Below are 576,716 nucleotides of genomic sequence, written 5' to 3'. Positions count from 1 at the left end.
ATGAATACACTAAGCAGATTCAGAAGGATGTAGGTTGCAGTAGGTACTGGGAGATGAAGAAGCTTGCACAGGATAGAGTAGCATGGAGAGCTGCATCAAACCAGTCTCAGGACTGAAGACCACAACAACAACAAATGAATGAAATCATTCGAACGACAAATGACTCTGTCGTTCTGGGTTCGCCCGTCCATGCTATTCTTCTCGTATCCCATTCTGTGCAGGAATTTCAGTAAGTAACTGTCAGTATGTAGACAAACCAGTCAAACTAGAGAAGACTCGAGGTATCTCCTGAAGGACGATTTATATGTCAGTAAATAACCGCTCTTTTTTTTTAAGTGTTTGGGAAAGACCAGGGCATCAGAAGAAGAAACCATTTACAAGAGAGTAAAAGGTTCAACAGAAATACAACACATTATTCCACATTGAATAGGCTGAATAGGACCTAGTTACTTTCTCTGGTTTCGTTCTTGTCTAATTGCCCTTAAATTCTCATCTTTCTCCTTATACTGGTGATGCTCTTGAACAAAACTGGGAAATCCCCCAAAATATGTTTCACTCCCTGTTAATCCTCATTCTGCCTACTCATCTCATTTCCTTTAGAATCCAATAGAAATATGCGATTGAATCTGTCTGCAGTAACATTTTCAGTCCCCAGTAAGTGCCTGACCTCAAACTAAAAACAACATATTGCCATAGCTCATCTAACGATCCAGCCCTTGCACTTCAACCATGCCAACAAACATCTAAGAGCCTGATTGCCTATACAGAACCTGAATTTCTGGAGGTGCCTCAAGTTCGTAAGAAGAGTAATTATTCTCCAACGTTGTTAGTCCTCTAGAGGAAGTACTGTGGAAGCAACACTGTCACTACGTTCGCCATCGGGGCATCGGTTTTCAGGAGGAGCTATTTATCAGTCTGGTACTGCCAAAAGAGGGACGTTTGCGAAGTACTCCCTTCACCTCTCGACTGCTCGTTGGAACTCGCCCTACTCGAAGTTGCAACGTTTTTCCAGGAAGTCATTTAGAGGCGCAGCCAGCGTTGTCGAAAATCAAGACAGATTTTGATAAAAAGTTAACGATTTCCATAAACCTCACTATTCCTTTGTCATTTTTCGCTGGGGTAAATTCCCTAAAAGGCTTAGTTCATTATAGATCAATTTCAATATCCCAGTGAAACCATACTCCCAGTAAACGACTTGTCAGGCACCTCAGCCCTTACCTTTTCAGTTTTGGCCATCAATCTCGAGTTCCTAAGGCAAGAGAACACTGCCTTCAATTGTTCCATATGTTCCACGCAAACAGGAACTTGAAATCCGAAACGAACACATCCAAGAGGCAAGATAATTCCACTGCACCAGTGCTGAGTCAAAACGGGTCTCTATTAAACCCAAACAAATCCCAATCGGTGGCACTCTCTGTGACGTGCTTTGATTTCCCATCCAACTGAATTTAATTGAGATGAATATCAGCAAAGCACAGGCCTCAACAAATCAGGCGAAACGTATATGTTAGTCTCGTAGCGGTATGGAATGGAATGCCACCTTCTCATTACTTTCTCTGTAACTTACTAATGACCTTATCTTTCAGATAGCTTTGGCACAAGAAATATGGGAGCAGAATATTGGGAACGCAAAAAGACGAATAAATTCCTTGCTACAAGATCTCCTTCATTAAAAGTTCTTATTCTTTCATGCATAGAGTGCTAACTTCACCACTATAGTATTCTTTAATTTACTATATATTTAACTAAATTTGTAAGCTCTAATACGTCAGCTAGCACCTCATCAAATTCACTGCTCAATATCCCTCTGAATCGACAGTCGATTATCCAACTCCACTAATCGTTATCCCATTCCCGCTGTGTACAACCGATACTGGTGACTCAGCTTGAAGGCAAAATGAGTAAGTCCTGTTTCTACATAACCTTAGGGTGAAAAGATCTTTTCTCAAATTCTGAATCAGTCCTGGTCCCCTAATTAAACAGGTCCCAAAATCAGTTCTGTGGATCGCCCTTGCTACTCTTGCTTAATTTTGCATGGAAACTTCCGCATTCTCATTTTAGCAGAAACTCACCCTAACATCCGCATTTTACTCGAATAGGGTGTCACGTGTGGAGTGTCATAATTATTCGTCTTCGACCATCCACACACTTCTTGTTGGGTGCGATACCATTGTCACTCACGACTACCATTGGTTTACAAGTGTGAAGCAGGCCTCATATTGGTTCATTATTGATTTCACAGCAAATAAATGTCGTCTTATGTCACTGATGACCGAAAATGTTCCACTTACCAAAGGAAAAGCAACAGTTAAGTTTTGAATTTCCGTCCCACTGCATGGCGATTTTATCCTTCATAGTCGCTTGCCGTTTGGGATCCTCGCCTTGGTCCACATACCTACACCTTTCGATCTGATATTCTAGTTCTAAGTCGTCAAAGGGGGCAGAGCGAACTGAACCTGCGGACAATCAGATGATTTAATGCCTTCTACCATGTTAACCACAAACTGGTCTTCAATAGCTAAATCACAAGTAGAAATGGTTCAAATGGCTCTGAGCACTATGGGACTTAACATCTTTGGTCATCAGTCCCCTAGAACTTAGAACTACTTAAACCTAACTAACCTAAGGACATCACACACATCCATGCCCGAGGCAGGATTCGAACCTGCGACCGTAGCAGTCCCGCGGTTCCGGACCGAGCGCCTGAACCGCTAGACCACCGCGGCCGGCTCACAAGTAGAGCGCGTGGTTGGTGTACCCAGCCAATATATTCTACATGGAGCTCATTTATTCCCTATTTGCGTCCGCAATGTCAGTCAATCAATTTCTGCATTACCCTGTCACATAAAAAAAGTGGAAAAATGATATTATGTCACCTTCACCAAAGACACTCGCTAATTTTCTTGCAGGGCTACTTCGAGCTTGAATATACATCATGTGCAGGGTTTTCAGACCTCTAAATGCCAAAATCTGTTCCCATTTATCAGTAATACAATATTATGCAAAAATTTCACCCTATCAGATATTGAATCGACATAAATTTCCTCGTTGTCCAGGATTTTTTTAACGGTGGTTGTATGATGGTAAATTGGGTCTCCACATTCAAACACGTTCTCTCATAGTTTTATACTATGTGTTGGTTTCACAGTACCTTTCGATGCAACTTTCCGGTCCAGCATACTGCCCAACAATGGTACCGACACCGACCGATCATTAATTAAGGAGCTTATCCCTGCTGATCTCCTCTGCAGTTCATACCTATGTCCCGCATCTTCTAACCAACAACGAAAACCATTAATTCCTGACACATAATGAGAGGCCTTTGTCTCAAAAGTACGCACCGCTTTCGCTTTCTAAGAAGATCATTCGGCTTCAGAAAATTGTAACGCTAACTCAAACACATTCATGTGTTTAATTCCCTACCCATGCACATCTGCTCTCCCGCTGTCAACTATACTCGCTCGCTATGAACTGTCGCAGCTACTGGGATAGTTCTGCCACTGTGCCTGGTGTATCTGCAGCAGTCATACCTGCAACGGCGTGAGGCAAAGCAAGGGACCGTCTGTTGTTTGCAGTGTAACACTGCGGGCTCATGAGCACCATACTGCCACAACCCACACCATACCCTGCTACCCACTATAGTGTAGGGTTTGGGTGGAGCAGGATTCCGTAAGAGAGTTGTTTAAATATGGGGTTACTCCGGAAAACAGCTTTTATTAAACCAAAAAGACCTTTCACGACAATTACCAAGGCAGTAATTTTCCCATCAGGATCTGAAGTTGTGGTTGCGGAAGAATGGGCATTAGGACAAAAACGTAGATGAATTATAATTTCTTTACAGCGGTCATATGTAAAAAGTGTAATATCAACAGCAGCTGAAATTGTTATAGTGTTAGTAGGATTCATTAAATTGAAAAGAGAGATTTACTGTGAACAGCTCAGAGATTCGCTTCAGAATTGACAGCAAATCGACTGCGATAAAGTTATTCAATAAGAACAATACCAAACGCCGTTGTATAGGTTTATTTCTAGGCAACCAGTTTCAACGTTACACTACGTCATTTTCGTGTTACAAATGTAGCAGTGCCCTTAATTGGTCTCGTAATAGCAATACGTGCTCGTTGGACAACAGTCAGCCACTGTCACTGGAGAAAGGGTTACTGGACAATATGGCTTGGTACTAGCAATAAGAGAGGAGAAACACTGAGTTCCACAGTAAATCTCACGTAGTAAGAGAAAATACTCTATTCAAGAACCACAAGAGGAAGAGGTATGCTTAGAAAAAGCTGGGAGATACAAGGAGATGCCAGTTAATTACATCATGATCAAACAAAGATTGCGGTAGCAAATACTGGTTTGTAAGGCTTACTCGGAGCAGATATCGTCTCAGATCTGAATTTAGTAGGCATGATGTTTAAGAGACTAGTTAGGAAGAATCAATGCGCAAAGAAGTTGGATACAAAATTACTAAGGAATGAAGACATTGGCTTGAGGTTCTCTACGGTAAAGTCATAAGTAAGAGCGCAGTAGGTAATGCAGTTGATGAGGCATGGACATCTCTAAAATGGACAATAGCATAAGGTGGGGAGAAAAACATAGGTTCAAAGAAGATAACTGCAAAGAAGCCTCGGATAACAGATGAAATACTTCAGTTTATCGATGATGGAATAAAGCATAAAAATGTTCAGAGATATTCAAGAATACAGAGATACAAGTCAGTTGGCAATGAAATCAATACGAATATCAGGAAAGCTAAGGCGAAATGGCTGCATGAAAAATGTGGGGAAATCTAAAGAGAAACGATTGCCGGAAGGACTGACTCAGCATACAGAAATGTCATAACAAACATAGACGAAATGAAATACAACTGTGGTGACATTTAACACTCCGTTGCTCGCGCGGATGACAATCGTCATCCACATGACTTTCGCGCTCAATTTTGCCTGACAGGGCAGGACTGAGTTCGCGCCATTTTAAGTACCTTTCTGTTAAATCTCCGGCTGTTAGCTACAATCATTGTTGCTTTTCAGTTACGAAAGATACATTGTTTATGAAACATTATAATAGTCTGGAGGACACTTGTCATCCGCGCGAGCTCTGCTGCCACAATCTGAAACTAAGTAAGTCTCTATTACTTTATTGCTTTCCTAGATTCAATCGATCCTTCATGTGCGTAAATTTAGAGGTACTGAAACTGATTGCAGTTTCCATCGGTGTTACCTAGTATTGTTTTTATTTTTAAATTGTGGAAGAAATGTCAAAGGCAATAAACCTCGGACAGTTTAGTGGATATCCTAATGTATGGCTAGAATGGTTCAATGAGTTGAGTGATGAAATGCTCACAGTGGCAGCACTGATATGGAGACTGAGGATTCTGTTCATGGAAGCGCTCATGACTCATAAACAGAACAAGAAGAGTCAGAAAATGATGAATATGAATCACAGGAAGGAGTAACTAAAGAGGATGCATTTTTTAGGGAAAGGTGGAATAACTAAAAAGAGGAAAAATAAATATCCTACCAGTGTTAGAGGGAGGTCTTGTAATACTAATACGCATACAAGCTGGTATAAAAAAGAGAGAAACAGAAATTCTGATGTGATAGGGATCAGAGCTTTCATTGCTTTGTTATAAATGGCTCTGAGCACTATGGGACTTAACATCTTTGGTCATCAGTCCCCTAGAACTTAGAACTACTTAAACCTAACTAACCTAAGGACATCACACACATCCATGCCCGAGGCAGGAATCGAACCTGCGACCGTAGCGGTCGCGCGGTTCCGGACTGAGGGTTTGTTATATCTATGTGGATCTTTGAGATGTTCTAGGAAGAGTATATCGAAATTGTGGGATAACTCAAAGGGAAACGGACTTTAATCATGTTATTTATGCATAAGTGAAAACCAGTTCAGGTTTCTGTTGAGATATCCGTGATAGAGGTGTTCGAAGAGAGACTGACAAGTTGGCTGCTACCATTGCTATCAGAGAGGTACTTGAAGTATTCACGAACAATTGCCAAAAATATTTTCCACTTAGTGAATATCTTACTGTTGGCAAACTGCTTTTGGCATTTAGAGCAAATTGCCCGTTCAGGCAATATATTCCTATCAAACCAGCAAGGTATGCCTTAAAAGTGTTTCCTTTGATTAATATAAAAACAGCTTACGCTTTGAATTTAGAACCGTACGTCGGTAAGCAACGAGAGGGACCATGTAACGTCAGTAACTCAGCTGAAGATATTATTCTTCGAATGGTCAGACTGTTTCAAACGTTAGAATATATTATACTGCGTACATATATTAAATGTATTGTATTTAGATTTAATAAAAAGTCATAAAGCAGTCCTTAACACCGTTCAAAGTGTAGAAATAGACCGCTTGCTTTGTGGATGACACCAGTCGTCCGCGCGAGTGACGATGTCACGAATTTTCGATGAGGGACGGAGAGTTAAGAATGCAATGGGAATTCCACGGTTAAATGCAAAGGACGTAGGTTATACTGCGAAAGAATGCACTGGAGGTCCCTATGGGGGAAATAGTCGTCTGATGACGTGACAGTTGAGGAGAGAAGCCGATACAGAAGAGATAGGGGATCCAGTACTATAATGAGAATTTAAAAGGGCTGTGGAAGACGTTAAATAAGGTAGAATAAATAGATAGCAATCCATCACAAATTCTAAAATCATCAGAGTAAGTGGGGGAAAAAGGACTATTCACGCTGGTGTATAGAATGTATGTCTCTGTCAATGTACCATCTGATTCTCTGGGAAAACATCATGCACGTAATTCCGAAGATTACGAGAGCCGACAAATGAGAGAATTATCGAACAGTCAGGTGAACAGCTCTTGTATCCAAATGTGTCTCAGGAATAATGCACAAGAGAATGAGAAAGGAAGTTTAGGATGTGCTAGATGACGATGAGTTTGGTTTCAAGAAAGGTAAAGTCACCACAGAGATTGTTCTGATAATGGAAGCAAGATTCAAGAAAAATCAACAAACTTCATAATCTTTGTCGGCCTGGGAAAAGCATTCGACGATGTCAGATGGTGGAAGACGTTCGAATATCTGAGAAAAACATGGGCAGCTGTAGGGAAGGACGGGTAATACACGATATGTGCAAGGGCGAAGAGAAAACGACCAGAGTAAAAGACCAAGCACTAAGTGCTCGGATGAATATGTTTAAGACCGGTATGTAATCTTTGGCCGCTTCTCTTCAATCTGTACATCGAAGAAGCAATGATGAAAATAAAATAAAAGTTCTAGAGTGGAAGTGAAATAAGTGGTAAAACAATATCAATGATAGGTTTCGCTGATGACACTGCCAACCTCAATGAAAGTGGAGAAGAAATACAGGGTCCGCTGAATGAAATGAAGTCTAATGAGCACTGAATAGGGACTGAGAGTAACTCGAAGAAAGACGAAGGTAATGAGAAGTAGCAGATATTAGAACAGCTACTAAACTTAACATCAGGGTTAGTATTCACGATGCAGATGAAGGAATCTTGCTAAAGAGGCAGAGCAATAACCCATGTCGGATGAAGGAAGGAGGACATGAAAAACACTCTAGCGTAGGCAAAAAGGCCATTCCTGTCCAGCACAAGTCTACTGGTATCAAACATAAGGCTTAATTTGAAGAAGAAATTTCTGAGAACGTACGTTTCAACACAGAATGGTGTGGTAGTGAATCATGGACTGTGCAAAAACTGGAGCAGAAGAAGCTTGAAGCACTTGAGATGTGGTGCTACAGAAAAAAGTTGAAAATTAGGTGCACTGAAAACGTAACAAATCAGGATGTTTTCCGCAGACTCGTCGAGGAAGAGGATAAATGATACACACTGCCAAGAAGAAAGAACAACCATGTTATAAGACCTGCAAACACGCAAGGGAATAACCTCGATGGTACTAGAGGGAGCTGTGGAGGGTATACACTGTAGGAGAAGACTGAGGATGGAAAACGTCTAGCATATAACTGAGGACGTAGGCTGCAAGTGCTACTCGGAGATGGAAAATTGTGACAAGAGAAGGATTATTGGGGGCCGCATCAAACAGTAGGAAGACTGAAGACTCAGGGAGAAAAATGGAAGACAAATAAAAATAAAATTTACATTAACAAATTTGTGCACAACGGCATGTCTTATGTACGACCAGAGTTCATGGAATCACAGCACACGGTAATGTGCACACAGTCGTTCCACGTCAGATTTGACTGACAAATTGTTACAGTCAGTGCTAATGGCTTGTGTCCTTCACTGTACTTGCAGTTTTAAACAACTCAGCCGACCAGTGTTTCACGCCGGCCATTAAATCACAGAATTAGTTCATCTCTTGTAACACAGAAGCCTCTTGCTGTGCTCCTCTGGTATCGCCGTCCAGCAACCAATGAGATACGCCACCACCCTGCTGGACTGTTGTGTCCACAGTCTGCGGCCACGCCCCGCACCGTTACTAGTGGAGTCCCAGCTCCTACTCTTCGGCGTAACTCAGCTGAATAGTCCTTCAATTCGTTGTCTGTCCACCGACTGAATACTAATCTCGTGCTGGCTACGTGTGTCAGCCCCAGTGGCGCTTGCGACTTTATCCCCTTGTAACCACCCCCTCCCTTATCGACCTTAATGACAGTGAAAAATGAAACCGCCTGCACCTAATGGAAATTTGGAAAAAGCAATCGTCACCGAAGTTAATTTGCCGGTAAAGAGGGAGGAAAGGGTTACATCTAAATGAAAGGAAAAATGCAAATGAAGTTGGTGAAAATTAATTTTGAGAAAAGGGTTAAATTAATAAAGGAAGTAAATGTGCGGTCGTTACGTTAACAATTACTTGGTGCTAATTAGATATTTGAGATTTGGGGAAAATTACGGTCGCCAGTCCTATAGACAACTAATATAATAACTGAAAATGAAAGATTAAAAAACATATAATCAACACTAAAAGCGTGGCAACTGAAGATTGACACGTGCTGTGAGAAAACTGAATGTTTGTCAGAAGTAATAAATTTCGTTACACTCTGACTTAATTTAGCAAAAGAATTAATAAAACCGGAAAACTGTAAGTTAATTTAGAGACTGCAGTTAATAGTGAACTTTGTTTCTGAAGCACTACGAAATTCAATAAAATTACGTTAGTCTTGGGCTACCTCAACAATCATTTCAAAAGCTTCTTGAATCTACGCAATTTAGAAATAATAGATTTAACTTTGAACTTGAATTAAATGATTCTGAACAATTAACAATAGTAAAATTTAGTACGTACCAAGCTGAGCTGCAGCCACAGGTAAGCTAAACTATGGTAACAAAACTCGCACTCTTACTTTCTACTTGCGTAATCTAAATATTGTAGCCAGCTTTAACTTTAACTGAACTTTGAAATTAAGACCGTGAAATGGAATGATATTACTTTAATGATGGCGTATGAATTGCAACGACACTCGAGTTCATTCCAGAAAAGGAAGGGATCCTGCTTGGTAACGCAATTGGGACAATGAGCAACAAAGGTTCATGCTAAGTTGCTGTATTTTGTGGTGCAACAGTTTGAAAAGCTGAGGTCTGCCATACAGTTCTTAAACTTTACGTGCTTTTAGTCTTCCTTGTTGGTTGATTGAAGGTTTGCAGTCGTCGATCGGGGAGGTGGCGACAGTCACTCATTGTCGGCCGTCGCTGTTGCAAAAGCTGCATGTTGGCGCGTCTTCTTCTCGACACGGTCACAAGGCCAAACGGGCTCTTGATGTGCGCCAGCTAAAGCTTCCCGTCCGCAAGACCGTGTCAGAAACTATCATAGCAAGTCGAGCGCAATTACATGCTGCCAATTCCTGAAAGCGCGGCAACTCACGGGAGCGTCACACAACACACCTGCTCCACCGCCCTCCTCCAGCCAGACTCTCTCTGCCCGCGCTCCACGCGGCAGAGTTCACACTACCAAAGATCCTAAACACTTTGGTTATCCACACGACCTATCGATGTAATCATTCGATAGCATAGTTTTCCCTTGGCAAGACCCAGCATAAAAATACAAATAATATTTACAAAACAAACCAATTATACATCGACATAAATGCATATATACAGGGTGTCCCAGCTATCTTGCCCACCCCAAATATCTCTGGAACAATAACAGCTATTGGAAAACGACTTTCACCGGTATCAATGTAGGGCTGGGGCCCATGAATGTACATATTTGGAAACATTCTGAAAGAAAGCATATGTGTTTTTTAACACAAACTTATGTTTTTTTTTTAAATGGACCTCCTAAATTTTTTTCTTCAGAAATCCATAGCATGACAAAGCACATACAGAATGGCGTTGATTGCATCGCCATATTCCCATTACATCCCGAGATATTAAGACGCGAAGCTGACGCTTGAAACGCCCGACATGCGTTGCTAGCGCGCGTCCTGAGGCTCAGGCGTGAACCCCATACCCGCTGGAATGTACGACGTTAATGCAGGATGGCAGCAGACCGTATTATTCGTTTCGGACCTCTTGATGAGTATGGAAGTGCGATTACGCACGTCAATCACATCGCGATTACGGGCAGCATGGGGTTCACGCCTGAGCCTCAGGACGCGCACTAGCAGCGCATGTCGGGTGTTTCAAGCGTCAACTTCGCGTCTTAATATCTCGAATATCTCGGGATGTAATGGGAATATTGCGATGCAATCAACGCCATTCTGTATGTGCTTTGTCATGCTATGGATTGCTGAAGAAAAAATACAGGAGGTACGTTTAAAAAAAACATAAGTTTGTGTTAAAAAACACATATGCTTTCTTTTAGAATGTTTCCAAATATGTACATTCATGGGCCCCAGCCCTACATTGATACCAGTGAAAGTCGTTTTCCAATAGCTGTTATTGTTCCAGAGATATTTTGGGTGGACAAGATAGCTGGGACACCCTATATATATATATATATATATATATATATATATATATATATATATATATATATATAGTAGAATAATTACAATATATAGTAGAATAGATGGAATTACGAGGATATGCATTTCCGGCGTTGCACCCTCTCGCTGGTAGCGCGCATTTTGCCAAGTTGTCACCTCTCGTTATCCGCTGGTGATACAAATAAGAAAGACACTTGACACGGCAGACAGCACTATTAAACAGTCATCAGTGTAGCTGCAGCATCACTGTCTGACTTCATACGTCACGAGGTAGGAGACATCTGCTTCCAAGTATCTCTGGACCCTGAAAAGTGTTGACAAGGTATCTGAACGGACCATTATCCACATGTCTATACCAAGAACGAACAAAATGTTTTAAGGACTTACCTCCCACATTTAAATAAACGAATCACTTTAGAAGCTTTTTGGCTGGCGAATTACTTTAACTGTTGTCATACGAGTATATACCTCGTTTCTCACTACAAGTATACTCAATACACTGAAGAACCAAAGAAACTGGTACACCTGCCTAATATCGTGTAGGGCCCCCGCGAGCACGCAGAGGTGCCGGAACACGACGTGGCATGGACCTGACTAATGTCTGAAGTAGTGCTAGAGGGAATTGACAACTTGCAGGGCTCTCCATAAATCCGTAAGTGTACGAGGGGCGTGGATGTCTCTTCTGAATAATACGTTGCAAGGCATCCCAGTGATCAGACAAAATGCTTATGTACCTGTCACCATCAGATTAAGATCTAGGCATATCATGAGTCCCATATCACTGCAACTGCAAAGGCCCCACACCATTACAGAGCCGACACCAGCATCAACAGTTCCCTGCTGATACGTAGGGTCCATGGATTCATGAGATTGTCTCCATACCCGTACTCGACACAATTTGAAACGAGACTCGACGTACCAGACAACATATTTCCAGTCATTAACAGTCCATCGTCGGCACTGAACGGCCCAGACAAGGCGTAAAGTTTTGTGTTGTGCAATCATCAAGGTTACACGAGTGAACCTTCGCCTCCGAAAGCCCATATCGATGATATTTCGTTGAATGGTTCGCAAGCTGACACTTGATGAGGGCCCAGCATTGAGATCTGTAGCAATTTGCGGAAGGGTTGCACTTTTGTCACGTTGAACGATTCTCTTCGGTCGACGTTGGTCCCATTCTTGCAGGATCTTTCTCCGGCATCAGCGATGTCGGAGGTTTGATGTTTTACCGGATTCCTGATACTCAAGGCACACTCGTGAAATGATCGTACGGGAAAATCCCCACTTCCTCGCTGCCTCGGAGATGATGTGTCCCATCGCTCGTGAGCCGACTATAACAGCACGTTCAAACTCACTCAAATCTAGATAACCTGCTATTGTAGTAGCAGGAGCCGATCTAACAACTGCAGCAGATACTGGTGTTATATAGGTGTGCCGACCACAGCGTCGTCTTCTGTCTCTTTACATATCTCTGTATTTGAATTCTCAAGCCTCTGGCGGTTCAGTGTATATCTAGCCATTCATAAACTTGACTCTGTGTTTACTTCAGGAAAACATTTATACATACAGTGGCATTCTCATTTAAAAAGACAATTAATCATCAGTGGCTCATTGCTCGAACAGCCCGCTGTAACTACAGGGTTCGAGATGAAAAGTATTACAAGAATAGTACACGTCTCTTCCAGTGTGGCTGTATACAATCGCAATGTTCAAAAACTGTGTGTGAAATCTTATGGGACTTAACTGCTAACGTCATCAGTCCCTACGCTTACACACAACTTAACCTAAATTATCCTTAGGACAAACACACACACCCATGCCCGAGGGAGGACTCGAACCTCCGCCGGGACCAGCCGCACAGTCCATGACAGCAGCGCCTTAGAACGCCCGGTTAATCCCGCGTGGCAATCGCAAAGTGCCTGTATTCTTAATGCTGCTTTAAATTAATCATAATACACTCCTGGAAATTGAAATAAGAACACCGTGAATTCATTGTCCCAGGAAGGGGAAACTTTATTGACACATTCCTGGGGTCAGATACATCACATGATCACACTGACAGAACCACAGGCACATAGACACAGGTAACAGAGCATGCACAATGTCGGCACTAGTACAGTGTATATCCACCTTTCGCAGCAATGCAGGCTGCTATTCTCCCATGGAGACGATCGTAGAGATGCTGGATGTAGTCCTGTGGAACGGCTTGCCATGCCATTTCCACCTGGCGCCTCAGTTGGACCAGCGTTCGTGCTGGACGTGCAGACCGCGTGAGACGACGCTTCATCCAGTCCCAAACATGCTCAATGGGGGACAGATCCGGAGATCTTGCTGGACAGGGTAGTTGACTTACACCTTCTAGAGCACGTTGGGTGGCACGGGATACATGCGGACGTTCATTGTCCTGTTGGAACAGCAAGTTCCCTTGTCGGTCTAGGAATGGTAGAACGATGGGTTCGATGACTGTTTCGATGTACCGTGCACTATTCAGTGTCCCCTCGACGATCACCAGTGGTGTACGGCCAGTGTAGGAGATCGCTCCCCACACCATGATGCCGGGTGTTGGCCCTGTGTGCCTCGGTCGTATGCAGTCCTGATTGTGGCGCTCACCTGCACGGTGCCAAACACGCATACGACCATCATTGGCACCAAAGCAGAAGCGACTCTCATCGCTGAAGACGACACGTCTCCATTCGTCCCTCCATTCACGCCTGTCGCGACACCACTGGAGGCGGGCTGCACGATGTTAGGGCGTGAGCGGAAGACGGCCAAACGGTGTGCGGGACCGTAGCCCAGCTTCATGGAGACGGTTGCGAATGGTCCCCGCCGATACCCCAGGAGCAACAGTGTCCTTAATTTTCTGGGAAGTGGCGGTGCGGTCCCCTACGGCACTGCGTATGGTCCTACGGTCTTGGCGCGCATCCGTGCGTCGCTGCGGTCCGGTCCCAGGTCGACGGGCACGTGCACCTTCCGCCGACCACTGGCGACAACATCGATGTACTGTGGAGACCTCACGCCCCACGTGTTGAGCAATTCGGCGGTACGTCCACCCGGCCTCCTGCATGCCCACTATACGCCCTCGCTCAAAGTCCGTCAACTGCACATACGGTTCACGTCCACGCTGTCGCGGCATGCTACCAGTGTTAAAGACTGCGATGGAGCTCCGTATGCCACGGCAAACTGGCTGACACTGACGGCGGAGGTGCACAAATGCTGCGCAGCTAGCGCCATTAGACGGCCAACAGCGCGGTTCCTGGTGTGTCCGCTGTGCCGTGCGTGTGATCATTGCTTGTACAGCCCTCTCGCAGTGTCCGGAGCAAGTATGGTGGGTCTGACACACCGGTGTCAATGTGTTCTTTTTTCCATTTCCAGGAGTGTATTTTGGTACGCAGCGTTGATGTAGTGATGTGTTTCACAGCTCACGTTAACAATACGTTCACCATACAAGGAGCGTTGGAATACAAGCAACTCATTTGCCTTGTATACTCTGAAAAATGGCATATAAATGGTGCCTGAAATAAGAGGGACCTCAGAAATTCTAGAAGTATATACTACACGATGTAAATAACTTACTTACTTGCAGCATATCAATAGTGCGACCAGAACTCATTAGGTCACTCATATAACAGACACTATTTATATGCCCTTTTTCACAGTTTACTTAAATGTTGCATGTATGCCGAATCTGTCGTTATCGTGAGGCCTGATACGAATCTCTACATCGGCGCATAGGCGGGCGACTCCTACGGTTGGCAAGCGGGCAGCGACGGTGTTGACACTATTATTGTCTCGCGCAGATACGCTGGTTGGAACGGAAAGAGGCGTGAGAGAGTGTTTACCATAAAAGTCGTTTAAGCCCGTGACTACTCGACGTTTAGGTGAGAAACAGTACTTCCTCTGTATCAAAATAATTATTAGAATACAATTTTAACACAATAAATGGCTCTGAGCACTATGCGACTTAACTTCTGAGGTCATCAGTCGCCTAGAACTTAGAACTAATTAAACCTAACTAACCTAAGGACATCACACACATCCATGCCCGAGGCAGGATTCGAACCTGCGACCGTAGCGGTCTTGCGGTTCCAGACTGCAGCGCCTTTAACCGCACGGCCACTTCGGCCGGCCACAATAAATGCTAGGGACGTCTATGAATCATTAGGACTCCTTTACAGTTATTACACTATTCAGTAAAGTAATAAGACCAAAGGAAGGTGCAAACACTACCAGCAAAGTACGAATCTTTCCAATGTTGTAGAAAGTTTGCAGATAATTCTTCCTTGGCGCCAAGTAAGTCAGTCGGCGTTATGATACACTCCCGGTTGGGAACTCCATGATTGTTATGCTCTCGGTTTTCATTATTCTACGAAAGTAAGTGGATAAAAGTCAGTAACTGTTAGTTAGTTTACCGTGTTTAACAACCAGGATACCATATCGGCATCTCGGTTATTATTTGGCGTAGATTTCATGGGCGCACATCCAATCATAGCCACATAATCAGGTTCTTGTTGCTCCGAAAGATTCTATTGTGCTACAAGAAATGACATCAGCATGAGTAATGCACAGAACAGGCAGGAGAAGGTCGTTCGTGCTGATTCAGATAAGTGATTTAAGGTAGGTTTATCTTTTCACTTGCAATCTTAGTAGAAAAAGTATGTTAAGTTTTCTTGACCATCTCCTATGTGACCTTCTACAGACTTGTGGATAATCTAAGAATGATATACTCGTATAAGGTTTAGTGCACTAGGGGATCTTGCAGACTGTACTAAATTATGAAGGTAATACAAGTGCTCTTATTTTGTATTTCATTGTTTATAAGTGTGTCCTTAGTGCAGGCTTACCACAGAAGTAAAGTTATCTAATGGGAGAAAATTACTAAGGAAGTAAAAATAACGAAAAGAGTAAAGAATAACGAAGGCAGAAGATCTGGTCCGGCCATTATATAGTCAGCAATCTATATGTTAAATGTGTCACCAGTAGTGTCGTTGCTGTTTATCAGAACTTTCTTTCTGTCTTTGTCATACTCTCAACCTATAGTTTGTGCTCACAACGTTTTTCTCTCCATTAAATACGTCCGATTATGGTTCCTTTCTTTGAATACAGGATTTGCATCAGAAATCGTATCATCAATAGCTTTTGCCCTTAGTTTTCAACCCGCTTTGGAAACTACCTTTTACTTCCTTCATTGAGTCTTCGATAGGCTAATAGAAGAATAATGATTTTACTTCCATCACTAATTCTTCGATGGACTGGTAGAACAATAGAGGATAATCACTGCATCTCTGCCTAGTTGCCCAGGATATGTTGCAATCACTTGTTACTCCGTTGATGTTCCACTTCTTCAAATCTCATTATTTCCTCTTAGTTCCTCTACATATCGGTTACTACAACGTATAAATATTTTCTGACGATTTAAACTGCCTCTCACCCATTTATACCACTGAAATCTTCTTTTACTTCAAAGGACCATACGAATGTGTCTTGGTCTTTCAAAGTTGTTCCCATTATAAGAGTAAATTCAGACTAGTCTCTCTAGTTCCTTCACCATTTTCCATATTTGTACTAACTAATTCCCAGAATTAGACTATAAACCATTAAAGCACAGTTCTTTGGGTAGAATGGTCGGCCTGTGTGTTTAATATAAGACAATGAAAAGTACTAGTATACAGCAATTATTGTAGTGATGCGTAGTGAATTAATTCAGGTCATATCTCACTATACAGGGTAATTTGATTTGCCTGTCCTGTTAGAATTCAGTCTCCGACAATCCAGCCACTGGCCGATGGCACTAAATTGTAGTACTGTGACGCTCATTATCTTTTGTGTGCAAACAAAACTCTTTCATGATACAATGGATAACATCTCGAGAATCACCAGATATGCGAGGCAAGGGCTTCTTAGTCTCGCTCAACAATTCCAATCTTCAGTGTGAATCTGCTGAACCTTAACGTGGCCACAGCGTACCTACAAAAATTTTCTCCTCCTCGGAACACTATTCCATTGATCACTGACTATGAACAGCCTTTCACGTGATGATGAAACACTCAAAGTTTAACTGTATTCACTGAAGACCTGATTGAAGGATCGCTGAGTCTTACGTTATAGGCAGAAATGAGAAATTTTCAAACATATTGTTCGTCTGCTGTTCATGATAGAATACTTCGTGATAGAATACCAAGTAGATGTATTTTTGTTATTTATATGATGAACTCAAGGTGCTACTCAGTAGAGTTGTTAAAAGTCCAATCCCTCATCCTTTGCGCAGGTATGACATCGCCACCAGACGTTCTGATGTAACCGTTCGATAAGTGTCACAGCCAGCGTGAATTCTCGGTCTCAACAGAAGTTGGACAAAGTTATCTTTCGACTGGTTCTCACAAAAGGAGAAACGAAATTGAGAGGGTTTGCCGACCAAGCGAAGGGGCTGGTTATGGAAGAGGACCTCCTCTTCCTGTCCATATCTTAGTGTAAGTCTTGCGGAACTGTTCACAAACAATATAGGCAAAGTGCTTTGAAACCCCACCACGTTGAAGCCACGTACGTACCCGAAGATCAAGGACCAGTGATAGTTTTGTATAGAGAAATGGATCTGTGAGGGTACAGCTGAGTTTTCTACATCTCCTATGGATATCAGAATGCTCTGCATTGGTCGAATCGCCCACCAGGAGCTAGTATGATTTTTAACGGAATCGTTGTAATAAAACGGATAAGTATGAAGAGAGGGACGGCCCTGCCGGCCGCGGTGGTCTCGCGGTTCTAGGCACGCAGTGCGGAACCGCGCGACTGCTACGGTCGCAGGTTCGAATCCTGCCTCGGGCATGGATATGTGTGATGTCCTTAGGTTAGTTAGGTTTAAGTAGTTCTAAGTTCTAGGGGACTGATGACCACAGATGTTAAGTCCCATAGTGCTCAGAGCCATTTGAACCATTTTGACGGCCCTGGTAAACATGACACGCGGTTCTTGAACCTCAAAATACATAGCAGTATGATCACCAAATTATGAAACGAAACAATGGTCCACCTTACACACTGTTTATTACAAGATTCCCCTCTAATACAAATGAATAAATATTATTACAGGGTTTGCTCGATTACAGGAAATGAAGAGAATAAGATAATTAGCAATTGTCGGCATGGAACAGTGGTACCTAACACTTGAATATCCGAGCAAAAACTGGATAGTTTAGATGAGTGGAACAACACCGTAACCCCACGTGTGAATTATGGGAAGATGATTCTACAGTGGTGACACAGTGCTAGGCCGAATTCGCCACAAGGTTGACAAACTGCATTGCTTAATGAGCCATCGTGTCCCAAACTTGAGTGCCTTTTCCTCTGAGACACGGGCCAATCTCCTTTCTACAAATCGATGCAATTACGTCCAACAATGAAAAGGATTTGCCACATTCTGGTCAATGATATCTCTCTTGCAAAGCCAAATATCTTCCTTCCCAGAAAAAGTTTTACAACTTTAATCAATCATTACAGAGTCATGCATGCAGTTCTTAAACAATTCTGAGCTACTCACCGACTCCTGAGATCAGTTTGCTGCTTCAGCCAATACATTCCCCTTGACATCTAAATTTCTAAGAAATTAGCTTCCTGTCTAGTCCTACTTTGTTACTATTTTCATACTACCGGTGAGGAGTCTTCCAAGAACGTTTTTGACCAATGATTATTCCTTCCGCGAAAAACTGCGCCAAGATGTTGCAGCATCAAATTAGAATTGGAAATGAGTCCCAGACCACAGCGCAGGTGATTTGTTTCTCGTGGAATGCCGAGTTCCCCATCGTTAAAAAATGACTCTGAGCACTATGTGGCTTAACATCTGAGGTTATCAGTCCCCTAGAACTTTAGAACTACTTAAACCTAACTAACCTGACGACATCACACACATCCATGCCCGAGGCAGGATTCGAACCTGCGCCCGTAGCGGTCGCGCGGTTCCAGACCTAAGCTCCTTGAACCACTCGGATATTCCGGCCGGCTACCCATCGTTCTCGGAAGGCAACCCAAAACATGATTTGTTTTAAGTGCTCTCCATCGTTCTCAGAAGGAAATTTATTTTTCGTCTGTTTTGGCCAGATATCACTGTTTGTAAAAACTGAGAACCTCTGCTAGTGCAGGTGTTCGTTAGGCTACATTATACGGTTTTGTGAATATATACATATAAACACCATATTGTGGAGGGATGAATTATGCGAAAAGCTACCTCCACTGAGTGGTCAACTCGTCTCATCCCTTAGTGGATGTGCGCCGCAACTCGCCGGTAGCTCGTTCCAAACACCACGTCATTAGCGTGGGGCAATAAACCCAGGCTGGCTCATCATTTACCCAACTACATTACACAGAAAATCACATGCAAATAAGCCACCAGTAAAGAGGAGAGATTAATATAAAAGTAGATGGCCCACGCCTGGCAAACACTGATGATCGTAACAACAAAGATTAATTATTTCATTAACGGTTACACTGGAGTTTATATAATAATAATTTGCAATCAGTTATGAATAAGACATGAGACGTTCCAGTCTAGCCATGGACTGAAATGTACATTATGTGATCAAAAGTGTCCGTAAACCTGGGTGAAAATGATTTACAAGTTCGTGTCGCCCTCCATCGGTAATGCTGAAATTCAATATGTTGTTGATCCACCATTAGCCTTGATGAAAGCTTCCACTCTCGGCGACATACGTTCTATCAGGTGCTGGAAGGTATCTTGGGGAATGGCAGCCCATTCTTCACGGAATGCTGCACTGAGGAGAGGTACCGATGTAGGTCTGTGAGGCCTGGCACAAAGTCGGCGTTCCAAAACTTCCCACAGTGTTCTATAGGATTCCGGTCAGGACTCTGTGCAGGCACGTCCATTACAGGGATGTTATTGTCGTGTAACCACTCCGCCACGGGCCGTGCATTATGAACAGATGCTTCACCGTATTGAAAAATGCAATCGCGATCCCCGAATGGCTCTTCTACAGTGGGAAGGAAGAAGGTGCTTAAAACATCAATGTAGGCCTGTTCTGCGATATTGCCACGCAAACCAACCAGGAGTGCTAGCCCCCTCCATGAAAAACACGACCACACCATAACACCGCCGCCTCCGAATTTTGCAGTTGGCACTACATACGCCGGCAGATGACGTTCACCGGGCATTCGCGATACCCACACCCTGTCATCGGGTCGCCACATTGTGTACCGTGATACGTCAGCCTATACAATGTTTTTACTGTTCATTCGTCCTATGTTTACACTCCTTACACCAAGCGAGGCGTCGTTTGGCATTTACCGATTGATGTGTGGCTTATGAGCATCTGCTCGACCATGATATCCAAGTTTTCTCACATCCCGCCTGCCATAGTACTTGACATAGATCCTGATGTAGTTAGAACTTCCTTTGTGACGGTCTGGATAGATGTCTACCTATTACACATTACGACCCTCTTCAACTGTCGGGGGTCTCTGTCAATCAACAGACGAGGTTGGCCTATACGGTTTTGTGCTGTACGTGTCCCTTCACGTTTCCACTTCACTATCACACCGGAAACAGTGGACCTAGGGATTTTCAGGAGTGTGGAAATCTCGCTTACAGACGTATGACACAAGTAACACCCAATCACCTGACCACTTTCGAAGTCCTTGAGTTCTGCGGAGCACCCGATTCTGCTCTCTCACGATGTCTAATGCCTACTCATACGGAGTACCTGGCAGTAGGTGACAGCACAATGCACCTAATATGAAAAACGTACGTTTTTGGGCCTGTTCAGATGCTTTTGATCAGATAGTGTATCATAAACTCAACGTTTTCGCTCGCCACACAAGTTGTGACATTATGGCTATATGAAGGGGCTGACTGCCGCAAGGCATTGTACACATAAAAGCCGACCCGATACTGATTTGACCCTTCATCAGTATTTTACCCTCGTCATACTCATCAAAATGTCACATCATTTTAACGAATTTGCCTCAGAACCCTATATCAACTACCCGAGAAGTCAACCAAGTAAAATATTTCCAGATGGTCTAGGTCCATTAGCACTGTTATCCCACAACGCATTTACCTTGGTGACTATCCACACAGTCAGTTCAAAACTGGTTTCCCGTATCTCAAAAACATGCAGAACATATTCGTTCTCCGTAACCGCCGAAGGTATACCTAACTAACATGGAGATCCGAGCATAATTTATAAAGTTTGGGGTTGGAGAGTGTCTGAGGCTTCATACTGGATGCTCGTGATGAATGTGTGATTGAGGCCACTGTTGTGTGTTTGTCAACTGGGAGAGATACATTGTAGTAATATTTTCATACATTCAATGACGACGGAAATGAAATAACATTGTGTTTAATATCTCCATCAACAATAATGAAGTACATCGCTCAATAAACATCTGCTTGCATTAGCTGCTGGTAATGTGCGGTTGTATGCGATGGTTTGTTAGTGTGTGTCCCCTCTGTACGCAGTTGGGATAAACAGGTCGTGGAAGTATTATTAACGACTGCCGTAAACCGCTAATAGCCGTGTTACGAGTGCAAGTACCGTTGCACCCAAAATACATTCACTTTTATATTATAACGACCAAACTGAGGTAAATCATTGCTAATGCAAAAAACTACGTGTATCAATTTTTATTTCGTAGCGAAGCGCAGTGCAAAGGATTCTGACAACTGCTATTACCCGTATAGCTCGGTCCTCAGTAACTGCTAACTTTCTGAAACAGTCATCAGAATTCGAGTTTAAATACGATAAAGCAACCAGTATTGAGCGTGTTCAATGTGAAGGCTGGGATTCTTTCTTGCTGCAGAATGCTGATAGTATCCAAGCCATAATATTTAATAGTGGGAAAAATGCGTGGAAGATATCATGGTGCGGCACGTGTCAAGGATGCACATATGAATTTTCGGAATTTATCGATAAGTGAATGTTATTTTTGAGGCTCCAATTTGACAAACAGTCACCATAAGACAACGTAACTGTTCTAGTCAAATGTATCCGCATTTGATTACTCAGGAACATCTTCTGAGTGTAAGTATACATGTATATACAAAGGTAATAAGTCACGGGATAGAGATATTTGGATGTACAGATGGCAATATTATTCCGTACATAAGACATAAAAGGGCAGTGGATTGGCAGAACTGTCATTTGTACTCGGGTGATTCATGTGAAATGGTTTCCGACGTGATTATGGCCGCATGGCGGTAAATAACAGACTCTGAACGGAATGGCAGTTGGATATAGACGCATCGGACATTAAATTTCGGAAATCGTTAGGCAGTTCAATATTCCGAGATACACAGTGTCATGAGCGTGCCGAGAACACCAGATTTTAGACATTACCTCCCACAGCGGACAGTACAATGTCAGATGGCTTTCACTTAACGCAGCGGCGTTTGCGTAAATTGTCAGTACTAACAATCAAGCAACACTGCGAGAAATAACAGCAAAAATCGATGTGGGACGTACGAAACACGTATGTGTTCGAACAGTGCAGTGAAATCTGACGTTAATGGGCAGTGGCAGCAGACGACCAACGCGAGTCCCTTTTGCTATTTGCACGACATCGTTTGAAGCGCCTCTCCTGTCCACCTGACCATATCGATTGGACCCTAGACGACTGGGAAACCGTTGTCTGGTCGAATGAGTTCAGATGTAGGTTGAAAATAGTTTTTGGTAGGGTTTGAGTGCGCCATACACCACAAGAAGCCACTGACATAAGTTGTCAAAAAGGCACTGTGTCAGCTAAGCTGGTGGTGGTTCTGTAATGGGGTAGGTTGTGTTTATGTGGAATGTACTGGGTCCTTTGGTCCAGCTGAATCCGTTCCTGTATTATGGAAGGCTGAAAAACCGTACACAACACTCCACAGATACATCAGTACATCCAAGATTCACTCTGATGGTGTATCAGTGTATATATCAGTGCCTAAGGTGGGCATATTGAACATCTCCTGTGAGAAAGGGTTGCATGTGGTAAGCTTATGCGGTCTACTGATTAATGACTTGGAGAAAATGAGTTGTAGTATGGGAGCAAAACGTTTCGAGACCCATGTTCATACAACACAATTTCTTCGTCTACATGTAAGGAACGTATCTTGCAATTTATGCTGGACACACAAACTCATGCCAACACATACAGACACACACACACAAACAAACACACACACACACACACACACACACACACACACACACACACACACACACACACACACACACGTTAGTCAACGTCTTTTTTACTGAGGTTCCCTTCTGATGGTGCTGAGTCAGATTAAGCGTCTCTCTGTAGCTGAAATTAGCACTAAGTAGCAAGGAATATGAAAATTTACGATTCCATAAAGTATGGACAGCCATGTGGCAGGACAGCCATCATAATGAATAGATAAGGCACACAGGCTAGAACAGAACAATCTTAGTAACAATAGAAATTGATATCTGTCACAGAAACTAGTAGGAAGAAAGAATTTCAATAAGACATACAATTTGTCTTCAGGTACTACTAGTAACATTAACTCCTGCTCTATAGCACTCTTTCATTCTATTAATAACGAAACGTAACTATGAATCCAAGTGCTGCATACATTCTCTATTGTATCCGATTTAAAATCTATTAATGTAAACCGTGTTCTGTTTATGTCGATATTCTTTGTGATACAAATATACACAGTTTCTAACGCAATGGTTTTATTAATTGTGTTAAGTGGCAATTTAGCAGCAGGAAATCAGTTATGTCTTCCACCAAACTCTTAGCCTCATGGTCTAATAGGATTTCCTCCGGAATGGATCCTGTAGATTCTTGCGCCAGAGCATTCATAATCTTTCCAAAGTCGTTTATATATTTGCCCCATTCCTGTGATTGTGTTGATAATACGTTCGATATAGTCGCCCGAGCTCACGCATGTATCGTCCCGCTGAATTTCCTGCCGGGCCATAGGGCGAGATGTGTATCATTTCAACCCAGTTGCTATCCATACTTTCATTCCATAATTTGGAAGTAAACTATGCCCCACAAAAGAACAAAATTGCTTTCGGTTAGCCGACACACACAAGGATTCCGCCTGCTGTAGTATTCCATATAGCTGCCTAAATCTATCGCATCTGGTCAAGTAACAGTGTGAATAGGCGGGTATTGACTGTTCATATCATCACCTGTTTCATTAAATGTCACACTGATTTCTGTATTATCTTTTGAAATGCACATCACTGGTATATTTTTTCAGTCAATTACTACCTAGTATTTAGTAAACAAATCTAAGCCAGTTGTTATCTCTGTGCTCAATTCTGGCACAACGATAAATTCATGATAAATTTGTTTCCCTTGAATTTCGAAACAGACAAAATACTCTATGAGTTATATGTTTGCTACTCTTCCCGGTAGCACACATTATTTTAATTCCCACTACGGGCATTACTACTGCTCCTGGTCTTTTGGTATAAATTAAAACGTGCATTTGTAGGCCATGCATGACGATGGGCACTATTATTTGCCTACACTAATCTGTGTCTAGTTCTTTCTTTTCCCTTTCCTTATCCACATCAGGATCACTTCAGAAAAATCTGCCCGGCTCTCATTCCAATAGCAATTTATATGGCTTTTTTATGTGCCTCGACATTATCAATTTCTATCTCCTTGTTCCGCGTTGTCGTTGAAACCATTTTGACTCCAACACCGTAACCTTTTCATCAATTTCCTGGATTAACTAACCTTGTATTACCAACAATTCGCTTACTGTCAAGTCAGGTAAATTTTCGTCGGAAACATGGCCATCCTTAAATTGCTTGGAGAAATGTGCTCTGTTTCTCCTTCTAATTCTTCGCCCGAGCTCACGCAACCCACACCATTCCCGTCTGACTGTATGGCGTCAGGTAGGTGTAATCTACGGGACTTTCAGTTGGTCGTACCCATTCACCGTCGACACACTCGTCTTGCCTTCTTCAGAAATTTCGCCTTGGTTTTCTTCAGCACCTATGAAGTTGTGGTTGGCTACTTCAATTACTACAACATTAGGACAAATCCGCCGCTTCGGTACATAGCTTTCTGTTTCTTCTTAAAAGCTAATGTCATGTGTGTTGAGAAGCATCAAATATTGTCCACTCTCCCCAGTAGTCTAACTCCATACAATTCTTCAGTTCGTCGTATATCCGACCGAACTGTCGTAGCCGCACCTCTTCCCGTTCCCCGTTACACCGCACAATAACGGAGGTTTTATCCGATATCGGCTTCTTTAATTCCGCAGGCGAATCACATTATGTTAGGACCTGTGGTTCCACTGTTGCCTTAACAGCGGCCGCCTCTTCCTAAATGATTGGTACTATATTTTCATCGTTTTTACGAAAGTGATCGCTTTGTCGAATGCCGTTTCAAATTCATTTATTGTTATCGCGGGTGCGTTAATCGCTCTGTCTTCTTGCACATTCTCCCATCGCCTAATTATCCATTCTGATGTGTCTATCATAGCTACATTGCCTGGATTTTCTTCTGGGTCAAGGTCTTTCCGCGCCCAGTGGGCCCCAAACCAGCGGTTAATAGTTTCCCTGATTAAGCACTATTGACCAATTTCTGTCATGCTGTGCAACTGCTGATATTGCTCCTGGCTACTATCATTCAGCTGAGAACAACGTGACATCTTCACTTGATACTGCCCTCTATCTTTCCTGTTAATATTGTTCCCACTATGACTGCTATTGTTATAGTAGTGTGAGTCGTTATAACTATGGTATATGTTACCATTATTTCCATGGTTACTGTTATTATGGATGTTGCAGTTGTGTTATTATTGCCATTACCGCGGCTTTTAAATCTTATGCTGTTATTCCACCAGATATCTTCAACTTCGACCTTTTTAACAATGCAGTAATTGTTCTTTAACTGTTGCTTATGTACCTCCTGGAATCATCTGAAAGCTGCTTCCAACTCCCAGACAATCTCCAGTCGAGTCCGTTGAATTTGCGGATCACATTTTTACCAAATTCTGTCATTAAACAGCGCGAGTTTGCGTCGCAGGATTCTGACGCTACAAAACCTCGCCATACAGTCTCCTCCTTCTGCTGTGACCAACATTCTTTCAAGAAGGCATTCTGAAATTTTCGAAATCTGAAGTTCACAACATCGATATTTAAGCCCCATTGCTTAGCGTCGCCACCATGCAAGTCGATTACAGCGTCAATTTTTCTCTTATCCGTCCACAATTAGGCACTACCCTTGCTGAGTTTTTAGTGGAGTCGGTAGCACGCAATCCTCTCTGATTTGTGAGGGGATCTAACTGCTTCAGTATTATGTACGTGGCATGACACATAATGCAGCATTTACCCAAATCTATTTTCTAGTTTGGTTACTCATGACATTACTTACCACGCGGTCGTCGCTAACGTTCCCACTTTCTGTTTTCTCATCACACGTAGTTTGCTGTTTGTTCACTCTAGTATCTACCTCTGATACCAACGCTTGCCACTTCGTAAGCTTTTGCCTGTAGTCTTTTGCGCTACTTTCACCTTCTTAATTACATTATTTTTAATAATAGCCCCGTGTGGTAGCCCCGTGTTCCGAGGCGTCCTGTCACGGTTCGCGCGGCTTCCCCCGTCGGAGGTTCGACTCCTCTCTCGGACATGTGTGTGTGTGTTGTCTTTAGCGTAAGTTAGTTTAAGTTGGATTAAGTAGTGTGTAAGATTAGGGACCGATGACCTCAGCAGTTTTGTCCCGTAAGACCTTACCACAGATTTCCAAAAATTTAATAATGGGTTCAACACTCTGTTCCAGTTTCTGTTCGATTCTCTCTACTTCCGTCTCAGAACGGCTATAAATGGTTCCTGTTTTTGACTGTACCTCTGTCATGGCCTGTTAATGATTACCGATTTCGCTATTCATTACAGTTATTTCTTTCTGGATTTTATCTACTTCCTTGTTTACAATTCGAATATTACTAAACATTAATTTTAGCATTATTTGATTCGGTTTGAGCTTTTATTGATTTGGACAGCGCATTCATTTTAGTTATCAACGTGCTGATCAAATCGTCTATATTTCCAGATGTTGCTGGTCTTGATTATAGCCCTGCTTGTTCTTGAAGGTTTCCTCGTATCCATCGTCAATGCATTTGGTTTTCGTATTTTTATTTCGGATTCTGTGGTATATACAAATACCAAGAATTCCGTCTTTCCTCAGTCCCTACGTTACAATGGTTGCGTCTGTGATGCATTCCCCTTTGTTGTAGCGATTGTTGCCCATTACGTACAATCGAATTATCAGTTTCATTTTTGTCCATCCTGTTGCCTGTTTAATTGATTAATGCAAATTTAGCATTTTTGTGGCTTATTTGTAGCATTTCTACTGCCATGTGTGAGCAAAGGTATTCATAGCGAAAGGGGTTAATTCGCTACTAACCTTCACAGTGAAAAATTCTTGCCAAGAACAAAACCTAATTGATACTATCCTGCCACTGGCGTCACCAAGTGTAGCCTTCCACTTCCTAATCGGCCTATCACACTGTGATATATATTACTGTGATCGCGTATCCCTATTGAAATTTTACAATGAATAAGGCTATCGTCAGCGAAGAAAAATAATACCGTTTAGAAAGAGGAAAGTATACAACAGACGCTTCCGAAGGACGAATCTACTCTAAACCTAATCCAAAAACGGGTAATTTTGAAATGGGTGGAATATAGGGTAATCGCTCACAAACCAGGGGGGAAAAGTGTACCACGTAATATTTAACAGAAAAAATTACTGGTTAGCAAGGATAGGATAATTAAACAGTCTTCGGCCCACTATGGCAATAATTATCGAAAATCCTAAGGAAGGTAATGGCAAAGAAACTTAAGCAAATAATCACTGACGTGTCAACAGAAGGTTGTAGCACTTTTCCACAACATAAAAGTTCACAAGAAAATAAATGATTCAGAAAGCATTGAGTTTGCAGTTACTTTACGTGAAATACTAACTTTTGAAAACAAATTTAAATGAAGCAGCTGGTTTAATAAATGAATGACTGTAACTGAAACTTTTTTTTGTAAAAAAATGATTTTCAGTAAGCTGGGCGTAGCTTAAAACAAAATTTGGAACACAGCAAACACTTTTCTCACAATTATTGAAAAATTCAACTGAATTTACTTTAAGCAAGTGAGCAACTGATTTACTTTTAGCATAAGAACAATGAAGCACATACCTATCCAGGAGAGGTCACTCGCTAAGCTAAAAACAGAATAAATAATTCGTGTTTGTAACGTCTAGAGAAACAAAAACAATATATTATGTAGTAATTAGAGAATTAGATGTATCATATTGTGTCATTGTATAAAATTATGTATTTTTTTTTATTATTTATTTCTGAAAACGTCTGCGTCGGCGAGTAATAAAACCGACACAGAAGATAAATGTTAAACAGAGATGAAAATAAGTAATTAGTATATAATACGTGACGAATAGCAATTTCTTTGCCTTCTTCATCTGGGAGTCGAACGAGTAAGATATCCTGTGTCGTAGTAGCGAACGCTAGTGTAGCATTCTTTTGTCGAGACTAAGCAATATACGCCATTACGTGTGAATTCACAAAGGTCTGTAGTCACTGAGATATTTAAAGGTTTTAATAGAGTTGTTTAAATGAAAACTTGTATTATTTATTGTTAAGCTTGCTTGCATATTATCCCATCTTGTTGAGACATTTTTCAGTTATATAAATATTATCTGTGGTGCTGAGCTGCCTGGAGAACGAAGAGCCGCTGCCGCGGCGTATTTAAACGACTTACAATATAGTCGAGCATACCGCAAGGAAGCGGTAAAATAATAGTAAAATAATATTATTTCTTTTAGCTCCCAGACTGGCAGTGAAGATCAGCAGATTTTATGATGTGTTGCAGATTGACGCGGGCTGCTGATAGGATATAATTTACAGTGCAAATAATTTAATGTACCTTCAGAATCTGATAGGAATCTTGCTGTGCTCCGTTCTGATCTGGCAAACTTTATAGTGACAACGTATTTTTTAATGAGAGTCTCATGTTCTTGGGCTAGTCGTGGTATGAAATAGCATTTTAACGAGAAATAAAATCCACTGCGAACTTGTGTTTTTGAACGATTACATGGACTGTAACATCAATGCTCGTAACAAAGTAATTTCAACTTTTAATCACTATGAAGAAGGGAAGATATATTGATTCTTAGCATGAGTTGCAGTTACGAAAAATCGTTCCTTAAATTGTAGGCCAGATACAGAACAATAAGACTTCCATATATACATTTTATTCCGCTAAAAGGTAATGATGATAAAGAAAAGCAAAGCACAGCATTATTAACAGATATTTCACGTAACTCTTTTCGTATATATATATATGCGATAAATAAACAAAAACGTGAAACTGTCGCCCAAAAACGCGGGGCCCGAATTTGCAGTGGCCACAAATATAAAATTTTATGTATTTTTCTTTCAGTGTTGATTGTTATGTATGTGTAGATATATATGTATTTAGTGATAAATGTATGTATGGATATCATGATCAATGCTATGTATTAATGAATGTGTAAACACTCTTTCATGACAAAACGTACTACTGCAAACGAGTCTAAGAAGACGATCCTGATAGTACTGAGAAGCTGTAACGACTACGTGATCCGGGGGCAGCCAAACTCCGAGATAAGATAAACTAAAGGTAAGACTACAGTGTAGTTGTCCTGTTTGTAGAAGTCGAGCTCCAGTGATGTGATCTCATTTCGCTAGTGGTGTGCATATTGTGCGTAGTTTGATGTTAGTGTTTGTGACAGGACAAAGTTGATGGTAGATAGTAATTTTTAGTGTGCAGTTAGTGTAGATAAATTAACGTATTTTGTGTGCAAGGGGCAAAACTGTCAGACTTTGTGGTTTAGTAAGCAATTTATGAATATGGTTAAGTTGCGTAGTCAACGTCCGAGCAATATGGATACTGAGGAACAACAATTAGTTAGTGCAGGAAATGTGGAACCGGGTACCTCAAATAGTACTAGTACTCTCTTTGAGGATATAACATGTGAGAATGTGGGGGCAGGGGCACAGGAAGTGGTGCCACCGCCCATTAGTCCTCAAGGGGATGTAGAGAAAGAAGTTGTACCACCACCAGAAAAGCAGGAACCAGAGAGTGGTAATCTGCCTGGTGGGTATTCGCTTCAGGCTATATTAGAGCGCGTGCTGAATTACCAGGCAGAATTTGCGCAACAGCAAGTCGAGCGAGACCGCCAGCAAGCTGAGCGAGATCGTAGGCTAGCAGAAAATTTACTTGCCCAGCAAGCTGAGCGAGATCGCCGGCAAGCTGAGCGGGACCAGCAACTTGTGCAATCGTTAGAGAACATGAAAAAAGAGATTGCAGATATGAAACAGAATTATGAGTCGATACCTAAGGCCGTGCAGGAGCTGACTGAACAGGTCAACAACCTGCAAGTAGCAAACACTAACAGGGTAGACGAAATAGGTGTATTAGCCAATCGAGTAGAAAAGCTAGAAACAGATTCCACGCAGCTTGTAGAGCAGAAGTGGAACGAACAAGCAACTAAAATTGAAACAGAATTCAACTCATGGCTAGAAGTGAAGGAGTGTGAGATTGACAAGAACATTAATTCCAAAGTACAAGCAGCCATAGCAAATAGAGGATCCGAATCGTTCAGTACCGCAGTGAATAGTCAGGTACAGAACGACGTGCAAACCATCAAACAAATATTCAGTGAGGATATTCCGCAGTGGCAAGTGAATATGAACAAACGGATATCCGACCTGGAGAAGGGTTTAGCACAAATCAGAAAACATTTGGAACAGGAACCTCTGTCGCCAACAGCCCATGGTTTTGGCAACGCACAAACTTATACGCGATACAACAATGGGGAATCTGTAGTCGATAATGCGAAGAGCTGTAGCTTCGGTTCGGAGCACACAGCATATGTCCAAGGAGCAAAACCATGTAGTTCAAAAATATTAGTGGAAGAAAGTTTAATCAAAAATAGACAATTTCAAACGTTTACTACTGAACGGAAATCAGTACACCCAGTAGTATTCATAAAAAGCTTTAAAAATATCTTGCCCAGTGTGTGGAACGAAACACAGAAAATTCAATACGTAATGTCGTACATTCAAGGTGACGCAGCGTTGTGGGCTACAGAAGTAGCAGACAGCTGCATGACATATGAACAGTTTGAAAGGGCATTTCTATCGAAATATTGGTCGCCTTGTATACAAGAGCGGCTAAGAAAAGAAGTATATAATCCCGAACCGTACTCACCCCGTCTGGGGAATTTGAGACGGTATTTTGAGAAATATATAAACAAAACACGCTACTGGGACGAGCCTATATCACCAAGAGACATAATAAGACTACTAAAATCACATTTACCCATTCGTATCAAAGAGAAATTAATACACGTACCAGAAAGCGATATGGAAAACTTCCTGTCTGTTCTAGATTCTATAGACTTGATACAGGAAGACGCAAAATCAGCGTGTGATCACTCGCGGAATAATGGGTCAGGATGTAAACATGACAGAAATAGTAGTGCACAAAACCACAACCATGGAAATGGTGGGGGTGGTAACAAGCGGCAAGAACATTCGCAAAATGGTAGTAATGGTAGAGGCCAGAACGGGTATGGACAAACAACCTATAACAAAAGACGTCGATTTGACGACCGGTACGAATCTGGAATGTCAGGGACCAACCGCGGGAAAAATGCGCGAGGTCAGTGGCAGAGCAATTATAGTGATAGTAATCGAAATTGGCAGCAAAATCAGCGAAGAAGCCCAGAGCGACAGGGTAATGACCGGTATGACAACAATAGACCACCGCCGCAAAACGCGTCTATTGCGCAGCCGTGGCGGCCGGCAAATCAGAGTGTACATATAGTGGAGGTCGCGGACAATAGCCGTACAAGTACTTCACAAGTAACTAATTCAACAAACTAGAATCGGCCTCGATATGCTCTCCATCGATGGCCGAGGGATGGAGAGAGAGCAACACGAGTGATAATAATATACCTGGGATACGTATGCTGCGATACAACGATGGTGTCAGTATGGATAAAGATCTACTGAACGAACCACACGAATGTAAGAAAGATAATAACGAAAACGTGCAAGCTATTATCGAAGCGAAAATCAATGATGTTGCAGTGAATATAATCATCGACACAGGTGCCTCAGTAAGTGTAATGAGTATGGAGTTATTTAAGGCACTGGGAAAAGGACATAGCATTCCGACTTTCCCGGTTAATAATTGTAAGGTGTCTGGAGCCATTGGTGCACAGAGCCAATCAGTTAAGTACCAGGTGCAGGTGGAGATTTGTAAGGAGGGCGAAGCCATAGTGAGCTCGTTCCTCGTTGTTAAAGGATTGAAGGTGGCCTGCATTCTGGGAGTAGATTTTCTCCGTGAGAGGGACGCATTGATCGACCTCTCCTTGGGGAAACTAAGCATAGTTAATAAAGGTAGGAGGATTGAGTTATCTATGATGAAATCGAAGGAGGTACTTGTGCCGTGTTGTAATCGAATCAATATCAAGGGTAGGAACCCTTGGGTACTACACCTTGATGATTTGTCACATGCAGCAGACCTCTATTACCCGAATTTAGAGGATCGAAATTTTGAAACAAATATTGAGGCATTTCAAACCAAAGTGCAGGAATCTGAAGGTTTAAGCGATAAACAAAAGCAACAGTTGACGCAGCTGCTATCGGAATACACTATGGTATTTACCGACCGGCCAGGAATAGTCAAAGGGTACCACTATCACATAGAGGTGATGCCCCACAAAACATACTGTCGCGCGACTTACTCCATCCCTTGGTCGAGGAGGGAATTAGTAGCTAAAGAGATTCGGAAGATGTTAAATTGGGATATCATTGAGCCCTCCTTCTCTCCATACAGTAGTCCTCTTGTAGCAGTGGCGAAAGCCAATGGAAAAATCAGGCTAGTGTTAGATGCGAGGGACATTAACAAAATTATCATACCTGTCCGGACTCGCCCTGAAAATTTAGATGAGCAGATACAAAAATTTTATGGAGTACGAATGTAGCTATTTGTTAGCACATCCCCATACGGGGAAGATCAAAGGATTGTATCCACGTAAAGATGTGAAGTTATTTATTCAGTGACATATCACATATAAAGAGTAATAGTTGTAAGAAGATTTTAATTGTGTTTTAGAATATAAGTATGTTAGTATTAAGAAAGAAATTTGTGTGTAATGAAACTTGGAGGAAGTGGATTCAGAAAGCAGGCAATAGCTTACACGGGAAAGATTTTGTTTATAGACAATTAGAGCCATTTAAAAATTATAGGCTCATTAAGCGACGAACAATCTTCTTGTTGATAAAGTGAGGATTAATTTCTCGAATCATTATACAAAGGATTAATTTCTTGAACCATTTTCTATGTGTAGTATGTAAGTGCAATTAATGATCCAATCTAATATAGTAAGGTAACTGTTGCAATTGTATTAGGATAAGGAACCCTGAGAGAGAGAGAGTCTTGACTAGCCAAACATGGACTCTGTAATATGCAACAATTATGTGATGTTTGCTGCCAGTAGTGATATGAGAACGACACTGGAGCATAAACTAATCAAAAAACAAGCCCGTTCCGTGGAAAATCCGCTTTGTATATAACAATGCTTCAATTGAAGCCTGTGTACTTGGTACACGCCCTTGAATATTCATTACGCGATACGCGAATTAAGTCAACCAATGTGGAACCTACACTGTGGTCATATAGGAAAAATTATTAAAAATAATGCTAGTGCCAAATGAAGTATTTATTGATCAATATGCCCAAGTCAAGCTGTCATGCACATGGTAAAATCTGTTTGATAGATGGGTGATAACCAGGCAAGCTACACTGATAAGAAAATAAAAAAATTTTACAAGAGGGCTGTATACGCCTAGTAACAATATGAAAAGTGTGTTGTGATAAGGTAAAAACAAATAGACGCCATGTAGATGAGAGTGAGTATGCGAAGAACAGTTAAAAGGTATTAAAAAATAAACTGTGTGCATAAACAATGGAGGAAAGGACGGAATATTGTGTGTAGCAGGGACAGAAAATGACTGTTGTATCTGCACCAATATATACGACGATAAGTCTAGTGTTGAGTGACAGACTGACCTAGTGCAGTGCTCAACGAACAATAGACAGTGTATAAAAACAGTAGTTATTGATCCGTTCGGAGTCGAGTTAAACGAACCTAGCTCGACGGGGACATGTAGTATGTGTGTTACGAAACATTTTCACGTGTTGAAAGACGCTCTGGCAGTGTACCAACCGTGGAGTGAGTGAAAATGTGTAGTACAATGAGCGTGTGACGAACCTTGAATACCAGTGTCACAATGCCACAAGAAACCTGTTATCACGCCAAACCATCCTGTGCATACCAGTGAAGCGACGGCTTACTGAACAATAAACGCTTTTAACAAGTTGCATCTTCTTCCACAGCTAGTAATCTGTGTCCTTAAAGACAGTACACCGTTGTGGAATGTTTGTTTCATGCGCTACAACGGGGAGCCATGCGGAGAAGCCGAGACGAGTGCCGTGCCGCCAGCCAGCCGGTCGCGGTAAACCACTGCCACTCGCCGACATCGGCGAATGGTTCGCCGCGGTGCGCGACTGCTTGGGCGCCACGTCAGCACGACGTCGCTGTTACTGAGAGCAGGTCGTCGAACCCAGCGGCCGTCGGCACGCGGCGTTCCAGACGACGCTACTCAACAACTGCTTCGCGTCGCCAGCTCCGTACAACATTGTTGTCATTCAAATGAACTATCAAATAGGTGTTTAATACACTAACATGAATAGGGTTTAGTGGACACGAAATGACGTGACAAACATTTGTTTTTTTTTCTTGAGTTATTCAATACGGACTCAAAGTATTCATTGGTTCAGTGATATATAGATATAATATGTTTTCGTCATGTTAATGGAGTATACTCGCATGAATGCTGGACATTTTAAACCAATTGTCGCGAGTAAATGCAAGGACGATTCATGATACTACTGTAAAAATGTGTAGCAAGTGACTTTCATTACAATCCAAAACACAAATATTATATGGGTAACAAAGAGACTAAAGGTTTAACATGCTCTCACAAATAGCCTTTGTTATATGTGAACATTGGATAGAATCTGAACTTTTTGTGATCAAACTGGGTATTAAAACAAACCAGACGAGATGACCATGGCTCCGGCGCAGTTTTCCCAGGTTTTCTGATCCCACGTAGCCCGAATGGGGGAGCCAAATAAATGTAATGACCCTGGGACTAGGTTGACGGTCACCTCGCAAAGTGAAAGAACTAAAAAGTGTAAAGTGAATGATCCAACCAAGGTAACAGACAATAACCAAACAGACGTTAGTGGCAGCATATTGCCGAACATTTCCAACGTTAGTCAATTGCTGCCAGGGGGCATTGTAACGTCTAGAGAAACAAAAACAATATATTATGTAGTAATTAGAGAATTAGATGTATCATATTGTGTCATTGTATAAAATTATGTATTTTTTTTATTATTTGTTTCTGAAAACGTCTGCGTCGGCGAGTAATAAAACCGACACAGAAGATAAATGTTAAACAGAGATGAAAATAAGTAATTAGTATATAATACGTGACGAATAGCAATTTCTTTGCCTTCTTCATCTGGGAGTCGAACGAGTAAGATATCCTGTGTCGTAGTAGCGAACGCTAGTGTAGCATTCTTTTGTCGAGACTAAGCAATATACGCCATTACGTGTGAATTCACAAAGGTCTGTAATCACTGAGATATTTAAAGGTTTTAATAGAGTTGTTTAAATGAAAACTTGTATTATTTATTGTTAAGCTTGCTTGCATATTATCCCATCTTGTTGAGACATTTTTCAGTTATATAAATATTATCTGTGGTGCTGAGCTGCCTGGAGAACGAAGAGCCGCTGCCGCGGCGTATTTAAACGACTTACAATATAGTCGAGCATACCGCAAGGAAGCGGTAAAATAATAGTAAAATAATATTATTTCTTTTAGCTCCCAGACTGGCAGTGAAGATCAGCAGATTTTATGATGTGTTGCAGATTGACGCGGGCTGCTGATAGGATATAATTTACAGTGCAAATAATTTAATGTACCTTCAGAATCTGATAGGAATCTTGCTGTGCTCCGTTCTGATCTGGCAAACTTTATAGTGACAACGTATTTTTTAATGAGAGTCTCATGTTCTTGGGCTAGTCGTGGTATGAAATAGCATTTTAACGAGAAATAAAATCCACTGCGAACTTGTGTTTTTGAACGATCACATGGACTGTAACATCAATGCTCATAACAAAGTAATTTCAACTTTTAATCACTATGAAGAAGGGAAGATATATTGATTCTTAGCATGAGTTGCAGTTACGAAAAATCGTTCCTTAAATTGTAGGCCAGATACAGAACAATAAGACTTCCATATATACATTTTATTCCGCTAAAAGGTAATGATGATAAAGAAAAGCAAAGCACAGCATTATTAACAGATATTTCACGTAACTCTTTTCGTATATATATATGCGATAATAAAACAAAAAACGTGAAATGTTGTATCTTTAGTTATTAGTTTTGTCACTGAAATTTTACGCTAATTTAAGTGACTGAAGTTAATACTCAAAACTGCAAATTACTTAAGACTCTGTATTGCAATACAAGAATGAACAGTTACCAAGGCAACAAATTTTAGTCGGAAACTGGTCGTCAGTAAAGAAACAAAACTGGGAGTAAATAGTTGATTAATTTTCATATTTTTACGACACTCGATGACTGCTCGGAATGGAAAGTGACCTTGCTTGTTAATAATGCCATAGAAGATTGGCTGCACAGTTTTCTGACAAGTTTTAACTATTGCACGTAATTATTCAAGAAAGTTAGTCATTAATGTTTGTTAAAGAAATGCCACTGGCGTAATTTCCGTATCATATTAATTATACTTCGTCAGTTAAAAGTCTTACGATGTTGTATCTGTGGAGGCGACAAAGAGTGTGGATCGTGACAATGCTCAGCTGCTGCTGTTTCTGCAGGTTCTGAACCATGAGTCGTTTAGAGAGCCACGGATAGTTATGAGACAGGCAATAGACAGAATTACCGCTTCCTTTGCCCGTCCACTCCTACTGCGCTCTCAATACTCGCTGATTATTTAAGCAGGTGCGCCTTTTTTCATTGGCGCGACCGTAACTGCACACTGCATCTGCACTCTTTAAAGACTCAAGCTGCTCTGTCTCCTTTCTGCTCGTTGGGCAAAGATGAACAAATGCACAGGTTATGGTATTTCATTGTTGCTACCGAAACAGTTAAAGACAGTTCCTATAGTGTTACATCCATTACATGTACATACAGTTCCTCTAATAAAGCTTACAGTTTCGGAAATAGCAGTATATTCAATTTATCATCACATGTTAAACGGCGAAATATTTTACATGGTGGAGAAGATATTTTATCTGCGTATTTGGTTTTACATGTGGCCCCCATTTTATAAATTTTTCCTGAAGTAAGACAGAATAAGTGTGTGTCCGAAGAAACGCAGTTGCATAGATGCATTCAGTTTTGTATACATAAATTTTATTAATCATTTATTATGTTTCTCATTAGTTATCATAATTATGTGTGACCGAGCGAAGTGGGGCAGTCGTTAGACACTGGACTCGCATTCGGGAGGACGACGATTCAATCCCGCGTCCTGTCATCCTGATTTAGGTTTTCCGTGATTTCCCTAAATAACTCTAGGCAAATGCCGGGATGGTTCCTCTGAAAGGGCACGGCCGACTTCCTTCCCCATTCTTCCCTAATCCGATGAGACCTATGACCTCGCTGTCTGGTCTCCTTCCCCCAAAACAACAACAACCACGTAATTATGTGTAAGCACATAATTAGCATGACAACACTATATCATTATAACTCAAAACATCATATTTACATTATATTTACAATCAATTGTATGCATTCAAAAATAAATACGCTGTTACATCCATTACATATCAAATATAGTTTCTGTAATAAAGCCTTCAGACTAAGATCTAGCAGTGTATTGCAATTCAACACCAGATATTACATTGTTAAAATTTTTGGATGATGAAGAAGGTATTTTATTCGCATTTTTGGTGTTACAATTGCTGTATACATATCCATCTTACATGTTGTGGTGATCCACTTAACGATTTCAGATACTGATTTGTTTTAATATTCAGTTAAGTACGTAACGTGGCTGTGACCTGTTAAAATTTGGAGTAGTAACACTGGCCCAGAAAATATTTCATGTATCTTAAGACAGGCAACTTAACGTCCGTCTTTTCCAGCTGTGGTGGACGCTGAATGCTTCTTCGCCTGCCTTGATGTGCATGAAACATATTACATTTTACAAAACCTGTTTACTGACATGAGCGACGAGGAACTGAGAGGTTCGTTTACTGCAGTGGAAAGGAAAAGAAAATTTGTGCTCTCGTCGTATTTTAGTGACTGTCATGGTTCACATCAACCCATATAATTACTTTCAATGGTAATATATTACTCCTCTGAAGCACTTAAAGACATAACAACGACGTTGGTTATTAAATTCACGTAGTACTGTTTCGTCACTTGTTTCTATGAGTTAAAACAATTTGTATGTGTCGTACATGCGGCAACGTAGCTCACTGTAGGACAAATTGGTTACTGAGATATTTATTAATTAAATGTAATGCACAGGTCAGTCGTAGTAAAATGTATGTTGTATTGAGTATGTATTGTAAAGGCGTCCCGTTGGGGTCAATGGGAAGATGTATAAAATGAGAAGACTGAAATTGAATGCGTGAAGCATTAGTTGTGTGCTTTCTCAAGTTATGCAAAAATTTAAAACACATGAGAATATAGTATGCAATTTATTTTGTTCCCACTGAAAATATAATGTGTCTTTAACGTCCACATTGCAATGCCTTGTTCCTCCTTACCGTTACAGCTGAGGAATCCTCAGTCTTGTTTAGCGTTCATCGATGTAATGATCTACCATAGAAGACGTTGTACTTATATTACTGGTCATGGCTCATGTATAACAATAGGAGAGTTTAAATTTATCGGTAACCTTCGCCTACATAATGTGTTTTTAAATGACAATAGTGGGGAACTATTCCTGAACGTTTCGTCTAGTATTTCTAATAGATCTTACACAGAGAATTCCCGAAGTCTGAATAAGGGCATGTAAATTAGACCCCTAGTGTTGCAACATAGCACAACGAAACAATAGAAAGCTCTGTGAATAGAATTCGAAAATGTAATAGTAACACTTACGAATTGTCAGACAGTCATGAAGCCAATAAGTACACTCTACAAGAAGCAAAGAATAGGGCCTTAGGTAATTTTTTGTGAGGATTGCCACCTGAAAGATCGCTCCATGTTTGGGCAAAATTTCTGAATAATTTAACTGCTGCATTCAACATTGCTGCAACATAAGAGGAAATAGACGCAGCAACGAGGTACAAGGAAAGAAATAAAGTATCTTCCACAGATGCGACTGGCAGGGGTACATCGCAGAAAGCTGTCGCCCACCAGAATGTAGAAAATGTCAAAGGGTGGGCCATACAAATCGTAAGTGCAGCAGTACAGGGAAATTTCCAAACAGGGCTCCGTTAAACAGGAACGGGAACCCGGAATCGCCACCAGGCGTTCCCATTAACATTTTACCCTATTAGAGTGCACGCAAAAGCGTAGTTCTGGTTACCAGGCGCTATTAAGGGTAAAACATGTAGACTATTAGTCAACAGTGGGGCTCACGTGTCAGTCACAAGTAAACAGTGCACTGAGATCAGGAGATATGACCCATCAAGATATATGTTAAGTGGTATAGGCAGAGGTGACGTATGTTCAACTGGCTTTACGTCACTGACCTCTCACATTGTGGGCATTACATTCCAGGAAGTTGTGGAAATCGTATCAAGGGAATCGACGAAAATGATGTTGTTCTAGGGTTAGATTTCCTGAATAAATATCACGCCATAATCAGCCTTGCGCAGCAAACAGTGGAGCCTAGCGGGACATTGTTTTCATTACGTGACACAGCTGCCAAGGATGCTCTGCAGCAACATCCATCTACCCAGAAAGAGGAAACAACTAAACTGCGAGCAGTATCCTTGAAGGTAGATTGGCGGGATAAAATACCATTCGGTACGTTAAAGCTACTTTGGGTGGACATCAATAATGCTTTACTGGCAAACACACAAAGCATGATGGAACCGTTAGAGGCGCTAGACACAGCACATTGTTTTGTGCGCAGGAGTATAGTTCGTGCCGTGACTAGTGATGGAGTACGGAAGCTACTGTGGCTTACAGAAACTTTTGGGACAGTTGGCAAGATGTTACGAAAGGGTGCCTTACAGGAAGATGATTTTGATTGGTCAGACATAGACAATAGAGACAACTCGGCTGCCTGTAATACTGATTGCGCCAGGAGATATCACACTTAAACGGAAACGAACGGGATGTGGTAGAAGCAGTGTTGGACGAGTTTCAGGACCTGTTTGGTTCACTGGGACCACTACAAGCAATAAACATCATACAACACAAGATTCCAGCAAGAGATAACATCCGAATTTATAAGAGACCATACCGAGTTTGTAACTACGCAGGTATACAATGTATAGGTATTATTCCATTTCATTTCATAGAAGTTATTTCTTTATTCCTGTAATAAGTTAAAAAAATACCATCAGTACCAGGCCAGTTGTGAAAACTTAAACAAAGCAAGTAGTGAGATTACAGACCTCTCAGGTTGCATAAGCCATCTAATGGCAGCAGGTTAAAGTGAAGCTGCTCGTTGCTGTAAGGTGCTCCCACAATCCTGCGAAGTATGCAGCCAATGATCTGTAACTGTGTTTTAAATGTATAGCTGCAAATAACGTAAGTTTTTGTATTAATCTCTATATATTGTTAAGCAGATCTTAGTTTTAAAAGTATTACGAACCTATGTAATTAAAGCTGTAACGAATCATGGCTTTAAGTTTAAGTTAATATCTAAAGGGACTTCCTCGCAGATGGATAAGAAGGGAGAAACGTTGCGACACAAAGTTCCAAAACAGTTCTCTTTGTGAGCTGGAAGAGTTGTGAAGTAGCGTGTGGTGTGCTGCCCATATACTGCAATTGTGTGGTGATTAAATTGATCACAATCATTGTTAAACGGCCTTGGATGGATGGGAAATTACGGCTACACACAATAATACTGCAGTATAAAGCAGCTATTTGTCAACCAAGCAGAAGTGGCAACGTTATTACAAGAGCAAATGGGAAGTCGTTGTTTGCCGTGAAGGAGAGAGACATTGCGTCGCAGCATTACCAATTGTACTGGTCAAACATCATGATGTGAATTACAACTTGGAAGCCACTGTGTAAGAGCTGCCAAACCATTAATCAGTAGCAAGATCTCGTCAGAGGCAGCAATACGTTGCTCAACACCACAAAAGGACTAAAGTTCAGTATATTCTATAATGACACATACTGTAAAAGTGATTATTCGTCATCCTCTTGTACAAGTTAAGAAATACAAGTTAAGTGTTTAAAAGCAACAAGCTTTATCACAGTGTTGTTATTTCAGTAGGTATTTAGTGTGTCCTTTTTATATACAGTGATATTTAATCAGCATCATTTCCTTTCTAAGAGCTGGTTATACGTAATTGTGAATCCCAACTATTATTGAACTAATCAAGACCTGAAACTACACGCGCAAGATACTAGATGTTACACCATATATTTTCGAGAAAGGTGGAGGACACTGGCCTTACGCAGTTAAGCAACCGACCAATATCTTTGCACACTCACATGTATATCTTCGATCATGGTGCCATTACTACAATCGAACATGTTGAGCTTTTCGTGGTAGTGAACTGATTGTTAATGGCACATTAAGCTCCCTCTTAGGCGTGAAATTTCACTTACGCCCAGTAGCTCGGTGCAGGCTTTTGTTGAAGTCTCGATAACATACCTTCACCGAGGAGACAAGCAGTATATTGCTCCCTCCTACATATATCTCGCGAAGAGACCATGAGGATAAAATCAGAGAGATTAGAGCCCAAACAGAAGCATACCGACAATCCTTCTTTCCACAAACAATACGAGACTGGAATAGAAGGGAGAACCGATAGAGGTACTCAAGGCACCCTCCGCCACACACCGTCAGGTGACTTGCGGGATATGGATATAGATGTAGATGTAGATGTAGATACCCGCAACCATAACCGGTTCGACCATTGTCACCTCATTGTACCCACTAATTTACTGGCCGCCAATACCTATGCAACTACCGGCTCCTCAAAATTTGTCTTACCTAATAACTCCCTTGATTTTTCAATCATGCAGTAATTAGATGTTCTTATCATTGAACAACAAATCAACGTTGATTCAACGCTATGATGCAGCATTGGTATAGTTGAAAGAGGAACATGAAAGGCGAATTGTGAGACTGGACACAGGTATTTCTGGATTCTTCCTGTTCATAACTATACTTTGTACTGCTTTCCTGTGTATCAGACGAATACCCAAGAGAAACGATAGCTTATCACTACATCAAATTCCAGTTGAATTACTACAAAAATCCTGAGCATTCTCGTGTACTGATAAAATGTATGTTGCTTGCTGTTTCACTTTATTGTTACTGATCGTCGTTCTACCATAGTTATAAGGTTATTTTCAGAAATTTTCTTAATGATGATGTATTTCAAGCTGTTACAGAACGAATGTATTACATAATTTTCCTGTCAGACTAAGGTTACCACTTTGTTTTTGTTTCTTGTTTGTTAGTCATATGCGCATAGACATAGGCGAAAATCCGGGGACGAATTTTTATGGACGGGGGAAGAATGAAGTGTGTGTTATTATTATTACTATTGTGTACAATAATTAGGTGTTATTTAGGGTTTTGTGTAATAATTATGTGTTATTTGTGGTTGTTCAAAGCAGAGATCAGTCAAAAAATATGTAAAGTCTTGTTATAGGCTAAGCGTACATTCCCCGTGTCTTCAGATGTGGTAGATGTGGAACAAGTAGGCCGATGACCAGCAGAGTTTGTGCAACAGTAGTCACCAATTTGACAGATGATGACCGAGCAGACGTGCAATGCTTCCAAGGAAAACAACGATCAGCGCAGTTCGCATGTCAGGGGTCAATGCTCCAGGAACTGTCAGCATACTGAACTCATGTGCATTGTGGATGTGGCGATGCGGAAGAGGACAACAGGGCAGGGCCAATCGCGCCAGCATAGACGTAAAACAAAGAAAGCTGGCACGTGTGTCGAGATTGATTTCAGCCCAGTCCCGAAGAGTCGGTCGCCACCCTAGAAATTTCGCGACATTGGCGAATGCACCGAAAAAATACGTCTGACAAACTGGCATGAGGAGGACCTTTGAGGGGAGAAAGAAGAGATGTAGAAACGTCTCTTGGACGGGCGGACCGATGGTTAGTCGGTGGACGTCATACTTCGCTGCAACGACTTAGCCGCTACGCCGCTCAACAGAAGATGTCGGTACCGGGCCAATAGACCAACGCAGAAGATGTCATCTCAGATGTTACCAGAAGGATGTTCGTGTGGTATTTACCTAGTGGCTGATGAATACGAAGGGATTGCAGTCTCACCAAATAGGTCACCTGTGAACCTAGTGGTTCAGAGGACGCCAAGACTGAGGGGCGCCGGTTCAGTTGCGGGACATCTACATCTACAGCTACATCCATATCCGCAAGCCACCAGACGGTGTGTGGCGGAGGGTACCTTGAGTATCTCTATTAGTTCTCCCTTCTATTCCAGTCTCGTATTGTTCGTGGAAAGAAGGATTGTCGGTATGCCTCTGTGTGGGCTCTAATCTCTCTGATTTTATCCTCATGGTCTCTTCGCGAGATATACGTACGAGGGAGCAATTTACTGGTTGACTGCTCGGTGAAGGTATGTTCTCGAAACTTCAACAAAAGCCCGTACCGAGCAACTGTGCGTCTCTCCTGCAGAGCCTTCCACTGGAATTTTTGTCACCTCCGTAACGCTTTCGCGATTATTAAATGATCCTGTAACGAAGCGCGCAGCTCTTCGTTGGATCTTCTCTATCTCTTCTATCAATCCTATCTGGTACGGATCCCACACTGCTGAGCAGTAATCAAGCAGTGTGCGAACAAGTGTACTGTAACCTACTTCCTTTGTTTTCGGATTGCATTTCCTTAGGATTCTTCCAATGAATCTCAGTCTGGCATCTGCTTTACCGACGATCAACTTTATATGATCATTCCATTTTAAAACACTCCTAATGCGTACTCCCAGATAATTTATGGAATTAACTGATTCCAGTGGCTGACCTGCTATATAGTAGCTAAATGATAAGGGATCTTTCTTTCTATGTATTCGCAGCGCATTACACTTGTCTACATTGAGATTCAATTGCCATTCCCTGCACCATGCGTCAATTCGCTGCAGATCCTCCTGCATTTCAGTACAATTTTCCATTGTTTCAACCTCTCGATATACCACAGCATCATCCGCAAAAAGTCTCAGTGAACTTCCGATGTCATCCACAAGGTCATTTATGTATATTGTGAAAAGCAACGGTCCTACGACACTCCCCTATGGCACACCTGAAATCACTCTTAGTTCGGAAGACTTCTCTCCATTAAGAATGACATACTGCGTCCTGTTATCTAGGAACTCTTCAATACAATCACACAATTGGTCTGATAGTCCACATGCTTTTTCTTTGTTCATTAAACGACTGTGGGGAACTGTATCGAACGCCTTGCGGAAGTCAAGAAACACGACATCTACCTAGGAACCAGTGTCTATGACCCTCTGAATCTCGTGGACTAATAGCGAGAGCTTGGTTTCACACAATCGTCTTTTTCGAAACCCATGCTGATTCCTACAGAGTAGATTTCTAGTCTCCAGAAAAGTCATTATACTCGAACATAATACGTGTTCCAAAATTCTACAACTGATAGACGTTAGAGGTATGGGTCTATAGTTCTGCACATCTGTTCGACGTCCCTTCTTGAAAACGGGGATGACCTGTGCCCTTTTCCAATCCTTTGGAACGCTATGCTCTTCTAGAGACCTACGGTACACCGCTGCAAGAAGGAGGGCAAGTTCCTTCGCGTGCACAGAGCATTCCGCGCCACACCATGGCCGCTTGTTAATAATGTTCAAATGTTCAAAGGTGTGTAAATCTTATGGTACTTAACTGCTATGGTCATCAGTCCCTAAGCTTACACACTACTTAACCTAAATCATCCTACGGGCAAACACGCACACACAAGCCCGAGGTAGGACGAGAACCTCCGCCGGGACCAGCCGCATAGTCTATGTCTGCAGCGCCTTAGACCGCTCGGCTAATCCCGCACGGTTGTTAATAATGCAACGAGCGAATTCAGAAGGAGAAGACCGCGCCGCCGCCGCCGCAGTGGGTCACGGGTGCGGTACTGAATGGAAGGATACACCGCCCGGCGCTCCGCTGCAACACGAGCAGTCGCTGCATCTGCGGTCACTGGAATCTGCAAGCTACGCCCCAGCGCCACATCCCTGCAGCGAGGAATTGAGCCAGTTAAAACACGCTGTGTTTCTCTGTTTGTTTAATTGGTTTTATGTGTCAACGAATGACTGATAGTGGAACCACCAATGTTTGACACACACCTCACCCAGTGAGCGCATTCCTCCGCCCACAAAGTGTCGCTTTCCTTCCCGTCATCAATGACAAAACAATGGCCTTTGCTCCTTATCTCGCTGACGCTCAGTAGCTAGTGTCACAAAAACTTGACCTGCTACACATGATACTGCATTTCTACACACTGTTTACTATGGCAATGAAATAACAAGAGATATCCTGTTCACCACTACGTATGTTTTTATGTTGTACCTGCCGTTGTCGAGGGCGAAATCGTCTGGGTGCACATTGACCCTACAATCTGGCAAAAGAATGCTAACAGCTCGTGATCTCTGATTTCCCAGAATATGTTCATTCCCTTTCCCTACATTACTTCTTGGACTTGAAAGTGACGTATTGCTGTTTTTGTATACTGGTTGTTTATTAAGGCGCTACTTTGTTCCATATCTTCTTATTACAAGGAACGATGCTCGTCGTACTACTCCCCTCAAATATAAATTTTCAAGCTTTTTTTATTCCAAGAAGTTAGCATTTCAATATTACTATTGAATTTATAACGATTAAAACAATTTATTGTCTTGAACAAATTATTAATTCCTGCATACTTTCTATTATACCAGTATACGACTCCACACCAAAGGGTGGAATACATTAACTACTAAAGAAATTTAAAAAATTTTATTAAATTACATACGTACTTATCTGACTGACTTTAAGGCACTGAATTTTCCCCCAGTAGTTGGTTCTGCTTTGTGTGCTGATTACATTTGTAAGTGTTGTAATTCTTCGGATAAGCTCTCATAGTCTCAAACCACTGCTGCTCTAAGGGCCAGTGTTACCAGTAAGTCGTTTGTCTGAGAGAGAGTATGACGAATAAATGCGAGGGGCAATAATACAATTTCTGTGTGCACCGTATTGCAGAGATCCGTCCGGCCTTCACAGCAGCCGGTTATGAGCAAATTTTTACTACGTGACGCACTAAGTAATTTCTTAGTGTTCAATGTTCCAGTCTTCTGTTCCGGCAAAGAAGTGATCAGTTCTACTGTGTGATAATAAGTTCCTTCTAAACAATTCAGCTCCTTTCCAAAAACTTCCAGCACCAAAAATCTTTTACGTTATCGTCGTTAGCATATAGCGTAACTATACCAAAATTAATCGACTCGACAATAAATATCGATGGTTTTGAATTATGTTAACATCGCAACCACCAAGCATAATAGATAGCAAACAAAGTCAGTACCTACTCAGATTGCCACTACTAAACAGGAATGTTATGAAAGATTTGGCCAGTAGAGGTATGTTTGTGATTCACTATTCGAAAAAAAGAAATACTGCGGTAATAAGACACTCTGAGGGATAGAAATCGGAAAATTTTGAACTTTGGGAGCGACTCCAGGCAAACATAACACACGTATTGTTTACCATGCACCCGTGCAGTTATGTAGTTAGTTTTATTTTCAATGGATAATTTGCACGATTAATCTTAATGGTGCGGAACGGGTCATTTTGTATTCATGTTACACATAAGTATGTTCACATCGCTACGTGTTGACCACTTCCAGGCAGCACTTTTTTTTTCCTTTTTTAATGCAGACGTCAATTAGTAACGTGTACCCACCACCTTCTCTGTGACAAATGAAAATTCATCAACAGATTAGAAGAGTTCTCAAGGTGAAACTTTAACATCATGCTGTCAGATTTCTCTATGCTGTGTGTCTGACATACTGTGTGGATGGGAAGGCCGTCGGTGAAGCTAGAAAAGTCGTGAGAAGTTAACATAATCGAAAACGATTAATGTTACTGTCGCATCTGTAGCTGCTGATCTAGTTATGTTATTTGGTGACTTCTGATGAATTCCTCTTATTTGGTTACGAAACTTGATGTTTTGAGAAGCAGAACGAAAGGGACTCTCAGGGTCGTTGATTTAGAACCACATTCCATGTTCGAAATATATACGCGTACTCTGACGCCTTTACAATAGAAATTCATTTAATTATATAGTTTATTAATTAATCACGTAATTCAACAAGGAAGGTATTCTTTTCGTAGGTCAGAAAAAATGTAACATCCATCCATGTTGACAGTTCATATGAACTCTCGTAATTCCATTCCGTCGTCGTTGCTTAACCACCATTTAACACGCCCATGAATGAAGGTAACTCAATTTCTCTGTCATGAAATCTGCACAAGGTTACGTAGAGCACAGGCAGACAGACCATATATTTTACCACCGAGTATTAAAACCCTACATCTGGTTACCTCACGGAAGTTGTCCCACTGTCAGTTAAAGCAAAATTCCTGTATTGTTTATTAGTTGTGGCAGGGGAAGGGGGGGGGGGGAATTTATCGTCATTTCTGGTAATGTTTGAACATATTCAGTTAATAAGAGAATGAAATATGGGCTGCATTGTCTACAGCTGTTATTATTATGTGACTGATGTAATCATTTATTCGCACTCAGCCACTTGGTCTGCTGGAAGTATATTGAAGCCTATCATCGACGTGTTTGTGTTCACTTTAGTTACTTGGAGCTCAAGCAAGTAGAATTTGATGTCCAAATAGACTGTTATAAGTCTGGACGGGTGGCAGTGCTTTTGAAGTGACATTAATCCCTTCATTCTCTCACAAGTGTGTGCGCGACCCTTCGTGAGGTTGTTGTGTGAAGACTTCGCGGTACGATATCCGAATGAAGATTACGCTCGTGAGATTTAGTCAGACTGACCGTGCGTCTTCCTTCCGCTTAAATGTTTCTGTTTTCAAATTATTCTGTTAGATTTTTTTATTTAACGCAAAGGTGATTTAATAAAAGCAACAAAACCAATAACAATCTTGCGCCACGCGATGCCGATTTTCTCTTAGGTGTACCGTTAGCTCCTGAATACCACTTTCTTGATGGTCATATCGCCTGCTGCATACGGATATGTGGTGCAAGGAAAGGGCAGGTTTTTACAGACCAGGTGATATTGTCGGTGCTGTATACCACCACATTCACAGGACTCATCTTCAGTCATGAATCCCTACTTCCTGATATTCGCCCTGTATCGTGAAGCTCCTGTCCTCAATCGGTTTAGTGCCTTCCACGTAGAAAACGGCAGATGAAAGCACGGAGAAGGTTCCTTTTTGTTGTTCTCCCCAAACCTTCCGGTTAATGATTTGCGACATGGCCCTGTTTGGCGAGTAACAAGTGCTGGTGGAATTGCTGATACTGTGCACATGAATTTCCTCCTTGATCTCATCTTCCATATTTGTGCTTCATATTTAAACAGGAGGTACCTAGGATCGATTTTGTGCTTCATTTGCTCCCTTTCTGAGGCTGTCCTTATGCGAATGTCAGGAGCGCAATATCCAGAATTTGACGAATATTGGTGACAGGAGTTGTCCGTAGGTAGCCAGTCACAGAGTCTCCTGTCCAATTATATGCCGCATCTCCCAGTTTGGCAGTTCTCGAATTTCACAAACCTGGTAGTCTGTGTTCTGCTGCAGAGAAGAATAGTTCCAGGGCAGATGTATGGACAACTGTTGCCTGTGACTACAAGAAGGGATCGGTTGATAGGACCAATTCAGAGACATCAAGGTATCACCAATTTTGGACTGGAGGGAAGAGTGGGGGCGGAGGGGGGAGGGGTGAGGAAATGCGAGGAAGGGGAGGGGCTATAAACCAGACCAGAGATGAATTCAGTAAGTAGCTCCAGGACGATATAGATTGCCGAATTTATTCAGAAATAAAGTGACTTGCACAAGACAGAGTAGCAAGGAGAACTGCTCAAGACTCAAGACTCAAGACAGACATCAGACTGAAGACCACAAGAACAAAATTAATAATTTGGACGTCGATGAGGTGGCCGGTTTCCCTGTGCATTAATAGCTCCTAGTCTTCCTTTGAACCCATTACAAAAATGTTAATCTCCGCAGTTAGCTTCGTTTGTAAATGTAAGTGACCGTGTTAAGCAACGGGAATACAGCCCGTATGAATATTTCATCGTATTTATGTCCTGCTTCAAGGAAACCCAATTACTACCTCCTTCTATATACGGAAATGTTATCATTATCAGTGTTCTGCCTTGGGACAGGTCTTGACTTGTATCTCTCGTGCACTCCGTCATTTTCTTCCCCCTCCTTTTTCTGATAAATGTTTCCTATTCTTAAACTACACACTTTGTGATATATTATGTGTCTTCTTATTCTGTCCCCGCGCGGGGTAGCCACGCGGTCTAATGCGCCTTGTCACGGGCCATGCGGCTCTATCACGTCGGAGGTTCGAGTCCCCCCTCGGGCATGGGTGTGTGTGTGTGTGTTGTCCATAGTCTAAGTTAGTTTAAGTTAGATTAAGTAGTGTGTAGGCTTAGGGACCCATGACTTTGATCCCATAAGACCTTACCATAAATTTCCAACTTTCTTATTCTGTCATTCATCAATATACCAACTTTTCTGGATAACTGTCCAAGACAATCGTGTTTCCTCTCCCTGATTACCTTTAAGATTTCTCTCTTCCCCCATTCTTCTCATCACTTCTCTTTTCTTACTTTGTCTACTAATTTTATCGCTCCCGCCCTTTTCCAAATGCGAATCTGAAATGCATCGATTCTTCTTTCTTCCTCTTTCCCCAGTGTCCATGTCTCAATCCCGTATTATGCCACGTTCCAAATAAAGCACTTCGCCGGTTTCTTCCCCAGTTTCCTACCCACGGACCCACATAGAAGCTTTCTCTTCCTGCTAAATGCCTTCTTGGCCATACATGTTTTCGCCTCCTTATTCCATCTCATGTGTTCGTAATTATGCTTTCCAGAAATTTGAAAGCTTGAACTTGTTCTCTATCTCCTTTCCTAACTTCATAGTTTTTCTTGCTTTTATTGCACTTATCACAACACCATTTGTCTTTTTCCTATTAATTCTCATTCCAGATTCCTCACAAATCTTCTTTCATTCTTTTAACGTTAAAGTCATAGTTTTTTCGCTCTCGGCCAGTAGCACTGTACCTTCCGCAAACCGAATACATTATGTCCTCCAACCACCAAACCGCAGTCCTGTTTTTCGCTTCAGAAATGTTTGAAGCAAAAAAGAGGGCTGCGGCATTTCTGAATAATATACTCCAGATGTATGTTAAACAGTATTAGGGAGAGAGAACAGCCTGTCTCATTCCAATCTGCACTCGTATTTTCGGTTGTAGGTATAGGTTCACAATCAGCATTCTGTCGCTCTACTCGATATCAGTCATCATCTTTTGGGCATTAGTTCACACAGTGTCCCTCCATGCTTAATAAGTTCTGCATTTATTCCATATGAACCCCAATTACTGCAACTTCTCGGACTTTTCACAACGTGTTGCAGACGTTTCACAATAGCACATTTTTATAATGTGAAATCTGCTGTTCTTCAATAATTAATTTAATTCTATCATTATCTGATTTAACTTCGTTCACATTTTATTCGCAAACTTCAGTTTGCCATGCATATTTTGTTCGACATTTGTACTTAAATTGTCTGAAGATACTTGACGTGTTCTTTCTTATTATCTACTTAGAATACTTCCGCTTTTCCCTATTCTGGTGCTCTCTTCTTTTGTTTCATTTTTTACCAGTAGCTGATAAATCTTTCGATTTCCTTCACTGCGTCTTCAATTCCTGTGTTCCACATCTTTTACTGTTTTCTCATAAATTTTTCTTCTTACCAACTACCTCAAAAGCTGCTCTTTATGTACAGTCTTTTATATGGCCTCACAAATAATCTGTATTTGGAAGCTTTACTACGTATTTTTTTAATCCCTGTTGATGTATGTTTTTGTTAGTCCTTTCTAGCAATGTTTAATACCTGGAATGCTTCTTTGGAAGAAGCTGGTTTCCTTTTGACATTTTTCTCGGCTTAATTTTAAAGTTATAGCTCCATCTAGGAGCAAATGCGAAATAGCAGTGACTTAATTCTATAATAACTGCGATGCAGTGTTCCATCGAACGGTCCGGAGGAACACTGCATCGTAATCCTAAATAACACTGTGCTGCTATTTCGTATTTTTTTCACCAATACCAGGCCATCGACTCTATATACACGCCTGGAAATTGAAATAAGAACACCGTGAATTCATCGTCCCAGGAAGGGGAAACTTTATTGACACATTCCTGGGGTCAGATACATCACATGATCACACTGACAGAACCACAGGCACATAGACACAGGCAACAGAGCATGCACAATGTCGGCACTAGTACAGTGTATATCCACCTTTCGCAGCAATGCAGGCTGCTATTCTCCCATGGAGACGATCGTAGAGATGCTGGATGTAGTCCTGTGGAACGGCTTGCCATGCCATTTCCACCTGGCGCCTCAGTTGGACCAGCGTTCGTGCTGGACGTGCAGACCGTGTGAGACGACGCTTCATCCAGTCCCAAACATGCTCAATGGGGGACAGATCCGGAGATCTTGCTGGACAGGGTAGTTGACTTACACCTTCTAGAGCACGTTGGGTGGCACGGGTTACATGCGGACGTGCATTGTCCTGTTGGAACAGCAAGTTCCCTTGCCGGTCTAGGAATGGTAGAACGATGGGTTCGATGACGGTTTGGATGTACCGTGCACTATTCAGTGTCCCCTCGACGATCACCAGTGGTGTACGGCCAGTGTAGGAGATCGCTCCCCACACCATGATGCCGGGTGTTGGCCCTGTGTGCCTCGGTCGTATGCAGTCCTGATTGTGGCGCTCACCTGCACGGCGCCAAACACGCATACGACCATCATTGGCACCAAGGCAGAAGCGACTCTCATCGCTGAAGACGACACGTCTCCATTAGTCCCTCCATTCACGCCGGTCGCGACACCACTGGAGGCGGGCTGCACGATGTTGGGGCGTGAGCGGAAGACGGCCTAACGGTGTGCGGGACCGTAGCCCAGCTTCATGGAGACGGTTGCGAATGGTCCTCACCGATGCCCCAGGAGCAACAGTGTCCCTAATTTGCTGGGAAGTGGCGGTGCGGTCCCCTACGGCACTGCGTAGGATCCTACGGTCTTGGCGTGCATCCGTGCGTCGCTGCGGTCCGGTCCCAGGTCGACGGGCACGTGCACCTTCCGCCGACCACTGGCGACAACATCGATGTACTGTGGAGACCTCACGCCCCACGTGTTGAGCAATTCGGCGGTACGTCCACCCGGCCTCCCGCATGCCCACTATACGCCCTCGCTCAAAGTCCGTGAACTGCACATACGGTTCACGTCCACGCTGTCGCGGCATGCTACCAGTGTTAAACACTGCGATGGAGCTCCGTATGCCACGGCAAAGTGGCTGACACTGACGGCGGCGGTGCACAAATGCTGCGTAGCTAGCGCCATTCGACGGCCAACACCGCGGTTCCTGGTGTGTCCGCTGTGCCGTGCGTGTGATCATTGCTTGTACAGCCCTCTCGCAGTGTCCGGAGCAAGTATGGTGGGTCTGACACACCGGTGTCAATGTGTTCTTTATTCCATTTCCAGGAGTGTACATATGTTCTTCCAGGACCAGGCTACATCTAACATAAAAAGGCCGGTTGTGACGCATGTACGACGACGTATGGAAGTTTAGGTCTGGCCGCGATTAGTGCTCGGATGGCCGAAGCTGTTAAGCGGACGCTCACGTAAAGCACGAAATCTAGGTTCGAATCCTGGTCCGGCACAAATTTTCATTTTCTTCATTCCATTATACAGCCGAATGTGGATCATATTCGCAACCGCGAATACATTTCCTGTGTAAGAGAAATTGGTCTGAAAACATGTTTTCCTGTATACATTGTTATGTCCTAACTTGATTATTCACGTTTAATTTTAGATAAAATAATTTATCAGCGTTTTAAAACCTAGTGCATTCACTTATATTTACGGATGTATTTTAACATAAAAAAGGAATTACATATTTTCAGTTGACTGTATGTAACGAACAGTCTCAGCACCCGGCCGTTACCACAAGTACGGATGGGGACATGTGCAGTTATATGGGGTCCTAGCGTACTCTTATCATGGCCGTTGTCGTAGTTAAGTCACATTATGATTACGTTTAGTTTTCTGAATCTAATAGCTCTGCCTATAATTATACTGCGGCAGTTGCTATTCATATTAAACAAAAAAAAGAAAAAAAAACAGTATTACAGATCTTTGAGATTATAGTAATTATCAATTTTTTATAGTTTTTGTCGTTCGTTTGTTCTTCTTTAGGAATGGCTTGCCATTTTACTGTAATAGTTTTGTACCTAGTAACTGCGTGAAATGTGTAACTACTCTCAATATTTATGTATGGAATAGCATGACATATCATGTATTTCTGCTTCCAACAAAATAACGCTCGAAGAGATGTTGGCGCTGCTGTCCTAACATACCTCGATACAAAATGTGTTTCTACTTCCAACAAAATAACGCTCGGAGGGATGTTGGCACTGTTGTCCTGATATATCTCGATACAAAAGGTGTTCGTTTGTTGTTCTGGCAGCACGTTCTCCATATCTTCGAACCACTGAACGTATCTGGTCCAAGTTTGGCGAGACACAGGCGCGCCATCAACTGTCAGCCACAACAACTATCTGTAACGTAGAATTTATGCATCAGGGACTGCTGACATATCTGTCGATCTCTGTTCGAATCAGTGCCCCGCCAGGTGGGAGTCCTCTTTGCTGCCACAGGTGTACGAAATATTGCATCCTGCACACCATAGAATCACCAAGGGTTTTAAAGTACTTTCCTGTTACACTCTACACATGCTAAGTAACATTCCGTTGTATACTGTCATCTCTAGTGTTGCACCATTACTTGTCAGTAGCGTATGTAATCCTGTCACGTTGTAATGACACGTAAGTCCCAATACGAAAGCAGGGTCGTCTGTGAAATGCTACACTTAGTTCCGAAAGCAAGTTTATTACGAACACAAACGTGCAGCCAGAACAGAAATGAACTCCTGGTAAGAGGTTGCTGCTATTTGTACGAAAATCACATGCTCTAGAATATACAAGGATTGTAAACATAAGATATATAGAGGATCGCGCCTTATCACATTTTTGCCGTCACCACACTATCTCTCAAATGCCATATGAATAAAAAAATACAACAAAAGAAAGAACTGGGCTCTTTACAGCGATCCACAGGAAACATTGTCTCAGTGCTAACAAAATACATTTTTAACCGTATACAGCAGAATACAATCGGCGAAACAGACTCCCAAAGAAAGAAAGGAGAAATGATAAGTACAGGGTGATTCAAAAAGAATACCACAACTTTAAAAATGTGTATTTAACGAAAGAAACATAATATAACCTTGTGTTATACATCGTTACAAAGAGTATTTAAAAAGGTTTTTTTTTCCCTCAAAAACAAGTTCAGAGATGTTCAATGTGGCCCCCTCCAGACACACGAGCAATATCAACCCGATACTCCAACTCGTTCCACACTCTCTGTAGCATATCAGGCGTAACAGTTTGGATAGCTGCTGTTATTTCTCGTTTCAAATCATCAATGGTGGCTGGGAGAGGTGGCCGAAACACCATATCCTTAACATACACCCATAAGAAAAAATAGCAGGGGGTAAGATCAGGACTTCCTGGAGGCCAGTGATGAAGTGCTCTGTCACGGGCTGCCTGGCGGCCGATCCATCGCCTCGGGTAGTTGACGTTCAGGTACTTACGGACAGATAAGTGCCAATGTGGTGGCGCTCCATCCTGCTGAAATATGAATTGTTGTGCTTCTTGTTTGAGCTGAGGGAACAGCCAATTCTCTAACATCTCCAGATACTGTAGTCCAGTTACAGTAGCACCTTCGAAGAAAAAGGGACCAAAAACTTTATTGGCTGAAATGGCACAGAAAACGTTCACCTTAGGCGAGTCACGTTCATACTGAGTTGTTTCCCGTGGATTCTCAGTGCCCCATATACAGACATTGTGACGGTTGACTTTCCCGTTAGTGTGGAAAGTTGCTTCATCACTAAACACAATCTTTGAAACGAAAGATTCATCTGTTTCCATTTGAGCAAGGATAAAATCACAGAAATCGATTCTTTTAATCTTATCAGCTGCAGACAGTGCTTGAACCAATTTCAGACGCTAAGGTTTCATAACTAACCTTTTTCGTAGGACTCTCCATACAGTTGATTGTGGAATTTGCAGCTCTCTGCTAGCTCTGCGAGTCGATTTTCCTGGGCTGCGAACAAATGCTTGCTGGATGTGTGCTACATTTTCATCACTCGTTCTCGGCCGTCCAGAACTTTTCCCTTTGCACAAACACCCATTCACTTTAAATTGTTTATACCAATGTTTAATACACCACCTATCAGGAGGTTTAACACCATACTTCGTTCGAAATGCACGCTGAACAACTGTCGTCGATTCACTTCTGCCGTACTCAGTAACACAAAAAGCTTTCTGTTGAGCGGTCGCCATCTTAGCATCAACTGACGCTGACGCCTAGTCAACAGCGCCGCAAGCGAACAAATGTACAACTAAATGAAACTTAATAGCTCCCTTAATTCGCCGACAGATAGTGCTTAGCTCTGCCTTTTGTCGTTGCAGAGTTTTAAATTCCTAAAGTTGTGGTATTCTTTTTGAATCACCCTGTATTATATATTTGACAAGACAGCTCGACATCTCTGTCGGATAAGGGCCACACCCGCTGACCATCTTACCAACACTCTGTTTGACAAACGTTGTATTTAGCCTCTTGGCTAAACAGTATTCAGTAGGCATACTGCGTCTTGAGCTTCTAAAAGTCATCCTCGCCACACACACTAACAACAACAAAATGTACAAAAATCAAGTGACGAAATTAATCATCGACTCGGAGTGAAGAGAAACTCGATCGCAGGATAACTTTAGTGGTGTAAGCGGTGACAGAAGTCCTATTCAGGAAAGGAAGTTGATTCCGCACCTAGATCATTTCGCCGTGTGACCACTGTCGCTAAACCTGTGGGAAAGCGTCTCCAAGGAACCACACTGACAACATTAGGCCCTGTCACTAATTCTAGATCGCTGTTGACGTTCATTAGTAGGTAATAACGTATTAATGGCTCTATACCAAGGATAACCTACTTGCATCATGTGAATCGGGACACTGATTATGGTCCATACAAGCTTCCAACAAACACGCCGTGATAACAGCTCAACGGGTTTGGAGCAGACGCCCACGAACTTCGCGAGGAAGTAGGAATTGTATCACGACAACCTGCCACCTCGAGATACCCTCACCCACGTATCCCACAGCCGTATAAAATTCTCGAACGTGACACAGTCTGATATGATTGCGACCTATGTCAATTGACGAAGCATGACTCACTGGCTGTACGGGAAAGAAGAGTCCTGACGTGATCTTATGCTGTTCACGGATAACAATTATTATCATGGGATGGACATACAATGCTCCACTAGCCCACACTACATACACCAGCGTTCTCAGTATTCATCGTTGTAAAAGCCACTGGTTCCCAACCTGGGGGTAATTACCTCCAGAGGGGTAAATTAAAATCTTATAAGGGTTAAAAAGTAAACAATTTGATTCTGTTTCAGTCGAAAAACTAAACTATTTTCAAAGGAACATTACTGTTATCATAATTTTGGAAGGCTCTAATGTTGTTTATTTAAACTGCCAGTAATTACTTTTTGTGAGTTATTCTCATTAATCTGTTGGAGGTCACGGGTTTATCACATGGATCACCCACTAAACCCATATGTTGTGCTTTGTCCCGTTCATTGCTGATGATAAAAGTGAGACATATATGTAACAAATGCTAAATATCTCAGGAAAAGTCTTCTCTAAGTTGTAGATAGTAATTTCATTCTCAGAAATTGCCTCATTACTGGCTTCGAAAGATATTAACGAATTAATTCGCAGCACTACATAGAAGTAACTACTAAGGCTGTATGCATTATTATTATTATTAGACTGGTTGTGAGGCATGGCACCTTATATAGCTCCTAGAGCCTGTACATCGGGAGAATTACTCATGTGTGCACAGTGACAGATGGTCTGAATCGGGTTCAGTTGGTACATAGTTCTAATATTCATCCACCGGAGTACAGTAGCGGACAGAGACATTCAAGAGCAGATCAAGAGAATGATTTTGTGAATTGTTCTGTTTATTTCTTGGAGGCCTTCTTATTTACTTATGTTTGTACACTTTTGTATATGCTTTTAGTAGTGCGAATGATGCGTTAATGTGGTCTAAGGTAAATATATACGTCATTGTTCTACTATTGAACGCTGTAGTATGAGAAAGGTTTAAGACAGTGTGAATGCAGACGACGGGGAATTTTGTCTCATGATATATTAAGTAAGCTTATGTTGAAAGGAAAGCTAACTCGAGTACAAATGTAAATAATTAATAACGTAAAGCGTAAACAACATATCAGATTGTTAAATCTTTATTTCGGGAAAAAAATGTAGTTCGGGAGTATGTTTTCTGTTGATTGGTTATTCATGAAAGGCGCTGACTAACGCGGGAGAATTTTTTTCTATTGGCCTTAAAGAAAACTGACCAATCAGAACGGAGTATTCTTCCCCTTGGAGATGTATCTTCCCCTTGGAGATATAGAATGCTTACGGCAATCTGTGTCAGGGCCCAGCCTTTTAATGAATAGTACGGTCGTGTGTAGCATGAGCTCCGAAAGAAGTTATAGTTTACCGGTTTCAGTTGTGCTACATGCCTCAAAAGTGTTTTAAAGTGAAGGCATATTTATTCAGGTGTTTTCTTTTAGAAAGTACGGACTTTTTAAGTAATTTTGTGTATGAGAAAATACAGTAATTCCGTGTGGCATATTGAGCAAATCGGTGACAGAAAACTTGAGTGCATTAGAGACCGATAAACTTAATAGTGTAGCGAGCATTTTCATTTAAGAACAATCCATGCTTAGTAGGTGTACAGACTTCGGGAAATTCGTTACCATAAACTTACTACCGTGAATGAAAGGGCTTGTGCCTGACTGGGTTAAGATTAACACGGGCTTCGAAGTGAACGTGTATATTATCAAGGTACTGAAAATAACGAAGTCGGGCAGTTTTTCCACCTTTCATTCAAAATTAGGACCTTTTGCTGATTATTAGTATTGCTGATCATGGCATAGGGCGCGTGGTCTAGGGGGCCGGCACGGTAGCTCAGCGTGTTCGGTCAGAGGGTTACGGACCCTTTGTAATAAAAAAACTGAGTTAATCGATCATCAACGAACTTCATCGGAGGTCTTACGACGTCCGTCCCGAGCAGATACAACGAACAAAAGCGAATAAAATGAGATTAAAAACAAAAAGAGTGTTGCGCCTTTGAATCATAATCAAAACGTCTTCGGTCCTGGGTTCGATCCCCGCCGCTGCCTAAATTTTTATAAATAATCAGCATTGGCGGCCGAAGGCATCCGGCATAAGAAGTCAGCCTCATTCTGCCAACGGCCTTGTTAAAGAGGGCGGAGGAGCGGATAGAGGTTCAGGGCACTCTCTTGTCCTAGCGGTGGGAAATTGCCCCTGAAGGCGGAAGAATCAGCAATGATCAACGACATGAGGATGCAGAAGGCAATGGAAACCACTGCATTACATACACGTAACGTGTATCCACAGTACATGTGGCCTGTAATTGAAGAAGTGTCATGATGATCTCTCCATTGGCAAAAGATTCCGGAATAGTCCCCCATTCGGATTTCCGGGAGGGGACTGCCAAGGGGGAGGTTACCATGAGAAAAAGGTTGAATAATCAACGAAAGGATAACGTTCTACGAGTCGGGGCGTGGAATGTCAGAAGCTTGAACGTGATAGGGAAACTAGAAAATCTGAAAAGGGAAATGCAAAGGCTCAATCTAGATATACTAGGGGTCAGTGAAGTGAAGTGGAAGGAAGACAAGGGTTTCTGGTCAGATGAGTATCGGGTAATATCAACAGCAGCAGAAAATGGTATAACAGGTGTAGGATTCGTTATGAATAGGAAGGTAGGACAGAGGGTGTGTTACTGTGAACAGTTCAGTGACCGGGTTGTTCTAATCAGAATCGACAGCAGATCAACACCGACAACGATAGTTCAGGTATACATGCCGACGTCGCAAGCTGAAGATGAACACATAGAGAAAGTGTATGAGGATATTGAAAGGGTAATGCAGTATGTAAAGAGGGACGAAAATCTAATACTCATGGGCGACTGGAATGCAGTTGTAGGGGAAGGAGTAGAAGAAAAGGTTACAGGAAAATATGGGCTTGGGACAAGGAATGAAAGAGGAGACAGACTAATTGAGTTCTGAAACAAGTTTCAGCTAGTAATAGCGAATACCCTGTTCAAGAATCACAAGAGGATGAGGTATACTTGGAGAAGGCCGGGAGATACGGGAAGATTTCAATTAGATTACATAATGGTCAGACAGAGATTCCGAAATCAGATACTGGATTGCAAGGCGTACCCAGGAGCAGATATAGACTCAGATAACAATATAGTAGTGATGAAGAGTAGGCTGAAGTTCAAGACATTAGTCAGGAAGAATCAATACGCAAAGAAGTGGGATACGGAAGTACTAAGGAATGACGAGATACGTTTGAAGTTCTCTAACGCTATAGATACAGCAATAAGGAATAGCGCAGTAGGCAGTACGGTTGAAGAGGAATGGACATTTCTAAAAAGGGCAAACACAGTAGTTGGGAAAGAAAACATAGGTACAAAGAAGGTAGCTGCAAAGAAACCATGGGTAACAGAGGAAATACTTCAGTTGATTAATGAATGGAGGAAGTATAAACACGTTCCGGGAAAATCAAGAATACAGAAATACAAGTCGCTGAGGAATGAAATTAATAGGAAGTGCAGGGAAGCTAAGACGAAATGGCTGCAGGAAAAATGTGAAGACATCGAAAAAGATATGATTGTCGGAAGGACAGACTCAGCATACTGGAAAGTCAAAACAACCTTAGGTGACATTAAAAGCAACGGTGGTAACATTAAGAGTGCAACGGGAATTCCACTGTTAAATGCAGAGGAGTGAGCAGATAGGTGGGAAGAATACAATGAAAGCCTCTATGAGGGTGAAGATTTGTCTGATGTGATAGAAGAAGAAACAGGAGTCGATTTAGAACAGATAGGGGATCCAGTATTAGAATCGGAATTTAAAAGAGCTTTGGAGGATTAACCGTCAAATAAGGCAGAATGGATAGATAACATTCCATCAGAATTTCTAAAATCATTCACGTTGGTGTGTAGAATATATGAGTCTGGCGATATACCATCTGACTTTCGGAAAAGCATCATCCACACAATTCCGAAGACGGCAAGAGCTGACAAGTGCGAGAATTATCGCACAATCAGCTTAACAGCTCATGCATCGAAGCTGCTTACAAGAATAATATACAGAAGATTGGAAAAGAAGATTGAGAATGTGCTAGGTGACGATCAGTTTGGCTTTAGGAAAAGTAAAGGGACGAGAGGGGCAATTCTGACGTTACGGCTAATAATGGAAGCAAGGCTAAAGAAAAATCAAGACACTTTCATAGGATTTGTCGACCTGGAAAAAGCGTTCGAGAATATAAAATGGTGCAAGCTGTTCGAGATTCTGAAAAAAGTAGGGGTAAGCTATAGGGAGAGACGGGTCATATAGAATATGTGCAACAACCAGGAGGGAATAATAAGAGTGGACGATCATGAACGAAGTGCTCGTATTAAGAAGGGTGTAAGACAATTCTGCACCCTTTCGCCCCTACTCTTCAATCTGTACGTCGAGGAAGCAATGATGGAAATAAAAGAATGGTTCAGGAGTGGAATTAAAATACAAAGTGAAAGGATATCAATGATACGATTCGCTGATGACATTGCTATCCTGTGTGAAAGTGAAGAAGAATTAAATTATCTACTGAACGGAATGAACAGTCTAATGAGTACACAGTATGGTTTGAGAGTAAATCGGAGAAAGACGAAGGTAATGAGAAGTAGTAGAAATGAGAACAGCGAGAAACTTAACATCAGGATTGATGGTCACGAAGTCAATGAAGGCAAGGAATTCTGCTACCTAGGCAGTAAAATAACCAATGACGAACGGAGCAAGGAGGACATCAAAAGCAGACTCGCTATGGCAAAAAAGGCATTTCTGGCCAAGAGAAGTCTACTAATATCAAATACCGGCCTTAATTTGAGGAAGAAATTTCTGAGGATGTACGTCTGGAGTACAGCATTGTACGGTAGTGAAACATGGACTGTGGGAAAACCGGAACAGAAGAGAATCGAAGCATTTGAGATGTGGTGCTATAGACGAATGTTGAAAATTAGGTGGACTGATAAGGTAAGGAATGAGGAGGTTCTACGCAGAATCGGAGAGGAAAAGAATATGTGGATAACACTGATAAGGAGAAGGGACAGGATGATAGGACACCTGCTAAGACATGAGGGAATGACTTCCATGGTATTAGAGGGAGCTGTGGAGGGCAAAAACTGTAGAGGAAGACAGAGACTGGAATACGTCAAGGAAATAATTGAGGACGTAGGTGGCAAGTGCTACTCTGAGATGAAGAGATTAGCACAGGAAAGGAATTCGTGGCGGGCCGCATCATACCAGTCAGTAGACTGATGACCAAAAAAAAAAAAAAAAAAAAAGAACAGGAACGTTGTGTGCAGCCTGGTGCGAGTTGTAGTACGGTAGGTTTCTGCTCGGCTTTCCTATCGGCGATCTGCTGCAACCAGTTCACAGGTAGTTGCAGGATGAAAGGAACCGTGCCGCCGCAGTTGCCAACGAAGCATTAACATCTAGAACGCGTGCAATCTGTGCCAGGTCAGAGGTAAGCGCAATGGAGAGGAGTAATACAGGGGGAGTATGTTTTGTAACAATGTGACGGTGTACCCTCACTGTGGATAGTTAGCTTTCTTAATTGAATGGGAGTTGTGGGTAGCACTTCGATGACCTGAGAATTGGTTCATCATTTATTTTAACACACACTCACAAACACACTGAATGTCATTCATCTTACACATCTTTCATCGATTTAAAGATAAAAGTGTTCCAAGAAAACTATTTCGTTTAGTTTAGTGCTAAGGCTGGTAATAATGAGGGGGAGGGGGAGGCAACGTACGGGAGGGAGGGGGGAGGGGGGTGGTTGAGGATAGGAGTACTAGGTAGTGTCTGATTGCGCTAAGGGTAGTGGTCTAAGGAAGTTTGGGAACCAATGGTACAAGAAAAACGTAGGAGAAATCCTTCAGCGGATAGCACAGACGGACAGGTCCCCTGCTGCAAAGCGAAACTGTACCCAGCGAACATCCTGCCGGTTCGACAGGACCAGATTCTGTGGAAGGGACGCAGAAATGGTGAGACGCTGGCTGAACGATGGCGGCACAAATCAGATCGCCGTAATCAAAACGCGCGGCTGTGCGGCCCGACTTCATGTATAATGCAGGTGGCAGCAGTGGCTGCGTCCCTCGGTGATTGCCGCGTAACACGCTCCGTCGCCCATGGCGGGACATGGCATCGCCTCAAACGTAATTCCCACCCGGTGGCCTCACACTCAATGGGATGTCCGATCCACGCTGACGGCACCACAGCGGCGCAAGTGGTTATTGCGATGTTTTCATCTATCTTCCTGAGCTAGAAAACGTATGATGTGTCAGTCTACACCGACCGTTAGTGCTGAGACGTCATGTCATAAACAGAGGTAAATCGTTCATCAACGGGGCATAATCACAATGTCTTCCCGTACTTTCACGCTGGAAGGCTTCAACAACGTGGCTTCCGTCCTGGAGATGTCACTATAAAAATCTGCTAACCACCCAAACAGGTTAACCAAATCATAAGCAATTAGTAACGCCAGTGCCTAAATTCTCACGGTAGGCAACGAATAATTTTTTTCAAATAATATACCTTGTTATGAGTTGCCGCCTAAAGCCGCTGATAAAATTATTAAACAACCCATTTCGTTCAGTTTACCATCAACAGCCAGCCGGTGTGGCTGAGCGGTTGTAGGCGCTTGAGTCTGGAACCGCGCGGCCGCTACGGTCGCAGGTTCGAATCCTGCCTCCGGCATGGATGTGTGTGGTGTCCTAAGGTTAGTTAGGTTTAAGTAGTTCTAAGTTCTAGGGGACTGATGACCTCAGAAGTTAAGTCCCATAGTGCTCAGAGCCAATACCATCAACATGTTCTTAAAAGCATGTGCAATATCGTACTAGGTGACGTAAAAGAAGTGGCGTCAGATAATAAAATCCATGTAATCGTCACTTTTGTCACATAGTAATACAAGTTACGTCCTTTTTTGCTACATCGACAGTCAAGTTTAACGCAACGAACGGAGAAATTCTACATACAGCAGGCTGCAGAGGTGATCATTGACTAATCTCAAAGAAGCGCTCTACATGCTCAACTATTTGTGTGATATACTCCTAACTCTGTCTTTCTCTGGAGGTTTTTACCTTTTACGGCTCCCATTTGCGCAGCCGACGTTACACCCTGTTGTCTTAACACACGTCGTATTATCCTGTAACTTATTCTTGTCTGTCTTTGCTTCAGAGAAAATCCTCATTCCTCATGTCACCAGTCCACCTGATTTTCAGCATCCTTCCATAGCACAACGTCACATACGCTTTCCTTTTCCCACAGCCCATGATTCACTACAACGTTATGCTGTGTTAAAAACGCACGTTCTCTAATTTTTATCCTTAGATGGAGACGTATGTCCGATACAAGTAAACTTTAATTGAAATAATCAGCAACCAGTTACACAGAAGAGGTTTTATTTCTTTACTGGTTCTGGGCACGTACGGCCCTTCGTCAGAAAGTTTCAACTGTCGCATTTATTTGCGGGAGTACAAAGTAAGTTGTATCCGGCTTGTTGCTCAGGTCACCATTCACAGCCCCATGCCGCATGACGCGGCTCGAACCCCGTCACCGCCGTCAGACTCCCTGCTACCACGACATCGCAGTTGGCACTCCTTACAGTGGTTGAAATAGTGTCCAGCTGATTGTTCGGGACCTCGCCAGTGATATCTTCGTCTATCTACAATCCCAGGAAAAGTGGCCGTAAATGAGCTGGGATGACGAAGTGCCATTGGCGCACCACAGGGTGACCATTCATCTTATGCAATACTTCGCTGATCAGTTGAATTATCCTCTGCTCCGATGTCGCAGTACAGAAATACTATCCAATGTTCCTTCTTACATACATACATGCATGCATGTCCGAAGGAAAGGGCACTCCGGTGACTAAAACGACATGCATGCATACAAAAGAATGTTGCGTCTCACTTTTGAACAACACAGACACTGCATCATATTTATCCACCGAAACCGGGCAATAGATTTTCAGTTAAAATATCTTACATGTACAGGGAAATACATTATGAAAGTTGCAAACACATGGTTGACGACACGTGGAACTTAGAGTCTGCATAATGATAAGGTACCGCTTGTGATAAACGGGAAATACAGGTTAGTGTCTGTGTTCGGCACAAATTTTCACTGTCGTCGTTCCATTATACAGCTGATAGTTGTCCATATTCTCAACTGCGATTACAATTAATGTTTCCTTTTGTGAGTAGAATGGCGGCTCGTGACTATAAATTCTGAGTGTGAATAAATTTTTAGATTCAGGTTAATGTGGGTTTGTGAAATTAATAGCATCCGCTGAATAAGACCTACGCTTAACAATGTATTTGTACAGCTATAGCCTTAGCTTAAATAATAATACCAGCAGTAATAACAAAAAATAATAATAACATGCATAACTTGTCTGAAAAAGGAAGAATTTTTTTTAAATTTTGTTGATTATATACATAATTAAATACAGTTTAGGACAACAACGAAATAATGTTTAAGCTTTAGGTACTCTCCATTTCACATTTTTTTGTGACTGGCAGTTTCCTGAACACTATTAATAGTTAACGAATTACCTTCCGGGCTGAAAATCAAACACTCTTACGTTACACCCACACGACAACTTATGCTTATTATACACTGCTTTGTTAAATGTTCTCTTGTAGTCACACTTACTTGATTTCGTCACTCTGTCAGTCAATCGATCTGATGTGGGAGGCTCTAGTTCTTTTACAGCTAACTTTTCCTGGTAGTTTCCTTGCTGTTAGTACTTAACACATAATCAACAGAGTTCATGTTGACACTAGTACTGCAGTTCAAATTCCTGACAGCTAAACGTATTTTTTATTTGTTATCTTCGGCGCAGTCACTCTCATGTCACAGAAGATGGTCTTCTTTAGCCGGAGACAATAAGCATTCGACAGCACAGGAAAAGAAAGCCCTGATTCTAATAGTGTCCGTCAGTGATGACGATGAGTTTTCATGTCAGTTAGATAACAGTCGTCCATGGAAACTTCTTACCCCCACAGATGGCCGCCTCACTTAGTTTTGCTGGATTCGGCGGCTAGGCGAAGGGCAGAAAAATCTGCATGATGACGCATAATGACAGTAGTGGGCGTTGTTTTCATTGTGTAAACAAACTGTCCACTTGCCCTAGCCTCCTTGTGTAACCAAAACGTGTAATTCATGTTCCTAACACAAAAAAACCACTCACTAATGCTATTAGTAGTGTTTGTCTTGGATATATTTAATGGCCAAATTCTTTTAGCCTACCCAGCACAGCTGTCATTTTAACTGCCATATTTTATGACCCAAAATGGTCACTACTGCTCTCTGAGTAGTCGAAGTTATCTATGTATAAGTCTAATATTAATCACCATATTTTATGACTCAAAATCGCCCATACCACTCACTAGCCCCACTTATGTTAATGTAAGTGTATCCTTAATAACCACATTATGACCCTCTCTGCTGTAGTCGAATATTAGGGGTCAGAATTGGGTCTCACAGCCAACCCGTACACCACAAGCACTCTTCAGGAAGTAGTAGTCATGAGATGCACTTTGCGTTCGTTCATTTTACTTCGGTCAAACACAACGAAGTGTCTGTGGCAGAAGCAGCCAGTTCTGGAGAAATTTGCAAATTCATTTTCGTAGTCTGCAGCTGCGTGTTGTGCCCAATGGTATATCCGTCAGCATGACAACGTGAAACGCTATTTACAGTTATGGGGAATTCGTTACAGATTTGATCATGTGCATCCAGTATTCCATACATATTTTTCAAGAAATCACACATAAATATGGGGCTTTAGATGCTTAACAACTACCACCAGAGGACATTCCTTGAAGAAATACACCCTTATCCCAATATCTTAACGCCTAACAATTAGCAAAATGCAACAATTATGGTCTTCCTACATATCCATCTAGGTGTCAAGACTTTTCCCTGCATTATTAGGACATTAGAGTGTTAAAAGCAGTAACATCACTTTCATGTCGCCTAAGAGGAATCTGACAGTATAAGACTATATTGAATATTTGAAGAACAGTGGTAAATCCTAGCAGGAACGTTTCTGTGGGCATACACAGACAAAACGTCACCGAAATACACCACACTCGTTTTGCTACGACCTCTACTGTGACCCCAGTAAGAAAAACATGTGTTTTATTTAAATTTATCAAATAATTCAGGCGCTTTCTTCCGTGCCCCTCACAGTATATTTGTATTGTGCCACAACACACAGCACTGACTGTGTGCTGAGTTTCTTTTCGCCATGAAGTCATAAGTGCACAGATGTAGTGTTTTCTTGACCAGAGGCTGATATCTCAACCGCTCCACAACCCTAACCACAAAACGCTTAGGAGAAAAACATTATCCCACCTGCCAATCATCCAACCAAGCCTTTATGAGATATTCGATAGAAACTGGCATGATTAAATTTTATTTAACTTTTTAGTTGACGCTTTTCTTTCAATTTCTGTCTTCATTGTTTTCAAAAGAATTATATATGTATATATATATATATATATATATATATATATATATATATATATATATATATTAAAAATCACATCGGTTCCGAGAGTTCCGGAACCTATACAGAAAATTGGAATAGACATCAACATAAACATTATTTCCATCCATTTTATTGCTCGTGTAAACCATACTTTGCCTGTTGTGCGACCATACAGCGAGACCTTCAGAGCTGGTTGTCCAGACTGCTGTAAACACCGGTACCTCTAATACCCAGTAGCATGTCATCTTGCATTGATGCATGCCTGTATTGTCTTGGCATACTATTCACAAGTTCATAAAAGCACTGTTGGTCCAGATTGTCCCACTCCTAAATGGCGATTGGGCGTAAATCCCTCAGAGTGGTTGGTGGGTCACGTCGTCCATAAACAGCACTTTTCTGTCTATCCCAGGCATGTTTGACAGAGTTGACGTCTGGAGAACACGCTGGCCACTCTAGTCGAGTGATGTCGTTATCCTGAAAGAAGAAATTCACAAGATGTGCACAGTGGGGGGCACGAATTGTCGTCTATGAAGACGAATGCCTCGCCAATGTGCTGCTCATATGGTTGCACTATCGCTCGCAAGATGGCATTCAAGTATCGTACAGCCGTTACACGCCTTCCATGACCACCAGTGGCGTGCGTCGGACCCACGTAAAGCCACTTCAAAAGAGCAGGCAACCTCCACCTTGTAGCACTTTCTGGACAGTGTATCTAAGCCGTTCAGCCTGACCGGGTTGCGTCCAAACACGTCTTCTACGTTTGTTCGCATGAAGGCATATGCGACACTCATCGGTGGAGGGAACATGATGCCAATCCTGAGACGTCCATTCGGGATGTTGTTCGGTCCATCTGTATCGCGCAGCATGGTGTTGTGGTTGCAAATATGGACCTCGGCACGAACGTCGGGAGTGAAGTTGCGAATCAAGCAGTCTATTGCGCACAGTTTGAGTCGTAACACGACGTCCTGTGGCTGCACGAAAGGCATTATTGGACGTGGTGGCGTTGCTGTCAGGGTTTCTCTGAGCCATAACTCGTTCGTAGCGGTCATCCACTGCAGTAGTAGTCCTCGGGAGACCACAGCGAGGCAAGTCGTCGACAGTTCCTGTCTCCCTGTATCTCCTCCATGTCCGAACAACATCGCTTTGGTTTAATCCGTGCCGCCTGGACACTTCTCTTGTTGAGAGTCCTTCCTGGCACAAACTAGCAATGCTGACGCGATCGAACCACAGCACTGACTATCTAGGCACGGTTAAACTACAGACATCGCGAGCCGTGTACCTCCTTTCTGGTGGAATGACTGGAAATTATCGACTGTCTAATAGGCGCTGCTAATGTATGGTCATTTACATCTTTGGGGAGGGTTTAGATCTCTGAATAGTGAAAGGTACTGTGTATGTGATACAATACTCACAGTCAACAACGGCTATCCCTAAATGGGGGTGATGCAAACCTTTTTGATATATATATATATATGCCGACCCACTGATTGATAATACATCCCAGCTGCTGAAGAGCAAGTCCTTCATACACTCATGACATAAGAAGAGAACGATTCACCACAGAGGATTTATCTGATGGGATGGACATCGATAGATGTACATGCACAAGAAAACAAATAATAACAATTTCAGAAAACTTTGATGATTTCTTCAAGAGGAAGGGCTTCTCAAATTGAACAAGTCAAAAATGTGGTGGTCCACCTGTGGCCTTCATGCAAACATTTATTCGGTTTGATAGTGAAAGGACACCACAGTTCAGAGCTACAGGCTCTCAGATCATACAGTGGATGATGGTCACATTGCCGTCCCACCGCTATCTGTGGCTACTCTAGACACGTCTTTACTGGTCATCTGGGATCATGACGAAGGGGGACATATCACTGAGGCAATTCGACTCCAATCAGTGTGATCCAGGGTCCCATTACCGGCAAAGACGCGTCTGGAAATGCTCCGAACAATGCAGACTACCTGCCGTATGGCCTGCAACCAATAGTAGTTGTATAGATTGCGATCTCGTTTCATAACACGACGCCTTCCGTTAACAACTGCGCCACACTTGCAGCACAGCTATATGTCGACGATATTCTATGAACCGTTTTGTTGCTATTCCACACAAGTCGTTGTGGGATTACATTTCGGCAAGATAATTGACTTCCGCACACGACGAGAGTGTCCACTGGTTTTCTTCATGCATGTGTGGCCCTACCTTGTTCACCAAAGTCTCCAGATCTCCTCCCAACTGAGAACGATTGGAGCAGCACCCTGTAACCAGCTAGCTATTTTGACGGCCTAATGCGCCAGCTGGACAGAAATAAGCACCATATTCCTCAGGAGGACATCCAACAACTCTGTCAAGCAATGACAAGCCGAATAACTGACTGCACAAAGGCGAGAGGATGATCAATGCATTATTGACTTGCTCAGTTTGTGAAGGTCATTTTCTTTAGTAAATTAATTTTTCTAAAATTTGAAATGTTTGCCTGCACTTTTACGTCACATCTGCCGATTCCTATTCCAGTCGCATAATTTCTTCGTACCACTGATTCTGTCTTATTGCGTGGATTTTCAAATATATGTGACGATATTCTCGTCCAATTATGGTTTGAAGAACTGTGCTAGTCCTGCCCGACAGTACTTAACTTCGGTGGTGTAACTGGAACTGCTGTTTTTGCCGTGTACACTTCCGTCTACTACCATGAAAGTTAATCCCTCATATCTTAAAAAGTGTTCTATCATCCTCTCCTTGTCGGAGTTTCTCTTACAATTCTTTCCTGGCCGATTCTGCATGGTACTGCACTGTAGACTGGAACAGATGGCATTCTTTGACTCCACGAGCTGAGCGTACTAGTACGTATAAATCAACACAGACATGCTTTGATTACGGCGTAGTGCAGGCTTCACCATCTTGGTATTGCAGCAGGCGGCTGCTGGTTCTACCAGAAATGTGGGGCAGCAGAGTGACGACCAATGCCCAAGGATATGTAGGACTGCCCAGTGGGATTGTCCTATGTGTTGAACATGGACTCTGCAGGCTGGGGTACAGTGGCGCCGAATATACTTGTTCGCTGCGCATCTCAGACCATGTGGCGTCGACGAAATACTGGCCGCCAGGTGCCCAGTCAGTCAGAGGTCAGCGGTTCTTCAACCGGTCACGGTGGTCGTGGTTACGGAAACTGTATGACATCGACTAGCACGTAATGAGTAAAATGCACCTGGCTGGTCCTGGAGGATTTAAATGCTGCTTTACTGTGCTGACCAGTGTGGAAGGAGCCATGTTTCTGATTCGTGTCGAAACATCTCGAATGGGGCCAGTGATCTAAACGTGGGTGCCATCAGCAGGAAGGAGATCGTGAAAGTGGTCCCACTGCAAAGATTTGCTGAGTCGACATGTCTTAATCTATGTCTTATTTGATCTCTCTTCTTCCAAAGCTCCTTTAAAATCTTACTTTAATTCTGGATTCCCTATGTCTCTGCTACTGACTCCTTTCTCTTCTTCTATCATGTCACAGACGCCTTCAATGTACACTTTGCACTTACCCGCTCCCTCTTCTGCGTTCACCTACGGAATTCCCATTGCACTCTTTAATGTAGCTACCCTCGTCACCAAAAGTTACTTTGACTTTTCCGTATGGTAAGTCAGTCATCCGGCGATGGTTTGTGTTTAGATTTCTTCATGTTCGCAGTAACATAACTTCTTTGCATGGCCCTAATAATCTCCTAAACGTTAGAGAATGGATTTTTAATTATTTAAAAAATAAAATTTTTCAACACGTATTTCAATGTCAACCAAGAATTTCAGTTACAGTCTAATATCACCAAATTCTGCTAACTTTCCGGAATGTAACTATGTAAATGCCACATTACATCAATAAGGGAGAGCAAAGAAACTGAATTCTCTGTAAAAGTCAAGGAATCTGCCATCACTAAGCTTCACGTGTATAATGTAATGAGTTTTAAATAATGCACTCCTGAATGTGTCAAACATATTTGTAAGTGTAGCTACTGTAAATGAATGACAGAATTTGTAAAAGATAACCTGAAGTAAAAAGAAAGTGTAATTCTGCAGAGATAAGCAAAAGTTGTTACATGCAACCCAGATATGAACAGTGTGAAATGAAAGATTGTAGTAAAACTGCTTATCAGGAAATTCAAAAGAACGAAAAAATTCCTGGCATGTTCATGCAGTTTGAAACATGTATCTGTTTTTGAAGAAAGCTATAGAAGACACTCACAGCGAGCGATAAATAAGCCCCGAAACTTCGAACATATGAAGAATGAAATATCTATTGGTAAAGATAAAAAAGTTATCACTGCGATCTGACTTCAAAATGCTATATGAAAGCAGTGGCAGTCAGAGAAAGAATTCAAGTAGGTGTCAACTTTATGATATTTGGGCCAGTGTTGTTATGTTTATCCCTTTCTCAGTAGGAAGAAGCCATCTTGTTTGCTAAACCTGCATAAATTTTATTGACTGTGTAGTGTTTGACACTGTACTCGTCAAAGCCTGTGCTGTGAGAAAGGATTTTAGCATAGATATCGACCGCGTGTACCTGAATGGTGGCAAATTAGACTTACATCTACTCTGTAATAACAATGATCCGTCAAGTAAGTTCGAAATGCAATTACACATCAGGATGGATCAACAGCAAACCAGAAGACGCTACCAATTTGCTAATAATACGGTCGCCAGCCTAATTAGGCGTTAACTGAGTTCTTCCCTGTACAATTTGGCATATATTCATGCAAAACAACAAGTTGTAACATTGCATAATATAGTAGAATTTTAGAACCAGAAAATCTATTGAACTGATAATTTCACGTTCTGTACTGATATGGAAAATTATGAATACATAACACTGCATTATAATGTTTACTACAAAACTTTATACTGTTTAAAATCGAGCATGGGTTACCCTAGAAATTGTACTTTCATGCCACACAAAAGATGTCAACACCAGTGCCAAACTCCAACTATTACTGAGCCCGTTGTGCCGTGCAGTGTCCGCGCGCATTTTCCCGCGCTCGCTTGCCATCCGCCTTTTACCGCTTCCTGACACACAGGGTATTCACCCGCGGTTATGCATTCTACAAATCCTAACACATTGCCTACGTATGGACCAGACGCACAGTTACAATTTTAAACATCTTACAACAGTTTAAACATTTGTTACATTTCCATTCTATTGCAATATTACTTGACATTTTACATAAACATTAATATTCACACTGAAACTTATTTAGGGTTTTCTTAACATAATGGCATGAAACAAAAAGAAATGGAATGAGAACATCAATTACACAAGTTTATCGTAAAATCAGACGAAAAGAATTACTTATATCTACAATAGTATAGGGTCGTCGTTGTTACAATTACTTTCGCTTTTTTGAGGCATCTACAGAAATCCGACATTGGAAATATACGTAAAAGCAGAAAAGCAGTATGGTCCAATCTAAAATAAGAAAATGGTAAACCTTCTTTTAAAAACACTACAGAAACATCAGGCTGAATTTGACTTACGTATAGGAACTGCGGGTAAAGTATTAGTCATAAGCAGTGCCTCAAGAAGAAGCACATCCCATCTTTTGCCAAGATCACTGTGTAGCTTTTTTTTTATTTTTATTTTTTTTACATCAAGGGAGATAAGCAAATGACAGGTGCTTTATTTCAATTTCTGTAGTAAAATATTAGGTCACCAGTACATTTAATTTCAGCGCAATTTCCAAGCCCTTTAATCCGTACTGCGACGGACCCACTCCCATTTATGTTAGGATGAGTCCTGGTCCTCACTATGAACAGTGTATTAGACATGTAGTACGAAAGACCAATGTCTTGGTTGTACACCTCAGAGCTACTTGACATGTGGTATGAGCAGTAAGATCTCTGCTATTGAAAGCCCCCAATTCTGTAACACTGTTTGATCTTGTCAAAAGCCGAGAAGCGATTGCTCTTGGTGCTGTAGCTCTCAGGGGAGTCATCTCTGGCCATCTCTGTCAATGTTTCTGCAGCTGGGGACTTTGTCGCTGTGGTGCTGAGGCCGTGTCCTAGAATTACACGGCACGGCCGTCAGCGGACCGGAAGAGATAGCGTGCACTAAAATGAAAAAAAAAAAATTGTCCTCGACTAGCAACGAGGAGTCAAATTGCAGATTGGAAGTGCAGCTGTAAAGAGGCGCAGATACTTACCTTAGGCGAAGGCAAGCACTATGCTTAGATAGGGTCAGACTTCCAATCTTGACACAAGCACTGTTATACAAATTGCAGTGGCTGTGAACACGTGACAACATGTGTGAGTGTTACGTGGGACTGGCAGACAGCACACTGAAGACGGACGGAAGCTCAGCTATGTGAAGTATACATGTTTGAAAGTATAAAGTAAATAAGAATAAAGTAGAACATAAAGTGACAGTAAAATTACATGCAAATTAAAAATAGATCTAAAACAAGTGCTAACAGTAAAGTAGATATAACGACAATTAAAGAAGAGATAAAGTATCCGAAACATGGGCCATCTGTTGGCGTCAAACGTAAGGACTAGATGTCCGTAAGAATTATATCGACATAGTAGCTTGTTCACGAAACAGCCAAAATAGATACAAAGTTCCATAAGCCAAATGCAAAATAAAGAATATAGAAATAAGTTGACATCTTTATGAGGAGAATTATGACATTGCCTACTTACACTGTCACCATAAGCATAAAATGTCTAATTCTTGGGTATCATCTGGTAATTAAGACTTACTTCTTTAGATGAACGATGGTGTTTCATAGTTTCGAATTCCTTCATCAATGCCGATTTTTTGTTCTTGAGTGCACGATACAGAATTTGGAGCGATTGAAGTACAGATTTGGCATGTCCGCTAGCTTTTAAATGCTCAGCGAACGAAGAAGTATTTCTAATTTCACCTCCTTTAGTGAGGATATGCTCCTGAAATCTTGTTCTTCACATCCGGCCACTTTGTCCAATGTAAGACATAGGATACTGAGAGCATGATAACTTATAGACGCCGACATGAGAGAATTGTATTTGTATGGCTGCTCATTATGTATAATGTGATACTGGATTTAGTCATGTGAACTACTTTAGCATTATAGCTCCTCAGCCTAACGATCTGATAGTGAACGTAGAACAACAAACAATTATGTTGGAATTATGGAATTTGCACCTCATAAACTAATATTTGTTTCGTCAGCTTACCAACCATGTTCGGGTTAGATTCGTTATTGCTAGCAACGAACCGTTAACAGGTTAGTTCACGGTGCAGTAATGTAATTAAATTTGTCCCACGAGGTCACCATCTCTTCTAGAAACTTTATTCCAAAGAATTATTCACTAAAGAGTGAAGTAAAGCTGTATCTAGAGGTATATATTGATCAGCAGCCCTCCTCTCATCTTTCTTTACTATAAAAAACAGTTTATATTATCATGTGAATCAAGGAACCATGCTCTAAGCCGTGTTTTAAAAATGAGGTAGCTGCATATCTCCCCCTATTTCTGGCAGGGAGCCACTTGTCATCACTTTCCTACTTAAAACTATTACATATGACTGATTTACTTTGTACGTGGTACTGAATTCTTTGAACAAGTGTAAGCCTATCGCCTGGGGCTGTCTACTCAGCTCTGGTCACATAAATACGGAATGCATAAAACAGTTAACTAACAGAATGAACACCTAATAAATCCCTAACGTCCCATCGAACGTAGTATCTCAGTTCAGTGGAACAGTGGCACCACAAGACTCATACCAGCTTCCAGCAACACAGAATATGTAGCCTTAGCTTTCTCAGTTCCTATAACCTAACTTGCACTCGCCGAATTTCTGTTTGTTGTTACACTGCCTCAACTATTGCTCAGCTCAGCCCGGGTCTCTGAGAGTAAGTAAAGCAATTATTTGGGCAGCGCTCTACATCTTGCATACTCATCAGCCATTAACAATCATTTTGCAGTGCAGCAGTTTGTGGCGTGTCACATAGCATGTCCTGCCTAAATTGAATCATAGCCTGCCTAAAATTTTCGTATTGAAAAATTGCAGCCAGTACTGTACAGTGGCCACGTTTAATTGCTTGGACAGCATTTCATCGTCAGAACTGAATTGTGTGATCTTTGCAAATTCCTCAAAAACCTGCTAAGTGACCTGATTTCGACACCAATCTACCATGCATATTTTGTGACTAAGTCCATCTGCATTACCACGGTATTCTAAAGAATGATGCAAAAATCCAAAATAAAGTTCGTTTCTCTGCAAATCCCAATAGGTCAAATGAAACAGATAGGATCTCTTAATCCCACAAGCTATTTTCATGCTGTGTGATGCATTATGACAGATGAAACCAGAAATACTGTATTCCAAAGTTAACATTAACATTCTATCTGTCTACCTCTTGGCTCGTGACACAGTGTAGAGCATGGGTCTTGAGTCACGTGATAAAATATACTGCTTTTGGTACGCTGGGGAAGAGAAGTGGACCAGTGGTCAATAAATCTTCCGACCATTAAAAATACGATTTCCCAATCTCGAGTAGAAAGAAACTTTCCTCTCTTCTTTAACAAATGCTAATAGGTCTTGTCACAACCCCAAATTTTGGAATAAACTTCTAGTGATCCCAAAATATGGCCGTAATACCTTTATTGCAGTACAGGATGCGAAATCCCTCACAGTTTGTATAACTTGTAGGTTGATTTGTACACCGTCATGAACTATAATATGGTGTACATAGTGACCTCATGTAACACAAATTTACACTTTTCTGAAATAAGTGTCTGCAGGGCAGCTCGTAATCAATCAAAGATGTGGTCAGATAGACCGTGGACTGTTTTGCCTGAAGACACCTTATCACCTTGTCTAACAAGTGTTGAATAGCTTCTGGTTTACTATTCGACCCAGTAGCATCTAACAATACTGGAAATGGAACTGAATACGCCGTTTAAGGTCGATCCTCCAGTACTGCCTCTAATTGGTGTTACCTGTTTTATAAAGTCATGAGCATAAAGTAGTGGCATCGCCACAGACCGTGCGGGATTTGAGCATGCTACACTGAAAACTCTCTTCAACTCGTCGTCCTCTAACATTTGCAAGTTAGCTGTTAGTTCACCTCTCGGTAGCTTCACTTCTTCTGAACCGAAATCGTATACTCTGGCCCATGCCAGTCATTCTCCATCAATTTCCTGCACAAAGGATGTGTAAAATTTTGTACCTGATCCTGTTCCTCTTTTTCAGGCAAGGGCTCTACTACATCTAATGTATTAATCGGTATGAGCTCTTACGTTCAGCCAGAGCAGCCTATCTGTAAATTTCGGTATTACATCATATGAATCTAAGAGACGACATATGCAGATTGTGGGTTACCCAACGCCTTGCGGAGGTTCGGCTCTATCAGCAGGAAAACCGAGATGTAGCGATGTCCCACCCTGCTGCACTATGCACTGTTCCAGATCGATTTTGGAACGATGTTTAACGAAGATGGTTCAAATGGCTCTGAGCACTGTAGGACCTACCTGCTTTGGTCATCAGTCCCCTAGAACTTAGAACTACTTAAACCTAACTAACCTAAGGACATCACACACATCTATGCCCAAGGCAGGATTCGAACTTGTGACCGTAGCAGTCGCGCGGTTCCGGACTGAGCGCCTAGAACCGCTGGACCACCGTTTAACGAAGAAATCTGGCCCAAAAGTGCCCTCATAGATCATATCCAGATTACGGAGAAGTAAACACATCCGAAAATCTCTCCTCGCCGCCTGGCGATCTAGCAATGTTGAACTGATCTAGTGAGAACTGTTACCACTCAAACCACTTAGACTGCAACGCGGTATGTTCAGATTTATGGCACGAAATGTACTGTGGCTCGTCAGGGATACCTGTGATCTGAATTAAACAAAAGTGTTCACAGTCATCCTTCTACATAGCAAGTCAGACAAAGGTCTGCCACTGATTTCGCACAGGTGCCCCACGCTCGCACTTACGCAGTCCGCCTTTAGCCGCGGAGCAGCTCGGACTCATTTACGTGCCGGCTGCGAACGTTCGCGGAAGAAGCGGTGTTTACACTGTCGTCACGCGCGTATGTTACAGTTTGAAGCGAACGCAATGGCACACAATATCTGAAAAACCACGATACAGTTCACGTTCTGTAACGAGTATGCACGACCGAAGGCTTTCGAAATCGAACGTTTCTTGAGGGACGAAGTGCAGCTTAATTACACGGAGATTATTGGAATTCATTTATCAATCGTGAGTAGCAATATTTACGTAAAGATGATTGACGACGCAGCATGCGATCGGATCATTGAAGCTGTCAAACGAGGATTCCAGTTCCGACACTCCGATGGTCATATTGGCGAAGTATTAGTCGCTCATTCGGGCCTGGGCGTGCGTACGATTCGAGTCTTCGAGCTGCCTTTCGAGGCACCAGAATCATTGATCACTGAATCGCTCCAGCCATATGGCAGAGTTATCAGTCATACGGCCGAACGTTGGGAATGTTTTAGCACGTATCCAGTGCTCAATGGTGTCCGACAGGTGCGAATAGCCCTTACGAAACATGTGCCATCGTACATCAATATCGGCGGCTGTCGAGCTATTGTCATCTATGATGGACAGCCCCGGACATGCTCCGGGTGTGGTGGTGAAGGACATCTTCGATCTGCGTGTATGCAGAGGAGACTCATGCAACACACCAGCGGAGACCTCCAGCATCCGACTACACCAACGTCATTGCCGATTACTTACGTGGCGGCGCTTCGCGGGGAGGTGACGCCGAGGTCGGAGCGCACTATCGAACCGACGCCGCAGTTGATTGAGGCACCTTTGGACCCCACTGAAGAAGGAATGGCTCCGACCAACCTCCAATCCCAGACATTACAGGTGGTGCAGAAAGAGGATGACAGCATCACAACAGGCATGGAAGCTTAAGTGTAACGGCTCCATGGCGTTGTGGCGGCGGCGAGAACGCAGGTGATGCAAGATCTGCCAACACCAGAGGCCGAGGTTAGGGCCCACAAACAACGCTCGCCAAAGCGCCGCAAGAAGCGCCGACTAAACTCTGCGGAGACGCTCCCTTCTCTTCTTGGGAGCCCAGATGAGTCTAAGACTATGGACCTGTCTGACTTGGAACCACAAGCTACGGATGTCGCAGACCATATGAATTCGGACAGTGAAAAGATGTCATGTCGTTCAGACGACGCATCCGCTCAGGGGCCTGATACCCCTTCTGCGGTGGAGTCTAAAGCTGCGAAAGAACAACAGATGTCACACATCAATGCTGCACAGGAAAATTTGGAGCACCCCAATAATATCAGCTGGTATGAGCAGGACGACGAAATCACCGATGCGGACCATTCTACTGGTGGGGACTCGCATCCGTCCGCATCTCAAGAAACCTAATGCCGCAGGGACACGTCCGTCGGGCGACCCTCTGCGGATGTGCAAAGGGACTATCGATACGGTGAAACTTTGTCATTTTAACCTCATGTGGAGATGACAGCTACTCGACCCCAGGCATACAGAATAGGGACAGTGAACGTAAATCCCATTAGATCGCCCGTGAAACAGCAGTTGTTTAGGGACATGATATATGCGTTGGATGTGGATATACTGATGGTGCAGGAAATTTACATTCCTGAGTTCCAGGAAGTCCATGGATATATCTCCTACACCTCGCCGCACTCGAACAACGACAGTGGAACGGCGATATTGGTCCGGGACGGGATTCCGGTTCGCGACCTGGCTTATCTACCTTCGGCACGAGGACTGGCGATAACTGTTAATGGAATTCGTATTCTCAACGTTTATGCCCCTTCCGGCACAGACAACAGACGGGCGCGTGCGAGATATTATTCGGAAGAGATTGTGCCCTTATTTACCGGAAGATTCGATCATTTCATTATAGGTGGTGAATTCAATTGTGTTTTAGCCCAAAAAGGCCAGACTCCACATTACAACACCTGTCGTGAATTGCATGTGCTATGCCGGGATCTGGAGTTAAGCGACACCTGGGACATGATTCATAGGAACCGTGAGGGATATACTTTTTATACCAGTCACTCGGCGAGCAGACTCGATCGAATATATGTTTCGGTTGGTCTACAGGATAAGGTGGTCGACGCGGAACGATGGCCAGTGGCATTTACTGATCATCTGGCTTACATTTGTACCATATCACTCCCTAGGCAAAGTGTGTGGAGAAGCCGCGGGACATGGAAGCTCAATTCGTCACTTTTGGCCGACCCCGAAAGTCGTCAGAGAGTCGAGGAAGTATGGGCCACATGTCAACGCCGTCTACCAACATATACCTCCGTGCTTCTGTGGTGGCTCGAGGGTAACTAAGCTGGCAATAAGAAGAGCTGTCATACAGTATGGTCGGGATAAGACGAGATGGCAAAGAGACACTCTTGATTATTGTTACACCATGCTTCGTGAGCTGTCCTTCCAGGTGCCGTCTGCAGAACATCATGCGGAAGTTCATCGTGTCAAGGCACAAATCCTATCGATCACGCGACGACGACTGGGTGGCGTCCCAATACGGGCAAGATGTCTCGACACCATCACTGGGGAACGTACCTCGATGCACCATGTTTCGCGGGAACATAAACGTTACCGCCGGGCATTGGTAACAGTGCTCCACGGTTTAGATGGCCGTTAACTGACAACACAACAGGACATTGCAAATGAAGTTTTAGAGCATTTCCGCCACCTCTATGCTGGTACACCGACGGACCGTCTAGTGGGGGAAGAGATACTGCAACATCTGCAAACGACATTGACAGAGACGGATAAGGCAGCGCTTATGGAGCCACTCACAGAAGACGATATAAAGGTGGCACTCACAAAAGGAGCGGACCATAAATCACCAGGGCCAGATGGGATTACGCTAGAGTTTTATCGAGAATTCGTGGACATGATGATGCCACAGTTGGTGTCGATGTACAATGAGGCGATGCGTCCAGACATGCGCCTACCGTCGGATTTTGTGACGGGCTTTCTTCTTCCCATCCCGAAGATGGCGGGGAGTAGCAGTGTTCATCAATATCGGCCTTTCACTATGCTAAATACCAACTATAAAATCTTTGCGCGACTACTAGCGTCTCGTCTGAAGCTGGCGATATCCAGGACAATATCCCCTGATCAGGCTTGCCAAGGGGTGCGAAGCAACATCTCCTCGGCGTTAAGTGAATACCGTGACGTTATCGCCTTGCGGAAACGTGTAAAATGCGAGCAGCGATGATATCTGTGGACTTCGATCGTGCATTCGACAGGATAAACCATGACTTCTTGGCGTCAGTCATGAGCCGAATGGCGATTCCACCTGTTTTCATCTCCATCGTTATGAGGCTAATACGAGGGGCTACATCGAAGGTGATTGTAAACGGTCGGGAAGCGGGCTCGATTCCTATTAGCAGCTCAGTCCGACAAGGGTGCCCACTCTCCATGATGCTGTTTGCGATAGCGCTTGAGCCGCAGATGTGTGTTATGAGGCGCTCACTTACTGCGATAGCGCTTAATGAGAACTTTTTCGTTTGTCGCGCATATGCGGACGACCTGATCCTTCTTGTCAGATCAGGACATGAAGTGCGTCAGGCTATTGAACATCTAGACTCTTACGGGACGGCGGCAGGCAGTGTCGTTAACATGACGAAATCCAAAATTAAGCACATTGGACGGGGTCTGGAAGACGTACCGGGACCGTTTCAGACGGTGGAATCGCTGAGATGTCTGGGGATTACGTTTACCAGTTCACTACGGCGGTCAGCGGCGGCGAGTTCTCGGCGCCTTCTGCAGAATATTCGTCTGACGATACGCAACAACTCCCTGAGAGCCTTTGACATGATCCAACGTGTGGCATACACCAACGTTTACATAGCGTCACGACTGCCCCATTTAGCGTGGATCCTACCAATACCGAAGGGTATTGCAGACCGCCTCATGGCTGCCTTTGGTTACTATGTTAGTACTGGGATGTTATTTAAGATCAAATATGATACGTTAACGCTACAGTTCCGGAACGGTGGCCTCAACCTCACAAACGTGCGAAACAAAGCTCTGGCACTTTAAATGCGAACGATAATACGAAATTGGCAACAAAGAAAGCATACCATAACGTCAGATCTGATAGAAGTATCTGTTCCGCCTTCGTACGAACCCCCTATTGCGGTGGGCAATATTTCGCCTTCTCTTGCACACATTGCCTCATTTCTTGTTGATTACAGTTATGTTCGTCTGAAAGTACCTTCGACGAGAATACCCACGACTCGGAAGATCTATAGATGCTTGATGGATCACCATGGCCGCAACATAATGGAATTCAAATACCCGTCGAGAACGTGGAACCACATTTGGTGTGCAGTGCATACTCCATTACTGTCAACAGCAGTGAGATCGATGTGGTATATTCTTATAAACCGTAAACTTGTGAACAGGGGTCGATTACATACAATTCATATGGTCGATTCTCCTCTTAGCACAAACTGTGGACTGTTAGCAACGGAAGAACATGGTTTAGTGTTTGGCGCAGCGAGGGTCGTCTGGATGCTGACGCGTTGAATACTGGCCTTCCTTCGGCGCACTAACTACACAGAAATCACATTGGATGTACGTTTTCTACCGGACAAGACCTTTTTTCCCAAACAAAAGACGTATGCGGTCAATTGGATCGCTGGACATGCGACGAAATATTTGTATTCGAACGATGTTAAGTCCGTGATGGATTATTGGATGTTTTTACAAGAACAACACGAGCTCATACGGAGTCACACGAAATACAGGACTCACTTTTCCAATTTTTTAGGAAATGTTTTTCACAATCCGCCCGACAGCTGGGGTGTCCCAGAACTGAGAAGACTCCTGCAGCAGAACGACTAGAGACAGTACTGCGCGGTTCAATTATATTGGCATATAGCATACTGAGAAGAAAACTGGCCCCTACCTGTTGGCGCCAGTTATGACTGGATTATGTTTACGTGAAAAAAAAAACACAACGATGGTAAACACCGAAACCGCTTCAGATAATGGTCCTTCGAATGGTCGACGCAGGAGAAATACATACCGCCCACACTGGCAGAAATGGTCAAGATTATATGGCTTTCTGCCAGGTTTATGATGCGACACCGCGTGCTGCAGGGATTGTGATGCAGATGATAACTTCATTTTCACTCCCGCCCGTGACTAGGATAGTCATTTACTTTATTGCTGTTACAAAAAAAAAAAGAAAAAAAAAGAGGGCGGCCTTTGCGTTGATTTTATGGTTTCCAAATTGTTTTTGCTGTCTCGATACTTTTCATATCCCTAGGACAGCACAATTGTACGAATAAAGATTGTTTGTTTACCCTGCCTTCCTGTTCCCCTCCCCCCCCCCCCCCAAAAAAAAAAAAGAAATGGTCGCGTTGTTGGACCATAAAGCGGAGGAGCCGCGTTTTTATTTTTATTTTATTTATTTTTTCTTACAAAAAAAATAAAAAAATAAGAAATAAAAAAATAAAAAATGGTCAGCGTGACGGGTGGTCAATCCTCTGGGCTCGGGTTCGATTCCCGGCTGGGTCGGGAATTTTTTCGCCCAGGGAGTGCGGGTTGTGCTATCGTCATCCTATCGTACTCATCGACTGCAGGTCGCCAATGTGGCGTCAAATTGAAAGACCGGCACCCAGCGAACGGTCTGCCCGACGGGGGGTCCTAGCCTTACGATTAAATAAATAAATAAACCTAATATAAGCATCCTGTCATTTACTTCATGCCATGATGTATATCTGACTTTATTTTTAATTTTAATACCACCTGGACATTGTATGGCTTAAAAATGTTTGACAATTTCCCTAACTCATTTCCAAAATATGATACAATAACGATCATTTTATCTTTAGTGGTTTTCTTTCTCTGTTTCTTCTTACCTCTGTTGGTAAGACGTTTCACTATCCTTACGGTACATCTGTCGTCCATCGCTCTTCAAAAAAATGGTTCAAATGGCTCTGAGCACTATGCGACTTAACTTCTGAGGTCATCAGTCGCCTAGAACTTAGAACTAATTAAAGCTAACTAACCTAAGCACATCACACACAACCATGCCCGAGGCAGGATTCGAACCTGCGACCGTAGCGGTCTCTCGGTTCCACACTGCAGCGCCTAGAACCGCACGGCCACTACGCTCGGCAGTTTATCGCTCTCTGTTTAACAATGTTTAGTTAATTTTATCTGCTGTACATAATGGTACACTAATGGACCTGTTATTAACATACTAACAAGGGAACCTCCCCATCGCACGTCCTCAGATTTAGTTACAAATTGGCACAGTGGATAGGCCTAGAAAAACTGAACACAGATCAATGAGAAAATAAGCAAAATATACAAAGTGAGTAGTCCATGCGGAAGATAGGCAACATCAAGGACAGCGTGCCTCAGGAGCGATGTGGCCCCGTGGTTAGCGTGAGCAGCTGCGGAACGAGAGGTCCTTCGTTCAAGTCTTTTCTCGAGTAAAAAGTTAAATTTTTTATTTTCGGACAATTATCAAAGTTCTGGCACTCACACATAATCAACTTCGCTCTCCAAAATTCCAGAACATGTTCAGATTTGTTTCGACATATGCAGGATTTGACGGTCTACACACGGAAAAATTTGGAAACGTTAAAAACATATTATTTGACAGACCACAGGGAAAACTGTGCGACTGTGAAACTGTTGCATTCATTTGTTGCAGTTTATGTGACAAACTCTTATGTTTTCATCACTTTTTTGGGAGTGATTATCACATCCACAAGAAAACCTAAATCTATTTACCCAATCCCCAAGTGTACAAGCTAGGTGGGTCGACAACATATTCCTGTTGTGCGACGCACATGCCGTCACCAGCATCGTATAGAATATATCAGACGTGTTTTCCTGTGGAGGAATCGGTTGACCTATGACCTCGCGATCAAATGTTTTCCGTTCCCATTCGAGAGGCACGTCCTTTCGTCTTCTAATCGTACGGTTTTTCGGTGCGGTCGCAAAACACAGACACTAAACTTATTACTGGGAACAGAGACGTCAACGAACGAACGGACAGACCATAACTTTGCGAAAATAAAGAAAGTAAACTTCTCACTCAAACGAAGGACCTCTCATTCCGCAACTGCTCACGCTACCACGGGACTGCGGCGCTCCTGAGCTCACACTATCCTTAATGTTGCCTATCACGCAAATGGACTACTCAGTTTGTACATATTGCTTATATTTTTCATAGTTCCACACAACTTCTTCCTGTCTTCTCGATTGATCTGTTTTAAGTTTTTCAACGCTTATCCACTGTGCCAACTTATGTCTAAATCTGAGGGGTGCGGTGGGGTGGCTCCCTTGTAAGCACGCTTTCTTTATAAATTTGTGTGTGGCAAGAATGATTAGGAATCATAACATTTGTTGCTGTTAGATGTCTAAAGATCTTGAAAGCATGCGATTTTCCTTGTCTCACTGCTTCAGGGTCCAAAACCATTATTTTATTATTTCTTTCCATTTCGACAGTGAGGTCAGCGTTCTAGTGGATCCCATTAAATTTACCAAGAAATTTATGAATGTCATCCTCAGTACACTTGTGAATAGCTTTAAGACTGATAAATCGGTGCCTGCCAAACTTACACTACTGGCCATTAAAATTGCTACACCACTAACATAACGTGCTACAAAATGGTTCAAATGGCTCTGAGCACTATGGGACTTAACATCTGTGGTCATCAGTCCCCTAGAACTTAGAACTACTTAAACCTAACTAACCTAAAGACATCACACACATCCATGCCCGAGGCAGGATGGGAACCTGCGACCGTAGCAGTCTCGCTGTTCCGGACTGAGCGCCTAGAACCGCTAGACCTCCGCGGCCGGCAACGTGCTACAGATGGGAAGGAAGAAGATGCTGTGACATGCAAATGATTAGCTTTTCAGAGCACTCACACTACAACGTGCTGACATGAGGAAAGTTTCCAACCGATTTCTCAAACACAAACAGCAGTTGACCGGCGTTGCCTGGTGAAACGTTTTAGTGATGCCTCGTGTAAGGAGAAGAAATGCGTACCATAATGTTTCCGATATTGATAAAGGTCAGATTGCAGCCTATAGCGATTGCGGTTTGTCGTATCGCGACATTGCTGCTCGAGTTGGTCGAGATCCAGTGACTGTTAGCTGAATATGGAATCGGTGGGTTCAGGGGGGGGGGGGGGGTGATACGGAACGCCGTGGCGGATCCCAACGGTCTCGTATCACTGGCAGTCGAGATGACAGCCATCTTATCCGCATGGCTGTAACGGATAGTGCAGTCACGTCTCGATCCCTGAGTCAACAGATGGGGAGGTTTGCAAGCATGGTCTATCAGCTCGGAGACCTTGGCTGCGGTTACACTTGACCCTGCATCACAGACAAGATCGCCTGCGATGGTGTACCCAACGACGGATCTGGGTGCACGAATGGAAAAACCTCATTTTTTCGGATAAATCCAGGCTCTGTTTACAGCATCATGATGGTCGCATCCGTCTTTGGCGACATCGCGTTATGAAATGAAATGTCGTGTGACGAGGGCCTCCCGTCGGGTAGACCGCTCGCCTGGTGCAAGTCTTTCGATTTGACGCCACTTCGGCGACTTGCGCGTCGATGGGGATGAAATGATGATGATTAGGACAACACAACACCCAGTCCCTGAGCAGAGAAAATCTCCGCCCCAGCCGGGAATCGAACCCGGGCCCTTTGGATTGACAGTCTGTCGCGCTGACCACTCAGCTACCGGGGGCGGACCTAAGACATTGCGGTGAACGCACATTTGAAGCGTGTATTCGTCATTGCCGTACTGGCGTGTCACCCGGTGTGATGGTGTGGGGTGCCATTGGTTACACGTCTCGGCCACCTCTTGTTCGCATTGACGGCACTTTGAATAGTGGAAGTTACAATTCAGATGTGTTACGACCCGTGGCTCTATCCTTCATTCGATCCCTGCGAAACCCTACATTTCAGCAGGATAGTTGGTTGTTCTGGGTACTGATTTCTCACGATCTATGCACCCAAATTGCGTGAAAATGTAATCACATGTCAGTTCTAGTATAATATATTTGTCCAATGAATAACCGTTTATCATCTGCATTTCTCCTTGCTGTAGCAATTTTAATGGCCAGTAGTGCATATGTGAGACTGGTCACACGCTTAATGGTATAGAAGGGAATTGAGAGGTGATGGACGTAGAAAAGAAAGGAAGAAGGTTTGCCCTGCTGGAGGAACTCAGAACAGTGATTCACCTGGACAGCTACGATAAGGTACCTAATGCACAAACAGGCGATAGTGGGGAACGCATCCTTCAACAGATTTTGTTTTATCTTCTTTTAGGTTAACGTTTATACGGTATGAGTGAGCAGTTTACCCAGTTGGTATGTTGCTAATTCATATCAATTGCCATATCTCTGTAATAATATGGAACGGCTGATGGCTCAGGGTAGTTCTGTTGCAACCGTAAGCATGTTTACAGAACGAGCCACTACACTGGAATGTGACTGGTCGGTTCGAACCTGACTTGTTTGATGTAACCTCTACAGTAAAGGCACGCTTCTGGTAAACGGGCGATAATATCGATTAGTGGAGCACAGAGTCCGATGCTGATGGAGAACGTAATGTCCAAATAAAATCATCTGTATCTATTTTATAGCTGTTTGTGTTTTCTAACAGTATGTTCATTTACTCAGACAGGCAGATGTGGGAGCTTCACTCTCGACAGCAGTTGCTAAGGATCACATTCCCAACATTAAGGTTGTACTCTGAATTAATTAAAACGCTTATTTTTAAAGTTGATACCTCCAGTCCTTAATATGGATAAAACTGGAAGGTCACATGAGTTCGCAGATGTGACTTGATTCTCTGAAGGCATCTTTTTTTTTAAAGAGAAGTTAACTACGCAGTTTAATAGTATGCATGGGAAAATTTAGTTCACAGTAGAGGTAGAACTCGAAAATTCTCTCAGCTATCTCGAGCTACAAATTACTAAGAATAGGAATGGGTTGGAAATAGGCATATTTCTAAAGCCAACGACATCAGACGTAATACTTGCGGAGGATTCATGCCAACCCCGCCCCCCCACCCACCCACACACACACACACACACACACACATAAAAAGGCGTCCTTTTCGTTCATTTTTAACAGGTTATACAGATTTAATTTGAGCAAACAAGCCACTGGTAGGGAGATTGAAACGATTGTAAGGAGAGGACGGGCTAACGGGTACTAGAAAAAATTTATACGAGGGTTAGGAGCTAAAATTCCTGGCATGACGCGGCAGTCGGGCCGCCAAAAATTATATAGTAACTTTGTGTCAATGAAATATGTTAACCCTTTTTTTTTTTTTTTGTCATCAGTCTACTGACTGGTTTGATGCGGCCCGCCGCGAATTCCTTTCCTGTGCTAACCTCTTCATCTCAGAGTAGCACTTGCATCCAACGTCCTCAATTATTTGCTTCACGTATTCCAATCTCTGTCTTCTCTACAGTTTGTGACCTCTACAGCTCCCTCTAGTACCATGGAAGTCATTCCCTCATGTCTTAGCACATGTCCTATCATCCTGTCCCTTCTCTTTATCAGTGTTTTCCACACATTCCTTTCCTCTCCGATTCTGCGTAGAACCTCATCATTGCTTACCTTATCAGTCCACCTAATTTTCAACATTCGTCTATAGCACCACATCTCAAATGCTTCGATTCTCTTCTGTTCCGGTTTTCCCACAGTCCATGTTTCACTACCATACAATGCTGTACTCCAGACGTACATCCTCAGAAATTTCTTCCTCAAATTAAGGCCGGTATTAGATATTAGTAGACTTCTCTTGGCCAGAAATACCTTTTGTGCCATAGCGAGTCTGCTTTTGATGTCCTCTTTGCTCCGTCCGTCATTGGTTATTTTACTGCCTAGGTAGCAGAATTCCCTAACTTCATTGACTTCGTGACCATCGATCCTGATGTTAAGTTTCTCGCTGTTCTCATTTCTACTACTTCTCATTACCTTCGTCTTTCTCCGATTTACTCTCAAACCATACTGTGTACTCATTAGACTGTTCATTCTGTTCAGCAGATCATTTAATTCTTCTTCACTTTCACTCAGGATAACAATGTCATCAGCTAATCGTATCACTGATATCCTTTCACTTTGTATTTTATTTCCACTCCTGAACCTTTCTTTTATTTCCATCATTGCTTCCTCGATGTACAGACTGAAGAGTAGGGGCGAAAGGCCTTGTCTTACACCCTTTCCAATACGAGCACTTCGTTCTTGATCGTCCACTCTTATTATTCCCTCTTGGTTGTTGTACATATTGTATTTGACCCGTCTCTCCCTATAGCTTACCCCTACTTTTTTCAGAATCTCCAACAGCTTGCACCATTTTATATTGTCGAACGCTTTTTCCGGGTCGACAAATCCTATGAATGTGTCTTGTTTTTTCTTTAGCCTTGCTTCCATTATTAGCCGTAACGTCAGAATTGCCTCTCCCGTCCCTTTACTTTTCCTAAAGCCAAACTGATCGTCACCTAGCCCATTCTCAATTTTCTTTTCCATTCTTCTGTATATTATTCTTGTGAGCAGCTTCGATGCATGAGCTGTTAAGCTGATTGTGCGATAATTCTCGCACTTGTCAGCTCTTGCCGCCTTCGGAAATGTGTGGATGATCCTTTTCCGAAAGTCAGATTGTATATCACGAGTCTCATATATTCTACACATCAACGTGAATAGTCGTTTTGTTGCCACTTCCCCCAATGATTTTAGAAATTCTGATGGAATGTTATCCATCCCTTCTGCCTTATTTGACCGTAAGTCCTCCAAAGCTCTTTTAAATTCCGATTCTAATATTGGATCCCCTATCTCTTCTAAATCGACTCCTGTTTCTTCTTCTATCACATCAGATAAATCTTCACCCTCATAGAGGCTTTCAATGTATTCTTTCCACCTATCAGCTCTCTCCTCTGCATTTAACAGTGGAATTCCCATTGCACTCTTAATGTTACCACCGTTGCTTTTAATGTCACCAAAGGTTGTTTTGATTTTCCTGTATGCTGAGTCTGTCCTTCCGACAATCATATCTTTTTCGATGTCTTCACATTTTTCCTGCAGCCATTTCGTCTTAGCTTCCCTGCACCTGCTATTTATTTCATTCCTCAGCGACTTATATTTCTGTATTCCTGATTTTCCCGGAACATGTTTGTACTTCCTCCTTTCATCAATCAACTGAAGTATTTCTTCTATTACCCATGGTTTCTTCGCCGCTACTTTCTTTGTACCTATGTTTTCCTTCCCAACTTCTGTGATGGCCTCTTTAGAGATGTCCATTCCTCTTCAACTGTACTGCCTACTGCGCTATTCCTTATTGCTGTATCTATAGCGTTAGAGAACTTCAAACGTATCTCGTCATTCCTTAGTACTTCCGTATCCCACTTCTTTGCGTATTGCTTCTTCCTGATTAATGTCTTGAACTTCAGCCTACTCTTCATCACTACTATATTGTGACCTGAGTCTATATCTGCTCCTGGGTACGCCTTGCAATCCAGTATCTGATTTCGGAATCTCTGTCTGACCATGATGTAATCTAATTGAAATCTTCCCGTATCTCCCAGCCTTTTCCAAGTATACCTCCTCCTCTTGTGATTCTTGAACAGGGTATTCGCTATTACTAGCTGGAACTTGTTACAGAACTCAATTAGTCTTTCTCCTCTTTCATTCCTTGTCGCAAGCCCATATTCTCCTGTAACCTTTTCTTCTACTCCTTCCCCTACAACTGCATTCCAGTCGCCCATGACTATTAGATTTTCATCCCCCTTTTACATACTGCATTACCCTTTCAATATCCTCATACACTTTCTCTATGTGTTCATCTTCAGCTTGCGACGTCGGCATGTACACCTGAACTATCGTTGTCGGTGTTGGTCTGCTGTCGATTCTGATTAGAACAACCCGGTCACTGAAGTGTTCACAGTAACACACCCTCTGCCCTACCTTCCTATTCATAACGAATCCTACACCTGTTATACCATTTTATGCTGCTGTTGATATTACCCGATACTCATCTGACCAGAAATCCTTGTCTTCCTTCCACTTCACTTCACTGACCCCTACTATAACTAGATTGAGCCTTTGCATTTCCCTTTTCTGATTTTCTAGTTTCCCTACCACGTTCAAGGTTCTGACATTCCACGCCCCTACTCGTAGAACGTTATCCTTTCGTCGATTATTCAATCTTTTTCTCGTGGTCATGGTCATGGACCATGTTGTCAAAAAATAACTATAGCCTTCAGGAAGGAAGAAGGGAAAACAAATAAATTTAAGCAGTCCAGTGTATACGAAATTAAGTTTGGAGGATGTGCTGGGACATTGGCCAGACGGGTAGGGATTTTGCCACAAGGTTTAGAGAACGTAACTATGGTAATAATAGTAGGCTGGGGTGCCATATGAGAGAGACTGGCCATAAGCTGCCCCAATGGAAGATAGCCTAAGGATTCTGCATTTAGAACCAAAAGGGAAGATTTTAGATAACCTTTAAGATCTGGAGATCAACGCTCGTGTACAGCACGCTGCCCAACCAGTCTTTAACGAACAGGCTTCCGGTGGGAACAACTGGATTTTTGGCTTGTTTGAACGGATGCTATTTGGAACTTGGTATCTATTATCCCCTCATAAGAAGTATGATAGTGTATTTTATAGGAGCTGGTGGTGTTCTGTGCACGCACCGTTTGGGTGGTACTTGGTGACACAAATGCTTATTTTATTGATTTTAAACTTTAAAGTTTTAACACTTTTAACTAATTCGATAGGCGGGTGGCTGCCGCCGGTGGGGTTGCCGTTGGCTTTAACAGATAGCGCCTAAGACGTTTGTGTACGCGAGCTGATCACAGGGTTTTAGTTTATGACGGATAATGTTGGTTATATTTAATTTGGTTGTATTCTTTTAGAGATTTGAGACGTAGAAGGTTTAGTCATGAAGGAGCTCCCCCCCTATTATTTATTTTACATGGACGTATGGTTTGAGTCGTGCTTAGTGCCACTACTGGCTATAGCCATAGTTTGGCAATGAAAAAAAAATATTTGGAGTTTTTAAAAAAATTAAAAGAAAGTCTTTTAGTGTTAACGTGTAAGGAAGTACTATTTCGATTGCTAGTCGTAATTACACCCTGCTAGACGTTACATGCAGAGTATATTATTATTAAATTACACGTGAACGCATGGAGCACATGACAATGCAGCGCCCCCTACCGAGGGCGCTTCGCTGCTGGTTGACTTACTTAGCGTCAGTATACGCTTTGCCTGAAGACTGCTTGTGCCGCAGTCATATGTTATTAGACACTTTCTTTGAGTTGACAAGGCTGTACGCCTGGTTGGTTAGGAAGGAGTTGAAGTTTGTGGTATGTAATTCATATGACCAGAACTCTTTTTCTGTAACGTTGAGACGTGTTGAGTCTGCTGATCACTTACGTTTTGTACTTTTTTGTAGCAGATGTCTGAAGATGGGTGTAATCCCGAAACGCCTAACATGTTCTAATAAAAGAGTCAATTGAACATCTCATGACTTTATCGCGATTGTACGGCATTGGTTGTCAATTATTAACACAATAAATGATCGCAGGTCTCAGACGGGATTTTTACGTCCTTAATATCACGATAAAAATTCAGTTGATGTAAGGGCTCGTTACATCCTCTGAAATATTTCATGCATCAAACCACCGGTAGACAATAATATTGTTACCTGTTTATGGTTTGTAATAGCCCATCACATTCTAACTTTAATGTACTTACGCGTCTGACTGCGTGCTTGAAAGGATTGGCGAAAAGCAGAGTGCGAAAGGCAGGTAATATGAATGGATGTAGAGAGAAAGAAAGAGAGAGTGGGGGGGGGGGAGGTGGAGGGGCAGAGAAAGAGGGTAGAGGGGTAGAGAACGAAAGATAGGCTATAGGATAGCAGCGAATCAGAGACAGGGTAGATGCTGGAGGCAAAAAAGGGATCTGTTCACAGTGGCGGCGATTCGCGAGGACCAGGGAACGAGAGCGATCTGTGGGCGGACCAACGGCTGACAACGGCCGATCGACCATAACGTCAGCGGCTGGTGGCGCGGCAATTAGTTGAGCCACGGGCTGTGCCCGGCGGGGTGCTGCGGATACACTCTAGGACCGTGGGAGCGCCGACAATTGGGCGTGGGGGCGGGAAGCTAAAACTGGGTGGACGGCCGGTCACTACTGGGGCGGCAGCCGCTTAGCTCCGCCTGTGGTTGGCGGGGCGCGGCGCAACAAAACACTGTGCAGTCGGCCGCCGTGGCCACTTCTGGACCCTCCCAGTCTCGCTACAAAGCACAACTTATAGTGCACAGTGCCATACTGCACTGTACGAGCTGTTGTTTTTAAATGCAGTGCTCATTACTTTATACAGGGTGATTCAAAAAGAATACCACAACTTTAAAAATGTATATTTAATTAAAGAAACATAATATAACCTTCTGTTATACATCATTACAAAGAGTATTTTTTTTCACTCAAAAACAAGTCCAGAGATGTTCAATATAGCCCCCTCCAGACACTCGAGCAATATCAACCCGATACTCCAACTAGTTCCACACTCTCTGTAGCATATCAGGCGTAACAGTTTGGATAGCTGCTGTTATTTCTCGTTTCAAATCATCAATGGTGGCTGGGATTGTGGAATTTGCAGCTCTCCGCTAGCTCTGCGAGTCGATTTTCCTGGGCTGCGAACAAATGCTTGCTGGATGCGTGCTACATTTTCATCACTCGTTCTCGGCCGTCCAGAACTTTTCCCTTTGCACAAACACCCATCCTCTGTAAACTGTTTATACCAACGTTTAATACACCATCTATCAGGAGGTTTAACACCATACTTCGTTCGAAATGCACGCTGAACAACTGTCGTCGATTCACTTCTGCCGTACTCAATAACACAAAAAGCTTTCTGTTGAGCGGTCGCCATCTTAGCATCAACTGACGCTGACGCCTAGTCAACAGCGACTCAAGCGAACAAATGTACAACTAAATGAAACTTTATAGCTCCCTTAATTCGCCGACAGATAGTGCTTAGCTCTGCCTTTTGTCGTTGCAGAGTTTTAAATTCCTAAAGTTGTGGTATTCTTTTTGAATCACCCTGTAATACTGTTGTAACACGCCCGGGATTACGAATGGGTGGGTGGGGGGGTTCCTTATACTGACTTCTCGTTTCGTGACCGTGCGCCCTGTCCGCACCACGTACCAGGTAATCCGACGGCAGTCATATTGTTATGCTCCACAGATGACTGTTGGCTTGCCTGAAATTATCTATCGAAAAAGTGCAAGCGGTTTTAGGGGAGCCACTCCACGTTTAAACACGATACTGTCCTATGTCTTGTATGAACATCCATATTCTGAGACGATATGGAAACCACAGGTTGCACTGTCACACTGTATATCGTGTTTATCCCAATTAACAGTCTTGATGATTAACAGTCCAAAATATAATTCAGACGAACGTACGCGTAAACGACACGACGCGGGTGATTGTTGATGATGCGGAAGCCGAATGATCGAACGAAAGTTCTTACGCTCGTCACACATACAGATATCTGGTAATAGTCCTCCTTGTCACTAGTAATGATACAACACTGTTCGTAAAGCTAATTTTTCAGTTCTCACTTGCACGAGCGTTCGCGTAACCGTCGCAGCGCGGCTGAGTATTGATGATGCGGAACGCGATGATCGAATGCACGTTCCCACACTCGCTACAGATCACTGGCACTTGATTGCACACTTTTGTGGTAAATAGTATTACTGATTGACATTTGTTCATTCTTGGAGGCCGAACACGGCGCGGATGATCGATGCTATGCGACACGCAACGAGAGGATACATAAATACGTCATTAACGCCACTGGTCATTTTCAATTACTTCTTGACGCACTTTCCTCTGAACCATTTCCATATGTCATTACTTTACTTTAATAACACTTGTAGCAACACTTCAACCTGAATACTAACAATACTTCTAAATGCAGGGCTACACACTACACAACATAACAGTACCGCGTCCCGCGCTCGACTCACTACAGACGCGGCTGCCCGCAAAGATACTCCACAACTAAGCCAGCGATATGACAATACGCTTACACTCTGCCTTTCATTCATACTGCTTCATTCTCCTTTCCCCAACATACAGTTTACTGCATGTAAAAAAAAGGACAATTGTTAGACTCTGTCACCACTACAGGTCTCCTTGTTCGTATAACATCTACGAACCAACGAGGTTATTACCCCTTTCCGATGCCGTCGCAGCGAAAGAGAAACATGCTTCGTTTATTATATAACGTTGTCTGCTGCGTACATTAGTTGAATCGCTTATAGAACAATAAGGAAATCGGGTATACAGGAAAAAAAATCCCTCGGCCTCAGCTCCACTAGCAGCTTCATAATCGCGTACAGTTCAGATTAGTATTCTTTGACCTCATCTGGTAAACTGCTCTTGAACACACAATGATTCAGTTGTAGAACTGGATGGCCTGGCGTTAATGGACTTCAAGCTGCGGTATTTGATACCTACTGCACGTCTGTTTCACAACTACTGCGTCCCTACTTCTTATCACAGAGATCGAACGAATCTTACTAACTCGACTCCATGTATGATGACTCACTTACGGATTTTTACCTAGACGGTTTTTTTTTTTTCACGGATAGCCTTTTACTTAGACGAGAGGAACCTATTCGTCTATAATGCCAATGACGTGCACATTCCCGTTCAACGTATTTTTACGTATACGCGCTATATTCATGACGAGAGGGCAGCAAAAGTCAGGGACCTGCTCTCAGTTTCATCGTATAGGGAGATGCGTGTCACCTGCGTTTTAAAGTACTATTTATTGGCCGGATTCCAGCCGTAATCTTAGCTTGGAGGTTGTTGTGTGTAACTAGTGGCTGGCTAGGATTTTATTATCCCAGCGAATAACCAGAAAAGGTTTCACCTTCATTATTTTTAAGCTTGCGCCTTCACTCTCTTTATATTCTTAAAACTGCTGAATTGATTTCTAGTACGTGTTTATACGTTTGTCTGAGGCTGCAATCTAGATTTTTATCACACTGCTATGTTTTAATTGTCTGTGACACTTTGTGAATTCCTTGGAACGACATTCGTAATTTAAAGGTTCTCAAGAGGACACCAAAGACACAGATATTTTGCGACTAACAAAGTATATCGTCATCACAACCAATGACCGAGAAGTCTCACAGAGTGGTTAGAACGAAGGGCACACGGTCGGGAAGACGGCAGTTGAAACACACGTCCCTATATGGGTTTTGTTATTCCATGGTTTCCTTAAACAGCTTAACCCAAATGTCAGGATGATTCGTTTGAAAAAGATTCATTCTTATCCATTTCTGACACTGCTCTCCATGTCATTGTTGCAGAAAAGAGATAAAATACTACTTTTACGCAGAATACTTCAATTACACGACCCGAAAAATAGTACCTTTGATGCACAAGAACGGTAGAAATATGCTTTGGAACGAAGATATTGGTATACGAAATTTGTTTCAAATGAGTTATTTTCCGAAATTAAAGTTTATCTTTTGTTTGCACTAATTACTCATAAGATTTTTCGAATGAATTTATGTAGAGAGACCTTATCCAGCAATTAAATTTGTGTCTAGTATGAAACGTTCTCAGACTTCTTGCCGCGTCAGTTCAGGGTAAAACCTCAAACTTTCGACAATTATCTCCATCGTTTTCGTCAGGAGCAACTAACTGTCCAAAGATCTGCAGTGGTGACCCCATATAACCCAAACGCGGCTTCTGGTTAGTCTTCAGCTTCCTCATTCTCTCCCTGAAGGTATCAACGTTTGCGTTGGTGGCCCCACCGCTGCTGTCGTAGTGTAATCATTGCAAGGAATTTCTCTGGCTGTTCTCTGCATTGCCAGCTCGCTTCGATGCACCGCTACGATAATATCTACGCTCACGGTTGATGGTTTTTCTCATACATTCTTATTTCTATAGCCACTTTAATTACAGAATCAAGGCTGCAGAAGCCTAGTGTTTATGTTTGTATGTAAGGCGGTGCTCGGCAACCGCAGATTTCTTCACTTCTCGAATTTTAATATGTCGTTGGCGTTCTGCACAACGGTCGTAATAAGTGCGGATGGACCCACCGACGTAATTGCTATCGCTTTCACAAGTCATGTTGTAAATACCATTGGTCCAGAGACCCAGAGTTTCCTTTATCTTCTTATGAGGGGGTAAAACTAATCTGATGCTTTGTCTTTCCCGAACTCGTCTTATTTTGCTGGCTGTAGCGCCGCAGAAGTTAAGTAATGTAAACGATGGCACATCATGTGAATGTGTGTTTCCTTCTCATGGAGAACGCTGACTTCTTATCGCGTGACCCATAGCCTTCCTTTCGGAACACATACTACAGGCAATTAATTTAGGAATCCAAATGGCCCTCGCTTGGAAGTGGGATGTGCTTATCAGAGTATTTAAAGCTACTCTCTTATCGACTCATTGCTGAAACCTCTGAGCGTAAAGATATAAATCAGTCTGCGTCCTCTTGCAGAACAATGAGTGGCTGAGGCGTCCTTTAGACTTTTGATGTACCGAAAGTCGCCAACACGAACGAGAACTATTTACACAACAGTGCCGTCACGAAAGATACCATTCTCAAAATTTTTTTGTGTCATTCGACTTTCCCTCTCTCTCTCTCGACATTCACTCTTAGATTGTTTCAGTTTCTATTGCTTTAAAGTCGATAGCGTAATCGAAAAGTAACTCATCCCCTATTTACGCTGAATAGCCAAAGAAACAGGTAAACCTGCGTAATATTATCGTGCAGGGCCCCCACGAGCACTCAAAAGTGCCGCAAAACGACGTGGCATGGACTCGACTAATGTCTGAAGTAGTACTGGAGGGAACTGACATAAGGACTCCTGCAGGGCTGTCCATAAATCCGTAAGAGCACAACGGGTAGGAGATCTCTTCTGAACACTACTTTGCAATGCATCTCAGATATGCTCAACAATGTTCATGTCTGGGGAGACAGGTGGCCAACGGAAGTGTTTAAACTCAGAGCAGTGTCCCTGGTGCCACTCTGTAGCGATTCTGGAAGTGCAGGGTGTCGCATTGTCCTGGTGCAATTGCCCACATCCGTCTGAATGCACGATGGACAGGAATGGAAGCAGGTGAACAGACTGGATGCTTACGTAGGTGCCACCGTGAGAGTCTTATCTTGACGTATCATGAGTCCCGTATCACTCCAACTGCACAAGCCCTACACCATTACAGAGCCTCCACCAGCTTAAACAATCCCCTGCTAACAAGCAGGGTCCGTGGATTCATGACGTTATCTCTATAGCAGCACACGTCCATCCGCTCGATACAATTTGAGAGGAGAGTCGTTCGACCAGGCAACATGTTTCCAGTCGTCAACTATCCAATGTCGTTGTTGACGGGCTCAGGAGAGGAGTAATGCTATGTATCGGGCAGTCATCAACGATTCAAGAGTGGACCTTCGGCTCCGAAAGCCCTTATCGATGATGTTTCGTTGAATGGTTCTCACGCTGGCACTTGTTTATAACCGAACATTGAAACCTGCAGCTATTTTCAGAAGGGTTGCACTTCCGTCACGTTGAACGATTCTCTTCAGTCGTCGCTCGTCCTGTTCATGTAGGACCTTTTTGCGTTCGCGGCGATGTTGGAGATTTCACGTTTTACCGGATTCCTGATATTCACGATACACTAGAGAAATCGTCGTACCGCAAAATGCCCGCTTCATCGCTACCTCGGAGACGCTGTGTCCCATCGCTCATGCACCGACTATAACACCACGTTCAAAGTGACGTAAATCTTGAAAGCAATCGTTGTAGCGTCAGAAACCGTCTTTTAGTCTTACACAGGCGTTGCCGACCACTCCGCCTTATTCTGCCTGTTTACAATCTCCGTATTTTATTACGACTGTGTATACCAGCTTCTGTACAATCTTCCTGTATTGTTACCTTCGTACCGACACTGCATTTCTGCCATCAATAGACGAACCATCTCTAGATCTGCCTCATATACAATGATCAGGCAGAACATTACGACCACCTGACTATTAGCCCTTATGTCCGACTTTGGACGGGTAATATCGGCCACGCGTCGTGGCATGCGACCAATCAGCCTTTGGTAGGTTGCTGGAGGGAGATGGCACCGAATATCAATACACAAGTCACTGGTCACGCTGACAAAATTTTATGAATTTCCTTGTAAAAGTGTATACAGTGAAAATTAAAATGTCCTGTGGTGCCTTTCGTGCTCCAAGTCGGCCAATTTCACGTCCTACCCCCGTTAATTCTCGTAAATTCCGGGGAGAGTGGCGATGAGCTCTGACAGAACGTTAAATCACATCCCAGATCTGTTCGATCGTGTTCATATCTGGTGATTTGGTGCCCAGAACATTATCTGCAACTCGCCACTGTGTTCCTAAACCACTTCACCGAACCCCTGGCTTTGTGACATGCCGCAATATCATGTTAAAAATATCACTCCCGTCACGTAACGTGTTCGCCATGAAGGAGTTCATATCGTTCACAACCAGTGTACGATGTTCCCCTCATAGTTCCTCGCACCAGCTCCATTGGACCCATGGCTGCCCACGTGAATGTTCCCCAGAGCATAATGGAGCGGCGACAAGCTTGTCTCCCTCCTGCAGTACAGGTGCCAAGTGCTTTTACCCAGGAAGACGAGGGACTCATGCCCTGCCATCGACAAAATAAAGAACTTACCGGGTTTCATTACGCTATACAATGCTCTGTCACTACACCAACGTCCAGTGCTCATGGTCACGGGCCCATTTCGGCATTGATTGCCAATGTCGAGTTAATACAGGCATGTGCATGGGTCGTCGGCTACGGAGCCCACCGTTAGGAGTGTTTGCTGCTCTGTGTGTTCAGACACACTTGTGATCTTGCCAGCATTTAAGACTGATGCTAATTCCACCACAGTTCACCTCCTGTGCCGATTTAGCAGTCTGCACGACCTACGACGTCAGACATCTGCAATGACGCCTAGCCGCCCAACCCCACGGCATCTGGCCGTGCTTTCACTTTGGTTTCGTCACATCTTGAAGACACTCATCACAGCACTCCTTGGTGATTCAAAGCGTCGTGCAGCTTCCGAAATGCTCGTGCCGAGCCTCCGGGTCAACGCAATCTCCTCTTGCTCAAACTTTGATTGATCGCCGGCTTTCCCCATTCAAAACACGGACTGCACGCTCACTGATACGACATGCACCGTGCTTGTGTCTGACTAGCAGTCGCTCTTCGCCATGTGACGCTGCCATTGCTTGCACGGGTTTATATCAGTAGTAGTTCGGTGGCCATAATTTTATTGCTAATCAGTGTAATTTAGGAGAGCCACGGTATTCTTAATTTGTGGTGCCGGATAAGGATCTGATAGATTTCATCGCTCAGTGCCCCATCCCGTGTGATAAACGACCCGGTTGCTATCGTTATTATTTGCGTTAGTATTTCGATGAGCACAGGTAATCAGTCAAATCGGGACCACCGACATTTGTTGCATCAGGTGGTGGACCCATGTGGTGCCTATAATTTCACCGCATGTACGAGTGGAAACTATATGATGTTACCTCTCTCCTAAATATCAAATGACCTAAGCCCATGATTCCGCCTACATAGATTTCATTACAGCACTTCTCTCTCACACAGAAGGAATTTGTTTCAAGCTAAACAGAAAAGAGGGTCGTGTCAGTCAATAATGAAATTTATTACAAAGCAGGTTTGTAGACAATATCTCAGTTAATATAATCTTGGAAGTGAATGAATGGAGTGTTAATGAAGAGGAAGGGGAAGCTGCTGTGTTTGATGCCAACGCAGCTTCTGCCACTGCGCTTTATTAAGTGACTTACTGAAACAGAACGTTCACTTCTCTGTAACTTAATTTATTAGGGGTGAGAGGGTTATGGTATGGGAAATATGTTTAATTAAATCTTCTTGTGACGCATCAAACAGATATTTCCTTCTCTGTTTACAGACCCCAAATACGAACTCTAGCTGCGCTACAAAGTTTCGGTGGGCTCCGTATTCTCAATATAATACCTAGTGCGGTGTCTTTAAATAGATATCTAGGCGCTCTTTTTGTATTTGGCCTCATGATAGGGAGCTATATCCTGTTAAATAACATCTCTAAAGGCCACAAGTATTTTCATCGCGTGTCTGTACGAAAGTACGTTCAGTTAATAATAGTGACGTGGTAATTGTTTATTCCAGCAAGATGTTGCATAACCACATTGTTCCTTAAGGCAGCGGCATTATCTGGATGAAACGGTGGATTGGAAGAGATGGATATGTGGCTTGGCCACCACAGGCATCCAGTTTGACTCCATGTGATATCTGACTATGACGAGTGCTAAAGGAATATAGACCTCTGACATTAATTACATTAAGGAACGTCTAACATTTTGACTGTGTAAATAGTGTGTTTTACTATATTAAAGTAAATAAAATAAAATAACAATAAACGTTAAGAATAAGATAAAATGAAATGAAAAAAAAGTCAATCCCACATAAATGGTCCTTTGTTTAGATTAACACTCTCAGCCCTATTAGGAATTTGACACAACAACTGTATTAGCAAAACAAGGAAACCGTCACTGTAAATTGATAGTGTACCTCTATGTTTGTGTCTTGTGTGTTGTTCACAGCCTCACAACAGGCCACAGGAGTCCACCCACCCAACCGCCGCCCCACACGGATCACAGGGTTACTGCGCAGTTCAGCTCCCCCCCCCCCCCCCTCCCCTCCTTTCACCCAACCCGGGAATGACTCATACCAGACGAATGTAACCACAAATGTTTTCTTGGCAAAGTAATTGTGGTGCATGCGTCCGCGGAAACAGTGTTTGCGCAGCAATGTCCGACATAGTGTAACTGAGGCGGAATAAGGGGAACCAGCCCACATTCGCCAAGACAAACGGAAAACCACTTTAAAAACCATCCATTGGCTGGCTCCCAGACCGGATCTCGACACTAATCCACCGGGCGGCACGCCCTCCCTCTCGCGAAGCAGCGCGTTAGACCACGCGGCTAGCCGTGAGGACCTATCCCTACGAATGGCAGTCTGTATGATATATGACTGCTAATTCACGCTATAACTACGCAATAACGTCGAAAATCTATACTGTTTATCATTCTACATAATATCTAAGGCGAATATAATGATGGCAACTACGTATTCTTTAACAGCACACTGTCAGTACGATCGGCACATCCTACTACCTACTAGGTTATATGGTCCTGTGATACATATTATGCACACTAAAATCTCTGCTCCGTTGCTGAATGTTTTTGCACATCAAGCCTATCAATATGACCTAATAGGTGTAGTCAACAGCATGAGGATACAGAAGGCTATCGACACCACTGGATTAAAGATGCATAAGGTATATAAACAGGATTGTGGCTTGTATCTGAAAAAGTGCCATAATGGTCTCTCGATTGGCTAAAGATTCTGTAATAGTACCCCACTCAGGCCTCCGGAGGGAGGGGGCTGCCAAGAGCGGAGGCGAACAAGACAAAATCACTGAATAATCACCGAAAGCATAACGTTCAACCAGTCGGGGTGAGGAATGTCAGAAGTTTGAGCATCGTAGTAAGTTAGAAAACCTGGAGAGGGGAATTCAAAGACTCAGTACGGATACACTGGTGGACACTGAAGTGAAGCCAATAATTTCTGGTCTGATGATTTTAGGGTAATAGCAACATGGTATCATGGGAGTAGGATTTGATATAAATAGAAAGGTAGGGCTGAGAGTAAGTAACTGTGAACAATTAGGTGACAGGCTTATTCTGATTAGAATCGAATGGAAACCATCAGCGACGAAGATAGGTCAGTTACACATGCCGACGTCCCGAGGTGAAGATAGAGAGAGTAGATATAGGAGGATATCTAACAGGTAATTCAGCAAGTACATGGAGATGAAAACCTAATAGTCATGGAGGACTGCCATGTGGTTCTGAGGAAAAAATTAGAAGAAAGCGTTACCGGAAAACGTGGTCTTGGTACTAGGAATAATAGAGGAAAAAGACTGCGTCCTGCAATAAATTTCACCTCGTAATAGCGAATACATGCATGTTTGCTCATGGCGATATTCATCTGCCAAATAATTGTTAAAATCCATTATGAAACTTTCATCTGTCATTTATTTTGCACAATTTGTTACTGTTTACGGTCAGTGACCATTATCACACTTAGCTGGCATAAATAGTAAAAAATTTATACCATAATTTCATCAGGTAAGCTTGATAATAGTCATTGACCGAAACTAGTAGCAAACTGTGCAAAATAAATGACAGATGAAGGTTTAATCATGAATTTTAACAATAATAATGAATACCCTTTTCAAGAACCACAAGAGGCGGAGGTATACTTGGAAAAGGGTGGAAGATATGGGAAGTCTTCAGATGGACTAAATCATGGTCAGACATCAGATTGATTTCGAAACTAGATACTGGATTGTATAGCGTTCCCAGGAGCAGAAATAAATCATATCACAATTTAGTAGTAACGGAGAGTGAGGTTACTCAGGAAGAATCAGTACGCAAAAACGTGGGATACAGAGTACAAAGAAATGAAGACATAAGTTTGAAGTTCTCTAAGACTATAGATAACGCAATAAGGAACAGCTCAGTGGGCAGTACAGTTCGAGAGGGATGGAAACCTCTAAAAATGGCAATCAAAGAAGAAAGCAAAAAGTACGAAGGAAGAAGGCAACTGCGAAGAAACCATGGTAACAGATAAAGTGCATCAGTTGATTCATGAAAGATGGAGGTACAAAAATCTTCATGGAAATTCAGGAATACAGAATGAAGTAAACAGGAAGTGTAGAAAAGCCAAGACGAAATGAGTGCAGGAAAATTGTGAAGATATTTAAGAAGAAATGGTTATCTGAAGGCTACCACGGGAATTGTATTGTTAAATGTAGAGGACAGAGCGGATAGGTGGAAAGCGTACATTGAAGACCTCTATGTGGGGGAACATTTGTCTGACGTGATAGAAGAAGAAAAAGTAGTCTGTATAGAAAAGACGGGGATCCAGTATTAGAATAATAATTTAAAAAAGTTTTGGAAGACTTAAAATCGAATGAGACAGCATTCCATCAGCATTTATAAAATCATTCGGCGAAGTGGCGACAAAACGACTATTCACGTTAGTGTGTAGAATGTGTGAGGCCGGCGAAATACCATCTGATTTGCGGAAAAATATCATCTAGAAAATTCCGAACACTTTAAAAGCTGACATGTGCGAGAGTCATCGTGCAATCAGCTTAACGGCCAAGACATCCATGTTGCTGACACGAATAATATACAGAAGAATGGGAAACAAAATTGGGTTTTATTAGACGACGATCAGTTTGGCGTTAGGGAATGTAAAGTTACCAGAGAGGCAGTTCCAACGTTACGGTAATGGAAGCAAGACCAAAGAAAAATCAAAACACGTTCATAGTATTTCGTCCCGGAAAAAGCGTTCGGTAATGTAAAATGGTGCAGGATGTTCGTAATTCTGAGGAAAATAGGAGAAAGCTATAGGGATAGACGAGTTATATACAATATGAACAACAGCCATGCGGCAATAATAAGAGTGGAAGACGAAGAACGAAGTGATTTAATTGAAAAAGAGTGGGAGGGATGTAGTATTTCTTCGCTTGGGCTCAATTTGTAGATCGAAAAAGCAGTGACGGGAATAAAAGAAAGTGGAATGAAATTTCAAGGTGGAAAGATATCAGTGATATGGCCTGCTGATGACATTGCTATCGTCAGTGAAAGTGAAGCATAATTACAGGATCTGCTAAATGGAATACAGAGTCTAATGAGTACAGAATATAAATTGTGAGTAAATCGAAAAAACGCGAGAGTAAAGAGAAGTAGCAGAAATTAGAACAGCGAGAAACTTAACATCAGGATTGATGGTCAAGAAGTAGATGAAGTTAAGGACTTCTGATACCTAGGCAGCAAAGTTACCAATGACGGACGGAGCAAGGAGGATATCAAAAGCAAATTAGGCCTGGTGAAAAGGGTACTTCTGCCGAAGACAAGTTCTCCAGTATCAAAAATAAACCTTAACCCGAGGAAGAAATTTCTGAGAATGTACGTTTCGAACACAGCATTGTACGGTAGTGAAACATGGACTGTAGGAAAACCGGAAAAGAATAGAATGGAAGCTTTGAACTGTGGTGCTACAGAATAATGTCGCAAAATTAGGTGGACTGATAATGTAAGGAGTGACGAGATTCTCCGCATAATCATTGTGGAGAGGAGTATGTGGAAAACACTGACAAGAAGAAGTATTATGATGAAAGGACATATGTTAGGATATAGGGGAATAATTTCCACGGTACAAGAGGAAGCTTTAGAGGGTAGAAAGTGAAGAGGATAACAGAGATTTGAATACATTCAGCAACTAACTGAGGACGTCGTTTGCAAGTACTAACTGAGACGAAGTGTTCGGCACAGGAGAAGAATTCGTCGCGGACGGCATCAAGGAAGCCAGAAGACGGTTGACCGAAAAAAAGATTACATATGAACTTGTTTAATTAGGCACGAACACTCAATCAGCCTGCTATATCATACACACAGATCTTAGATGCACATCTGATTATGTAAACTGATCCCTTCTGTGGCAGCTAGTAAATATTTCAAGTAATTCAAATTTTTCACGAATGCTAAGTCCTTATTTTAGTTTCTGGACATTTACCTTTTAGGTATTCACTTATGCCCTGATCTACTTGTTTCTTATTACGTATCTGTGTCCACTTACATCCAGAAAATTAAATGATAAAAGAAAGCCCAATGGAAACACATGTCGTTTTCGTTTTATTGACGTTAGGTAATTGTCTAAGTCCTGCATAACGTTTCGCCTCCTAGTGCTGGAGACATTAATTGGAACCTATAAAGTGTCATATAGTTTTAGTATTTAAAAAGTGTAGTTAGTTGAACTCTTCCACGCAACGCCCAATTCTTGGTGTCTTCAGAGAGCTGCCTTCGATCTTCGACGAAGGCACAGACCGGCTGTCACGTGGTTAAATACTGTAGGTCGGTTTGCTGAGCTTATTTAACTTTCATATCGGACTCTTTACAGTCCCTGATAATGTCTCCAACTTTATGCGTGCGTGAGTCTAACATTTTGACACAGTCTGCTATCCTGTTGGAAGATGACATCGCCATTTTAGACGACCTCTAGTATGAATGGCTGCAGATGATCCGCAAAAATGTCTACGGTTGTCATACTGTCTCCAATTACTATCACAAGTATCCAGGGAACACCGGTGAACATCCTCTATAGGACAGTGTTGTCACGGTGGCTCGGTTCATTTTCCGAAGTACCACGCTGAAGGACAGCGTACCCGGACGCTACCGGCGACCTTGTGTAACAAGAAACCTGCAACATCCGACCAGAGGATACTTTCCACTGATCCATGGTCCAGACTCGATGATCCTGTGTTCACTACTGTAGTACCTCACGATGTCATTATGAAAACATAGGAACACGTACGGGTCGTGCACGCGAACAGAGCAATGACTCTGCCGTTTCCCAGATACTACTTCCCAAGAGCGATGAGGTACGAACTGTCATTTGCTAAATTCACTTATGTATCGGGATATACCCATCAGGGGACCGTGACGTCGCCAAAATGAGCAAACTATTCATCAGTACTTAGTTCACAATACTTTCCTTATCCCCGCTGCTTCCAACCACAATGTTGACAGTTGGATTGCCCCCTCTGTATATTTATTGTATAGCCACTGAATCGCTATTTATTTATTTAATGGGATAATAATAATTATAAAAAGGTTGCAATTTTATTTAAGCATTGATTTTACTCTTTCGCCGGCCGCGGTGGTCTCGCGGTTCTAGGCGCGCAGTCCGGAACCGTGCGACTGCTACGGTCGCAGGTTCGAATCCTGCCTCGGGCATGGATGTGTGTGATGTTCTTAGGTTAGTTAGGTTTAAGTAGTTCTAAGTTCTAGGGGACTGATGACCACAGCAGTTGAGTCCCACAGTGCTCAGAGCAATTTGAACCATTTTTTACTCTTTCGATTGTTGCGAGTCAGCAATAGTGCAATGCTGCTCGCTTTGGAAAATACATATTTTATAAGAATTATTTGGTCCAGGAAACACTTTTGCGATCACGGTTGCGGTTTAGACGGTATTCGCGTAATTGTACTGATTAAAAGTTATCGTTTCCGAAAGACGCACGTTCGATTAAAGCTGTGTGCACTTTTGCAAGTAAAATGAAAACACGTCGCGTAACAAAAAGAAACATGCGAATCATAACCGTGATCAAACGAAGAAAATATATGATAATATAAATGTTCTTCGCTGTTATTCAGGACAGGCTCAGATTAGACCTTGCAATTTTTAGTTATAGGAAGTCACAAAGCGTTACACCTTCGAGATATTTGTTTTGAATAAATTGAATTTACCTTCTCTCTCTCTCCTTTTCACAGCCTTTATACCTTCACATCGATTAAGGAACTTTTCCTTCTCTACCGACCAGTACGAGACCAAAATTCAGACCCCACAAAATTTCTTACATAGAATTATTACATACTTAACCCTTAACAATCATATATAGTTTCGTAGTACAAACAATGCTAATGTATTCCGTGCACTAGAAAGTCCTTGATGTACTGAGCACAAAAATGAAAATTATAAAATTATAATTACATTTTTAATATCATGAATACTTCTTTAAATCGTGGAAAGAAGGTTTGACATCGTCGTAATATTAATTTTCATTGTTGTAACACTACATTGCCCCCTTTGGATGTACAGTCACACTTGTTTGACTGGACATCCAAGCAGGCTTATTTTCCTTGTCTGTTCTGTTTAAAGTTCACTGTGTTCTTTCACTTGGAAGCATGTGCTTTGTTTAGTTTTAAGTCTCAGGGAATTTGAGTTACGCTCCCCCATTTGGGCAAAGGCCAATGGGAAAAACCACGAAAAAAACCACGGTGGAGCGAGCACATCTTCCACACCCTCTTTTTGTAAGTAGGCTGTTTATGTTTTCTTATTGGAAACGTTACGTAGCGCTCTGTAAGAAAATCACTGACTGTGCTGTGTGCATTCTGTGGCTAGTTTGCGTTGTTGTCTGCCATTGTAGTGTTGGGCAGCTCGATGTTAACAGCGCAGTTGAAGATGAGCCGCCAGCAGTGGTGGATGTGGGGAGAGAGATGGCGGAGTTTTGAAATTTGTAAGACTGGATGTCATGAACTGCTATGTATATTATGATTTTTCAACACTATTAAGGTAAATACATTGTTTGTTCTCTATTAAAATCTTTCATTTGCTAACTATGCCTATCAGTAGTTAGTGCCTTCCGTAGTTTGAATCTTTTATTTAGCTGGCAGCAGTGGCGCTCGATGTATTGCAGTAGTTCGAGTAACGAAGATTTTTGTGAGATAAGTGATTTGTGAAAGGTATAGGTTAATGTTAGTCAGGGCCATTCTTTTGTAGGGATTTTTGAAAGTCAGATTGCGCTGCGCAAAAAATTATTGTGTGTCAGTTTAAGCACAGTCATGTATAATTTTTCTAAGGGGACGTTTCATATGTCGACCCTTAGCCGAGGATACCTCACTAGAATCTTCTGATTTTTTCTTGTAGTTTGTGTAATTAGTGTAGCTACTGTTTATGGCTAGCGCGTAATTATAGAGAGAATTTCCTTTGTAGTTGCAGTCTTTCATTGTTGTACAGTAAAACAGGTGTGGCACGCATGTAGGTTTGCAACAAGTATTTCGCAGCTGCAATTAACTAGATATTATTTTCAGTGCTATGTTAATGTGTTCTCTTATTTTTGCTCTTCATATTGGGTTTTTCTGTGTTGTCGTGTGAAATATTGTGACAATAATGGCGTGTGAAAAACGTAATACTAGGCTCCAAAGTAAACTGAGAAATGACAGTGAAGACGAAAGCAGTGTGTTAGCGCCACCATGTAATGAATTAACTAATATTCATAATAGTAATTTGGTAACTGTTCATAGGGAAATGGAGCGGGCGTCAAATAATGGTGTAGACAGTGAAACAGGTAGTGAACAAGGAAGCATTATCAATCGATCCGTCGGCAACAGCTCGCCTCAGGAATCGGGAATGGCAGAACACCATATTGCAAATACTGTAGACTCAGGTTTTGGGTTCTCACCGTTTTCTCAAATGAGTCAAGACACATTTTCCGCTTGTCAAAATGTGAATGTTGCCGGTGCAAATTCACTGCCGAAAACGACTCAGGAACATGTTTCAGACACCAGTGCATTGTTATTACAATTAATGCAACAAATGTGACAAAAGCTTCAAAAGTTAGACACAATGGAACAACACCAGTGTCAAACACAGCAACAGTTAGACACAATTGAACAAAATCTTCAAAAGTTAGACACAATGGAACAAAATCAGAGACAAACACAGCAAAAGCTTCAAAAGTTAGACACAATGGCACAAAATTTTCGGAAGTTAGACACCACGCTTGAACAAACACGTGAAGATTTAACTACTGAGTTACATAACATTGAATCGAAATGTCAAAAAGTCTGTAATGACGTAAAAACACAAATTTGTGAGCATTTTCAACCTATTTTTTTGCGGCATGAAAATGCATTACAGAATCACGAAGCAGCCATAAAAGAACTGCAAACTATTGTTCATGAAGATCACGAGACCTTGCAAGCTAAAATTGACTCAGTTGCATCTACCGATTTGGTTATGCAACTTGCAAAAACTCATGAAAACTTAAAGGACACAGTAGATACTCTGAAAATTGGTTCAGAAAGACACATGGAGGAAATTAGTTCATTATCAGAGAAAGTAGTAGAACTTTCGGATCAGCTAAATAATTTATCTACGAAGGTAGATGATAATCTGAATGACACAAAACCGGTAGTCTTTAATGACACAGAAGACTGCGAACAAATTAGGAAATTCAAACAAAACCATAATCAAATTTATACGCAACACCAAAGAGAAATCCGGGAAGTACAAGATCAGCTGACACAGGTAACACAAGAATTACGTATTTCAGAGGACACTCACGCTCCAATACGGGAAGAGGGACATAGAAATACAGATCAGCCACAAAATCATAACACAGGGCACTTCGGAAATCATGAAAGAATTTGGCAAGGTACACCGAATTTTGAAAGGGAACCGCCGAAACGACGTAACAATGACCGACATGAGACTCGCCGACATGATGATTTTGACTATAAGCTGTTCATTACTACATGTAAATTCAAAATATTTAAGAATTCTGGCAACGACATTTATCCACAAGCGTGGCTTCATCAATTCTCTCATTGTTCTCCTACCAACTGGTCATTAGAACACAGATTAGAATTTATGTGTGGCTACTTAGAGAATGAACCAGCTGTAAGAATGCGATCGGTCATTCACGATTGCCACAGTGAAGGAGAATTTTACCATGCCTTCCTCTCAGCATATTGGTCTCCAGCCACACAAGACCGAGTAAAACATGGCATCATAATGATGAAACATTTCGAACCATCTGAATTTTCCAGTCTTGTGAAATATTTTGAAGACATGTTGCACATGAATCAGTACCTGTCAAACCCATACAGCCCCTCAGAACTCATCCGCATTTGCTTAATCAAATTGCCTGAACATTTACGACATATTATTTTGGCAGGACGTTGCAAAGGCGACATTGAAGCTTTTCAGGGACTCTTACAAGAATTAGAAATTGACACTGACAATCACGGAATGCGAAAACAGGAACACAACAATTACAGGTCACATCCGTCGCAATTCCGCGATGAAAGAAATAATAACTGGACACGACAAGGCTATTCTCACAACACAAATCGTGACCAAAACAGACACCATCCGTATGACAATCGTTGGCAGAGTAGTAATAATTGCAGGGAAAGATCACGTCTCCGCAGTAATGACTATCACAGAGACAATCAGAGAAACAGACAATATGGGAACCAAAATAAATATTATCAGGGGAGACAGAATAACTTTAGACGCAACGGTCCAGTGCACAGTTGCGATTCAGGGAGAAATTCTCCAACACGTGACCAACAAGAAAGAAACCATGCAATCTACTGACTAGACGACAGACGATGTGATCGTAACGACAGACGTGAATTGCATCAGAACTGGCGGGATTCAAACAGAGCAGGGCCCTCTCGACGAGGTGAATTTGTAGAAGTTAGGTCTTCAAATCCCAATAACGACGCGCGCCAACAAAGAAACAGACAATGACTCGCACCGCAGGCAGCCACCTGCGCCGGCTGGCTCAGGGAAAAATTACATAGACGCTAACCTTGAGAAAATTCCAGTATTCTTTACCGACGTATACCACATGATAATTGCATCGAAGTTGAAACGCTGCGTGCTAGGAAGAGTAAAGGTTTACATCACATTTCACATGTAAAAACATTTATTGAGAGATGATCTGCTTTTTAACTTAGTCTTTGCTATAAAATTTTTTCACTTCATGTTACTAGTACTCTTTGTCACACTTGGAAACTTCACATGCAACTATGTTTTAAAATTAACTATCCAGTCTAGAACCTAGGGAACATATTTAGACAATAATTACGAATGCATTGTTATAGTGAACAGACGACACAGTGTTATTGTGTGTGTACATTCTTGCTTGTTAGTTGCACAATTACGTAACGACTATAAGGCTTACATACTTAGAACACTTACCAGTACTGCTAATGAGATTTTAATGCAACGTTTCGGTTTACTTGAAAACAATTCTGGATTTAAAGTACTTTCTGTGAGATACCATGTGACACAGTGGTTAGTTTATGTGACAGTTACAAGATTTTATCACGACTCTACTAATGAGTGACAATTTACAATGATGCTTTTGCAGTGTTTCTGTTTTATATCTGCACAGTTCTTCTGAATTCTTCTGGAAGTAAAACATGTTTTAGTAGTAACTTTTGTGGTATAGCTACAATGAGACAGCCTTTTTCATAGCACAACAATAAGTTACATTATAGTACTTTCCTGATCATGGTAAGTTACGTAATAACTACGATATCTATACGCAAAGGATTTCACTTTCGTTTATGATGAGGTATGTACATTGACTTCAGCAGAACTTTGCTTACAGAGAACGATAACTACGACACTTCCACAGAATTATCTTACAGCAAGACGCACATTTAGCGCTACAGTACACGTATTTGAGTGATTAGTTTTGTACTTAAAACATTTATTTTTAATGATTTTTGAATTACAATGATACAAAGGTTTTCCCGGATACATTTCATTCCATTGCTGTAATCTGTAACACCTGAGGGTATAATTACATTAATCCTCAGGGGGGTACACGCTTACTTTGTGCATCATGTGTTTGGCAAGCACAAGGAGCCCTAGCTAATATGGTATTTGCTTCCACAACTTTACACATCTGTACCATATTTCTCCAACACGTAATTACACAGCTATCTGATCATTTAACTGAGAGAGACAAACTTTTTTACTACGGCAGTGACAGATGTTTATGTAATTACACCATTGGATAACTTCACACTTACGAAATTGTATTTTGTCTGTACTTTGAGAACTGTTCATATTTTTTTGGAACCATTGTGATACTATGAGAGCTTTGAATGATGTATTTGGTAAGGGAGCATGATTTTAAAGTACGATTGAGGTAGATGACACTATTGAAATGAGCAGAGAATTTTTTTTAGGTTTTGAAATTATTGGAGGAAGCTAAAACGATTTTGAGATTTGACTGAGGTGTTATGATCTTATTATTACGATGACGATGTGTATTATGCTGCTGAGGTATGTTTATGATCAATAAGCTGATGTTTATGAGGAATTTGATTATGCTACGTATTTATTAAGATGAAATATTGAAGAAGTGTCGACGAATATGTATATGTGTAATAAGGTAAGGAATAATGAGTAGTGGTTAGGGACTCTGACTTGTGAAAAAGGATGTTGGAAACCAAGAATTGTACTTTAAGAGTTATGAAATGTGTGTAAATGCATGCATGTACCACAATACCGAAGAAAATTTTTTGGACACTGTTATATTTACAGGATTTTGTTTCTACAGATTTGTAACGCAAATTCTAGACCAGCGAAATTTTTTATATGAGACTGTCACTGTAGTGCAAACTGGTGTCGTACATATTTCGGTAAGAAAGTTAAGTGACCACCTTCACGTAACGCGTCGTGAGCACCCAGCTGCACGACAGATGCCTGGAAAAAAGCCATTAGTGTGTGCCTTTCAGAGGCACAGGTGGAGAAAAACAAGAGGCCATTATCCTCGCTATTGACATTTCTTTGTAGAAAGCATCGCAAATACGACACGCCCAAACTTGAAAACAAACTATGGAGCTCTTAATTTATGATATTTCCTAAAATGGCTAATGTAACGATGAGAAACATTTCACGGCTATTGTCTTGCTAGTTGAGAGAAATGCCATATGGCTTGCTTTATGTATTTATTTACTCATTTTGTTTAATATCTAGTTTCTAGCTGCACTGCAACATTCGTTAAAATAAAATTTAATAGATGTACTAATATAGTTATTTTATGCCTACAGATCCTGTCAATTATACTTTTATGATCTACTTCCAAGAAAACGAGATTACATAAATAGACATTTCCCCTTACAGGAATTGCATAAATAATTTTTTTACGATTTTGTAACTTATCTGCTAGCATAAGTTTTTGTGATGCATCACTCTAGTATTAAGATGTGACATGGGTATTAGACATGGCCATCTTTAGTGTAATATTTTTTCTTATTGAGCTTTGTCACGTTTAGATATAAGTTATTGCATTTGCTGCTGCTGTTTGCCAGGCATAGTGTTACTGAATTTGACTTAGTATTACTCTGTTAAGCCAGTTTTACTACGAATTTATTTTTCTTGTTTGCTGCACATTGCCTTATATTAGTTGTAATATTGCATTTGCTTTGCTAATTAATGCTGCTTGCTTTGCCATTTGTATTTTTTATCATTGCTGTTTGTGTTATTTGTTTTGTGCTGCTGCATTGCCTCATCCCTTAGTTTAGCATCTGAGCTCGGTAGATTTAAGTTAGCTTAAGAGGGGGTTGACTATATAAGAAACAAACTATGATGAATAGGAAGAAATGCATTGAGAAGCTATAAGAAAATGGTTTGGCCAAAAAAAAAAGTAGTGTACAGTGGAGAAAAATAATTTTATAAAGAGGATGTGAACAGAATACAGAAAGCAGGCTTAGATAGGACTTTTGGGAAGAATGATGAATGAAGGGAGATCTCCATGCAAAATACTGCAGTAAAAAAAACCCTGCCCTTTCCTCTTGTGTCATCCCTCTATGTGTTTGTGTACCCTTGTGTATTTGTGTTTTTCCTGTCTTTATGTGTTTAGCTGATGAGAGCTATGTTGTAGAATATTTCTAATACTATGTTAATTACTTTATAAAGATGTTTAGACATTATTTATTCTGTTCTGTTTTAATGCTCATGTGCGAAGTTGATATTTCAAAAGTTATTCTGATATTTTATGTATTTACTTATGTCATAATTCCTGTAACACTGATGTATATGTTTATTTCTGTTCTTTTGTAAAGTCTGTGTTACTACAAACATTATCTGTATTGTTATGTTCTTTAATGATGTACTTTGTACCTTTGTTATTGTATTCTTATGTTATAAAATTGTAATTGATAACTGTTCATCAAATTAAGGCAGTTGTAAGTTACATTTCACTGCACACGTTTCTGTTGGTCATAGTATATGGACAATATGTGAGAAGTAGGGACTGTTAGTGTTTGCACGTGTGTTAATAATTCAGCAAGGGACTGGATAACAGCATTGCTGGTTCTAAGGACAATTTCAAAAACTTTGTGAGTGCACAAGTGGTGGTTTATGGACTTGCTATATTGTCTGCAAGACTCTTCGATGGTGTTCGCGCACCTGCACAGTTGCAACAGATGGCTGCTGGCCGTCTCTACAAGGACTACAGTGTGTCTGCATCTTTGATGGCCTACCAATACCATTATTTCTACAAGGACTGCAGTGGCTCTGCACCTCTGGTGGCCCACCAATACCGTAATATCTAACAGGACTACAGTGGTCTGCTCTGTGATGACTTACCTACCAATATTCTTCAAAACTTCGACTGACTCTGCTGTGGGTTTGCTCTGTTGTGGCCCTTTACCTGTGCGCATGTCTAGAGTCAGCACCATCTTTCTGTTGGAAGGACAACACTACTTCTTGAAGATGGCATGGAAATCCATTACTTCCTTGTGCATTTTCTTTTACTGCTCACACTTTGAGAAAAACACTGCAATTTTACTGTGATGAATAATCAGGACTGTCTTTATTGACTGTGAGAAAATTTTAGCTTTTGACCAACATTGTATCAATAAGTGTGTGCATTTGATTACTTTGTTATTGTAATTATAAAATAACTTTTCAAATCTGTATTGGCCTCTGCCGAAAACAATTTGTAAAATTTTTTTGTGGGGAGCATGAGGGCTATGTAAGTAGGCTGTTTATGTTTTCTTATTGGCAACATTACGTAGCGCTCTGTATGAAAATCACTGGCTGTGCTGTGTGCAGTCTGTGGCTAGTTTGCGTTGTTGTCTGCCATTGTAGTGTTGGGCAGCTGGACGTTAACAGCGCAGTTGAAGGTGAGCCGCCAGCAGTGGTGGATGTGGGGAGAGAGACGGCGGAGTTTTGAAATTTGTAAGACTGGATGTCATGAACTGCTATGTATATTACGATTTTTCGACACTATTAAGGTAAATACAGTGTTTGTTCTCTATTATAATCTTTCATTTGCTAACTATGCCACCAGTAGTTAGTGCCTTCCGTAGTTTGAATCTTTTATTTAGCTGGCAGTAGTGGCGCTCGCTGTATTGCAGCAGTTCGAGTAACGAAGATTTTTGTGAGATAAGTGATTTGTGAAAGGTATAGGGTAGTCAGGGCCATTCATTTGTAGGGATTTTTGAAAGTCAGATTGCGTTGCGCTAAAAAATATTGTGTGTCAGTTTAAGCACAGTCTTATATAATTGTTCAAAGGGGACGTTTCATTTTTTAATTTTCAACATTTCAATATTCCCTTCGTATGATATTTAATAATGGTACAATTTCATGATAGTGCTGCTGGTGACGAAGGCTGGCGACTTGGTGTACTGCAACACCGATTTCTCGCCCCATCAGGTAAGTCTGCGATGGACTTCGATGACGTGGCTGGGTGCGGCAAGGGATGACGGATGATGTCGCTGCAGTATGCTGCCCTCACCGACACGTGCGCTCAGCATCCCAGCATACAGTCACATGAAATTCAAACAGCAGTATCAGTTCCTTAAATTAACATTTGAATTACATCATATTTCAGTCACTCTTTCACTCAACAAGAAGAATGTGGTTTTTTTTTTTTGTGAGGTGTTCGACTATTTCTGAGTTTCTTTATCATGATGCAAGTCTATTCGTCCTTCCGACGTAACTGACTATCTGCAATTAAAGGTTCATGTAATTCCGTTCCAACATTGATACAGTTCTGCAACAGGGTTAATGATATAGTCAGTAGCAGTTCCCAACACTGTTACGACTCACCACTGTTGCTGACTGATCGATAAAAACACTTGCTCTTGAGATTTAGTTTGCCTGGAATGTTACGTCCACGCATGTGGTCCCAATAACACTCTGAATACTTGGCATTACTAAACACTCGTAGCACAAAATTTGAAAACGAAATCATGGTAACACAACGCACTCGTTGAGCGTCCACTTTTGTGTTAAATTCCACTCTTTCGCCAGTGAAATAAAGTTCGTACGCGTAGAGGATAATGTTCACAGGGAGTCTTTGTTCATAGGTCATCTGTGACGTGTTCACTCCACCACGTAGTCACTTGATCACAGTTATCAAGTCTGACAAGGTAAAGTCCTTGTGCTACCCATAAGAATGTCTTTACACAGTCTAGTTATTTAATGATGAATAACTGAATGATTGTACATATCAAATGAAGTACATAATTGTAGTCATTTACAATATAAAAGCAAATCCTAAGTCATATATTTTCTCGAAAACGTACTCCTAGACTTACAAAGAAATGTGCAGTGATAAACAGAAGTCTGTATAGGTTTGTCTGTGTAATGATCTGTTCAGTCATGGACAACATCTTGTTCGACCTTGTTTATAGCTCATGCAAGTCCGAGCACTAACTTACGGTGGAAAATTTGTTAAACCTGTACGTAACTCGCGTAAACTTTACATGTTGTAAGTGTATCCTGTACACAGTCTGAAAGAAAAAAAAGAACATAAACTGCTCACCCTAGTGAGTTCAAAATAGTTAACAATCAACAAAATGAAACGTTAATTTTATAAAGTCACTATATCCCACTGTTGTGTGAAATATGCAGTTCTGTTCACTGTTCGTAGTTTCACACGCATAAGTTCTTGAAAGTTTACTAAATCTCAACAAGTTTGTATTATGTTTGATTAAGTGTCTTAGGGTGGAATCATCTTGAAGCAATTCTTCTTCACCTTGCTGCAGATCGGCGTCCTCTTCCCCGACAAACTGGAGCTGAAATTTTCTTACAACTAATTAGTATTCTGAGAGTCTCTTTTCTTTTGTTACTGCTTCCCTTTTCGCGCTGGGTATTGTGTACGTTTGATGACAGTAAATTTCATGGGGAAACACTTGCATGTCGTACACGTAACCTTTAATTAGTCCAGGTTTTTTCAAAAATACTTTACGATAATTAGTAAGTGTGTCTAATAATTGCTTTTGTTGCAGACTGTTAAGACCAGAGGATTGTTGTACTTTTTCTACTATTTCAGAGAGGTGGATATTCTCCTCGCCCTTCACATCTTCCATGACCGGGAAAGTACAGCAATTGAAACTATCTTGAAGCCCCCATAAATGTCCGCGTATCGGTTCTATCTTTAAAATTTGACGATATTTGCCATGCAATTCTTTGGTCTTTACCAAGTCTAACCGGACTCTCGTGTAACCGAAACACATGCTGCATTCACCCTTTGCGAGATCGATTATCGTTTCCGTCTGTCGCAAAATATCTAATCCGAGGAGACAGTTCACGGCTAAATTCTTCACAATAAGGAAGGTACACTCTTCGGCTCCAATTCAAAATTAATACTAATCCGTGTCTGTTGCCGAACTAGTTGGGCTTTCTGACTAATGGCTCCCGTAACTCGACAATTAGTGACTGGAAAAACCGGAATCTTTCTAATCTTCTTTAAGTGAAGAAAGAACGAATCATTCAGCTCAGAAACAGATGCTCCAGTATCTAAAATCACCGTAGTTTGAATACCATAAATATCACAAACTATAGCTGCTTGTACAACTTCACGTTCAAACAAATTACACTTCTTCCGAAAATCTTGACATAATTCCTCTCGTATATCGACTCCGTCATTATATCTTAACATCTGCATAGTAGAACTACGTTGCTGAGCAACATCAACAGAATTATTCCTACACACTGCATTTTTCGCGTCATTCGACCCGTTCGCTGCTGATTCTATGCGACACACATTCTCGTTGTTACTACAGCTGGTTGTCTGCACGCTTGGTTGCTCGTTATTACTAACATCATTCATGCAAGTGCCCCCTAGACACCCTGCGACTGACACACGGGAGCAGAATGTCGTCGCATCTAGTTTTACTGACTGGTACTGGTTGATGGTTGCGGTTCACTTACCTCAATGATCTTGATATTTTGATTCGGTGGTAGCCATGGCTGCGCATTCATATGCTGCTGCATGTTATTTGACATATTTGTATTGTACGGGGGTTGCACTTGATTGTTGTTGTGATATTGCGGTGCCGTAGGCTGCTGCCATTGCTGTTGTGCATAATTCTGTGTTGACCAGCTATGTGGTGGTTGCATGTTTTGCTGATTATTTGAAAAATTACCGTTATTGTAATTGGCGTTAGCTATAAAATCTCGTTTCTGTTTCTTTGAAAAGTTTCCGTTATTGTTTTGTCCGCTATTGTTCTGTGGATGATAACTGTGATTCGGTGCATTACTGTACTGTCCATATGTGTTCATATTATGGTTCTGCCATCCTGAATAATTCGGACTATTCCAATGATTTTGATTCCCATAGTAGGTGTTTCTACTACTATTGTTCTTGTGGTTTCGCCCATTGCCATTACCATTACCATTATTCGACGAATTATTCCCATAATGGTGTCTGTCCTCTTCGATAACCAAATCTAAGGAGTCCAGTACAGATAGAAAATGTTCCACGTTGTCTTCAGGAATGTGAAACAATTTCTCCTTTAGATCACGTGGTATTTTCTCCTTTAATATCTTTAAAACATCACACTCAGGAATTGGTGTGGATAAATATTTCACTTTGTCCAGATACTTTTCGAAATATTTCCGCAAAGTATCGCGTTTTCTATTAAATGGCTCAGGACTATAAACTTCATTTCTTAATCGTTCTTGTACCCCACGAGACCAATACTTGTTTAGAAAAGTTAGTTCAAATTCATCGGAGGAGCTGCATTGTTCAGCTTTCTGTGTCGCGAACAACGCTGGCTCACCTTTAATATGGGTAATGGTAAATACAATTTTCTCCCTTTCGTTCCAACTTTTTGGCATTATTCCGCGGATCCCTTTGATAAACACAATTGGATGGGGTCCGTTCATATCATTGGTAAACTTCTGAAACTGTGAATTCTTCACTAAAGCATCCTGAGTCACCAATGATTGTGTATGGTCTGGATAAACGGGTGTTACTCCACGTGTTGGATTGAAATTATTGTCCGTCTGCCCCCTACTTTCAGTTAAAGGCGTTTCACAATGATCAGGGTGTGCTTCTTTGATACTAACACACTCCGGTGAACTGTTATGAGATGTTTGCATACGTGTTTCACTAAGCACTTTCTGCATGTTTTGTAGTTCAGTCTGGAGTTCATGAATCTTTGTGTTGTTTTCATGTATCAGTTGTGTTCCTGCTCGTTGTAACATCACAGGTAGTTCCTTCTGTATAAAAGTACTAATTTCTTTGTCTTTGTCATTTAGCCACGTGTTGAATGTGGTCACAACGCATTCTTCTTGTTCTTTGCGTTTTTGTTCTATTACGTTTTTATTAGCAACCGTAAGGTTTTCTATACGTGTACTTCAGTTGCGTATTTCTGCTTCCAAAGAAATGTGTGTTTGTTGTAATTTGTCCACATCCTGGGTTATTTGCTTTACATTCTGTGGTAAGTCATGGTATGTTTGTTGCATACTTTAAATGTTGTTCTGTACAGCAGACAACTGGGCATCTATTTGCTGTCGTAGCTGGCGATCGTGTTCTTTTAACCGGTTTTCAAGCTTTTGACCTATCTCTTTTGAGAACCGTGAAAAGCTTACCTGCGTACGCTCGTCTAATTGACTCTGATAATGTTATTATTAATCTCAGTTGCTAGCTGTTTAGCAGTTTCTTGTTCGCGCTGTATCTGTGATTGTTCCTGTATTTTAAACATTTGTTCCATTTTCATCATTAAGAGAGAAAATGGATCCACTACTGTTTGTGTTGGCTCTACCGGTGGTAAATCGACTGTAACTGGTGCTTCTTGTGGTTCTGCTTCAGTATGCACTTCAACTACCGTCTGTATTCTGCCTGAGTGTTCTACAGCAGATGGATCACTGACTTTAATATTAGTGTCCTGTTCCATATCCTCTGTCTGATCTGAAAAAAATATTATCAGTTTCCACATCACTAGTCTTTCCTTCCTCCTCTGAATGTTCTACAGTTACTTCCTGCTGTGTGGCTTTTCTTACACGTCGCACTGTTTTCACCATGATTGCAAATGTTTGGGTGCAAGTCTAATCGGGTAAACGTCACACGCAACGCATCAATTATTCCGTCACACAAAACATAAAATAATTACTACACTGCACCAGATTGGATTCAGTACTATAAATGTTCACTTTCGTTTGATTAAAATTCAGTTCCAGTCTCGTTCAGTTAACCTCTACTGAAAACACTTGATGCTGTATTTTACTGATCCTTCTCGCTGTTATTTAAATATAATTGACTCTTATAGCTTCCTACGAGGACACGCTCACAAAATGTACTTTTTTTCTTGTTTCGTTCCTTTAGTAAGATACAGCACCACGCTGAAGAAGAAATTGTGCCTACCTTACGCAGAGCTTCGTTCTGCTGTCGCTGCGATGGAATGGTACAACAAAATTAGCGTGCTCAGGGTCGCTGTAGATTTCCGCTCATTACAGCATGAAACAAATAGCAGAAACACACATTTGCACACACATATAAGCTAGTCCTCTCACGGTCGCCACTGAATTACCCCCTCTGTTTATTGATTGTATAGCCACTGAATTGCTATTTATTTATTTAATGGGATAATAATAATTATTAAAAGGTGGCAATTTTATTTAATCATTGATTTTTCTCTTTCCATTGTTGCTAGTCAGCGACAGTGCAATGGTGCTCGTTTTGGAGAATACATATTTTATAAGAATTATTTGGTCCAGGAAACACATTTGCGATCACGGTTGCGGTTTAGACGGTATTCGCGTAATTCTACTGATTAAAAGTTATCGTTTCCGAAGGACGCAGGTTCGATTAAAGCTGTGTGCAATTTTGCGCATAAAATGAGAATATTCATAACAGATCGCGTAACAAAAAGGAACATGCGAATCACAACGGTGATCAAACGAAGAAATTATATGATAACATAAATGTTCTTCGCTGTTATTCAGGACAGGCTCAGATTAGACCTTGCAATTTTTGGTTATAGGAAATCACAAAGCGTTACACCTTCGAGATATTTGTTTTGAATTAATTGTATTTACCTTCTCTCTCTCTCTCCTTTCCACAGCCTTTATACCTTCACATCGATTAGAGAACTTTTCCTTCTCTACCGACCTGTACGAGAACAAAATTCAGACCCCACAAAATGTCTCACATCGAATTATTACATGCTTAACCCTTAACAATCATATATAGTTTCGTAGTACAAACAATGCTAATGTATTCCGTGCACTAGAAAGTCTTTGATGCACTGAGCACAAAAATGAAAATAATAAAATTATAATTACATTTTTAATATCATAAATACTTCTTTAAATGATGGAAATAAGGTTTGACATCATCGTAATATTAATTTTTCATTGTTGTAGCACTAGACAGTGATCGTAATGTTTCTGCTGATCAGTTTCGGTTTACTACGGCATATACACGAGTATTGAGCAAAGCGCACTACGTTTTAAAATTTCATACTACTACGTCTTCTAAGAATTTCGGAAACAATAATTTTTATTTTCAGGAATACTTTCGTATACTTATTTTGTGTAGTTCGATAGTTTCTTGCAGATAAATTATTATTAATTTTATTCCTTTGGTTATTTCAGTGCGATAATGAACACATGTTAGAGAAATCTGTTTCAATACTGCTCCGAAGAGTGTGTGAGATCATACTTCGTTCTTTCGCTCACTGAATTTGTAGTAACTCCTTTCTTAAGCATGATTTATTTACTAATTTATAACATTTATGTAACGGTGGATAAAGTTCAGAAAGTACAATAAACTATGATGCAATTATTATGCCTTAATGACTTTGTAGGTGACGCTTCTAAAAGCAGAATAGTAAAACCAAGCCACGAGGTTCTGAAAACACTTTGCGTTATGTAATTATTCGTACTGCGATGATATTTCATAAATTTGGGCTAATGTTAAACAGTATTCGCTCACGTGACGGCACCCATATTACGGTACGTTTATCTTAACGACTGGTAAACTCTGAACGACAACCACAGTTCCTGCACTTCGCGCCCAAAACACAACATTGTATCTGATTGTTGTAACCAGAGAGATTTGAGCACACGTTGCCAAAGTCCACAGAGACTATATGAGTTCTCCTAATGGAAGTGACGAAGGAATGGTAGCTGCGCAAGGTCCACCTACTCAATTACACACATCAACAAAATGACTGGCATCACCTCAGTTCCGCGAGTTCCGGAACCTGTACAGAATATTGGAATAGAGATCAACAAAAACATCATTTCCGCCCCTCCCACTTTTATTTTTTCTTTGCTCTTGGAAACCACATATTGCACGTTGTACCACCCTACAGGGAGACCTTTAGAGGAGGTGGTCCCAGATTGCTGTACACCGGTACCTCTAATACTCAGTAGCACGTCCTCTTGCATTGATGCATGCCTGTATTCGATGTGGCATACTGTCCGCAAGTTCACCAAGGCACTGTTTGTCCAGATTGTCCCACTCCTCAGCGGCGATTCGCCGTAGATCCCTCAGAGTAATTGGTGGGTCACATCGTCCAGAAACAGCCCTTTCCAATCTATGCCAGGCATGGGTTCGATAGTGTTCATGCCTGGAGAACATGCTGGCCACTCATGTCGAGTGATGTCGTTATCCTGAAGATGTACAGGATGGGGGCACAAATTGTCGTCCATAAAGACAAATGCCGACAGGGTTGCACTATCGGTCGGAAGATGGCGTTCACATATCGTACAGCCGTTACAGCGTTTTCCATGGCCACCAGTGGCGTACGTCGGTGCCACAAGAGGCCACCCGGGTTGCCTGGAAACACGTCTCCGACAGTTGTCTGGTTGAAGGCATATGTGACACTCATCGGTGAAGACAACGTGATGCAAATCCTGAGCAGTCCATTCACAGTGTTGTTGGGGCCATCTGTACCACGCTGCATGATGCCGTGGTGGGAAATATGGATCACGCCATGGCCGTCGGGAGTGAAGTTGCGTATTATGCAGCCTATGGGACACTGAGCAGTAACACGACATCCTGTGACTGCACGAAACGCATCATTCAACATGGTGGCGTTGCTGACAGTGTTACTACGAGCCATAATCCGTAGGTAGATCTTGGGCGGCCTGAGCGAGACATGTCATTGACAACTGCTGTCTCTCTGTATCTCTTCCATGTCCGAGACGCCTGGACACTGCCCTTGTTGAGAGCCATTCCTGCTAAAAGCAACAACGCGGAAGCGACAGAACCGCGGAATTGACATCTAGTCATGGTTGATCTACAGACAACACGAGCCGTGTACCTCCTTCCTTGAATGACTTGAACTGTGCCGCGCAGGATTAGCCGAGCGGTCTCAGGCGTTGCAGTCATGGACTGTGAGGCTGGTGCCGCCGGAGGTTCGAGTCCTCCCTCGGGCATGGGTGTGTGTGTGTGTGTGTGTGTGTGTGTGTTTGTCTTTAGGAGGATTTAGGTTAAGTAGTGTGTAAGCTTAGGGACTGATTACCTTAACAGTTAAGGCCCATAAGATTTCACACACACACTTGAACTAACCGGTTGTCGGACCCCCTCCGTCTAATAGGCGCTGTTCATGCATGGTTGTTGACATCTTTGGGCGGCTTCAGTGACATCTCTAAATAGTCAAAGGACCTGTGTCTATGATACAATATTCACAGTCAACGCCTATCTTCAGAAGTTCTGGGAACTGGGGTGATGCAAACCTGTATTTGATGTGTGTTTTTAGCCGGTCGTATCAAATATCGAGAGGATCTAGGACATTTATGTTTCTTATATAGAGTTAACAAACATAATTACCTTTGCTTGAATTGAGGAAATAAGTTCATTTTTCTGTACTGTATAACACGCTATTACTTAGACTATGAGTGAATTCATTAACCAAGCGAATTTACAAATTATTGTACAGCACTGTTTGTAGTACGAAGTAGTGTTCTCTATGTAGTTACCGTGTAACGTTTCTTACTATGAACGCCATCTGCCATTAAATTAAGTGCAGCTTTCCAAGGGTTCGCAAGAGCACATGTGATGTATGCTCCCACAGAACAACAGAAATTAATATACTTATATGAGCTAAAAAGTGTTAGGTTTACGAGTACATTTACGTGATATGTAATTTATCGAACAATTGCCAGTGGGGAACGAAGTGCACTGACCATTGATTTCATCACCTGTGAAAAATTTCTCAGCTGTACGTATTTATTTCAATTAAAGGAATGACATTCCATCAAACATTGAAATGGGAACTTGAACATATTACTAGGTGTGAACTTTAGAAGTTATTTTTCATACCTCCGAATATTTAGAAGGACACAAAATCTTTGAACAAACAAATATTACACAAATTTTCAGCAAGCATTAGTCGTTCGCAAACCTTTCACAAACGTTCAAAGCAACTTCATCACATTTGCAGAGCTGCTGCGAATAAAGTGGATGTCTGCAACTGGTGTGGCGTATAAAACAAAAAACACTTAAATATTGTAACCGCTCATTAGAGAGTGGTTATACAGAAACGAATGTTAGATTAAATTCTGTAATACGAAATGACATAGTAGCCATAAAACGGTAGTAGTACTTTGTGGTAATAGTTAGTTAAAATCTTACAAAGAGTAGATTTTCGAAATATAGTAACGCAAAGTAGTACAAAGGGAATCAAAGTAGGACATAACAGAGCTGCGTTTTGGTTTGAATGTAATATATAAACCAACGCGCAGCATTGTTAGGTCTCTTCAGTTTTTGTTTTCAGCGGATTCGAGTGTGTTCGCAGTTCTTCCGTGGTTGTCGGAATTTTGGAATTAGAAACCTAATTAAATTGCGTTCTTATAAATGGATTAGACATTGAAGTAGTGAGGAATAGATTATTTTGGGATAAATTCAGAGACGGAGTCAATTAGAGGTGATTAGGTGTACGAGCATTGATATTCGCTGTATGCGAATCATTAAATTTTATTGGGACAGAAAATAGTTAGGACCTTATCACACTAGTATCTTTGCCTCTTGTTGTCAAGGTGATTCCACTAATCAACGAGAAGTGAAAAATAGCGCCTGTTAAATGATTAAACTTCTGCTGAACAGAGTTGAAAGGACTCGAACCCATAATTAATATCGTGTTGTGAGACATGTCCAGAGACATGCTTATAGTTTGTCGGATATTAATGGCAAAGGAGAGCTTCATGGGATAGGTACAGGAAGGAATGTAGTTCTGACTGACTGTTATCATACCGAAACAATACACTCTAGGATCAAATATCCTTTCTTTGATCCCGCCGTGCCATTTCTCATTAATTTAAGAACCTAATTGTGTCAATAAAACAGACATATACGAGACATTCCCAGTGTTTAATAAATTCCACAATCAGCTAGTGCATAATATATGCTAGTACATAACACCTGTGAATATTCAAGTGTTATTGAAAGAAGCTGATAAACCTTTTTACAAACAAATTTAGTAGGATTTAACGAAGGCGCACAGACTGCTAAAGTAACTAAATCAAATTACTCAGGGAGACAAATTAGTAAAAATAGACTGGAACTCAATTGATATCTTACTACAGAGTAATAAAACACAAACCTGGATTTGGATGCGTCGTGGTTGACAGTGTATGAATTATCTCTGTAAAAACGCGATCAGTTTTCAACTACTAGTTCAAACGATTATATTCACAACGCAATTCAGAGATATATTACGCCCGACCCACACTGCAGGGAACGGTTCCTAATTAGCCGGGACAATATATATACAAACTTTTGAGATGAGCTCCGCTGTCTGGGGGTGGGGGTGAGGGGTGGACGTTGAAGCAATATCTGTGCAGTCGCGACGATGGGGGCGTGCTGGCATAATATTCATGTAAGAAAATTAGATACATAGATATGATACACACATGTCAATATTCCTACCTCTCCGAGAAAGAATTAAGGAAAACAAGAAGGACTGGTTATCATATCCACCTTATCGTTGTTGTCGGTGAACTGGGAAGATTTCTCGACCTAAGTAACTGATCGTAATTTATCAGATAACCCCTGCAATTAAGAAAGCTTACTGCATCTGCCAAGTGGAAGCAAGCGGCAGCCTCGTCAAGGGTTGATTGGGGAGGATAACCTGATACCAGTTGTTAGTAGCAACCACAGTACAATTTAGTCAGACTCAGATTACAGGTGTCGTGTTGGATCCCTTATAGCCGCATTTTCGACTAACGTAAGCAGTAGACCTGGGAACCAGTTTTGGCTAACTCTTTGTCCTCAGTAAGAGCATCAGAATATCTAACAGTTTTGTTGTATATATCTGTAGATGATTCGACGTCGCGGTATTTAAAGAAACCGCATGTAGCTACTGTAAATGGATATAAAGTCTGGTAGCCGATACAGCTAGATGTTCATGAAGAGCTGTCACCGTATCTCTTCTGATAGTGTATTCCTACAGGGGGTAAATTTGTGTAGAGCCATATCTTACACTCTCTGGCTAATACAAACACATGCAACGTTAGGCAGAAGTTCGACGAAACACCCATCTTCTTTGTTCCTTGAAACTGAAAGAAGAGATTTTGTGCTGTTTCGGGCACTTATTTGTTGATTATTATCGGCATTCTATTCGTTGATTTCGTCTATATTTTATTCGCAAACACTATAGGTTGTAAGCTATGCAGTTTTTTAGTCTAGTTCAATGTTTAATTAATGGTTCCCCATTTTCAACCAAATGGACAACGTATTCAACGAACGTCGTAACTGTTAGGGGCAGACACTGATTCATACTCTGTTCTTTCTCATATGATTCATTTTGTGTATAAAATATACGTCCCAAAAGAATGTGATGTAGTTCAACACTACGTCTAGCCTGTTTGGCCTGTGGCGATCTTCCTGTATGAACCAGTTCTGTTGTTTCTCTTTTAGATGTGTCACCTGTGGTGATCTTCCTGTATGTTCCAATTCTGTTCATCCTGTCTGAGATCTATCCCTGTACATACACAGTGTGGATATCTTACATTGTAAGATACATTGCCTGGTTACACAGAACTAAACACGGTCGATCCAGGACTGCCTCATGGTGTCGACTTACATTTCTACTATCTACTACATATCAAACATTTAGATACTCTATATTTTTACACTGATATGTTCAGGGTTTCAGTGGCAAAGCGAAGATGATGATGTTATTACTAACACGTAATGTTAATCCGTATCGACTATAGAGGCCATTTTGAATCATATTTCTTCAACCTAAGGGCCACTCTTAGAAAAAACTTTTTTTTAATTTTTTTTTATCGTTAGTCTTCTGATCCGTTTGCTCCAGCCTGCCACGCATTCCTCTCCAAGACCAAAGGTTTCATTTCAGAGTAAAACTTGCAACCTACGTCCCCAAATATTTGCTGGATGTATTCCAATCACTGTCTTCCTCTACAGCTTTTACCCTCTACAGCTCCCTCTAGTTCCATCGAAGTCATTTCTTGATGTCTTAACAGATATTATATCATCCTGACCCTCCTTCTTTTCAGCATTTTCCACATATTCCTCTCCTCTTCGATTCTGCGCAGAACCTCGTCATTTCATACCTTATCGGTGCACCTAATTTTCAGTATTCGTCTGAAGCACCACATCTCATATGCTTCGATGCTCTTCTGTTTCGGTTTTGCCACAGTCCTTGTTTCACTATCACAGAAAGCTCTGCTCCAAACGTACGTTAGTAAGTTTTTCTTTAGTACTGAGTATCAGCTGCAACGCCCGAATTTCTTCTCTATGCCTTCACTTTTCCTAAAGCCAAATTCATCGTAATCTAACACATCCTCAATATTTTTCCTTTCTTCTGTATATTATTCTTGTCAGCAATTTGGATGCTTGAGCTGTTCAGTTGATGGTGTGAGAATTCTCGCACTTGTCAGGTCTTGCAGTTTAACGAGTTGCTTGGAGGATACTGAATTTTTTCGATAGTCAGAGGTCGGCTGCTGTGACCGAACGGTTCTAGGCGCTTCAGTCATCCCGCTACGGTCGCAGGTTCGAATCCTGCCTTGGGCATGGATGTGTGTTTAAGTAGTTCTAAGTCTAGGGGACTGATGACCTCAGATGTTAAGTCCCATAGCGCTTAGATCCATTTGAACCATTTGAACCGATAGTCAGATGATATGTAACCAGGTTCATACATTCAACACTCCTACATAAAAAGTCTTCTTGTTACTACTTCCTCCAATGATTTTAGAAATTCTGCTGGAATGTTATGTGATCCATCTACCTAATTTGATTTTGAGCCCTCTAGAACTGTTTTAAATTTCGATTCTAGTCCTGGATCTCCTATCTCTTCTAAATCGACTTCTGCCTGTCCTCCTACCACATCAGACTAATCTCTCCCCTCATAGAGACCTTTAATTTACTCTCTCTGTCCATCCGTTCTCCCCTCTGTATGTTACAGTGGAATTCCCGTCGCACTCTTATTGTTACCACCCTTGCTCTTAAATTCACCAAAGGTTGCTTTGACTCTCCAAATACACCTAGTTACTCCTTCCAGCAAATATTTCTTTTTGCATTTCTTCACATTTTTCATGCAGCCATTTCCGACTTCACTCCCCCAAACTTCGTATTTATTTCCTTCCTCGCCGACTTGTATTTCTGTATTCCTGCAGTTGACTTAACATTTCTCTACTTCCTTTTTCAATCGCTCAACTGCAGCTTAGCAGAGTGCAGCAGTAAACAGCGCTGTGTAGCAGCAACTGCGTAGCGAGTGCGGCGATGTCGCCACGCCAGGGCGAATCTCTCGTAATGGGCAATTTTACTTGGTGCCTAGGTTTGATTAAAGAAGTGCATGCCAAAAGCTTATATAAAAGCGTGAGGTTTGAGGAAGAAATCAATTCTTGTCGCTGGAGACGAGCAGCACCACAGCACCACTACTATTACAGAGCTATACTAGACGGCTAGGCGACTGGGCACTGCAGAAGCAGCCATGGATTCCAGTCTGGGCTGCTCCTGCTAGCAGCACCAAGTGCTTCATGAGACCGCTGCCTGCTACCTGCGGCCTGTTGCCGTAATGGTTAATTTCCTAGTGGGAATTGGTGCCACAGTGCCAGCCTTCGTCCCACACCTGCCAGACTCCATGCACAGCCGTTTCCAGTTGCCCCTGCAGTGACAGGTGCGTAGTGAAGGATTGCCAGAGCTGTACGCCACTGAGGGGAGTTGCGTGCCATTGACAACAGCTGTGGCCACTAATGGTTGCCAGCCTATCATAGGCCTGCTGTCAGCATAGCACATTTATTGGAAATAAATAAATTCATTCTTTACTCTCAACAGTGTTTCCATTAGGCTCCTCGTCCCTGTGATCAACACCTCCCCCTCAGCCTTCAGTGGCGTCGGCAGAGAATCTCTGAGAGACGGGAGAAAGGGCAAGAACGCTTACAGAATCTTCATCGTATGGTGATGGCGGTCTTTTTGTTTCATTTATGTCTGACTGTGAGAGCCGAGGGTTTCATTATAATTTGATTTGATGACGGATGAATGCAGATGGTACTCTTTGGGTCACATGAACGTAATTGTTAGTCTTCATCCGGTCGATATGGGTAATATGGGTGTAATGCGCAGGAGCTGTGGCGCGCTGTAGAATATAAGCAGTTAATTATGAGCAGTGATACAGGAGGTGAATCAACATTTTCTCGTAGTTTCGACATGTGGTAGTAATTATGCGAAGCAGTAATTAAGTTATGTTAAGAAGTAATATTATAGTGTTCTGCTTAAGTGTTCTCGCGATTTGCTTTCCATAGCTCAGTATTTAAGCATGTAGACTGTTAGGATAGTTCCAAATTTGAGTGAGATTTTCCTACAGGAATGTGTGATTGGTAAGAGGTAATCACGTCGTGGTCGGTACACAAAGAGCAGCGTTTTTCATACCCCAAAGGGCTATAATAGAGAAGACATTGAGAGATTTTAGACATGATGTAGGTAAGTCGCAGGGAGAAAACACTGAGTGAGACAAGACATTAAAACCATTTGATGCTCAGATGAAGAACAGCTGCTTACAAAACTCTGGACAATAGGGAGAAAATGTGGACAGAGCAAGAGGACAAATAAAGGATACTAGACCTCGGAATGTGAGGAGTATCTTTATAATGGAGAGAATGGGTAAAAGGTAAGGAGAAGAAGAAAAGTGGAGGGAGAGGGTGGAAGTTGAAAGAGAGGGAACAGGCCTCTGAATAGTTTATCTGTTTCTGCGTAATAGCCTCTGAAATCCCAGGGCTAGCTGGACAGAGTGGATGCGATTATACACTCCTGGAAATGGAAAAAAGAACACATTGACACCGGTGTGTCAGACCCACCATACTTGCTCCGGACACTGCGAGAGGGCTCTACAAGCAATGCTCACACGCACGGCACAGCGGACACACCAGGAACCGCGGTGTTGGCCGTCGAATGGCGCTAGCTGCGCAGCATTTGTGCACCTCCGCCGTCAGTGTCAGCCAGTTTGCCGTGGCATACGGAGCTCCATCGCAGTCTTTAACACTGGTAGCATGCCGCGACAGCGTGGACGTGAGCCGTATGTGCAGTTGACGGACTTTGAGCGAGGGCGTATAGTGGGCATGCGGGAGGCCGGGTGGACGTAACGTCGAATTGCTCAACACGTGGGGCGTGAGGTCTCCACAGTACATCGATGTTGTCGCCAGTGGTCGGCGGAAGGTGCACGTGCCCGTCGACCTGGGACCGGACCGCAGCGACACACGGATGCACGCCAAGACCGTAGGATCCTACGCAGTGCCGTAGGGGACCGCACCGCCACTTCCCAGCAAATTAGGGACACTGTTGCTCCTGGGGTATCGGCGAGGACCATTCGCAACCGTCTCCATGAAGCTGGGCTACGGTCCCGCACACCGTTAGGCCGTCTTCCGCTCACGCCCCAACATCGTGCAGCCCGCCTCCAGTGGTGTCGCGACAGGCGTGAATGGAGGGACGAATGGAGACGTGTCGTCTTCAGCGATGAGAGTCGCTTCTGCCTTGGTGCCAATGATGTTCGTATGCGTGTTTGGCGCCTTGCAGGTGAGCGCCACAATCAGGACTGCATACGACCAAGGCACACAGGGCCAACACCCGGCATCATGGTGTGGGGAGCGATCTCCTACACTGGCTGTACACCACTGGTGATCGTCGAGGGGACACTGAATAGTGCACGGTACATCCAAACCGTCATCGAACCCATCGTTCTACCATTCCTAGACCGGCAAGGGAACTTGCTGTTCCAACAGGACAATGCACGTCCGCATGTATCCCGTGCCACCCAACGTGCTCTAGAAGGTGTTAGTCAACTACCCTGGCCAGCAAGATCTCCGGATCTGTCCCCCATTGAGCATGTTTGGGACTGGATGAAGCGTCGTCTCACGCGGTCTGCACGTCCAGCACGAACGCTGGTCGAACTGAGGCGCCAGGTGGAAATGGCATGGCAAGCCGTTCCACAGGACTACATCCAGCATCTCTACGATCGTCTCCATGGAAGAATAGCAGCCTGCATTGCTGCGAAAGGTGGATATACACTGTACTAGTGCCGACATTGTGCATGCTCTGTTGCCTGTGTCTATGTGCCTGTGGTTCTGTCAGTGTTATCATCTGATGTATCTGACCCCAGGAATGTGTCAATAAAGTTTCCCCTTCCTGGGACAATGAATTCACGGTGTTCTTATTTCAATTTCCTGGAGTGTATTTGCGGAAAGTGGCCAAAATAAGTTACTGTCAGTTGCACTCAACATATAAACTTTATTTGTTAAAACACTCAATCACACAAGCAAGAATCAAAACTCTCAAGCTTTTAACGAAAGACCTCCTTTGATTTAATTTAGATCGGCTGAAGGCCACATCGAAAATCCAAGGTACACGGCCTAAGCAAGGAATTGAGGTTCAGGAGTTGTTCTGCATGTTTCACTTCTTTCGAAAGAAATGTTTTTATCTTCAGTATAAATAAGCTGAAAGCCTTAACTTAAATATTTCCCATCGAACTTTTCTGAAGGCCACACATTAATGAAGACCAGTGTTACGGCTTAAGGCCGAGACAAATATTTGCTATGTTTAGTGTAAATAGGCTGAAACTTGGCTGAGGGCCGCGTATCAACTAAACAATTTAACAGCTTAAGTCCTAGGAAGACGAGCTTTCAATTTCAAAAGGCTGAAGGCTTTACGTTAAAATATTTCGTGTAAAACGTGGCTGAAGGCCTCATACTAAACAATAACAATCTTATGACTTAAGGGCAAAACAAAGATCTTTAATTTTTAATTTAAGAGAACTACAAATCGGCTGAAGGGCACATACCATACAGAAAACAATTTTACGGCTAAAAGCCTAAAGGGAAGGGCTTCTAAATTTCAACTAAAATAGGCTAAGGGCTTTATCCTAAAATGCTTCACATAAAACTCGGCTGAAGGTCACATACGAAAACCGAACATCTCACGGCTTAAAGCCGAGAGAAAGAAATTTGCAATTTTTAATTTATGCTGGAAAACTCGCCTGAGGGCCACATAAAAACTAGAAAATATTTCTTATGGCTTAAGGCCTAGAAAAAAATTTTCTACATTTGATTTGTAAAGGCTGAAGAGGCTGAAGGCTACATATCAACTTGAAACCAATTTACGGCTTAAGGCGTAAGAAGAAAGCCTTGCAATTTTTATTACCTGAAACTCGGCTGAACTCCACGCGGAGTACTTAAGACTAAAAAGGAAATCACTGTGTAAAACACAAGGAGTGGCGCTCAGAAGATCCAAGGGTCGGCCTGGGAAGGTGACACTAACGCACGTTTAGGTGAGACAGGCAGCCAGATCGACAACCTCTTAACCCGAAGGCCACACGACCTAGGGACGGTTCACAATATGACTGATTTTCAAATGTCAGATCCAACTGCACAGATAATGGAAAATATCGGCCGATGGAGGGTAAACCAAGATACCAAAAACTTCAAACTCGGCTTCATCAAGATCAAGGCATCGAACACCACTCAAAAAAGTTTAAAAAAATACCAAAAACGCAAGTCACAACTTTCAAGTCACTAGGGGAGGCAGCAGAATCTAGGAAACAAAACACACGACTTCTTATCACGCGCATCGACGGCTTAGGAAACAACAATCCACAAGTAACGCGTAAATCTTAACAGTTGAGTTGTAAGAACCGGTAACTAACTACCCAACTTGAGAATCCTGCTTCGGAAGAAAGCGAAAAGTCGCTCACACAGCTAGTGCCACAAAATGCAACAGCGCGTGCCCGCCACCGAATGCCCCGGCCTGGCTTCGCCCTGTGGGGACTGCGTAGCTGCTCAGTTCCAACGAATCAAGAAGGTCCAACCACATCCCAACTCGGAAAATTGCGATCGTCCTGTGGATCCAAGACGTCGTCGACTGAGACGACCGGCTGAGCAAACGACCAACTGCAGCCTACTTTCGCCGACAGCGGTCTCGGCGAATACTAACACCATACGGACCCGACTGTTACTGGCTGCCAACTGTTCCCCGACTGCTACTGGTGTCTGTGCTGAGGAGAAGACATGTCACCATCCGACGACCAGCCGACCGACCGACCAATGGCCTGCCGTCATCGTCGACCACGGTCCCGGCGCATACCTGCACCTTGCGGACCAGCCTGCTACTGACTACCAGCTCGTCCAACCGCCGAGTAACGATGAACCCGACTCAGTCCACAACCCAAAGGCGACTGAGAGCCGACTGACTGGCATGCGACTGTCTGCCTTCCGACTGACTTTGCCGACTGACTGCACCGACCCACTCCACCGATTCCTTCCGCCGACTCCACTGCTGCTGCGTCCCGACAGCACTCCTGGTCCAACAACTTCCAACACACGACGACCCGGAAATACTATCGGCCGCTCCAGAGATGGTACGACAGTGCACTTATGGATAAGCGCTGCTGCTGCCATTCACGGGAAAGTAAGGCAGAAGTTAGTGACGCCAGTAAATAGAATAAGAAAACGAGGGGGCATTACCGTAAAAGAAGATGACAAACAATAAATGGCATAAACACGCGTCAGCACAACTCAGCCTTCTACTGTTATTCTACTGTTAATGTTGTTGAACCTATCGGTACTAGGAAGATTAAATTGGTTGTGGAAGGCGTCGTTACATTACTTCCTGGGAATTTAAGCAAGATACGGAATAATGACTTCGCTGGAGTTAAGAGGAATACGGTAGTAATATCCGGTGTAATTGTGGAGTCTGAGCTATCGGAAATGAGTGTGGGGGCTCTAGCGAAATGATGAATGGTGGGAATAGCTACATGAAAGATTTAAGTGGAGTGGTATTTGCCCCATTTCGTGCTGATGGCTGTTGTGTTGACCATGTGTACGAGACTTATAAAGTGCCAGTGGTTTTTGCGTCTTGCAGGTAAGTTATGGGGTGGAACAGCAGTCGACTTTGTTGTTTTTGATACTACAGGGAATACACAAGAAGTTGTTGATAGTCGTGTTGCGGGTGTTGTGGCAGATACTGAACAGGCTCATATAAACACTTCAAAAATTTTTGCATCAACACGGTTCCCTGAACTTCTGAAGATAGACGTTGGACATTGGATATTGTATCACAGACACAGTTCCTTTGACTGTTCAGAGATGTCACTAAACCCGGCCAAGGAGGTAAACATCAATACATGAGCAGCGTCTATTACACGGAGGGGGTCCGACAGCCGATCATTTCAAGTCATTCCACCAGGAAGGATGTACACGGTTTGAGTAGTCTGTAGTTCAACCACGTCTAGGTGGTCAATACCGCAGTTCGATCGCGTCCGCATTGGTACTTTGTGCCAGAAAGGGCTCTCAACAAGGGAAGTGTCCTGGCATCTCGGAGTGAATCAAAGCGATGTTTTTAGGATATGGAGGAGACACAGAGAGATAAGAACTGTCGACGACATGCCTCACTCAGGCCACCCAATGGCTACAACTGCAGTGGTTGGCCACTACCTACGGATTATGGCTCGAAAGGACCCTGACAGCTACGCCACCATGCTGAATAATGCTTTTAGTGCAGCCACAGTATGCCGTGATACGACTCAAACTGTGCGAAATAGCCTGCGTGATGCGCAACTTCACTTCCGACGGCCATGGCGAGTTCCATCTTTGCAACCACGACACCATGCAGCGTGGCACAGGTGGGCCATACAACATGTCGTTTTGACATCTCAGGATTGGCATCACGTTCTCTTCACCGTTCAGTGTCGCATATACCTTCAAACAGACAATCGTCGGAGACGTGTTTGGAGGCAACCCGATCAGGCTGAACATCTTAGACACACTGTTCAGCGAGTGCAGCAAGGTGTAGGTTCCCTGCTGTTTTCGGGTGGCATTTTGTGGGGCCAACATACGCCGCTGGTGGTCATGGAAGACGCCGTGACGGCTGAACGCTGCGTGAATGCCATCCTCCGACCGATAGTGCAACCATATCGGCAGAAATTTGAGAGGCATTCGCCTTCACAGGTGACAATTCGCGTCCCCATCGACCACATCTTGTGAATGACTTCCTTTAGGATAACGACATCACTCGACTAGAAGGGCCAGCATATTCTCCAGACAGTAACCCTATCCAACATGCCTGGGATAGATTGAAAGAGGCTGTTTATGGATCACATGACCCACCAATCACTCTTAGGGATCTATGCTGAGGAATGGGACAATCTGGACCAACAGTGCCTTGATGAACATTTGGACAATATTCCACGATGAATACAGGCATGCATCAATGCAAGGGGACGTGCTACTGGGTATTAGAGGTTCCGGTGTGTACCTAAATCTGGAAAACCACGTCTGAATGTCTCGCTGTATGGTGGCACAAAGTGCAACGTGTGCTTTTCCTAAACAATAAAAACGGCGGAAATGATGCTTATATGTTGATCTTTCCTACCGGTTCTAGGCGCTAGTCTGGAACCGCGCGACCGCTACGCTCGCAGGTTCGAATCCTGCCTTGGGTTTGGATATGTGTGATGTCCTTAGGTTAGTTAGGTTTAAGTATTTCTAAGTTCTAGGGGCTGTTGACCTCAGAGGTTGTAACCTCCCCACAAAAATTTGAAAGAAATTTATTTTAAATGTTAATGGACATCGTGCTAAGTCTAACCCCCCCCCCCCCGTAAAAATATGAAAACGAAAAGAATTGAATAGAATTGCAAATAGTGCCAAATGTTAGCTTCCCACAGTAATAAAACTCAATGATAAAAAAAATGTGCAAAAATGTTAAGTCCCCACAAAATTAACGTTAAGATCAACCTGATAAATTTTATAAGGGCAGCATCGCTGACCTTAGGCCCTGTGCAATAATTAATCTGATAAATTGAAGGGCAGCATCGCTGACCTTAGGCCCTGTGCAATAATTAACCTGATAAATTGATTCTGGGAGGAAAAGCATAGGAAATATTGTTTCAATTCGAATGATTCTTTTCTTAAAAACGATTGCTTTGAAAACAAAATTATTATTGGGGCATTTCTTGAACAAATTAATTACAATTAATATACATTACATTATCAGATGTGCGCAATGCTGCTTCATTACCTTATTTAACAATATACCTCGTCCCGAACCTTGACCAGAGATCCATGTCGACGTCTGCCAACTCCTCACACACGACTCCGACAGGCAACTGCTAACTCGCAACTACATGCTCTCGCGACTCGATACGTACAACAACTTTCTCGCAACTGTACTACATGCTCTCGCGACTCCCTACGTACAACTACCTTCTCGCAACTCACGCGCGGTCAAGCGCAGACTAGCAACGATAAATAACTCTCTGGTCAGAGATTCTGTCATGCCTCGCCATCGCTGCTACTGAATACATACGTGTTTCAAGGTTAAGTCCCATAGTGCTCAGAGCCATTTGAACCATTTTATGTTGATCTTTATTCCAGTTTTCTGTACCGATTCCGGAACTCTGGGTACCGATGTGAAGCAGAACTTCTTTTCATTTGCCTATTTCCTGAGAACGGAGGGAAAAATAGAGGAGATGAGTGAGCCGTGCACGGCTCGTGTTCATCCCATTAATTGTTTGTCATCTACCATTACGGTAGTGCCGCCCCGTTTCCTTATTTAATTTAGTGGCGTCACTAACTTCCTGCCATAGTTTCCCGTGAGTGGCAGCAGAAGCGCGTATCGATAAGCGCATTGTTGTACCATCTCTGGAGCGACCGATACTACACTCCTGGAAATGGAAAAAAGAACACATAGACACTGGTGTGTCAGACACACCATACTTGCTCCGGACACTGCGAGAGGGCTGTACAAACAATGATCACACGCACGGCGCAGCGGACACACCAGGAACCGCGGTGTTGGCCGTCAAATGGCGCTAGCTGCGCAGCATTTGTGCACCGCCGCCGTCAGTGTCAGCCACTTTGCCGTGGCATACGGAGCTCCATCGCAGTCTTTAACACTGGTAGCATGCCGCGACAGCGTGAACGTGAACCGTATGTGCAGTTGACGGACGTTGAGCGAGGGCGTATAGTGGGCATGCGGGAGGCCGGGTGGATGTACCAACGAATTGCTCAACACGTGGGGCTTGAGGTCTCCACAGTACATCGATGTTGTCGCCAGTGGTCGGCGGAAGGTGCACGTGCCCGTCGACCTGGGACCGGACCGCAGCGACGCACGGATGCACGCCAAGACCGTAGGATCCTACGCAGTGCTGTAGGGGACCACACCGCCACTTCCCAGCAAATTAGGGACACTGTTGCTCCTGGGGTATCGGCGAGGACCATTCGCAACCGTCTCCATGAAGCTGGGCTACGGTCCCGCACACCGTTAGGCCGTCTTCCGCTTACGCCCCAACATAGTGCAGCCCGCCTCCAGTGGTGTCGCGACAGGCGTGAATGGAGGGACGAATGGAGACGTGTCGTCTTCAGCGATGAGAGTCGCTTCTGCCTTGGTGCCAATGATGGTCGTATGCGTGTTTGGCGCCGTGCAGGTGAGCGCCACAATCAGGACTGCATACGACCGAGGCACACAGGGCCAACACCCGGCATCATGGTGTGGGGAGCGATCTCCTACACTGGCCGTACACCACTGGTGATCGTCGAGGGGACACTGAATAGTGCACGGTACATCAAAACCGTCATCGAACCCATCGTTCTACCATTCCTAGACCGGCAAGGGAACTTGCTGTTCCAACAGGACAATGCAAGTCCGCATGTATCCCGCGCCACCCAACGTGGTCTAGAAGGTATAAGTCAACTACCCTGGCCAGCAAGATCTCCGGATCTGTCCCCCATTGAGCATGTTTGGGACTGGATGAAGCGTCGTCTCACGCGGTCTGCACGTCCAGCACGAACGCTGGTCCAACTGAGTCGCCAGGTGGAAATGGCATGGCAAGCCGTTCCACCGGACTACATCCAGCATCTCTACGATCGTCTCCATGGGAGAATAGCAGCCTGCATTGCTGCGAAAGGTGGATATACACTGTACTAGTGCCGACATTGTGCATGCTCTGTTGCCTGTGTCTATGTGCCTGTGGTTCTGTCAGTGTGATCATGTGATGTATCTAACCCCAGGAATGTGTCAATAAAGTTTCCCCTTCCTGGGACAATGAATTCACGGTGTTCTTATTTCAATTTCCAGGAGTGTATTTCCGGGTCGTCGTGCGTCGGGTAGTCGGTGAGTGGGAGACGCACCAGCAGTGCAGTCGCTACGGAGTAGCAGTCGCGGACGGACCAGCAGTCTAGTCGGTCTGTTGGCGTGGAGCAGCATGCAAGCCCCCGTCGCGTGGAGTCGGGATGGAGCCGCTGTCAGCGTTGGAATGTGAACTGCCGCTTGCGAGTGCTACGAAATTCGTCGCCCACCGATCTTGGACATGAAAGTTGAGTCCTCACTTAACTATGGAGCGTCAACTGTTTACATTTCTTCGTTTGATTCTGGTTGTCGCTTTTGCGACATTCCCGCGAGCAACAGTGTGTGTGTATGGAAGTCGGCTAAGATTCCAACCGTCTCCCTGTGAAACATAACTTAATTTGTTCCCTGTTATGGAAGTTCACCAGCGGCTTCTCCTGCCTTGTGGCCGTTGACGTTCCTGTTACCTGCCCTGGTCGTTGACGTAATTTTAGGCAGTGTATTTTCCTTGTCGTGTTGTTGCTGTCCAGTGGGGCGTGTAGCCCGACAGCTGATCCAATATTCTGTTTGTCGTGTATTGAAATCTTGTTATCGTTTTGCTGGTTGCGTGGAGCGTAACTGATTTGGTTGATTGGTCGGTCGGCTGTCTATCGGTTGGGTTGCCTCCAGTTTAATAAATCGATGGAAGGCTGCCGGTCTGAGCTAGACGGGCGTTAGTGTTACAATCCCAGGCGACCCTTGGAAACTTCTGAGCTCCGTTCTTTGTGTGTTATGTAGTAATTTCCCTGTTTGGATTTTAGTTATATGGTTGATGTGTGGCTTTCAGTCAAGTATCAATATCTCTTACCTTGCCATTAAGACATGAGATTGTTATATTTTCATATGGGGCCTTTAGCCGAATTTTACTGGAGAGGTTTTAAGACAAGCCATTCTGCCTTCTAGATTGATACTCTTTCTGGGTCTTAAGTCGTTAAACATATTTTGTTGATATGTGGCCTTCAGCTGAGTATTAATATCTCTTAAGTTAATGTCCTTGTCTTGCCCTTAAGACACGAAATTGTTATTCTTTATTTTATATGAAATGTTTCGAGATACGGCCTTCTGCCCTTTAAATTTAAAATTCTTCTTTCTAGGTCTTAAGCCGTTACATTATTTGTTGGTGAGCAGCCATCAGTTGTTTTCATATCTCTTAAATTAATCTTCTTCTCTTGCCCTTAAGGCATAAGATGGTTATGCTCTGGAATGGGTCCTTCAGCCCAATTTGCATGAAATGTTTTAAGATAGGAATTCTGCCTTTTGATTGAAACTCCTCTTATTGCTTAATATGCGACCTCCTGCCTAGTTCCATTAAAATTAAGTTGCTAAGGCTTTCAGCCAATTAGATTGGAGATTTAGAAAGTATTCTTGCGTGGAACCTCCAGAAGAACGTTGTATTTCAATTTTGCTTAAGCCTTGTGTCTTGGATTTTGAATGTGGTGTGGTCTTCAGCCGATCTAAAGTTAATCAGAGGAGGTCGATTAATGTTTTGAGTGTTTTGCATCTTTGTTGTAATATTGTGTGTTGATAAATAAAGAGTGTATGTTGAGTGCAACTGACAGGATCTCATTTTGGTCCCTTTCCATATATTAATCCGCTCCGTCCTGTTAGTCCAGGCATTTCAATGAGTTCTTAGAGTGATGATTCTGTTGAAGAACTCATAAGCTCAGAACGAAACACATGTGTAAGCAAAGCCTTGCAGGGAAAGCAGCTGACATGGGGAGCGATTTGTTACGGCGCAGCCTACATCTGATACATGACTAGTGTGAAGTGGATCAAGGCTGCAAAGTGAGCATTAGAGTAAATGTTCTGACTGAACATCACGCGAAAGTTAACCTTTGGCGACAGCACACAGATGGCAGTGTGCAGATGTAACTCTGTAAGATAAGCCTTTTAAACCTCTTACAGAAAGACAAAGGCGTACTTCGAATGGTATAATGCCACTAGAAATCAAGATTTTTTTTTCGGGTGAGCAGGAGTACCAGAAAACCAAACATTTTCAAAGATTTTATTCTGTAATTAGCGCTGCAAGGGAGGATTGTAAGGGACTATATGTCGAAGAGCTGTGAAAGATAGCGCTGTATGCGGTTTTCTCCTAAGGATAGTTTTTGAGTAAAGTTGTGTTGGGAAGCATAAAGAGAACTTGTGTTTCAAGGACAAAGCTTTGAAGTTTGCTCCAGATGAAAGTGTTAAGAAATAACTAGATAAACAGATTGGATGCCAACTGTATAGATTCAATGAAGCCACACCATGATTTGCTGATGATACGGTGTGGAGAATTTATTATGACAGAATGAATTGTTCGAGTTCCTAAGTGTGGAATTGAAAATTAATTCTTTGTGCATAAGCGCTGTAAGAGGCCTAGAAGTGATATATGTTTCATAATATTTGAGTTAATGAGCAGCGTAACTGATCCTGGAGTGATGTTGTGAGACTAAGTAATGCGAATGAGGGATGACACACTGATTTTTCGGAGATGAAGATTAATCTAATAATTGTGTAGAAATTCAGCAGCAGCCGATTTAGTGTTACGTTCTTGCTTTACCGATTAAGGGTAATGGTAATTAAGGTAGAGAACGAGGTCAGAGAAGGACCTGAGGTATGGGTGCTTCTCCGTGGACGGATGTAGTCCAATGCTAGTACCCAGTTGTCTTGGGGTAGCGTCTTTGATTCATACTCAAAACGTCTTCGGTCCCGGGTTCGATTCCCGCCACTGCCTAAATTTTGATACATAATCAGCATTGGCGGCCGAAGACTTTCGGCATAAGAAGTCAGCCTCATTCTGCCAACGGCCTTGTCAAAGAGGGTGGAGGAGCGGATAGAGGTTCAGGGCACTCTCTTGTCCTAGGGGTGGGAAATTGGCCCTAAAGGCGGAAGAACCAGCAATGATCAACGACATGAGGATGCAGAAGGCAATGGAAACCACTGCATTAAAGACACGTAACGTGTATCCACAGGACATGTGGCCTGTAATTGAAGAAGTGTCATGATGATCTCTCCATTGGCAAAAGATTCCGGAATAGTCCCCCATTCTTATCTCCGGGAGGGGACTGCCAAGGGGGAGGTTACCATGAGAAAAAGATTGAATAATCAACGAAAGGATAACGTTCTAAGAGTCGGGGCGTGGAATGTCAGAAGCTTGAACGTGGTAGGGAAACTAGAAAATCTGAAAAGGGAAATGCAAAGGCTCAATCTAGATATAGTAAGGGTCAGTGAAGTGAAGTGGAAGGAAGACAAGGATTTCTGGTCAGATGAGTATCGGGTAATATCAGCAGCAGCAGAAAATGGTATAATAAATGTAGGATTCGTTATGAATAGGAAGGTAGCGCAGACGGCGTGTTTCTGTGAACAGTTCAGTGACCGGGTTGTTCCAATCAGAATCGACAGCAGACCAACACCGACAACGATAGTTCAGGTATACATGCCGACGTCGCAAGCTGAAAATGAACACATAGAGAAAGTGTATAAGGATATTGGAAGCGTAATGCAGTATGCAAAGGGGGACGAAAATCTAATAGTCATTGGCGACTGTAATACAGTTGTAGGGGAAGGAGTAGAAGAAAAGGTTACAGGAGAATATGGGCTTGGGACAAGGAATGAAAGAGGAGAATAATTGAGTTCTGTAACAAGTTTCAGCTAGTAATCGCGAATACCCTGTTCAAGAATCACAAGAGGAGGAGGTATACTTGGAAAAGGCCGGGAGATACGAGAAGATTTCAATTAGATTACATCATGGTCAGACAGAGACTCCGAAATCAGATACTGGATTGTAAGGCGTACCCAGGAGCAGATATAGACTCAGATCACAATATAGTAGTGATGAAAAGTAGGCTGAAGTTCAAGACACTAGTCAGGAAGAAGCAATACGCAAAGAAGTGGGATACGGAAATACTAAGAAAAGACGAGATACGTTTGAAGTTCTCTAACGCTATAGATACAGCAATAAGGAATAGCGCAGTAGGCAGTACAGTTGAAGAGGAATGGACATCTCTAAAAAGGGCCATCACAGAAGTTGGGAAGGAAAACATAGGTACAAAGAAGGTAGCTGCGAAGAAACCATGGGTAACAGAAGAAATACTTCAGTTGATTGATGAAAGGAGGAAGTACAGACAGGTTCCGGGAAAAATCAGGAATACAGAAATACAAGTCGCTGAGGAATGAAATAAATAGGAAGTGCAGGGTAGCTATGACGAAATGGCTGCAGGAAAAATGTGAAGACATCGAAAAAGATATGACTGTCGGAAGAACAGACTCAGCTTACAGGAAAGTCAAAACAACCTTTGGTGACATTAAAAGCAACGGTGGTAACATTAAGAGTGCAAGTGGAATTCCACTGTTAAATGCAGAGGAGAGAGCAGATAGGTGAAAAGAATACATTGAAAGCCTCTATGAGGGTGAAAATTTGTCTGATGTGATAGAAGAAGAAACAGGAGTCGATTTAGAAGAGATAGGGGATCCAGTATTAGAATCGGAATTTAAAAGAGTTTTGGAGGATTAACGGTCAAATAAGGCAGAAGGGATAGATAACATTCCATCATAATTTCTAAAATCATTGGGGGAAGTGGCAACAAAACGACTATTCACGTTGGTGTGTAGAATATATGAGTCTCGCGACATACTATCTGACTTTCGGAAAAGCATCATCCACACAATTCCGAAGACGGCAAGAGCTGACAAGTGCGAGAATTATCGCACAATCAGCTTAACAGCTCATGCATCGAAGCTGCTTACAAGAATAATATACAGAAGAATGGAAAAGAAAGTTGAGAAGGCGCTAGGTGACGATCAGTTTGGCTTTAGGAAAAGTAAAGGGACGAAAGAGGCAATTCTGACGTTACGGCTAATAATGGAGGCAAGGCTAACGAAAAATAAAGACACCTTCATAGGATTTGTCGACCTGGAAAAAGTGTTCGACAATATAAAATGGTGCAAGCTGTTCGAGATTCTGAAAAAGGTAGGGTTAAGCTATAGGGAGAGACGGGTCATATACAATATGTACAACAACCAAGAGGGAATAACAAGAGTGGACGATCAAGAACGAAGTGCTCGTATTAAGAAGGGTGTAAGTCAAGGCTGTAGCCTTTCGCACCTACTCTTCAATCTGTACATCGAGGAAGCAATGATGGAAATAAAAGAAAGGTTCAGGAGTGGAATTAAAATGCAAGGTGAAAGTATATCAATGATACGATTCGCTGATGACATTGCTGTCCTGAGTGAAAGTGAAGAAGAATTAAATGATCTACTGAACGGAAGGTACAGTCTAATGTGTACACAGTATGGTTTGAGAGTAAATCGGAGAAAGACGAAGGTAATGAGAAGTAGTAGAAATGAGAACAGCGAGAAACTTAACATCAGATTGATGGTCACGAAGTCGATGAAGTTAAGTAATTCTTCTACCTAGGCAGTAAAATAACCAATGACGGACGGAGCAAGGAGGACATCAAAAGCAGACTCGATATGGCAAAAAAGGCATTTCTGGCCAAGAGAAGTCTACTAATATCAAATACCGGCCTTAATTTGAGGAAGAAATTTCTGAGGATGTACGTCTGGAGTACAGCATTGTATGGTAGTGAAACATGGACTGTGGGAAAACCGGAACAGAAGAGAATCGAAGCATTTGAGATATGGTGCTATGGACAAATGTTGAAAATTAGGTGGACTGATAAGGTAAGGAATGAGGAGGTTCTACGCAGAATCGAAGAGGAAAGGAATATGTGGAAAACACTGATAAGGAGAAGGGACAGGATGGTAGGACATCTGCTAAGACATGAGGGAATGACTTCCATGGTACTAGCGGGAGCTGTAGAGGGCAAAATCTGTAGAGGAAGACAGAGATTGGAATACGTCAAGCAAATAATTGAGGACGTAGGTTGCAAGTGCTACTCTGAGATGAAGATTTTAGCACAGGAAAGGAATTCGTGGTGGGCCGCATCAAACCAGTCAGTAGACTGATGACCAAAAAAAAAAAAAAAAAAAAAAACCCAGTCTTTGTGTAAAGGTTACAAGTCTTCAATGAAAGTAATAACATGTATTGAGGAGATCCCCTTGGAGCCTTGCGTGTGCAGCCATGAACCAATAGCTGCCAGTGTATTGACATATGGGGCACAATAACAGACACAAATGAGGAATGCGAGGTGAGTGAAGATAGCCAAGAGCATGAGTAAATTTCACCATACAACAGGGTAACCATGTAGAGAAAAGGGCCATGTCACCACATCAGGGCAAGTCTCTTTTTTATGGGCGATGTGACTAGGTGCTGGTATTTGGTGAAACAAATCCATACCGGAATCAAAGTAATAGGTCTGCTGCCAACCAGAGACCAGCAATATCACAGCGATACCGGAACAAAGCCCGCCAGTGAGACAACTCGACATCATCAGTGGCAACCATGCGTTCAAGGTTGGGAAACTCCACGGGACTTGGTACCATAGAGCTGCCCTCTGTACCCGCTGCCATTAAGTTCCTGTTGAAAACTGGAACTGCAGCACCAGTTGCCGTCCGACTCCTGCTGCAGGGCAGCAGTTCATAGCCCGCGCACAGCAATTACCACACACCAGAATAGTGAAATGTTTGGAACAGCGTGCCGCCAGGGCACCACGTTGGTGAGGGAAGTAGTGCTTTACTGACATCAACGACCGCGGTTGTACTAGACTGCCGGTCTACCACGATCCTGCCGTCAGAAACACAGAGTGACAGATCAAAATGCAGGGCAGAAACCACTGCCCATACATCAGCTTCGGCCAGGAACAACAGAGAGACCTGCGTTTGACTTACTGGGGAATTACACGACATTTCTAGAGGTGAAATGAAATGTCGTGTGGCTAGGGTCTCCCGTCGTTTAGACCGGTCGTATGGTGCAAGTCTTTTGAGCTGAGGCCACTTTGGCGACTTGTGAGTCGATGATGATGATGTGATGATGAAGACAACACAACACCAAGTCATTGAGCGGAGAAAATCTCCGACCCAGTCGGGAATCGAACTCCGACCCCTTAACACGGCATTCGGCCGGGCTGACCACTCAGCTACGAGGCAGACATTTCTTGAGGCTATATAGGGTCATTCCTTACTGAATACAATGTTTCTACTGAGCTCTCCTGCCCATTGCTCACCCAACAAACTCTTCACTATTAAAAAGCTTGTCGGAAACCTCTAGCATTCCACCTGCTTTGTAAACACATGACCATATTGTTCTACAATAATACTTTATTGTCGTTGAATATCAATATCCCATTATTATTTAATATAGTTATCTTTTCCGTATCTATGTTTCGCTTGCCAACTTCTCTGAGTGCTCTTTTTACAGAGATCCATTCCCCTTCAACTTGACTGACTACTGAGCTATAGTAGTATATACATCCTCAGAGAACTTCAAGCATATTTCTTCATTCCTTAGGACTTTCGTATCTCACATCTTTGAACTTTGATATTTTCTGACAGATCTATTAAGAATCAGCCAACTCTTGATCACTACTAAATTTTCGTCTGAGTCTGTATCTGCTCCTGGGTATGACTAACAACCTAGTGCCTGATTTCGGAATTTTGCCTAACCTTGAAGTAATCTAGCCGAAATCTTCCAGTTCCTGCCTTTTCCAAGAATATGGCCACCTCTTTTGATTCTTGAATGCAGCATTCGATATTACTAGCTGACATTTATTTGACCGGTCAATTAGTCTTCATCCTCTCTTATTCCTCCCACCAAGCCCATATTCATCCGTAGCTGACAATTATATTTTCATCTCATCTACGTACTGAATTACCTGAATTACCTGCTCAGAATTCTCATACGCTTCCTCTATCTCTTTATCTTTGGCTTACGACGTCGGCATGTATACCTGAACTATTATTGTCGGCGTTGGTTTGCTGGCAACCGTAATGAGAGCTACTCTATACCTGAACTGTTCACAATAGCTCACTCTCTATCCCACCTTCCTACTCGTAAGAAATCCTACTCCCGTTATATCATTCTCTGCTGCTGTTGACCTTACCCTGTACTCATATGACCAGGAATCATTGTCCTCTTTCCATTTCACTTTACTTACCAACACTATATCTAGATTGAGCTTTGGTGTTTCCCTTTTCAGATTTTCTAGTTTCCCTACCACATTCAAACTTCTGACATTAAACTCCCCGACTTACAGAACATTGTCCACTCGTTGGTGATCCCCCTATCCCCCTCACCCCGGGAAGTCCGAATGAGGAATTAGTCCCGAATCGTATGCCAATGGAATGGCTCTCATGGACTTTTTCGTTACAGGCTACATGTCGTGTGGATACACAGTATGCGCCTTTAATGCAGTGGTTTCCATTGCATTCTGCATCCTCACGCCTTAGATCATTGCTGATTTTCCTGTCTTTAGGTGCCGTTTCCCACCCAAGGGCCAGTGAGCACCATGAATCTCTGTCTGCTGTTCCGCTCTGTTTGGAAAAGCCGTTGGGAGAATGAAAGGGACTTCTCATCTCAGAAGTATTCTACCGCCATTGCTGATAATTTTTATTCAGTATATAAGGGGTGGCCGGTTTCGACCCCTCGACCAACAATGTCTCCAATAGTAAACAAAGGCACTACCCCTAGACCTGGGGTACATCCTAACTAGTATATTCATCCTAATACTATAAATGCACCAATAACTCTGTCTGTTACTCTTTCACGAATAAACTGCTGAACCGAGTTTGATAAAATGTGGTATGGGGATAGCCGAAGAAGAACACAGGCTACTTTAGAAAATATGTAGTGTAATATATTTGTTGACTTGATGTGTATAACGCGAAATAAAGCGAAATAAAGAACAATAATTACTATTTAAAAAACGGTATTTACTCTTTGACTTTTGCACTTTATCTCATATGTTAAAATACTTTTACTATTTGACATGTTCCACATAATACAATTCAACGTTATGAGCGGAATGTTTATATATCCACACTTGTTCAATCCTCACTTCCATAAAAATATCAGTCACAAAACTGTCACATTTAAGTCGCTGAGGACCATGTGTCACTTATTAAGCTCTTTGTTGTGTTCGAGCTTCCGTGAGCTCGCGATGGGCACGCGGTTGGCGATGTTACTTCTCGATTGTGGGTTCGTAGGTGCAGTTCCCGCCGGCTGTAAGCCGTGGTAGCGTATGAAACTGCCACGATGGTCGGCCCGCGCTCCACTCTCGCTTCGCGGTATTTGTGTGTACCGAGTGCACTAGTAACATATCTCATGGCACACTCTTACCGCCGTGCCACGATCAAAGTGACGTTTCAGGCCGAACAACTGTGACCGAGAGTTTTGAAACTGAACAGTTCATACTTGAGGAAATGTGTTGGGCATGCCTGTGAGGTGACGGTGGACCATGAGCGATTCGGTCTCCGAAGCTTCCTGGAGTTTGAACTCGCGTTCAAAATACCTCAAGAACAGTATGACTGACGCCTCATATGGAAAGCGGTACACGTCCGCTACCTCGAATCTTACGTCCATTCGGCGTGGTATATCACAATTAACGGCAAACGGGTTAACCGACATTGATTGCATCACATTCATCCAGACGACTCTCCCCTCTGCACCCACTGTGGAGTGAACGGCTTCGGTTCCATTGTGGTCCAACGTCCGATGTCTGAACGTCTGCGCAGCGTATTTTCGTATTTTGGCGTTTGCTGCACGCTAAACACCTGCTCAGATCGACATCCACACACTGTATCCCCCGAGGGGCTTTTTACCACACCAACAGAACTGGATCTGTGACCACCGACCCATTACCTTTTTAATTTTCTTTTCTATTTTGGGCTGTAAATCGGCTCTAGGATACTGTAATTACCTCAACAAGCGACACTGCGTCCTAACACGCAAGCCACGCTATCAGCAATACAGCTCCAACTTCTTAGAGGGCACCTCTAATGGTCCGCCTCAGAGACGGATCGTACAGCCCTTGAGAAGCTGAAATCTGATCAGAAACTATCCGGACCGTAAAGAACCGATAACGGAATCTACGCCTACTCAACGAGAAGCCGACGCACGACCCGCTACTCAGGGTACTAATACAAAAATAATAAATAATAGATAAAAATTGAATACAAATTAATTACGTAATTAATTTAAAAACTCATTATGTTCAATTTTCATAGCTTCTCTGCAGTTTCCTTCCTTTTACTCTTTCTCAACCCCTCATAGCTCTAGGTTGGTCGTACTAGGAGTACCATTAGATAGGGGCAAAAGCTTGAAGTGATGGTTTAATATTTGTTACACAGGACAAAAGTGGCGATCATATTTCCTTTTTTTGAATCCGTCTTCTACTTCCCAGGGAAAAAAATGTGACAGTAAAAAGAAAAGTTCCAACAGGGCTCAGAATGTTTCTTTCTGCTCGTGTCTTGATGTGTGACCAGCCAGTGTGGCCGAACGGTTCTAGGCGCTTCAGTCTGGAACCGTGCGACAGCACTGGCATGGATGTGTGATGTCCTTAGGTTAGTTAGATTGAAGTAGTTCTAAGTTCTAGGGGACTGATGACCTCTGCTGTTAAGTCCCATAGTGCTCAGAGCCATTTGAACCATTTTTGATTTCTTGAAGTGTACGTTGTCATCATCACCAAGTCACCGAAGTGGCTTCAAATAAACAGACTTGCAGGAAGCTCCCGGATGTCCCAGCCAGCATCTCCCGGCCAATAAAGCCATACGCATATTTCATTTCAGTTTACTGATACTGGTGCGCAGCCGTAGGTACCAGCTAGACTACAGTCCTTATAAAATCCTCAAAGTGTTCAATTGTTAGTCCATACTTCCATGCAAATATTACAAATACGAAAATAACTATGTCTGTTATGCTCTCACCACTAAATCGTTGAACCGAAGTGCGCGAAATTTGGCGTGAGACAGCATAATCGCTTACGAAGAAATTTGGAAATTTGTGGTAAGTTTGTATGGGACAAAACTGCTGAGGTCACCGGTCCCTAGGCTTACATTCTACTTAATCTAACTTAAACTAACTTACGATAAGGACATGGCCCAGCGGTTCTAGGTGCTACAGTCTGGAACCGTGCGACCGCTACGGTCGCAGGTTCGAATCCTGCCTCGGGCATGAATGTGTGTGATGTCCTTAGGTTAGTTAGGTTTACGTAGTTCTGTTCTAGGGGACTGATGTCGTCAGAAGTTAAATCGCATAGTGCTCAAAGCCATTTGCACCATTCGATAAGGACAACATACGCACTCATGCGCGAGGGAGGGCTCGAAGCTTCGAAGGGGGCAGCAGCACGTACTGGGGCAAGGCGCCCCAAACAGTTTGCGGCTACCCGGCGTGGTGATCATGAAGACTGGCTACTTTATAAGGCGTGTAAGATAATTATTGATTTGAAGAATATTACGGAAATTACGGAGAAATATCTACTCTTTGAAAAAGCTATTTGCACTTTCATTTTTGAACTTTATCATATTGGTGAAAATGTTTTTATTGGTTGATAGGTTGTAAGACGTGTATATTTCTATTGTCTATTGTCAAATCACAATTTATGAGAGATGTTTATATTTTATTAATAGGATTAAGTAGGAATAATTAATATTTGTCATGTTGGAAATAATTGTGGTAGCAGGGAATATCTGCACCAAAGTATTGTTGATATAACTTTAAAAAGGGCGGGAGAAGCCGCGTACGGATACATTTTAAGGAAAGAGCGGGAAAGACCGCGCATTGATACATTTTGTAATGGTAGCGGGGATTGTCTGCACCTGAAAGCATTGTTGGCAGGACAGACCGCACTTTAGCATTCGTAGGATGTCAGAAGTAAGCGAGAAGTGAAGCGAGTCGGTAGCAGGTCTGAAGCGAAAGTAGAGAGGAGCGGTGTGCCTGCCAGCCTCTGGCTACGATTTACAACAGATTATAAACGGATGTACAGACACATCAGCTAACTATTATCATAAGAGGAACTAATATTATTAAATTAATTTTTTGAGAAACGCAAGACTACTGAAGGTATGTTTGCGCATTGCTAGTTGTAAGATTATTGTAAAAAGTAAGTCCCATTTGAACGTTTGTAAAATCATTTCATTCAGAATATAATTAAATTTTGCCAGCAATATTACATTTCTAATTATAATCCATCCCGAAAACCATCAACGTAAAAGTTTGCAAAATTTTATTGTTTTCAAGAAAAAGTTTAACTATGAATTACGTAACTTCAGTCAGATTAATTAAGGAATAACGTCAGCTTTGCTATTAAAGAATGACGTGAGCTTTGGTAATAAATACAGCCACTTATTATGAAAGCCCACCAGCAGCTAATAGAGTATAGTAAAACAGGATAAGTATATTCATGTCACAGTTCGATGTAGCAGTCAGATGGCGATCCAGTAGGAGCAAAAAAAAGGTAAGGAACACTTTTGGGTTATTGCAGATAACGACTGAGGTCCCACACGACGACGACACATTCTATGTTTCGTCGAAATAATCCGAAAATCACTTTTAAAAAGCAGCAATTAAATGTGTATGCGAAGATTGAGAAAGAGAATAAATTTCAAAGGGAAGATTTCATTTGTTATTATTAAGCAAGAGATAGAAATCCTAAGGAAAGGTTTCATAGTTTATTGTAAAAGGGAAGGTTATCAGTAACATAAGAGGTACAGAGGAGACGGGAAGGTTTCAATGTTCTACGTATTATGGTTCAACCTAATCAATATAATGCCTATTCAATTCTCATTCTGTTCAGACCATACTTACATGCAAATTTCAGTATTGTTAACTGCAACAGTAACACACTATGCTACATTTCCATGACTCTAACGTTGAACTGATTCCAATGGTATATGGTATGGAGAGTTTGAAACCTAAGGAAGATCATTGGCTTTTTCAGAAAGTTGTATCTTTCTCACTATTATTAAAATTTTTAAATATGTTACACGTGAACTGTATGGAGACGACGTGGTGCGATTTTTGGCGACTATTAGTGTCTATTGATTATTCCGTGACAGTGCAAATTCAACATTATTGTTCGCTTGGTTTATGGTATTTAGTTTCTACTCCAAAAGGCTTAGCTGGAGAGTTTTATTAGAGATACACCAATAAAATCGAATAGAGGATCCGAGAACCATATTTAAAAGTATTACTGAGTTTCGCAAACGTATGTCTGATTTAGCTTCTAGTTATAAGAGAATGAAACTGTGAAAGTTACTCGAATCCAGTAAACCTCAAAGCATTATCACGTTCGCCAGACCTTGGATGTCGAACGTCAGACGGCGATAAGAGCTATAGAGAGAACAGAAGAATCACAAATCGCATTGTAGACCGCGAGCGTCACACGTCTCTTACAGCTTCCAAGACACTTAAAGACTCAGAACAATGGCGTCATTTAAAGACGGTGCGACAAACAGAGGGTCGAAACCTTTACAAACTGAACATGGGAGGCTTTTGTTGAGGCTGTATTTGAAAATGTTAATAACTAAGTAACTATCATAGGCTGATGGACCCGATATGTAGGCAACGCATTAAAAAGTAAGGGACAAAGGTTTAGTATATGTTGCTTTGGTAAAAAAAAAAAAAAAAATCTGAAATTGAGTACTAGTTGAGCGAGGAAAACCTCCAAAAGTTCTACTTCTGCACAAATGTAATGAATCGAGCCACTCTTGAAACATAATTAGAAAATATAACGCACGCTTTCAGATTCAACATACAGTAAACTAATAGAAACACATTCATTACACAGCCGTATAGCGCAAGTGCTTATATTTTTTACACATACTTCTCAACACTACCTTATACAAAGACATCTTGTAAAATTACTAGCTTGCCTACCCACTTTTACAAAACTATTGATAAGGGAGCAAAGCAGTGGGTAACGGCTACACTGAAGAACTAAAGAAATTTGTATACCTGCCAAATCTAAACGTATCTGGGGGCCCATATCACTCCAACTTCTAACTCCCCACACCCTTAAAGAGCTTCCACTATCTTGAACAGTCCCCTGCTGATATGCAGAGTCCTAGAATTCGTGAGTATGTCCCAATACCCATACACGTCCATCCGCTCTATACAATTTGAAACGATACTCGTCCGACCAAGTAACACGTTTTCAGTCATCAACAGTCCAACAGTGTTAACGAGCCCAGGAGAGGCATAAAGCTTTGTTTCGCGGAGTCATCAAGGGTACTCAAATGGGCCTTCGGCACCAAAAGCCCATATCGATGATGGTTCGCACGTTGACACGTGTTGATGGCTCAGCATTGAAATCTGCGGAAGCGTTGCAGCTCTGTCACGCTGGATTCTGTAGAGTCGTCGTTGATCTCGTTCTTGCAGGATATTTTTCCAATCGCAGCGATGTCGGAGACATTTTATTTTACCTGATTCCGGATATTCACAGTACACTCGTGAAATAGGTGAAACGGAAAATCGCCACTTCATCGCTACCTCGGAGGTGCAGTGTCCCATCATTCGTGTGCCAGCCATAAAACCACGCCCAGTCGCTCTTAAATCTTGATAACGTGCCATTGTAGCAGCAGTTACCGATCTAACTGCGTCAGACACTTGTTGTCTTATATATGCGTTGGCGTGCAACGCCGTATTCTGTCTGTTTACGTACCTCTTTATTTGAATACGCATTCCTATACCAGTTTCCTTGGCGCTTCAGTGTATTAATGGTAATATGTTAAGTACACTATGAGAATATCTAACGGGATTTATAGTTCCACAGAAGATCAAGTATTAAATTTAAGTAGTACGGCAACTGATGGGTGTTACATGAATCCGGCCATGGTGGCCGAGAGGTTCTAGGCGCTTCAGTCCGGAAACGCGCGACTGCTACGGTCGCAGGTATAAATCCGGTCTCGGCCGTGGATGTGTGTGATGTCCTTAGATTTATTAGGTTTAAGTAGTTCTAAGTTCTAGGGAACTAATGACCTCAGATGTGAAGTCATATAGTGCTCTGAGCCATTTGAACCATTTTTGTTACATAATGCATCAGAAGGCTCCTTACACAGAAATTATTTATTAATGATCATTCCAACAGTGCGAAAACTAACAAATCAACTAAGACATTTCTGAATTTTCAGCTATGGTTACGAATATTGAACTGTTGCGAAATAGGAAGAAGGGAAAAAGGCAGAATATTGAATGACTAGTGGAGTGGTCATGGAGGTGAGTCAAAAAATTATGCTGGAACAAAATAACTTTAATGAACAACTCTTTCAGGAAGTGAATGGAAGACCGACTTTCGAATTATCTCGACAGATATAAAGAACTTGTTTTTAAAGAGATATCGTGGAAGGAACTTCGAGCAGTAGGCATAGAACATCGTTAGCATAAAGGAACTACGCTCAGTGCATGATGATAATGATTTTGGATCGTGAAATTATTAAGTTTGAACGTTAAATAAATCTATTTAACCTGACAATCTACTTATATTACTCCATCACAACGTTTGATGCTAATTCTAGTAATGCGGCTTTGGTAGCCAGATCTACACATATTATCACTGTTTTTCTTACAGTAACAACCGATCGGGGAACTGGTGAGTATTTTACTTTGATACAATACACTTCGGCTTGAAAGTCATTAACAGTTAATAGAGAGAGCCTTTTCTACTATGCCTGGTCGCTTCACTATAAATATTTCAGTCCGTGCATATAGGAAGTAACACAAGCTACGCAGGCGGCAGAAAAGACAGTGCTGCATCTCCTCGCAGCAGACTACAGTAATAATGAATGAAACGGTGTATGTGCTCCCATTACAATGTGTGCTCAGCATCGTGCATAGCACACCAACGGGTTGGTAAATATCATGCAGTGTATGGACTTTGCTATAACAGAACTGATCATATCCATAAAATATCAATTAAATTTTACAAGTAAAGGGAATTTTTGTTCATCAGCGTGTTAACGTAAGTTTACCATTAACATCAACAATTAGATAAACAGATTAATGCATGAAAGTAAAATACACTACTGGCCATTAAAATTGCTACACCAAGAAGATGAAGTGCTACAGACGCGAAATTTAACCGACAGGAAGAAGATGCTGTGATATGCAAATGATTAGCTTTTCAGAGCATTCACACAAGACTGGCGCCAGTGGCGAGACCTACAACGTGCTGACATGAGGAATGCTTCCAACCGATTTCTCATACACAAACAGCAGTTGACCGGCGATGACTGGTGAAACCTTGTTGTGATGCCTCGTGTAAGGAGGGGAAGTGCGTACCATCACGGTTCCGACTTTGATAAAGGTCGGATTTTAGCCTATCGCGATTGCGATTTGTCGTATGGCGACATTACTGCTCGCGTTGGTCGAGATCCAGTGACTGTTAGCAGAATATGGAATCGGTGAGTTCAGGAGGGCAATACGGAACGCTGTGCTGGATCCCAACGGCTTCGTATCACTAGCAGTAAAGATGGCAGGTATCTTATCTGCATGGCTGTAACGGATCGCGCAGCCACATTTCGATCCCTGAGTCAACAAGATGCGGAAGTTTGCAAGACAACAACCATCTGCACGAACAGATCGACGACATTTGCAGCAGCATAGGCCACCAACTCGGAGACCATGGCTGCAGTTACCCTTGACGCTGCACACAGACAGGAGCGCCTGCGGTGGTGTACTCAGCGACGAACCTGGGTGCACGAATGGCGAAACGTAATTTTTTCGGATCAATCCAGGTTCTGTTTACAGCATAATTATGGCCGCATCCGTGTTTGGCGACATCGCGGTGAACGCACATTGGAAGCGTGTATTCGTCATCGCCATATTGGCGTATCACCAGTTGTGATGGTATGGGGTGCCATTGGTTGAACGTCTCGGACTCTTCTTGCTCTCACTGACGGCACTTTGAACAGTGGACGTTACATTACTCCATTTGATCCCTGCGAAATCCTACATATCAGGAGGATAATGCACGACGGCTTGTTGCAGGTCCTGTACGTGCTTTTCTGGATAAAGGAAATGTTCGACTGCTGTCCTGGCCAGCACATTCTCCAGATCTCTCACCAATTGAAAACATCTGGTCACTGGTGGCCGAGCAACTGGCTCGGTACAATACGCCACTCACTAGCCTTGATGAACTGTGGTATCGTGTTGAAGCTGTATAGGCAGCTGTACCTGTACACGCCATCCAAGCTCTGTTTGACTCAATGCCCAGGCGAATCAAGGCCGTTATTACGGCTTGAGGTCGTTGTTCTGGGTACTGATTTCTCAGGATCTATGCACCCAAATTGCGTGAAAATGTAATCACATGTCAGTTCTAGTATAATATATTTGTCCAATGAATAACCGTTTATCATCTGTATTTCTTCTTGCTGTATCCATTTTAATGGCCAGTAGTATACATGGTTTCGATGTGGTCATCGCATTACCTGTCTGATCACTTTAGTTACTGAAGAAACTAAGCGTCTGAGGTTTTACTTCTTTTTGTAAAATTAACTTGGTCTTGCACTTAACTGGTGGAATCAACAATATCAGAATAACGTCATGTTATAGGATATAACCTAGGCAAAGTTTATGAGGCTTTCGTGGTCATTTATTCACATATCGCCAGAAGGCTTCTGCCTTGGATTCAACCGAGGACCCGAGACAGAAACCAACAGTTAGTATCTTTTTCTACTCCAAAACTTTTAATAACTTTATTCAGAATGTCAACAAAAAATATTAACTATTTCATTTTAATAATGATCGTGGTGTTATCAGTGATACGAGAAACCAGTGTGATTTTGTGAAACGCTGTGGCGTTACTATCGCTAACTATGCAACTCACTTATTGAGAAACAATGTAAGAAATCTATGTGCCTTTTCGGAACCTGGGTAAGACTTCTGAGTTCCTAATTTTCTTGACTGGCTTTTCCTCCGGTAGCGTGAAGGAACTGAAGAACTAGTTGAATTGCTCCAACTGCTTTACCACTTTCCCAACAGTTGTGTTCCCTGTGCTGCTGGGACATGAGATGAGTTTCCTGTTTTTGTATGTGTCCTTCAGAGACTTGCTTTTTTCTCCCTCTTCATCGTAATAACTGACACGAAAACTAGAGATATTCATGTGTCAGCACCTTGTACACTGCTGTACGTTGACGGTGCTCAACCGGAACCTGAAGACATGAAATGCCTTTTAAGTCGAAGCACATAATAACCACCTTGAACGGTCCAGACCACGTCACTCTATGACAACATAAGAATACCTGTTATCAGATGCAAGAACAGAATACAGTCGACTGTACCGATCAGTACAAGACTTTATAACTTGACTCGCAATCCGCTAACTTGCCTTGTATTTATTTTATTTTATTTACACGTTAAGTTCCGTAGGACCAAATTGAGGATGAAATCTCCAACGTCATGGAACGTGTTAGTACATGAAATTGCAACATAAAGGTAATAACAGATAACAATAAATGTTTACGAACCCGCAAAAAGACAGTCCACAAGTTTAAGTAAACACTGTCCTCGGATCAACACGAATCAGCTTAATCTATCAAGAAGTGAGAGAGCGCGTTTCTGGATCAGGTATAGAATATATGCTTCCCCCTACTTATACCTCCCGAGGAGATCACGAACGTAAAATCAGAGAGATTCGAGCGCGCGCGGAGGCTGTCCCTGAGTCGTTCTTCCCGCGAACCATACGCGATTGGAACAGAAAAGGGAGGTAATGACAGTGGCACGTAAAGTGCCCAACGCCACACACCGTTGGGTGGCTTGCGGAGTATAAATGTAGATGTCGGTGTAGAAACTCCTCCACAGAATAGAAGGAGTGACCCATGGGCAAACTCTGCAGCTTCGACTTCAAAGTGCGTGGATTACTGCTAAGATTTTTGAATTCGAGTGGTAGCTTATTGAAACTGGATGCAGCAGTATATTGCACACTTTACTACACAAGACTTAAGGAAGTCCAATTCAAATGGAGGTTTGATTTCCGCCGAGTATTAACTGAATGAAATCTACTTATTATTGAAAATAAGCTGATATTGTTAACAAGAAATGACGGAATGGCCAATGTCAAAACACCCAGACTCGTGAACAGGGGCCGACAAGAGGTTCGTGAACTTACAGCACTTATGGCCCGAATCGACCGTTTCTGAGCCAAAATATTCTTTTAGAGTAAGCATAGTAAACTAATTTTCGTGTCGAACCATCACTCACTTCAGACACCGTTCGAATAGTACAAATGGCAGCATTAAGTCATTGAACAAGATTCTGAACGTGGGCTTTCCGCGACACATTACTATCTATCTGAACACCTAGAAAAAAGATCTGTTCAGTTTCATTAATCATATGCCCATTCTGTAAAATCTAAACGTCAGGTTTAGTTGAATTTTGTGTCAGAAACTGTAAAAACTGAGTCTTACTGTAATTTACCGTTAGTTTATTTTCTACAACCCATGAACCTAGATCATGAACTGCACTGTTTGAAACCGAGCCAATGCTGCATACAACATCCTTTACTATCAAGCTAGTGTCATCAGCAAACAGAAATACACTTCTGGAAATGGAAAAAAGAACACATTGACACCGGTGTGTCAGACCCACCATACTTGCTCCGGACAGTGCGAGAGGGCTGTACAAGCAATGATCACACGCACGGCACAGCGGACACACCAGGAACCGCGGTGTTGGCCGTCGAATGGCGCTAGCTGCACAGCATTTGTGCACCGCCGCCGTCAGTGTCAGCCAGTTTGCCGTGGCATACGGAGCTCCATCGCAGTCTTTAACACTGGTAGCATGCCGCGACAGCGTGGACGTGAACCGTATGTGCAGTTGACGGACTTTGAGCGAGGGCGTATAGTGGCCATGCGGGAGGTCGGGTGGACGTACCGCCGAATTGCTCAACACGTGGGGCGTGAGGTCTCCACAGTACATCGATGTTGTCGCCAGTGGTCGGCGGAAGGTGCACGTGCCCGTCGACCTGGGACCGGACCGCAGCGTCGCACGGATGCACGCCAAGACCGTAGGATCCTACGCAGTGCCGTAGGGGACCGCACCGCCACTTCCCAGCAAATTAGGGACACTGTTGCTCCTGGGGTATCGGCGAGGACCATTCGCAACCGTCTCCATGAAGCTGGGCTACGGTCCCGCACACCGTTAGGCCGTCTTCCGTTCACGCCCCAACATCGTGCAGCCCGCCTCCAGTGGTGTCGCGACAGGCGTGAATGGAGGGACGAATGGAGACGTGTCGTCTTCAGCGATGAGAGTCGCTTCTGCCTTGGTGCCAATGATGGTCGTATGCGTGTTTGGCGCCGTGCAGGTGAGCGCCACAATCAGGACTGCATACGACCGAGGCACACAGGGCCAACACCCGGCATCATGGTGTGGGGAGCGATCTCCTACACTGGCCGTACACCACTGGTGATCGTCGAGGGGACACTGAATAGTGCACGGTACATCCAAACCGTCATCGAACCCATCGTTCTACCATTCCTAGACCGGCAAGGGAACTTGCTGTTCCAACAGGACAATGCACGTCCGCATGTATCCCGTGCCACCCAACGTGCTCTAGAAGGTGTAAGTCAACTACCCTGGCCAGCAAGATCTCCGGATCTGTCCCCCATTGAGCATGTTTGGGACTGGATGAAGCGTCGTCTCACGCGGTCTGCACGTCCAGCACGAACGCTGGTCCAACTGAGGCGCCAGGTGGAAATGGCATGGCAAGCCGTTCCACAGGACTACATCCAGCATCTCTACGATCGTCTCCATGGGAAAATAGCAGCCTGCATTGCTGCGAAAGGTGGATATACACTGTACTAGTGCCGACATTGTGCATGCTCTGTTGCCTGTGTCTAGGTGCCTGTGGTTCTGTCAGTGTGATCATGTGATGTATCTGACCCCAGGAATGTGTCAATAAAGTTTCCCCTTCCTGGGACAATGAATTCACGGTGTTCTTATTTCAATTTCCAGGAGTGTATTTTAGAGTTACCCGTAATACTAGAGGGCATATCATTTATATAAATAAAGAACAGGAGTAGCCCCAACACTGATCCCTGGGGCAGCCCCCACTTGAACATACCCCATTTAGAACCCACATCACAGCCATTCTCGACATTGTGAATAATGACCTTTTGCTGTCTGTTGCTAAAGTAAGAGGTGAACCAACTTCTGGAGCAAATTTTTGTGATCAACACAATCAAATGCCTTAGTTAAATCAAAATATATGCCAAGTGTACGAAACCCTTAATCCCATCCTCAGAGAGAAAAGATAATATAGCGTTATCACTGGTTAAACGACTTCTAAAGCCGAACTGTACATTATATAGCAAATCGTATGATATAAAATGATCAATTAGCCTTACATACACAGCCTTTTCAATAACTTTAACAAACACTGATGGCATAGAAATAGGTCTAAAATTATCTGCATTATCCCTTTCTCCCTTTTTATAAAGCGGCTTTACTACTGAGTTCTTTAATCGTTCAAGAAACCGACCATTCCTAAAGAAAAAATTACAAATATGACTAAATACAGGGCTAACATGTGCAGCACAGTACTTTAATATTCTGCTAGGCACTCCATCATAACCATGACTGATCTTAGTCTTCAGTGATTTAATTATTGACTCAATCTCCCTCTTGTCTGTATCACAGAGGAGTATTTCAGACATCAGTCTTGTTGAGGCATTTGCCAGGAAAGTTACATGGTTCCCTGTAGAAACTAAATATTTATTTAATTCACCAGCAACGCTCAGAAAATGATTGTTAAATACTGAACATATGTTTCCTTCATCACTAACAGAAATATTTTTACTGTCAACTGACTTTCTATCGTCGACCTTTTACTGCTGACCATACGCATCCTTCACAACTGACCATATGGTTTTAATTTTACCCTGTGAATTAGCTACTCTATTTGCGTGCCACATACTCTTTGCCTTCCTAATAACATTTTGAAGCACCTTACAAAACTGTTTGTAATGGGCTACTGTAGCTTCATTGAGACTCCTTCTAAGATTTTGATATAATTCCCGTTTTGTTCTACATGATGTCCTTATCCCACTAGTCAGCCACATCAGTTGCATATTTCTGCTAGTACCCCGTTTAGAACGTCTAATGTAAAGCAACTCTCAAAGAGCATGAGAAATATGTTAAGGAAAGCATTATATTTTCATTTATGTTATCAGCACTATAAACATCCTGCAACTACCTTTCATTGATAAGGTTTCAAAACCTCTCTATTGCTGTTGCATTAGCTTTCCTACATAGTTTGTAATTAAGTGTGGTATTTGTTTGAGTACTAAGGCCTTTCGTGGTGCATCATGGTGTGAAAGGCCATTCACCGTTTCACTAACAAAATGCCCATCTAGTAATAAAGAATGATTAAAAATATGGTCTATGGCTGTGCTACTGTTCCCCTGCCCCCTGGTTGGAAAAAACAAAGTCAGCATCAGGTCACACGAATTTATAAGATCTACCAACATACTTTTTCTTGCTCCATAATATGCAAAATTTATATTGAAGTCATCACACAAAACTAAAGTGAATCGTGAAGTCTATCTAGTTTGTGTAAAAATGCTCTAAAGTCAGAGTTACGGGATCTATAAACAAAAACAATTAGAAGTTTCACAAAATTCAACTCCTCCGCACAAAGTTTTAATATCAATGGTGGGGAATGAGAACTGGCAGCTGGAAAGAAGGCAGCTAGGAAAATAAGGTATTCAGACAGCTTTACTTTGGGTAATGCAATATATTTGACCAACTGTTAGAGTTGAGTGGGGAGGAGCCTCGTGTTGCTGTAAAGTAGGGAATATGCAGCAGTCCTCATCAGCAGTTAGGAGGTCTAGGTCAGGTGCAAAGTCTAGCAGAAATGGAAATGGAATGCAGTGCCGTGATCTGTCTATGGACACAAATGGAATATTGTCTTTTACGTACAGAGCCACTCCCCCATCCCACAAGGAACTCCTTGGAAAACAGCCAAATAATCTGTATCCTGGTAAAGGAAGCCTTTAAATTGTCAAATTATTTAAGTGGTGCTCTGATATACCAATAATTTCATAGTCAACATCTTTCAGCAGTTCACAAACTGTACCTCTAATACCTCTTCTATTTTGATGAAATATGCTAATTCCTTCTCTATTTAGAAACATTATATCCTCTGAAGATGAGCCTTTGGTTAGAGGGACATCCTTTAAGCGCGTATACCTATCTTCTGACTTCAGTCTAAAAAAGGTGCGGCTCTAACACCAACTACTACAGGAATTTTTCCATGAGTGACCCCACCACCACCCACTACACTGTCACCTATATGCTTTGCCAGCCTTCCATTCCCATGCACACTGAGGTGCACGCAATGCCTAGTGAATCCCACTCTACTGATAGACCGGACTGGCACCACAGAGATGTGACCCATGCCCTCTGCAATCACCACCCTCCCAGGTCCACGTTAACGGGGCTAACAGCAGCATTAAGATGAGACCGATCATGACGCTGAAACAGTTGCACGAAATGCACCTAAGTGTCACCGGTTTGAGTAACTATCTTTATCAGGTCACCACCTACATCATATTCCCTGTCCCCATCAAGACTGTTCCCCGCTCCACCCACTTTCATTGCCTGATCCTCCTTCGTAAGATTCCTACATAACTGCCCTATGCGGTCAGTACCTTGAGCCAACCGTCCACGAGGCTTCACAATGCTGGTGACCTGGTACCCACTCCCTTAAACTTCCTGTAAGAGCTGGCCCATACCTCTGCCGTGCGAACTACCTAGCAGCAGAACCTCCTTTCTGCCACAATTTCCACCTGACCTAGACATCCTAACTGCTGATGAGGACTGCTGCATATTCTCTACATTTACAGCTACACGAGGCTCCTCTCCACACAACTCTAACAGTTGGTCAAATCTATTGCATTACGCAAAGTAAAGCTGTCTGAATACCTCATTTTTCTAGCTGCCTTCTTTCCAGCTGCCAGTTCTCATTCCTCACCACCCACCTTCACCCTCCTCAACCTATCTAGTTCCTCCTTTGTGCGTTGTAACTGAACCTGAAAGGCAGACATATTACGCTCCTATTAACTTATTTCTACTACAGATTCTGCATTCCTAGGAGATGATCTCGCTAGAATGCCCAGTCTATTCCCACAGCATTCCCCCCCCCCCCCCCCCCCAATGAAAATACCTCGAACAAACCCCACACTGTAACTCACTACTCACAAATATACGACAAGGCCCACATTTCTCACCCATGGTAAAATTTTACAGTTACCGAAGAAAACTATACGTCTACGTTACCAAAGTTCAGTTACACCAGTAGAACTATCTACAGAACTAACAAAAGCGGTCTCGAAATTCTCTGACGACTAAGAAAGCAACGACTTGTATTAATACTACTACACCACAGCTAATACCAAAACCAACAGAACTTCACAAAATTACTAGCTGGAACCTAAAATTCAAGCGGCCCCTGGAACACTCAACGGAATTAACACACTGAATGTAAGTTTTACTGAAATATTTAACTATAAACAATAAGAAACATCTGCTGAAAATTAAAGCACGAAAATTACTAACCGACTTCAACGAACAGAAAATTCTAAAAAACACAGCGAGCGAACGTTTCAAAACGCTTATTACATCGTTATTTCGCAAGAAACAGCACGAAACACAGCTGAAAACTATTAAATATAATAAGTGTATAACAGTGCACAAATAACTTTTTCAGTGCTTAGCTTTATAACAGCTACAGCTCCACTGCACGCCGCAAAATGTAAACACACATGTGGCATGAGGTTTAGACTAACTACGTAAGCACACTCACGAATAACAGACCACTCGAGTCAATAACACTGGAAGAAAGACTGAGGTTAATGAAAACCCAGTAGTAAGTTACTTTTACAGCAAATAATAACACAAATAAACTTTCAAATAAGTAAATGAAGACTAAAACTTTATAAAGTATTGACGAGAATTTCAACGGCAGTCCAACACACGTGACGTCACACCAATGAGCATGAGCACATTGTGGGTCTGCTACAAAAGAACGGGAGCAAATACTTACTGAAATGGAAATCAAAATATTTGGAAGGTATTCGACCTGATACCTGATGATCATGGGAACATTTATGACATATGCAGGTGATACAGATAGGATCCTATCGTTGAGAACAGGAGGAAAGTCGTCTGCAATGGTAGCGACACGTACTTCGAGCAGGTCGGGAAACATTAGAAAAATGCGAGTAAACGATGGTAGACGACCTCTTCTGAGACCGAGGCAACGTTGGCTCTATCAGTTCAATGTAATATATAAGGTAGCGGTGCCCATCCAGACGAAGCTCAAGATCGAGCTTGGAGGAGACTGCGTGCGGACACTGCTACGTTGTGGGCTGATGAATAGGGAGAAAAGAAGTGGCATTCATGCTGACTATTTCGATGACTAACTACAGTGGTCGGAAGCGGTCTCTATTGAATAACATTATGTCTCTGAAACCACGAGGAATTTTTCTATTAAACTTTTTGCGTTTTCCATGCAAGTAAATGAGTTACCTCATCGTCTTCAGAAAACGAATTTCATGTAGTATATTCTGTGGAATAGAGGTGGATAGTATAGCCATAAATATTAGTGTACGTACAGTAGGTATGACATGTGACATGGTGACAACTGAAAGTCTGTGAAAGTGTTCCTCAGAAATCGTATAATTTCAATATATGTAACTCGTTACTCATGACACAAAAAGTAGCAACTTGCCTAATAAGATACTATAGACACATGACAGTGATGAAATTACAACTATATTGTTTTACAAATTGTGAAATATATCTTCGCAGACACATATATACTCCACAAGGTGCCTTAGGGTGTACAGAGGGTTTGGGGGGGGGGGGGGCGGGAAGGGGTGGTGGTGTTTGGGACACATTGTCTGTCGTCATCCTGCAGTTTTACCTCAGATTTCCCAAATTATCTTGTTCCGATCATTCCGCGGGATGTACAAAGGAAATTCAAAAAGTTTTTCACAGTAGTTTCTAATTTTTTTTATTTTTTGCGGGAGGAGAATGAGACTTTTTGTGAACATTCTTGAAATATTTAACTATAAGTTGGTATAAAAAGTATTTTCATTTATTTACGGATGAGCCATAATGGACTGTGAAGTACATGTCAGGTTGCGACAATTGTCGGTGATGGAGTTCCTCTTCAAGTCTCTGCCATATCGATTAACAGGAAGTTGCTCGCTGTTCATGGGGAGGACACAGTGGATCGCAGCAGTATCCAGCGGTAGTTGATGAGGTTTAAAGAAGGTGAGTTCTCTCTACTGGACAATCCACGATGTGGTAAACCATCGACGGCAGTGAGTGATGTAAATAAGGAAATCATTGATCAAATCATCCAAAATGACAGATGTGTGCCAACAAGACAGCTTGCTGAAATGACTCGTTTGTCATTGGGTAGTGTGGTATCACTGGTACAGACAGTAAGGTACAGAAAAATCTGCGCATGTTGGGTGCCTAGCTTACTGACAATAGAAATGAAAACGATGAGGAAGATTGTGTGCGAGAGTCTCATGAAGACCTTTACTGAAGAGTGAAAACTGTATTTTGACCGCGTCATTACCCAGCATCAAGCATGGTTGCTTTTGTCCGAATCTGAGAGCAAAGCCCCATCCATGGAGTGGCGTCATCCGGGTTTCTCTCGGAAGTAGAAACCAAGACATTCATGAACAGCAGGCCGGAAGGTGATGGCCCTCTTCTGGGATCAGTGCGGTCACATTTTCATTGACTTTTTGGTACCTGGCTCCACAATTAACTGGGACCGTTACTGTTTGTCATTGGAAAAGCTGCGACGTGCCATCAAGACTCACAGACCACACCTTCGGGGTCAGCACATTAGACTACACCATGACAATACCAAACCCCATATAGCCCTTATGACTTGGGAGAAAATCAGGAAAATGGGTTGGAAAGTTTTTCCTCATCCTCCCTACAGTCCGGACTTGGCTCCGTCTGATTTTTAACTCTTTGGTCGTCTGAAGGCCCCCCTGCGCGGTAAAACATTTGATAGTAAGAAAGAGCTGTGAACAGATTTCGAATAAATCCGCAGAAATATGACCGGGTAGTGCATTAGGAAGTCTACAGCAGTTAATGGAAGGACAAGGGGTACTACTTACCTGAACCGTATTTGCGCGTTTCAAGGACGCTCGATGCAATTTACAGGATGTGACCTAGCACGTTGTGCACATCAAATTGCGAGCGATATAGATTACAGTGGTTTCTACGGGGGCAGTGGATGTTTGCGTAGCTTCGGGGTACGTATTTGGAAGACATAAGAAAAGTATTTTTCGAACAAAGTGTCAAGGTAAGGATACACAGGAAATTGCAGAATCAGCGCGAAAGGAATATGATTTCAACTCCGACCAGTCAGGATTTGAAAAGTATATGAAAGGAACCCAAGAAATAAGAGGTAGTAAGAAAATTGTGTGAGTACTAACTACCATCAATGTCTTAACGCATTTGTATGCAATTATACTGACTGTTAATCTGGATAGTAAACTGACTCGAGAGTTTTTTTTTTTTTTTATTTTGCTTCTGTTTACCCTGCGATTATTTCCCATGTGCGTGACCTAGCAACGGCAGTAGGTAACATTTACGTCACAGCAAGCAACTGTGCGAGAATAGGCGTAACATAAGTACAACAATGGTACAAGCACTGCTTTTGACCAATACCTGGTCAAAATAACTTACTTCTGCTTGATTTCCGGTCTGCGTATAAAAATCATACTCCATTAGAGCAAACTGTCCCGCCTGAAAAGTGTGTGACGTTGCAGTTCATACTATCTGGAGCCACTGGACTGGGTATTTATTTTTCCGTCCCAATATGAATTAAGGTTCTGGCAAAGAACACTAAAATAAAACGGACTACATGTCAAAGTCGGCTCCGTGGCACTAGTGTACAGCGACAGGAAATGTTTTCAGACGTAATCAGTAACTTTAGCTTTTCTGTTGGAAAATGGACTACTCGAAGTGGCCTCCTGTCCGCTCACTTGCGTACGCACCGTTCCTGCCGCGTGCACTCAGCGATGCTCTGCGCTGGAGATGCCCACTCAGATTGTCCGATCGGCATGGACTCCACCCTTTGCTGCCAGCTAGAACCTATTTTCTCGACCGATAGGCCAAGCGCCTGTCAGCGAGGCGGGTACACCTGTAAAAGGATCTGGAGCCACCGCACTCGGTTTCTCGGGGCCACGGGCAAAATCTTTACTGGGTAACAGCCAAAGGGCATAATCACACATGACTGTTGGCATGGCTCACAGTGGAACTTCATTTTCACAGTTTGCTTTCGAGTGTGAAAATTACAATACACGGGACGTTCAGGGTCGTTCAGCAAGCTGCATTAGAGTACTGGCATTGCCACTATGAAGTTTTAAGAATATGAAATTTTAAGAACATGAAAATATAGTGGGCGATGTTGCTCGTGGGGAATGTGAGAGGCCTATACTAAAATCTGATAAAGGCCACAGTCTAATTTGCAACCCGTCACATAAAATATTGGAAGACGCTGTGTAATATTATTTCTGACTCTATTTATGTACTAAGAAAACTGGAAAGACTGCAGTTGAATCGTAGTAGGAAGGTTCAGCTAGAATTCAAGACGGAATTAGATAATTCAAGCGAGAATTCAGAAATGGAACATGGCGAAAGTGACGCAACATTTGGAGGCAGTCTTGTGAACCCAGAAGCTTTAGGTTGTGGCCAACAGGTGTCACTATCAGTAGCATCTACACCTACATGGAGACTTCGCAAATCACATTTAATTGCAGAGGGTTTATCGAACCATATTCAGAACAATTTTCTATTATTTTAATCACGTAGAGAGCACGGAAAAAACGAACACCTATATCTTCCCGCGCGGAATCTGATTTGCTTTGTTTTATTATGATGATCGTTTCTCTCTATGCACGTCAACAAAATACAGTATTTTCGCATTCGAAGGAGAAAATTCATGATTGGAATTTCGTCAGAAGATCCTGCCGCAACGAAAATCGTCTTTCTATTAATGCTGGCTACTGAAAATCCTGTATCATTTCAGTGGCAGTCTCTCACCTGTTTCACGATAAAAAATACCTGATGCCCATCTTTGAACTTTGTCGATGTGCTCTGTCAATCCTATCTTGTAACGGTCCTACACCGAGCAGCAGCTTTCAAAAAGAGGACGGTCAAGCGTAGTGTGGGCAGTGTCTTCAGCAGATCTGTTACATTTTCTAAGTGTCCTGCCAATAAAACGCAGAATTTGTTTACCCTTCCCCACAACATTTTCCATGTGTATCTTCCAATTTAAGTTGTTCGTAATTGTAATTCCTAGGTATTTAATTGAACTGTCGGCCTTTTGATTTGACTGATTGATCGTGTAATCGAAATAACAGATTCCTTTTAGCACTCATGTGGATGAGCTCACCCTTTTATTTATATAGGATCAGTTGCTAATTTTAGCAATTCCTATTGATTCACTGATGTCTTTACTAGTCCATAAACGGCCACATCACCAGCAAACAACCTAAGATGGCAGTTCAGATTGTCTCCCAAATCGCTCGCATAGATGTGGAACGCAAAGTGCTTATAACACTACCTCAGAGAACGCCAGAAATTACATCTGTTTTACTCGATTATTTTCGGTCAGTTACTACGAACTGTGACCTCTCTGAGTGGAAATCTCGAATCCAGTCACATAACTGAGACGATATTCCATAAGCACGTAATTTCATTACAAGTCGCTTGTGGCGTACAGTCTCAAAAGCCTTCTGGTAATCTAGAAATACGGAATATATTTAAAATCCCTTGTCATTAGCATTTTTGCTGTATAGACTTGAGCGATTCTGCAGATCCCATAAAGGATCAGAGTCTATTTTGAGTTGACATAAAAACAGAACTGAAGGAGTATGTAGATGGAGAAGTAAAATTGAATAAGAATGTACATCGAACAGGAATGATTCGTGTGCATCTTTATGGTTTCGTGGCGCAATGACTGCTCCGTTAAGTTTCGGTTATGCAACTATATAAATTCATCATCTTGTTCTTCTAACACTTTGACTGTATATTGCTCACCCAGCTTCATAGTGAACCGAGAGACTAACGCACCGATTTTCGTCTTCTTCTTCGTTTGCTTTATTGTTATTTCAGTTCCCCACAACTGGGACGGACCGGCAGAGGATGTAACCGCTCTTCAGCCAAATGTTAAAGAACTCTATTTGAAGATGTTTAAAATGTATAAAAATGATAATACCTGATGGTTTTCTAAAAAAAAATACATACATGGACGATGCTGGCGATTTTTACATAAAACCTGTTAACAGGGTTTTATAAACTACACATAGATGGAAAATAATAATGGCTTTTAATACACTTCTGACGATTTTATATTAAAATTGAACAAAATACAGTCACTGATGGACGTGAATGGTGCTACGGTGTACTAGTGTTGCTAGGTGTCACATAGTGTTGCTAGGTGTCACATCAAAAAATTGTGATGATGAAGATATGATGATCAACATGACAAGCTGAAATATGAGTTTATTAGCGCAGCAGGTTACCTGGGTTCGTGAGTGGTGGGTGGGAAGCTGGGTGCTGGGACTGAGTTTTGCGACTAACGTATCGGATCCGAAGGTGTTCTAGGAAGAGAAGAAAGTGTGGGAAGTGAATGAGTTGGAGCCGGATGTGAGTTGGGACAGGTAGGCGGATGCGGAAGGCGAGGTGAAGTGCATGTCTTTCTAGGATTTCCAAGGACATGTAGAATTTACGTGAGGAAAAGACTAAACTAACGTAAGACAGAATGAACTCGATGTGGAATTTATAGGTGAGGACAATGGTAGAAGGGTGTCGACACAACGTGCTGCGTGTTAGTGTTTTGTCGGTTTCTGGACTTCTGTTGGGTGGTAAAGAGATGTGCGTTTCATGTTTTCTATCAAGAGTTTGTATTAAATACTCTACTGTGTTAGAGGGACCGGTTGGTTGTAGATGGGAGATGGAAACCTGGACGACGGAAATGCCAAGTTGTGTGACCAAAGATGGTGGATGTACAGTATGCAAGAATTATATCCGTTCCTGCGCAGTCGATCCGCACTGGAATGTCAACTTATCACTTTGAGCTGCATTGTAGCTACGTCTTTGTAAGTTTATTATAGAAAGCGCCCGATTCCTAGATTATCCAAGCTAAAGTCGCTTGTTCTAATAATTAAATTCGTCACCAAATGAAATTCAGTGCAGCAACAAATTGTTATGCCATGTTTAGTCATTAATGTGACAGACACAGATCTGAATGACGATACTATGATGGTTGTAGGTAAAGGATTGAACTATACACCCACGTCAAAGATTTTACCTGTATCCGCGTTCATAGCTGCTGTTCGGCCACTCGCCTTGTTTCAGCGGATGAAATAGGACTTGAAACTTGCCGGACTGTCATGAAGGTTAGCTCACAAAGGAGTAATGTAGCTGTTACAGAGAGGTTTGTACAACGTAACCATCGCTAGGATACATAGACGTTGGTTCCTCCACTGATATGGTCCTTCCACCAGTTAAAGGTAATGTCACTGTTCTAATGTACCGTAAGGCAAAATGGCAAAATGTACAGTGTAATGAGTAACAGCATCTACCGGAAGCGCAGTAGATATTCTACCAACCGCTTCTCTTCTGAACGCCTTCCTCTTTCTACCAGTAGTTGTACGAATGTTGACACCAAGTGGTTCGGTTCCTCCAAGGCTTAATAGACTTACAAACCATAGGAAAAAAGATCATATACCACCAATAATGGTTAACACTGACTCTAAGAACTATCATCACGTCAAACACCTTGTGTCATTATTAAGGTCTCTTGTGAGAGAATGTGCTCATCACGTAACTATGCAACTCTGCAGACTTGATTGGCGAGATAAAATTATTGAAACTGAACATTTCTGATCTATTGGTCAGCTTCGATGAGGTTTCCTCATTCACAAAGGTTCCCATTTTCAGAATACTTATCACTGATTGGTAGAAGTTTTGATAGAGATATTACAGCTTCGCTCAAACATGTAATGACCTCGACATTCTTTTTATTTAGTAACGAATTTTTGAAGAGACTGTTGGTGTTGCCATGGGTTCTCGATTATCGCCCTTAGTGAAATTTTGAAATTTGTCGTAAGGTTCTATGGGACCAAACTGCTGACGTCACCGGTCCCTAGACTTACACAATAATTAAACTAGCTGAAACTAAATTATGCTAAGGACAACACATACACCCATTACACCCATCCCCGAGGAGGACTCGAACCTCCAAGGGGGGGGGGGGGGGGAAGGGAGGGAGTCGCGCGAACCGTGACAAGGCGCCCGAGACCGTTCGGCTAACCCACGCGGCTACCCTCAGTGGCGAATTTATTTAAGAACCACGAGTAAAAGGCGCTGGAATCTGCTATCTTAAAGCCCACAGTATTTTGGAGGTATGCTGACGATACGTTTGTAGGATAACCCCGTGTGAAAATAAATTGCATGAATTTTTAAACCATCTGAATTCCATACATACAGTTGAAAGGGAGGGATGCCTTCCATTTTTGGATGTTTTTGTTGGGCGCAAAGATGGTGGTACCTTGGGACTAACAGCATATCGAAAATCCACTCAAGCAGATTTACATTTACTTGTAAACAGCTGCCATCAGCCTTCGCAGAAGACAAATGTTCTCAGAAATTTAGTACACATAGCACACACCATTGCTGACGAGCGCAATCTGCAGGAGGAGCTGCTATACTTGAGGAAAAATCTTAAATCCAACGGATACTCTCCACAGCAGGCAATTAAGGCACTGTTAATGAAACCAGAGTTGGCCTTAAACAGAAAAAGACATGGACAGATTGAAAACCACGGCTTTCCTGCCACATGTGGGAAGCCTATCGTGAAATATAGGACGAATCCCCCATAAGAAGAAGGAAATCTTTCGTCATCCATCGAAGATAGCAGCACGGCTGGGTTACGTTAATTATGCTCCGGATGGCTGGGGTTTACAAGATCCGCTCGAAATAAGGTGTCTCATACATCGGACAGACGATTCGCACAGTTCATGAAAGAAGTACAGAACACATAAAGTGCAGCCGCCTCTTACAGTCGAAGGAATCGACTCTGGCAGAACACTGTACTGATTATAGTCACTCCCAGGTGTGAAAAATGCAACTGATATTCGCTTGACGACAGATTTAGTTAGTATAGGCAGTTGTTTCAGCTTGTGTAAGTCCTGGAATCCAGTGCTTTCTGTAAAAGGAACTTAGGAAGAGGTCCCGACGGTACAGCTCAGACTGATACACCATCATCCCGGAGTGCATAGTTTGCGCAGCCAGAGATATAATTTACGCACACTGTACTTCATGGCTGCCGATCAACGTGTATGTTCCCTGTGTATCTGTGGCCGCATGCTCAGTGTCGCGGTCCGAGAGTTTAAAAGGACGGAGTGAGGCGCTGGAGTCCGCGTCTTTTGGCTCACTCTGAAGACGGCTGAACGATGTACAGCCGAAATATTAGAAGAATTGGCTTAACACCTGAAACTTAATTGAGAAAGACACATTCATCTCCAAAGTGATGCCAACCGTAAGAAAGCATGAGCTGATATGTTTACTATTAACTCTAATATAAGGACTCGTTCACACTATTCTTAAAACTAAGTTGGAAGTTAACGACTGTAAAACAGTTACCCTAATAAGAAGATGGAATCGAATATTAGCAAAATGGAGTGTAATTGTTCTGGTAAAATAGAAGCTAATTTGTCTGTTCTGAACAAACAGAGTGAAAAAATTAATGAGTCCGGGAAATCTATGTCCCGGGAGATCTATGGTCTCTGTTAAGAAGGATCTGGCTGAAGTTCAAACTTCGGTTGTGAACATATGCAACTGGCTTAATTCGGAAGTACTGCGAACGCAAGAGAGCTTTATATCTGTGGAGGAAAATTACAAAAGTGTGCTTCAGTATTAAAAACTGAAATACATATTCGAATATGTTCTTGTGAAAAATCAGCAAATGGGAGGAACTAAAGAGACGCTTGGGGAATCTTCTTTAGAAACTTGCAATAAAGTGCGATCATTGTGACCACTCACAAATTACGACGAGAAGTCTACCATTAGTGTACGTAAAACAGAGCTATTAAGTAAGGAAGATAAATTAAATTCACAGAAGAAACAAGGATTTTGGAGCCACAATTGTGACAGAATCGTGCCTGATGAAACTATTTACACGGAGAAAGGCAGTATAACAAAAAAGGGTTGGGGCATAAATTTAGACTGATTAAACTTGACATTTTTAAAATAAAGGTACAAAATGTTTGAAAAATTTTTATCTGAAGGAGGACAACACAATTAGTGGCGTAAAGTTGTTGTTACAACAACGTCACATATTCATGGTAGGAATTCGATGGAGGATGATTGCCAAAATTGGGTTATGAAATTAGAATAACTGAAAGCAAGACAATTATAGTTGATTTGAAAAGTCAGATCGGCAGCAATGACAAAAAAAGGATTACTTTTAGTAAACGTCTGAACAAGTATTATTGGTGTGAGACTGACGACCAAGGAAATTTCTCAACCATTAATGTATCTGAATGGGCTAGCAGGAACAGACACCAATATCTTGAGGGGGGGGGGGGGGACGCGGTTCAGGCAGTTTTGCAAATGACGTCCACAATAGCTACAATCACTGCAGAGAGAGAGGTGACGCGTGAAACTAAATGCAAAGCAGATCTAGGGCCTGCCGGGGGAAGACAAAAGTAGATGGCCTGTAAGTAAGGAAAGGTTTATGTACTTTAGAAACGAGGTAAGAGGCAAGCGAACAAATTGATTTTATTGTAAACATAAATTTCAGAGTAAGAAATAAGAATTATGACACTGATGCGAACCACTGAGAAGAGTATTGCTCACACAAGAAAAAAGTAAGAGAACTGTATTTAGATCGGAATTATGTGGCAATAAAGAAGGTGTACTTCTTGCAATTAGGTCGAAAACCCTTATAGAGGGGCCTATTCGTGTTACTAATGGCAATAGTAGCCAACAAGTCGACGAGTCATAAGAGGTTGATGTATGTGCTAAGACACTCTTTCATGACAGCTTTTGAGAATAGAAGAAAGAGAATAAGTTAAGGAGATACTAATCAGTCAGGTGAAAACCTTTAATTTGTAATAACAAATCGAATATTCGCGCCGTTATCCTGTAAATTGGTAAGCATGCTACAAACAGCGTGCAGAATGGCCTATAGGTGACAGCGTACTGCAGATGCACACATACCGTCACAGTATCAGTATAAAGATGGCCGCCCCACTTCCTACTTGTACCAGGGAAGAACAGCGTTCTGTTATTCGGTTTTTGCATAGTGAAAGTGTGAAACCTACTGACATTCATCGACGATTCAGTGTTCAGTACCGTGATACAAGTTTGTCACAGCAGCAAGTCTAGGAATGGAGTAAGAGGTTCGCAAATGGTGTGACTTCAGTGGAAGATGCTCCTCGTACAGGTCAGGCACAACGCATTGTGACTCCACAGAACACTGCAGCAGTTGAAGTCATAGTGAAGGAAAACCGCCGAGTGACACTGAATGACACTGCAGTATGTTTACAGATTAGTCATGGGTCAGCACGCCACATTGTCCATGATATGCTCCAGTTTCACAAAGTGTCTGCAAGATGGGTGCCACGGCAGCTGACTTCTGAAATGAGAGAGCGACGTGTTGATTGTGCTGAAGATGTTCTTCGGCGCTTTGAACGAGAAGGTGATGGCTTCCTTTCAAGAGTCGTTACTGGGGACGAAACCTAGGTTGAGTTCCACCAACCGGAAACGAAGAGAGGAAGCAAAGAATGGCGCCATTCCTCATCACCAAAACAAAAGAAGTTTCGAACAGAACCACCAGCAGGGAAGGTTACGCTGACTTTTTGTGACTAAAAAGGCGTCATTTTGGAGCATTATATGCCTAGAGGGACCACTGTGGCCAGTGCATCATACACAGAACTCCTAAAAAATCATCTGCGGCCTGCAATCAAATCAAAGCGAAGTGGATTGCTTACAGTAGGTGCCCTTTCGCAACATGACAATACAAGGCCCCACAGTGCCCGTACTACAGTTGCAACAATCACAGGCAACATTTTGAGTGTTCTGAAGAAGAGTTACGCCACGCGGTGCATGAGTGGTTGCGCGGACTACCAAAAGAATTTTTTTTATAAACGAATTGATGCACTTAGTAAGCGCTGGGGGACTTGCATTGAGCGTGGGGAGATCATGTTGAAAAGTGATACAGCTTTGTACCACTTCTGCGCAATAAATAATATTTAAAAAAATATTTAATGTTTTCTTTTGTCTCACCCTCAAATAAGGAAGGTAGTGGCCTGATTGAAACGCTACCAAATTTTGAGCAAAGAGAGGTTAAAAAAGAGAGGTATGACATAAAGGTGCACGAGGAAGTCAAAATTATTACTGTCTCATTATATAAACATCCGTTTCTAATTTGGTCTAAATACTGGCTCGTGTAGACATCACGCGTTATTTGTTTTGAGATTGAACTATTTACTGGAGAGAGCGGACGGGGGAGGTTAAGTCCTAGGGATAGCCGACGCTAAGTGTCAATTGAGTCACCTGTTGCTCACGTGTATCGCTGACCGTATTTAATTAACAATTCTTCCTATCCAAGAACGATAGTATAGTAGGGTAGTGATTGGTGGCTAATCCCAATCTCGCTATATATTTTAAAGTGGATGTTTGTTCTTTCCTTTACTGTTCTGTAGTTGTTGAAAACTGTTATACCATTGAATTGCGTATTCAAAGGGCGAGTTGTACATGTTGACAGTTCATAATACAATGTCTGCTTAACTGATCGATAGCTAGTTTATACCTCTCAAGTAAGTTAGAAACTTTGTAGTGTCCACGAATCTATTGAAAATTCGTTCACAAATATCGTCAATTACAATGTTTTTGTCAAAAATCATACTGCAGCCAATGTCCGCTGTGTTCTTTTAAACGTAACGTTTCAGAGAATCAACTATATATCTCGTATTCGCAGAAATAATTCTCTTCGAAAGAAATTCAGTTCCCAGTGCGTACTGTCGTACGTGTGTTACCATGCTCACAAGCTGAAGTACTCACAAAGAGATTTGGAGGGCGCGGCTGGCTATGTCCAGGTGTGGGTTGATGCAAATTGACAACTGACTGCTGTGCTTTTGTTCCAAATTGCTAGCCGGAACAGTGTGTAAGATTTCTCAGACTTCTGTTTGAAGTGAATTTCATATTTGGAAATCGTGTCGTAGTCTCAGTGTTTGCAGGAACTTTAATATAGATGGCCTTTCCCCATAACTGTAGACTGTATGGAGGTGCTAAAACAAAAACTAATCTTAGATGTCAGACAGTCTGGAATGAGAATTAAGAGAATAAGAACAGAGAGAGAGGGAGAAAGAGCGAGGGATAAGAAACGAAAGAGAAGTCGAGCATGAGAAAACTGGCGAAGTGTGTGCGTAGTATCGTACAAAACGTATTACGTATATAGACAGTTCTTCCATTCCCGTAATCGATAATCTAGACGATTTCATTCTGGTATCGATGTTGAGACTCGAATGTTTTTGGTCCCGGGATTTTCCAGACTTGAGTTGGATAACAAATGACATTCATGGAGTTACAAAACCCGCAGCAGATAATTTTAAAATCTGTTGCTTGACATAGTCGACAAGTGCATATTTTAATAGCAATGTGTACAATTCACGACTCATCACAGACGTCACTTACTACATTAACCATGGTCTTTTTACCATCTGACGATGATTTTTTATCAATTGAAGAATGATGCTGAAATCTTTACCTTACCACGCCAGTTGTTACACTGCGGAATTCTGCAATCTATGACACAGCATTTGTATCTACACCTGGAGATGCATCTCAAGAGTTGCGAACCGGTGGTGTGGGTTTGTCAGTGAGCTGAACAAATACAGCTGCAGCACTCCGTTGGACATTTCAATCAGTTTCATTTTAATACTTTTAACACCTGCACTTAAAAAAAACTGTCCACTGTATCAAACGTCAAACAATCATGTATAACACCTGCTCTGTTTACCACGACCGCCAACCATCAAGCTGTGAGGGACTGAGGATGGTCAAATACTGACCAAAACCGGTTACCACCTAAGTGAATGCTTTTGCTGTCAAGACAGTTTGTCATTCATTTTCAAACTTTTTTTCCAATGATATAACTACAAAATAACGATTCTACGATATTTTTCTTGTAATGCGAAACCTTACTTGTTGCCGAATTTCGTGGGTATAGGTAACTGTGAAGTATCCTACAGCTGTTAATGACTGAGTTTGCGAATATCTAAAATTCGACATAATTAGCAGTACCCTTTGATTACAGTTGCCTAAAGTCTCCTTTTTTTAACAGTATCAAGTGACTGTAGACTTAATTTTGTTACGTAAATTTTTACTTGGTACGCCTTCCCGTTCCTGAGAAAAAGGGATCTTAACATACGGGCAGACAGAGAGACAGTCGCCTAACAAAGGAAAAAAAGTTTTCTTCTTAGGATATAATTATGAATCAACGAGTTCGGATTTTTCCGTTTTCTTTTACGGTGAAGCCCTCCTTGCCAAATGTCATGAGTCTAGGCTAACAGGAAGCACTCTATAGGTTTCGACGATTGAGTTTGCTAGTATAAAAATATTTGACATAAATGGTCGTATCTTTACGTTTCATTGAGTTAGAAACTTCCATTTATAATACCGCCAAAGGACAGTAGACTTTAGTAAGCAACGTAAATTAGAAACATCGTTGGTGTACCCTTTCTGATAAAGCGGGTTGTTGAAAGACGGACGGGCAACCAATTACATCGTATAATATATTTGCAAATAATATATTTACAAATAACACCTTTTAGATTATTTCTTTTAGTCCTAATGTGAAACCTTGTTTCGTGTTGCCGAATTTCATGATTCAAAGTTAACTGGGTCTCAATGAATGAGTCTTCAAGTACCTAAAAAACTGACACAAAAGGCGGTAATTCCGAGTGCAGCTACTAAAAAGCTTAATTTTCTTACACCACCAAGAAATTATAAATTTAAATACCTGACATAAAGGTCAACTAGGTACAGTCGCCCGTTGCTCAGAAACAGTTGTCTTAAGAGATGGACAGAGAGACAGTCAGGTAAAAAATGACCAAATGGTTTTTTTTCCTTAAGATATAGTTACACTTTAACAATTTTCGGATTTCTTCTTTATTTTTACTGTGTAACATTGCTTCTTCCCAAATTTGGTCATTCTAGCCAGATGGGAAGTGCACTATAGGTTCTGATGAGAGGGTTTGCGAGTATCAAAATTTGTGATATAAATGAACGTATTATCTGATTCATTGACTTAGAAGCTTCAGTTTATTTACACTTCCGTGGGACCACAGACATTAGTATGTGACATATATTTAAACATGTTATGTCTACCAGTTCCTGAGAAGATGCGTTTTTAACAGTCGAATAGCCAACCAGACAGACAAACAACAAAGTGATCCTGTAAGATTGACTTTACAGTCGCTATAGAAATATTTTTCAAATTTCACGTGAATTTTCTCTATCTATCATTAACAGCTTGTACCTTGTAATGAACCTTGTATCCTCAAACTTTCGTTCTTCAATTGAGACGTTCGTTTCCCAATAAATATCTGTCTGACTTGATTTAATTTTTATACTTACATTTTATATTCCACTTACAAGGCTAACTTTGCACATATTTGATCACCAAAATACTATTTTGCTAATAATATAGTTTTATTACTCATATCGATCCATTTAGGAGCATTGATCTTGAACCGCAAAGATTAGTAATTGCAATTGTTACATTAGTTAAACAGCAATTTTAAATGAAACTAACATCAGGGGCCATTATTTAGTTTCACCTGAGTGCTTCGGTAATTAGGTTTTTGAATTTATGTGTATTACTAGACACAGTTCATGCGATCTCGTCAGGGTCTACAGCAGAGTTTCGCAGCACGTGCCGATAGTCCGTTTATCTGCATAGTTTAGTTTTCCACGGTCTTCTGGATCAGGGACTGCGATTGTTGTGTGCGGATGCGAGTCGAGTTGGTGACCGCTCTCAGCTTCAGGCTGTGATGACTCGGTTACACAGCTAGAGGCTGCAGTGGATGTGCACCACTGCTGTGGGCCGGCCGTCGGGATGTAACGGACGTCCAGCACGTCAGAGTCCTCCGATCGGTCCCCACTAGTGGCCAACCCAGTTACTGCTGGCACTGAGGCTGACCCCTCACCTGCGGTCGAGTGGGAGGTCGCCCTGGGGCGAAGCAGGCGGGGAAAGACTTCCCAGGCGGCCGCACGTAAGGCCTCCCCGGTTTGTCTGACAAACATGTTCCAGGTGCTGTCTGTGACTGACACTGTCGCTGAGCCAGATGCTGTCGCTTCTCTTGTTTCAGAGGAAACCACTAAGCCTGCAAGATCCGGGTAGTGGCAGAGGGTGCGATTATTGGTAGTAGGGATCTTCCACGTTACGCGCGTTATGAGGCCGCTTAGGGACTTTGCTGGCAAGAAGGGTAAGAAATCCAATGTGCACTCCGTGTGCATAACGGGTGGAGTCATTCCAGATGTGGAAAGGATTCTCCCGGATACCATGAAGAGCAGAAGGTGCGGCACACTGCGGGTGGTTGCTCACGTCCGTGCCCATGATTTGCGTCACTTTGGATCAGAAGAGATTCTCTCTGGTTTCGAGCGGCTAGCAGAAATGGTATGGGCTGCCAGTCTTGCCTGCAAGATGAAAGCAAGAGCTGACCATGTGGAGCATAGTCGACAGGACTGATTGCGGACCTCATGTACAGAGCCGAATGGAGGGTCTGAGTCAGAGGCTCAAACGGTTCAGTGACCGTGCAGCCTGCAGATTCCTCGACTTGCGTCAACGTTTGGTTGGGTTTCGGGTTCCATTGAATACGTCAGGTGTCTATCATGTGCAGGAGGCAGCTACACGGGTAGCAGGCGCTGTGTGGCATGGACTAGGCGGTTATTTAGGTTAGAGGGGCTTCAGTCACAGTGGGTGCAGGCTGTACACAGGAAGAACGTACATACAGGAACCATTGGTATAACAGTTGTAAAGTGTCGTAGCTGTGTTTGGAAAGTACCAGACCTCCAAGCGCTAATGGGAAGCACTGATGCTCAATTTTTCAAAATTATTAACTTTGTAGCTGCTCTTCATTAATAGCAGTCCCAAATGTTTGTTACACATAAATACACTAACATATTCAGAAGCTATCTTTAATTATCACTGCTGTAATTTTAAAGCAGACAGTCCTAAACTTTAAGTTATTCCAGAAAACCTCGTCTCGAAAACATCTACAACTATTTGAACAAGATTCGAAATACATTTTATAATACATTTTCACTGCCTTCAGTAAGAATAGTCAGTCTATAACATATTGGTCTAAAAACCTAACTTATACTTCAATGCTTGCCTCAGCATAAGCAGTCCATGTTACTCATACTGCCCATTATTGGTTTGGCAGTCTTTGTATGTAAACATTTAGACACAAAAACGCAATTTAGATTAAGAACACTAAAAGACACATTTTTAAATTAATACACTGCCCCATCCTCTAAGTTTGGCAGTTCGTGACCACTTATCAACTTCTTGCCCCACAATGACAAGTCCTTTGGCTACTGCTCACATAGCATATTTGGTAGTCCTCAACTTCAGGACCACAGCACTTTTATGCTTTTGTCTTGTTTTGCTGCCCAACAACATATTTTTGAGCAGTTTATTGTCATCATCTTTAAGTTTTTCATCATTATGTCACATCTTTGTTACCAATTGCATTATTGGTATAAAACATGAAACCTGTAACTTTGAAACAGTAATTAGACACTTGTAATTATGAACCCTCATTTACACTGTGACACCATCAGGTAACATACACGTCGTTAATCAAGAAAATTTTAATGTCATACTTGGGATCAAGTCAGGATTAAGAATTTCTTACTACTCATTTACCATTGCTTTTTCACACACAGTTAGGTCATTACATACATCAAGACCAGGACAATAATTTTATATCCTATTGCAAGTGATTTCTGCCAACCCCTTGTGGCACTAGACACATGCATCTCACATCTACTTTCCAGACATTAGTCAGGTTTATCTCCTCAATTTTGACACAGAACATTTTTCATCACTGTTATTACCCATATCTATACAACCATCTTTAGACATTAATCATATCAGATTATTCACTTTAAACATTGCCTTTACTTACTCTTGCATCTTTCTGTATAGAATCATTTATTCCTTTACTTTCACTGCATGTTCAAATTCCTTTTTACTGTACCCACTTACCTATAAAATGCTTAATCTTTTCTAGTGTGCTCAATTTAATTATTCATTTACTTGTCCATAAACAATACACAGTTCTTTACATTATTCCTACACTTTTTTGTTTACTTTGATAGAGAAGAAGGAAACAAGATAGTAAAAGTTCTGAATGGTGAAGAAGAAGGTTGGCAACACGAAAAGAAACGGAAGTAGTGCTGGCAACAGCTTGAAACGTCCCCTTTTAACAATTATACATGACTGTCCATAAACTGACACACAATATTTTTAGCGCAACGCAATCTGACTTTCAAAAATCCCTACAAAAGAATTGCCCTTACTAACATTAACCTGTACCTTTCACAAATCACTTACCTCACAAAGCAATAAAGCGAGCGCCACTACTGCCATCTAAATAAAAGATTCAAACTACTGAAGGCACTAACTACTGATAGGCATAGTTAGCAAATGAAAGATTTTAATAGAGAACAAACAATGTATTTACCTTAATATCATCATATATATATATATATATAGCAGTTCATGACAAATTTCAAAACTCCGCCATTTCTCTCCCCACATCCACCACTGCTGGCGGCTCACCTCCAACTGCGCAATGCTACGCGCTGTTCAAATCCAGCTGCCGCTGCCCAACACTACAATGGCAGACAACAATGCAAACTAGCCACAGACTGCACACAGCACAGCCAGTGATTTTCATACAGAGCGCTACGTGGCGTTACCAATAAGAAAACCTAAACAGCCTACTTACATAGCCCCCATGCTCCCCACAAAAAATTTTACAAATTGTTTTGGGCAGTGGCCAATAATGATTTGATAAAATTTTTCATAATTACAGTAACAAAGAAATCAAAGGCACACACTTATTGATACAATGTTGGTCAAAAGCTAAAATTTTCTCACAGTCCATAAAGACAGTCCTGATCATTCATCACAGTAACATTGCAGTGTTTTTCTCGAAGTCTGAGCAGTAAAAGAAAATGCACACGGAAGTGGAGGATTTCCATGCAGTCTTGAAGAAGTAGTGTTGTCCTTCCAACGGAACGACAGTGCTGACTCTTGACATGCAGACAGGTAATGGGCCACAACAGAGCAAACCCACAGCAGAGTCAGTCGAAGTTTTGAACATTATCGTTTGGTAGGTCATCACAGAGCAGACCCACTGTAGTCCTGGTAGAGATTGCGATATTGGTGGGCCACCAGAGGTGCAGACCCACTGTAGTCCTTGAAGAGATGGCCAGCAGCCATCTGTTGTGACTGTGCGGGTGCACAATCACCATCGAAGAGTCTTGCGGACAATATAGCAAGTCCATAAACCACCACTTGTGCACTCACAAAGTTTTTGGAATCGTCCTTAGAACCAGCAATGCTGTTATCCAGTCCCTTGCTGAATTATTAACACATGTGCAAACACTAACAGTCACATATTGTCCATATACTATGACCAACAGAAACGTGTGCAGTGAAATGTAACTTACAAGTTACTTAATCTGATGAACTGGTGTCAATTACAATATTATAACATAAGAATACAATTACAAGGTACAAGGTACATAATTAAAGAACATAATAGTACAGATAACATTTGTAGTAAAACAGGCTTTACAACAGAATAGAAATAAACATATACATCAGTGTTACAGGAATTATGACATGAGTACATACATAAAAGATCAGAATAACTTTTGAAACTTCACCTTCACACATGAGCGTTAAAACAATACAGAATAAATAATGTCTAAACATCTTTACAAAGTAAATAACATATTGTCAGAAAAATTCTACAATGTAACTCTCATGAGATAAACACATAAAGACAGGAAGAACACATATACCCAAGGGTACACAAACACATAGTGGGATGACACAAAAGGAAAGGACAGGGTTTGTTTTACTGCAGTATTTTCCATGGAGATCTCCCTTTGTTCATCATTATTCCCGAAAGTACTATCTAAGCCTGCTTTCTGTATTCTGTTCACATCCTCTTTCAAAATAGTTTTTCTCCACTGTACACTACTTTTTTTTGGCCAAACCATTTTCTTATATCTTCTCAATGCATTTCTTCCAATTCATCATAGTTAGTTTCTTATTTAGTCTACCCCCTCTTAAGCTAACTTAGATCTACTGAGCTCAGATGCTAAACTAAGGGACAAGGCAATGCAGCAGTACAAAACAATTAACACAAACAGCAATGACAAAATATTCAAATTGGCCAAGCAAGCAGCAATATTACAACTAATATTATGCAATGAGCAGCAAACAAGAAAAATAAATCAGTAGTAAAACTGGCTTAACAGAGTAACGTAAAGTGAAATTTAGTAGCACTATGCCTGGCAAACAGCAGAAGCAAAAGCAATAAATTATATATCTAAACATGACAACGCTCAAGCAGAAAAATATTACAGTAAAGACAACAATGCAGATAAGGGAAATGTATAATCACATCTTAATGTCTATGTTATTAAATTGGTACACCACAACAACTTATTGTAAAAAAAATATTACCATGTACTTGAAAAGAACATTATGTATGCAGTTATTGTTATCAGTCCCTTCTTATTGTTCTTTCCATTCCAAGAGCTCCTTTTTCGAAGAATGTGGATCATAAAATTATTATTTAATAGATCTGTTGACAGAAAGTGTACACATAAGGAAATGCATCTAAGTTTATTTTATAAAACTAATGCTGCAACACAGCTGGAAACCACATATCAAATGGAATAAGCAACTATGTACAAAGTAAAGCATAAGAACATCATTCAGTAGTTATGAGGCATTTCGTAAGTTAGTAGAAAAATCTCTCAACTAGAGAGACAGTAGTCATAATCAGGTGTATAGACATAAAAATATTTCTTGTCATTTCATTAGGCATTTCAGTAAATATCATAAATTAAGAGCTCCACAGTGTAATCATATGTTTTCAAGTTCGACCATGTCGTTTTTGCGATGCTTTCTACAAAGGAATGTCAATAGCGAGGATAATGGCCTTTGTTTTGCACCTAATGGCTTTCTTTTGTCAGACGTCTACCTCTCAGCTGGGGGCCCAAAACGCATTATGCCAAGGTCTCTTACCTTTCTTGCTGAAATATTTATGACAGCAGTTTTCGCTACAGTGACAGTCTCATATAAAAATTTCACAGGTCAAAAATTTGCGTTCAAATGTGTAGAAACAGAATCCTGTAAATATAACAGTGTCCAAAAAAATTTCGCCAGCATTGTTATACATTCACGCATATACACACACATTTCATAACTCTTAAAGTACGATTCTTGGTTTCCAACATCCTCTTCCACAAATCAGAGTCCCTAATCACTACTCATTATTCCTTGCTTTATAACACGTATACATATTCGTAGACAGTTCTTCAATATTTCATCATAATAAATACGTAGCATAACCAAATTCCTCATACAGCATCAGCTTATTGATCATAAACATATCTCAGCAGCATAATACACATCGTCGTCGTAATAATATCATAACACCTCAGTCAACTCTCAAAAACGTCGTAGCTTTTTGCAATAATTTCAAAACCTGAAAAAATTCTCTGCTCATGTCAAAAGTGTCATCTGCCTCAAACGCACTTTAAAAACATAATCCCATACCAAATACATCATTCAAAGCTCTCTTAGTATCACAATGGTTCTGAAAAATATGAGCATTTCACAAAGTACAGACAAAATACAATTTCATAAGTGTGAAGTTATCCAACTGTGTAATTACGTAAACATCTATCACTGATGTAGTAAAAAAAATGTTTATCTCTCAGTTAAATGATCAGATAGCTGTGTAATTTGTGTGTTAGAGAAATATGGTACCGATGTGCAAATTTGTATAAGCATATACCATATTAGCTAGGGCTCCTTGTGCTTGCCAAACACATGGTACACAAAGTAAGCGTGTACCCCCCTGAGGATTAATGTAATTATACCCTCAGGTGTTACAGATTACAGCAACGGAATGAAATGTATCACGGAAAACCTTTGTATCATTGTACTTCAAATATCTTTAAAAACTAAATGTTTTAAGTACAAAATTAATCAGTCAAATGTGTGTCCTGTAGCGCTAAACTGTGCTGTAACGTATTGTTGTGCTACGGAAAAGGCTGTCTCCTTGTAGCTATACCACAAAAGTTACTACTAAAACGTGTTTTACTTTCCAGAAGTATTCAGAAAAACTGTGCAGATATAAAACAGAAACACCACAATAGCAACATTGTAAATTGTCACTCATTAGTAGCGTCGTGATATAATCGTGTAGCTGTCAAAGAAACCAAATGCTAAGTCATCTTTAATCCCACAGAAAGTACTTCAAATAAAGGATGTATTTTCAAGCTAACAAAAATGTTGCATTAAAATCTCATTAGCAGTACTGGTAAATGTTCTAAGTATGTAAGCCTTATAGTCGTTATAAAATCGTGCAACTGACAAGCAAGAATGTACACACAAAATAACATTGTGACGTCTGTTCACTATAACAATGCATTCATGATTTCTGTTTAAAAATGTTCCCTAGGTTCTAGATTGGATATTTAACTTCAAACATTGTTGCATGTTAACAGTTTCAAAGTCTGACAATGCATACTAGAAATGTGAAGTGAAACGTTTTATGGCAAAGACAGTTAAAAAGCAGATTATCTTTCAATAAACGGTTTTACATGTGAAATGTGGTGCAAGCCTTTACTCTTCCTACTATGCAAAGCTCGAGCTTCAACGGAATTATCACGTCGTATACATCGGTAAAGAATACTGGAATTTTTCTCAAGGTTAGTGTCTATGTTATTTTTCTCTGGGCCAGCCGGCGCACGCGGCTGCCTGCGGTGCGAGTCATTGTCTGTTCCTTTGTTGACGCGCGTCGTTATTGGGATTTGGAGGTCTAACTTCTACAAATTCACCTTGGCCAGAGGGCCCAGCTCTGTTTAAATCCCGCCGGTTCTGATGAAATTCAGGTCTGTCGTTATGATTATATCGTCTGTCGTCATGTTGGTAGTTCCTGTAGTTTCTTTCTTGTCGGTTAAGTAGTGGAGAATTTCTCCCTGAATTATCACTGCACGGTGGACTGTAGCATCTGAAGTTATTCTGTCTCCCGTGATAATAATAGTTCTGGTTGCCAAATTGTCTGTTTCTCTGATTGTCTCTGTGATAGTCACTACCGCGGAGAGGTGATCTTTCCCTGTAATTATTACTACTCTGCCAACTGTTGTCATACGGGTGGTATCTGTTTTGGTCACGATATGTGTTGTGAGAATAGCCTTGTCGTGTCCAGTTATTAGTTCTTTCATCGCGGAATTGTGACAGATGTGACCTGTAATTGTTGTGCTCCTGTTTCCGCGTTCCCCGATTGTCAGCGTCAATTTCCAGTTCTTGTAACAGCCCCTGAAAAGCCTCAATGTCTTCTTTGCAACGTCCTGCTAAAATAATATGTCGTAAATGTTCAGGTAATTTGATTAAGCAAATGCGGATGAGTTCTGAGGGGCTGCATGGGTTTGACAGGTACTGATTCTTGTGCAACATGTCTTCAAAATATTTCACAAGACTGGAGAATTCAGATTGTTTGAAATGTTTCATCATTATGATGCCATGTTTTACGCGGTCTTGTGTGGCTTGAGACCAATATGCTGAGAGGAAGGCATGGTAAAATTCTCCTTCACTGTGGCAATCGTGAATGACCGATCGCATTCTTACAGCTGGTTCATTCTCTAAATAGCCACACATAAATTCTAATCTGTGTTCTAACGACCAGTTGGGAGGAAAACAATGAGAGAATTGATGGAGCTATGCTTGTGGATGAATGTCGTTGGCAGAATTCTTAAACGTTTTGAATTTACGTGTAGTAATGAACAGCTTATAGTCAAAATCATCTTAATGTCGGCGAGTCGCATGTCGGTCATTGTTACGTCGTGTCGGCGGTTCCATCTCAAAATTCGGTGCACCTTGCCGATTTCTTTCATAATTTCCGAAATGCCCAGTTTTATTATTTTGTGGCTTTTCTGTATTTCTAAGTTCCTCTTCCCGTGCTGGAGCGCGAGTGTCCTCTGAGATATAAAATTTTTGTATTACTTGTGCCAACTGATCTTGTACTTCCCGGATTTCTCTTTTGTATTGCGTATTAATTTGATTCTGATTTTGTGTGAATTTCTTAATTTGTTCATACTCTTCCGTGTCCGTGATGGCTACAGGTCTTGTGTCATTCAGATCATCATCTACCTTTGCAGATAAGTTTGTGAACTGATCCGAAAGTTCGGCTACTTTCTCCGATAGTGTACTTATTTCCTCAGTGTGTTTTTCTGAACCAAGTTTCAGAGTGTCCAATTGTGTTGAAATCGTATCTACTGTGTCCTTTAAGCTTTCTTGAGTTTTTGCAAGTTGCGTAACCGAATCGGTAGATGCAACCGAGTCAATTTTAGCTTGCAAGGTGTCGTGATTTTCATGAACAATAGTTTGCAGTTCTTCTATGGTTGCTTCGTGATTCTGTAATGTATTTTCATGACGCGAAAAAATAGGTTGGAAATGCTCACAAATTTGTGTTTTTACGTCTTTACAGACTTTTTGACATTTCGATTCGATGTTACGTAACTCAGTAGTTAAATCTTCTCATGTTTGTTCAAGTGTATGTTCCACTGAGTCTAACTTTTGAAGCTTTTCTTCCATTGCGTCTAACTGTTGCTGTGATTATCTCTGGTGTAGTTCCATTGTGTCTAACTTTTGAAGATTTTGTTCCATTGTGCCTAACTTTTGAAGATTTTGTCCCATTTGTTTCTGATTTTGTTCAAGCGTTGTGTCTAACTTTTGAAGATTTTGTTCCATTGTGTCTAACTTTTGAAGATTTTGTTCCATTTTGTCTAATTCTTGCTGTGTTTGTCTCTGGTGTTGTTCCATTGTGTCTAACGTTTCAAGCTTTTGTCCCATTTGTTGCATTAATTGTAATAACAATGCACTGGTGTCTGAAACATGTTCCTCAGTGCTTTTCGGCAGTGAATTTGCACGCGCAACATTCACATTTTGACAAGCAGAAAATGTGTCTTGACTCATTTGAAAAAACGGTGAGGATGCAAAACCTGAATCTACAGTATTTGCAAAATTGTGTCCTGTCATTTCGGATTCCTGAGGCGAGCTGTTGCCGAGCGATCGATCGATAATGCTTCTCTGTTCACTACCTGTTTCACCGTCTACGCCATTGTTTGCAGCCCGCTCCATTTCCTTATGCACAGTTACCAAATTACTACTTTGAACGTCTGTTAATTCATTACACAGTGGTGCTGGCAAGCTACGCTCGTCGTCACTATTATTTCTCAGTTTACTTTGGAGTCTAGTGTTACGTTTTTCAAACGCCATTATTGTCACAATATTTCACACGATAACACAGAAAAGCACAATTTGAAGAGCAAAAATAAGAGAACACATTAACATAGCACTGAAAATAATATGTAGTTAATTGCAAGCGCAGCTGCGAAATACTTCGTGCAAATCTACATGCATGAGTCAACTGTTTTACTGTACAACAATGAAAGGCTGCAACTATAAAGGAGATTCTCTCTACAGTTATGTACTAGCAATAAACAATAGCTACACTAATTACACAAACTACAAGAAAAAAATCAGAAGATTCCAGTGAGGTATCCTCGGCTAAGGGTCGACATATGAAACGTCCCCTTTTAACAATTATACATGACTGTCCTTAAACTGACACACAATATTTTTAGCGCAACGCAGTCTGACTTTCAAAAATCCCTACAAACGAATGGCCCTTACTAACATTAACCTGTACCTTTCACAAATCACTTACCTCACAAAAATCTTCGTTACTCAAGCTACTGGAATACAGCGAGCGCCACTACAGCCAGCTAAATAAAAGATTCAAACTACTGAAGGCGCTAACTACTGATAGGCATAGTCAGCAAATGAAAGATTTTAATAGAGAACAAACAATGTTTTTACGTTAATATCATCATATATATATATATATATATATATATATATATGTATATATATGTATGTATATATAGCAGTTCATGACAAATTTCAAAACTCTGCCATCTCTCTCCCCACATCCACCACTGCTGGCGGCTCACCTCCAACTGTGCAACGCTACGCGCTGTTCACATCCAGCTGCCGCTGCCCAACACTACAATGGCAGACAACAATGCAAACTAGCCACAGACTGCACACAGGACAGCCAATGATTTTCATACAGAACGTTACGTGGCGTTACCAATAAGAAAACCTAAACAGCCTACTTACAAGCTGAGGTACCTAGTGCTCGTCAGGCACTTGAGAATGCAAAGAGTGCATGTCCCCTGTAGGTAAACAACCCTCATCTGAGGACATGTACCTTTAAGTAAACAACATAGTTCAAACATAAGTCCTTTCTGAGTTCTTTGCACTTTCATAAAGTATCTATAATCATCATTATTCACAAAGTTTTCAGTTTTTTCACACTACATGGCCCTATCTTCATAATTAGGCTGGCAACAATAGGTATTTACTTGAAAATAAACAGTTCATAAGCAAAGTCAAACAGTGCATGACAGTAAATAAACAACCTGCCACAGGCCTCAGGGTTATCTAAACAGTAATTCACTTTAAGTTAACACTCAGTTACGATACTGATAAAGACATGCATTATTTTAACAATATATATACATACATCCTGCCCCCATTCTCTTTATTAACAAGGCAGTCTTTTATGGTTCATAATACAATTACTTAAGTTTGGTGTCTTTTTAGGCCTCCTATTTTCTACATGCTTCACTAACTTATTAAGATCTTGCCAACGTTTTATTTTATCAGATGGCTTTTTAAGTTTTGGAATTTCAAAGTCTTTAGCAAGGTACAACATCTCCTGTTCTGCTATTATTTTATCAGGTAGTTCAGGTAGTTCCTGCAATTGACACTCCTTCAAAACATTTGTTAAGGCCTGCCCCAGTGTAGTATCATCTGGAGGTTCCTGAAAATTATGCCCCTGTCCTATATTACTGATTAATTCCCTCGGTTTTGCCCCAGTTCTACTTTCTGTATCTTGCTTTCGAAAAATGTCACTAATTTTTTCGTACCCTCTTTGGGTAAAAGTATATTCACTTTCGTTTACGTCTGAAAATTCATCTTCCCCTTAACCATCACTGTTCTCTTCCTCAACACCAGATTCACTTAAGTACGCGAATTTTGAACAAAAGAGAAGGTTAGTATATTCATTCTTGTCTGTATCCATATACCCTTCATCATCTGAACTATCACTGATTTCATTTTCGTCATTAGATTCGTGCAGGAAGGCAAATTTTAGACAGTGGAGCAGATTATCTGTAGATGTTTCAGCCACTTCGTTTTTCGAATTATTTTCTACACAACGCACATCGTTTGGACACTCAGCTACTTCTGTTGTATTACTTTGAACGATTTCAGCCTTCACTTCATACTTAGTATAATCGTCATACACATCGATTACCTTCATTTCACTGTTTCCTTTATTGTCAATTTCAGATAACCGCGCGAAATTCCTACCAGACCCTTCTGCATCAGAACCACAAAACACCTTCCCATCAACGATAATTTCATCTGCACTGCTTATAATGTCACGCTTACTAACGTCCTTCTTTACATCGCTTTCACCTATTATTAATTGTGCACACGTCTTTTGCGTGGCTTATTCTACCTTCCTTTCCTCTTTATTCATAATTACCTCCCACACATCTACGACTTTTATCTCACATACATCAGTAACAGTACAAATATTTTCCATTTCACCCGCCTTTCCTGGCTCTCTATCATTCTTTAATTATGCCTTTTCGCAAGATTCCGATATTGAGTTATCTTTATCATAAGACATATTAACTTTATTTTCAGCTTTACATTCGTCTATTACTGAAACCAGCCAACGGAAGTGTCCGATCCCGCATCTTCTGTTTCTCTCCACGGCAGCCATCTTGTTCTGACCTCGGCCATTTCTGTGTGCTGCCGAGTGCAACGTACGGTGCTCCAGCAAGCGCTGCCCCGAGCACAAACGATCACGTGACTTCGCACTGGGAACGCCACTATGTATCACTCCGCGCCCATCTTCCATAGGCGCGTCCTTAAACTTCCTGCCCCGTATTTTACATCGTTCCTTCTCGAATTTCTTATTTGACATCTTTTCTTTGGGCCCAAAACCGGTTTACGCGTGAATCCGGCCCCTAACACACGCGGTTTTCAGTTTTCCAATTAATCTCTAGTTTGGAAATTCCACGCGATGTATCCTCTGCCGTGTGTCGTATAATTTCCCCTACCTCTTACGCGAACTCTTTTAATCGTGTTTACACGGAATCTATCGTTTTCAGGTCGTTCAGTTTGGTCATTACTTTCTCGCGAATAATTGTTATTATAATGGGGACGGGACTCGCAATTTCTTCGCCAGTGATTTTCATCCTCTACCCTTTCCAAGAACGCAGAAAAACTTCTGTGGGTACTCCCAACATACCGTTTAGAATACTCAGGCAGTTTCTATCAAAGAACCCAAACGATCTCGGCTTCAGTCCTCCTAGCCTTCAGATGTATCAGCTTTCTGTACCATGATTCACAAAACTCTTTCATGGTTTGTCTACCCCTGATATCATACAGCCTGGTCATTAGAAACTCACGCCACAACTGGTCTTGTTTTTGTTCTGACCAGTATTCCTCAGCAAATTTTTGCTTAAAATTTTCAAGAGACATCTGGTTTGCTTCTGACGTTAGTGCACTGATTACAAAATAATTTTTTCCTTATCAGATAAATATTCAGGAAAGTTCCTTTCGCAATTTCTTACAAAATCAAGGGGATGCCATTCATTATGCCTCTTTGCCGGGTCGAATATTTCCTCGCCCTCTAATATTTTACTGAAAGGCATTCTTTCAGTAAAACGTGTAGGTCCTGTTTGTATTTTTCTTTTCAAGTCATACATTTTGCCTTCGATTTGTGAAGTGTTATGGTCACACTTCTTTTCGCAAGTAACAATCTGTTTGGTTAGTGCTGTACTTGTTTCTGTTACAGATATCTTAATCTGTGCAAATTCCGCATTACATTCTGTTTGTACTTCGGATTTAATACCGAATTCCTTTTCGTCCACTTTAGTGATGACTAAGGGTTCTATTTGATCTTGAATTTTAATTACTTCAGCGTCAAATGTTTCATTAATGTCATCAATCTGTCCATGCACATTGGAAATATTGCTTTTGAAGACAGTAATTTCGCTTTTAATACTTTTGATTTCATTACTCACTGTTCCTACCCTTGACTTGCCTTCTATTTGTTTGTTAAGATTCTTGCCTTGCTCTTGCATTTGTTTACTACCCTGTGCTGCAATTAGCTGCCTTTGTGCTGCATTTTGTTGCCCCAGTGCTGCGATTTGTGCATTAATATTGTCACTGTGTGCTGCAATTTGTGCCTTATTATTGTCATTTTCTGCTGAATTTGGTTGTCCCTGCGCTGCAATTTGTTGTCCCTGTGCTGCAATTTGTGCAGACAACATTTTTAACAATTCTATCGTATCTGGATTCTTTTCACTTTTAGGTTCTGCTACAGTTTCGTGTTCGAGTCCTACTTCCCTTCAAGTTTTTAGTAGTTCAAACACATCCCGCGATTCATTAACATAGCCACTGTCTTCCACAACATCACTCATATTGTCTTGCTTAGTACGTGCGACATTCATAGCTTCTATATGTTTATTGACGTCGGCGTGGTATCGTACGTAATTTAACTCGCGCATAGTGCCATCTGATGGTGTGCCTCCTGAACTATTCTCAACTGCATTCTGTTCTCGCATATCTAGATTCATTTCTAGTTTCCTGTCCATTTTAGTTGCTATTAAGTATTGACACCATTAATTTTCAATATAAGTTGAACTTTCACTATCCGTTCTGTTAAATAATGTACAGGTTCGTGCCACTGGTCGTTTCATGTTTGTAAAATGCTAACTACTTATAATTTTTTCCGTCTGTAGGTGCAAACTGAACAACGTCCTGTCACGCAGCACCACGTATAACACTACTGTCTGCTACTATTATACCATAACCTCAAAGCCTAAAGCAGTTCGCATAAAGAAATTATTCTTATTCTAGTTATTATAGTATGAAGAAACAGCGCAGTGTTACCCTCTGAGAGGAATTTTGTTATGCTGACCGTGTTGTACCTAACGGAGGTGGCTTATCGGAAGTGAAAGTCAAAATTTCGTTAATTATTCAAACAATAACAAATAATGTTTTACCTAGCTACACTGTTTAAAGAATAAGGAAAACGGTCACCAGCCTAATTAGGCAAGAGAAAGACTAACGTTCTTGTTTAACAAAGTAGGTATGAGTAACTTTAACAGATAAACACCACCTATACTTTACCAAGCGCGAGTGCAATGAACTCTGACACCTGCATATGCTGACGGTAAGATTGGAACTAAGAGCTAGAGCAGCACAAACTATTTGATAAAATATAATAGACAACGAAACACACTATTACTTTCAGGGCTTATTCAAACTGAATGGTCTTTATAATGTCACTATTAGTATAGTATTATTGTTCAAACATTTTCATAGCTGACATAAAGTTATAAATGTAGTTCACTGCAAAATTATGAACTGATCATAGGTTAAGTGGCTCTCAACTAAATGCAATTTTATTTTGAAGAAAGTTAAATGGAATTCACTAACAGGTTACTTCTCACTGTCATTTGAATAAAGAAATTATTGATTTCGTCAATAGTGGCAAAGGATGACCTGTGGATCTTATTACACTATTTATATGCACTTTCAATAGCCATAAGAACAAGTGCTAAGCAAGTATGAGTATATAACTTTCCACAAATGGAATTCACGACTTTTACTACAGTGAGACACAATGTTGACAAATTTACAAGAAACTGACTCACCTTTTAAAGTTAACTACGGGCAGCACTATGATCATTAACTAAGCAAAAGTTTATAATCCTCAGTGTCAAGAACTTTTAATCTTTAAAAGAAACAGCAAATTGTCTTTGTTACTACAGTCTTCTATTTTCAAGCAAATGATTAAATAGGTGACTTTGACACTCCACAAAACTTTAAATTAGACTATTTCCATTATTGGGAGGCTTTCAGTTTTTCCACAAACTAGGGCACTCGGTAATCATAATTGAAATAGAGGAACCTGAGAGGTGTTGTGATAGGGAAAAAATCAAGGTAGGTACGTAAATTCAGTTATAAGTTACCTTGTATTTGTGCACACTAAAACATCCAATAAGCTGCTCCTTCACTGTACATTATTATAGTATTCCGTTACAGTGATTGTGCAATGTGATGGTAACTGCATGTTAGTAGGTGGATTTGCAGGCAGAATTGCTGGACTCTGTCCCTTCTTGGTGGCGATAATGGATACCAATTCAAGAACCGTTCCAGACATTTATCTATCCATCCGAGGCATTGGAAAGTGGCCGAAAAAACCTCTCTCAGAACCAGCACTAAATACAACTTTTACATGGTCAGTGTACAGTTTGGTAGCTCCTCCCCGACTGACTCTTGTTCCACCTATTCTATCTAGGCCAACCACAATTTGCGCGAGCTACACAGTTCCATTCACGAGGGGAACCACTAAACATTTTATATACTAAAGAACTAAGAACCCTAGGTGATGATCAGTAGTTTACATAACAGCAACCAAACACATTAAATAAAACAGAACATTTGCACATAAAGACATTTCTACAAAAAATTATTCACACAGAAATTACAATTATATACAGTAAGTTTTGTTCCCTCCAAATGGGACAAAGAATTGAAATGGCTGATATACGACATTGCATAGAATCAAACCACTACATCAAAGATTTTATAAAGATAGGAGTATCCAATTTTGAGTTATCTATTCAATCAAACACATTTACAGAAGCTCAACGAAGTAACATTAAATAAAACAAAACGCAAAATAAATCAGTAGAGTATTAGCACTATGGTGTTACAAATTGACATACGCAGCAAATAACTTTAGAACAGATCTTTAAATTACTGAAATAGCTGTGGCTTGCAAAATCTGTTCATTTAACATCTAGTCTGGTTTTTTGACTTTGTGAAGGTATATCTCCAGCTGTTCTAACAGATTTAGGGTTTTAACATTGGCTTCATTACTTAATACTACCAAATTGTTTTCTAGATTGTTGATGACATGTTTCGTTTCCAACGTATGTTGTTCAATGACTGATTTTTCAATATGGTTGAACCTGAAAGCATTTACATGTTCTTGAAAATGGGTTTTGAAGTTTCTGCCTGTTTTCCCTACATAGTAGGCAGGACCACTGGGGCATGATACTTTTTACACTCCACTGTTGTTGTATGTTTGGGTATTTGATTTTTTTAAATGGATGAGTAGGTTTCCTAATTTATTATTTGTTGAGAATGAAACTGTTACATTTGTTTTTCTTTTTAGAGTGTTGGCTATTTCTTGTGTTATGGGGCCCAGGTGTGGGATACTGACGAATATTTTCTCTTCTTTTACAGTGTTGTCATTCGTTGTATTGCTTTTGTGTATTTGTCTAAATTGTCAGTTGTTTTGGCTGTGTAGCCATTGCTTATGGCAGTGCTGTTTATTGTATGTATCACATTCTTGAGGGTGTTTCCTTCGAGATCAAGATAGTGTACTCTGTGTAGCATTGATCTAAATACAGCCTGTTTCTGTGTGGTGGGATGGCATGATGAGTTGTCCAATGTTAAATCTGTGTGTGTGTGTGTGTTTTCTGTGGATGCTGAACTTACGTTTCTGGTGATGGTTGGTGATTTTAAGATACACGAAATTTATGCTTTTCTTGTCATAATGTTCTATTGCGAATTTTATGCTTTGCCGAAAGAACTGAATACTGCTGGTAGTTCTTCGATCACTTTGTTCCATCAAACAGAAGCAAGGTATCATCAACATATCTCCATATTCATATCTCCAGTAATGTATTGTTTTATTTTTGTAAACAATAGATTCAGAAGCCAAAAAAGTTATAAATTAGACAGTGTTTCATTGCTCAACATAGGGATCTACTCGTGCCAGCAGTGATACATTTGGAAACACAAGAGATTTTGTGATCAGAGTGACCATGGCTAAACTTTCGTCTGCCATGACGGCTAATTCTTAAGACGCTTAGTTTAGTTTTTATTCCAATACGTTGAAGACGTCACCTGTATACAACTATTGTAAAATGTAAGTAACCTCTCTGTTTCATTTTTTTAACTGCATCTCTTCCATTACAGTATGCTCCTTGGAGAAACAGTAACTTCTTCCCATCTGTAATATATCAGGCCTGGCCATACGCCTGCACGACAGGTCATCCCAACCTCTTGCCTTCTATCAAATTATACCGACAATGCTGTTTGCTAATTTATGCAGCTGTTAACCGAAAAATATTATCTCCCATCTTTCTCAGACCTAATGGACATTTCAGTAACGAATAACAATGCAGTTCCCGTTTAGAAACATGTAAGCAATCCGGTTCGAAATGTCGACCTGTCTTGAGAAGTATTCTTACTAATGATCTCAGAACTGTAATTGGACAGAAAGTTATGTAAATTTTGCTTGGTATACGTTTCCGAATACATAAAGGCAGAACTGTTACTGAATATGTATTTAGAGGCTACAGCCACAAGGCATATCCAACGAGGAGTAGGCAAGCTGACGCCATCCAATGAGAAAAATAAATTGGTTCGCAAACGCTACAAGCAGCCAGCCCTTCGCATTGACAGCCATATAACAGCAATAAGTTTAAAAGAGCTCTGTACTCGTAATAGATACTGACTAGAAGCAGTTGTGCAAAAAGCCATTTGTTGTGGTATATCAACACTATTTCGTCGTTCGTCTATTGCAACTGAAAATACTAGTTGACTGGGTTTGAAAACTTTCCACATATCGATGCTTTCCTCTTTTGTTGCTAGGTATGATCTGTGCTGTTAAAATGAGTACAGATATAAATAATATGTGTCTGGAAGTTGGCTGCCTGAAAGCAGATGGTTCGTACATGTAACACAAAAACAGTACTCTCCAAATTAAGTATATTGTAGGCGTAAGTACTTGCTACAATAAGGTAATATTTCGAATATACAATAGGATAACATTCCTGTACTGACAGCTTCAACATCATTATCATCATCATTATCATCATCATCATCATCATCGTTACCACCATCATTGGAGTCATCATAACCATGATCATCATCATCACCATGATTATCATCATCATGGATTTGGCCTTCTGGCACGAAGAGCCTCAGCATTGTTCAAGCCATCTCTTTAAGGGATGTCGCACGTTACTCTTACCTTTTGGATTATTTAATATTTCATCTTCAGTTAGCCTATATTTGGAGGTTCAATGGACATGGTCTTTCCGGTTCAGACGGTATTTTTCAGTTACAGTAGCATACTACATTTATCTTAAGATAGCTTTGGGGGGGAAGGCAGTCAGCGATAACGACATCTATAGCTGAACAATATTCTGAATTCAAATGACAGACAACAATAGACATATGGCATCTCCTTGGACATGTCAAAGACATCTGACTGCATGAATCATTCCCAGCTAATGGAAGAACTTAGTCAGCATGGAATTTAAGTGAAGTACTATGACATAATTAAATCATACTAAAGGTGTTGCCCACCCCCAAACTGATAACTCCTGAGAACCTGTGGGGAGTCTTTTGACGGAAATAAAACGAAGTTAGTCTTTACTAATGTTCAATGTACACCTCGTAGCTGTGGCATCAATGATGGTTGGTTGCTGCATAGGCTGTAGTGGAATCTGCTGTCATCAGTGGCAGACTAAAGGCTGCCCACTGGTCGCTATATCAGTTTGTATCATACTTCTGCAACCCATGGTCGGTTGGGTTGCCCGCACTCCGATCCTACAGCGCTTCCCATGTGGCAGATCTGCTATGAAGAAGGCGAGACCAGGGGTATGTCTGATTGATTCATATGCTGCCCTGACAGCACTCTATCCCTCTCTGGTCACTGCCCAAGTTATCCCATAAGCAGAACCTTGGCGTCAGGTGCCGTAGTGTCTGATGTCATGTTCTATGCTTATCATGGCATACGGATTCGGTAGGTCCTCTGGTCTGTACGATGCCAAAGTATCAGAGCAGCTCGCCCTCTGAACTGGTACAGTTTTGCTGGGACTGTCGACAGCCTACCTGTGGCTACCTCTGGACTCCGGCGAAAGTTATCCACAGTGTCGGAACTACTGTCATTAAGACAAGTAGTCAGGTTATCACTGGCGGACTGTGCATGTACTGGAATAACCTTAAATAAGATTTTACAGTACAATAATAACATGGACACCGTTGTTCCTACTCGTCGACGCTCTCTACGCTAGCTGCTCATGGTATTTATCGAACTAAGGTGAAACTTTGTTGTATGATACCATTAATAACGCCTGAATCTGTCCAGTTGATTGCAGGTGGTAAGTGGTCTCTAGTTCTGCTGCACTTGCTTAAAAGGCCTATTTCAGTAACCTATACGAGTTGCTATGTGCTGTCTAGTGCACCTTGCATAATGTTACGACAGTACCGAAGGCCTTTTGATGTACTGATTGTCCTACATCCTTCCGTTGGGTTATTCTCTATGTGACACAGAAGCGTCGATGTTGCTCTTTTGCTGGCCGACAAACCTTGCCGAAATGTTTATGCCTTCCAGGTGGCTTATATCGACAACTCCCTGTGATAAAGCAATGTTGGCCTGTAATGACTTAGATAACTTTTACCCTCACTTCCCTGTATTATCTTGGGACTTAACAATACATTATGAATAAGAAAAAATGCATGTAAATCAGATATAGTATTGTGGGAAATATTATAGATCTGTATTACAAACTGTCAGATACGGCGTGCCTGAAGGTTCGTCCTGAGACCAAGTAGTATGTACCATCATGTAAATGACTTCCCAAATTATATAAACCGGGAAATTGAAGGGGTCGGAGAGATATTGTCATAGGCCACAACGAACTAGTTTTGAGATACAGCGAGTTTAAAGTTCCACAGAGGTCTGAAAATGTTTAGCATAAAATAGAAACTTTATTTCTACTGCAAACACTTGCTTAATACTTGCAAAGCATGCTGCTAAATAGTCAACTCTCTGCATGCTATAAAATATTAATTTTAGAATCATTTTAATTAAGATGTAGTCAATGGTGGCTTATGAATATATCTCCAAAAAATTGTTTAAAACATAAAGTTTGAATTTGTAAGGATTTATCTTAACTACTCTTACAAATCAAGCAGAATATTTAATTTTTACACATTAATATATACATATCAGGTATCTGAGATGTATAAATTACTTTTTCATTGATACAGTTACATCAAGGGAGTTCTTCTGCCTCATCATTGTACACGTTATTTCCAGTACATGACCGAAAGAAATCTTGATTTGCTGCAAGTATGTATGGCATAAGAGACATTACATCATCATTTTTTTTCTGGTTCGTTGGTTGTGGATTTCTGTAATTCATTGGCAGCTGATATGGATTTGGTTCGACTAGCCTTCCTTTCTTTTTGACACGAATATCCACTGATATGAAAGCTACTATGTCTGAATAAGAGTGCTTCACACTTAGCTTGAAGGGATCTTCAGACTCAAACTTAAATTGAGAAGCTTCACTGAAATGGTGGGGATTTCCAGACGTGGATTCCGTACATTTTGAGATCAATGTCTTCAGGCTTTCCATATTTCTAAAGTCTTCTTTTTCCATTTTAGTTACAATGAAATGTTTTGGACTCGCAGATTTTATTACTTCTGCCCACTGATCTGGAGTGTTCACTATGGGACATCTGTTTCTTGCATACCGTTCAACGCGACCAAAATCACGATCGCAATGTAGCATGGTGTGACCTACCACAGGGAAGTAGTGCTGGACAGAATCAAATCTTTTGGTAGCAAGAAGGGACCTTTCCAAAGCAATAATAGTCCAATTCTTTGGCTGGCCCTTGCAGTTGTCTGTGATTATGTGGAGATGTTTTGTCTGAGGATTTGTCTGAGGATTAGTTATCTCCAAGTACTTCAATAAGCAGCTCCCAACCTCATCTGAACCCCATCCTCCACCTTTCTCGCTCCACAGAAACATATAACCCTTATTTGATCCACAGTCATGAATACCATAGTTGTATGTCCATATTTTCCTCTCGTAAAATACTGGACCAACTGTTAGTTTATGTGTGGGGAACGATTGCTGCATATCCATTGCTATCACATGATGCTCTTTCGAATTTTCTTTAGCCAGAGCAGTTAAAGACGCAATCATATTTAGTCCTCAGTCAGCCTTTTTGAGATGCAGTTCATATTGTTGTTTCTTTTCTGTGACTTCTTCTGCACATAATTCTGGGTTATTTATTGCAATTAGAAGTCCGTCACATTTTCAACAGGTGTCACTTTTTGTAGTTTGAAGCCTATGTTAAATTCAGATACGAAAATGTCTCTGAATTTACTTTCAGATACTGCAGGAACCAGCTTTTCCTTGCAGATTTCTGAGTATTTATCTCGAAATAAGGAAGCAGTGGTGAGATCACAATCCAAATACATTAAATTGGGGTTCTGTTGCGTACTGTATATTTCGGTATGGCGTTGAGAAATTCTTTAACACTTTGCACAGGTTCGTCTTGAAATTTATGTGGGTAGTTCCCATGTTTCCCTGAAAGAAAAAAAAAGATCTTATATCCTCTTCCTAGTAGAAATATTTGTGTAGTACTCAGTTTGAGTACATCCCTAACTTATAGCACAGAGTAACATACAAACCTCTTCCATCTTCTTTTGGCACTGCAAATCCCTGCTTCATCTGATGTTGCATATTCCTCACTCTTCGTGCATGTATCTGTAAGCCACGAACCGTTAGGAATGCTTCCTTGCAGATCATGACTTCTATTCCACATACCCTCACATTATAAGAAAATGTTACATCCCTGGATGATATTTTCTTGGAAGTCTTTTTTGGATAGCTTTGAAAGAAATTATGACAAATATAACAAAATGAAATAAATATACAAAATATTACACCATTTTTATTTAAATAGTGAACAAACCTCCGCTTTTTCGGTTCCATTTTCATACAGCTCATCAGGTAAGTATTCTGGGCATTAAAGTTTCCTATGTCCCAAAATGAATGAAAAAGTTTTCTTCCTCTCCAAGCAGTTTTGTGAAGCATTTATTTAAACAAGTACAGGGACTTCCTACAGTAGCAGCTAGAACAGTCTTGTGGGTTACTAAAGACTTATACTGCTGACCAGCATTTCGTCGACGTTTTGCTTTATTTTTCTTCCACTGCTCAATATTTCGCTTTCTTTTCCGTGAAAGCTTTGGTTCTTTGGGTGATTCTTCATTTATTCTACTTATTACAAGCAATAACATGAAGAGCAAAATAGTCTAAGAATTTGCGTGAGATATAGTCATAAGCCACACAAAACTTTAAATTTCGCTAAAATCACATTAATGAGTAAATATTTTTTACACATCTTTTACCTTTGAAACTGCATTATTGCACCATTAAACAGTAATATAAATGTGCCCATCAAGTTTCATCATTAACACACAGGATGGCTGTCAAATGCGTTGGCAATGTTGAGAGAAACAAAGTCACAAGCCACAGCAAATTAATCACCAGAAATGAACCGTTTTATATACTTACCGAAACATCATCTGAGCTGGAACTGCTGGTCGCTGGATGCCAAGATTCATCACTGTCAGGCTCTTCACTTCCACTACTGTCTGTGTCAAATATGGGTTGAAGACCCGAAGACGCTTCAGACGTTCCTGACCCACCTGCCATTTTGCCGTGGATTATGTATCTTCTGAAACTACCACCAGATGGCACAGCATAGAAATGCACTCCATCATAGCCTGCCATCTGTTGCAGTAACATGGAACTTTCTCAACACTTTGTGAAGAAGACATTGTTAAGAATGCCGCAACATGAAAAACTCAATTTCGTGAAAGTTGTGGCTTGTGACTATATCTCTCCGACCCCTTCAATTAAAAACAACGGTTGTGATACAATTATCTGTGCAGCTGAAACTAGGAGCTTGAAAAGGAAGCACTCCTGAACAGTGACAATGCTAATTATAAAGTAAACAGAAAAAAATGTGCGTATAAAGCAATCGGAAACAGTGCATATAGTTTTTCAAACAAAACCAACAGAAATCAATAACATAAAAATGAAAATACATAGACGGGCAATTAAAGAATTAATCAGCGCAAACATTTTATAAACTGTTTTACAAAAGCAATAGACATGAGTGGAGCAAAGGTAAATCCATTGGTTTTCCGTAGTTTACTCATCTTGAGTTGTAAGTGACGATCTGTACTTACTTAATTACTTCGGATAACTTTTTAGCCGACATCGCTAGTGAACGACCTTTATTGTTGCGGTTGTGTAAGCACTGTTACCATATTCAGGTCCGTGAATGTATTCATACTGTGTGAAACTAGATAGAATGAAGTATACAATGTGATGTTATATAGGGAGGGAGTTAAGTTTAAAAAACAGTTGCGTTGTTATAGAAAATGAAAGCTACTTCTTACAGACGTAAATGGACACTTGATTTGTTTCTTCTATGTCACAAATAAAGCCACTAGCAAATAGTAGTGTATATAGCGACGTCGTCTGTATTGAATGAGGTACAAGAAACACAATACGTAAGCTACACTAGACTGCACGTTACAGTACGCACGTCATTCCATTTTATAGGTTTCACGTCCAGGCTTATCTTCAAAGCGCCGGCACGTACACATACGTGCAACCTTCACTTTAGAGAAAATGTTTAAAGCGATTACCTTGCTTTTGTAAACGCTTCGCTCTTAGATGGAGCGTACATTGCTGGAACCTACGCGACACATTTGCAGCCACCGTCACCTAAGTGACATTCAGACGAGCTATTTGGGCATGTGAATCCGTGGGCGGAGTACTGTAAACCTTTTCCCTTGTGTCCCCACAAACAAAAATTTAGTAAATTTAGTGGACTTAGGTCCGCGGAACGTGAACGCCAGAACATCAGACCTCGACGAATAGTACATTGCCCTTGGAAACGCTTCATACGTTCCAGCGTGTGGCGTTGTACATTATAGTGAAACCACAACTGTGGCCGAACACCAAGCGGAACGTTTTATAATTCGTCAGTATTGCAAAGAAACGCACGATACAAGCCGCATTTAACTTGTCCAGTAATAGGAAAGGGCCCAAAATGACTCCTGCCAAAGCGTGTCTGAAAAGCACATTCACGGGTGACACGGGGATTATGCTCCGACAAATAGTGACTGTTGTGGAGGTTGAAAATACATTCACGTGTGAAACTACATTCGTCAGCCCATATTACGTTATTTATAGAATGGTCATAATTTTCACATGCTGCAAAACCCATTCACTAACTGTGCAATGATATATACGTATGCAGTTCTTCATCGTGCAACACTTCCACAACTGGTACCGCCTTGCAGTATCACTAGTAGTCGCGAAACTGCTTGACGAAAGGTTTTCAGGAATCGCGTCCTCTGTCCATTACATGTGGACGAAGATTACCGGCTTCCAGTAGGCGTTGATCCAGGCAACGAAAAGCATTCTTATCGTGATGGCGCCTTTGAGGATACCTTGCAGCGTACGCACGAGTAGCAGCAGCAGCAGCAGTAGATTGGTTATCTAATGCACAAAGCACCAAAATCATATTGACGTGTTAATTATCTGTGTACTCCACCGGGAAGCCGCCCTGTTGTTGTTGTTGTGGTCTTCAGTCCTGAGACTGGTTTGATGCAGCTCTCCATGCTACTCTATCCTGTGCAAGCTTTTTCATCTCCCAGTACCTACTGCAACCTACATCCTTCTGAATCTGCCTAGTGTATTCATCTCTTGGTCACCCTCTACGATTTTTACCCTCCACGCTGCCCTCCAATACTAAATTGGTGATCCCTTGATGCCTCAGAACATGTCCTACCAACCGATCCCTTCTTCTGGTCAAGTTGTGCCACAAACTTCTCTTCTCCCCAATCCTATTCAATACTTCCTCATTACTTATGTGATCTACCCATCTAATCTTCAGCATTCTTCTGTAGCACCACATTTCGAAAGCTTCTATTCTCTTCTTGTCCAAACTATTTATCGTCCATGTTTCACTTCCATACATGGCTACACTCCATACGAATACTTTCAGAAATGACTTCCTGACGCTTAAATCAATACTGGATGTTAACAAATTTCTCTTCTTCAGAAACGCTTTCCTTGCCATTGCCAGTCTACATTTTATATCCTCTCTACTTCGACCATCATCAGTTATTTTGCTCCCCAAATAGCAAAACTCCTTTACTACTTTAAGTGCCTCATTTCCTAATCTAATTCCCTCAGCATCACCCGACTTAATTAGACTACATTCCATTATCTTTGTTTTGCTTTTGTTGATGTTCATCTTATATCCTCCTTTCAAGACACTGTCCATTCCGTTCAACTGCTCTTCCAAGTCCTTTGCTGTCTCTGACAGAATTACAATGTCATCGGCGAACCTCAAAGTTTTTATTTCTTCTCCATGAATTTTAATACCTACTCCGAATTTTTCTTTTGTTTCCTTTACTGCTTGCTCAATATACACATTGAACAACATCGGGGAGAGGCTACAACCCTGTCTCACTCCCTTCCCAACCACTGCTTCCCTTTCATGTCCCTCGACTCTTATAACTGCCATCTGGTTTCTGTACAAATTGTAAATAGCCTTTCGCTCCCTGTATTTTACCCCTGCCACCTTTAGAATTTGAAAGAGATTATTCCAGTCAACATTGTCAAAAGCTTTCTCTAAGTCTACAAATGCTAGAAACGTAGGTTTGCCTTTTCTTAATCTTTCTTCTAAGATAAGTCGTAAGGTCAGTATTGCCTCACGTGTTCCAGTGTTTCTACGAAATCCAAACTGATCTTCCCCGAGGTTGGCTTCTACTAGTTTTTCCATTCGTCTGTAAAGAATTCGTGTTAGTATTTTGCAGCTGTGACTTATTAAACTGATAGTTCGGTAATTTTCACATCTGTCAACACCTGCTTTCTTTGGGATTGGAATTATTATATTCTTCTTGAAGTCTGAGGGTATTTCGCCTGTTTCATGCCGCCCTACGTGAACTTATTGTGCACTGCGCAGTTAGTAGACACCTGCTTATAGTGTAATGGATCCGACTGCCATATGATAAATTATTGTTATGTGACGTAATGATGTCGTGCTTATGAACGACGGGGACTAAGGAAAGTACATCTAAAAAATAAAAAAAAATTAAAACTAATGTGATGAGGACTCGAACCATTGTTCCTTTGTGGATGTGGTTTTGATGTCCTAGCAATCTACTCGGTGACCTACGACGATTGATCCGAAGGTATGAAGTGACACACATTATTCTGTACTTTCCAACGTGCTGCACGATGTGACAGTGTTGCCAGCTCCTCCTTTTTATGTATGTGTTTTGAAAACGCACCCAATCTGATTTTGATAGCTACTATTTTGTCTTCAGTCTTGACGAGAAATCGCATGCCGTCCTCCAAGGGCGGCATTTTTTCTTCACTCTGTATTGAGGCTTCTTTCTTCTTCTTATAAACGTTGAATTGCGTATGCAAAATTTTTCGTGTCTGATGAACGATTAACAAAAAATAAACGACAGGTGCCTCCTTAGTTAAATGACAATATTTTTAATTATGTGCTAATCTTTGTTATCGAGCTGCTACTTACCGTGTCGAAAATAACACCTCATCTGAGTTGCGGGCAATATCTGTTAAGATACATTAAATGTTTTCCTGGCCAGCTTTTATTCCCCTACCCTGTGCAAAGCACTATTCGTTGTTACAATTTTTCTATGGTTTAACTTGTCTCCAACTTCCAGCAAATAACATGCAACTTTATGTGTCACTTGAAGAAATGTGTGTGAGGATCGGTTATATAAAAAGAAATTAATCGACTGTTCTGTTTCAACCAAACCATAGCTTCTGATAGGATTGTGAAAAATAGTCTGTAACCTTTCTCCAGAGAATTAACAACTTACAACTCACAGAGAGAGTTACCTTTGTTCCAAATGGTACAGTCCAGGATCGCTGTGACAGTGCTGTAGGGACACTTCTTGCCACCAAAGATACCTCTCGCTACTCTCATAGACACGCTGCTGCCCTTGCAGCGTCCTGCTTAAAAACAATAACTGAACGTTTCTGTATCAGTTATTAGTTCTAAGGAAGGCTGTTTTATGATACCGTCCATGTACATATCAGAATCTACTTCATGGTGGTTCTGCAATTCGTGCTACAAAAATGGTTGAAATGGCTCTGAGCACTATGAGACTTAACCTCTGAGGTCATCAGTCCCCTAGAACTTAGAACTACGTAACCTAACTAACCTAAGGACATCACACACATCCATGCCCGGGGCAGGATTCGAAACTGCGACCGTAGCGGTCACGCGGTTCCAGACTGAAGCGCCTAGAACCGCTCGGCCACTTCGGCCGGCTTCGTGCTACACTCATCACACACCATTGCTGTTTCCTCACACCAGCTGTCGAGATAACTGAACACCAACGTCTATTTTTCTGGATGTTTACGAATCGCTACAAGTACAGTTATGCTCCATCAGAAAAAAAAACAATTTACGACCCTCCGTCATGGACGGACTGCAATAACCACTCGCGGTGCTGACGAATGGCACTTATTCGATACACCAAAATAACTCTGAAATGTTTCAGAGCACACCATTCCGAATGGTTACTATGGACAACCAAGTGTGGACTGCTTGTATGCTGTGATACGTCTCGTTTTATGTGTAGGTATCTGCCATAATGCGGACGTCAGATGTTTTCTGTCCACATTTCAATTAGATAGCTGCACCTAAGGACACCGGAGACATTTATAGCAGTAGAGGCTAGTTAAACGCTGCTTTTGAAGATTTAGAAAAAGATTATGAGACGATTATTGGAACAAAATTGTGATGAGGTTTAAAATACATAAACGTCATTAAGCTTTGCTGATGATCAAGCGATTCTAGAACGAGATGAATAAGGCCTTGCGTTCATGATACGGCGCTTGTATCACGAGTATGACTAATGGGCCCTACAGACGCTTCTGATAAAGACAGAATATCTGGTAGTGAATCGTGACACTAGAGTTGAAATACAGATCAGTGGCGGAGCAGATATGATACAGGTAGAAAAATATTAATATATCGGGAGATATATTGGGTGAGTTGGATTTTCTAATAAGGAAGAAAAATACAGAATAAAACCTAGCAGAAAAGTAAAAGGGTGTACGAGTTCCTTTTTTGTGGTACAAGAAGATTTATAACACTAGGAAAAGAGTGGGCTGGCTATTGACTGAATTAGTCATATGCTAAGGATCAGAAGCATGGATTTTAAATTTTGACCGCAAGAGGAGACTAATATCTGTGCAAAAGGATTATTTACGAAGGAGTGACAGAACATTAAGAATCGAGAACAAAACTAATGATGAAATATGAATTAGAATGAGGCATATGAAACAGTAATATGATTGAAAGAAAATCATTGAATAGGATGGGTATCCGTTGTGAGTGCCAGATCAGCGATAGCTAAAGAAAATTTTAAAATAGAAACCACCTCGCAGACGTAATCGCAGAAGCAGACTGCGACGATCTGGGAAAGACCACATCAAATAAATAATAGAGCATTAAAGTGCACTCAAGAAGAATGTCCTGAATTGGGAGGCTTGCAAGAAAGTAACAAGATTACAGGAAAATGTTGTTATTAATCACAATTGTATTAATTAATCCCGTAATAATAATAATTGTACACTAAAGAGGCAACAAAACTGGTACACCTGCCTAATATAGTGTAGGGTTCCAGTGAGCACGCAGAAGTGTGCCGCAACATGACGCTGTCTAGGACTCGACTAATGTCTGAAGCACTGCTGGAAGGAACTGACACCATGAATCCTGCAGGGGTGTCCATTAATCCGTAACAGTACGAGGGGTGGAGACCTCTTCTGAACAACTCATTGCAAGGCATCCAAGATATGCACCATAATGTTCATTTCTGGGGTGTCTTCTGTGCCAGCAATTCTGAACATGTGGGGTGTTGCATTGTCCTGCTGGAGTTGCCCAAGTCCACAGGAATGCACAATGGACGTGAATGGATGCTGGTGATCGGAAGGGATGCTTACGTACGTTTCACCTGTCAGAGTCGTATCTAGACGTATCAGGGGTCCCATATCACTGCAGCTACACACGCCTCACACCATTACAGAGCCTCCACCAGCTTGAACACTCCCCTGCTGATATGCAAGGTCGGTGGACTTATGAGGCTGTGTCCATAACCGTACTCGTCCATCTGCTCAATGTAATTTGAAAGAAGACTCTTCCGACCAGGTAACATGTTTCCAGTCATCAACAGGCCAAAGTCGATGGTGACGGGACCAGGCGAGGCATAAAGCTTTGTGCCGTGCAGTCATCAAGGATACACGAGTGGAACTTCGGATACGAAAACCCATATCTACGATGTTTCGGCGAATGGTTCGCACACTGGCACTCGTTAATGGCCCAGCACTGAAATCTGCAACAATTTGAGGAAGGATCGCACTTCTGTTAAGTTGAACGGTTTTTTTCAGTCGTCGTAGTCCCGTTCTTGCAGGATATTTTCCCGGGCCGCAGCGATGTCGGAGATAATTTTTTACCGGATTCCTGACATTCAGCATACACGCGTGAAATGATCGTACCGGAAAACCCTAACTTCATCGCTACCTCTGGTATGCTTCGGCAATTCACTCGTGCGTGCTCTATAGAACCACGTTCAAACTCACTTAAATCTTGATATCCTGCCATTGCAGCAGCAGTAACCGATCTAACAACTGCGCCAGACATTTGTTTTCTTATATAGGCATTTCCGACCGAATCAACGTGTTCTACATGTTTACATATCTCTTTACTTGAATACGCATGTCGATACCAGTTTCATTGGCGCTTCAGAACAATAAACACCCTGATGCGTAAGAGGATGATTGAACGTTGCGGAAGTTAAAGTCATACAAGCTTTTCATATTTCTCTTTTTAAAATTAAAAATTTTAACTTTCGCGAGAACGTGGAATGTAACGGCGGTATCTGTCACTGAGGCAGAATAAGGGAGGGTCGCAAACTTGAAATCTACGGTCATCATGTTCGATACTCCAAACACTCGTTTCAGCAGGAAACATCTGTCTAAAGAATGCTAGGTTGTACCCTTTATGGGTCTACTAATCTTTCTGATTCAGTCTAAAGCGCAAGTGAATCACATTCATTCGTAAGAGTATTCGTTGAAGAGATATTTTCTTTTCATGTATTTTCGTAACTTTGTATACTTTCACTGTAGTGGTTTTATATCTGTCATTTGACTTTTTATTCCCCTATGTGTTGAATTCGAAAAGTGCTCTACGCGAAAGCTGTGAGGAAAAAATATGGGAAACCTTTATAACATAGCAAAATATTTTCGGGAATGGGACATACCGAAAAGTAGTGTTGTCAGTCCGTATTAAGGAAAAGGCTACTTTACGACAGCAGGCTTTCCACATCACATACAACTCTTCTTGGGTATTGAAACGCATAACGAAGAGGAAGTTACATCAACGAGGTGAAATGGCACGTATCACTGCATGAGATACGCATGTAAGAACACGAAAACGATAGAAAATGCCTTACTGACGCTGTGTTCTTCACGAAAGCACTGTTAACACTCTGTACTGAAAAATTATTGCCTGTTCATGACAGGAATTAAGAACAAAAACTAAACGTAGATAGCAGTCTGTTAATGTTTTGGGGCTTCAAACATGGCGGCGCTGGCTTCAAAGCAACGTGCAGCTAAAGTTTGCAACCTCCCCTCATTACACCTTAACGGTAGATTCTCATGGTCCTTGGCCATCAGCTGAATGTGTCGCTCTAACTGAAGCGGTGATCGTCCAGTCCAAGTGTAGTATACGCGCCGTGTTGCTCCGACACCCGCTCATTCAACATAAAACATAAAGAATAGACATTCCGTAATTACTTCATAAAGGCGTAATGTGGAACAATTGTTTAGTTATGTTTCAAGAGATACTAACCTTTACATCTGTCAGGCGGTACAACATTGTGCCAAAAAATTCCATCACGCTACATATTGCACAACAAATTTCTGAAACTTCTTTCGAAGGTCACTCGTAGGTAGTCCAAGAACCCGAGTGAGCAGGAGCGTTTGCGGTGATTGGAATCTACATCTCCAGTATTCGTTGCTGCACAATGTCGTACACTGCATTAACATCGTACAAATAGTGGGAAGTGCTCGTAACAGTGTTTACATGTGATCATAGAATCGAATCAGCCTTAAGTTAGTAAATCAACAAATAGTAAAATGAGTGCGCTCCGGGAAGGTGAAAGTTGGCAGCCACCAGAAAACTGTGTAAAGAAATTAAGAGTAGTCCTTTGTTTTCCTTCACAGGAATAAACTGTACGAATGTCATCCACACAACGGAAACATATGGAGGCCTGTCTAACAGCTGAAGTAACATAACGGCGGGTAAGCCTTCCGAAATGTGAACAGGGGCTAGTAAGTTTTCTTACGTAACTTTTTATTCCAGTGGCGTATTAATGCAAAGTCCCGTACAGCCACACGTCCACTATAATCCAACACTTAATATACTAATATACAGTTCAATGACACGTAGTCCTTTGGCGGAATGTTAAAATATTTAAATTACACTAGTGTTCATAACCAAACACAGCACAAATATATATTTTGAGTGCCGAGAGCTGGTGAGAAACAATACCAAAGGCTTTAAATATCACCAATCCAGACTCAGAAGCCCCATCTAACCATTCCACGACTCGAGCCGCTTTTCGGACACTATGACACGGTAGATTTGGAAGTATTAAACCGACACGGCCAAGTCATCGACCATCTAGAGGTCATTCAAACCGACACAGTTAACACCGCGCCGTGGAAAACTGTTGTAGTCCATGACAACCTAGCATCGCAGTCTGCTACAGCGCAAGTACGAAATAGTATCAAAACGGTGCAGCTTTCATTTTCACAAGAAAATTAGACTAGTAGTTGCATGTTGAGAGAAGAAGATGGTTTTTTGGTCTGTCACGTCCTATACTGTATCTACATGTTTGTGACTAACAAATAAAAATAAATGTTTCACGCTCACTTGCCCTTTATTACGAACAGTAAACGAACTTATATTTTCAATTATAATTAGTCATTACTTAGTTGCATTCAGCATCTTAGCTCTTGTTAGCGGTGTAATCGAAACTCGCACCATATTCTAGTCCCATGAGTAATGACAACAGTGAATAAAGACTTAATTATTAATTGTATGTTAACTTCCAGGTTCATTAAACCTGTATGCCAAACTGGGAATCGAACCTAGTACCTTGGCCTTCCGCGAATATGGTTCTTCCGCCTGATTTGTCCAAACTTCACTCACACTTCCTCACAGCCTTACTTCCGTCTGTACATCATCTCCTGCTTTTCAGCTTTCATAGTTCTCCAGCACGTCTTCTAAGACTAAAACTACTAGAAGAACGGATGTAGCAGAAAACTGAATAAGCAAAGGGTACCGTTTCCAGAATGAATATTCGCTATGCGTCGGATGGGGCGCTGATAAGACACTTTCTGAGAGATTTAAATCTTTGCAAAGGTCACAAGTTAGAGTTCCGGTGCAGCTAAGATGCTTCAAATTATGGCTCCCTCACCTACAGAACGAAAGTTCATTCTGCAAACTATACATACACATTTCTGCAAATCATGCGAACAAAGAAAACGATTGGTGGAAGCTACACAATTGTCTGTATGTATGGATGACTTGAGCTTCAGTAACGTTAGCATAACCAGATGTAATTAAATTATGATGTAACTGTGGTTCTGTTCGTGAAAGCCGTCTCTTGCAAATGTCATTCTTGGTATGTGTAACTGCTTGTTTTGTGAACCACTCCCATGACTCAAAGAATTTCCGGCCCTTAATTTCGTCAGGCTGAATTGAGAGATGAACATCTCCGTGTACTCTTTGAGGGCAAAGCCTTGTCAGCCAAAGAGGTTGCTAAACGCCGAGTTTCGAGTTCGACAGGGCAAAGTCGGTCCGGGCAAAGCACGGCTCTTCCTCTTCGCTTGGTCTGCGTCAGACATTGTTCACATCGTACTGACTGCTGACGATTTGTAAATACCAGAATTTTGTGTTGTGAACTATTTAAGATTGACATTCTCTAGCTGCAGCGTCTAGGATTTTTAGCGAGATCTGTTGCTCACTCGCATGTTATTGGAAAATCGCTCCGGTATGTTCCAAACACCTGTGAACGAAAGTGAGAGTTTTCAAGGGGTCATGTATCAGGTTGTACTGATAACAAGGACAAGGAGTAATGTGTTTTGGATAGCCCTTATTCTAATGACTACTTGCATACCTATCGAAAGGACGGCGTATTGTAGCTATTCAACAGCACAGGGTGGAAATTTATACACCACACATTTGAGTATGTCGCACATTGAGTAAATCGGTTGGTTCTTTTGTACTGGGTCAATGAAGGATGTTACACGGCTTATAAAGCACCGTTTGTTCGTGGGCGGTTACTAAGGAAACCCAGAAAAACAATGATTTTTGGCACGAAACGTACCAATTTTTGTTATGGACATTCCTATAAATTCTGTTCATGGCAGGTCGTTGAAATTCATACCGTTTGTTCTTAAGTCGATATACTCGTTGAATTACGAAACTTATTTCAATGACGTTACCTGCTACTATGATCCAAAGATTCAGAGTCACAGTACTTAAGTAGAAAACTACAAATTTCTGTTTTTTATTTGTTATCCAATGAGCCGTAATTATCCAAACAGCTAACCATAGTAAATGCCTCAAATTTTAACCACGCCTTCATTGGGCATTTATCTACTAACGCCTTTTCGAAAATATGTTTTCATTATCAAGATACTTCAGGAGAAAACTTGAATTCTGAATACCAAAAGTATCAGTTATTGGTGATGGTGAGTTCTATAATTTCTGTAAGTGGCATTTTTTAACACATGTTCTTAAGATGATGTTCTCTGGGAATCTAAAAGCTATTTTCGCTATAATTATCCATCACCAAGATCCAGCGGTTTAGCGTTACCGCACTTACGCACGTAAAATGGTTCAAATGGCTCTGAGCGCTATGTGACTTAACATCTGAGGTCATCAGTTCCCTACAACTTAGAACTACTTAAACCTAACTAACCTAAGGACATCACACACATCCATGCCCGAGGCAGGATTCGAACCCACGGCCGTATCAGTAGCGTGGTTCCAGACTGAAGCGCCTAGATCCGCTCGTCTACACCGGCCGGCTACGCACGTAAAATATTCACGTAGTATGAGATGTGAAGCAGAAATTTAGTTTTACCTGAAGTTGTGGACTCATGACAAGGGTTATGAGGTCATATTAAGACTTTTGAGGTTACCAACTATGTTTTTAGTCAGCATGGTTTCGCCAATAAACCTTATGACGCGATGTCCCTCTATAATTGACACTTCACTCCTGTACATATATACCCAAAGTGTTACTGTACTGACAAAAAGTATCAGAAAGAGTCTTTACTTGCCATGCAAACATCTAAAAAGATTTTTAAAAATTACGTAAAACTGGAAGGAAAGCAATGTATGTAACAACCCCTTTCCTCTTTTACGAAACACGTCGCAAACAGGGCAATTCAGATGAATTGCCATTCTCAAACGAAGTATCCAGGAACAATGTGAAGCAAACGATTGAGTATTAACCTTGTATTACGTATAGTTCTTTGTTTTTGACAGGTGTGAAAGAACATAAATGTTTCGAAATATGTAAAGGAACTGTCAAAACTTTGTCGACCTATGGAATTCCTTTCATATAAGCAACACACCCGGCTGTAGCAGGGAAAAGAACGGAACTAGCGGAAAAAAGCTCCTCTCGGAGCACAAAAAAGGCGATTATATTTCTCTTTAAAAATTCCAACAGAAAAGGGGGGAACCAATTACCTCAGTCCTCATTCCACCCTCCTCACCAAAAATTTTCGCTTTTTTGCTGAAAGAGCGTATCAGCGAAAGAGTGACGGTGGAAATAGCAGTAGGAGAGAAAGACATAGACATTGATGCAGAAGACAATGGTAGAGAAAAGTAGGTGGATAAAGAGAGTAGCAGAGAAAGCTAAAAGACAGCAGATATTGATGGTCAGTGACAAGGCAGTGGCAGCTAAAGAGAAAGAAAGACGGGTGGAGATAGAAACGAGGGACCGAAAGAGAGAGGAGACACTGAAAATGAAAAATATAAATTAGTGGAGACTATACATTGGCTTCGGGAGTCTGAACTCCTCTACAGTGACGATCTTTAAAAGGTGGGTAGAGCGGTGGGGACATTTTGTAGAGAAATTTTGAACACGTGGGTATATGGCAAAACGTAAGTTGGACTCCGACAAATTTTGAAATACTGAAGAACGATGGAGACAGTGGCAGAGGATAAGAAACCCAAAAAGTGACACTGAAAGGGAAAGACAAGAGACAGTGCCAGAAGCTGTACTCTAAATCAATGGGGAAATATAGACACAACACACACACACACACACACACACACACACACACAGACACACACACAGACACACACACAAACAAACAAACACACACATTATATGTATAGTGGCAGTGAGAGGGATATGCTGAGTATGAACGGTTAACTGTGAACAGAGTGGGCTAAGGAATTTCGAAAATTCAGTGTTAAAAGAGCAATAACATGTTGGTATGCTAAAATTTTTGGGTGGAAGGTGGAATGATGACTGAGGAAGTTGGTTCCTCACTTTTCTGTTAAGGTTTGTTAAAGAGGAGCATACGGGTCTGTTTTGTGTGCCGTGAAGAGCATTTTCCGCTGGTTCTTCACACAATGTGCCAGTTTCTGCTGCTGGTCATATTTTGCAATTGTGTATCCTAGTGAGCACGGTTAAATACGTGAAGTTCGATGTCTATTTTTCACTCAGTACATGGTCGTCTTCCGTGTTACTTTCCGACCCTGTAAAGGGTGTTTCTCCTTCTTGTGTACGTGTGGAGTTGCACAAGTTCTAGGTCCGTGATAGGTCATCGCAATCTGCCGCTCATGAATTTTCTCCCGCTCATGAATTTTCTTTCTTCTTGGTAACAACTGGAGCTAATTAAAATGTCCCGCTATTTATTTTCCTCCTGATGTTACTTTCCAATCCTACGAATTTTTAGGTTCATTTGTACATGTGATCATTTATCCTTTGTTCACACAAGTAGCAGGTGCGAGCACAACGTACATAAAACAGACAGTCTTCCGCAGACACAAATTTTTCTTCCTACGTATTTAGTTTTCACCCGTATAAGATAAGTTCTAGCAGTAGAATACCTTCAAGATACAATCTGCAGTAATGAACGCGTCGAGACTTCGAATTTCATTTATCTTTTTCTTGTCATTACGCATTAATACGTACAGACTGCAGATCCATCTGCATGGGACACCTATTCCTAAAAGGAAGGGCACATTTACTCTGATAGATTGTTTTAGGGTGGTTGGTATTTTGGTTGGTCTCTATCTTCCTTTGATTTTTGTTCAAGGGCTTTTTATATGTTGCGTTGTGCTATGACGCTTTCCTTACTAACTCATATGTCATTACTTGTAGAGTAGTTTTTCATTCATTGGACAAATTTCAGTCAGGTGGTTGAGGCTGGAGTCATAACTTGCAATTGTAACAGGTAGTAGAGTCTTTCAATGAGATATCGAATCACACCTCATTTGGGAAAACTGTTGTCAGTATCTACGTCATATTTCTTTAATTTTGGTAGTACAACTACCTACTTAGCGACAGTGAATTCGTCTCACTGGAATATTTGTAGTATTACTCAGAGATGTGAAACTTTGTGTAACATTCTTTCAGTAGCTAACGACGATTTCAGATATTTAGATTCCACAAGGAAGGCAGGACATTCGAGCCTTACGCGCGTGTCCGAGCCTCCAAGACTATTTTGGCCTTCTGGGACGTCGCCTGACACTCAACGTGAACTACAACGGCCACACCTAATGTCAGCTGTTGTCAGCCAAGCATTGTCCGTTGCCTCGCAACTTACGGACAGTAAAATGCATTTTGATTAAGATAAATAACGAGATGGGTACATAATTCAAGCGTGATTACATTGGAACGTGATTTTCAAAATGGTGTTCAACAGAGTGAAATGTAAGTCGTTAACAATTTTCCAGCATTACCTTTTCAGAAGAACGGGACAGTCGGACCACAATACAAACGTCTTAATCTTAATGTTAATACATGTAAAATATTTGAGGCATCTACTCTGACATGGAACCTCTTGAGTACGAGTTCGCGAAAGGCAATGATCTTTACGGCATTCGACATCCCACGTGTTGTCTACCATGAAGAAAAGATATTGTCTGCTAACCGCAACATGGGGGGTGGCTGCAGGTATCCAGTAGGGAGCACAGCACGAGACTACGGAGCGCAGTTGAAGAACTCATTCGACGAGACACTCACAACAGTACTACAGTGCTAGAGATGTTGATACAAAGCAGAACAATGGCAACGATAACAAAAGCAACCGCCGCATTATATTTACAACTGCAGTTGCCGAAATTGACATTCCGTCAGAAAGAAAACCCAAGGAATTTCAAAGAGTGAGAAAGAAATGGCAGATGAAATATTAGCGTATCTGCGAGATGCACTAGTGAAATGTGTGGTGTCATATACGCTCGAATGCAAGACAATGTACATGTACAACGATGACGATACGTGCTTAGCATGAAAGTAACGTCTAAACAGGTGTCGAGCCATATAGCTCAGAATCCACAAATTCCGTCTCCAGTGAAACGTTGTAAAGGGTAAACGTTGTCTGAGCAGCGGGTACTAAACACAATTACGGACATGGAAGATCAGTCGCAACACAATAAAAATCAATTATCACCAGATTTCAAATAAATTCACAGCAATATGGTCATGTAATGCATAAGGAAAACCAACGATAATCAAGGGAAGGGAAACTGCACTTGTTACAAATAGGTGTTTGTGCGTTTCGTGGATGCTCGATACATTTTACAGTATGTGCATGATAGTGACCTACTACGTTAGGCACATCACATTGCGAGCGACATAGATGATTTCAAGGGAGGCACTGAATGGTTGCAAAACTTCAAAGAGTACAACAGGAAAGGAAGACGTTAGGTATCGTAATTTCAATGAGAGTGTCAACTTGATGATGCACAGGAACCCACGGAATCGGCCCGAATATTTATGGAAGAGATTTACAGATACTTATCCCAATGCTCGGTAAGGAATTTAACTTGGAACAATCAGAATTATAAGACGAAATCCATGTGAATGGAACCCTAGAAGTTAGAGATAACAAGAGAGGTTTATCAAGATCAACTGACAACGATGCCTTAACGCATTCGTATACAATTATGCCGCATGTTAATTTGGCTGTTAAATTGGCTCCAAATTATTTATTGTGCTGTGAACAGTTGGAGGTGCTCTTCTCCTACAATTGTTTCTTGTGTATGTGGTCTTGCAAGGGCAGTAGGAAACATTAACATTACAACAATCGACAGTAAGAAATTGGCGTAACGGAGCTATAGTTCTGGTACAAGCACTACTTTCGGCCAACATCTGATCAAAATAACTTACTGTTTCTTGATTTCTGGTCTGCGTATAAAAGGTATACTTCTTTAGAGGAAACTATCCCTCCTGAAAAGTATGTGACATTGCAATTTACACCGCGTGGAACTACTGGACAAATTCAGCCTCTGAATGTTTGTTTTTTCTGTACCTATAAAACAAATTATTGCACTATCTGAAGCTAAGCCTTAAACGACAGCCAGTTTGACGACTAGTACACGACAGACGGTTTCGCATTCGGTTGCATGCCATCATATTTTACCAGACCACATCGACCCGTTGCAATAACATTGTTCTATGTGCATCCTTTAAGAGTGGGTATCTAGCTTACGGTTTGTAGCTCCCAAGGAGTTCGTCTTACATCTTGATGATGTGAAATCTTGTGGTCACTGTGGAGCGCCATTTCTAATTCGTTGCACATGGTGCAAGTTAATGGATTGTTTTGATCGTTTCTTGTATTTCTACGGTGTCTATTTTGTGAAGTGTAACACATATATCCCATAGCTGGTTGATCTCTGCACCGGTATGCTCATTTTCTGTCACCCACCTGATACTCATGGTGAGTCATTAGCAGCTAATATTTTTCCTGTTACAGCTGTTGGCACAACACTTTCAAATGTGACTTGCTAAAGATCGACTTGCAGCCTCACGGTCAATGGGTTCCTTGTGGATTTCGTATTCATAAGGTTTTGTGTCAAATTGTTCATTATATAGCATTCCACGTAAAAGTGAACGCCAAATCTGGCAGGTTGATGCATCGGGTTTACATGACGCAGGAATATCATGTTCAGCTTTACATTTCCAATCAAAGCATTGTGGTCGCAAATCGTAAGTTTAGTACATGAAAACCTAACTAATTTGGAGCCGCTTCTCCAAAGCGACACCTTTAATTTTATTGGAATTTAGCAGTAGATCGGTTACACACACAATTTGGATATATCGTAGAATTTTGATATATCTATAAGTGCCAGTCAGGCAGAATGAACATTAATAAAACCGACAAACTGCAGAGACAGATTCCTGACTGAAAATGGAGGAAGGAAGGCTCTACGAACTGATGACCGGGAATGGATGGCGAGCTTACAACGAAAACAAATCGTCCCGGAACACAGTACTGAGTTGCACAACATCCACGTCATTACAGATGACCAAAGTGTGCTCCATTGGATTGACGGTGATATGAATAGTAGCGGTTGTCGTACAGGATACACATAATCGTACTTTAGCTTACACCATGTTGACGGGGCAGTTGCCTGTGGCTTGTAATATGGTTCGTCTCAGTATCCTGTAGAACCCGGTTCTCCACATCTCGTGTAAGCACAGTCCGCCGCCTCTCTGTACGTTCGTCTGCCCGAAAAGATCTATGATCACACAAACAGCCGAAATGGCTTCAAACGTTGTGTAATGTGGTTTTTGTTTGTGAGGATACTTGTTTTGGTATAGTCGTACCGTCTCCCAACCATTTCCATCAGCTTTGTCGTACGTAAACACCATATGGACTTGTTCCCAACATTAATGCTGAACCATTCTGCTACGTACTGTACGCAGCATCAATCGCACAGACTGCAACACATGATCAAAACGACAAGATAAGGCACATGGTCAGAGGAAGCGTTATTTGTCAGTGACATCTACCGTTGCAACTGTGCATTTCCGGAGACGTGTCCATAGGACCTTTTTTCCTCCCTTTCCAGTCGGGAATCCGTCCCTGCATTTTGCCGGTTTTGTTAATGTTGATCCTGTATATATAGATAAGTAGAATTTAATTATACCCACTTAACTCTCTGCACAATTGCTAAATTTGTACCCTGCGTGTTAGGGATGATCTTCGTTTCTTAATTTGTGTGTTAATTTCAAAGATTTATGTACCCATCTTGTTGGCCTTGTCCGATTAAGATATTAAATAACAATCAACATATGACATGGAAGACCAATAGTAGTACCAATAGAAAATATGTGGTGTTTCACGCAGATAGAAACTTGCGAGAAGAACAGTCAGTTAGTCTTTACGAATATACCTACGGAAAACAATGGTTTCACCGATATGACGTATGTACAAGTGTAGTCATGCCAGCGTTACAGCACATGATCTAGGTACCATTTCCCACAATAAAGAGCAAAGGCCATATGCACATGTAGTATCTGAAGCGGTCGCTGTCGGTCCACACACATTTTCAAATGAGGAGATGACTATAATCCATTTGATGTACGTGAGTACTAAGCCAATGCACGAGAGACAACACGATTTCATCACGAAACGTATCTTCGGAGAAGTCGCCCAGATTGCAGTGTGTTCACTAGGTCCCATCAGTGTTTCTGCAACAAACTTTATTTAATCTCTGTAGTCAGCATCCAGGTAGACTAAGAACAGTGTCAATATCACGAATAAAGGAGCGGGTATTACAAGTGGATGCAATGCCGCCACCCACCATGCGACAGATTTTACGTGAGGGGCGTTGTAACTTTATCATGTACAAAATGTGCATACCCTGCTCGAATATGGCTTGTCAGTCCACCTTACCTTCTGCCACGGATGCTTACACAATGTGTAAACGCTCCACTGTTCCTAGTGCACGTGATATTTACAAACTATGGTTGCTTTGCCCAAGATATTCTAATAAGCATACACAAAACACTGGTTTGGCCGTACGAGAACCAACGTGCTACAATTTAAAAGACACAACAGTGGAGATTTTGCTTTAATATTTAGGCAGGTGTCTTAGATGGCTCTCTACATGGCCGACTTACTGGTCGTGTGTATTTATAGGGACACAACTGGTTATATGGATGATGATATTTAAGGTAAAACGCCATGTAGATGGTATATGCGTAATGGAACACGGCCAATTTTCATGTGGCTGTTCGGGAACACTTAGGACAAATCATCAACGAAATCACTCGTTCCGATCGTAGCTCACCAGTACCATGGTCTCTCAGGGCTTCGAACTGAATCCGTTGGAGTTCTTTTATTTTATTTTATTTTTATTATATTTTATTGGGTATTGAAAGACTCCTGAAAAGCTATGTAGTTTTTCGTCAACGCGTTCGGAACACGTTTGGAATTCCTGAACGAATACGTGGATGGACGAGTAGACGTGCCGAAAGATGCCTTCATACGGACCGTAGCCTTACAAAACACTTGTCCTCAAGTTTATTAGGATTGTTTGCTTGTTCCATTGCCCTCTACAGGCCTCTGTCGTCTACCCTTATAATAGTCAAGTAATCTGTATAGTATAATACCTGTCTCGAAACTGTGTAATCCTAAACAAATCAACTAATTTAGGACCTGTCAATAATGTCTGTATGCAGCTGCAATATTACACTAATTAGGGTACATTTAGATGTAAACAATGGTTCAACACAGTACTAGCATAGCAGAATCAACACAAGGCAAATTAATCATATACTGGAAAGCTGAAATCGCAGAGAAAAAGATACTAATGTACTTGTATTTATGTCAGCACAAAAGTTACATTTGTCTACTGTAGCAATGCACTTCATCTTAGATCTAACATATCGATACTCTTCCATTGTGCGATGTGCCTTGATTATTGAACGCTCTTTGACAGCGGTGCACGTGGGACGTAGCAACCCCCACTGCAATTCCAGATAGCATTCCTGTAAATTGCTAATAGTTTCATTAACGAACAGGAATGAAGATATGGTAATGTTAGCGTTACTGATAAATAACACAGTGCGTTGATTTGGAGCAGTAATATTTTGAATGCATGAAATCATAATTTATCTGGAAGTATTTTAATATCAAAATGTGACTGTAACTGGGTGGGTCTCGGTCATAAGCTCCTACCTCGGGCCCACGAAGAACTACAATAACGTGACATTAATCAGTTAGTACAAATGCCCTGGCATCTGATCGTATCACACAGGTCAGATCAATGACGGCAGCTGTTATAGCAGTTAATGCATTTAGTTAGAAGAGGGTGGTTAAAATTGTCTATTGGTAATGAGTTCATGTTCGGCTTACTACAAGAAACAGTTTGTTTAACAGATAATGTTAACAGTACGACATATGCAGTATCATATCAACAATATTATGAAGCAAACTTCAAATTACCTTGTATGGAATTCTTACACCACAACATCCACAGACCTATACAGTGAATATAGCAGGTGAGACCATTTATAGATATGGAAACCAAATCTCAATAAGTAGCATAAAGTGGCGTACATGACAAACAAACAACTTTCATTAGAATTTCGTGCGATATGTTTTCCTAAAATGATGCAATTACAGAAAAGAAAACGCTATCATCGCCATCCATATTAGTCTTCCTGCGAAATGTATGTAACAGTAACGCACTAGATGAACAGAATACGAGAAAAACTAACGAGCATATGCCACAACTCATTAATGAACAGGACTTCACCGCAACAGCCATGTGTCCACATTTTCCCAGTCGCGTAATGTCTCTTTGCGAGTGAAGCACATTTTGTCAATGAACGAGCATAGAACAGCGATATTTATTCGGGTGAGGTGTAAACCGTACCCTGCTGTCAGTTCTGTAGCTGCACCAGATGCTGTTCTTTAAGCGGGATAGCGATCCAGGCATTGTGTAAAATAAGTGCTTGTCCTCGCTCGTGCTGTAGGTCAGCAGCAGTTATCAGCTCACCTTTCACAGACAGCTACCAGTGTGAGATGTCATATAAGTATGTCAGCTGTGCTATCTTATTTCCTCTCAACTTACACACTTTGTTTCAAAGGTACATAAACTGCAGCGTAGAGTGTCTCCCACTCCTTTTCTGGACATAAAGTAGTGCACGATGTTTGTGTGTCTCACGTTAAATTGTGGTCCTGAAGCGGATTAGTCCACACATTATCGATACGACTCTAGGTTTTAGAACACGGAGTGAGGCAGGGAAGTGGTTAGTACATTCGACTCGCAGTCGAAAGGGTGACGGTTCGGATCTTTGTCCGATCTACAGACTTTGGTTTTCCTGAATCGCTCCAGGCATATGCCAGGAGTGTTCTTTTGATAAGTGCATGGCCCATTTCCTTCCTCATTTTTTCTTCATCCGATCTTGTGCTCCATCTTTAACAATCCCACTGTCGACAGGCCGCTAAAATTTTAATATTCCTTCCTTCCTTCTAAATTTTAGGAAGGACAACGCTTTCCACCTGCACTGTTATTCTTCTTCTTTCCTTCAAGGGTTGAGTCTTTGACCCGTTATGGCCTCCTTTTAATATATCTGAAGTTCGGTCGACGTCTGGTGCGTAGGATCTTGCCAGTTTGGGTAGTCGATATTCCTCTATCCTGATCATATGATTTTTCCATTTTTTCCTGAAGTTGGTTATCTTTCCATTTATGGTACCATGTTCAGCTCCTGATAAAAATATTCATTCCGTATTCTGTCCCCTCTTTCGTAACCCTTTCCCGATCTTAAAAAATTCATTTCTGCAGCTTGTGTTTGTTGTTGTTTTTCTCCTTACCATAATTCGCAACCATTGATTAAATTAAGTATTTAGATTGTTGTATAGAATTCACTGAAACCTCTCCAAGAACTTTATTCTTTAATTTCCTTCTTATTGTTCTACAGATAAGTCCGACGCTTCGATGCATCCATCACATGATAGCCTAGGTACTTAAAAGGACCTGTTTGCTCTATTATTTTTCCATCACTATGGACCTTAATTCTTATTAGAACTCTTCCTCCAGTGCCATTGCTTTGACATTGCTTGTCGGGATCTTGAAATTACGTTTACTGGCAATTTTTGCATGTCTCTGTACCTTGATCGGCAGTTCGTTTTTCGTTTTCCCAAAGGTTATTTGGTCGTTTGCAAATATATGAGTTCTCAGAATTTTCTCACGTCCTATTTTAAATCCATAGAGCTCATCCTCCCAATTTCCTAGCTTGCTGTCACTACAAAAGCTGACAGACTGTAACCCTAACGTAAGTCCTTGCTGACGTATGTTGGTTCACTTGAATCTTCATTGGTTCCCATGACTATCTCTGAATGATTATACAGACTTTGAAGAGGTTTGACTAACTGACAGCGGTAGCATCTTTTATTCACAGCCACCCACAAATTCCTCCTTCTCAGATGGTCGAAGGACTTTTTATAAGTCTATAAACGACGTTTTTATATTAAATTCTCTGTTTCTCAAACATTTGTTTCACAGCAAATAAAAGATCAACGTATGAGAGGTCAGGCCTAAAGGTACATTCTCTCTCAAGCGATGGGGTCTCTGTAATTGCTTTTATTCTTTGATTTATTAATCTTGCATTGATTTTATAACCATGTGACCTCATGCTGATTCCCCTACAGTTATTACACTATAGCTATTACCCTTTGAAACTTCTTAAAAACTGATATTACATTCATTCCAGTCCAGTCTTCTGGTATTTGTTTTTATACGCAACACAAATTGTACAAGTGAAGCACCCTCAGTTCGAAGGATGTACTTCAGAAGTTCTTTGTTAATCTCATCGGTACCTGCAATCTCTGCTGGTTTCCAGATCTCTCTTTCATTCTTCCCTTGGGTCAAAGTCAAGACATAAATATTCACCTACGAAACCTCCCTTTTGTTCTGACTCATCATACGAGAGGTCACAGTTCTCAATTCACTCTCTTTCTTTTATAAGTTCACTCCTGCAGCATCTTTTTCCATTATGTTTACGTGTTTAATCATCTTATATGCACACTGCTGGCGTCGGTCTAAATCTTTTTCTGTGCTGACGATAAACTTACCACAAACTTTCGGAAGTATTGTGTTTGGTCCTCCCAAGATACTGGTGAGCGGTAATGCTCCAGCGTTTACTTGTAGGGAGTTTCGGAAGTACTGTTTTCTACAAGGAATAAATATTTTTACGAAAACACCTTACTACCCCATCGATCCTTATCGGAAAGATACAACAAATATGTCAGCACGGTGCTGATTATATTCCACACGGAAGTCCAAGTTAAATGAGATTTCTCCTTGCTTTGGCTTAGTTTGGTTTTCAGTACTACACGAAACTCACCAAGTGATCCCGGTGTCGCTCGTGTTTGCCCATCCTTTGTTACCAGAAGAAGTATCCCCACAGTGTATCAAGGAAAACTGAAGCAGGTTTCGGAATAACGTAGGAAGCGCCCAAAAAAAGAAGCAGCACAATACAACTGTGGCCTGTCACTTGGAAAGATACAGGAGGGAGATGCAGTTTTCATCAGGATCCTTTGGGTACGGGACGTTGGAAGCAAATATACAGTCAAAATGGCGCTTCGTTTTACATTTCTATAGTGCGTCTTAGAGGTGCTATGCCCTGTCACCCTCAGAATCCGTAATGTGGAGACAGATTTTTGTCAAAGGGTGCACCTCAACCAGCTGAAGGCAAGTGATAATGCTTAATTTTGATTATCTGCATCTTGTAAACGCTACCTTGGGGATTGAGTTTACGAGAGAGAAGCAGAGTCGTGTCGCGGCATGCTTTCGTGTTCGCATAAAAGGCGTCTACAGGCGGCTTCTAATAGGTCTCTGGCAGCTCTCTCTCTCTCTCTCTCTCTCTCTCTCTCTCTCTCTCTCTCTCTCTCTGACAGTTCACCGAAGAGGCAGATTGTTCTTAGGTGGAAAGCTCGTGGGGCGTGCAGAACACCAGGCAGTCTGATTTTGTCGGCTGTTCTTTCGATGGCAGGCATGTGGGCCTCATTCTACCGTAGATGCTGGCATAGAAGCAAGAGTGACCTATTCCACAACTGCCTAAGAACTGGTGCTGCAAACCGAAGTCTACTCCATAGGCTGCCACAAGACCGCAAGCTGTGTGTTTACGTCTCACCTTTGGAGTGCTGCAGTGGTAACACGGTTTCCCGTCAGATCACCGATGTTAAGTGCTGTCGTGCTTGGCTAGCACTTGGATGGGTGACCATCCAGTCTGCCGAGTGCTGTTGGCAAGCGGGGTGCCCTCAGACCTTGTGAGGCAAACTGAGGAGCTACTTGATTGAGAAGTAGCGGCTCCGGTCTCGGAAACTGACATACGGCTGGGAGAGTGGTGTGCTGATCATATGCCCCTCCATATCCGCATCCAGTGAACCCTATGGGCTGATGATGACACGGGGACTGGTCGGTACCGATGGGCCTTCATGGCCTCTTCAGACGGAGTTTTTTAGTTTTAGTTTAGTTACATCTGGATGTGCAGCAGCGCTGCTGTAACTGCAATTACGACACGTTGTATCAGCCGAATGTCTTGAAAAGTGTGCTAACTTGGGTTATGTTCGGTAAGAGGGTGTACCTCTGAAAGAAGAAGACACCGACTAATTATCATCTTGCTGTTTAAATCATTTAATTAGTTTTACAAGACTCAGCATCCCATCGTGAAATTTTCTTCTAATTACATACTTTCTGTTTATTGCACTGGTCCTCTGGCGAGACAAGTAGTGATAAGGGCATACAGTCTGACACTCAATAAATTTTGTGTGATTTTTAATGTTCTTGCAGGCAAAAAAAAATAGCTTCTTCTTGTAAATGAACTTATATTGTGTTAACTCATTGTAGAACATTGTTATATCACCTGATACCAGGATTTTTTTTTCATTTCTCTTTTCTTGTATTTTGAAACAAAGTGGTACTGTAGGAATGGGTGCAGCTAATCCCTAAATCTCATCCCCCAAGTGTAAGGTTTATCTGTCTGTTGCCATTCTAAATTTCGGGTGTTAATATTATAGAGTTTACAATTACAGCCTTGTGTATGTTTAGGAACTAGTTAATTTGGGCTACTGGATAGCTTTCTTGCGGATTATCATGGGTTCTACCGCCAGTGAGAACCGCTTGCAGTACCAAAACGTTGCTGTGAATATTTTTTAAAAATATCACCTGTGAACTGCTTATTGCACTCGTTGTAGAGGCAAAAGTTTCACCTTCGGATTTCTTATTACAGTTGTTGTATGCATCATTTCGTAAGACATTCTTTAAATTGCTTTAAATATCACTGGGTTTGCCGAATCAAGGATCTATTGGGTGTTACTGAGCATTTGTGTACATCATTCCTGACACCATCAGATGCTTTTAAGTGTTGTCTGATTTTATTTAAAGCCTATACCGTTAAGAATACGTAATTTTATTCTTAAATGCTCATTGATGTAAAGAGTCTTCGGTGCATTTCATCATACCTGAATCTTTGCCTCGTAGTTCTCTTCATTTAGGAGATGCTAACACCATCTTTTTTTTTGGAGGCCATCCTTTGAAGTTTGCTGTCTGTGTACAGTTTTGTAATGTTAATAAATTGTAATTCAAATGGGTATTAACGAATGATGTTCAGTCCCGATTTGCCCAGGTCTTCCTTGTCTTCAGGCCTGTCTTATCCTTCCTTGTAGAAGCCTATTGAGGCGATTCATTATGTATTATGTGGCCTGTAATTCAGAAAGTTAGTTGGTGACATTCAGATCGCTTGGAGGTGACTGCCAGAGGGGAGATGATCATAAGAATAACACAGAATAACCTACGGAAGTGTAACATTTTATGAGTTGGAATGTGAAACGGCGAAAGTCCGAAATGGTAAGGTGCAGGAACTCTGAAGAAAGAAATACAAACCCTCAGTCGGGATATAGTTGTGAGTGTTGGAGAGAAATGGAAAAAGAATGAGGATCTCCGGTTAGCCAAATATATGCCGATAGCAGCAAACAGTGTAATGGGATTAGGATTTTCTTAGCATTATAAGCAGTAATTAGAATTATAATATTACTGAACTAGCCGTTTGCAAAATAAGGTCCATACACAAGTGAATAAACCATTACGACTAAGACACTGTTTAGTCAAAGTTACAGGCGAGGATCACGAAGGAAAGAAGATCAGAGAGCTAGTTATTCTGAACATTGCAGTTATAAGACAGAATCGACAACAAACCGAAGCCAAAAACAACAGTTCACGTCGACGGCACAAGTATAAATTAAAAAGGTTAGGAGAACGTATGACGATACTGAACGGGTTATTCTCTATGTGTAAGTAGATGATAATTTAATAATCGAGGGAGATTGGATTGCGGTAATAGAAAAATAGATAGCAGGGACAGTTACTGAAGATATGGGCTTAGTGGTAAGAATAAGGAGGAGAAAGACTACCTGAGTTCTGCATTAAATTTCAGCAACTAATGGTGAATACACTGTTCATAAATAAGAGTTGGAGGTATATTTAGAGTGGAAGGTATATTTTAGAAAGACCGGAATACACAAAAAGACTCCAGCTGTATTACGTCACGGTGAGGCAGAGATTCCGGAATCAGGTACTGGATTGTAAGTCGTACTCAGTGGTGGATGTAGACTCGGATCATGATTTAGTATTGACGAAGAGGAGACTGAAGTTTAAGAAAATCGTACTTAGGAGTCAGTGTGGAAGGAAGAGAGATACCGAAGTACTGAAAACTGATGAGAAGCGATTGGTCACAAACGATGTTGATACTGCGACAACTAATAACAGAATAATAGTACTATATATCTTTAAAGAGCCCAATTACACCTATTGATCTCACGAACATAGGTTCAGAAAAAGGTAAATGCGAAAAAATCTCGTGTAACTGAAGAAATACCTCCACTTATTGACGAAAGAAGAAAGTACAAAAGGACGATCAAGTGCATATTTCAGCAATGATGTTATATAGATAGAAGTTTAAGACAATACTCAGGAATAATTAATGCGGAAGAAGTGGGATAGGGAAGAACCGGTGAATGATGAAACATTTTGAAATGCAATACTGTTATACTCAGATAATGAATATCCCTACAGAGAGCACTGCTGAAGAGGAACGGACATTTGTAAAATAGGCTATCACAGAGTTTTGACGGGAAGCTATGGGTACTTAGAAGGTAACTACAAAAAAATATTTGGGAACAGAAGATATAATTCAGTTATTCGACGAAAGACGATATACAGGACTAAACTCAGCAACATAATTAACTTAGAAATTAAGTAAATGGGTACTGCAGGTGACCCAATAAGAAATGGCTTCTGGCAAAATGTCAGGGTATAGAAAAAGAAATGGTTTTTCGTAATGTACTATTCAGCATATACAGGTTGTTACAAAAAGGAACAGTCAAACTTTCAGGAAACATTCCTCACACACAAAGAAAGAAAATATGTTACGTGGACATGTGTCCGGAAACGCTTACATTCCATGTTAGAGCTCATTTCATTACTTCTCTTCAAATTACATTAATCGTGGAATGGAAACACACAGCAACAGAACGTACCAGCGTGACTTCAAACACTTTGTTACAGGGAATGTTCAAATTGACCTCCGTTAGCGAGGATACATGCACCCACCCTCCGTCGCATGGAATCCCTGATGCGCTCATGCAGCCCTGGAGAATGGCGTATTGTATCACAGCCGTCCACAATACGAGCACGAAGAGTCTCTACATTTGGTACCGGGGTTGCGTATACAAGAGCTTTAAAATGCCCCAATAAATGGAAGTCCAGAGGGTTGAGGTCAGGAGAGCGTGGAGGCCATGGAATTGGTCCGCCTCTACCAATCCATCGGTCACCGAATCTGTTGTTGAGAAGCGTAAGAACACTTCGGCTGAAATGTGCAGGAGCTCCATCGTGCATGATCCACATGTTGTGTCGTACTTGTAAAGGCACATCTTCTAGCAGCACAGGTAGAGTATCCCGTATGAAATCATGATAACGTGCTCCTTTGAGCATAGGTGGAAGAACAAACTAAAATGAGCTCTAACATGGAAATTAGGCGTTTCTGGACACATGTCCACATAACATCTTTTCTTTATTTGTGTGTGAGGAATGTTTCCTGAAAGTTTGGCCGTACTTTTTTGTAACACCCTGTAGATGTCAAAATAACCTTTGGGAAAACTAACAGTGAGGGTGACAACATTAGGATCGCAACTGGAATTTCTTTGTTAAACGGAAAAAGATAATTGGTGGAAAGAGTACAATGAAAGCCCATGGGCGGCGAGGAACTGTCTGCAGGCGTGAAAGACGAAGATACAGTCGATAAGGAATACAAATGAGATCCTGTATTAAAGTCAGACTCTGGCAGGGCTGGGAAAGAGTTGACATAAATTAAAGAAGAAAAGATAGACAGCATCTCTAAAATCGCGGTGTGAAGTGGCAATCAACGACTATTCACGTCGGTGTATGAGATCTATGGATCCAGCGACATATCATCAGATTTACGGGAGCATATCATCCACAACATTCCGAAGAGAGCAGGAAAATGTGAGAACTGTTGCATAATCATCACAACACGTCTTTCACTCAAACTGCCAAGAAGAAGAATGTACAGAAGAATAGACAGAAATGTGAGGATCTACTAGAGCATCAGCTTAACTTTCGTTAAAGTTATAAAGTACAGACAGATCCGATACCTTTAACAGAGGAACCAATATTTAAGGAAAATCAAGACAAATTCATAGGACTTTTGGACGTGGCAAACAGCTTGTATAACGTAAAATTGAGCAACATCTTAGAAATTATGTGAAAAATACGAATAAGCTTTAGGCAAGGCGGTTCATTTATATAAATGAATACGCAAATATTCGTTTGTTCAAATTAGCGTTGCCCCAAAATTGGACTGATTGCTTTAAAATTTGCAATAACATTGTATTCTATTAGCGGTTTGATTTCAAGTACATATTTTTCTAAATATATTTATAAGAACTTTCGGAGGTTCGGTAGTTTCTTTATAAGTACCAATGCAGATGTTCGTTTCTTCTAAATCTCGAATCTCCGAAAGTCCTTCCCGGATTGCTTTGAAGTTTGGCACCAATATTGCATTCTAATCTATATACCTGCTGGAACACCATCTGTTATATAAGTAATATACATGTAATAAAAGGGAAAACGTTATAAAAAAGGTACACGTGGACATGTTCATAATCGTTATTTTACTAACGTTCTCGAGCGATTGCTTTGAAATTTTTGACACAAAGTGAGTTCCAAAAATGTCAACAAATGTCTCAAAATATACCTTTCCTGTTTACTTCATACACGTTACTGTTTCATATAGACACATACAGTTTATAGTGAAACATTGTTAGCAAGAAAGTTGTGTTAATGGAGATCGTGATGGACTGAGAGAAGGAGAGAGTGGGGGCAGGAGGAGATTGGGACAGAGGAGTGGTAGAAGGTGGACAGAGACAGGGGGAGTAGGTGACGGGCAGAGAGATGGAGAAACAGGAGGAGATGGACGAAGGAAGGGGACGGAGAGACGGGCAGAGATAGGGGAGAGAAGGAAATTATTACTTATATCGAATTCCATACATATTTCAAACGTGCCCTTTTTTATTCCTTTCTTTTCCATTTAATCAGACTGAGCCAGAGCAAAGCACGGCCATATACAGCTAGTGTACAGTAGGTACAAGAACGAAGATACAACAATAAGAACGGAAGACCGAAAACGAGGTTCACAGGTTGTAAAGGGTATAAGGTTGCATTGTGCTCCTTCGCCCTTGCTGTTCAATCTGTACCTCGAAGAAGAAATGATAAAATTGGAGAAAGGTTCGAGAGATGGGTTGAAATTCAGGACGAAAGGATTTCAATCACGTTCGCTAAGGTCACAGCTGTTCTTAATGAAACTGAAGATAAATTACAGGATGCGTCAATAAATAGAATTTGGATTTAGAGTTAACGGAATTAAGTTGAAAGTAATGAGGAGTAGCAGAAATGAAATTAGAGGTTGACTTAACATCATAATTGGGGACCAGGAAGCAGCTGAAGTTAAGGAACTGTTCAGCCTTCACGGACGAAGCAAGGCATTCCCTGTCAAGAGAAGTCTCCTAGTAACAAATATCGGCAAGGAATATATTTCTGAGATTATATATTTGTAGTAAAACTGTGTGTAGAAGTGAATCGTGCAGCGTGGAGGAAGCAAAGAAGGAAATAACTTAAGTGAATAAGGTACGCTGAAAATTATGGGGCGTAATAAGATAAAGAGTAAGGAGTTTCTCCGCAGACTCGACGAAGAAAGAAACATATGGAATAAACTGACAAGAAGAAGTGACGGGATGATACGACATGTATTAAGTCATCGCGGAATAACTGCCTTTGAGCTATGGAGGGTAAGAAATGTTGGGAAAGACAGAGATTATAAAACATTCAACAAATAATTATAGCCGCTGGGTGTAATTGCTATTTTGCGATGAAAAAGGTGGCACGAAGGAGGAATTTATGACAAGCCGCATTGGGCTAGTCAAAAGATTTACGACCAAAAACATAATACTAACGCAGGGATCATCGTCCTTTATATACGTAGATTTTTATAGCAAGACGGGATTCAGAGTTATTTATATAAACCACGAAGAATCCTGTCTTATTGCACATATAGATCTGTAAACCTGGTTGATACGGGCATAGCGTCCTATTAAAATGAACGCACCTTATAGAGAGACTTTCCTTGGTAATGGGACAGCATGCCAAAATCGTGATGTTTATGATTAGGTATCTGTGATAAGAGGAGAGGTTGCAATTGTTGTCCTCTGTAAAACATGTGGATGCAACTATACGGGACTGCTGTGTTTTCTTCATATTACAAGTATCCACTAATTTCCGTCTAGATATGATCTCCGCAGAATAAATTTCCGGGGTTGGTCATGAATACGGGAAAAACAGCGAGACATGTTCGCTTGAAGATAAGTCCATTTCATAGCCAAGTCTGTAGGTTGCCCTCTTGTATCTGACCAGGAACGGCGCCCGTATAGCGTCCTCAATAAGTCGCAACTGCCGGTATGACCTAAAGTCTGTCCTTTGTAGCTATGTGTGAATTATTTCGGAGCACAGTACAGCCGAAACTGGGCAGAATAATCGTACTCGTATGATGGCTGCTTCCGAAAATATTGGAAACGAAGTGTTTGGTGTTTCTGGAGGCACATTATCGTTAATTTATGCCTTGTACAGGGAATGCGGTACAACGTCATCCACTAAGTCACAACGCAGATGAAAGTGTGGTTTGAGCGATCGTGACGAACGGTCACTGACGAGCATTGTGTTGAATAATAAGTGGACGGCAGTTGCAAATGTCACGAACTGTAGGTCTGACTCGAGAACCAAAACAGCACGAAGTGAGCTCCACAAGCGCGTCATTATAGAGTGAGCTGGGATTCCTAAACCACTTACCAGCGATCCAAATGCCGGTAACAGGAAATCATGTTGCTGTGGCCGTAAAACCTGGACAACGAGTATCGGAAGACACTCATTTGGTGGGGTATGTCTTGTTCCAGTTTCCATCTTCTACTGTTCTTCAGACTACCGATGGCGGACTTTGGTGATGATATCGGCACGCAATCGTGGTGTTCCGTGGACCCAACAATTGCTATTCAAGGTAGCATTCCATACTCCCTATGATGCGATATGCACGGCAGATGTGCTGCCTTTTGACTAACCTGGACATGTACACTTTGTACCGATTTTAGTTGCACCTGAAGATGGGGCTTAATTCCCGAAACCGGGTTGAGTAAGACTTCAGTAACAAAAGCATTGTACAATTGTAGCGGAAATTTCAGTCCCGAATAATGTTTGTTCCACAATGGCGATACTCTGCTCCAAGAAAACACTGCTCATGTTCAGACAGTTCGCCTCGTCCAGAACTGGTTTTGTGAGCACCTGGATGCACTATTGCAACTACCATGGCATCCACATCCACCAGATCTCAATACTACTTCTTTGTGGTCTGCTATAGAGAAAAGGGAAATTGGCCCATGCAGGACCTGTATTTATCCACTCCGAGATACTGGAAGCTGCTTTTAATGCCGCTGGTTCCGGTACAACGTATTAGGCATGGTAATGGGTTGTGGTTTTTATGTTTCCACGTTTTTATCTACCCTTAGGTAGTAATTGTATGACTCAGTTCATCGCGGGAAATACTGTAGATGTGTTCCCACAAGAAAATCAAACTCTGTTCATTTCTTTTCCCAAATACAAATTCAAACCACTTACTCTACTCCGCAGTGTTTCCTACAAAAGTTTAAAATTTTTCTCCTTTAATGAACTCCACGTGAAAAGTGAACTACGTTGTAGGAAGAAGGTGGTGCTAGCTATAATCCTATTTCTATCCTAGAACTCGGATGTCTAAAGAAAAAGATATGATCGCGGTCTTTTGCAGATCTATCCCTCAAACTACTTAGAAAATCCATTCTAAACCTAATGCAAAACTGCCGAACGGCGATTTGAACCACGGTTTTCCATTGTGTGATTCCATTGTCTTCATCATTGCTTCAGTTTGCTAGATTCTGATGCTCTGATCGGCAATTTCCTGGGGACCCTCCAAGACGAATATGCACATTATGTTTCGAAGGTAGTTATGAGAACATGAATGAAATTTCCAACTAACAATTTAGGAGTTAAAGTCCCACAGTGCCTATTGATTGGAATTGCGCTCTACGGTCAGGTCGTTTTGGTTCAGTACGAAGTAAATGGTAGGATTACCAGTAATACTAGTAGCATTGGTAGGGAACGAAACATAAACAAGTGAATGAGAGTCCTCTTTGTTTTTGTGTTTGTTTTTCACATAATTAGAACCGCACATAATTCAGTGTTAGCCCATTGTGTATGTCAGAATGAGATTTTCACTCTGCAGCGGAGTGTGCACTGATATGATACTTCCTGGCAGATTAAAACTGTGTGCCCGACCGAGACATACACATTGTGTATGTGATATCCTTACAGTAAGCTTTTAAATAATACAAATTTAACGCATATCCTCTGCGATTTAATGCAACCAAAGCAATTACTTTTGATGCAAGTACATTTTACACGCAGAAACGTACATACGTATTAGTTATTGTTGTTATTTTGTACTAAATAGAACGGTCTTCATCATGATCAAACGCTAGAGTTTCCAGCTGTTAATGATAAATGTTAAAGATGTTTATGAGTAATGGAAACATGTTTCATAAAGTCCGAAGAAGTTGTGTAGCGATGTTTGATACGTTTTTGTTTTGCGGTTTTTTATCATTTAAAGAGCTGTCTTTTACTATAGGAATAAGTGATACCGGTACTGGCTATCACTTCTTTAAATTTTTATATTAATTTTTAAAGTTTTAATCTCTCTTCTAAAACAAAACTAATGTTCATCGTAAATATGAGAAGCAGTAGGCAATGGTGGGCTGTAGAGACGAAATGTGCACAAAAGTGTTATTACAATCTGAAGGTACCGCTACAGGCACAAAATTTCTTCCTCTGGCTGTGTCCTCGCGATGCAGAACTGCCTAAAGGGAAGCTACCAGAGAGAATGAAGCGTGGACTCGTTGTATTTAGGAATGAAGAATGTGACTCACTCGCCGAGCAAGCCTTGTTCCGTTTGGGTAATCTTTCATCTCAGCTGCAGTTAACATTGTCGTGACAGAGAAGTAAATAAGTAACTACTTTTCGCTCAATTTCATACTATCATATGGCGGACACAGTCTGCTTTATTAATTTGTTTAAGTGAATTCAATACAAAAATCGCAAAGGTTCATTAGATCTACGCCATTCTATACATTTACTGGTATTATTTATGCAAAGACGTACAGTTCTAAGTAGCGGCCAGAGAGATCTACTATACATACTATAACAAGCAGGAATCAGCAACAATTTGTTGGTACTGATGAAGGTTGGCATTTCGTCACATAAATCCTATTAGTTTCTCGTAATTTCAAGGTAAGTATCAAAGTAAGAGCTCTCACTCTGTAGGTGTAAACGTTGACATTATACATCACACAGAGAAAAAGCCATACTAACACGAACCTTCCACAACTGCTTGGTAACTCTGTTGGATTTGTATGAATTAAATCCATAATTTGTTGATGTGATACAATATTACTATTATTTAGTGAACAGATTTCCGCCTTACGAGGCCATCATCACGAAAGTAATACTTTAGACCTCCCAAACAATGTAGTTCTCACTGGCCAGCCCGAACAACTCTTTGAAAATATACCCATTTTCTCGAAACGGGTGTTCCGTAAATGTGGACTGCCAAACAGCTTACAGAATAAATATTTTCCATGTCCTTCGCCGGTGTGTGGCCATCCAAACGTTCCGGCAGGATAGCACAAAGCGCTTGAAGCAAGGGAGGTCTGGTAAACATATTGACATATAGAAAGAATCTTTTTGAAAGTAAAACAAGTCTACCATAAAATGAGAGAATACGACTGGCTTATGTCTGAAGCTATAAAACCGGAAGCTATTCTTGTTTAAAACTGTTACATAGACTTTGGAAAAACCGGAGAAGAGACTAAAGACATTTGAAACAGCTATTACGGTAGGACTTCCAAACTCAGTCTGTGGACAATACATGATATACGGATTATGGACAGTTTAATGTCTTGTTTTATAAATTAGCAATCAGAATCCAATTAGCACGCCGTCAGCGACTGTAGTACTTACTCAGTTAACGGAGTTTATTAGCATGAGAACACGCGTTCGATTGTGCTAATGCAACTCTGTGACGGGGTCCGAAGAAAACTTGCCTTTGTTTAATTTCGAACAAAACATATGACTGTGATATGTGACCAACGGCGCTGGTTTCCGTGTCCGTTAGCACGCTGCTTTCGGGATACGAAGAGGAGCGCCGGTCCCGAATCGAATCCGCTAAGCGGATTAATGACGGGAGCCGACGCAACGGCGAACTGGGTTGTGGGTTCCCCCACTGTCACTAGGCGAATAACTAGCTGGTGCCCACGTTCCACCAATGGCACACGAGTCACTGTTCTCAGACATTTTGTAAACGTCACTCCCTCACATGGGTAAAACTGGACTCAAAGGTGAGAGGAGGGGGGGGTGAGGTGATCGGAGGGGAAGGGGAGGGGTGTGTGCGGATTGGTGGTGAACGGTGGCTACAAGGAGGGCACGTGATCTCCCTGTACCACTAACCCGTCAAATCCAGATGAACGTAGGAAAACCGTGACGATGGACGATAAAATCATGTGAAAAGAAGAGGAAAGAAAGGGCTATGTGTGCAGAGACGGAACATCGGCTCTGTGTAAATTTCAGCTTAAGCCACCCACACATACTCAGTAACTAAAAAAGTGTGCAATCACATATTACTAATGACAGCACACAACTTTATTTTACCTGATGCAATTTTTTTGATTTCACTATTAGACCCATTAAAGAAAAGTTTTTCACATGCTCAATACCGAATACTCACTGTGTATAGTTAATTTAAGTTGTTATTTTCTTTCTTTATTAATATTCCGTAATTAGTTTTCACTTCATTGATAGCAAGGTCCGTGATTTCTTAGGTTTCCAGAAACTCAGTAAGTAGCTTCTCCGAAGGGACTTTTTAGTAGTTACTACATCATCAGTAGATGCACCGATTAGTCAGCTGCATACAAACATATTTAATCAACATGTTGAAAAGAAATTTCAGAAATAGCGTCTCCTCAACTTACGCCTTAACTGAGACTAGAGAGCGCATTTAATTCTATTCCTACTTACACTCGCAGTAAAGATTGCTTGAATGAGTATATAAGATGTGTTAGTTTTAAATTTATTGAGTTACTGTATGGTTCACAAAAACATTTACAAAGATAGGACACAGCATCATTAGATAAATGTTGAAATAACATCAAAATGCAGCTAAGTGACAGCTGTGAGAGTTCATTACAGCTTACATTTCAGGTTCTTCAGCAAATGATGCACATCTTCTCTTTTGACTACCTCCCTCAAACGAAATGTTCCGCAGTTTGGTTTTCAATTTCACACTCACATGAAGCCCATGCTTATAAACCCTGTTTTACTGGTAATGCATCGAAGCAGTCGTGGTTTGTGTGCACTTTGTTGAGAGAGATATATGGTGGGGTAGATAGATCAATTTCAAAGATATGGTATTTAGTTTTCTGATCTGATGTAAAAGTTAACAGTCACTTCTTCTTGTCAGTTTATTCCATATGTTTCTTTCTTCGCCGAGTCGGCGGAGGAACTCCTTATTGTTTATCTTATTAGGCCACATAATTTTTTAGCGTATCTTGTTCACTTCAGTGTTTTCCTTCTTTGCTTTCTCCACGCTCCACGATTCACTTACATTCACTGTTTTACAACAAACATATAATCTCAGAAATACACTCCTGGAAATTGAAATAAGAACACCGTGAATTCATTGTCCCTGGAAGGGGAAACTTTATTGACACATTCCTGGGGTCAGATACATCACATGATCACACTGACAGAACCACAGGCACATAGACACAGGCAACAGAGCATGCACAATGTCGGCACTAGTACAGTGTATATCCACCTTTCGCAGCAATGCGGGCTGCTATTCTCCCATGGAGACGATCGTAGAGATGCTGGATGTAGTCCTGTGGAACGGCTTGCCATGCCATTTCCACCTGGCGCCTCAGTTGGACCAGCGTTCGTGCTGGACGTGCAGACCGCGTGAGACAACGCTTCATCCAGTCCCAAACATGCTCAATGGGGGACAGATCCGGAGATCTTGCTGGCCAGGGTAGTTGACTTACACCTTCTAGAGCACGTTGGGTGGCACGGGATACATGCGGACGTGCATTGTCCTGTTGGAACAGCAAGTACCCTTGCCGGTCTAGGAATGGTAGAACGATGGGTTCGATGACGGTTTGGATGTACCGTGTACTATTCAGTGTCCCCTCGACGATCACCAGTGGTGTACGGCCAGTGTAGGAGATCGCTCCCCACACCATGATGCCGGGTGTTGGCCCTGTGTGCCTCGGTCGTATGCAGTCCTGATTGTGGCGCTCACCTGCACGGCGCCAAACACGCATACGAGCATCATTGGCACCAAGGCAGAAGCGACTCTCATCGCTGAAGACGACACGTCTCCATTCGTCCCTCCATTCACGCCTGTCGCGACACCACTGGAGGCGGGCTGCACGATGTTGGGGCGTGAGCGGAAGACGGCCTAACGGTGTGCGGGACCGTAGCCCAGCTTCATGGAGACGGTTGCGAATGGTCCTCGCTGATACCCCAGGAGCAACAGTGTCCCTAATTTGCTGGGAAGTGGCGGTGCGGTCCCCTACGGCACTGCGTTGGATCCTATGGTCTTGACGTGCATCCGTGCGTCGCTGCGGTCCGGTCCCAGGTCGACGGGCACGTGCACCTTCCTCCGACCACTGGCGACAACGTCGATGTACTGTGGAGACCTCACGCCCCACGTGTTGAGCAATTCGGCGGTACGTCCACCCGGCCTCCCGCATGCCCACTATACGCCCTCGCTCAAAGTCCGTCAACTGCACATACGGTTCACGTCCACGCTGTCGCGGCATGCTACCAGTGTTAAAGACTGCGATGGAGCTCCGTATGCCACGGCAAACTGGCTGACACTGACGGCGGCGGTGCACAAATGCTGCGCAACTAGCGCCATTCGACGGCCAACACCGCGGTTCCTGGTGTGTCCGCTGTGCCGTGAGTGTGATCATTGCTTGTACAGCCCTCTCGCAGTGTCCGGAGCAAGTATGGTGGGTCTGACACACCGGTGTCAATGTGTTCTTTTTTCCATTTCCAGGAGTGTATATTCATTACAATAAGACCGATATTTGTTACTAGGAGACTTCTCATGACCGGGAATGGCTGGGCTAGTCTGCTTATGATGTCCGACTTGCTTCTACAGACATGATTCGACGATGTCTTCACAATCACAGAGGAATCGGTCAGACGTTACGGTAGGTTAAGTCCGGGAATTGGTGGCACAATTCTATATATACAGGGTGGTCCATTGATAGTGACCGGGCGAAATATCTCACGAAATAAGCATCAAACGAAAAAACTACAAAGAACAAATCTCGTCTAACTTGAAAGGGGAAATCGTATGGTGCTATGGTTGGCCCGCTAGATGGCGCTGCCATAGGTCAAACGGATATAAACTGCGTTTTTTTAAAACAGGAACCCCCATTTTATTACATTTTCGTGTAGTACGTAAAGAAATATGAATGTTTTATTTGGACCACTTTTTTCGCTTTGTGATAAATGGCACTGTAATAGTCGCAAACGTATAAGTACGTGGCATCACATAACATTCCGACAGTGCCGACGGTATTTGCTTCGTGATACATTACCAGTGTTAAAATTGACCGTTTACCAATTGCGGAGAAGGTCGATATCGTGTTGATGTGTGGCTATTGTGATCAAAATGCCCAACGGGCGTGTGCTATGTATTCTGCTCGGTATCCTGGAAGACATGATCCAAGTGTCCTGACCGTTCGCCGGATAGTTACGTTATTTAATGAAACAGGAAGTGTTCAGCCACATGTGAAACGTCAACGACGACCTGCAACAAATAATGATGCTCAAGTAGGTATTTTAGCTGCTGTCGTGGTTAATCCGCACATCTGTAGCAGACAAACTGCGCGAGAATCGGGAATCTCAAAAACGTCGGTGTCAAGAATGTTACATCAATATGGATTGTACCAGTACCATATTTCTATTCACCAGAAATTACATGGCGACGACTTTGAACGTTGTGTACAGTTTTGCCACAGGGCACAAGAGAAATTACGGGACGATGACAGGTTTTTTGCATGCGTTCTATTTAGCGAAGAGGCCTCATTCCAACAGCGGTATCGTAAACCGGCATAATTTGCACTATTGGCCAACGGAAAATCCACGGTGGCAGCGACAAGTGGAACATCAGCGACCTTGGCGGGTTAATGTATGTTGTGGCATTATGGGAGGAAGGATAATTGGCCCCAATTTAATCGATGAGTATCTAAATGGTGCTATGTATGCTGATTTCCTACGTAATGTTCTACCGATGTTACTACAATATGTTTCACTGCATGACAGAATGGCGATATACTTCCAACAAGATGGATGTCCGGCACATAGCTCACGTTCGGGTTGAAGCGGTACTGAATAGCATATTTCATGGCAGGTGGATTCGTCGTCGAAGCACCATACCATGGCCCACACGTTCACCGGATCAGACGTCCCCGCATTTCTTTCTGTTGGGAAAGTTGAAGCATATCTGCTATCGTGATCCACCGACAACGCCTGACAACATGCGTCAGCGTATTGTCAATGCATGCGCGAACATTACGGAAGGCGAACTATTCGCTGGTGAGTGGAATGTCGTTACACGTATTGCCAAATGCATTGAGGTTGACGGACATAGTTTTGAGCATTTATTTCATTAATGCGGTATTTAGAGGTTATCCCGCTGTAACAGCACGCGTTCTCGGAAATGATAAGTTCACAAAAGTATCACATTGGAACAACCGAAATAAAATGTTCAAACGTACCTACGTTCTGCATTTTAATTTAAAAAACCTATCTGTTACCACCTGTTCGTCTAAATTTGTGACCCATATGTTTGGGACTATTACAGTGCCATCTATCACAGAGCGAAAAAAGGGGTCCAACTAAAACATTCGTATTTCTTTAGGTACTACACGAATATGTAATAAAATGGGGGTTTCTATTTTTTAAAAAAAAAACGTAGTTGATATCGGATTGAGCTATTTCAGCGCCATCTAACGGGCCAACCATAGCGCCATCTGGTTTCCCCCTTCAAGCTAGACAAGTTTCATTCTTTGTAGTTTTTTAGTTTGACTCTCATTTCGTGAGATATATGGCGCGGTCACTATCAATGGACCACCCTGTATACAAACATTCACAGGCGGTGACACCTCTGTCGTTAACACTGTGCAGCGGCGTTTGATGACGTTTTCGGACATGCATTCTATGTAAAACTTTATTTACTAAGTCCCCTCTACAACCTCTATAAATGTGTAACACGTATTGTGAAACACGTTGTAGATACGTAGATTACTTACCCGGAGGTAAACATGCAGTATTTCAATTTTTGTTGTACTATGAAGAACGTAGAGTGCCACAAAGACACGACCGCACTGCGTGGATAACTGTGGAGACTTTCGGAACGAAGCCAGGACGAGGCAACGGCTGCTGCGGTCGGCGGAGTGCACCTGCTGCTCAGATTTACTGGCGGAACACACACACACACACCACGCTGTCCCTGGCAAACACATCCTTACTACGGTCCGCGCACGCAAACATGCAAGGCGAGCTACGGTCGCATCGTGCGAGCTAGCAGGAACGTTTCCGAGAGACGTGACCACTTTCAGAAACCCCCTTGCGCTTAAATGCTGGAATCTGTGTTCAGTATGCATGAAATTTAACTTCACGTATGGACTTTTTACCTTTACAGGTAACAAGTATACCACGTTATGATTGCAGCCACAAGTCAGGCACAAGGCTACAGACCATCAACTTTTTATTTTAAGGATTAGTCTCTCAGCTGGATTCTGTTCTTCGCCTTTACTTGTCTTTTTTATGACCATGTTACTACATGCTGCTTCCTCTGTAATATGTTTTGCACAATACTTTTTCGATAGTTCATACTGTACCGGAATTCTACAATATCTTTGTTACATAATTCTAAGCTACACGATTCTACAGCTAAAGTAATGAGTGGGACAAGATAAATTATTGTTTAGTAGTAGATTGTGTCACGTTTATAAAAGATCTACATTACTTGTCTAAATGTCCCCTGTATGTATGGGGTCATCGTTAAGTTCTCGAGAGCCATTATCCACATATTTAAGGCGAATTCCGTGGAACAAATCAGCAATGTTTAACTATAAAATCTCTCGAATGATTAAGATTTCGTCACTGTGCTCTTGAAAAAAACACCATGCGCATAAAAACAAAAGTGTAAGTTCTAGACGATGATCAGTTTGTTTCGAAATAACGTGAAGGTATGGAATTGTGTAGTATTGAAACCAGGAACTTGAAGTAACAATATGGTGGGAGTAGGGAACACTTACTTCGGTTCAAAATGGATCAGGTTCGTTTAAATCGTGAAACTAATGTTCGTAGTAAAACAGCTTCAAAATACGAGTATGAAACATGAACACACTTTATCCCTTTGGTATTTCATCTATCCATCCATATGTTGAAAGCAAAGGTGTAGTCGATTTAGAACATACTACGTTGTGAAACCCTTGGAGGAGTATACATTGACTAAATTACTCTTAATAGACGATTTTCAATGGAGAATGGAACCCAAACTCTTCGTAAACTGTATCACTATAGACTAGAATCTTATTGTAAGATACACACATACACAGTTCCTGCTCCTTTGTCTGTAAACTCACATTGATTTGGTGCGATGAAATTAGCTCAAACGTTCTGCATAGAACTCCGCTAACACGACTTCCATGCTGCCGACGGCTCGGTATTTCTAAAACGAGCCAACACATAAGCATTAGTGAGAAAAAAAAAATTTCTTCTTAGTAAGTTGACCGTTACCTATGCTGTAAGAGATGAGTTCCAATTTTTTCCAAGATCCAAAGCATCTTGTCTCCTAACCTGAGTTAGCCATGCTGTCGGTTCTGAACTGCACATCCTCTCTTCCAGACTGTTTACTATTACGCTTGGCATGTTGTTGGTGTTTGTGGTTCGCTGAGATTAATCGGGAGTAGACGTACGATTATCCTCGCTATGTCAATGATATGTAGTGCAGGTTTAGTTTATTTTAAGTTGTAGGTAAATTTAATTGAAGACATTGAAAGTAATTTTTAGCGGAGTTTACAATATACGAGGATTCGCAGCTTAGCATAATTTTTAGTTACTTGGAATGCTAAAGACATAGGCGGGACAGGTAGAATTATTGTTCACGACCACGTTGCGTAGCGAATTTGAATTTTCTACGGTACTTGCTGATTACGTCCTATGTTGTGAGATTATTATTTGCCTCTCGAGAAAGATAATGTAAATTTGTAAGAAAAACTCTGTGTAAGAATGAACCAATGTATCGAAAGGACACCGTCAGTAAGTGACTGTGCAAACAAGAATATGTAAAATTTATAATTTCGTGTGTTATTATCATTATACTTTGAACCTGTATGGCTATTTGGGAGCAATAAACTAATTGTTAAATATTAAACTTTTCGTATGTTCAGTCTAACAATTCAGCACTGTAATTTGGTGACAAGCATAGTTTTTCCAATTAACTTCGACGTACAAGACGGTGTAGTGAGGATTTTTTTTTTACGTCAGTCTTCTGAGTGTTTTGAGGCGGTACGCCACGAATTCCACCCCTGCGCAATCCTCTTCATCTCAGCGTGGCACATTCAGCCTGCGTCCTCAGTTATTTGTTGGATGCATCCCAAACTTTGTCTTCCCTACAATTTTTACCCTCTTACAGCTTACTCTAATATCGTGGAGGCTTTTCCGTGATGTCTTGACACACGTCCCTTTCTTTTAGTCAGTGTTTTCCATACGTTCCTGACCTTGCAAATCTGTTGAAAAACTCCTCATTTCTTAGCTAATCAGTCCAACTAATTTTCAACATTCTTCGGCAACACGACATCACAATCACTTCGACTCCCTTCCTGTTTTTCGACTGTGACCCACTGACATAAAATATTGTGCTCCAAATTTACATTCTCAGACAATTCTTCCTCGAATAAAGGCCCATGTTTGGCACCAGTAGACTTCTCTCGACAAGGAATGCCTGCTTTACGTGTACTAGTCTGCTATTTTGGTCTCCTCGCTTCGTACGTCGTGGGTAATTTTGCTCCCAAGATACACAAAACGTGATCGCCAATTCTTATGTAAAGTTTTCCGCTATTCTGAGTTCTGCTGCTTATAGTACTTTTGTCTTGTTCCGGTTTACCCTCAATCCGTATTTCATAGTCGGTAGACTATTCGCCGAATTAAAATCATCATTTAATTCACCTCCAGTTCCACTAAGGATTTCATTGTCATCAGAGTATCTTGTACTTGATGTTATTTCACTCTGACACTGGATCGCACTCCTCAAGCTTTCATTTATCTCCGTCATTGCTTTTTCGATTTAAAGACTGTACAGCAGCGGTGAATGAACGCATTGCTGTCTTACTGCACTTGTAATTCTAGCTCTTCATTCTTGGTTTCGCAGTCTTATTGTTCTTGTACATTCTGTATATTACGCTTTCTTCCTACAGCTTACTCCTATTTTTCTCATAACTTTGAACGTCTTGCACCTCTTTGCTGTGTCGATAACATTTATATGTCAACGAATCTTCTGAGCGTGTCTTGATTTTCTTTCCGTTCTGCTTCCATTATCAGGGGCAACGTGGGAACTCCTTCTCCGGTGCCTTTCCTAAAACCAAGCTGATATTCATATAAAAAACCTCTACTTTATTGAACCTCTGATTCATTTAACTCTCTCAAAGCCAAACTGATCGTCATCTAACATATAAGCAATTTTGATTTCCACCCTGCTGTATTTTATTCTCGTCAGCAGCTAGGATGCATGAGTTGTTAAGATGATTGTACGATAGTTCTCACACTTGTCTAGCACAGATATCTTCGGAATTGTGCGGATTATAATTATCCACCATCCCACGAACCATGGACCTTGACGTTGGCGGGGAGGCTTGAGTGCCTCAGCGATACAGATGGCCGTACCGTAGGTGCAACCACAACGGAGGGGTACCTGTTGAGTGGCCAGACAAACGTGTGGTTCCTGAAGAGGGGCAGCAGCCTTTTTAGTAGTTGCAAGGGCAACAGTCTGGATGATTGACTGATCTGGCCTTGTAACAATAACCAAAACGTCCTTGCTTTCTGGTACGGCGAACGGCTGAAAGCAAGGGGAAACTACAGCCGTAATGTTTCCTGGGGGCATACAGCTTTACTGTATGGTTCAATGATGATGGCGTCCTCTTGGGTAAAGTATTCCGGAGGTAAAACAGTCCCCCATTCGGATCTCCGGGTTGGGACTACTCAAGAGGACGTCGTTATCAGGAGAAAGAAAACTGGCGTCCTACGGATCGGAGCATGGAATGTCAGATACCTTAATCGGGCTGGTAGGTTACAAAATTTAAAAAGGGAAATGGATAGGTTAAAGTTAGATATATAGATATAGTAGGAATTAGTGAAGTTCGGTGGCAGGAGGAACAAGACATTTGGTCAGGTGAATACAGGGTTATAAATACAAGATCAAATAGGGGTAATGCAGGGGTAGGTTTAATAATGAATAAAAAAATAGGAGTGCGGGTAAGCTACTACAAACAGCATAGTGAACGCATTATTGTGGCCAAGATAGATACAAAGCCCATGCCTACTACAGTAGTACAAGTTTATATGCCACCAACTCTGCAGATGATGAAGAAATCGATGAAATGTAGGAAGAGATAATAGAAATTATTCAGGTAGTGAAGGGAGTCGAAAATTTAATAGTTACGGGTGACTGTAATTCGAGAGTAGGAAAATGGAGAGAAGGAAACATAGTAGGTGAATATGGATTGAGGGTAAGAAATGAAAGAGGAAGCCGTCTGGTAGAATTTTGCACAGAGCATAACTTAATCACAGATAACCCTTTTTCAAGAATCATAAAAGAAGGTTGTATACATTGAAGAATTCTGGAGATACAAGAAGGTACCAGATAGATTATATAATGGTAAGACAGAGATATAGGAACCAGGTGTTAAATTGTAAGACATTTCCAGGGGCAGATGTGGACTCTGACCACAATCTATTGGTTACGAACTGTATATTAAAACTGAAGAAACTGCAAAAAGGTGGGAATTTAAGCAGATGGATCCTGGTTCAAAAGTTGTTCAAATGGTTCTGAGCACTATAAGACTTAACATCTGTGGTCATCAGTCCCCTTAAACTTAGAACTACTGAGACCTAGCTAACCTAATGACATCACACACATCCACGCCCGAGGCAGGATTCGAACCTGCGGACGTAGCGGTGACGCGGTTACAGACTGAAGCGCCTAGAACCACACGGCCAGATGGGACCTGGATAAACTGACTAAACCAGAGGTTGTATAGAGTTTTAGGGTAGAGCATAAGGGAACAATTGACAGGAATGGGGGAAAGAAATACGGTAGAAGAAGAATGGGTAGCTCTGAGGGATGAAATAGTGAAGGCAGCAGAGGATCAAGTAGGTAGAAAGACGAGGGCTGGTAGAAATCCTTGGGTGTCCGAAGAAATACTGAATTTAATTGATGAAAGAAGAAAATATAAAAATACAGTAAATGAAGCACGCAAAAACGAATACAAACGTCTCAAAAATGAGATCGACAGGAAGTGCAAAATGGCTAAGCAGGGTTGGCTAGAGGACAAATGTAAGGATGTAGAGGCTTATCTCGCTAGGGGTAAGATAGATACTGCCTACAGAAAAATTAAAGAGACCTTTGGAGAAAAGGGAGCCACTTGCATGAATATCAAGAGCTCAGATGGAAACCCAGTTCTAAGCAAAGATGGGAAAGTAGAAAGGTGGAAGGAGTATATAGAGGGTCTATACAAAGCACTGTACTTGAGGACAATATAATGGAAATGGAAGAGGATGTAGATGAAGATGAAGTGGGAGATAGATACTGCATGAAGAGTTTGACAGAGCACTGAAAGACCTAAGTCGAAACAAGGCCCCGGAAGTAGACAACATCCCATTAGAACTAGTGACGGCCTTGGGAGAGCCAGTCCTGACAAAACTCTACCATCTGGTGAGCAAGATGTATGAGACAGGCGAAATACCGTCAGACTTGAAGAAGAATATAATAATTCCAACCACAAAGAAAGCAGGTACTGACAGATGTGAAAATTACCGAACTATTAGATTAATAAGTCACAGCTGCAAATTTCTAACGCGAATTCTTTACAGACAAATGGAAACACTGGTAGAAGCCGACCTCGGGGAAGATCAGTTTGGATTCCGTAGAAATGTTGGAACACGTGAGGCAATACTGAACTTACGACTTATCTTAGAAGAAAGATTAAGGAAAGGCAAACCTACGTTTCTAGCATTTGTAGACTTAGAGAAAGCTTTTGACAATGTTGACTGGAATACTCTCTTTCAAATTCTGAAGGTGGCAGGGGTAAAATACAGGGAGCGAAAGGCTATTTATAATTTGTACAGAAACCAGATGGCAGTTATAAGAGTCCAGGGACAGGAAATGGAAGTAGTGGTTGGGAAGAGAGTGAGACAGGGTTGTAGCCTCTCCCCGACGGTATTCAATCTGTATATTGAGCAAGCAGTGAAGGAAACAAAAAAATTCGGAGTAGGTATTAAAATCCATGGAGATGAAATGAAAACTTTGAGGTTCGCCGATGACATTGTAATTCTCTCAGAGACAGCAAAGGACTTGGAAGAGCAGTTGAATGGAATGGTTAGTGTCTTTAAACAAGGACATAAGATGAACATCAACAAAACAAAAACGAGGATAACGGAATGTAGTCGAATTGAGTCGGATGATGCTGAGGGAATTAGATTAGGAAATGAGGCACTTAAAGTAGTAAAGGAGTTTTGCTATTTGGCGAGCAATATAACTGATGATGGTCCAAGTAGAGAGGATATAAAATGTAGACTGGCAATGGCAAGGAAAGGGATCGGTTGGATGGACACGTTTTGAGGCAGCAATTGATCACAAAGAAATTAGCATTGGACGGCAGCGTGGATGGTAAAAATCGTAGAGGGAGACCAAGAGATGAATACACTAAGCAGATTCAGAAGGATGTAGATTGCTGTAAGTACTTGGAGATGAAGAAATTTACACAGGATAGAGTAGCATGGAGAACTGCATCAAACAATCACAGAACTGAAGCCCACAACAATAACAGCAACATAATTATCCAAAAATCTGATGGTATGTCGGCAGCCTAACGGATTTTGCATATCAAATTTAATAGTTGTGTGATCGCCATTTACGCAAATGGTTTTAGAAACTCCGGTGGAATGTTACCTATCGCTTCTACTTTACTTGATCTCAAGATTTCGAGAGCTCCAATAAATACTTCGCTATCATTGAATCCCATGCGTCTTCAATATCGACAGCATTTCTTTTTCTGTCCCATCACCAGACAAGTTTTCCCGCTGATACAGGCCTTCAGTGTAATCTTTCCCCCTATCCGCTCTCTTCTCTGCGTTTAATAGCGGAGTTCGCATTGCATTCTTAATGCTACCGCCATTGCTTTTAATTTCACTGGAGGCTGATTTGACCTTTCTGTACGCTGAGTCAGTCCTCCACATGACCTTCTCTATTTCTGTTTCTTCACATATTTCTTACAAAGCATTTAGCCTTGGTTGACCTCCAGTTGCTACTTACTTCTCTGCTTAGGGATTTATATTGTTGTATTCCCGTCTTCCATAAACATTATTATACTTCTTTCTTTTGTCGCCCCCCAGATTCCTTCGCAGTTACCGATCATGTATTTACGTTCGTATGTTGTACATCTGTGATTGCTCGTTTTATAGGAGTCTATTTCTCTTCAACTGAAGTAGCTACTCTGGTACTCCTTATCGTAGTAAACACACACTCAGCGAACTTCAAACGCGTCGCATAATTCGTTAGTACTTCAGTATCCTGCCTCCTTCCACTGTAAATCTTCCTGATTATTCTCTTAAAGTTCAGTTTACTGTTAGTCATGAATAAATTGTGATATGACACTATATCTGGTCCTTGGTACGTCTTACTAACCAATAGCTGACCGGGATCTCTGTCTTATCATGATTAAATTAACATGTGCCTCTGGGTCTTTCCGAAGTGTACCTCACCCGCTTGTGATTCTTCAACGGAGTGTTTGCTGTTATCATCTGAACTCAACCGGAAATCTCAATTAGCGTATATTCCTGCATAACACTATTTTCTGCTGCTTTTGTTTAAAACACAATGTAATCCACTTTGATTATTGCACTTTTATTTGCCTTTACGGAATTACCCGTTCAGTATTGTTATACACGTTCTCTATGTCTTCAAATTCGGTTTGCGAGGTCGGCATGTATACCTAACATATAGTAGTCTGCATCGGTTTGCATTTGAATGTGACGAGAACAAATCTATCACTGGAATGTTCACAGCAGCTCACTTGCTGCCCTACGTTTCTGTTGACAAAAAATCTTACACCCATTGTGTTACTCTTCGTCCGTTGATATTAGCCTCTATTTTCTCACAGAAATTCTTCTTTCCAAATCATTGACTTCGACTGTACCTAGACCGAGCCTTCAGGTTTCCTTTTTCAGATTATCTACCTTTCCTACTGCATTCAAACAAATGAAATTACATGCTCCAACTCGTAGAATGTTATTCCGTTTCTTTCTTCTACCGGTCACCTCCCCCTTAGCCGTCTTGCCCTGGAGACACAATGGGAGTGTAATCTGGAATCTTTTGCCAGTGGAGAGATCATCATTGCGCTCTTTTCAGTTAAAGGCTGCACATTATGTGTCCTTAATTCAGCGGCTTCCATAGCACTCTGTATCCTCATGCGCTTGGCCATTTCTGCTTCTTCCGCCTTTTCGGTCCTAATTCCCACCCCAAATGCAAGAGAGGGGCCTGAGCTCATGTCCGCTCCTCCGCCCCCTTTCACGAGGTCGCTGGCAGAACGGAAGTAACTAGACTGGAAATCTTCCGCCACCATTGCTTTCGATTAGTGTTCCGAATTTAAGCAGTGGATGAGATGGAATCATTGACCCAGGACGTTCGGATTACTAGTTATAGACACCAGCCTTACACGAATGTCAAGAAAGGAATACGGAAAACCACTACATCATTATGTTAATGGGGTGCAGAGAAAGGATAAAAAGTGCGCAACGGCCATCTTCTGGAAGCCATTTGCTGACAACATGGTATTCATTTTCTTTAACAATATATTTCCGACCCTCTCTCTCCCCCCCCCCCTCCCCCTCACCCCCAGAAATGAGACATCCAACGTGTTCTTTCGGCATTGCGCAGGACATAGGGACCGCATATGATATAGGTTTTGTACTAATAATAACGATTCACTTCCTTTCGTTGGAAGTAATTTCGCAGCTACGATTTTATACTGCAAGATACGCTACCTACTCAAGTTCATAAGCTCATAAGAGTTGTGAGTGACTTGATAGAACACTAATGGTGACTCACCATGTTACATACTGTGGAAAACGAGTTTAAACGCATCTGACACTGTCACATTTACATCTGCGTCTACTAGAGCGCCTATTGTTACCGTACTGAACCGTTTAGTAGAAGCCGGAAAAATAACAAGTTGTTCTACTCTTTAAAAACTTTGCTGAAATATTGGCACACAGCTGTTTTGTGCTAACAGATTATGGCTGCAGTTTCACCTTGCTTTCAGCAGCTCGTGCGCCAGCACAGTAAGATCGTTTTGGTTGACGTTACAAGGCCAGATCAACTGCCCCTGCAATTACTGAAAGGGTTGCTGTCCTCTTCGGGAACCACACAATTGTCTGTCCTCTCAGCAGATAGCTTTGCGATGTGGTTGCACCTAAGGTACTCGTACTGTGTCGCTGAGGCACGCAAGCCAACTTACCAACCGCAAAGTCCATGGTTCATGGAGGGCAATCAAAACTATCGGCGCTGTTATTAGTTTATGATCCGGTGTCGTTTTGTGTGAAATAAGCATGATGCTTAGAGCACATTGTTTCCATTGTTATCATATCAACAATATTTTACAACGATGAAACGATGAGATTTAAAAAGTACGTCGAGGAAATGGTTCCGACCATTAGTTGAGAGTCTCACCGAAGAATGCAATGTACTATGCATAGAACATATTGAAATTTGGCGGGGACCTCCAAGACCAAGTCGACGCATCTGTGAATCTGATAAACAGTATTTGTCGAGGGTAGTGTTTGCAGGTAAGAACAGTGCAAATTACCAGGTAATGATTTATGCAGTTTAACATATTCGCTGTTCAAACTTTCATAACTACTGCGAATGAGTACTCAATAAACGTTTCAATGTTGTCAGTATAAGAAACGGAATAAACGAGAATGCAACAAAAAATGTACTTGCAAATTTCTCAATAATCCTCGAAATTTGCATTTTTATCTCTGATAACACTAAGTACCCGTTATGACTTGCCCAACCCTCCACGAACGAAACATGACGTTATTCATTGACTTTTCTTGGTAGCTTTTAGTCACTAGTTCCTGCACCCTTGCAAAGTGCTGCCTAGTATTAAAATGGTTTTCCGGATTTTTCCGCTTTTGTTCATCCGGTATTAGCTCAAAATAATTTCTAACAATGCCTTGTGTATGATTTCTGACTGCTGTGTGAGATTATTTTGTTTGGATAGACACATCGATACTCTATTGAGATGGCCCTCTCCAAAGTTGCCTCCAAAGCTCACCATCATAATGGAGTAACGCTACCACAGAATTAGATTTCGACCAATCTATCTCCAGATGAGCGCGTATTAATGGTTAATCCTAACCAGACGTACGCAGACATCGCAGTACCCACATCCTGCGACACCTCACTTTAGTGAATACTAACCCTTATGCAGAGATGGCAGTAGACCTTTTGTGTTGGCCATCATGCCGGTGTGGGCGTGGAGGGGCTCCACCTCTTTTAAAATAAAAAAAATAAAAAACCACAGAATTAGACCAGTTTCAGATCGCTGTAAGCTTGAAGTCATGGGAGTTGCCGAAAACCATTTACAATACGGAAAGGACAAAAATCTGTAAATTCACATGTACTCTAGTGGCATGTATCCGCCACATATCACGGGGCAGTCTGTGATCGACTAATACGCCAATACCTATGCCTCTAACTTCAAAGTTATTTATTTGAAGAAATGGTGCTGCTTATATTCAATTAACTCAAAATTCAGAGCATAACGTGAAGTTATAATTTTAAATTTTACAGTTACATGTGTCCCCTTCGTTTCTCTTTTTACATTAGTCGCATTCATACGATTTTGTGTGGCATTTAGTTGGTGTAGAAACTGAGGTATAGGTTCATTATTAGTTGGCAAGCACTTTGTTAGACCCGTGTAATGCTTTCCGAACCGAATGGTTTGTCTGCCATTAGCAAATTGCCAATTTGCCTTTGCAAATTCTGTCACCTCTCTTTTAGTGTGGCCACCTACAATTGCTGATGGTGGTACCTTTCTACAAAAATGCAATGGTCATCCATCAACCCATTAGTGAGAAAGTGTCTATTTATCAACCTATTGTAGATCCTTCCAAGTATTAAATCACCGAACTGTAAGAAAAACGCACATGTAATTCGTTCACAGCATTCACATAAGACTTATCTTATACTAATATTAATTATTTCCTATCATTTCACTTTTACCATAAATCGTGTTATTCTTGTTTTACCTCTCATCGTTCCCCATCGTTATTTGTAGTCGCTTTCCGCAGGTACTGAGTGATCAAATATTTCATCTCTACACTTCGCCCTCTTTCCATTCTCATTTTATTTTTGGTTCTGTCACATGGGCAGTCGCATTTGACAGCTCACATCACCTTACGTGAGACTGAGGATAGGTAAAATTGTCACTCTTGATAGAACCCCCTCTTACAGGAAGCACATAGAAAACACCGAAGCAAAGCTGTGATCACGCAGTAACACCATACAGAAGCTGAGTAGAACCTCATCGGGCGCAAGAGCTACGACACTGCGTTAGGGTTGGTCTATTCTGTTGCTGAATACTGTGACCCAGTGGGGCTCAATAGCACACATGTGAGAAAAATTGACGAGGAGCTTAATGCAGCAATGAGGACAGTAACAGGCTGCATCAAATCTACTCCTCTATACTGGTTACCACCTCTAAGCTACATTGCGCCACCAGACCTCCGAAGACACGATGCCCTCCTCAAGGAATAACCAAAAATTGCATAAAATCCCAGAGCTTCCAATGCACTCTGACGTTCCTGCACTCCGAATGAACAGATTAAAATGTAGGCAGCCATCTGTCCTACTAGCAGAATCGCTACAGGCAGCTACTTTCAGTATTAACAGAAAGTGGGCAGAATTGTGGAACACTATTGCCCATGAGGAACATCAGTCCCTCCAAAGACCTGACACAAGACTAGCCGGTTTGGAACTAACTCGACGTGCCTGGAAAACAATTAATCGGATCCGCACAGGCCATGGAATCTGTGCTGAAAACTTCTACCGATGGGGAAGGGCCTCATCTTCAGTGGAAAAGAACACCAGACGATCCATCACATTGTAACAAGCTGTACCAGAAGAGCCTACGATGGGAACTTCGGAGATTTCTTTGAAGAGACAGAGGCAGCCCTTGAATGGATCGACAAATTAGATATTGATTTATAGACTTATTTTTTAAATTATAAATTACAAAATAAATATATTGTTGCCAAATTTTGTAAAACTATACAATCCACAATTGCTACTCGCTGTTCATATGTAATTTCACAAGCTACAATTCATTAGTACATAAAATACTCATTTCAATTAGCGTATTGCCGTAAACATCTTCTCATCGTACGGAAAATTATATAATCTGACAACTCGACACTATCATTTGTGTCTGCTAAGCTTAGCAGAACCTTAAACCTCATTACCCTTAACTCACAATACGGCATTTAACTCAACTTGGCGGCGCCTTTTGCGTCTTCTAAGACTCATAAAACCTCATTTCTTACAATAATTCACTCTCAATAAGGATTTCTCCACCTGCTCAGTTACAGTTAACAACCATCCGTTTCTCCTCTTCGTACCTCCATCTCTTTGACAAGTTCGTTTATCCTATGCAGCTTCCAATATACGTTTCCGTTGGATCAGCTCATGTTGTTACACATAATTTTCCTTTCATGACAGAATACAGACTCCATGTCACATATCCATCATGTCCTATTATTCCTTAAGTATTGAAATTTGTGAGATGCAATGATCCCATGATGATTTATGGCTGTCCAAGGTTTCCAACTCTACAAAATTCTTATACACAATTGTTTTTTTGATGATATGGTCCCTATGCAGAAACATTTCTCATTCAGTCAGTGACTCCTCTTCCACGTTTTCCTGGATGTTGAGGCGTGGCGCCTGTTATCGCTCCTGTTTAGAGTCTGTGTATCGGGAGACTGCTCAATGACAGATGATCTGAAACGGGTTCAGCCGAGTACGTAGTTCTAATTTTCATCTGGTAGAGGACAATAGCGGACAGGACTAAACGGAAAGAACTATGATGCTGTTAAGAATTTTGACCACCAGAAACCAATAGCGCACAGAGACATTCAAGAACCAGGTCAAGAGAATGTTTCTGTGAATTGTTCTGTTTATTTCTTGAAGGCTTTTTGCTTATTTATGTTTGTACAGTTTTATGTATGCTTTTAGTTGTGTGAATGATGCGTGAATGTAGGCTAAGGTAAATATATAGATCATGGTTCTATTCGTGAACGTCGTACGACGGTGAATTTGGTACCATAATACACACATCAAAAATACTTTTACTTCACCTCGGTCCCAAGAGTTCCGGAACCTGTACAGAAAACTGGAACAGAGATCAACATAAACATCTTTTCCACTCCTTTTATTGCTAATGAAAACCACACATTACACGTTGTACCACCACGCAGTGAGACCTCCAGAGGTGGTGGTCCAGATTGCTGTACAAGCAGACAGGTCTAATACCGAGCAGCACGTCCGCTCGCTTTGGTGCATGCCTCTGTTCGTCGTGGCATTTGGTCCAGATTGTCCCACTCCTCAACTGCGATTCGGCGTGGACCCCTCAGAGTGGTTGGTGGGTCACATCGAGCATAAACAGCCCTTTTCAGTCTATTCCAGACATATTCGATAGGGGTCATGTCTGGAGAACGTGCTGTCCACTCTAGTTGAGCGATGTCGTTATCCTGAATGAAGTCATTCACAAGATGTGCACGATGGGAGCGCGAATTGTGGACCATGAACACGAATGCCTCTCCATTATGCTGCTGATTTGGTTGCTCTAGTCGTCGTAGGATGGCATTCACGTATTCTACAGTCGTTACTGAGCCTTCCATGACCACCAGTGGCGTACGTCGGCCCCACATAACGCTACCCAAAACATCCGGGAACCTCCACCTTGCTGCACTCGCTGGACAGTGTGTCTAAGGCGTTCAGCCTGACCGAGTTGTCTCCAAACACGTCTCCGACGATTATCTGCTTGAAGGCATATGCGTCACTCATCCGTGAAGAGAATGTAATGCCAGTCCTGAGCGGTCCATTGGGCATGTTGTTGGGCCCATCTGTATCGCACTGCACAGTGTCGTGGTTACAAAGATGGACCTCGCTATGGAAGTCAGGAATGAAGTTGCGCATTATTCAGCCTATTGCGCACAGTTTGAGTCGTAACACGAGGTCCTGTGGCTGCACCCCAAGCACTATTCAACAGAGTGGCGTTGCTGTCAGGGTTCCTAACCCTCCGAGCCATAATTCGTAGGTAGCGGTCATCCACTACAGTAACAGCCCTTGGGCGGCCTGAGCGAGGCATGTCATTGACAGTACCTGTCTCTCTGTATCTCCTCCATGGCCGAACAACATCGCTTTGGTTCAATGTGAGAGGCCTGATCACTTCCCTTGTTGAGAGCCCTTCCTGGCACAAAGAGACAATGCGGAAGCGATCGAGCATCGCTATTGACCTTCTAGGCATGGTTGAACTACAGACAACTCGAGTCGTGTACCTCTTTCTTGGTGGAAAGACTGGAAATGATATGCTGTCGGACCCCTCCGTCTCATAGGCGCTGCTCATGCACGGTTGTTTACATCTTTGGGTGGGCTTAGTGACACCTCTGAACAGTCAAAGGGACTATGTCTGTGATACAATATCCGGAGTCAACGTCTATATTCAGGAGTTCTGGAACCCTGGGGGTTGCAAAACGTTTTTTGATGTGTGTATGTTAAGTAAGTTTATGGTAAAAGAGAAGCTAATTCTAGTGCAAATAAAAATACTTAATAACCAAAATGTTAGAATGTTAAATATTTATTTCTGGAAGAAGTACCGTACAGTTCGAAAGTGCGTTATTAGTTGATTAGTTAGTCATGAAAAGCGAGGATTAACGCGGGAGAATAATGTTTTTCTATCGGCCTTGAGTATTCTTTGCGCGTCTTTTCTCTTGGAGATATAGACTGCTCTCAGCAGTCTAAACTATCGGAGCCCAGCCTCTCAATGGTACGCTCGTAGGTATTATGAGCTCTGAAGGAAGTTATAATTTGCAGGTTTTAGTTGTGCTACATGCTTCACAAGTGTTTTAAAGAGAAGGCATATTTATGCCTGTGCGTCTTTAAAAACTACGGATTGTTTAAGTAATTTTGTGTATGCGAAAAGACTAATTCCTTGTGGCATACGAAGCAGATCTGTGAATAAAAACTTGAGGGCATTAGACACCGATAAACTTTATACTAATCGATCATTTTCATTTAAGAACAATCCGTGCTTAGTAGCTGTTCAGATTTCGAAAAATACGTTACCAAAAACTTGCTAACGTGAATGAAAGTGTTTGTGCATGACTGTGTTATGATTATGACTGGCTTGGCAGTGAACGTGTACACTATCAAGGCTCATAATATACCGAAGTTTTGCCAATATTTCCACATTTCATTCAATATCAAGGCCTTTTCCCAAGTCTTGGAATAGTTACGTTGTATACAATCCGTTTCGAGCTGCAGTGCGGTAGGTTTCTGGTCTGCTTTTCTACCGGCGATCTGCTGCAACGAGTTCACAGGTAGGTGCAGGTAATGGACGAACTGAACGCGCTGCCGCAGTGTCATCAAAATTTCGTCATCTGCATTGAGCATCAGTTCTCTTGCAGGTACTTTCTGGTTTTTCTTCTCTTCTCAGCTTTCATAAGGGTACTAATCAGTGCAGCCTTTATTACTTCTTGAAGATGTTTACGTCATTTCGGGGGGAAGCTCATAATTTCCTAAATTCTGTCTTGTGGCGGTTGATCATCAACACCTATATGGGCTCTAAACTGGTCGCTGCATGTGGCAGGTCATTCAGTATATCTTTAAATCTTCTCAACTCCATATTAGATGTTGTTTGTGTCAGTACCACCTATACATTTCTGAAATCTAAAAATGGTTCAAATGGCTATGAACACTATGGGACTTTACTTCTGAGGTTATCAGTCACCTAGAGCTTAGAACTACTTAAACCTAACTAACCTAAGGATAGCACACATATCCATGCCCGAGGCAGGATTCGAACCTGCGACCGTAGCGGTCGCGTGGTTCCAGACTGTAGCGCCTAGAACCGCTCGGCCATCCAGGCCGGCTTCTGAAATCTCTGTCATAATCCTTACCGGTGGGTTCGAAATGCGATAATAGCGTGGTATATGTAATGTTTTACCTCCTATGCAGCATAAAATCCTCTCACATTTCTTATCTGGATTGCGAACCATTAACAGATAAAACTCGCCTTTATTTTCCTGCCCTGTGTAGGAAGTGGTTGTTGACTGCACTAGCGACCGCCCTTCCTCAGTGGAGTAAATACCCAAACTTTGATGTCAGTTCTACTATCACAAGGACGCAGCGATAACCTCTGCTAGATGTCGGAACAGGTCCGAGAAGGTCTATTGCAGGGATGTCTCGTAGACTTTTGAGTATTCTCAGAGAAATGAGTGTTCGATGGTTTGTTGCTATGGGTTTAGTCATCAAACTGTGGGAGCATGAACCCAATACTCTCCTTATTTGTCTGTACATGTTCGGGAAATAGGTTTATTCTCTCATTTTTGCATGAAATTATCGAGTCCCAAAGTGTGTGTGACCCAGGTGTATGTACCAAATGAATGTATTAATTGCTTCCTACAATATGCAGACAACCAATCACTTTTTGGTGGGTTCTTTTATCTAAACAAAACACCATTCCCAGCAATGAAACACAGTTGGAAGTTGGCAGTTGATCGATCTCCCTCTTTTCCACGACTGCGTTTAGTGCTGGGCCTTCGACTTGTTGTTTCCCAGCATTACGAAATTAGCAAAGCTTACCTTCTTCACATACAACACACTGTAATTAGCTTCCATGATATTATTTTCATTTGCTACTGCAAAAAAACCGATAGGTGATTTTGACAACGCATCTGATATTACATTTTCCTTCCCCAGAATTTGTACTATGTGAAACCGAAATTCCTGTAAATAGGTTGCCCAGTGAAAGAGTCGTTCACAGTCATTAAGAACTTCAAAGCCTTATGATATGTATAGATGTCTGTTGCCGTTCCTATCAGTAGGTACCTAAATTTACTAAATGTCTAGACAACGGCAAGCGCTTCTAGCTCAGTCTCTGAGTAATCTTTTTCGGCCTCACTCAACACACGACTACCAATTGCAACTGATCTATTTCTGAATCTCAATCTTGTTCTTCCTTCATGAAAGAAATATACCGTAGACCTGATTTTAATGCTTCAGTGCACATGCAGAATTCTCTCCTCAAGTCCAGAAGAAAGAATGTCAATGAGTTTACCAAATCTTTTCATTTATAAAATTCTGGCTGCTCATCTTCCGCCAGTTTCGAACTCGTTTTCATCTGCAAAAGGAGGCCCAAAGCGTGCGTAACAATCGCAACCCTTATGAACCGATTTTGATAATTCCTGAGTTCGAGAAAAGCAGACGCAAGTCACTTGGTTCATGGCAAACAACAGTTTACAGTGTCCTTTAATTTCTTCAGATCGGGCTCGCTACTATCTGCTGATGTGTCCCAGGAATTTCTTCTCTTTTCAGCGATTCCATATTTCTCAACTGCCTCCAGTAAATGCCGCAAAATTTCGCTGTTTTGTCCAAGGTTTTTACCATAACCATCATGTCACAGACATACAACGTATTTCTGTCCTTCAGAGTTTCGTAAGTGGTGGAGTCTAGTCCCCTGGTGAATGCTGATGACATGTTCAAACCAAATTGTAACTTTTGGAATTAGGTACGACTTCCGAAACATAAAAATACCATATAATGGAGATAATCTGGGTATAATTTTTTTGGCAGTAGCTTGCCTGCAGTCAATGGACGTTAATTCTTGTATCTGTGGAAGTGTTGCAGGAGGTCTTAAAGTTCCCAACCTGTATGTTTCAGGTTCTATTATAGAGTTTATCTGCCTGGAGACGGGCCCCATCCTTCTATCTGACACACCATAGCGGACTGTTGAATGTACTAATAGCTTCGTGTACTACCTGCTCCTTCTGCATGGTCTTCACTTCGTGCTGTATTTTCTCTTTGTACACAAATGGTAGAGCGTGAGGTCTGACAAAAAATTTACTGTGCGATTTCACTCTGAATTTGCACAAGAAGTTACGTACCGTCCCTGGCGTATGTGAAAATTCCCTTGCATATGTCTTCACAGGACGCACTCCAGCATGGTTCTCCCATCAGCCGATTCAGTGTGCTGTACCGTCTCCTTGACCTCTTCACCAACAGCTTCCACATGAACTTCATATGTCCTTACAAATCACACTGCAGCAACACCTAGGCTACACTCCTTAGCCACCTATCAGTTAACACTTAATAACCCTCCTTGCCTGCAATATTACCCGCCGAAAAACTCTCTCGTAAATGCAGAATGTTTCCAAAAAGTTGATCCCTAATACTGCGTCGGCCAGGAAACCTTGAAGAATCATCAAGTCTGCATAAAATTCCTGCCCTTGACACTGGACATCAACACAGAAGTGTTCGCATATTTTGGCACTTTCGCCTTTCACGACACCTCTGGATCTTATCTTCCAAGTTAGGAACACTGGCTATCTCCTCTCTTTTTCACAGATCTAATAAATGTTCTTATCTAATATGGAAAATTGACTCATGGTGTCTAACACTCACTGAACTAGCTTATCACTGAATTTTACGTTTAAAGTCAGGTTATCGCGTACTTCTTTCACTTCTTCTTCTACCCTTAATCAAATGTTACTGCAGGACAACTTCTATATAGGGTGAACAATAATAAAACCAACAAAATGCAGGGACGGATTCCGGTCTGGAAATAGAGGGAAAAAAGGTCCCGCGAACATGTGTCCGGAAATGGACGATGAGTGTGCAACGCCTACAGATCGTTCCGGAACACAGTACGGAGCTGCATCGTATCCATGTCACAATACATGTTCAAAGTGGCCTCCACGAGATTGCAGGTGATAGGGATAGGAACGGTTGTCATGAAGGATACACAAATCCCACTTTGGCTTACACCATGTTGGTGGACAACTTGAATGGGTCTTGTACTAGGGCTCGCCTCAATATCCTGTAGAAGCCGGTCCTCCAAATCTTGTGTACACACGATCGTATGCCTGAAAGAACCCGTGATCAAATACACGCCAAAAAGTGCTGGAAATGTGGTTTTCTGTTGTTGATATCTGTGATAGTACTTGTTTAGGTATGGCCATGCGGTGTCACGACCGTTTCCATCTGCTTGGCCGTACACAAGCACCATATCGGCTTGTTCCCGACGTGAATACGGGAACATTCTGCTGCTTACAATTCTCTGCGTCAATCACACAGCCTGTAACATGCAAGGAATAAACGGTACGTGATCAGAGGAACCGTCATTCATCAGCGCCATCTAACATGACAAGGGTACATTTCCAGACCAATGTTCATTAGACATTTTTGCCTCCATTTCCAGTCAGGAATCCGTCCCTGCAGTGTTTTGGTGTAGTGTAAAGTGGTTTACTACGTTATTTTGTGGAACATACTTGTTATAGTTACTTACGCATCACAACATCTCAGCATGATGCGGAGAATGGAAGTGCTTGCCACACAGAAACATGACAAGCTACCTGTAGTAATTAACATAGAAGTGATCCAGAAAATTCATGCACACCATATGTAAAGAATGAATAAAAATGACAACCCACTGATGGTGGCAGAGTGGTGCCGAAACGTGTTTGGGTACTGAGAAATACGGTGTTTTGCATAACTAGCGGACCTCACATCCAAAAATCTGATCACTGTACTGTTCACAGCAACTCAGCCTCTGCCCAACATTCCCGTTTATAACGAATCTTACTCCAGTCTAGTTTGAATGGTTCCGGGCGGAGCTAGTGAATGGAACAGATACCGTATGTTGAGACATGAACGACAGCCGCAGTTGACTTTCGTTTTGAAACATGTGGTTGCTGCGTTCACCACTATCACCTGGTACCTTCGGAGACTGATCTGAAGGTGGTCTTAAATTGACTGAAACCTGTCGAATTTTTAATAAATGTTTTATCCTACCAAGTTTGTTTTAAATATTAAAGGTATAAGAGTATAGACTCATGGTGAATAATTATGTTGACCAGTAGAAGAGGTTAAATTCCTGGTGGACAGCGAACAGACTCGTAACAGACGAGGGTTATGTTACGTCGCACATGCTCTTCTGAAATATATCTGTCCCTAAATGCTTTCAAGATGAGCTCATGTGAGACCCTCCCTACAACTTTTTCGAGGCGCAGAAATGTAATTTTTAATAGCTATACGTTTATCGTTATTTTTCTATCAGCAGCTCCACTGTTTGTTTAGCATCCGTTTTACTAAAATGGCTCACAAAACACCTAGACCAGATGCTCATGACTTCCTTTGGTGTTCGCGCGGTATCCCCCTTACTTTTACTTTTGGAAGACTAGCACATTAAAGGGTTACTTTTATATCTAATTGTCAGCACATTGCTTTTTTATAAACTCTTCCCTAGTTAAAATTTGTAACTTTTACCATTATGCGACAGACGAGACAACTCTTCAAGTAGCTCTGTTGTGACGCGTCACACTTGCTCTTCTGCCTGGACGTCCATCCGCCAGATGCCTGGCAGGCAGGTAGCTGCCGCCCCTGTGAGACTCGTGTCGGGGAGCGGTATGTAGGTAGGTGCTAGTTATCGAGTTACGGCGGACGTCCAGCCTGCTGTGCGGCTGGAACAATGGGAGCGGTGAGCGCGGCGCGTCCTGTAGGGCAGCAGGCGCCCTTTCCGCGGCGGCCGCTGCTACGTCAGGTCAGGCACGGGTCAGCCACGCCGCGTTGTCCGCCGCCGCTATTATGCGGTGGAGCTCGGGTACAAGTTGTTCACCGCTAACGCACCACTGTGACACGTCTGTGTTAACCCACCTCGTTGCTCATTTTCCTATAGTCAGGATGACACGCAAAATCGTGAAAAAAAAAATCCAACAGGGATTTCGTAGTTAGTTTTGGAGAGGAAGATGACAAGAAAGTGAATTTATCGGAAATATGAATGCATCCTCGGAAGAAATATATAGTGGTGCGTCATTTTTTGCATTCGATACGCGGAATACCACATGTCCCTATAGAAAGAAAAGAACTAAACATTAAAATTCAAGGAGTAATAGGAAAGTGCGTAATCAATGAGTACTACGCTAACTAAAGTCTGTGTTTTCCTGTGCTCTTTAGCTTTGCATAGAAAATAGACCGTTTCATTACGGTTCCAAAATTGCATTTTAATTATATAATGCCGAAACGGTTCCTTTGAAAGTGATATAGCCACTTCGTTTCCCATTCTCGACGATGCCCGAGTTTCTTCATAAGGGGGATAGGACGTGAAACGGGCCGACTTGGAGCAGGAGAGGCACCACTGATCATTTTAATTTCCACTGTCTATACTTTTACAAATAAATTCATAAAACTTTGTCAGCATGACCAGTAAATATTCAGAATTGACACTCTTAGCAGTAGAAGTACGAAAACATACGAAATATTTTTTTTTACCTGTGAAGTTTCTTAATGTTTTTCACTTACTAAAGGTAGCATTTGTTTCTGTAGGTACACTTTTCTTCATAAGTAAGAGAGATTCTTCGATGAATTTTGCACAGCATACAAACCATTTTTAAAGGTGTATGAAACTACAGAATTTTCCAAATCTAATTAAAACTGTGGTAAAAGTTGAGGTAATTAACTAAAAAATTTGCGTATTTCTAACAATGAAGTATAAAATATAACAGTTCATTCGTTTTTTCATAAATTAAATAAATTTTAGAGTTTCATACACCTCTGAGTATGGTATGTATGCTGTGCAAAATTCATCGAAGAATCTCTCTAACTTATGAAGAAAATTGTACCTATAGCAACAAAAGCAGCCTTTAGTGAGTGAAATCATAAAAGTGAGTGAAATCATAAAAGGATGTTATATACATGGAAGGAGCCTGGAGATTCTGACAGGTTTCAGGGAGATTATATAATGGTAAGACAGAGATTTAGGAACCAAGTTTTAAACTGTAAGACATTTCGAGTGGCAGATGTAGACTCTGACCACAATCAATTGGTTATGAACTGTAGATTAAAACTGAAGAAACTGCTAAAAGGTGGGAATTTGAGGAGATGGGACCTGGATAAACTGAAAGAACCAGAGGTTGTAGAGAGTTTCAGGAAAAGCATAAAGGAACAATTGACAAGAATTGGGGAAAGAAATACAGTAGAAGAAGAATGGATAGCTTTGAGGGATGAAGTGGTGAAGGCAGCAGAGGATCAAGTAGGTAAAAGGACGAGGGCTAGTAGAAATCCTTGGGTGACCGAAGAAATACTGAAATTAATTGATGAAAGGAGAAAATATAAAAATACAGTAAATGAAGCTGGCAAAAACGAATACAAACGTCTCAAAAATGAGATCGACAGGGAGTGCAAAATGGCTAAGCTGGCATGGCTACAGGACAAATGTAAGGATGCAGAGGCTTACCTCACTAGGGGTAAGATAGATACTGCCTACAGGAAAATTAGAGAGACCTTTGGAGAGAAGAGAACCACTTGTATAAATATCAGGGGCTCAGATGGAAACCCAGTTCTAAGCAAAGACGGGAAAGCAGAAAGGTGGAAGGAGTATATAGAGGAACTATACAACAGCAATGTTCTTGAGGACAATGTTATGAAAATGGAAGAGGATGTAGATGGAGATGAAATGGGAGATATGATACTGCGTGAAGAATTTGATACAGCACTGAAAGACCTAAGTCGAAACAAGGTCCCGGGAGTAGACAATATTTCATTCGCACTACTGACAGCCTTGGGAGAGCCAGTCCTGACAAAACTCTACCCTCTGCTGAGCAAGATATATGAGACAGGCGAAATACCGTCAGACTTCTAGAAGAATATAATAATTCTAATCCCAAAGAAAGCAGGCGCTGACAGATGTGAAAATTACCGAACTATTAGTTTAATAAGTCACAGCTGCAAAATACTAACCCGAATTCTTTACATACAAATGGAAAAACTGATAGAAGCCGACCTCGGGGAAGATCAGTTTGGATTCCGTAGAAATATGGGAACACGTGAGGCAATACTGACCCTACGACGTATCTTAGAAGCTAGATTTAGAAAAAGCAAACCTACGTTTCTAGCATCTGTACACTTGGAGAAAGTTTTTGACAATGTTGACTGGAATAATCTCTTTCAAATTCTGAACGTGGCAGGGGTGAAATACAGGGAGCGAAAGGCTATTTACAAAAATGGTTCAAATGGATCTGAGTACTATGCGACTTAACTTCTGAGGTCATCAGTCGGGCTATTTACAATTTGTACAGAAACCAGATGGCAGTTATAAGAGTCGAGGGGTATGAAAGGAAAGCAGTGGTTGGGAAGGGAGTGAGACAGGGTTGTAGCCTTTCCCCGATGTTATTCAATCTGTATATTGAGCAATCAGTAAAGGAAACAAAAGAAAAATTCGGAGTAGGTATTAAAATCCATGGAGATGAAATAAAAACTTTTATGGTTCGCCGATGACATTGTAATTCTGTCACAGACAGCAAAGGACTTGGAAGAGCAGTTGAACGGAATGGACAGTGTCTTGAAGGAAGGATATAAGATGAACACGAACAAAAGCAAAACGAGGATATTGGATTGTATTGGAATTAAGTCCGGCGATCCTGCGGGAATTAGATTAGGAAAAGAGACACTTAAAGTAGTGAAGGAGGTTTACTAATTGGGGAGCAAAGTAACTGATGATGGTCGAAGTAGAGAGGATATAAAATGTAGACTGGCAATGGCAAGGAAAGCGTTTCTGAAGAAGAGAAATTTGTTAACATCGAGTATAGATTTAAATGTCAGGAAGTCATTTCTTAAAGTATTTGTATGGAGTGTAGCCATGTATGGGACATGCACGATGAATAGTTGGGACAAGAAGAGAATAGAAGCCTTTGAAATGTGGTGCTACAAAAGACTGCTGAAGATTAGATGGGTAGATCACGTAACTAGTGAGGAAGTATTGAATAGGATTGGGGAGAAGGGAGTTTGTGGCACAACTTGACAAGAAGAAGGGATGGGTTGGTAGGACATGTTTTGAGGCATCAAGGGATCACTAGTTTAGTATTGGAGGGCAGCGTGGTGGGTAAAGTTCGTAGAGAGAGACCAAGAGATTAATACACTAAGGAGATTCAGAAGGATATAGGCTGCAGTAGGTACTGGGAGATGAAGAAGCTTGTACATGATAAAGTAGCATGGAGAGCTGCATCAAACCAGTATCAGGACTGAAAACCACAACAACAAGAGTAAGTGAAAAAACGATAAAATTTCGCACGTGCAAAAAATTATTTTGTTGTGTTTTCGAACTTCCACCGCCATGGGTGTGAATCGTGAATCCTTCCTCGTGATGCTGACAAAGTATAGACACTGGAAATTAAAATGTCCTGTGATGCCCCTCCTGCTCCAAGTCGGCTCGTTTGACGTCCTACCCCCGTTAATCGCTAATGATCTGTTCTCGTTTTTCTTTTCTGAGTTTTACGACAGCTAACGAAATAAGAAAGTTCTGAAAGTTGAATATCTCGTTGGCACAGATGCGACACGCTGATCTGTTCCACACAAAATTGCTGCACTGAACTGCACTTACGCAGGAGTCGACTGCGTGACTGAGTGAGAGACGGCAGTTCTGGTCTTGTACAGAAATCAGTTCCAGTGAAATCTGAGGTCGTTACGGTGCACAGTATCAACTGCTCAGGAGCTGTTTCGCACTCCCCTCATGTCTTGTAGACGTCGTGTCTTTGATCAAAAGTCATTCTTAGTGCACTTTTGGCCACAGTGTCGCTGTATATGCTCCATTTTAAAGAAAATGAAGGTGAACTTTACTTGTCAGTGTGGCTCAGAAGAACAAGCTTTGGCTCCACTCGTGGGCGGAACATACTGCCACGTGCGCCAGATAGGCAACTGCTCACAAAGAGCAGCAAATCCAGGTTTAAACTATGGCCTTCAAAAGCCCAGTTTCGACAGTGAAACTTGGTGCAATTTCTTCCTCACTTCCTCACCCCTCGTTGTACACTGCTGGCCACCGTAAATGCAACACCAAGAAAGACAAGAGGTAGCACAACAAAATTTATTTTGTTGATAACATGTTGACCAAGTATCAAATGATTACGTTTACAGACGTCTGTGACATGTGGTTCCTGCCAGAATCAGTAGCCAGAGTAGCCGCCATTGTTGGAGATCACCGCTGCCACACGTCTCGGCATTGAGTCAAAGAGACGTTGGATGTGTTCCTGGGGTACAGCAGCCCAAACACCTTCCACACGTTGCCAAAGATCATCTGGTGTGGCAGCTGGGGATGTAATCTGGGTCACTCGTTGAGCAACCATGGACCACATGTTTTCTATCGGCGAAAGATCCGGAGAGCGAGCCGGCCATGGAAGCAATTCAATCTGGTTATTGACGAAGAACCTTTGGACAATGCGTGCCAAGTGTGGTCGCGCATTATCCTGTTGAAATATGGCTGTGGCCGCGCCCTGAAGGTAAGGAAGGACAACTGGCTCCAGCACCTCGGATATGTAGCGCCGGCTATTTAAAGTACCGGCAATGCGTACTAGAGGCGTGCGAGAGTAATATCCAATACCTCCCCATACCATAATACCCGGTGCAAGACCAGTACGCCGGTGCATAATGCAGCTGTCCAGCATCCTCTCTCCACGGTGTCTCCACACTCGAATCCGACCATCGTGGTGCTGCAGACAGAAGCGTGCCTCGTCAGTAAAGACAACGTCATTCCATTCTGCCGTCCACATCCGTCTGCCATCACACCATTGGCGACGGAGACGTCTGTGGTTCTGCGTCAATGGTAGACGAAGCAATGGACGTCTTGCGGACAGACCACTCTGCTGTAAACGGCGTCGAATTGTACGCGCAGACACTGGATGATGCGTTACAGACGCAATGTGCTGTGCTATGGTTCGCGATGTCACTGAGCGATCCGTCACTGCCATGCGCACAATTTGCCTATCAGCACGTGCAGTGGTGCACCGAGGTGAATGCGATCGACCACGTCGATCCGTCGTACTCTCCTGCATCCAACGGTCACATATCCGCATTACAGTTGTTTGGTTTCGTCCAACACGACTAGCGATTTCTCTGTATGATAATCCACAATCTCGGTAAGCCACTATCCTTCCTCTGTCGATCTCGGATACTTCATCAAACGATGTTCGCTGTTGTCTACGAGGCATAACTGATCGTCTTGTGAAACAACCACAAGGTAAACACACGTGCACTCGTCGAAATCGCCAAGCCTTAAATGGCGCTATGAGGTGGCGCTACAGGCGCGCGTAATGTGTGTCTGTGCTGAAATTCTAATCAGTTGCATATCTCATCGCTGCAAACCCACGCTGAAGATTTCACTTGATTCGGATGCTTCCTTCAGGGTGTTGCATTTACGGTGGCCAGCAGTGTAATTGATTTTTTCAGTGACGGATAACTTACCGAAGACCTTGCTTGTAGGTTTGTATTTTGGCTGTTCAAGAAAAGATCTATTTTGCAAGTCACATCGTCGTCTTTCTGAATACACTCCTGGAAATTGAAATAAGAACACCGTGAATTCATTGTCCCTGGAAGGGGAAACTTTATTGACACATTCCTGGGGTCAGATACATCACATGATCACACTGACAGAACCACAAGCACATAGACACAGGCAACAGAGCATGCACAATGTCGGCACTAGTACAGTGTATATCCACCTTTCGCAGCAATGCAGGCTGCTATTCTCCCATGGAGACGATCGTAGAGATGCTGGATGTAGTCCTGTGGAACGGCTTGCCATGCAATTTCCACCTGGCGCCTCAATTGGACCAGCGTTCGTGCTGGACGTGCAGACAGCGTGAGACGACGCTTCATCCAGTCCCAAACATGCTCAATGGGGGACAGATCCGGATATCTTGCTGGCCAGGGTAGTTGACTTACACCTTCTAGAGCACGTTGGGTGGCACGGGATACATGCGGACGTGCATTGTCCTGTTGGAACAGCAAGTTCCCTTGCCGGTCTAGGAATGGTAGAACGATGGGTTCGATGACGGTTTGGATGTACCGTGCACTATTCAGTGTCCCCTCGACGATCACCAGTGGTGTACGGCCAGTGTAGGGGATCGCTCCCCACACCATGATGCCGGGTGTTGGCCCTGTGTGCCTCGGTCGTATGCAGTCCTGATTGTGGCGCTCACCTGCACGGCGCCAAACACGCATACGACCATCATTGGCACCAAGGCAGAAGCGACTCTCATCGCTGAAGACGACCCGTCTCCATTCGTCCCTCCATTCACGCCTGTCGCGACACCACTGGAGGCGGGCTGCACGATGTTGGGGCATGAGCGGAAGACGGCCTAACGGTGTGCGGGACCGTAGCCCAGCTTCATGGAGACGGTTGCGAATGGTCCTCGCCGATACCCCAGGAGCAACAGTGTCCCTAATTTGCTGGGAAGTGGCGGTGCGGTCCCCTACGGCACTGCGTAGGATCCTACGGTCTTGGCGTGCATCCGTGCGTCGCTGCGGTCCTGTCCCAGGTCGACGGGCACGTGCACCTTCCGCCGACCACTGGCGACAACATCGATGTACTGTGGAGACCTCACGCCCCACGTGTTGAGCAATTCGGCGGTACGTCCACCCGGCCTCCCGCATCCCCACTATACGCCCTCGTTCAAAGTCCGTCAACTGCACATACGGTTCACGTCCACGCTGTCGCGGCATGCTACCAGTGTTAAAGACTGCGATGGAGCTCCGTATGCCACGGCAAACTGGCTGACACTGACGGCGGCGGCGCACAAATGCTGCGCAGCTAGCGCCATTCGACGGCCAACACCGCGGTTCCTGGTGTGTCTGCTGTGCCGTGCGTGTGATCATTGCTTGTACAGCCCTCTCGCAGTGTCCGGAGCAAGTATGGTGGGTCTGACACACCGGTGTCAATGTGTTCTTTTTCCATTTCCAGGAGTGTAGGCCTGCGTCGGTAGTTCCTTCTTCTAAGAAAAGACGAAGGCTGTTTCCAAAATTTTCGGACTGTACAACACTCAATAGTTTTTTAGTTAGTATCAATAACAAGGTTGCTGTACCACCACTCTAAGATGGAATAGTTTTTATGAAAGAGGAAGAAGTCCCTTGGTACCATGTCTGCAAATTTGTGGATTGGGGAAGCAGCGGACGGAAAAATTTGGTAGTCCAAATTATCAACGTTCTGATATAAGGAAATATTATTATTATCATTTAAGCATCAGACTGGTAAGTGGAAGCAACATATTTTTGCGTGGCTCCCTTTCCCGTTTAGAAAGAGCCGCATACCATTGTGGAACAGTGAAGCAATGTGCGAGCGATGTGCGATTTGAGAAGTAATGTTTGCTAAGAAATTCCCGGATGTCACTCGCACTGAAAATGTACCTAGGGGCCAGTTTAAAACTGAGTTTGAAGAATATTACGAGGGGGGAATATATGTAGTATGTTAACGTCGGCCTCGACTGTTCTGTCCACACAATGATACGTCGGACATGATTGGCTCTGTGAAAAAATTTGGCAAATAGAAAGTAAATGATTAAGGTTGTCCAACTACCAAAGTAAACACAAATTTAGAGTAATTGACACTATAATTACGAGCTTGGATTTAACATACAGATAACATGTTAACACTTACGTCAATGACAATGACAAAGCCTGAGTGGTTTGAAATGTTCAGAAATCACGTAGAAATGTTCATTCTTTAACCACTCTGCGTTTTTCACACATACTAGTCCCACATGCCACAAAATGACTGTATATCTCTGTAGGTTTTAACAAATTACAAATCCTATAATAACGCCTATATAATGATGCGTCCGTGTTATACAGGAGATAAAAAGAGAATGATATCGTCCGGTATTGGACTACGGGCTGCGCGCTTGCTTTTTTTAAATATTCATATGTCTTCAGAGCCTGTCATTAATATAGATGTTTTTATATGTACGTTGAATTAATCTATAGTTTCTCAGGCGCGTCAGTGGCGCTGGATTCATTTCTCCTTGTAAATCGTCAAAATACATACTTACAACGCAAAGTTAAATATTATACATCGACAAATAAATGGCTCTTTGCCTCTTTCGTTACTGAAATCAGTGTTTTACGTGACTAGATGTGGCGGTATGAAAATACAACATTTCAACGAGCATGACATTAGCAGCTGCGCTCCGATTCTTACGTAATTTTGTGTCAGTACAACTACAGACGCTACATACTCGTACATACATGGAAATCACAGATTGTATGGACTTATACTGCATAAGTTGCTCATTAGGATTTGGATTTTATTACACGGATTTCCACCAACAAACGCGCCCACAATGCAGCCTCTGCTTCTCTCACCTTCATGGCCCCTGTCCGATGTAGGATTAAATGTTCATTTTGTGTCATTGCTACTGTATGCTACTTCTTTCATTTTAATGCCGTTATTTCACACTATTGACCAATGTTGCCTTTGATGTATACATGGTAATATTTCTACGTAGCTATATAACCAAATGTTCTGTACACGGGCCGGCCGAAGTGGCCGTGCGGTTAAGGGCGCTGCAGTGTGGAACCGCAAGACCGCTACGTCGCAGGTGCCTCGGGCATGGATGTGTCTGATGTCCTTAGGTTAGTTAGGCTTAACTAGTTCTAAGTTCTATGGGACTAATGACCTCAGCAGTTGAGTCCCATAGTGCTCAGAGCCATTTGAACCATTTTTTTTTTTCTGTACACGGTGAGGTTACTTGCTCTACATGAAATTCTGGTCATGTTTCTGAAACTGCAACTACATATGTCACAATCTATAGGTTTTACTTTTTTCCATCATTTTCAACTTCCATCAATGTTTGTAGGTTTACATTACCTATAAGAGCAAAGAAAGAAAGGAAAAAATTATTGTCCATATGTTGTAGACAGTCGTCAGTTTGCGCGTGTTTTAATATATATATTTTATTTATTAATTTTTTTGTAATTAAAATTTCTTTAGTCATGCCTATCCATGGACTGGTCCCTTATGCCTTTCCTTAGCGCTTCCCTACTGGCTATCCTTTCCTACAGCATGAGATACAATTCTGTATCAAACGCAGTTGTCATTTTATGTTTCTTGATATGATGTATATCTGTTTTTAACTATACACGATCTCATATTTGAGTATTTAAATTAATAATAATTAATGACCACCAGTACTGCCACCAGGTGGCCTAATTGTCTTTCGGAACAACTCAAGTGCCGTAACGATTCATTTTGACATTGAATATGAATATGAATCCATATCTGTTTATGACGTGCTCATCAAAACCTTGGTATATTTTCAAATTTCATTTTGATATGTTTTCTGTTTCTGTTTAGTGGTGAGTAACTACTATTATAAACTATATATTGCTTGTGGCTCTTTACAGATAGGTTCAAATGGCTCTGAGCATTATGGGACGTAACTTCCAAGGTCATCGGTCCCCTAGAACTTAGAACTACTTAAACCTAACTAACCTAAGGAGATCACACACATCTATGCCCGAGAAAAGATTCGAACCTGCGACCGTAGCGGTCCCGCGGTTCCAGACTGTAGCTCCTAGAACCGCTCAGCCACCCCAGGCCGGCCTTTACGGATTGTTTCATATTAGTCTGATATACAGGGTGTAAATTTTAAGTTGACAAAATAGAATAACTCCAGAAATTAGCTTCACACGAAAAAATGTGTAGGAACCAAAGTTGATTATTTTCGATGGGGACATATACTAGTGCTAAAATTAGCCCGTCACCCCAGTCCCCTAGGTGTGGGGTGGGAGGCAACTTTAAAATTTCAAATGGGAACCCCCATTTTTTATAGCAGTATCCGAGTGTACAAAAAAAAAAACTACGTAAATTTTGTGTGAGTTCAGTCGTTAGTAAGTAAGATGTTTGGTTAGTTGGGTAGTTAGTTAGCTAGTCGGATGATTTGTTTGATAATTAAGAGTTGTGCAGCCTCATCACCACGAAAGAAAAAAAACTTTATAGCAATGTAACTGTAATTATAATTTTATTAGATGCCTCTCTACGAGCCCAAATTTCTTGTACCTTATTTTCATGGTCCTTACGTGCAATGTATGTGAGAGCCAGCAGAATCGTCTGTTTTTAGGTCAAATTCAAATGTTGTCCGAGGCTCGATGCGTAGACTGGCCGTCTGGACTTCACCCTGTGAATGTACTGGTCCGAGCAGGCGCACGGGGGGAGGAGATTAATAGTTACCGGAAGCTCCAACTTCAAGGCATCTTATGGAGTCTCTTAGACAGATAGCAGATAGCGTTCAGGGATGGAAAGAACGACATCGAGCACTCTGTATATCCGTCTGGAGGCCTCATCCGAGATGTGGAGGTGGCCTTGTAAGCGATTATCGAGCGCACAGCGAGCAGTCGTGTGCATGTTGTGGCTCACGTCGGCATCAATGACTCCTATCGCACGGGTTCTGAGGCCATTCTCGGTTCGTACTGGGGATGGCGGATATGGTAAAGGGCACTCACCTCAAGGGTGGCGTAAAGCCAGATCTCGCAATTTGTAGCATTGGGTTCATTGTTTTATAGCTGAGTAGATGCTTTCAACCAGAGGACACGTCCACTCTGTGACGGTCGTGAATGGAGATTTCTACGCCTGCGTTATCGGTTGGAGATTTTTGGGACTTTCCTTGATAATTCAGGGGTACACTACACGAAGGAAGCACCTACTCGGGTACCAGAGTACTTGTGGAATGCACATGAGGATTTTTAGGCTAGGTCTTAATTTGAGACACTCTAGTGAACATTTCCCTGTCGATGTGCAGCAAGGCCACTTTCACAATAAAGACACTTCGACTGTCAAAATGTTATCAATACACTCTTGAAGTATTCGCAACAAAGTTCCCGAATTTATGGTCCTCCAGGAAGGTTCTATCACTCGAATTATTCTTGGGACTGGGAGCTGGCTGAAACACTTAGCGAGTCATGGAACCTATATCGTTCTATTTGCGAGTGGGACAGGAAAGAAAATGACTAGTAGTGGTATGGTGTAACCTCCGCCACGAGCCGTGCTGTCGGCTTCGCGCTATGTACTGTAGATGTAGAAAACGTGTTCAGAAGTCTATGTCACGACTGTTTGTACCCCCTGCAATAAAGATATCACAGTCTATACTCGGTAAATTAAAGTCGCCTCTAACCAGTGCTGCTCGATCTGGGGTATTTACGCGCTAATGACTGTAGTGTGGGGCGGCGGGTGGAATAATTGTTATAAAATGTTCCTATTATTTATTTATTGCTGTTGTTTGCCGTTCTCAACACTGCCTCTCTAACTACAATATTGGCAACCAGAAAGTGATTAGAATAACGTGAAGCCTGTAATTAGAATTCCTAGTGTCCACTTCATCTGAGAAATACATTTATAGCTACAGCTTATAGCTCTGAGGCATTAGGAGATTGTCTGGGATTCAAAATCAAAAACGATTCTCTATAAAATGTTCACTATATTCTGAAAGTCACAGACCAAAAAGAATCCACACAATCCAACTACCTGAGCAGTTCAGAGTCTAATGCGCTGATGCCACTATAACTGTTCAAATTAAATATTTAAATCAATGCTCGCCATAATTTGATGATAATGTTCATCAAACGCCACGCTAAATAATGGTAGAATGTCTGTCCCGCGGCGGCACGTGAAAATACGACATACCCAAACTGAAGATAGATCATTAAAGTCATCCCAGAATTAACACTTCACTCGAAAACGATTTCACGGTTACGAGTATCCCGAGTAACGTATTACAGCATCCGAGGCTGTTCATAGCAATGATATCGATGCGACGCGACTCCCGGCACAGATGGTGCGCTAATCAGCGTCTGGAGAGAACTGGGGCCTTATTTCCTCATGTAGCGTTCCTATATATAAAGCTGAGGTGCGGACGGCTAAGGGAACGCCTGATCAAATCCGCTCTTCCGACTAGCTGCTGGGCTAGTAATGCATCACTTTAAGTTATCGAATAAATCTTTGCTTTCTTTGCTGATGGCCAACGAAGCTCTCAATTTAAATGTGCAATCAGCACACAGGTAAGTAATCATAATAAAAGTCTGACGTGGCTAAGTCAAATATTTTTGGCGAGAGAATTAATTTAATTACACTACACGCAGTAGATGAGCTATCGCTATAATTTTACAGTTATTCAGTTGAAACTTCTCACATCTTTATGATTGTAGCAGATCTCCCTTCTACTTAAATTTAAACATCCTAGCTTTATTTATTCGCCTACTTAATCTATCTTGCTTCCTTAATTTCTAAGACAAAAACCAGAAAATCATGAATTTCAATTAAAATTTTGATTTGTGACATCCAGAATACTGTTTCCACTAAGTTATTATGAAGAACGGATCTAAGTATAAATTTTTAAGTTTCTAGCTCTTTTCTGTTGCGCCAATGAATTTTACAGAAAAACGTCCAAATTTCTAAAATGGTTAAAGTTATTGAACTGATATTCAACACATATTGATTTAGTATTACTCCTGACATGCTAGAAACGTTTCAGGATATTTAATTGATTTTTAAAGTATTGCGCAACATTTATGAAGTCAGAGCTAGATACAGCGGACTGTTTGGCACACAATGGAAAGACTTATGTGAATTTTATACGGTGTGAGTAGGCTGCTTCCCTACATCACCCTCTACTTAATTTTTTTTTGAATGTAAATGGAGAAAAAAATTAAATACAAAAAGGGAAGGAAGAGTACAGCTTAACTCCCTACGAAAATTAAAATTGAAATGTAAATATATAGAAATATTAAAAGAAAACTTATTACCTACTTCAATTATTTAAGTTGCTGGGATGTTCACTGCTTAATAAGCAACATTATCACTCAAAATTTAAACAAAATCAATGAAACACTTTGGCATACATACTGCCTTAGACAGACAAACATATAAAACATGTAAAATTATGAAAATATTAAATCCATTAAATACATTTTTACATACACAAATTCAAAGAAAATAACACAGTTATTCATGATTCATACACAGATAATTAAATCTTAGCAGTCTTTTCTAAACCTGAAAGATAATTTCACAAATAATGAAAATTTCATTTTTACACACGTGGTTGTAGCCGCTTTGGCTGGCGTTCTACTCTTCCGTTCACAAGGGTAGAGGAGGAGAGGTTGCCATGGTGTACGTCCTTCACGTTCACTCTATATTACATGGGGAAATGGGAGGGGTCACTGTGAGTTGTGTCCAAGTCTCTCCACGCTCTCACGCAGCTACCAGGCTGCCATTATCTGGTTCGTTCTGTAGAACAAACACAAAGAGCGCCTCAGACACTGTTCACTCAATATCTAAGGGTGGGTCACAGTGAAATAGGGATATATACATTTTATCTTTCAATATGCTACTGGAACAAAGTTTACAGAACTTTATCAATTTTACTCTCGCGGTTACATAACTGTCATAAAATTGATAAACAAATGGCTCAAAACGCCGTTAGTCACGTACTAGAGAAAATTTATGCTGAAGGCATACAATCATAAATCCTATTTAATTTCAATTTATTATTTCTGGGCTGGAACACTGAACCAATGCTCCGTACATTCCTGATAAACTTGTATTTTATTTACTTAGCTGACTCATCTTTGATTACCTTATTCTTAGAAATGGTATGGGTACATTTGAATAGTAGTTGTCTTCTCAGTTTCTTTGTACATATGAGTAACTTGTTGTAGTAGTATAATTCTGAGTGTTTAAAACACACTAAGTTTAGTTGACTACTAAATCCACTTATTGGTCCTCTGCTGCTGTTTCAGTTCCACATCTGCAATTATGTACTTGCTTCATCGAAGTGTATTTATGCTGAGCTATAAATAATGGTTCACGTCTGCCATTATGTTACTTATTTATGTTGCTAGTGTATGTACTTATTTAACACTCACTCTATTAACATTTAACGCATAGGACAGCACATTTATTTCATGTCTATAGTGTATTGCAGCAGATCAGTTTGCTCACGTGGCAATCCATTTCCACTCGATTGGTTGCTGAAACCACAGATAGTCTCTCTCGACCTACCACTAAAGTGCATTAAGTAATTATGGACGGGCTAAATTCCTTAAACCTATAGGACACCATGAGCTGCTCTGTCTCATCTAACATAAGGGTACCTATGGTCGCATTCACGCCTCCAACTCATAACCTCAATACGTGTAGGTGTGTTCTGTCACACACTACACCAAATAACGGCCAGCTCCAACCTTATAAATATTTCAAGGACGTGTCCTTCACGTCTCAACCACAAACACTGCTCAATTCTGTTACACTCCCATTCCCTGCTACACAAAGTGAGTTCATTCTCACAACTTATCTGCATATTTTTCATAACACTAAGCAATCTCTTTTACTATTAATTAGTTAGTTCTACAACATACAATAGGTTTCACTGACACTTCAGATCCTGCTTATACACGAATTTGTATATCTTTTTAAATTACTGTTGGTGGACCATTTTCAATAAAACAACAACTTTGTGCTTATAATATTACCAGGGTTATATACATACTTATTACTCAAATACCTTTGTACCTTAATTACATCATACTTCTCTGTTGTTTTTCGCTGTTAGGTTTGTCACATTAGGTATTTTCTTCACTAATCGGAGGATAGAATGGTTACAGAACTCATGGCTTGATAGCCATGACGGAAAATTTAGTGTGTTGGAAAGAAGAGGTCGAAATTTTAGGTGGATAGAAAAGATGAAGAGTGAGTGAGATCTGAAAAGGAAAGAAGATCTCACACAGCTGGGACTGCACAGCTGCCACACCGTGCAGAGGTTACAGAACAACCTCCTCCCTACAGAATTCATTCACTACCTATGAACGTCCTTAGGTCGATCACGTTCCTGAGACCTAATAGCTTTTTACTCTTAGGGTACTCTAGCCTATATGCGTTGGCATGCGGTTTTCCTATGATCTTGAAAGGTCCTTGGTATACGAACATGAATTTCTTTGTTTCTGCATTTATTTACTTTGATTTTTCCTTGGTTTTGACAAGGACTAACTGACCTATTTCAAAACTGGTTGGTACAGCTTTTGCGTCATGACGCTTCTCCCTTTCCAACGCTCTTTATCTTATATTTGCCCTAGCCTTTAACTTCTTGTCGTCTGTGGATATTTGCGTTAGAATAGGGAATTCTATCATATCTGCAATCACATTGTGCGGTTCTTGGCCAAACATCAATTCGCAAGGCGTAAAACCAGTTACATCATGCCTTAAGTTGTTAATTACATTCTCAAAATACTTCATGTGCTCTGCCCAACTTGAATGTTTCCTAGCACAATAAGTCCTGCAAAGCCTATTCAATTCTCTCATAATACGTTCACTCATATTTCCTTGGTGGAAATATGCAGATAATTTCAGATGTTTCACTCCGGCCTTATCCAGACATTCTTTAAATCTATCAGAAGTTAATTGAGGTCCATTGTCTGACAGCAAATTCTTCGGAGCGCCAACGTTCACGAAGAAATCTTTTTCCAACTTTTCTACCAACTTTTTGCATTTGCTCTTTTAATTGGGTATAGCTTAACATATTTACTAAATCCATCCATAACAACAAAAACATGGGTGCACCCACCTCTCGAAGAATGAAGACGGCCTAACAAATCACAAGCCAGTAATTCTAGCGTTTCATTTGGCTCTACTGAATGCATATCCCCTTATATTCTGGTGTTAGCAGCACGGACTTTCTGGCACAATACACAAGATGCTGGACGCTTGGCAACACGGCGGTGCATGTCAAACTCAACCTGCTCTTTTAACTTTGCAATGCACTTCTTTGCACCGTAGTGCCCATACCTCAGGTGTACATAGTCGATTAGTAAGTCTAGATGTTGTGAGGGAAAGCACAGCTTCCACTCAGAAACACCTACCATCCGTCAGCCCGGCTTCCCATGTTGGCTCCGGACTGCGTTGGTGTAGCAGTGACTCCATTCTCACGTCCCTCGCGCTATAATGCTGATGCAAATTGCTGTGGAAGTGTGACATCTGTTGACAGCACAATATACAGTGGGGGCTTCTGACATATCGGGTGTTACATTATCGGCAGACTGATAGGCATGAGTTATTATGTTTCACAAAAGGCAACGTTCTCATACCTGACTGGCATGGTGCCAAGGTATACAACAGCCGTTTTGCTTGCTTTTTTCCGGTTCCAATGGGAGGAAAATATGCACGTATTTAGCCTATACTGGCAGCGCACTTCTTATCAGTATAGCTGACTTGTGAGGAGCAGATGACATCATCATGTAGCCTAATGATATCAATAAGATGATATTTTACTTTAGTAGGAATAACATAAGCACAACGGAACTGTGCGTTAGATGTCAGTTTTACGCCAGGTCACAATCGTACTTCCGCTGCAAATAACATCATTTTTGTCAAGTAAAGAAAAATAATAGAAAATCTCTTATAATATGGTTAAAAACCAGGTTTTGTATCCAAACTGGTTGTGGACTGGAATACATAAATTGTAAATAGATGTTGATGGGGTAACATAATTATCACTCTCGGAAAGAAACAGTTCCAATTCACTGTGACGATATGACTGTGTACCATAATCCTCTTGCTGTTACTGGCACTTAGTACACCTCAACATAGCATATCATACATTGATACAGTATTTCATTTGTATTTTCCAATGCTTCTCTCTGATCGTAAATCTAAATTCACTTTATGGCAACGAAAATTTATTGTGATGTAGGAAATGTCGTTCTCGAAAAAAAAACTGGTAATAGATTTATAAATTTTGCAAGCAGACACGCAGACCATGTCAAGGACTTACTTCGTATAAAATCGAAGCTGTAACCTTCGTCGTACCAGAATCTGTGGCGTACAGTCGTACGTGGAACGGAGTAAGATAAGTTCTGAAATAGGTTTGTCGCCATGTGGCTGCGAGAAACACGCTCGCTTGTGTGTGTGTGTATGTCAAAGGCGTGAGGGCAACGTACGTAGCAAGACTTCGTGGATATGATAGGACTGCAATTATCGGGTCACAGTCAATGTAAACTAAAGAAGCTTCAACATAACTCTTAATGGGAAAGTACTGCGATGTCAAAGATTACCCACAACTGAAGATGATGCTTCCTTAAATTGTTTTTTGCCACCGAAGTATTACATCACACCAGCAGCTTCACTTTAAGTAAGACAGTACCACTTCAGACGATTACAACTGACTTGCCAGTGCCTTAGAAACATTTATTAAGACGCGTAATATGTTAACCCTCATCCTGTGTAAACTACGGTGGACGCCTGGATGTGAAACAGGAAGGTAGTGCGCAAGGGATGTGAGCAATTCACACTTCAGTGGCCCTTTTAGAGACACGCGGGACAGTCTTGCTACGAATGGATTAGCATACGTCATCTTTATACCAAGACGATGTTCATGTAATGAGTCCTTTGCAACTCGTAAATGTTGAGCTGCGAAGAAGATATTAGATACAGCTTTTACGGTTGAAAAATAAATGTTAGAAATATGGCACATTCGACGGAATGTAAGGACTGAATATGTATTCCTAAAAATTCCGGCATTTTTACAGAATCTCTCAACAGCGTTTCTTTATTACAGCTGACAAAGTGAAGGAGAGGTTTCAGAGAAAAAAAAACAACGGAAATGATCATAATTCCGTTTTATTTACACGAGTTTCATTTGAACGTAAGCCTAAATATTGGTGATTATGTGAGCGATTTAAAAAAAAAAAAAAAGTATTGGATGCTTTTCCGATATCTAATTATCTGTCAACACTTCAAAGCTGTCGACCAGAAATTGTTCGTTACTTGGCATAGTTTCTCAACAATTGATGGAAAAATTGCCCTTATAGGGAGCAACGAAGTACCCTTTCATCGAGAAAATTCGATATTGCAGACATTGTCAACGCCACGAACAATGGATTCCTACTGTGCAAGATGGAACCAGAGAATTCCAGGGATCTTAGTGGACCAGACAAAGAGTTGCACAGTCTCTCATTTGAAATAACTCAGTATTTCGGTCAGCTACTGTCATCCAGCAACGATACTACACAAAGGACAAGGGAAAGTTATAACATCCAGTAGTTTTGGATTTGTCAAAGTATGGTAAAGGAGCCGAGAGGTACTGGTAACAGTAACCTGTAGCTACATAACATTACAGTTCTCCCCATCTTATGTACTAAATTTCTGACACTGTAAAGTGCCAAGAAAACAGCCTTACTTGATATGTGACAGTAAATCACAGCTGAAAAACGGAATTTCTACGAGCAAGTGCCAAGTGGATAGTGGATTCCCAAATTTGTACGGCAAAACCTATTGACTGAGGCAGGAAACGTAGTCTAGCGCTGACTGAAAATGTTTAGTATAGTTCTAACTGGAATAGTGTTAAAATTTGCCGTGGCTTCTACTGCTGCATGTGGGGACTAGTACCCAGAGCGTTTCAGCAGCACAACGTTGTAACTGCACAATCCAAAGTTGTTCGACCAGGAAAGCAAAAAAAAAAAAAAAATGGTTCTGTTTTTTGCAAAGGAATCATAAATGATTTAATAGTAAAGAATATAAAAATATATAAAACGGCGTTTTACCGTACCTGCACCAAGAAAGCCCAAATATGTAAGCATAAAATAGGCAACCAAATAGGTAAGCATAAAACATACAGAATATTTCAGTTATATCAATAGCAAGGTCCAATTTTACATTCACTGCTTGCTGAAACGTACACCATTTAGTCGATAATATGTGAACGACCACATTTACCGTTTCGTGAATGAAGGTGTTCAAATAGACAAGAAAAATTTACCTATACAGTGCGAAACTAAGTCTGTTGCTGGGTTTGCGAATATCTCTCTCTAGTTTAATAGCGGACATAACTCTTAATGCCTGTTACTTTAAAATGTGATTGTATCTTACTTCTTAAACTACATGAGAAAGAGAAACTTGATCAACAAATCTGCATAGGCTTAGCCATTACGTCCACTGTTGCGAATCGCAGCTCGTCGCGATGAAACGTCAATACATACTCACAAAAAAAGCACCACGAACGAATTATCCGAACCGGACACATATCGGTAGATGAGGTGTACATTTAATGTACATGTACAGGCGAACAAATGAGTAAAGTTTCTGGATGATGAATTCGTGAGAAAGAGCTTCACAAATTAAGTCAGTAACGCATGGCTCCACGTCTCACCCTTATGCAGTCAGTTATTCAGATTGGCATTCACTAGAAGAGTTGTTGGATGTTTTACTGAGGGATTTCATGCCAAATTCTGTCCAATTGGTGCGTTAGATCTTCAGAATACCGAGAATGCTCCAAAAATTCTCAACTGGGCAGAGATAAAGAAGCCTTGCTGGCAATGTAGTGTTTAAAAAGCAGGAAGACAAGCAGGAGGAGCTCTAGCCGTGTGTGAGCGGGCATTATCTTCCTGCAGAGTAAGTCCAGGATAGTTCGGCATGGAGATCAACAAAATAGGGAGTAGAATATCTTCCAGTGTGCTGTAAGAGTTCCACGGATGAAAACCAAAGGGATCTTTCCATGAAAGGAAATTGTTCTCCAGTTTCTGGGGGCGTCACCATACGCGTCTTCGCTGGTCGTCATGGCTAAATTCGAAGCCAAACTCGCCAATGAAGACTATTCCTCTGTGATGATACTCCAGGCCGGGCGTATCTGAGACGCCCTTACAGTAGTGACACTTGCCCGCCATACGGCCCGATAACCAAAGTGATGGTCCAGGGTGCCATTTCTTTTAATGCTAGGACCCCTTGTCACTCACGGCACCCTTCTAGAACAGCGGTACGTCGACAATATTGCACTCCACGGCAAGCCATCCTGAGCTTACATTTCAGCAAGACAACGCTTACCTGCACAGGGCGAGACATTCTACCGTATGTCTTCGTGCTTGCCACACACTCTCTCTCCCCCATTGAGAACGTTTGGAGCATTATCTACATCTACATATGTACTCAGCTAGCCCCCAAGCGGTGTGTGGCGGAGGGCACAATTCGCGCCAAAGTCATATTTCCCCTGTCTGTTCCACTCGCGGATCACGCGAGGGACAAACGACTGTCTGAACGCCTCAGTACGAGCTCTAATTTCCCTTATCTTTGAATGGTGACCATTACGCGATTTGAAAGTTGGTGTTAGTAATATATGCTCTATATCCTCGATGAAGATCGGATTTCGGAATGTAGTTAGCAGCCGCTTAGCACGCCGTCTACCTGCAAGTGTGTCCCACTTCAAACTTTCTATGCGATTTGAAACGCTCTCGCGTCGGCTAAGTGTACCAGTCACGAATCTTGCCGCTCTTCCTTGGACCATCTCAATCTCTTGAATCAAACCGAACTGGTAAGGGTCCCATACAGACGAACAGTACTCTAAGACTGGACGAACTAACGTATTGTAATCTATTTCCTTCGTTGAAGGACTGCGTCACTTCAGGATTCTACCAAGAAACCACAATCTAATAGTTCGCCTTGACCGTTACTTGTGTAATCTGATCATTCCATTTGAGATCATTTCGAACAGTTACACCCAGATACTTTACGGATGTTACCGCTTCCAAAGGCTGGGCATTTCTTTTGGACTGGTGTATTAATGGCGATTTTCGCCTTGTTATACGCAGTATTTTACACTTACTAATATTGAGTGATAACTGCCAGTCATTACACTACGCATTTATTTTCTGCAAATCCTCATTGATTTGTTCACAACTTTCGTGTGATGACACATTCCTGTAGACTGCAGCGTCATCGGCAAACAGTCTAATGCCGCTGTCAATACCATAAACCAGAACGTTTATGTAAACAGTAAAAAAACAGCGGACCTATTACACTGCCCTGGGGCACACCTGAAGTTACACTTGTTTCTGTTGAAGTCACCCCGTTCAGGACGACATACAGCTCCCTGTTTGTTAGAAAACAATCTATCCAATCGCATATGTCATCGGATAGGCCTTAAGCACGCACTTTTTAGAGCAAGCGACAGTGCGAAACTGAGTCGAATGCCTTTGGAAAGTAAATATGGAAGCCAGTATCTAGAGCCTGTTGTATATCATGCACAAAGAGGGCCTGCTGTGTCTCGCATTAGCGCTGTTTCCTAAAACTGCTGGTTTCTGCAGATGAACTTCTCAGAGTCTACAAAGGTCATTATATCTAAACACAAAATATGTTCCATCGTCCTACAACAAATGCATGTCATTGAAATTGGTCGGTAATTATGTGCACCTGATTTTCTACCCTTATTATAGATTGCTATGACCTGGGCCTTCTTCCAGTCCCGTGGAACTTTCTACTGTTCCAATGATCTCTGATAGATGATGGATACGAATGGTGCTATATTTCTAGCACAGTCAACATAAAATCTTACGAGGATACCGTCTGGGCCAGATGATTTCCTGGCGTCTAAGGATCTTAAATGTTTTACAATCTCAGCTACACTAAACACTATGTCAGCCATTCTTGCGTTTGTTCGATACTTGAAAGGGAGAATGCTGCTGCAGTCCTATACGGTAAACGATGTTTTGAAAGGTAGGTCTAGAATTTCGGCCTTCTGTTTATTATCATCAGTTCCATTACCGGTACTATCAGCTAGAGAAGGTATTGAATTATTTGTAGCGATCATAGGTTTTACTCACGACCAAAATATTTGGGGTTATTTTAAGAATCTGCAGATACTGCTTTCAAATTCGTTAAAAGAATCTCTCATCGACCTTTTGACAGTTACTTTCATTTTGCATGATTTCAATTTGTCAGTGGGGCCGTGACTACGTTTAAAACGGCTGTGTAAAATTTTCTACTTTCTCAGAACCTTCCTAATATGTTTGTTGTACCACGGTGGATCCTTTCCCTGCCCTATTTTTTGCTAGGCAGTACCTCTCTAGCACATGGTGGACAGTTCCTTTAAATTCCTACCAAAGATGCTCAGAGTCTTTGTGTCCGCCGGTGACGGCCCTTCAAAAGTCTAGAGATTCTGATGATCTATTGCACCAATTGGAATCAATTTGGCACGATGTCCCTCAGGACATTCAGCAACACAATCAGTGCCAAGCCGAATAACTGTTTACATAATGGTCAGAGATGGACAAGTGCGTTATTGCCTTGCTCTTTTTCTGAAGCCCTCTCTGTTGAACTAATCACGTAGTTTTACTTTTAATAGTAATCTTTTGATTTTGCATGTACATCACATCTATCGATTTTCGACCCATTATGATAGTTCCCTCATATTGCGTAATTTTTTTCCTTTTTATTTCACTCGTGAACATTTTTTCCTACAATCGCTCACCTTTAGCTTTTAAAATAATTTCAACATATCAGCTATCTTTCGCGTGTAGCAAACTGTGTCCTAAAAACCAAAAAAATAGAAAATTACCAACGACTACATGGCTCAATGCAAACGTCAAAATATGCCCGTTGTTTTAGTATTTGGTAAGTATCGCAACAATTACGGGCAAAAACGAAGATGAAACCAGTACATTACCATGCTGTGATACCACACTACAAGGCACAGAAAAATCAGTTTTCATCTACCATATAGCTTCCTAGAAATCGAATAAGGATGACTGCATAGTGGAGAACACGTGCAACGCCCAAAATAGTCGATCGTAATATGTTACGCGAAAAGCAATAGCTTTTCTGAGAACTATCTATAGATATTGATGGAGCCTTCCCAGCATCTACAGCAGACAATTTTTGATTAGGCACATCGAATGAACGTAATTAACAGGGCGCAACTAGAATGCCTCCGCCACCCGTATCATTTGTGGGTCTCTCGTGGCTATAAACGGACGTGGCGTGGACAACTAAGCGACGAGTATCCGCGACGCCACCTCTGTGTAAATTGCTCCATTTGTTAACAGAGAGCCGGCCGGAGTGGCCGAGCGGTTCTAGGCGCTACAGTCTGGAACCGCGCGACTGCTACGGTCGCAGGTTCGAATACTGCCTCGGGCTTCGATTTGTGTGATGTCCTTAGGTTAGTTAGGATTAATTAGTTCTAAGATCTAGGGGACTGATGACCTCAGAAGTTAAGTCCCATAGTGCTCAGAGCCATTTTAACCAAGCCAATTTGTTAACATGGTTGTGGCGTGAAACAACGTCACGTCGCTGCCAGACATTTTTGTGTGAATTGGGTCTTACGTTGTAGCTCGGTGTTTCGCTCACGCGTCAGTGACATTAACTGTGGTCCTCGGATGTGGTGCTGCCTCAGGTGGCGGTGGATTCTGGCGGCACAGATCCGTATGGTCCTCCGTTCACACATCCCACCATGAGGCGGCGTCACGTACCGCGGCGAACAGTTTCGAAGAGAAGGCGCTCTAGAATCTGCCGTGTCACAATCTATCGTGTCCGGCAGAGCATGGCTCAGCAGAACTCACAATGACTGCGTCAGTAGATCTGGTGGTCAGCCAATGTCACATGGCAGGCATTGTAACTAAGCTCCGCTGCGTCCAGAATCTCCTCGTATGGGTTGGCACAAACTGAGCACTAAAACACATGTCCAGCTGTCAGACTCACGAGTGGCTGTCGCTGAGTGTTGAAATATAGCTATATGGTGCAGAAAAAGGCGAAAGCAATATCAGTGACATATTCTTCTTGTGATTGCCTGAAAACTAGGTCAGTGCGAGAGACTCGGCCGACCTCTGACTTTACAATAATATTCTTGTGGACTGTTGAAGTGCAGATTTTTATTACGCTTTCACAATCGTATTTTAAACACTGTGTTTATGATATAAACAATTTTCTAATTGGCACTATACGAAATTGCTGACCACATCAGTTAGGTATTTCACTGTAAGTGTTCTAACGTTTTGATTTTTCTGCTCTAGGTTGCTGCTGAAGATGGATATAAGGCTCGATATTGGTCTGGTAGACTGTATTTCACATAAATCCCTTGCTCCCAAAACCGATTTGTTAGTCATAAAAAGTGAAGTCCCTGAGGAATGGGATCCACTAGTAGTTAATAAATGACAGATCTGGCTCACATTTCTCATTTCGTAAAAAATAAATATAACGATCGTTTCCCAGATTTATTATTTATTAACTACTATACTCCAACTATTTTCAGCTATAAGTCACCTATTTTTATTCAAAAGAATCTATTAATTTACAAAGGTGCACATAAAAATCGATTGGTGCATGTAAGAAAATAAATCGTTAACCTAAGAAAATTAAATTAAGATGAATGTAAGAAATATATAATTTATCTAAAAGTTTTCTTATTCTTTCTTCTTCAACAGCGATAAGATATTTATGAACTGGTTATTTTCCTGTTGTTTGAGTGTTTACTTGAGTACAGTTTGTTCCACATTCACATTTTATTTCTGTCCTATTACGATATTTACAACATTCTTTACATATATACAAATATCCACCTGTTCGATATTTATCTTTATAAAATTCGTCAATATTTTCTTAAATCATACATTCACTACACTGTCTTAACTGTGGCCTGGTGTTGTCCATTTAAAGAATATAAAATTAATGAGAGAAAATAATTAAAAAAATTCACATAGTGAATTCCAAGTCATGAAATTCACTATTTTAATTTTTAAGTTCTACATTCATTTATATATCAGCTTCATTTGTCCTTTCCTAATTATTTGAAAATCACAATCATCAATTAATTGAGACAATCTATTTGGTAAAGTAATCTTAATATCATTGTTGAGCTTTAGGCAAAGTTGCTCTCCAAACCTAGTATTTAAATATTCACAGCCTGTAATATTGTATAAAACATTTATCTCTAGCTCAACTATTTTTTAATCTCTTTTGAGACAGTCACATTGTTGAGCTTCTTGATTAAAGAAGTCTTCATTTATATAGAAAAATTTGTATTTGAGTTGTATAGATAAATTTTTATTAGATTTTCAGTAATGAGTAGTGTCCACATGATAATTTATCTATTCCATTTTTCAAAACACATCTCTTGTCATGTGGACTCAAAATTTCCTTGTTTATTTCAACTTTATAAGTTTCATGTTTCTCACTCAAAATCAAATTAATTCTTCTGTATTCTTTCTCTATTATTAAACAACCAATCTTTGAAATCTTCTAAACTTATTGTGTTTTTAACAACACATTTCTTAACTCATTTTGATTTTTTCTCTATTTTGCCACCAACTTTATAAGCATACATTTTTGCTCTCAAACCTCAAAATTCTTCCATTATTTGTCCATTACATTCATGTTTCATTTTTCGAATAACTGTCCTGTTTACTTGCGGAATAAAATAAATATTAACTGCAGGATAGTCTCTTGTATCAAATTTATCAATCGTCAATTTTAAATCATAGAAATCTTTTGTTTTAATATTGTAAATGTAACTATCTGTATCTTGATGACACAACTCAATATTTTCTAACTCTGTAGAGAAAATCATAGATCAATTCATTAGTAGATCAAGTATATGCATTCCAACATAGATTGATTTATTAAATAAAATTTTTGTTTTTCATATGGATAGCAGCAAGAATTTCATTAAATATTGTTCTGTGTTAAAGTTTGGTTTAGCTGGAAGTTTATCACTGATTTTTCCATCTGAAACGAATTTGAATCCACTATGTTTCACATATTTTTCATCGTTTTACCAAACACAGAATTGTTCATAAATTTGTAGAAATCTCTTTCAAAATCATTTGAAGATTTTGTCCTCATGTGTGTGTGCAGATCTATATATATTTTTAACCAGTCAGATTGTTTAAATTTTAACACTTTATGTATTGTTGTGAGTTTCATTCCAAGAGATGTACATTGTTTAATATTTCTATAATGAACTACATAATTATGCTTTTCTTTAAAGTAGTTACCAATTTGCTTTCGTGTGTCCCTGGAACAACTTTTCCTTCAGGAGCTAATGGAAAAACTTTATGGAAATCAAGTAATTCTTTTGGATATCCTAGATCTACTTCGAATATAAATCCATCCTGACAATTGTTTTGATATTTCACTTACTTCTGTACAATCAAAATTATTTGGTTCATCCCATTTAAATCCACCATATGGTAAATATTAGCTCATAGGATAATGCTAAATAATTTGATATCTTTTTATCATCAAAATCTTTCAATTATTTGTTATTTGCTTTTACATATCTCTAACAACATTGAGATATTACTCCTCTTATTCCTTTTTCAACCATCAGGATCATATAATCATGTAATAATTCAAGTAGTTGTTTAGTCATTTTCAACATTGCATCCCAAGATAAACCTGGTGTTGTAAAATACCAAGATGGATCTAAATCATATGATTTTACACAAGTATATCTGAAACTTTCAAACACATCAACTAACAATAGTGCATCTCCTTTTAGACACAAATCATGATATTCACCAAGATTTCTCATATTTAATTTTTCCCAAACTAATTTTGCATGTTTGTAATCATCATTTGTGTCACAATCATTGAATTTATTGTAAAGTCTTCTTTTGGTGGTAATTGTGTTTCTTCACATTCATGTACTCTTATGGATAAATGCCTTTTCTGATTGCTTGATTAAATAATTCTAAAGAGAAAAGCGTTTCAGTATTTTTCATTTGAACTCTTCTCAAATTTGATTAAAGCTTGTCAAGTGCCGAAGTTATAAATATAAATGAGTCCACAAATCTCATTTTTAAATTATTTGTGCTTTTACCAGAACTAATGCATTTATTTTCATTGTGTGGGATTAGGTCTATTTCTTTATTATTGTATCCAAGTTCTTTTACAAAGAGATGAGGATCACATCCAGATAAATTATGTAAATAAATAGTTACAGAATCAGGTTGTTGTAGTTTCAAATTACAATTATTGCACAATGGGACAACGTATTTTCCAGTTTGATAATCATATTGATGATCCTTTTTATTTTTGTGTGATTAATGACATTCTCTCATGGAAAAAAGTATGTTTGCACCATCTGCTGTACAACTATATTTAATATCTATCAGTGTCACTTTTAATAACCATCTTCAGCGAAGCAGTAGAGAATGAATGTATCAAATGTGTGTTTCTCAAAGTACTTAACAGCTGTAGACAGGCATCAAAGAAAAGCCCATTTTTAATCTTAGGCAAAAGTGTAGTAAGTGACTATTTTTAACATATCTGCTGTTGGCAGGTTACTGAAAAGAGCTATTTTGCCCACAGTTATACAAAAGTGTGAATAGAAAGTGTCTTAGACGAATTACCAGGTGCCTGTTTCTCTGGAGAGAAAGTGTGTGTGTGTGTGTGTGTGTTACAGAGAGACAGGAAGAGGGATTTTATTTGGACCGGCTTGTGGACCGCGGGGAGTGTGCGTGCCCGAAAGTGAAAAGCACTCGGAGCAGCAGATCTTGTTGAAAAATTCGTTTACGTACTATGGAAGGCTACGTTGTTGCTACGTCACAGGTCGGTCACGGGAGCATCTGGACCCGCAGTTTATTTTTCCCAGAGCCGCCATGAGGCGTAGCGCAGACTCTCTGCTAAATATTTTATGGCGCAGAAGCGGGCTAGGCATTCCAGACGGGAAGAACTGTCGAAAACGGAGTAACACGGATGGTACACGGAAGGGAGGGTTTGGAGAACGGGCAAAGGGTTTAGAGCTAGAGAGAGACGTAGCGAAAGAGAGAAAGTGAGGTGAGAAACGAGAGATTTTTGTGTCGCCCAACAAAGAGAACAAATTGAGGTACCCTCGGAAATAAGCCAGGAGTTTCTCTCGTGAGAGTTTGCTGCTTTCTCGACTTTTGGCAACAGGAGTTACTACCATAGCAGCGACAGTGCATGTAAAAGTCGTTATCATCCTTTCCTGTTTCTGATCCTCATCTACACGTGCTATATGTATACCAACAGTAATATCACTCCTTAGAACCCAACAAATCTGGCTAAAGAAATATATCCTAAGCAGTAGAATTATTGTGATTCCTGTGCACCAACATCAATTTATGTGCAAAGAATTTCACATTAATCTCATGAATATGTTGTATTCAGTAGAGTGGTAGCTTATTCAAGGGAAGCACTAATTTTCTTGGCATCTTGCATGCGTTATAAACTCCCAAATTTTTGTGAATACTTGCTGATTCTGAATTTTATAGAAAAGCCAATTTAATTTCATGAAAGGATCTCTCTCATTGCACATTGTGTAACTCATCATTTGACGAAATATTGACAGTGGAATGTATTTCTGTGCAGTCTGCTCGGTGGTGATTTCTTTTTATCTTTCAATGAGAAAAGAATACTTTTAAAGATTTTTGTACAATTTTTTTCTCTGACGATGTAGGCGTAGCAAGGTTGTAGTAGAGGGTGCATTTGGTGGAGAGGTAGATAGGGGAAAGGGGAGTGAATCCCTTTAATAGTGCATAGTGGGAATCCGTCTTGTTCTTAAAAATTTCGTCATATATTTGTGACTTGTTCGTCATCTAACGAGGGAATTGACACAGAAGTCAGTTCTCCCACGTATAAGGCTTCTTCACATCAATTAAACCATTTTTGTACAAGGTCGTAAGTTTCTAATATTTTGCCACGTACTCATCCACCGAAGTTTCCTTTCTGTTTCCTTTTCATGCATTTTACGAAAATGTCAATAAAGCAATGCCTGAGCAGTTATTCGGTTTATTTGCAAAGCAACTAGCATACGGACTGAAAATAAAAATTTCTCTGTAGCATTCGAACTCAAGATCATCGGATTACCGATCTGCATTCGCTGCACCAAGTGAAGCCTGCAAGCTAAGCTAAGCTAAATCTCTCGACCGGCACCGAAAGTACGGGTCAAAGCGCTTCGCATCTGCACCTCCCATTTCTTTCACTTTCTTTTATGGCCCAATTACGCTTATACGGCAACATTGGACTACTCCGGTGATAATGAGTTCCCCTTGTTAGTCTACACATGCCACATATGGGTTGACAGTAATGAATGCCTCTACAGCAAAGTGTCACGGTTGTATTATTGACGGCTGTAATAGCAGAGGTAAAAAGGTGCGGTAGGGTGCCGGCGCATTGTATGTCTGTCTGGTAAGTACCAGTGGGCTCTCCGAGTCTGAGATCACCATCGGCATCACTGCCGACACTAACTCTCACACCAATAGACTATGGTGTAACCTACGACACGGAAGCGATGCTTGGTAGTCAGATGCGGTCCGCCAGGATTCGAAGCGAGTACATTCGAGATCTCTTTGCGTATGTGAGATAACATGGATAAAATCCAAAGTCAAGCAAGCATGTGAAAGTAAAGATAACCTCACCCATTCGTCTCATAACATTCAGAAATATCTTAACACTGATACAAGATGAACCCGTATTGAATAAAAACCTCTCAGTGATTTATTGTTGAGTAAGACGCTTTTCGTTATCTGCAAGTTAAATATTTTCAAACTTTTTATATTTTGACAATCTTCCACTGGTCCGTATTTGTGTAAAAAACAAGTCGTGAAGAAACAGCATCAAACCATTTAATATATGCCTGAAATAATGGTAAAAAACATAGAAACCTACCTGTGACAAAAGTAGGCATTATGAAAATATTCACAAAAAGCAACAACTGGAAGCAAATACGACCCAGGTAACAATGTTTTGGAATGTTAATAGCAATGAAAGTTTTCGTGGTATAGAACAAAGAAGATGATGGCGATATTGTCACTGGAAGAAGTCTGGGAAAGATAACAAATAAATAAGAGTGTTTTGCATCAAGGCAGATCCAAAATCATAGTGCTGACTTTCAAAACTGTGCTGTCAGGTTTAGCATTTTAAAGTTTCTTCTGCTTCTAACACAGATACAAATTTTAAAATGCCACATGACAATTTCACAACTGATTGGTGGAATCTTCTTAAAGTACAATGTGCCTGATATATTACAAAGTAATAATACAAATGAGGTACTGTTAATAATGTATGAATACCATGTTCAGTAGCTATGTTAGATCCATCGTAGAGGAATCCTGTAGCAATGGAACTGAAGATTGTGGTTTCATTCAAACAAAAAAATAGTTGGAAGTAACTACAATATCAAAAAGCAATAACTACCAAAGCTGACATTGGCAACTTTACCATAACTGAGCCGTGGCACAGTCGATCTTGTTTCAGGGGTTTTTCCTGGGTTAATATCTCGTGCGAAAATGAAGCTCTGATTACTGGAGGAAATCTTGCACGGCTTGTTTTAAAAAACTCAGCATGGTGGCGATGAGAAAGAGTGAGATCGGAGAGCGAGCACTTCCTCGCAGAGAGAAAAAGTGGTACCACCGTGCAACTAGCCACACACTGTGAGCGGCCTCTTTAATACTGTGGGTTCAAAATGGTTCAAATGGCTCAGAGCACTATGGGACTTAACGTCTGAGGTCCTCAGTCCCCTTGAACTTAGAACTACTTATACCTAAGTAACCAAAGGCCAACACACACATCCATGCCCGATGCAGGATTCGAACCTGCGACCGTAGCGGTCGCGCTGTTCCAGACTGTAGAACCGCTCGGCGATTCCAGCCAGTCAATACTGTGGGTTCTGGTTGTGGTACACCACTGTTGGTTTCTGCCTGTCTGAACTACGGTGTCTGTGTCAGCACTCAGAACGTATTCCCTTGGCTAAGTTCCACGTGTGAACCGTGCTTTCGATAAATCCAGTTGCTGTTTCTTTCCTAATGAAGGTAATACTGCAGATGTGGCTCGTGGAACAAATTATTAGCGATAATGTCTGGAAAGCAGTTTGCTTTGGATGGGTCTCTAAATGTGTCTAATGTATATGGGAATGGAATTACAACACTATCACTGAAGGATGCTAGAGAGAGAGAGAGCTTTATTATTGGTATGCACTACCCTCCTAGGAATATACATGTTAACGTGAAACTGTGTGAAGTTGTGGTTACCAAACACAGACTTAGTTTCAGTGTTCATGTAGCAATGTAACAGTAATATCTTTCCTTAAATATAAAGAGTGTGGTGTGCCAAGTGTTTTAGATGCTGTTTGCTGATATGTAAATTTGCTAACTGATTTTGTCAATTAAGCTGACTTATTAATTCCATTGTTATGTAACAAACATTCTTCATAACCTAAACTCTTAGCTTGAAATCTGCTAATTACGCCAAGTTTCGTTCATTTAATGTTACATTTGTTGTGATACAAGAGCTATTATTTTGTGATGAATTTGTACTACGGTACTAAAACTGATCTAAGTTTTACTGGAAGCCATGGAGAAGCATGTAGAAGTGTTCCTAGCAGAGCACCTAACGTTGTGTAAATGCCGCCACTCAAAAGGGGTTCATTCGGACACTAGTCGCTTGATTCACTGTTACTGTTGCAGGCTTTTGGTCTACTAGTCGTTTCATTGATTATTTTTTAGTGATTTAAATTTGTTGATAAATTTTGGATGAATTGAACTTTTTTTGAAATTTATCATAAAGTGTCACCTAAAGGATTTTTAAAATTTTAGAAACCTTTGAAAGTTGATAGTTTTAAGCGTAAGGTGTTCCTTTATTTATTGTAAAGTGTACTTTAAGTTTTTGGATATTTGTTTCATTAGAAAGATTTCTGAAATTCGAATTCAAACCACCATTCTTTGGAAGTGCAGATAAACAAATACATTGCAAATGATACAATTGATTTCAGCAAGTTATAATTTTGAAGTTACCGGTCTCTGGATTTTCGTACAATAAGCTCTTTTAAAGTAGTCGTTAAAAATTTCTGGTCCCAGCATCTCTCCTACTCCGCAAGCTTGAAACTACCTGACTGATCCCAAATAACTCATATTTGTCTGTTTAAAAGTTGGATAGAACTTTCGTTTCTGAAATTACAGGATCAAGTTTATACGAAGCGGTGCCTTCAGTAGGAAACAAACAAAACGGCATTTGCCAAAAACGCGATCTACACTTGAAACTAAGCCAGGCTAACACGAGCCAAGTGAAGTCATTGAGACACCATGTATTCCGTTCGCCCGAGCAGAAGCCAACACCGTCACACACGACGGCCAGTCCACTGAAGACACACAACACAGCCTGTGGCGTACGGCCAGTTGCACGGTGACCCCACCTGTTCTCTCTGCAAGTCAATGCTCGCTCTGCGGCGTCACTCTGCCACAGCGCTCGGCCTTTTAAAAGTATCAATGATATAGTTCCTCTGGTAACCTGTGCTTCAACTTAGTGCCAGATATCGAACCAAGATAACCACTGACACCAACTGAAGTTCCATCATCATGTCAACATTTTCTGAAGAGGACAATTTAGCTGGGATTTTCAAACTTTTGGACTATATACTACTATGTTTATACTCAGTTCCAGTAGTAAATTGCCCTTTAAAAGGGTGGTACAAATGAGTTTACTATCTTAAACTAAATTTCACATTAATGTACTACCCGTTTATATTAGCGATTAAGGGGAGTAAGCCAAATGTTAATAATACAATTCTGAAATTTCTTGATATCCACCATTCCTGAAAATTTACTTCTCTCCTTTTTCTGAAAGGCTACGATGTTCATTCATCATAATTACTTTAAATGTTAGCTCTACTTGAGAGCAAACCAAAATGCTGTCAACAAAATTTAATTTAAAGCGATTTGTTTATAATTAACTAAAATGTAATTTTAATTGTTGTACTGTAAAATTCATTGAAATTATGTATCAAATTAAGTAAACTTTTCCAAATTTAGTATCAGAACATTTACCGCAATATGTGGGACATTTTTTGATGTACGTAACTAAAATCATTTAACGACTTTTTTTATGTCAGAATTCTTACAGTTAACAATACATTCTGTCGCTCTTTTTTTTAAGGAAGTGGCGCAGCGTCTCGAAATCAGTGTGCACTATGGTCTTTAGGAAGCTCTTTGTATGAGAGTCTTTCGGAGGCTGTCAGATGGCCAAATGTACATTCCACCAAAGTAAATGATGATTGGTCACAATACGAGAGAAGAATAATGTTATACTCTGTGTTTTATTTAAAAATTAGTACAACAGCGACTCCGAATTCTGGGACTTTCTGAAAGAAACACCCCCGAAGATATCAAATTAGGGTATCTCATTATACTGAGCGGGTAAGTTATTGTGTGAACTTTCATTAACTCAGATTGAAATTTTGTTTTTTACTCGTTTTCGTACTTGTGAATGACGGAAACGCAATCTATTAACTTGCTCCGATGGTTGATTGAGATTTCACTATTACCACTGTCAAACTACAGACAGAAGTAAAGAAACTTTTTTTTTCTGATTCAGCGTCAGTGGTAATGAAAGTGCTTCCCTCCTCTCACACGTTTAAGAGTGGAATTTTAGAGGCGGACTGCGTTTCTAAATTGCAAATTATGTCAAATGAGAAAGTTTAAATAGAGATCAGCAGTTTTAAGAGGAAATTCCATATTATTATTAAAATATTTTTAGTCGTCTATAGTTGTTTCATTTTCTGAATAGGAAGAAATGATGCTCAGAGTTATAAACCCATACACTCCCACTTTACGGCCGCAGATTAAAACTTAGAGATAAGTAATGTCCATTCCTTCGACTGCGACGAGTATAAGTATTCCAATGTATTAGTATGCAAAGAGGTATACGAGAAACCAAGTAACTCCGCTGCTTTCCTTCACTCTCGAAGCATAAAATGTGACTAATTTGCATCATGATCATATAAGTGAAAATTACATTTAAATATAACTTGGTATTATTCGACATCATTAACTTTTCACAAACATTCCAATATCTAAGACTAAAATGTTACAGATGATAAACTTGTATGATAGAAACTCTGCGACATAAACTAATGTTATAAAAATCAATTGCATTCCAAGGTTAATCCTGTGTTACAACTGATTTCAATACAATGTGAATGTAAAGACAGCAAAAAGGATTATCAAGGAGTATAACCTTGCGCGTCTTCTACCACAAATTCTTATTAGATATTTTTTAGAGAATACCCATGCCATGATTAAAGTATAAAACATAATCCTAGAATTTGACAGCTCTGTCTGCCGCGTATGGGTAATGCTTAACAAAGGAAGTGGACAATCAAGTATCTTCGATACACCATAATATAAGTTTCACAATCTGTATAAAAATAATCACATTACTTTCTTTCACACAGTGAGAACTTAATGTAGTGGAAAACATTCTAGAGATATGACAGTATACATATGTGTTACAGCAGTGAAAGGAACCTGCAGTCAGTGCAACAAGTCCCTCCAAAAATAACGCACACGCACACACGGCATACTAAGGAATGTAAATCTACCTGATGATGGAGGTTTAAGCCTTTGAAACGCATCATCGAAATAAATAAACAGTGACTGGTAACAGTAAACTTGTTATTTCATTTAACATTCTAGAGAAACAGACTGATAACTTTCTTTCAAATTTGAGGGTAAACTAGCTTCACAACGCCAAATTCACTCTTTGATGTGTACGACAGTGTTACACAATGTATTATTATACCGCTGAGATAGGCAGTGGCCAGGCATAAGGAACAGCAGCATAGCTTCAGCTGGATTCCTTTGACTCGGAACTATGGATCTAGGGATCGAAAATAAAACAACGAGGAAAAGTTCCGTATCACCTGCGCGTCTCCTCACATGCATGAAAACATGTAGAACCGTATTAGGGAGTCATAGAATGAGCGTAAAGACATAACTATCCTGTGAAGTAAAAAACTAATTACCAAAATAAGGCTGTTTGGAGTTAGTATATCAGTTAAATGAAAACACGTTGCTAGGTAACATTAGTGTGAACTTTTATTCTACCTTCAAACATTGCAAACCGATATTGTATCACGCTTCACCACACAGACAGACTCATCAAATCGGTATCTGAAGAATGCCGGAACACACAAAGAACACTTACAAGCAGCTGTTTTACCCTAAGTCGTTTGTTAAGAATTCTCAAAACTGCACTGTCGGAGAAAAATTAGTACATCTGGAAAGACGATATAAATTTTGATACGATGACGGGATATGCCGCCATGGGTGTTAGTGGCTGTACTGATAATGGTTTCAAAGTCGTTTAAATTGGTTCAAAAGGCTCTGATCAGTATGGGACTTAACATCTGAGGTCATCAGTCCCCTAGAACTTGGAACTAGTTAAACCTAACTAACCTAAGGACATCACACACAGCAATGCTAGAGGCACGATTCGAACTTGCGACCGAAGCGGTCGCGCGGTTCCAGACTGAAGAGCCTAGAACAGCTCGGCCTCGCCATTTAAAAGTCGTGCACAATCAGGTAGCGTAGTGACGTAGGTAACAGAGAGCCATCTGTGTCTGTATCTTAACATGGAATGCTCACAGCAGGAAGTCGCAATGTCGGTCAACTTCCTGTAGCCAACTGAGGGCTTCTCAAAGGAGTCAAATTGTGACCTACCTCAAGTGGCAGAATAGAATCCCTTCACAAGTTGGACGAGTTGCGTCAGTTGCGCAACGATGCTGGTATCAGTGGTCACTTGAACATTCTCGCATCCATAGATGAGGTTCTGGACGCCCACGCAGCACAGACGTCCGCTAAGATCGTCGTATTGTGAGGGCAGGAGGCAGATCGTACAGTTTCCACAGCACAGATAAGAGAGCTTGTGAGGCTAGACGTGTCAACACGGACTGTGGCAAACAGCTTATTGGCGGTGGGACTTCGGGCAGGCACATCTCTAGCCCGTCTTCCACTCAAACCACAGAATCGACGTGCACGTCTCGACTGCTGCCATCAGGGAGAGCAGGCACTTGGAAGATGGAATGGAGCGCCGTGGTCTTCTACGATCAAAGCAGATTCCTACTGCACACTAGAAATGATTGTTAGTCCAACTAAACCTTTGAGCGTTTTTTTGTAGAGTGCATTCGTCCAAAACACACTGGCACCACTCCAGTCCTGATGGTCAGGGTGCGGTAAGCTACAGCTCTGGTTCATGTTTGGTGTTTCTGGAGGGACGCTAACCAGAGTTCGGTACGTGCAGAATATTGTTAGATCCGTCGTATTGCCCTTTTTGCAGCAAAAAAGTGATGTGCTGTTCCAACAGTATAACGTTCACACGCACACTGCTCGTCAAACTCTGAGTGCTCTTGAGCGACTTCCCTCAACAGCACGATCTCCGGACTTATTTCCAATCGAACATGTGTGGGATATGATGGGACGAGAAGTGACTCGTCCTAGTCGTCAACCAACAACTCTTACAGATCTATTTGAAAAGGTCGTGCCCGCTTGGAATAGCGCATTCCATGATAGTATTCGCCATATCTACCATCGACTGGATGTCAGTCAGCACCTGCTTTGCCGCCACCTACATTGCCGCCGGTCGAGGCTACACCACAAATTCATATGGGAGTCTCAGGAAGGGTCGATACCTGGGATCTTAGAACCGCTTGTGCTGTTGATCTGTATTCCATATGCTCTCTTGCAACAATAAATAGAGTGATTTGGAAAGCTCTAAACGCGTGTACAAATCTCTTTGCTGGCAGTGCACTTCGGCACTCATCTTTAGTCGGAGTTCGTTTAAGCGTTTAAGGAATCCGAGTCCATTTAAACTGTGGGCCGTTAAGGAATGTCTGCATGCGAATTGATTCGCTGAAAAAAAAACTTTATTATTGGAGACGTAATTTCAAATCCGTGATGCAACAGGAAGTAGTCAATCAAACTAAATCTCACTCCCTATTCTTCCGTATTACGGTTCAAGAAAAACAAAAGTAAAATAAACTGCGAAAGGCAGCGTTTGCAGCGACGCATTCCACACGCCTTTCTCCATTCTTGACAACCGTCCCTCTGTGTCTTTCTCTCCACACACACACACAAACACACACAAACAAACACACACACACACACACACACACACATCAGCGAGCGTTGGTATGCAGACATGCAGACACACAACCTCGCACAGCCGTGCCAACATACGCAAATTTAAACTAGATAAACAGTTTCACCGTTTTACGTTGTGCGTCCTCCAAGCAGAGTACGTTAACTGTATTCCCCCCTACACTGGCAGGTTGCTGGCTGCCCTCTTAGTTTCCGAAATAAACACCAGTGAAGTGCCAAGATTAAAATCACAGAATCACAGTTGTTTCAATGGGTTTCATACATACCATAGGAGAAGCAAACAGTCACGAATAAGTTGAAATGTCGAAGTTTAATTGCCATTCTGCGTCACCTGTACATGAAGTAAATGCCACGTGCTGCATATTTAGTGTTCCTGTTGAATCTGTTTTGTGGCAACGGACCAAAATGTTCATTAATACATTAGCAACATTACACTATTGACTATTACAATTGCAAGACCTACAAGGACAGCTAACACCTGAATGTTTCGTATTGGTGTATTACAGTATGCAAGGAGGAAAAAAAGATTAAACTTGTGGGTGATCTAAGGATTAAAATTTGTTACCTAGCACTTCCATTTTTTACTATAAAAATGTGTGTAGCTGTGGTGCTGGAAATGGTGGAGTGAAATGCGACGGTTGGTTGTATTGGCGTTTACTCTTAACAAGGTATACCTATATTTATTAATAACACCCAGCCCGAAGCCGTGCCCAACATGATCATAAGCACATAATCCAGCCCTCAGTTTACAATAACAACTTACTATGTAGCCCATTATAAAATGCGAAAAAAACTTTTTACCCCATGATAATATCTTCAGTTTTACAGTTAGAGGACCCCAAGCAGTATACCATAAGTAACAAAAACTTCGTGTTCTGCCTTACGGCAGGTTTTATCATGGGGGAAGCCTCGTCAGAGAGGTCCTACGCATGCGCGTCTAGGGATGTGATTCAAGTGGTGGTTTCCCGTTGATGATCACGACTACACAACACCCAGTCCGTGAGCGGAGAAAATCTCCGACCCAGCCGGGAATCGAACCCGGTCCCCTTGGCGTGACAGACCGCCACGCTGATCTCTCAGCTACAGGGGCGGACTAATAAATAACAGAGCAATTTGCAAAAGAAAGATAACATGAATCATAATAATGGAACTTTAACCCCGAGCATAATATCCAAAATATTCGCCACCAAAAACAGCCTAAACCAATACGATTAATTAAGAAGAAAACAGAGCACTGTAATCAAGATACACATGTTGGAAAACGCCCACCTGGATGACCGAGCAATTGAGTCAAAGACAGCAATAAAGCACATTAGAATTTCGTGGCACACAATTAGCTTTAAAATGTAGATTCTCACGGTATAACCCACTGGACCTCACAACAGTCGCACTGTACTGACGCTGCCACCACCTGCATAATTTAATTTGGCCGATCCATACACAGGCACAACTGTTTGCCCTGAACACAACATGGACAACCTCTTAACCGTCGTAACTCAAAACACACTGGTATTAGCCGTAACCTGCCTCGTGGCAGACCCACGTTCCTTGGAGTCAAAAAAATCAAGGAACATGTGCTCAACCAGACAGAACGCGGTGCCCCGCATTGACACCGCAAACTCGGGCCCCAGACTCTACCCGGCAGGCTCCTCTGTTTCGCTGCACGCTTTTCTACTCTACCTCGTCTAGCTGACTGTCCTCTTAAGTAGTCTCTGGCTGTTGAAACAAAAACAATAAAATGTAGTATGCGTGATCTAGTAGATTCCTGCACGGTAGCATAAAGTGTTCGGTCAGAGGGCTAGCTATCCTTTGTAATTGAAAAATTGAAGGAAAACTGAGTGAATTAGTCAACGACGAAATTGGAGGGGTGCCATGTGACGTCCGCCCAGACCAAATAACGAGAGCAATGACAAAACAAAATAATAGAAAAAAGTGGGTAGCGTCTTTGACTAGTAATCAAAACGTTTCCGTCCCAGGTTCGATCGCTGCAACTGCTTAAATTTTGAATAAGAATCATCAGCAATATCATCCGAAGACTTCTGGCATAAGAAATCGCCCTCATTCATCCAACAGCCTTGTCAAAGGGGAAGGAGAAATAGACAGAGGTTCACGGCGTTCTTTTAGGTGCGCGAATCTACAGTGATCACTGGCATGAGGATACAGATGACAATGGAAACCACTGCACTAACGACTCATAATGCGTATCCACAGAACATGTGGCCTGTAACTGAAAAAGTGTCTTTTTCTGGACTAATCATCCATTCAAATCTCTGCGGTTGTAGCGGCAAGATGGAGGTTACCCTGAGAAAGATATGGAGTAACTAAGAAAAGGTAAATAGTCAACAAATTGGAGAACGAAATGTCAGAAGTCTGACAGTGGTAGGGAAGCTAGAAAATGTGAGAATGGCAATGCAAAAACTCAATGTAGGTATAGTGGAAGTCAGTTATGGGAAATGTCGAGAAGTCGAGGATTTATGGTGAGTCGAGTACAGGCACGACGTCGGCATGTGTTCCTTAACTATTGTAGTCGTTTTTGTTTTGCTTTAGAATCTGATACGAAAATTCTTTCACGGGAGAATTCACAGAAACTGTCTACCATACTTTTGTGCTCATAATGAATCCTACTCTCGTTATAGCATATTCTGCTCCTGTTGTTAAGACATGATCGAGAGGGACTTTGGCAATACGCGTGGAGTGTGGTTGATGAGGAACGAGTAGAAGAAAAGGTCACATGAGTATATTGGCTTGGTAGTAGAATAAAAGAGGAGAAAGACTGAGTTTTGCAATAAATTTCTGCAAGTAACGGCGAATACTCTGTTCAGCAATCACGAGAGGAGAAGGTATCCTTGGATAAGGCTAGGAGCTACGGGATGATTTCAGCTGGATTACATCATCGTCAAGCAGAGATTTCGAAATCAGATATTGGATTGTCAAGTGTACAGATATAGACTCAGATCACAATTTAGTAATGATGAAGAGATTAGGCACGAAGAATCAGTGCGGAAAGACGTGGGATACAGAAATACTAAGGTATAAAGTGAGGGTTGAAGTTCTGTGAGGTTATAGATACTGCGATAATGACCACCTCATTAGACAGTTCAGTTGAAGAGGAATGGACTTTTCCTAACAAGCGCAATCGCAGAGGGTGGAAAGGAATACACGGGAAAAAGGAACATGACCACGAAGATACTTGGTTACAGAAGAAATACTTCAATTGATCGGTGACAGGAAAAAATACAAAAATATTCAGGGAAAATCAGGAATAGAGGAACAAACGTCGCTTAGGAACTAAATAAATAGCAAATTCACGAAAGGTTTGGTGAAAATGGTGAAACGGTAGCACTACAAATGTGGGGAAAGCAATAAAAGAAATGACTGCCGGAAGGACTGACACAGCATACAGGAAAGCCAAAACCACCTGAAAAAGCGCGATTGCGAGGAGGTAGGCTGTGGAGTAGTGAGGGACTGGATTGGCTAATAAACACATAAACCTCTGAAACACATTTATTAGAGATACAGTTTCCCAGAGGGTAAACAAGGTCTTAATTATACATTTTAATTGGTCACGTCCACTACGGAACTATTACTGAAGAAAACTCAATCGCAATTTTTCATTTAAACCTTGCAACGCTCAACTAACTTTAAACTCCAGAAAATTACCGCCACTACAAGCCGAAAAGTTCTAACAGTGGCAAACTTTAAGTTCTTACAGCGAAAACATTTAATGGTTACCATGGTAAAACTGTTAGACATTAACGAAGATAAAAACCAGTTAATACCGTACACAACGTTGCATTAAAAAAAAAACTAATTTCTGAGCCACTTGAAGAATTAACCAGTGAATCAGTTAGTTTTGGAATGTACATAGTTCGCAAGTACGTTTCGTGAAAGAACTGTAACTAGCGGCACTTATACAAATTGTGTGGCACTGTAAGTTATAGAACACATCGCAGAAGTGGTGTAGAGATGTCAACAGCGTGGTAGCAAGAAATACGATCGTGCATACAGTGTGCGAGGGCACCATGTGGAATAAATGGTGAAACAATTCCCAGTCAGTAGCTAAAATTATGACTCAAAATTAAAGGAGGAAGTAAACGTGGGAAATTATGTTTACTTTCGTTGCAATGGAATAACTAGTTCAGGAATGTATACGAAGTCCTCAACAGGCATCGAGAAGCATATATAACTAGCGACTTTCACATAATTTGTATGAAATAAGTACATCTACATCTACTACTACATTTATACTCCACAAGCCACCCAACGGTGTGTGGCGGAGGGCACTTCACGTGCCACTGTCATTACCTCCCTTTCTTGTTCCAATCGCGTATGGTTCGCGGGAAGAACAACTGCCGGAATCCCTCCATGCGCGCTCGAATCTCTCTAATTTTACACTCGTGATCTCCTCGGGAGATATAAGTGGGGAGAAAATATAATCGATACCTCATCCAGAAACGCACCCTCTTGAAACCTGGAGAGCAAACTACACCGTGATGCAGAGCGCCTCTCTTGCAGAGTCTGCCACTTGAGTTTGCTAAACATCTCCGTAACGCTATCACGGTTACCAAATAACCCTGTGACGAAACGCGCCGCTCTTCTTTGGATCTTCTATATCTCCTCCGTCAACCCGATCTTGTACGGCTCCCACACTGATGAGCAATACTCAAGTATGGGTCGAAAGAGTGTTTTCTAAGCCACGTCCTTTGTTGATGGACTATATTTTCTAAGGATATACCCAATGAATCTCAACCTGGCACCCGCCTTACCAACAATTACTTTTATATGAACATTCCACTTCAAATCGTTCCGTACGCAAACTACCAGATATTTTACAGAAGTAACTGCTACCAGAGTTTGTTCTGGTATCATATAATCACACAATAAAGGATCCTTCTTTCTATGTATTCGCAATACATTACATTTGTTTATGTTAAGTGTCAGTTGCCACTCACTGCACCAAGTGCCTATCCGCTGAATATCTTCCTGCATTTCGTTGCAATTTTCTAATGCTGCAACTTCTCTGTATACTACAGCACCATCCGCGAAAAGCCGCATGGAACTTCCGACACTATCTACTAGGTCATATATTGTGAAAAGCAATGGTCCTGTAACACTCCCCTGTGGCATGCCAGAGGTTACTTTAACGTCTGTAGATGTCTCTCCATTGAGAACAACATGCTGTGTTCCGTTTGCTAAGAACTCTTCAATACAGCCACACAGCTGGTGTGATATTGCGTAGGCTCTTGCTTTGTTTATAAAGCGACAGTGCGGAACCGTATCGAACGCCTTCCGCAAGTCAAGGAAAACGGAATTTAGCTGGGAGCCTGTATCTAATATTATCTGGGTCTCATGGATAAATAAAGCGAGTTGGGTCTCACACGATCGCTGTTTCCGGAATCCATGTTGATTCCTACAGAGTAGGTAGATTCCGGGTTTCCAGAGTTGACACGATACGCGAGCAAAACACTTATTCTAAAATTCTACAACCGATCGATGTCAGAGATAAAGGCCTATTGTTTTGCGCATCTGCTCGACGACCTTTCTTGAAAACTGAAACTACCTGTGCTCTTTTCCAATCATTTGGAGCCTTCCGTTCCCCTAGAGGCTTGCGGTACACGGCTGTTGGATGGCGGGGGGGGGGGGGGGGGGAGGTGGGGGGGGGGGGGGAAGTTCTTTCGCTTACTCTGTGTACAATCGAATTGGTATCCCGTCAGGTCTAGTGGACTTTCTTCTGTTGAGTGATTTCAGTTGCTTTTCTATTCCTTGGACACTTATTTCGATGTCAGCCATTTTTTCGTTCGTGCGAAGATTTAGAGAAATAAATGCAGGGCGGTCTTCCTCTGTGATACAGCTTTGGAAAAAAGGTGATTACTATTTCAGCTTTACGCGTGTCGTCCTCTGTTTCATTGCTATTATCATCCCTGAGTGTCTGGATATGCTGTTTCGATCCACTTTTCTGGTGGTAATATTCCGCTTCGTCAAATAAAACGTGCGTTGAGACAGCCACGCAGAAACCATAGTGACGACAGACTACTGCAAAATCTAAGATTTTCCGGCCGTGTGTTAAAAATGTAACTGAAAGAATAGGGAGGATCTTGACGAAGCGGAATATTACCATAATTCACAGGCCCACCAGGAAGATACAGGAATACCTTAAGCCTGCCAAGGACGCTCACAAACCATTGGAAAAAGCTGGAGTGTATAGGATCCCATGCAGCTTTGGAGATGTTTATGTGGGTACCACTAAAAGAACTGTTTCAAAATGTTTGGAAGAGCACAAGGGCAATTGTAGAAGAGGAGAAACGGAACGATCAGCTGTTGCGGAGCATGATTTCCAGCCAAGTGATCACCATATTCGATTCGAGGAGACGCAAGTACTAGCGGCCACAAGCGAATACTACGAAGGACTCTACAGGGAGGCAATCGAAATCGCCAAACAACCTAATAATTTCAATCGAAAGGAGTAGGGCGTGAAATTAAACGGTATATAGATTCCGGTGTTAAAGAAGATGTGTACCACACATCCACCACAAGGTGATGGCAACGGCGATCGACGGCAGCGGACAGAGGCCAATTGCACTGACGTTTTCAAAACACGTGACGTACGCCTCGGCGTGGGAGCGCGAAGACACGGAATTAAGCGGCAGTCAGTAGCGAGCCAGTGGGTGCGTTGGACCTTCATCGAGCTACAGACCCCCTTGAAGATGTCCTCCGCAGACGGGGACGAAACGTTGGGAATTGACACAGAATTCATCAACCGACCAGCCCGGATAATTATAATGGACATAAACTACATATTCAACACATACAAGGGGAAGGTGAAATAATGTAAACATCTTTCTCACTTGGGAATGGTTTATTAATAAGTGGTTGTATCCCCATTTGCCCGTAACAGCTGCGATTGTTCTAGGAATACTAGCAAATAATGTTTCCATGGTCTCCAATTGAATGTTATGCCACTCTTCGATTAGAATCTCTTCTAACTCCTAAAGTGACGAGGGAGCGTAAATCTGCTCCGGATACTACGCTCCAATTCTGCCCACATGAGTTCGATAATGTGCAAGTCCGTCGACTGCGCTGGCCAGGGAAAACGCTGGAGTTCAGTTGTACGCTCCTCATGCCACGATTGTACTGTCCTGGCTGTGCAAACGGGAGCATTAACGTCCTGAAATATGGCACCAATGTTGGGGAAAGGCTGTTGAATCATCTAAAATGCTCACATAATCGTTGGCTGTAACATTGCCTTTAATAGTAATGATGGGACGAACAGGATTCCATTACATGCCTGGCCTCACCATCACACCTTCACCTCCATGTGTTACCGTTTAAATCAAGCAATGTTGGCTTGTTGTGGCGTTCTCCAGACGTAAACCCGGCCCATTGTTGTAAATAACGGAAACGTTTACCCGTCGGACCATATTTGGTGTTTTCACTGATCAGCCGCCCAGGATATATGCCCTGCCACCGTCGTCTACCATGTTTTACGTTTCATTGCGTTGGTTGAGGTCACTGATGGCTTAGGTATAGCAGCTCGTCCATATATATTCGCTTTATGGAGTTCTCGGCGGACAATGTCGATAGATGCGGCGTTTGAAGATGGCTATTGGGCTCTGCATACACTTTAGCCGGCACAGTTTTGTGTTGTTTCGATACTATTCATGTTATCATATGACCATCTCTGTCGTTTAGTTGTGATTTGCGCCCACCATTACGTTTACACGATGATGTCTTGCCATGTTTTGTGTAGGCTGTCATGACTCTGACTCTTGAAACATTCAATAAGTTGGCTGTCTTGGTTGCATATGCCCCCACAGTCTGCCCTCTTTGGAACTCTGTTAGGTCTCACTGCACGTCGACCTCTGCCTTGAAAAGCACATACAAAGGGTGCATTTCTCGCACAAAACCTGCACAGTTGCCTAATCCGTAATGAACACGGACAGTCCAAAGGGACACGTGCCTTACTTGCGTTGTTCACCGTCAAGCACAACCATCCCGTTACTGCCACTGTTCACATTATCTTGCACGTGTACCGTACTTTACACCGTATAAACACTAAGCCGCCCAGGTTGCACACACACACACACACACACACACACACACACACACACACGTCTTGTAACGTTCAATCCACTGGACCACTTTAATGCATACTTCACGTAGGCTCTTGGTACCGCCAGGGGAATTTATGATAGGGTACTCATTCATGATGTGTCTCATTGAATGTAACCACACTCACGGGTACTGTCAGTGCAAAATCTCTCTTGTGTATTTTCATTTTGTCAAATCTTCTCCAGTCCGCTAACTACTAAGCTATGGCCACACCTCCTTAGGCTCATGAAACCCATGAACTTCAACACTTGAGTTGTGAATCAGTTGTCAATAAGTTTGTGATGAAGGGTTTTCGCTGGCTACCACTCATGATTACATTCATCGTCCCAGTCGAAGCCACTGCATAGTATTTAGACTCCTTCATATGCTGGTCTTCGGGATTTCAGACGTCTCCTAGGCTGCGAGAATAAATCTGACGCCCTGAAACGGTTCGCGTGGCACCCCCTGTCGGAGGTTCGAGTCCTCCCACGGGCATGGGTGTTAGTGTTGTTCTTACGCAGAATTAAGTTGAGTGAGATCAAGTAGTATGTAACCCTAGGAACTGATTACCACACAAAAATGGGAACATGGATTTTCTTGAATTACAGTGCCTACTACAAAGAATCCAGAACAAATGTTTAAGACAACATAGTAGTAGTTTTTTTTATGTAGAATCTGATTCTACAATAAAAAATGGGGGTTCCCATTTGAACTTTTAAAGTTGCCTCCCGCCCCACCCCCAGGGTCGGGCTAATTTTAGCACTAGCATATGTCCCCCCTAGAATATAATCAACTTTGGACTCTACACAATTTTTCGTGTGAAGCTTATTTTTCTAGTTATTCTGGTTTGTCAACTTAAAATTTACATCCTGTATGTAATCAATTTTAACATAATTTAAATGAATGAATATATTTATCCATTATGATACTTGATGCCAAAAATGTGCATATCTACTCCAAAAATTATGTAAATTATTTGAAAGAGGGGCATGATACTGTTCTACTTTGCTGTGCTACCATCTTATATAACATTTTTTAATTCATATGCTGGCCGGTGTGGACGTGCGGTTCTAGGCGCTGCAGTCTAGAACCGCGTGATCGCTACGGTCGCAGGTTCGAATCCTGCCTTGGGAATGGATGTGTGTGATGTCCCTAGGTTAGTTAGGTTTAAGTAGTTCTAGGGGCCTGATGACCTCAGATGTTAAGTCCCATAGAGCTCAGAGCCATTTTTTTTAAATTCATATTCTTAAGCTATGCTGTCCTATATAACACTGAACTAAACAAAACTGTATCACACGGCTGAACTTGATATCGAAAAGAAGCAAGATTTCGTTATTTGCCTCCTTCGTTACTTCGTAACGCTCCGAGGTACTACCTGGAATTTACAATCATTATATTGTCGTGCCACCCAAGGTGCTGAAATGGACAGATGGCTGTCAGGGTCTCAGGATATCCTTCCTGATCAACCTCATCCTCGTGGCTCATCTGCTGGTTGCTTCTGCAAAGTTGTTCCTGGAGGATGTTCTGCTGTGCAGAGTCTCGTTGTGTGACCAATGACAGCACATACCGTCGCGCTACACACTTGGTCGGTATCACCTTGACGAATGGTTATTGCCGGCCGAAGTGGCCGCGCGGTTCTGGCGCTGCAGTCTGGAACCGCGAGACCGCTACGGTCGCAGGTTCGAATCCTGCCTCGGGCATGGATGTGTGTGATGTCCTTAGGTTAGTTAGGTTTAACTAGTTCTAAGTTCTAGGGGACTAATGACCTCAGCAGTTGAGTCCCATAGTGCTCAGAGCCATTTGAACCATTTTGAACGAATGGTTATTCGGAACTATCGTTTCCGTTAGAACTTCCCCGAGTAATGCGTCCATCGTGACATTGTATAGAGAACCTGGTCACGAGTGTAAGGCCAACGAAGTGTTGGAGTGTTGCTTCTGTCCGCAACGTTTGTATTGGCCATACCAGTGTCTGTGCTCCAGTTCATGGCAGTTCGCAAGAACGATCACAATTCTAACAGTTGGTGGTACTCCAGAAGTCGTCACACAATCCGTGTGGATAGTCGTCTTGCTATTAACAAGATTATTTTCATGACGTGACGTGGCTTTGGAATCCTGCAAGGCAGAGCGAACAATATCAGTCCTCTCGGGCACTAGTCAGCTGAGGTCTCTGAGATCCTGCTTGGGGATGAGTACAGCCCTCTTGGAATAATAGATTCCAGACTCACATGACAGACATGGGATTCCGAACAATGAGAAGAGTAATATCCGGTAACCAAACACAGCAGTCTCGTAACACCACAACCTTCCAGCAGTCTAATTCCATGGCCCACTTCACGTCAAATCGATTTTTTCTGCATGCCGTCTTTCTAATGCAGTTAGACAGGATGGGAAAAGTGAAAGTCTCCTGGAAAATAGTTGTATGACAATATGAATGTGTGGCGTCTGTTCCTTTCGCAAGGACAGACACCATGCAGATCCTGCAGCTGTGGAACACGAGAGTGTGGAGAAAAATTGTATATCGAAAATTTAACCCTGTGTAGCTGTAGCCAGTAAGAACCAAAATTACTAATGTTGTGTAGGTTGACAACGCCCCATTTTTAAATTACTTGGCGCCAAGCGCTCCGTTTGGCCGCGGGACTACCCTGTTGCCGGATGCTGTGGATAACGAATGACCTCAAATGCTTTGCCTGACGGAGACCTCGATGTATCCAAGGCGCCCCGCATGCTCGGTAATAGCACAACAGCCTTCCACTCTGGAGGCCTGGGGCGAATCCACCAGGGGTCTGACATATCCACTGCAGTTTCGTGATAAGACATGCTGGGAACAAAGCCGTAAACAGCTGTTAGTTCGCGTGAACTGACAACCATAGCGCTGCCCGTCAACCGACGAACGGCAACAGGGCAATTCCGCAGCCAGTCGGAGTGCGTGATGCTAAGTTTCCGTAGTTTAAGAATGGTGCGTTGTCGACCTGCACAAGTTTAGTGATTTTTGGTGTCCGACCCCGGTAGCTGAGTGGCAGCCGGCACGGTAGCTCAGCGTGTTCAGTTCCGCTTTAGACGCCGTGCAGTGTGGACGTGCCTAGTCTTCCGCTCCGCCGTAGCGTTACGTATAGTGGACTATCGTTTTTGTTTACGTGTTGTGTTGCAACTTCTGTGAGTGTTTCTCCGTCGTTGTTTCGTACCTTGTGGTTTTTTTTTTTCTGTTCTTATTTCAGTGTCTTTTGTGTAGCGGTTTCGACCGCATATTTTGAAAATGTCGTCCCAGGTTATTCCTCGTCAGGCTACAGTTAGTTTTGCTTTTGACAAGTCAACCCGCCATGTGCAACCTAGTTCTCTTGAGATTCATGATTGGTTGGTAGATACCTTTGGTGTTCATTCGGATCAGGTGCACACTGCTTATTTTGATACCGAACTGTATGTTTTCTTTGTTAAGTTTATGGACCCACTTCAGGTTGATAAAATTCTTTCTAAATATGGTCATCAAGTTCTCTTTCGGCATCGGGATGATTCTGTAAGTACCGTGCTGCTTTCCAATGCTTCCATCACGTATACCAATGTTCGTGTTTACAACCTTCCACCGGAGGTGGATAATGTCTATCTTAAGGAGGGTCTACAGAAGTATGGTGATGTAAAGAGCATTCGCCTTGAACGCTGGTCAAGCCAACATCGCCTGCAATGTTACAGTGGTATTCGTTCAGTCGAAATGCACGTTAAGCAGAATATTCCATCTCACCTGCAGATCGGTGGATATCGTGTCCATGTAACATATAGTGGTCAGGTTGGCACCTGTTTTTTGTGCAATGAAAGTGGTCACGTGCGTACCGACTGTCCGCGGAGAGTTTTTGTTTTAAAAAATTCTCTCGAACAGCGTCGCAAGTTAACGGTCGCTGACCTCGTTGCAGGTGGTTCTGCTCTTGGTGTAGCACAGTCCAGTGGTAGTAGCGCCCCGCCACAGGTTTTGCGCTCCCCTGATACAGACTTTCCTCCTTTGCGTGCTAAATCTGATGTTGTTCCGTCTGTCCCTCAGGTGGGTGTGCCACTTTTGAATAATAAGAGGCGTCGCCCACACGATGGAAATAGTACGGATGAGGATCTCCCTGAGATGCCCCAGTCCGAGCGACCGGCATCCTCCGAGCCACTGTGTACTGTAGCTGCTCCCTGCCCTCCTGAGGTAGCGGTTCCGGTGGCGGCTGCTGGCGCCCCTCCGGCCTCCGACGCAGCTTCTCTCGAGTCGGGTCGTCGGTCGGGCCTGTTGGCGCCGTCTTCCGAACCGACTTCGATGTCACAACAAGTGGAGCCGCGACAACTTCCTGCTTCGCTGCCCCATACCTCTGCCAGCGGAGCTGCTCCGCTTCCTTCCAACTCTGCGGCCTCGGACCTTCCTGCTCACGTTTCGCCTCCGTGCAGTCCATGTTTGTCGGAAGCTAGTGCAGGTGTTGACCATTCCGTTCTGTCGGCTGTTTCCCCCGCGACCCCGGATCCCGCATGTGGACCGGCGCGGGTGGTGTCGGATACAGAACTTGACCCTCCTACGTCACCGGCGGCTGAAGTTTCCTTGCCCGTCAGCCGACGCAAGTTACGCGTTCAGCCGAACGTTAATGCTGTTCGTAAAAAACCGAAACGTAAGGGATCCGCGGAACGGGGTAGCAGTCCCCCTCCCTTGGATGCCTCCGTCACCCCTGCTATGGACTGTGACGCTGGTGCGTCGGTGTAGGTGATTTGTTTTCTCGCTTTTCTCTCTATGGTTCAAGCATACATCTTTCTTACCTTAAATGTTAACCGTATTGAGTCCGACGTTCGCATTGCCTCTTTGCGGCAGTTTATTTACGACGCCTGTGCGGACGTAGTGTTTTTGCAAGAAGTGTTGTTTTCTGATCTCTCTCTACCTGGATTTCAAACTGTTTTTAATGTCGCGCCGGAATATTCAACAGGAACTGCTCTTTTCTTTCGAGAGGGCATTCCTATTACTGACATTGAATTCCTTGACTCTGGCCGTGGGATTGGTTGTCGTCTTTTTGATCTCCGCCTCGTTGTTTTGTATGCCCCCTCTGGTTCGGGTCACACTGTGGCTCGATCGCGCTTTTATAAAGAAGAGCTTATTTATCTTTTGCGCCAGAGTCCTCGGAGTCTCCTGCTCGGAGGCGATTTTAATTGTGTTTTACGCCCTGCAGACCAGTCCCCCAATTTTAATTATTGCCGTGATTTACATGACTTAGTTCGTACGATGCATCTGCGTGATGTTTGGGAACACAAATATCCAACCCTGGTGAAATATACGTTTTTTACCGCGTCCTCATGCAGTAGACTCGACAGATTCTATTTATCTGATTTTTTATGTGATAAAATTCTTTCTGTCGATGTTATTCCTACTAGTTTTTCTGACCATTGTGCTTTTACTGCAACTGTAAATCTTAGTCGCCAACCTGCAAAACTTTATCGTTCCCAGTGGATGTTAAATGTTTCCCACCTTGCCGACAGTGCTATGGATGATGTTATAAGTGGCGTGTGGGAGCGATGTCTTCGCTCTGTCCCGCGATACCCCTCCTTGCTGGTTTGGTGGACTGCGTTTGCCAAGCCCAAGATTCGTCAGACTTTGATTTTCTACTGTGCTGCTAGGACGCGTGATTTTAAGAACACGTATGAATATTACTACTCTGTCCTGCGTGAACTATATGACGCGGCGGGTACCTCTCCACTGCGGATCCATGATGTTCGTCGTATTAAAGCCAAGCTCTTGAGCCTTAAACGACGACAGATGGATGGTCTGCGAGTTAAGTCGAAACCTCACTCTCTTGTTGAAGGTGAACTGACATCCTTGTACCACCTGCTACGGCATCAGACTCGTCGTCGTCGCTCCTTCATCTCTTCTCTTACGGTGGATGATGGGCGACAGCTTAGTGCACAGGAGGAAATGGTTCGTGCTCTTCATCAGTATTACACTAGTCTATATTCTGCCGATGATTCTGGTGAGTCTCTTTCTGATGATGTCTTTGGGGATCTAACTGCGACGATCGCGCCTGACGCGAACGGCGATTTTCTCCGGGAGTTCCAGGTAGATGATGTTTTCGATTTTATTGCTCGCTCTCCGTCCGGTAAATCGCCGGGTCCAGACGGCCTGCCTAAAGAATTTTATCTCCGTTTTTGGCCTCTTTTGGGTGGCATTTTTACGCAGATTTTAAATGAGATTGTCAGGGGGGTGGATGTGCCTGCCGATTTTAAAGTAGGGAAAATTGTTTTAATCCCGAAGTCCTCTGGTCGTTTATCTGCTGCCAATCTTCGTCCGCTCACATTGCTGAATTTTGACTATAAGACAGCTGCTAGAGCGCTCAATAGCCGGTTGTCTTCTCTGCTTCGGGGTGTGATTGGTGCACATCAATGTTGTTTTCATGATAGATCTATTCTGACACCAGTAGCCGAATATCGGGATGTTGTCTCGGTTGCGGCGGTTACAAACGTACATTGTGCCTTTGCCTTCCTTGATTTTTATAAGGCTTTTGATCACGTCAGTCATGTGTTTTTAGATCGTGTTTTAGGTACAATAGGTTTTAACGCTTCATCACGTGGTGTTCTTGGCAATTTGTATAGGGGAATAACAGCTCGGGTGTCAGTCAATGGGCAGCTGACGCCGCCCATTGCTATCCGCCGCGGAGTGCCTCAGGGTAGTCCGCTCTCTATGTCTTTATTCGTATTGTCCCTGGAACCGCTGCTTCGGACTATTGCTCTCAAGCTTCAGGGTATGTCCCTCTCTGGTGGGAAGCTCTCTGTTAAGGCATATGCGGATGATGTCGTTGTTCTCCTCCGTCAACGTGATGATATCCCGTTGTTGAAAGGGGCAGTTGATGCATACTGTCGTGTCTCTGGAGCGCGTCTCAATCAGGGTAAATGTAAGTTCCTTGATATTCGAGGATTTCGCGATGCTGACGTCCCTTGGGCCACTTTTGTCGATCGCCATACGTCCTTGGGGATTATCATTGATCGGTGTCCTCTAAAAATGGCGGCTCTCAATTGGAAATCTGTCACCGAGAAGATACAGGGGGCTCTGATGGTCCATGAGCAGCGCTCTGCTACCATTTTGCAAAAAGTCAGAATTTTAGACACCTACGTTCTATGTAAAGCTTATTACGTTGCTCAGCTGTTCCCACTTCCCATGATGGTGGCGAAAAGGTTGCGCCAATTGTCTAGCAGGTTTATATGGAAGGGCCATCTATTCAAGTTACGTTACGAGGTAATGACGAAACCGCGTCTCTCCGGAGGCTTGGGCCTCTCTGACATTACTCGCAAGGCGTCTGCTTTGTACGTCCGCCGAACGACTCTAATTGTTACGCAAGAAGTGACTTCAATTACATCCAGGCTTTTTACTGTTGTGCGTCCGGCGAGCCTTGCTCCACCTGTCGATGTCGGACGCCTAAATTTTAAGTTGAAACACATTCGGGAATTTTACATTGCGGTGAGTTACCTCGGTGACGTCTTCTTGCGGCGACCGGTGCCAACGACCAAGGGCTTGATTGCCCGCTGGGAGGGGCTGGCCGGTCCCAATCCAATAGAGCTGGCGTCTCCATCTGTGTCCTGGAGGAACGTCTGGAAGAACGTTAGTCTGCCGATCCACTCTATGGCCGTGGCGTCCACGTGGTATAGGGTAATAAATAATTTGGTTCCCACCAATGTACGACTGCACCGTATTGGTCTTTCTGACACGGACACCTGTACTCGGTGTGGTCTCCTGGATACCCTTGAACATCGATTCACCTGCTGTGGGCACCTTGCTAATTGGCGTTGGCTCAGGAAACAACTTGCTTTTGTCACTAGGTCTGCTGAAGCCGCTTATACTATTGACATCATCGTCCGGCCCGATTCTTCCTTTTTTCCGCGGACGAAGCTCCATACCGTCATGTGGTTGATTGGCCATTTCGTACATTTTGTCAACAGTTGTCATGAAGAGGATGGACACCTAGCGTTTCGGCAGTACATGCTTACTGCTTACTGGCAGCGCTTGCGATTGCCAGGCCTCCGAGATGATTTTGCCAATATGCTTAGCCTGACATTTGAAAGAGAGGGTGTTGGCTAAGGTCACCTGTGTGAGCCATTTTCTTTTATACTGTTTCTGGATTTGCCGCCTATATGTATGTTTCTTCTCTACACCAGGACTGAAGTTTTCGTGTTTTAATCTTTATTTCAGTAAGCAGTCTACATTATTTAGTCATGTTTTAGGATTTTAATTTCAGTACTGAACTTCTTTTGAAAAAAAAAAAAAAAAGCGTGTTCGGTCAAAGGGTTTAGCTACCCTCTGTAATAGAAAAACTGAGTGAACGGATCAACGAACAACCAGAACGACTGTCATCGGACGTCCGCCACGAACAAATACAACGAACATTAACGAACAAAATGAGATGAAAAAAAATGTGGTCAGCCTTAGAGAATGTCAATACTAAGTGCCTGGGTTCGGTTCCCAGCTGGGTCGGATATTTTCTCCGCTTAGGGACTGGGTGTTGTGTTGTCCTAATCCTCATCATTTTATTCCCATCGACGCGCAAGTCACTGAAGTGGCGAAGACTTGCACCCGGCGAACGGTCTACCCGACGGGAGGCCCTAATCACACGACATTTACATTTAGTAATTTTGGTTCCTACTTGTGTCAGCTATCCAGGGTTAAAATTTCGTGACATCATTTTTCTCCATATAAATGGAAGGCGGACCACTGCTTTTAGCTGTAGCGGGACATTAAGCCTACGCAGGAGATCCCACGTTCGAATCCCGGTCTGGTACACATATTCGCTCGTTGCCGCTGATTCAACTTACTGTCGCGCTGCAGCTGACAGCAGTGATCTCACTTCCAAGTACATATTTGTAAGTCTGACTCGTAACTGAGCTGTCACAGAAAATGGTGGAAACCGCGGTTTCGATGCACTAGTCGTTACTATCACATCTCTGCACATAGGCGTCTCCCGCTTGCCCTGTGCGTAGTACGTTGCTATGTCATTACGTTTGGGACAGAACAGTAGACGTGATTAGTAATCAGTTGAATATCACAAAATAATTCTCACGTTAAAACAGAGTGTAAACATTGTTCACGGAAAAGTTGTGCGGAACCGTTGACAAAGAAGTCTGAAACACAAAGTGGTTTTCCAAAACTTTCAGGAAACGCTGCAATGCAACATATTGTGGCTTAATAACATGAAAATGACTGTCTAGCGTATAATAACCCCTAAATTCATGAACAAGGGTCATTCCAGCCTTGATGTTACTGTAATATTTGCGGACCAGTTTAATTTCGCCCTTCACGTCGTTGAAAGCAAACTCTGTACTAATTGTGGCTATAAAATAATGAGCCTGTTGCTGTCACAGAGTAAATAGCTGCGAAGCGGGGAACATTCTCAAACGAACGAGTCAACTGTGGTGTTTGCAGACAAATCAGTGTGGCCATGACCTTCGTTTGTGTCAGAGCTGTTATTTTGTTCTGCAGGAAAAAATGTCTTGTCTCAGTGGAGCAATAAATAAAAGCTAGCCAAGAAGTTGCTGAAGATAAATCACGGCCGGGACGCATTTTACCATCACGTCAGCGTACAAGCTGTGGCGTGAGTTTAGAGCGGCAGTTTCCCGCCGCAGAGCAAGTGGCTGGCGGTTGCTACGGGGCCGTGGCGAGCAGCTAGCGTTACGCAGCCTTGGAGAAACCCGAGCCGGCGCTTGGCAGGGCGCATATACCCGTGTTTGACCGCTTGGGGAAATTAATATGGCAGAGAAAATTTGAAAAAAAAAAACAGATCTAAGAGTGACACGGAGGTGACAGTTGGCACTCATGGACAGAAAAATATGTAAAACTAAATTATGTAGAACCGTCACAAAACTATGTAATAATTTATAAGTTATTGTTGTTTAAGAATTTTAAATTATGAAAGTTCAAAAGTTAATATCTCGGCAATGCTGTGGCCGATAAATATGAACAAATTGTTTAGTCATGCGGTTATGGGATTCGAATGAGGGAAACTCTCTTTTTGGTAAAAAAATAAATTAAAAGAGACGAAACTTCCGGCAGCATTTCAAAGTTTAAAGAGGTAGACGTGTAATTAAGTATTTGCTTTTATTTCTTTATTTATGTTTAGTACCAAAAGTCTGGGATAAGCAAAATCACACGACAAGAACATTATTTTTGAAAAAACGGTGGCGGATACTAAGAATTGGACTTTAATATATTATTGCCGGGAAAATGTTTATGTTTTTTCAATATAGCATACGTTTTTATGTTTAGTTTTAGAATATTCGTAATTCTTTTTGTCAAACATTGTTTAGAGAGTGCATAGGGCGGCCATCTTTGAGGGCAGTTGGTTCTCAGTGACGATAAGTGGGTTGGAGGCCACGTTCGGGGATAAGTATGTATTTAGCGACTTTCGAAAGCGATAAAGTGGAGGGCAATTTAGTCGTTTAGGACAGGAGTCAAGAGTGTATTTTGTCAATTGTGAACGGACTGTGGTGTGACGTGATCGCGACATATGAATTTTATAGTGAAGTGCTGTAGCATCAGTTATTGACGGCCGCCCTTACGTAAGAGGCCCTCAGACTGCGTTTTAAGTGTTTAGTGAATAAATCGAAGCAAAAAAATCATTTTTTCAAATTATTAATCAACGTGAGTGACTCACTATTTTAAATTTCACTGCAGTAGCAGCCTGCCACGTTTTTATATATTTTATTTCAGCTTTAAAATTTGAGTTTCCAACAGGTGTGCGCTGGCAGCCTATGACGAAAAGCGTAGCCACAAATTGAGACCAGCCACATCTCTGGGCCGCTCAGTTAAGCTGAGTGTAACAAATATACATATTTTCGTGCCATAGCGCATGGAGGCTTGAACCAAACTATTCAAACTGCAATGCGTACTACCCAGTGCTGTCGTAATATGGAGTTTCTCGTCCGGGATTGTCTTAACTGAACGGGCGCTGTAGGCAGTGTAGGACTGCGTTTGAAATTGACGAAGACTGGGAGAAACACGTTGCCGACCGCCGAGTACTACGTTGAGTTTGACGTCGACCACCAAAGCGGGAGTTGAAGCGCAGCTGGCTGCCAGACATCGTCGCGCTGACTTTGCCGCCGCACTGCGGAGCTGGGGCCTATTCCGCTGCCATCCTGCAAGCACTTCCACGCCACACCCCACCGCACGGCAACCGACATCGTCAGGCAGCAGTTGCCCCACAGCAGCAGTCTGAAGAAAGCTAAGTGTTGGCAGCAGGCGCTTAATTTCTCGGTTTTCTATGTCACAGCCAGTTTAGCTATGGAGTCTGAATTTAGCGAGATGGTGGTAAAGAAGTCAGCTAGTGATGTAAAGGTCTACAGAGAGTGAGAGTGAGCCTCAGAGCCCACATGGAAAGGGAGAAGGAGCAGACGCTTGTGTAGTGGCTATGCTTAGATCATTAATGAACCAAATGAGGGCATTCAGAGCTGAATTAAAAACTGATATTGTGGATTTCAATTAAAAATTGATATGGGATATATGTAAAGTTCTTTCAGGGCACAAATAAGAGGATTGAATGATTAATTGGGGGATTTATCACAAAGATTTGAGGAAGTAGAAAGAAATTTGAGTGCTAAGATTGACGCCGTTGCTGTTGACTTAAGGAGTAGAATTCAGACAGACAGTTGTGTGATGCAGGGAATGATGAGACTAGGCAAGCTATGGTTGATGTGGATCAGAAGATTGTTACTACTTGTGAGAAAACCAGAACTTCATTATTAGGTCAACTGGCAGAGACAGCTCGCACCTAAGAAAGGAAATTGAAAATGCGTCTGCTGTTATTGTAAAGACTAACAATGTTAACAGTAGACTTAGTAAAGTAGAATTATGTGGGGCTAATGGAATTATAGCGGGGCCTACGGCACAAGTACCCAATGGCAAGACTTCCAGGGCAAAGCCAGTACCAGTAGTAAATTTTCTGGCAACATGCAAGGATTGTTTTGTGGATGGTATGAGTGACAACAGCAAAATTAAACGGGTAAAATGATTCTTGGAGGTTTCTGCTCAGACTTGGGCAAATCGATGAAGTAAACAATTTAATTCATACAGTACATTTGAACACTTGTTTCTAAATGGGTAATGGAGCCAAGCAAAACAATTCAAATTACAGAATGAATTTTTGAATGGGCCGGTTTACAGAGGAGATAGGCAACCTAGGAGAGAATTTTGTCAGGAGCATTTAAGAAAGTTGGTACATTTGGATAGGCCACTGGGAATTTTGACCGAGATTTCTACTCTAAGGAGAAGGTTACACGAAAATGCACAGTGGGACCTGATACATTGTCCAGCAGCATTCTATAGAAAATTTCTGGGATTTTAATGAAAGGATGGAGTTGGAAATGGGCTGTAAGCCAAACTCGGGGGGTAATAATTAAGGGAATAATCAGAGGAATAATGGAGAGAGAAGAAATAGTGTGAGTTGGGGTAATAACCACTATAATTCAAGGAGGGAAGGATATCAGAATGGTAACTGGAGAGAAAACAGAGATAGAATTCAAAATGAAACTTGGAGGTTCGTTGGTTTGGGGGATTAAAGGGACCAGACTGCTGAGGTCATCAGTCCCAAACTTGGAGGGATAACAGGGAAAGAATCATAGAGGTGCATGGGGAAATGAAAATAGGAGTGATCAATGGCCAATCCAAGAACAGCGAGATGGGAAAGGAGTAATTAGTGCAAGGGGATCACAGGGACAAAATTCTTTAAACTGAGATTTGTTCCTAACAGGGTCCAATTTGGGCAATAAATCATGCAGGAAATAGGAACACGACATGATAAAATAATTGTGAGAGAAATAATGGTGGAACATTTAGTAGTTTTAGGCAAAATAATGGGAGGTATTTTAATGTAAGCAAAAGCAATGGAACAAGGGAAGATAAAGTATGAAATAATAATTATAAGCAAACTAACAGGGGGTTTGTTTATCATGATAAAAATTAAAACAAGTGAGAGAAGAAACAATGTGTGGAGTGGAGGCAGTATTGGGTAATGATGAGATGTTTCGATGCTGGTTTATACAGCATGTTAAGAGGAGGGTCTTTAGAAATAAAAATAATAGGAAATGTAGGAATCAGGAAGGAGAAGTAAATGTTGGGGTTTGTTAAATGGAGGAGGAGGAGGTTAGTGTTTAACGTCCCATCGACAACGAGGTCATTAGAGACGGAGCCCAAGCTCTGGTTAGGGAAGGATGAGGAAGGAAATCGGCCGTGCCCTTTCAAAGGAACCATCCCGGCATTTGCCTGAAGTGATACAGGGAAATCACGGAAAACCTAAATCAGGATGGCCGGACGCGGGATTGAACCGTCGTCCTATCGAATGCGAGTCCAGTGTGCTAACCACTGCGCCACCTCGCTCGGTGTTTGTTAAATAAAAGGGATCAAAATGAGGGGATAAGGAAGCAAAATGGCAGTTAAGTAATGAGCGTGTATCAGCTGTGCAACTTGTGGAAGAAATTGTGTGCTTTTTTTTGTTGTGGGTTTGTATGTGAATGACAGCAGAAATACACTACTGGCCATTAAAATGGCTACACCACGAAGAAGACGTACTACAGACGCGAAATTTAACCGACAGAAAGACGAGACTGTGTTATACAAATGATTAGCTTTTCAGAGCATTCACACCAGGTTGGCGCTTGTGGCGACACCTACAACGTGCTGACACGAGGAAAGTTTCCAACCGATTTCTCATACACAAACAGCAGTTGACCGGCGTTGCCTCGAGAAACGTGGTTGCGATGCCTCGTGTAAGGAGGAGAAATGCATACCATCACGTTTCGAATTCGATAAAGGTCTGGTTGTAGCCTATCGCGATAGCGGTTTATCGTATCGCGACATTGCTGCTCGCGTTGGTCGAGATCCAATGACTGTTAGCAGAATATGGGATCAGTGGGTTAAGGAGGGTAACACGGAACGCCGTGCTGTATCCCAGCGGCCTCGTATCACTAGCAGTCGAGATGACAGGCATCTTATCCCCATTGCTGTAACGGATCGTGCAGCCACATCTCGATCCCTGAGTCAACAGATGGGGACGTTTGCAAGACAACAACCATCAGCACAAACAGTTCGACGTCTGCAGCAGCATGGACTATCAGCTCTAAGACCATGACTGCGGTTACCCTTGACGCTGCATCACAGACAGAACGCCTGCGATGCTGTACTCAATGACGAACCTGGGTGCACGAATGTCAAAATGTTATTTTTCCGGATGAATCCAGGTTCTGTATACAGCATCATGAAGGTCATATCCGTATTTGGCGTCATCGAAGTGAACGGACATTGGAAGCGTGTATTAGTCATCGCCATACTGGCGTATCACCCAGCGTGATGGTGTGGGGTACCAATGGTTACACGTCTTGGTCACCTCTTGTTCGCATTGACGGCATTTTGAACAGTGGGCGTTACATTTCAGATGTGTTACGACCCGTGGCTCTAACCTTCATTCGATCCCTGCGAAACGCTGAATTTCAGCAGGCTAATGTACGACCGCATGTTGCAGGTTCTGTACGGGTCTTTCTGGATACGGAAAATGTTCGACTGCTGCCCTGGCCAGCACATTCTCCAGATCTCTCACCAATTGAAAACGTCTGGTCAATGGTGGCTGAGCAACTGGCCCGTTGCAATACGTCAGTCACTACTCTTGATGAACTGTGGTATCGTGTTTAAGCTGCATGGGCAGCTGTACCAGTATACGCCATAAAAGCTCTGTTTGACTCAATGCCCAGGCTTATCTAGGCCGTTATTACGGCTTGAGGTGGTTGTTCCGGGTACTGATTTCTCAGGATCTATGCACCCACATTGCGTGAAAATGTAATCACATGTCAGTTCTAGTATAATTTATTTGTCCAATGAATACCCATTATCATCGGCATTTCTTTCGGTGTAGCAATTTTAATGGCCAATAGTGTAGCAATGTGTTGAATGCAATGGAACTTTCACCACTGCTAAGACGTACAAATTATGTGGAGGCCACAGTCCTAATTCAAATGTTGTTGTAGTCGGAGATGTACAGGAAGGTACGTGCTCGAGCAGTGTGAATGTATTAAATAGAGAGCAGGCGTTAGATCCTGTATCAGATGTTTATATGCGGGACAAGGCCGCAGAATGTGTTGTTAATTTATGGCAGGCATTCACTCCAGTAATGATAGGGAATGTACCAGTGAGCAGGCTATAGTTCCTATAACCGATGAACGAGCAGTAGTTGTGGGTGAATTTTTTAACGTATAGAACTGAGCTGCAGGTGTTGATATTGCAGTTGAAACTGTGAGGGATTCGGTTGATTCTAGTAAGTTTATGTCTGTTGCTAATAGTATGAGTGAGGAAGCTGGGCAGACATGTTTTCTCAAGAAAGCATTGGAGAATACTGCAGACAGTGATCTTCAATCTGATGATTGGATAGCCAGGGCAATCTGGTTTGAGAAGTGGGCACCTGAGGACTGGGAGATTAGCAAGCTTGATTATGGGAGGAAAATCAGGGAATTAAGCAGGGAAAGTGATGTGTTCAAACATGCTTACAAGGAAATAGTTAATGGTAATAAAGATGTTAAATTATTGGATGAAGAATGTTTATTTATGATGTGGAAAGATGATGTAGGTGCTAATAATATTCTGAATAATGATGCAGTTAGTGAGCAAGGTGAGGATGTTAATGATATCCAAAATTTCATAATGTGTAATTATGAACAACAAATAGCCATGCATGAGGCGCTAAATACTCAATGGATGTGGAGAGATGAGTGTGATTATGATGGTGATAACTGGGTTAATTTTGCCAAGTTGCACCAGCACTTGATACCAGACACCTGGGAGGTAGAAATATATAGAGTTGCTAGAAAGCTAGCGGTGTTGAGTGTAGGAAACTCTGGAAGTAAACAGGCCTTTGATTTAATACTTTCTGGGGATAAGTATATTCAATCTTTAAGTGAAGACCAGGTGTGCACCATGACTAAAGACCACATACATGAGGACTTCTTGGCTGAAACAGAATTTAATCATAATTTTACTGAAAAGGTGCAGCAGATAATAACTGCTGATGTGGCAGGAGTCTGAAACTGCTTTGGTGGATAATGGAAGTTCTGTGTCTGGGGTGAGAGAGAGCTTTTATGACCATAGTAAGAACAGGAAAACAATGAAATTTCCAGTCATAGGGATGAGAATTAAAAATGATACAGGAACTTTCAGTAAACCAGTGAGAAAGGAGGTAGCTCTAGATGTAAACATTGAAGGTGAAGTTTTTACTCACTCATTTTTGGTGGCCCCAAATTTAAGTATAAATCCGAGGTTGGGGATTTATTTCCATAATAAACATGAGGCATATGTAGGCTGTAAGGGCCAATGTTGGAACTGAATACTGTTGAGGGAAGAAAAAGGATTAAAAGGAAAAAAGCACTATGATGAAGAACTAATGGTTAGTTTGCATGTAGCACATTGTTTAATGGATGAGTAGAAGGTTGAGAAAGAGGTAAAGTGTAAAGTAAATGGTATAAGCGTGATTTCTGAGGATGAAAAGGCAGAATTATATCAATTATTACTGAGTTAAAAAAAGGTGTGATTTCTGATTAACGAGGGCAGGTTTTTGATATTGAGTATTCACTGAAAATGAGACGACAAGAACACTAAGTTCAGGCAGTACCCTAAAGCACAAGCAGAGAGAGAGGCAGTTAGAAGAAAATTTATCATGTTTATTTTAGGTTTTTTTTTCAAGAGACTCCTTGCTATATACTATTTGCATATATGTTTACTTTTAAGATTTTCTGAATGGCCTAATGGTTTTCATGTTTAGCTTGGTAAAATTGTAGTGGTACTTGAAGTTATGGAGCAGCTGGTTGATACAACTAATTCTCTCATTATGACTTTTTTATAAGTGATAGGATGTGAATGTGAGAGAGGGACATTTATTGGCATTTTTATAATTGTTTATAATGTGAATTTTTCATGAGTAGTGATTGTAATTTGGTCAGGCACCAGTTTTAACACTCCTGGAAATTGAAATAAGAACACCGTGAATTCATTGTCCCAGGAAGGGGAAACTTTATTGACACATTTCTGGGGTCAGATACATCACATGATCACACTGACAGAACCACAGGCACATAGACACAGGCAACAGAGCATGCACAATGTCGGCACTAGTACAGCGTATATCCACCTTTCGCAGCAATGCAGGCTGCTATTCTCCCATGGAGACGATCGTAGAGATGCTGGATATAGTCCTGTGGAACGGCTTGCCATGCCATTTCCACCTGGCGCCTCAGTTGGACCAGCGTTCGTGCTGGACGTGCAGACCGTGTGAGACGACGCTTCATCCAGTCCCAAACATGCTCAATGGGGGACAGATCCGGAGATCTTGCTGGCCAGGGTAGTTGACTTACACCTTCTAGAGCACGTTGGGTGGCACGGGATACATGCGGACGTGCATTGTCCTGTTGGAACAGCAAGTTCCCTTGCCGGTCTAGGAATGGTAGAACGATGGGTTCGATGACGGTTTGGATGTACCGTGCACTATTCAGTGTCCCCTCGACGATCACCAGTGGTGTACGGCCAGTGTAGGAGATCGCTCCCCACACCATGATGCCGGGTGTTGGCCCTGTGTGCCTCGGTCGTATGCAGTCCTGATTGTGGCGCTCACCTGCACGGCGCCAAACACGCATACGACCATCATTGGCACCAAGGCAGAAGTGACTCTCATCGCAGAAGACGACACGTCTCCATTCGTCCCTCCATTCACACCTGTCGCGACACCACTGGAGGCGGGCTGCACGATGTTGGGGCGTGAGCGGAAGACGGCCTAACGGTGTGCGGGACCGTAGCCCAGCTTCATGGAGACGGTTGCGAATGGTCCTCGCCGATACCCCAGGAGCAACAGTGTCCCTAATTTGCTGGGAAGTGGCGGTGCGGTCCCCTACGGCACTGCGTAGGATCCTACGGTCTTGGCATGCATCCGTGCGTCGCTGCGGTCCGGTCCCAGGTCGACGGGCACGTGCACCTTCCGCCGACCACTGGCGACAACATCGATGTACTGTGGAGACCTCACGCCCCACGTGTTGAGCAATTCGGCGGTACGTCCACCCGGCCTCCCGCATGCCCACTATACGCCCTCGCTCAAAGTCCGTCAACTGCACATACGGTTCACGTCCACGCTGTCGCGGCATGCTACCAGTGTTAAAGACTGCGATGGAGCTCCGTATGCCACGGCAAACTGGCTGACACTGACGGCGGCGGTGCACAAATGCTGCGCAGCTAGCGCCATTCGACGGCCAACACCGCGTTTCCTGGTGTGTCCGCTGTGCCGTGCGAGTGATCATTGCTCGTACAGCCCTCTCGCAGTGTCCGGAGCAAGTATGGTGGGTCTGACACACCAGTGTCAATGTGTTCTTTTTTCCATTTCCAGGAGTGTATTTTTGGAGCATAGGGTTGGAGATAGTTCAGCATGGGATTGACTGATGAGAATATGGAATTGAATCGGATTTACATAGTATGTCCTTGCCTTCGTTGAAGAAATATTTTGGTTTGGGAGAAAAAATTTGTTGTTTTTTTATTTTTGTTTATATGTTTAGGAATACCAAGTTTTAGGAGAATATAGGCTGATTTGTGGATTATTTTGTGCCATCAGGTATTTTATATATTTGATTTTATTCCGTTTGCAGTACTGTAATTTTCATTGGTCATTGAGCAGCAGTTAGATTATTGTTTGGGTTAAAACTAGATATAAGTTTGCATCACTGCAGGATAGCAGAGGGGTGGGTGTAGGTCCGCCCAGTTCTTGGCACCCAGACACCTTTACTGATGGGAAATTTATTTGGTGAATTTTGTTTTTTCCTGGTAGAATCGGGTTAGCTGACTGACAGGAAAATTTGAGAAGCAACACCTGATGTCTGAGCTCCAGCACTGATTCCACCACAGAAGACAACGCAAGCTTTAGTGCTTGCTGTATGTGGTGTGTAATTTCTGCTAAGAAATATAGTGCATCGAAATAAAAAGACTGATAAAAACGACAATATTAAGAGGGCCTTAAGAAAAATTGCTGCTCAACTTTTGATTCGTTTATGTTTTGATACTTAACTTCCTTTGGCGAGTCATATCTGCATCATGGAAGTGCTGATGAATGAATGTATTTAGCGAAGTTTAGTTAAGTTAGGGTAGGAAGTTCTGCCGCATAAGGTATTATACTTACTTGTTCTTTCGATTTTTCTGCTATCTTATGTAGACACTATTTTGGTGTATTATTTCGTTTCTGAGGGTGAAGATTGCGTTTGGTGCTACTCGCGACACCATGCACTGGGTTTATGGCGTAGCAAGTGGGGGTAATTGTTAGCGTACAAGCTGTGGCGGGAGTTTAGAGCGGCAGTTTCCCACCGCAGAGCACGTGGCTGGCGGTTGCTATGGGGCCGTGGCGAGCGGCTAGCGTTACGCGGCGTTGGAGAAACCCGAGCGGACGCTAGGCAGGGGAGCGTACGGCCGTGTTCCACCGCTTGGAGAAATTTATATGCTAGAGAAAATTTCATAACAACACATCTATGAGGGACACGGAGGTGCGAGTTGGCACTCATGAACGGAAAAATATGTAAAGCTAAATTATGTAGACGCGCCACAAAAAACGTAGTAGTTTAAAAGTTATTGTTGTTCAAGGATAGTAAATTTATGAAATTTCAAAAACTAATATCTTGGAAATGTTTTGGCCGATTCATACTAACAAAGTATTTACGGATATGGGTAGTAAAGCTGCTTCGAGCAATCGTAGCCGATTTAGCTGAGTATGGATCATTTTTGAATGAGAGGTCGGAATATGGAATTCGACTGAGAGAAACTGTGTTTTTGGTGATAAATAAATTTAAAGAGAAGAATTACCGGCAGCACTCTAAAGTTTAAAGAGGTAGATGAGTAATTACGCATGTATTTTTATTTCTTTATGTTTAGTATCAAAAATCACGGAAAGCAAAATCACGCCAGAAGAACATTGTTTGTGAAAAATACAGTGGTGGATACTAAAAATTAGACTTTAAATTGTTATTGCCCGGAAAATTTCCATGTTTATCAATATATCATATCTGTTTTTCTGTTCAGTTTTTGAATATCCGTAATTCCTTATGTCAAACATTGGTTTGAGTTGGGCACTCGTTTCGAAGATGCATAGGGCGGCCATTTTGAGGGCAGTTGGTTCTCAGCGACGCTAAGAGAATAAAAAAGGCTACTTGTTCAAATTATAAATCAGCGTGACAATTTTTTAAATTTCACCGCAATACCAGTCTGCACTGTTTTTCTTTATATTTTATTTCAGCTTTAAAATTTGAGTTTACGACAGGTGTGAGCTGGCACCTTATGACGAAAAACATAGCCAAACATTGAGACCAGCCACATCTCTGGGCTACTTAATTAAGCTAAGTGTAACAAATATTAATATTTTCGTGCCATAGCACGTGGGAACTCGACCCATACTATTCAAATTGCAATTTTTAGTGCAGAGTACTGTCGTAATCAAAAGAGTGTGAAAATACCGAAAGAGTTTGTTATTCGATCTGACCGCCTTTCGAGTATTTTGTCGATTACTGAAACTATAGGAATAACAAAGAATCCGTAAAGTAAATTTTATGTAACAAATTTTATATCAAAGAAGTGTGTCCGAAACTTATGCTGAAAATACTCATTATCGGACAAAATGAAGCTCGTGAAAATGATTGTACTTACACTTTGCCTACCACTGAAAATGATCCTGGTTTCTTCGAAGAGTGGTAACATGTGACGAAATTGGTTTCTTGCTACGACCAGAAACTAAGCGATAATCCGTACATAGGAAAGGCCAAACTCCACCTCGAATGAGAAAATCAAGATCGAAGCCGTGATAGTTTTTTTTTTTTTTTGTATTCGTGGAACTGTTCGTCTTTACTGTGTTCCTGACGGTCAAACTATTTACTAACATTAATAGCAAGAGTATCTTTCACAACCCCACAAGAGAAAAACGACCAGAAATGTGGAAGATCAAGTCAAGGGTTCCGCATTAAGACAAGGCACCTACTTATGCTACATTGTCTCTTAAGAGGCTTATAGTAAAGTACAGCACCCTAGTTGCCGGACAACCCACTTTATTCACTTCATCTAGCACCATATAACACCATGGTCTAATCTGCGTTAAAAAAAAACAAGATTTAAATCCGTTGTAGTAGTGAAAGAAAGCGCAAGCGCCATCGAGGACCTGACAGTGGAGGGCTTACAGCATTGTTTCCTTAAAATGAAAATTCGTATGTAGCGTTGTAGGGATAGAGGATGGGACTATATTGACGATGAAAGGAACTCAATATGTGCGTAATTAGAATAAAATGTTTCACAGCAGTAGTTCCGTTATTTTATAGCCACACATCGTATGTGTAATAAAACCTAGAATAAAGTCACATACAAATCCACCGTTAGTACAGTTCATAAGAATTTTTCAGAGGTCTGGGACTAGTATTAACTGAACCAATAAATATCATTCACATGTGAACTGCGTAGCTCATCTGAGGTCTAGTTTATCGGTGCGAGAATATCGCGTAAATGATCAAAGAATTCAACAATCTGATAGTAAAACAAAAGCGCAGTGAGTCGAGGAGGCAATGACAAATTTCGGTGAACTTTCTGTCCATTACTAATCAAGTTCAACGGCATTTATTGGAATAAAAATTACGCACATCCCTAAATAGAGGAACTCCTCGGCATCCTATGGTATCCGTGAGTCACATAGTAAGTGATAAATGATGCGATTACACTACTTACTTCTTGGGACAGGAAACGAGACGGTCTGCTAGGAACATTTGTATATACAGATTCTCTAAGAGCATTACTATTGCAGAGCTTTTCATTCATATCGTCTGGTCCCGATACAATTAACACTTAAGCTAATAGCTTGAGTAATGTAGGTTGGAGTAATGTAGTTTGGAGACGGTGTGCTACGATGCATATAGCATCCAGTATCTATCGCTCTTTAGCGATATAACTGCGTCATCGTTTGCAGTACACGTAAGCGGTGACGACCACTCTGAAATAAGAAACGACAGAGTTGAAGTATTGGGATATAGACGTGTGCGGCTTTTTGGAAGGATTTTCCTGTGTTTCAGCAAAAAATAGTTCAAATGGCTCGAAGCACTATGGAACTTAACATCTGGTGTCATTAGTCCTTCAGACTAAGCACTACTTAAACCTAACTAACCTAAGGACATCACACACATCCATGACCGAGGCAGGATTCGAACCTGCGACCGTTGCAGCAGCGCGATTTCGGACTGAAGGGCCTAGAACTGCTCGGTCACAGTGGCCGGCCTGTGTTTCAGCAGAAACACACTTTCCCTTTTAATTGAAAAGAAAATATAACAACATATGTTATCTTCCATGTTCAGTCCTCTGAAATTTAGCATACGCGAATCGTTAAGGGTTGTTTCTAAATGGACTGCGTTTAGATTTTTCCGAACGAGTAAAGTATAATAACAGAAATTCTCCATAAATTTGTGGGGTTTGTGAGTGTGATTATGTTTGCTAGGTGGAACGGTGGTCTGATCATTTAACATTAAAAGACTACGACCAAGGTGTAAACGGGGCCAAGGAATTGACATATCAGACGTGATTTAACACATAAATAATTTATTCATAACATACAATACATAACACTAACTACGTGAATCCGGCTTCGATGCTTACAATTGCCCAAAATGGGAGGACCACCACTTTCGAATTGGAAAGGCTTTAATTCAAGAAACTAAAACGCCTACTATAATTTTTAATAATAATAACTCAACACATAAGTAAGCGCTAAGTGAACGCACTCTTAAATCTCTAATTATTAATCACAGTTCACATTGCAATATGAAACATAAATACATGAATTCACAACACAGCATGGTTTCAAAATTTCTACCTGGACAACCTATGGTCCTAAAACTTTCGTATTACATTCCAGCCAATCACATTAATAACTTATAAGCACGGTTGGTAAAATACAAACCTTTACGCTATAATCAATTTTAATAATCCACAATCACTCAAAAAACAACATCAGAAGTTCGATACGGAGCATGTAAGCCTGTTTATACAAAAATAGGCACGAGGGCCACCATAACAGAAGTGCGCTAGTTGCTTTTAGGATAGGTGCTCCCAATAGCTTAATCACTGATCAGATATTTACTTAGGCGACAGGTTAGATAGTTAATGGAAATAGATAGAAGGTATTTCTAAACTTTCATTTCCTTCCTCCGTTTTAACAAGAGGGTTTTAGTAAGGTGGAAATAACACTTTGAGGAGACGCAATAGCAATCTAGCGGGCACGCATTCACGAGGACGCCATGCCACTACACACGTACTAAACTAGCCACGTATCTGCTGTTCAAGCCAAATATTAGCAACACAATTCCATATTCCTGACACCCAAATATTCGGGATCAAGACAAAACCAAAAATCCCAAGAGCGCAAGATCCAGCATAGCTTCAGAACAGATCTTACTTCATGCGGTTGCCTTCACAAAAACAGGTATCGAAATGAAAACAAGAACGTGTAACAATATTCCCTAATCAGCACAATGTTCTTCTTTAGGTCCCGGTAGCGCTAGACAACGCTGACATGCCAATGTTAACAAACCTCTAAGGCAACACCCTCCAACTGACAAGCCGAAATCATTGTGACCCCTTATCACTCCGTGACAGGACTCGAACCCCCAACTACTGTCAGTGCAACTCACTTAGAATACATACAGCGCAAATACTATGGCGGACACATATACCGACGGATTAACACAACACTAGAATGAACTAGAATTAACCTTAATAATAGAGCACTAGATCTTGGGAGACAAGGAACTGACTCCCCACCCGAAATTCTGCAACCACAGGGCGGGAGGATGAACTACCAAAACATAGAAGTGCAAACTTACACAAATAACTACCAAAGTACACCACTACACCGGTTATCAATGATGCGTGAAGGAATCTGCACTGTCAGAATTGCACCAGTGAACAGAACAGAGGATTGCCACAGCGGTGCCCACAAGGTGGGAAAGACGACTGGATGAACTCAATCCCAAAGGACGATCAACTTGAAACATTCAGACCTAACTTCTTTTCTCTTTTCCCTCGGCGCACTTCGACGTTTGTCCGGGACTGCTGTGCACAATTCTGAGCCGCCCCTAGTCGTCCCGGCAGACACCGGCCCAGCCGAGCTGCTCCCGGACTCAAACCCTCGCCGAACGGTGGCTCCACCGCCCCATGATGGTTACTGTTTGCTTGCCTTCGTCGACGAAGGCGATGATTAGACTGCCATCCGCCTCCCGCGGACAACCAGTGAAGAGCAGACAGAGGGGCCCTACCAGGCTGGCGTTCCTCCACGGGTAGAAGTGTGGGTTCGATAACAACACCCGTACGCGGAAGGCAGGGTGTCGACGTCACCAGAGCAGACACGAAGGCCACTGCGCGACAACCTCCTCCAGCGTGACTGCGCTCGCCTGTAAGTAGTACAGGCCAAAGAGTCTGCTGCAGTAAACACGTGAGTCGGTCGTGTTACCAACCTACGGTTTCCAAGTACACCAAAGACAGAACTCCGAATCGATAGTGGGTACACTACGGGCGGGAGTTCAAACGAAAGAGCTTCGTAAAAGACCAACCCCGAACAAACGCGGAAAAACGAAATAGAAGCGAAGCAATAAAAGACAGCAACGAGATGCTAGAGCCCGATCGCGCCCAAACACTGTCGATTACCAAAAATATTGGCTCCACACGACGCTCAGGAAACGAGCCGTGGGAAGATGGAAGTACACACGGCTCACTGGATAATGAGAATGTTGAGTTCAGAACTTGAGATTATTCTCGTCGACGGAAAACACATGAAATAGTAAAAAGTGACAAGTTGACGGAAGAAGATGGATGAGGTGCTGTAGAAAAACGCAGTTATTACGATGACGTGACGTGCATTTTAGATTCCGCGAATATTACCTTGTCGGAAAGAAACGTCAATAAGATTGGAAAGATACGGGTGACAGAGGAAGATAAACGATGTCGAATGCGAAAATGAAGCAGTCAAATGGTGCAGAACTAAAGGCAACAACTTCCAGAATCGTATCGTAACTATTAGTAACGCACAGTTTTTACCTCTGATACGGTAACAGACATATAGAAGTACCTGCTTTCGAACTTACTATAAATGTATCTTTAACACGTGTAGACAGTTTACTTGATAGTATGGAATCAGATGTTAAGCTAATGGATACTAGGAGAAAAATATTCATCAGAATTCCTTAATCCTGCAGTGTAAGGCTTCATTAAGTCCAAGTACGATATAAGAACGCATGCAATCAGTTTTTCAACGTCAGCTGTTAAATGGAAATATTTAAGTCTTGCAATTCAGACTATAAAATTTGATTATAAAATAACTGCCATAAATATTTGAACTAATAGTTTGTCACATTTTATTTTTGCACGGCCATCTGGTTTCAGGCTACAGCCATCAAAAGGACATCCCTAAAATAATCAAAAGAAAATGTTCCAGAAGTTGCGGAACGTAGACCTCATCCCGTTACACACTGTGACACTAAACGCAGTCCTTGCTATGAATTTCTTCGCTTACTTAACACATGAAACTGTTTGTGTACGATGTATTATCTAGTGTAAATATGTATTGTAAATACTATTTTTAAATTATGTAATATTTAACACTGGCCAGTCAGGGCATACTTAGTTAACGTTGAACTCAGAGAGATTGCTTTGTCGTGCCGCTGGGCGCGGGAGCGCGCCAGCGGGCAGTAGTAGCAGTGATGTCGTGCTCGGAGTAAGACGTACAGTCGAGTGCTGATATTCCTAGCTGTGTTACAGCTAACGGCTAGTGTGTGGATGTAAGTACGACGGAAAAGTAATGGTCGGCATATCTGGAAGAATGCCCAGACAAGTTATTATGGATTAATGGGTATAGTGCTGAAGAAACGAGGGCTTAAATGTGAAGCGCACTGTGGGCCCAAGTCGCAACAGTAAAAGCACGCTGCCACATTGTGTCGCCACCGTGGACTTCCGTCAATCCACAGACAATGAGGGAAGTAAGATCTACGTATTTTTCGAAAGATAAAAATGTAGAAGGCTTGCCAGTGACTGTGCTTTTCTCTGAAGTTGAACAATTAATAACAAGCACTTTATAATCGAAGTGTTGCAGTTACATTCCACCCGACAATAACACCAAGTAGGTTCCTTCCGGTCCTTGCCTTATTGAACCGAGTGTGTCACGCCATTATCAAGAGAAAATTTGTTAATTATCAAATTATTTGAATAGACGGTGAAGAGTAAATTTCAGACTGTTTTGAACGATTGGTTATCGTAGTTAATTGTTGCACTTAATAAGCTTAAGCCAACCGTAGTAATTTAATAACAGACTGAAGTAATAAATTTGATTATTAAGATTTATTTCAATGCATATTCAGCTGAAGTTACTTCATGGATATTTCATGAAACTATAAAGCTTATTCCACCTGACAATCCCCCAATTAATGAATTATTGTCATTCAGAACACAGTTAATCAATTATTAGCAATATATTTCAGTATCAGTTTATTAAACTGTGCAAAGTACGTAATTTTAAAGACAGAATGACAGTCCATTATTCAAAATGTCGATAGATAATTATCTGTCGTCAGCGTTGCACTTAGCAGACAAATTATGAACAAAACAATTATCAAAATACTAATTGAAAGTTAACCATTAATGTTTAGGTCTAGTTAGATTGTTATGACATTATTTTATATGATTACTGAGCCTGACTCAGCACTTACGTAAAAGTTCCCATTCCTTCTGCTGCGCTACAAACAGGTAAACTTTATTTTTGACACAATTATTCACGTACTTAACAGTACTGTCGCTCATCAGTTGAGATGGCGACCGATTTTTTAATTGCTTTTACAACTTAATCATTTCTTTCGGCAAAATTTCCGCTGCCAAAATTTATTTCCAAATTATTTCTGTTATATCATTTACCGATAGTTATAGAATGAAATTACTCATTCAATAACGATCACGTTATAACGTCTCCTGTTTCCCGCGGAATAATCATTATTTACTTAGGATTGGGATGCCTTATCCCGACACGGGACAAAATTCATAATTCACGGTCATTGTTAACTTGTAATTTCGCAAATCCCGAGAAGCAGGGGGGTGTTATAACACCAGTCGAACAAGAACACAAGGAAGCTTATTTCCTTAAAAGGCACAGACACAGACGAAGCATAGTCATTAATTTAATTAAGCTACGATATGCATAATAAAATAATGATAACGGGTGCCAATCTTACTAATAGAGGAGTGAGCGGTGATAAACCTTAATAAGAAAATAGTTACTAACACTAATTAAAGGTTAGAAAAGTCAAAAGTAACTTTCATTTATTTGCCAGTTGTATGTAACTGCCACATCAATAAACAGCTAAAAGTTTAGTGGAATGTTTTACATCAGAAAATAGTAAAGTGTAATTCTCTCTCCTGAAAAATAAACTGACAAGTTGAAAGAAATAGCAGTTTTGGAAAGTGTATATTTTGAACAAAGGATAAGAACGTATGTAGAAGGAACGTATATGAGGAGGAGGCTGTGACGTCAGCAGCTCTCTCAAAACGTAAGCAGTCCGTTAGCAACAATAACAGTACAACGGGATTCCATGCAGGAGGATCTAGGCTGCCCACCAGTTTGTTACGGTATTCTAGGACCCGTGGGACCGCGCCAGTATTGCGGTATTGGTGGCCTATATGAACATCGTTGCCGTAGGCAACTGGCTGAGTTCACAGAATGAAAACGGAGACTTAGATACTTTTAGGGAATGGCAGAGGATTAGTAGGGGTGGGCTGATTACGTATAGTATGCTTTAGAATAGTTATTTAAAACCGTTGAGCAGTGTATAATCAACCATGTGGGAAACAAACTATTGAATAAGATGCAATTCACATATGACAAACACAATAAGCCGTATCAAATACATAACTATTGGATGACCAATTCTATAGCACAAAATTTATATGTAACTTACAAAATGGTTCAAATGGCTCTGAGCGCTATGCGACTTAACTTCTGAGGTCATCAGTCGCCTAGAACTTAGAACTAATTTAACCTAATTAACCTAAGGACATCACACACATCCATGCCCGAGGCAGGATTCTAACCTGCGACCGTAGCGGTCACTCGGCTCCAGATAGTAGCTCCTAGAACCGCTCGGCCACTCCGGCCTGCCGTAACTTACACTATGTGATCAAAAGCATCCGGACACCCCCAAGAACATACGTTTTTCATATTAGCTGCATTGTGCTGCCATCCACTGCCAGGTACTCCATATCAGCGGCCTCAGCAGTCATTAGACATCGTAAGAGAGTAGAATAGGGCGCTCAGCGTGTCTCAAGGACTTTGAACGTGCTCAGATGATTGGGTGTCACTTGTGTCATACTTCTGTATGCGAGTTTTCCACACTACTAAACATCCCTAGGTCGTCTGTTTCCGATGTGATAGTGAAGTGGAAACGTGAAGGGACACGTACAACTCAAAAGCGTACAGGCCGACCTCATCAGTTGACTGACAGACACCGGTGACAGTTGAAGAGGGTCGTAATGTGTAATAGGCATGCATCTATCCAGACCATTACATAGGAATTCCAAGCTGCAACGGGATCCACTGCAAGTACTGTGACAGTTGGACGGGAGGTGAGAAAAATTAGATTTCATGGTCGAGCGGCTGCTCATAACCCACACATCACGCCGGTAAATACCAAACGACGTCTCACTTGATGTAAGGAGCGCAAATCTTGGACTGCTGAACAGTGTAAAAACGTTGTGTGGAGTGAAGAATCATGGTACACAATGTGGCGATCCAATGGCAGTGTGTGGTGGTGGCTAATGCAAAGATGAACGTCATCTACCAGCGTGTGTAAAGCCAACAGTAAAATTCGGAGGCGGTTCTGTTATGGTTTGGTCGGGTTTTTCATGGAAGGAGCTTGCACCCCTTGTATTGCGGGGCAATGTCACAGGACAGTCCTATATTGATCTTTTAAGCACTTTCTTGCCTGCCACTGTTGAGCAATTCGGGGATAGCGGTTGCATCTTTCAACACGGTCGAGCACCCGTTCATAATGCACGGCCTGTGGCGGAGTCGTTACACGACAATAACAACCTTGTAATGGACTGGCCTGCACAGACTCCGTACCTGAATTCAATAGAACACCTTTGTGATGTTTTGCAACGACGACTTCGTGCTTAAAGTCTGCAATTACAAGTTTCTAAGGTAAGTTTTCGTTTGTGAGAGATAGTGACTCATTTTACTTCCAGACTCTTAACAGTGAGAGCGACAGAAAAATTAAATAGGGCTACCATATTTAGCAGTATTTTCCCTTTGCTATACGAACAAACACAATATCGGGAGGCGTGAGCCTGTTAGGCCGTTTCCCATGTATTATTGCTCTAAGTTTTAAAATGCTAGAGCAAACGTTAAATTTGTTCTTGTCCGTCTTCACCTTTTCTGAATTTGCGTTTTATCGATGTACTCTGGGAGAATATCGTTTAAAAATAACAAATCGCGAGCTGAGTATCTCGCTTCAAAGTGACAGTGAGTCCAGCAAGGGTTTGTTCATCGATCTCGTGATCAGCTGTGCTAATGCGGAACCAAAATTACTGTTTCGGCATATTATTGAATCGGACAGTAAGAGCCGTAGTTGTTCGGGAGATCCCTGCCTCAAAATAAAGCTTACGATACGTGTTAGATGTGCAAGCTGTAGCTTTGTCCGGTACTAGATGCTGACAAGTGACAAAGGTGCCAAATGTGGACGACAAGCACCCATTGGTGTTTCGTATTGTGCTTCTGTGTGTCGGAAACAAACAACAGGAATGAGGAATCGCGTGTACAAACGCATCTGCGCCAAACTGTTTCATTCCTTGGTACTTGGAGACCACCCAGAGGAGCCAAAATAAATTCTCTCCATAAAGTATCCTGTTTACTCCGAGACCGAAAATCTTTGTCTAGTATTCACTCCTTGTTCACAAGCACTACCAGCTTTGTATTTTTGGGTGAAGGTCCTGATTTCCTTAACCGTACCTGTCCCGAAACCATTTTATTTGTTCTTCATTCGAGATTTAAAAATACCGATATGACGCTAATGGTAATATCTATAAATCACGTGAACGAGGTGAGGATAACGACAGATTTAGCGCCCCGGCCTCAGTTGACAGCACAACAAAGAACATAAATTCGTAAAGAGTAGTGCTTAAAAGACAACCTGCTTTTAACTTATCCTTTACAAGTTTTAATTCTGGAACGGAATTTTGATATAAACCTATTGGAACACAGTAACCTCAAAGCGGATTCCGTCTTCAATGAAGTACTATCGAGAGAAAGCTGTACAAACATTCAGATCGTGTCTATATTTAAAAGTGAAATAAATATTATACAATGGCTTTATATCTTCATAAATAAGAACAAGTCATCATCATCATCATCTTGGACAGTTTCCAGCCACTAGCTGGGTCTGTCGGGAACACAAGCCTCTCCATCGTATTCTGTCTTTCCACCATTCCCCCTCTTCCACCTTCGTCCAGTTCTCTCCTCTTCTCGTCACACGTTCCTTCACTCCCTTCACCCATCTATCTCTTGGTCTTCCTCTGGGCCTCTTCCCCTCCAGTTGCAGATCAAACATCCTCTTTGTAATTCTTCCCTCATCCATTCTCTTCATGTGTCCATACCACTGCAGTCTTGATTTTTCTATCCTGTCCTGTACTGGTTCCTCCTTTAGACTTTCCCTCACATACACGTTTCGCAATCTGTCTCGTCTTGTTACACTCAACCTGCTCCTCTGGAACTTCATTTCACTAGCCTGTATTCTGCTTTTGTCGCTTTTGTGCATTACCCATGTCTCACTTCCGTATGCCAATATGGGGACAAAGTAGGTTCGTATATAATTCCCTTGGATTTCTGTGGCACCTCCTTGCTCCAAATAAGCCCCCTAATGCATTTGTAGAACTGCCCTGCTTTTCTGCAACTTTCATTTATTTCCATTGCGTTTCCCACCTTACTTTCAATCATGCTTCCCAGGTACTTGAAGTTCTCTACCACTTGTAGTTTTTCCCTTCCACAAGTTATATCCACATTTGGCCTATTCTTCTTCCTTGTTGTGACATTTATTTCACTTTTCTTTGCAGAGAAATGCATTCCATATTGTGCTGCCGTTGCCCCCATGCATCTAACTGCTCTTGCACCTCCTTCTCGCAATTTCCCCATAACATCAGGTCATTGGCAAAAAGCACTGCTTTCATTTTATGATCTCCAATTGCATCTGATACTTGCTGTAGGATTTCATCCATAACAATAATAAACAATAGAGGCGAAAGTGCACTTCCCTGTCGCAGCCCATTTTCCAGCTTGAACGATGCAGTACGTTCCCTCCCCACTTTCACAGAACTCTCACTTCCCTCATACATTTTTCTGACTTTTCGTGTTATCTCTTCATCTACCCCTTTTGCGTTCAGCACATCCCAGAGCTTGTCCCTACAGATACTGTCATACTTCTTCTCAATATCTAAAAAGGCCATGATTAAGTCCTTCCCGTGCTCAAAGTGCCTTTCCTGCAGTTGCCTTATCGCAAATATGAGGTCCGTTGTTGATCTTCCTGGTCTGAAACCGTACTGCTCCTCTTGCAGTCTACTTTCAATACTGCTTCTTATTCTCTTCTCCAGGATCTTTTCATAGATTTTTCCACAGTGGCATAGCAGGGTGATTCCTCTGTAGTTCTCACATCTCCTTTTATCCCCTTTCTTGAAGATCGGGACTATAATTCCTTTCTTCCAATCCTCAGGAATTCTGTTCTCCTTCCACACCACCCTCAGCACTCTGTATAGCCACTGGGTTCCTACTTCTCCTGCTGCTCGTATCATATCCACTGTTACTTCGTCCCAACCTGGTGCCTTGCCCCCTTTCATCCTCTTTATGGCTTCTTCCACTTCATTCCAAGTTAGATCATCAATTTCCCCACTATTATAATCGTCTGCTGCCTTAGGCTCTCCATCGCTGTTAGTTACCCGCTTGGCGGCATTTAACAGATCTTCAAAGTACTCCTTCCAAATCTTTTTGAGCTCATGCATTTCCTCCACAACTCTTCCATTATTATCCATGATCCTCAGGCACTCGCTTCTGTCGTTCCTCTTAATTCATACCATGGTGTAAAGTACTTTTTTGTTCCCTTCACTGTCCTCATCTAACATTCTTGTCCATTTTTCCATCCACTTCTTCTTCTCCGCCCTTACTATGGTCTGTGCCGCTTTCTTGCTTTCCTTATATTTTACCCTAGCTTCCTCTGTTCGGGTCTGGAAACATTCTGTAAAGGCTTTGTTCTTTCGAAGTACTGCCTCTTTACATATGTTGTTCCACCATGGGGTTTCCTTACTTCTCCTCTTTGTGCTAGTTCTTCCGCACACAGTCTCAGCTGCCTCAACTAGAGCCCTCTTAAAATCTCCCCATTCTTCTTCCACTGTTCTCTGATCTTCCTTTGGCAGCTTCTTCCTCATCAGTGTCTGGTACTGGGTCCTCCGTTCATCCTCTTTCATCATCCATGTCTTCAACCTTTTCTCTTGTATATCTGTTGCCCTCCTATCTTTTTTCTCTCTCAGGGTGGCTACCAACAGCCGATGGTCACTGTCTAAGGCCTCAGATGGAATGACCTTAACATCTGTGAGGCTGCTCATCATCTGCCTATCCACTAGTACATAGTCTACTACTGAAGTTGGGGACCAGTCTCCACTGTACCAAGTTATTTTGTGGCTACTTCTCTTCTTGTACCAGGAATTTGCGATCGCCAGCCCATTCCTCTGGCAGAATTCCAGCAACAATTTTCCTTCTCTATTTCGGTTCCCCCAGCCCTCTGGTCCCATTATCTCCTCGAATCCCTTCCTGTCTGTGCCAACATGTGCATTGACGTCCCCTATTATAATCTGATTACCTCCATTTAGCTGCTTTTGCATGTCATCTTCAAATTCCTCCTTCTCCTTTTTTGTACACCCCACCTGTGGGGCATATGCTTGGATGATTTCAATGCTTTTTCCTTTCACTCGTACTCTGGCTTTTATCATTCGATCATTGATACCTTCCACCTCCTCCTGCAGACCCTCTATGACCGCTATTGCCACTCCATTTCTTCCCCTCTCATTCCCTATCCAGTACAGTTTACATCCTTTACTTAGTGGTTTTTCACCAACTCCTCTCCACCTAGTCTCAGCAAGTCCCAAGATGTCCAATTTCCTCCTTTCCATCATTTCTACAATTTCTTCTAACTTCCCGGTTAGAGTCCTTACGTTTAAGGTGCCCAGTCGTAAACCATCTCGTAATTCTTTTCCATTGCTTGGTCGGTTTCCTTTAAATCCGTTCCGTGATCCGAGGCATGTTCCCTTTTTAAAAGCAGTTGATTTATCCACTACTGGCTTGCTAGGCCTATCGCAGCTTCACCAGAGCCCCGTTAGCCGTCACGTTTCAGGGTTCCCATTGGGCCTTCCCAGCTACCGTAGCGGTCCTGGGGCACACGAAGTCCCCGCTGTACATCGCCCCTATAGGCAGTCCCCTACTTTGTGCCGTTGCCCATCTCCCACGACTTGGACGAGGGGTTGGACTTATGGGAGACTCATAAATAATAAAAAGTGCACTTCCCAAAATCGAGACATGCAGTCTCATATACTGCTCGTACTTAGTGACACAACTAATGCAAACACCTGGATTTAACAGCTTATGTGCATAAGGAGTTAACCAGTGATGAATTCTTCTCGGGTTTTCAGCCGAGTGGTGGCGTCGTCTTGTCGCAACGTTTCAATGAGTTTCGTATCCATCATCTTCGCCAGAAGACAAGACGACGCCACCACTCGGCTGATAACACGAGAAGAATTCATCAGTGAAATACGCCGAGAAAGACTGAAATCGCAAGGAGTTAAACAGTCACACACACACCCAATGGAGCTAAAACCAGTGTCAGGTTTTCATTTATCTGCGGGATGCAGGGAAAGTTCAGTTTACACACGAAAGAACGAAGGAAGATATGGTTTTAACTTCCCTTTCTCAATGTGGACGATAGCGACGAAACACAGGCCTTGTTTGCTTCCAAGATGTGGAAGCAAATTTGCCCTGCCCTTTTAAATCCCTGGAGTGATTGGGTTGTATCACGAAAAATCTGGAAAGGAGTTGCTTTACAGAACGCTCGTGTGAGCTAAGCTCGAATATACGAGCTCGTAGCTTAAATGTGTAGAGCATCGTTGCAATGCGGGTTAACAACGGACACGGAATGTTTGCAATGAAGGGTAGCGTGAATGTCAACTGGTTTATTTCTATTTTATAGATCGTTGTACAACTACTCAAAAGCCTGAATTCGCAGACGTTTGTAAATAAGACGCCATGTATCACGAGAAAACATATTTACTAAATTTTTCAGTAACAATATTATGTGGAGGATTCTACAGTGTGTTACAAAAAGGTACGGCCAAACATTCAGGAAACGTTCCTCACACATAAAGAAAGAAAATATGTTATGTGGACATGTGTCCGGAAACGCTTACTTTCCATGTTAGAGCTCATTTTATTACTTCTCTTCAAATCACATTAATCATTGAATGGAAACACACAGCAACAGAACATACCAGCGTGACTTCAAACACTTTGTTACAGGAAATGTTCAAAATGTCCTCCGTTAGCGAGGTTACATGCATCCACCCTCCGTCGCATGGAATCCCTGATGCGCTGATGCAGCCCTGGAGAATGGCGTATTGTATCACAGCCGTCCACAATACGAGCACGAAGAGTCTCTGCATTTGGTACCGGGGTTGCGTAGACAAGAGCTTTCAAATGTCCCCATAAATGAAAGTGAAAAGGGTTGAGGTCAGGAGAGCTTGGAGGCCATGGAATTGGTCCGCCTCTACCAATCTATCGGTCACCGAATCTGATGTTGAGAAGCGTACGAACACTTCGACTGAAATGAGCAGGAGCTCCATCGTGCATGAACCACATGTTGGGTCGTACTTGTAAAGGCACATGTTCTAGCAGCACAGGTAGAGTATCCCGTATGAAGTCACGATAACGTGTTCCATTGAGCGTAGGTGGAAGAACATGTGGCCCAATCAAGACATCACCAACAATGCCTGCCCAAACGTTCACAGAAAATCTGTTTTGATGACGTCATCGCACAATTGCGTGCGGATTCTCGTCAGCCCACACATGTTGATTCTGAAAACTTACAATCTGATCACGTTGGAATGAAGCCTCATCCGTAAAGAGAACATTTGCACTGAAATGAGGATTGACATACTGTTGGATGAATCATTCGCAGCCGGCCGGAGTGGCCGAGCGGTTCTAGGCGCTTCAGTCTGGAGCCGCGCGACCGCTGCGGTCGCAGGTTCGAATCCTGCCTCGAGCATGGATGTGTGTGATGTCCTTAGGTTAGTTAGAGTTAAGTAGTTCTAAGTTCTAGGGGACTGATGACCTCAGATGTTAAGTCCCATAGTGTTCAGAGCCATCTTTGAGCCAATCATTCGCAGAAGTGTACCCGTGGAGGCCAATCAGCTGCCGATAGTGCCTGCAGACGTTGTACATGCTACGGAAACAACTGGTTCTCCCGTAGCACTCTCCATACAGTGACGTGGTCACGTTAACTTGTACTGCAGCAACTTCTCTGACGCTGACATTAGGGTTATCGTCAACTGCACGAAGAATTGTCTCGTCCATTGCAGGTGTCCTCGTCGTTCTAGGTCTTCCCCAGTCGCGAGTCATAGGCTGGAATGTTCCGTGCTCCCTAAGACGCCGACCAATTGCTTCGAACGTCTTCCTGTCGGGACACCTTCGTTCTGGAAATCTGTCTCGATACAAACGTACCGCGCAACGGCTATTGCCCCGTGCTAATCTATACATCAAATGGGCATCTGCCGGCTCCGCATTTGTAAACATTGCACTGACTGCAAAACCACGTTCGTGCTGAAAACTAACCTATGTACTGAGGTGCTTGATGCTAGTACTGTAGAGCTATGAGTCGCATGTCAAGACAAGCACCGAAGTCAACATTACCTTCCTTCAATTGGGCCAACTGGCGGTGAATCGAGGAAGAACAGTACATATTGACGAAACTAAAATGAGCTCTAACATGGAAATTAAGCGTTTCCGGACTCATGTCCACATATCATCTTTTGTTTATTTGTGTGTGAGGAAAGTTTCCCGAAAGTTTGGCCGTACCTTTTTGTAACATCCTGTATAATAGAGCACTCACGTACCGTTCCCGTCGTACATCGAAGACAACAGCAGACTAATTACATCTTAAGATCAATGTGCGAGCGCAGTGGGATGAAGCCCTAACGTGTGGTGGACTCTCATTCGTTTCCGTTTAAGGTGTCATGCAAATCCAACACCTTCCATGAAAACCCTAACATGATAAGAAATCCCGTAGTATGTCACATAGCTCTGAATAAATCGTGACATTAAGTTAACCAAAGTAATACGAGTAACGAGTGAGCAAATGGAATACCACAGACTAACGCAAGAATGCCTAAATGCATGTCATACCTTCCCACCGTGAGACAGACGCAGTTCCGGGGGGAGAAACGAGATCAGAAGCCGAGAGCAGAACCGTGTTAAGCGAGAAGGCCCTACGATAAAGGACGGACCCCCACGTCGCCAGCTAACCGCTACGACCACACCACCCGCAAGTTTTAGCGTGAGACTTTTTCGCGTCTCTGTTACGTTAGGACCACCCCCCAGCCCATGTTGAAAGCTAGAGCCCTCCAGAAGAAAAGTATGGACCTTACGATAACACAAAAGGGCTACACCACCCGCAAGTTTATAGCGTGGGACTTTTTTCGCGTCTCTGTTACGTTAGGACCACCCCCCAGCCCATGTTAAAAGATAGAGCCCTCCAGAAGAACAGTATAGATCTTACCATAACGCTAAAAGGACCACACCAGCTGCAAGTTTTAGCGTGAGACTTTTTCGCTTCTCTGTTACGTTGCAAACTTTAAAATCATTGCTCCAACACGAAAAGTGTAACGTTTCTCATTGGATAGACAGAATTTCTGTAGGCGGAGCTTAATGTTAACATTGAGACCCTGATTGGTCGGACGAAAACACAGCCAGATAGTTTTTTTTTTAAACCAACTTCGGTTAATTGTAGTAAGGAGAAGTTAGGAGAGAGTTGCTTCGGAGATGGGGAGGTGAGCGGAGCTGTGCTGCCCGCCGTCCCCTGACGAATACCGACAAAGTAATGAACACAGCCGGCCGCGGTGGTCTAGCGGTTCTGGCGCTGCAGTCCGGAACTGCGGGACTGCTACGGTTGCAGGTTCGAATCCTGCCTCGGGCATGGGTGCGTGTGATGTCCTTAGGTTAGTTAGGTTTAAGTAGTTCTAAGTTCTAGGGGACTTATGACCTAAGATGTTGAGTCCCATAGTGCTCAGAGCCATTTTTTAATGAACGCACGCGATGCCGCATAATAGCGCATAAAGCTTCACTCAGAACTGCAGGAGTCTCATCTGTCACACCCCCTTTTTACGTAATCCTAGTGTCGATCGTCAATTGAAGCTCATGGTGTTCACATTTGCCACTTGAAATAAAAATCTGAAACGCGATGATTTTTCTGTTATATAGTTACTGAGAAGCCAGATCAGCCACTGTAATCTACGACAAGTTAGATAAGTAATTAAAGATAATTGAACGTCATTGTAGACCATTTTGATAGTTTTCTCTTTTGTGAAACTTAATTTAAACCTAGATTGTAGATGTGATATGGCATAGGTCATCCTTTTATCCATTGTAGAACTTGGAAACCCATTCAGGGAATATTCGTTCACAGTTTTGTTGAACGCAGTTGGTTTTTACCATCCTGTATTAAAACATTTCCTTTTATGAATAGTGCAATTTATAAATAATGTTTTTTGAGAAGAATAAAATTTCCAATGTTAAACTTAACTGCTTTTTCGACGTTATTTTACCAGTTAACTAAAAATAGGATAGCCTTGAGCCCCTTCCACTAAATTTAGTTAGTATTAATGTTCTTTTACAGGGAGTGCAGTGAAGCTGATGATGAAATCATTAAGTATTTGGTTATATAATCGCTGGTCTCACTGATCTCTTCTGAACTCTACATGTCATGTGTGGTCTGGCGTCTCCTTACCAGCAACAGGTCCCAGGTTCAAACTAGTCAATTCCCTAAAAAACACGCTCAGAGCGTCGTTGAGCGAAAGTGGTAGGGAGACACGATATAGAACAAACTTACACCACGCAGAATGTTTAGAAAATAGCGACCCTGCCAGGATGGTAAAATACCTTGATTGAAGGTCGACTACATACCTAGCTAGGTCAGAAAAATAACGTGTTGAAAAATTTTCGTGGTAAAAAAATTTTTTTTTAAAGTTAAACATAGTCTAAAACAGTAGCTGCGGCGATAGATAGTAAAAGTATTCAATAGAAAGTGAGTCTGGCAGACAATATCATAAATAAGTTATGAATTTTAAAAATTGTTAGAATTAAGTTTTCTCTCCAATGCAAGCGCACAGGTGGCGGATACATCGTTGACAAGTTGGTTCTGACTCAACAAGTAAGTGAATGGTTTGTCAAGTCGTGTGAACAAAAAGTTTATGAAACGCGTGAGATCGTCTGAGCGCATGTTAACTCTAAGTAGGGCGCGTGAATTACTTTTAAAACAGAAAATAAGGGATTCGGAAAGATTCGAAATGGCAGATCGAGACCTTGACCGAATTGAGTTAGAGACCCAGCATGAAAATGGTCAGAGAATAGAGGACAGTACAACAGACGATGCGAGAAATAGGACATATAACGCAGCATAACGAGGATAATGTACGCCAAGGCATAGAAAACGTAAGTCAGCATACGATAGAGGAGCAGGAAAGTAGAGAGACAGTCGATGAGGATTCTAACTTGCGTCTTGAATACGTAGAACCCATAGGACATGTAATCAGAGCTCCCTCACCACAGAGTACAAGGAATGCGAGCAGAAACGTGTCACAGCACAGTTCACTGCAGTCGGTTGCGAACCAACACTTGGGCGAAAACACAGAGCGTAGGACGTCGGAAGAAAATGCAATAGGACCCACCAATCTGGCAGAATTATTACAATTAATGACGGAAACCATGACAAGACAAAATAAAGAAATTGCGAATCCAATTAAAATTCAGAATGCAGAAATGACGAAACAAAATGCAGAAACCACGAGACAAATGCGTGAGATTAAAGAACAAAATAAAAATATTCAGTTACACCTAAGTCATATTGAAGACGAGGCAAAAGAATCTCGAGGAGTGATAGGAAACTTAATAACAGTTCTCAATCAATTGAGATCAGACATTGACAAGGTACAAGCGGACGTACAAACATTGCGTAATGACATTCAGGACGAGATCAAAACATTACATAACAACACCCAGGGAGAAGTCAAGAAACAAGAGAAACAGATAAACGTAATTACTAGACACGCAGCTGGTACAGCGCGTGAAATTGTTGAAAACAGTGTATTACACAAACGTATCAATAAAGCAGCGCTGAAAAGATGTGATAACCGCATAGTCAAAATAGAAGCGCAAACGAAGCGACAGTTTCAGAAATTGCGAGCAGAGTTGTTGCAAACCATTGAAGAGCGTAGTGAACAGGATCGAACATGCACTGAGTCTGCAACCACAACCTTATCTGTAACAGCACCGGAAAAACAATCAATTAACGAAGATATTACACACTTGCGATTCCAATCACAGGCGGAAAGTAACATACGTGAAATCAGACAGCCTGCACAACAACAATCACGTTTCGAAATTCTTGATGAACAAACGTCATCACAAACACATGAGGAACCACAAATGTTTGTTTCAAGACAGTTTGGATCGTGCAATGAAGCAGCAAGGTTAGCCAGACAAGATACCGAACCAATACCTGACAATGGAAAGCCAGGTCGCGAAGAGTACAGTGCAATGCATTCAGCTACACGTTCACAAACGGTGGAAGAAAATTATTGCGTACCACTCCAACGATACTACGCAAGGGTAGGCGAAAGTTACAGTGAACTATATCCAATGGATCTACCACAACCGGACAGAACGACGGGAGAAATGATCAGAAACAAAAGTGGCGAAGAATCGCGAATTTCATATGGAACTATTATGAAGTACGACAACGATCATTTCCTCACAGTCAGAAAATTTCAACACTTTCAAGAAGGAAACTCATTACATCCACGAACTTTTATTGATCAATTCCGAGTAGGATTACCAGAAAACTGGACGCTAGCACACAAATTAGACTTTATATGTGCACACATGTCAGGAACAGTCGCAGAAACCATGCAGAATGTTACAGCGACATGCCGATCGTACGAAGATTTCAGAGAGTAGTTTCTCTCGCGATACTGGTCCAGCGAAGCACAGAACAGAGTGAAGTACGAATTATTACAGGGCCCATATTTTGAAAATTCAGGAGAGAAGAGTCCCGTGAACTTTTTCGAATTAATGGCAAAGAAAAATCAATGCTTACATGTGCCATACAGTGACGGAGAGTTGACTAAATTATGCGCGATGAAGCTACCATTGAAATACCAGCAATCATTAGTAGGTCGCGGAGACAATGACGTCGAAGCATTTAAAGGTATTCTAAGGGAACTAGAGTTCTTATTTTCGGAAGATGACGCTAGAAAAAAGCGAAGCCCACGTGAAAACGAAAGCAAAAAGCGGTGGAATCCACAAGACACAGTACGAAGAAACTACAATTACGAACCATGTGATAACTTCGCACCAAGAAACGACAATAGATTTCAACAAAGAACCGGTTATGGATTTTAAAGAGAATGTGGCAATAACTGTAATTCACCCAGGAACGGTAACATCTATTACAGAGGGAATAACGACAACCGGAACGGGTACTGGAAAATCAATAGATCGACAAATTATCAACAAAGAAACCACTATCAACAGGCTGAACAAGAAAAGAAAATAAAGATAGAAGAGGTGGGGGTAAGACCACCTAACCCCGATAAACGTTCGAATTGACAGCTAAGCGCCCATGCCAAAGAGAAAGACGCACCGACCCAGGACAATTGCAGCACCTTGAGCAGAGAAGTAAAAATCTTATCACGAGAAGAGAAGAAGGAAGAAACAAATTCGCAGGGACCAGATGAAAACGAAGACAAGAAAACAACAATATCGTGTTGGGATGAAATTAATTGGGAGAATACTGACGAGGAAAATGAATTACCAGAGGCATGCACAACGAATGCAGGAGGAAAGGACGAAGTAATGAGTATTGCAGAGCTATTTGAGATGGAAACCAGGGAAAGCGAATTCAATGAGGATAATGCGCAGACGACAGAAGTTGAAAATAAGTTACGAGTGGGCACACAACCAAACGTATATAATGAAGGAAGTTATGAAGCGATAATTAGAGCATTTAGATGCGATTATGTGGAAGAAGCGACGAAGAAGGAGAAGATAGACGAGGATGAGGAAAAAGTAGAGGATGTTGAAGAAAGCATAAATGAAAGAAAAAATAGAGAAGAGGAAATAAGAGAGAGAAGTAGCAGTCGAAGCGTATCCTATAGAAAGTTCGAATTCACAAGGGAAATTGCTAAATAGACTCATGTATGATTCAGTGGAGGATTCGTTGATGCAAGAAGAAGCAGAACAGAACCATCCCTTTCAAATTCAACCAATTGTGAAGGCCATGGTAAAGCATATTCCAGTCAATATTGTAATTGAAAGCGGAAGTGAACTGACTGCGATCTCAGAAAATTTATTCATGCAGTGTAATGCCAATGAGGAATTGCCAGTTCGGAAAACACGTAAGATTAAAGTAAGAGGTTGCCAGTTCTGAAAACACGTAAGATTAAAGTAAGAGGTCTTATTAGAAACAATGCTGCGGAAGTTACGAGACAAGCTAGGTTAACTCTTTCGTGTCAAGTTCAAAAGATCGAAGCCAACTTCGTGATTATAGCTAAACTAACTGTAGATATGATTATAGGCGCAGATTTTTTAAATGAGAGACGAGCGATAAGAGTTATGGGGAAAGGGAGCGTAACATTCGGGAATGTCACACCTGTCTGTGAGCAAAAGCTAAAATTAGAAGAAATACTGGTTATAAACAAACAATTAAGAATGACGCGAGATAAAGAGGGTGAAGAATTAGAATGGTATGCACAAAAGGCGGAATAGCCTCAACTCATGTTAGAAGTCCATAAAGAAATCGACGAAAAATTGCAAGAAGTTCAAGGTGTTTCGGAACACAGTAAAAGAGAATTAGAGGGTATTTTACGAGATAAAGCAGAAGTATTTTTACCTAAGACTGGCAGTATTAAGCACTTTCAGTACAAGTTTGAAGTAAAACTGCACAAACCATTTAGAGTGCCATCCTATACAATCCCGTTAAGGTACAGGAATATAGTATTCCAGGAGATATCTGAAATGTTAGATGACGATATTATTGAACCAGCTACCTCCACATATAACAGCCCACTGCATATTGTACAAAAACGAGATGGGAGCATCAGGTTAGTGCTTGATTCCAGACAGATCAACACAATCATAAACACGGAGACAGATCGCTCTGAAAAATTAGAGAAATTGATAAAACTTTCTCGGTGCTAAGATATTTTCATCAATAGATTTACGGAGTAGTTTCTGGCAACTAGAATTGGCCTCAGAATGTAGAAAACTTACAGCATTTATCGTATTCGGTAGATGTTACCAGTTTAAACGATTGCCATTTGGTTTAAAGATATCATCAGCAGCTTTTATTAGGGGATTTAATACTATACTCAGTCCTGAAATTTTACAAAAAATTACTTGTTATGTTGATGATGTGATTATAGCAGAACCCACTTGGGAACATCACAACGACACATTAAATCAGTTTTTACAGATCATGAAAGTGCATGGGGTCACAGTAAATATAACAAAATCCAAATTTGGAAGGCGAGAGGTCAGATTTCTAGGACACATAATTTCCGATAAAGGGGTAATGCCCGACCCAGAAAAACTAACGGCAATAGAAGAATTCTGTACTCCATATAATAAGACATGAAAGAGCATGGGGTCACAGTAAATATAACAAAATCCAAATTTGGAAGGCGAGAGGTCAAATTTCTAGGACACATAAAAATTTCTAGGACAGAAAAACTAATGGCAATCAAAGAATTCTGTACTCCACATAATAAGAAAACTCTCAGTGGATTTCTACGTCTCACCGGATTCTATAAAAAATTTATTTGGATCGACTCCCTCGCAACACCACGACTATGTGCATTGACTGGAAAAAATACGCCATGGGTATGGGATCAACAAGCCAATGAAGAATTTTTAAAAGTGAAAAACGCACTAACAACAGCACCGATTTTAGCACATCCCGATCTAACACAAAATTTTTGTATGGCCACTGATAGCGCGAGAACAGGTTTAGGAGTTGTCTTATTCCAAGAATACGAACAGGCAGGACTAAGATCATATAGAACAATTGCATTTGCCAGTCGGGTACCCACAAAAAGCGAAAAAAACTATTCAGTCACGGAGCTGGAAGCATTGGCCATTGTATGGGACTTCCAACAATTTCGATAGTTCCTATTCGGAAGAAAAACAAAAGAATGTACTGACCAGAAAGCATTAGAATTTCTGTCATCCGCCAAACTAACTCATGAGAGGATAGCCACATGGATGTTAATACTGCAAGAATTTGACTTCACTATTACACACATACCAGGACCAGCGAATGTATTAGCAGATGCTTTATCACGATGTCCACAGGGTGCATCCAATAACATAGGTTTGGAAGCAGCAGAAGACCAGTTTACAATGTACTATATGAAACAAGTACCTTTCGAAAACTACATTACGACAGCATTGAAAAACATAAGCAAAGAACAGGACAAGGATCCCGAAATACTAGGAATCAAACACAAGTGGAGAAGTAAGGATTTTCCAGACATTCGACAGCACTATCTCGTAAAAAACAATGTTCTATTTTTTAGACGAAATGTTGCAACGAATGAATGGTTAATTTATATCCCAAATGAACTAATTAATAAGTACATGTGGTATACACATTTAAGTAATGGCCACTTTGGAACAAAGGAATGCTTTTTAAAAATAAAACAAACAAGCCATTTTCCTAATATGGAAAGACGAATTAGAACAGTATTAGTCAAATGCAAAAAAATGTATGAGGGCTAAACACGTCACTTTCCAAACCAAACCACCTATGTTTCCAATAATCCCTAAAAGATTAAAACAAATAGCTGCAACAGATTTGATGGGCCCCTCCCACGCACAAAAGATAGATATATTTTCATATTTGTCGTTTTGGAACTTACTTCTAAATATGTTACCTTGACACCATTAAAACGGGCAAGAGGTCTTACTATAAGTAAAGCATTTAGACAAGATTTCTCGGACAAGTAGGTCGAGTGGAACGAATAATTTCGAATAATGGCCCACAATACAAATCAGTGCAATGGAAGAACACGTTAAAACAACACAAAATAAAAACCCATCTACATATCTAAGTACAAACATAGCGTAAATCCAGCAGAACGATCTATGAAGGACATAGGCACTTTATGCCGATTATATACAGGCAAAAGACACAACACTTGGGATACATACCTTAAAGATTTTCAAGAAGTAATAAATGAAATGTCACATAGCACTACACTACTACCTCCAGTTACTGTACTTAAAAATATTGAACCCCCAAACATAACCATAGCAAAAGGTTAGATTTCCTATTGTACCACGTAGACAGCACAAACAAGTCATAGCAACTGCACTCTCCAACATCAGAAAGGGAGCCATTAAAAGAAAAGAAAGAGGAGATAGAACAGCAATTAAAAGAACATTCTCAGTAGGCCAGAAAGTATTTGTAAAAACACAGCATCTCTCCAGCAAACAGAAACACAAAACACATAAGTTTTACGCTGCATACAAATGACCTGTCATAATTAGCCGAATTGCTCATGACAATGCTGTGGAAATAATGAACCCAAAAACAGGCAAAACCTTAGGACTTCACCATGTGAGCCAAATCAAAAAGTTTGAAGATTAATTTTATTACTGGTAAATAATCAGCACAATATTTCAAGATTATGTTGCAGAAAAGATCGTCAGCAGAAAGAAGAATGAAGAGAGAGGAAGGTGGGAAAAAGAAAGTCGTTTCAATAATAACACCAATAGTACCGTAGATTAAGGTGAAGAGATAAAGCGTAGATTGTCTAACAGCATGAAATACTAAAATGCTATACACCACAACACTACACAAAAATAAAAAACGAATTTGAGGTTTCTTGTATAAGTTAAGATTCAAAATATCTTAGAATTGTAACATGGAAAGGACTCAGAAATTTGTGAAGCTTTTTGAGAAGGCGTAAAACAGTGTAGGTACTAGACATATGTTAGATGAATATAAGTAAAACTTTTTGTAAGAACCATTGTAAAAACTCCAGCAAAGACCAGATGCAATGACCCACAAGTTGCAACATGAGAAGTATCAAGAAAGAAAAGGACGTAATTAGCAAGACATGATACCTACAAGGCAGAAGCGTCGAGAGAAGGGAAAGGACAGTGAGACCAACAGAAAGCCCTTGTAACTGAAGTGGGCAATAAATTTAACCGCTAGGCGGAACCCTGCCGGGACGGAACACTCTGCAGTGCCGCGACGCAATGCCAAACGCCGCCAGGTGCCCCCACTCAGTGGAGCGAGCAAAAAACTGCCCGACAAGAAGACCACTTGGGCAAGCCACCACTGGCAAAATATATGTGTAAAAGTCACACTACCGCTATTAAACAGCATGCTGATGCATGAAACTGAAGAAAATGTCCACAAAGTAAAAATGACATGCCCAAACAATTTATCAAACTGATACCAAGAGGAAAACTTCAAAGCAACTAGTTATCAATAAATATTACCGTATCCTGCCCAGAGAAGAACCAAGAAGCAAGTAAGAAGCAGAGAAAAAGCAGGAAGAACAGAAGTTGAAGATCGCTAGATTGAGACCAAGAAAGAAGATGGGTGAAGAACAGATGACATACCTTCCCAAATCCCTATGTTATTGTAAACTAGTTATCTGCAAGGTATTACAACGAAAAACGACCGCTTTCAGCGAAACATAACGATGACTTTCACGCATACAAAGCCAGTAAACCACGAGATTCTTCACTCACAGCTCCATCCCATTATGGGCCCTCCACAACAGCAATACACACTTGCAAAGTCAACAAGGAATGACGAACAGAGCTATACATCAAATACTTGCCCACATCCATCTCGCTCAAGTGCAAAAACATTCGCCAACCTCATGCTTAAACATTTATAGGATTGTGTGAATGTGCGAAACCAAATTATGTGATGTAGGAATTGTGCAAAAGAAACGTGTGAAAAACTAAATAAGTTAAGCACACCAGACAGCTATTAAACTACTACATAACAGTCATTGACTATGGACTTAAATAAAGAATAAATATCGATAAAAATAAGTCATTAGTTCTGAAATGGACAGTATATAAAGAACAAAAGTAAGGCATAATAAACCCTAAAACTATATGCCACTTACTTTCTCCTCATAAAAATAAAGGAATAACTATATTTTACTTATTTTCTCCTTATAAAAACAAGGAATCAAAAATATCTTGTTGGATGTTTTCCCCTTTTTTTAACGTTTGTACCATTTGTTAGGATAATATGTCAATGCTTGTGTATGTATATTTCTTTGTTAAAGCAATTCTTGGAAATAATTCTTATTTGTTAGTGTAACAATGTTGAAATGAGTGTCCAGAAACAAAAACATTTTACTTGTACATGATATTTAGAAAATGTGTTAGGAATACATTTTAATCAATTACTACTTTTATAAAAACAATATTTCTAAGAAAATTGATGTGAAAGACTCCTCACTTTCGATAACAAACTTCTTAAAAAAAACTTCACACTTAAATAAAGAAATAAAATAATTAAACATTAATAATAGCATAAAAATATTCTTCTCTTGTCATTTTTAAGAATAATGTGGAAGAATATAAAAATATAAATTAGTAACATAAACTAGTATAGGACAAGAATAACGTGGCTGAACAGTAGGCAACAAAATTTAGATAAAGCAATAATTTTTGATTGAATTAGTCAGCGATTCAATCATTGCCTAACTTCAGTGCAAAAATTAAGTTTGAAGGTTGGTGATATGTAAGGTGTCAGGCAAATCCAACACCTTCCATGAAAACGCTGACATGATAAGCAAATCCAGTCGTATGTCACATAGCTCCGAATAAATCATGACATTAAATTGACCAAAGTAATACGAGTAACGAGTGAGCAAATGGAATACCACAGACTAGCACAAGAATGCCTAAATGCATGTCATACCTTCCCATCGTGGGACAGACGCAGTTCCGAGGGGAGAAACGAGATCAGAAGCCGAGAGCAGAATCGTGTTAAGCGAGAAGGCCCTACGATAAGGGACGGACACCCACGTCGCCAGCTAACCGCTACGACCACACCATCTGCAAGTTATTAGCGTGAGACTTTAACGCGTCTCTGTTACGTTAGGACCACCCCCAGCCCATGTTAAAAGATAGAGCCCTCCAGAAGAACTGTATAGATCTTACCATAACGCTAAAAGGACCACACCAGCTGCAAGTTTTAGCGTGAGACTTTTTCGCTTCTCTGTTATGTTGCAAACTTTAAAAACATTGCCCCACCACGAAAAGTGTAACGTTTCTCATTGGAGGGACAGAATATCTGTATGCAGAGCTTAAGGTTAACATTGAGACCCTGACTGGTCAGATGAAAACACAATTAGATGGTTTTTTTTTAAACCAACTTCGGTAAATTGTAGTAAGGAGAAGTTGGGAGAGAGTTGCTTCAGAGACGGCGAGGTGAATGGAACTGTGCTGCCCGCCGTCCCCTGACGAACACCGACAAAGTAATGAATACACGCGATGTCACATAACAGCGCAATAAGCTTCACTCAGAACTGCAGAAGTCTCATCTGTTACACCCACTTTTTGCGTAATACTAGTGTCGATCGTCAATTAAAGCTCATGGTGTTCACATTTGCCACTTGAAGTAAAAATCTGAAACGCGATGATTTTCCTGTTGTATAGTTATTGAGTAGCCACATCAGCCACTGTAATTTATGACAAGTTAGATAAGTAATTAAAGATAATTGAGGGTCGCTGTACACCATTTTGATAGTTTTCTCTTTTGTGAAACTTAATTTAAACCTAGATTATAGATGTGATATGGCATAGGTCATCCTTCGATCCATTGTAGAACTTGGAAACCCATTCAGGGAACATTCGTTCACATTTTTGTTGAACGCAGTTGGTTTTTACCATCCTGTATTATAACATTTCCTTTTATTAATAGTGCAATTTATAAACAATGTTTTTTGAGTAGAATAAAATTTCCAATGGTAAACTTAACTGCTTTTTCGACGTCATTTTACGAGCTAACTAAAAATAGCAAAGCCTTCAACCCCTTCCACTAAGTTTAGTTAGTATTAAGATTCTTTTACTGGGAGTGCAGTGGAGCTGACGCTGAAATCATTAAGTATTTGGTTATATCATCGCTAGCCTCACTGACCTCTTCTGAATTCTACATGTCATGTGTGGTCTGGCGTCTCCTTACCAGCAACAGGTCCCAGGTTCAAACTAGTCAATTCCCTAAAAAACACGCCCAGAGCGTGGTAGGGAGACACGATATAGAACAAACAGACACCACGCAGAATGTTTAGACACGTTGGTTCAGATACTGATGGAGACTTAGATGTAGAGGATGTGGGAAGCATATGGCATCTGGGGTCTTACAAAGGTTCACATGTCCTATAAAGCCGTTATAAGAATAAATTACATTTTTTATTGGAGTTATTTCAGTTTGCTATCCAGATAACTAGTGAAAATGCATTTCATTACTACTACCATTTTCATTGTACACATTGTATCCACACCCCAGTTTCTGTTACAGTTGATAAATAAGTGTTCATCATTTTTGTGAAAACCTTACACTATACCACCAAGCTTCCTTATTTTGTGCTGCATTCCTTTCTGTTCTCTTGTTTGATCATAAGAACTGTGGCCTGATCGTACCTCAAGTAGCGTAACATAATTCTTTCTTTGATTAGCTACTTCTTAGTACTTTTATCATAATGAAGAGTACTCTTCATCGAAGAATCTAAGAGGCGTCGCCCTACGATTCGCAAGAGGTGTCCATGCCTAGTAAACAAGCTAATACGCCATATGGTACTTCGCTTCAGGTTTTATTCATAGCTTACTGCCGCTCTCTTTGATTCTCCCAGTGCCGTTGGCAGCACTCTTCATTGCAACTGCGGTCGTCACCCACGTACATATGAAAAGTGTAAGAAACTACAGGGTTCCAACATTAACTGGTTCTGTGGACCACAAACACTTTGCCGCAATGAACGCTTCAATTATCTTTGGTAACAGATTTCGTTCCCAAATTTAGATGGACTAGGTCTGGTAACGCGACCGCCTAAGTCTCAGTGATGGCGGGCGCTAAAGCACCCCGGGTAGAACTGGGTTAGTGTGCAGGGTAGAATCGCTAGCAGCTATAACGACAGGAGGGTGTTTCAGTTGGCCGGCATTAGTATGCGCCCACACCGGGACCGGCATCGCCACAAACGGCGCTCGCCACCGTTATTGTGTTGCGGGGTCGTTTTCAGCTTAAACGCGGATGAACCACGGGTCTAATTATAATCCAGACACGCGCGCCTGATCGGCACGTCCACCGCAGCTGCGAGCGGCGCCGCGCCTGTGGGGCCGGCTGCACTGCGCTACACGCCACGCCGCGCCACGCCGGAAATAATAACTCGGTCGCTCGCCACCGGCAGGCGACCAATCTGATTGCACCGGCAGTCGGGCTGTTCCCGCGCCAGCTTCTGCAGACCGACTCGTCCGCCCCGCCCTGCATCGCCGATGATGCAGTTGCTCGGCCGGATACAGTTGATTACGGCATTGGGAAATCGAAAAGCGTCACCGCCGGAAGCGAATTAATTGAATCGCCGCTCCGCGAACTCGCGTGAACCATCTACCAGGCGGACATGGGACCTGTCCTGTCGGCAAGGGCAGCGCTGATTAACCGCCGGAGAGGTGCCAACATTCGTCTCAAAACTTTACATGTATGTAGCTGTAAAGAAAAGCCCTACCTACTTACATCGAGCGAAAACGAAAGTCTGCATTACTATTTCACCCTCCTGAACTTGATAGTTATTTAGATAATTTTATCACAAAATCAATAGCATGTCCTCAGTTGTCACCCGCTTGGAGAAAAGTAATTGTTTATCTTTCACAGTGGGCTCTTACTCCAGGGTAACAGATATCGCAGTATGTGAAAAAGAGAAAGAAATTCAACTGAAGTCGCTTAACAGAGGAAGGGCCATTGAACCTAATGGGAAACCTTCAGGATTCTCCACAGTGTCTGCAAAATAAATTGCTCCTCTTCAAAATGCCGTGTGCCGTAGGTGGCTGGAGAAGCGAAGCGTTCCTAGTGATCGTAAAAATGCGAATGTCATTCACACTTTCAAGAAGGGTCGTCTAACACACGCACAAAACTATTGGTGTACCTCGCTGACGTTAGTATGTTGTAGAACTTATGACTTTAATCTAAAATGAAAATCAATAGGAATCAACATGGATTCCGCCAAAAACGAATGTACCAAACCCAGCTGCTCACTCTGTTCGTCCGCCTGACCGAGAAAACGATGGATATCGGCACCGAGGTTGATACGAGGTCCTTTTAGTTCTAGAATAAATTCGACAATGTTCCGCACTGACGCTTAGTGAGAAGAAAGGCTAGTGGGCAGAATATGAGTCAGTGTGACATGATTTTAAAATATCTAGTAAACAGAACTAAGCATGTATGCTTAACTGAGAAATGTCTTCAGATGGATAAGTAACCGCATGCATTCACCAGGAAAGTGGTATAGGAACATACTTTTCACACTCTACGTAAACGTCCAAGTCGGTAACAGAAATTATGTTAACCATTTCCCAGATGATATGATGGAAAACACCATTCCACTATGATTACACGGTTACAGTACAACTTCTAGTTGCGCATAAGGACAAACATCAGCTGTAGAATGGAATGAATATCTACTGCTCGCGATAAGCGGGAAATCCGTGTTGGTGTCACGGTCCGGCACAAATATTCATTGCCGTCACTCCATTCTACAGCTGATGTTTGTCCTTATGCGCAACTACGGATTCATTTAATGTATTTTATAATGGCTGTAGTAGCCGCAGTGCCAAAAAGAGCAGCGAAGGACTATCCGGGGGAGCTCACAGAAGTTCATTGAACTCCTCTTATTCCTCATCCACATTACAGCCCGGATCTCGCACCTACCGACTTCTGCCTGTTTGTCCCAGTGAAGGACACATTCCGTGGGAAGCAATATGTGGACAATGGGGACATTAGTGATGCAGCAAGAAGTTGGCTCCTCCCTGTAGAGTGGTACCATGCGGATATACAGGTCCTCCCAGTAAGGTAGCGTGACGTCGTTGCACTCAACAAAGATTATCTTGAAATATAGGATTTTGGAGCCGAAAGAGTGTGGAATAATATGGTGTATCGTACTCCTGGTATAGACCAACCTGCTTCTAGAAAGAAAAAAAAAATGCTGCGTTACATACTGAACTCCCCTCGCACGTGATCATATACCGTGGAACATCTTTTGACACATGTATAAACCTTAAGTTTGTAGCGCCGCTTCCTTCGGACACAAAACTGAAAATATGAAATAGTACCCAAAACCAATAAAATCCCCAAAGTCCAAGAACCACATTTCAAGTCCCACTGGAATTCCATCACTACAATAGTAGCAATTACATAGAAAAGAAATCCAGTATAAAGTGACTTAATGTTTAGAAAAGGGAAAGAAAAGAAATATAATCCACTAGTTTCAAATTAAAATAATAGTAGATTGTAAAGTAGTGTACTTATAGATCACGGAATAGAACGAGTGAACTCAAAGAATACTCTTTGTGAGTATTTTTTGTGGACACTGCGAAATACAGAAGAAATGAAATCACTGTTAATGTGCTGCTAGGCGCTTGCTGGATAAGGTCATATCTCGACGAATGCTCTTGTACGTAGGCGCGACGAGATTGTGTTTGTGAATTTTTGGAAATTTTGCGATTTGCTAGGAATCATTCAACTTAAAATAGGTAGATCAGCAACACTGACTATATCACTACGTAAAGCCTAGAGAGGGTAAGATCCGGACTTGTCTTGACTATCATACAGGGAAGACTGAACTTCACCCCAAAGTAGTTGACTGTTAGCAATTTACCGACATAGGAAGTGAACATCGGTACTGAATTGCTAGAAAGTACTGAAATTTCGTTGCAGTACCAAATGAAATCTGGATCTTGTCACAAACTCTTTGACTGAAACATACGTAACCATCCCCCCCCCCTCCAGCTTTGGGAAAAGTTACTTCCTTAATACAGTGATAGCACGTGAATAGTACAGAATAAACCAGCATAAAGTGAATTTACTGCGTGACATTTCTTTAAAACCATTTAATATTGTGCGTTTATGAAATATTATTTTGTGCGACGACATAGATTAATAACGGAGCGCAGCACGCATAAATATTCCTTGCCGCGTTAGACAGTTATTTTGCCGATTCGAACTATTAAGCTTGCGTAAACTGAAAACTTTAGGGGAGAAGCTATTGCCGTACATAGACTGTAGCCATAATTAGTACAAGGATAGCCATTGGTGTGCAACTACGGGTAGCTGTGCTTGTACACGTCGGGAAGCATATAATTAATTGAACTGATCGGTATCATTAATACACAATCGGTGTGATTACAGTGCGGCAGGACAGATTCTTTTATGTAATGTTCCTCATAACACAATATACACTCCTGGAAATTGAAATAAGAACACCGTGAATTAATTGTCCCAGGAAGGGGAAACTTTATTGACACATTCCTGGGGTCAGATACATCACATGATCACACTGACAGAACCACAGGCACATAGACATAGGCAACAGAGCATGCACAATGTCGGCACTAGTACAGTGTATATCCAGCTTTTTCAGCAATGCAGGCTGCTATTCTCCCATGGAGACGATCGTAGAGATGCTGGATGTAGTCCTGTGGAACGGCTTGCCATGCCATTTCCACCTGGCGCCTCAGTTGGACCAGCGTTCGTGCTGGACGTGCAGACCACGTGAGACGACGCTTCATCCAGTCCCAAACATGCTCAATGGGGGACAGATCCGGAGATCTTGCTGGCCAGGGTAGTTGACTTACACCTTCTAGAGCACGTTGGGTGGCACGGGATACATGCGGACGTGCATTGTCCTGTTGGAACAGCAAGTTCCCTTGGCGGTCTAGGAATGGTAGAACGATGGGTTCGATGACGGTTTGGATGTACCGTGCACTATTCAGTGTCCCCTCGACGATCACCAGTGGTGTACGGCCAGTGTAGGAGATCGCTCCCCACACCATGATGCCGGGTGTTGGCCCTGTGTGCCTCGGTCGTATGCAGTCCTGTTTGTGGTGCTCACCTGCACGGCGCCAAACACGCATACGACCATCATTGGCACCAAGGCAGAAGCGACTCTCATCGCTGAAGACGACACGTCTCCATTCGTCCCTCCATTCACGCCTGTCGCGACACCACTGGAGGCGGGCTGCAGGATGTTGGGGCGTGAGCGGAAGACGGCCTAACGGTGTGCGGGACCGTAGCCCAGCTTCATGGAGACGGTTGCGAATGGTCCTCGCCGATACCCCAGGAGCAACAGTGTCCCTAATTTGCTGGGAAGTGGCGGTGCGGTCCCCTACGGCACTGCGTAGGATCCTACGATCTTGGCGTGCATCCGTGCGTCGCTGCGGTCCGGTCCCAGGTCGACGGGCACATGCACCTTCCGCCGACCACTGGCGACAACATCGATGTACTGTGGAGACCTCATGCCCCACGTGTTGAGCAATTCGGCGGTACGTCCACCCGGCCTCCCGCATGCCCACTATACGCTCTCGCTCAAAGTCCGTCAACTGCACATACGGTTCACGTCCATGCTGTCACGGCATGCTACCAGTGTTAAAGACTGCGATGGAGCTCCGTATGCCACGGCAAACTGGTTGACACTGACGGCGACGGTGCACAAATGCTGCGCAGCTAGCGCCATTCGACGGCCAACACCGCGGTTCCTGGTGTGTCCGCTGTGCCGTGCGTGTGATCATTGCTTGTACAGCCCTCTCGCAGTGTCCGGAACAAGTATGGTGGGTCTGACACACCGGTGTCAATGTGTTCTTTTTTCCATTTCCCGGAGTGTATATATATATATATATATATATATATATATATATATATATACCGCTTGTGGGTCGGAACACGAATTTCATCAACGAACATTTTCAATACATCTTAAGATTAGCAGTTACAATTTTCAGGAGTTCAGGAGTAATTCGAGTAATATCACGAAAAGATTGGAGCACATGATAATTTGATGTTATCATTTAAAAACGGAATAAGGAAATACATTAACCTTCTATTATACGACCGGCTAGTGAGAAATTTTCAAAACTGTACTAAGGAACAACTCTCTGCTCTACGAATGAGGCAATGAGCGTGGGCACATTGATAAAGTTTATAGGGGAAGGCTCTCAAAAAATTAAATAAAATAACCAATGATAAGACTGACGTAACTAACGTTTTTTTTTTTGTATTTGCAGATCAGGTAAATTTCGTTATTATGACTCGTTATGATAGTTTTCGGCCCGCCCAGTTGGCCGTGCCGTCAAACGCACGGCTTTCCCGGCGGGATGGAGCGCCTGGTCCCCGGCACGAATCCTCCCGGCGGATTTGTGTCGAGGTCCGGTGAACCGGCGAGTCTGTGGTTGGTTTTTAGGCGGTTTTCCATCTGCCTCGGAAAATGCGGGCTGGTTCCTCTTATTCCGCCTCAGTTACACTATGTCGGCGATTGCTGCGCAAACAATTTCTCCACGTACGCGTACACCACCATTACTCTACCACGCAAAGATAGGAGTTACACTTGTCTGGTGTGAGACGTTCCCTGGGGGGTCCACTGGGGCCGAAGCCCTCAATAACCCTGGGATCGGTGTGGGGTGGCGGAGGGGTGAAGTGGTCTGTGGTAGTCGTCGTGGGGTTGTGGACCACTGTGGCTGCAGCGGGGACGGAGCTTCTGCGTCGTTTCTAGGTCCCCACTTAACATACTATACATACAATACTATGATAGTTTTCTAAAATTTTCAGGATAAACTAATACACTGGTCTGCATATCACGCTAGGATAAGATACTACTGAGTGTTTAACCAATACGTACCATATATTTAGGAACGATGGATTAGCACCAAGTGAACAATAGTCCTAGAGGGAGGCAGTAGCTTGTTAGCATTGTGATGGCCCCCAGATCAGCGATCCAAATTATTGGGAATTTCGACGTAGTTAGGGGAGTTTACTAATTAAGAGGTTTGCCCTCAGGGCTACACGACGAGGTCCGGGGTGTCTGCCGGAGGCCACGGCGCAGCCGCGAGGATGGGCCACGGCGGGACGCCCTGCCACGCGACGCCGGATCGCGGCTTCTTTGTTCCGGCAGCTCCGGCGGCCCTCACAAAGGAACTGCCGGGCCGGGGCGGCCATTGTTCTCGCAGAAGTGAATTGAACCTCCGGCCACGGCGAGAAGAAATGGCCGCAACAAAGGGCCCGCCGTACTCCGAGACATTAGCGTACAAGCAGCAGACGCCGCGGGCTTGGCGCTGCTGTAATTACCGCAGTAACCAGCAGCACAGAGCACGGATCTGCGAGATCCTGAGGGCGAATACCGGCGTTCGAAACTGTTTGCGCTTCCTAGGAGGCGGATGTCGCTACCTTAGTGTAGATGCTTTTGGTTTTGTAGCCGGATTGTTAAGGTCGATTTATAGTAGGTGTCATTCGTCACATATACTGTCACCTGTAACACCCGAATGGGAGAAGAGGTTTGTTAAGTCTCACTGTGTTGCCACTTCCGTCTATCAGTATTGAGGAGAGCAGATATCTGAGATGACGAAATAGAGATCTATACCATGAATGATTTTCCAAATCTATGCTTTATATTTATAGAAGATACAAACATTAAACATCATACATAATACTACCTACATAATGACAAAAGTGGAAACAAAGTTATCTCAAGAAAGTTATAACTACGGAAAGCAGTGCAATACCAATTAAGGAAAGATCCGTTGTCGAAGGAAATATTATCGTAAACAAAGAAAATAACAAAATAAAAATGTGATCCCACTAGTTCTGAAATACACTCCTGGAAATTGAAATAAGAATACGGTGAATTCATTGTCCCAGGAAGGGGAAACTTTATTAACACATTCCTGGGGTCAGATACATCACATGATCACACTGACAGAACCACAGGCACATAGACACAGGCAACAGAGCATGCACAATGTCGGCACTAGTACAGTGTATATCCACCTTTCGCAGCAATGCAGGCTGCTATTCTCCCATGGAGACGATCGTAGAGATGCTGTATGTAGTCCTGTGGAACGGCTTGCCATGCCATTTCCACCTGGCGCCTCAGTTGGACCAGCGTTCGTGCTGGACGTGCAGACCGCGTGAGACGATGCTTCATCCAGTCCCAAACATGCTCAATGGGGGACAGATCCGGAGATCTTGCTGGCCAGGGTAGTTGACTTACACCTTCTAGAGCATCGTTGGGTGGCACGGGATACATGCGGACGTGCACTGTCCTGTTGGAACAGCAAGTTCCCTTGCCGGTCTAGGAATGGTAGAACGATGGGTTCGATGACGGTTTGGATGTACCGTGCACTATTCAGTGTCCCCTCGACGATCACCAGTGGTGTACGGCTAGTGTAGGAGATCGCTCCCCACACCATGATGCCGGGTGTTGGCCTTTTGTGCCTCGGTCGTATGCAGTCCTGATTGTGGCGCTCACCTGCACGGCGCCAAACACGCATGCGACCATCATTGGCACCAAGGCAGAAGCGACTCTCATCGCTGAAGACGACACGTCTCCATTCGTCCCTCCATTCACGCCTGTCGCGACACCACTGGAGGCGGGCTGCAGGATGTTGGGGCGTGAGCGGAAGATGGCCTAACGGTGTGCGGGACCGTAGCCCAGCTTCATGGAGACGGTCGCGAATGGTCCTCGCCGATACCCCAGGAGCAACAGTGTCCCTAATTTGCTGGGAAGTGGCGGTGCGGTCCCCTACGGCACTGCGTAGGATCCTACGGTCTTGGCGTGCATCCGTGCGTCGCTGCGGTCCGGTCCCAGGTCGACGGGCACGTGCACCTTCCGCCGACCACTGGTGACAACATCGATGTACTGTGGAGACCTCACGCCCCACGTGTTGAGCAATTCGGCGGTACGTCCACCCGGCCTCCCGCATGCCCACTATACGCCCTCGCACAAAGTCCGTCAACTGCACATACGGTTCACGTCCACGCTGTCGCGGCATGCTACCAGTGTTAAAGACTGCGATGGAGCTCCGTATGCCACGGCAAACTGGCTGACACTGACGGCGGCGGTGCACAAATGCCGCGCAGCTAGCGCCATTCGACGGCCAACACCGCGGTTCCTGGTGTGTCCGCTGTGCCGTGCGTGTGATCATTGCTTGTACAGCCCTCTCGCAGTGTCCGGAGCAAGTATGGTGGGTCTGACACACCGGTGTCAATGTGTTCTTTTTTCCATTTCCAGGAGTGTATGTTTATCGGACTGGAAAACTTCACCCGGTAGAAAAATAAATTAACGTTAACTGAAGCCCTAACTAAAATTAATAACACATTTTTGTCGTGTTTAGAGATACTAGTGAGATCAATGTCACTCGCGGACTCCCTATTTTCTCGTAATATTTGTAGATAATTCAGACTTTAAATTTCTTAACTTCGTGGAGTCTGTAGCGCCGAGACAACAATCAGGAGACACTACCTGCTGCTTTAACGTCGCAATTTTGAACGCCGAGCGACACAGGATGACTATTTTAAATTCCCTGTAACCTGCGACCCTCCCCACCCCACATTCCGCTCCCCCGCCCACATTTCCTTAAGGAATAGAAAACCTACGTATAAAACAGATGCTGTCGTCATATCTCAGGAACTATGTGTCACGCAACAATACAGTTTTATAAGTAAATTCAGTGATATAGGTGGATAACATCTGCAAGAAACGTTGAGAAAGTAGTATTAGTAAAGCAGAAAAAGATGAAGATTTAATGCGGTGAAAATGTAGTAGGTCATAAAACTTTTTATGTTTCATTCATTTTTGCGGGCTGTCAGCGAGATAACACCTCAAAAAGATTTCAAATTTTGTGTAAAATTTGTTGGATTTCATTAAATGTTCTTGTTCTCAAATACTCGGCAAATATAGTCTGGGTAATTAGTGCACTTTGATTTCCCCAGACTCAAGCTATACAGGGTGATTTCGTGATGGTGTTAGAAACTTTCAAGGACGATGGACAAGAGCAAATGTGTCAACTTGAGGTAAGGGACCCAGATCCAGCAACCACTGAGTCGAAAGGTAAGGCGAAAATCGTTCTGATACCGTTCACAGTGGATCACATGTGCCAATACCGGTGCTTCCGTTCCTAAGATTGGAGGTAGGCATTCCTGGAACATATCCCACTTGTTATTCTTCAACAGATGTCGTTCCAACATATCAGTCCCACCTCACTTCGGACTGATGGTTCATGAACACCCACATGAAGGCTTTGCCTGCAAAATGTATAAGCATAGGAGATCCCGTTTCGTGTCCAACACGTTCACCTGACCTATTTTCAGTTATTACCTTCCTATGGGACCTTTGAATCTTTCTTTGTGCCGCATTGACGCTGGGGGACGCCATTTTGAACAGCTATTGTAAATGTAGCAGCTTGTGCAGGTAGATGGAATTCATCATTACAGTACTGTAGACGTAGGATTTTCGGTAATAAGTGTGCTGTGCCGTTTCTGCGCAGTGTATGCCATCAATGACGTCATTGACGACGTCATCGATACCGTCATAGATGAGTCATAGGATTCCTCCCTCCCCATCTCACAAAGGCCAACTATCACATGTATAAAACGGCAGAAATTTCAAATTTTAGCAATGTTTTTCCTGCGTAAGTCAGATTGTTGTTCTAGGTATAATCTGACAGGAAATCTTAGATGGCAATCGAACACGGCGACCAGGGGATACTGGCTCTATGACGACAGAATCCAAGACTTGGATTACTGCGACAGGCTCTATGACATCAGAATCAGAGACTTGGACTACTGAGATGTTATCTGTGATGTCAAATTTCCTGAGACAAAAGGTGGTTTTCGAGGTCCTGCTCATTTAATACTCTCCTCCTCCCCCGAGCCACTGTTTACCCAGATGTGTATGTCACTGCATACTGCTCCTCCTAGCTCTAAGTGTCTGAATGGAAAGAAACGCTGGCAGGAGGACAGGCTTCCTCAGTCCCTGTGTGCTGCCACCTCCCCCCTTTCCGCCCCCACAAGAGGCCACTGCGCATTCATTCCACACTGCTGCCGCCTCTGCTGCCCTGCGGTAACTAATGGCTTCACACCGTAGTGTATGCTGAAGGACACCATTCCACGTGTCTCCAGGACTGCTAGGTCTACAACCACAGCTGCCTCAGCTCAGGCAGCAGCCGTCAGTCATCAACGCTCCCGCCTGTCGCATTACCGTCACACACCTGATGCCACCATCTGCACTCACAGCCGGCTTGGCGGTACACCTCAGAGTCCGCTACTGATGCGGTATGCGACATTACACTAATGGCCACTTCCCCCTACCACGCTGCCGGACATGTACATTGGGCCCCAGCTGATAGTGCGCTGCCAGACGTCGACTGACAGCTATGGGTATGAGTTTCAATTTCAGTCAAGTTACGAAGTCTGTTCGTTGCCCACTAGAGAACATGAGTAAGCAGACAAACAAATTGGGCAAATCACTCATCATTTTGTAAAAAAGAAGAAAATGAATTATTAGTTGTACTGCAGAAAACACCACATGCAAATATCAACCCGCTTAAAAAGACTACCTGGAAATGTGTGCAAATCTGAAGAGTACGGAATTTAAAATTTCGACTTTAGAGGATGACCTAAAAGAATCAAACTAGTGATTATTACTTCGAATCATTTGGCGATTTGAAGCCTCTAGAATAATTATGCCGTTACTTTGGTTGTAAACCTGTATTTTACAACTCTCAACACTACCAAAAATTCAATACTTACCTCTGCAGCCGGATATGTCTCAACAGCATCCTGACAGCTACAAGGAAGGTATGAAAGTGATAATCATGTATAGCAGCTCGTCAGTTGAACTTGACAAGTACCTTCATACACATTAACTTTGAGTAGTCGATTGTCAGTACCAAGGTTAGAAAAACACAAGTCTATCTTAGATATCACGACAATAAACTGCAATATGCACGTAAGAAGCGGTAAAGTTGTGGAACTGTGTTATGATGCATACAACATTGATGTTTTAAATGAATATTTAAAATAGGCAGTATCGGGTTTTACCTTACGTGCGAATGTCAACAAACTGAAAACTGAAAGACGAGCAACTAAGGACACACAAGACTTAAAAAGGAAAACTCAATTAGATCGGTACTGGATTTCTAAAGCGATCAGATTCTGCGAAACAATCCGAAAGAAATGTACAATTCAGCTCATTCAATGGATAAACTACCACTTAGCATAATATGAGTTGAGTGCATTATCGCAACGAATTCATTTCTCAAAGACAAACTAATTCATAGCATCTTCCCCTCAATAGGTCCAGGATATAAATATGTGTAAACACCTCCCATTGACTGTTCAGACATTACTCCACCTTTAGATGAGGTATGTAGACCAGGAACACAATCTCCTTGTTCTTAGGGGCAAAGATATAGTGACATACCTGTACTCGAAGCAGGACAGGCGGACATTGTAAAACCAGCACATGCAGCCAGCAGAAATTCACTTTACAACCGAAACGCAATGTGTTAACCAGAAAGGCCACCAATTCCTTAAGTCACTAGACCTGAAAGTTTCAAGAACATTGCCATTACTCAACATAATCGTTCCAGTTGAGTATGATGAACGAATAATGCATAAAGAATGCTTCTCAGGCAAAAATTTTGCATCAGCAACATTCGAGACTTCTGGTGAGACCAATATAGTGATCCAACATCAGAATGCTTTGACCAGTCCAAGTAGGAGTTTCCTATACTTGTAGTCTAAATTCACGAAAAAGAATGAGACTCCCACAGCATCATTTCATCTTAAACGTATCACATTAGCATTCCTGTTCCAGAAAATAAGACTTGAATTGAAAACTGTATAAATTGACCACAGGAGGAATATAGGCGTCACACCGATCTTAAAAAGATGCATTTCAACGTCAAAAATCACATTTCAACAGTGTAGAAAATGTAGGATGTTGTATAGAGTAGCAACCGTCTGCAAACGAGTACTACCGATATAGTGCAAGCATACCTCCAAAATCCGTAAGAGATACTTTGAGAGTATGAGGAGGTTTCTAGACAACGTGAAGCAGGAACATACAATCAAGCATATATCCAAGGTGCCAGTGGAAAAGGATAAAGTGTTGCACTCGAGAAATTAATTTGTAAGGCGGCGTACATCTCTGTAGCCGACGAAGAAAGCTTGAAACTTTTAAAAGTACTTGGATATCGAACTCAAATACCCTTAAATTTCAAATCATGGGAGTTCTTTGAATATCTTTCCAGTTCATTTCGTCAATCATGCGCCGTTAGAATCACCTCGATTTACCATCCCAAATTATCAGGCTGATAGGAAAGCAAACCTCAAATGTGAATCGAGTGAATTTGAGAATTGTAGTTTAAAAAATGCTCAAGTTTATTTAAATGCCGAATTTGATCCGTATGATAACTTAATAGGAAGTCCGTTCCAATATCCTGCTTTTTTGTATGTACACTAGATTTCGTCCTGCATACTATGAAATCGAACAGAATTATGGATGCATGTTCAGTCCAAAGGAATTTAAGGAGTAACTCCATTTGTCGTTGTAGACTGCTCCAAACTGAATGAATCAGTAAAGAATGGTCCTATTGTGGTTCGGATTGAACGTGAAGCTTCAAAAGACCTCCCAGAAAACACAGCAGCATTCACATTAATACAATATGATCATATCATCAGTTATATCCCTGTTACCAGAATTACACTGAGACTTGTATAAATTAATCGTTTTGGCTTACCAACTAAACCACTTGATCATGACACCTCTAAAACCTAATAGTGTAATAGATGGGCAATGTTCTACTGAATAATATGAGCAATTCGTATTCAGAGATGTCGCATTTTCGTCTTTACGAATGAGGGTTGAGTTATCACCACATTTCCAGTAATTGTGGCTGAGAGTAAACCTTCCAAAGACATCAACCGCCTAAAAACCCTTAAAGTGTGTCGTGGTTTGGATGATATTATCATGACATCAACTGGAGAAAAGACGGGCTCATTTTAAAGATGTAGTCACATTATTTCAAACATACACCCCGCCCCCTTCCCAGTCGATTGTTTATGTGCAAGATAAAGGAAATCTCTGTGATTACAAGATACATACAAGAAAGCCTGTTCTGGCTGTAGAGAAGCACTATCACACCAGCTTGTCAGAGTAGTTGTAGAAATACAAAAACACGCCAACAGTTTCAACAAGAAAGAGAAAAGCCTGAAGTTAAACGGATCCTGGCTTACCGTACTGCAGAGAGCGCCGGTCGCAGGTAGCAATAGGAGAACAGCACCGGAAATGACCGTGGTGAAGCACCTGGCACGCCAGGTACATATAGTCTGCGGCCGCGAGCTCGGCTCCAGTTCACCACCGGCAATGGAGGGTGAAGCTTAGACATTGCCAGCCATTCGTGCTGGCGAAACGTCAGTAAAATCATTAGATGAACGTCGGCCGAAGGACCCGAGACAGCAGCCAATAGGCAGTTTGTCAAGAAAGCCTGTGTTAGAAATCTACAAAGATATTGATGTCTCGCACTGCATCAACTTAGGTTGAAAAAAGAGAAATTTTGTATACATGAAATGGATAATGCAATACATTATATTACAACTGGTACTTATGTCTTCTTATTCCACAAACACGTTCCACTATTGAGTAGTGGGGCTTGCATCCACTCCTAATGGAAGCTAAGGTCATACTGATATGATATTACCTCCACCACTTCAACATTCCTAACCTAACGACTGAGAGTGTATAAGATAGCTCAGCGGGTGTACTTTCTTATTCTCATTCTAGCGTCTGTGAATGTCATGTGTGTGCCTCTCTCATAGAAATCGCCATCATGAAACGGTCAAGTAACAGTAGCACCGGGCATCCTTTTTTAAGGAGTCTGTAGATGTGGGCAGTGACCACCGAACCTCTTCGATGAAGAGATGTTTGCACCTTTAATGCGCTGTGTTGGAGAGCGCGAAATATTGAACGTAAGTACCATTTACGTATAGTTGCGAGTGCGTGTGTCCATATTTTCGATGCTTACAGACTTATCTTGTTGTCTTATAGCTAATATATATATATATATATATATATATATATATATATATATATATATGTGTGTGTGTGTGTGTGAATGATTTCGAGCATTTTACTTAACCAGTAACGTTCTTGTTGTTCCGGATCGGCTTACTGTGCCGGCTGTCACCCGTTTTTGGCATTATCTGCTTCTGAGGGATGACAGGTAAAATTTCCTCCATGTACTCGGATGCTGGCTGCCCCATCACCAGGGATTGATAATAGTGATAATGATTTAGAACGTTTACATATCTCTTTCAGTTGACGTTTGTTAGTACATACATTATTTTACCCAGTCAGTGCCTTCCTTGCTGTATCAGGATCGATTAACATTCCTACCCCGATTTTCACATTGTCAGTATCTGGCAGGTGAACATCAGCCTATGTTATTAGATCCAGGCCATGGAATCCCAAGCCTCTATTGAGTTTCTCCTAGACTACTTAAAGGCTAGTGCGATACAGCTACTCCAGTTAAATATGATAGTAACGATCCTCCAGGTACGTATCTCTTACTCTTGGTTTTACATAACCAGTGTATCATTGTTGCTGCTTTCTCCACATATGTGTTCTTGTATACATATGTTGAGTGCCATTTCTTTTATTTATACTTAAAACAAAATCATTGTTCTATGAGCCAGATGCAGCGAGGAATACATTTTATCACAGAGCAGTGTCTCCCTTGAAGCCAAGTATCCATGATCTGAAGAAAATGGTGATGAAGCAAAGGTTTTACATAAGTATCTCTTTTATTGGTGTGTGTTTGTGTGTGTGTGTGTGTGTGTGTGTGTGTGTGTGTGTTGTGTGTGTGTGTTACAGACCCACTGACTTCGCCCAAATGAGGCAACTTCCACTGCAGCATAATAATGTACTCTTGAGGGAATTGGAGCAAAAGTATGATGCAGAACATGCAGCCATCAGCCAGTCGAGAGGGGTAGAATTCCTAAGCAATTACCTCCGTGCGTGTATAAATTTTTGTCTACTTATAGACTTCAGAGATCCTTCGCTACGTAAGTGCGGAATTTCTTTTTTTCTGGTACTCTTAGAATATTGTGGTGCAAGTGTTTGAAATTGCTCAATGAATTAAAATTTCCGTGCCCGTCACCACATCTGCACAACCAATACCAGAAGTAGCAGCCTCGGCTGCCGGACCCTTAGTGCTCACACGTGCGCCGGTGGTCAAACCCGACCAGTAGCCTCCGCACTAGCGGCGACAGCAGGAAGGTCACGAGGGACACGACTGTCACTTGCCGATGCGTCTTTGAGATGGGACCTCCATCGTAATATTTGCAGTCAGCTATTGGCTAGGAGCAACCCATCTGCCTGTTCTGACAATGAGGATGAATTTGTTCACATTTGTCATGAGCCTCCTATGCACTACGTAAGAAGTTAATGCAGTTGTGGACTGAGGAATGGCTGGCGGTAATGGAAGATAAGCTGTGGCTGATGAATTCAACTATCTGGCAGCGGCGTTCCTCATGCCGGTTGCTCAGACTGGATGAAATGACACTCAGGCGTCTTCAAATTCGGCACAGCCGTCTTACACGTGGCTCTTTACTACTGCGAGAGCATCCCCCGTTTTGTGTTGCTTTTGACGTGGAAATCTCTGTAAGTCATATTTCAACGGAGTGCATTTTATACCGAGATGCTAGGGCAGAAGCAAATATCGGTTGTGATCTGCCCTCAATTTTAGCTGAAGATGAGATATGTGTGATTAAAGTTTTAAAGTTTTGTGATGTGTGTGGACTCTGGCTAAGCTTTTTTGCTGTAGGTCTCTGTGTGTTGCAGAGTAGTGCCCCAACCTTTTTTTACTCTTCCAGTCACCCAGCCACGGGCATCTGCTTTATTTTTTAAGTCGTTACACCATTTTCTTCCTGTTTAGTTAATGTTTTAACACTGGCGCGATATTTCGTTCTGTGCTTCTGTGTGGGTACACAAATAGTTTTCGAGCTTTTGTTAGCTTTATTTTCCGTGCTGTTTTCTATTAGTGTGTAGTGTATATTACCGACGCTCGTCTCAAACTGTTTTCGATTGGGCGCTGAAGATCTTGGCGTCGTGAGCCCATACCAACATATCCATCCATCCACACATCCACACAGAATTATCATTTTCAGTGATTCGGGGTGCACTTGCAAACAGGATCTTCGTTACCACATCAGTAATACTGTCGTATAACAAGACCCAAGATAACTTTTCAGGATCTTAAAGGATCTGTGGCAACGTGCCATTAAGTGGGGTGAGTTCACTCTACTACCTAAGGAAGGTGTCTCAATGAATACCATCATACGTAAGTTGGGTAATAATGGCGAGATAACATACAGCACCTCACTTATTATTTTTCAGAATTTTGCTCTGAAACCGATACAGGTGCAGTTCTCTGATTTCCAACAAACAGATTTGGATAATTCTCTCTATAGATTTCTGTATTTAGATGTTCACATGCCTGTGCATGATCCGATATGTCGGAGCCCTCACATATGCACCTACCAAAAGATATAGCTGATAAAAGCGCTATATTAATGTCGGAAATATAGACCAGTACATGCTTTGTGTGCTCACATTTAACAAGTAAAAGAAAATAAACAGAATCCAGAGCATCCAGAAAATAACTATTTAGGGATGTTACAAATACCATCGTATTAAGCTCCCCATGATTCATTAGGACATTGAAAAATTTGAGAGGCAGAACCCACATATACCTACTCACGTATATAACCTGAGGGAATGCAAATCACAGGACAGTCTTGTCACACATGTTCATTGGACCCATTTACTTTTCTAAAGCTGCTGAACGGTTTGTGACACATGGAGATATGTTGATAATCTCTGTGGGTGGCAGACTACATTACTGTTGAAACAAAAGCATGTCTGGATATCTCTCCTTCCAAAAACAGTCGTAAATGGCATTTTTGCTCAACGTGCCTCATCTCATTTCAGTGAGCTGAACTTAAACAAAACTTCTGGTGGATTTGCCAGCCGAAGACACGCTACATGATGTGGTGCCTACTGAAGAGAATAACATGTTAGGGTCTGAGAACTTTATGCACAACAAGCGAGTACCCTTTGCCGTATACGCAGACTTCGAACATCTTCTAGCTCCAGTGGCAGGCTACAAGGGTGTCATTACTGCCTCTCATACCACTTATATAGAATGATATGTAATTATGCAGCTGCCTATCTGGTCGTAAAAATAGTGGGCAAAATCATGGGATATCTCCTGGTATTATTTTGGACAACCTGTTGTCAGTTGCAGTGCAGCAACTCGATGTGGCTTGGACTCAACAAGTCGTGGTAAGTTTTCTACAGAAATAAGGAGCCATGCGGCGTTCCATAATTACGGAAAGGTTTCCAGAGCGTGATTTTGATCACGAACACACGAACTGACCTCTAGATCGTGTCCCACAAATGTTCGATGGGATTCTTTTCGGGCAATCTGCGTGGCCAAATAATTCACTCGCTTTGTCCAGAATGTTCTCCAAATCAGTCGCGAACAACTGTGGGGCGGTGACATGGCGCATTATCATCCATAAAAATGAAGTGCATGAACGGCTGCAAATGATCTCCCGTCAATGATCAGTTCAGCTGAACAGGGGGACCCATTCAGTTCCGTTTAAACATATTCCATGCCATTATGGAGCAACCACAAGCTTGCGGTCTGCCTTGCGATCACCTTGTATCCACGGCTTAGTGGAGTCTATGCCACACTAGAATCCTACCATCAGATCTCATTAACTGAAGCTGAGAGTCATCTGTCCAGGCAACTGTTTCCAATCGTCTATGGTCCAGTCGATAGGGTCACGAGCTCAGGAGAGGCCCTGCGACCAATATTGTGCTGTTAGCGAAGGCACTCTTGTTGGTCATCTGCTGCCATAGCCCACTAAAGCCAAATACCACCACCTGCCAGAACGGATAAGTTGTCATATGTGCCACATTGACTTCTGCAGTTATTTTCTGCAGTGCTGCTTGCCTGTTAGCACTGACAACTCTACGCAAACGCCACTGCTCTCAGATGTGAAGTGAAGGCCATCGACTACTGCATTGTCCGGGATGAGAGGTAGTGCCAGAAATCTGGTCTCCTTGGTTTACTCTTAATGCCCTGGCTCCCGGATTATTGAATTCCCTACTGGTTTCCGAAGTTCAACGTCCCATGCGTCTACCTCCAACCCCCATTCCCTATTCAAAGTCTGTTAATTATCCGTATGCGGTCACGATAACGTTGGAAATGTGTTCACATAATTCACCAGAATATAATGAGAGCTCCGATAGTATCGCCATTTCTAAAATGTGCATATCGATGCTCCATGACATTTGAAACATCAATTAAGGTGTAAATTATTCAAGTCTAAATCATTTTGGTTCGTACACTGGGGATTAACCGGCGGATTCCCTGCTAGGAAAGCTGAGGGTTCTTATGACAACATTGATCCTATGAAATCAGTGCAAGACGATAAATTAATTCACGAGAATGAATTTTACCGTTATGTTTGTGAGCAGCTGTCACACAAAGAAAAGCAAACACCATGTAGTAATCATTGCTATCTAACCGGCAATTTCCATGGTGCTCCACATAATGCATGCCAATTACATACTCCCACGACACATATCCATTTTCATCCACAGTTTAAACGGGATTAATGTTCACTTCGTAGTTGAACCCTTGGCTGATTACAGAATGAGCAGAGACTAGGTTAGTGCCGCACTTAACACAACTGAGAGATACATTTCGTTCTGAAAGGGATCACCGAAGTATTAATATTGAGGTACCACGACTGACTGAGGTTGACGCAGTGACCGCTGCAGAAACTTTGTAAAAATATGTGTCAAGAGAACTTACATTTCACTCGAACTGCACTCCTCAGTGATTGTAAGTTCCAGTTCATAACGAAGCAGGATGTTTTCCCAAACAAATATCTTTATTGGTGGGAGATACTCGACGAAACCACACAGCTCGATATAACCATGTTTTCGAACAGACTTCTAGCCACTGCCATATTGGTCGCCGTGCATGGGCATGCAGTGAGTGTATGGCATATGGCAGGAGTTTCCTAAATCAAAGAAATACGTGAAACTTTAGATTGGCACTAATGTGCACTTGCTTTAAAATATTTTCTACGGACTCTGGAATGTATGCTCGACATGTACAAATTGGATCCTGTTGACCAGTACACCGCACAAATTTAAAAGGATATTGATCAACACTGAACTCTAGAAATATGTCGACACGTTGTCGTTATTCGAATGACGAATTTGCTATACACTTGGTTAGTGTTTCCATGGGCATGCCAAGAGAAACAGCCCACGAGTATACACAACTTCTAAGGGGGAAGCCATGCATCAACCTCAAACTGATGAAATTCAGTGGCTCTCCGATAAGGAAATCACTGTACGGCGTAAAAACATCAAAAAGTTGCCAGCAGATTTTGAAATGGGGTACGTTTTAGAGGTATATTCAACATACCCTCTTTGTGTGCATGATGATCACAGAGATTGCCTCCTGGGTTGAAGGGCACTTAGTTCCTACTCTAATGACAATGGTTTAGAAGAAACAAAGTAAATAATACACTGTCGTAGCCACCAAAAACGTCTGAAGCCGCAATTACAACTGTATAGAGCGACCCGCACTGTTCCTTCAAGCAGCGTCCCAGTTGGAAGGAATAAATACATGTGAAGACCGAAAAGTAAGCTCTCCGACGTGTATACTTGAGAATGATTTTAGATACTACAGAATAATGCACTTTTACTCAGAATGATGCAAAGTGTCAGAGGACATCGCTAAATTCATTTTGTTATGTATTGGAAGAGGTTTTATGGCACATCAGATTCTGTCACCAGGCCAAATTTTAAACTGACCACTGTCTGCAACAGAGATTTCGTTGCTCTAGAGATGACTAAGTTTTTGGTAGAGTTCACGAAACCTCTTTATGTGGGTATGTGTATATTCGATCTATCCGAGCTCCACGTGTACTGACTCCGTTGTAAGTTTGCGAAAGCTCGTTTCATTAGTTCAAAGTTACTTTATACAGATGCCGACACCTTCGACTATTGTGTGATCCATGCGAAGTAATGAGGTGCCACCAGCACACGTTCTACACAATATAATAGCCATAGCGTCGTACCTGATAACAATAGTGTTATCGATACGACGAAAGACGAGGCGAATGGGTCGTCAATTTTGGTGTTGGTAGGGCTCCATTCAAAGATATGTGCATACGATAAACCAACAAGTGCCAACCTTCGATGGGATAATGATGTGCAGCGAGAGCAATCAGTGGTCTCATAGTTGAAAACTACTTGAAGTACTTGCTTGGTAGTTTTGGTGATGCTCTGTCACCTGCTCTGAACATGGTTCAGCAGTTCAGCTTTCAGTTACAAACACATGATGTGTACATTTTAGCGCAGCTGAAAATAAGTATCTCTCTGCATAGAGACTAGTGAATCATTCATAATGATGGAATGCAAACCCTCCCCTATGCACCTAAGCGTCAGTGTGTATGTATTTACGTGTGCGACGTATGTATGTCATTGTTTAAGGAGGTGAGTTTGTTTCTTAGTGAACACTTTGTTTTTCTGCGCACCATATGTGTAAATTACGTTAAGTTACTTTGCTGCTGGTCTTCGTACTGGGTGGGATCCGGCCTCTCACGTTTTCCTCTACCGTGCCAACCCCTTCATCTCAGAGTAGCTCTTGCAACCTACTACCTCAGTTATTCGTATTTTCTGTATATAGTCAAATCTCTGCTTTTCTCTACAATTTCTGCCCTCGACAGCTCCTTCTGATAACATGGAAGTTATTCCCAGATGCTTTAACAGATAGCCTATCACACTGTCTCTTCTTTTTCTCAGTGTTTGCCACATAATTCTTTCCTCCCTGATTCTGCATACAACCTCCTCATCCCTTACCATATTAGCCAACATAATTTTCGACATTCGTCTCTAGCACCATATCTCAAATGCGTCGATTATGAATCTTCCTTTTAACTCATTCATTCCTTCTTCGACGCGTAGACTGAACAGTAGGGCGAAATATTACATCCTTGATTACATTATTTTAATCCGATCACTTCGTTCTTGGTCTTCCACTCTTATTATTCTCTTTTGAACCTTGTTTATATTATATTTTACCTGTCTCTCACTATAACGTATGTCTATTTTCCTCCGAATTCCGCTGGCCGCGGTGGCCGAGCGGTTCTAGAAGCTTCAGTCAGGAGCCACGCCGCTGCTACGGTCGCAGGCTCGAATCCTGCCTCGGGCATGGATGTGTGTGATGTCCTTAGGTTATTTAGTTTTAAGTAGTTCTGAGTTCTAGCGGACTGATGACCTCAGATGTTAAGTCCCATAGTGCTCAGAACCATTTGAACCATTTTGATATGAGTCTATATCCGCTCCTGGGTACACCTTACAATCCATTATCTCATTCCGAGATCTCTGCTTGATCATGATGTAATCCGAATTTTCCGTGTCTCCCGGTCTTTTCCAAATATACTTCCTCCTCTTCTGATCGTTGAACAGCGTATTCACTATTAGTTTTTCTCCTCACTCGCTCATCGTGCCAAGCCCATATTCTCCAGAAACCCTTTCTTCTACTTCTTCCTCTACAGCGTGATTCCAGTCCCCCATGACTATTAGAGTTTCATCTCCCTTTACGTTGAGAGTTACCGGTTAAATATCCTGGTCATCGCAAAAGAAATTGAACTTGGTTTAGAGCTATGTCTCAGAGGGGCAGTTGTAAATAAATATTTCACGTAAACTGTTGTTAGCTTGTCAACTGTTCAATGACTATTTCGAGCTTTTGGAAGAATAAAAATGCATCAACAGTTTAAAAACTGTGTAACCTATTCGTAATAAAATGCAACTGTAGAGGAAATCAAAACCAGTAAGACAATTTTCATGTGTCCCTTCCTGTTGCTAAGCTGTTTTTGCAAATATTGTATACAGAATTTATACCTTATTTTTCTGTGTATTATGTAAGTGTGAAGCATATTGTTTTTCTGTGTTGAAACTTATGTGAAAAATGAGATACTCTGATATGTGAGAAAATTAATCGCACTGTTTCACTTTGCTCAGAACAAATACACCGTGTGAAGCAGATGAAATAAGCCAAAGTGTGGGACACGTTTTTTGCAAGAAAAGATATTACCTGCAAATGAATTTCTTAAGGAAATAAATCCATTTGTTGATCTCTTTCGTTCGTTTTATGTCATTCTACCTCTGACTAATTGTTTACAATATGCCATTACATCTGCAGTGCGCATGTTCTTTCTGTAAGAATCACATTCATGCTTCAGTTCCTTTATTACAGGCTGAGACAACTGCATAAAATGTTCAAGTTTTGTACAGTACGCAGAGATATGCACATTGCACATGTCCTTTCTGTAAGGACGAGTGCATGAAAAGCGTTCAAAGACGGACTCTTATACCTGAATTTGATGGGGAAGAAGTAGTGGACAAAACGGTAGCTCTGCGGAGCGAGTCACAGGTGAAATACCTACTGTCGGTAGCTACCTGGCTTGCAGCGACTACCAGTTGCAGCGCCTGTGATCCGTTAGAGTTGGAGGCCCAGGTCCCGGAGCGCTGCCAAGCCACACCGGACAGTTACCACTTACGGCAGGAGCGGGGGCGAATGTGGTGGTGGTGGTGGTGATGGTGGTGACGATGACGGTGCAGGCACTGGGGAACCATACACTTCCCTGGTGTTTGTAAAATAATGACGCAAGTTGAGGGACCGAAAGAAGAGCAGTAGGACTTTTGAGTGAGTAGTCACTTCAGGGGAGGGGCAAGACATTAAATCGGTCTGCCGAACTTTGTTCAACAGACATGCCTGAATCTGCCAAAACATTTTGTCTCGAAAAATCTGACGTCGTACAGAATGTACCAGTACTCTCCGTCTCGGATTCCGACATTACGGAGCCTGTCTCAGTATCCGAAATCTCTGATTATGATGTTAAAAAACCAGCATTCCAAGTCAGTCATCTTGGATTCTGACATAAAGCCTTTCCCCAGTATTCCAAGTGTTCGTTTTGGATGTCATAGTGCTAATACGCCCTTATTTCCCTGTTCAGTCCCATCGTGGATTTCCCGCCGTTTTACACTTAGGGTAATAGGTCTGCTTAAACAGAAGGGCGGAAAACACTACCAAAGGTTGAATTTTCCACTATTCTATATATAGGGCATTTGATCTTTGTCAGACAGGTGGAGGAGGGAAGGAAGGGGTAATCCTGTGACTCATCAGAGACGTCATCGGTGACACATCCTGCAGCAAAAAAAATGGTTCAAATGGCTCTGAGCACTATGGGACTTAACATCTATGGTCATCAGTCCCCTAGAACTTAGAACTACTTAAACCTAACTGACCTAAGGACATCACACAACACCCAGTCATCACGAGGCAGAGAAAATCCCTGACCCCGCCGGGAATCGAACCCGGGAACCCGGGCGTGTGAAGCGAGAACGCTACCACACGACCACGAGCTGCGGACCATCCTGCAGCAGAAACGGTCTCTCTGACATCGCGGTACGTGTGCCGTTAGTAGTCCGTCGACAGGGGAATTTATCTTAGGGTGCAGGGGAGTGTTTAGCGGTAGTTATGTATGTCGTGATCAAGTTTTGCAAGTTGAGGCACTCAGTGTGAGTGCTGTGAATGACTAGGGATGAACTTTAGCAGATTTTCGCTTTTAACTGTCCAAGACAATGCGTCATTTCCGGACTATTATCCATCAGTACAAACTGACAAATTTCCGTTCTTCATCATCCTTGGTAGTTTGCAACGTTATCACCGAATCACCCTTTATACAGTTCCTAACGTGAATATTTGACTTTGTGCGTAAAACTTTTGATGTTAGATTATACCTACGAGTGAGCATACTAGAAAAGTTTCAATTTCTTTTTTAAATTCTGTCAGTAATGGCATGGAAAATTGAAGCGAACATTTTTTGGGTCCGGAGGACGTTAGGTAGGCAATCTGCAATTCCGTCCTATTCTTTTGGATATGTAGTAATACATGTTTGTATTTTAACTACTACCCACTTTTTTTGGCCGTAGCTCCGATAATTCTCGTATGGCAAAGAATCTGCAATCAGCATAACAAGTAATTTCATCGCCTTCGCTTGATACGTTTACTTGGTAGAATAGACTATAGGCGCAAACTCAGAAGTACAAGAGCAGCGTTAATGTAGATTATGTTGACGAATCACTAATTTCAGAAACCGCTCTTTTTTTTGCATTACACTTGGCAGTCTTCGACACCTCAGAAGACACTTGCTAAGATAAAATTTTCAGGTATAAAGAGGGCAGCCCGTCATCCTTGAAGAAGAGGTAAGGCACAGAAGTAATATCAAAGTACTGCATAAAAGTAGAGCTGTTCATTTTATTGATGGAGAGGATAGTGTGAGATACATTGTCGCGCTACCGACGTATATTGTTATGTTACACTTTGTGTAACTCAGCTGCAAGACAGAAGTTTCTCAGGTTCTGCATAGTTATTTTCTATTTTGGTATAAGGAACCGTGGTCTCCGGTAGCTTGTTATGCAGTAAAAATGTAGCAATGATGTATTCAACTTGTCCCGGTTAGTTATTCATCAGAAAAATCCTTTAGTAGGTAGTCACCAACAACGCTGGGTAATTGTTACAACCATTAGACAGAGGGAAAAGTACTATGACGTGTTTGCCGTCGCTGCGGGGAAAACTCAGAGTAGCTTTATTGTGCCGCTGTTGCACTGCGTTCATTGAACCCATACTCGAGCTGTATACCGTCCGAGTCAATAAACGTGTGGATACTACAGTTTGTCACTGTTAACATGCAGCTAAAACTGCTTAAAAACAGCACCTACGCCAAACTGAGCAGTACCAAACACAGGTCTAGAAGCGAACCTCAGAGTTTATATTACTGTTTGTCAATAGCAACTACCCTGCGCAACTGGAACAACCATATTTCCAAACAAGGCACACAGTGCATATCGTCTAAATTTCCAGCACAGTGCAGGCGTTTTCAATACCGTACAGAATAAAGGTATACGAGATTAAGGAATAAAATGAAATACAATTACTCGCTAACGAGTCACAGGAGACCACTTTAAGCAAACCACTCAGAAATACAGCTCGCAAAAACGGCGAGATCTGATCAGCAAATTTCGGTTTCACCATCTCAATTGAGCCGTTGCCAGTTTGGTGTTAATTTCCGCCACTTAGCTAAGAAGTAGACATTCCAAGCATAGCTAACCTCACAGTTGTTCAAATCACGCAGATACATAGAGTAGCAATGAGCAGAAGCAAGTAGTTGAACAATGGAAATGGAAATTAAGGTTTGGCGTCATTGGCCGGGAGGCACCTTGCGGGGCAGGTCCGGTCGCCTTGGTGCAGGTCTTATTACATTCGACGCCACATTGGGCGACCTGCGCCCAGGATGGGGATGAAATGATGATGAAGACAGCACGACACCCAGTCCCTGAGCGGAGAAAATTCCCGACCCAGCTGGGAAACGAACCCGAGTCCGTAGGACGGCAATCCGTCACGCTGACCACTCAGCTATCGGGGCGGGCAGTAGTAGAACGATGACTACGTGCTACACCCAAAGGGAATGCTGTAGTTAGTCTACAACAAAGATTAGGAATGGATTAATAAGAGTATCAAGCGTCAGCGTGGATGGGAAGAAGGAGACTGTCACCCGCAAGGTACTATCATTAGCAACGACGAAAACTCTTAAAGGCAGACGCTTGATGAGATACATCTTGCAAAAACTTAGACATTTCGAAGGACGGCTTCCACTTTCAGTGTGGAATCCTGAAACATCCTGCAGCCTCTTAAATATTGTTACAAGAGACGTGGTGTCGATACGAGATACGGAACATGTCATACAATGGTGTTTTAAGTTCTTATCTTCCTCACTCCATCACTGACTACTACTTTGTTCTTTATACATGATTAAACGGGAATTCAATTTTTCCACGAACAACTTAGTTACTCGTTGTGTGCAGAAGTCAATACTTCACAGCAGTGGCATTGCATTATACTGATTATACTGTCTCTGAAGCACGGCAGATGAAGATGTAAGGAAGGCATATTGAGAAAGAGGTTCCTAAAAGTGGTGCAGCCGAATAGATGCTAGGTCGTGTCGTAACGACCTGTATTTGTGACGCAAATAGACTGTAGTAAGTAAAGTAATAGTAGTTAAGTAGCTGTACTAGTTTGTATGCCAACTAGCTCTGCAGATGACAAAGAAATTGATGAAATGTATGATGAGATAAAAGAAATTATCCAGGTACTTAAGGGAGACGAAAATTTAATAGACATAGGTGACTGGAATTCGATAGTAGGAAAAGGGAGATAAGGAAACATAGTAGGAGAATATGGATTGGGGGTAAGAAATGAAAGAGGAAGCGGCGTGGTAGAATTCTGCACGGAGCATAACTTAATCATATCTAACACATGGTTCATGAATCATAAAGGAAGGTTGTATACAAGGATGCAGTCTGGAGATACTAGAAGGTATCAGATAGATTATATAATGGTAAGACAGAGATTTAGGAAACAGGTTTTAAATTTTAAGACATTTCCAGGGGCAGATGTGGACTTTGACAACAATCTATTGGATATGAACTGTATATTAAAACTGAAGAAACTGCAAAAAAGTGGGATTGGACCCGGATAAACTGACAAAACCAGAGGTTGTAGAGAATTTCAGGGAGAGCATGAGGAGACAACTGACAGGAATAGTGGAAAGAAATACGGTAGAAGAAGAATTGGTAGCTTTGAGGGATGAAGTAGTGAAGGCAGCAGAGGATCAAGTAGGTAAAAAGACGAGGGCTAGTAGAAATCCTTGGGTAACAGAAGAAATATTGAATTTAATTGATGAAGGGAGGAAATATAAAATTGCAGTAAATGAAGCAGGCCAAAAGGAATACAAACGTCTCAAAAATGAGATTGACAGGAAGTGCAAAATCGCTGAGCAGGGATGGGTAGAGGACAATTGTAAGGATGTAGAGGCTTATCTCACTAGGGGTAAGATAGATACTGCCTACAGGAAAACTAAAGAGACTTTTGGAGAAAAGGGAACTACTTGTATGATTATCAAGAGCTCAGATGGAAACCCAGTTCTAAGTAAAGAAGGGAAAGCAGAAAGGTGGAAGGAGTTTATAGAGGGTCTATAAAGGGCGATGTACTTGAGGACAATAGTATGGAAATGGAAGAGGATGTAGATGAAGATGAAATGCGTGAAGAGTTTGACAGAGCACTGAAAGGCCCCAGGAGTAGACAATATTCCATTACAACTACTGACAGCCTTGGGAGAGACAATCCTGACAAAACTCTACCATCTGGTGAGCAAAATGTATGAGACAGGCGAAATAACCTCAGACTTCAATAAGAAAATACTAATTCCAATTTCAAAGAAAGCAGGTGTTGACAGATGTGAAAATTACCGAACTATCAGTTTCCCAAATAAAGCAGGTGTTGACAGATGTGAAAATTACCGAACTATCAGTTTAATAAGCCACAGCTTAAAATACTAACGCGAATTTTTTACAGGCGAATGGAAAAACTGGTAGAAGCCCGCCTCGAGGGAGATCAGTTTGGATTCCTTAGAAATATTGGTACACGTGAGGCAAAACTGACATTACGACTTATCTTAGAAGAAAGATTAAGGAAAGGCAAACCTACGTTCCTAGCATTGGTAGACTTAGAGAAAGCTTTTGACAATGTTGGATGGAACACTCTCTTTCGAATTCTGAAAGTGGCAGGGGTAAAACACAGGGAGCCAAAGACTATTTACAATTTGTACAGAAACCAGATGGCAGTTATAAGAGTTGAGGGACATGAAAGGGAAGCAGTGGTTGGGAAGGGAGCCAGACAGGGTGGTAGCCTATCCTCGATGTTATTCAATCTGTATATTGAGCAAACAGTGAAGGAAACAAAAGAAATATTCGGAGTAGGTATTAAAATCCATGGAGAAGAAATACAATCTTTGAGGTTCACCGATGACATTGTAATTTTCTCAGAGACGCCGGCCGCGATGGTCTCGCGGTTCAAGTCGCGCAGTCCAGAACCGTGCGACTGCTACGGTCGCAGGTTCGAATCCTGCCTCGGGCATGGATGTGTGTGATGTCCTTAGGTTAGTTAGGTTTAAGTAGTTCTAAGTTGTAGGGGACTAACGACCACAGCAGTTGAGTCCCATAGTGCTCAGAGCCATTTTTCTCTCAGAGTCAGGAAAGGACTGGGAAGAGCCGATGAATGGAATGGACAGTGTCTTGAAAGGAGGATATAAGATGAACATCAACAAAAGCAAAATGAGGATAATGGAATGTAGTCGAATTAAGCGGGTGATGATGAGGGAATTAGATTAGGAAATAAGACAAAGTAGTAAAGGAGTTTTGCTATTAGGGAAGCAATATTTAAACTGATGATGGTGGAAGTAGAGAGGATATAAAATGTACACTGACGATGGCAAGGAAAGCGTTTCTGAAGAAGAGAAGTTTGTTAACTTCGAGTATAGATTTAAGTGTCAGGAAGTCGTTTCTGAAGGCATTTGTATGGAGTGTAGCCATGTATGGAAGTGAAACGTGGACGATAAATAGTTTGGACAAGAAGACAATAGAATCTTTCAAAATGTGGTACCACAGAAGACTGCTGAAGATTAGATGGATAGATCACATGTTTAATGAGGAGGTATTGAATAGAATTGGGAGGAGTTTGTGGCACAACTTGACAAGAAGGAAGGATCGGTTGGTAGGACATGTTCTGAGGCATCAAAGGATCACCATTTAGTACTGGAGGGCAACGTGGGGGGTAAAAATCGCAATGGGAGACCAAGAGATGAATACACTAAGCAGATTCAGAAGGATGTAGGTTGCAGTAGGTACTGGGAGATGAAGAAACTTGCACAGGATAGAGTAGCATGTAGAGCTGCATCAAACCAGTCTAAGGACTGAAGACCACAACAACAACAAGTTAAGTCTTGTAGTATGTGGTTCGATTCGCTGCTAGGGAAGATTTTTCATCAGCAGAATTTTACTCTGAAGAGAAGTATCACCAATCTGCGATCTTTGTTAGCAACATAAGCACTAGACACAGCTCCTTATGTTGACTGATGCGATATTAGTGAAGTTATACGTTTCATAATGCCTCTGTAAATCTTATTATACTGGAAAAGTATATCACACAGACTCTACAAGGAGAAAAAAAAACAGATGACAACCGATCCAGTGATGGAGTAGTGGCTCATACCCGCGCCCGAACATCTCTCTGCTATACACGTGCCCGATTGAGCCGACGATTGCGTTCAATGCATGGCACGCGACCTCATTGCATGGATCGCACCGCAGCTACCTTGTGTCGGCATTGCACGAAGACAGTCAGGAGTCTTACTGTGGCAACCAGCTCCGCGATGAATGGCTGCATCCCATCGGCCGTTGGCTCATATTACAGCGGCGAGCAAAACGCGATGTGGCAAGGGAGCTGACACACAAGCGGTACGACCCATTGCCCTCTGCATGAATGAACCTGGGATGGCCCGCTGCGTTGTGGCTCCACGTCAGGAATGTGAGTGCAGAAAGCTGGTGCCACATCAGAGACCCTAACACGATAGTGCTGCTGGCGCCTTCGTGTGGTCTATCTGGCGTAGACCCTGCTTCCCAACATAACTGCTGGGCTGCAAATGAAATTGCTACCAAAATGACACTCATATTCTCGGCAAGACCACTGGAACTGATGAGGAAATCCCATCGTCTCTGCTGTGCATTATCGCTGTGCTGGCAGGTCCCACCAAGTGAACCAGGACCATCACACAATAATTCTACGTCTCTGATCCTACAGTCCAATTGACAACACGCTGCGATTCGTCAGCTGCTGCAGTACTTCATCAAATACTCTCACAAATTTCACGTAAAACGGTACAGCGCTAAAACATCGTGGAGAAAGTTATAGTTTTCGTGAACTAGCTTGTGGAGATTATAGTATTCCTGGCAAAAAGAATTCGCTTACAAACTGCTCTTCAGTTGTCTTCAGTGAACCCATGATGAAGTGTTTCGTGGCAGTAGATTAAACGGCTTGAAAAAATACTTCAACCATCCAAATTTTATGCAGCTTCGGTAATACCAAAGTATGATTCGGGTTTTTAGATAACTTCCGTTTGTGTAACACACTTATATCTTCATCTATACGTTTACATCTTCAACTGGAATGCTACATTTACCTTATATTCGGTAAGTTTTAACTCCTTATTTCCCATTTACATGCGTATCTCACACACTTCCAGTTTCACTGCGCAGTGATGCAATTGACTGACTCACGTATTACGACAGCTGAAGATGTGATTAACAGAAATGTGTTTTAACGTAAAAAAAGCAATACAAAAAGTGACCAGTTAGTTCTATTTCTACAAGTAACCAAATTACACCCTATCTTGTCTGCGTTTGGAGAAAGTATGGAAAAATCAGTCTCGTCCAATTTCATTCGAAACAGCAACCACTAAAAGAAATTATCTAACTGTTCGAAACAATGAATGGAGTCACGAAATTTCTGACATAACCCTATCCGTGTATTAATGAGAGTTATGAGAATATTCGTCAGAGACGTGAATTATGTGAAGAAAAAAATATATTTGAAATGTAAACGCAAAACGCAAAACATCTATTTTTTCAGAAACCATTTTCTATTTTATTTGAAATACTAAGTATAACGATATTTTGTATTCCTAAAATGCAAAATATTTTTCCTGAAACTTTTTATTTCATACTTCGTAATTTTCATTCACATAATAAGCCATTTGCTTAAACAAAAGTCCTACGACGGATACATATTGCACAATATACATGGCTGATGTACCTGCCAAGTGAATATGACCATGACCCTCATTATCAGAAAAGGGTGTAAGATTTGAGTATACGTTAGATGTTTACAACTATTGTTTGTTCAATTCAAAGGGTAGCGAAATTAACTGATAGCATGGAAGGAATTGAATGAAGTAGGGAGCGAAGTCACACACATTTTACTTAACAGCTTCAAATGTCAGGTCTCGAAGTAATTCATACAAAGTAATTTATGATTAGCCACCCCACCGCAAAATGTCAGTAGCTTCGGAATCTGTGTTCAAGGTATCCAAAGGTTTATGAACCGTATTTAGAATCAGCTTGAGAATACCCTGCTTATCCATGCGCAATACGATGGAATTCATACTACAATTCTTTTCCGAGATTACTCTCATTCAGGGATACTCTAAATAAAACTGGTATTAGCAACTTTTAAACATACTGAAACACAGTTTCTTAACGAACACATAAGCTGCTGAAAACCTATTGCTGATAGCATGAGAAGTTTACAAGGTGACAAAGATAGCTTTTATGGATACCTTCTGCAAGAGCTAACAAGAACGCAAAGAATGCTAAGCAGCTTGTAAGTGGATAGATATACGTACTGTGGTGAGTTGATAGAAGTTGTTAAAGGAAGTGTGAATTGGAGTTTTGAGAGTTTCTATCAATTAGTGGAAACAATGAAATGAGTACATAGAACTGACAGAGAACACGTTGCAGAACTTTTTATTTGAGAAGTGCAGATGAGGGAACAAGAAGAAGATCGGAAGTGTTTGCGAAATTGTAGTAAAAAAAATCTTGTAAAACATTTGTAGCCAGTGATAGCGGCAACTCTACAGTACTTCTGGTAACACAAATATATTTACAATATGATGACAATTGTCTAGATTTCCTGAAAACATACCAAACTGTACAAATAATTCCTTAAATATAATACTTGGTTGCCATGTTCTACTCTTGTTAAACGACTCTTTTCCGTCGGTAGTATAATAATGAGGCCACATAAGAGGAACATGATAGCTGAAATATTTGAACAATTATTGGTGTTAAAGTCTTTGAAATACATTACATGTCTATTGTTCACTGACTTTGGGTATATTACTTTTATTTAAAACCATTTTGTATTTACATCTGAAATAGATAAACAATGTATCTCTCTATTTTGAATTTCAATACGTTTAATTAACTATTTAGCACATCTCTGGAATTCTTTGAGTGGGATCATGCTTTTATTTGACTTAGACACTCTCCTGTTTCAAGAGGAGTGATCACCCATCGCCTCAAAGGTGCAGATACTGCAAAACAGGTGTGTGGGAAAAAACATCAACTTAGCAACGTTAAGTTTTTGTACGTGTAAAGAGAACTGTTTTCTAGTTTGAGTAGCTTGCTGGAGGTGTTAATTATTTTTGAATGTTACTTGTGGTTGCTCAAGGCTTGAGAGGGTACCAAGGCAGTTTCATATGCAATATGATTTCAAAAATTACATTTTTCGTTATTGCTTACTTCCACAAGAAGTCTAAATGATTCACCCAAGAAATTTTTAATATTTATTCCCGAAAACCAATTAAAGGAAAGGGAAAAGATATCACACTGAATATCCCACTGGCAGAGAGGCAGGGATCCGGGTTCGAATTCCGAATGCAATAAATTTTTTTCTCGAAAATGTCTGTGACAGCGCACGTTCCATGAAAGAGCAAATACGCTTTATCGACGGAATTTGCATTTAACTGTTGTAAGTAATTTTTCTACGCAAATGATGTAATCGCATACGTATTTCAGGCAGTCCACATATGATAGTTTTTAATATAGAACTCATCAGTGATAAGTTAACGATCAAAGAGATTGGATAGCTCTGTCAGAACGCACATGTATGTACTACTGATAGTTTTAGGAGTTACTTATGTCTCTGCCACAGTGGAAACCTAACAGGGCCTTATAATATGGATTGCTTGAGGGTTCACAGGACAATGACAGAATAAAGATAAATCTATAACGTAAGATCATAAAACCTGATTCATAAGCAATTTTTCATCTGCCACAGTTAAGTAAGCTACCTGTTTACGTTATCCACTGTAATAAATTGTAGCCTTTACGTTTCATTAGCAACCGTGTTTCATTGGGTGAATCATTATTTTAACAGGTGTCGTCAAACCTGATAAAGTATTTCAAAGAACACAGAAGATTGTAATATTACAGACTTGCTGCCAAAAAACTATTTGTAACCATAGACAAAATTTTTTTAATTATAACAATATAAATACTTCAAAATGTACTAAATGCATGAAAAACATTAAAGTCGCTTTACTTTAATACTTCGGAACTGTTTTCTGCAAGCTATCACCATTATGTGCTAAGTAGACTATTATCTGTCAATAGGAGTAAAGTTCACTTTGTCTTATGTTTTACCACTTAATGCCTCCGCTTGGTAAATTCCAAAATTAAACATCTTTGCAAAACCGAAGATTCTCTGAATCTATATCTGACATCTAACTAAAAGTCATTCTTATTTTTGTATCATCTGTTTAATACTGAAGTCATTATCAACATTATCAGGAGTCCTTTTGTTGTATATTTCGGACGAAAGGTCTATTTCTCCTAGGCTATCTGGCGTTACTGTTTCCTACATATCTATCTACTACCAAAGCGGCTTATTGAGTGTAAACCACTCTTCTTCTGAAGTTGAACTTCGCCTAGAGCACTAATTTATTTCAGCACCTGCGATGAATTTAGCTAAAAGAATGCTTTAGTGAGCAGCATCCAAAGCTAAAGCTCCGCTGTCGCGAAAGCGTCCTTCTCATCATCTCGGGAATCTTATTAATTATCGATTGGTCGACGATGATGAATCACCCGGTCGGTCAGGAATTAGTTGATGAGCGTGGATCCTTCCGCGTGGCGGCAGATTCATTATCTCCAGCACGGGGAAGAGTCCCCGGCCCCAGCACGGATCTCTTAATAAGAATACGACGCTGCCCGCCTGCAACTGATCCAGCAGGCCGTCTCGTGATTAATGAGATAATTCGTCCCTTTGTCTGCGCGAACGTCTTCTTCCGCTGTTCCCTCTGCGTCTCGCAGATCTCAAGCTAGCGGCCGTTCATTAAGCACTTAGCGATCGCTCAGCTCCGTGACTGATAATTCTCAAGCTACTACAATTTGCAGCCAATTCATTACAGCGAGGTAGATGAAGAAAGGACACAGAAAGATATTACTTTCCAATGTCTAAGTCCTGCCAGACCTTCGGCGTTCAAAATTAAAAGCGTAATGAGTAATGGATAAATCCCACCTGCAGTCTTTTTGTCTCTGGACGAATTTCGAGTTCAGATGGTCGATTATCGATTATTAATATGACAATGTTTCCAACAGAAGCGGAAGTTGGGAATTTATTGTTATTTCTTACGGGTATGTTTATGTTTCAGGAAACAATAAAATTTGGATGGTACACATTTGTGTTTGCTGCAAAGTCGAAGACTTTGTGAGGGAACCTAAGACTTGCTAGTGAACATATGGATAAATGATTATGAACCGCCTCTTATTTCAGTGTGAAAGAGCGCTCTGTTTGGTAAAAATTTAGACGTTTCCTTAAACTTAGTGCGTGATTATATTTACGATAAACTGCAACGTCTCATTAAATTTTTACTCGTTGAAAGAGAATGGGTATATTTGTACGCAAATTATGATGTAAAAGAAACTTTAACTCAAAATGCAAGCGAAGCAAAGTAGATATTATAATTCATCAGACAGGAAAGACAATGGTTAAGCAACAGTATTCAATAAATTGTTTGATTGTATGAACAACTATTGTGCAAAAAGGTGCATGTGGCATAGACAGTGTGAAGACGCCACCAGCAGCGTCACTCACTCTCTCTCTATCACTCTCTCTCTCCTGGTGGCACCCCTAAAGTCACAGAATTTCAAGGGTTATAGAGAAGGCTAAACGTATCAACGTGAGGTAGGGGCCCTGGTCCGGAAATGACAGAGTCGGAAGTTATGAGCTAAGACATTTCTGATACATCTGACAGTGGACTACATGTGTGTGCCAGTAGTGTTGCTGATAAGATTGTAGGATCGGTAGTCCCTAAGAGCACTGAGGTGTAATGGTAGGGATAAAAACACAACTAATTCAAGGCAACTGGCGCACTGTGTACTGACATGAGCAATCCTGATGTACAGTGCCTGTACCGTAGTGGCTTGTGGTACCTGTTTACAAGTTGAAGTACTAGCGTCGATCAGCGCTAACTAAATGGATTTTCACCCAGTTCAAAAATAGTTCAAATGGCTCTAAAGACTATGGGATTTAACATATGAGGTCATCATGCCCCTAGACTTAGAACTACTTAAACCTGCCTAACCTAAGGACAACACACACATCCACGCCCGAGGCAGGATTCGAACCTGCGACCGTTGCAGCAGCGTGGCTCCAGACTGAAGGGCCTAGAACCGCTCGGTCACAGCGGACGGCTTTGCACCCAGTGACGCAAACTGCTGACATGATTTTCGTGTATGGTCAAGCAAAGGAAAGCTGCAAAGAAGTGGAAAAGTTGTAAAGGCCATATATCCCTTCAGACGACATCCGTCTCATTCCATATTTCCAGGGTACGGTAGTAATACCAGAGTACAGTTTAATATAACGTATCCGACTTGTTATTCGTGATGGGATGTGGTTCAAACATTATTCAATCCCACCTCACTTTGGACTGAACTATGATGAGCACTTAGATCAGATATTTCGTGAAAAATGGATATGCAGAGGAGGTCCTGTTTCCTGACCAGCACGTTCACCTGATCTAAACACACTTCATTCCTTCTTGTGGAACCATGTCTCGTGTTAACGAGACACCTGCCGAGACTGAAGAGGAGCTTCTGGTAGGAACGCTTGCTTTCGGCGATAATGTTCAGATGACCCAGAGGAGGACATGAAGTTACGAATGCTGTTTATAGTTAATCAACAGAGGATAAGGCGTAACTTGAGTAGATTTTCACTTATACCTTTCGACTCGGTCGTTTTTGGATAAGAATTCTTCCCCTGAAATTGATACATTTGCCCATCATTCCTGGTAGCTTGTACCATCATCTAGAAACTTTCCTGTGCATACAGGAGTGACGCCTACAAGCCAAACAAAAGCGGGCAATGAGTGTCAGAGAGAGAAACGAGATAAAAGTTCAGCCTGGCTGCAGAATGTGGTGTATTAGAACTTCTTAGGTAGTTCCTCATGTAGAGGTCACAGGTTAACTTACAGTGGCAAGAATGTATAAGGAAAATAAATGCGAAAACTGGCGTGTGAACAAGTTTATTTTGACTGAGTGAACAGAAGGCAATCTGGAGAAAAGTACCTGGGAATTTTGAAGACTGTCTGGTGATAGGTCATGTCACAACTACAGCGAAATCCGAATGAGAATGATGTAAGGAAGTGACTATAGATATTTCTTGTTTTGAATATAGTGCTTTGACAAGAAACACAGATGCGGGTAGAAATGGCACAAGTCCTCACAATTCCAAGTCATGGGAAGGTAAAAAATGGACAGATTAATTACTTTACAGGAGTTGCCACAGAAACCTCCAGACAAAGAGGACGACTCTTCAAGATACTTCTTTACGCTTGGACTAAGGCACGTCGCAGGATCCGCAAGTCACTTTCGATTGGAGTTAAATTCAATTCTGAAAAGCAGTCGAATTTCATCTGTAATGCAGTTAGAGTAAATAGTATAAACAGTCACAAGATTTCCGCCCGGCACGGACATTGACTTTTTCAGACCGGTGCCATCATCTTCTTTTTTTCCTTGTTTCTGTCTTGCGCCTTTGTCCCGTATTAGCGCGTGGCAGCAACTGTTAATAACGGATTGAACATGGGTGGTTCACGGGGCGGCCAAATACCCTTCCTGTTGCCTCATCCTTATTCCCTGGGACAGAATACGTAAGCTCAAACTGACCGAAATTCTAAAGTCTAACTATTATGAACCATGTAACTGGGCCTGGACTTATGGTATCAGCCCGATATTCATGCAGCTGGATGTAGGAAACCGCCTAGAATTCACATCTTGGCTGGACGGCACACCGACCATCGTCACTCAAATGCGGGGCGGATTCGATCCGGAACCGGTGCTCCTTCCCGTCACGTAGCAGATGGGACGGCAGTATCGTTATACTTGGCTCCTCTTGTCAAATTATTTAAAAACTTTGCACTCGACTTATAAAGACCCCATTTAATTTTACTTAAATTTAACATAAATCAGTATTCTGTTCTTGGGTCAACTCTTGACTGAATATGTGATATGGGATACTATGTGATCTTCTCAGTGAGGCACATATCCTTGCAAGGAAACTTGATGGACGGATGCACATTCTCTTTCTATGGTGATATTTTGATGTGTTGCTTGGGGATACTCCCTTTGCGCAACTTTGGCATGTGGTACATGCATGACGGCTGTATAGTGAATTTCGCTGCTTTTATGAGAGGGTATCTATGGCATCAATACAGTCCGATGTGAATAAATTAATCGCGAATTATTACCACACATTCCAAATGATGTGACTAACATTTCATTTACGGTCTTGTGGATAAAGGAATGTTCTGTTTCTATCATCGCACATTTCCACTCATGTCAATTTCAACTATTAGTGTGATATATACCAGTTCTACGAGTCCCAATAAAGTATGACTTACCACTTGAAAGAAAAGAACACCATGAGTTACATAAGTCTGTAGTAGGGTTTCATGGCCGTTATAATTGATGGTACAATCTTCTGAATTTTAGGCCATATGTTATTCCTCTTTAAATTTTTTCAACGCTCGACGTTTGGACCCCCCTGTTGGGTCTATGGGTGCCTAAATGCTCAGTGTACAGCCATCCAGGAACAACAGCTCAGTGATCAACTCCTCATGGTCAGGGTTCACAGTCTTATAGAACTTTTTAAAGGACATAGTATTCTTCGTTCACGTAGAAATTATTTATTCCACTACTGCAGCTTGTCGTTTGGACTGTTTTCAACTGCTCAGACTTCAAAATCCGCCGACAAATATACATCTCATCGTCAACTGGAATGCTGAGAACACCGCCGCAAGGAGATCCTAACATCGAGTTTTAAAGGAAGTTTGAAGAGGCGTATGATCCGAACTAAGGACACAAAAGATTTTACCATCAATACTGTGGGTCTAAAGACATGCTTAATACACCTACGTTTTTGTACATGGGAAGGGACCCGTGATCACCCTGCAACAATCACAACCAATCGTGACTTACGTTACTAAATATTTCAGTCAAATAACCCATCTAAAATCTTTGTGAATCCTGCTTTTTAACAGTATAAATATAGCGACATCCTCAAGAACGTGTGTATGCAAAAGTTGAATCAATTTTTTGAAGACACGTGAAACTCTTAGTGGTCTTTATTTATTTTTTATAAGTGGTTTACTTCATTGAGCGGAATCTGTACAATTCTTGTGTCTACATGCAGCACTCTCTGACATGGCGGGAGCTCTACAATCCTTGTGTCTAGATGCAGCACCATCTGACGTAATGCTCTGTTTTGATGATGTAGTATGGTTTTGGTCTTACTGTTACATAATTTTGTAGAGCATATGTAAATATGTTTACCTCTGTACCACAGATGAAATAACAGAGTTTACCGGAACGTGACGTAGGTTGAGAGTGCAATTACGTTGAGAGTGACGAAAATTGATTCATTTAGTGTTCCAATGAAAACTGTTGTAGAACTTTTAACTGCACTGATGTTAAATATAATGCACATGTGACTTTACTAACTGTGGAAAAATATTGTTCCATAGCGAGAATACCTATAAACGCGATGGAAGAAGGTGGTGGTGGTGGAAAAGGCGCTATTGACCATGGAGAACAATGAACGAAATACTAGAGTGCCATATTTTGGGTCCAAATTACGAGATACACACTTCTGATTGTGTAACAAAGTATTATCATGATACAAGTAATTAAAACAGTAACACAACAAAAAGCCGTGATTTGCTAATCTTTTGTGATCTTCAAATAATCGCGTGTTGTCGGGAATTATTTGATTCAAACAGGATATTGTCAGGGAAGAATCGCTCGCCAGTGGATATTTGCTTTGTGGTCGTTGTATCTGAGAAGTTGCGCAATGCACAGCCTAGCTCAAGATCGAGGCACGGGTGAGATAAACGCGTTAATGTCAGTTGAAAGATTGGTGGAGATGAATCCAGAGGAATCTGCGGCTCTTACGGTAGAGGGCTAGTGTAACAAGCTGAGAGGAGATAGCGTGTTCGTACATCACCAGTATTGAGGATCAACTATATTCACTGCAGTACTTTTTGCGGACCTGACCAAGTTAGAACAGCAATGTTCTGAGCACACTATAACTCATATTATGTGAATAACAAATTGCTTTCAAAACACGTCTTTCAATGGGTATCGTGAAAATATGGTTATCCCATCCTAAACTGATGCTGATTGTCCAACACGGTATAGTTATTAACGATATTAATATCGGGTAGCTGGAATGAAGTCGTTCTCAGTAAATTAGGTTCCTACCAATTTTGTTGCAGTAACAATTCCATTACTCTCATAACACATGGAACAGCATATCCTAAAATCTTCTGAAACTATCTAAAAGACATCATCTACCACCCTGTATGTTGCACATACTTTGTCAGCCAATTTGCGTTGTCGGAATCAGCAAACGTTTTTTATTCAAGAAATGTGTTTACTACACCTTATGTACGTGAATTTGGTGTAACAGAGTAAATGTTTATTTTTAATACGATTAAGAGTATGTGAAAGTTATTTCCTTACAGCGTCTCTTTATGCAACCTGTTTACCAGCATCATAATAATCAGCGTTGTGTTGTTTGATCGAATGACATGTTTATAATTCCATGAAACTGTTGTAAACGTTTACGTCGTAGGGTTAATAAAGCCGTTACAGGGTATTTCTGAATTTGAGGATCCGTTATTAAGATTTTGTACAGTATTTCTTCAGACTAGCACATGTCCGATGACTCTCGCACTTGCAGTCTTTTAGTTTGTAAAACAAGTTTACGCCTAACACTAAATGATATTAATATAACTAAATGTGAATATGTTTTTGGGTCTGGCCCGCCCTTAGCAAAACACAGTTTTTGTGCTACATCAAAAACATGTTTCACTGCAATTGCAGCATCATCAGTGGCGCTTTTATTTTATGGCTGTTAAACATTTAAAATTTAAACATTTTATTTTATGGCTGTTAAACTTACGTTTGACAGCCATAAGCACTCAAGATACTGCACATCAGTGAAACATGTTTGGGATAAAAAACAAAATTGTGTTTTGGTGAAGGCCGAACCCATCCAAAAACATATATATTGTTAAAGCAAACACGAACAAAAGATTACTTTTCAATACATTGTGGGAGTGAACAGTGATTACTGTGTTACAAATATTTACTATCAGAAACAGTCTTGATCACAATTTATTTATTACAGTGACCGGTTTCGACCACTGCTGTGGTCATCTTCAGACCAATGGGTAAGGACCTCCATCTGCTAGAGAATCACTAGTGACAGCCATAATCACTAGTGATTCTCCAGCAGAAGGAGGTCCTTACTCATTGGTCTGAAGATGACCACAGCAGAGGTCGAAACCGGTCACCGTAATAAATAAATTCTGATAAAAACTGTTTTTGATAGTAAATATACCGACAATAGAGCTTCAACCCCAAGATAATTATGTGAAAACACTATGTTTATTTCACCGGGGCTCCATCGCATTAGTAGGAGTGTCAAGAATGAATGAAAATCCTGCAATCTCTTGGAAACAGCACTAATATCTGACGTTTTAGTAACTTTCCCGCGTAATTATCTTCTCTTCCAAACATGTACTTTCAACTTTTACTGATAATATTCTTCCAGATTCACTATAAAAATAAGTACTGAGTGCAGCTGAAATTGTTTGACGCGTTACATCCGCACGAAATAAAAATTTGATTAAGGAAAAATTTCCAGCAAGTTACAAGCACAGGAAATTTATAAAAGATTTTCCGTTTTTAGTGTCTTATACACTCGTAATATATTTAAAAATGATAAATAAAGGAAATTTGATTTTTCATCGCAAAAACGTAACTCTCTTTACATTCTCTAACAAATGACAGAGATAAATAGATACCCGGACTATCTCAGGTGACATGCTGGCTGTAAATTGTAAGTAAGCTGTTTAGGTTTTTATATTGATAGCGTCACGTAGCGCTCTGTATGAAAATCACTGGCTGTGCTGTGTGCAGTCTGTGGCTGGTTGACATTGTTGGAATATTCACTATTGTAGTGTTGGGCAGCTGCATGCAACAGCGCGTAACATTGCGCAGTTGGAGGTGAGCCTCCAGCAGTGGTGGATGTGAGAAGAGAGATGGCAGAGTGTTGAGAGCGGATCTGGACGTGTGTTCGTCAGAAAAACGAAATTTGGAAGACTGGATGTCATGAACTGATATATATATATATATATATATATATATATATATATATATATATATAATGACTTTCGAACACTATTAAGGTAAATACGTTGTTTGTCGACTATCAAAATCTTTCATTTTCTAACTATGCCTATCAGTAGTTATTGCATTCAGTATTTATAATCCTTTATTTAGCTGGCAGTATTGGCGCTCGCTGTATTGCAATAGTTCGAGTAACGAATATTTTTGAGAGGTAATTGATTCGTGAAAGGTATAGGTTATTGTTAGTCACGGCCATTCTTCTGTAGGGATTATTGAAAGTCAGATTGCGTTGCGCTAAACATATTGCGTGTCAGTTTAGTGATGATCAGAATAAGTGAAGAGAGAAATGTCGGAGTGCAATCAGCTGTTTGAAAATGAAATAACGTAATGGGTTTACCAGCACAGTATTTCATGAATTTTCCAAAGGGACGTTTCAACTTAAAACTCAAAACTCGTCATTCACCACACCTGAAATATCTTTTATGAAACATACAAATGAACCTCACCAGCATGTACTACTGTGTACTAGTACAACCCCTAATCAAATTCAGTATGAGGTAAAATTGCTTTTCACCGCTCACATAGATTTATACTTGCTACAAATACCGAACTGAAAGCCGTCTTAACCCATTTCTGTCTGAATTTTTTTTCTGGTTTCTACAAATTAGATATTTATGTGTTTATTGCCGCAAAGGAAATCAATACAACAATCAAAACAAAAAATAATCAATAATTGAAACAAAAAAGGACGTAGCATATGTGTCACGCTAGGCAGAACATACATTTTACATATGGCACAAAACATTCTATGCACAAACGAACATCACATTTGAAGCACATTCTTCTTGGGAATTCCTTTGCAGTTTTCCACCGCACAGCGTCTTTTTCTTTTCTGTAGCACCATGGCTACCAGATGATTTGTTTCATCATATGCAATATCATGCAGCACTCTGCCTTGGTTTGAATTACCTGCAGGGCATCGAGGACCTCTTGGTACTTCAGCGTTGGAAGTCAGGTAACATTTCACAATGTAGCGCCGGAAGTGCAGCTGAGGCATATTGAAACTAGTCTGTCTATGAAGAAGCCGCCCCTTGTGTATAGACATATCTAGAAGCCATGTACAAATTGTTCACTACTATTTCTTTCCTCTGACACTCTATATAACGCTACATTTTCATCCATTCGGTCAGTTCCTCCCATATTTTTGTTGTATATTTCAATTACATTAGGTCGAGGTACAAGTATTTTCTTCTCTTGTCTAGAGTATCGGGCAACGGTGCTGATTGGACTGATACCAAGGGTTTTGGAAGCAACTGTTACTGTATAATTATCTAGCCATCTGGCAACGATTATTCCACTTTCCTTCCTGCTCTTGTAATCAAAATCTCCTCTCTTATTACTTTTGGACATAGTGTTAGATGGTATGAGATGACACTCTTTAGGCAGACGATGTTCACGAATAGTCCCAGTTGCACCAAAGCCTCGTTGCTTCAGGTAAAACAAAAATGATTGTGATGTAAACAGGTTGTCAAAATAAAACCTCTAGGGAAAATGTTTGTTCTTTTCAGGAAGAGAATCGATCATTTGAATCAAAGGAGCAGCACCTTTTCCCAATGCTTTCTCATATTTTTCATTCCTCTGAGGATCAGCTCCTTCGTATATTTGAAAGTCCACTAGATAACCCATGGTTTTGTTTAGACACCATGCTTTGTACCCAGATCTAATGGGCCTACCTTTCAGAAACTGTTTACATCCATGTCTGCCAAAATACTTTATCATCCTCTCATCGTAAGACAAATCTTGCTCAGCGTGAAAGTGGAGATCAAACTTTTTTCTTAGTATATTTATTAACGGACGAAGTTTCCATATTCTATCATTAGCACCTACATTTGTGTTGTCACACGCGTGAATGAATCTCATAATTGTTTCAAACTTGTCCCTTCTCATCGTGCTGTGGACCATTTCACTTCTCATGTCCAATCCAGAATCCCAATAATATCTTCTGCTAGGTAAAGGATTATAGGTAGAAAGAATTAGAATTCCTAGAAAACCCTTTATGTCATCATAAGTTATTTTTGGATCTGAGCAGTTCTTGAAGAAAGCATACTTCGTCGATTCAGTGAAAAGAAATTCAATTACTTTGACGTTCCAAAATAATTCGAAGCACTGAACTGGAGACAAGTGTCTGTATTTACTACAATCACTCTCAGGAAATATAGAACTAACACTACGCAGATCGTCTTTTTTTCCAATCTCTGATTACAGTTATTAAGATCTGTGACTTTTCCTGTTCATCTGGTTTCTCATCAGGAGAGAAATTAATCTCAGGTTCACTACCTAACCAGTTTTTACTTGCTAAAACCACTTCTGCAGCAGCATGAAGTTGCCTTGGAACAAGATTATCGACGTTTCCTCCCCCATCTTCTTCCCCATAATCTTCATCCGGATCCACATTAGCTTCAGGAGGTTCAATAAATATATCTGTTGCATCTTCTTCCTCCCCTTCAAGAATAGCCAGGATCTCATGGAGAAATAAACCTCTAAAGAGAACGAATCGTTATTTTCACTGTTTTGCCTAACGTGACATATATGCAACACAAAATTAATTCTGTATTTGGAGCCACAAAAATAAGAATTGCATTTTGTAGATAACCATTAGCATAAATTTCTTTACTTTTAACATTATAATCAACCATAATTTAAACAAATTGTATTACAATTTTCGATAAAAAATGATACATCTTATTCCAAGACATAATCTCACTCAGAAAAGTCATCCGTATTTGAAGCACTAGTCACTGACCACTTAATGCTTGCAGCTGACTGAAACCTACCTAAACATTAACAACAAAGCCTCCTTATCTGAAAGCCATACAACATTAGCCACTCCAAACGCGGGTATTGTTGGCAACGAGAGAAAAGAATGACAGGATGTTCCGTGACATATATGTTACGCTACGCAGAAATGAGTTAATCATCTACAACCGGTAAAACTGTACGCCAGACACTCACTCAAACTTCTCAGAGTACGACTAATTGAATAACGAAGGCTTTCGTCTTCGAAAACGGATTTGACCTTAATCTGTTTCGAAACATTGTGTGCCCAGGTGTCTAAATTGACAGTGTACTATCTGTGGAAAGCAGAAGGTTAGATTTAAGCGCAATAAATGTAAATGCAAACGGAAGCGCAAAGGCTCAGTCAAAATATAGTTTGGTTCATTGAAGTAAATGTAATAAAAGACAGATTTCTCATGCGATGACTGTAAGGTAATATCGACAGCAGGAGAAAATGGTACAGCTGGGGTAAGATTCATTATGAATACGAAAGTAGGGGAGAGAGTAAGTTACTCAGAAGATTTCGGTAGTAAGTTTGTTCGCATCACTAACAACGATAGTTCAGATACACATTTCGACGTCATAAGCTGGAAATGAGAGAGAAAGAAAATAAGAAAACTGAACCGGTATTTAGTACGTAAAGCGATATGACAGTGTAATAGTCATGGGGGACTGGAATGCGATTGGAGAGGAAGAGATGAAAGGAAGGATTAGGGGAGAATATGGGCAAAACAGTAGGCATGAGAGGGGAGAGAGATTGATTGAGATCTGTAGTAAATTTCAGCTAGTAATAACGAATAATGTGCAGAAGAAGCACAAGAGGATGTGGTATACTTGGGAAAGGCCGCCAGACAGGGGATATTAAAGTTAAATTACATCATATTCAGACAGAGGTTCAGAAATCAAATAATGGATTGCAAGGCATACACAGAAACAGATACAGACTCAGATCACTGTGATGTAATAATGAAGAACAGGCTGAAATTAAAGAGATTAGTCAGGAAGAGTCAATACAGAATGAAGTGGGATACCGAAGCACTGAGGAATGAATACAGTAGACACACTTGATCTTCTATGAGGGTGTACATAATGATTTAAGGGACCGCTTGGAAGGCAATTCGATTGAAATGAGTAAGAAAATACAAAAATGTTCAGGGAAATTCACGAATAAGGAAATACAGGTCGCTGAGGAGTGAAATAAACACGAAATGCAGGGAAGGTAATGTGAAATGGCTGTAATAAAAATGTGAAAAATCTAAAAAGAAGTAATTGTTGGAAGGACTCACTCGAACATATAGAAAAGCCAAAACAACCTTCGATAAAATTAAAAGCAAGGGTGGTAACATTATGAGTGCATTGGAAATTCCACTGTTAAATGCAGACGAGAGAGCAGATAGGTGGGAAGACTACGATGTAGGACTCTATGAGAAGGAAGATTGGTCTTACGTGATAGAAGAACAGAACTCGATATAGAAGATATAGGATGTCCGGCATAAGAATTTGAATTTCAAATAACTTTGCAATACTTAAGATCAAGTAAGGCTGAAGGGCTATATAACACTCCATCCGAATCCCTAAAATCACTGGGAGAAGTTACAACAAAAAGACCACGTTGTTGTGCAGCAGGTATGAGTCTGGTGATGTAATACGTGCGAGAATTATCGCACAATTACCTTAACAGCTAATAAACCAAGTTTCTGACAAGAATACTGTATAGACGAATGGAAACAAAAACTGATGAAGTGTTGGATGACCATTTGTTTGACTTGACGGAATGTAAATGGCCTCACAGGCAGTTCGGACGCTGAAGGTGATAACAGATGGAAGACTAAAGAAAAACCACGACATTCATAGGATCTGTCGGCTTTGAAAGAACGTTTGACAACGTGAAATAGTGCAAGATGATGAGGAAAATCTGGGGAAGGTATAGGGAGTGATGTGTAATGTACAACACATAGAACAGCCAAGAGACAATAACAGGAGTGGAAGACCAAGAACGAAGTGCTCGGGTTAGAAAGGCCGTAAGACAGGGATGTAGTCTTTCGCCTCTAATGTTCAATCCGCACATGACATAGGTAATGATGGAAGAATGTGAAGGATATCAATGATGTATAAGGGGCGTGAAGGATAACGGATGACGAGTGATTACTGAAGAACGCAGGGTTGCCGCGTACCCATGAGAGACAGCATTACAAAAATGTGTTGAGGCTGATACAGGCATAATTAGAGACAAGCAGAAGGAGGAACAGGGATTACCGTCTCATGCGTAGGCTAATAAGGCACCATACAGTCTCTGAAGCCACACTGACATATTTATTCTTAAACTTTTACATTGCACAGTGCCGAAGCTAGGCATATCTGGATAGGGCTCTTTGCTGAAAAATAGCCAATTTTCTGTTTCACACAACACAGTAAGCACTGTTGCCATATATTTTATCACCTTATAAATGCAGTGTATGATACAAGCCACAACAGAAAGTCCGTAGTTCCTCTAACTACATTACCACTATTGATAATGCAATATGGCAGCTAAGTAAATGCCTGAAAGTCTCCATTTTGCCCATTAAATATGGATTTATTCATTACACTACCAGTTTACCATTAAAGAGTTCCTCAGATTTTAATTAAAATACTTGAGTAGTGAACATACTAAAAGAAAACAAAAGAAAAAATGTCGCCGCTGCAGAGAATTCTTTTGGGCCAAAGAGGATTCTTATTTATTTTGCATAATCCGCTATCACTGGAAGACAACGTGGGGCACGTAGTGCCTAATACAACTATTAAAAGATCCTTCACGTAGTTCCCAATTTACTCACGTACGTACTGATACAACAGAATGAAGTAGAACAAAATAACTGTCCGGCGAAAAGTACATCTTGGAACATAGACCAAACTAAAAAAAAATTACTACCTAAGGTTGCAGTAACTGTCCTCAGATAAAGTGCGCACCAGTAATCAACCTAATTCATTATAGTGTCCAGCAACGATACAGCCTGACCTTTACACCGCATATTCCTCTTAAATTTAGAGTGTGAAACGTTTATGTGCCGTTTCAGTAATATATTCTGCAGTACTTGCTCCCACTTGTGCCTGTTACACTAACAAAAGAAGCTGCAGTTGAAATTCTGTTGAGTTACATTGCAACATCACGAACAACTGCATAAAAATTAAATCATATTCCCGAAAAAGAGTTATTTTAATGTGGACAATAACTTATATTTTTTGTCTAATCATCCGGTATTATTACAAGCCAGCAGCTGTACGGGAAACGAATTGAAATCTTTCGTCTCTCCAAGCAAATATTTAAACACTGAAATAAATATCAGAAATCATAAATGTACACAAGATTGAAATGTATCTACTAGAAGATGCAATGTTACGAATACATGGAACGGAAGAGCTAACATGTCCACTTTCTGAAAGTTGTTTAAATATAGTCCTTCAACTATGTATACTAAAGCCTGTGCAAGCCTGTGCAGATACTGGGAAAGCCATAGAAAATACACACCATCTATACATAAGAGAAAATAAACCTTTTATTCAGCGGGTAATTGGACCAATCAGAAGCCATTAGTTCTATCTTTCTTCTGTCATGTTTAATTTTGTTCCCAAGACATCCAAATTTATTCACTTCCTTTACGTCGTGGTCCAATATTCTGATGCTAAATTTATCTCAGCGATCGTATCTTATACTTATTATTTTCGTCTTTCTTCAAATTGTTCTTAGTCTACGAGTGTATTGTGTGGTTATCCGACAACTCGTTCAATTCAGCACGTCGTGAAGTTCATCCTAACATTCACTGAGTATACCAGAGTCGTCAGCAAATGCTGCCATTGATATGATTTCACCCTCTGTTTGTATCATTCTTCTGAAACTGTCTTGTTTCTGTTATTACTTCTGAGATGCACAGAATGAGCAGTACCAGGGAAACACTACATCTATCTCTCAACCTTTGTAATACGAGCATTTACTCTTAGTCTTTAAATCGGTTTTCCACTTTCTTTCATATCCCTACAGATTGCAATTTCGAAATTCTTGCATGAATTTCAAATTGCCGAACGCTTCTTGGTGGAGATTCACCAGATATTTCCTCCTTTTGGAAGAAATCTTCTTTGTATTGTATTCTTTTCACCTGGTATAACACCAGAATTCATGTTGCAGGCTTAATGTTGCCGTCCTTGCTTTTAATTTCGCCAAAGGTGGTACTGAGTTTTCGACAGTACAATTCAGATCTTCACAAAATCATTTCTCGTTTGAATTCTTCGTAAATTTCCTGCAGCTGCTCCACTCTCCGCTTTCCTGCACTTCCTATTTGTTTCATTCCTGAGTGATACACACTTCTGTGTTACTGTCTCCTACAGATAAATTTTCATACGCTTTCTTCCGTCGATCTATAAAAGCATTTCTTCTAGCAACTCGTATTTCTTCGCGGTTTTCCTCTTTGTACCTGTTTTTGCCCACATTCAGTGATTGACTGTTTAAGAGAAGCATAATAGTCGTCATCTGAACCGCCTGTTTGTGATATTCAGTAAAACCATCCACAACGATTGAGAGCCGCCTAAGGATTCAGTACACAATTTCTTCTTGCACTGACTTTTCTGGACGGCTCTTAAACTTCACCATTACTAAACTGTTATCTGAGTCTATTTATGCTCCTTGGTACATTTTTCGTTCCAATATCTGATTTCAGAATCTTTGTATAGCCATGATGTAGCCCCATTGGATTCATTTTGTTTATCCAGATGTTTTCCCAAAAAGTGTATTCGCTAATACTCGCTCTAATTCATTACAGAACACTATTAGCTAGTTTTCCTCTCACGTCCCTACTACCCTCCTGCAACAATGTGTTTTATATTTCCCTCCTTATTAAGGCGTTAGACTCCCTCCTGATAAGACTTCTCACAATAAAATTACAGGTTAAGTATCATCCTAGAGTTTCTCTATGTCTCTATTTTCAACTTGAGCCGTCGACATGTACACGTGAACTACTGTTATTGGTATTGGTGTTGCGGTTGTTACGACGAGAGCAACCCTATTAGTGAGCTGTTCATAGTGATTCCCTCTCTGTATACGTTCTTGTTCATGGTGCGTTATACCATAATCTGCTGCTATTCATAATAAACTGTATTCGTGTGACCAGAAGTACATACAGTGTGTTTCATTATATCGTGAAGCAGTGATTATGTTGACGACTCTAACATCACTTCATGAACTTTTACGGTTGAATTGACAAGTTTTAACTGCTGTCAGGTATCGTGATCAGATCTTGGGACCTCACGTGGGGTTGTTCCGAGGTGTTGTGTGCCCAGACTTCATAGTGACGGACGAGAATGCTCGACCACAAACCACGGGTGGTTTATGTTTTCTTGGAAAACGGGAAAACTTGCACGCATGGCGTTGACCGCTCGCTCTCATGATTTGAATCCCATAGATCAAGTCTGGGATGCACTAGGGACACGGGTGGTATCATGTTAGCATCCACCAACCACTCTCCAAGACTTGCATGCAACTCTGCAAACTCTGTAGTAGAAATGGGCGTTATTGCCTCAACTTGAGACTGATGACATTTCTTCAGCATTCCCCATACCTGTCAGGTTTGTAGTGCTGCCAGTGATGTCACACCCCATACAGAGCACATTAATAAGTTGGACTGTAGGTCTAAATTCGTTACGTTGGGAAAAACGGAGATCATATATGTCTACATTTTATACATGTTGCAGCTGTTTACATTCTGTATTCTTCACAATGTTTTTGCTTTACAATCGCATGTATATACCGTTTTCTGGAAAAACAAACTCACCTCTGTAAAATTTCGGTATGCTGCTTTAATTTTGGACACCATTGTATAACCACTTCTGAACGCAATATCCGTAAGGGAGCTGATATTACAGGCGTATTAGTGCCTGTGAGGTAATTACAACATCATGGACTAAAGACAAATTTCGTATTAATTCGTCTTCTTGGTTTGGTTTACTGGTTACTCAACATGTATTTTCAGTAACTACAAGGATAAGCCACAAAGTGTAGCTCCTGAGCAACTACCCCCTACCACATTCATTAGTTCTTGTAACCAGTCTGGTTACAGTGGAAGTTGTTAATAAACTCTTTTCATCAAACTGCCAGGAAGATTAGAACCTATTCTGGACAAAATATCGAAAGACGGAGCCTTGATTTCGCGAGTTATTGATATGTCTATTGAGCAAATTGTGCACGACTCACTGCTCGTTCCCTCTTCTGCCATCTGCCATAGCCTCATCTCCCACATTCCAAACTGGAAAGAAGTTCTCCCGTGAAAATTGTCGGATAAACACTCGGGGAAGAAAGAATATTGCGGAGATGTGGCTCATGGATTATCTCCTACTAACAGCGAATACCCTATTCGAGAATCATAAGAGGAGGAGGTATGCCTGGAAAAGGCCGGTAGATGTGGGAAGAATTCAACTACATTACATCATGGTGAGAGAGATTCCGAAATTGGATACTGGGTTGTAAGGCATACCAAGGAACTGGTGCAGACTCAGTTAAAAATTTAGTAATGATAAAGAGTGCGGTGAAGTTCAAGACACTAGTCAGGAATAATAAGTGCGTAAAGCAGTTGGACATGGAAGTGCTAAAGAACGAGGAGACTCGCTTCAAGCCCACTGATGTTATATTGCGACAGTGGACAGTTCAGTAGGCAGTTCAGTTGAAGGAGAATGGATATATCTCAAATGGGCAATCAGAGATGTCACAAAGAAAATCATAGATGTAAAGCAGGCTACTGCGAAAATATCATAGCTAAGAAATGAAATAATTCCACTGATCGACGAAAGAAGGAAGTAAAAATGTATTGAGGGAAACTAAGGAATACAGAGATGCAAGCCACTTAGGAACAAAACAAATAGGAAGTGCAACGACTGAATTCTCGCATTGTGAGAGTGTTGTAGGCCGACCTATTTTAATTGTTAGAAACCTTTCAAAAGCCAAGCTCGCACAAAATATATTTTATTCAAGACAACCTGTTACGCGAGGTTTCGGAGTCATCTTCAGGTCTTAAACATCTTTTTGTAGCAAAAAATGTTAATTTTTTTAGCAATATGTGTACGGACATCACCTTTTGCACTAGGTGCTGTGTGTTTTTAAATATTTTAGCGAAGCAAACGTTTATAATGTGCTGATTTTATCCTCTTGACATCTTGTGCACGAGGTTCACCGTAAAATGAAGAGATTTAACAACAAAAAGATGTTTAACACCTGAATATAACAGGAAATACTGTTGAAAATGATTGTCTTGAATGAAAAATATTTTGCGCTCTCTTGGCTTTTGAGTGGTTTTTAACTAACACGGGGAAGCTAAAGCAAAATGTATGCAGGAAAAAATATGAAGAAAGCGAAAATGATACTGTCGGAAGGGCGGTATGCGGTATCCGCTTATAGAAAAGTCAAATCCAAATTCGGCGAAATTAAGAGCAGGGGCTGTAACATAAAGAGTGCTATTGGAATTCTGCAGCAAAATGCAGAGGGGAAAGCGAATAGGTGGAAAGAGTACACTGAAAGCCTCCAAGACAGGGAGAACTTGTCTGAAGGGATAATTGAAACAGAGTTTAAAACAGGTTGGGAAGACTTGAGATTAAATGAAGCAGAAGGGTCCGCAGCTCGTGGTCGTGCGGTAGAGTTCTCTCTTCACGCGCCCGGGTTCCCGGGTTCGATTCCCGGCGGGGTCAGGGATTTTCTCTGCCTCGTGATGACTGGGTGTTGTGTGATGTCCTTAGGTTAGTTCGCTTTAAGTAGTTCTACGTTCTAGGGGACTGATGACCATAGATGTTAAGTCCCATAGTGCTGAGAGCCATTTGAACCATTTGAAGCAGAAGGGATAGATAACACTCCATCGGAATTTCTAAAACCATTGGTCAAAGTGGCAACAATACGACTACACACGTTGGTGTGTAGGATGGACGAGACTACCGATATATTATTGGACTTTCATAAAAACTTCATCCACGTAATTCCGAAGTTATCAAGGGCCGACAAGTGCGAAAATTAACGCAAATTCAGCTTAACACCGTTTGCACTCATGTTGTTGACACGAAAAATATACAGAAGAATGGAAAAGGAAATTTAGGATCTGTTACATGACAATCAGTTTGACATTTGGAAAGGAAAAGGCATATTTGACGCTACGGCTGATTATGAAGGAAAACTGAAGAAAAATCAAGACACGTAAAAAAGGTAAGCAGTAGGGAAAGACAGGTACTATGCAATATGTATAAGAACGAAGAGGGCCCACTAAGACTGGAAGACCGTGAACTAAGGGTTCTGATTAAATAGGCTGTAAGGCAGGGGTGTAGTCTTTCGTCACGACTGTTCGTTCTGTACATCGAAGAAGGAATGAGGGAAATAAAAGAATGATTCAAGAGTGGGATTGAAATTAAGGGTGAAAGGATATCAATGACAATATTCGCCGATAATAATGTTTTCCTCGGCGAAACAGAAGTACTACAGCATTTTTTAAACGGAATGAATTGTTTAATGATTACGGAATATGTATTGAGAGCAAATTTAAGAAAGGCGTAGGAACATAAATGAGAGCAGTGAGAAAGTGGACTGATAAGTTAAAGGGTCTGCGCGGAACCGGTGAGGAACGGAACGTATGGGAAACACTGAGAAAGAAGGAAGACCTCTGTTAAGACATGAGGGAATAACTACCATGTTGCTAGGGTTGTAGAAGGCAAAAGATGCCGAGGTAGCCAGAAGTAGGAGTATATCTAGCGGTAACAGGGGATGTAGATGCAATGGCTACTCACAGGTGCAGAAATTGGTAAACTAGAGGAATTCATGGCGGGATGCACCGGAGCAGTCAGAAAACTGATGATTTGATAGACAAATTGCTTAGTCACAGTCTGGATGATCGTTTCCAGAATGAATTATCACTTTGCAGCGTGTGTGCGTCGAAATGACGTTTCCTAGCAGATTGATACTGTATGCCTTCAAATCGGCTCACACTGTGCAGCAGAGATGAAAATCACTCTGAAATCAACTCCCACTGATAAACCTCTTCTTCCCTTAGGATGTCAGTGCGCCAGTCACAAAAACCAAAAGATTGTATTGAATTTACATAAGTTTCCTGATTACAGTGAAAACAAGCTGTGTACGGCGACTGGCTGCTACGAACAGCTGAACCCGAACAACTAACCGGTAGTCCGTGCTTCATCGGAGAAACGGAGCGTTCGGAGAATTCCTTCCCGGGCGAGCGGTAAGCAGTGGCTGCCGGCATCTGGATGGCCCTCACGTCCCATCCCAAGCCGCTCAGAGCTCTCCGCCCCATGCTGGGGTCACTCCTGCCTGCTGGCTGCTGGCGGATCTCTTCGGTTGTTGAGACCTCCTGCCTCTGGGCTTGGGCCGACCATCCTTCCCCGCCTCCTGGCAGGCAGGGCAATCGGCTTCCGTCAGTTCTCACAGTTATTTGGCAGGCGCAGCTGTGCAACGCCAGATATAGAAGATATTCCGAATAACGAGTGCCTTTGTGGCAAAAGTCCCCTTTATAGCTTCCAAGACAGATGCAGTAAATTCGTATTTATCCCTCTGCCAGTTTGAAACGACTTGCAGGCTCATCTTCAGATCATTGGTATTTAGAAGTATTTCATATTTGTTTCCAGGAGAAGTATTGGTTGAAGTCGTGACATCGGATTCCCGGCGGGGTCAGGGATTTTTACCTGCCTCGAGATGACTGGGTGTTTGTGTTGTCTTCATCATTTCGTCATCATTCATGAAAGTGGCGAGATTGGGCTGTGAAAAGGTTGGGAATTTGTATGGGCGATTATAAACGCGCAGTTGAGCGCTCTACAAACCAAACATGATCATCATCATCATCGTGACATCGTTTTAGTATGGTACTTTAAAAAGTACCAGGTTCACACTAAGATTGGTAACACGCAAGGCTGTAAATAGTTTTTCTTCTCGTTGGAGATGGAGGTATGGAGTGAAAATCTTAAATTAAATACGCACTTAAATAAGTATTAAACTGTATGTGAGGAAGGTAACGTTTTTACTGAAACAATCAATAGCGGTATTCTACAGACTATAGTAATTCGATTTTACAGATGTTAACATTTCAGTTACATCAGGGAAAAGGATCATCTTACTACTAATAGCTCTGGCTGTGATTTTGTAGTCCAAATTCTGCGGCGTAATGAAAATTTTTGTCATTTTTTTCTTTGGTACAAAATGAGTTTCGCTCTCTTTCAACTCTTCAGGCACAATCCCGCCAATACCTACTTCCATCAGCTATGTCATTTACAACAAAAGTAAATTTGTGCTAATGATATGCTCCATTTTGTCATAAAACATTCTGGTATTCCCCTCCAATTCGGCATCTACGTTATCTAGTTTAGACAAAGAAATCAAATACTTACCGACGCTAAAATCAGCTATAAATTCCATATTCAGGTATCAAATCGCCATAGGTGTGACTAGGGCAGAGGTCTTGGTGATGGCATTGTATTTCATTGAACAGCACATTTAGTCAGTGAGTGTATTTGGACATTCAGTTTTTAGCACGACTGGGGATGCACCTGTGTTCCTGATCCCGGTTTCGAAACCCGCCACCGCTCGAATTCTGAACATAAGTCATCAGTAAAGTCAGCCGAAAACTTCTGGCACAAGAGGTCGCCCTCATTCTGCCAACAGCCTTGTCAAAGACGGCGGAGAAAAGTGCAGAGGTTGAGGGCACTTTTTTGAGCTTAGGGTGGAAAACCGCCGGTGAAAGGGGAAGAGTCGGCAATGACCCACAGTCTGAGGATGCAGAAGACAGTGGAAACCAATGAATTAAAGAATCGTGATGTGTATTCACATTGCAATGTGTATCCACAGGTAATGTTTTCTGTTCTGAATTTAATGATGAGTTCTCAACTGGAAAAATATTCCAGAATTGTCCCCCCATTCGGATCTCTGTGAGGCGACTGCCAAAGGGGAGATGACCATGAGAAAAAGATTGAAGAAACAACGGAATGGGTAATTTTCTACGAGTCTGGGGCGTGGAATGTATGATGTTTGAACGTGGAAGGGACATTAGAAAGTCTGGAAAGATGCTATGGCTCAATTTAGTTATAAGGTGGGCTAATGTAACACCCTAATTACAGAAACAATAATAAACAACCCTTTGTAGTAAAAGAAGTAGGAAAATTTGTCATCTTGACAGTGAGGGCAGCTACCGACGACAACATTTACAGTTGTGATAATTTGATCAAAAGGAATGTCATGTCAATAATAATATTTATCATGAAATAGAGACTGAATGAAGGAATATGGTAGGATATGCACCAAAAAACATCAAAGAAAGAACTGCAAAATAATTAATAACGAAGGTTAAATCCCAGATGATAAATTGGCGAAAGACAAAATTACCGTAGAAGAGAGTTGCAGCCGCATCGAAAAGGAAGTTCGATGTGACTGACATGTAACTCGGAAATGGAAATGTTAGCTTCAGTTGCTATCTAGTCGCTCTCCAGTACTAACGCGATAGTACCATGCATGTAAGTGCTTCTAGATCGTTTTAAGCTAATCGGAAGTTCGAAAGTTTGGCAATATAGGCTGAAGTATTATTTAGAGCCCATACTAAAGCATAGTCGTCTTTACCGTTAGCAAGATAACTGGATACGGAGATTCACGACGAAATTGAATCGTGCGAGATTTGTGATGGGACTTAGCCTTCGAGATACTGAATAAGCACGAACATTCAAGCACATTGAAAAAGAAAGACCGCCGACAGAAAAACAATTATTAGTCTGGAGTAGGTGACAGACAAACGCTAACACGAAGAATGTACGATTGCGCCGAGATGTCGGAAGTTGTTGTCAACGACAGGATTACTGATGCAAACGGAAGCAATTCCCTGAGTGAGAAATCCGTGTGAGTGCTCAGCGTAGGGACAATTAATTACAAGGAACAATAAAATAGGATTCTAACGTTCATTCTTCGTGTCGCCTACATAATTGGATAGACCTTATCATGTGTATTAGTGAAAATTAATTGAATATTAGAATAGTATGAAGTGAAAAGTGAATTCACGCTTACTTAACAGTGAGCAGTCATAGATTTGTCCCAAGATTACGACGCATTCTGAACATTGCTTAAGTATATGTTCTCTCTGGAATTACGTCGTGTAGTTGTTGAACACGCGACGTAGCAACGTCTTGACGACGTATTAACAAGTTATAAACATAACATCCTCGTAATTCCATAATGTCGCCACGACTTGGGTGATGGATTGGAAGATTCAGGACATTTTATTATTAATATTCAACGTCCATTATCTAACCGGGTTTGCTGGGAAAGTCGCATCTGTTGCTGCATCGTGAAAATATATCTCTACGTGGTATTTTTAAAGCACTAGATATGTGCCCATACAACCAAATGTCGGAGCAAGATTTTTCTTTTTTACAAGGTACTATATTTTAAATAAAAATTTGTCTATGGAGCAGAAGGAGGCGTCCGGGTGAAATGACTTTAGATCAGATTAAAAACTGTCTCTACTACCTGGCAGAGATTCTCCCTACCGAAATCATTTCTGAGGCATTGACTGCTTCAATAATAGGTCAAAAGGCCATCTATTCCTCTCTTATTTTAGGAAATGACATCAACATTCTTCTAGATTATTGATGGATTATCCATGAAGAACTTCATTAGCGAAAATATTTTATGATGGTGCAGTTTAAGTGCCCACTTCCTAGAAGAGTTACCTACATGACCACTGCAGATGAATCCCACTTATTTTTCTTATTGCCTGCTTTTGTACAGTCACCACTGTAAGTTTTGCCCCAAAATTTTCAAACTTTTTGAGTGGAAATATGCAAAATATATCAAGATCTTGATTCGTTTCTTTTCAATACCAGCGATTATGCGAAGAGCAAATATAGTGGAACACCACTATTTGAGCAACTCAGTAATACGCCTTTTCCACTGCTTGTTTTGTTCAATACAGACACCTAAAAATGTGAAGCATTTTAACCTGTTTACTGAGCGCTACTCAGAACTGCATAAATTCTTAGTAGTATATCGAACTGAATATGGTGTGTTCTCTTAAAATTTGAGCGGACCACATTTCCAGAGAACCACTTAATAATTCCCTGAAGAACGTCATTAATAATATCTTAAATCGCTTTCTTTAAAATAGTTTTCAAAGGTACCAGTTCAGCTAGATTAATGTTAAGTAGACATTCATTCAAATGTACATGTAAAGGAGGTTTTGCCCACAACTGGTCTGAATCAACTCGAATGCAAAATGATGTGCTGATACATACAGGGGGGAGAAAAATTCTGTTACGAAATTGTAACCCTGGGTAGCTGATGCCAGTAGGAACCACAGTTACCAGTGTTGTATAGGTCTACAACGCACCATTTTTAAGCTACGGAAACTTGGCGCCACGCGCTCCGATTGACCGTGGGATTGCCCTGTCACCGTTCTTCGGTTGATGGGGAGCGCTATGGTTTTCGGTTCACACAGGGCAATATCGCGGCCAATCGAAACGTGTGGCGCCAGGTTTCCGTAGTTTAAAAATGGTGCATTGTCAACCTACACAACATTACCCAGGGTTAAAATTTCGTGACACAATTTATCTCCACCCTGAATATAACGAAAATAATGGATCCAGGTTTGAACCTTTTGATTTCTCACAAGTCACTGAAATTATCCCTCCTCCTAAACGTGTCAGAACTATTCAGCACATAGATTTGTTAAGTGATTCAAACCAGTTGTGGGCAAAACCACCATAATACTGAAGTTTATCGAAGATAATAATCTGATCCATGGAATCAAGTACCTCGGGAACATCACATAAAATACTAGATGGTATATATCCGAGGCTTAACGTGTTGTCCCTAGATAAGAAACATTTTTAGATTTGTTAAGTGATTCAAACCAGTTGTGGGCAAAACCACCATAATACTGAAGTTTATCTAAGATAATAATCTGATCCATGGAATCAAGTACCTCGGGAACATCACAAAAAATACTAGATGGTATATATCCGAGGCTTAACGTGTTGTCCCTAGATAAGAAACATTTTTATGTTGAAGGATAGGCCTAAATGTCGGTCATTCATTAATTCATTCGTGAATATAGGTCATGTTTCACAAGGTCTCATTTAATATGAGGTTCCCTTTCTACTACAACGGTTGCCCGGAAAATAGTGCAATGCATTCTTATATCAGCCGAAAACAATGCTATGAAAGTTAAACATTATGTACGTATTATCTTAAGTCTCCTGAGTGAGCGCGCCAAGTTTCCGTCACTTCCGACAGATAGCGTAGCGGCAGGACAGTTTCAAAATGGCGTCTGAAGGTGAACTATGTTACAAGTTACGAGCCGTCATTGAATATCTCACTGCAGCAAAAAAATAGTGGAGAATATTCACAAACGCTTGTGTAAAGTCTATGTAGCATCAGCTGTCTACAAAAGTACAGTTAGTCGCTGGGCACGGAGGGGGAGGTAATCAATAAACGGTTCGGCGCAGTTCCACGATTTGCAGCGATCGGAGAGATCACCCACGCCTGACAAACCTGACATGTTGGAACGAGCTGATGTCATTTCGCGAGGACAGAGGCTTTCGACTCGACAGGTGGCGCTGCATGTGTCGATCAGCCAAGGAAGTGTGGATGCAACTATCCGCACTCTTGGGTATTAAATAGTGTGTTAAAGATGGATCCTACGGTGTCTAACATTGGATCACAGACCGCGCAGAAAAAACATTTGTATTGATTTGTTCCAACATTTTGAAGCTGAGGAAGAGGGCTTCTTGTCCCGGACTGTTACAGGTGATGAAACCTGGTTTCACCTTTTTGAGCCCGAAACAAAACGACAGTCAATGGAATGGCACCATTTCCACTCCCCTCAGAAGAAAAAATTCAAAGCTACTGCTTTCGCCGGTAATGGCATGATCACTGTGATCTAGGACTGTGAAAGTGTGATTCTCGTTTATCTAATGCGAAGAGGCGGCACCATTAAATCAGAAGCATATGTCAACACATTAACAAATCTCAAGACGAGCTTCCGGTGACTTCAGCGCCACAACAGCTGAGGAGATGTTTTGCTGCAACACGATAACGCTCGGCCCCACACAAGTCCGAGGACTGCTGAACACAGCGCAAAACAGGATTGGACAGTGTTCCCCATCCAACCTACAGCTCCCTCGGACTTCCACTTGTTTAGGCCATTAAAAGATGTCATTCGTTGAAGACATTTTGAGGACGATGGGGAGGTGATTCACTAAGTGAAGTACTGTCTCCGCCAGCGGGAAAAGGATTGGTATCGATAGGGCATACACGCCTTTGTTTCGCGCGAGAGGAAGACCATAGAAATGGATGGGGATTACATGGAAAAATAGGGTATGCAGATAAAATGCCATTCTTTCGGGTATGTAATTCTCATAATGTTCAATAAAAAATTGCTGAACAAAAAATGCTGTGCATTACTTTCTGAGCAACCCTCGTAGCTTTGATTATTTGCACTACTGAAATCCACGAGGCTCCATGTTGAACATATGTAATTCCATTCCTGATGCTTTCACCTCGTTTCTTAAATAAGTTGTTTCAGAATCATTAGTTTTCATCCAGTAGCTATTTGTAATTTGTCAGGTTTCCATAGTCGGTTCCCATATGCTTACTTATCCTCTACCTAATGTCGTAGTTGATTCCAAATAAACTTCAGTGTGTACGCTCTGCTTTTATCAGAATCGTTGTTCAAACAACCTACCATCGGCAGGTAACGTATTTATTTGTTTGAATGTGTATTTCAGCAAGTTTGAGGTAGTTGAAAACTGCTGAGAACATTTAGACAGGTGCTGATTCTGAATAAATTGGAAATGACCATCATGCTTACTGTTTCTCGCGAACTTCGAACCTATACCTCAATTGCATGCGTTTTGTCTATAAGAAACGATGCAGTACACTTTCAGAATGTGTTAGCCGATCTGGACGTCTTGGTCGCAATTTTGCATTATTTAAAATAATGTTTTAGAGCCTCTACGTTTAGCTATTCGTATTATTTCGGAATAAATAGACGATTGTGCTACTATTTTTATGGGTACAAATTTTGTGTATGAAGTGGAATATTATCAGAACATTTTCTTTGAGGTCATATCAGCTATGTACTCGTACTTAGATCAAATTTAAAAGGGAGCGAGAAGCTCTTGATTTTACCATTTCATGGCTTCTAGAACTTTCATATTCTTTTATTGATTAGTTTAATATTATGTTAAAGTCATACTACAAAACTGGAGGATGATGATTATTATATTACGACATGTCCAGATAATAAAGGCTTTCCTGTCACGGAGTGTTACATTAGTATATAATCTGATATTTGTACGGATTTCTGTTTCATCTTAAATGCAGCACATTGGTTCCAGAAAATTAGATACACTTGTGCAGGAAATTGAGGCAAATTTCGTTAATGGGTAAGATCTGTACCGTTTCCTCAGGCTTCAAATGAGTTATTTTCTCCACGCTCAGTTACTCAACAGACCTGTAATAACTGACTAATATCTAATCACAGCCCAGCGTGGCATACCCATGGCATCTGTGTGTACATCTGTAGGTGCCATCTCATCATACAGACCAAGTGTAGGGTCAGTCGTCAGAGCTTTTCGCAGCACATCGAAAGAATCTTGTTGAACACCTCCGCAGATAAATTTAGTATCGGCTTTTAACAACTCTTGGAGTGACCTGGCTTTGATACAAAAGGCTTTGATAACACGACGGTAATATGAACATAATCCGAGGAAGCTTCTCACCTCTCTAATACTTTTAGGAATAGGAAATTACGTTACAGATCTCGCCTTTTCAGGGTCTGGCCACACACCTTCGTTTGACATGAGGTGTCCTACTATTTTGCTTTCTTTTGCTCCAAAGAGACACTTTCTTGGACTAAGTTTCAGTCCGCGTTGTTGAAGACACTAAGAACGGCCCTCAGTCTTTTTAAGTGCTCATCAAATGTCTCTGAGAACACTACAATGTCATCTAAATATCTCAGAATACACCTCGTCTACTTCAGGTGACTCAGAAGATTATCCATCACACGTTCAGAAGTTGCTGGTGCATTAAAAAACCAAACAGCATTGCTTTATACTCATACAGGCCCTCAGGGGTGATGAATGCATTTTTCTCACGATCAGCCTCATCTTTCGAATTTCCAGTATCCCGAGTACATGTCCATGGTTGAGAAAAACTTAGCCCCTTCAGGCAATCTAGTGTACCGTCAGTTCGTGGAAGGGGTTTAACTTCGTTCTTATTTATCTTATTAAGCTTCCTATAATCAACAAAAAAGCGCCAACTGCCATCTTTCTTCATGAGGAAAACTACTGGTGACCGGCCACGGGCTCGGCGAAGGCGGAATTATGTCATTCTTCATCAATGTCTCGACCTCGTCGCGAATTATTCGACATTCCGTTGCTATCACACCGTATGCTCTCTCGCTTACTGGTTGATGGTCTCAAGTGCTAATCCGGTGCTTCACGTCGCTTTGTCTTATTTGCTCTTCACTTGGGGATTGAAGCATTCAGAGAACTCTTGAAGAATGACAAGTAGCTTCTTCTGTTGTTCCCTAGTGAGATCTGGCGATAGTCGAGCTCGAAGATATTGTAGTGGTAGCGCCAATTTCGCCCACAGACACGGCATGGGAGGTTTCTATGACGCTCAGCTGTTTGGCAACAAATGGCTCAGCGTTTGGTACGCACATGCGTTTTGGAAGGACCTGCGGTTCTCAACGACATTTAACTATCCACAATTCACCGAATACGTTCTTAAACAAGACGTCAGGGGCTGGGATGATCAAGTTACTTTTCAGTGATATGCTTCTCTTACATTCCACTACAAGATCAATGGGGTGATGCGTGGAATGAGACGTGATTTACCTTTCTAGCGCTGACTACAGGAATGACAACTTCATCTAGCACACATGGTCTCTACATACTCGGATACGCATCTTCCTGTCCACAGTATCTCATCTCGTCTAGCATAATCTTCGAGCGCCCACACTCTATGATTGCCTGAGAAGCTTTCGAAAAGTCCCATCCGAGAATGACCTATTGACTACACTTTTGTAAGACAATGAATTCTAAGGGCTGTGTATGGCCCCTCATACCCACATTAAAGACAAATCTTCCTGTAGGTTTTACATATTTCTCATGAGCTACCTTCAGTAGGGATATTTTGTTGTCGACGAATACGGTTTTCTGCAACTGGCGACGGTACTTCACCGAAATGACTGAATGGTTCAAATGGCTCTGAGCACAATGGGACTTAACTGCTGGGGTCATCAGTCCCCTAGAACTTAGAACTACTTAAACCTAACTGACCTAAGGACATCACACACACACCCACGCCCGAGGCAGGATTCGAACCTGCGACCGTAGCGGTCGCGAGGTTCCAGACTGTAGCGCCTAGAACCGCTAAGCCACTCCGGCCGGCCGAAATGACTGAATATGATATTCCAGAGTCCACAAGAGCTTGGGATGGTAGGTCATCCATGAGAATATCGACCTAGTTTCCTATCATTTTTGTAGTGATCGCCGGCGGAGGATTTTTCTTTTCGGCGACCTCACCTCCAAGGAAGGTCGCACCCTTTAGTTTTCCAGGTTGCAGCGACTAGTTGATCGGCTGGGGCTTCTAAACGGCGATGCAGACCTTGATCTGCGTGTTGGGGAGCGTCCTCTCCATTGGCTAGCTTGCGGCGATGGTCACCTATGTCGTCCTGCACCCATATCTTCTTGTTCATCCTCGTCGTCCCGGAATTGGTGTCGGCTAAGATCAGTCTGCTGTCTTCTGGCACGGGCGTCATGAAATATCCGCCACCTTTCTCGACAATAGCGCACCACATGTCCTGGTCGTCCGCAGTGGAAACATACTGGATGGTTATCCTGGGTGCTCCAGACGTCAGTCTTCATTGATACCCAAACAGGTTCCTCATGCGGCATTGTAGGAACGTAACTTCGCCTGGGTCTCGGCTTTTTCACCTTGTTAAAGGGAAAAGAAGGACGAGAGATTGGGTTCAATATCTGTTGCACTTCCTCCCGTATGTCCTCTTGAAGCGTCTCGGTTTCTTGCTCGCCGTGCAATCCAAGTGCCTTCTGAGTTTCCTCTCTCACTATCTGACGAAGAACACTTCTAAAATCAGTTAATTCCTCCACGACAGGTATCGATACGACGTTTGAAACCCGTTCAAAATTGTTGCGTGTAAACCTTTGTTGATGCATTGTCTCGATATACTGGCACCATTTTATGAAGTCGTCTGCTGTCGAAACCTCCTTCGGGAGTAGGGCTTAATACATGTCCTCAGCAACACCCTTTATATGTGCCACCTTATCTTCCTCCGTCATTCTAGGACCCACCATTTTACAAAGCTCCAAGACGTCTTGAATGAAGGATGCTGTAGTTCCTCCTCGACACTGTGCCCTGCCCTTTAATTTATCTTCAGCCTTGCACTTCTGTCGTGGTGTGTCGCCGAAATACTTGCGCAGTTCCGCCTGGAGTACTTCCCAACTTGTAAAATTCTCCTCGTTGTTCTCATACCATTGCTTATCAGTGCCCTCCAAGTAGAAAAATAAGTTAGCCAAACACACGGTGTCATCCCATTTGTTAAATTGGTCTATACGTTCTTATACTTTCAGTCATCGTCACCAGAGAACCCGGAAGGATGTCTCATGTGGTGGCACACAGTTGCTGTCATCGTAACGTCCACTTCTTCTTCTGTCTTCAGTAGATTGCGATCTGTTGAATATGGCTCGAAATCTGGTTTTTCGCGGCGTAAACGGCGGCTCTGTCGTGGCCTGATGGGAGCCACTGTGTCGTCGATAATGTGCGCTTTCATAAGTCCCTATACCCGGCGCTTCCCCCAGAATAATGTCACGCAGAAGGTGTAATTAGATGAATGACGAACATTAACTTCACTTAACGAAGGTTTATTTCAGACTTACACATACAAGAGCGAGGAGCGAACTGCCTCCGAGCAGAACAGGTACTGTAAATATACAGTTACAGAACATTACAGCGCAATGATTGTTAACATTTGTGGATAGTTCTAGAATGTATTCGAACCGAAAACATAAATTAAAATTTCATTGTTCTGGTGAAGTTTGAACTCACGACCGTCCATGCAATAGTATGGTATCATAACCACTGCGCCCCGTTGACTGTGGTACTCAGCATCTTCTGCCACAAAATTTCTTAACGAAAACGTTGTGTAGGTACCTACGCTACAATTTTAATAGAGTTTCTCCATCATTCAGCTTATAAAAATATTTTTTACAGAAGAAATACAGTTTAAAAAATTAAATCTTCTGCTATGGGTAGATGTAAGTTGGGTATCATAATCTTCATAAGCATAACATAATCACAGGTATTATCATTTATATCGCCGATTTAGAAAGTAACTTGATGCGTGAATGATGCCGCTATAAACGCAATTCTGCTCACCAGCGTCACTTCCTTTCAAACTTTTATTCGAACAGATTTCGCCTGCCGTTGTCTTGGCCTGCGATGCTTTAGGTTTATTATCGTAGTTCCACTCCATAGCATAGCTAGTATAATGTTCGTGGGGAGAGTTGCTTTGATATTGAACATTTGTTTAGCGGCGCATGAATATGAAATTGTAAGACGAAGAATGTTAGTAAAAATCGCAAGTCCAGTTGTGCCACAGACTCAAAAATGGTTGAAATGGCTCTGAGCACAATGGGACTTAACTGCCGAGGTCATCAGTCCCCTAGAACGTAGAACTACTTAAACCTAATTAACCTAAGGACATCACAAACATCCATGCGCGAGGCAGGATTCGAACCTGCGACCGTCACGGTCACGCGGTTCCAGACTGTTGCGCCTAGAACCGCTCGGCCTCTCCGGTCGGCTGTGCCACAGGCTTTCTGTTTTTAGTCAACCTACGGGTCCTCAAAATCCCAATGATAAATACTACGCACCATCTTGCCGTGGCACCCTCTGAACGTCATCGATAAATTTCGAAGGAGAAGGAGCTTTACACCAGGAAAGCGCTTCAGTTTTTAAAAATTTCATTCCTTCGACCCGACACATTACTACTTCTACCTATATACGGGTTCTCGCTTTGCTGCTCATTCTTTGCCATGACAAGTGACACTTTTCATCCAGGCAGTTCAATTGCAAAGCACTGTCGTCAATTGATAGCATTCATTAATAGTGAAAGCCATCTCTTGGACAGTGACTTCCACATATCTTTATGACAGTGTAAGTCGCTGGTGAGGTGCAGAGTCCCTTGCACCGTTTTCGACTGCTAGGGAAGTCGCACCTTTTGCTGCATCGTGAAATGATATCTGTACGCGGTACTTTCGAGGCTGATTTTGTAACGAGGCTCTCCTGTTTGGTCGGGGAGACATTACTTATGTTTCTGTTGACCGCTGGACTTAGTCACACCGTGTGGACACTGCCTGCGATATTCGTGGTTGTGTTTGTTAAGATTCAACGACCTTGTCCAATGTTGGTTTCGATAGCCCTTCTCACACTGTACCGTAAAGGCGTTTATTATGAGAACGTTCCCTGCTAGAGTGCTCTGGCACAATATTCTAATTGGATGATCTTATATTTTAGAGATGTGTTTTCTCTGCGGCATTTGGTAATGTAAACTGAGTAGTTCCGCATAGTTTCGGTAAAAGAAAGATGCGACCAGGTGAAATGATTTTATATCAGATTTAAAACTCGCTTTGCTTCCTGTGAGACGTTCTACGTCGTGAGAGGCAAATGATGAAAAACTTTTGTTACACTATGTTGAACGTGTTTCTGAGCCACCGACAGCTTCAATAATATGTTAAAATGACATTTTTTCCACATTAGCGACTTTTTTATTGTGATGATTCTGTTTAAATGCCCACTTCTATGTCTTCAGTGCCATTGAGGGCATATCAGAGAAGCATTTTCATTAATTTTAAATGGAGTGAGAGACTTTTAATGTTAAGATTTGGTTGGGTATTAGATCTTACCTATTCCATTGTTAACTGATTTCGTGTTATGTTAAAATTTTAGTAAAAAATGGGAAGATGATGGTTAATAAACGGCATGATGTCCGAAGAATAAAAACTTTTCTATCACTGAGTGCTACACTAACATGTAGTTTAGTTTTATGCTAGTGTATTTCAAACCCGTGACATTATTTCAATGATAGCAATTGAAATTAACTCTAATCTGATAACTGCAAGGATTTCTCGTTCATCTCAAATGCAGCTTATTGGTTCCAGAAAATGAGACACATCTGCACATTACTGTGTGGCAAATTTCGATAATCGATAAAATCTGTAGGGTTTCCTCTGACTTCACACAAGTTACATTCTCCACACTGTTACTCTACTCATCTGTAATAACTCACAAATGTTACTGTTAATAGTATCATTTACTGATAACGCTAATGTCTAATCATAGTTAGATAATTATTTATGTCGTGTCCTCAGGATGTGATTTGTTTGCTGCTAAATTTCAGACTGCGTTAAATCTTACACTACCGTAACGGAAAGTTCCAGGAAAGAAAGAACAGGAAACCAAATATTGTCTCTCTCCGAAACGACAGTAAAGCCATTACTCCAACTCCTTAGGAGAGTTACTTCACTTTGTATTTCTGTTAAGTTTAAACTCTTTCCATTTAACTTTTTTCCCCGAAGGAAGACAATATCTACGAGTATTCCTGAAGAGTTGGGCAGAAAATGAAATTTAACCTTCCGAAAATAATCCGTTAAACGAAGTGAGACGCTCGGATTTTAAAAAGCGGTTTCTTGTTATGACTGTACGTAGCTGAAGTCTCGTCTTCGTGGTTTTAAATAAACCTATTACAAAAGCGCTGCGAGTATTCCGGTCATAAATAATACCGAGTTCGTTATCTTAGCGGCAGTAAAAGTTGCGATCGAATTGTTGTATGTGGTTTCCTTTAAGCGCCAATGAAATTCCACAATTAACACAGCTCAACACATAACCAGAATAACAGGAGAGATGGAGCTCGTGTAACAGCATCTTATTTACTATTATTTATTGGATTTTAGTTGTTATACAATAATTTTTCATTCGATTGTCTCCGTGTTTAACTGAACTTCCATTAGCAAACATTTAATCAGTTCTTGGGAAACTCTTTCGTACATAAACGTTATACATAATAGTGATCTATTTCACTGACTGAGTATTGATAATTTTTTCGTTCTTACCGATGCAGCAATTATAACTGCATGAAACTTTTAAGGTGGATGCGTTATCTCGTACAGTGGTGGATTCTAATAATTCTTTTTAATTATACCCTATTCATTAATTTATCAGCAATCGGACTGATAATATGGAAGCGAGAATTTCTGCTGCATGCTGGGCGAGCATCCACAACGGTAAAACACTGATCTCAAATTTTGTAGGACAGCGATTCAGAGCCACGGTTGGACTCTCAGTTATAGGTGTGCCTTAATTTCTATAAACTGTTTAACCCTTCTAATACCGAGTATTTTTTGTTACACTGAGTACCATTGGGGTCTTTAGTGACCCCAACGGAATTTATTTTTTATTAAGGATAGTTTTAATAATGGTAGGATAATATCACATTCCTTATTTTTTCCACAATCTAAACCATGATGTCAGTGACATTACATTAAATTAAAATACATATTTTTTAAATTATTTGTTTTCGTAAAATTTACAAACTATTCTCATGAAACTACAAACATTTTTCATTAAATTCCGAATTGACATTGATGACGCATTACACTTACAGCAATAAATAGCAGAGTGGTTTTTACGCACAGAACATCCACATTTTGAACATTTATGGCTGAATTCTTTTTCCTCAGACCTTTTTTTGGTTGTACTGTTGATGGAAGTACTGCGGAAATAATTTTGTCTGGCTTTCTTCCGACGAGCTGCTTTCCTAATGCTATGAGAAATGCCTGTCTCTTGTAGTTGGTCCTTTCTGCCCAGTCTAGTGTAAGATGTAGCCATATGATAAATGCATTCAGTACACTGATATCAATCATGTTGTAAAATAATACCATTGGCCACCTTCTGCTCGCCCTCTTTGTGGTGCACATTCTAACCAGCTTGTCCACGGTATCTACTCCGGATTTTGTTTTATTATAATCCAGAATCATTACTGGATTGCAATCTTCACAATCTACCATTTCCTTCCTTGAATGTATTGTACTGAGCAAAGATACAACTTTTCCCTTCTTCGGGCAATATGAAACATTTGAAACATGCTCTTGGAATCCAAAAATAGATGAATATTTGACTCGACCTTTGGTCTGAGTGAAAGCTTGTGGAAGTTCTCCTTTATTTTTTCTAATTGTTCCTAAGAGTGTGAGATTGATATTCAGAAGTTCTCTCGCCAAACTAAGGCTAGTGAAAAACTTGTCAGTTGTTATATTTCTGCCACTGTTTTCTAAGCCTTTCACCATATCTAAAGCGACTCTCTTGCCTTGACCAACTTCAAGAGATTCATTTTCCTGTCGCCCAGTGTAAACTTGAAGATTGAGAACGTAAGACGTTGCACTATCACATGCAGCCCATAATTTCAATCCATATTTTCCTGGTTTTGAAGGAATATATTGCCGAAATGGACATCTACCATGAAATGCCACAAGTCAGAAACATGTGTTACTTCCTGTTCAGGCTGGACATCTGCGCTGTCCAAATCTTCTTCTGAACTTCCGTCTGATTGAGGAATATTCTCTTCTAAGACGACAATTTCTCCATCGCTGCATGAGACATCAGAAACTATATCGCTGACATCACCACTTGATTCTCCAGATAGAGGATTATCCCGCAGTAATATTTCAAGCACTTCGTCTTCGGAAAGGTGACGAGACATTTTCCACTAAATGCAACACACATGATAGTAGTCTCCACGTGTATGGAACAAATAACTGTCGGCTTATAAAGTATCGGCAACAAACACACGTTACAACAATATTTACAAGAATAAAACAAAGGAAATACAGCAACAGTTACGGGTTCAATGCAGCATTATTGGGTAATAATACGGCAAGAGAGCATTCGGGTCGCGTTTGTCCCCAATGGTATTCAGTGGTTCTTTCTTGATTTTCTGCAATACTAAATATTTTCAAAAAGTTATAGTAATATATTATGAACCCATTACTTAATTCAGGAAAAGTCCGAACTTTTCATAATTGTTAGGAATAGGAAATAAGGTATATTTTACAGAAAATTATGGCCTGGGGTCGTTACAGACCCCACGGTATTAGAAGGGTTAAGGTAAGTGGTTTCAAAGTAACAACCGATTCCTTTTATCATTGCGAGTCCTAGTAATGTTCATCACTATCAGTGTAAGTGATGTCACCGATCGGTTGACGTACCCATGGAGCTAGTGTTAAAATACAGTATCGCTCACGTTTCATCACTATGAAGGTTGTGACTAAGCGTCTATCTTCAAAGATCAGTGAAGACTCTTCTACTTTGTACTGAGTGATCTGAAGATGGCAGTTTAATATGCTGAAACTAGTTGTCAATGAACAAAAATCTGTGATCTTTGCTAATAAAGTTTTCTCACAAGAAGACGACATCAATGTAACTTCAGTAGATTAACCTTTGCGCAACAATTAAAATCATGTGGTCCTCCAATCTGTTCATAGGTAAGGCCACCCGATAGACGGCAATGTAACAACCACACGCATATGTCGACCTTAGTCTAAGAATAGGTACAGGAAAGGTAACATCCAAAAAACCCATGGGTAACGTACCTAATACTTCAGTTTGGTATGCAGAATCTCTGAGACTGCTGACTTACGATCAGTTTTTCACAATTCCGAAGATAGCAATGGCAGATGACTAAGAGGACTACTGCACAATATGATTAATCTGCTGAGAACTGTAACAAATAAAATATGGAAAAGAAATCTGAAAATTTAGAAAAGATAAAGGCACCAGAGAAACAGTTCTGATGTTGCGTTTTATATGGCAGCAAGACTAAAGAATGATCAAGAAGCGCTCATAGAATTTGTCGACCTAGAGAAAACTCCCGTGGGGGTAAAATGTTGCAACATATTCAAAATTCAGCGAAAAATAAAAATAAACTATAGGGAAGACTAGAGGGACAGAAATACCAGAGGAAAAACAAAGAGGGAACAATAAAACAGGAGGACGAAGAAGGAAATGTTTGAATGAAAAAGGATCTAAGACAGAGGTGGTGTCTCGCCCCTACTGTTCAGTGCATACATCGAAGAGCCAACGGCGGAAGTAAGAGAACGATTAAAGAGTTAGTTCGAAATTTAGGGTGAGAGGATATCTATGATAATAATCGTTAATGACATTGCTGTTCTCAATGACCGTGAAGAAAAATTACAAGATCTGTTCTGTGGAATGAACAATATAATGAGAACAAATAAAGTACAGAGAATAAGTAAAAAAAGTAATGAAAAGTAGCTTCAATAGGAATAACGACGAATTTAACATCAGATCTGTTAATTCGAAGTAGATGAATGTAAAGAATTCTGCAACTATGGGTGCAGAGTGCTGCCTGACATATGCAGCAAGGCAAGAAGGACATCAAAGTTCATAAGCACAGGCAAAGAGGCATTCCTGGGCAAGATAAGTCTACTGGTACCAAACATAGTCCTTAATTTTAGAAATAAATACTTGAGATTTAGGACTTACATCAATTAAGACCTGCCAAATTCAGTTTGTAGTGTTTTTTAATTAAATGTAAAATATTAATATCTCTGGATTACGTCTTAGAGGAGGCAAAAGAAAACCAAGTTTTAATTTCTTCTTTTGGTCGCATGGGAGAGATCTTTTGCTGCAGTATACCTGCTCTGATTCTACATCTACATTGAACGGCTCACCTCATAACAATAATTTCCGTGTCCACAGCTCCTTTCATCTTCATGAAACCCAACGTTCAGCCACTTAGTACTACATTGTTCTCTTCAGTCGTTTACTTAAAACTGAGTACTCATCATTACTAGGTATGTATTCCAATCTTTTGTTAACTATCTCCTCTCTCTCTCTCTCTCTCTCTCTCCTCTCCTTCGACCAACACTGTGCCCATATCCCACTCTTCTTCTTCCTTTACATCTGCTCCACCCCCTTTCTCTCATCATCTAATCTTCCATCATCTCCTTCCCACCTCAATCTCCGGTCTCGTAAGTCCATCCCGCCACATTCCCGGAAGTCAACTTCCTCCTCCTCTCTCTGTTCATCCCATCCTCCCCCACTCTCTGTCCATCTTCTCATGCCATTTTGCCAGCCGCGGTGGCCGAGCGGTTCTAGGCGCTTCAGTCAGCAACCGCGCGGCTGCTACGGTCGCAGGTTCGAATCTTGCCTCGGGCATGGATGTGTGTGATATCTTTAGGTTAGTTAGTTTTAAGTTGTTCTAAGTTCTAGGGGACTGATGACCTCAGATGCTAAGTTCCACAGCGCTCAGAGCCTTTTGAACTATGCCATTCTCTTCCTGTCCATCTCCCCCTCTACATCTATCTGTTCTTCTCTCCTTCCTCCTCTCTCCATTCACTCTCCATCCATCTTATCGCTTTCCCCCACCCTTTTCCTCCTTCCCTTCACTCTTTCCACTTGCTCCTCACGCCGTCTGTGTCCACCTTGCTCTTTCCCCTTACAATCCATCTCCTGCTCCCCACCTACAGTACAATAGCTGATGGTTCCTATACCCACAGTATTTCTTTCCAGATAGTAATTGACATTTGTACCAAATTTGGTTGAAATCGATACAGGAGCTTAGGAGAAGCTTCTTACTTGCGACTTTGCCAGACCTTGCCTACGTCAGAAATATTTTACATATATTTAACATATGTCACACGTGCTTCTACACATATTTCACCTGCATCTGTAGTGAACTCGCCAGGCAATTTCGTTTTAAGGCAGCTTGATCTTCATGGTCATATCCCCTGAAAAAAGTATCGTGTACTGATACCGTTTAGCGCGTATATTCAATGGTATATTTGAAACTGTCTCTAAAATCTGTGGCGAATATAATTTGTAGAAAAGATGTAATTAATTAAAATTTCATGCATGATTTTTTATCGCGCATCTAAGTGGTCATGACGTTGTATCATCTGAACAATGAGTTGTATAATGAGGAAATTTTGCCTATTCATTCGTTGATACATGTCAGTACCGTCTGTAAGATGTGTCGTGAATACATTTGGTACTAATGAAGCAATAAATTAAAACTTCATTCCTGATGCGGCAGTATTATTGCAAGAGCAGCGAAAATATAATAAGGAAAAATAGTTTTCCCTTTCATATTTTTTGTGGAGGGGGTGGGGGTGGAGGGAGAAGTTTCGTAAAGGTTTGAAATCACGTGTAAAGTCTTTTGCAAGACACTAATTTGGGAATTCCCGCGTCGTGGGATACACTTTTATTTCCTATTTCCGCTTCTTTGGTTTTTACCCTCACAGAGATACAAGCGCTAAGCAATTCGTGCACCAACTTGGGTTAAATTAGTCCAGTGGTTTAAGACGAGAAACGGAAAATGCATATATATATATATATATATATATATATATATATATATATATATATATAAATAATCGTTGCCACTAGTCCCATGCTTGCCGCCAAATTGTACGTTACCAAACAGACTCCTCTATGGCTTGAGAAAATCTTAAATGACAAAATATTTACCCTGAACTGGAAACTTAAACGCTTGCTACTGCTTTAAAACAAGAGTCACTGAGGAGCTTTGTAACGCTTATACATGATTTGCAATGAGTCACTGAGTCGTTCGATAATTTTTTTCTATGTGGTTTTGAGTTTCTAACTCACTCCCTCGAATTTCCAGATAATACGCCTTCCAAAAACCCCTTGGAATGTAATTTTGGTCTCTATTGATTACCGCAGTGATTAATTTGTTGCAACGAAGTAACTTAAAAAATATGAAAATTGCACCTTTCTCACAAGTAGGATAAATAAAGAATTTCGGTGCTAATTTTGACCAATAATCTCACTCAGATATCTGAATGGTGCGAAAATTGGCAGTTGATCCTAAACAACGAAAAATGTGAGGTCATCTACTTGAGTGCTAAAAGGAATCCGTTAAATTTCGTTTACATGATAAATCAGTCAAATGTAAATGCCGTAAATTCAAATAATACCTAGGAATTACAGTTACGAGCAACTTAAATTGGAAGGAGCACTCAGAAACTGTTATGGGCAAAGCTAACCAAACACTGCGTTTTACTGGAAGAACACTACGAAAATGTAACAGATCTACTAAGGGGACTGCCTGTATTACGCTCGTACGTCCTCTTTTAAAACACTGCTGCCCGTTGTGGGATCCTTACCAGATAGAAATGACGGAATACATCTAAAAAGTTCAAATAAGGGCAGCACGTTTTGTATCATAGTGAAATAGAAAACAGTGTCACTAAAATGATACAGGAATGGGGTCGACGTAATTAAAACAAAGGCGTTTTGCCTTGTGACGGAACCTTCTCACGAAATTCCAATCACTAACTTGCTACTCCTAATGCGAAAATATTTTATTGACACCGACTTACTTAGGGAGGAACGATCACCATGATAAAATAAAGGAAATCATAGCTTGTACGGAAAGATATATTTGTTCGTTCTTTCCGCGCGCTGTACGAGATTGGAATAAAAGAGAATTGTGAAGACGGTTCAATGAACCCTCTGCCAGGCACTTAAATGTGATTTGCAGAGTATCCATGTAGATGTAGATACGGTTAGAAGTTTGGGTCCTCTCATGATTACCGTTTTCTCCCTCTCATCACGTATAGGCCATGCAGATTTCCAAAGAGCATTACGCACGTCTGCCGGGAGTATTCTTTTGAATGGCACGGCAGGTTTCGTTCCCATTCTTCTGCGACAAGAATTTTGTGCCCTCTAATGATCTCGTGGACGACAGAAGGTTAAGAACTATAGGTTCTTCCGATTTACCGAGAGGACTGTATAGGGTGGCTATAATTAAGCTTTCGCTACTTGAGCCCCTGTATAAGTACCGCATGATTATCCAGCTTTATCGGAGCGATGTTGAGACTGTGCGCTGGTGATTTACGTTGTTAGCAGAGTTAGGGTAATGACTTACTGTTAGGTGCCATTACTGGTACCGCGACGTATGGTTCAAGTACAGGCATTAGTATGGATTACAGTTATAAAAGGGCAATATGGGTTTGGACGAGATGACCTAGACTTTAGTCGTAATAGTGTTTTATCAAAACAACAGAATAGTGCTGCTGCTCTTCGTAAATATCCTTGCATTAAAGAAATATGGATACATCCTCCTTCCGCACTGGGATTGGAGAATATAATTTGGAAGTTAGCATCACCTGGCGATTTCGGAATAGGTGTGGGGGAAGCTGACGACCCGTTGCACCACAAATGGTTGAATAAGTTACTGTTGCCATGGCTGAGAATGTTTGGTGAAATGAGTGATTCCATGTAGTGCACGGGATGTGGGATGACAACTGAACATTCCATGGTCCACCTTTCGAAAAGTGCTGCGGACGATAGTGAAATGGTATATCCATCTCGGTTCCAGGCTCCCGTAGATGTAGATGGTCGTTACATTGAGCAACATTTGTAACGTGGAACATAAACACGGTCCGCAATTTACAGATATTGCCCTCGCATGTGCAAATGGAAACGTGTTTCTTTCAATGGTTTATGCGTTATTCCTCTTTCGCATATTCTTACAAATTGTTTCCACAAAGTTTCATTCCCCTACAATTTGTCATTTTTCATGGGTCCCCCTTAAGTACAGAAAGATGTACTTCATCACACTCGACACCCCTCCCCACACATTTATAAATAAAACATCTGAATCGTGTCAGAAATCTGGAAAAAGGCGAAGCGTTCAGCCTCAGCACTCAGCTACATCTCCAAGACAACGCCCGTACATTGCACCATCTTAACAGATTTAGCAATGACCAAAAGTGCTACGTGACGACGCTACTGTCATGTCAATGTCACACCCTTTCCGTTCACTATGATCGACTTAGTGTGCAACGGCATGGTGTGGCATGAGACACGTTTCAAGGCTTCAAGCACTCTAACGCCAGTTACTGAAACATGTAGAAACGAGTTATCTGCACTACGTGTTTCAGACAGGCACAAGACTAGCACTATCTACATCTACATCTACATCTACATCCATACCCCGCAAGCCACCTGACGGTGTGTGGCGGAGGGTACCTTGAGTACCTCTATCGGTTTTCCATTCTATTCCAGGTTCGTAATGTTCGTGGAAAGAAGGACTGTCGGTATGCTTCTGTGTGGGCTCTAATCTCTCTGATTTTATCCTCATGGTCTCTTCGCGAGATATATGTAGGAGGGAGCAATATACTGCTTGACTCTTCGGTGAAGGTATGTTCTCGAAACTTCAACAAAAGCCCGTACCGAGCTACTGAGCGTCTCTCGTGCAGAGTCTTCCACTGGAGTTTATCTATCATATCCGTAACGCTTTTGCGATTACTATATGATCCTGTAACGAAGCGTGCTGCTCTCCGTTGGATCTTCTCTATCTCTTCTATCAACCCTATCTGGTACGGATCCCACACTGCTGAGCAGTATTCAAGCAGTTGGCGAACAAGTGTACTGTAACCTATTTCCTTTGTTTTCTGACTGCATTTCCTTGGGATTCTTCCAATGAATCTCAGTCTGGCATCTGCTTTACCAACGATCAACTTTATATGATCATTCCATTTTAAATCACTCCTAATGCGTACTCATAGATAATTTATGGAATTAACTGCTTCCAGTTCCTGACCTATTTTGTAGCTAAATGATAAGGGATCTATCTTTCTATGTATTCGCAGCACATTACACTTGTCTACATTGAGATTCAATTGCCATTCCCTGCACCATTCGTCAACTCGCTGCATATCCTCCTGCATTTCAGTACAATTTTCCATTGTTACAACCTCTCGGTATACCACAGCATCATCCGCAAAAATCCTCAGTGAACTTCCGATGTGATCCACAAGGTCATTTATGTATATTGTGAATAGCAACGTTCCTACGACACTCCCCTGCGGCACACCTGAAATCACTCTTACTTCGGAAGACTTCTCTCCATTGGGAATGACATGCTGCGTTCTGTTATGTAGGAACTCTTCAATCCAATCACACAATTGGTCTGATTGTCCATATGCTCTTACTTTGTTCATTAAACGACTATAACTGAGGTTAATTTAGATTAACTCACTAGCAAGAACGTGCTTCGTTACAACCGCTGATATGAGCACTGATGACTTCATGTCGTTTAAAAGTAACAAGACCGTATGAAAGTTAAATTCGGTTCACACTGCGCAGTGAATTGTGACGACGCAGTGGATTATTTTTTTTAGCTGTTACATACGATCCATCGATTCGTATCTTATAATGTAACTGTTTATACAGCAACGACGGCTTTTTTTACGTACATTGCTATATAGTTAAAGAATTTTGGAGTATAGTCGCTGGTTGTACGCTGTAAATTAGCAACCCCATTGGGTCTGATGAAATTAAGTAATTTGATCGTATTTAATGCAAGAAATAATTTAATGAAATTGTGTTCATTTCCATATTTGTGATTCTGTTTCATGTTTTAAGTATATGAGAACCAGAGGACGCTCATAAATTCACACACACGACTACTTGCTTTTTTTTTTTTCTCTGTTAAGCGTGTTAGTTCAGTTATACACTCCTGGAAATGGAAAAAAGAACACATTGACACCGGTGTGTCAGACCCACCATACTTGCTCCGGACACTGCGAGAGGGCTGTACAAGCAATCATGACACGCACGGCACAGCGGACACACCAGGAACCGCGGTGTTGGCCGTCGAATGGCGCTAGCTGCGCAGCATTTGTGCACCGCCACCGTCAGTGTCAGCCAGTTTGCTGTGGCATACGGAGCTCCATCGCAGTCTTTAACACTGGTAGCATGCCGCGACAGCGTGGACGTGAACCGTATGTGCAGTTGACGGACTTTGAGCGAGGACGTATAGTGGGCATGCGGGAGGCCGGGTGGACGTACCGCCGAATTGCTCAACACGTGGGGCGTGAGGTCTCCACAGTACATCGATGTTGTCGCCAGTGGTCGGCGGAAGGTGGACGTGCCCGTCGACCTGGGACCGGACCGCAGCGACGCACGGATGCATGCCAAGACCGTAGGATCCTACGCAGTGCCGTAGGGGACCGCACCGCCACTTCCCAGCAAATTAGGGACACTGTTGCTCCTGGGGTATCGGCGAGGACCATTCGCAACCGTCTCCATGAAGCTGGGCTACGGTCCCGCACACCGTTAGGCCGTCTTCCGCTCACGCCCCAACATCGTGCAGCCCGCCTCCAGTGGTGTCGCGACAGGCGTGAATGGAGGGACGAATGGAGACGTGTCGTCTTCAGCGATGAGAGTCGCTTCTGCCTTGGTGCCAATGATGGTCGTATGCGTGTTTGGCTCCGTGAAGGTGAGCGCCACAATCAGGACTGCATACGACCGAGGCACACAGGGCCAACACCCGGCATCATGGTGTGGGGAGCGATCTCCTACACTGGCCGTACACCACTGGTGATCGTCGAGGGGACAGTGAATAGTGCATGGTACATCCAAACCGTCATCGAACCCATCGTTCTACCATTCTTAGACCGGCAAGGGAACTTGCTGTTCCAACAGGACAATGCACGTCCGCATGTATCCCGTGCCACCCAACGTGCTCTAGAAGGTGAAAGTCAACTACCCTGGCCAGCAAGATCTCCGGATCTGTCCCCCATTGAGCATGTTTGGGACTGGATGAAGCGTCGTCTCACGCGGTCTGCACGTCCAGCACGAACGCTGATCCAACTGAGGCGCCAGGTGGAAATGGCATGGCAAGCCGTTCCACAGGACTACATCCAGCATCTCTACGATCGTCTCCATGGGAGAATAGCAGCCTGCATTGCTGCGAAAGGTGGATATACACTGTACTAGTGCCGACATTGTGCATGCTCTGTTGCCTGTGTCTATGTGCCTGTGGTTCTGTCAGTGTGATCATGTGATGTATCTGACCCCAGGAATGTGTCAATAAAGTTTCCCCTTCCTGGGACAATGAATTCACGGTGTTCTTATTTCAATTTCCAGGAGTGTATATAAAATAGTGCCCATAAGGTATGTTTAATCAATGAATATTGCTTTAACCTCATTTAATGCATATTATGTGTTATGACCCGGTTCTTTGAATGTTTATTGCATTTTTGTACTGTAGATCTGAAGATGGTTTCCTAACAGAATCCTAAATTTATAATAAAAAAAGAACAAAACTCTCTTCAAGCAAACGGCGTGAAAAATTAAAGATACTGATCGTCACTTTCACTGATATTAAGAACTGAATTTTATCGCTCAGTATAGGAAGTAATTGACACTTAAGCTACGCATACAGACTAAAAGTATGCTATGTGTAAAGTTTGTCTAATGTAAGGTGTTATGTTTATGCCTAACAAAGAACGGTAAAATCAAGTGGTGTGCTGACTGCACATCTAATTACGTGTGTATGTATATTTACCTCACCGCGTTTTAAAAAATCTGTCTACTTGCAAGAAAGCATTACCAGTAAGCCCAAACTAATTAAAACCTGTGCGCAATAATGACAAACTAGAGATAAGTACATTCAGATCCACTCGATCTTACTAAGGACCTGTAAATCTGTAGAAGTACAAAAATGGTCCCTATGCGAAAATCCATAGACTGTGTGGAATAAATTTCATACTTCGTACAGGTGTCGCCTTGGACAACGCGTTGTTCTGCTCTCGGCACTACTAAACTAACCACAGCTGCAAAAGCTAAAATGCAGCATATTTGACTGAGACACATTTAGAATTTGTTTAAATAAAATGGAAATGGAAGGTGGAACATGACCGAGGAGAATGACCGTAATATCTTAGTTGAAAACCTTATTATATTGTGAATCTGACTTGCAATTATTCAGCCACACCAAAAAATTACATTTACGCAAACAAATGATCTTAAAAAATACAATAAAAATGTGGGGTTACATCCAAACATGGTCGCATTCAAATTCTTTCTACAGCAAAAGTACATGAATACTGATTATCTAATTGTAGACGGATGTAACAGCATGCAGAAAGACTCTTCATCAAAATTTCATAATAATGCTTGTAGCATTTTCTTAATTAATTTTACTTCAAATCTTATTTCTTCCATAAATCATTAATACACAAGCGACTGCCCACTCCGCAGCATCGCAGCAGGTACTGTCAGCCTCTAGCGCGTTATTCCTCCTACCACTGCGTGACCCAACATAAGCTCCTCGTTACACATACTCTGCATGAGCGAGGTATTACAATCATTCTCTTTAGTCATGTTCCGCCTCACAGATCCTATTCATTATTGTTTAAACAAATGCTAAATGTGTCTCGGCATATATCTTGCATTTTGGCTTTTGCAACTGTAGTTAGTTTAGTACACCTGAGATTAGAATGATACGTTGTTGGAATTCATGATATCAATGAAAGAGTGGAAAACCGAACCGGATCGCACAAACGTCAGATGTGCATCGAAAATTTGACATATACACAGTTACATAAGTTCCCATACTAAAAACTTCGTTCAACAGATGCTGTGAAACACATATTACTTTAAGACGACAGTCAGCCTCTGTATCCAGAACAATACATTGCGAACTACATTGATGTTAGTGGTAGGTTTGTAGCTACTGGAACTCATTATGAGGTTTTTCAGTTTCATCTTCAAATGGAATGTGTGAAAAAAGACGGTTTAATTGCGTCCCTGCAAGCTGTAATACGACTAAGCCTGAGTTCGGTTTCCCTAAGGGAATGACACGTGGCTCCTTCTTCACAATGGGGTACAGTAAAAAGCCTCAAGGTGCTAGGTATGGACCAGAAAGCTGAAGGGGCACAGCGGATATGACGTTTCAGGTATGTTACACTATCGCTGTTTGAGCATTATTCTGATGAGAATTCCGCCATCCAAAAAGAACTTTCGCCTTCTTTGAAATGTGTTTGCTGTAGTATGCTTCACTGGCTGTAGTATCTCTTGGAGCAATATGGGTGTGAACTATGCCTTTTTAATCGAATAATGTAGCGACCGTGACCCTATTCACAGACTTCTTTACAAGTCTTTTTTTATGGTGGTGGGGGTGGGGGTGGGGAGGGGGGAATTGCTTGTCTACAATTTACTCACTCTGTGCAACTTCAATTTATTTCTGGACCATAGCAACACACCCAAGTTTCGTTTGAAGCGATCATGTTTCGCCTCCATACATCACACCTATCTTCGGCACACTGCTTCCAGTAACAGCACATACGAACACGATTCTGTTACTGCTCCGCACTAAGCAATCGCCGTATTCACTGTTGGTGCACTCTATATATTTGCAGGTGAACACTTGCAACGGATATCACTAGTATACCTGATATGGTGCCGAAAATGAGATATGGATCACTAAAAATAATATCCTACGTCAGTACTAATTAATGTCTGTGTAAAGGCGATAAAACACACGCCTTCTACTCACTGCAATTCCATTTTTAAAATGGCTAGCACCAACTAAACCATCACAGCAGGCTCATCGAAAGTATTCTTCATATCTTCATCGGTCATAGAAGTATTTTAGTTCAGCTAAACACAAATTATTCTCATGGAACGCTCCTATCGAATCTCAAACGTGGTGATGTTTTAGAGTGACGGAAGCTACTCAGCAGACTCTCTTTACTGCTGCAATCCAATTGAGAGACCCTGAAGGACGACACTGCATGTGTTTGTAGACTCCCATTGTTCTCGCACGGTGACAAATGGCTCCTCCAATCACTACTTACGATTCGGTTTGTGGCAGCCTTTGTTGAACTTGCCCAGTACCACAGCATCTGACACTTGCAGCCTAACAGAGCTTCCTGCGTTATGCATTAGATTATGTATATACAGGCGGAATCAAGACTCTAGCGACAAACATTCAGAGGCTGTATTATGGACCAAAACAAGAAAAAATATTCAATAAACTTTTGCTCTGAAGAGTACACTTTAAGAGCTACAAGCACTTGTTTATATTCGGTAATGTGAAGCAGCACTGTTACTGTATAATTGCTCATAACTGTTGAGGTATGCATTGTAGAACCCATGTTTAATGAATATTTTTCTTTTTTTCGGTGTATAGTACCTACTCCAGAAATATGTATCATTGCTTCATAACTGCTAAGGTATGTGAGCCGTAGAGACTTGTCGTAGTGTGTCGATATCGAAATGCTCTTACCTTTGGCTCTGAGATGTAGATCAGGGAACGCAACTCCCTCTGGCTTTGCCTGGAGGGTAGATATGCTGGACAGGCAAGGGAATATGACATTTAGCATCCTGAAATGAATATCAGTGGAGCGACCAAGCGGAAAGGAGGGCTTTTGCCGCCTCCCATGTGTCTCTGTGTCAGCGTAAAGAGGGAAGGATATGCAGGGGTCATGTTGACTTGACTTTACTTTTCAGTGCCGAGAAACCTCAAGAGTGGATTGTTTAAATACCGCCTATCTGTCAGAAGCGTGTTCAGCAGAATTTCTGGATGCTCAGGTTCTGTTTATTGGTACTGAAGTCCGCGTCTCCATGGAATTTGTAGGCTGAATTGTATGAAAAAGAATTCTTGTTTAAAGATCCGTTAAATATTTTAATTACGTATCTGTAAATCATATCTGAATAATCTGTGACTTTTAATGGTCTTTGGTGCCTTTAACTTGGATCACTGATAACAGCTTGTTGTCAAGTTCGTTGGCAGTGCAGTATTTGCGTGTGTTTAAGTGTTTCTACCTGCCTGTTATTAATTCACGCCTTCCCTGAGGCAAATATCTATCAGCTGGTATTTTTACAGTAGCACAGCGTTGGTCGATGGTTAATATTGCCACAGATTATCTATTACTGATGTGAAATTGGACTTTCGTTTTGCACGAATGTTAACAGGGTCAGGTTAAGAACCATGTGCCATATGTTTAATCTGAATATTTGGGATAAATGTTGTACTCAATTTGTAGTTGTCTTTCGGCGGAACATTAACCGTCTTTCTGGACTTGGCTCCACTATGTATCATTCATTGAGGCTAATGTACTGTTTTATTAGGCTTCAGGTAATGTATACGGTGTGTTTATTTTATTTAAGTGACACTTGGTCCGTTCTGATCTTGGCATGGACTGTGTACTTGCCCAGGAGTCGTAGAATTAGAGGCAGTAGCCTCGGGGTTGGCTTAATCATTTGTTGCTGCAGGATTTGGTATAACTGCTTAATTCTGAAATTTGCCTAGTCCAACTGTAAGAAGTGCCTTCAATTTTCTTCTAAGAAGAACTTAAATTTAGAATATCAATCGGTAATCAACTGCATGAACTACTAGGAGCGTAATCATTTGGCTGTGACTTCAACTTACTCTAATTGGAATTTATTTGTACTGCAGGGCTTTCTATGAGACTACTTGTGCTCTGAAATCTGTGCTGTTTACCGAGCCTTGTTAGACCCACTAATTCTGGGCCCAGTCGGCTTTCGCCACTTGTTTATGTGATTCTGTGCTCATGTCTTGGACAGTTAAAGCTCACGCTGTCTTCTGCAGTGCAATTTCTTCCAAGCACAGCCGTGGCCTCTAATGCTGCTCTATAAAGTTAAGTTGAATTTTAGAGTTTGCATAATAGGACCCACGTTTACTAGACTTTTTTTTTCTTATTTTGGCCCATACTACCACCTCTGAAAATTTGTCGGTGGCGTTCTGGTTAGTTCTGATTCACTCTCTATGTAGGATGAATCAGAACTCTATCGATAAAGTTTCGAGGGTTTTTCAGGGATATTTTCTGAGTATGCCGATATAATTACATTTCGTTTGATTTCTTATCGCTTATATTGCTACTGCATTCAGCATATCCTCACAACACTTCCAAAGTTGACACTATGCGTTATGAATTTTGATCGGAAAAGAACTTGCTTGTTCATTCAAGGTATTTTCTGTTAACTACAATTACGCCAACATTTTACTCAGTCTTCAAGATTCCATTCAGTGCTGTTCTGTTCTGTCTCAAGTATGTTCATGTAGCAGTCTTAGTTGTACGTTAACAATGGTAAGCAGCAGCACAGAAATAACTCGAGAGAAGTTGAGCGATGCGCCTCACTGAATGAAAGTTGCACGACGATGAAGTACTCAGTTATTCCCACTGTGACTGCATTCACATCACAGTAGTTTTGCATCTGCGCGTAGGACCCACGAATAAACGAATCATTTCGTGTTGCTACGTTCTAGTGATTGCGTTTTTACTGTTAAGAAATTATTTTCACGGAACAAAGATAATTCCGGTAACAAAGCCGAACGACCATAATAACATTATTTCCCTGTAACTAGCTACTTTTGATAACGGGTTCTTATACCAAATACTGAGAAAAGTCACCGATATTTTGCCAGTCTCCAAAATTTTATCGGTGGATTTACGCCACTTATATGGAATTTCTTGAACAGTCCTTACATGCAATGTAGGTTAGACGTAACATGCAGAAGGTAACGCAAGATTCTGAGAAACAGTTTTAGGTCGTAAATGATTGTCTATTTGAACTATCAGTGATTTCAGTTCACTGTCTTATAAATAAATTTATTTTATCACTGCGAAATTTGTGAGAATTTCAGTGTTACACGGGGCATTATGGAATACGTGTTGTTCTTCACAGCTTTTAAAAATACTATTCATCAGAGAGCAAAGCAGCCTCCAAGCGTTCCATATACACGGTTAAAAGCTAGACGCAGGTAGCTCTATCTCTCAAAAAAAAGGGTCTATTACTCACTATATAGCAGAGACACTGATACGCAAAGGGGCACATCAGAAGGATTACTAAACACATGAGTTTTCGGCCAGAAGGCCTTCTTCTGAAGTAGTAAACATACACACACATACACACACACACACACACACACACACACACACACACACACACAACACATTCATGCAAACGCAGCTCACAGACTCATGACCACTGTCTCTGGCTGCCCAGGCCAGGTCTGGCTTTCTGGCCGAAAGCATACGTGTTTAGTAGTCCTTTTGTTGTGCCTGTTTGCGACTCAAAATATCCGCTGCATGGTGACTACCAGTCTCTTATATTGTCATTATTCCATCCATAATTTTGTATTGTTGGATTTTGTTTCATTCTAATCATAACATTAAAAAAAGTTAAAGCTGTCCTAAGTCCAGGAGGAGATTTCAGTTTTAAAGTGCTTAATGAATCTAGAGCAGGCCTTCAACCTGCAAGGAATAACCAAAGTTGATGCCGAAGGATGATGGTGATGGTGTGGTGGTACTGCAAACCAACAGCGCTGGTGGAAAAGTCTTGTAATACTTCTTTTCTGTGGTGTGTTTTTGTTTTGTTCTCCATCATTATATCTTGCAGGAACGATGATCGGTGTAGGCGAAGAAATGAGCGTTGTCTGTAACTTTTCATTTCGAGTAGACAGCACATATTAAAGGAGTATTAATGGTTTCCCTTTTCACAATTCAAGACAACTGTACCATCAACCTTGACCCAAATAGTCAACTGCCTGCAAAGAACGTAATTTAAAGCCAATACGCGCAACATCTGCAAGGGACAAGGAGTGACAAATTGAGTGGTACCTGTGTCACTGATACCTGACGTCAGCTCAAGGTTTAGTTTAAACTAGTACTTTATGGAAACATCAGCGCCGTACGCCGCATCACAACAGAGTAAATTTGTAGCAGCGTCGGTACAACCTACGGATAAGTGGGTGGAGCACATTTATGACCGACCTCAGAGGTAGTTTGCTGTATGAAAACAGATTATTACATGCAGCTAATAAAAGTTTAAGCCTAATGCTCAGTTGTTAAATACGATATCCTAACAGAATGTTGTAGGATACATCTCTACGCTACAACGAAGTTTTTGGTTGTTAGGTGACACTTGAGCTGTTCTTAATCATTAGTTGTTGATCTGACAAGTTTTAAAACTGGTTCATTCGTGGTATATATAGGTATTGGTACATAAGATATAACTGCTGGTTTATGGTGAGTCTGCATAACCATTCGCACCCTTAAATTCGAGCAGCACCTAAATTTAAGAGATCTATGTGTATAAACAAATACATTTCTTTTGACTGGTTGTTGTTTCACGCACAACCGCACCCGAGGCAGCAGAATCACTTTCTTGGATGCTTGTAGCAGTGACATATCGGCAATTCACTGGTAAGACGACCTGCATCCACGCAGCCCCCCCCCCCTCCCCTTAGGTTTCCATGCTTGGTCTTGGCATCATGTTCAGTGTTTCATAGGGCGCAGGATACCATTCTTGTTTTCTGAGCATAGAGAGTAGAGAACTCCGTGTATAGAGAGCGGGAATCCAAACTTGGGACACCTAAATCAGTCTTGTTACGGTCTTAGTCAAAATATACAGTAACCTTATCACATTCATTAATTAAAACTTTAAAATTCAAGTCATTAACGTAAAGCTGCTTTTTCTATTTTGGCATACATCATAAGGGTGACATTTGTAATCCGCTTCAATATTTTTTTTAATGTTGTGTTAACTTCGTCAGAAAAATCAGAAAGTAGTCATACTTCCCTTTCTATAAATCCATAGCGAGGAGAACCTTGATGACACAGTACATCATATATACAACTATACACTGCAGGCACAATTAAAATGGCACTCATTAGAAATCTTTTAAGTGTCTCTCCTTGCTAGGCAGAAGTTTGTAATTTGACTTAAGGGCGGTATGACGTGAAACAGGCCGACCTGGAGCAGGAGAGGCACCACGGACATTTTAATTTCAACTGTCTATGCTTTTACAAATAAATTTATAAAACTTTGTCATCATGACCAGGAAGGAGTCAGGATTCACACTCATAGCAGTGGAAGATCAAGAACATAAGAAAGTAAAATTCTTTAACAAGGAAATTTCAACATTTTTTCGCTTAGTATTGGCTGCATATGTTGTTATAGGTACACTTTTCTTCATAAGTAAGAGAGATCCTTCGATGAATTTTGCACAGCTTACAAACCATGTATGAAACGCAAGAATGTATATAATTCATGAAAAAATGAATGACTGCTACATTTTAAGCTTCATGTTCAGAAATAACTCCACAGCTCTTAAGAGATTTGGATAATTCTAGTGCTTTGCATTAAGGAGTTTGTGTTAAATGAGCATACCAAGTTAGAAAATAATAGGACATTTATTTTGGATGTTACAAGTACCTAAGTACAGAAATTTGTGTTTTGCTGAAAATGACCGTTAAATTGCCCCCCCCCCCCCCCCCCGATAGCTGAATGGTCAACGTGACGGACAGCTGTCCTAAGGGCCCGGGTTCGATTCCTGGCTGCGTCAGGGATTTTCTCCTCTCAGGGACTGGGTGATGTGCTGTCTTCATCATCATTTGTCTTCATCATCATTTCATCTCCATCCACCGCGCAGGTCACCCAGTGTTGCATCGAATGTAAAAAGACCTGCACAGAGGCGGCCGGACCTGCCCCGTAAGGGTCCTGCCGGCCAATTACGCCAAACGCTCACTTCCATTTTACCGTTAAAGTTTCGGCTTGTATTTGGCATTCTTACAGAACATTCCAGCTGCATAAGCAGGTTCTTTTTCATTTTCTAAATCAGTTTTCTTCCTTTCCACACTCCTATGATTGATTTTATCGCCTCCAAAAATGATTTATCTGCTTTCACTACACGCCCTCTGTCTATCGCAGTTCGTTCCGGGCTTAGTTTCCATTTTGTCTAAAACAAATTTCCTGCTTTGCACACTGTCATTGAAACATGAAACAGAATCACCAATATCAAGGGCATTTCTATCCAGAAAAATGGTTTCTGGCAATCTTTACCATACACATAATTAAAACTTTCATTTGGGTTTTGGGTACTGCCGTGAAAGTCCCTGAATATACGTTTGATGGCTTCTCTTACAGCAGTTGGTAGAGAATTCCTGTGAAGATATTCTTCCCCACCAGCAGTTGACATTTGGTAACCACACCATGATTCACTTTCTTTTGGGAACGAGTTGTGGATAGGGTTATTGTCTATGGACGTTTTGAGGAAGTATAAGCTCAAACTTCTTGCCTCATATTTTTGAAGTCCCCTGTGTTCCTTCTCATTGCCACCACGCCATAACATGTCTGTACCTAGTCAATTTCAGCATCCGTCTACCGCTCTCACCCTTTCATTCCCTTCCCATCACACGGTTTCTCCCTGACAAATCTTGTCACAGCCTTTTAAGTCTAGGGCCAAGTGTTTTCTGTACATGTCCCACACGCATTCTATCTTCTACAAAACAGTCTTAGCTCAATATAGAGCACGTTTCTGAACATCAAGGAAAGCTTTTCTGTCACCATCACCAGCATCTTGGTACACCTATAACCAAATATGGTGCCATAATCTCTCGATATACATCTTTTACCCATCAAACTATTCAGTGAGATGTGCACTACAAAATAGGCATAGTTTTGAAAAATCGATGTTTTTAAAATTTCTAGCGTCCTACCCTCCTTAACCGTACCTACGACCTTTAGTTGGTTGGTTGGTTTTGGGCGGGAGACCAGACAGCGTGGTCATCGGTCTCATCGGATAAGGGAAGGATGGGGAAGGAAGTCGGCCGTGCCCTTTCAGAGGAACCAGCCAGGCATTTGCCTGGAGTGATTTAGAGAAATCACGGAAAACCTAAATCAGGATGGCCGGACGCGGGATTGAACCGTCGTCCTTCCGAATGCGAGTCCAGTCCTACAACCTTTGTCCACAATAGCGCAAAACCGTTGTGTCCTGTCACTTCATTCTCCTTCTCGACAACGTTTCAAAGAACTAGCTGTCGACACATGGAAAAAAAGAAAAGGCCGGGTCTCAGAATTTCATTAGAGGTCTAAGGTAGGTTACTGATGTCACACTGGTGCTAAATTTCACCAAGACTCTGCCGAACGCTACAGTGGGCATATCAGACCATAAGCTGGTCGTCACAGCGCGTATTACCCACATTTCACCTCTTCCTTTGACATCTCTACTATGGAGATCAGAACCGCAACAAGCAGCGTTGACATCACGCTGCTTCCTAAGAAGAGGCCGAGGAAACAATCTAAGACATACCATTTTCTGAGGAGCAGACGAGGAAGTAATTTCAGAAGCACTGCCGCTCAGTATCGACATGAATGAAGGGCTTCAATGAAACCATCCCTTCCATTGGAGGGTTAAATCCCTATATTTTTCTATCGACAACGACTGTTCGCAGTGCGATAAGTAACAGGAAGTCTTTGTGGACGATTTTCGACACTACTGATAATTCCTGGACGGTTTAGCCCTTTTCTCAGTACATCGTGGGCCTGCAACCCCACTGAATCTGATCGCACCATTATCGAGTGTAGTTCGACCGCAGTTTTTGCTGGAAGCACTAGATAACGTTCACAGCCAGTCGACGAAATTTAAAAGCTGTAAAGTCTGTTTATGCTTTTCCAGCTCTCCTACCTCGAGCCTTCCTGCGGTGTGATCACGTGGTGGTGCTGCGGTGACACTGACAAATGTGTGCATGAAATGGCAAAGAGGCCCTCTAAGTACTCTCCCATTTAGGAAACACCGTCATTGCCACCTGCGCATATTCATAGAGACCGTAAAAACTGTACCTGAACTGAGACATTCAGTCATTGATTCACAGACATCGGTGTGACAGTATGCCATTACGGCATTCCTGAGCTGAGTGCCACCACGCTTCTGAACTAGTGCCTGTTGGCCGTATGCGTAATGTAAGAAGTGTCGAAAGGGACTCCTGCCACGCCAGCGCCGAGTAATCAAAGACCAGCAGTTATAACACTAATATTTCACTCTTCCCTAATAACCGAATCTTTAATATTGTCAAGTGAAAAGCACATATATAACTAACGTGCCGTGAAACACACTAATGTTACGCTCTGAGAGGATTTCGAAGTTTGACCGCTTATGTGTCTAATGGACAAGGGTATCGGACTATAATTTAGATTTTGGCGAAATAACAGAAAAACCAAACGGGTTTTAGTCTTCGGAAATAACGAAAGTGGTAAAATCATACATGAAAGAGAGAAAACGAACGGTCGCCGGCAAAATTAGGCACATTTACTTGGAAATATATGTTTGAGAAAATTGAATATTGGTTATTGAAGTTACTTTTGTTGAGATTTCCCTCTGAATAGGAAACAGGATACTTACTGACACTGTGTGTAGCAGCAGTTACTAATAACACAAACACACACACCAGTAAATTATGAGGAGCAAATCTGCACCAAGCTCATACTAATGACAGCCAAACTCAAGAGCATTACTTAATCATATACCGAAATGTCACTGCATGAATTACAGAACTAAATTTCGACATGAGGGGCCTCTATCTTGACTGACATGAAAAACACAAGTAAGGATGAATAGCATCATAAATACACTGTTTAAGCTCCTCTACATACATTAGCTTTCCTTAACAACAGTAACACTTAGCTTTTTTCCTAATAAGTGGATAATATGATTGGGGGCCCATACAATATTATAGTTTCACTAGTCAAAGCTCTTTGATTATTACCGTAGTGAAGACTAACTCTAAAGGCCAATCGTTAACTTCACTTAGAGTAGTTCATAAATTACTTGGCAAGACAACAAAAAACAACAAAGTGTTTAATTGAGTCCAAAAAAGGAACCCTTCATGATGGGTACCAAAAATACACCTCCTTTAAAATTGTGCATAATTTTTCTTCTAACAAAACTACCGTAAATCTGTTCATTAAAGATTTATATGTACTTGAACTTTAATTACCTGTGAAGCAGGTATTCTTTCCAACAATATTTACCCAATCTTGGACTGTATTTCTACAATGCTATATTTTATAATGAACTACAGATACTTCAGCAAAAGCCTATCCATCTCCAGCTTCACTTTTGTGATTATAGCTATAACTCCTACTTCTCCATTTACTTTAGACAAAAAATGACTTTTAAACACACGAATGAAAGAATAGTACATTTAAATCAGGATACTCACTTTTAGAGGCACTTAGGTGAGGACCCTGCGTAGGTTTGTATCAGGATTGAAAATATGATTCCGGACACAAATTTATGTTTAATGTGGTTATTATTGAAACAACACACAAATTACCTGGTCAATGCCCATACACATTACTTAACTGAATGAATGAATTTTGTGAAGCAGTGGCGAAGACTGGTGGCAGGCGACATGGTTAACTGTACTCACGGCTCTTGATGTATGAATGCTCTATAAAATCTCTTCTGTTTTACAAATACAATTGCCTTAAGCATGAACCAACTTTTTCTTAAAAAAAGATTTTCTTTTTATGAACATAGCAATATTATAATAAAATACCATTTCAACATATTCTTTTCTTTTGTATATATACATTACAAACCTCTAATATTCTTGCCATAGATCAGAGAGCTTGACCTACACAGAATACACGCTTCATAAATTGCAAGTAGACAGTTACATAAAATAAACCTACTCCTGTAGATCATACAGTCACTGTGCAGGAACGTTTTTCAAGTACTCAACCAAATGTGCAGGAATTGCCGATATGGGGGTCTTGGAGGGACACTTTGCGTTTTTATTCACACATGTGCCATTGTAACACACAGCGGTCCCCTTTCCCCTACTGTCAAGCTAAGGTCGCGCACATAACAGATGGTCATTGAGAAAAGCGCTTAAATGTTTCTTTTTTCTACTACTGATTCTTTGAACCGAACTGTTAGTTTGTCAAATCGTATATGCCAAATACTGTTCCTTTTTTCCGTTTAGGCACATTACGATACTGCAGTATCGTCATCTGAATTTTTTTGTGCTTTCTCAATTATAGCCTTGAATGGAGTTATGATAGTGCTGAATAAGGCATATGTCATTTGCTAGATGGAAGCTGAGTGGATACAGTGCAGCTTCCACCACGTAAGGAATGTGGCATTTGCGTGGATATATATATATATATATATATATATATATATATATATATATATATATATATATATATGTGACTTAGATTTTCAAACTTATTCCCATACAGCCGACTATACTCCTGACGTTCTTTTGCTCATCTTACTTAGTACATATTACAACAGTTGCGTATTTCAATTACTATCCTTTGGACACGTCAAAATATTAAATTTTTACTCTATAGTTCCTATTATGAAACTGTTGGCGGCAATACTCTTGTCAAGTGACCTGAAGAGTCACGTTCGTATATCTCAGCACATTCACAGCATTTTACATAGACGGCCCATCGCCGTTAAAGCATGTATTCTACTGCATGCAAATCGCAGAAAATTTATAGAGAAACGATTGTGACTGCTCAAGAAGTAACGTTTTTTTGAATAAATCGTATGTATTCCTTCTAAAATCTGTTGTAAATAAGTCACTGCAGCTGAAAAGTTATAATTTCAATACAAGAAGGAAAAGTAATATATATTATGTTACTCGACAAATGATTTTCCGAAATTGACTAGCCGACAATCTTCCAACACTTATATCAATGCAAAATATGTTCTTAATTAAGCTTTACCTTCTAGCAAAATTTATACACCACAAAGGAAATATATGTTTCTCTAAATTACTTCGTGGTGTTGATAGCAATAAAACGTACAACTACAATTTCCTTGTAAGCAGATTAGGCTGATGGACTGCCAAGTTCAGATCTAAGAAAGTAATAGAAAATTATCTTCCAGCTTCTACGAATTTTAAAGACCATATTTAAAAAAAAAATAAATCTAAAAATTTACCAACCTTGTAAAATGTTGACACAACGCCATCGTCGCTAAGTGTAACTCAGGACTATGTAAATAAATGGAAAACCTCTTTCAGTTAATATGACTAATTAATAGTTTCTAAACGACATATTATTTAACGTATTTTAAGTACTGAATGTTTTAAAGGTTGTTAAGTGGTCACATTAACTGAAAGGCATTTTCTATGATTTTCATTGTTCTGAGTCACACATAGTATCGATTGTGTTGCGATCACCATTTCACGTAGTCACTGAGTCTTTAGAAACCTTTGATTGTCTTTCACGATTTTGTATTTTAATACTTATTATATAATGTGTGTCCTCTAGGGAACAGTTAAATTCACATTAACCAGAAACTAACTGTCAGTTTATTTTTGTAGATGATTGTCAGTATAGCGAATTCGTTTATCAACAAATTGTATTGTATACTTTATTGCGATCAAGACTGTTGAAGACATTAACAAATGAATCTGGACGGTTGACCTCTGTCATCTAAAGACGTCGGGTCTAACAAATAAAAGCTTCGTTCAAACAATTTAATGCTACCTCCTGCTGTCATGCAGTTCTTGTTAATTGTTCGCTTTTATTATTTTGGTCTTACACTATTACCAAGTACCTTTACGAAAAGTTAATCAATGATACATAATGTTTTATAATTTTGAGCAAATGTGTATGTTTAAATAGCGACCACCGTATGGCTTGTAAGGCATAACATGCCACTGTTGAATTTTTTGTAATGGTATTTGACTGTAGTCTAAGACTGAACCTTTGCCGTCGTACAAGGAATAAAGAGAAATATTATAGTTACATGTTGCATTATGTTATTTAAACAATTTAATGCAGCTGCGGATGAATATCTTCAAAGTAAATTTTTGCTAGTTTACTTTCGTTACAGTACTTTACATATCGGTTTTAAAATGTATCATGTGAAAATAGTGGCATGTAACTGTAATTAAAAGTGAACTACATTAAGAGTTCAGCGTCATTTGTGCATGTCAGTTATTTATTCCTAAGTGTGATGTACATCATTGGTGGGACTAGGTACCGCTACTGCCATAGCCGTCGTCGGGCAGTCTTCTAGCAGACAAGCATATAGACTGATGTGGTTGCGCAAAATAGAGTCTGTGGTGCGTCACTACGTGGTAGCAATTCCCAATGGACGTCGAAGGGAGCAGTCGGTGGGAGCCCCTCGGCAACATCCCTCTCGCCGCATGGACGTGTGGGGATAATTGCAGCTGGCACTATCGCGTAAGATGACCGGCCGATACGCAGTGCCCTCGCTGCGCGCTCAAGATAGCCCTTGATTTATGCGCCCGCCTGCGCCGCTCTCGTACGTAGCACTGTGGCCTCTAGCGGGCAGTGTGGGGAGGGGGGGGGGGGGACCGATCGTCCACTGCCTGTCTGCAACCGAATCCACCTTATGGGCTGTTGCAGAGCCTTATCAATGGCGTAATGACGTCCTAAAATCACATTTTTATAACTAAATTGTTCTGTTTGAGAATGTATCGTGTCCCAAGAGCTAAAGTACATTAATTACATAAAACTTGTCGTATCTCAAACGAGAGATGGATATAAGCTCAATGTTTTAAGTTAGGTTATTGACGTACTTAAATTGAAAACGTATTTTATTATCTTATTCAGAGCACAATCCCAGTACTAATAACATATTTTTCTTTATCTGAAATTCTTATGATTCCCTAGAGGATACACAACAAGTGATTCACAAAACATGTTATTATATCAATAACGTTGACACTAATAATTAAAAACCTGAATGACTGAGGAAATCTAGTTGGATAGAAGTAGACACAGTATCCATCTAATGGATACCGATAAATGTGAGGACACACGAAATGACGTCTGTAAAAATATTGACGCCATGTAAGCACTTTGCTCACAACACATCATACCTGTATGTGGTGATCAAAATTTTCCTTTGCAAAGCCGTACAGTCCGGAATCTGTACGCCAATCAGTCAAATTCACCTTAAGCACTAAGGCAATCATCCAACCCTTCATCTGGCTCAAGCTACCCAGTTGATAAAATACTGCATCCTGTTGTGCGAGTAAGTCCACATCTGCTTTCTCCACATCCTCGTTTGACAGTACTCATCGATCGCTGAAGGCCTTTTTTAAAAGACCTAACGCATGATAATCGCATGGAGAAAGACCAGAAACACGGAGAGGGTGCTCGAGTGTCTCCCACTCATCCATGTGGGTGAGGCTGGCCTTCCAAATCCACTGGCGTCTTGCACCGAAGCGCGACCAGCACGGAATTTGGCGCACCATTCCACAACAGTGGTTCTCGACAAACATGCTGTCTCACATACATACTTCATTCTCCGATGGGTTACTACCGGTGTTTGTCCTTTGATAGCCAAGAAAATAATAACAAACCGTTAGTTCGGTTCGAAAGAATTCGGTAATAACGTCGTCAAATTTCATGTTTCGATATTTACTGCACTCACGTCGGGAAGACACGAATGCAACTAACTCGTTGCCTTTATGTTGGTGCTATTACATCCACATTGGAGTAGCGAGCGCTGCGTTGCATACACTCTGCAGAAACACTCACAAACGGAAACTTTTTGATCGACCCACGTATTCATTGTACTAGAGTTTTATGATCTGTTATTTAGTATTTACTGACATAATTAAATCTGTAAAAAATTTGTTTGGAAGAAACATTCTCATTTTTGGTTGGCGTAAATGTATTCCGAGACAGTACTTTATTTGATGAATGAGGCAAACATCATGACGAAATCAACCTGAAATATGGCATGTTAACAGCTCAGGACAAAACAAGGAGTTCCTGGTCCCTCCAGTTTGCCACATTATTGTCTAGCCACACCAACAGGATCCAAGTGTTCTTTGACTGCATAAACACAGTGTTGTACATGTTGTGTTTCCAGAAGGTTGCAGATCAGGAGATCACATAAAAAATTCTTCACATGGCTCTAAGCACTATGGGACTTAACATCTGAGATCATCAGTCCCCTAGACTTAGAACGACTTAAACCTAACTAACCTAAAGACATCACACTCATCCATGCCCAAGGCAGGATTCGAACCTGCGACCGTAGCAGCAGCGCGATTCCGGACTGAAGCGCCTAGAGCCGCTCGGCCACAGCGGCCGTCGGGGAGAATTGCCTGTGTTCTCAACTGACGTACTTAGGTCTGTATGTGAAGTATACCTGAACATACAAACAGTTAGGGTTACCATTCGTCAGGACACGTTCGCATTTTCGATGTTTGATAGAGCGCCCGCATATATTTTTACGATTTCTGTTTGCATTCGCATTTTTCAGTTTGGAAATTAGGATACTTCGATTTCTGTTTTCATCTCGTATCATCAACAAAATACATGCTTCTTATTTCAGTTACTGAAATAAGTAATTTGGTCTTTGCTTACAGTTGACCTGTTATGACTGGAATAGCACTTTATTATTCAAAACTAAACAAAAAAAAGTCCCAATCTAGTACTGACTGCATCGACTGCGCTACAGATTAGAGATACGGCAAATATTTTTTTTTTTTCATTTAATACAAAGAAAAGCATTTTAGCACCGCTATATAGGTCCGGACTAGAACCGTCCTGAAAGCGTTGAGGGTGTCCTCATTTTGAGGTTTGAGAATATGTTAACCCTACTCACAGTACACCATGTTCTTGAGAGACTACCACAACAGCTGTTTCGTATCAAATGGCATATGGACTTGGGAAGCCTTTACAGATCCACTTCATTAACAGACAAATTGTAAACTACTGTTGTGGTGAAGTTCTACAGTACCGTTGTGGGGCCATCTTTGGCCTTTGGCGATGTTTATGTTGTGCTAAGTACTGTCACCACATTTTTTGTATACCTCGATAAGGGATGTAGGACGAAGTGGCAGACATGATTTGAGGCACTGTTTGGGCTCTGTTCTGTAAACATGTGTCCACCCTGACTGCAGGGTAGTGCGAATACCACCCCCGCCTCATTAACACGGCATAGTTTCCCGTGAACGCGATATCAAAAATAAATTCTACTTGTACAGTGATTACTAAAGTCACAGTCTTCCCACCGTTGAACTGGAGCTCAGTCCAGTCACTGACAGTCATTGCTAGAAATACCTGAAAAGTTTGAGATGAGTAAATGGCAGATAATCCCAGCTTACAAGAGAGAGCAAATGCTTCCTCTCGTCCCAGCATACTTTTAAGCACGAAGGCCTTTTGAACCTCTCTATTAAACACTGTGAAAGAAGCTTATGAGCTTATAGTTCCTTAGATTATCCTGTGTAACACAACGTTATTAGGGTTGTATACGAAAGAATGAAATATTTCCCGACATATAATTGAATTTTCTTTTCTTCGTCCCCAAACTTTATTCATGTCTTTATGGTACACAGTTTTTAACGCACTAGCCGCACATCGTCGAGAAAAGTGATTCATATCTCCATTCGGTTACTTGGATTCATCTTCTCCAAGGATTCGTTAAATATGTTGAGATGAAGGCCTTCGTGAAGAGTCATGGAGATTTCTGGATGGTGACAGCAAAACAGAAAAGAAAATCTGCAATTGCTGCAGTGGTTTGTTGCGGGGACCACCGCATTCCCATCATGCTGCATGAATCACAGGTTTATTCGATGCGACTATGAGTGTATCAGACACAATCATGAAATTAAAGTAATGAAGACAATCAAGAAAATATTGAAATAATAATTATGACAACAGTTTTCCAGTCACTAATATCTACTACGAGAGCAATTTTTCCACTTGCTAATATCATCATTATCAATGCCTTTTCTAAAAACTAAACATATCACTGCCCCCGCTCTGATCTACGCGGCCATCTTCGGTGGATTTACCACTTTTTTAGCTTAAGTAGTTCGCTGACTACATTTTTTATTTAGTTCCCTGGCTTTTCATTTCGGTATTGTATTTCAATAAACTTCCATTGAGTTGTACCTTTTTTTTCTTTCAGAATAGATGCAACTGAAATCTCTGTTCATCCATCTCTTTCGAAACACCTTCACTGAATTTTCTTCCTGTGCAGTTGGTCCCCGTTAAGATACTTTAGAATTACATTTTCATCACTTTTAAAGCCTTTCTGTCTCCAACAGTGTTTAGCTCTGTCAGCCATATACGAGCACAGTTCAGATAAACGTCTCCATCAATAAATTTTTTTCCTATACTAAACGACTTGTTCACAAATGGCTGCCTCCGTTAAGTGAAAGCCAATTTGACTGTTTTTACCACTTCTTTGTTACTGCGACGCAGAGTCTGTTGTCTTCGGTATTTGAGGCGCCCCACTTTTTTTCATTATGATTGCACAGTTCAATTTTTTATTATTCGATTAGCACTTGCAAGCCACAGTAATTTGAGTTGTTTTGGTATTACGATTGATATCAGAGTTTTGTGTAACTGTTAAAAATTTTGATAATATTGCCATGCTAAATTATCGACATAATGTAGTTTGAGTTTTGACATGATCAGAATATGAGACGAGGTACAGGTATGAAAAGGGAATCAAAAAGTTACGTAACATTTTTCACTCAGTAATTACAGAGCTATCGCTACTTTTGTGCAGCTGGAAAACAGCCAGTAGGAAAAAAGGAATTAACCAATTCGTATGTAAAATGATTACATTAAACATTACACATAATTCAGGGGTGTGCGTCATCTAAACGAAGCTCTTTGTCACAGAATGCATTAAAATTATGTGCGGAACCACGTGCGTGTGGATTGCATTCATGGAAACCATTTTGGGCTTGTGTGTCAGTGTCGTCAGGCGAACAACAGCACTTTGGTGGCGTAGATACAAACTAGACGACTTTTGTGCAGTTGTGTGCTCCTACATTTGTTTACAAACATCGTTTTTATAACAAAACGCAATTAATGATACTCATTTATGGAAATGATAGCCAAGGAAAAAAATGGAAGTGGCTATTTACTGTTACTTCTACCGGTGATATTTCCGTAATCACCGAAAAATCAGCCTCTCATGTATCTGTTTTATCATTGAAATAATGCCCCAATCATAGGAATGTTGGTGGTAGGTAATTTAATTCTGTCTTATGTAATATCTTTAATGAAAGTAATTTTATTTACTTGATTTGCCCTATCAAGCTAACTCAAGTAAATAAAATAACCTTCATTAAACATAGATAGAATGAAACTACCTCCGGCCAGCATTCTTGTAATTGGGGCGTTATTTTATTTCAATTTGACTAGCACTTTCGGCATTCCACAATGGCACTTCAGGTAGTGAATAATAAAAGACTGACTGAAGAGTGGTATGCTGACAATAGACAACATCATACCACTCCGTACAGAACCAGTAAAAAAGCTTTATTCTCCTAAGTATAAAAGTAGAGTACAAGAAAAAGAAACTGATAGAAAACGAAAACATGGTCAATAATGAAATCGTGCAGCCTACCAACAGATTAGACTGCTAAAAAGCGAGATACAAAGAGTTTCAGAAAGAAGTAACATCTGGGAGCTAATCCTGTACTCACAGCAAGGTGTCTTATTATATGCCACAGCAATCAAATCAGTGCTTTACAGTAACGGTGACAAAGGTGCATTCATAATACGAATCGTAAAAAAAATTACATGTGAAGAAAAATGTAGATTGTCGGAAAAATAGTAGTCAAACACATGAAAACTTAAATTAATACAGAAATATATAGATAGAGAGGAGAATGATGACCATAAAGCCATAAAAGCACCAAAGCAACAACATGAAATTTACTAAAATAAGTCCAAAAATGACATATATAACCTAGACAGTAATGTGCCAAACTTATCATGGGTTATCGTAACTAAATGAAATCGGTAATAGTTATGACAAGAACGCCCCAGGGGAGTACATAATATAATGAGCTGCTAACAAACTACATATCTCGCTCGCAAAACCAATTACACCACGGAAAATTTGCAGTAACCCGTAGTATCGGCCAGTGTCAATCGTCAGAGATATGACGTAAGCCTAAACAGTGACAGCAAGCTACTTATTCAAAACCAAAACCATAAACGACCCTCCCTCTATTATAACTAGCAGTAATACTTCCGTTCTTTGCCATCGGCTATTCCGCTACTGGCCATGCTTTGAGTAGTACTATTCACTCCACGAGTACTTTATAACATGATTCAAGCTAATAAACTCATTTTTGCACAGAATCGGTGACCCTTTGGTACGCAAGTACGTTTTTTACATAGTGGGCTTAAACTTTGATGTTATGTTGTACTTGGCATGCTCATCTATTTTTTAGTTATTTCCATACCCGCATTACCTATCGCGATACATCTTGCTGCGTGTCTGGTACTATTCAAATGGGTTCGTCATTTTATAGATAGGGTATTAGACTAATGTCTTATACTCCCAGTGAAACAATAAGACACTGTCGGCTGAGAACTTTGAAGATTCCCATTAGTTAAGTAGGATTTGACGTCCTTGTCTGTTTGTTGCAGCGCGGCAGTGCCGACGTGTTAAGCGGTATAAGGGATACCAAATCATATCTTTTTATTTCGATTTGTTGTGAACATAGCCTCACAAAATATTTTTGAACATTCTTAGCGTGCTCTTTTCATTCTCTTTTTATGTTAATGTGTCGTCAGTTGTTGCTTTTTGCGTCAAGATGCACATTGATGCCATGACAATTAATTGCATCAGCAGTTCCGGTAGTACCTAGGCCGTAAATATGGACATTATTGTACTTCACAGATTACAGTGTGACATTCTACTTTAAATGAGAATAAGTCCTAATATATACGAGTGGTTTCCTTATCTATACGAATTATATAGAACTTTGTATGTTAGTTATTGCATCCGTCCATCTTCGAAGGATGATGGTGTAGCAGAGTTGGTTCAGACTCTGCAACATCTGCTATGGCTGAAAAATCCCACTCGAGAGTGGCAGTTTCTACAACAGTTTGTGCAGTAGAAAGGTGAAGGACTTCCACCAGAGGCCGCTCTCTCCTTTCGTTTTGCCCTTGAAGCGAAGGTGCGGTCTTCCTACTGGCCTCACACCCTCCCGAAGTTCTCCGTATAGCACCTTTATCCTTATTCGCTCGGATCCATGCCAGCCACCATAGGCATCGGTGGCTAAGGAGTGCATGAATGCTGGTTGTGCTTGCAAGCCGTAATACTTCGGCATTGGGTACCTCGTCCTTCCAAGAGATCTGAAGGATTATCCGGAGACAACGGATATGGAAGCTGTTCAGTCGGGATTCGTGTCTAGCAAGAGTTGTCCATGTCTCACAGCTATACGGAAGGGTGCTGATAACGCAAGAGTCTTATACTTGCAATTTAGTTTTTAATGTGAGTAGTCTATTCTCCCATACTCTGTTTAAAATCTACCCATGACAGCCGATGATATTGCAATTATGTTGGTAAGCTCAGTGTCCACAGACAAGTTGCTACAAATTTTAAATCCCAAGTAGGTAAAATCGTCAACTACTTGGAGAGGATTCTCGTCAATGCTGATGGATGGAAGGTTGGTGGTGCCCTGCGCCATGATCTTAGTGTTTGGAAGCCGATGGTAAGACAAAATTCTCCATATTCATGTGATAACTTGTTGATTAGATACTGCAGCCCATCCTCTGAGTTAGTTACCAGAGCTTCATCGTCTGCATATAAAAACTCCCGAATAGCAATTGTATTGACTTTGCTCTTGGCCTTGTGTGTAAATACACTCCCTCCTGACAGTCTTCAAAAGCAAATCACAGCAGAAGGGAAAAGAAAATTCAAAACAGAGAAGGAGCTAACACACACCCCTACTTTACACCGCTTTTTACAGGAAATGATTCGATGTTTTGCCGTTGTAACCGATTGTTGCTTGCATTTTCTCATGGAAAGAGACAGTTGTTCGTAGTAGTTTATGTAGGCATCCAATCTTCTGCGGCAAATTGAAAAGCCCAATTCTGCTCACTAAATCAAATCCTTTGACGAGATCAACAAAAGCAATATACATTGGTCACTGCTATTGACGGCAAATTGAAAAGCCCAATTCTGCTCACTAAATCAAATGCTTTGACGAGGTCAACAAAAGCAATATACATTGGTCTCTGCTATTGACGGCAATTCTCTTGCAGTTGTCGCAGAGAAGAAATCATGTCCACGGTTGATCGCCCAGGTCTGAAGCTGCATTGAGATTCTGGGTATGTTCTACATGCTAGGAGCTGCAGTCGCTTTAGGATGACTCTTGGATAAGCCTTCCCAGCTACATGCAACGCCGGCCCGAGTGGCCGTGCGGTTCTAGGCGCTACAGTCTGGAGCCAATCGACCACTACGATCGCAGGTTCGAATCCTGCCTCGGACATGGATGTGTGTGACGTCCTTAGGTTAGATAGGTTTAATTAGTTCTACATTCTAGGCGACTGATGACCTCAGAAGTTACGTCGCATAGTGCTCAGAGCCAGCCTACATGCAACAGTGAAGTGTCTCGGAAATTAGCACTTTTATTTTCACAAGTCCATCTTGATCACACAGATTTCTTTACACTTTATTACCGGTATTCTGCTTTTATCAGAATATTTTAACCATGTGAAGATGACGGTAAGACGAAACCGGTAGTAAAGTGTAAAGAAAGCTGTGTGATAAAGACGGGCTTGTGAAAAGAAGTGTGCCATAAATAAAGTGATCGCGGACTCATTTACTGGCTTCATATATTCTATTGATTAGCCTTGGTCATTGTTTCGATCACTTCTGTCTCTTTTCTGTTTATACAAAGTAACAATCTCTGAATTTCGCATACTTAGTGGGACGTAGCCTTCTTCCCAAAACGATTGTAAGAAGTGACTGTAGGTGCTGTAGAAAGACAAACTTGTTATACTTAATTCTCTCTGCAGCGATTCCATCGTCACCAGGAGCCTTTCCAATAGCTAAGCAATATATCGCTCTGCCAAGTTCTTCCATAGTTGGAATTGCACCAAGATCTTCCATACTTGACATTTGTTTGATGGCATCAAGTGCATCCTTGCTTACTTCATATTCAGCTGTATACAGCTCGAGGGAATGTTCAACGCAGCATTCCATCTCTTGCCTTTATCTGTAATAACTTCTGTCTTCGTCTTCAGAGGAGCTGTTTTTCTGACAGTTGAACCAATTGCTTTCTTAATGCCATCGTACATTGCCTTAATGTCCCCAGAACAGGCAACTTTCTGTATATCTGCACACAAATTTCTACAATAGTTATTTGCGCATCTGCTAGATCTTTGTTGTGCCCTGGTCTTTGCTCCTCGTCAGTCATCCCGAGTTCTTTCATTTGGATTTCCTTTATTAGCAAGCAGGGCTTTCCGCTTTGCCTCGATGACTGGTTCACTCTCCTCCAAATTTTACTAGAACTAGTCCTTGTTTATACTAACTTTCATTCCGTAGGCCAATACCGCGGAGATGTAGAAGGCGTCAGAAAGTTGTGCCCATTTGTTATCAGTATTCATTTCTGTTTGTGCATTTCTTGAAAGAGCACTTTCAAAACTACAGGCAAATTCTTGTTTTCGTTGTGAACTATGAGCGTGATATGTATTCATCCGCAGCTGACCTCTCTGTTTAGCGTGGTGATATTTCCTAGAGGTAAGCCTCAGTCTGCTCGCCACCAAAGCATGGTCAGTGTTGCAGTCAGCGCTATGATAGCTTCGTGTCAGTAGGACATTTTTTACACCTGTACGCCTAGTAAATCAAGATGGTGCTAGCGATGAGAACTGGGGTGTTTCGAGGTCACCTTGTGTCGATCTTTAAGTTGGAAATATGCGTTCGTGATGCACACAAGTGTGCTGCTTTCAAGCAGCGCGCTTCTAGAAGTTACGGGTCATTATCTTTTAAATTTTCACACGATAATAACCCAGGCAAGTGAACCTCATGTGATTTTCTGACCGAACTCGAACATTAAAGTCGTCTAGAATATATAGTGACTCTGAACCAGGTAATTTGTCTATTCTGTCGGTGAGTAAAACAGATCCTTTTCTTCTACGCTGGATGATAAGCTGGGAGCGTACACATTAAACATTTTGATCGTTCCCCTTGAAGAGCAAGACTCTGCTCTGTTCGACCAGATGGTGGCACAATACTGTTCAGGAGAGTGTTTTTAACCGCGAATCCTACACCGTGAAGTCTTGGTTCATCTTGTGACTTCCCCTGCCAGAAGTACGTGTAATTAGCTTCTCTAATGGAGCCCGCGTCTGGTAGCTGCGTCTCCTGTAGTCCTACGATGTCCAAATTCAAGCGATGGAGCTCCCTATCAATAACTGCTGACTTAAGAATGAAATCAACCCATGGGTATCGTCAATGGTTCTTGGACACATGGTCCTGACTTTACAGGTAGCAATACGAAATGGCGGTTTCTTTAATATTTTCTTTTTGTTTTTCGTAGGTTTACTTTATCTACCCGATTGTTGAAGATCACTTCTAAGTTCGACACACCCTATGAAGCAGGCGGGTAGTGGCGGGACAGCACCTTGTTGGCTGGGGGCTGCCCAGCTGGAGGCTATGACCTCTCCAACCGTCGGAAGTGACCCCTGGCGCTCGAGTCTTACACAAATCAGACAGAGCTTATAACCGGTGACTGGCTCTTCCAGTTTAGTTCTGATGTCTTTAGATGTCGCTGAAATGTTCTCTCCAGGATGCTACATGTGCCTGACACGTGAGTCGCGCATGCATCACAGTCTCCCTCTCGACCTAAACGATAGCGCGCAGAGGAAAGGCAAGCCAATACGTCTGGTATCACTTCGGTTGCAGGAGCTGCCGGGAGGGGACGTAGTACGCCTTTCAACCTCCTTTGGGGCCCCACTAAGCATTTTTTTCAGGGTTTTCTCCCTTAGCCTTCAACCAAAAGACAGTGGTATGAAAGATAATTTGATGAGAAAAGGAGTGGTCGCTGAGAGAAGGGTAGGTTAAGGAAAATGGAGGATATGACAGTGGTCTAGAGGCAGCGTCATTCACTCATAATCACAAACGTCATCGGTCCCGGGTACGAATCCGGCCGCTTCTTAAATATTGATTAATAATCTGCTGCGGGGGCCGAAGACTTCCGGCATAAGATGTCACCCTTATTCTGACAATAGCCTTGTCAAAGAGGGCGGAGGAGTGGACAGAGGTTCAGGGAATTCTCTTGTCCTAGGGGTGGGAAACTGCGCCTAAAGGCGGAAGAAACAGCAATGATCAATGGCACGAGGATGCTGAAGGCAATGCAAACCACTATATTAAAGACACGTAACGTGTATACACAGGACATGTGGCCTGTAATTGAAGAAGTGTCATCATGATCGGTCCGTTGGCAAAAGGTTCCCGAATAGTCCCCCATTCGGATCTCCGGGAGGGAACTGCCAAGGGGGACGTTACCTTGAGAAAAAGATTAAATAATACACCAAGGATAACGTTCTACGAGTCGGGGCGTGGAATGTCAGAAGCTTTATCGTGGTAGGGAAACTATAAAATCTGAAAAGGGAAATGAAATGGCTCAATCTAGATATAGTAGGGTTAAGCGAAGAGAAAAGAAGACAAGGATTTCTGGTCAGATGAGTATAGAGTAATATCAACAGCAGCAGAAAATTGTATAACAGGAGTGGGATTATTTTTGAACAGGAAGGTACGGTAGATAGTACGTTACTGTCAACAGTTCTGCGACAGGGTTGATCTCATCAGAATCGACAGCAAACCAACATCGACAACGATACTTCAGGTATACATGTCGAAGTCGCAAGTTGAAGATGAGGAGATTGAGAAAGTGTATGGGGATATTGAAAGGGTAATACAGTATGTAAAGGGGGTGAAAATCTAATAGTCACGGGGGACTGGAATGCAGGTGTAGGGGAAGGAGTAGAAGAAAAGTTTACAGCAGAATAAGGGCTTGTGACAAGGAATGGGAGAGGAGAAATACCGGTTGAGTTCTGTAACAAATTTCAGCTAGCGATAGCGATTTTTATGTTCAAGAATCACACGAACAGGAGGTATACTGGGAAAAGGCCGAGTGATACGGAAAGATTTCAGTCAGATTACATCACGGTCAGGCAGAGATTCCGAAATCAGATACTGTATTGTAAGGCGTACACAGGAGCAGATACAGACTCAGATCACAATATAGTTCTGATGAAGAGTAGGCTGAAGTTTAAGACATTAGTCAGGAAGAATCAGTACGCTAAGAAGTGGAATCCGGAAGTACTAAGGAATGACGATATACGCTTGAAGTTCTCTAAGGCTATAGATACAGCAATAAGGAATAGCTGAGTAGCCAGTACAGTTGAAGACGAAAGGAAAACTTTAAAAAGGATCATCACAGAGTTTGGGAAGGAAAAACGTGGGTACAAAGGAGGTAAATGCGAAGAAACCATGGGTAACAAAAGGAATACTTCAATTGGTCGATGAAAGGAGGAAGTACAAAAATATTCCTGGATGCTCATTAATACAGACATGCAAGTTACTGAAGAATCAAATAGATAAGAAGTGCTGGGAAGCTAAGAAGAAACGGCTGCAGGAAAAATGTGAAAACATCGAAAAAGAAATGATTGTCGGTGGAAGGACAGACTCAGCATTCAGGTAAGTCAAAACAACCTTCGGTGACATTAAAAGCAATGGTGGTAACATTAAGAGTGCTACGGGAATTCCACTGTTAAAATGCAGAGGAGACAGCGGATAGGTAGAAACAATACACTGAAATCCTCCATGAGGAGAACAATTTGTCTGGTGTGATAGAAGAAGGAATAGGAGTTGATTTAGAAGAGATAGGGAACCCAGTACTAGATTCAGAATTTAGAAGTGCTTTGGAGGACCTAGGCTAAAAAAGGCACAAGGGATAGATAACATACGATCAGAGTTTCTAAAATAGTTGGGGTAAGCGGCAACAAACCGACTATTAACGTTGGCGTGAAAAATATGAGTCTGGCGACAGACCAACTCACTTTTGGAAAAGATTCATCCACACAATTCCGAAGACGGCAAGAGCTGACAAGTGCGAGAATTATTGCACAAATTAAGTACTCATGCATCCAAATCGCTTACAAGAATAATATACAGAAGTATGGAAAAGAAAATTAATGATGTGCTAGATGCCTATCAGCTAGGCTTTAGGAAACGTAAAGGCACGAGAGAGACAATTCTGACGCTGCAGTTAACAATGGAAGCAAGACTAAAGAAAAATCAGGACATGTTCATAGGATTTGTTGCCCTGCAAAAAGCGTTCGACAATGTGAAATGAGTAGATGACCAAGAACGAAGTGATCTTATTAAAAAGGGTGTAAGACAAAGATGTAGCCTTTCGCCTGTACTGTTGAATCTGTACTTCGAGGAAGCAGTGATGGGAATAAAACAACGGCTCAGGAGTGGAATTAAAATTCATGGTGAAAGGATATCTTTGATACAATTCGCTGATGACATTCCTATCCTGAGTGAAAGTGAAGAAGAATTACATGGTGTCCTGAACGGAATGAAGTATAATTAGTACAGAATATGGAATAAGAGTAAACCGAAGAAAGACGAAGGTAATGAGAAGTAGCAGATATGACAACGGCGAGAAACTTAGCGTCAGGATTGATGGTCACGAAGTAGATGAAGTTAAGGAATTTTTCTACCTAGGCAGTAAAATAACCTATGACGGATGGAGTAAGGAGGGCACCAAAGTGGACTAACAATGGCGAAAAGGGCACTCCTGGTTAACGGAAGTCTATTAAAATCACATATCGGCCTTAATTTGAGGAAGAAATTTCTGAGAATGTACGTCTGAATGGTAGTGAAACATGGACTGTGGGAAAACTGGAACAGAAGAGAACAAAAGCATTTGAGATATGGTGCTACAGATGAATGATGAAAATCAGTTGGACTGACAAGGTAAGGAATGAGGTGGTTCTACGCTGAATCGTAGAGGAAAGGAATATGTGGGAAACACTGATAAGAGGAAGGGACAGGATGATACGACATCTGTTAAGACATGAGGAATTGACTTCCATGGTACTAGAGGGAGCGGTAGATGGCAAAAACTGCAGAGCAAGACAGAGATTGGAATACATCCAGCAAATAATTCAGAACATAGGTTTCAAGAGCTAGTTTGATATGACGATTTTAGCAAAGGAGAGGAATTCGTGGCGGACCGCATCAAACAAGTCAGAAGCCTGATGACAAAAAAAAAAAAAAAAAGAAAAAGTGAGGCACCGTTTGTCTCGCCCCTCTACTGAGACCTGTCCGCCTAGGTTAAACCCGCCAGTAGCTACGCTACCGCCTGCATAGCTCTCAACTTCCCCAGAGCAACTTTGTGTGTATGAAAAAAAACCTTTATTCAACTATGTCTGTGTGAAGGAAATAAAAAAAGACGATTGACAACCTTTGTTCGGTGAAGATCCTGAATGTATACTCTCTACTTCTCATCTTCTTAATTTCTTTTTCACGTTCTCTTATAAGTCCATGAAATTAAATAGTATCATGAGTAACATATATGTACACATGTTTACTCTATTGTGATGTACGTACACAGAGATTTGTTTTAACGCCACTATATTCATTTTGTAGCTTTAAATGCTTTTATGACTACTCGTCACTTCCTGTAAATCTAGTTTAGTACATTCTGACATACACTACAAGTATCGCCATTTATTATGCTGGGGCCTGAAGATGGAAAAGTGGAATGTCGAAACTGGTAGTCAAAGTAAAATAAAGTACCATCTCAATTCCATGACTGTTGGAAAACATCATTGATAATTACTTGTCCAGCTGGATCATGATAGTATCTCATATATCTGAATCTCTCTCTCTCTCTCTCTCAGTCTCTCTCTCTTCCTCTCCCTCTCCCTCTCTCTGCGCGCGCGCGCGCGCGTGTGTGTGTGTGTGTGTGTGTGTGTGTGTGTGTGTGTGTGTGTGTCTGTGCGTGCCTGTGTGTGTTTGTGTCTGTGTCGTACAGCACAGTTCTGGAAATTCTGGGGCAGTATGGCCCAACGATGGTACATGAAAGACTTGCCGTACTGAATAATATTCTTTTAAATCGGTTGGATGATATGTGACAGTTCGAAAGACATTTAACTCTTTCCGTTTCGGGTGACTTGGGACGGGGTTATATAGAAACCATACATCTGAGGAGCTTGGATCAATATCAATTAACAATGGTAGTCGTACAATTTACTGTCTGGAAGAAACGGAAGCGTGACTAGAACGCCCTTTTCAATATTAGAGACGGAGTGGTAGATGGAAAAGGGTGACATGGAAATGTAACTATAGTGCAGAGATTGGTAGAGATTGACTGATTGGAATAGCGATTCCTTATTTTACTTTTGAGAGGTGAAAACGTAGTGCATTTCCCGCTAGTATGGCGTTTTAATTCCTTCTCCCTAGTGCTTCGTTCATATTTTATCGTGGGTGATCCTGCTTTTCATGGGAGATAGCAGCCAATACAAAGCTACTAGCAACAGCGATGTGGAAATACATTAGAATACTGAAAAATAAGCATCAAATAGCACAACCACTAGTTTCACATTGTAGCCTACATATTGTTACCACATTGCTTGTCAGTTATCTAAACGAAAAACAACACCAGCTGTGAGACAATTTTTCGTTGTTTGACCAATTTAAAACCCTTTCACACATCCAGACAGAAAGGCTTCTTGAGTGTATGTCTATCTGTTAGGCTGCCGTATTCTGGAGATTGATTCTTCTTCTCGATACAGTCCGATTATTTAACGCTTTTCGTGTGTAGCGACATTTACAATATTACAGTGAATGCTTTTGACTATATAGCACAATACGCTGTTTAAGGAATACTTAGCGTGGCTTCTGGTACTGCTCAGGTTTCTTTTAAATTTTGCTTTTCAGATATTATCACCGTAATGTAGTGTTGGAAGTGAAAGGTTATGTACCTACATCACCTCCATTAGCGTTACGAACCAGTATGGGTGTCTCCCATAGGAGGTGATCTACAATGGTTATTCACTTTGCAAGAAATATTTCGCTTCTCTAACGTGGTTGGTGTTAGCAGTTAGTATTTTGACACCACGACCGTATCCGTTGTAAATTCCTTGTAAGGCTAATAAATTATTGTGCTCGCATGTGTTTTTTAAGTATTGCTTTCATCCTACCGTATTGCTATGAGGTCTGGTGAGAACATTAGATCGACTAGTTTGTCCTTAACCATATGGAAGCCTATAAGACGATATCCGTGATGTTACATAGATAAATAATAAATCGTAGCTGAATGTGTCGGATCTGTGTATTCAGGTTTGACAATTTTTAATTCACGTTCCACACGAAGGACCGAACTGCATAGCAGTGCAAAAAAAATAGAGGTATCAGGACAGAGTGCTAATACCGGATGTCATATTTATTCGCCACGCTGTTAAAGCTTCCATTTGCCATAAATTGGTTATTTTGGATAAAATTAAATACGATTAAAATAGCGCTTAATTCCTCACAAAATGCAGTTTCCCCGGATTTATTATAATAATGAATGCTGTAATATATGCATTCATACATTCAACTTTGTCATACTTTTATTGAGTTTGGGGATTTATTCTCCTCTTAACGGCGTCAGTTGGTGTACTCATACTGTAGTAATGTATACGATATTGATACATGCCATGAGCTACAGATAGAATTTATTCCCTTTTCTCGTATAAGACAACGTGTATTGTAAACGGTAGTATATAACTATGGGTGTATGCAGGTAAGTATTTATTACGTTTGCTTTGGTAGTTTCTATTTCTTCATTGTGAAGCTTATATTGATCTAAAGTTCCACTTGGCAGGGGCTACACCTTGCACCTAGTATTACACATCATCATGCTTGTGTTATTGTGCTATACTTGATATTGTATACACATAGAATGGACAAAATTGTGGATAACATCGCAATTGATACATAGATGAGATAAAAAGTATTTATTCTGTGTGAAGGATACTAGTCATACAAACTGAAGCTTCGTAATATCGGTATTGTTATATAACATCCTACAATATAGTTTCATCATTGGCACACATTCTTCGGTGGTTTTCTCGCATCGTGTAACATCTTCGACTGTTTTCAAATTATACGTTTTGTTACTGGATGATTACAGACTTTTACTTTTATTGTGGTAATTTATATAAATTTTGGGGTGCACTCGTCAGTCACCCTCTTTTCTGCTTCAGGACTGTTATTCAATATGTTTTGGGTATGACTGAGAACTCCCAATATATTAATTAATGGATTATAACGAAACAGTCATTGCAGATATTTGTGATGTAACAGTCGTATGGTTTTGAAAATATATGTTATGAAGCTCTGGAATCTCATTTATGTAAAGTACGTTGCAACGGTTTTGGTTTCGTCATATGTTGACACGCCACTGCAGACTGACGTAAGTGCCTCAGGTAGTAGATACTTCACACGCAGCTTCAGTCGAAATTCTGAAATAATAAATTAACTTCGTTCGACGTAAAATTACTGTGCCCTAGTGTTTTAAGGAGCTTAAACGCGCCAAATGAGGAAAGGAATGACTCTAGTTCCGCAGGGAACAAAACACATCCCAAATAGATTGGTTATCCTACCCCACCAATTAAAGAGATATGTCATTACAGGTAAGTTTGAAGAACATCAGAATGTGTAATGGATGGGATCATGTACTATGTGTGCACGAAGACTGTAGTGATAGAAAGTCAAGGATGACAAATTAAACACGTTTCCGCCGTCTAATTTCCATATTTTTATTTTATTTGGCTACCAGTTTGGACAGATGATGGTAGAAGTTATTGCTGTAGGCCTATCAAGCAGATATCCACAATACCAGTATTTGAATTCTGGCCCCTACTTTAACCAGAATCGAGATTGGAATCTTCCTACACGTCGGTCAGGGAGCCTAGAGATGGTGTAGTGAATCGCCGAAACTAGTATAAAAATAATATAACAGTTTGGAAATTAGATGGCTGAAAGGTCTTTGATTTGACATCCTATACCGAGCAGCCGAGACCCGAAACCAGCAAAAGATGGACAAACAGAGACTTCTTTGAAAACATTCCGCCGTAGCTGAACAATACCTGCTTAAAAGCAAAATAACGGCTAAGAATCTCTCAGTCAAGTTTCCTAGAGATTAGTAAACAACTTAGTGAATAATTCAGAGTTTCACATCTTAATAAACTGACTTTTCTCCCACAATCAGACCCTCCTCCCCTCCCATTAAACGACAGTAATGTGAGTTTGGTGTACTCGCCCACCTACCTTCCCTCAAGTCTCAGATACTCGATTCAGTCTTATAGTCTATGACGAATGTTAATACCACGTTAAAGTAGAGTGATGGACTGAGATCAATGGTAGCACACCATCACTTGCGCCACTTAGGTCTGCCACATGGAAGGACTTAAAAATTTCAACTGCCAGTAGTCCCACTCCTCGTCTTGTAAGATGTACCGATCCTCCCTGACAATCCTGCCACACTCGCACTGCCAGGAGGTCAAATGTACCAGAAAGTTCTGTTTCACTACAACCTCTAAGATGTTACTAATTTTGCTAGAAACCAGTGGAAAAAGGAAAATTTAAAGTCACTATACAGCAGTAACAATAACTGTTCACAGCTAGTGATTCTGTTTATTTGACATTCCTCACCTAAGGGATGTGACTAGATTACTATGAAAATAGACGTAAAAACTTCAGACAGCCACGATATCTATTTTTCAGCAGTTATTTAGTTTACCGGCTGTCGTCTTCGGATCTGAAGAGCATAGCTCGAAACTCTAAGCACAACAGGTTCATATACAACTATACTGGGGTGTGATACAATTTTACTTAATAATGTTTACAACATACATTACACTGCACATTTAAAAAGTCTCGACCATGTGTAATTCATACGGTGTCACATAATAAGACAAGAACATGAAAACAATGATATTTTGTAGGTATGGTATGTATGAAGCATATAGCACCAACAGTAGATACTATGTTCGTACAATAACTGAATCAAGACACAGATTCTCAAATAAACAGCACAGACGTTACGATCAACCACCAGCCGGAACTATAGTAGTGACAGAATACATAGAACCAAATAATGCCGCACCTTAAAATGAATGTCAAGAATAACACAATGCGAATATACAATTTGTCTCTATACATAGCAAGAATTAATCAAAATTAGATTACTTTAAAAAATGACTCCGTTTAAAGTTTGTAGAAAAATTGTTTATGGAATCTTATGAAATCATAACAGAAAAGGTGGTATGTTTCTTATATCACATAATACACATATGTAGTCAAGCAAGTCATGTGACGTGTTGATACAGAAAATATATCAACAAAATAACTTACAGGACCTCACTTAATGTTTGGGTAAAAAGATACTGCGACAATAAAGACAGTACATATCATAATATCGTAGGCAACAGAAGAGCACTTAACTGCTGCATTCTTAAGCACCTAATATATGTAAATCCCTGTATTACATATCACCAACAGTTCAGCTTGAAATTCGTAGTATCTAAATTGTTGGTTGATACCTAGGTATAGTTCAGTCATATTTCCGAATCTTAACGGACATGTACAGCTCTTAGACTTCTAATGAAAGTAGTTTCAAGCAAGTAAATGTAGAAAATTTGTCAGTGTCGAGTATTTTTAACAAAATATTTCGAGATTTAGATGATAAGAGTACTACGAGCATAAAAGATACGTGTCACAATGTATGTGGTAACAAACGGGATCAATTTGCGTGCTACATACAGTTCACAATATTCTGAGCAGTCAGTCACATAGAACGAAATCTAGGTGCTAGCATAACATGGTACTGGAGGTCTGGCTGTAGTCTAGAAAATATGTAAATAACAGAGGGTGCGATCAGCGAAGACCAGGAAATACAGCATGGTGATATAATGTAGTGATATGAAAGCAGTTTCACAGTCACAGTGCTATTTTAAGATAAGCCTAACTTTGGAATATTATATCACCTTTGAATACAAATTGTGTGTTATATTATGCAGTATTGTTGGAATATTGTTGACTACCTTAGCATTACGTAATCTGAAAGCTATATTGTGCATATGTGTCGAGTTACGTATTATTATTGTTGTACTTCCTTGTGTAGCTCTAGACCTAGACTACGAGTTACAAGTATTTGAATGGCTGCCCGACGTTATTTACACGGAAGTTAAGGTCGATCACATGCTAATGGACTATGCCAATTACAGGTCTTTACATGTACATAAAAATAGGTGTTATTATTACAAACCTAGACCTTGAGCATCATGGTAAATTAACATCTAGAATCTGTAGCGCTCTTCTCTGGATCTATAATACCGTAGAACGTAGCTGTGCCCTATTACCCTCATTCAGCACGACATGTACTTCTTCGTTGGTTCTGTTTCGTAACCTGGAGCTATCTCGTGTCGCTTTTTATAGCGATATTTTCACATAGCAGTTGTCATTGTATTGGTTGATTACGTGCGCAGCAGGGTACATCATTCCCTAGATCTGATACTGTACTATGTCTCATCATCATAGGCATCAACTTTTTAATTCAGTTGGAGAATTCGTGTTTAACAGAGATTTCAAGCACCATACGACACAATACTTAAATTCAGTGCTTAATAAGTATATACACAGGGTGGTATTTCACCCGATGTACTACAGAGACTGCGGTCAAACGCATGCAGCCACAGTTACAGTATACATGGTTTCTTCCTGGCTCCTCATACATCATGATCTAGCGCCCTATCCCGCCATCATAATTGGTAATCTTATCTAAGATTCACCTTTCTTGTTGACATATTTTTTGATGGATGTGATAAAGAGCTGTACAAAATGTTTCTGTATTCGAATCGATAGCTTGCCGACGTTGTGTTTACTTAAGGAAAGGCAAATGACAACGGGCGGCGGGGAGCAAGGTTGTATCAGGAGACCTTCCCCACTGACAACAAGCACAACATTCAATGTCTGCAACAGTGTTTCGCCGTTTGTCTGAGACAGGTTCGTTTTAGGAAGCAGAAAATCATGAAGGAAGTACCCGAAATGACAGGACACCAGACTTGGAGTAAATTGTGATTAACACTGTGGAAGGCGACCGCCGTGTCAGTACCAGGCAGTTGGCCCGCCAGCACAAAGTAAGCTAGATGACCATGTGGAACATCCTCGATGACAATTGTGTGCAGCGCTTAGTAGCGACAGACTTTCCACATCGGGGGCAGTTTGTCACTAGTTTCTCGACCAGGCAACGGCGATTCCGGGATTTGTGTCATCCAACCTATTGACAGATGCGGCCACCTTTATGTCAAGTGGTAGCCTCATCTTTCATAGCAGTCATCTGTGGGATAGTACGCAGAAACCGCCATGGTTTGATGACAGTGAATCATCAGCATCGGTGCAGCCGAAATATGTGGGCGGGGATAATTGGCGACCGTATTTTGGGTACAGTCTTCCTTCCACATCGGCCAACACGCCGGAAATCCTGCTGGAAGGGAGTGCCATTGATGATTCCAAGATTTGTGTGGTTGCTACGTTGTAACCTCCCCCTCACTTATCTACCTTAATGACAGTGAAAAATTAAACCGCGTGTACCTAATGGAAATTTGGGAAAAGCAATCGTCACCAAAGTTAATCTGTCGGTAAAGAGGGAGGAAAGGGTTACATCTAAATGAAAGGAAAAATGCAAATGAAACTGGTGGAAATTAATTTTGAAAAGGGGTAAAGTTAATGAAGAAAGTAAATGTGCGGCCGTTACGTTAACAATTAACTAGCGGTAATTAGATATTTGAGATTTGGGGGAAATTACGGTCGCCAGTCCTCAAGGACAATTACTATAGTAACTGAAAAAGAAAGGTAATTACACATATAATCAGCACTAGAAGCGTGGCAACTGAAGGTTGACACGTGTAGTGTGAAAACTGAAAGTTTGTCAGAGGTAATAACTTTCGCTGCACTCTGACTTAATTTAGCAAAAGAATTAATAAAACCGGAAAACTGAAAGTTAATTTAGTGACTGAAATTAATAAGAAGCTTTCTTATTTAAGCACATCGAAATTCAGTAAAATACGGTTAGTCTTGGACTACCTCAACAATCATTTCAAAAGCTACTTGAATCTACGCAATTTAGAAATAAGAGATTTAGCTTTGAACTTGAATTAAATGATTCTGAACAATTGACAATAGTAAAATTTAGTACGTACCAAGCTGAGCTGCAGTCACAGGTAAGCTAAAATACGGTAACAAAACTCGTCCTCTTAATTTGTGCTTGCGTAATCTAAATATTGTAGCCAGCTATGAATACTTAAACTGAACTTTGAAATTAAAGCAGTGAAATGGAATGATTGTACTTTAATGCTGGCGTCTGAATTTCCACGACACTCGGGTTCATTTCGGAAAAGGAAGGGACCCTGCTTGGTAATGCAATTGGGACAATGAGCAACAAAAGTTCATGCTAAGTTGCTGTAATTTTGCGAGGCAAATGGAACAGTTTGAAAAGCTGAGGTATGCCGTACAGTTCTGAAACTTTACGTGCTTTTAGTCTTCCTTGTTGGTTGATTGAAGGTTTGAAGTCGTCGATCGAGGAGGTGGCGACAGTCACTCATTGTCGGCCGTCGCTGTTGCAGAAGCTGGATGTTGGCTCGCCTTCTTCTCGACACGGTCAACAGACGAAACAGGCTCTTGATGTGCGCCAGCTAATGCTTCCCGTCCGCGACACCATGTCAGAAACTATCATCGCAAGTCGAGCGCAATTACATGCTGCCAAACCCCGAAAGCGCGGCAACTCGCGGGAGCTTCACACAACACACCTGCTCCACTGCACCACCCCAGTCAGACTCTCTCTGCTTTGCCCGCGCTCCACGCGGCGGAGTTAACACTACCAAAGATCCTAAACACTTTTGTTCTCCACACGACCTATCGATGTATTCGTTCGATAGAATAGTTTTCCCTAGGCCAGACCCAGCGTATAAATACAAATAATATCCACAAAACAAACCAATTATAAATCGACATAAATGCATAAATATATACAAATAGTAAAACAATTACAATAAACAAAGACACAGAAATGTTGTATCTTCAGGTAACAAAATAAGGAAAAAAATTTGCAGTGCAATAGATGGAAATAGGAGGATATGTATTTCCGGCGTTACAACGTAATGGTGCTCCAGGCACTTCTGTCAGAATCCGGTTGCATCTCAATCGTGTCTTTCCTGGTCGGCGGGTTGGACGAGGGAATCCAGTTGCATGTCCTGCTGTATCTCAACACCTGCTATTTCTGGTTATGACACCATCTCAGAAGTATCGTGTATACAGAGCCCATGGGACGTGTAGAGGCACTGGAGCAGAGTATTCTTGCTGCCTTTCACACTGTTTGGATGCAGCCTGGCCGACGTGAACGTGTGAGACAGAACATGCTACGACGTGTACATGCAAGCGTTGAGGGACGTGGAAACCATTTTCGACACATACTGTAACTATAGCTGCATGATGCAGAATCTCTTCCCGAGGGCGCAGAATGCTTTCAGCGATATTACGACAGTCTATAGTGCTCCGACTTTCTAACTACTTTCAACATATATAGACGGCGTATCATAATTAACGGCGTAAACGCGTACAGTTGAAAGTACACGATACTAGAAGCAAAGAAGTCTCAGTAGACATCGGGTCGAAAATGCATACCTTAAGAGCTACGAGCAATTTTTCATTTTCGATAGTATGAAGCAAATCTCTTCTACTGCAAGCTCTTTGCTTTCCGCATTTTGAGAAGTAGTAGTATGTACCAAAACAAGAAAAAAATTTCGAGTAATCATGTGCTCTAAAATGCATTCTTAAGAAGTATGAACACATGCTCATCTTCGCTACTTGGAAACACAACTCTTCTAACGAACAATTTCTCATAAATTTTAAGTTATGCATTTTAGAGCAAATGTTTACTGGACATGTTTCTTGTTCTGGTCCACACTATTACTTCCCAAAATGTGGAAAGGAAAGAGCTTGCAGCAGATAAGATTTGCTTCACAGTATCGAAGATGAAAAATTGCTTGTAGCTCTTAAGGTATGCATTTTCGACCCTATGTTTATTGATGCTTTTTTGCTTCTAGTTTCATTTTCAACTGTATGCGTTTACGCCATTAATCATGATACACCCTGTATGTTATTGATCTGGTTCATTTTATTTTATTCGTCCACGAAACTGCTGCATATTGATTGAGGTATATTCCAGCACCATGATACTACCTACAGGTAATGGCTGTATATTATTCTTCAACCTCGAGCTACCGGGATTCTACTAGCTATATTTATCTTTCTGTGATCGTGATATTATACCCAAATCCCTTCATTGGATTTTTCGATAAATGCAGTTCGTCTCCTCTCTTTCTAACATATCTGATATACTACACCTACACGACTAACACTGTGTTAATTAGCACCCTGACTTCGTCCTACATGGTTGTTTGGTCTCAATATCGTGAATTGTGTATAGCGTGAAAATTGATCCTATTTGTTACCACGTACAAATGACACGTGTTTATCATGCTTGTAGTGCTCTTATCACCTAAATATCGAAATATTTTGCCAAACATAATCGATGGCGAGAAATTTTCTACATTGTACTTGCCATGAAACAACTTGCACTATAAGAATGTGATTTGTACAAGTTAGTTAAGTGTTGGAAAGTTCTCTACTGACGTCTCTGCATCTGACTAAACAACACCTAGACATAGAGCAAGATTTACGTAGTACCAGCATTTCATGGTACACTGTTGCTGCTACATAATAAAGTTATTTACAGATGGTGATTTATGAATGCGCCAGATACTTGTTCTTATGTGTTATGACAGGTACCGGCTGCATTGTCACTGGATGAATGTTGCTTGAACATAGGCTTCTGGAAGTTTGCGTGTTGACATATCTTCTACATGAATACACCACGTTAACTTGCTTGACTACATATTTTTAAGTGATATAAGGAACGTACAACACTTCCAGTTACGATTTTATAAGATTTCATAAACAATTTTTGTACATATTTTAATCAAAGTCATTTTGTAATGTAAGTAGATTTGGATTGCTTCTTGGTATATACGCAAACAAATTGTATAGCTGCACCGTATAATTCTTGATTACCATTTTACAGTTCAGTATTGTATGGTACGATGTATTGTATCTGTCACTACTACAGTGACTCTGATGGTTGGTCGTAACGACTGTTGTATTTACCTTACAATTTCAGTTGTCATTCCGCCTTTGCACGAACAAGAGTATGTATAGTCGGTACAATATACATTCCGTTTCATGTGGCATTTTCTTTCGATCCTAACGTCCCGATATACAACGATGTTCATGTCCTTGAAATGTCGACATTCAATGAAATCTTTTGCATCAGATAAGTTGTATATACCCTTTTCATATAAAACTGCTGCTGTAAACTAGCGATAATATCTGTTTGAATTTCTTAATTCCACTTTCATGTTAATAATTCCATTTGTAAGGAATACAACGGGGTGTTATTCGTTTAGAACCGACAAGTTTCAGACGACTGTTCTCGTTTGATATTACATTATGTTGCACATGTGGTGTCCGGTGACTGTTGAAGTTTCTTGGTTTATTGGTGTCCTACAACAGGGAAATATGTAAGAAAATAGGACTATTTTCCCTTAAATGAACCTAGCAATGAACGGTAGCAACCCAAACAACTACCACAGCTAACTACTGAATTGCAATTCCTTTCTTGTAAGGGGCAGCCAAATGAAATGAGACAGTAGGATAAAAGTAAGTACAGCAAAAGAGATCATCTATAACTGCTAATACATCAGTCCCATAGCGAGACAAGACGGTCAGTGCCTTCGTGCAAAAATGCTTTTGGTGGCCTACGGAACCATTATTGTAGCCTGGCGCGCGTGTCTTCGTCTGAAGCAAATCCACGGTAACGAATGCCTTCCTTCATAACTCCAAATATATGGATATCGAATGATAAGATATCAGGACAATTGGAGCATATGAAGAGCTTCGCAGTGAAACTTCTGCAGTGTAATCTGAACAGCCTGCTAATAACAGGCCCGCCCACATGTGGACATGTTTTTTACTTTTGGATTATGATGCAAAAGTATGCTGGGAAGCCCTTACACATCTTCCATGAAGTCCCGATCTCTGCCCATTTCAGTTGCATATCACTGCAGCGCTGATATTCATGGCAGATGATTCGGTTTCCCGAAGAGAAACATGTCTGCGTACAATCATGGTAGCATAGTTTGCTGAGAGGTCCTGTCTTTCGAGGATTTTATAATCACGTCAAGCACTGAGTGCCGTGTCCTCTATCAAAATGACGCGTCCTGGCTCCTGCTTTCGCGATCTGAAGCTCGAGAGGCCAGAGATGGAGTCCTCCGTCGTGACGAGTAGCAGAGTGGAATTAGGCATCAGTATTGGCCTCATCTGGCTGCCATGTGATAGATTTTCGTCCTTAAACCGCTGAAGCGTGGAGTCACCCATTTAGACGTCATCCTGACAGGTTTCCATCCCGGCATCATGTGCAGCAGAGTGAAGTTGCATACTATTCAGTATTCTCCAAGATATCGAAAGCACTTCGAGTATTTTGCTCAGCTGTGCGATGGTGTGGTTACACATTTGTGAACTGAAAAAGCTACAGTCGATATATTTTACTTGCTGTAGTAAGAACCTCTTGTGTGGACCGCAAGCACACGGCTGCGTGGTTCGCATTGGGTTCACTGTGTGTGTTCCTATTCAGTGACGTATCACACCTTCAGAAACTGATTTTGGCTCAGTTGTGTTTCCGCAATGACGCGTGGTTTGGGTTTAGGGACATGTGTGGTATCTTTTCGTGGTTGGAACGCGTGAAGTATTAGTTATTAATAATCGGATGTTATCGTACCAGTGAGCGTAAGATTTCCTGATCGTTATGGGCGCCACGTCTAAGGATATTGGATCTGTCTCGCTTGCGACGTTTTCACAGTGACATGTAATTGCTAATGGCGACGTCTACCTTCACTGTCGGTGAGAAACGTGTGGAAGATCAGGACCCGATAACTGTCTGATGTCAAAAATTGTTTTGTATTTGGCCGGAGCAGCAACAATAGAATGAAATTATCTTGTAGCAATAGTAAACAGCCAATCACTAGCAAACTATAAGATTTATTAAAACCATTTTTCCATGGCTTCAAAGTTTATAAAAACTTCTTCAGAAGGCAGTTAGACAGCTGGATTACATGTTGTGTGAGAGGTACGAGCACTGAATTTACATTGATAAGGATATACCATATCACGATAACCAAGTTGTGCATGTTTCAATTTAGTACGGAGGTGAAATTTTACATTGAACTGACGCCTTTCGCCTACATTTTAACGTACCTCTGCCGAAACATGTAATCCAGTTGTCTATATTTCCTTCTGACGAAGATGTTTCTATAAACTTTGAAACCATGGTAAAGGAGTGTTAATAAACTTTCCAATTTGGAAATGGTGATCTGTATGTTATTTCTACAAGAAAATTGTCTGATGCTTTGTACCAACAATTGTCGACTGAGATGCTAGAGTCTTGGAACTGACGGAATTCTTGTACATGTGTATGGATCACTGATCGAATCATTCGCCTAGAGAATTTAGAGCTGAGCAATGAAATTGTCACTGAATTAAATACTGTGCAGAATGCAGCTGGAAGTAGAAGTCTTGCAGAGGAGTTTCTCTTAGCTGTTAGGTAGCGTGCTGACTTACTTAGGACCTGCAGTCACATTCTATCAGTAGCTGAGTAGTGTTTTTACCCTACTGAAGGCACTATCAAGCGGTGAGTTCGGCGAGCGTATGGGTTCACGTCTTGGGAAACTGATTTTGACTCGCTTTCGAGTGTTCCTGCAATGATGTGTGGCTTGTAGTTTCGGGCTGTTACGATTCGTTTTCTCGCTCCCAAACCAAGTAAAGGATCGGTTACCACTCGTTTGTCTGTCTGGTGTCTTGTATAAGCGGTAATCTTTTGAGATCATTGGGTAATCCGACCGAAATCTCGAATTGTTTCCCTGTCTCAGTGTGAGCCGTGGTAAAAATTGCTGTTTTGAAGAGCGCGCCGCAGCGCGTAGTGTGAAGCAGTCGCCCTCCATTTCTGGCGGTGGCGCCGCTGTGGCAATCGCAGCTTTGGTGTCTCCCTCTGGTGGGAAAAGTTGCCTGTTCACTTGCATTTAAGGGGCGCTATGATCTCGCCACTCAGTCAGTCAGGGACAGTCTCTCGTCCACAGCTTGCTAGCTATTCTGTCTCTCGTCCGCATTTGTTAGGCCGTTAGTGTCTGTCTGTCGTTCGGAGTGCTAGTACGTCTGTCGTTCGGATCAACCTTTAAAGCCGGCAAAATGAGTCTTTTCACTCCGCCAGTAAGAGAACTCAGCAAGTTGTCGCTCGGTCGGGGCTTAGCTCCTGCATCTGAGTCTGTGCGTTAGGCCGCCAGTCTGCTCGAGTTTGCTCAGGCAATGGTTACTGGCGGTTGGACCGATCGGTTGGTCGGTCGCGCACTGAGCCACAAGATGACTTGTCCGTCTTGAGCGTCGGTGCGTGTGAGGTCGCCACGTGAGTCCAGTGGTAGCGTATAGCGAGGGGTAGTGACTTCGCGGTCAACACGAGAGCAACAGGAATCAACCCACGACACCAGTCTGGCCGGTGCGAGCTGAGACGCCGTGAGACGGGAGATCGGCGCACCTTCCTGCGTCCGTTGGAGCGGCTGGCAGCGGACGGTTCGTGAGAGCGATTTGGGGGTGCTGCGCCAGGTCTTCCCGAGAAAACGCAGTTTATTAGAAAGTAAGTGATTGGTGATATTTTGTTTGATTTACTCTTGTTAAATTCTACTTGTTTTCTTGGTGAGGTCACCAGCCGTTTTGCTTTCGGGTCATCCCACCATTCTTCTCCGTTTGCCCACCCGCGGGAAGGTGGTTGTTTATAAATTGGGTGGTCCGTTTTTCCCTTGTGGAGTAGGGGCGGGTTAGAGCAACCTGTGTTTCGGGTTGTTCGGTAATCTCCCTGTCAATCTACCATACGTTAGTAGCTGTCCCTGTCATGTTTGTCGGATTTGGTGTGTTAAAGAATTTATTGCTGGGAGTGTAACGGCCTATTACCTGAAATATGTTTTGATCTTTGGAAACTTTGTTATTATTGCCTATGATCTTGACAGGCGGTGTCTGTGTACTGTAGAGCATCTTAACTATTGTTTGGCCAAGCTTGTAGAATTTTATATAAGATTTGCATTTCACGGGCTTTTATTTAAATGATCGTTTTAGTATACAAAGGTGCCACAATTTCACCGTAAGACTTTTCTTAGAAATTAAAATCAAGTTGCACCTTCAGTGACAAGGTTAATATTTTAAATGTTTGTGTTTTGTACCATTTCCAGCCCTCGTACGAGGGGTGCATAGTTTGTGTGCCTGTGTACATTGTTAAAACTCTTAAAGAAATCTGGTGTGCTGCAGATTTGCACCAGTGTAGTCTTTCAGAGGCTGTTGTAAGCGGTCTTAACTATGGCCGTGTCAAAAGCGAGCGGCAAGGTTCTCTGCCCGAAAGCTCATATGGTCTAAACTTGTTTCTTTCTGCCTCTGAATAAATCGTAACTTTGATATTTAGAGGGCGCTTTCTGATTATAATTTTAAATCTGTTTCTTTTAAAAAATTATTTTAGGCACTATTAAAGTGAGTAAAATTTCCATTTGTTAAAAGGAATTTGGTTATGATTTCATCAGTTACTCCCTGGCAACTACTTCCATGCTTACACAGTGTAATTAAATATCTTAATGTTCTTGATGAATCGCTAGTAGATAAAATAAATTCTTAAAAATATTCTTTGAAAATAAATCACGGTTCAGTGTTTGTATGATACGAGTAGATAGTTTATTCATCCGGGAATGATTTTGGAATGTCATTCGGGAGGAAATGACTGTAGCGGGCAGCACGAAAATAGGGCTTCAATGTCTTCTCGCTGTCTTACAGCATTTTTAATTTTTTTTATAGTGATAATTCCAAATGTTCGTAAAAATTTAAAGAGGGATATTGGGCCACTCTAATTTTAGTGTAGAAACTTTCCATAAGAACATTCTCACTAGCTGCTAGGAAAAAAATTAAAACTAACGTTACAAGAAATTTTGGAGGAAAATAATTTTTTCCTTCGACGTTTGGTAGTGACAGAATCACTAATGTAATTGGAGTGAAAAGAAATATATGAACATACTCAAATCCACAGATGCATTTGCTGCACCTTTTATCTCGGAAACATAAAAGTATTTTGAGATAAGAAATAAAATTTTATAAGACGTGTGAAACTGTGCCGACTGCGTAGCGAAAAATTTAGTCGTTCTGTAGGTCTGCGCAGAAATTTCCCACGAGAAAATTTGTTAATAAAACTACAGAATTATTTTCGGTAACATTTCAGGTCATTATTGTATCGTATCATGTACAGAGGCCAATCACTTCCACGATATTCCGTGGGCAGCAGTGCGCGAGTCTTAAGCCGTCACCAGTTTTGCTCGCTTTAATATGACGGAGAATATTCCCTACTTCCCGAAAATATTTTAATGGCTGCTAATAGATATCCATCGTCATTGCATTCGTTACTCAAAACGCCAATATACGCGGCGCAAAGGTAATTGTAGTTATTTTGAAACCAATATTTACACTGAAGTCGAACAAAATATTTGTTCGAAAGGTTTTGTGAAACCCAAGTTTTATCTAAATTTGCTGTAAGCCTATTACTCTCAGCATGCAATACGTGCTTAGTACACAAAAACATCGTTCTTACTATATCAACGTTCCTGTCTTATGTTACAAATTCCGTCCATCATTACAGTTTCTGAATTAAAAACTAAGTGGTCGGAGAAGACAGTGCACAGAAGTGACCGGCCAGAACAATCAATTTTATCACGGACATTTCCCAGGACTTCTCTAACCATCGGATACTATCCTCCGTCATACTAACGTATTACAATTCTACATTCTGGCTTTGTGTAAAAGTCGTCAAATATCGCAGATTTATATGCTCTCCTCGGAGAATCAGAATAGGTGCTGGGACTGTTCTGATGTTACTGCACTGTTGTTGCACCAACTGCTCGAAAGTAACGTGCTCCTAAAATAGCGTGAACACTTCGAACTAATCTATGAGCATAAAATGGCGTCACAGGAACCATGACATCTATGACATAATCTGTTGCCAAAAAATCATCCATGGCCTGAGGCCGAAATTGTACAATCTTCAAGGAAATAAAGATAATGACACCTGAAGGCTTCAGGAAATCATTCAAACAATTAGTAGATTGCTTGTAGCATATAGTGCTGCAGGTGCTGTTTCTAATAATGTGTGGTAGCTTCCAGTACTAATAGGGTGCATGGTATACCTTAATAAGTTCTCGTAAGACTACTTTTTTGTCCATGTTGTTTCTTAATCGGATCGTGATTTGCCGCCAGATTTCATGTTCTCTGACACCAGTAATATAAGTCTCTGTTTACTGACTCCTCAATGCATTCCTGCTCAAGCTTTAGAGCAGCGTAGTTTTAGATGTTGTCAGGCAGTGGTGTTGGTCAAGGTGAGATCGCGTTAGTTATACATATCTCTGTTTCAGAGAAAGAGAGCTTCTGCTTTCCATTGCTCTTATACTCTCAGCAGCTGAGGGATGTGCGCCGTCGTTGGTAATGCGCTGCTGAAGTAGGGTCGTGTTCACATACCTGGCACCACGCTCACTTCAAGGGCATCGGGAGTCGGAAATAGACATTGGATCGGTAGACATGTTACTGGTATTTAAGTTGTGAAAAATACAAAGAAAAGTAAATTTCTTGAAACTTCCTGGCAGATTAAAACTGTGTGCCCGACCGAAACTCTAACTTGAGACCTTTGCCTTTCGCGGGCAAGTGCTCTACCAACTGAGCTACCGAAGCACGACTCACGCCCGGTACTCACAGCCCTACTTCTGCCAGTACCTCGTCTCCTACCTTCCAAACTTTACCGAAGCTCTCCTGCGAACCTTGCAGGACTAGCACTCCTGAAAGAAAGGATATTGCGGAGACATGGCTTAGCCACAGCCTGGGGGATGTTTCCAGAATGAGATTTTCACTCTTCAGCGGAGTGTGCGCTGATATGAAACTTCCTGGCAGATTAAAACTGTGTGCCCGACCGAAACTCGAACTTCGAGTTTCGGTCGGGCACACAGTTTTAATCTGCCAGGAAGTTTCATATCAGCGCACACTCTGCTGCAGAGTGAAAATCTCATTCAGTAAATTTCTTTCCTCCCATACGACACTCGGTCGCAAAGAACCCAGCGCTCCACTCCCCAGCCACGTCCATGGTGGCAAAGTACTGAACGCAAGCATTATTTTCCCTTGAAGGCATTGATCACCCCGTTTCAAAATGAAATGTGTTTACACGTACCGCGATTATTTTTGAAATAGTTTACTTCCTTTTTAGGATTCTGTACCTCAGTCAGTGATAACGGACACTTTATGGGATCACTTTGTAGTCCGGTTTGTCAGTCAGACTGTTAACACCCCTTTTTCCCAGGAACGGTTAGACATATCATGTCGAAATTTAGCTCACATAATAAGGTCTATGGTTCCTTGGCGGTGCAAAACATTTAAGCTACTAAGCCGAGGCAGTCAAGACATACTGCAATTTATCTAACATATTTTGATAAAACAAAAAACACAAACAAATAAAGTTGTTATATTAACTTAAGTATGTTGTTAAATTAACCTAATTATGTCACGTATTGGAAAATTCGACTCGTTCCACATCATTACGAAATATCGTATTCATGATCCATGGAATTAGTATTAATCTAATCTAATCTAATCTAATGATATTCACGGACTCATTCATCAAAGCAAACATGGTACCCTCCGTTGACCTAGTAACCTGAAATTTGGGATGAAGCAAGGCTTCATAATACAGGTAAAGCACGAAATCCCAAAATCGTTAATATGTCGTTATATCACATGATAAATGCTATTTTGCGGTTTGCTAGGACCTCTTTTCCTCAGGAAATAGTAAACGTACCAAGCTGAAATGCATATCACGTACTGAGGTTTACGATCCGTTGGTGGTGTATAAAATTTAAGTTTAAGCGTCTCTGAACTCAAAAGATGCGGCTATCTGTGACATACTGAGATACTCGCAAACTCGAAAGTCTAGGACTCATCCGGAGCGATATCTTGCCGGTATCGATATCAGGAGATAACGAGATTCTTATTTCTCGATACCAATGACGTGGCTGTGTGCACAATTAAGTTCATACGGAACCCTCAAAGCGCGCGACCTACTCGCCTTTCCTAGTTTATTTCATTTTGTCTCGTTTTCATGTGTCTGCGCTTTACACATCGAAACTCTCATTTCTATTACGCCTTCGAAAAACTGCAAATTTCGCCGAATGCTAGACAAGTTCAACCATTTTCTGCCCTCACATGACAGCTATTATGTCAGTAGGCAGGAAAACTAGGTAAATGTCTAAATAAATTAACTATTGCCAGAACTTATTATTTATAGCTAATGTATTATTTGCGAGAGATAGACTACATTAATTAGCTCGATGCTATATTTTAGGACACGGCCGTATCTGAACTTTGTTATTGTGACTGTGACTGATGTTAAGTTATACTTCACAAAGAAAAGAAGGACGACACAGCTGTGTAGAAATTATGATTTCGCTAAGGTTTAAGATTTAAGTTCGATGGAGTATCGGGTAACGTGATGTGTACAGCCTATCCACGAAAAGTAGGAATCTGCGCTCCAGCTGCACTCCAGAGCAAAGTTTCAGTTCATGATATTATACCAACTCTGGTCCCTTTTCATATCTTAGGCATAATGTTTTTCAGTTATATTCATTTTCTGGTGCTGTGCTATAAAGAACAAATACGCATCAACCACGTATTTTATTTAACATGAAGCCTAGAAAAAGTACGCAATTAGTATTTCGTAGTGCTCTCCTGTGCTTCTAAGGCATTTCCTAGGTCGAAACCAGACTTCTAATGCCTTTATAACAGTACCGTTTAGGATTTAGAAACATTGGCTTGCTCCTGAAAAATGGCATATTCCCTCATTTAAGAAATCTTTCACTCGATTTCTTATCTCGATGTAGTAGTTCAACCATCTGCCTTTCGTTGGGCGTCTGTTATATTTCATTGTAATAACGCGTTTTGTTTCCGTATAACGCAGAGATAGTGTTCCAAAGGACTCAGATTTTCTCAGCGGGTCGAACACATTTATAAAAATTGTAGCACGGGTTGAATAACGACATCATAAAATTTGAGCAGGGCTTCCGTCCTGACGTTACATTTTAATTCTCCGTTTCGAGCCAGAATCGTCTATTTAGCTGCGTTTTCACATTTTCTTGCCTTTCCTGTTCAATAGTACACCAAGCCATGTACACGTGATATAAGGCAGTCGGCTTCCATCCGTGACACCGTGCTGAGGGGTTTGGCGCGGGGAGCAGGACACCGCAGGCGTTGTTGTTTACCGGTAGCGCCGTCGTGCGTCTTTGTACTGACTTCTATCAGTGGCACCAACCCACCGTGGCGTTATCGAATCGACAAGTTACAATAAAACTAATGTTGAAAGCATCATACACAAGACCGAAGGCCAACGAAATAGAACGAATTCTTCGAGTCGTGATGTACATAGAACAGCAAGAACCGATAGGAATTCATTACCTACCGTATCCAGCACAGTGTACCTCAAAATGACTGACGAAGGGGCCTGTGCCAGACCCCTAAAACGATCTACCAGTTGTTTCCACTTCTACCATGCTGACGATAATATGAGCGTAGTAGCAATTGACCGTGCTAGTGTGGAGGTGTGTAGCGAATGCATCTTTGAACTGCCGTTCGAGGTTCCCGCCGGACTCGTCGTAGACGTGCTGCGTGCATGTGGCACAGAATGGAAATGGAATTCCTGTTACACATACCCGGTCTACCTAACGCGGTACGCCAAGAACGCATGTAACGAAAGATGCACGTTCCTTCATATGTTTTCGTTCGCGACTGTCGTCCAATTGTTATATATGATAGCCAACCGAGGACCTGATCGATCTGCGGCCAGGATGGCCATGTCCGAATTTAGTGTCCAGTCACCGCCGCCGAATGATGCAGAGGCTCCTGCAGCCTTTACCCATCGCAGCGTGGCGGGCACTCGGCAGACGTCGATGTTGGGATTTGAGACAGTGATTTTCGACGACGTGTCGAATCCTACGCTCCATTGGGTGTCCAGTCGCCGGCCCGCAAGCAAAAGTCACTGAAGCGGCACAAGAAGAGGCGATTGTCAGCTAAAGACCGGGTCGGGGATGTGAGACTGGTGGAAGACTACGACTCGATTGCAGCATCTACAGTTTCAACGGATTCTAGCGGCTGCAGACAGTATGGAACTCGCCCGCTGCTGGTGGTCCTGGAAACGAGGCGCGTAGGGTCGACACCCAGGATGTTGTCTCCTGTGAAAATGGCCAGCCGCCACTGATCTCCCAACCCTCTCTTGGTGATTGGCCAGACGATATGGAGGCACATGAAACGCAGCACACATCGATGACCCCTCCGGTGCCCATTCGTGACACGGAGCATGGAGAGCCATGCCAGTTGGTGAACCATATGACACAATAATGCATGTAATGTGACCGAAGCGGACGTGTGGTTTCTGACCCCGCCATGAGCTTGCACCTGTCTATTGCCTCCATCAATTGCTATGTCCCAGTCCCACCCTGTAGGAACAGTCAGTCTCAGTGGTATCCACTTCCCCATCAACACCTTATGTTACACTATATGATAAGAGCCGCAGACGTCGATATAGTCCTCTAGGAGGTCTGCACAGAGCTGCGATAGGTCTTTGTGGCTACACCACCTACAGCCTGTCGTCTGGCGAGGGCGCAGGAGGCGCGGTGATCCTTCTCAGAGATGTCATTGAAGCGACAGTCGCAACTTACTTGCCGAATGCGCGAGGCACAGCACTCCCACTTGGTGCGGTTAGCCTCGCTAACGTCTAAGCGCCCTCCGGTATTTCACACCGCGGCCACAGGCACGTCTTCTGTTCACAGGAGATTGCCTCACTTTTTCAGGGAAACATGGAGCATTGCGAAGTAGGCGGCGATTTTAACAGTGTCCTGCAGTCTGATGGCAAGATACTGCATTACGTCCCACGCCCGGTTCTACACGCACTGGTACGTGACCTCGTGTTACATGACATATGACTCTTCCATCATAGGAACCACCGCGGATATACGCACTTTACCAACCACTCTCCCGGATGCCTGGAGCCGATACATGTCTTACATGGCCTCCCCACAGTCACCAGTGACGGCCATCGCAGATCATCTCGCGTGTATCTGCACTGTCATCTACACTGTCACCCAACCTGGAAACTTACCCAACGTGTCAGTGAGCCATGGACACTAAATGTCATTCTCCTTGCCGAAGAATCGTGTCGGCAAGCAGTTGCTAACACGTGGCGCTGATGTCTCAGGCGGCTGGCACGTACACATCCACGTTGCTGTGGCGGCTGGGACGGTCGATTCAGCACTCCGAAAGACCACGATGGCTTATGGACGTGACAAATGGTGCTGACAAATGCCGACATCGGAATTTTACTATACAGCGTGACGTCAGCAGGTGATGCAAACGCCGTCGCCGGAACGTTAGATGTCCGTACCACGCATCACAAATGTTCAAATGTGTGTGAAATCTTATGGGACTTAACTGCTAAGGTCGCCAGTCCCTAAGCTTACACACTACTTAACCTAAATTATCCTAAGGACAAACACACACACCCATGACCGAGGGAGGATTCGAACCTCTGCCAGGACCAGCCGCACAGTCCATGACTGCAGCGCGACGCATCACACACCGTCTACTACGCAGCAGGGTAGAGCGGCTAGAAGGCGTTCGCATCCGTGCGGTAGTGGAAGACGGCAATCCTGGCGTAAGTCTATCACATTGTGCGCCGGAGGCATAACTGCAAATTCAGCTCTTCACGGCGATAAACACTGAGGTGGGCTCACGCGCTGTGACACAAACCGACGTAGTGCACGCGTACTATGGGATCTTGTACATGGGAGATCTGTGGAACGTACGAGATTATGAAGCGGTGCTGCACGATTTTTCCGCCCTTAGGAACGTGGCACCCGACGAAGCCCTGCTGTTGCCCGTCACATAAGACGACCTGACATGAACCTTGGCATGACGAGCACCGAATAAATCCCAGGGCTGGCCTGTCTATCTCAGGAATTTTACCGTACTTTTTATGACCTTATGAGCGACACGTGACAGCAGATGTTCCAAGCAGTCTCACTATCCTCATGGAATTTACGGACGGCATCCTTAAGCCAGTACCGAAAGCGAATGGTAGTTGGTTTCGCCAACTCACATTCCTCAAAAACGACTGCAAGATCTTCGGCCACGTCCTCCGCGCTCGCCATCTCACCACTATCGGGAAAGCAATCCACACCAATGAGATGTTTCGATGCTGTCAGCAACATTCATACAGAGTTAGTATACCGAGAAGTAATTGCATTGACGGCTCCCTGCAAAGTACGTGGTGATTTTGTCACCGTCAGTTTCGACCACGCATTCGACCGCATGGACCACGGATACATACCAGCAGTTTTGGAATGCATTGGTCTGAAAAGGGGATCCTTCGATTGATTCACAGGGCGCATTGTTGTTGGGCGATCAGAAGCGACAAGGATGTCCTTGTCGGGCATGTTACTTGCAGCGGCGCTCGAACCAGCTTTGCATGCTCCACGGCCGCGATTAGCAGGCATCTGCTTGCGGGACGTGACCTTTCGTTGCGGTGCATTCGCCGACGATATGGTGTTCCTGGCCAGATCAAGGGTTGAAATACACACGGCGCTACAGTAGCTACGCCACTAGTCTATGGAGCGGTCGCTGGGAGCGTCATCAATATGAAGAAGACAAAATGCATAGTTGTCCAAAAACAACAATTGTCCCTTTTGACAAGGTGCCCATATTAAAGTATGTGGGAGTGGTGTTCTGTAGCAATGTTCGCCGCGCGGCGGCAGCTATACCACCGACTACTACACCACACACGCGCTCTTACACAGGGCAACAAGTTGCGTCGAATGGATGTGGTTCCACGAAGACGTTATATCGACAACTATCTTGTCTCCGAACTGAACAATTTTGCGCACATCCTACCCTTGATGGTTACAATGGGCGTCAGATTTCAAGCAGCATATGGACATTTCGTGAGCGCCGGTGTTGCTGTTAAAGTCCGATAACACAACCTGAAAGCCGGCCGCGGTGGCCGTGCGGTTCTAGGCGCTTCAGTGCGGAACCGTGGGACCGCTACGGTCGCAGGTTTGAATCCTGCCTCGGGCATGGATGTGTGTGATGTCCTTAGGTTAGTTAGGTTTAAGTAGTTCTAAGTTCTAGGGGACAGATGACCTAAGATGTTAAGTCCCATAGTGCTCAGAGCCATTTGACCCACAACCTGACACAGCCACAGCGGACGGGGGTATCGGCTTAACTCATGTCTATAACTGTGCCCGACCGCTCTGTCTCAATCCTATGCGTCGCACGCGGATCTCTTCTCGCGTCAATATCACGTGTGCCCTGATAGCTGATATGGCACCACGCTCTCTGCAACAACCGATTTTTGTGGGACACATTTCACCGACACTCGCCCACGTCAGAGAGGTCTTGATTCACCTCAGCTACTTACTATCGAACCTTCCGCCGACACAGATGCCCAGCACGAACGACTGTTATCGCCTTTTTTGAATGTCGGAAGCTTGAACTTTGTACGGTAGATAGAAAATCCGAAAGAGAAATATAAAGGCTCAATACAGGTATAGTAAGGGTCAGTGAAGTGAAATGGGAAGAATACGAGGATTTCTGGTCAGGTAAGAATAGGGTCATGTCAACAGCAGCAGGAAAGGGTGTAAGTAGGCTGTTTAGGTTTTTATAAGTAGGCTGTTTTGGTTCATATGTTGGTAACGCCACGTAGCGCTCTGTATGAAAATAACTGGCTGTGCTGTATGCAGTCTCTGGCTGGTTGGCATTGTTGTAATGCTCGCCATTGTAGCGTTGGGCAGTTGGCTGTTAACACCGTGTAGCGATGCGCAGTTGGAGGTGAGCCGCCAGCAGTCGTGGATGCGGGGAGAGAAATGGCGGAGTTTTGAGAGCGGATGATCTGGACGTGTGTCCATCACAGACAGTAAATTTGTAATACTGGATGTCATGAACTGCTATATATATTATGACTTCTGAACACTATTAAGGTAAATGCATTGTTTGTTCTCTACCTAAATCTTTCATTTGCTAACTATGCCTATCAGTAGTTAGTGCCTTCAGTAGTTAGAATCTTTTATTTAGCTGGCAGTATTGGCGCTCGCTCTATTGCAGTAGTTCGAGTAACGAAGATTTTTGTGAGGTAAGTGATTTGTGAAATGTATAGTTTAATGTTAGTCAGGGCCATTATTTTGTAGGGATTACTGAAAGTCAGATTGCGTTGCGCTAAAAATATCGTGTGTCTGAGTACGTTCAGTTTTGCTCAGCTGTTTGAAAATCAAATAACATAAGATGTTTATCAGCACAGTAATTCATAAATTTTTCTAAGGGGACGTTTCAAGGGTACACCAGGAGTAGGATTCGTTATCAATGGGAATGTAGGACAGAAAGCGAGGTACTGTTATCAGTCAACTGATAGGTTTGTTTTCATCATAATCGACAACATACCGAGAACGATAGTACAGGTATACATGCCGACGTCTCAAGGTGAAGATGAAGAGATACAGTAAGTATATGAGGATATCGAACATGTAATGCAATATGTAAAGGGAGTGAAAAATGTAGAAGTTATGGGTGACTGAAATGCGGTTGCAGGGAAAGGCGTAGAAGAATGGGTTGCTGGAGAATATGGACTTAATATTAGAAATGGGAGAGGAGAAAGACTAATTGAGTTCTGTAATAAATTTCAGCTCTTACAGCGAATACTCTGTCCAACAATCACAAGAGAAGGAGTATACTTGGAAAAGACCGGGAGGTAAGGGAAGATTTCAGATGGATTACGTCGTGGTAAGTCAGAGAATTTGAAATCGGATACTGGGTTTCAATGCATGCCCAGGAACAGATAGAGACTCAGATCACAATGATGAAGGGTAAACTGAGGTTTAAGAGATTACGCTAAGAAGTGGGATACTGGAGTGCTAAGGAATGATGAGATAGGCTTGAGGTTCTTCAAGGTTATAGATAGTGCAGTAAGGAATATCTCAGTAGGCAGCACAGTTGAAAAGGAATGGAAGCCTCTAAAAGGGGAAACCGCACAAATTCGAAAGAAAAACTTTGGTACAAAGAGGTAACTGCGAAGAAACTGTGGGTAAGAGAGAAAATACTTTAACTGATCGATGAAAGAAGTTCAAAAACATTCAGGAAAATTCAGGAATACGGTAACATAAGTAGCTGAGAAATGAATTGAATAGCAAGTGCACGGAAGCTGAGTCGAAATGGCTGCATGAAAATTGTGAAGATATCGAAAAAGAAATGATTGTCGGAACACTGACTCAGCATATAGGGAAGTCAATATAATCTACAGTGAAATTGAAAGGAAGTGTGGAAACATTGAGAGTGCAAGGTGAATTCCTCTGGTACGAGCAGAAGAGAGAGCAAACAGCGAAAACAATGCACTGAAGGCCACGATTAGGAGAAAGACCTGACTGATGTGATAGAACAATAAACAGGAGTCGATTTAGAAGTGGTACAGGGTCGAGTATTACAATCAATATTTAAGAACTTTGGAAGCCTTAAGAGCAAGTAAGGCAGAAAGGATCGAAAGGATTCCATCACAGTTTCTAAAATCCTTGGGTTAAATGGCAACAAAACGACCATTCACGTTGGTGTGTAGAACGTATGAACTCTGGCGATATACCAACTGACTTCGTCCACACAATACCGAAGACTGCAAGAGGTGAAAAAAGTGAGAATATCGCACAATCAGCTTAACAGCTCATGCATCCTGAGACCCAGTCGTTAATTTAAGGAAAACGTGTGGAAGGTGACCGAAACTGATGCGTCATTTATCATTTCCAAACAAATTATTTAATAACAATTCTATCATATGGAAACTAACAGTTACCAAGACACTTGCCAAATTCATACAAATAGTTAAGGTTTTTAAATTAATATCACAATGCATAAGGACAGAAAATTACAATTGGTACTCGAAGAACAGGGTCACTGTGCGATACAATGATGGCTCGATTACAAAAAGCAAACTAGCATCCCAACTGTGGGTTATTCCCACAACATGACTTGAATATAAGTTCAAGAAACGTTAAATAAAACACATTAAAATGTGTACATCCCCACTGCTAAGCTCCAGGCATACTTCAAGGGAAGAACTTAGACACGAGTACGTATCATGTGGGTATCCCAAGAGCATTAGTCACCTCACCACTATGACGTACGCAGTCAAGTAATAGGGAGCGTGAGGCAAATGATGACACTTAGGTGACACAAGTCAATGTTATTTTGCTCCGATATAGCAAGATGCGGCCAAGCCGGCCAAGCTCAATCCACGCGTAAAAACCGAAGCAGACAGTAATACTTCACTGATTGGCCACAAAGCTGTTGCACATAAACCAAATATTTAAATGAACTACCGATCCCCCAAAACATTATTAAAACGATAATTACAGTTAAACCCACATTTTCTTAAGTAAATCAAGAAACTCAGTGCTCAGTTTGCCGAAAGGCTTTCATCACACTCCCACAAGGACCCTACAATAATAGAAACTCTGAGTAAATTGCTTCCCCAAAGTCATTAAAGCTAAGTCCTAATCCGGTGACACCCTCGCCGTGGCACGGTACCAAAAGAATAGCAATAAATTACTCAGCTTCAAGATCTGTAGAAGAGCGTGTGACCCGCCTCCACCTAGGCCTCCTGCGAAGACGGGAAAGCCTGGACCAGCAGAACGGCTACGCGCCAACCACTGCTGATACACCGCTGTCAACACATAACGAACAACAAACCGCAAACACATTTGAATGAAGTTAACATACAGAGGAGTACTTAAACCGTAAATTAACGATGATTTTCAAGGACATCAACTATTAGAACTTCAGTATAGCAGCGGCCCGCTTATAAACACTGCAAGTTAACCTTACTAGCAATGACAAGAAACAATGTACAAAGCCAGTTAAAAGAATAATCACATAATAATTCAAACAAGATTAAATATGTAAAGGTATATCCTTTGTTGGTCCTCTGTGAGACTAACAGATACTGCAACTTGGATACGCACCAGATGGCAGATGACCGGCTAATATGTGCACCTATAACCCGAAGGACTCCTCAACACGGAGTAAGAGTGTGTGCAAAAACAAGCATACACACACACACACACACACACACACACACACACACACACACACACACACACACACACACACACACACGACCCATGTATGTGTACGTTTAGGTTGAGTGCACACAACTTTAGTTACATTAACACTGCAAAATATTAGCTTGGTGCTTACAAAAACATCCAGATTGACACACACAGCAACAAAATGACTCACAGAAAGGCGTAATGGAAATGGAATCCAGGCCAGCTCACACCAGGGCAGAATTAACAGTTTTTAAGTACAGTACTTCCTGGACAGTCGTCATACATAATTTTAAATAACTGCCAAAAGGTCAATAGATTCACCACTCCAGGTGGGCACCCGACAATACTGCCCTCCTGCTCGTAGCTGTAACAGGTTGTTCAATACATCTCGGCGTATTCAGCACACAACAATTAACTGACACACACCGTAACCAGGTTCCATGTGACGGAAGTTGCCCCTTACCTGCTAAACTCGCCGATAACAACGGTCAAAGCTGGAGAAAAACACAGGAACCTATGGCCCGACTGACAACGGTTTGAGATCGTTACAATCGGCAGTTCGCCGGATACTTACGGACGTCCGTACGGTTTCGTGTCCCACACTTCACTGACTACCACACAGTTCCAGAGGGAAGTCATAACCAAGCAAAGACGATACGATGAGGACCAGAACCTACTGAACGTGCGCACAAGTGTCACCGGTAGGTTAGCGTCCGCCCTCACTGAAACCGCCGTGGCTCACAACCAAGTTTCTGACAAGAATAATATACAAAGGAAAGGATGATAAAGATGAGGATGTGTTGCACGGCGATCAGCTTGGCTACAGAAAAGGTAAAAGCAGCAGACAGACAATTTTGACGTTGTGGTAGATAATGGAAGAAAGACTAACGAAAAATGAAGACATGTTCACAGCATTTGACGACCAGGAAAGGCTATCGACAGTGCCAAATGGTGCAAGATGATCGAAATTCTGAGGAAAATGGGGGTTAGCTGTAGGGAGAGACGGGTAATGAGCAACATGTACAAGAGCCAAGAGGGGAAAGTAAGAGTGAAGGACCAAGAACGAAGTGTTAGAATTAAAAATAATGTAAGACAGATATGTAGTCTTTCGCGCCCTACTGTTGAACCTCTGCATCGAAGATGTAACGATGGAAATTTAAGAAAGTTTCTGGAGTGGAATAAAGTTCAAGGTAAAAGTACATCAATGATATGATTTGCTGGTGACATTTCTGTCCTCAGTGAAAGTGAAGAAGAATTACATGATCTGCTGAATAGAATAAATAATGTGTGTAGAATATGGATTGAGACTGAAGTAATCAGATGTAGCAAAAAGGAGAACAGCGAGAAACCTAACAACAGGGTTAATGGTCACGAAGTAGATGAAGTTAAGGAACTCAGCTACATAGGCAGCAAAATAAACAATGACAGACGGAGCAACGAGGACCTCATAAGCAAACTTACACTGGCAAGAAGTGCGTTATTGGCGAATACAATTCTACTAGTATGCAACATAGGTGTTAATTTGAGGAAGACGTCTCTGAGAATGTATGTTTCGAGAACAGCGTTGTATGGCAGTGAAATATGGACTGTGAGAAAACCGGAACAGAAAATAATTGAGGCGCTTGAGACGTGGTGCTGCTGCCGAATGTTGAAAGTTAGGTGGACTGATGAGGTAGGGAATTATTAGATTGGGCGTAGAATCGGAGAGGAAAGGAATATGTGAAAAACAATGAAAAGAAGAAGGGATAGGATGATAGGTCATCTGTTAAGACATCAGGGAATAACTTCTGTGGTACTAGAGGGAGCTGTAGAGGGTAAAAACTGTGGAGGAAGTCAGAGACTGGAAAAAATCAAGCAGATAAACCAGGACGAGGGTCGCAAGTACTATTCTGACATGGAAAGGCTGGCACAGGAGAGACTGATGACTAATCGAAAAATGAGACGAAAAAGTAGAAATTCAGTTTCCTGATAATATTCAGTAATACTTTTTACAATGATTTTAACTCTTACTCCACTAAGCAGATCACCAACCACATTTAGCACAGTCTGTCGTAATTATAACTCTGTCCGTACCTTGTCTTCATCACTGCTTTAATGGAAACAAATTGTTTATTCAAAATAATGAACATTGTTAATGGTACAAGTATAGCTAATTGCTCTCAGCGTTTGCTTTATAACCTCTTTAGTACTAAAACTAACAAATGCGAGTAAAGGTACACACCTGTGTTATGCCAATCGGCTAGTTAGCTTATCTTAGCTCTCCGACATTGAGCTCTTTAATATATTGTCGCTTATTTTAACCGTTGTGATGAAATCCGAACTATGAGCTCGTTAACGTAGAGCTTCATTTTATGTTAGTTTCACTAGCTGTCCTTGGCTATCAGTCTTCTGTCTCGATATATATTACAAAAATATATATGTATATCTGTACATTTCATCCTAAACCCATGGACCGATTTCAACCAAACATAGTACACATATGTCTCACTCTCAGTTAACAATCGCTGAAGGGTAAGAAGCACTTATCATAGTACAGGGGATATGACTTTATAAACAATGAGGTGCGTGAAAAACTGGTTCATACCGTTTAAATTTATTACTTCTTAGCTACTAACTATTCGTAACGCTATTTTAGGCAGTATCTACATATGCGGCTCAATATACCTATAAAATTAAATCATTGTATGACTCATAAGTGAGGAGATATGACGTCATAAACACTGAGAGACATGAAGAAATTATGTGCATGAGTGATGTCAGGTCTTTCGGACATGCCAGAAAGAGACACCATGCACTCATATGACTGAATCACGTAGATGGGCAATGGACACACCTTCTTTAGTGCGGACGTCCTAGTAAATCCGACCTCCTGCTAGAATAATGGAGCAACATGCACGGAGGAAATGAATGGGTACTGCGGATAGGTGGTGCCCTTTGAGAATGTGAAGTGTGTCAAGAGTGTCCGCGCAGTTGCGGTAATGCTGTGTCACGGATGTCGCAGTAGTTGACCCACCTGCCTGGTAAGCAGGACATACCGGGTTCGATCCTGGTCTGGTACACATTCCCACACGTCACCGCTTATTCCGCTTAATTCCCCGATGCAGCTGACGTCAGTAATACCTTCCCTTGCATTTCCTTTCTCCCCCCGCCGCCTCCCCTCAGCACTCCTAATTTACACATAGCATGAAGTTTTAATACATTTATGCTTCATTAGTAATGTAAGACACTCCAGCAGTGGAGTCAATGTAAGAAAATACCTGACGCCTGGCCACGCTTTTGACAGCTTTCATCTTCGATTAGCAGCGGCTATAGGCGAGAACAGTAGCAGTCTATAGAGGTAGCAAAGAGTGCTGCAACATAGACGTCTACAAGGCCACGATATAGACACGCGAAGCAGCTGCTGCCAGTGTACAGAAATCGTCCGGGACACTGTACTTATTCATTATACGAGGGCTACCCACAAAGTACATTACGTTTTGGAATTAAAAATAGATAAAGTATTGGAATTTTTTCTATTATATACAGATGAAAGCCACACTTAAATACTACTTTTCTACATAGTTGCCATTTAAATTAAGGCAATTAACATAGTGATGGACTAGCTTGGAAATTCCTTCGTCGTAAAATTCGGCCGCCTTGCGACTTCAACCACGTGGTTAACTCTTCTTGAAGCTGTGCGTCGTCATCAAAACGCTGCATACCCAACCACTTCTTCATTTCCGGGAATAAGTGGAAGTCGCTCGGTACCAGGTCGGGACTGTACGGCGGATGAGGAAACAACTCCCACTTAAAAGATTCGAGAACTTCACGAGTGGCATTTGCCGTGTGGGCCCGGACGTTGTCGTGAATCAGCAAGTTCTTTGAGCCCAACTTTCCCCTGCGCTTGTTTTGCATTGCTCTTCTGAGGTTGTGCAGAGTTTGGCAATACCTTTGAGAGTTTGTTGTAGTACCGCTATCCAGGAAATCCCCAAAAATCGCACCTTCTCAGTCCCAAAAGACAGTGGCCATCACCATCCTTGCCGACATTGTCTGCATGCATTTCTTGGGTTTTTGGGGGGAATTTGTGTGCCCCCACTGCATTGACTGCACTTTTGTCTCGCAGTTCACATGCTTAACCCATGTTTCGTCAAACAGTAACGATGCGATCGAGTAATGAGTCGCCATCTTTCTCGTAAACGTCCAAAAACGTTAACGCTGCAGCCATTCGCTGATTTTTGTGAATCTCTGTCAAGATTTTTGGTATCCATCTTGCATAAAACTTTTCGATAATGATTTCGTGCAACAAACTCATGAAATTTGTGGAAAACTCGTAGAGAGTTCCGTTATTGTGAAATTACGGATTTCACGGACCGCGGCATCGACTTTCTCGACAAGTTCAGCAGTCACTTTGCTGGGTCTTCCACTTCGCTCTTCGTCGTGAACGTCGGTTCGGCAATTTTTAAATTTTATGACCCATTGACGCACTCCACCTTCAGTGATTATGTTGTCCCCATACACTTCACAAAGCTGTCGATAGATTTCTATCGGTGTACAGTTTTTTGCAGTCAGAAACCTTATTACGGCACGCACTTCACACTTCGCGGCATTTTAAATTGACGCTGACATTTCAAACTGTCACAGTAACTCAACGGAGTACAGCACGAACCTCTCTCTAGCACGGCAGGATGCCGACTGAGCGGCGCAATGCCATTACACCAAGATGTCCGCGCTAGCGCCGCCCCTAACGGACACAAACGAAAACGTAATGTACTTTGTGGATAGCCCTCGTACACATTTCTCTGCACGGCTATCTCCATAATTTAAAGGTGGTTTCATAATAACGTGGAAGTGAAATTATTTGTTTTTTCAATATCACATTAGAAACACAGATCATTTTTGGTTTTCCTTTCTAATAGAAAACTGACACAACGAACAACCGGACGTTGCCGGATTTTTCAGCTGGTTTCTCTATAATGAATCCTGCTGCTCGTCAGTACCACATTGTTCTCCGAAAGTATAGGCTCATAAGTTCAGTAAGAATCACAGGTGAAACGGAACTCGCTAGCAGATCTCCCTTCACAAATATCTGTACTGATGAGGCAAAACGGTACGAGAATTGTCCACCGTGAGACTGAATGCCGTTCGGTTAGGAAGAGGTTGTGGGCTGGTGGACGTGAAGTTGTTGTTGTTGTTATTGTTGTGGTCTTCAGTCCTGAGACTGGTTTGATGCAGCTCTCCATGCTACTCTATCCTGTGCAAGCTTTTTCATCTCCCAGTACCTACTGCAACCTACATCCTTCTGAATCTGCTTAGTGTATTCATCTCTTGGTCTCCCTCTACGATTTTTACCCTCCACGCTGCCCTCCAATACTAAATTGGTGATCCCTTGATGCCTCACAACATGTCCTACCAACCGATCCCTTCTTCTGGTCAAGTTGTGCCACAAACTTCTCTTCTCCCCAATCCTACTTAATACTTCCTCATTAGTTATGTGATCTACCCATCTAATCTTCAGCATTCTTCTGTAGCACCACATTTCGAAAGCTTCTATTCTCTTCTTGTCCTAACTATTTATCGTCCATGTTTCACTTCCATACATAGCTACACTCCATATAAATACTTTCAGAAATGACTTCCTGACACTTAAATCTATACTCGATGTTAACAAATTTCTCTTCTTCAGAAACGCTTTCCTTGCCATTGCCAGTCTACATTTTATATCCTCTCTACTTCGACCATCATCAGTTATTTTGCTCCCCAAATAGCAAAACTCCTTTACTACTTTAAGTGTCTCATTTCCTAATCTAATTCCCTCAGCATCATCCGACTTAATTAGACTACATTCCATTATCCTTGTTTTGCTTTTGTTGATGCACATATTATATCCTCCTTTCAAGACACTGTCCATTCCATTCAACTGCTCTTCCAAGTCCTTTGCTGTCTCTGACAGAATTACAATGTCATCGGCGAACCTCAAAGTTTTTACTTCTTCTCCATGAATTTTAATACCTACTCCAAATTTTTCTTTTGTTTCCTTTACTGCTTGCTCAATATACAGATTGAACAACATCGGGGAGAGGCTGCAACCCTGTCTTACTCCCTTCCCAACCACTGCTTCCCTTTCATGTCCCTCGACTCTTATAACTGCCATCTGGTTTCTGTACAAATTGTAAATAGCCTTTCGCTCCCTGTATTTTACCCCTGCAACCTTTAGAATTTGAAAGAGAGTATTCCAGTCAACATTGTCAAAAGATTTCTCTAAGTCTACAAATGCTAGAAACATAGGTTTGCCTTTCCTTAATCTTTCTTCTAAGATAAGTCGTAAGGTCAGTTTTGCCTCACGTGTTCCAGTGTTTGTACGGAACCCAAACTGATCTTCCCCGAGGTTGGCTTCTACTCGTTTTTCCATTCGTCTGTAAAGAATTCGTGTTAGTATTTTGCAGCTGTGACTTATTAAACTGATAGTTCGGTAATTTTCACATCTGTCAACACCTCCTTTCTTTGGGATTGGAATTATTATATTCTTCTTGAAGTCAGAGGGTATTTCGCCTGTTTCATACATCTTGCTCGCCAGATGGTAGTTTTGTCAGGACTGGATCTCCCAAGTAGTTCTAATGGAATGTTGTCTACTCCCGGGGCCTTGTTTCGACATTGGTCTTTCAGTGCTCTGTCAAACTCTTCACGCAGTATCGTATCTCCCATTTCATCTTCATTTACATCCTCTTCCATTTCCATAATGTTGTCCTCAGGTACATCGACCTTGTATAGACCCACTATATACTCCTTCCACCTTTCTGCTTTCCCTTCTTTGCTAACAACTGGGTTGCCATCTGAGCTCTAGATATTCATACAAGTCATTCTCTTATCTCCAAAGGTCTCTTTAATTTTCCTGTAGGCAGTATGTATCTTACCCCTAGTGAGATAGGCCTCTACATCCTTACATTTGTCCTCTAGCCATCCGTGCTTAGCCATTTTGCACTTCCTGTCGATCTCATTTTTGAGACGTTTGTATTCCTTTTTGCCTGCTTCATTTACTGCATTTTTATATTTTCTCCTTTCATCAATTAAATTCAATATTTCTTCTGTTGCCCAAGGATTTCTACTAGCCCTCGTCTTTTTACCTACTTGATCCTCTGCTGCCTTCGCTACTTCATCCCTCAAAGCTGCCCATTCTTCTTCTACTGTATTTCTTTCCCTCATTCCTGTCAATTGTTCCCTTATGCTCTCTCTGAAACTCTGTACAACCTCTGGTTCTTTCAGTTTTGCCCAGGTCCCATCTCCTTAAATTCCCACCTTTTTGCTGTTTCTTCAGTTTTAATCTACAGGTCATAACCAATAGCTTGTGGTCAGAGTCCACATCTGCCCCTGGAAATGTATTACAATTTAAAATCTGGTTCCTAAATCTCTGTCTTACCATTATATAATCTATCTGATACCTTTTAGTATCTCCAGGGTTCTTCCATGTATACAACCTTCTTTCATGATTCTTAAACCAAGCGTTAGCTATGATTATGTTGTGCTCTGTGCAAAATTCTACCAGGCGGCTTCCTCTTTCATTTCTTAGCCCCAATCCATATTCACCTGCTATGTTTCCTTCTCTCCCTTTTCCTACACACGAATTCCAGTCACCCATGACTATTAAATTTTCGTCTCCCTTCACAATCTGAATAATTTCTTTTATTTCATCATACATTTCTTCAATTTCTTCGTCATCTGCAGAGCTAGTTGGCATATAAACTTGTACTACTGTAGTAGGTGTGGGCTTCGTATCTATCTTGGCCACAATAATGCGTTCACTATGCTTGTTTGTAGTAGCTTACCCGCATTCCTATTTTCCTATTCATTATTAAACCTACTCCTGCATTACCCCTATTTGATTTTGTGTTTATAACCCTGTAGTCACCTGACCAGAAGTCTTATTCCTCCTGCCACCGAACTTCACTAATTCCCACTATATCTAACTTCAACCTAGCCATTTCCCTTTTTAAATTTTCTAACCTACCTGCCCGATTAAGGGATCTGACATTCCACGCTCCGATCCGTAAAACGCCAGTTTTCTTTCTCCTGATAATGACATTCTCTTGAGTAGTCCCCGCCCGGAGATCCGAATGGGGGACTATTTTACCTCCGGAATATTTTACCCAAGAGGACGCCATCATCATTTAATCATACAGTAAAGCTGCATGCCCTCGGGAAAAATTACGGCTGTAGTTTCCCATTGCTTTCAGCCGTTCGCAGTACCAGGACAGCATGGCCGTTTTGGTTATTGTTACAATGCCAGATCAGTCAATCATCCAGACTGTTGCCCCTGCAACTACTGAAATGGCTGCTGCCCCTCTTCAGGAACCACACGTTTGTCTGGCCTCTCAACAGATACCCCTCCGTTGTGGTTGCACCTAAGGTACGGCTATCTGTATCGCTGAGGCACGCAAGCCTCCCCACCAACGGCAAGGTCCATGGTTCATTGGGGGGGGGGGGGGGGATGTGACGTTATGGGCTTAGAATGGAGACATCCACTAACGTATTTGACTTTGACGAAGGTCGGTTTGTTACGATCCAGCGCCAGGGAATGTGTGTTTTGGAATCGGTAGAGCTGGTCGGCCAACTATGTGCTAGTGTCAGCGGCATCTGTGAAAAGCGATAGAGAAACGTCGAAAATACGCGTAGGTGGAAATGGAAGACATGCGACTCGGCGAACCATGAGATATTCTTCATGTGGAAGATGCAACGACAAAGTTAACTGCTGGAGGGGGTAGACGTTTCTAGAACACAACGATCAGAGTACATTATTGAGATGGGGTAGCACAGTAGTTGGTCCATACATCTACCCCTATGACCCAATCGCATGTCCTTTGATTGGATATATCACGTTTTTTATCACACCAAGTCGATGATCATGTCCAGATACGCCGCCATCCAGGGGAACTGCTGCTCGATAAAACATTGTGCAATCGTTGCAAGACGATAGAGACTGTATTGTGGTATGGGAAACGCTCAGCTGTGTTTCCATGAAACATATGGTAGTAAGCAAACGTATCATGAAAGTTGCCGGCCACCGGCGTGTCTTTATGTGCGTCTACCCCGACGGAAATGGCATTTTCCAACGGGATAAGTGGTCGTGTCGCTTGGCCGTAATTGTCCTACAGTAGCTTGAGGAGCATAGTAGTGAAGTCTCGCTGATGCATCGGCGCCAATATGGTCATAACTGAATTCAGTGGTACACGTCGGGGCGCTATCGGGCGTCAACTACAAACTCAAATAACTCCGGTCTGTAATTTAAGGGAACTGCGTGTTCTGAGCGTAAACATCTGATGCCATATACCTCAAGAAACCTACGAAGGACCTCTCTACGCCAGCAGAAACGCTACTGTACTGGTTTTTTAAGGTAGACCTACATTTGATTAAACGGGTTCATTAGAGTACGTGACCAGCAATGATTAAGCCGAAGTTTTCCCTGTAAGAAGTGCTGCTAACATCTGACACGGCTGTTGACGGTATGATGGAGTAAGCAAGACAGGTGGGAATATTTTACTGGTGTGATAATGTCGTTCAGTTATTGTTACTCCTTCTCACTGAAGTCTACACTCATGCTCATAAATTAAAAATAATGCTTATACATGGTGGAACAACGCTCTGGTGGGCGATTTGCGGGTTTAAATCACCTCGGGGTATGACCATCCGGTGCATTTAACCTGCGGTCGTCGCATTGTGGCGCTGTCAGCAGTCCACATACGCAGAGATGTGTTGGTGAATGTCAGAGTACGGTGCAGCGAGTAAGTGTGCAGACTTTTTCAGACGTGCTAATGGCTCAAGGAACACATATTGATGACGTTATGAGGGGTAGAATACTAGGGCGACTGGAGGCTGGTCAAACACTGACGATCGTAGCACGGTCTCTCTGAGTGATACAAACGGTTCAAATGGCTCTGAGCACTACGGGACTTAACAGCTGAGGTCATCAGTCCCCTAGAACTTAGAACTACTTAAACTTAACTAACCTAAGGACATCACACACATCCATGCCCGAGGCAGGATTCGAACATGCGACCGTAGCGGTCGCGCGCTTCCAGACTGAAGCGCCTAGAACCGCTCGGCCACACCGGCCGTCTGAGTGATACAAAGTTTGATCTCAAGATTATGACAACGATTCCAGCAGACATGAAACGTGTCCAGGCACTACAGCACGGGACGTCCACAGTGCACAACGCCACAAGAAGACCGATATCTCACCATCAGCTCCCGCAGACGGCCACGGAGTACTGCAGGTCGCCTTGCTCGGGACCGTACTGCAGCCACTGGAACAGTTGTCTCCAGACACACAGTTTACAGACGACTGAACAGACATGACTTATTCGCCCAAACACCTGCAAGGTGCATTTCACTGACCCCTGGTCACAGGAGAGCCCGTAAAGCCTCATGTCAAGAACACGGTACATGGTCATTGGAACAGTGATCCCAGCTTACATTCACGGACGAGTCCAGGTACAGTCTGAACAGTGATTCTCGCCGAGTTTTCATCTGGCGTGAACCAGGAACCAGATGCCAACCCCCTAATGTCCTTGAAAGGGACCTATATGGAGGACGTGGTTTGATGGTGTAGGGTGGGATCATGATTGGTGCATGTACACTCCTGCATGCTCTTGACAGAGGAACTGTAACAGGTCAGTTTTTTCGGGACTTCATTTTGCACCAGTGTGTCCGCCTTTTCAGGGATGCAGTGGGTCCCACCTTCCTCCTGATGGATGATAACGCATGGCCCCACCGAGCTGCCATCGTGGAGGAGTACCTCGAAAAAAAAAAAGGTATTAGGCGAATGGAGACGCGTGGCTGTTCTCCAGATCTAAACCCCATCGAGCACGTGTGGGATGCTAGAATGGGAGGCTATACCCCAGCAGCTGCTCGACCACCTGAACCAAAATATGCCATCCCGTTGTACGGTCTGTGTACGTGTGCGTGGTCATCATATCCCATATTGCTGTCGGGGTCAAGCGCAGGAAACAGTGGCGTTTTGTAGCACATGTGTTTCAAGACGGTTTTCTCAACAATCACTAATACCGTGGACTTAGAGATCTATGTCGTGTATGTTCTCTATGTGCGTGTGGTATCAGAGCCAGTTTTGTGTAGTGCCACGTTGTTTGGCACCACATTCTGCAATTATCCTTAATTTATGAGCATTTACAATGTAGTTCGGCTAAGGCTAAGTCTTACTATGTCGATATCTGCAGGATTGTCTTCTGTCAAGTGGCACACTATGTCAGCTTTTCCTATGGAACATGAAAAACTAAATTCTGTTTCACTACACCAACCTCGAAAGATATCTCTACGTTAGATGAACACTACGTGCGAGCTGGTACTACCTGTCACTTTTTCAAAATATCTATGTGTAGCTCATAAGGCAAAATGAGTTATTTGAGTATGTTTCTACTTTACTTATGACTCACCGTTATGGTGTGACGGCTCGTCTACGTGGTATAGTTGCTCTCATTTCTATAGGAGGGGCGTTCTCACCGACAAAGGCTGACCAGTACAGAATTACGTGATGGGGTTTCGTTCCGAGTAAATGGGTGTACGGATTAGCTTCGAAAATATGTATATATAAATGTAACATTTATTTCTAATCGTGTAACCAATTTCATGAAATAGTTAATGACGTCACAAGTTTAGTATTCATGCAAATAACAGAATTTCTTTACAAGTGGAATAAATTTTAGAGTAATTGTATTTTCCGTAATTCATTCGAATATAATAATTTAGTGTACATGATAATTACGAAATATATGGTAATAACCATGAATGAACAGCACAGCCCACTTTAAGAAATATTTGAAGAATTGTTTGCAAATACCTCTGGTATAGGACATAGAAAGTAACATGGTAATACTCATTAACATACCTAATCAACAGTAATGTTTTTGATACCATACCGGAACGATTTTTTGTGTGTCATTTACGTTTAGTTCAATTTGGTATTTTCTTGCATGTTCTATTGTTCATCGTCCAGACAGCTCGCCACGATATGGAGTATGGGAATGTGTTTACAGGCAACATGTTTTATACCAGACAGTGATCCGGATTCCCACCTTCCCCCCCCCCCCCCACCCCCTAGTAAGGACGACAACCCGTCGGAAGTAGCAAGGGTGCGAGCAGTGGCTGCTGCCCGCCGTCGTAAGGAGTCACCGCACAGATATGCAAGTCACGTGGCGTCACCCAGGTCACCCAGTGGCGACTACTTGCCGCTGAGCCTGTGGTCGGCGTGAGCAGCTCGGCTCACTCCATGCTCTACTTATAGCTGTTTCTATCGCGCCACTGCACAGTCAAGATGACTTTGTTTCCGGTCCCGAATAGTTACTGATTTCGCGCGGATGTATCGCTATACAAACTTCGTTAAGTCCCGTACTCGTTAGTGCTTCCTTCACTTCGATGTACCCACTGGAGCAAGTTCCATCCGCACCACGCAGGACAGAAAAATATACATTTTCTTTCTGAAAACTTGACTACAGGGCTGGCAACTTACGCGAAAGTTTTGCTTTTGTCTCAGTAAACACTATAACCGGTATTGATGTACTTAACCCAACTACGTGGTTGCTAGCTACTGAGAACCTCAGCTACAGAGCAGAAGAAGAGAAGTAGAGCGAAATACGACTGCTTTTCAATATCCGTAAGTACTTAGATTTCACCCAAATAAAAATTGTTTTAATTATCCGTAAGCATCTACATTTCTCAAGGGAGTTGGTCAGTTTCTTTTATGGCTGCATACTTTGCCACTTTTTGTGCAAGAGTAAGGTCAAGTTTTGTGTAGTGGAGGCTGGTTCGGCTCCTACTATATGTTTATGAATGTTGTTAGTTTATTTAATATGTGTCTGATTCTCGTGAAACGTATATCATTGGCGCGTAAACGCACAGTGATCCAAGTATTGTAAACAGTTGCCAGTAAGAAATCTTAGCTTAACAGCACTTTCTCGTCAATGAAAACACTGTTTCGAAAAAAAAAATGTTACTATTATTCATTCCCACTGATCATAAAAAATCTCAGATAACAAAACCAGTCATTTTTTCTGTCTACAATGACAATATGCTGAAACAGATACCGAAGCGTAAAATATTCCACCCCTTCAAGCCGCTGTCGATTACTTGAACAACAATACGGAATTTCATTACCCTCGAATGTAATGGCGAGTGCGTATAAAAATATATTCTATTGACCGAGAGATAATCATTTCAAACAATTTGTTTGCAGGAAACACGTTCCGGCGTGTGTTTTGATGTAGAGTTTTTTTGCGTTCCATGCATACTTCACAGTTTATCGTTTGGAATATGAAATTAGCTAAATGACATAATAGGGAACTATGTAGGACGTACATTCGCGCGTGCAAACATATTGCGAAATAACTATAACCTCTTAATTTTCAGAGTTCCCCAGGTCTCCTTCTCGTGTGTTTTCCGAGGACGCAAGGACAGCTTGCTAGGGAAGAATGATGGAAATTGAAGTAATATGGAGGCAGGGTGTACTGAAAGTGGTCGGCACCGCAGCTACGGACGCGTTATTACGTTCGGCGACAGGGCTTAGCGCGCTATTACGGGCCGTCTTTCACATTTATAAAGATGGTGGCTGTAGCGCGCCGCATCCCCCTTCTAGGGCAACCGTGATCTCGTTACCTCGTCGCAGGCCAGGTGCAGGAGCTAGGATAATCTGAGTCAGCTATAGAATTCTACTGCGTTCCGTAGGTCAGACACGTGTGTAGGTAAAATTTTGTTCTGCAGTAGGATACGTGGAGTACATTGGAATAGTTTCCTTTTTTGCAAAGCTGTCATTTTCATATGTTTATTAACTTGATAATTTGAAATAACGGAGTTAAGCAGGAACAGCGCAATGCAACTTACGTAACAATTCTACAGCTACGAATGTACGCCCAGATTTGCTTTGAAAGGAATGTTCAAAACTCTTTTATATACTACGAAAGCTTACTCATTAATTTCGAAATACAAACAACTCTCTTCATGCCAAGAGAGAAGTAATCTGTACATACTCGTAAGTTTCTGAGCGAAGAGATAAAAAAAGCACACAACTGTCAGTAATGCAAACGGGTATCGGGAATGGTACTTAGTTACATGTAGCGGCGCGTAGTTATATGTACCTGCGCGAGACCAGTATTTGCTCAGCCCGGTTGGATTCCAGAGAGTGAGTACACATAACGGTATAGCTTGCAGCGGATAAAGACAACGTCCGTGCGCCAGCTGTTGAAATATTGTGCATAAAATGGAAGCAACAACTCAGTAGAAGATACGGAAGCAAACCATCAGACATGTGCGATGTTCATCATTAAAAGCAAGAGAGCTTGTGGCTTTGGCCAACAACTTTGATATTGGTTTGGCGCATTAGGCCATTCCTGTCACTTGCTACTAGCCTATTTATTGAATCTAACCACAGTAGGTTCCATCATCAGAAATCTGCTATATTCAGTCATATCCAGTACTACAATATCTTGTAGATGCCGCGCTGACTCATTTGTAAAACATTTCTCCCTCTTCGTTTTGTTACATTAATTCTTAAGTAGTAGTTAAAGTTAACTCATTTCGGGATGTATTCAGTCCTAATTCGAACAAGCCACGTGGTTTTCCAGAGTCTCCACTGGTACCACGTTTGAAGCGCTTCAAATCGTTTCGTTTGTTCTATGAGCTAGACATAATGCATACGGAAACACAGCGTCTTCGTACTACGGTAGATGATTTCTCAATGTTCAGCCTCAGGTTATATAAATGGTATGAATAGCGTTTTATACTTCTTGCACAATCGCCATCCAACTATCTATTTAAAACGGAGGAAAGTATTTTAGCTTTCCTCCTTACTGTACATCTTTATAACCCAGTCACCATAACAAGATCATCTTAGAAGTAAAAGCCGGATATGATTATATTATGTGGAACGAGGTTGCTGAAAATTGAGTGAAAGGAATCTATTTCACATTTGTCATGCCCACTGTTTACGTTTCAAACTCATGCAGAGCCGTCCTCATAATTTTGATCGCTATGGATGTATATGGCAGATGGCAGTTATAAGATTCAAGGGGCATGAAAGGGAAGCAGTGGTTGGGAAGGGAGTGAGAGAGGGTTGTAGCCTATACCCGATGTTATTCAATCTGTATACTGAGCAGGCAGTAAAGGAAACAAAAGAAAAATTCGAAGTAGGAATTAAAATCCATGGAGAAGAAATAAAAACTTTGAGCTTCGCCAATGACATTGTAATTTTGTCAGAGACCTGGAAGAGCAGCTGAACGGAATGGACAGTGTCCTGAAAGGAGGATACAAGATGAACATCAACAAAAGCAAAACGAGCATAATGGAATGTAGTCGAATTAAATCGGGTGATGCTGCGGGAATTAGATTAGGAAATGAGACGCTTAAAGCAGTAAATGAGTTTTGCTATTTGGGGAGCAAAGTAACTGATGATGGTCGAAGTAGAGAGAATATAAAATGTAGACTGGCAATGGCAAAAAAGGTTTTCTGAAGAAGAGAAATTTGTTAACATCGAGTATAGATTTAAGTGTCAGGAAGTCGTTTCTGAAAGTATTTGTATTGAGCGTAGCCATGTATGGAAGTGAAACGTGGACGATAAATAGTTCAGACAAGAAGAGGTGAATACACTAAACAGATTCAGAAGAATGTAGGTTGCAGGAGGTACTGGGAGATGAAGAAGCTTGCACAGGATAGATCAGAATGGAGAGCTGCATCAAACCAGTCTCTGTACTGAAGACCACAACAACAACAACATGAATGTATATATACGTCTGTTTCAAGATTTTATATGTTAGGAATTTAGCAGATTTTTATGTCCACAGAAAGGTAGTTTGCGTTTTGTAATACGTGCCACTACGTTTTCTTGTTTCTACATCCTTAATCTGTTCTTAATCTTGCGATTTTCTTCTGGAATATATTGACTTTCACAAAACTGGATGTCGAAAATAGAGTGCACAGATCAATTAATTACCTATGGAAAATGTAACTAAGTAACTAAATATGAAGTGTCGCATACTAAGTGACTTTTATTGGTGCTTAAACGTTATACTTTTGTCATTGACAGCTACTACAGATTTATACCATATTAGATCAGAGTAACATAGCTTACCTCGTACTATTGCAAGATGGGTGCGGTAAGCAGATCTGCTCTCTTTGCCTTACTGTGCGAATGCTTTCACATTTCCATAGTCGTGAAGGACTTTGGATGTTTTCGGTGCTGAGCAGTATCAGAACTATCCTAGGATTGAGGGTTACAAAGTCCCCCTTGGCAGCAGCGTATTTTATTTGATATTACAGACCATTATCTATAGCTTCGGATTGCTGCAGGATCCTTGAACATATTCTCATTTGGAATATTATAGTCTTTCTTGAGACTGAGAAGCTTATGTTCACGAATCAGCATGAAGTCAGAAAGCATAACTCGGGCGATACTCAGCTTGCCCTTTTCTCACTTGATATACTGCAAGCTAAGAATGAAGGGCAGCGGAAAGATTCCATATTTATAGACTTCCGGAAAACAATTGATACGGTGATCCCTGTTAATGAAGGTGTAACCACGAGGGTTGTCCAGAAAGTAAGTTCCGACTAGTCGCGAAATGTAAATCACAGTGAAAACCAGAAACGTTTTATTTGCAACAGTTAGCTGCACTATCTACCTACTTCTGTACATAGCCGCCGCTCCAACTTCGAGTTATGTCGTAGTGTTGTATGAACATCCCAATATCCTCGCCATAAAAGGCAGCCGCCTGTGCTTTCGTCCAGTCATATGCACTGGTCTGCAGCTTGTTGTCTGAGGAAAAATTTTGTCTTCATAACCAGCTGTTCTGGTGAGCAAAGATGAGACTCATGGGGAGCCAATTACGGAGTGTATCGTGCGTGATCAAACACCTCTAATTGAAAAGGCCTCAGGAGCGTCTTCATAGCCACTGCAGTGTGTGGCCGAGAATTGGCATGAAGAAGGAATTGCTCGACAGTTGTGTTATGTGGGCTGCATGACACAGGCGAAATCTCTAACCAGGTCCTCATACTTGGTGGGAGACTATTGCCTACGCTTCTTTACGTGCTCACTGCTCACTCAAAACTGAAACGAGAGACGCGACAGGGTCGAAGGGCATACTAGAGACACTACCCAGTACATCTGTGCAAACCTTTACCGGATTGGTTTCCATTTCGCGAACGATCTGAACTTACTTTCTGGACAAACCTCGTATATGAGTGCCTCGAAGACTTGCTAAGTAATAGAAACCCGTATGTTGTCCTCAAAAGCGAGTGTTCATCAGAGACAAGGATACCGTCAGGAGGGCCCCAGCCAAGCTGATAGGACAGTATATTGATAATTTTCACTTATGGACCGTCTGACAGCAACTGAATAAAACACAATTTAATTATCAATATACCGTAGTATTACGCGCAACTGAGAAGGACAGGACCACAAAAGGTGAAGCTGATAGGACACTGTTTGTCTCTATATACGTTAATGACTTGGCGGACAGTGTAGGTAGCAATCTGCAGCAGTTTGCTGATGATGTTGGGGTGTACGTTAAGCTGTGGAAGTTGGGTGACTGTAGGTTGATAGAAGGCGACTTAGAGAAAATTTCTAGTTGACTTGATAAATGACAGCTAGCTAAAAATATGGAGAAATGTAAATTAAAGCGCATGTGTAGAAGGAGCAAATGTGTTGTGTTCGGACATAGGGTTAGTAGTGTCCTGCTTGACACCCGTTGTTAACACCAGAAGGATGGAGGGGCCAAAGTGGCTCCTTTTCGAACTTTTCTCTTGAGTTCGAAGCAAACAATAAGCAAGACAGACCTTATATTTTGTGTTCAATAGTTATATGAAATATTAACCACCGTTTTAAGGGGTGTCCTATTTTTATTGTGTTGTGAAATATTAGTCTTACTACCTAGAAGGATGGCAGGATCAATTTGGCACTTCACAACACTTCTCTGTGTTTTTAGGCTACCTCTTTGTAATACTTCACATTAATTGTTGTTTTGTTGTTGTTGAGATATGCGATAACAATGCCACTCAATGCAGTGCTGGTAGTTAATTAGTTGAAGTAAGGATTTCAGTTATAGGTTGATATGACGTTATCTGATGATCATACCAACAGTCATGAGCTATGAATACAAGCACCGCCTGACAGGCGTTGAAATACTAGAAGAACCGAGAAAAATAATGATGAAATCTCAGGTGAAGAAATTGAGTTTCCCGACAGTGATCAGAACAATGAAGAAAGTTAGTAGTTCCAGTGTCCGCAGATGAAGAAAGTGATTAATGCATGGAAAGTGACGATATAAACACAGTCCAAGACAGTTTCTGTCAAATTCAGAAAAAAATAGAGCCTCTACATCCGACATGTCTTGCTACTCCAATTTATAGCCCTTTAAGATCATCCACCTGGACAACAGTTGCTTCCCCCAGATGTCAGTCAAAAACTGATAGTGGGCCACTAAAACCAACTGAAGGAAAAGAAATAGCAAAAGATGAGGCTTTTGTATCCCACCTGGAAGGCGGCGCGTGGGTAAGTGCAGGAAAGGTAATAGAGGAAAGGTGCCTAATATGAGACACACTTTTGTAAACCCTTGTGAAAGACCTAAAAGTAAGTGCAATTGAATTTTTTGTGATGGTAATAATATCTTGCATTATTTAATTTTATCATACAGTTATCGTATTAGCAATAATAAAAACAATCTTGCAGAAAAGTTCTTATATCTTCACAAACAAGGCATTTAGTAGGAATGAGATCAAGGTTTCCTAATATGAGACGGTAATAATATTCTGCTTTAATTATTTTATTACAGAATAATGACATATGAATAAACAATTTTTACATGTTCATTCATTTATATTTACGACAGCCGACCGGGGTAGCCGAGCGGTTCTAGGCGCTACAGTCTGGAACCGCGCGACCGTTACGGTCGCAGGTTCGAATCCTGCCTCGGGCATGGATGTGCGTGATGTCCTTAGGTTAGTTAGATTTAAGTAGTTCTAAGTTCTAGGGGACTGATGACCTCAGAAGTTAAGTCCCATAGTGCTCAGATCCATTTATATTTACGATATCCGGGGCAAACAAAATTGTCTTCTGTGACACCGCAATCTTCATGAGCCCAGCGATAACATTTCGTCCCCTGTGCCCATTTCTCCCCGTGTTTGTCTTCAGAAAAGCGCCCAGTACAGAACAGACACTCTGCGTCATCGTCATCACTGCTGTCTGAATCCCCACTGTCATCAAGATTGACATCGGATGCCGAGTCACTAGACTATTCTTCTGCTTTATGTCTACGATTTGAAGGTTTTCCACTCTTCTCCCCAAATAACGTTCTGGCTGCTTTCTTAGCTTCAGCCTCTGATTTCTGCTGTTTAGATTCTTGCAATTGCTTCACATAAGGAGTTGAAGTTAGTAAAGCAGCAGAGTAATAACGCGATGTTTGACCTTATCTCCAGGTGGTTTCGCGATGTGTGGGAGAAGTCTGATGTCTGCCGGGCTGACAGCTTGTCCATCACTGTCAGTAGTTTCATTTTCGTTTTTGGCATCTCTTTCTTGAAGAGCGTCAGCATGGCTATGAATTTTTTATAAGTACTGTGAACGGAGTTATATTGATCGACTTCTGAGCGAAATACTGCCTTGAAAGAATGTTCCAGAAAACACTCCAATTTCTGATCATAAGACTAGTCCAAGTAATTCCTGTTTATGATAATTTAATCATATTGAAATAAACGCAGTTGCAAAAATTTTACTACAATAAATGATAAAATATTCTTATCTCATGATAGTATAGGTAAATTACATATAACAAATCGTGAGAGAACGAGTTCCCCCAATAAGCGATAGGTATCGTAATATGCGACACTGTCGCGTATTTGGATCCCCATACTATCGCATATTAGGAATTTTGCCATCTTCGTTGCAAAATGAACCTAATTGTAAATAATTATAGGTAGTACAGTCAGAAAGAACAATAAGAGTGCAGTAATATCCTCTCACCTTTAAGCTGAAATATTGTCTTAACACCGGTGTTGCAAAAACTCCAAACACAAGAAATTTTTTATCAACCTCTACGTACTGTGTCTGGCTCAACTATGGCGCCCAATTCGCTGTGTCGTCGTCTGGCACGCAATAGACGTGTTTAAGAAACTCTCCACCAGAGTGCAACCAATAACATGAGCACAGTTGGGGTGTCTCATATTAGGGAACTATCTCATAATAGGCACCTTTCCTCTGCACATCGGTTCTGCAGTATGAATTTAAATCGCCTTTACTCTAGAAAAATGAATACATAACTTTGCCATGAGGTGCGAAGTGTCCCCGCTGTCTGCTCCTCATCAGAATGGGGTGAATCTGCAGCAGAGCTCGTAGATCTGCACAGCGCCTGCTGGAGGATGCTATCATCGGTGTCGGTCGTAGTGCCAACATAAGTACTTGCGGACAGCGGAACTGCCGGGGCGCGCTGTCCACCCGCGACCCCGAATTGCTCGAGAGGTGGCGAGTTAACGCCCCGTGGAAAACCTGTCCAGGCCGCGCACCGCTACTGGGTATGCTCGGATGAGGAGGCGGAGAAACTACCTCCATGGGCGGCGGGGGTGGTGGCGGTGGCGGCAGCGTGACGGCAGCCTCAGCGTCCATTGGTTCTGGCACCGTGGAGGAGCTTGGTGGAGGCGGCGGTGGTGGCGGTGGTGGCGACAGGCCCCCAGTCCGGTGCAGATGACCGGACCGGCAGCGGCGGCGTCGGCAGGGGCGCCCACGGAGGATGCGCGAGCGGAGGAGGCGACGTCAGTTGAGTCGTAGGCTGAGTCGGCGGAAGCCGTCAGGCCTCCAATTATGTCAGAAAACAACCAGAGGCAGAAAACCGAGGACGGCACAAACGGATATGGTTCTGGTGTCACTTGACAGTGCCAGAAGGACCAGAGATGACAAATAAGGCGCGGCCAAGCTGGCGAAGATTGAGCCCCTGCTCCCAGCGCTGCCTGCCAGAGCAAACGCGATAGAACACCAAATCATGAGGTGCCAAGCCAGAACGAGGCAAAGCAGCGTGAGCGCGCGGCGGCGGGTGCAATAGCTGCAGGAGCGACCGATGGGCGCCGCCGTGTAACAATTCCGCTGGGGTACGGGTGCCACGCAGCTGAGAGCGATAGGAAGCAAAGAAGGTCCAGAGCTCGCGCTCGCGATAGCGCGTGGCGCGCAACTTGCTCATCTGCGACTTAAACGTACGCACAAAGCGTTCAGCCTCGCCATTCGACTGTGCGTGGAGCGGGGCTGAGGTCACATGGCGAATCCCATTAGCAGCAAACAGCGCGTCAAAAGCTGAGGACACGAATTGGGTGCCGTCGTCATAGACAATAACTTCAGGATGGTCCTCAATGCAAAAAATAGACGTCAAAGTCCGAATAGTACTCTCAGATGTAGTACAAGACATAGGTACAACAAAAGGGAAGTTGCTGTACGCATCAATAACTATCAATCAGCGGGTGTCCCAGAATGGTCCTGCAAAATCAATGTGAACGCGTTGCCAAGGCGCAGTAGGTGTCGGCCACGCAAAGAAGCGCTGGCGGGGATCAGATTGATGCTCCGCGCAAGATCGACAGTTAGCAAGCAAAGTCTCAATTTGTTTATCAATGGCGAACAAGTGCAGTGATGACGCGCTAATTACTTCATCCATACTATACGCCATTGACCAGCGTGCAGCAATCGAAGAATCTCCGACTGCAACGAACGAGGTACAACCACACGAGAGTGATCATTGTCAGTCCGTAACAAGATAACACCGTGGTGTACAGACAAGCTGTGACGTTGCGCAAAGTACCAAGCGGATCAAGAATTAGCGTAGCAGATGGAGGCCATTGAGCACGATTATACCGCAAAAGAATCTGCGAAGAAGCATCGGCGGCTGTCGCGGAAGCAATGCGACGAAAATCCACTGGAAAAACATCAGCTAATTCCTTATCTGGCGAATCGATAAACAAACAGGACAGTTCGGAAGAATCAAACACTTCGTCAGGACCGATAGGCAGACGAGACAAAGTATTAGCATTGCTATGCTGGGCCATAGGCCGACAGAAAATTTCGTAATTGTAGTTAGACGAGAACAAACACCAACGTTGCAACTTTTGTGCCGTACGGGCCGGAATTGCCTTTGACGGGTGGAACAACGACGTCACAAATAGAACTTTCGACCGTACAAAAAATCATGAAACTTAGTTGCTCCATACACAATATCTAAATCTTCTTTCTCGATTTGAGAATAGTTTTGCTGGGCAGAATTGAGAAACTTTTACGCAAAAGCGATCGGGCGATCGACAGAATTAATGCGGTGCGAGAGTACCGCCCCGATGCCGTGAGAACATGCATCGACAGCCAAAACAACAGGCTTGGAGGGATCGAAAGGAATCAAACAGCGATCACTCAACAAAGCAGATTTGATCTTGTGGAAAGCAGCGTCACATTCCGGAGACCAAACAAAAGGAACATTCTCACGCCGAAGGCGATGCAAAGGCGCTGCAAACTGGGCTGCATTTGGTATAAACCGAATACAATATGAAATTTTGTCCTACACAGACTGAAGTTCTTTCAAGTTCCTGGGTACTGGCAAGTCTCTAATCGCACGGAGATGTGATGGCGAGGGGTGCATACCCTGTCCGTTAATCATATCTCCTAAATACTAAACCTCAGTTTGAAAGTAATTGCACTTGTCTCCGTTATACTTTAGTCCTGCCTACAAAAGTACAGTAAATAAGGCACTAAATTCTGCAAATGTTTGTCAGGGGCGTAACCTGATACAACTATTTCGTCCAGAATATTGGAACAACCAGGGACAGTGGTACACACCTGCTGCAAGGAAGACTGAAAAATAGCAGGAGCCAAAGCGCAACCGCGCGGAAGGCGGCGAAACTTGAACAATCCAAGTTGGGTGTTGATCACAAAATGGCGCTGTGACTGTTCGTCGAGCGATCTCCTGAAGTATGCGTCCCGCAAGTCAATCGTGGAAATAATTTCTCCGCACCAAGCTTATCAAAAATGTCGTCAGGACGCGGTAAGGGAAATGTAGCTACCACTGTCAGGGGATTTACTGTAGACATAAAGTCAGCCAAATACGGAGACGACCGTTTGGTTTCTTCACACACACTATCGGCGAAGCCCATGGCGAAGCAGAAACAGGTTCAATGACACCACTGCCTTGCAAATTCGTAAGTTCAGCAGCTACGGCGTCGCGCAGTGCGTGCGGTACCGGGCGTGAGCGCCGGGAAATAGGCATGGCCTTGTCTTTAACTACAACATGCGCTGCAAAGTCTCTGGCACAACCAAGGCTATCATAAAAAAGTTCAGCAAAATCATCGCATTGTTCGGCAGCACTGTCTGCATGGTCGCTAGCGCTGATGCCAAGAACATTGTCCGGAATTGCGAGGCGAAAAAGCTCAAATGCGTCCATGTCAAAAATTTTCGTAGCATCACTAGAGCGGAGCACATGGAAAGACACTGTACAGGTCGTTGCACCATACGTGGCTAGCAAACTACATACGCCGAGCACTGAGATTTCCTGTCCAATAAGTGCGAATGACGAATCGGGGGCGAACCAAGCAAGTAATACGTTGATTTGTTCAGTAAAGAAACTTACGCACCAGTGTCCATCTGCATGCGAACAGAACGTCCGCAAATGTTCAAATTTACAAAAAGTTTCCTCGCGTCGCACTGAATACGAGAGGAAGCGTCTGGCAAAATTTTATTCACACGACGAGCTGTCGAAGCTCGTGAAGCAGAAGGCTTTGAATAAATGGCATTAACGGCCATAGGCTGATGGGAATCACGGTCACGGCGGTTTCCGTTGCGGTGACGCCCACGCGACTCAAGCGAACCGGAGACAAGTTCGGAATTAGAGTTTCTCTTACTGCACACAGCTTGCACATGTACTTTCTTATTACAAAAATAACACTGTGCTTGACGGGATGGGCAACTGTCCCGTGGGTGGGCACGAAAGCAGTTCGCACATGATATCAGTTTCTTAGAGGGTGCCTGGTTTGAACCATGTTTACGTGCGCGCGAGCGGCGTGGCGTGGCTGGCCAGGCTGGCTTGGCTGGGCGGAAGGGCACGTGTTGTGCCGCGCTAACAGTAAACACACCCGTGGTCACGTCGAACGCCCAAGTAGCCATGTCTAATGCATCTTGTCTGTCTAGCAAGTCCAATACTTCCTGCAAGATGCGTTTTTAAATCTGAGGATTTGCTCACAGATGCGGTGATCCGCCACATTCTGCACAATAGCGTCTCTAATCATTATATCCACACGAGCAATGAAAGACACAATCAGATCGCCTCGGAAGTCTGCGTGTGTCGGGAACCAAGATGACTGCCCTCTGTAGCGAGCCCAAGAGTGGCCCGCCACTGCCTGGCTGCGGACAATGTGTTGGCCTCAGAAGGTCGAACCAACGACCCACAGAGGACTGGGACGCTGTCGCCCCATCTGTTGCTGTGAGTATCCCAGCGTTGTGATACGACCCGCAATCCAGAAGAGCTGCCACGCTTGAATGCCCCATGCTGGCCTTAGAGGGTCGAACCAACGACCCTCGAAGGACTGGGATGCTGGTGTCTCATCTGCTCTGCTTGTAGCCGGTGGTGTGACACGCCCCGCCATCCAGTACAGCTGCCACAACTTGAATGACTCTCGTTAGAAAACATCTATTTATACTCGGCTGCGTGCCTCTGTTTCGCTAAAGCACCACTTCGTGTCAGGTCTTCAAGAAGGGTCGTCGAGCAGATGCGCAAATCTATAGACCTATACCTCTGACGTCGATCTGTTGTAGAATTTTAGAACATGTTTTCTGTTCGAGTATCATGTCGTTTCTGGAAACCGAGAATCTACTATGTAGGAATCAACATGGTTTCCGGAAACAGCGATCGTGTGATACCCAACTCGCTTTATTTGTTCATGAGACCCAGAAAATATTAGATACAGAATCCCAGGTAGATACCATTTTCCTTGACTTCCGGAAGGCGTTCGATACAGTTCCGCACTGTCGCCTGATAAACAAAGTAAGAGCATACGGAATATCAGAGCAGCTGTGTGGCTGGATTAAAGGGTGTTTTGCAAAGAGAACACAGCATGTTGTTCTCAATGGAGAGACGTCTACAGACGTTAAAGTAACCTCTGGCGTGCCACAGGGGAGTGTTATCGGACCATTGCTTTCCACGATATAAATAAATGACCCAGTAGATAGTGTCGGAAGTTCCTTGCGGCTTTTCGCGAATGATGCTGTAGTATACAGAGAAGTTGCAGCATTAGTAAATTGCAGCGAATTGCAGGAAGATCTGCAGCGGATAGGCACTTCGTGCAGGGAGTGGCAACTGACCTCTAACGTAGACAAATGTAATGTTTTGCGAATACACAGAAAGAAGTATCCTTTATTGTGTGATTATATGATAGCGGAACAAACACTGGTAGCAGTTACTTCTGTAAAATATCTGGGAGTATGCGTGCGGAACAATTTGAAGTGGAATGATCATATAAAATTAATTGTTGGTAATGCGGGTACCAGGTTGTGATTCATTGGGACAGTCCTTAGAAAATGTAGTCCATCAACAAAGGAGGTGGCTTACAAAACACTCGTTCGACCTATCCTTGAGTATTGCTCATCAGTGTTTGATCCGTACCAGGTCGGGTTGACGGAGGAGATAGAGAAGATCCAAAGAAAAGCGGCGCGTTTCGTCACAGGGTTATTTGGTAAGCGTGATAGCGTTACGGAGATGTTTAGCAAACTCAAGTGGCAGGCTCTGCAAGAAAGGCGCTCTGCATCGCGGTGCAGCTTGCTGTTCAGGTTTGGAGAGGGTGCGTTTCTGGATGCGGTATCGAATATATTGCTTCCCCCTACTTATACCTCCCGAGGACATCACGAGTGCAAAATTAGAGAGATTAAAGCGCGCACGGAGGCTTTCCGGCAGTCGCGAACCGTACGCGACTGGAACAGGAAACGGAGGTAATGAAAGTGGCACGTAAAGTGCCCTCCGCCACACATCGTTGGATGGCTTGCGGAGTATAAATGTAGATGTAGATGTAGATGTACGCATAGCACTTAAGTTGGCCAATGGCCCTTCTGCCTGTGACTAAGCCATGGAAACTGCTGTATGTGACCTGTCCGGCAGTTCTACGCCACAGTGGGCTCTGCTGTCCATTGCAGCGTATGTGTAACTCACTACAATCCTGCCCGCACCTGGCTGTAACTTCTGCGCTCCAAAAAAATTCCACCGAATCTAACTTCTCTATCTTAAACTGTGGTGCCGCTACATTATTCCCCTCTTTGGAATGATCCAACCCCTGTGTCGACCTTTAACTAACTCTTAAACTTTTTTGCATTGGCACTTTTGACATACTTGCATACTATTAGGAAACTTAAATGTGGTGTAGTGCTCCTTAAAACGATGACATGCGACAAAGCGTAAAAATTCCTTACTGTACGACCTCTGCTTAATCAACCCCTTACCTACTCGTCTCATGCCCTCAGTCTTCAATCCACTTAGACTTGGACTACCCATCGTTCCCTTTTGGAATTAGCTCACCGCCTGATCAGAATGAAAACAGCACATAACAAAGTTATGGCTGCTATGCACTTGGTACAGAGGTGCTCAAAATGATCGTTATTTGCCGTTGCCTTTCCCTATACTGAGCAAACTCAAGTGGCAGACTCCGCAAGAGAGGCGCTCTGCATCGCGGTGTAGCTTGCTCGCCAGGTTTCGAGAGGGTGCGTTTCTGGATGAGGTATCAAATATATTGCTTCCCCCTACTTATACCTCCCGAGGAGATTCGAGCGCGCACGGAGGCTTCCAGACAGTCGTTCTTCCCGCGAACCATACGCGACTGGAACAGAACAGGGAGGTAATGACAGTGGCACGTAAAGTGCCCTCCGCCACACACCGTCGGGTGGCTTGCGGAGTATAAATGTAGATGTAGACACCTAGACCAGTAAACCGACAATGTTCGACTATGTTCTTGAGTGCTGATACACCGAAAGGTAGGAAAACTAACTCCACGCAGGAACGTTGACGAACGTGATCGTTTTTAAGGCCAGATGATACTGCGTAGGGAGACAAAATTTTGCATAGGCATACTGACTCCAAATCTTTGAACGCGGCACTCTACCTACTATTAGCATGTCTGTGGCATCGTTAGATTTTTACTGACTGGTGGCACATCGGCGCCGTTGTGAGATTTTTGTTTGGTAGGGCCACCTGCAGGTCGTGGCAAGAACTAGAACAACATGGGGTCTACGATATCCCCACCATCCCGTCTAAGCTGTAACCAAGTGACCAACGAAAACTCAGAATTGGAAGGTGAGTCGAAAGCCGCTATGTTTCACCGACGTGCAGATTTATATTCTTTTCCTTACTAAAATTGTTTTTTAGGCTTTGAAGATTTATCACAAACATGTCACCCTAGGTAGGATTTCTTATAATTAAATATCAGTTGACGAGGTTAAGAGTTATCAGGAGACTGAAACGTAGACAACAACATCGTTTCGACCTTGTACTGTCTAATGTGTCCGTGTGTTTAGAGGCATGGTATTATTGTTTCTAAGGAGACAGATCGCAGCTTATCGTATGCAAGCATTATTTATCTTCGCGTTTGTTACGTTTTCTGAGACAGCTAGCGATATTTTTATTCTTGCTTGCCACAAATATTTTGCCCATTTCTTCCGACTATGCGGCGATTTTAATTGATGCGGTTAGGCAGGAACCTAATAGATTAAATCGCTGTGAGTAAACGAGCGGTACTGACATTTATAGAGGAAAGTGCATAAAAGCGGACTCAACTTCCGTTTTTTATTTTTTTTAAACCGAAAGTTGTAAAAAAAGTAAGTTTTTCAATAATGCAATATTTACCTTTCAATGTTATGCATCATTTTCATTTAAGACAGAAATTTATACAAAAAGTTATTATGAAAAAAAATTATTTTCAAAACGATCTTTCGAATAAAGCTGTCAATAATTCGGATAACACTAGAAAGAATTACAAAAAGGTAGTTAATCAGAGAAAAATTATCAAGTTTCTCTGTAGGTATTATAAAAAAATGTCCATGAAGTTGTAGAAATTTCTCAGTTCTGTTTGCTGAACCGAAGAGCCCTGCAATAAGATGTTCATGTATATTTTCTGTCTGACGGTTTCGCTTTCTGACGTTTAAGGGAAAGATTTCCCATTATTTTCGTCTTTGAAAGGGCGTCCACCGTTGTTTCTCTGTTCGAGTTGTACAGCCATTCTCCGCAACAAGCTTCCATAGCAAGACAATATTAAACCAGCTCTTCTGCAAGATATTTTCCTAGAATCATAGGCTGTCTCTTTTTGATTTTGTTGCTACCTCACCTACACTATATTTCATGTTGGAACATTAAACTGTTAACTGGTCTTCTTCCAACTACGATGCCCTCTGCGGCGAAAAGGAAGCGACTCTGCCTCACTTCTTTGGTTTCTGTATTGTTAACCTGGTATCTTTCTCTTTCGGTAGTCCCTCGTCGCACAGTAATAGCGCTCAGGCGCCAGGTTCATTGTAAGTTTGTGAACCTGCGTAAGTGGGATGTGTCAGGAGGCCAGTTGTTAAATGTTAACGTTTTGTACCATACTCGTTTTAATGAAGAATACTTTGAAACACACGTCACAGAAATTCCAATATGGCAGCTTTTGGCTACGCCGTTATATTCACCGGTTACAACACATTAACACAATTCTCACTTTCCATACTCGTGATAGATACTGCCCACGACACGTGTTCACTGATAACTAATACCAGGGGTCCAGTTTACGAGAATGGCAATTAAATTTGGTAACAGAGTAAATTTTGAAGCAAACCTCGAAATCAAACGATTTATTCATAACCATTAAACTTAAATCTTACTCTTCAAGAACACATATACGTCTAAAAGTTTATTTGCACATATCCAAGAGAAATTACGAAAAATATAAGACAATCTAAACTTATTCAATAGACCAAACATATACTGGCGAGCTGGTGAGTAAGAAGTGAAGAAGGCGACTTGTGCACCTCGTTACAGAGTGGTAGTAGCCCAACAACTACTTAAACTTGGTTCCACAACACTGAAGGAGAACGTCGACCAAGAGACCGAAGGGCCTAAGGGAAACTAGTTTAGGGCACTTTCCTCTATGCCTCACCTGTCGCATATATTTCCGGCTTATTTTCTGAGATAATTTCCGAGCGTGCAGTGGGGCAGGATGCTAAGAGTATTGCGTATATGACGTTTATATTACTCATTGTAACAAATATTTAGCTGTATCTTTCTGCAAAGAATTTGAGATTTTCGAGATCCACTTACGCAAGATATTTCATTCTTTGGTCGTCCACAGTGTTCTCACTGAAAGTAATTACTCTGCATTTCCAGTTAGCTTCAAACGGACCAAAGTTTGTGTACCTTAGCTTAAAATATAAAAATAGCGCTTTTCATTGATCGAATGGCTAGAGCTCAGAGGCGTGGTGAGGATATTGCAAGAGCCCGAGTTGTTTCCGTCCTTCAATAGACCGTGCTGGGGTGTGGAGGGTGGAGGTGGGAGAGGGGAGGGGCAGAGCGAGGCATTAGGTGGTAAGCGGAGAAGATTCCCATCTCTGGTCCAATCAAAATATGGGGTACCATTGGCACAGTGATATCTTAGATCATCGCTTGCAGGCGGCAGTCAAAGCTAAACTTCCTGTAGAGGAGCTATTTTCATACACACCAGAAACTGAGAAATTTTCTAAATGTGTCTTCTAAATATAAATTGTTGGCCGGGCTAAGATACACGTCGGTGTTATGCACCCGTTTAGTAACTGCTGTAACTGTGTATAAGTGGTGTGACTAATCCGAACATTATTTTAAACGATCACGGTACTGAACCCAAAGGCAGGGTCTCCGTTTAATCCTTGTGTAGTTAGCGTGATCAGCCGTCTTTGCTACTTGTGACTAGCATACATTGTTGTAAGTGCAAGTGAAATTACGTTCAAGCGGCCAAGGCTACTACGCAGTTAATTTTTGTTAGTGACCTTTCAGGATCACTGACTTGACGGGCAATTACCGCTAAAGCGTTTATGTAATATGGTACAGTGTAGTGCATTATAATTTAAAGTCACTGCCCAGTATTGGTGGATAAATACGATATTGCATTGTTTTCTTTAACAATGCAGGCACGGCAATGTAAAATTTATACGCTACTGCGAATACATTTCACGTATTTCGTAAGGGCTGTAGCAGCCGCAATACCTATTCCTTTGGAAATGCATTAATGTCCGAAGGAACACTACATTGTTCTTCTTAACAACACAGGCGCTGCACTGTCGCATCTACAGGGGAAAGTGAAACAAAAGAAGATGGCTATTTGTTGGGGATTTCCCTACGTGTTAACTAAGGAAACGGATGTGGCAACCTTGACAGAATATTCTGTAGAGGCATCATACTCTGTTTCAGTGCTCAAATCATCACATAGGTTATGGACACCGAGAGGAAAGCTAATGAAAGAACTGACAGGCGACTTTTTAAGGAAAAGGTAATCCAGCCGGAGCCGTAGTGGTACCGCTCTCCTAGAGAGGCATGCAGACCAAAACATACAACCTTCAACAGTAATTAACGCCTCACCAGGAACCAGCACGGTTTGTGCCCGAGAAGCAGGAGTCATGGAAGAACTGCCCAAGAGGGTCTAATTGATTATCATTTACCTTGAGACTTTATGAACACAAATAATATAAATTCAAATGACTATACAGAACATTAAAGTGTAGCACAATTCTTGTGTCAAAAATGGCAATTATGAAAGAGAAAAAATACAATCGGAAAATAGTATAAATTATAACTGTAAAACAAATCCGTACAAGAACCAGGAACTCGGTAACCGTTTTCTGTTGATTAGAGGCACATTTACCTTCAGGCCAAGGGCATAGATCAAAGCGAAAACATAAAGTCAGGTACCCACTGAACATCAAGGCAGCAAAATTTCAGAAGCAACGACAAACAAAACCGTCAGACTACAAGAAGAGAGCAACATAAGTGAGTAACATAATAAGGCTGAGCGTAACGGTGCGTAGACAAGCGTTCCTGCGACGGTCAACCAGCGTAGATGAGGGCCGCAGATTTCGGTGCAGTCACCGGACCATACTCATGCAACAGACCTGCCCAACGAGGCCCCCCACACACGCTGAGAGATAACAACAACAAACAGAGCTACAGTTGTACTCTGTAATATATACACATCACCAGTTTGTTTCTATACTGATGATAACAGGTCGATCCATCGCCCAGATGAACGCGTAACCAAGTGACACGCCATAACCTGCAGATACATAAGGGGTAGCCTACAAGAGTTTACTAGCAGTAAAGCAGCCTGCAAATATACATTTATGTATATGTCCATGGTGATTTTTTCGACAGTCTACAAACTCCAGGGATTGATCGATTAGAGGATATGGAACAAGAAAGGTCTAATGGTGTTACGTCCGTAAATGCATGGTGTCCATGCTAGAGATCATTTATTCAATCTTACTTTACTACATAGAGTGCGGTCTAATACACGCTGTACCATGCAACTACAGTTACGGTACGCATGGTTTCCTCCAAGATAGTGGTACTGTTCCTCATACGTCATTCCCTAGCGCCATCTCCTGCCATCGTAATCGGTAATGTTGTGTCCGGTTCCCTTCTCTTGCTGACTCACTTTGTAGTGGATGTGATACAGCGTTGCACACGGTGGTTCCGTATTCGAACCGAGGGCTGGCCGATATGGTATTTATTTGCGGAAAGGCAAATGGTAACGAATGGCGGTCAGCAAGGTGGTATCAGGAGACCTATCCTCGCCGGCAACAACAATGGCATTCAATCCTTTCAACAGTGTTTCGCCATTTGTCTGAGACAGGCTCGTTTCAGGAAATAGGAAATCGTGAAGGACGTACTCTAAATGTTGGAACACCAGCCTTGGAGGATAACGTGATTAACATTGTGGAGAGTGACCACCACGTTAGTACCAAGCAGCTGGCCCGCCAACACATGGTAAGCCAGATGGCCGCGTGGAACATTCTCCACCGCAATTGTTATTATCCTTATCACCCACAACGTGTGCAGGGCTTACTAGCGACAGACTTTCCTCATCTGGAGCAGTTTGGTCACTAATTTCTTCACTAGGCAACCGCGATTCCATTGCCATTGACCCTCTCCACAAATGAGATCACCTATACGCAGAGTGGTATCTCCAAGTTTCATAAATCATCTGTGGGATAATATGCAGAATCCCAATGGTATCGTTACAGCGAGTCATCAGCATCGGTGCAGCCGGAATGTGTGGGTCTGGATAATCGGCGACTGTATTTTAGGACCTGTCTTCAAAAATGGCTCTGAGCACTATGGGACTTAACTTCTATGGTCATCAGTCCCCTAGAACTTAGAACTACTTAAACCTAACCAACCTAGGGACATCACACAACACCCAGACATCACGAGCCAGAGACCTGTCTTCCTTCCACGCCATCTAGAAGGCCGGAACTATCGGTGTTTTTTTGCGGCTGACTCCGACCCCCTCCTGGAAGAAGTGCCATGGATGATTCGAAGGGTTACATGGCTGCTACTTGGTGCTCCAGCCCAGTTCATCGTTAACGGCCGGACGCACCTTAATCGTGTCTCCCCCGTTCGATGGGTTGGATTAGGTGGTTCAGTTGCATGGCCTGCTCGTTCACCGGATCTCAACCGGTGCGATTTCTTGTTATGGGGCCATCTCAAAATTATCGTGTATTCAGAGCCCATTCCAAGTGTAGAGACCCTGGAGCAGCGTATTCATACTGCGTTTGACACTGTTCGGATGCAACCAGGCGTACACATATGCGTTGAGGCACATGGAAACCATTTTTAGCACATACTGTAATTTTGGCTGCATGATACATTGAATCCGTTAAAATAGAGGGTCAAAAGTTCGAGAGGAGGGAATCCCAAGATGCTACGATTGCCACACTCACACAGACATTGACTACTGCGCCCTGTTGATGTTACCTAATTTTGATAAGCAATTAATGCTGCAGACTGAAGGCTCCATATGTGGTGTTCGTGCAGCAGAACTGCAGGAAAGCGACGAAAGCCGACATTCTATCACTCATACCTCTAGGATTCTCAATAACCTTGAGATAAATTAAACGGTTTATTAGATAGCAGCCTTAACTGCCATATTTGGATTACAACAACTGTGGCACTATTTACAACATATAATTTTCCAACTCAAAACGGCTAAGGAAGCACTCAGTTGCGTCTTGGGGAGACTTCGTAAGACAAGCATAGCCCGGTGGGGTCTGTATTTAGGCTTTCAGTTTTGAGGTATCCAACATCAGGGGAAGAACTACATAATAGTGGACGCCCACAGTAGGAGTTTAGAACCAGAAATGGGAGGCGAATAACAACAATTATGTACCATTAGTTTGATTCCAACTGCAGCTTCAAAGACGTTGAAGTATATTATAGAATATGAAGATAGTGATAGAGAAATTAGTGGCATTAAAGAAAGACTGCAGAGAGGGGAGGTAATTGGGTCATATTGTATGAAGCGAGACGTTCTCTACTGTAGGGCACAGTTTGATAAGAACCCAAGACTCTCGTGCCCCAGGAGTTAGTGCCTTTTAATTATTGCTATGGTTCACAACCCAACCAGAAGTATGGTAGGATTTCATATCATACTGTGGAACACGGATGAAACAGCACTAGATATTGCATGACTGTATGTAAAATGTGCGTGAAAAGTAAGTCAGCAAACAATCCTATCATTAGACTCCTCTTGGTCACTGTGGTGGAAACTGTTGTTTAAGTTGTACATTTATTTAACACGGACTCTTGCTCAGGGAAAAGACTGTAACGCTTATATCCGCATGTGTGTAGATGCAGATTTTGGGTTAACCGGCAATTACTTTTAAAGTGCTTGTGTAACACGATTGACTGGTGGTTTTTAGAATTGTGAAAAATTAACTGCCCAATGTGAGTTGAGTAATATGGTAATTCATGAGAAGGTAAATGATGTCTGCATTTTCTGATCTAAGAACAGTTGTAATCTCATGTTGGTTATCGGTAAACATTGTGATCCTTTCAGCGTGAGTACAATAAACTCAGTCCAGATTGGTATAACACGTAAGAGGAGAGCACTAACTCAGATTTCTCTCCAGATTACCTGAAGTCTTACATTGTGTACAGCATCATGTAGCTGTGCGTGGTACAAAGTTAATCGTGTGGCCTATGACACAGTCCCGTTATTAATGTTATGTGCCACTCTAATATTTGACTAGCTGTACGCTCCAACGACGGAATAAACAACATGGTTATTGGAATTAATTTCTCAATCAATTATATATTGTAAATGTCAAATACAACTGGCGTATATAGGTATTTTAGCATCGTAAGTATAACTGTTTGTTGAACTAAAACTCATACAATAAATAGTATTGTATGTAAATAGTTGAGTGGCAGTTGATTTTAACTTATTATCTAGCTACTATTTTATATTGTAATTCATTCTTAATTATTTATGTACTGAGTTTGCAGCAAAGCATTAAGCTGATATGTGGTAACATTTAAATTGAATACACAATAGCGTTAGTTAAGGAAATTTGTTGTTGTGTTTCAGCTTTCCTAAAGCTATAGCTTATCGAGGTAAATGTTTATATTAACGAGCTGTACAGTCGATTGTTCAAGTTTGACTTGGAATGTGAGCACATGCTCTTCAATTAAAATAAACATAAATTTTTCACTGTATATGTTGTTATTCATAAACGTCTGAAATGGTCATTCTGCACGTTATTCACTTAGACTTAGCACCACAACCCCATGCAGTACGAAAGTGGTAGCAGACCTCGCTCCACATCCCATAGTGGTGCACTACATTCAAGGAGCAAAGTTATTGTGACACTGTTCTACTTCCCCACTTGCATCATTTCACAGCCCTGATATCCTTTCGATGGATGACCGTCCACAATCGAAACGAACAGCTCATGTGGAGGAACTCCTGCAACTAGTGTACACTCGGCAAATGGCGTTTCCTGCCCATTTCGGCCGACGTAAATTCCACTGAGCACGTGTCATGTGAAGTGAGGTAACACATCCTCGTATTTCAATTACCATCGAGCAGTAGTCAACAGAGCTGGTGGTGGAATGGAACGCTCCACCCCTAAAACTCCCTACCAACGCTTAAGCATGGGAGCACCTAGCACAGCATGCATTGCTGTCTGTGATGGAGCCGCACCCAGTTATGAAGCAAATCCCTCATTTTGTAGTTTTCATGGGGCCATCATACATCAGTTTTACTATGTATGATCCAACTTTGATCGAGATGTGCTACTTGCCATTAACAAGTGGAAAAGAATTTTTTGTTTTAGCCTAGCCCATTCTTTTACATATGGATACTAGAAATAGAGATCGTTGGCTATGAAGTATGACTTCATGTAACACTCGTCATAAAGAATTTTTTATTTGCTTTCTTCCGGACAAAATTGTACTTTATTATTGTATGAATTCCCTGTACGTTCATCTGTAAACGCTTCTTAGCTGAACCCATTCTTTTACATAAGAGCAATTAACAGAAGTCGTTGACTATCCAATATGACGTTATGCGAGGTTATGTGTACGCCTCTGCAAGCAGCACCCTCAGTTGGACTGGTACTTGTGCACGCCTCAGTTAGATTGGAACATGTATCGTTATAATTACGTACAGTCTACACGTCTACTTATAATGGTACGCAATTAAGGAACTGTAATTGTTCGCAACTGTGACATGACGTTTGATCAATGGGTTGTTTTCAATGTGTTGCTTCTCTGTCAGAGTTTTGTATTATTTGTGTTTATAGCACTGTCAGCTGAAATCTAGACCAGCAGTCCAATAAAAGGGCAGATGGCATTACGACCGATGCTGACCTTCTGCCTGTCCTGCATTATATCACGGTCGTTGGCCACGATCATTCCCATGGAATCGAACATGACGAAACAAATACTCAACCTGATTAATGAAAACGTGTAGGATCATTTCGCCCCAACGGCAATCGCGGCACCAGATGTTGCGTCATTCCCTGCGTACAAGAAAACAGCCTCCACATGGATAGTCACATACACAGCGCACTGCAGCTTCCCCAGTGACACAATGAGAAATAAAAATTTATAATTTATCTTTGGGACAGAAACCAGAAGATAATCAAACGCCATCCGTTGTGCGTCACAAGCAATGGAACTGGTCTTTTCACTTGGAATCATAGTGTGAAGTTGTGAATTGTGAATGACGGGTTGGTCAAACCTTAGTTCTCCGTTAGTGTACGGTTTCCATGAACTTCCGGTAACCCCAGCAGCAATGTCGCGTGCAGTGTACAGCACTCAAGCCAAGTGCTTCAAAAAGCAAAACTGTGACGTACAGTTGACTGAAAACTTATGTTGTTCATACACACGAGCCAACGACCACATATAAGGAATAGGAGACACGAACGTTACGTGCTGAATCACAATCCCGTAATTATAAATAATGTAATTACTAACACCAGATGTGTTGCCAGTGAAGATTACACTTCTGAAGACAACATTCATATAATCAAAATATCCACGGGTGTACTGCCGGTCTACAGTGTCCAACGGGCACAATATTTCGGCGATAATACATGTCGCCATCATCAGGTGAACTGACGGACTGAGCTCCTGTGAACGTGCCGGCACGGAGATCCGTACGGTATGGCTGCTCAGAGGGAACTGGGTTCGGTCGCGGCGGCGACCGATTTAAATATCCTCCGCCCGCGGTACGCTCCCTCCGTTGTCCGCGCCCCGCGCCACGGTCGCGCGGTGGAACAGATTGCGACGGCGTCTGAGATGATGTCGGAGTGATGGCTCTGTCCGCCGTGGCCGTCACAACAATATGTTTGCTCGATTAACTCTTGATTAACCCAATCGCTGGTTCCCTGGCCTTGCTAAGATTATAGCCACAGTCACGGTTTATGAGGTCGTCATTGGTGCGAATTTCGATGGCCTCTCTAACAACGCTGTCCCAGTATCTCGACGTCTGTACCAGAATCCTCGTGCGTTCATACTCCATAGAATGATATTCCGACAACAAATGTTCAGCGACGGCCGACTTTCTCGGATCCATCAGTCGAGTGTGCCTCTGGTGTTCACGGCATCGATCCTCGACGGTACGCATCGTCTGACCAATATATGGCTTGCCACATTGGCACGGAATCTAGTACACGCCGGCCTTCCTCAAACCGAGGTCATCTTTGGCGCTCCCTACCAGTGCACGAGTTTTATTCGGAGGACAAAACACAGTTCCGACCAGCTGTTTCTTCAAAATGCGGGCGATTTTCCCCGAGAGTGCGCCTGTATATGGAATAAACGCAGTGCCTACCTCCTCCCTCGTGATTTCATCCATCTCCACGGGTTGTGCTGTAGTGGTTGGGCGGAGAGCACGTTGAATCTGCCACTCTGTGTACCCATTTTTTCGGAATACACTGCTCAGATATTCCAATTCCTGGGGAGGACTTTCTTCGTCAGAGATAGTGCGCGCCCTATGTACTAGAGTTTTAAGTACCCCATTCCTCTGTGAAGGGTGGTGGCAGCTGTCTACGTTCAAATACAGATCGGTGTGCGTTGTCTTCCGATACACCCCATGACCTAAGGTGCCGTCAGCCCTTCTCTTGACCAAGACATCAAGGAAAGGTAATTTACCCCCCGTTTCAGTCTCCATAGTGAATTTGATGTTGGGGTGTATGGAGTTTAGATGTGCAAGGAAGTCAAGGAGTTTATCCATACCATGTGGCCAGATGACGAACGTGTCGTCCACGTAACGGAAAAAGCAAGTAGGTTTCCATTCGGATGACGACAGGGTTTCCTCCTCGAAGTTCTCCATGTACAAATTCGCTACCACCGGTGAGAGTGGGCTACCCATGGCGACTCCCTCCGTTTGTTCGTAGTATTCTCCGTTAAAAAGAATATTTTATCAGATACGCCGGGAGAAACTCAAGAATCACAACATTCATATAGTTATCGTTTTCATTTCCTTTGCACCACCGATGACGCCCACTACGAATAAATGAAACGTGCTTATTTAAGAACAATAATAAATTTACCTCTGCAAAATACAGATAATATTTATCCTGATCTACATGATAAATATCATTTTCAATGTCGTTTAGGTACTGTCTCTTGTTCTACAGATACCTTGCGACAGATTATCTTCAGTTGTTTCCAGTTTGCGAAATTTTCGTTTTATCTGTCTACGATTTGTAGTCCATATATTTTGTTCTTAGTGAATGTGGGTACATTTGTGTCATAGTTTTGCCTGTGATGCAATAAATAAATAAACAAATTATTAGATAAAATAATTTAACACCAAGTATCAAAGGCACGATGACACTGTAACTTCTTGGTGAGACGCAGATTAAACTGAAATATTGAGGCTTTTCTTTTTTTTTGTTTTTTGTTTTTGGTCATCTATTTTCTAACAGGTTTTTGCGGCCCGCCATGAATTCCTCTCCAGTTCTAACCTCTTCATCTCAGAGTAGCACTTGCAACCTAGTTCTGATTTATTTGCTGGATGTATTCCAACATCTGTCTTCCTCTACAGCTTTTGCCCTCCACAGCTCCCTCTAGTACCATGGAAGACATTCCCTCATGTCTTAACAGATAACCTATCATCCTGTCCCTTCTCCTTACCACTGTTTTCCAGATATTCCTTTCGTGTTCGATTCTGAGTAGCATCTCCTCATTCCTTACCTTATTTGTGCACGTAATTTTCAAAATTCGTCTGTAACACCACATCACAAGTGCTTCGCTTTTCTTCTGTTCCTGTTTTCCACAGTCCATGTTTCACTACCGTATAATGCTGTACTCCAGACATACATTCTCAGAAATTTCTTCCTCACAATAAGGCCGATATTTCATTTTAGTTGACTTATCTTGGCCAGGAATGCCTTTTTTCCATAGCTAGTCTGCTTTTGATGTCCTCCTTGCTTCGTCCGTCATTGGTTATTTTACAGTGTAGGTAGCAGAATTCCTTAACTTCATCTACTTCGTGACCATCAATCCTGATGTTAAGTTTCTCGCTGTTCTCATTTCTGCTACTTCTCATTACCTTCGTCTTTCTTCGATTTACTCTCAGTCCACACTGTGTACTCATTAGACTGTTCATTCTCTTCAGATCATCTAATTCTTCTTCACTTTCACTCAGGATAGCAATGTCGTCAGCGAATCGTATCACTGATATCCTTTCACCTTGAATTTTAATTCCACTCCTGAAACGTTCTTTTATTTCCACCATTGCTTCCTCCAAGTACAGATTGAGCAGAGCAGGCAAGAAGCTACATCCTTATCTTACACCCTTTTTAATAAGAGCAATTCGTTCTTGGTCGTCCACCCTTATTATTCCCTCTTGGCTGTTGTACGACCCGTCTCTCCCTATAGCTTAGCACAACTTTTTTCAGAATTTCGAACATCTTGCACCATTTTACATTGTCGTACGCATTTTCCAGGTCAACAAATCCTATGAATGTGTCTTGATTTTTCTTCAGTCTTGCTTCCATTATTAACCGCAATGTCAGAACTGTATCTCTCATGCCTTTACTTTTCCTAAAGCATAAGTGATCGCCACCTAACACATCCTCAATTTTCTTTTCCATTCTTCTGTATATTATTCTTTTAAGCCACTTGGATGCATGATCTGTTAAGCTGATTATGCGATAATTTTCGCACTTATCAGCTCTTACCGTCTTCGGAATTGTGTGGATGATGCGCTTCCGAATGTCAGATAGTATGTCGGAAAACTCATACATTCTACACACCAACGTGAATAGACGTTTTGTTGTCACTTCCCTCAGTGATTTTAGAAATTCTGATGGGATGTCATCTATCCCTTCTGCCTTATTTGATCTGAAGTCCTCCAATTATCTTTCAAATTCTAATTCTAATACGGGATCCCCTATCTCTTCTAAACTGACTCCTGTTTCTTCTTCTACGACATCAGACAAATCTTCCGTCTCATAGAGGCTTACAGTGTATTCTTTCCACCTGTCCGCTCTCTCCTTTGCATTTAACAGTGGAATTCCAGTTGCACTATTAATGACACCACCCTTGCTTTTAATGTCACAGAACATTGTTTTGACTTTCCTGTATGCTGAGTTTGTCCTTCCGACAATCATTTCCTTTTCGATGTCTTCACATTTTTCCCGCAGCCATTTCGTCTTAGCTTCCCAGCAATTCCTATTTATTTCATTCTTCAGCTAGTTGTATTTCTGTATTCACGAGTTTCCCGGAACATTTTTGAACTTCCTCCTATCATCTAACAACTGAAGTATTTCCTCTGTTACCCATGGTTTCTTCGCAGTTAACTTCTGTGTACGTTTTCCTTCCCAACTTCGGTGATGGCCCTTTCGAGAGGCGTCCATTCCTCTTCAACTGTATTCCTTAATGCTCTATCTATAGCCTTAGAGAACTTCAAGCGCTTCTAGTCATTCGTTAGTACTTCCGTATCCCACTTCTTTGCATACTGATTCTTCCTGAGTAATGTCTTAAACTTCAGCCTACTCTTCGTCACTACTATATTGATTCTGAGTCTATATCTGCTCCTGTTTATGCTTTACAATCCTGTTTCTGATTTCGGAATCTCTGTTTGACCGTGATGAAATCTAACTGAAATCTTCCCGTATCACCCGGCCTTTTCCAAGTATACCTCCTCATCTTGTGATTCTTGAACAGCGTATTCGCCATTACTAGCTGAAATTTGTTACCGAACTCAATTAGTCTTTCTCCTCTCTCATTCCTTGTCCCAAGCTCATACTTGTTACAGAACTGAATTAGTCTTTCTCCTCTCTCATTCCTTCTCCAAAGCCCATATACTCCTGTAACCTTTTCTTCTTCTCTTTCCCCTATAAATGCATTCCAGTCTCCCATGACTATTAGATTTTAATCCCCCTTTACATACTATATTACCCTTTCAATATCCTAATGCACTTTCTCCGTCTCTTCATCTTCAGCTTTCGACGTCGGCATATATACCTGAAAAATCGTTGTCGGTGTTGGTTTGCTGTCTATTCTGATACGAACGACCCTGTCACAGAACTGTTCCTAGAAACACACTCTCTGGTTTACCTTCCTATTCATAACGATTCCTAAAACAGTTACACCATATTCTGCTGCTGTCGATATCACCCTATTCTCATCTGACCAGAGATCCTTCTCTTCTTTCAACTTCACTTAACTGACCCCTACTATATCTCGACTGAGCGTTTTGTATTTCCCTTATCAGAGTTTTTAGCTTCCCTAACACGTTCAAGCTTCTGACATTCCACGCCCCAACTCGTAGAGCGTTATCCTTCCGTTGATTAATCAATCTTTTTCTCATTTTAACCTCCCCCTGGCAGTTCCGTCCCGGAAATCCTAATGGGGGACTGTTCCGGAATTTTTTGCCAATGGAGAGATCATCATGATACTTCTTCACTTACAGGCCACATGTCCTGTGGATACACGTTACGTGTCTATAATGCATTGGTTTCCATTGATCATTGTTGGTTCTTCCGCCTTCGGGGGTAGTTTCCCACCCCTAGGACAAGAATCTCTGTCCGCTCCTCCGCCCTCTTTGACATGGCTGTTGGTAGAATGAGGGTGACTTCTTATGCCGGGAGTCTTCGTCCGTCAATGGTGATCATTAATCTGAACGTGAGTAGCAGTGGGATTCTGTCCCAATACCGAAGACATTTTGATTATGAATCAAAGACGCTACCATGAGACCACGGGCCTTCTTTATGCCAGTTAATTAGGACAGAGGTGCCTGTGTGTGTTACAAATTTCATTGCTTGGAATTTGAAAACTTTCAGTTACACAGTGAATGTGCAAGTGAAACTGAGACATAAGACCACTGTTAGTATGTCTATGGTGGTTATATATTCTACTTTATGATTTTCAGGTACTTATAGAATGGTAGTATACTGGCACCGAATGAATATAAATGTTTCTAAAAAGTTTTTCCATGGGAAGAAGAAGAGTTTTTACTTGTACCTCGCACCATTAAGTTACTAAATTTTAAAAGAGAGTGGGATTTGTTCAGTTGCATGGTAATAAAATTTGTAGTTACGTAATGATATACTTTGGTGTCCTTTCAGTTACCAACAACGTATTGAATATCATAGGCATTTGTTACGAATTTATGAAAACCCTGTAGTTTCCTGAACTAGTTTATCAGTTGAACCACTATAGCAGGTTGTCTAGAAATTCTCTTGTCCCGCTAGAGCCAGGTGCGTCCAGCACAAGCGCAATGCTGCCACACGCTCCCGATGTACGCCCACGAGACACCAGCGGCTGTTCTGAAATTCATGGGTCTGGTGCAGCGGGCGTGAGTACGCATCTGCTTTCGTTAGGTGATCAAATTTGACAGGCTACCGGATGATGACCGTGGAAACAAGTTTACAATGTGCCGGCGTGAATTCACCGCGCCTGAAGATGATTATCTGTTTTGCATTCTAAAATTAGTTTTCGCCGGCGATAATTGCGTTACGTCGCAGGTCTGACGGGCCGCATTGTTATTACGTGTCCAAAATTGCGTTGTAGCGCCCGCTGTGTGCCGACGTGCCGCTTGTTACGTCTGCAAACGAGTTGATTGATTGTAACTGAGAACTGCGAGGCTGGTTTTCATCGCTGGTGATCAACCGGAACACTGCTGTTGTTTTGCTCACAACTCGAAATCAATAGAGAGAAAAGAGAGAGAGGTCGAGAAAGAAAGGGACAGAGAGACCGTGGTGCGAGATAAAGCTATCATAGGGCTATCTTCGGTTTTGAAAAGTAGTATGAATTTAAATGACATCGGTGGTTCTAGTTTTTTGGAGAGTAAACCATACAACAATATTTTCCTTTAATGGAAGGATTTTTGTCTGTGTTTACTTTCTGAATCTTTACCTTCAACTGCAGGATACAATGAATTTCGCTGTTTCAAATACCGAATTGGTTTGAAAAATACTTCCATTTTCTGTGACACAGGGGAAGTCTAGCGTTGAGGCATCTGAGATGATATACGGTACATATTCTTTTATGTAAAAGCAATACGACGAAGATTTTAAAAGTCGCCACGAATATTCTCTTCTGTGGAATAGAAGTACCACAAAACTCCTCACTAAATGCCCGTAGGACATTTAATATGCTCTGACATGCTGCTGTTAATGACATGGACATGAATGGAGCACATATTTCTTGTTGGCTTCATTCTTCGTACTCCACCCTCCTCCCCCTACCCACCATTTCCCTACCTTGGTTCGACTGCACGTAAGAATCAGACGTGTTGAGGTTGGCTTTAGTAGGAAAACAGGATGGTATCATTCAACGTTGGCAAATATTAGCTACATTACTTAGCCAGTAACATACGTCACGATATCCGACGTAAATAAGGTGTAATATCCAGGCATGTTTAGGGAGGAATATATTTTAGAAATAGTAAGATGGTATAAATTTCAGTTGCCTTGGCTGCAATATTTTAGAAATAGTAAGATGGTATAAATTTCAGTTGCCTTGGCTGCAATAACTGACTAACATCTTGACAACTATCGGTTGCGAAAGACAGGCAACAATCCCCTGATCGTTCTTACTGAAGAATAGGTACCTAAGAAGACTGTTGGTCACAAATCTATCATTACACCACGTAACTCTTCGAGACTAAATCGTTCGTCAAACCATCCAAAGCACTAGTTCAAGCACTGTTGTACACGCTGAGATTGGAAAAACAAGTGTTACAGACTGGGTCAAGTTCTAGAGTTGACCATTTGGATTCGTCTGGGAACACAATCGGTTTCTGACAATGAACAGATTTTTCGTTCCACTGTGAATAACAAATGACCTCTAGCGCTTTCTATCCTACACCGCGAGGCGATACTATACCAAGAAAGGTAGCATTTGTTGTATTAATGTAGCATGTTTTTGTAGTTATTGCCAACGCTGAAATTAAGCTAAAATAGGAATTCAGTTTCGTGGCTCCATTGTCACATCTCGAACATTTTACCAAGAAATCTTCACTTCCCGCACATCTATTGTGACGGTTTGATGGACAAATAATTTACTCACCAACAAATACCAGAAGGAAATAGTTAAAATTGGTTTGAAAATCAGCAGTCTGCATTCAGTTATTTCACGCGAGTACTCTACATCAACATCTACGTACGTATTACGCAAACCACCATACGATGCGTGGCGGTGGGTACCATCTACCACAGATAGTCGTTGCCTCTACTCTTCCACTCGCGTATAGGGCAAGAAGGAAAGGACTACGTATATACCTCCATGTTGTTGTTGTTATGGTCTTCAGTCCAGAGACTGGTTTGATGCAGCTATCCATGCTACTCTATCCTGTGCAAGCTTCTTCATCTCGCAGTACCTACTGCTAACTACGCCCTTCTGAATCTGCTTAGTGTATTCATCTCTTGGTCTCCTTCTACAATTTTTACGCATCCACGCTGCCTCCAATACTAAATTTGTTATCCCTTGATGCCTCAGAACATGTCCTACCAACCGATCCCTTCTTCTAGTCAAGTAGCGCCACAAATTCCTCTTCTTCCCAATTCTACTCAATACCTCCTCATTAGTTATGTGATCAACCCATCTAATCTTCAGCATTCCTCTGTATCACCACATTTCGAAAGCTTCTATTCTCTTCTTGTCCAAAATATTTATCGTCCACGTTTCACTTCCAAACATAGCTAAACTCCATACAAATATTTTCAGAAACCGCTTCCTTACCCTTAAATCTATACTCGATTATAACAAATTTCTCTTCTTCACAAACGCTTTCCTTGCCATTGCCAGCCTACATATTATATCCTCTCTACTTTGGCCATCATTAGTTACTTTGCTCCCCAAATAGCAAAACTCATTTCCTACTTAAAGTGTCTGATTTCCTAATGTAATTCCATCAGCTTCACCCGAGTTGACTCGACTACAATCCATTATCTTCGTTTTTCTTTTGTCGATGCTCATCTTATATCCTACTTTCAAGACACTGTCCATTCCATTCAACTGCTCTTCCAGGTACCTTCCTAATCTCTGACAGAATTACAATGACATCGGCGAACCTCAAAGTTTTTATTTCTTCTCTTAGGATTTTAATTCCTACTCCAAATTTTTCTTATGCTTCTTTTACTGCTTGCTCAATATACAGATAGAATAACATAGCAGATAGGTTACAACCCCGTCTCACTTCCTTCCCTACCACTGCTTTCTTTCATGCCCCTCGACTCTTATAACTGTCATCTGGTTTCTGTACAAATTGTAAATAGCCTTTCGCTCCCTGTATTTTACTCCTGGCACCTTCAGAATTTTAAAGAGTGTATTAGCGTCAACATTGTCAAAATTGTTCCCTAAGTCTACTAATGCTGTAAGGTGTCAGGCAAATCCAACACCTTCCATGAAAACCCTGACATAATAAGCAAATCCACTACTTTGTCACATAGCACCGAAAAAATCGTGACATGAAATTAACCAAAGTACTACGAGTAACAAGTGAGCAAATGGAATACCACAGACTAACACAAGAATGCCTAAATGCATGTGATACCTTCCCACTGTGAGGCAGACGCAGTTCCGAGGGGAGAAACGAGAACAGAAGCCGAGAGCAGAACCGTGTTAAGCGAGAAGGCCCTACGATAAGGGACAGACACCCACGTCGACAGCTAACCGCTACGACCACACCACCCGCAAGTTTTTAGCGTGAGACTTTTTCACGTCTCTGTTACGTTAGGACCACCCCCTAGCCCATGTTAAAAGCTAGAGCCCTCCAGAAGAACAGTATAGATTTTACGATAACACAAAAAGGGCCACACCACCCGCAATTTTTAGCGTCAGACTTTTTCGCATCTCTGTTACGTTGCAAACTTTAAAAACATTGCCCCTCCACGAAAAGTATAACGTTTCTCATTGGATGGACAGAATTTTTGTAGGCGGAGCTTAAGGTTGACATTGAGACCCTGACTGGTCAGATGAAAACACAGCCAGATAGTTTTTTTTTAAGCCAACTTCGGTAAATTGTAGTAAGGAGAAGTTAGGAGAGAGTTGCTTCCGAGAGGGCGAGCTGGACGGAGATGCGCCGGCCGCCGCTCCCTTACGAACACCGACAAGGTAATGAACACAGGCTATGCCGCATTTTTGAGCGCATAAGGCTTCACTCAGAACTGCAGAAGTATCATCTGTTACATCCCCTTTATGTAATTCTAGTGTCGATCGTAAATTAAAGCGCATGGTGTTCACATTTGCCACTTGAAGTAAAAATCTTAAACTCGATGATTTTTCTGTTATATAGTTATTGAGAAGCCACATCAGCCACTGTAATTTACGAAAAGTGAGATATGTAATTAAAGACAATTGAGGGTCACTGTAGACCATTTTGATAGTTTTCTCTCTTGTGAAACTTAATTTAAACCTAGATTATAGATGTGAATGGCATAGGTCATCCTTCTATCCATTGTAGAACTTGGAAACCCATTCAGGGAATATTCGTTCACATTTTTGTTGAACGCAGTTGGTTTTTACCATCCTGTATTAAAACATTCCCTTTTATCAATAGTGCAATTTAAACGATGTTTTGTGAGTAGAATAAAATTTCCAATGGTAAACTTAACTTCTTTTTCGACGTTATTTTACCAGCTAACTGAAAATAGGAAAGCCTTGAACCCCTTTGAGTAAATTTAGCTAGTATTAAGATTCCTTTACAGGGAGTGCAGTGGAGCTAACGCTGAAATCATTAAGTATTTGGTTATATCATCGCTAGTCTCACTGAACTCTTCTGAATTCTACATGTCATGTGTGGTCTGACGTCTCCTTACCAGCAACAGGTCCCAGGTTCAAACTAGTCAATTCCCTAAGAAACACACTCAGAGCGTCGTTGTGTGAAAGTGGTAGGGAGACACAATATAGAACAAAAAGACACCATGCAGAATGTTTAGAAAATGGCGACCCTGCCAGGATGGTAAAATACCATGATTGAAGGTCGACCACATGCCTAATGTTATAAATAGTCGAAAACAGTAGCTGCAGCCATAGATTATAAGAAAGTTTTCAATAGATAGACTTTCTAGCAGAGAAAATAGCATAATTAAGTTATGAATTTTAAAAATTGTTAGAATTAAGTTTCCTCCTCAATGTAAGCGCACAGGTGGCGGATACATCGTTGACTAGTTGGTTCTGACCCAACAAGTAAGTGAATGGATTGTCAGTCCTGGTAGTGTCAAGTCATGTGACGAAATGTTTATGAAACGCGTGAGATCGTATGAGCGCATGTTGACGCGAAGTAGGGCGCGTGAATTGCTTGTAAAACAGAAAATAAGGGATTCGGAAAGACTAGCAATGGCATATCGAGACCTTGACCGAATTGAGGTAGAGACCCAGCATGAAAATGGACAGAGAATAGAGGACAATACAACAGACGATACAGTATCGCGAGAAATAGGACATATAACCCACCATAACGAGGATAATGTACGTCAAGGTATAGGAAACATAGGTCAGCATACGACAGAGGAGCAGGAAAGTAGAGAGACAGTAGAAGAGGATTCTATCTTGCGTCTTGAATACGTAGAATCCATAGTACAAGTAATCAGAGCTCCCTCACCACAGAGTACAAGGAATGCGAGCACAGCACAGTTAAATGCAATTGGTTGCAAACCAACACTTCGGCAAAAACACAGAGCGTAAGACGTCGGAAAAAACGCAATAGGACCCACTAATCAGGCAGAATTATCACAATTAATGACGGAAACCATGACAAGACAAAATAAAGAAATTGCGAAACAAATTAAATTTCAGAATGCAGAAATGACGAAACAAAATGCAGAAACGATGAAAGAAATTGCAGAAACCACGAGACAAATGCGTGAGATTAAAGAACATAACAGAAGAATTCAGTTACACCTAACTCATATTGAAGACGAGGCAAAAGAATCTCGAGAAGTGATAGGATACTTAATAACAGGTCACAATCAACTGAGAACAGACATTGACAAGGTACAAGCGGACGTACAAACATTGCGTAATGACGTTCAGGACGAGATCAAAACATTACGTAACAACACCCAGGGAGAAGTCAAGAAACTAGAGAAACAGATAAACGAAATTACTAGACAAGCAGCAGGTACAACGCGTGAAGTTGTTGAAAACAGTGTGTTACACAAACGTATCACGAAAGCAGCGCTGAAAAGATATGGTAACCGCATAGTCAAAATAGAAGCGCAAACGAAGCGACAGTTTCTGAAATTGCGAACAGAGTTGTTGCAAACCATTGAAGAGCGTTGTGAACAGGATCGAACAAGCACAGAGTCTGCAACCACATCCGTATCCGTAACAGCACCGGAAAAACAAGGAATTAACGAAGATATTACGCATTTTCGATTCCAATCACAGGCGGAAAGTAACATACGTGACAATGGAAAGCCAGGTCACGAAGAGTACAGTGCAATGCATTCAGCTACACGTTCACAACCGATTGAAGAAAATTTTGCGTACCACTCCAACGATACTACGCAATGGTAGGCGAAAGTTACAGTGGACAATATCCAATGGATCTACCACAACCGGAAAGAACGACGGGAGAAATGATCAGAAACAAAAGTGGCGAAGAATCGCGAATATCATATGGAACTATTATGAAGTACGACAACGATCATTTCCTCACAGTCAGAAAATTTCAACACTTTCAAGAAGGAAACTCATTACATCCACGAACTTTTATTGATCAATTCCGAGTAGGATTACCAGAACACTGGACGCTAGCACACAAATTAGACTTTATATGTGCACACATATCAGGAACAGTCGCAGAAACCATGCAGAATGTTACAGCGACATGCCGATCGTACGAAGATATCAGAGAGAAGTTTCTCTCGCGATACTGGTCCAGCGAAGCACAGAACAGAGTGAAGTACGAATTATTACACAGCCCATATTTTGAAAATTCAGGAGAGAAGAGTCCCGTGAAATTTTTCGAATTAATGGCAAAGAAAAATCAATGCTTACGTGTGCCATACAGTGACGGAGAGTTGATTAAATTATGCGCGATGAAGCTACCATTGAAATACCAGCAATCATTATTAGGTCGCGGAGGCAATGACGTCGAAGCATCTAAAGGTATTCTAAGGGAACTAGAGTTCATATTTTCGGAAGATGACGCAAGAAAAAGACGAAGCGCACGTGAAAACGAAAGCAAAAAGCAGTGGAATCCACAAGACAGAGTACGAAGAAACAATAATTACGAACCATGTGATAACTTCGCACCAAGAAACAACAACAGATTTCAGCAAAGAACCGGTTATGGATTTAGAAGAGAATATGGCAATATCTATAATTCACCCAGGAACGGCAACAACTATTACAGAGGGAATAACGACAACCGGAACGGGTACTGGAGAACCAATAGACCGACAAATTATCAACAAAGAAACCACTATCAACAAGCTGAACAAGAAAAGAGAGTAAAGATAGAAGGGGTGGAGGTAAGACCACCAAACCCCGATAAACGTTCGAATTGACAGCTAAGCGCCCATGCCAAAGAGAATGATGCACCGACCCAGGACAATCGCACCACCTTGAACAGAGAAGTAAAAATCTTATCACGAGAAGAGAAGAAGGAAGAAACAAATCCGCAGGGACCAGATGAAAACGAAGACAAGAAAATAACAATATCTTGTTGGGACGAAATTAATTGGGAGAATACTGACGAGGAAGATGAATTACCAGAGGCATGCACAACGAATGTAGGAGGAAAGGACGAAGTAATGAGTATTGCAGAGCTATTTGAGATGGAAACCAGGGAAAGCGAATTCAATGAGGATAATGCGCAGTTGACAGAAGTTGAAAATAAGTTACGAGTGGGCACACAACCCAACGTATATAATGAAGGAAGTAAGGAAGCGATAATTAGAGCATTTAGATGCGATTATGTGGAAGAAGCGACGAAGAAGGAGAAGATAGACGAGGATGAGGAAAAAGTAGAGGATGTTGAAGAAAGCGTAAATGAAGGAAGAAACAGAGAAGAGGAAATAAAAGAGAGAGAAGTAGCAGTCGAAGCTTATCCTACAGAAAGTTCGAATTCACAAGGGAAATTCCTAAAAAGACTCATGTATGATTCAGTGGAGGATTCGTTGATGCAAGAAGAAGAAGAACAGAACCGACCCTTTCAAATTCAACCAATTGTGAAGACCATGGTAAAGCATATCCCAGTCAATATTGTAATTGATAGCGGAAGTTAACTGACTGCGATCTCAGAAAATTTGTTCGTGCAGTGTAATGCCGATGAGGAATTGCCAGTTCTGAAAACACGTAAGATTAAAGTAAGAGGACCTATTAGAAACAATGCTGCTGAAGTTACGAGACAAACAAGGTTAACACTTTCGTGCCAAGGTCAAAAGATCGAAGCCAACTTCGTGATTACACCGAAACTAACTGTTGATTTGATTATAGGTGCAGATTTTTTAAATGAGAGACGAGAGATAATAGATATGGGGAAAGGTAGCGTAACATTCTGGAATGTCACACTTCTCTTTGAGCAAAAGCTAAAACTAGAATAAATACCAGTTATAAACAAACAATCAAGAATGATGCGAGATAAAGAGGATCAAGAATTAGAATGGTATGCACAAAAGGGGGAATCGCCTCAACTCATGTTAGAAGTCCATAAGGAAATCGACGAAAAATTGCAAGAAGTTCAAGGTATTTCGGAACACTGTAAAAGAGAATTAGAGGGTATTTTACGAGATAAAGCAGAGGTATTTTTACCTAAGACTGACAGTATTAAACACTTTCAGTACAAGTTTGAAGTAAAACAGCACAAACCTTTTAGAGTGCCACCCTATACAATCCCATTAAGCTACAGGAATAAAGTATTCCAGGAGATATCTAAAATGTTAGATGACGATATTACTGAACCAGCTACCTCCACATATAACAGCCCGCTCCATATTGTACAAAAACGAGATGGGAGGATCAGGTTAGTGCTTGATTCCAGACAGGTCAACACAATCATAAACACTGAGACAGATCGCCCAGAAAAATTAGAGGAATTGATACAAAACTTCCACGGTGCTAAGATATTTTCATCAATAGATTTACAGAGTAGTTTCTGGCAAATAGAATTGGCCCCAGAATGTAGAAAATTTACAGCATTTATCGTATTCGGTAGATGTTACCAGTTTAAGCGATTGCCATTTGGTTTAAACATATCATCAGCAGCTTTTATTAGGGGATTTAATACTATACTCAGTCCTGAAATTTTACAAAAAATTACTTGTTATGTTGATGATGTGATTATAGCAGAATCCTCTTGGGAACATCACAACGACACATTAAATCAGTTTTTACAGATCATGAAAGAGCATGGGGTCACAGTAAATATAACAAAATCCTAATTTGGAAGGCGAGAGGTCAGATTTCTAGGACACATAATTTCCGATAAAGGGGTAATGCCCGACCCAGAAAAACTAACGGCAATCAAAGAACTCTGTACTCCATATAATAAGAAAACTCTCAGAGGATTTCTAGGTCTAACCGGATTCTGTAAAAAATGTGTTTGGATCGACGCTCTCGCAACACCAAGCCTGTGTGCATTGACTGGGAAAAACACGCCATGGGTATGGGATCAACAGGCCAATGAAGAATTTTTAAAAGTGAGAAACGCACTAACAACAGCACCGATTTTGGCACATCCTGATCTAACACAAAATTTTTGTGTGGCCACTGATAGCGCGAAAACAGGTTTAGGAGTTGTTTTATTCCAAGAATACGAACAGGCAGGGCTAAGATCATATAGAACAATTGCATTTGCCAGTCGGGTACTCACAAAAAGCGAGAAAAACTATTCAGTCACGGAGCTGGAAGCATTGGCCATTGCATGGGGCTTCCAACGTTATCGATACTTCCTATTTGGAAGAAAAACGAAAGTATACACTGACCACAAAGCATTAGAATTTGTGTTATCCGCCAAACTAACTCATGGGAGGTTAGCCAGATGGATGTTAATACTATAAGAATTTGACTTCGCTATTACACACATACCAGGACCAGCGAATGTATTAGCAGATGCCTTATCAAGATGTCCACAGGGTGCATCTAATAACATAGGTTTGGAAGCAGCAGAAGACCAGTTTACAATGTACTATATGAAACAAGTACCTTTCGAAAACTACATTACGACAGCATTGAAAAACAGAGGCAAAGAACAGGACAAGGATCCCGAAATACTAGGAATCAACCACAAGTGGAGAATTAAGGATTTTCCAGACATTCGATAGCACTATCTCGTAAAAAAACGATGTTTTATTTTTTATACGAAATGTTACAACGAATGAATGGTTAATTTATATCCCAAATGAACTAATTAATATGTGCATATGGTATACACATTTAAGTAATGGCCACTTTGGAACAAAGAAATGCTTTTTAAAAATAAAACAAACAAGCCATTTTCCTAATATGGAAAGACGAATTAGAACAGTATTAGTCAAATGCAAAAAATGTATGAGGGCTAAACACGTCACTTTCCAAACCAAAGCTCCTATGTTTCCAATAATCCCTAAAAGATTAAAACAGATTTAATGGGCCCCTCCCACGCAAAAAATATGGATATATTTTCATATTTGTCGTTTTGCAACTTACTTCTAAATATGTTACATTGTCACCATTAAAACGGGCGACAGATCTTACTATAAGTAAATAATTTAGACAAGATTTTCTCAGACAAGTAGGTCGAGTGGAACGAATAATTTCGGAAAATGGCCCACAATACAAATCAGTGCAACGGCAGAACACGTTAAAACAACACAAAATAAAAACCCATCTACATATCTAAGTACAAATCGAGCGTAAATCCAGAACAACGATCTATGAAGGACAAAGGCACTTTATGTCTATTATATGCAGGCAAAAGACACAACAGTTGGGATATATACCTTAAAGATTTTCAAGAAGTAATAAATGAAATGCCACATAGAACTAATCTACTACCTCCAGTTACTGTACTTAAAAATATTGAACCCCCAAACATAACCAGAGAAAATGTTAGATTTCCTATTGAACCACGTAGACAGCACAAACAAGTCATAGCAACAGCACTCTCCAACATCAGAAAGGCAGCCATTAAAGGAAAAGAAAGAGGAGATAGAACAGCAATTAAAAGAACACAAAATACACACATTTTACGCTGCATACAAAGGACCTGTCATAATTAGCCGAATTGCTCATGATAATGCTGTGGAACTAGTGAACCCAAGCCAGCCGAAGTGGCCATGCGGTTAAAGGCGCTGCAGTCTGGAACCGCAAGACCGCTACGGTCGTAGGTTAGAATCCTGCCTCGGGCATGGATGTTTGTGATGTCCTTAGGTTAGTTAGGTTTGACTAGTTCTAAGTTCTAGGGGACTAATGACCTCAGCGGTTGAGTCCCATAGCGCTCAGAGACAGCCAGCCTACTGAACCCAAAAACAGGCAAAACCTTAGGACTTCACCATGTGAGCCATATCAAATAGTTTGAAGATTAATTTTATTACTGGTAAATAATCAGCACAATATTTCAAGAGTATGTTGCAGATAAGATCGTCAGGAGAAAGAAGAATGAAGAGCGATGAAGGTGGGAAAAAGAAAGTGGTTTCAATAAAAACAAAAACAAAAACAACACCAATAGTACCATAGATTAAGATGAAGGGATAAAGCGTAGATAGTCTAACAGCATGAAATACTAAAATGCTATACACCACAACACTATACAAAAAAATGAAAAAACGAATTTGAGGATTTCTTGTAGAAGTTAAGACTCAAAATATCTTAGAATTGTAACATGGAAAGGGCGCCGAAATTTGTAAGACTTTTTAAGAAGGCGTAAAACAATGTAGGTACTAGACATATGTTAGATGATTATAAGTAAAACTTTTTGTAAGAACCATTGTACAAACTCCAGGAAAGACCAGATGCAACGACCCACAAGTTGCCACGTGAGCAGTGACAAGAAAGAAAAGGACGTAATTAGCAAGACATGATTCCTACAAGGCAGAAGCGTCGAGAGAAGGGAAAGGACAGCGAAACAAACACAGGGCCCTCATAGATTGGGCAATAAATTTGACCGCTAGGCGGAACCCTGCTGGGACGGAACACCCTGCAGTGATGCGACGCAATGCCAAACGCCGGAAGGGTCTCTGCACGCCCCCACTCAGCGGAGCATGCAAAAAACGGCCCGACGAGGAGACCACTTGGGCAAGCCACCACTGGCAAAAAAAAAAAAACTGTAAAAGTCACACTACTGCTATTAAACAGCACGCTGATGCACAAAACTGAAGAAAACCTCCACAAAGTAGAAATGACATGTCCAAACCATTTATCAAACTGTTACTTGGAGGAGAACTTCAAAGCGACTATTTGCCAATAAATATTTCCATATACTGCCCAGAGAAGATCCAAGAAGCAAGTAAGAAGCAGAGAAAAAGCAGGAAGAACAGAAGTTGAAGATTCGCAAGATTGAGACCAAGAAAGAAGATGGGTGAAGAATAGATGACATACCTTCCCAAATCCCTATCCTATTGTAAACTAGTCATCTGCGAAGTATTACAACGAAAAACGACCGCTTTCAGTGACACATAACGATGACTTTCATGCATACAAAGCCAGTATAACATGAGATTCTGCACTCACAGCTCCATTCCATTATGGGACCTCCACAACAGCAACACACACTCTCAAAGCAACAAGGGACGACGAACGAAGCTGTACATCAAATACTTGGCCACATCCATCTCGCTCAAGTCCATCACCTTCGTGCAAAAACATTCGCCAACCTCATGCTTAAACATTCATAGGATTGTGTGAATGTGTGAAATCAAATTATGTGATGTAGGAATTGTGCATAGGAAACGTGAGAAGAAGTAAATAAGTTAAGCACACCAGACAGCCAGTAAACTACAAAATAACAGTCATTGACTATGGACTTAAGTAAGAAATAGACTATCGATAAAAATAAGTCATTAGTTCTGAAATGGACAGTATATAAAGAACAAAAGTAAGGTATAATAAACACTAAAACAATATGCCACTTATTTTCTCCTCATAAAAATAAATAAATAACTATATTTTACTTATTTTCTACTTAAAAAAAAACAAAGAATGAAAAATTATCTTTTTGGATGTTTTCCCTTTTTTTAACATTTGTCCCATTTGTTAGGATAATATCTCAATACTTGTGTATGTATATTTCTTTGTAAAAGCAATTCTTGGAAATAATTCTTATTTGTTAATGTAACGATGTTGAAATGAGTGTCTAGAAACAAAAACATTTTACTTGTACATGATATTTAGAAAATGTGTTAGGAATAGATTTTACTTAATTACTACATTTATAAAAAAAATATATTTCTCAGAAAACCGATGTGAAAGACTCGTCACTTTCGATAACAAACTTCTTAAAGATCATACTTCACACTTAAATAAAGAAAGAAAATAATTAAAAATTAATAATAGCATAAAAATATTCTTCTCTTGTCATTTTTAAGAATTATGTGGACGAATATAGAAATAAAAATAAGTAATACAAACTAGCATAGAACCAGAATAACGTGGCTGAACAGTAGGCAACAAAATTTTGATAAAGCAATAATTTTTGATTGACTTAGACAATGATTCAATCATTGCCTAACTTCAGTGCAAAAATTAAGTTTGAAGGGTGGTGATGTGTAACGTGTCAGGCAAATCCAACACCTTCCATGAAAACTCTGACATGATAAGCAAATCCACTAGTATGTCACATAGCTCCGAATAAATCGTTACATGAAATTAACCAAAGTAATACGAGTAACGATTGAGCAAATGGAATACCATAGACGAACCCAAGAATGCCTAAATGCATGTCATACCTCCCCACCGTGAGACAGATGCAGTTCCGAGGGGAGCGACGAAAACAGAAGCCGAGAGCAGAACTGTGTTAAGCAAGAAGGCCTTACGATAAGGGACGGACACCCACGTCGACAGCTAACCGCTACGACCACACCTCCCGCACGTTTTTAGTGTGAGACTTTTTCGCGTCTCTGCTACGTTAGGATCACCCCCCAGGCAATGTTAAAAGCTAGAGCCCTCCAGAAGAACAGTATAGATCTTATGATAACACAAAAAGGGCCACACCACCCACAAGTTTTAGCGTGCGACTTATTGGCGTCTCTGTTACATCAGGACCACCCCCCGGCACATGTTGAAAGATAGAGCCCTCCAGAAGAACAGTATAGATCTTACGATAATGCTAAAAGGACCACACCAGCTGCAAGTTTTAACGTGTGGGTTTTTCGCCTCTCTGTTGCGTTGCAAACATGAAAAACATTGCCCCACCACGAAAAGTATAACGTTTCTCATTGGATGGACAGAATTTTTGTAGGCGGAGCTTAAGGTTAACATCGAGACCCTGATTGGTCAGATGAAAACACAGCCAGAAATTTTTTTTAAACCAACTTCGGTAAATTGTAGTAGGGAGAAGTTAGGAGAGAGTTGCTTCCAAGAGGGCGAGCTGGACAGAGCTGCGCCGGCCGCCGCTCCCTTACGAACACCGACAAGGTAATGAACACACGCGATGCTGCATTTCTGAGCGCATAAGGCTTCACTCAGAACTGCAGAAGTCTCATCCGTTACATCTCCTTTACGTAATACTAGTGTCGATCACAATTAAAGCTCATGGTGTTCACATTTGCCACTTGAAGTAAAAATCTGAAACTCGATGATTTTTCTGTTATATAGTTATTGAGAAGCCACATCAGCCACTGTAATTTACGACAAGTGAGATAAGTAATTAAAGATAATTGAATGTCACTGTAGACCATTTTGATAGTTTTCCCTCTTGTGAAACTTAATTTAAACCTAGATTATAGATGTGATATGGCATAGGTCATCCTTCTATCCATTGTAGAACTTGGAAACCCATTCAGGGAATATTCGTTCACATTTTTGTTGAACGCAGTTGGTTTTTACCATCCTGTATTAAAACATTTCTTTTATCAATAGTGAAATTTATAAACGATGTTTTGTGAGTAGAATAAATTTTCCAATGGTAAACTTAACTTCTTTTTCGACGTTAACTAAAGATAGGAAAGCCTTGAACCCCTTCTTGTAAATTTAGTTAGTATTAAGATTCCTTTGCAGGGAGTGCAGTGGAGCTGACGCTGAAATCATTAAGTATTTGGTTATATCACCGCTAGTCTCACTGAACTCTTCTGAATTCTACATGTCATGTGTGGCCGGACGTCTCCTTACCAGCAACATGTCCCAGGTTCAAACTAGTCAATTCTTTAAAAAACACACTCAGAGCGTCGTTGCGCGAAAGTGGTAGGGAAACACGATATAGAACAAACAAACAGCACGCAGAATGTTTAGAATGCTAGAAATGTAGGTTATTCCTTTCCATAATCTATCTTCTAAGATAAGTCGTGGGGTCAGTATTACTTACGTGTTCCAACATTTCTACGGAATCCACACTGATCTTCTCCGAGGTTGGCTTCCACCAGTGTTTCCATTCGTCTGTAAAGAATTCGTGTTAGTATTTAGCAGCCGTGGCTTATTAAGCTGATAATTCGGTAATTTTCACATCTGTCAACACCTGCTTTCTTTGGGATTTGAATCATTATATTCTTCTAGAAGTCTGAGTGTATTTCGCCTGTCTGATACATCTTGCTCTCTAGATGGTAGTGTTTTGTTAGGCCTGGATCTCCAAAGGCTGTCAGTAGTTCTAATGGAATGTTGTCTACTCCCGGGGCCTTGTTTCGACTTAGGTTTTTCAGTGCTCTGTCAAACTCTTCACACAGTATCATTTCTCAAATTTCATCTTCATCTACATTATCTTCCATTTCCATAATATTGTCCTAAACTATATCGCCCTTGTATAGACCCTCTATATACACCTTCCACCTTTCTGCTTTCCCTTCTTTGCTATGTCTCCAGATGAGCCCTAATATCTTGCTTCTAATTTTCGTGGTGCCTATGCGAGATCTGTGTTGGTGACAATAGGATCGTTCTGCAGCCAGCTTCAAATGTCGGTTCTCTAACATTTCTAGAAGTGTTCTTCGATATGAATGTTTTTTTTTTTTTTTTTTTTTTATTGCCAGGTATTCCACGTGAGCTCCCGAAGCATGCTGATCGAACCTGCCGGTAAAGAATCTAGCATCGCACTTCTGTATTGCTTCGATGTCCTCTTTCAGTACCACACGGTGTAGATCCCAAACACTCGAGCAGTACTCAAGCACTGGTCGCACCAGCGTCCTGTATGCGATCTTCTTTACAATCGAGCTACACTTTCCTAAAATTCTCCCAATAAACCGAAGTCGATCATTCGCATTCCCTATCAGAATCGGCACATGCTCGTTTCATTTTTATCGCTTCGCAAAGTTAGGCCCAGATATTTAAGCGATGTGACTGTGTCAAGCAGGACGCTACTAATATTGTATCAGAACATAACGGATTTGGTTTTCCTAGTCATGCGCCTTAACTTGCATTTTCCATTTTAAGGGCCTTCTGCAATTCATCACGTGGACCAGACTCTTTGTCTTGGTCGTCTTGTATCAACCTATAGTCGCTTATCTTCAACACATTCCTGTACAGCACAGCATCAGCAGTGAAGGACCGCAGACTGCTGCCCAACCTGTCTGTCAGATAGTTTATGTACACACTTCAAAAAAAGTTTTGCATCAACTCGGTTCCGAGAGTTCCGGAATAAGTACAGAAAATTGGAATAGAGATCAACATGAATAGCATTTCCGCCATTTTATTGCTCGTGAAAACCACAAATTGCATGTTGTACCAACATACAGCGAGACCTTCAGAGGTGGTGGCCCTGATTGCTGTACACACCGGTACCTCTAAAACTCAGTAACACGTCCTCTCGCATTAATGCATGCCTGTATTCGTCGTGGTATACTATCCACAAGTTCACCAAGACATTGTTGATCCAGAATGCCCACTCCTCAACGACGATTCAGCGTAGATATCTTAGAGTGGTTGGTGAGTCACGTCATCCATAAACAGCCCTTTTCAATCCATCCCAGGCATGTTCGATAGGTTTCATGTCTGCAGAACATGCTTGCTACTCTAGCCGAGCGATGTCGTTATCCTGAAGGAAATCATTCACAAGATGTGCACAATGGGGGCGCGAATGCCTCGCCAATATGCAGCCGATATAGTTTTGCACTATCGGTCGGAAGATGGCATTCACGTATCGTACAGCCGTTATGACGCCTTCCATGACCACCAGCGACCTACGTCGGCCCCACATAACGTCACCCCAAATCAGCAGGGAACCTCCACCTTGCTGCACTCGCAGGACAGTGTGTCTAAGACGTTCAGCCTAACCGGGCTGCCTCCAAATACGTCTCCGTCGATTGTCTGGTTGAAGGCATATCAGAGACTCATCGGTGAAGAGAATGTGATGCTAATCGTGAGCGGTCCATTGCGCATGTAGTTGGGCCCATCTGTGCCGCGCCGCATGGTGTTGTGGTTGCAAAGATATACCTCGCCTGTGACGCCGGGAGTGAAGTTGCGCATCATGCAGCCTATTGCACACAGTTTGAATCGTTACACGTCGCCCTGTAAACGCACGGAAAGCATTATTCAACATGGTGGCGTTACAGTCAGGGTTCTTCCGAGCCATAATCAGTAGGCAGCTGTCATCCACCGCAGTAGTAGCCCTTGGGCGGCCTGAGCGAGGCATGTCATCGACATTTCCTGTCTCTTTGTACCTCCTCCATGTCAGAACAGAACGACATCGCTTTGGTTCACTCCAAAACTCCAGGACACTTCCCCTGCTGACTGCACTTCCTCGCACAAAATAACAATGCGGACGCGATCGAACCGCGTTATTGACCGCCTAGGCATGGCTCAGCCACAGACAACATGACCGTGTACCGTCTTCCAAGTGGAATGACTGGAAGCAATCGGCTGTCCGACCCCTCCGTCTAATAGGTGCTGCTCACGCATGGTTGTTTACATCTCTGGGCGAGTTTACTGACATCTCTGAACAGTCAAAAGGACTGTGTCCGTGATACAGTATCCACAGTCAACGTCTATCTTCAGGAGTTCTGAGAACCAGATTGATGGAATACATGTTTTAGATGTGTGTATATAAATAAATTGCAACGGTCCTATCACACTTGGCTGGGAACTCCTGATGCTACACCCCTGTCTTCGATGTACACTAGCCGTCGAGGACAGAAAAGTAATCCCTCTTCTGCAAACTTCAGACGAAAGTTATCCAGGCTCTCCGCAAATTTCGCGATATCGGGGATACACAGTTTTATAAACTGAAATATTGTCCTTAGTGGGCTGTAATGCTCTTCTTATTTAATCGTGCGATTAGTTATTTTAAAACATGTGCCATTATCAAGCACCTTTAAAAAAATGGTTCAAATGGCTCTGAGCACTATGGGACTTAACTTCTAAGGTCATCAGTCCCCTAGAACTTAGAACTACTTAAACCTAACTAAACTAAGGACATCACACTCATCCATGCCCGAGGCACGATTCGAACCTGCGACCGTAGCGGTCGCGCGGTTCCAGACTGTAGCGCCTAGAACCGCTCGGCCACCACGGCCGGCCAAGCACCTTTAAAACCAACATGGAAAAGCACTACGTTATCTCCGTACGTCGCCTTGTATTAATAACACTCTACACATCTCACACTCTGATAAACTGTTTTATCATAATGTGAGGTGTGTAAAGAGTTACGTATCCAGACAATGTAGTGCTTTTCCATGTTGATTTTACAGGTGCTTGACAATGACACGTAGTCGAAATTAGCTAATCGCACAATAAATTAAAAATGGCATTACGGCATATATCGGACCTTGTTTACGTCTGTTAACCTAGTTTTAGTTGCTGAAAACGTTCTTCGATGGGGGAAGTATGTGCACTATCATCTGTGGTCTTTGCACTCAAGAACTTACTGTCTTCCGGCCTCGAGCTCTTCACCAGGGCCAACATTCACTTGTGCTCGTGCTCACACTTGTCTCTGAGTGCCAGGAAATTCTGCTCAAGACGTTTCCCGCCTGCCTTGTTCCCATGTACCTGAGTCGCTTTCGTACTGTCGAACCGCTACTCAAATCGTGGCCCAAGTTCCAGGAGATTACTCCCTTAATACTCGTCGCCAAGCTTCTCAAATAGCCTTGTTGATCACTAATACGTGAGTTGGCCGCTGCCGTTTGTTCTTTATTTGCGTTCAAATGCGTCCATAAACTCTCGTTATTCGCAGTCATCCGCCACTCTAAACTCTGATTTCGCAAGCTCTTCGCAACCGTAAGTACCTCAAATCTTGACATAAGTCGCTCCCAGTCCGGTAACACGATTTCTGGTTCATGTGTATGCTGTTATCAGTTTCCGAAAGAACTTTGCCTACAGACTGAAAACTGTGAGCTTCACATAGTTCCTCATAACTTACAGATGGGGATCGGTATGCCCCTTCTAAAGGCAGGACATTGGCATCTCTATCAAAATCCGACACACTCCATGATTCATTTGGTTCACGAGCAGTCTGATGAAGAGTAACATCGCTCCCTACATTCTTCATATTTTCTCATTCTGTTTTCAAATCTCCCCCCCCCCCCCCCCCACTCCCCATCCCCACACCCCAATTGCAAGTTATTTTCGGATTGGTTCCGCCTAGAATTACTTTTAGATAGTCTACGTATCTACACGGGAATAATTCTGCACGCTAATTGGCTATTGCGACAACACTGCTTAAAGTACGCAAGCTCCTCTTGCGCAGCTAAAACAAATATAGATATATATCACACAAACTTAATAGAACTAGCACATATACACGAAATTCTCCACACGCAATCACAATGAATGTTAATAAGCGTAAACATACATGAAGTTCTCCACACGCAAATTACGATAAAGTATGACGATCTTATAACCTTAGTCTAAATTCACACATCAATATACTCACATAATTATAAAATAAAAACGAGAGCAACAACGCAGGATATTCAACAATGCCGTTACCTCACTGGTCGTTGCTTAAAACAATACAGAAGATAACCAAGCGCTAAGGGAAAGAGTTAATTAAGAACACATTGATACGTCCTATTAAAAACTACATCCGTTTCAGCAAATACCATGTGATGAGTGCAATCTGGAAAGAATTGCCATATGAAATGTTGATACGTCTCTTGTAAAAGCTGTAATATTAAACAGAGGAACAGAGTGAGAGCTGCTACTACCGACAGCTCACATACATCAGAGCTTACTTAAAGATTGCGGATTCAACCTGAATAACCATGGCCCTGGTTTATTGGTTAAGACCATCAATTTAGAAGCTTAAGGTCCAACGTGTCTAACCTGGGGCTAATTTAAATAACTCGTAATTCATGAAAAACAAATGCCTGTAATAAATTATGAAGAATGGAAGTGCTTTAGATGCGCTCTGGATCAGAGGTGGATGGGATGTGGAATGAATTTCTGGTATGCAAAACATGAATCTAATTTCGAAAAAGCTGAGCAATTACTGACTCCAATAATATAACTTAAAACTCTTGTGAACATAATAAAATGGGAGGATTGTTTGTGTCTGATGAGTTCCATAATTGATATATCTTACACCTTACTTTGTTTTTTATGGAACGGTGATAATCAAAGGATGGATTAACCACATACACACTTAAAATCGACTTGCCGTTGACGAGGTTTACAAAGAAGAAGAAAGGAAATAACAAAGGTCCTCCTCCATTACCACAAGTGGCTATTGAAAAGTTCTGTTCCTATAATTTAACACGCGTAATGAATATGTATTGTTGTCGTTGAAATCTCTGAACGAAGAAAAAGACAAGCGCCAAGAAATATATTTAATTTAAACGCACATTGCTAGAGGCAGATTACGGAAGCTACAGCGCAAAAGACTCTTAAACCAGAACACTGCCATTTGGTGGTAATGAACAGAAGTAAGTACTAAACAAAAAGGAATTTCAGAACAAACAATTTAAAATAGCACTTGATCTATCGCAGGATGTGAAAGCTGAAGGCTGAAATGGCTCTGAGCACTATGGGACTTAACAGCTGTGGTCATCAGTCCCCTAGAACTTAGAACTACTTAAACCTAACTAACCTAAGGACATCACACACATCCATGCCCGAGGCAGGATTCAAACCTGCGACCATAGCAGTCGCGCAGTTCCGGACTGCGCGCCTAGAACCGCGAGACCATCGCGGCCGGCTGAAAGCTGAAGGTCCTTCAAGTATGAATACTAACACGTGGTTGTAATGAACAAAGCAAGTACTGAACAAAGGAATGTATACAATTAAAGGGATTGAGAAATCTGTAGCAAAATCAGAGTTATATCTTGCACGAGGTGACAAAAATCATGTAGATATACATATACAAATGGCTGTAATATCCCGTACAGAAGATACAAAATGACAGTGCGTTGGTGGAGCTGTCATTTGTAGTCAGGTGATTCAGAGGAAAAGTTTTCCCACACGTAGGGAATTAACAGGCCTTGGAATCGGAATGATAGTTGGAGCTAGACACACGGAACATTCCATTTCCGAAAATGTTACGGAAATAATTATTTCGAGAATCTACAGTGTCAACAGTGTGCAGAGAATACCAGCTTGCAGGCATTACCTCTAACCACGGACTGGGTAGTGGCAGCCGGTCTGCGAGTGACGACCGAGAACAACGGCTTTTGCGTAGAGTTGTCGTTGATAACAGACAAACAACACTTCAGGAAACAACCGCTGAAATCAAAGTGGTACGTATGACGAACGTATCCGTTAGGACAGTGCTGTGAAATTAAGCGTTATCGGGCTACGGCACAACACCGCCTGCAACACCTCTCCTGCGCTCGGTTGGACGCTAGACGACTGGAAAACCGTGGTCTGGTCGGACGAGAATCCATTCCAGTTGGTAAGAGCTAATGGTGAGAGCTGCATCAAACCAGTCTCAGGACTGAAGACCACAACAACAACAACAAGAGCTAATGGTAGAGTTCGACTGGAAAGTCGCACAGGTCACACCAATATTCAAGAAAGGACATAGTAGTAACCCATTGAATTACAGATCCGTATCACTGACCTCAATTTGCAGTATGATTTTAGAGCATATACTGTACTCGAACATTAGGAATCACTTTCAAGAAATTGACTTATTGATACATAACCAGCACGGATTCAGAAAATATTGTTCTTGTGCAACACAGCTAGTTCTTTACTCCCATGAAGTAATGAGTGCTGTCGACAAGGGATCACAGGTCGATTCCATATTCCTAAATATCCAGATGGCTTTTGATACCGTTCCTCACAAGCGACTATTAATCAAATTGCGTGCATAAGGAGTATCGTCTCAGTTGTGTGACTGGATTCGCGATTTCCTCTCAGAGAGGTCACAGTTTGTAGTGATAGACGGTAAATCATCGAGTAGAACAGATGTGATATCTGGCGTTCCGCAAGGTAGTGTCATAGGCCCTCTGATGTTCCTGATTTACATAAATGATCTAGGTGATAATCTGAGAAGCCCCCTTACATTTTTGGCAGATGATGCTGCAATTTACCGTCTAGTAAAATCATCAGACCATCAATTCCACTTCCAAAATGATCTAGAGAGAATTTCTGTATGGTGCGAAAAGTGGCAATTGGCACTAAACAAGGGCAAATGGGAGGTCATCCACATGGGTACTAAAATAAATCCGATGAATTTTGGGTATACGATAAATCGCACAAATCTGAGGGTTGTCAATTCGACTAAATACCTAGGAATAACAGTTACGAGAAACTTAAATTGGAAAGACCACATAGATAATATTTTCGGGAAGCCGAAACAAGCACTGCGCTTTATTGGCAGAACACTTAGAAGATGCGACAAACCCACTAAAGAGACAGCCGTCCTCTGCTGGAATATTGCTGCCTGGTGTTGGATCCTAACCAAGTAGGATTGACGGAGGACATCGAAAAAGTGCAAAGGAGGAAACCCCGTTCCGTGTTATCGCGCAATAGGTGTGAGAGTGTCACTGATATGATACTCGAGTTGGGGTGGCAGTCACTGAAACTAAGGTGGTTTTCTTTGCGGCGAGGTCTATTTACGAAATTTCAATCACAACTTTCTCTTTCGAATGCGAAACTATTTTGTTGACACCCACATATGTAGGGTGATCATTATAATAAAATAAGAGAAATCAGGGCTCGAATGGAAAGATTTAGGTGTTCCTTTCTGCCACGCGCCATTCGAGAGTGGAATGGTAGAGAAGTAGTATAAAAATGGTTCGATGAAACCTTTGCCACCCATTTACGTGTTAATTGCAGAGTAAACATGTAAATGCAGATGTAGATGTCAAGTGTGGCACTGACCCCACGAGCACGTGCACCAAAATTGCCAACAAGGCATTGTACAAGCTGGTGGTGGCTCCATAATGGCGAGGGCTGTGTTTGTATGGAATGGACTGGGTCCTGTGATTAAACTGAACCGTTCGTTGACTGGGAATGATTATACTCGCCTACTCTGAGACAGATTTTAGCCATTCATGGAATTTAAGTTCCCGGGCTAATATGTCACGTTTCCTGGTCACAGTTCTTGGCGACTGGTTAGAAGAACATTCTGGACAGTTACTGCGAATGATCTGGCCACTCAGATCGTTCGAAATGAATCCCGACGAACATTTATGGTATATAATCGAGAAGTCAGTGCGTGCACAACATCCTGCACCAGTAACACTTTCGCACTTGCGGATGGCTACAAAGGCAGCACTGGTCGGTGTTTCTGCAGGAGACTTCCAACGACTGGTAGAGTCCTTGCCGTGCCCATGTACTGCACTATGCTGAGAAAAAGGAGACCCAATACGATATTAGGAGGTATTCCATGACTTCTGTCACCTCACTATAGTACACACGCTCTCGCAGCTACAGAGATGAGAAGGTTACCTATTCAAGCGTTCGAATGAAGAGCTGAATCAAACGACAACCTAAGAAATCACATAAATTTCAAATTATTCAGCGCTTGCCGTGTCAAATAAAATTCGTCACACGAATTAAAGGACCACAAAGCTGTGGGACAAAAGCGTTAGGGTTTCAGTTAGACTTAAAACTTACACAAATTCAAACAGAATAATCTAGACGAAGATCATACGTGCATTCGATCTCCCAGTGAACAGTGGCGAGCTCACCTAAAGATTTCTCGGTTTATTCCTCGAACGGAAGTGACCTGAGAGCAGGCCTACTGTATTTCGCCAGTCCACAGAAAAGGCCTGACCAAGGCAAACAGAAATCTCTTTGCTGCCCACCAAGCATCTAATAAGGTCCTACTGTCCCAGGAGCAGCCTGCTCTAACTTCTACATTTATGCACACACACTATGAGATCAAAACTATCCAGACACCCGCGCAAACATTTGTTTTTCATGTTAGGTTCATTGTTCTGCCAACTACTCCCAGGTGCTGTATATCAGCGACCTCAGTAGTCATTAGAAATCGTGAGAGAGCAGAAGTGGGCGCTCCTCGGAACTCACGGACTTCGAACGCGGTAAGGTGATGGTCTGTCACATGTGTCATACGTCTGTATGCGAGATTTACACACTTCTAAACACCCCTAGGTCCACTGTTTACGATGTGATAGTGAAGTGGAAACGTGATGGGACACGTAAAGCACAAAAGCGTAAAGGCCGACCTCGTCTCTCGACTGACAGAGGCAGTTGAAGAGGGCCGTATTGTGTAATAGGCAAATACCTATCCAGACCATCACACAGGAATTCGAAACTGCATCAGGATCCACTGCAAGCACTATCACAGCACAGGCCTACATTGATGTTTTAAGCACATTCTTGTTTCCCACTGTTGAAGAGCATTCAGGGATGGTGATTGCATCTTTCAACATGATCGAGCGGCTGTTCATAATGTACGGCCTCTGGTGGAGTGGTTAGACGACAATAACATCCTTGTAAAGGACTTGCCTGCGTAGAGTCCTGACCTGAATCCTATACAACACCTTTGGGATCTTTTGGAATGCCTAATTCGGGCCAGGCCTCACCGACCGACATCGATACCTCTCCTAAGTGCAGCACTCCGTGAAGAATGGGCTGCCATTCCCCAAGAAACCTTCCAGCACCTAATTGAACGTATGCCTGCGCGAGTGGAAGCTGTCATCAAGGTTAAGGGTGGGCCTACACCATATTGAATTCCGGCATTACCAATGGAGAACGCCACGAACTTGTAAGTCAGCCAGGTGGCTGGATTCTTCTGATCACATAATGTAGTATACATAACTGCACACACACATATGTATTCGTTCTATTATTCCAGTAGCAAAAGAAAGACCGGATTCATTTGAATACAGCACTCATACACTGCAACCATGAGTGCGAGGCTCAGAGAAGTAGCGGAACTTAACGGATCTTGGGCAAGCACATTTGAATCGGACAGTTTGCAGACATGTTTAGTATACAGTATGAAAAATATGTGAATTGAGTAAACTGTGGCTGATATGAACGCTCTCTGTTGCTCATTCTTTTCATGTTGGAGGGAATTTACAGATTTCATTGCCCATTGAGGTCGTAGATATACTGAGCTGAGTTAGCTTTAAGTGACATCCGATGAAGAGGCTCACCTAAAGACCCTTCAACTTGCTAAACTTAGTAGCCTAAATTTCTCCTACGTCTTGCGAGCAATGCGTCACGTCCGGCACCAGGAAGTCACAATGGAGAGGTAGTATCAGGCGTCCGTCAGGGCTTCGTGTTACGTCTGATACAATACTCATTATATGTCAATGAAGTGTAGCCAGGTTTGTCCTGCTGTAAGCACCATGTCTTTGCTGAAGACTTCCAGTTGCATCTAAGTGTAAAACGAATATACGTAGACATCTATAGAGAATTTCAATACTTACCTATACGCACTTTCGAAAAGTAGTGTTCAGACTTAGTCCAACCAATACCCGTGGTCCTCACACTTCATACTATGTCATAAGCCCGAAATAACGCGAACTCCTAACATTATCAATCCTGTACGGGACAAATATCAACTTCCCTCCTTCAGCAAAAGTCATAGGTGTACTAATAGATGAAAAGCTAAATGAGGGTGAACACAAGGCTGCAGTGTGCAAGATGGCATTATCATCTCTCGATGCCCTACACAAGTATAAAAATCTGTTACATTACGACCTAAAAAGACCTTTTAACACCGTTGCAGTTGTTCGTAATAGCAACGTTACTCTGTAAGAGCTTGCTCATGAGAGCTCAAGGCGCCTGGAACTGGCGATGAACAACTGCGTTGCTTTCTACTCTTTTATGATATTTCACGATCTTTTACACAACACTCCTGGCTTTGGGCAGACAGGCGCAGAGATTACGATACACTCACTCTTGTCCACTCACTTATGAACGTGCACTGTCCCTCATGTCCCTCGTCAATCTTAACGCTGTTGTCTGAACAACATTGCAGAAATACTCGTTCTCAACCGAACAAAATCCGTTCTCTACCACGCCATCACTCAACCACTATCTCGTTTTAGATAGCAACAATCACATTCTTAAATGACATACCTCTTTACATTACAGAACTGACTAACACCTACAACTTCAAAACGCAATTAGTTATATCTACTGAAGCATGAAAAATGTCTGTAATGGTAACTGTACGCACTCGTTAGGCCATTGAAACCTTCTTTCAAAACAGGCCTTCATTTCCACAGGTTCTCAGCAGGTGGAGTCTGCCAGAATCTCTTTCCTTCAGGATTAGCTATGTCTGAAATTATTTTTGGAGACTCATAAGTGCTGGCAGGCTTGGCCGAGCGGTTCTAGGTGCTTCAGGCTGGAACTGCGCGACCGCTACGGTCGCAGGTTCGAATCCTGCCTATATCATGGATGTGAGTGATGTCCTTAGGTTAGTTAGGTTTAAGTAGTTCTAAGTTTAGGGGACTGATGACCTCAGATGTTGAGTCCCATAGTGCTCAGAGCCATTTGAACCATCTGAACACTCATAAGTGCAGTTTGTATCGTTATTATAGCAGTAGCAACAAAAGCAGTGATGGTATTACTGCTAGTATTAACAATATTATTTGTTAATGAGGAATCTACTTAGGAATCAGATTTGCACTAGCCCTATTGATTGTTTCAGCAGCGCACCGAATGAACCTGCAGCAGCTCCTTTCTGTCACATTCTATCTACATACATTCATATCATTTTCAACACATTGCTACTACGGTATTACTGTTGCTCAATACAGAATTATGGTTCTTTTCTTAGATAACCATGACGAAATAAAAGTACTGCATATTTGAAGCCCTTATTCTATGTAAGAAAGGACCTGAAGACTGAAATCAGATGAGGTTGAATAAGAATATAAATAAAATAAAAAATTTTGTTGACATTAATGCTCATGTTATTTATTTTTTAACTTCCGGAGGTGGTAGACAGCTGACACTGTGCCCTCAAATCAGTAAAACGCAAGGTAAGAGGTTAGCAAGTGAGAGTAATGTAACGTTATTAGCATTCTGTTCATCATACCATTACTCCAAAAGAAATATATATACATATACATATATATATATATATATATATATATATATATATATATATATATATATATATATATATATATAGCAGTATTTAGAAAATCAAATCAAACAAAAAAGGCTTATTAACATAAAAGTCAAAAATATTTAGAACAGAAGCTATTAACAACTATCGCTAGTTTACATTTTCGGGACAAGGAAAATTGTTAGCACATTAAAGAAATTCAGTTCATTTGCAAATATGTCATGTTCCATGAGAAAAAGTTCTTCCATTTGAAGGTACAAGAGGGTGCACGATTGGCAAATAACGAACCATAGTCAACTTGTTATATAACAAGTTTTTAAAATATGCCGAGTTTACTCACCATAAAACTGAAGACTTAACAAGTAGGTTTTCTATAATATACAGAAATTAACTGCATACAATTCCTAATACTTTTGCAAACGTTGCACAAAACACATCTTCGTGTCTCACAACACCAAAAACAGTAGATAACACCATAAACTACATATGTTGCTCTCCAGCGCACGTTCCGTCATATGATTCCTAAATCAGGCACTATCTGTCCAAGAAACACGCGTTCCTAGGTACACGATTCTCCTGGTGCAACGCTCTCCCCAACTATGAATTCCTGGTTTCGCTTCTTAGTTTCGATCAGCCTCTAACATTATCGATAACAGACTCCGGTGTATCGGCAAAAACTGTTGACCAGAAGTTTGCTGCCAGACTTGCCGGCGTTCTGTGCCAGTGTGCAAGTCGACTTTTGTCTGTAATCGTTACAAAGGGACCCTACTACCTTCGGGTACACCGAATATCGCATTAGATAAGTGAGATCCCTCTCTATCGGACTGGTAACTACAATTCCTTTTGAGATGTCATTCAACCTGTAAGAAGCAACAGTTCGATTTGGTTGACAATAAGTGTCCCTTAAAACAAGTGACAAGTTTATTTTATTTGAGCTTACCTTTATATACACATTGCAAAAATGAAACTAAAGACTCCAATAGAAAGACCAGAGAAATACACCTGAATACTATGATCAGAGAGACGCGATGTATACTCATCAAGAAGAAATTACCATAAGGAGCCGTAACTGTTTGTTGCAACGCTTAACAGCGAACACATGCGATGGCTGCTTCTTCCTCTCATTGTATTTCTTTACCCACACCACATTCATGAAAACTCACCTTCATGATGGAATTTAGGGAACACAGAGTGTGGATGAATGAGTGAATGGCTCAAGTCGATTACAGAACGGGTGCCACCTGCTTAGATATTGGCCCACGCTGGAGCCTCTACGGCAATGCTACACGCAGCGCCGACCGAGTCAGCTTCACCTCCATTCCAGCGCGACTTAACAGAGCTCCCAGGCGAGACCCCGTATTTTATCCGAGTGACTTAAAAGAGAGAGACTGGGTGCCCTCTTCCAGATCGCGTCTATCTCGCTTTACGATTGGATTGTCTCGTGCATCTTCTTTGCATTTCAATCTATTTCGGCCGGCATTGCACGCTACGGTTTTCTCCGTGAGCCCCAGGTTGCTGCCTTGCCAGGAGCGGCGCACGGAGAGCAGATTGTTTCCGGGAAGTTGGCTCCGCCCATAAAACCGTCGGGTAATTTAAAGAGATTGGACCGCAGCTGCTCACGCAGCGACTAGATACAGCCGAGGATCTACTATTAAACCAGTTCCCTTACGGGGAGGAGCACTTAAGCTGCTAAACAAGGGGAAAAGAAGAGTTTTACCACGCAGCAGGTGGTACGTCCACTGCTGTCCGCCAATTCTTTCAGCGCGGTATCTCATTCACGTATTAAAATACAGTGAAGTATGTGAATGAATTAAAACATGAAATCATCAAATGCACCTACGCTGTGTATTGCGTTGTTAGGTGAAATTAGGTAACGATAAATTCACGACTCTTGTGGATTTGAATCAAGCTATCTGGCTAGTGCGACTCCTTATACCGAACAAAGTAGAGTATTTGTGCCTGGAAGTCGAAGCAAGTAACTTTAGGTCCTGTACTATAAATGGTAGGATGGAAACGTGTAGCGACAGGTGCATCAAGAACAAGAGCTTTTATTTTCTATACAAGATATTGTTTTAAACACAAAGTAGATACACTCGACCTTCCAGTCCAAACAAAGAAAATTTTAATGAATGTTCAAGGGTGACAGCTACAATAATAAAGATATCGTGCATGCTTTAAGCGCAATTATTCGGCAAACGACCGGAAGATAACAAGCCTGCATCAATTCTTACTTACCGGTCCTCAAAGACTCGCGAGACACGTTATCCTCTTTTCATTACATGCCACATACCATTCCAGTAGGCCCGCAGGAGGTTCGTGAGGCATTATTCCCTAGCTACTTTAAGTCAGTTCACTCATACATTAATGTTAATATACTGTGACAGTAATCTTAAGAGACTCAGTAGCAGCCACGTTAGTAGTCTCTGATTACATTGTGCTGCCAGGTGACGTGCTTCAGAGCGTGGAACGCTTATGAGACGTAAGAAAAGATATATACACGTGCAGAAGTGTCCAGGCAGGTTGGCCAGGATGTAGTCCTCTTAAGCGACTTTTTGCAATGAAAGACTGAATTAAATTTAATAAATACTTAATTTTCATTATACGAGCTTCAAATGTGGTCATCCAGATTAGTGTGTCAGGTCGTTAGCCACTCATGGTGGTTATAAGAATATGTCGCAAAACTGAGAAAAATTATGAAATTTACTAACAATTGTGGAATCTTTTTGTCACTGAGCTTATTAGGTATGAAAATATCACCTAAAGGTAACACAAACATTTTGTCGCTAGCGCTCACTATAGCAGCTTTGGCTATCCGGCGACGTTTCCAGGTCCAAACTAATGCCCGCCGGGTTGGTCGAGTGGTTCTAGGCGCTACTATCTGGAACCGCACGACCGCTACGGTCGCAGTTTCGAATCCTGCCTCTGGTATGGATGTGTGTGATGTCCTTAGCTTAGTTAGGTTTAAGTAGTAAGTTCTAGGGGACTGATGGCTTCGGAAGCTAAGTCCCATAGTGCTCTGAGCCATTTCAGCTAAACTAAAATTCCTTGTATTTTACTGTCCACGAACTAATTCCTCGCAACTTTACTTGGATTCTCGCCACCGGGCTTCATAGAGACAAACATATTCAGAGTTGTTATTACCGATCGTCATCTTGTTTGCTCAGGCTTTTAATAATTGACGATCGTAATACTAATGGTGAATACGTTTGTCTCTGTGAAACCCTTTGGTGCGAATCGAAGTAAAGTTTCGAGCATGCGGTCGTAGACTTTTCGACATAAGGACGTTTACTTCGGTCGTTGAAGCGTCCTCATATAGCCGAAGTGATTAACGTAATCACACGCGAACAGTGGGATACCCGGGCCCAGGTCCCACTCTGGCACAAATTTTCATGGGTCACTAGTAGGTAATATCTTCATACCTTATGCAGCTATTGGCAGAATGTTTCCGAAACTGCGTAAAAAATTTCGTAAATTTAGTACCGCTACAAGATCGTCACCAGTGTCTCTTTCTTCAGACAGTGTTAAAAACTGAGAGAAAGTTCTAGGAGAGGGTTCAAGTCATTGCTAAATGGAAGCCTGTGCCAGACACATCCTCCAGCCTGGAATTGACTTTCCCGGCGGCAGCCAGCATCCCAACACGTCATTTTCTTCTTACCCTCCCTCTTCGCTACCGGCAGTAGCCATGGTGTTGTAAGCATATCACGTCCCACAGAAGAAAAACAGCTTTCACTGAAGTGACGATCGTACTCTACATGTAAGTGACAATGAATTGTAGTTGGCCATTACAGGAGACATTAAAATCAAAAATTATAATTTAGGTACAAAAATTTAAATACTAGTCAGACTGGCTATGCGAACTGCACGTAGATCTGCCGACAATGAATTCCATCACACTGTGCAATTGTAGGAAACCAACTGGCAGAAGCATTATCCATGAAAGGAACAGAAATAAATAAACACCTCTAAAGCCTAAAAACTCTTGCACGTGAGTAGCTGTGAGCATTCACTACCGATTGGGATATTCATTCCTAACAGTTCTGCACCTACAAATGGAGGACCTGCTTTATCAATGAAGTATTCAAAATCTTGGTGAAATACTATTCCAAAACATGAAATATCTGACCTAAGCTCTGGGGTTCAGTTAAGTCAGATGTCAGCGGTAGCCAAAATATTTTCAGTAGAGATTCAGGATACACGCTTATTATGGTGTGGAGAAGTACTTTAGAATCCTAGCAATTACAAACAAACGGGGTGAGAGCTAATGTCCTTCAGGTCATACCATCCTGCAGTGTTCCTTGCCATTTCCTGTTGAAGACGGGTGATAGCTCAGAAATTTAATCGACGCGGCAAGACAACTAAAAATATGAAACTCAGGTATCTCACAACGAAATGTTCCGAGGGTACGTTAAACAGACGTTGTAACAAATACTGCTTCTTTGGAAGCAAATTAACTCTTGATGGGCGAAAAACTATCTGCATACGACACAAATGTAAAGAAAGTATTCCTTGGTAAAGGAAGTGTCAGTCATGGGACATAATTTGTGAAACTATTTTATGTAGCACAGGACGACGTCATGATCAGGAAAGAACGGAACAGCAGCTTGTGAGGTCAGGTGTTACAAAAGAATGCTGAGGATTACGTGGACGTGTAAGATATGAGGAAGTCATTAGCCACATAAGCGAGGGAGGAAGTATATGGAAAGTACTGATGGGGAGATAGGATATGTGTTAAGAAAAATGAGAGTTGCCGGAGTGCCTCACCTACATTTTTGTAGTGATTATCAAGCACAAATCCTTACTCAAACGAAACTATGAATTTCATACCTACCCTTTACTGTAGGCCTTCGGTGTCATTTGTGAGTTCGATGACTAAGCTCTGATACATTTCTGTCCAGCCATAGTTACTGTAACATGTGCCTCTTGAAATAAAAGGGAATCCACCGAGCGAGCCAACCAATTTGAGCAAGCCATAAAAAGCGAGAACCGCGAAGTAACCTACGGCGTTTGACGGAGATGCTGTCTAACACATGCTGTCGATCCTAAAGGCGGTCACACGTCTACCTATAAACAAAATGGAAAGTACATTACGCCATCGAGAAAATATTTCTGAGTTTTCATTGTGCATATAAACACACTGATTACGTTCTGTGTAGTTTGTCTTGATCCACCTCATGTTCTTTGACTTCCTTATAATTTTCTGCCAATGACAGCGTCTGCTTTCAAATGTCTTCAAACTTCCGTAATGGTTGCGCCTAAATGTTAATATGGTAGCAGCACGTCTTTGAAGTCGTTGGAAGTCTGCTGTAAATCCAATAGAAAAGGACTATAAACACTTGAACAGTGCCTAATATTAGTTGAATGAATGTCTTATGTATTTCTTATACAGGTAAACTCATTTCATGAACATTTCCAATAAATCTGTGTTCCATTCAGCTTCCCTGCTACGGACATTATGTGATCGTTTCATTTGGTATAGCTTCATATGATTACGTACGTAGTAGATGTGCCCTGTGGTGTTACATGAGATTGAACAGGTATTTATAAAGAGATGTTAATGCCGAAACCCACTATCCACGAGTATGCGCCATCACGAAAATTATTTCGTAGGGCTATTGAGGAGCGAGCCACTTTCGACCGAGCAAACAGCGCCCCATAGAAAACAAAATAGAAACCTCGAAATTTTGTGACGATGGGAGAAGCTGGCCTAATACAAGTCGTATTTACTTAAGGAAGAAGCTGATGTCAACGCAGAACTTAATGCATTCATTTGGAAGTTAACATCTTAGACATGTTACCCATACCACTGGAACACTAGTCTCTTTGATTATCCTAAGGGAACAGAGATTATATTCGGAATAAAAGTAGACCATGTGTTACTTCTGGGTATAGGCTATATCCCTTCCAGTGTTCATCTGAACACTTTCAGCTGCTTCAGCGTGAAGTAGTAACAAACGTAGTAACTCGACGAACAAAGGAAATAACAGATTTCTAGTTCGGTGCAGCGTACACGTTATAACATTTATACTTGCAACAACGTCATCTGCCCATACCCATACGTGTGTACCTGTTATCAGCGGATACGCTCGCATATCATAAACACATCCAGCCACGGTAAGAGCCTGTCGCGTTCCACATGTAAAGGAACGACTTCTCTCTGTTGTACATCATTTAATTGACACCGTCGTTATTAGTCTTCAAGAGCCTCAGAAGCTTTAAGATACACCTAACTCTCAGCGTCTAAAATGCTAACGGCTTGTATGGAAGTATGGATTGAGTACTTTGAACACGTTGAATCGTATTATGTAACCACATATTGAGGAATGAAAGCATTTTGACTGATGTGATATTCAAAAGCGAAAAGGTAAATACTTTTCTGAAAGAGTTCATAGTGTTCCATATTTATTGTTATATTCTTCAAGTTAATGAACATCGTGTGCTACACACTTTTAAAGTAGCGTACGTGATCATTCTTGGTACAAGCTAATTCCATTCTAAATTTATTCTAGAAACGTACTGCACAAAGAAGTAACAAACATACAGAATTTTCGCGTGTATAACACACAAATATTTTTCAAGAAGTGACATGCACTATGCCTTCAACGCTATTAAATTCATTGGGTGCTATTGTGATCTTCTTCATATTTTTTCACATTCTAAGGGAGTTGTATCTCAACACATCTAATCCAAGTTATGTCAAAATGTTTCTGTATTTCCTTACGTTCATCCAGCTAGGGTACTTTTCTGTAGATCGCAGCGTCGCAAGCAATTAATTGCAAGGTGCTGCGGAATCTGTTTGCTAAATACCTCATGTACAACAAAAACATCCGTAATTGCAGTATGTTTTCCTGTGTATTCGTTATCGTATGTTCGATACTACTGAACAGTTCACCAACCAGCGTAGCGTACTTGATACTAGTAACAAATATTCATCGACGAATCACATGCATGTGAAGACAACACTTGTGATTGTATATTTGTTAAAAGACGATAGTGTGGAACATTTTCGAACTCTTTTCTAATTCATTTCTCTCTTAAGTTCATAACTTCCAACCTTAAATTATACCCCAAGATCCTGCAACAGACGGTCCCAGTGGATATCTGTTTGTAATTATGCATAGAAGCTCTCGGCTATTCGAACAAGCGCTGCTTAGTCTCTCTTCTTATCAGAGCCAATGTTTACTCTGATCACAATTAAAAGTTTAACGCAAGCACTGATAGCCAATAATGGTACGTGTATGGTGTAGTGAAATGAAATGATCGTATGACATTTATTGGCCGGGATTCGGCCACCGTATTACTAGTCTTTTTTGGTTAACGCCACTCCAGCGACTTGCGTATCAATGATGATGAGAACGATGATGAAGGACACATAACGCCCAGTCCCCTGATGGGGATCGAACCCGGGCCACCTTGACTTGGTAGGCAGTAACGCTAGCGCTGCGCTACGGAGGTGGACTGTGATGTAGTAGGAGCAATAAATCATTAAATGTGTAGGTATTGGGAAATACAGTACGCAAGATTTACTAAGGCTACTCTGAAAGTAAAAGTCCAATCGATCGCGAAATGGAAACCAAGGTGAAAATTCAATGAAGCTTCTCATAGATGTGTGGGACACTATCTATAATATGCCTTTCGATAGCGGTGCGTCACATTTTTCAGTTCTGAGTGCACGGTGAGTACGCAAAGACTCCTGGAAAATATTGTCTCCTGACAAGTATGAGTGCCTGTAAGAGATTTCATCTGATTTCGTGTAGCTCAAACGACGTGGATGTCATGAATTTCCTTCTTGGCGCCAATTCTCAACGTTTCCGGTGGGAAGTGTTTGACCACCCACCATACCGCCCGAATATTACTCCCTCTGCTTTTCTTGTCTGCTCACATGAACCGCTGACCATGAAGACAACGTTTTGGCACAGACAACAAGCTGCGAATCAGCGTAGAAAACCACCAGAAGGGACAGGTGCCTTCTTTCTAAAACGGGGAGACAGTTGGTACACTGCAAAGACAAATGTCGCAGTCGGAGGGGCGACTACGTAGAGATGTACAAATTCTGATCAAATGTATCCGGACACCAACAAAAACGTACGTTTTTTATATTACGTGCATTGTGCTGCCACATATTGCCAGGTACTCCATATCAGCGACATCAGTTGTCATTAGACATCGTGAGAGAGCAGAATGGAGCGATCCGAGGAACCCACGGACTTCGAAAATGGTCAGGTGATTGGGTGTCACTTGTGTCATACTTCTGTATGCCAGATTTCCACACTCCTAAACATCCCTATGTCCACTGTTTTCGATATGATAGTGAAGTGGAAACGTGAAGCGACACCTACAGCACAGAAGCGTGCTGGTTGACCTCGTCTGTTGACTGACAGAGACCGCCAATATCTGAGGAGGGTCGGAATATGCAATAGGCAGACAACTGTCCAGATAATCATACAGGAATTCCAAACTCTGTCAGGATAGAGTGCAAATATTATGACAGTTGCAGGAGGTGAGAAAACTTGGATTTCACGGCCGAGTGGCTGCTCATGAGACACACATTACGCCGGAAAATGCCAAACGACGCATCCCTTGGTGTAAGGAGCGTAAACATTGGACGATTGAACAGTTGAAAAACGTTGTGTGGAGTGGCGAATCACGGTACACAATGACGCTATCCGATGGCAGGGTGTGTGTATGGTGAGTTCCCAGTGAACGTCATTTGCCAGTGTGTGTAGTGCCAACAGTAAAATTCGGAGGTTATTATGGTGTGGTGATGTTTTTCACGGAAGGGGCTTGCCCCCCCTTTTTGTTTTGCGTGGCTGTATCAGAGCACAAGCCTACACTGATGTCTGAAGCTCCTTCTTGCTTCCCACTGTTGAATATCGATTCGGGGACGGTGTTCATAATGAACGGTCTGTGGCGGAGTGGTTAAACGCCAATAATATCACTGTAATGTACTGGCCTGCGGAGAGTCCTAACCTGAATCCAATAGAACACCTTTGGGGTGTTTCGAAGCGCCTACTTCGCGCCAGGCCCCACCGACCGACATCGATACCTCCCCTCAGTGCAGCACTCCTAGTAGAACGGGCAGCCATTCCCCAAGAATCCATCCAGCACCTGAGTGAACGTATGCCTACGAGAGTGGAAGCTGTCATCAAGGCTAATGGTGGGCCAACACTACGTTGAATTCTAGCATAACCGATGGAGGGTGCTACGAATTTGTAAGTCATTTTCAGCCATGTGTCGGGATGCTTTTGATCACGTAGTGTAGCTTGCTTTCCGAGTAGCCCTGGTGGTTCGCAGACCTGTCGCCTCTGGCAGAAAAAATTGCTCTGGCTCTGAAGTTGACTCGAACAGACTTTAGATGACAATAATGGGTGCGTCTACCCTGTGCCAGGGTTCATAGTAGGTGGTATGTGGTAGCGACTCTCAGGATCCTGTGACCAGACTTTTCACTGAATGACATATCAGGGGAAGATGCTGGTCAGGGCAATAGCTAAACACCGTCCGAGTTGACACAGCAGCTCAAGACAGCGCGGGCAACACACGATCTTGTATTTTCGCCCTGAAAGATAACGTTTCTCGATGAGAGAACACAGTCACAAGCCTCAACATGTGAGAAATGAAATGCCTTCTGTCCAGATTACTGGTTGTGCGAATGAAAACTGATCCTGAAGTGTATCCAGTGGTACTCTAGATGATGGAACCAGGTGCAGGGCCCCTAACACCATGACTAATGTACTCCAACAACATTTATTCCTTTGAAGCACTAAAGAAAGGATATGTCACTCTCGTTTCTGTACGCAGAAATGGGACGCGTCTGAACACGAAGCAGTGCCACTTCGTGTTGAGGCTAAGGAGAAGTAACTTGTTAGGGCGGCGCACCTCATTCTCTTGCACGTCAAAGGAAGCCGCAACAATGGCCTCCATACTGGCAGCCCGTGTTGATCCAGACGTCGTCGGACTCCCCTTGTGGATGCTTGCCTTGATGGACACGAGCTTGTTTCGTGACTCCGTGAAGTGACCGTAGGATCCTGCGCCCTCTGTGAACGGTATTTCTGTCCTGTATGATGCTAGCCGCGTGGAGCCGTTGAAATCTTCCATACTGCTCAAAACTGCGCTCCTGAATCCATAGATTCCACGTGCGCATGTAAATCATGGGATCCCGACCAACACGAACTACAGCAATATGGCAGAATCAGATACTGTGGTCTCGGTGGGCATTCTCGGTAGGCAACAAACCTGCAAATGTTGAATTCAGACACGTCCTTACTGGATTAAGCATAACACGATCTCCTCCCAATGAATCCCATTTTTTTCTAATAAGAAGCCCACATCGTAACGTGCAGAAAGAGTTATGTAACACATATTTTCGACCTATTTGTTATCGGTAACGATATTTCTATGTCAGTTTGTTGTGTTGCTTATGTACACTGTTGTATATATCATCAAAATTCTTTGACAATGATCCAAATTTCAGTTATGTGAACTTTTGAACGGTGTTGCTTCACTTACGTTTGTGGATTTAAGTAACTACTTGAATGATTGTTACATAATGTATTGCAAGTGATTCCTCCATAGTTAGGGAATATAGAGTTGAATGTAACAGATTTTGGGGAGCGCCGTAGCTACAGAAGTAGACAGGCAGAGTGGAAAGGGTGTGTTTGGCGCACAAGTGGCTATTCGTCCTTTGTGACCAGAAAGGAGTCTGGGTTGAGAAGTGTAGTGGTTAACATCTCGCTAGCAGCAGCGGATCATTGTGGCATACATTCTTGGAATTTGTAGACCAGAATAGCTTATGAGTAGTAATTATGTGCCTCGGATGCTGAATTTGGGGACCCTATTAACATGACATGGTTTTTGACCCTATAAAAATGTAATTCCGATGCCAAGGGGATTAGCGATAGGGCTAGGGCAACAGTACTGCCATGTCCGCATCGCCGCTTGCTTAACTGGTACTGCAAATTACGCCATCAGTACCATCAGATTTCCACTAAATTGTTTGTATTTCGCGCTCTGTAAATGGACCAGGTAGTTGTGAAATTTGGTTGATTTTAATATTAATCATGGTGTTGCTGAAAACTCTATCTTACACCGATGATTATCCCAAATCACAAACCTGGACAGGAATCCTATCCTAGTGAATTTAATTCCGAGTGTCCTAATTTATTATGGAAAGTCTCATTCGGCAGCTGTAAAGATAGTTACGACAGTTTTCTAATGTGTGAACTTATAGTGTTTGAAGTTCAGTTTCATAGTTTGAGAAATACTTTACTTCCATTGAAGTTTTTAAATCAATCTCCAGTTTTCTTCTTAAGCAATGTGTCTTACCAGAAAAGTTGCTTGAAAATAGTAAATTTAATTTGAAAGTAAACGATTATTAGTTGTTGCATTTATGCACTTTGATCATAATTAAGAAGTTTGATCAGTGTTCATTTCATGAGAAAGTGTTTGAACTCAAATTTAATGTTGTGTTGGCATCTGCACAGATAAATATATTTTGAGTTGGTTAAATGACTGCTTGTCAATGCTCATTTGTTATCTGAAGAGTTATAGGTGGTTGTGATTTACTTAATTAATAATTATTGCTAAGAATAATTATCATTTCTCATACATACTGGTGTAGTATTGTTAATGAGCACGGGTCTTCAAGCTGTGGAAGTTTAAGGGCTCTCCTGCACTATGCTAGTTATTTAATGAAGCAATGCAAAGGTTCCTTCAGAGCCAGTGCAGTTAGATTTGCATTCTGTTTAATTGGTTCAAATCGAGTTTAAGAAAGAAATATTACTGTGTTAGCTATTCTAATGCAAGATGATTAATGCACACGCGTAGAGACCCTGTACTAAGCAATGAAGTTATAGATTATGATCGTTAATAGACCCCCTTATTTAAATAAAAATCATTTCATGCTCTCCCTTTTTCGTATTGCTACAACTAGTTTGAGTTGGCGATTGGTTCTACAAAATGCAGCATTTAGTTTATTTAAGGTACGTGTTGTTGAGAGGCATGTGTTACTGTTTGCTATCTAATTGGTCATTTGTTTGTCTGAATTACTAGTAAGCAGCACATTTATCTGCAAGGTTATAGTGTTGTAGTTTGAAGGGGTTGTTGTTGTTGTGGTCTTCAGTCCTGAGACTGGTTTGATGCAGCTATCCATGCTACTCTATCCTGTGCAAGCTTCTTCATCTCCCTGTATCTACTGCAGCCTACATCCTTCTGAATCTGCTTAGTGTATTCATCTCTTGGTCTCCCTCTACGATTTTTACCCTCCAAGCTGCCCTCCAATACTAAATTGGTGATCTCTCGATGTCTCATAACATGTCCTACCAACCGATCCCTTCTTCTAGTCAAGTTGTGCCACAAGCTCCTCTTCTCCCCAATTCTATTCAATACCTCCTCGTTAGTTATGTGATCTACCCATCTAATCTTCAGCATTCTTCTGTAGCACCACATTTCGAAAGCTTCTATTCTCTTCTTGTCTAAACTATTTATCGTCAACGTTTCACTTCCATACATGGCTACACTCCATACAAATACATTCAGAAACGACTTCCTGACTCTTAAATCTCTACTCGATGTTAACAAACTTTTCTTCTTCAGAAACGCTTTCCTTGTCATTGCCAATATACATTTTATATCCTCTCTACTTCGACCATCATCAGTAATTTTTCTTCCCAAATAGCAAAACTCCTTTACTACTTTAACTGTATTAATTCCCAATCTAATTCCCTCAGCATCACCCGACTTAATTCGACTAAATTCCATTATCCTAGTTTTGCTTTTGTTGATGTCCATCTTATACCCTCCTTTCAAGACACTGAAGGTGTATAAAGTAGAAGTTTATTGTGTGTGTCAAGGAAGGTTAAGTTAGCCTTAGCACTGCCTTGAGATTTGTTATATTGCTTGAGACAAGATTGCCTGATAAGGCTGGCGACCGTTATTAATATGTAATGTTCCAACATTCTTCTGTGCTGGGAGAGCGTCTGTTCCCGCTACTTATACTCGACTAGTGTGGTTCGGAAACGAATCTCAGTTTGATTTTTCTGTTTTCCATTAGGTTATATGACGTTCAAAAATACTTAAAAATTCCTCGCAGGAGTATAACGTTAACATCGTTGGCGTTTAAGGCGACCGGTGTTGCCGTTATAGTCAGTCCTGCATATTTCGTGCGATTGCGCTGAAATGCTTATCATTTTGCAAATCCAAGTGTGTAATATAATTGAGTTTTAAGTTTGCCTTCACGATGGTTCCATTTTAAGGGCTAGCTCAGTAATTACTGGTTTTTGATGTCGCAACATTCGTTGGTCTCCACTTGTACCTCCCAAGACGCCTTCATTGATGCTCAAGCTTCTGCTGTGGATACCTACTTCGTCGCCTTTTCGCACACTTAAGGCCTGGCCAGACAGAATGCGGCCTGGCCGTCTGGCCTGTGGCCTTGAACCGCAGCCGGCAGACCGCACTGTTGAATCTCTCGTTATTGTATGGCGGCGGTCACACGGTGTGCGGCTCTGACGCACCGGCATGCGGCCTGCCGGGTTGTCACAGATTACAGATTCGCCGCAAGCCGGAGCGGCTGCTTGCCTCTTTTGGCACACTCAACTGCTCTGTGGCCACATTGGAAGCAGTGACGTGAGGCGGTTTTTGTCTTGTAGCTCGTACTGCATGCATCATGGACACAGAAAGACTTATAGAGGAGGTGAGACAATACAACTTTTTGTATGATACACGCGATCCTGATTTGGAGGTAGAATACTTTTGCCGTTGATATACTCTTGATAGAAAGGTAAATTCTCAGAAATAGTGTTGCCACTGTGACGTCCATAATTTCTTATATCAACTAGGCCCCTACTGTAAACTCGTAGTACGGATCAATGATCGCCAGGAGAAGCAGCGAAAAAATTGCGTGTAAAAGAAGAACTGGGATCCACTATCCTTCGGGCATTTTAACCTGATATGCTTTCCGTCTCTGCTTCCAAGGCAGTTCGGAAACCGCCAAAGTTCTAGAAATCCTTCTTCAGATTTCTTCCACATCTGTGTTGTAGGAGTAGGTAAATACTTGGGTTGTAGAACAGTCCATATTGCCTGGCACACTTCTTCCACAATTTGTGAGACTGTTGAACGTCCTAACCGAAAAGAAAAAGCTATGGTCTGGTGACTGTGGCCTGTAGTCAAGTATGTTGAACAGATTAAAATTAATTATATGGATAGAACGAAAAGATAAGTTAACGACCAAAGATTTGTTTGTTTAAATTCAAAGTCAATGTTATGAATACAATGAAACAAAACAATATATTAAGTAGAAAGTTCTCTCTAGCGGGACATACGGAACTAGATGTTACTATCGTTTGCTGTATTCGAAACACTGCAGATAAATTTATCACTCCACTCCTAACTACGTTGTGGGATAGCACTTTCTTCCGCCGAACCTTTCATATGATACAGCAAAACTGAAATGGAATGAATTATATGACTTCCGTTTGAAGCACAAGGAGGCCACAAATGATAGAACTTTCCATAAACAAATGGCTAGTCTGTGCCTTGTATCATTTGGCTTTCTCCAGTTCGTTGTGCACTTCTCGGTGCTACATTTTATCAGGCGATGCAGTTCCTCGAAACATTCTCGCGACATACGAAAATATTTGAAGAACCTATCTTCGTCAGACTCTAGATCAATACACAGACGATGGTATTCTCCTAAGCTTTCTCTCTTGCTATTAATATCGTGCACCCATGTCTTGGTGCCATTTCGTATCGCTAGTGCGAGCTACTCATTTATTCGCATAAAGATAACGTGTCCCGCGTGAAGCTTCCAAATCGTCTGACGCCAAAATATCGCGCTACGCATGCAAGCTTAATAATGGGTTCGGCCCCTTCCACAGTGTAACAGCTGACGCATCAAGAGTCGCTGCGGCCGGCCGTTGCCTGTGTGGCGTCCCTGGCCGCTGACTGGCTCGGACTCCCGGTGCACCGTCCGTCTCAGCGGTAGGCCGGATTCTGTCTGGCCAGGCCTTTAATGAGACACTTGACATCCTCCCATAGGAAAATTAACGCCACCGTTTTCACATTTCCTGCTGAATTATCCAACGGGGGAGCCCCTAACGTAATGAAGCCGGAATTTGTTAGGCGTCTTCCACGCGGATCATTAATGGCAGCGCCCTCCACGCGAGCCTGGCCGGCCGGTCACAGGTGGCGTGTAGGCGCCCGCAGGTGGCGCCCGCTCAAAGGGGACCACACGCACGCGCTGGCGCAGGGCAAATATTTGCTCTTATGGTGGGGCAGGGTGGCGGAGAGGGCGGGGGAGAGGGGGATGTCCGGCCTGGTCTGGGGATTACGGCGTTGCACGGCGGCCGTGGCCGGCCGCTACCGCGCCGCCACCCTGGACCGCTCCCAATTGTTTGGGCACCGCGGCCGCCGGGGCCGTGTTTGCCGACGAGAGCGGGCACCTCCTAGGCGCGCCATATGCTTCTACCATCGGCATTAACGCTGTGGACTGTCATCAGCTGCGTCTTTGCTCTGTCGTATGACGTCAGCGCGGCCTGACTTTCGCCACTCAGATGCACCTCTGATATCGCTTAATTATGCTACGCCACTACTCTGAAAAGACACTCTCCCTCCCCCTCTGCAGGCGCCCTATGGCTGCTGGTGTGTTCCCCTGCCTTTGTGCCGGCGACGCAGCCTCATAGTGCGCATCGAATTCGTAATACGTGCTCGTGCGGGAGTGCTGCCGAACCAGACCGTGAGTCTAACTGCCCTACCCGCTGACGTGCTTGCTGGACGTCTTACGCTAGCTCGTTTTGCTGTGAGGTGAGCCGTCTACTCTTCGTTAACATCCGATATTACTGCCTGTTTATTCTTGATATGTTCGATGCGTTTCACGTTGTCGCAAATTTTTTCTTGCGTTTCCTGGTGTAGTGTCCCTTTTGCCATATTCACCA

This window comes from Schistocerca piceifrons, chromosome 5, assembly GCF_021461385.2.
Source record: "Schistocerca piceifrons isolate TAMUIC-IGC-003096 chromosome 5, iqSchPice1.1, whole genome shotgun sequence".
Classification (NCBI taxonomy): domain Eukaryota; kingdom Metazoa; phylum Arthropoda; class Insecta; order Orthoptera; family Acrididae; genus Schistocerca; species Schistocerca piceifrons.
This window is presented reverse-complemented; position numbering follows the sequence as displayed.